Consider the following 576,716-nt stretch of genomic DNA (forward strand, 5'->3'; position numbering starts at 1 on the left):
TGCCATTTCATTCCCACACTTCATCTGACTGGACCAGAACCTTCTCACATCATGTACTCTGTTTGGGTTATTGGACATAGCTACATCCACTGGGCTCAAAGGTATGCAGCTAGCAGAAATTTTCATAACCTTGATTTATCAAATGTGGAAATCAAGTGGATTGGCCACAGAGGATTAAAATGTCACCAATTGATACCATTGGTGAAAACCTTTTTGCATCTGCCAGAACCTGACCTTATAATTGTGCACTGTGGTGGAAACGATCTAGGCACATTAACTGGGGTAGGTCTGGAAATGCTATTAAAGGACACCTTTCATCAATTGATGATACTTTTTCCCCACACTGCCTTGGTATATTCCAATATATGCCAAAGACAGAAATGGAACTGGTCCAACCAATTTGGTCCACAATTTGAGAAAGCACGGAAACATGTAAATAAATCTGTTTCTGCTTACATGAGAGACTATGGAATGGGTTCATTATACAATAATAACTTGCGTTACAACATGCAAGACATCTACAGAGGAGATGGAGTGCACTTCTCAGATGAGGGGAATAGAATATTCCTCCTGAATTTAAGAATGTGTATTGGAACCTACTTGTAGGTACCTAAATCAACCACAGAACCCAAAAGCTCTTTTCAGAGCTACCCTAACTCTGATCATTCAAAGCGTTTATTTTTTTCTAACTTTTTTCACTATTTTTCACCAAAGTACGCGTACGAGTACGCTTAAAAGTGCGCGCACCAGGCGCTACCCCCGCGAAAAATTAAATTTTTTTTTTTTTTTTTTTACGTTTATGAGCCTCCTAAGCCCCCCTCAGAAAACCTAGAGGGTCAAGAACTCTCTACAGTTCCCCCTTCTATCCATTCCGAACATTGTTTACCCTCCATCTTGTGTCTCGATTGTTCCGAAACACAAAATGGATGACTCCCGTTACGCTGCCCGTGCGCGTACTAGAGCGCGCACCAGTAAGCGCAAAATAAAAAAAGGTGGGAAAGTAATTTACGGAAAACCCAATGGAGACACTTTCATCAAATATAGAATACGCCCTACTACATAGCAGTCCCTACCATTTGCCCAAATTTGGTGAAATTCCATTGAGACATTTAGGCTACAGGCCTGTCTAAATATCCTGAGGTAAATAACATGACAAAAACACACTTGTAATGTTAGAATTTACAACCAATTAAAAAGTATCTCTCATTTTCTACGATTTTTTCCTGTCGTTTGATTGGTTAAGTACAACAATATATATAAAAGAAGAGAGGGAAACACAGCCATTTTGACTACTGCTTCCTGAAGTACACTTGAAAACAAATTTCACTGTCAACTTCAACTAATTTCTCTAAGGTAACTTCTAATTATGGAAGTATATTGTACACGTTAAGTTTATTTCTTAAAAAATATTCTGTTAGTGATATGCTATCCCTCTTTAATAGTTAGAGATAGACATAGACTTCTCTGTAATAGTTATGGATTGAGTTAGGCTTCTCTGGTATACTAGCTCTACTAATATAGTTAATTTATATGCAATTTTCAGAAAGAAAATGGAAGGAGAAAATCAGGCAAATGATACTTCTATCAAAGTAAAGGTGGAAAAACCAGAAGATGAAAAAAAAGAAGTTGATTTCATGGATGACTCTTTGGATGAACAGTTTATAGAATGTTTGGAAGAAATTGAATCATGTACATATAATTATGAGGAAATTCCGGACAATATTATGTTAGAAATTTTATTAAATTATGAAAAAGAATCAGAGGAATAAATTAATCTTTAATAATTTCAATTGTTTCAGACAATATTCTTTTTTATATGTAATTCATGAAGTATTACCAAAAATGTTTAAAATATAAAGTGAGACTTATAGTATACTGTTCAACTATTTTTCTGTTACATAGTAAGTTTACTCATAGTTACTACCTTTCTCCCACTATATTATCTCATATGAATATTTTACACCTCATTTTCATAAGTGAACAGGACAGACTACTCATGATCCCCTAGAAATTCTCAGGGAGTGCTTAAAAGATCTGTTTCTCCTTTCCAGACAGACTATATTATGAATTCCTTATACCACAAAAAATACAATAACAACATGCAAGATGTCTACAAAGAAGATGGTGAACATTAAATTTAAGTCTCTTCATTAGTACCTACATGTAGGTACTTACATAAAATAAACAAATAAAAAAAAAAAAACAATTCATAAACATACAATTTTTAAAGTGATTATTTTTCCATAGTACCCTCCCCGATACGCTCCCCCGTGCGCGCACCAGGCGCTTCCCCCGCGAAAATCGAAAAAAAAAAAAATTTTTTTGAGGCCCCGCGGGGCCCTTTAATGGCCCCCATATCAAACCTAGGGGGTCAGGGGGGGTCTACCCTGCCCCCTTATGGTCAATTCCACCCTTTGTTTTTGCCACCTCTTATGACTAGATTTTACCGATAGACAAGATGGCGGCCGCTCCGGACTGTTTAGAATGTTTACAGACAACTGAGAGCCAATCAGCTTTCTGCGCGCAAGTCGCGTGTCGCGCCGGGAGCGCTCACGGGTGCGCGCACGGGAGAGCGCCTATAGATATATATATTTTTTTGAACCTAAATTACTCAAAATCCACTGGAGCACATATCTTGAGACATAGCAAAGGCACATCGGGCTACCAGTCCCTACAATTTTGCCAAGTTTGGTGGAAATCCATTCAGCCGTTCGGGCTAAAAGTGAAATCGACCGCCCTATGGAAATTAACATGGGGAAAACGCGTTTTGGGACCCCCCTTTTATCTCGGCCCCCGCTTGACGAATCCCCCCCAAACTTTCTGGGAAGGACCAGACCGCCATGAGACCATTTTCCTGAAAATTTCAGGCAGATTCGACAACCGGCGCCAAAGTTATTCAAAATAGAATGTTGAGATTTAACATTGAAAATTATCCTAACTATAACTACCTACTGGCGACCGCCAGTAGGTAATATATATATATATATATATATATATATATATATTCACTGAAAAAACCATAGGTTTCACACCAGTTATAGTTAGGAATTAGCATTTAAAAAACCTATGAAATTCACTGAAAAAACCATAGGTTTCACACCGGTTATAGTTAGGAATTAGCATTTAAAAAACCTATTAAATTCACTGAAAAAACCATAGGTTTCACACCAGTTATAGTTAGCTGGAAATTTTACTGATATAAAACCATTGAAATTCCCACGTTATAGTTAGTCGGACTCACTATAACTTGCGCGTGCAATGCACTGCTGATGACATCACATATTACATCACTCATGACATGGTCAGTGACATCACTCATGACATCACTGATGACATCACTCATGACATCACTGATGACACCATCCAATGAATATGTGCCTTTCTGAAAAATAAATATGTTTTATATATGTATATGTTAAGGTCGATGGAAGAATAAATGTTTAAACAAGTGTCTGAATGGATGTTTTTTTTAAAGAAATTGATTGGTTAACTGGCTTATTTAGTGTATCTTAGTGAATACATATATTAGCGAGTAATGTTTAAATATTTAAATATATGTATCAGTGTTTTACTTTGTGTATAAGTGGCTGCATGGGTTGGTGAGTAGCTACATGTGTGTGTATATGGGTTATTAGATTTTTTTTAGTATCAGTATGAGTGTCTGTATGGTTTGGTGGGGCTGTTACTTAGCACATAGATGCATCAATGACTGACTCACTGTTTGTATGTGTTTTGAAGACAGCATTTGTGTAGGATTGTATGGGTGGATGAGTGTGTATATGTGTGTGTTAGAGAGTGAATGCCTCTCTCACTAGTGTCTTTATGAGTAACTACATATGTTTTAATCTTGTATATATGAGAATTGATGTATATAAGTAAGTATATGTGAGAGTGAGAGATTGAAAGAGTTGCTGTTTAAATAAGTATGTGTTTCTATAAGTGATTGTTTAAGAGAGTAAGTATGTGTAATTTTCCTTAGAAGTAATGTGCTAATGTGTGTATAGTTGTATATGCAAATAAATGGATGTTTATTAGTTTATTTGTATGTGTGAGTATATGTATGAGTAAGTTTTTGATGACTGTCAGTGTGTAACAGAATAAATAGGGGTATCACTACATATGATGAGTGAGTATATGTATGAGTGAATACATAAAACTGTTGGTGAATGTGTGAATTTGTATATAGATGGTGAAATTACTGAATTGGTTGTTGTAACTGGTATGGGTATATCCACTTTTTTGTTAATGTTAGTTTCTATTTTTGAATATGTGTTTCAAAGGTTACTTTACAGTGAAAGGAGGTCTGTCACTCTGTCACAAGGATGGTGTCATCAGTGATGTCATGAGTGATGTCACTGACCATGTCATGAGTGATGTAATATGTGATGTCATCATGGTGTCAACTGCTATGCTAATGTAGTGGTTAATGTTGTTTTTTTTCTCAAAAGTTTACAAGAACAGATTGTTGAAAATCGGGATCAAAGATTGTGTGGTTTATTGAATTCTGTGTTTCAGAAATGTAGCAGTGGTACACCACAAATAGAAAGTGTAACGGAAATTCGAAATATTTTAGATTTGTGTTCTGGTCAAGATAAATTTTCACAAAACATTCAGCAGGATTGTCAGGAATTTTTAATGTATATGTTTGGTGTTTTGGAAGATGAAGGAGTAGATGTAGATAATCTTTTCAGTCTTTCTTATCAATGGCAGCATGACTGCCACAATTGTAGTTTATCAAGTACTACTAGAATAGACACTGAAAGATTTATATATTTGACTTTACCAGACTGTAAATCAGTGTCTTTTAAAAATCTAGTTAAAGCAGCAGATCATAATATGGTGTGTACCCAATGTAACTGTACAATGCTGTCCACATTATTTATACAAAGGTATGGGCAGTATATCATTTTAGTTTTGCAACGATGTAGACCTGATGGAACTAAATTGACAACTTCTATGAAAAATTTTGTGGCTTCTCAGTTATCAATTTCTGGAAGGACCTTTACAACTGAAGCTATTATTTATCATGATGGACCTTCGACCACCTCAGGACATTATACATGCTACTTAAAATCTGAAAATGGATGGAGTTACTGCAATGATTCTCATTTAACTTATAAACAACGTTTGCCTTATGACTCTACAAATTCTTATCTAGTGTTTTTAAAACCAAAGTTTTAGTAAAGGGAATTGGCCACTGAAGACGGGAATAGTTAATAAAAGTTAGTTAGTTAGTTAGTTAATCTAATATTTTAAATTATTTATCTCATGTAGATACTTTAAGTGGATCTCAAAGTAAAAAATACCGATATATCAGACACAAATTGGCCGTGAGGATTGTGTATGGTATGATGTTTTTAGATCTTTTTTCATAGGAAGTCGATGAAATGGAACTTATAAGGAACAGCAGACTTTTTTTCTACCAAAAGGACCTTCACTATCTTCTACTTGGCCTCATGGAAAAGTAAGTGAATCAAAGATTAGTGTACATATATGAGATGTATGTTTGAAAGGGTTTTTTTAAACACAATCTTTTAGATTGTGTTTTTTTTTCCCCGCTGTTATATGATGAAGACTTTGAACTCACTAATTTAAGTGGAATTCAATATATTCTGAAAACAGCAAAAATAAATAATGTAACATATTGTAGAAGTTATTGTGTAGTTTGCATTATGTAATTTATATTGTGTTCACATTGTTATGCACTCATTTTCTTTTTCACCCTTATTTACCTCTCTTTACTAATTTACACTCTTTTTTCATCGCTGTTTCTTTACTGCACTTCATTCACAACTTCTTAATCTAATAGGGACTATCTGCATTTCCTCAGTTCCTTCCACCACTTTTTATCTTTTCTATATTCTCACAGTACCACTGCTTTAGTGTCCTAACCCTCTTTCTCTTTCTCCTTTTTTTTTCTTTTACACTCATTATACTGTAGTTCAGTTAGTTCTTCCTTTTGTCTTTCTTTTACTCTCTCTCTTCTTTCTCTCTATTACTCCCCATGTGTTGCCCTTATTCACTTATATGTACCCTCTTTCACCCCTCTTTACTTATATTCACTGATATTTACTTTCCCTCAATCACTGCTATTCTTTTCCTCTGATTCCGTCACTACCTGTCATTCTCATACTTAACTGTCCTTCTTTTTACTTTCAATATCCATTTATATTCTCCCTTAACCTCTGCTTTAGTGTTCTTCCTATTTCTTCTTTCTTTTGCTCTCTTATTCATTTTTCTTTTCTTAGTTACTTCCTTTTACACTTTTTATCTGTCTTACTATCTATTACACAGTCCCTCCTTCATTATTTTTTTTTTCTTTTTTTTTTATAAGTGCGCTGACGGTACGCGCACCGGTGCGCGCACCGAAAGCGCACCAAAGTGAAATATAAAAAAAAATATTTTAAATTAAAAATATTATCTCAATATACATTATAGTGTTCATTTTTACAAAAACATACTTTAGCAATTCACTAAAAAACACATAGGTATGAGTCTGTATAAAAAGTTAGGAATTAGCATTAAAAAAACCTATGAAATTCACTGAAAAAACCATAGGTTTCACACCAGTTATAGTTAGGAATTAGCATTAAAAAAACCTATGAAATTCACTGAAAAAACCATAGGTTTCACACCAGTTATAGTTAGGAATTAGCATTAAAAAAACCTATGAAATTCACTGAAAAAACCATAGGTTTCACACCAGTTATAGTTAGGAATTAGCATTTAAAAAACCTATTAAATTCACTGAAAAAACCATAGGTTTCACACCAGTTATAGTTAGCTGGAAATTTTACTGATATAAAACCATTGAAATTCCCACGTTATAGTTAGTCGGACTCACTATAACTTACGCGTGCAATGCACTGCTGATGACATCACATATTACATCACTCATGACATGGTCAGTGACATCACTCATGACATCACTGATGACAACATCCTTGTGACACAGTGACAGACCTCCTTTCACTGTAAAGTAACCTTTGAAACACATATTCAAAAATAGAAACTAACATTAAAAAAAAAGTGGATATACCCATACCAGTTACAACAACCAATTCAGTAATTTCACCATCTATATACAAATTTACACATTCACCAACAGTTTTATGTATTCACTCATACATATACTCACTCATCATATGTAGTGATACCCCTATTCATTCTGTTACACACCGACAGTCATCAAAAACTTACTCATACATATACTCACACATGCAAATAAACTAATAAACATCCATTTATTTGCATATACAACTATACACACATTAGCACATTACTTCTAAGGAAACTTGCACATACTTACTCTCTTAAACAATCACTTATAGAAACACATACTTATTTAAACAGGAACTCTTTCAATCTCTCACTCTCACATATACTCACTTATATACATCAATTCTCATATATACAAGATTAAAACATATGTAGTTACTCATAAAGACACTAGTGAGAGAGGCATTCACTCTCTAACACACACATATACACACTCATCCACCCATACAATCCTACACAAATGCTGTCTTCAAAACACATACAAACAGTGAGTCAGTCATTGATGCATCTATGTGCTAAATAACAGCCCCACCAAACCATACAGACACTCATACTGATACTAAAAAAGCATCTAATAACCCATATACACACACATGTAGCTACTCACCAACCCATGCAGCCACTTATACACAAAGTAAAACACTGATACATATATTTAAATATTTAAACATTACTCGCTAATATATGTATTCACTAAGATACACTTAATAAGCCAGTTAAGCAATCAATTTTTTTTAACAAAACATCCATTTAGACACTTATTTAAACATTTATTCTTCCATCGACCTTAACATATACATATATAAAATATATTTATTTTTCAGAAAGACACACATTCACTGGACGATGTCATGAGTGATGTCATTTGAGATGTCATCAGTGATGTCATGAGTGATGTCACTGACCATGTCATGAGTGATGTAATATGTGATGTCATCAGCAGTGCATTGCACGCGCAAGTTATAGTGAGTCCGACTAACTATAACGTGGGAATTTCAATGGTTTTATATCAGTAAAATTTCCAGCTAACTATAACTGGTGTGAAACCTATGGTTTTTTCAGTGAATTTAATAGGTTTTTTAAATGCTAATTCCTAACTATAACTGGTGTGAAACCTATGGTTTTTTCAGTGAATTTCATAGGTTTTTTTAATGCTAATTCCTAACTATAACTGGTGTGAAACCTATGGTTTTTTCAGTGAATATATATATATATATATATATATATATATATATTACCTACTGGCTATCGCCAGTAGGTATATATAGTTAGAATTTTTTCTCTATGGGACTTTTGAAAATTCTATGTCTAATAACTTTGGCGTTTGTGGACGGAATCGGCTGAAATTTTCAGGAAAATGGCACATTTTGTTTCTGAGCAGCCCCTGAAAATTTGGTGGGGTTTCGTCGCGGGGGGGCTGAGAAAAAAGGGGGGTCCCAAAACGCGTTTTTTGCATTGAGTTTTCCATAGGGCGGTTGGACTCACTTTTAGCTCGAACGGCTGAATGGATTTGCACGAAACTTGGCAAAATTGTAGGGACTGTTAGCCCGATGTGCCTTTGCTAGGTCTCAATATATGTGCTCCAGTAGTTTTTGAGAAATTAACGTTCAAACCAAGATATATATCTGTAACAGCGCTCTGGGCAGCGATCCGGTCCGCTTACTTTTCGCTTATCGGAACTTTGCGCGCAGAAAGCTGATTGGCTCTCCGGTGTCTGTCAACATTCTAAACAGTCCGGAGCGGACGCCATCTTGTCTCTCGGTAGGATCGAGAGAGAAGAAGAGGTGGAAAACGAAAGGGGAATTTAATGAAAGGGGGCAAGGTATCCCCCTCTTGACCCCCTAGGAATGTTGTTGGGGTTATTAAAGGGTCCCGTGGGGAAAATAAAAAAAAAATGATTTTTCACGGTAGAAGCGCGGCCGCGAACTGGTAGCGAAACGGGAATTCGCCATTTTGTGCTTCGTTAATTAAATTACTAGTTATAAGTGGGTGCGGGAGACGTATCCTAATCCCCTATGTTTCCTGAGGGTGGCTGAGGAGGCTGATATATGTTGATACATCTCTTCCAGCGGCTGTGCGTGAGCTTTTTTTTTTTTTTTTGCTGCGTGACAGTCCGGAGCGGCCGCCATCTTGTCTCTCGGTAGGATCGAGAGAGTAGAAAAGGTGAAAAACTAAGGGGGAATTTAATGAAAGGGGGCAAGGTATCCCCCTCTTGACCCCCTAGGAATGTTGTTGGGGTTATTAAAGGGTCCCGTGGGGAAAATAAAAAAAAATGATTTTTCACGGTAGAAGCGCTTCACGGGCCGCGAACTGGGCCGCAAACTGGTAGCGAAACGGGAATTCGCCATTTTGTGCTTCGTTAATTAAAGTACTAGGTATAAGGGGGTGCGGGAGACGTATCCTAATCCCCTATGTTTCCTGAGGGTGGCTGAGGAGGCTGATATATGTTGATACATCTCTTCCAGCGGCTGCGCCATCTTGCCTTTTTTCGAATGCCACAATTTTGTCGTGCACGGCAGCCATTTTAGATGCCAGGCTTGTCCCAGGCTATCACCTAACCCTGCGGATGTAGTTTATGGCCCCAGCTGTAGAGAATTCAGACATGCCAATCCTCCTGATTCAGGCGTGTGAGTACTGATTTCAGTGCTAGTCTCCCGCCTCCCGATTTCTGCAAGCAAAAACCCGGGGGCATATTACGAACAACTAGCGATAATTTTTGTCTCTAACTTGTTTAGAGACAAAAATTATCGCCGCACATCGGCGATTTTTATCGCAGATAAACCTTGCTATTATCGCAGAAAAGTCAGCGATATTCATGTATTATCGACCTAATGCTCTTAGCCATGTTATCCACCTCCCATTGGATAACATGGCTAAGAACTGCTCAGGGCAGGTGTTAGATTTTGGAGATATTCGCGCTTAGCGCGAATATCTCCAAAAGTTGGTAATAGAAGGTAGCGATGTTAGGGACTGTTTCCAGTCGCTAACATCTTGGCACGCCACTTTGCATGTCATTAGTGATAAGTATCACTGACATGCAAAGCGGGGTCCAAGATGGTCGCTATCTCCTTTTAGCTGTCACTAACTGGTGTTAGCGACAGCTTGGTAATAGGGAAATAATTTTATCTCCGCTTTCATGGCTTTTAAAGCCAAAAAAGCGGAGATAAACCCCCTTGATAATATGCCCCACGATTCCTTGGGGGTTTCAGCTGACAGGGCTTGGTATTGTGTTACATGGTAATTTTTCCATGAAACGTCAGAGGGTCGATGCAGGGGTTCTAGAAGAGGTGATAAACCATTTAAGCCTCATGAACAAGCGCATGGTCTTTTAAAGATTTGTGAAGTACTCGGGGCGGCGGTGTGTGTGTGCTCTCTTTCAGGAGCGGGCGGGGGGGCACTGCCAGCAACTTGCCAGGTCAGGTAGTGTTCAACACGTGCATCACCCTTTCTCTGCCTGCTATTGCGCTCCATGCTTCGGAAAGGTAAGAAAAAGAACGTGCATTTGAGTTTGAAATGTCCGATCCTGCAGCAGCACACTTCCAAAGCCCACACATGACAATAACCCGATTCAAGGCCCCATTCACCCGTTTTAAAAAAAAATAGATAACACTCCAAGAAAGTAAGGTTATAAAACTTTATTAACTACTAACTTTAACGAACGGAACAAAAACTAAAAACATTTAAACATTTCTCAACACAAAAAGCAACAATGGTTAGAAGCTGTCTTTTGTGCGAATAGTCCCAAGGCAGCACAACGTGCAGAGTTCTGGACGGCACCCAGGTGATGTCGCCTGGGTGCCGCACTGGTTTAGGGATCCTACAATGCTGCTCCGAAAATTGGCGTGGGGCGTCCCGGGTGGGGCGGGGGGAGGCCTCGTCAGTAGCGGTCTGTTGTGCGAATAGTCCCAAGGCAGCACAACGTGCAGAGTTCTGGACGGCACCCAGGTGATGTCGCCTGGGTGCCGCACTGGTTTAGGGATCCTACAATGCAGCACAGAAAAACAGCGTGGGGCGTCCCGGGTGGTGCGGGGGGAGGCCTCGTCAGTAGCGGTCTGTGTCCAGTGTCACATGGCTGACACAACATGTACGACAGGCACCCAGGTGATGTCCAGTAAACTGCCGCACTGGTTTTGGTATCCTACAATGCTGCTCCGAAAATTGGTGTGCGGCGGCCCGGGGGGGGGGGGCGTGGGGTAGCCGGCGTGAACGGGCCTCCCCAGGTGGCGGCCATCTAGCTGAGTTGCGCTCGCTCTTGCGGCCACAGCGTCTCGCTCACCATGTTGTTGAGTTGCTCCCACTCTTGCAGTGCAGCGATAGGCGGCTGTCACATGGCTCTTAAAATGGCGGACAGCTCCTCGGTTTTAGGCCTGGTCCACTGAAATGGCCCTGGGACACTTTGGAACTCGGACGCTTGCCTGCTAGGGCTTGGGCTCCATTCACGAAAAGCGTCCCCTCAGCCGTGAAGATTGTATAAAAGTCTTGGGGGGCCCCCGACTCCCGCAGGCTTCCGGTGGGGAGCGGCTGCCATGATTGCTCGCGGAATGACCACGACGGAGCCACGAGATGGTGGTGCTCTCATGCTGACGCCAGCTTCAGTCTGAATGATCCAGAAACAAGGTGGGGCTTTCATCGTTTGGGAAAAAAAAATGTTCCAAACCAATGAAAAGTGTTATTTTTAGGTCATATGACCAAGCCTTCCATCTTTAGGAAACCAAAAGTAAAATGAACCAATGAAAAGTTTTATAAACAAGTCACATGACCTGTTATGGGGCATAGGGCTACAAAAAGCGTAGAAAATCCGTTGGCACGTGAGGCGGCGTCAGTAGCGGACCGATGTGCGAATAGGCCGAAGGCAGCACAACGGGCCGAGATCCGGATGGTACCGAGGTGGTGTCCAGCAAATTGCCGCACTGGTGTGGCCATCCTACAATGCTGCGCCGAAAGACGGCGTGTCCAGCTGAGTTGCGGTCACTGTTGCGGTACAGTGACTCGAACGCGCCGAGATCCGGATGGCACCGAGGTGGTGTCCAGCAAATTGCCGCACTGGTGTGGCCATCCTACAATGCTGCGCCGAAAGACGGCGTGTCCAGCTGAGTTGCGGTCACTGTTGCGGTACAGTGAGTCGAACGCGCCGAGATCCGGATGGCACCGAGTTGGTGTCCAGCAAATTGCCGCACTGGTGTGGCCATCCTACAATGCTGCGCCGAAAGACGGCGTGTCCAGCTGAGTTGCGGTCACTGTTGCGGTACAGTGAGTCCAACGCGCCGAGATCTGGATGGCACCGAGGTGGTGTCCAGCAAATTGCCGCACTGGTGTGGCCATCCTACAATGCTGCGCCGAAAGTCGGCGTGGGGTGCCCCGTTGGTTTATGAGGTGATGTCAGTAGTGGATCGATGTGTGAATAGGTCGGAACCAGCACAAGGCGCCCTGCACTGTTGAGCCTTTTTCAAGCCTGTTTTTTGTTGTTTCCCCTCCATCAAAAACAAAACAAAAATACAAGGCGCCAAGATCCGAATGGCAAGTCCTGGATGTTGAGTGCCTCAGTTGAGAGTTCTGAGCAGTGCTTGTAAGACTGTCTGAAGCTTATTTGCACCTGCTGCAGCTTCACTAGGTCCGGCGGAACTTTTTGCCTTTTCCTTTCTGCTTCTTTTCCTACAATGCGTTTCATCTGAAGACACGACCAGGTCCCTGAATGTGTGCAGGGGGACGCTATTGATTGAATGAAAATGGCGGCTTGACACAAAGCTGACTCAAGCGTTACTGTTGGTGCTATACAGACAAAAATTGGTTTTCAGTTTGTACATTCTTCAGGTTTTTTTTTTCCATCCAAGTCTGATTGAGAGTTTGTAGAAAAATGGCTTCAGATTTTCCACATACTACTCTTCAACATTCTTCCTAAATGTAACAATGTGAGACTCACTAGGAGAACGGCTGTTTATCTTTCCTTTCAAAATGCTGCCAACAATATTTTCTGAATGGAAGACACCATCTTGTAGCATAAAGGGCCGAAAGGGGTTCTGGTCTGGCCGATGGTTGGTGGAGACATTTTGACTATATCTTGGACCTGCCCGGCCTCGCCCAAAATGGCGCCGGTATAAATGGGACTCGTAACTCCTTGCCCGCAAATGTATATCTAGAAAATGTTATTGTAAGTGGCCCTGTCGTATTTTAATTACAAAATGTACGTCCACCGATTCCGCAACTGTTAGACACCTTTGTTCTTGCAACCTAATGGCCCGCTCGTTACGTTCTTCTACAGTGTAAATGTCTCCTCATCATATACGATTTCAGTTTGCTCCGTGGCCGGCCCACGTGGTTATAGGCCCGTATTTGTATACTGACATTTTCACAATAAAGGTTTTTAAAACAAAACACGGTAGTAGTATTTACATTTGTAAAGTTTTTACTTTTAGTGACTGTTTTCGAATCAGTAAAAGGCAAGTGAAATAAAGCAGTCCAATTACATGACGGATAAAAGGTATAATATGTAGGAACGCAGTAAAGATAAATGGTCAAGGGCAGTTGTGTTTTTCATGTCTGCAACATAAAGTGATCGATAAGAATCTGATAATCAGGCGTATCGGCGACTAAGACAGCAGGCCGAATCTCTTTTACTCAACGGCTCCGTCATGGAAGGAAGAAACGCCCTTTTTCTCGAAAAAGGAATATATTTTACTTGCAAGACAGTTGTAAATTTTCCGGGAAAGTACATTAGCCTGGAATATTATAACATATGTTTGAAAAAAAAATATTGTTCGAAAATAATAAAAAGCGTAATTTTTAGGTCATATGACCAAGCTTTTCATCATTAAATTAACAAAAGTAAAATGAACCAATGAAAAGTTTTATTAACAAGTCACATGACCTGTTATGCTTACGTTACGCGCTGCGCGCCGCGCCTCGGATCACTTCCGGGTGCGCTAACGCGGCGTGTCATAAAACGCATTACGCGACAACGTAGGTCAAGAATATAGTCTAAATGTCTCCACCAACCAGCGTTCAGAACACAACCCCTTTCAGCAGTCCAAAAAGTTCTGTTAAATGACAACAGAGGGGACAGGCAACAAGAACCATCAGTCAAAGAGGGGAGGGCAAGTTCTTCTCTTCCGGGTCATGTTGGGGCGCTACCGGAACTGATCGAATTGGTAGTCTACAGTGTTTCTGGATGTTTCAGACTAAAGCTGGCGTCAGCATGAGACCACTACCATCTCGTAGCTCCGTCGTGGCCATTCCACGAGCAATCATGGCAGCCGCTCCCCACCAGAAGCCTGCGGGAGTCGGAGGCCCCCAAGACTTTTGTAGAATCTTCACGGCTGAGGGGACGCTTTTCGAGAATGGGACCCAAGCCCTAGCAGACAAGCGTCCGAGTTCCAAGGTGTCCCAGGGCCATTTTAGTGGACCAGGCCCAAAACCGAAGAGCCGGCCGCCATTTTGAGAGTCCTGTGGCAGCCGCCTATCGCTGCACCGCAAGAGCGGGCGCATCTCAACTACATGGTGAGCGAGACGCTGTAGTCGCAAGAGCGGGCGGTAAACAGCTGAATGGCGGAAGAGGCACAGTGTAGCAAAAGCGGGCGGAATGGCAACTAAAACGATAAAGGGGCGCCCCACTACAGCTTGTCTTCAGGTCAAACGGATTGTGGGACAAGGTCCAGAATTGAAGAGTCATCAAAAGGCAAAAAGTTCCGCCGGACCCCGGGAGCCGGCCGCCTATGTCGGGGGCGATCTCAGGCTACACCAGTGCTATAAGACTTGGGGAGGGTGTCGGAGCCAAGCGTCTTCTCCGAGTCCATGGCCATCACACCGCCCCTCAGGGGCCTCCGTCAAGCTGTTTAGGAAGGTAACATATCACATTGTTTTCTAATGCAGTCAGGTCCACAAACGACACTCACTTACTTTGAGAATAGTGAAGCTGCAGTAGGTGGAAATAAGCTTCAGACAGTGTTACAAGCACTGCTCAGAACTCTTAACTATGGCACCCAACATCCAGAACTTATGCTATTTGAGAATGGTAGTGACATCGAAGCATCTCAGGGACCAAAACCATTAACGTACTTTCACGTATGAAAATCTTACTTGGGGAGGGGGCAGGAGCGAAGCGCCCCCTCCCAGTCAGCGCCACCACACCGTATGTTGAAAATCTGAAGCCATCGTTCTACAAAGTCAACCAAACTTGGATTGAAAAATCTAGAAAAATGTACAAACTGAAAACCAGTTTTGGTCTGCATAGCATCAGTAACAACGCTTGAGTCAGCTTTGTGTCAAGCCGCCATTTTGATTCAACAAAGCACAGGCATTGAAAAAGGCTGAAATTCAGAACTCTAAACTATGGCACCCAACATCCAGGAGCTTGCCATCCGGATCTTGGAGCCTTGTGCTGTTTTCGATCTATTCACACATCGGTCCACTACTGACATCATCTTATAAACCAACGTTATGTAAATAGTTTTTTAATAAAATGTTTTACCCTGTTTCTTTGCTGGTGTGTTGTCTATATTTTTAATATTTGCATAGGGTTTGTCGTTATTTTGTGCGGGATGGGTGATGGAGCCGAGCTGTCTTGCAGCGCTCATGGTGTGGAGCTCAGTTCATCTCACTATTTTCGTTTTTCTCATGAAGGGTTGTTCCTAATATTTCTATTTTAGCGAGGTCAAAAAGAGATCCAATTAGTGGCCTACTGATTTTGCTCGATTACTTTTATTTTTTTACACGATTTTTCACTATCTGCAAAGACTAAACAGAGTATTGCGACTTTGTGTTTGTTTGTAAATAGAGAATGATCCAAAGAGAACCAATTCTAAAACAGTAAATGCTTGGACAACAATCAATCAAATGGAGAGACAAGGAGGCACGACGGATTACAACGGGGGTAAAGGCCTGCGTTAACTACCCTTCAGTATCTGCAAAGAGAGAGTACTACTAAGGCAAAAGAGGGGAGGGGGGGGGGGGTGCAGCGTTCAAAGCACATCAGCGGGCATAAATACGAAAATGTTTTTATCTATCACGTACTTGACATTTTAAAGCTTTTCATATTTGCTATTAAAAAACCAATGAAATTCACAGAAAAAACCATAGGTTATAGTGGATATATAGTTAGGAATTTGCATTTACAAAACCTTGAAAATTCAATGAAAAAACCATAGGTTATAGGCCATATATAGTTAGGAATTCGCATTTACAAAACCTTATTTTACTCGCATAAAACCATTGAAATTCCATATATAGTTAGAAGCGCTAACTATATATCGCGCACCCGCAATCCACTGCTGATGATGTCACATATTACATCATTCATGACATGGTCAGTGACATCACTGATGACATCACTGATGACATCTCAAATGACATCACTGATGACAACTCAAATGACATCACTGATGACATCTCAAATGACATCACTGATGACATCACTGATGACAACTCAAATGACATCACTGATGACATCTCATTTGTCATCACTGATCACATCACTCATGTGATAATACAATGAACCTCTTCAGACTCTAATATAACCTTACATACACTCAGTATAAACAGACACTCACAGACTGTCACTCATCCATGGAGTTACTCACACACCTAGTCAGTCATGCAAAGAATCAATCACACCTCCATTTCCTCAACTATAAAGTTATACACATCTTACTTATTCAAACATATAATAACACATATTTATTCTCTTATATAATCCATGATACAAGCTCACAGTGATCGATACAGCCACTCACACATTCACTGGCTCTTATGTTCAGTTATTTATATATCTCAACTCTCACATGTATTGTGTTTTACATACGTACTTACTTGCACATGTAGCAATGAGAAATCCATTCACTCACCAACACACCCATGCACAGTCAACCGCCCATATAGCTGTTTCCACATGCACTCTTGAACTCATACTCCTAGTGAATCAACTGCTTACACATCTATGCACAGAGTCACGCACCTCCCAGCCACCCACACACACACTCAGCCTCCCATTCAAATACTTGGGCAACCAATCAATAACCCATATGGCCACTCTTATAGCTACTGATCAACACATGCAGCAGCTTACACAACAACAAACATACTGATGCACAAATTAAGACAGTTTAGTCACTAACCCATGCACTCAGTGAGACACATTTAATCACTCACTCATACAGTCAGTCATGCACCTACTAAATTCTTCATCCAGACACTTATACATCCACTCATTCTTCAATATGTGAAACATATTTAAACTTTACAGACACATACAATCACTGGATGTTGTGATCAGTGATGTCATCAGTGATGTCATTTGAGATGTCATCAGTGATGTCATCAGTGATGTCACTGACCATGTCATGAATGATGTAATATGTGACATCATCAGCAGTGGATTGCGGGTGCGCGATATATAGTTAGCGCTTCTAACTATATATGGAATTTCAATGGTTTTATGCGAGTAAAATAAGGTTTTGTAAATGCGAATTCCTAACTATATATGGCCTATAACCTATGGTTTTTTCATTGAATTTTCAAGGTTTTGTAAATGCAAATTCCTAACTATATATCCACTATAACCTATGGTTTTTTCTGTGAATATATATATATATATATATATATAAATTCACTGAAAAAACCATAGGTTTCACACCAGTTATAGTTAGCTGGAAATTTTACTGATATAAAACCATTGAAATTCCCACGTTATAGTTAGTCGGACTCACTATAACTTGCGCGTGCAATGCACTGCTGATGACATCACATATTACATCACTCATGACATGGTCAGTGACATCACTCATGACATCACTGATGACATCATCCTTGCGACAGAGTGACAGACCTCCTTTTAGTGTAATGTAACCCTTGAAACACATATTCAAAAATAGAAACTAATATTTTCAAAAAAGTGGATATACCCATACCAGTTACAACAACCAATTCAGTAATACCACCATCTAATACACATCCACTCATGTGTATGTTTATGGGTTATTAGATATTTTTATTAGTATCAGTATGAGTTTCTATATGGTTTGGTGGGGGTATTACTTAGCACATAGATGCATATGGCTGAGATACCCGCCACCCCCTCTCAACACAATCCCAAAAAGGAAGGGAAACCGGAAACAGTTCTTAAAGTTTTTTGGATGTGGGATGGAGTGACCATCCCGGCCGTATTTATTAAAACAAAAAATTAAAACATTAAACGTTTTCATGTTATGTACAATTTCATTATCACATTACGATGTTTGGCTAACCTTAACATAATCTCTAATACAGAGGTTCTCCTAGCCGAACTAGCATCCTACAAAAAACATTCTCTAAGAACACTGAAATTGTACATCCTAACGTTTAAGGGCCAACGGCAAGGTCATAACCGGTGTCAAGATCCCTAACCAGACTTACCCCTCCCACTTAGGAGGGGCGATGGCACAGGGGCTTACCCAAGTGCAACTACTAACAATTTCCCTTGACTTGACGGGGGCCCTTAAGACTCAACGCCATTTAAAGGTCGTTCGAACACTTGTGTGTGGTATCTAGAAGGTATCGTTGACCTCTCCCCACCCCACACAACTTACCGCATCTGCCGTCGCAGATGACACTGGCCCCGGGAAATTCCCCAGGAGGGGGCTGTAACCCCTCCTACAAAGGAAGGGGCCTTGACCGCCTTTCCTTTACTTCCGGCGACCCGCCCTTAGACGGGACCGCCTCCCCACTGAGGGGCCAATGGCCACCTCTCCCGAGCGCTCCCATCCGTGTTGGGTGACGCCCACTCATAGGGATCTACCAATTAGTGCTCACCGATCATGACCTTACCGCCTACCAAAAAATAAATACGACAATTCTTAAACCTATGAAAACATTGGTCGCTACGACCGAAAGAACATGCTAGAAATGCAACACTACATCAAATCATTTTAATCGTAACAACCTAAACGATATACCATCCTTTATTATGATTAACCACAAACTGATACTGTTATAGCCTGTAAACGAAATGGAAAAAACAAACTCATCAATTCACTTTATTGCACAACAACTTTGCTGTCCTCAGGGGCTGGTGGGTGGGTCAAAATTGGCTCTTCGTTCCGTCCCGAGCTCACGTGTAGCGAGGAGGTGCAGCTTCGGAGCACAAGAACAAGAGGACGTCTTCTGGTCTTGCGCCTTCTTTTATCCGTCTTCAGGGCGGGCGAAAACCCGCCCCTGCCCGCCCCGAGGGCGTGGCTGGCTGCGTCGGTGTCTAGGCCAGCCCACTCTAGGGCGGGAAAAAGCGCGCCCCGGCTACGCCGCTTCGGGCATACCAGCCGTGACGCGCCTCCCGCCCAAAAATGGCTTCCCGGGGGGATCGAGGCACTCATCCATACGTTCGGGGGGACCGAGTGGTCGCCCCTTTCCATATGGCTGAGATACCCGCCACCCCCTCTCAACACAATCCCAAAAAGGAAGGGAAACCGGAAACAGTTCTTAAAGTTTTTTGGATGTGGGATGGAGTGACCATCCCGGCCGTATTTATTAAAACAAAAAATTAAAACATTAAACGTTTTCATGTTATGTACAATTTCATTATCACATTACGATGTTTGGCTAACCTTAACATAATCTCTAATACAGAGGTTCTCCTAGCCGAACTAGCATCCTACAAAAAACATTCTCTAAGAACACTGAAATTGTACATCCTAACGTTTAAGGGCCAACGGCAAGGTCATAACCGGTGTCAAGATCCCTAACCAGACTTACCCCTCCCACTTAGGAGGGGCGATGGCACAGGGGCTTACCCAAGTGCAACTACTAACAATTTCCCTTGACTTGACGGGGGCCCTTAAGACTCGACGCCATTTAAAGGTCGTTCGAACACTTGTGTGTGGTATCTAGAAGGTATCGTTGACCTCTCCCCACCCCACACAACTTACCGCATCTGCCGTCGCAGATGACACTGGCCCCGGGAAATTCCCCAGGAGGGGGCTGTAACCCCTCCTACAAAGGAAGGGGCCTTGACCGCCTTTCCTTTACTTCCGGCGACCCGCCCTTAGACGGGACCGCCTCCCCACTGAGGGGCCAATGGCCACCTCTCCTGAGCGCTCCCATCCGTGTTGGGTGACGCCCACTCATAGGGATCTACCAATTAGTGCTCACCGATCATGACCTTACCGCCACAGGTCCGGATAGTTGACCGGCTATCCGGACCCCCCACAAAACTCCTACCTAAAGGTCATGCTTTAAAGATTTTAAGCAGGCTAGGAAGTCTCCTATGAGTAACTCATTCCCTGCCCTCGACAAATGCACACCATCCCCCAGATACATGCTGTCATCATTAATACAATTATGCGAGATTGAATGCAATGTCTTGGAACGGAACAACCTACTCACTTTGTTATTCAATTTTCTAACGGAGTGATTCAAAGCAGGGATCGAGATAGCCCCCCGCCACACTTTTCGTGGGATCACATGAGACCACGCAATTAGGCACCCCGGAACTCTCCTTGCTAACCAACTTACCGTGGAAAGCATAGTCTCCAGGAGCAGTCGTCTACCGGTGGTGACCAAATCATTGCCCCCCAAATGCACTATGACTATGGACGGCGGTGACCTCATCCGCTCTAACAGGCCCTCAAAATATTCCTGAAACTGGTCAATACAGAGACCGCCCCTTCCGTAGAAGGACACTCTGTACCCGTATTCCCCAGCTACGTGAATCATGTCACCTGCTTTGAATACGTCTGCGGCCCGTCTCACGTATGAGTGGCCCACGACCCACACCTCCTTCTTCACAGCCGGTGACGTGCGACCGCTGGCCTGGTGTTGGGTCGACTGCTCAGTCTGCCCTGCCGCGTAGGCTTGCGCAACTGAAAACAAACAAAAGACAAGAGGCGTGAGTACATGAATACAGCTTCACAACATGTGCAATCGCACGTACCTCTTATAACAATTGGAGGACCAGCGCCCCACACGTTTCACTTGTTCTACATTAAGACCCCTGGCTGTTGCTTCAGTGGCAGCCCCTATACGAAAGGAGTGGGTCCCAAATTCGCCCGGGTCCAAGCCCGCTGCGGCAATGGCCATTGCAAGCACCCGTTGAAACTGAAACCTCGTCAGCGGGGTGGCGTCTGCATGCCTCAACAATGTCCCCCCCCATGATGCCACTCTCTGTGCTAGGTAATCTTCTAAGCACTGTACCGGACACATGGATGACTCGGGGTTCCTGCGAATGATCGTACAGTCCCCCCTCCCATCTTGGTCGGTCTTAGACCGGAGAAAGGAGACAATCATCGCGTCCCCCCTGACCTGAACATGTTCTCTGCACAGGCCCCCCGACACATCCTGTTTGTTCCTTGCAACCAGCTCACTAACTCTCATAGCCCCGTGAAACGCCAGCGTAAATGCAGAACGGAACAAACAGGTCTCAAAAGGGGACGAGCATGTGTTCGGGAGTGTGGCCAGTAACAGGGACAACCTGTCTAGACCTATCGGTCGTCTCACGTCTACTCTGCGACCCTCTAGGCGTTGCCACCCACGCAGCGCTTTCTGTACTGTGAAAGACGCTGTTGGGTCCAGGATGCCATGGGCCCTGGCAACAAAGGAAATGGCGGCACGATGCCTTTGGGCCGTAGCCACCGATTTCCCAGCCCTGTGTAAAGACATAAGAAAGAGTACTACCCACTCTTCCTGACCCCAAAGACCCCCTCTCTCTGCCCCCAAAAAGGCTAAATAGGCCCGGAACGCCCCTTCGTATGCCTTCCTTGTCCTGGGTGCTAGACTCTCTCCCACGAGGTGACGAAGTTCGGGGCACCGAGAGACCAGAGAGCTTCGGGGAAGGGTGCCGGCTCCGGGTCCGCTGAAGGGAGGAAACCCGAGAAAGCCTGCATGTGAAAACGAGACAGTGCGTCAGCGGCCTGATTCATCACTCCCGGGACATGTTTTGCTCTGAAAACCACGTTCAGTTGCATACACAGTAGGACAATTTCTTTGAGCAGCCTCAAAATCAATTTACAATGGGCTGACTGACTGTTGATGCATTCTACTACGGTCATATTGTCGGACCAAAAAACGACAGAATGATCTCTGAAACCTTCTGGCCAGGTTCTCAGGGCCACGAGAATGGGAAATAATTCAAGGAAAGCGATATTACTCGTTAGCCCCTTCTCGTGCCACCATAGGGGCCATCTTTGAGCAGACCAGTTCGTGCCGAAGATGGCGCCGAAACCTATGCTTCCTGCTGAATCCGTCCATAGCCCAAGCTCTTCCGAGGACACGGCTGGCTTGTTCCAGACGACTCGGCCATTGAAGTCCGCCAGGAATGCTAACCATATCCGCATGTCCTGGCGGACCTCAGCCGATAACCTTGTGCGATGATGACCCTCCTTCAGGCCAATCATCGCTTGGGCAATGGAGCGGGAAAAAGGGCGAGCCATTGGGATTACTCTTAAGGCAAAATTCAACTTCCCCACTAATTGTTGCAACTGATGCAGTGTAACCTTGGGCGTATTTAAACATACTCGGAGGGCTGACCTGAATTTCAACACTTTGCTGGCTGGTAAACGGAAACACCCCTCCCTTGAGTCCAACTCGATCCCCAAAAACTCGAGGCAAGTCGTGGGACCCATAGTTTTACCCGGTGCCAACGGCACGCCAAAATGACCCATCAACACACAGAATTCATCTAAGGCCTGGGCACACTCGGGGTTTCCGGCGGGGCCAAGGAACAAAAAGTCGTCAAGGTAGTGCATTACATTTCGAAAACCCGTCTTCTTAGTGAACACCCATTGCAGGAAAGTACTGAATTGCTCAAAATAAGCACATGATATAGAGCATCCCATTGGCATACACCTATCCATGTAAAATGATCCCTGAAACCCGAATCCCAAAAGACGCTGATCGTCTGGGTGTACCGGGAGCAACCGGAACGCTGACTCGATATCTGATTTCGCCATCAACGTCCCGGGCCCCAGGCGATTCAAGATGGCTACTGCCTCATCAAACGATGCGTATCGCACCGAACAAACTTCAGGATCAATTGCGTCGTTTACCGAAAGGCCGTGTGGAGCAGACAGATTATGGATCAGACGAAACTCTCCTGGGTCCTTCTTGGGGACCACCCCTAACGGAGAACAAACAAAATCCGGTACCGGGGGTACACTAAACGGGCCGGCAACCCGTCCCCGGTTAACCTCTTTCTGAATTTTTTCCTGCACCACAGATGAATGTTGTAAGACGGAAAGCTGATTCTTGCAAATCCCTACACCCTGAAAGTCCCCCACCGGGATGCGGAAACCATGTGTAAAACCGTTCCGCAGCACCCCGGCAGAAGCACGATCCGGGTAATCGCTGAGCCAGGGGATCATTGCCAAGGTATCAATCGGGGTTGGTAAAGGCGCCCCTCGGACTACATTAGACCTGTTTGGCGCCTCCCTTACCCCCATTCTCACCCGTTCTGGCTCTGCACGATGACTCAGGATGGGATGACCCACACGTACCACATTCGTGTCTAAATTTACAGGACCCCGGAGGCCTGGTACATTTCCCTCTGTTGAAGTTATAACAGATACCCTTTCTCCCGGTATTACCTGCGGGCCTCGACTGGTCGTCGGTGCTCGTACTCGGTCGAAAGGGCGACCCCACATTTTGGCGGGAGTGATCAACAACATTGCTCCCGACCAATGGCATTCTTAACATTCCCGATTCCTTCATTTTATCCCACGTTAAAGAATCGTAACAATCCCAGGTCAAACTCTTGTTATGTTCCTTTTCTTTCCTGAACAGATTATCATAACAAAACCAATGGTTACCTTGATACGCCGTCGAGTAACCCATAATTCGTGATTGATAAACGGGAAACTCAGGAAGCAACTCGGGCCTACGTTCCCCCAAAATCGATGTAAAAATACCCCAGGCATTGCCCCAGTTGCCAATGTTCTCATTTACCTTAAAGGCGGCCATTTTTGCGCGCCAAACACTCGGATGCATTAGGTCCTTCTGACTTTTTACATGCTCCACATCATAATGATCAACAAGCAAGGAAAAAATATTCACGTATTCCCCTGCCCAGATCTTTTCCTTCATGGCTAAAGGCACATGTTGTCCCAATCTCTCTCTACGAGAGGGTGCTGACTCGTCCCGTGCAATCGGCAATGGCCGCTTACCTGAACCGGACGCAGCTTCTGCCGCTTGCGGCTTGTCTGTCCCTGCCAACGGTGCAGCCACTCTAGCTGCCTCCTTCTTCTCACGAAGCCCCTTTATTAGCGCCTGTGCCTCGGCAGCCGTGGCGCCATCACTGCTATCCCCCAACCAAGCTGCTAGCTGTGCTGCCAGCTCGGGGGGCATATCTTCCTTAGGTGTCGGGGTGATGACAACGGGGATTGGATTCCCTTCGATCGGTACTGGGGTCGGCGCCTCGAGCGGGGCAGAGGGAGCCGGGACATCTCCCCCGGCTGGAACCCTTCTCGGCCTCTTAGGTCTCCCTCCAGCCGGTGGTTGGCCCGATCCTTCCTCCCCGTCTCGCTCCGCCAGCCGCTTCTTTATGTCGGACATATCCTTAAAGAGGGCCCGAACCATCTGCTCAGTCGTCATTCTCTTTGCGCCTTTCTTGGGCATCTCTATGACGAAGTATCTAGAAGACAAAGAAAAAGATTAAAACGCTCAAAATTGGCTCTTCGTTCCGTCCCGAGCTCACGTGTAGCGAGGAGGTGCAGCTTCGGAGCACAAGAACAAGAGGACGTCTTCTGGTCTTGCGCCTTCTTTTATCCGTCTTCAGGGCGGGCGAAAACCCGCCCCTGCCCGCCCCGAGGGCGTGGCTGGCTGCGTCGGTGTCTAGGCCAGCCCACTCTAGGGCGGGAAAAAGCGCGCCCCGGCTACGCCGCTTCGGGCATACCAGCCGTGACGCGCCTCCCGCCCAAAAATGGCTTCCCGGGGGGATCGAGGCACTCATCCATACGTTCGGGGGGACCGAGTGGTCGCCCCTTTCCATGAGTGACTGACTCTTTGTTTGTATGTGTTTTGAAGACAGCATATGTACAGGACTGTATGGGTGGATGAGTGTCTATATGTGTTTGTTAGTGAGTGAATGACTGTCTCACTAGTGTCTTTATTAGTAACTACATATGTTTTAATCTGTGAGAGTAAGAGATTGTAAGAGTTCCTGTTTAAATAAGTATGTGTTTATATAAGTGATTGTTTAAGAGAATAAATATGTGTAATTTTAAATAGAAGTAAGGTGGAAGTGTGTGTATAACTCTATATTCAAATAAATGGATGTCCAATAGTTTATTTGCACGTGTGAATATGTGTGTGAGTAACTTTTGGATGAATGTCGGTGTGTAACAGGATGTATAGGTGTATCACTTCATATGATGAGGGAGTATATGTATGAGTGACTATATAGAACTGTTGGTGAATGAGTGGATGTGTATATAGATAGTGGAATTACTGAATTGCTTGTTGTAACTGATATAGGTATCTCCATTTTTTAAAAAATTTCAGTTTCTATTTTTGAATATGTGTCTCAAGGGTTACATTATAGTGAAAGGAGGTCTGTCACTATGTCACAAGGATGGTGTCATGAGTGATGTCACTGACCATGTCATGAGTGATGTAATATGTGATGTCATCAGCAGTGCATTGCACGCGCAAGTTATAGTGAGTCCGACTAACTATAACGTGGGAATTTCAATGGTTTTATATCAGTAAAATTTCCAGCTAACTATAACTGGTGTGAAACCTATGGTTTTTTCAGTGAATTTAATAGGTTTTTTAAATGCTAATTCCTAACTATAACTGGTGTGAAACCTATGGTTTTTTCAGTGAATTTCATAGGTTTTTTAAATGCTAATTCCTAACTATAACTGGTGTGAAACCTTTGGTTTTTTCAGTGAATTTCATAGGTTTTTTAAATGCTAATTCCTAACTATAACTGGTGTGAAACCTTTGGTTTTTTCAGTGAATTTCATAGGTTTTTTAAATGCTAATTCCTAACTATAACTGGTGTGAAACCTTTGGTTTTTTCAGTGAATTTCATAGGTTTTTTTAATGCTAATTCCTAACTTTTTATACAGACTCATACCTATGTGTTTTTTAGTGAATTGCTAAAGTATGTTTTTGTAAAAATGAACACTATAATGTATATTGAGATAATATTTTTAATTTAAAATATTTTTTTTTATATTTCGCTTTCGGTGCGCGCACCGGTGCGCGTACCGTCAGCGCACTAACAAAAAAAAAGAAAAAAAAATGAAGGAGGGACTGTGTAATAGATAGTAAGACAGATAAAAAGTGTAAAAGGAAGTAACTGAGAAAAGAAAAATGAATAAGGGAGCAAAAGAAAGAAGAAATAGGAAGAAGACTAAAGCAGAGGTTAAGGGAGATTGTAAATGGATGTTGAAAGTAAAAAGAAGGACAGTTAAGTATGGGAATGTCAGGTAGTGACGGAATCAGAGGAAAAGAATAGCAGTGATTGAGGGAAAGTAAATATCAGTGAATATAAGTAAAAAGGGGTGAAAGAGGGTACATGTAAGTGAATAAGGGTAACACATGGGGAGTAATAGAGACAAACAAGAGAGAGAGTAAAAGAAGGACTGTCACAAAGGGACTAAGTGAACCAGTAAAAAAGGTAAGTGAAGGAGTGTGCATAGGCAGAAGTACTGAAAGAAATTGAATGTGGTCGGAAGTAAACATGGAACAAAAGAATAAGTGAGGGAAGCAAAGTAAGGAAATAGGGGTGCGGTAGGGTGACAGAAAAATAGTGAAAATAAAACAAAAGGTGATAACAAAAAAGATTTTGTAAACACACTTACCATATAATCAATGCAAACTTGTATCTATGAAAGATAAAAGAAAAAACACGTTATAATTTCTTAAAAATATATAATAAAATAGAAACAACAGTTCATGAGGTTTAAAAATCTACAAAAGTTTACTAAGAAATGATGCAATAGTGAAGGATACAAAAACAGAAAGAAAGTAATGTAGAAAGAGAAAAAAAAAGGAAAAAGAAATAGAAAGAGAACAAATTCCTAAAGGTAAATAAGATACTAAAAGAATGTAAGATATCAAATCAAAATCAGTAAAGATAAGAAAATAAAAGAAAAATGAGTGAAAAGGAGAGAAGTCTGATTGAGAAACTATAAATAAAAAAGAGGAATAGAAGATGATTGAGAGTGAGTGAAGTAAAGTAACAGAGTGAAGGGATGAAAGGAATGAAGTTAGTATAGAACGATGGATAAAACAGGAGTGAGAGAGTAAGTACACAGAAAGACAAAAGGAAGAACTAAGTGAACTACAGTACAATGGATGCGAAAGAAAAAAAAAGGAGAAAAAGAAAGAGAGGGTTAGGAAACTAAAGCAGTGGTACTGTGAGAATATGAAAAAGATAAAAAGTGGTGGAAGGAACAGAGGAAATGCAGACAGTTCCTATTAGATTAAGAAGTTGTGAATGAAGTGCACTAAAGAAACAGCGATGAAAAAAGAGTGTAAATTAGTAAAGAGAGGTAAATAAGGGTGAAAAAGAAAATGAGTATAAGACAATGTGAACACAATATAAATTACACAATGCAAACTACACAATAACTTCTACAATATGTTACATTATTTATTTTTGCTGTTCTCAGAATATATTGAATTTCACTTAAATTAGTGAGATCAAAGTCTTCATCATATAACAGCGGGAAAAAAAAAACACAATCTAAAAGATTGTGTTTAAAAAAACCCATTCAAACATACATCTCATATAAGTACACTAATCTTTGATTCACTTACTTTTCCGTGAGACCAAATTGCAGATAGTGAAGGTCCTTTTGGTGGAAAAAAGTCTGCTGTGCTCTATAACTTCCATTTCATCGACTTCCTATGAAAAAAGATCTAACAACATCATATGTTACACTTTCCTCACGGCCAATTTGTGTCAGATATATCAGTATTTTTTACTTTGAGATCCACTTAAAGTATCTACATGAGATTGCAGATAGTGAAGGTCCTTTTGGTGAAAAAAAGTCTGCTGTGCTCTATAACTTCGATTTCATCAACTTCTAACAACATCATATCTTACATTTTCCTCACGGCCAATTTGTGTCAGATATATCAGTATTTTTTACTTTGAGATCCACTTAAAGTATCTACATGAGATAAATAATTTCAAATATTAGATTAACTAACTAACTAACTAACTTTTATTAACTATTCCCGTCTTCAAAGGCCAATTCCCTTTACTAAAACTTTGGTTTTAAAAACACTAGATAAGAATTTGTAGAGTCATAAGGCAAACGTTGTTTATAAGTTAAATGAGAATCATTGCAGTAACTCCATCCATTTTCAGATTTTAAGTAGCATGTATAATGTCCTGAGGTGGTCGAAGATCCATCATGATAAATAATAGCTTCAGTTGTAAAGGTCCTTCCAGAAATTGATAACTGAGAAGCCACAAAATTTTTGATAGAAGTTGTCAATTTAGTTCCATCAGGTCTACATCGTTGGAAAACTAAAATAATATACTGCCCATACCTTTGTATAAATAATGTGGACAGCATTGTACAGTTACATTGGGTACACACCATATTATGATCTGCTGCTTTAACTAGATTTTTAAAAGACACTGATTTACAGTCTGGTAAAGTCAAATATATAAATCTTTCAGTGTCTATTGTAGTAGTACTTGATAAACTACAATTGTGGCAGTCATGCTGCCATTGATAAGAAAGACTGAAAAGATTATCTACATCTACACCTTCATCTTCCAAAACACCAAACATATACATTAAAAATTCCTGACAATCCTGCTGAATGTTCTGTGAAAATTTATCTTGACCAGAACACAAATCTAAAATATTTCGAATTTCTGTTACACTTTCTATTTGTGCTGTAACACTGCTACATTTCTGAAACACAGAATTCAATAAACCACACAATCTTTGATCCCGATTTTCAACAATCTGTTCTTGTAAACTTTTAAGAAAAAAAACAACATTAACCACTACATTAGCATAGCAGTTGACACCAGAACTGTTTTCAAACTGAAATCCAACAACATTTTCTCCACAATTCTTTTTCTTCCTGTTTTCAATTACAGTTTTCTCTACTTTTTGTCTTTTTGCAACTACCTCACTACAATTATCCTCATTTCTTCTTTTTCGGCCTACCACACGTTTTTCAAACAGAGGATATTGAGGCAAATGTGGAGCATACTCTCTTCTTAACCTATTGTATTCTTTAACACAATCTAGATCGGCAGAAATCTTTGTCTCATCACACGCAATCAAGTACAATCCTGATAAAGTTCTGACTCGAGATAATGCCACATATGCCATACCCTCTTTAAACACAGATCTTCCAATGTTCACCAATGCACTATCTACACTTAAACCTTGAGATTTATGAATTGTCACTGCATACGCCAAACAAACAGGAAACTGTTTTCGGCGAACATATAAGTCTTTTACAAGTAAAAATCTAGCAGAACAACGACTTATTTGTTGTACTTGTTCAATGCCATCAAATTTTATTTTTAAAAATTCAATTCCATCTCTATTTCTGTAATTCACAAAATCAACAACATAACCCATTGCTCCATTTACCAGACCGCTTTCAACATTTAAATTCCTTCTCAAAATGATACGACAATTTAAACACACATTCAGAGTCTTTTCAAAACCAGCTGTTTTTGAAATACTTTTCTCCAATGAATGCAATTTAGTTTTCAAATTTTCTGACAAAACAATTGTTGCACCCATATGCTCTATTTTATCTATTGCTTCCAGTTTCACAATCTCTTCATTTTCTAAGTCTAACATTTTTTGGTTGAAGATGGAACATTCTTGCAGAGTTGGCATCAAACATATCCCAGATTTCTTCTCAGTCATTTTTTTAAAAATATTCTCTGGAAGAATGTTTTCATTTGGATACAAATTTGAAATTAATCGACTATGCAAAGCTTTTTTCCCTTTCTCAGTCATTTTTCCAATTCTTACATCTTGTAGAATATTTTTATAATCTTCATCCTTGGCCTGTCGCATATTTTGAAGCAGTTCAGCATATTTAAAATTTAGCCATATATTAACATTTCCAATGCTTCCAAGGGACTTCCTGGTATCTTCATGCGTGAGCATTTTAAACACTGGTTGTCCTTTTACTGGAGTCAACTGCAATAGATCTCCAAAAACAATAATGTGTTTTCCTCCAAATAACACATCATAGTCTGTTTTAAGAATTTCTTGCATTCTCAAATGCACAAAAGCAAGCATTAGATTTGAGACCATGCTTACTTCATCTATGATAAGAAGTTTCATTTTCTTCAAGACTCTTGAAACTTCAGAACACGCATCTCCAGATAGCTTGTTGTAATGCAATTTATTATCATGTTCAACTGGCAGCATCAATAAACGATGTAGAGTAATCCCTTTAATGTTATGTGCTGCCAGACCAGTTGGAGCAGTTACAACACAAGACAGTGGTGAATCAGTCCTTTTCTGCAGATAACTTGCAACGGCTTTAATTAGAAAACTTTTTCCTGTCCCCGCTTCTCCACTTACATACAGTCGGACAGGGTCAAATAATATACATGAGCACTCTTTTTTCTCATGTCTGAATCCATGTTCAATCTGCTCTGTGACTTCATCATATATCTTTTTCTGCTCAATGTTTAGTTGCGTTACCAAATCTTCTAAGTTAACTCCATCCTGTTGAGCTTGTTCCATAGCTCTTTCCACCTCATCCATGGCAGTGGCAGCTTCATTTTGGATAATTGGTCCTCCTAGTGGATCCTGGCTCAATGAAGTAGAACTCTGACTATCTTGAGAACTGTTTCTAGCTATCTCTTCAGCAATTGTGGTTTCTTGCTCCATTTCTTCATTCAACATTTGCAGATAATTTAGAAAAATAGGACATTCTATGGTATCCTTAGTTGCATTAAAAGAGTCTTCATAACAGAGAAAATCTCCAAGTAGTTCCTCTTCTGTACGCCATGGCTTAAAGAGTTGCAAAAGAGCTAAATAGTAAAATTCTCTTTTGTCTGGAACTTCACAACTCAATTTTCGATGATTAATCAAATGGCCTTTTTTCTGCTTCACTAGACATCCTTCATAGCCAATGAGTGCATATTTTCCATTATTGATATCTTCTGTGATGTTCCTCTTATAACTGTAGTTTTGAAGAACTTCATACAAACATGTGTTCTCAAGGTGAGTACTTCTATTTGGATAGTATGTATCCAACATATTTGTCTTCAAAATATCTGTACTGTTTGGTTCTTTTTCCGCCAAATATTCAATTTCTTGTACAGATTTCAAAACTCGGTTTCGTGTTGCAGCAAGACCAAGACTCACCCAAATGATTGTTCTTGATTTGGCATAGAGACTTGCTGATGATAACCGATCAGAACATTCATATGCTCCAATTTCTCGATGCGACAACATCTTCAGACTGAAACTGTATAATTTCTTGCTTAGACTCTTTTCATGTGAAATGTCCTCCCACATTTCCTTCAGTTCTGTCTTTTCTTTTTTGGTGATGTAAGATGTCACATATCGAGCCACAGCAATAGAGTTGTCAGCAACGAACTGAATATCCATGTTAGCATTCCACATGGACAAAATCACTGGGTTGTAATCGTTGATGTACTTAGATTCTTCATTTCTTTTCAAATTATATGTGTTTTTGGGAGATTTTCTCGTCACAGTATGTCGTAGAGATGACATCAAATTATTTACTCTTCCCTTAGAAATCACTGGTCGAGGAAATGCAAAACGACATTTCGTGTAGTACTTTTCCTTGTTTTTAAATTTTCGACGACAGTACTTTCCACAACGATGAGATTGAAAACGTAAAACTTGTTGCCTTAAATTGTTTTCTTCAGTAGATTTTGGAACAGCACATGTTGAATACTCTTCAATGAAACTCATCACTGTTTCATCGGAATCTGATCCAAATTTGGGTGCATCTTTAATCCACAACAACATATGTATATGAGGAGCACCTCTCGCTTGATATTCCTTCCTCCAAAAGAAATCCAAAACCTCTCCAAGGGGAGGATTTTTTTTGTTGGTAATAAAAGACATCATAGCTTCAAATCTATGATTAAAATATCTGCAAACATTCACTGGATCTAAAGAACACAGTTCTCCTGGTGTTTTCAATTCTATATTTGGTATGTTTTCATTTGCCTCTCGTAGAAATTGAAGTAAATCGTCCCATGCATACTCAGCACAGCTAAGAGTGAGGAACCATGTAGGAGTTCCTAAGTTTCTTAGCATACATTTCAATTCTCCATGACGACGAAACCAATACTCGTTGGTTCCACGTTGACATGCCATGAGATTGATTAGCTGAGATTCCAAAATACTGTCTTGCAGATTAACTTTCTCCATAAAGTCCCTTGCACATACATTTTGCAAATGAGGTCCACTTTTTAATATATGATTAACTGCATAAGAAAGCCCAGACAAATCACTTTCAAACAGTAGATGAAATAAATATGGAATGCATTGACGAAACCTTGGATCTTCTGCATATAATCTTAGAGTCCGGTATTCAGCTGCAGGAATTTGAACTGGTCGATCATCATATCGTCCACCACAACCTGTTGGAAATAATTGTGGAAAACAACGAGCTTCCAAACTTTCTTCCCATACACTAATGGGACTTCCTTTTGCTGCCTTCATTTGAAACAAGTCAATTGCATTTCCCATTACTTCTTTGGAATGCAAAGGATGAACAGTATAATGTTCATATATTTCTTCAGTTCTAGACACATCAACTTTTTCAATTTGACCAACTGAAGAATCACTATCTTCTTCTGTAGCTGTTTCCTCTACTCCAACACTTACATGTTTGTAGTACTCATTGTTTTTAACTAAATACAACGTTGCCTTCTTGACTTTTTTAACATCCACTAAATCTTGCCAAATGTTCTTACTCTTTGTTGGAACCCCATTAACTAGAATAACTAAAGGATCTTCTTCTACTCTTTCTACACCAATTGTATTAATATTTTTCTTTACATCTAGAGGCAAATAAACAACTCTTCCCTTTAATCCTCTCAGTAAATCTGATGGAGGCAATTTCCCTGTCTTAGGCTCCATGCGTACAATAGCCTGAAAAGGATGGACACATTGAATCAAAATAGATTCATAAGTATTTAGATCCATCAATTCAGAAGTAATATCTATCAACTGAAGATTATTATAAACTGCTCTTGCAGGCATTCTATTTTCATTTAATTTTTTCAAACAATAAGTGCAAATACGCTGATCCAGACTCAAATCAAAAGAATTCTCCACCAACAAATAACTTACAAAATCCTCCCATTCACTATTATTTTCCAATTCACTTTTTGCATATAAATCAACTAACCTAGTCTGAATTTTATAATGAGTCCGTCGACAACACACACAAGTTACATTAGGCCTCTCACTTGATTTCACCTTAAACTTGATAATTTCCTCATCAAACTTTTCAATACTTGAAATTTGTCCATTATCTTCTGCATTACCATCCATTACTATATCTATTTCTACACTGTCCTCTTTATTCCCAAAATAACAAAACTCAATTTCTTCACAAATAGTCTTCACATCCACTTCAGATCCATGCAAAAGAGCACTATTTAACTGTTTAAGCTTAAGTGCAGGACTTTTTGCATAATACAACTTCCTCACTAATTTCCTTACGTTATTATGATGCACTGCTAACATCCTAAAATGATGAAAAACACTCCGACAAACTTTTCTAGAAAGACATGCTAGTGAATGCCCTTGCAAACCTGTGCTTTCTCTCACTCTGCAAGGATCTAACTCTTGCAGGATCTTCATTTTTTGTTTGAGACTTTTTTTACTATATGTACGTAAGAAATTTCGAAGCAAATCAATTGATTCCTGTCGCACACTACAAATACTACTGCATTTCCATGTGTACACTGGACCCTTAGTACGTCTCCCTAAAACTTCATCAGCTAACACCTCTTCTGCATCTCTAGATACAAGTTTCTCTTTTTCCATCACACAACTATCTTTCACCTCATATGCACGACCACTGGTGTCAACCGCATGCACCAAATCATTTTCCTGAAAGTAACTCTCCTCATTAAAAAAAGGCTCAGAACTTGAACTATGCATCCATTCACCAGAAAATACTTCACAAAAATTACTCCGATTAATAAATCTTTTCCATCTACTGTTCGATTTGAAAACATCCATTGCCTTATTAAGTATCCTAATTCTATTGATTATTAAAATAAAATTTTTTTTCTTAACTTCAAAAGCCTGATCAACAATCTTTTCTACACTTTTCTTTTTCTTGTAAAAAGCAGCTTTTAGTTTACTTTTCTTTTCATTTTTTAGCAAATTTAAAACTACCCTATTGCGAAACATTCGCCTACGAATGTCCCTAAAAACATTTACCCTTCTATTGCTAACCATTCTCTTCTCTCCTGGTCCAATGGAAACATTTTTTGTGGGCTTCTCTTTCCTTTTTAGATTTGTTGACTTTTTCTGTATATTCACATTAGCAATTTCATTTTTTTTCCTACGACATATGTTACGAAGAAAAGACTTAATTGGCTTACCAGAAGCTTTTCTGGTGTTTTTTGAAGTAGTTGTTGAAGAGGATTCCATAAACTCTGTTGTTGATGTTCTCCTTTTCCGTATGGTATTTTTGATATTTCTTTGCCTTGAAGGCATTTTTGCTTCCTTTTCAGAAGTTGATTTGAATCTGTTGTTCTGTTAAAAAAACACATGAAAGACCACTATTAGCAAACAACAAAGTAATGTTAAAAAGCAAACAATATAAACAATAAATTGCAACATATTTAAGTTTATACAATAGCAACTCATGGCTTTATTTTTAAAGGCCTTGCGCCACCAGTGCGTCACTTATTACCCATGTTTAAACTCAAGCATCAGCTGCACATGGCATTCATAAATAAGGGCCAAATGCAAATACCAATCAATTGCACCCAAAAATCGATTTTTGAATAACATGTAAGAAACACTGTGCAGAACCTATGTACAACCAATCAATATCATCAAACAAAGTCAGAGCCTTATTTATGAAAGCCTTGCGCCACCAGTGCGTCACTTATTACCCATGTTTAAAGTCATGCATCAGCTGCACATGGCAATCATAAATAAGTGCCAAATACATATACCAATCAATTGCACCCAAAAATCGATTTTTGAATAACATGTAAGGAACACTGCACAGAACCTAAGTACAACCACTCAATATCATCAAACAAAGTCAGGCCTTATTTATGAAAGCCTTGCGCCACCAGTGCGTCACTTATTACCCATGTTTAAAGTCATGCATCAGTTGCACATGGCAATCATAAATTAGGGCAAAATACATATACTAATCAATTGCACCCCAAAATCAATTTTACAATAACATGTAAGAAACACGGCGCAGAACCTAAGTACAACCAATCAATATCATCAAACAAAGTCAGGGCCTTATTTATGAAAGCCTTGCGCCACCAGTGCGTCACTTATTACCCATGTTTAAAGTCATGCATCAGCTGCACATGGCATTCATAAATAAGGGCCAAATACATATACCAATCAATTGCACCCAAAAATCGATTTTTGAATAACATGTAAGGAACACTGCACAGAACCTAAGTACAACCACTCAATATCATCAAACAAAGTCAGGCCTTATTTATGAAAGCCTTGCGCCACCAGTGCGTCACTTATTACCCATGTTTAAAGTCATGCATCAGCTGCACATGGCATTCATAAATAAGGGCCAAATACATATACCAATCAATTGCACCCAAAAATCGATTTTTCAATAACATGTAAGAAGCACTGTGCAGAACCTATGTACAACCAATCAATATCATCAAACAAAGTCAGAGCCTTATTTATGAAAGCCTTGCGCCACCAGTGCGTCACTTATTACCCATGTTTAAAGTCATGCATCAGTTGCACATGGCAATCATAAATTAGGGCAAAATACATATACTAATCAATTGCACCCCAAAATCAATTTTACAATAACATGTAAGAAACACGGCGCAGAACCTAAGTACAACCAATCAATATCATCAAACAAAGTCAGGGCCTTATTTATGAAAGCCTTGCGCCACCAGTGCGTCACTTATTACCCATGTTTAAAGTCATGCATCAGCTGCACATGGCATTCATAAATAAGGGCCAAATACATATACCAATCAATTGCACCCAAAAATCGATTTTTGAATAACATGTAAGGAACACTGCACAGAACCTAAGTACAACCACTCAACATCATCAAACAAAGTCAGGCCTTATTTTTGAAAGCCTTGCGCCACCAGTGCGTCACTTATTACCCATGTTTAAAGTCATGCATCAGCTGCACATGGCATTCATAAATAAGGGCCAAATACATATACCAATCAATTGCACCCAAAAATCGATTTTTCAATAACATGTAAGAAGCACTGTGCAGAACCTATGTACAACCAATCAATATCATCAAACAAAGTCAGAGCCTTATTTATGAAAGCCTTGCGCCACCAGTGCGTCACTTATTACCCATGTTTAAAGTCATGCATCAGCTGCACATGGCAATCATAAATAAGGGCCAAATACATATACCAATCAATTGCACCCAAAAATCGATTTTTGAATAACATGTAAGGAACACTGCACAGAACCTAAGTACAACCACTCAATATCATCAAACAAAGTCAGGCCTTATTTATGAAAGCCTTGCGCCACCAGTGCGTCACTTATTACCCATGTTTAAAGTCATGCATCAGTTGCACATGGCAATCATAAATTAGGGCAAAGTACATATACTAATCAATTGCACCCAAAAATCGATTTTTCAATAACATGTAAGAAACACGGCGCAGAACCTAAGTACAACCAATCAATATCATCAAACAAAGTCAGGGCCTTATTTATGAAAGCCTTGCGCCACCAGTGCGTCACTTATTACCCATGTTTAAAGTCATGCATCAGCTGCACATGGCATTCATAAATAAGGGCCAAATACATATACCAATCAATTGCACCCAAAAATCGATTTTTGTTTAACATGTAAGAAGCACTGTGCAGAACCTATGTACAACCAATCAATATCATCAAACAAAGTCAGAGCCTTATTTATGAAAGCCTTGCACCACCAGTGCGTCACTTATTACCCATGTTTAAAGTCATGCATCAGCTGCACATGGCAATCATAAATAAGGGCCAAATACATATACCAATCAATTGCACCCAAAAATCGATTTTTGAATAACATGTAAGGAACACTGCACAGAACCTAAGTACAACCACTCAATATCATCAAACAAAGTCAGGCCTTATTTATGAAAGCCTTGCGCCACCAGTGCGTCACTTATTACCCATGTTTAAAGTCATGCATCAGTTGCACATGGCAATCATAAATTAGGGCAAAATACATATACTAATCAATTACACCCAAAAATCGATTTTTCAATAACATGTAAGAAACACGGCGCAGAACCTAAGTACAACCAATCAATATCATCAAACAAAGTCAGGGCCTTATTTATGAAAGCCTTGCGCCACCAGTGCGTCACTTATTACCCATGTTTAAAGTCATGCATCAGCTGCACATGGCATTCATAAATAAGGGCCAAATACATATACCAATCAATTGCACCCAAAAATCGATTTTTGAATAACATGTAAGGAACACTGCACAGAACCTAAGTACAACCACTCAATATCATCAAACAAAGTCAGGGCCTTATTTATGAAAGCCTTGCGCCACCAGTGCGTCACTTATTACCCATGTTTAAAGTCATGCATCAGCTGCACATGGCATTCATAAATAAGGGCCAAATACATATACCAATCAATTGCACCCAAAAATCGATTTTTCAATAACATGTAAGAAACACGGCGCAGAACCTAAGTACAACCAATCAATATCATCAAACAAAGTCAGGGCCTTATTTATGAAAGCCTTGCGCCACCAGTGCGTCACTTATTACCCATGTTTAAAGTCATGCATCAGCTGCACATGGCATTCATAAATAAGGGCCAAATACATATACCAATCAATTGCACCCAAAAATCGATTTTTGAATAACATGTAAGGAACACTGCACAGAACCTAAGTACAACCACTCAATATCATCAAACAAAGTCAGGCCTTATTTATGAAAGCCTTGCGCCACCAGTGCGTCACTTATTACCCATGTTTAAAGTCATGCATCAGCTGCACATGGCATTCATAAATAAGGGCCAAATACATATACCAATCAATTGCACCCAAAAATCGATTTTTCAATAACATGTAAGAAGCACTGTGCAGAACCTATGTACAACCAATCAATATCATCAAACAAAGTCAGAGCCTTATTTATGAAAGCCTTGCGCCACCAGTGCGTCACTTATTACCCATGTTTAAAGTCATGCATCAGTTGCACATGGCAATCATAAATTAGGGCAAAATACATATACTAATCAATTGCACCCCAAAATCAATTTTACAATAACATGTAAGAAACACGGCGCAGAACCTAAGTACAACCAATCAATATCATCAAACAAAGTCAGGGCCTTATTTATGAAAGCCTTGCGCCACCAGTGCGTCACTTATTACCCATGTTTAAAGTCATGCATCAGCTGCACATGGCATTCATAAATAAGGGCCAAATACATATACCAATCAATTGCACCCAAAAATCGATTTTTGAATAACATGTAAGGAACACTGCACAGAACCTAAGTACAACCACTCAATATCATCAAACAAAGTCAGGCCTTATTTTTGAAAGCCTTGCGCCACCAGTGCGTCACTTATTACCCATGTTTAAAGTCATGCATCAGCTGCACATGGCATTCATAAATAAGGGCCAAATACATATACCAATCAATTGCACCCAAAAATCGATTTTTCAATAACATGTAAGAAGCACTGTGCAGAACCTATGTACAACCAATCAATATCATCAAACAAAGTCAGAGCCTTATTTATGAAAGCCTTGCGCCACCAGTGCGTCACTTATTACCCATGTTTAAAGTCATGCATCAGCTGCACATGGCAATCATAAATAAGGGCCAAATACATATACCAATCAATTGCACCCAAAAATCGATTTTTGAATAACATGTAAGGAACACTGCACAGAACCTAAGTACAACCACTCAATATCATCAAACAAAGTCAGGCCTTATTTATGAAAGCCTTGCGCCACCAGTGCGTCACTTATTACCCATGTTTAAAGTCATGCATCAGTTGCACATGGCAATCATAAATTAGGGCAAAGTACATATACTAATCAATTGCACCCAAAAATCGATTTTTCAATAACATGTAAGAAACACGGCGCAGAACCTAAGTACAACCAATCAATATCATCAAACAAAGTCAGGGCCTTATTTATGAAAGCCTTGCGCCACCAGTGCGTCACTTATTACCCATGTTTAAAGTCATGCATCAGCTGCACATGGCATTCATAAATAAGGGCCAAATACATATACCAATCAATTGCACCCAAAAATCGATTTTTGTTTAACATGTAAGAAGCACTGTGCAGAACCTATGTACAACCAATCAATATCATCAAACAAAGTCAGAGCCTTATTTATGAAAGCCTTGCACCACCAGTGCGTCACTTATTACCCATGTTTAAAGTCATGCATCAGCTGCACATGGCAATCATAAATAAGGGCCAAATACATATACCAATCAATTGCACCCAAAAATCGATTTTTGAATAACATGTAAGGAACACTGCACAGAACCTAAGTACAACCACTCAATATCATCAAACAAAGTCAGGCCTTATTTATGAAAGCCTTGCGCCACCAGTGCGTCACTTATTACCCATGTTTAAAGTCATGCATCAGTTGCACATGGCAATCATAAATTAGGGCAAAATACATATACTAATCAATTGCACCCAAAAATCGATTTTTCAATAACATGTAAGAAACACGGCGCAGAACCTAAGTACAACCAATCAATATCATCAAACAAAGTCAGGGCCTTATTTATGAAAGCCTTGCGCCACCAGTGCGTCACTTATTACCCATGTTTAAAGTCATGCATCAGCTGCACATGGCATTCATAAATAAGGGCCAAATACATATACCAATCAATTGCACCCAAAAATCGATTTTTGAATAACATGTAAGGAACACTGCACAGAACCTAAGTACAACCACTCAATATCATCAAACAAAGTCAGGGCCTTATTTATGAAAGCCTTGCGCCACCAGTGCGTCACTTATTACCCATGTTTAAAGTCATGCATCAGCTGCACATGGCATTCATAAATAAGGGCCAAATACATATACCAATCAATTGCACCCAAAAATCGATTTTTCAATAACATGTAAGAAACACTGCACAGAACCTAACTACAACCACTCAATATCATCAAACAAAGTCAGGGCCTCATTTATAAAAGCCTGGCGCCACCAGTGCATCACTTATTACCCATGTTTAAAGTCATGCATCAACTGCACATGGCAATCATAAAAAAGGCCAAATAAAAATACCATTCATTTGCACCCAAAATCGATTTTTAAATAACATGTAAAAAACACTGCGCAGGACTTATATACTAACATACAATTTCACTTCTAAAACATAACTATCTGCTTCCAAATATTCTCCATAGAGAAAATAAATCTCTATCTAAATTAAATGAATCATTACTTACCTTTAGAAATGCTTTTGGAGATTGAAAACAGTGTCAGACACACACACCAATTTTTCTTTAGCAGAGGAAAAGGTGTGCTCTCAATACACTGAAACCAAGACTGGCATAGAAAATCTCTATCTTTGTACACATATGCCTTAATTCAACCAATGAAAACTCTTCCCTCACTATTTTCAAACCAACACCCATCCCCCTCTCAAACCTTTCTATCTGTTACCATAGCAACTCCCTCCTAACTGAACTCTAAGGTTCAAAAGTTTATCTTACAATGTTGCAAATTAACTCAGCAAGGATGTTTGACCTGTCAATACAGCAGCCTATACAGGGTATTTTTGCTTTTGGTGACTTTGTTTAAACCATTCAAATTGCTTCTTTCACACAACATAACCATACACCCTAACTTTCAGTTTTCAACTATCTGAATCCACCAATCATTGCTAGTGATTCAAGAGCACAGAAACTCCACAATTATTTTTTTGTGAACTCCTACTGTTCCAACTGCCATTTCATTCCCACACTTCATCTGACTGGACCAGAACCTTCTCACATCATGTACTCTGTTTGGGTTATTGGACATAGCTACATCCACTGGGCTCAAAGGTATGCAGCTAGCAGAAATTTACTTAACCTTGATTTATCAAATGTGGAAATCAAGTGGATTGGCCACAGAGGATTAAAATGTCACCAATTGATACCATTGGTGAAAACCTTTTTGCATCTGCCAGAACCTGACCTTATAATTGTGCACTGTGGTGGAAACGATCTAGGCACATTAACTGGGGTAGGTCTGGAAATGCTATTAAAGGACACCTTTCATCAATTGATGATACTTTTTCCCCACACTGCCTTGGTATATTCCAATATATGCCAAAGACAGAAATGGAACTGGTCCAACCAATTTGGTCCACAATTTGAGAAAGCACGGAAACATGTAAATAAATCTGTTTCTGCTTACATGAGAGACTATGGAATGGGTTCATTATACAATAATAACTTGCGTTACAACATGCAAGACATCTACAGAGGAGATGGAGTGCACTTCTCAGATGAGGGGAATAGAATATTCCTCCTGAATTTAAGAATGTGTATTGGAACCTACTTGTAGGTACCTAAATCAACCACAGAACCCAAAAGCTCTTTTCAGAGCTACCCTAACTCTGATCATTCAAAGCGTTTATTTTTTTCTAACTTTTTTCACTATTTTTCACCAAAGTACGCGTACGAGTACGCTTAAAGGTGCGCGCACCAGGCGCTACCCCCGCGAAAAATTAAAGAATTTTTTTTTTTTTTTTACGTTTATGAGCCTCCTAAGCCCCCCTCAGAAAACCTAGAGGGTCAAGAAGTCTCTACAGTTCCCCCTTCTATCCATTCCGAACATTGTTTACCCTCCATCTTGTGTCTCGATTGTTCCGAAACACAAAATGGATGACTCCCGTTACGCTGCCCGTGCGCGTACTGGAGCGCGCACTAGTAAGCGCAAAATAAAAAAAGGTGGGAAAGTAATTTACGGAAAACCCAATGGAGACACTTTCATCAAATATAGAATACGCCCTACTACATAGCAGTCCCTACCATTTGCCCAAATTTGGTGAAATTCCATTGAGACATTTAGGCTACAGGCCTGTCTAAATATCCTGAGGTAAATTACATGACAAAAACACACTTGTAATGTTAGAATTTACAACCAATTAAAAAGTATCTCTCATTTTCTACGATTTTTTCCTGTCGTTTGATTGGTTAAGTACAACAATATATATAAAAGAAGAGAGGGAAACACAGCCATTTTGACTACTGCTTCCTGAAGTACACTTGAAAACAAATTTCACTGTCAACTTCAACTAATTTCTCTAAGGTAACTTCTAATTATGGAAGTATATTGTACACGTTAAGTTTATTTCTTAAAAAATATTCTGTTAGTGATATGCTATCCCTCTTTAATAGTTAGAGATAGAGATAGACTTCTCTGTAATAGTTATGGATTGAGTTAGGCTTCTCTGGTATACTAGCTCTACTAATATAGTTAATTTATATGCAATTTTCAGAAAGAAAATGGAAGGAGAAAATAAGGCAAATGATACTTCTATCAAAGTAAAGGTGGAAAAACCAGAAGATGAAAAAAAAGAAGTTGATTTCATGGATGACTCTTTGGATGAACAGTTTATAGAATGTTTGGAAGAAATTGAATCATGTACATATAATTATGAGGAAATTCCGGACAATATTATGTTAGAAATTTTATTAAATTATGAAAAAGAATCAGAGGAATAAATTTATCTTTAATAATTTCAATTGTTTCAGACAATATTCTTTTTTATCTGTAATTCATGAAGTATTACCAAAAATGTTTAAAATATAAAGTGAGACTTATAGTATACTGTTCAACTATTTTTCTGTTACATAGTAAATTAACTCATAGTTACTACCTTTCTCCCACTATATTATCTCATATGAATATTTTACACCTCATTTTCATAAGGGAGCAGGACAGACTACTCATGATCCCCTAGAAATTCTCAGGGAGTGCTTAAAAGATCTGTTTCTCCTTTCCAGACAGACTATATTATGAATTCCTTATACCACAAAAAATACAATAACAACATGCAAGATGTCTACAAAGAAGATGGTGAACATTAAATTTAAGTCTCTTCATTAGTACCTACATGTAGGTACTTACATAAAATAAACAAATAAAAAAAAAAAACAATTCATAAACATACAATTTTTGAAGTGATTATTTTTCCATAGTACCCTCCCCGATACGCTCCCCCGTGCGCGCACCAGGCGCTTCCCCCGCGAAAATCGAAAAAAAAAAAAAAATTTTGAGGCCCCGCGGGGCCCTTTAATGGCCCCCATATCAAACCTAGGGGGTCAGGGGGGGTCTACCCTGCCCCCTTATGGTCAATTCCACCCTTTGTTTTTGCCACCTCTTATGACTAGATTTTACCGATAGACAAGATGGCGGCCGCTCCGGACTGTTTAGAATGTTTACAGACAACTGAGAGCCAATCAGCTTTCTGCGCGCAAGTCGCGTGTCGCGCCGGGAGCGCTCACCGGTGCGCGCACCGGAGAGCGCCTATAGATATATATATTTTTTTGAACGTTAATTTCTCAAAATCCACTGAAGCACATATCTTGAGACATAGCAAAGGCACATCGGGCTACCAGTCCCTACAATTTTGCCAAGTTTGGTGGAAATCCATTCAGCCGTTCGGGCTAAAAGTGAAATCGACCGCCCTATGGAAATTAACATGGGGAAAACGCGTTTTGGGACCCCCCTTTTATCTCGGCCCCCGCTTGACGAATCCCCCCCAAACTTTCAGGGAAGGACCGGACCGCCATGAGACCATTTTCCTGAAAATTTCAGGCAGATTCGTCAACCGGCGCCAAAGTTATTCAAAATAGAATGTTGAGATTTAACATTGAAAATTATCCTAACTATAACTACCTACTGGCGACCGCCAGTAGGTAATATATATATATATATATATATATATATATATATATATATATATATATATATATATATATATATATATATATATATTCACTGAAAAAACCATAGGTTTCACACCAGTTATAGTTAGGAATTAGCATTTAAAAAACCTATGAAATTCACTGAAAAAACCATAGGTTTCACACCGGTTATAGTTAGGAATTAGCATTTAAAAAACCTATTAAATTCACTGAAAAAACCATAGGTTTCACACCAGTTATAGTTAGCTGGAAATTTTACTGATATAAAACCATTGAAATTCCCACGTTATAGTTAGTCGGACTCACTATAACTTGCGCGTGCAATGCACTGCTGATGACATCACATATTACATCACTCATGACATGGTCAGTGACATCACTCATGACATCACTGATGACATCACTCATGACATCACTGATGACACCATCCAATGAATATGTGCCTTTCTGAAAAATAAATATGTTTTATATATGTATATGTTAAGGTCGATGGAAGAATAAATGTTTAAACAAGTGTCTGAATGGATGTTTTTTTTAAAGAAATTGATTGGTTAACTGGCTTATTTAGTGTATCTTAGTGAATACATATATTAGCGAGTAATGTTTAAATATTTAAATATATGTATCAGTGTTTTACTTTGTGTATAAGTGGCTGCATGGGTTGGTGAGTAGCTACATGTGTGTGTATATGGGTTATTAGATTTTTTTTAGTATCAGTATGAGTGTCTGTATGGTTTGGTGGGGCTGTTACTTAGCACATAGATGCATCAATGACTGACTCACTGTTTGTATGTGTTTTGAAGACAGCATTTGTGTAGGATTGTATGGGTGGATGAGTGTGTATATGTGTGTGTTAGAGAGTGAATGCCTCTCTCACTAGTGTCTTTATGAGTAACTACATATGTTTTAATCTTGTATATATGAGAATTGATGTATATAAGTAAGTATATGTGAGAGTGAGAGATTGAAAGAGTTGCTGTTTAAATAAGTATGTGTTTCTATAAGTGATTGTTTAAGAGAGTAAGTATGTGTAAGTTTCCTTAGAAGTAATGTGCTAATGTGTGTATAGTTGTATATGCAAATAAATGGATGTTTATTAGTTTATTTGTATGTGTGAGTATATGTATGAGTAAGTTTTTGATGACTGTCAGTGTGTAACAGAATAAATAGGGGTATCACTACATATGATGAGTGAGTATATGTATGAGTGAATACATAAAACTGTTGGTGAATGTGTGAATTTGTATATAGATGGTGAAATTACTGAATTGGTTGTTGTAACTGGTATGGGTATATCCACTTTTTTGTTAATGTTAGTTTCTATTTTTGAATATGTGTTTCAAAGGTTACTTTACAGTGAAAGGAGGTCTGTCACTCTGTCACAAGGATGGTGTCATCAGTGATTTCATGAGTGATGTCACTGACCATGTCATGAGTGATGTAATATGTGATGTCATCAGCAGTGCATTGCACGCGCAAGTTATAGTGAGTCCGACTAACTATAACGTGGGAATTTCAATGGTTTTATATCAGTAAAATTTCCAGCTAACTATAACTGGTGTGAAACCTATGGTTTTTTCAGTGAATTTAATAGGTTTTTTAAATGCTAATTCCTAACTATAACCGGTGTGAAACCCATGGTTTTTTCAGTGAATTTCATAGGTTTTTTAAATGCTAATTCCTAACTATAACTGGTGTGAAACCTATGGTTTTTTCAGTGAATTTCATAGGTTTTTTAAATGCTAATTCCTAACTATAAAAGGTGTGAAACCTTTGGTTTTTTCAGTGAATTTCATAGGTTTTTTTTAATGCTAATTCCTAACTTTTTATACAGACTCATACCTATGTGTTTTTTAGTGAATTGCTAAAGTATGTTTTTCTAAAAATGAACACTATAATGTATATTGAGATAATATTTTTAATTTAAAATAGTTTTTTTTTTATATTTCACCCTTGTGCGCTTTCGGGACGCGCACCGGTGCGCGTACCGTCAGCGCACTAACAAAAAAAAAGAAAAGAAAATAATGAAGGAGTAACCATAAGGAATGGTAACAGAAAGAGTGGTGTTAAGAGAAAGAGAGCTAAAGGGAGGAACACAGAGAGACTGAATAATAGATAGTAAGACAGAGAAAAAATGTAAGAAGAAGTAACTGAGAAAAAGAAAAATGAATAAGGGAGCAAAAGAAAGAAGAAATAGGAAGAAGACTAAAGCAGAGGTTAAGGGAGAATGTAAATGGATGTTGAAAGTAAAAAGAAGGACAGTTAAGTATGGGAATGACAGGTAGTGACGGAATCAGAGGAAAAGAATAGCAGTGATGGAGGGAAAGTAAATAGCAGTGAATATAAGTAAAGAGGGGTGAAAGAGGGTACATGTAAGTGAATAAGGGTAACACATGGGGAGTAATAGAGAGAAAGAAGAGAGAGAGTAAAAGAAGGACTGTCACAAAGGTACTAAGTGAACCAGTAAAAAAGGTAAGTGAAGGAGTGTGCATAGGCAGAAGTACTGAAAGAAATTGAATGTGGTAGGAAGTAAACATGGAAGAAAAGAATAAGTGAGGGAAGCAAAGTAAGGAAATAGGTGTGCGGTAGGGTGACAGAAAAATAGTGAAAATAAAACAAAAGGTGATAACAAAAAACATTTTACAAACACACTTACCATATAATCTATGCAAATTTGTATCTGTGAAAGATAAAGGAAAAAACATGTTATAATTACATAAAAATGTATAATAAAATAGAAGAAACAGTTCATGAGGTTTAAAAATCTACAAAAGTTTACTAAGAAATGAAGCAATAGTGAAGGATTCAAAAACAGAAAGAAAGTAATGTAGAAAGAAAAAAAAAGGAAAAAGAAATAGTTAGAGAACAAATTCCTAAAGGTAAATAAGATACTAAAAGAATGTAAAATATCAAAACAAAATGAGTAAAGATAAGAAAGTAAAAGAAAAATGAGTGAAAAGGAGAGAAGTCAGATTGATAAACTATAAATAAAATAGAGGAATAGAAGATGATTGAGAGTGAGTGAAGTGAAGTCACAGAGTGAAGGGATGAAAGAAATGAAGTTATTATAGAACGATGGATAAAACAGGAGTGAGAGAGTAAGTACAAAGAAAGACAAAATGAAGAACTAACTGAACTACAGTACAATGAGTGTGAAAGAAAAAAAAATGGAGAAAGAGAAAGAGGGTTAGGAAACTAAAGCAGTGGTACTAAGAGAATATGAAAAAGATAAAAAGTGGTGGAAGGAACAGAGAAAATGCAGATAGTTCCTATTAGATTAAGAAGTTGTGAATGAAGTGCAGTAAAGAAACAGCAATGAAAAAAGAGTGTAAATTAGTAAAGAGAGGTAAATAAGGGTGAAAAAGAAAATGAGTGTATAACAATGTGAACACAATATAAATTACACAATGCAAACTATAGAATAACTTATACAACATGTTACATTATTTATTTTTGCTGTTCTCAGAATATATTGAATTCCACTTAAATTAGTGAGTTCAAAGTCTTCATCATATAACAGCGGGAAAAAAAAAACACAATCTAAAAGATTGTGTTTAAAAAAACCCATTCAAACATACATCTCATATATGTACACTAATCTTTGATTCACTTACTTTTTCATGAGGCCAAATAGAAGATAGTGAAGGTCCTTTTCGTGGAAAAAAGTCTGCTGTGCCTTATAAGTTCCATTTCATCAACGTCCTATGAAAAAAGATCTAAAAACATCATACCATACACAATCCTCACGGCCAATTTGTGTCTGATATATCAGTATTTTTTACTTTGAGATCCACTTAAAGTATCAACATGAGATAAATAATTTAAAATATTAGATTAACTAACTAACTAACTAACTTTTATTAACTATTCCCGTCTTCAAAGGCCAATTCCCTTTACTAAAACTTTGGTTTTAAAAACACTAGATAAGAATTTGTAGAGTCATAAGGCAAACGTTGTTTATAAGTTAAATGAGAATCATTGCAGTAACTCCATCCATTTTCAGATTTTAAGTAGCATGTATAATGTCCTGAGGTGGTCGAAGATCCATCATGATAAATAATAGCTTCAGTTGTAAAGGTCCTTCCAGAAATTGATAACTGAGAAGCCACAAAATTTTTGATAGAAGTTGTCAATTTAGTTCCATCAGGTCTACATCGTTGGAAAACTAAAATGATATACTGCCCATACCTTTGTATAAATAATGTGGACAGCATTGTACAGTTACATTGGGTACACACCATATTATGATCTGCTGCTTTAACTAGATTTTTAAAAGACACTGATTTACAGTCTGGTAAAGTCAAATATATAAATCTTTCAGTGTCTATTCTAGTAGTACTTGATAAACTACAATTGTGGCAGTCATGCTGCCATTGATAAGAAAGACTGAAAAGATTATCTACATCTACACCTTCATCTTCGAAAACACCAAACATATACATTAAAAATTCCTGACAATCCTGCTGAATGTTCTGTGAAAATTTATCTTGACCAGAACACAAATCTAAAATATTTCGAATTTCTGTTACACTTTCTATTTGTGCTGTACCACTGCTACATTTCTGAAACACAGAATTCAATAAACCACACAATCTTTGATCCCGATTTTCAACAATCTGTTCTTGTAAACTTTTAAGAAAAAAAACAACATTAACCACTACATTAGCATAGCAGTTGACACCAGAACTATTTTCAAACTGAAATCCAACAATATTTTCTCCACAATTCTTTTTCTTCCTGTTTTCAATTACAGTTTTCTCTACTTTTTGTCTTTTTGCAACTACCTCACTACAATTATCCTCATTTCTTCTTTTTTGGCCTACCACACGTTTTTCAAACAGAGGATATTGTGGCAAATGTGGAGCATACTCTCTTCTTAACCTATTGTATTCTTTAACACAATCTAGATCTGCAGAAATCTTTGTCTCATCACACGCAATCAAGTACAATCCTGATAAAGTTCTGACTCGAGATAATGCCACATATGCCATACCCTCTTTAAACACAGATCTTCCAATGTTCACCAAAGCACTATCTACACTTAAACCTTGAGATTTATGAATTGTCACCGCATACGCCAAACAAACAGGAAACTGTTTTCGGCGAACATATAAGTCTTTTACAAGTAAAAATCTAGCAGAACAACGACTTATTTGTTGTACTTGTTCAATGCCATCAAATTTTATTTTTAAAAATTCAATTCCATCTCTATTTCTGTAATTCACAAAATCAACAACATAACCCATTGCTCCATTTACCAGACCGCTTTCAACATTTAAATTCCTTCTCAAAATGATACGACAATTTAAACACACATTCAGAGTCTTTTCAAAACCAGCTGTTTTTGAAATACTTTTCTCCAATGAATCCAATTTAGTTTTCAAATTTTCTGACAAAACAATTGTTGCACCCATATGCTCTATTTTATCTATTGCTTCCAGTTTCACAATCTCTTCATTTTCTAAGTCTAACATTTTTTGGTTGAAGATGGAACATTCTTGCAGAGTTGGCATCAAACATATCCCAGATTTCTTCTCAGTCATTTTTTTAAAAATATTCTCTGGAAGAATGTTTTCATTTGGATACAAATTTGAAATTAATCGACTATGCAAAGCTTTTTTCCCTTTCTCAGTCACTTTTCCAATTCTTACATCTTGTAGAATATTTTTATAATCTTCATCCTTGGCCTGTCGCATATTTTGAAGCAGTTCAGCATATTTAAAATTTAGCCATATATTAACATTTCCAATGCTTCCAAGGGACTTCCTGGTATCTTCATGCGTGAGCATTTTAAACACTGGTTGTCCTTTTACTGGAGTCAACTGCAATAGATCTCCAAAAACAATAATGTGTTTTCCTCCAAATAACACATCATAGTCTGTTTTAAGAATTTCTTGCATTCTCAAATGCACAAAAGCAAGCATTAGATTTGAGACCATGCTTATTTCATCTATGATAAGAAGTTTCATTTTCTTCAAGACTCTTGAAACTTCAGAACACGCATCTCCAGATAGCTTGTTGTAATGCAATTTATTATCATGTTCAACTGGCAGCATCAATAAACGATGTAGAGTAATCCCTTTAATGTTATGTGCTGCCAGACCAGTTGGAGCAGTTACAACACAAGACAGTGGTGAATCAGTCCTTTTCTGCAGATAACTTGCAACGGCTTTAATTAGAAAACTTTTTCCTGTCCCCGCTTCTCCACTTACGTACAATCGGACAGGGTCAAATAATATACATGAGCACTCCTTTTTCTCATGTCTGAATCCATGTTCAATCTGCTCTGTGACTTCATCATATATCTTTTTCTGCTCAATGTTTAGTTGCTTTACCAAATCTTCTAAGTTAACTCCATCCTCTTGAGCTTGTTCCATAGCTCTTTCCACCTCATCCATGGCAGTGGCAGCTTCATTTTGGATAATTGGTCCTCCTAGTGGATCCTGGCTCAATGAAGTAGAACTCTGACTATCTTGAGAACTGTTTCTAGCTATCTCTTCAGCAATTGTAGTTTCTTGCTCCATTTCTTCATTCAACATTTGCAGATAATTTAGAAAAATAGGACATTCTATGGTATCCTTAGTTGCATTAAAAGAGTCTTCATAACAGAGAAAATCTCCAAGTAGTTCCTCTTCTGTACGCCATGGCTTAAAGAGTTGCAAAAGAGCTAAATAGTAAAATTCTCTTTTGTCTGGAACTTCACAACTCAATTTTCGATGATTAATCAAATGGCCTTTTTTCTGCTTCACTAGACATCCTTCATAGCCAATGAGTGCATATTTTCCATTATTGATATCTTCTGTGATGTTCCTCTTATAACTGAAGTTTTGAAGAACTTCATACAAACATGTGTTCTCAAGGTGAGTACTTCTATTTGGATAGTATGTATCCAACATATTTGTCTTCAAAATATCTGTACTGTTTGGTTCTTTTTCCGCCAAATATTCAATTTCTTGTACAGATTTCAAAACTCGGTTTCGTGTTGCAGCAAGACCAAGACTCACCCAAATGATTGTTCTTGATTTGGCATAGAGACTTGCTGATGATAACCGATCAGAACATTCATATGCTCCAATTTCTCGATGCGACAACATCTTCAGACTGAAACTGTATAATTTCTTGCTTAGACTCTTTTCATGTGAAATATCCTCCCACATTTCCTTCAATTCTGTCTTTTCTTTTTTGGTGATGTAAGATGTCACATATCGAGCCACAGCAATAGAGTTGTCAGCAACGAACTGAATATCCATGTTAGCATTCCACATGGACAAAATCACTGGGTTGTAATCGTTGATGTACTTAGATTCTTCATTTCTTTTCAAATTATATGTATTTTTGGGAGATTTCCTCGTCACAGTATGTCGTAGAGATGACATCAAATTATTTACTCTTCCCTTAGAAATCACTGGTTGAGGAAATGCAAAACGACATTTCGTGTAGTACTTTTCCTTGTTTTTAAATTTTCAACGACAGTACTTTCCACAACGATGAGATTGAAAACGTAAAACTTGTTGCCTTAAATTGTTTTCTTCAGTAGATTTTGGAACAGCACATGTTGAATACTCTTCAATGAAACTCATCACTGTTTCATCTGAATCTGATCCAAATTTGGGTGCATCTTTAATCCACAACAACATATGTATATGAGGAGCACCTCTCGCTTGATATTCCTTCCTCCAAAAGAAATCCAAAACCTCTCCAAGGGGAGGATTTTTTTTGTTGGTAATAAAAGACATCATAGCTTCAAATCTATGATTAAAATATCTGCAAACATTCACTGGATCTAAAGAACACAGTTCTCCTGGTGTTTTCAATTCTATATTTGGTATGTTTTCATTTGCCTCTCGTAGAAATTGAAGTAAATCGTCCCATGCATACTCAGCACAGCTAAGAGTGAGGAACCATGTAGGAGTTCCTAAGTTTCTTAGCATACATTTCAATTCTCCATGACGACGAAACCAATACTCGTTGGTTCCACGTTGACATGCCATGAGATTGATTAGCTGAGATTCCAAAATACTGTCTTGCAGATTAACTTTCTCCATAAAGTCCCTTGCACAAACATTCTGCAAATGAGGTCCACTTTTTAATATATGATTAACTGCATAAGAAAGCCCAGACAAATCACTTTCAAATAGTAGATGAAATAAATATGGAACGCATTGACGAAACCTTGGATCTTCTGCATATAATCTTAGAGTCCGGTATTCAGCTGCAGGAATTTGAACTGGTCGATCATCATATCGTCCACCACAACCTGTTGGAAATAATTGTGGAAAACAACGAGCTTCCAAACTTTCTTCCCATACACTAATGGGACTTCCTTTTGCTGCTTTCATTTGAAACAAGTCAATTGCATTTCCCATTACTTCTTTGGAATGCAAAGGATGAACAGTATAATGTTCATATATTTCTTCAGTTCTAGACACATCAACTTTTTCAATTTGACCAACTGAAGAATCACTATCTTCTTCTATAGCTGTTTCCTCTGCTCCAACACTTACATCTTTGTAGTACTCATTGTTTTTGACCAAATACAACGTTGCCTTCTTGACTTTTTTAACATCCACTAAATCTTGCCAAATTTTCTTACTCTTTGTTGGAACCCCATTAACTAGAATAACTAAAGGATCTTCTTCTACTCTTTCTACACCAATTGTATTAATATTTTTCTTTACATCTAGAGGCAAATAAACAACTCTTCCCTTTAATCCTCTCAGTAAATCTGATGGAGGCAATTTCCCTGTCTTAGGCTCCATGCGTACAATAGCCTGAAAAGGATGGACACATTGAATCAAAATAGATTCATAAGTATTTAAATCCATCAATTCAGAAGGAATATCTATCAACTGAAGATTATTATAAACTGCTCTAGCAGGCATTCTATTTTCATTTAATTTTTTCAAACAATAATTACAAATACGCTGATCCAAACTCAAATCAAAAGAATTCTCCACCAACAAATAACTTACAAAATCCTCCCATTGACTATTATTTTCCAATTCACTTTTTGCATATAAATCAACTAACCTGGTCTGAATTTTATAATGAGTCCGTCGACAACACACACAAGTTAAATTAGGCCTCTCACTTGATTTCACCTTAAACTTGATAATTTCCTCATCAAACTTTTCAATACTTGAAATTTGTCCATTATCTTCTGCATTACCATCCATTACTATATCTATTTCTACACTGTCCTCTTTGTTCCCAAAATAACAAAACTCAATTTCTTCACAAATAGTCTTCACATCCACTTCAGATCCATGCAAAAGAGCACTATTTAACTGTTTAAGCTTAAGTGCAGGACTTTTTGCATAATACAACTTCCTCACTAATTTCCTTACGTTATTATGATGCACTGCTAACATCCTAAAATGATGAAAAACACTCCGACAAACTTTTCTAGAAAGACAAGCTAGTGAATGCCCTTGCAAACCTGTGCTTTCTCTCACTCTGCAAGGATCTAACTCTTGCAGGATCTTCATTTTTTGTTTGAGACTTTTTTTACTATATGTACGTAAGAAATTTCGAAGCAAATCGATTGATTCCTGTCGCACACTACAAATACTACTGCATTTCCATGTGTACACTGGACCCTTAGTACGTCTCCCTAAAACTTCATCAGCTAACACCTCTTCTGCATCTCTAGATACAAGTTTCTCTTTTTCCATCACACAACTATCTTTCACCTCATATGCACGACCACTGGTGTCAATTGCATGCACCAAATCATTTTCCTGAAAGTAACTCTCCTCATTGAAAAAAGGCTCAGAACTTGAACTATGCATCCATTCACCAGAAAATACTTCACAAAAATTACTCCGATTAATAATTCTTTTCCATCTACTGTTCGATTTGAAAACATCAATTGCCTTATTAAGTATCCTAATTCTATTGATTATTAAAATAAATAATTTTTTCTTAACTTCAAAAGCCTGATCAACAATCTTTTCTACACTTTTCTTTTTCTTGTAAAAAGCAGCTTTTAGTTTACTTTTCTTATCATTTTTTAGCAAATTTAAAACTACCCTATTGCGAAACATTCGCCTACGAATGTCCCTAAAAACATTTACCCTTCTATTGCTATCCATTCTCTTCTCTCCTGCTCCAATGGAAACATTTTTTGTGGGCTTCTCTTTCCTTTTTAGATTTGTTGACTTTTTCTGTATATTCACATTAGCAATATCATTTTTTTTTCTACGACATATGTTGCGAAGAAAAGACTTAATTGGCTTACCAGAAGCTTTTCTGGTGTTTTTTGAAGTACTTGTTGAAGAGGATTCCATAAACTCTGTTGTTGATGTTCTCCTTTTCCGTATGTTATTTTTGATATTTCTTTGCTTTGAAGGCATTTTTGCTTCCTTTTCAGAAGTTGATTTGAATCTGTTGTTCTGTTAAAAAAACACATGAAAGACCTCTATTAGCAAACAACAAAGTAATGTTAAAAAGCAAACAATATATACAATAAATTGCAACATATTTAAGTTTATACAATAGCAACTCATGGCTTTATTTATAAAGGCCTTGCGCCACCAGTGCGTCACTTTTTACCCATGTTTAAAGTAATGCACCAGCTGCACATGGCAATCATAAATAAGGGCCAAATGCAAATACCAATCATTTGCACCCACAAATCGATTTTTGAATAACATGTAAGAAACACTGCGTAGAACCTAAGTACAACCACTCAATATCATCAAACAAAGTCAGGGTCTGATTTATAAAGGCCTTGCGCCACCAGTGCTTCACTTATTACCCATGTTTAAAGTCATGCATCAGCTGCACATGGCAATCATAAATAAGGGCCAAATGCAAATACCAATCAATTGCACCCAAAAATCAATTTTTGAATAACATGTAAGAAACACTGCGCAGAACCTAAATACAACCACTCAATATCATCAAACAAAGTCAGGGCCTCATTTATAAAGGCCTTGCGCCACCAGTGCATCACTTATTACCCATGTTTAAAGTGATGCATCAGCTGCACATGGCATTCATAAATAAGGGCCAAATGCAAATACCAATCAATTGCACCCAAAAATCGATTTTTGAATAACATGTAAGAAACACTGTGCAGAACCTATGTGCAACCACTCAATATCATCAAACAAAGTCAAGGCCTGATTTATAAAGGCCTTGCGCCACCAGTGCATCACTTATTACCCATGTTTAAAGTGATGCATCAGCTGCACATGGCATTCATAAATAAGGGCCAAATGCAAATACCAATCAATTGCACCCAAAAATCGATTTTTGAATAACATGTAAGAAACACTGCACAGAACCTATGTACCACCACTCAATATCATCAAACAAAGTCAGGGCCTTATTTATGAAAGCCTTGCGCCACCAGTGCGTCACTTATTACCCATGTTTAAAGTCATGCATCAGCTGCACATGGCAATCATAAATAAGGGCCAAATACATATACCAATCAATTGCACCCAAAAATCGATTTTTCAATAACATGTAAGAAACACTGCGCAGATCCTATGTACAACCACTCAATATCATCAAACAAAGTCAGGGTCTCATTTATAAAGGCCTTGCGCCACCAGTGCATCACTTATTACCCATGTTTAAAGTGATGCATCAGCTGCACATGGCATTCATAACTAAGGGCCAAATGCAAATACCAATCAATTACACCCAAAAATCGATTTTTGAATAACATGTAAGAAACACTGCGCAGAACCTATGTACAACCACTCAATATCATCAAACAAAGTCAGGGCCTTATTTATGAAAGCCTTGCGCCACCAGTGCGTTACTTATTACCCATGTTTAAAGTGATGCATCAGCTGCACATGGCATTCATAAATAAGGGCCAAATGCAAATACCAATCAATTGCACCCAAAAATCGATTTTTGAATAACATGTAAGAAACACTGCGCAGAACCTATGTACAACCACTCAATATCATCAAACAAAGTCAGGGCCTGATTTATAAAGGCCTTGCACCACCAGTGCGTCACTTATTACCCATGTTTAAAGTGATGCACTAGCTGCACAATGCAATCATAAAAAAGGGCCAAATGCAAATACCAATCAATTGCACCCAAAAATCGATTTTTGAATAACATGTAAGAAACACTGCGCAGAACCTAAGTACAACCACTCAATATCATCAAACAAAGTCAGGGCCTGATTTATAAAGACCTTGCGCCACCAGTGCGTCACTTATTACCCATGTTTAAAATGATGCACTAGCTGCAAAAGGTAATCATAAAAAAGAGCCAAATGCAAATACCAATCAATTGCACCCAAAAATCGATTTTTGAATAACATGTAAGAAACACTGCGCAGAACCTAAGTACAACCACTCAATATCATCAAACAAAGTCAGGGCCTGATTTATAAAGGCCTTGCGCCACCAGTGCATCACTTATTACCCATGTTTAAAGTGATGCACTAGCTGCACATGGCAATCATAAATAAGGGCCAAATGCAAATACCAATCAATTGCACCCAAAAATCGATTTTTGAATAACATGTAAGAAACACTGCGCAGAACCTAAGTACAACCACTCAATATCATCAAACAAAGTCAGGGCCTCATTTATAAAGGCCTTGCGCCACCAGTGCATCACTTATTACCCATGTTTAAAGTGATGCATCAGCTGCATATGGCAATCATAAATAAGGGCCAAATGCAAATACCAATCAATTGCACCCAAAAATCGATTTTTGAATAACATGTAAGAAACACTGCGCAGAACCTATGTACAACCACTCAATATCATCAAACAAAGTCAGGGCCTTATTTATGAAAGCCTTGCGCCACCAGTGCGTCACTTATTACCCATGTTTAAAGTCATGCATCAGCTGCACATGGCAATCATAAATAAGGGCCAAATACATATACCAATCAATTGCACCCAAAAATCGATTTTTGAATAACATGTAAGAAACACTGCGCAGAACCTATGTACAACCACTCAATATCATCAAACAAAGTCAGGGCCTGATTTATAAAGGCCTTGCGCCACCAGTGCGTCACTTATTACCCATGTTTAAAGTGATGCATCAGCTGCACATGGCAATCATAAATAAGGGCCAAATGCAAATACCAATCAATTGCACCCAAAAATCGATTTTTGAATAACATGTAAGAAACACTGCGCAGAACCTAAGTACAACCACTCAATATCATCAAACAAAGTCAGGGCCTGATTTATAAAGGCCTTGCACCACCAGTGCATCACTTATTACCCATGTTTAAAGTGATGCATCAGCTGCACATGGCAATCATAAATAAGGGCCAAATGCAAATACCAATCAATTGCACCCAAAAATCGAATTTAAAATAACATGTAAGAAACACTGTGCAGAACCTAAGTACAACCACTCAATATCATCAAACAAAGTCAGGGCCTGATTTATAAAGGCCTTGCACCACCAGTGCATCACTTATTACCCATGTTTAAAGTGATGCATCAGCTGCACATGGCAATCATAAATAAGGGCCAAATGCAAATACCAATCAATTGCACCCAAAAATCGATTTTTGAATAACATGTAAGAAACACTGCGCAGAACCTAAGTACAACCACTCAATATCATCAAACAAAGTCAGGGCCTCATTTATAAAGGCCTTGCGCCACCAGTGCATCACTTATTACCCATGTTTAAAGTGATGCATCAGCTGCACATGGCAATCATAAATAAGGGCCAAATGCAAATACCAATCAATTGCACCCAAAAATCGATTTTTGAATAACATGTAAGAAACACTGCGCAGAACCTATGTACAACCACTCAATATCATCAAACAAAGTCAGGGCCTGATTTATAAAGGCCTTGCGCCACCAGTGCGTCACTTATTACCCATGTTTAAAGTGATGCATCAGCTGCACATGGCAATCATAAATAAGGGCCAAATGCAAATACCAATCAATTGCACCCAAAAATCGATTTTTGAATAACATGTAAGAAACACTGCGCAGAACCTAAGTACAACCACTCAATATCATCAAACAAAGTCAGGGCCTGATTTATAAAGGCCTTGCACCACCAGTGCATCACTTATTACCCATGTTTAAAGTGATGCACTAGCTGCACATGGCAATCATAAATAAGGGCCAAATGCAAATACCAATCAATTGCACCCAAAAATCGATTTTTGAATAACATGTAAGAAACACTGCGCAGAACCTAAGTACAACCACTCAATATCATCAAACAAAGTCAGGGCCTCATTTATAAAGGCCTTGCGCCACCAGTGCATCACTTATTACCCATGTTTAAAGTGATGCATCAGCTGCACATGGCAATCATAAATAAGGGCCAAATGCAAATACCAATCAATTGCACCCAAAAATCGATTTTTGAATAACATGTAAGAAACACTGCGCAGAACCTATGTACAACCACTCAATATCATCAAACAAAGTCAGGGCCTGATTTATAAAGGCCTTGCGCCTTTAGTGCATCACTTATTACCCATGTTTAAAGTGATGCATCAGCTGCACATGGCAATCATAAATAAGGGCCAAATGCAAATACCAATCAATTGCACCCAAAAATCGATTTTTGAATAACATGTAAGAAACACTGCGCAGAACCTAAGTACAACCACTCAATATCATCAAACAAAGTCAGGGCCTGATTTATAAAGGCCTTGCACCACCAGTGCATCACTTATTACCCATGTTTAAAGTGATGCACTAGCTGCACATGGCAATCATAAATAAGGGCCAAATGCAAATACCAATCAATTGCACCCAAAAATCGATTTTTGAATAACATGTAAGAAACACTGCGCAGAACCTAAGTACAACCACTCAATATCATCAAACAAAGTCAGGGCCTGATTTATAAAGGCCTTGCGCCACCAGTGCGTCACTTATTACCCATGTTTAAAGTGATGCACTAGCTGCACATGGCAATCATAAATAAGGGCCAAATGCAAATACCAATCAATTGCACCCAAAAATCGATTTTTGAATAACATGTAAGAAACACTGCGCAGAACCTATGTACAACCACTCAATATCATAAAACAAAGTCAGAGCCTTATTTATGAAAGCCTTGCGCCACCACTGCATCACTTATTACCCATGTTTAAAGTGATGCATCAGCTGCACATGGCAATCATAAAAAAAGGCAAATAAAAATACCATTCATTTTCACCCAAAATCGATTTTTGTATAACATGTAAGAAACACTGCGCAGGACTTATATACTAACATACAATTTCACTTCTAAAACATAACTATCTGCTTCCAAATATTCTCCATAGAGCAAATAAGTCTCTATCTAAATTAAATAAATCATTACTTACCTTTACAAATGCTTTTGGAGATTGAGAACAGTGTCAGACACACACACCAATTTTTCTTTAGCAGAGCAAAAGGTGTGCTCTCAATACACTGAAACCAAGACTGGCATAGAAAATCTCTATCTTTGTACACATATGCCTTAATTCAACCAATCAAAAGTCTTCCCTCACTATTTTCAAACCAACACCCATCCCCCTCTCAGACCTTTCTATCTGTTACCATAGCAACTCCCTCCTAACTGAACTCTAAGGTTCAAAAGTTTATCTTACAATGTTGCAAATTAACTCAGCAAGGATGTTTGACCTCTCAATACAGCAGCCTATACAGGGTATTTTTGCTTTTGGTGACTTTTTTTAAACCATTCAAATTGCTTCTTTCACACAACATAACCATGCACCCTAACTTTCAGTATTCAACTATCTGAATCCACCAATCACAGCTTGTGATTCAAGAGCAGAGAAACTCCACAATTATTTTTTTGTAAACTCCTACTGTTCCAACTGCCATTTCATTCCCACACTTCATCTGACTGGACCAGAACCTTCTCACATCATGTACTCTGTTTGGATTATTGGACATAGCTACATCCACTGGGCTCAAAGGTATGCAGCTAGCAGAAATTTTCATAACCTTGATTTATCAAATGTGGAAATCAAATGGATTGGTCACAGAGGATTAAAATGTCACCAATTGATACCATTGGTGAAAACCTTTTTGCATCTGCCAGAACCTGACCTTATAATTGTGCACTGTGGTGGAAACGATCTAGGCACATTGACTGGGGTAGGTCTGGAAATGCTTTTAAAGGACACCTTTCATCAATTGATGATACTTTTTCCCCACACTGCCTTGGTATATTCCAATATATGCCAAAGACAGAAATGGAACTGGTCCAACCAATTTTGTCCACAATTTGAGAAAGCACGGAAACATGTGAATAAATCTGTTTCTGCTTACATGAGAGACTATGGAATGGGTTCAATATACAATAATAACTTGCGTTACAACATGCAAGACATCTACAGAGGAGATGGAGTGCACTTCTCAGATGAGGGGAATAGAATATTCCTCCTGAATTTAAGAATGTGTATTGGAACCTACGTGTAGGTACCTAAATCAACCACAGAACCCAAAAGCTCTTTTCAGAGCTACCCTACCTCTGATCATTCAAAGCGTTTATTTTTTTCTAACTTTTTTCACTATTTTTCACCAAAGTACGCTTTCGGGTACGCTTAAAGGTGCGCGCAACAGGCGCTTCCCCCGTGGAAAATTAAAGATTTTTTTTTTTTTTTTTACGTTTATGAGCCTCCTAAGCCCCCCTCAGAAAACCTAGAGGGTCAAGAAGTCTCTACCGTGCCCCCTTCTACCCATACCGAACATTGTTTACCCTCCATCTTGTGTCTCGATTGTACCGAAACACAAAATGGAGGACTCCCGTAACGCTGCCGGTGCGCGTAAAGGAGCGCGCACCAGTAAGCGCTCGATAAAAAAAGGTGGGAAAGCAATTTACAAAAAAACCACTAGAGACACTTTCATCAAATATAGAATAGGCCCTACTACATAGCAGTCCCTACCATTTACCCATATTTGATGGAATTCCATTGAGAAAATTATGCTGTAGGCCTGACTAAATATCCTGAGGTAAATTACATGACAAAAACACACTTGTAATGTTAGAATTTACAACCAATTAAAAAGTATCTTTCCTTTTCTACGATTATTTCCTGACGTTTGATTGGTTAAGTACAAGAATATATATAAAAGAAGAGAGGGAAACACAGCCATTTTGACTACTGCTTCCAGAAGTACATTTGAAAACAAATATCACTGACAACTTCAACTGATTTCTCTAAGGTAAGTTCTAATTATGGAAGTATATTGTACACTTTAAGTTAATTTCTTAAAAAATATTCTGTTAGTTATATGCTATCCCTCTTTAATAGTTAGAGATAGAGATAGACTTCTCTGTAATAGTTATGGATTGAGTTAGGCTTCTCTGGTATACAGTACCCTAGCTCTACTAATATAGTTAATTTGTATGCAATTTTCAGAAAGAAAATGGAAGGAGAAAATCAGGCAAATGATACTTCTATCAAAGTAAAGGTGGAAAAACCAGAAGATCAAAAAAAAGAAGTTGATTTCATGGATGACTCTTTGGATGAACAGTTTATAGAATGTTTGGAACAAATGGAATCATGTACTAATAATTATGAGGAAATTCCGGACAATATTATGTTAGAAATTTTATTAAATTATGAAAAAGAATCAGAGGAATAAATTTATATTTAATAATTTCAAATTGTTTGAGACAATATTCATTTTTATATGTAATTCATAAAGTATTACCAAAAATGTTTAAAATATAAAGTGAGACTTATAGTATACTGTTCAACTATTTTTCTGTTACATAGTAAGTTTACTCATAGTTACTACCTTTCTCACACTATATTATCTCCTATGTATATTTTACACCTCTTTTTCATAAGGGAGCAGGATAGACTACTCATGATCCCCTAGAAATTCGCAGGGAGTGCTTATAAGATCTGTTTCTCCTTTCCAGACAGACTATGTTATGAATTCCATATACCACAAAAAATACAATAACAACATGCGAGATATCTACAGAGGAGATGGTGTACATTAAATTAAAGTCTCTGCATTGGTACCTACATGTAGGTACTTACAAAAAATAAAAAAACAATTAATAAACATACAATTTTTTAAAGTGATTATTTTTCCAAAGTACCCTCCTTGGAGCGCTCCCCGGTGCGCCCCCCGGTGCGCATACCGGGCGCTTCCCCCGCGAAAAACGCAAAAAAAAAATTTTTGAAGGCCCCGCGGGTCCCTTTAATGGCCCCCATATCAAACCTAGGGGGTCAGGGGGGGTCTACCCTACCCCCTTATGGTCAATTCCCCCCTTTGTTTTTGCCACCTCTTATGACTAGATTTTACCGATAGACAAGATGGCGGCCGCTCCGGACTGTTTAGAATGTTTACAGACAACTGAGAGCCAATCAGCTTTCTGCGCGCAAGTCGCGTGTCGCGCCTGGAGCGCTCACTGGTGCGCGTACCGGAGCGCGGCTACAGATATATATATTTTTTTGAACGTTAATTTCTCAAAATCCACTGAAGCACATATCTTGAGACATAGCAAAGGCACATCGGGCTACCAGTCCCTACAATTTTGCCAAGTTTGGTGGAAATCCATTCAGCCGTTCGGGCTAAAAGTGAAATCGACCGCCCTATGGAAATTAACATGGGGAAAACGCGTTTTGGGACTCCCCTTTTATCTCGGCCCCCGCTTGACGAATCCCCCCCAAACTTTCAGGGAAGGACCGGAACCCCGCGAGGCCATTTTCAGGAAATTTTCAGGCAGATTCGTCAACCGGCGCCAAAGTTATTCCAAATAGAATTTTGAGATTTAACATTGAAAAAAATCCTAACTATAACTACCTACTGGCGACCGCCAGTAGGTAATATATATATATATATATATATATATATATATATATATATATATATATATATGAAAGCTCTCCCTCCCGGTCCCGGGTGGAAATAAAGACAGCACACACGGGAATTCTCGTTGGTAGCAACTTTACTCGCACAGACGCGTTTCGGAAGCAACGCTTCCTTCCTCAATGTTAGTTACATATTATAGTAGTTATATATATATATATATATTACCTACTGGCGGTCGCCAGTAGGTATATATAGTTAGGATTTTTTCTCTATGGAACTTTTGAAAATTCTATGTCTAATAACTTTGGCGTTTGTGGACGGAATCGGCTGAAATTTTCAGGAAAATTATACATTTTGTTTCTTTTGGGGGGGTTTCGTCAAGGGGGAGCCGAGAAAAAAGGGGGGTCCCAAAACGCGTTTTTCCCATGTTAATTTCCATAGGGCGTTTGGCCTCACTTTTAGCTCGAACGGCTGAATGGATTTACACGAAACTTGGCAAAATTTAGGGACTGTTAGCCCGATGTGCCTTTGCTGGGTCTCAATATATGTGCTCCAGTGGATTTTGAGAAATTAACGTTTTAAAAAACAGATATATCTGTGACAGCGTCCTGGATAGTGCTCCAGATCGTGTACTTATCGCGTAACGGAGCTTTGCGAAGCGAAGCTGATTGGCTCTCCGGTGTCTGTCAACATTCTAAACAGTCCGGAGCGGCCGCCATCTTGTCTCTCGGTAGGATCGAGAGACAAGAGGAGGAGAAAAACGAAGGGGGAATTTAATGAAAGGGGGCAAGGTAGACCCCTCTTGACCCCCTAGGAATGATGTTGGGGTCATTAAAGGGTCCCGTCGGGAAAATAAAAAAAAATTGATTTTTCACGGTAGAAGCGCTTCCCGGTTTGCGAACCGGGCCGCAAACTGGTAGCGAAACGGGAATTCGCCATTTTGTGGTTCGGTTTAATTAAATTACAGGGTATAAGGGGGTACAGGAGACGTATCCTGACCCCTTATGTTTTCTGAGGGTGGCTGAGGAGGCTCATATATGTTGATACATGTCTTCCAGCGGCTGTGCATGAGCGTTTTTTTTTTTTTTTGCTGCGTGACGTCTGTTAACGTTCGATTCGATGGAAATCAGGAACTGTTGACCGCCATTTTGTCACTGCGAGTAAATATTTTGTTAAAAATAATTGTTATAAATTAATCCTTATTGATAAACATTGTCTGAGCCATCTTGCCTTTTTTGCAATGCCACACTTTTGTTGAGCACGGCAGCCATTTTAGATGCCTTGACCAGACCCACTCTCTGCACGCCGCTCCCCACCCTCGCAAGCATCTCCCCCACGCACTGGTCACCCCCACTCTCTCTCTCTCATGCATGGGCCAGAAACCTCCTCCCATCTGCGCTGTTCTTCTCTGAGAATCATACCCTGTGCCCGCCCGACCCCTCCCTTTCACCCTATTCACTACCGCACCCTCTGACACTCCTCTTCCTCTGTGTTCGATTGTCCAGGCCGGTCCCAGGCTATCACCTAGCCCTACAGATGTAGTTTATGGCCCCAGCTGTAAAGAATCACCCCTCTTCAAAGGAGGAGTTACAGTAGATCAAGGCCCCCACCCGATGAGATCCGTCACACCACACGCGTTCCTACTATCTGATAACCATCCTGTATTGTGCTTGGGGAGGGGATTCTCACTGTGAGGGTGTGTGGGTCAGAGCCTGAAGCGGAAGATTCCAGGGATGCCTCTTTGTACATCAAAGTTTTTACAATTATGTGTCACATTAAAAATATATAGCACTCCAACAAAGTAGTAGGATTATAAAACTTTAATAACTTATAAATATATACAACGCAACAAAAACAGTAAATACATTTAAAAAAAATTTTGAAAAAAGAAGCAACAATGGTCAGTAGCTGTGTTTTGTGCGAATAGTCCCAAGGCAGCACAACGTGCTGAGTTCTGGACGGCACCCAGGTGATGTTACCTGGGTGCCGCACTGGTTTTTCGTATCCTACAATGCAGCTCCGAAAAACGGCGTGGCGCGTTCCGGGGGGTGCGGGGGGAGGCCTCGTCAGTAGCGGTCTGTTGTGCGAATAGTCCCAAGGCAGCAGAACGCGCTGAGATGTGGATGGCACCCAGGTGATGTCCAGTAAGTTGCCGCACTGGTTTTGGTATCCTACAATGCTGCTCCGAAAAACGGCGTGGGGCGCCCCGGGGAGGGGGGGGGAGGCGGCGTGAAAGGGCCTCCCCAGGTGGAGGCTTGTCTGCTGTAGTGGGGCGCCCATTTACCATTCCGCCCCCTTTTGGTACACTGTGCCAAAATCCGCCATTCAGCTGAGTTGCGCCCACTCTTGCGGTTCAGCGATAGGCGGCTGCTACAGGACTCTCAAAATGGCGGCAGGCTCTTTCCTTTTTGGGCCTGGTCCACTAAAATGGCCCTGGGACACCTTGGAACTCGGACGCTTGTCTGCTAGGTCTTGGACCCCATTCTCGAAAGCGTCCCCTGAGCCTTGAAGATTCTACAAAAGTCTTGGGGGCCCCCGATTCCTGCAGGCTTCCGGTGGGGAGCGGCTGCCATGATTGCTCGCGGAATGACCACGACGGAGCCACGAGATGGTGGTGCTTTCATGCTGACGCCAGCTTCAGTCTGAAACATCCAGAAACAAGGTGGGGCTTTCATCGTTTGGGAAAAAAAAATGTTTTAATCCAATGAAAAGTGATATTTTTAGGTCATATGATCAAGCCTTCCATCATTAGGAAACCAAAAGTAAAATGAACCAATGAAAAGTTTTATAAACAAGTCACATGACCTGTTATGCGGCATAGGGCTATAAAAAGCGTAGAAAATCCGTTGGCACGTGAGGCGGCGTCAGTAGCGGACCTATGTGCGAATAGGCCGAAGGCAGCACAACGCGTCAAGATCCGGATGGCACCGAGGTGGTTTCCAGCAAGTTGCCGCACTGGTGTGGCCATCCTACAATGCTGCGCCGAAAGTCGGCGTGGGGCGCCCCGTTGGCCTGTGAGGTTGCGTCAGTCAGTGGGGACTGTTTGAGGATCTGACTGCATTGGAAAGCAATGTGATGCTGTGCGTCGCCCCCAAGATGTAGGCTCCTCGGCTGCAGTGGGGCGCCCCTTGGTGTTTCACTCGCTATCCAGCTGAGTTGCGTCCACAGTAGGCCGAAGGCAGCACAACGCGCCGAGATCTGGATGGCACCGAGGTGGTGTCCAGCAAGTTGCCGCACTGGTGTGGCCATCCTACAATGCTGCGCCGAAAGTCGGCGTGGGGTGCCCCGTTGGCCTGTGAGGTGGTGTCAGTAGCGGACCGATGTGTGAATAGGCCGGAACCAGCACAAGGCGGCAAGATCCGGATGGCACCGAGGTGGTGTCATAGTTGAGAGTTCTGAGCAGCGCTTGTAACACTGTCTGAAGCTTATTTGCACCTGCTGCAGTTTCACTATTGCCCTGGTGTGGCCAAAGATCGCCCATGACATAGGCGGCCGGCTCCCGGGGTCCGGCGGAACTTTTTTCCTTTTTCTTTCTGCATCTTGTCCCACAATCCGTTTGACCTGAAGACACGACCAGGTCCCTGAATGTGTGCAGGGGGACGCTATTGATTGAATCAAAATGGCGGCTTCACACAAAGCTGACTCAAGCGTTGCTGCTGATGCTATACAGACAAAAACTGGTTTTCAGTTTGTACATTCTTCAGGATTTTTCCATCCAAGGCTGGTTGAGAGTTTGTAGAACAATGGCTTCAGATTTTCAACATACTACTCTTCAACATTCTTCCTAAATGTAACAATGTGAGACTCACTAGGAGAACGGCTGTTTATCTTTCCTTTCAAAATGCTGCCTTCAATATTTTCTGAATGGAAGACACCACAAGGCGCTGAGATCCGGTTGGCCCCGAGGTGGTGTCCAGCAAGTTGCCGCTCTGGTGTGGCCATCCTACAATGCTGCGCCGAAAGTCGGCGTGGGGTGCCCGAAGGGAGGGGGGGGGGGAGGCGGCGCAAACGAGCCGAAATATAGTTATGGTAATTATACCATATATCGTCATATGGAGAGGTGGCACCGATTAATTATAGTGCTGCACAAATGAGAGATTTGGTGGACAACCCCCAACCTGCCAGTACATCCACCAATGAAGTGGCACTGACAGCATCAGAGGCAAGGGAAACGGTCCCAAATATTCAGAAGAACTTTGGAAAGATTAAAATGACATGTTTAGATTGTGGCAAATTAATTTCATGTGGACAGATGAGTGTTACTCTAATAAATAGAGCTTATGAACATCATCATAGTCGATGGTTGGTGGAGACATTTTAACTATATCCTGGACCTGCCCGGCCTCGCCCAAAATGGCGCCGGTATAAATGGGACTCGTAACTCCTTGCTGTGTACTGGTTGCACAACCTTGATATCACGAGATACGTATGCAGTTTTGAAGCACATGGCGGGCGGGGACGAGAATTGATTGAATATTTCGACATCCCTATTGATATTAAGTTCTGATGTGTTATTGATTACTGTACTATTGAAAGTTCGAATTAACGTCACCCATGGTACTTGCCCGCAAATGTATATCTAGATAATTTTATTGTAAGTGGCCCTGTCGTATTTTAATTACAAAATGTACGTCCATCGATTCCGCAACTGTTAGACACCTTAGTTCTTGCAACCTAATGGCCCGCTCGTTACGTTCCTCTACAGTGTAAATGTCTCCTCATCATATATGATTCCAGTTTGCTCTGTGGCCGGCCCACGTGGTTATAGGCCCGTATTTGTATACTGACATTTTAACAATAAAGGTTTTTAAAACAAAACATGGTAGTAGTATTTACATTGGTAAAGTTTTTAATTTTAGTCACTTTTTTCGAATCAGTAAAAGGCAAGTGAAATAAAGCAGTCCAATTACATGACGGATAAAAGGTATAATACGCAGGAACGCAGTAAAGATAAATGGTCAAGTGCTGTTGTGTTTTCTACTCCTGCAACATAAAGTGATCGATAAGAATCTGATATTCAGGCGTATCGGCGACTAAGACAGCAGGCCGAGCCTCTTTTGCTCAACGGCTCCATCATGGGACGAAGAAACGCCCTTTTTCTCGAAAAAGGAATATATTTTACTTGCAGGACAGTTGTAAATTTTCCGGGAAAGTACATTAGCCTGGAACATTATAACATATATGTTTAAGAAAAAATATTGTTCGAAAGCAATAAAAAGCGTAATTTTTAGGTCATATCACCAAGCCTTTCATCATTAGAATAACAAAAGTAAAATGAACCAATGAAAAGTTTTATTAACAAGTCACATGACCTGTTATGCTTACGTTACGCGCTGCGCGCCGCACCCCGGATCGCTTCCGGGAAGCTGCGCTTCGCGCACCGGAGCACTTCCGGGTGCGCTAACGCGGCGTGTCATATAACGCATTACGCGACAACGTAGGTCCAGAATATAGTCAAAATGTCTCCACCAACCAGCGGTCGGAACACAACCCCTTTCAGCAGTCTAAAAAGTTCTGTTAAATGACAACAGAAGGGACAGGCAACAAGAACCATCAGTCAAAGAGGGGAGGGCAAGTTCTTCTCTACCGGGTCACGTTGGGGCGCTACCGGAACTGATCGAATTGGTAGTCTACAGTGTTTCTGGATGTTTCAGACTGAAGCTGGCGTCAGTATGAGAGCAGACTAAGATAATTGGGCGTGGCGCACAGCGTAGGTATTTGAAAAAGTTAGTTGAAATGGTAGGCAAAGTGGTCAATTTAAGGTGTTCCTACAGGTGACGTAACTGTTCGCTGGTACGTCCTAAAGGATTATGGGGTTGAGTGCGCTACTGAGGTGTAGGCGCATCCCTGTGGTGGGCACACTTGTGTGGGGCTGTGTGCGGCAAGACAACACAGTGATTCCCAAAAGTAGTTCAAATAAAGTTCCAATAGTTGAAGTTTTCAAAGTTTTAATTAAAGTTTTTCATTGGTATGTTTCATATTACTTTCATATGAGTTAGCAGACCATCAATTTAATCCATCAGAAACTGGAAGTAGCTCCAATGCATTTCGGACAAAAGTGTCCTTTCTCAAGGAGCACTGCAACAAAGAGAATACAAAAAATCCAAATCAATACACGCAGTAAAAAGATGATTAAGACACAATACTGGTTACATATGTGTCTCAGCGAGTGAACCTCATGCGCCCTTTAGCGGGATAAAAGAAATGTAAAAGAAGAAAAGTCTCACCGAAAGAATGTGCACGGGAAAGTGTGGTTAGTAAGGATAAGGAAGACTACCAAGACGGTTTAGAATGCATTCACTGTTAAACTGTCCCTTTCCCTTAAATCACTTGCTCCGTTTCATCCCGTCACGTCTCAGATTTCCTCACTTTTACCACTTTCGTCACCGACCCTTGTCTAAACCGTCTTGGTAGTCTTCCTTATCCTTACTAACCACACTTTCCCGTGCACATTCTTTCGGTGAGACTTTTCTTCTTTTACATTTCTTTTATCCCGCTAAAGGGCGCATGAGGTTCACTCGCTGAGACACATATGTAACCAGTATTGTGTCTTAATCATCTTTTTACTGCGTGTATTGATTTGGATTTTTTGTATTCTCTTTGTTGCAGTGCTCCTTGAGAAAGGACACTTTTGTCCGAAATGCATTGGAGCTACTTCCAGTTTCTGATGGATTAAATTTATGGTCTGCTAACTCATATGAAAGTAATATGAAATATACCAATGAAAAACTTTAATTAAAACTTTGAAAACTTCAACTATTGGAACTTTATTTGAACTACTTTTGGGAATCACTGTGTTGTCTTGCCGCACACAGCCCCACACAAGTGTGCCCACCACAGGGATGCGCCTACACCTCAGTAGCGCACTCAACCCCATAATCCGTCAGCATGAGAGCACCACCATCTCGTAGCTCAGTCGTGGCCATTCCACGAGCAATCATGGCAGCCGCTCCCCACCAGAAGCCTGTGGGAGTTGGGGGCCCCCAAGACTTTTGTAGAATCTTCAAGGCTGAGGGGACGCTTTCGAGACTGGGGCCCAAGCCCTAGCAGACAAGCGTCCGAGTTCCAAGGTGTCCCAGGGCCATTTTAGTGGACCACGCTCAAATATGAAGAGCCGGCCGCCATTTTGAGAGTCCTTTGGCAGCCGCCTATCGCTGCATCGCAAGAGCGGGAGCAATTGAACTACATGGTGAGCGAGACGCTGTAGTCGCAAGAGCGGGCGGTAAACAGCTGAATGGCGGAAGAGGCACAGTGTAGCAAAAGCGGGCGGAATGGCAACTGAAACGGTAAAGGGGCGCCCCACTACAGCGTGTCTTCAGGTCAAACGGATTGTGGGACAAGGCCCAGAATGGAAGAGTCATCAAAAGGCAAAAAGTTCCGCCGGACCCCGGGAGCCAGCCGCCTATGTCGGGGGCGATCTCAGGCCACACCAGGGCAACAAGACTTGGGGAGGGGGTCGGAGCCAAGCGTCTTCTCCCAGTCCGCGCCATCACACCGCCCCTCGGGGGCCTCCGTCAAGTGGCTTAGGGAGGTACCGTATCACATTGTTTTCAAATGCAGTCAGGTCCACAAACGGCCCCCACTTACTTTGAGAATAGTGAAGCTGCAGCAGGTGCAAATAAGCTTTAGACAGTGTTACAAGCGCTGCTCAGAACTCTGAACTATGGCACCCAACATCCAGGACTTATGCTATTTGTGCAAGGCAGTGACATCGAAGCAACTCAGGGACCAAAACCATGAACGTACACTCATGTATAAAATCTTACTATTGATGCTTGACTGAGGCCAAGGAGATCAGAGTGCATGAGTCTCATGCTCGATCGATTGAGCTAGCTGGATCGGGCAACAAAAAGTATAAAATAGTTATGTAAATAGTTATTTAATCAAATGTTTTACCCTGTTACTTTGCTGGTGTGTTGTATATATTTATAATATTTGCATAGTGTTTGTCGTTATTTTGGGGGGGTGGGTGGCGGAGCTGAGCTGTCTTGCAGCCATCATCGTGTGGAGCTCAGTTCATCTCACTAGTTTCGTATTTCTCATGAGGGGTTGTTCTTAATGTTTCTATTTTAGCGAGGTCAAAAAGAGATCCCATTAGTGGCCTACTGATTTTGCACGATTTCTTTTGTTTTTTTAAACGATTTTTCACTATCTGCAAAGACTAAACAGAGTATTGCGACTCTGTGCTTGTTTGTAAATAGAGAATGAACCAAAGAAAACCAATTCTAAAACAGTAAATACTTGGGTAACAATCAATCAAATGGAGAGAGAAGCAGGCACGACGGATTACAACGGGGGCAAAGGCCTGCGTTAACTACCCTTCACTATCTGCAAAGAGAGAGTACTCCTAAGAGAAAAGCGGGGGGGGGGGGCAGCGTTCAAAGCACATCAGCGTGCATAAACACGAAAATGTTTTTACCTATCACGTACTTGACATTTGACAGCTTTTGATATTTGCTATTAAAAAACCATTGAAATTCACTGAAAAAAACCATAGGTTATAGACCATATATAGTTAGGAATTAGCATTTACAAAACCTAAAAAATTAACTGAAAAAACCATAGGTTATAGACCATATATAGTTAGGAATTAGCATTTACAAACCTTAATTTACTCGCACAAAACCATAGAAATTCAAATATATAGTTAGTTGCAATAACTATATATCGCGCACCTGTAATCCACTGCTGATGATGTCACATATTACATCATTCATGACATGGTCAGTGACATCACTGATGACATCACTGATGTCATCTCACATGACATCACTGATGACATCACTGATGACATCTCAAATGACATCACTGATGACATCTCAAATGACATCCCTGATGACATCACTGATGACATCTTAAATGACATCACTGATGACATCACTGATGACATCATTCATGTGATAATACGATGAAGCTCTTCAGACTCTAATATAACCTTAGATCCACTCAGTGTAAACAGACACTCACAGACTGTCACTCATCCATGGAGTTACTCACACACCTAGTCAGTCATGCAAAGTATCAATCACACCTCCATTTCCTCAACTATACAGTTATACACACCTTACTAATTCAAACATATTCTAACACATATTTACTCTCTTATACAAGCTGTTCGCGCTTTACAAAATCCAGTATAAATAAATACAATCTCTCATACAAGTTCACAATGATTCATAAAGCCGGGGAAAAAAGGAATAAGGCACAGAAGCAGAGACACTGCAGAAAGGAGGGAGAGAGAGAATAATCGCCACCGCCGAGAGTCACTTACGGGCAGAGAAGGCTTCAGTTGTTCTAGCCGCCACCGCCAAGAGTCACGAAGGCATCTGACTCCGCGCCGCCGCTCCGGGGGACTACGACTCCCGGCAGGTCTCGCGGCGGCGCTTGCAGGGTGACGTCGGACGAGCCAGGGAGCGCCAACGGGGCCAATAAAGACCGAAGAATCCCGGCAGAGCGGGTGAGAGAGAGAATAATTGCCGCCACCGCCGAGAGTCACTTACGGGCAGAGAAGGCTTCAGTTGTTCTAGCCGCCACCGCCAAGAGTCACGAAGGCATCTGACTCCGCGCCGCCGCTCCGGGGGACTACAACTCCCGGCAGGTCTCGCAACGGCGCGTGCAGGGTGACGTCGGACGCGCCAGAGAGCGCCAACGGGGCCAATAAAGACCGGAGAATCCCGGCAGAGCGGGGGAGAGAGAGAATAATCGCCGCTACTGCCGAGAGTCACTTACGGGCAGAGAAGGCTTCAGTTGTTCTAGCCGCCACCGCCAAGAGTCACGAAGGCATCTGACTCCGCGCCGCCGCTCCGGGGGACTACAACTCCCGGAAGGTCTCGCGGCGGCGCTTGCAGGGTGACGTCGGACGCGCCAGAGAGCGCCAACGGGGCCAATAAAGACCGGAGAATCCCCGCGTCGCGGGACGCGAGCGAGACGCCCGGGGTGAAGCCCGGGCAAAGGGCGGGCCCTCTACGGCCCTCATCGGCAGGAAGAGGCTGGGGCAGGGCCAGAAACGCTGTAGAAAAATTGTCAACGACGCCTTTCCAAGTAAGACTTGCTCTCTAGCTGCCTTTTTGTTTGCTTAAACACTGGCCTTGTGTGGAATTCGCTAATTATGCCTAAGAAACCAGAGGAAGTTCAGTCAAATACCATTAACAATTACTTGGTACAGACTGTTAAAAAGATAAATATGCAAAGAAGAGAGTCTCTGGGGCTGAGCCAATCCCCTGATATGCGATGTCTGTCTCCCTCTGCATCTATCTTGATTGATGACACTACCTTGCAAGAAGCTCACTGTGTGGATATTAGTAGCGGTCTTATTTCCCAAGGTTCTATTGACATATCTGTTAATGCTACCCCAGCACCTGAGGGATTAAACGAAGAGGCTGAGGGTAATACAGACATGAATACAGACATGGACACTGAACTTGAACAAGATAAACAGATTTGTGTCTTAGCGGATGAGCAGTCTCCTACAAGACATGATGCTAGGCCAAGACGACTCTGCACTAAAAACCCACCAAAGCGGGTGGGGCTACGCTCAGGGGCAAAACGGAAGAGGGCTACTACCCCGAAAGTTAAGCAAGTGATTAGTGATGAGGATACACCAAAACTAACTCTTGAGGATGCCTTTTATGAAAAAATTACTGAATTCCTTGAGATAAAAATTAATACTATCATCAAACCTCTAATATCAAAAATTGATAAGAAGTTGGGTGGACTTCATACTTTGGTTGCTGGTGGGGTAGAAAATATAACCACAATAGTCACACATCTAAGTAACAACACAGGGGGAAATGTTGCTGGAGATGTTGTAACTGAAAAAGTAGGAAATCAATTGCCAGAGGAGACTTTATCATCTCACCCACCAACATTGATTGTTAACAGTGAGGGCCCCTTGTCAGTTAACATTCCCACAGACATAACCCCTCTTGTAAATACCCCCTCAACACAAACGTATTCATCAGACCCTCTACAATTCTTAGTAGAAGCTACACCTGTGGTCTTAGTCTTAGCAAATGTCCCTCCACTGGAAGAGGGAACAGTGGAAAGCCCTACTTCTCTTAGTAGCAAGGCTCTACACTGGCTGACTAGTAATACGCGGTTTGCACCAGGGGGAAAGCACCATCTGGCTAGTGTTATCAAGTCAGTAACCAGGGTCCCCTGGTTGGGAAACAGACCGAAAAAATTTAAAGGGGATTGTGTGGCAGTGAGTTTCTCAACAAATGATGTCCTTCCTAATATTCTTGCTAACATATTCCCTCCCCAACGCAGACGGGGCACTGTTGTTCCCTTGACCTTAAAGTTCTTTTATGGCGAACAGCAGAATGTCACTTATCCAAGGACCCCAGCCCCTGGGTGGGACAGTAATTGGGATTCGAACTTTAGATGGGATCAGGATTCAAGGCATAACATAGCAGCTTACCACCGTCACCCAGTGCAGTTTAATCCGGTTGCACAACCCCTCCAACTGTTCAACAGCTATGCTCCATTATCCTTTATGGATCAAAACGATTGACTCTCCCCAAGACAAGATAAAAGAGACGAGGACCTTCAGCCTGCTCTTAGTCCATTAGTACAGAGTTCTGCAGGTATTAGGGCCTGTAAAATTATGAGCTGGAACATCGCTGGTCTTAGAGCCAAATTTAATGACAAGATTTGGCTGGACATAATTAGATCTTACGATGTTCTTGCCTTTCAAGAAACGTGGGAAACGTCAGACAGCCTGGTCCTGGGCGGCTTTTCCCATTTTACTGTACCCGCAGACCCTAGTAAGGCAGGAAGGGCAAAGGGGGGCTTGGCTATATATATTTCATTAGACCTTCAAGGAAAGCCAAGACATATTAAATCTAACACAACAAATTGCTTAGCGGTTGAACTATGCACACCAAATTCCTTTCCCATATTATTAGTTAACTTTTATAATTCCCCTGTCAGTCAAACCCTTAACGAGCATTTGGCAACATTAGAGGAATTCCTGTCTACCCACAGTGAGAACAGTACCTATGGGTACGAGGTGATCCTCATGGGAGATTTTAACATCCATCCTTGCCATGCGGATTGCCACGTGGAACATGAAGAATTTTCCTCCTATTCCTCTCCACCACATTTTGAACATACGTCACGTGGACAAATGTTGGAATTGCTCTTAGCCATTTTTAACCTTTATGAATCATCTAGTTGTCCTATAGGCCCGAGGTTACCGACATACGTGGGCAATAATACAGGCACAATTATAGATTATATTTTTTTATCTTCTAGTTTTCTACCTGAAGTTATTAACTATAAGGTAGAAACTACAGTTTTTAGTGATCACAATCCTGTGATTTTAGAGACTATATCTCAGGGAGTCTTGGGAAAAAGAAAGGTCGATGGGAGTGTCTCCTTCCTTCCTAGTCTCCCTGCCCTTGGGAGTGTCTCCTTCCTAGTCTCCCTGTCCCTGGCAGTGTCCCTGCTCTCATGAGGTGCCTTCGTCTTCTGACTGTCCTTGTCCAAGGTAGTGTCCATGGAACTGGGAGTAAGGCTTGCCTTGGGAGTACCTTGTGTGTGGGATGCCTGTGCAGCATGTGTAGCCATTACACCCAACCCCTCTTTTGGATCCCGTGTGTGTACTCCAGTGTATCTGACGTTGTCTTTGTGAACAGATTTTGCTGACCTAGGGGATGGTGTCTGAGCCCTCCGTGCCTTGACGTGCTGGCTGACGCTGCTTCTAGTGCAATAACCTGTATTAGAGTCCTGGTCAGAATATTCACTCTCCCCTGAGACATCCAGTGTTGTAGATGGTGGAACAGAAGTAGCACCCAGTCCATGTGACTGTACAATGGCAGACAACATACTGTTAGCCAATTACTGCACTGTCCTGTGTAGACCAGCCAGATCGCCATGCATACCTTCCATGAAAGCCACCACATGCCCCAACTTCCTATCGTGGTCTTGGAAAGCATTTATCATATTGGTCTGCCCCACACACAGCTGTCGCAGCAGATCAACAGCCTCTGCACGAAGAGCATTTTGGCTCACCGAGGCTGGGGCAGCGGTGCCGACACCGAACACCACTCTGCTCCCCCTACTCCTGCGTGCACGAACAGTACATGGTGCAGTTGGCGCCAGGGTGGGCCCTGTGTGCTGTGTCCCGACCGAAGGTGTTGATTGCCCACTCCCAGTCTGTGACAACAGTGCTGACTCACCAATACTGTCGGAAGATGATGACGATGTTGTCTCCACATGCGAGTCCTCCGGGACGGTCCTGTCCCCCTCTCCGGCGCTGCCCTCTTCTGTGTCAGTCTGCGTGTGCGCGACGTCTGACTCGGATTCATTGCCTTCAATCATCTCCTCCGTCTGTGGCTGAGTGCCCTCTGCCAAAGCTGAAATGCACAGGAAATGGGTGTAAGTCATGGGCACACTCACGTACAGTACTGCAACGGAATCCCTAATGCCATTGATGACAATGTACATCGATCCCCCAACCTGCACACGGGCCACCCCTACCAGTCATCCTCACAGGAAATAAGTGGCATTGGCCGTGCTACATGTACAGCATGCAGGCAGGGCATGAGCAACTACATCTGCACACCAGTCTTGCCATGGGGTGACGGAGCACTACAGCATGTGCATCAACATTCAACTGCTTAGCGAGTGGCGTCTCAACATGCCGCACCGGGAAGTGACCTTTAACTGCGCCAATGTCACCAACATGGCATTGCAACGAGACACACGATACACGGAAGTCACTAATGTGTCTGGCCAACAATACATGCATTGCACTCACAAGCAACATACACTGACAGTATGCTTACCGCCACGTTGCTGTTCATCCACACGCAACCGCTCGGACAGGTCAGGATGCGTCACAGCAATGATACAGTGCATGAGAGGGGTCATTGAGCGTCGGGCCAGACGTGCCGTTCTTGGAATCATCCCTAGTGTCACTTCCGCTACATTCTTGCTCAGCCTGGAAATGTCGTCCCAGCGTTTGTGGCGGTGTGTATGTCGTCTATTGGACACCCCCACTGCTCGTACATCACGTGCAATGCTCCTCCACACGTACTTGCGAAGGTGCAGCTTGACCTACCATGATGGGAGACAAAAGGGTGCAAGTCAGTGGACAGTTGGCCAGTCACACAGATAGGGGCAACACGTTTCTCTCAGCAGCCATGCACATTTCGACTCATGTGTTGGTCCCACATCACACCGCCAAGATTCCAGAGCCCAGGTGTCATGGAGCACCTCATGCACACCAACTTGTCCCCCACTGCACTTACCACCTGTCCTGGTGCGCCGTACAGGCGTCCGTAGTTGCGGAGCACACCGTCCACGAGGACATCCAGCTCTGCGGCGGTGAAGGGACGAGACCGGATCTCTTTGACTCTCGACATGGCAAGGTCACGGAGTATGGCACTAGAGCGGCAGTCGGTGGTCAGCTCCGCAGCAGCAGGTGGAGGTGTTGGTCACAGGCAGCAGTCAGTGGTCAGCTCCGCAGCAGCAGGTGGAGGTGATGGTCACAGGCAGCAGTCGGTGGTCAGCTCCGCAGCAGCAGGTGGAGGTGATGGTCACAGGCAGCAGTCGGTGGTCAGCTCTGCAGCAGCAGGTGGAGGTGATGGTCACAGGCAGCAGTCGGTGGTCAGCTCCGCAGCAGCAGGTGGAGGTGATGGTCACAGGCAGCAGTCGGTGGTCAGCTCCGCAGCAGCAGATGGAGGGGATGGTCACAGGCAGCAGTCGGTGGTCAGCTCCGCAGCAGCAGGTGGAGGTGATGGTCACAGGCAGCAGTCCGTGGTCAGCTCCTCAGCAGCAGGTGGAGGTGATGGTCACAGGCAGCAGTCAGTGGTCAGCTCCGCAGCAGCAGGTGGAGGTGATGGTCACAGGCAGCAGTCGGTGGTCAGCTCCGCAGCAGCAGGTGGAGGTGATGGTCACAGGCAGCAGTCGGTGGTCATCGTAGAATGTGTGCTTTTGCACATCACACATATATAGGGCCGTGTGGCCATGTCAGTGGCATACAGCGCCAGCCATTGGTCAGCCCTGGAAGCGTGTTTGGAAATGGGCCAATGACTGGCCCTGGTGTTGTGGTGCACAGCATACGCTACATTCTATTGGGCACACGCGGCCCTTGTTCACACCTCCCATTGGCTGCACGTGCACAGACCGTCACGGTCACACACCGGCACCCGCATGTGGAAGGTTCCGGGACGGATGCTTCATTTGCAACAATGTTCTATCACTGGCGCCAACATGGTGGGGCACGTATTCGGCGGGGGAGGTGCAGGCCAACACATCCATAAGGGGCCTGAAACGGCGGTAGTTGACATGGCCGGCACGGCGGTCCTGGGCAGGGCTGGGCCGGCCGGTGTAGGCTGGATGATGCAATGTCACTGTAAGGGGGTCATGACCTGCCATGTCCATTGACATCAGCTAACGGATGTGTTGGCCTGCACCTCCCCCGCCGAATACGTGCCCCGCCATGTTGGCGCCAGTGATTGAACATTTTGCAAGTGAAGCATCCGTCCCGGAGTCTAGCACATGCACTTGCCGGTGTGTGAGCGTGACGGACCGTGCACATGCAGACAATGGGAATGTTGAACGCGGGCCGCGTATGCCCAGTCGTAAACAGCGGAAGCAGTGCACCGCCATGGCGGGGTCAATGATTGCATCTTTGCTGACGATGCACCTTGTTCCATTGTCTGCAGCTGCCTGATGACGGTTGTGTGCGTGATTGCGTGACTCCACATGTCATGCTCTATCCCATGTGTGTCCATACCATGGCCATCGGTGTGCCACAAATGTGCATCACATGTGCATGTCGACATCGGGTATTTCCCTACACAAGTTTGTCGTACCTCACATCTACACAGTAGATCCCGGATGTATCAGCACATTCTGATTCAGTTGTCAGTGAGTGGTATATGTGAGATAATGACTACGGTGGGGGTTCACTTGTGTTCAGTGCATGTGTGTTGCCTATTGTGTCACCATGCATGTGATGTCCGTATGCCCACCATTATTGGTGTTGCCATTGGTGCATGATGAAATGGTGTGTGTGTGTATCTTTTCGTTTGTGTGCATGCACTTGCATGTGTGTATGTGATGTTGTGCCTACACATGTGGGTCATGTCACATGTCTTGTTGGCAGTAATGTTGAGGTGAGACAAAGTGCATTGCACATGTTGCAACACATCATGTTGCTAGTGGCTGCACTTTGTTGCTACGTCAATCCATGTTGTAGTGACAATCAGAGATGTCACACATATGACAATTATACACTGCATATTACGTGTTGGTAGAGTTCGTTGACATGTGAGTGAGTTGCACAGACATGCGTTGTATGTGAATTGACTTCCATTCTATCTACTCCCACAAAGGAGGGCTCCAAATGTCCATCGCCCATACACTGTGCTGGAGGATATGGTGGACGAGGAGGTGATCAGGAAATTCAGGCTGGATCGCGTCGATTGATGGAGCTTGTGAACCAATTGTCTCCTCACCTGCAGCCGCGAAGAACCTATCCAGGTTCCATTACACCAACGGCAAAGGTGATGGCGGCACTCCACTTTTTTGCTACAGGCACATTTCAGTACACAGTTGGACATGCCGGGGGGATGTCACAGGCCATGTTCAGCACGGTACTTCGGGATGTACTGACAGCCATGATGCTGTACAAGCATGACTACATTCATTTCCCACAGGCGGCAGCGGTCAAAGCAGACTTCTATGCACTGGGTCGGATACCACAAGTTGTGGGTTCCATTGATGACACGCATATCGCGATCATTCCACCACGGGCACGTGAGCAGGTGTTTAGGAATCGGAAGAACTTCCATTCCATCAACGTGCAGGTGGTGTGCCAGGCCGACAACATAATATCACATGTGTGTGCAAGATTTCCAGGCTCTGCACATGACGCCCACATCATGCGGAGCAGCATTGTCCCCCAACTGATGGCAAATCTGCGTACGGCACAAGCGTGGCTTGTTGGTGAGTATGCTGTGGTGACAGGAGTGATATCTGTGTGGCATGGTGTGCCCACCAATTCAGGTTGTGATGTTTCTGTCTCTCTCTCTCTCTCTTCCACCAACATAGGTGACTCGGCTTACCCAAACAGGCCTTGGCTGCTGAGTCCCATACGCAATCCAACTACAGCGGGAGAAATGCGATACAATGATGCCCATGGAAGGACACGTTGAGTGGTAGAACGTACATTTGGCCTGCTTAAGTCTAGGTTTCGGTGCCTGGATAAGACTGGAGGGGCCCTGCCTTACTCACCAGGCAAAGTATGCAAGATCGTGATTGCCTGCTGCATGCTCCACAACCTGGCTGTGCGCAATAACATTGAACTGCTCTTGGACCCTGATGAACAGCAAGTTCCTCGCCCTCCCGACCCACCCATGTCGACTGATGAGGATAGTGGTGAGGAGGAAGGTGTGGACCAGAGGCGCCAGCTCATTGATCGCTACTTCCCTTAAATGTGAGTGTGCTCCTCTTGTGCTGCTTGTGTATGCCCTGTGTATGTTTGCTGGTGTTGTGTCATTGTGGTGTGCATCATCGATGTGTTCTGCAATGTGATGTATGCATGTGTGTGTGTGTGTTTTCATTTATTTGTACATGCAAGTCTCCATGATGTGTGTACTCTCATCCATTCCTGTTGTGATGCGTGTGGTTTGTGGAATGTTGCACTGCAGTGTGTTGTGATGAGTGTGAATATGTTTCCTGACGTGTCTTTGCGGTTTCTATATTTCCCTAGGTCACTCCCGCTGCGGCATGATTCTGTACCAGTTGGATCCCTGAACCTGGTAACGTCTGTTTCTGATGCAATCATGTGAATAAACATGGAGGCAACACATCATTGAGTGAGTAAGTGGTATTTATTTACAGATTGTGCATAGGTGTAGGTGCATATTTACAAATGAGTGAAGGGGTGGGGGAGTGAGAGTTAAAGGTTATGGCAGATGAAATGTCCGTGCTGACACCACATAGGGTGGTGTCTGCCTAGTGCAGCAGGCCTGTGCCAGGTGGGACCGGATAGTTGGCAGGGTGAATGGCAGGCTCAGGTACTGTAACAGTCATTGTCGGCTCCTCTTGGAGCGTGTGGAAGGAGCTTCCACACTGCTCTCGCCCACTTCCAGCCTCGGATGGCCCCTCCGTCTTTGAGTCGGGACGGAGTCAGCTGGGGGCGCAGGCTGATCAGGTACCACATCCGTCGTCAGGGGCGCAGGTGGCTGTGGCGGTGGCGTTGTTTGAGGGGGTGTGGGGAGGGTGGTGTTGGCGGCTATCCATGGCATCCACATGGTATTGTTCAGGGTAAATATTTCCACTAGTTGGCCAAGCCGCCTCTCAATGGCCCCCAACATTGCAGTGTTCTCAACAGAGTCCTGGTGGGCCCGGTCTGCCTGTGCCTGGCCACGTTGATAGGTTTCCTGGACCCTGGCTAGTGCTTCCAGTGACTGTTGCACGGCATTGGGTGTGTTTGTTTCCTCAGGACATCTTTGTGCTGTGCTCCTGCCTGCCGGATGTGGCCTTGCATCTCTGCTTTGCCTCACACTCTCCCTGCGTGGCGTCGGGCGGTGGGTTGGGCAGGGTGGCAGGGGCAGGAGTGGTGGTAGTAGTGGTGGTGGTGGAGGTGGTGCTGATGGTGGCTGTGCAGGTCACAGTGGCCGGTGTTGTGGGAATGGCAGAGGCCGTAGTAGTTGGTGCAGGTGTGACCTGGGAGCCAGATGGCCCTGGCTGCCTGCTTGTGCCCGCACCATCCTCAGCCCCGGAGGTGGCTGGGCAATCGTCCCCTGAGACTTCTGAGTGTGGCGAGTCTGGAGGCCGGGTGTTGATTCCAGCTGTCAGATTACGATCACCTGCAAAACAAAAATGTGAGGATGAGTCATGTGGCCATTACGTGTTATTTTCATTTTGTTGACAATTCAGTCGGCACTGGCACTCACCCCACCCACCACCACCGCCGTCCCTATGGACATGGGGGCCTGTTGGGAGTTGGACTAGTGACCTCTCACACACCCCACCCACCACCACCGCCATCCCTATGGACATGGGGGCCTGTTGGGAGTTGTAGTGCCGTCCCCTCAAACACCCCACCCACCACCACCGCCATCCCTATGGACATGGGGGCCTGTTGGGAGTTGGACTAGTGACCTCTCACACACCCCACCCACCGCCATCCCTATGGACATGGGGTCCTGTTGGGAGTTGAAGTGCCATCCCCTCAAACACCCCACCCACCACCACCGCCATCCCTATGGACATGGGGGCCTGTTGGGAGTTGTAGTGCCGTCCCCTCACACACCCCACCCACCACCACCGCCATCCCTATGGACATGGGGGCCTGTTGGGAGTTGTAGTGCCGTCCCCTCAAACACCCCACCCACCACCACCGCCATCCCTATGGACATGGGGGCCTGTTGGTAGTTGGACTAGTGGCCTCTCACACACCCCACCCACCACCACCGCCATCCCTATGGACATGGGGGCCTGTTGGGAGTTGTAGTGCTGTCCCCTCAAACACCCCACCCACCACCACCGCCATCCCTATGGACATGGGGGCCTGTTGGGAGTTGTAGTGCCGTCCCCTCAAACACCCCACCCTCCACCACCGCCATCCCTATGGACATGGGGGTCTGTTGGGAGTTGGACTAGTGACCTCTCACACACCCCACCCACCACCACCGCCATCCCTATGGACATGGGGGCCTGTTGAGAGTTGTAGTGCCGTCCCCTCAAACACCCCACCCACCACCACCGCCATCCCTATGGACATGGGTGCCTGTTGGGAGTTGGACTAGTGACCTCTCACACACCCCACCCACCACCACCACCATCCCTATGCACATGGGGCCTGTTGGAGTGGTTTAGACGTTGGTGAGTATGTGGACTGCATGCATGGGTTTGGGTCTGGGAGATGTGTCTTCAGAGTTGTGTGAGGCACACTGTGTTGTTGTGCTCGTGGTGCTTGGTTTGTACTTACCAGCCTCTTCTCCATCCTCAAGTCCATCAAGGGTCTCAGGGTGCAGGATGCTCAGAACCTTGTCCTCCCACTCGGTGTACGGTAAGGGCTCCGGGGGGGTTCCACCGCCTGTGTGATTTGCCCGGAGATAGTTCTTTGCTCGGATGGATTTCACTCGGGTCTTGAGGTCATGCCACCGCCTCTGAATCTCCTGCTTCGTCCTCGGGACGGTCCCAGATGCATTCACCCTGGTGACTATCCGGTCCCACATGCTGTTTTTCCTGGCTATGCTGGTCTGCTGCACTAGGGCCCCGAATAAGTGGGGTTCTACACGTATTATCTCATCTACCATAACCTTTAACTCGGTGTCAGTGAATTTGGGGTTCTTTTTTGGTGCCATGGTGTGTGGTGCTCGGGGTGTGGGTTTGAGTGAATAGGGAGGTGCAGGTGTGTGGTGTGTAGGAATGGTGTGGTGGGTCTCTGTGTAGTGGGTGTGTTTGGGTGTGGGTTATGTGTAAGATATTTGTGTTTGCTGTAAGTTAAGTGGTGTCTCCTGCTAGCAGCTATGCTGTGATGCAGAGGATTTCTGGAGTGGGTGGGAGTTATTTTATAGTCTGTGTCTTGGCCCTGTCTGAATGGTTATTGGCAGTCAGGTGCTAGCTGGGTGTGTTGCCAGGTGTGCATTATGTGGTACTTGGGGGTGGGTCATGCGTCTTGTGATTGGTTTAGATGTTTCAGGTGGGTGGTCGTTCATTTTCCTGTGTTTGGTGATAACTTCCGTCGCAATGTATGGCATTGGTTTGACTGTAGGAATGTTGTTTGTGTTGGCCTTCCGCTGGCGAGCACGGTTTCTCGTAGCATTGGTACCGCAGCGGACGTGGATCGCGGTGGCTACCGGGGTACTTGCGGAGTTATCCTAATTGCGGACACGGACACTACGCAGGTATCGCGGGGGAAGTGGATGTTCTAGCGGTCATGTGCGTACGCGGCGGTCGGTGTTCTTTCAGTTCCGTACGCCTGCCGCGGGCTCAGGTGTACTTCGACCGCCGCGGACGGGGATTGGTGGCTCCGTCCGCCGCGATCGGTGTTTCAATCATATTTTATCCTAATCGCTAATGCGGTTTTTCCGCGGACAGGTCCGAAGTATCTTGCCACCTTCCTCGGCGGATGGAACACGTTTCCGTCCGCGATCCTAATCGACCCCTTAATTTGCAACATTGTAGAATAAACTTTTGAACCTGAGAGTTCAGTTAGGAGGGAGTTGCTATGGTAAGGGATAGAAAGTTCTGAGAGGGGGAAGGGTGTTGGTTTGAAAATAGTGAGGGAAGACTTTTGATTGGTTGAAATAAGGCATATGTGTGTAAAGTTAGAAATGTTCTATGCCAGTCTTGGTTTCAGTGTATTGAGTGCACACCTTTTGCTCTGCTAAAGAAAAATTGGTGTGTGTGTCTGACACTGTTTTCAATCTCCCAAAGCATTTGTAAAGGTAAGTAATGATTTATTTAATTTAGATAGAGACTTGTTTGCTCTATGGAGAATATTTGGAAGCAGATAGTTAAGTTTCAGTAGTGTAATTGAATGCTTGTACATAGGTCCTGTGTTGTGATTCTAAAATGTTATTCAAAAAACGATTTTGGGTAAAAATGAATGGTATTTTCATTTGGCCCTTATTTATGATTGCCTTGTGCAGCCGGTGCATCACTTTAAACATGGGAAATAAGTGACGCTCTTGTGGCGCAAGGCCTTCATAAATAAGGCCCTGAGTTTGTTGGCTGTTGATTTGTTTTTTGCTTTTTGATAATACTTATTATGAACATTTGCAAGATAGTGGATTTGTATTTTGGGAAACAGTGAGGTTTCAAAAGTGATATTGAGTGGTTGTACATAGGTCCTGTGTTGTGTTTCTAAAATGTTATTCAAAAAACGATTTTGTGTGCAAATGAATGGTATTTTCATTTGGCCCTTATTTATGATTGCCTTGTGCAGCCGGTGCATCACTTTAAACATGGGAAATAAGTGACGCTCTTGTGGCGCAAGGCATTCATAAATAAGGTCCTGAGTTTGTTGGCTGTTGATTTGTTTTTTGCTTTTTGATAATACTTATTATGAACATTTGAAAGATAGTGGATTTGTATTTTGGGAAACAGTGAGGTTTCAAAAGTGATATTGAGTGGTTGTACATAGGTTCTGCGCAGTGTTTCTTAAATGTAATTCAAAAAACGATTTTGGGTGCAATTCAATGGTATTTTCATTTGGCCCTTATTTATGATTGCCTTGTGCAGCTGGTGCATCACTTTAAACAGGGGAAATAAGTGACTCTCTTGTGGCGCAAGGCCTTCATAAATAAGGCCCTGAGTTTGTTGGCTGTTGATTTGTTTTTTGCTTTTTGCTTTTTGATAATACTTATTATGAACATTTGCAAGATAGTGGATTTGTATTTTGGGAAACAGTGAGGTTTCAAAAGTGATATTGAGTGGTTGTACATAGGTTCTGCGCAGTGTTTCTTAAATGTTATTCAAAAAACGATTTTGGGTGCAATTCAATGGTATTTTCATTTGGCCCTTATTTATGATTGCCTTGTGCAGCCGGTGCATCACTTTAAACATGGGAAATAAGTGACGCTCTTGTGGCGCAAGGCCTTCATAAATAAGGCCCTGATTTTTTGTTGTTGTTGGTTTCTGTCTTGCTTTTTGATAATACTTATTATGAACATTTGCAAGATAGAGGATTTGTATTTTGGGAAACAGTGAGGTCTCAAAAGTGATATTGAGTGGTTGTACATAGGTTCTGCGCAGTGTTTCTTAAATGTTATTCAAAAAACGATTTTGGGGGAAAATCAATGGTATTTACATTTTGCCCATATTTATGATTGCCTTGTGGCACCAGTGCGTCACTTTTAACATTGGACGCACTCGTGGCGCAAGGCCTTCATAAATAAGGTCCTGAGTTTTTTTGTTGTTGGTTTGTGTCTTGCTTTTTGATAATGCTTGATATCAACATTTGCAAAATAGAGGATTTGTATTTTGTGAAATAGTGAGGGTTCAGTAGTGAAATTGAGTGCTTGTACATAGGATCTTTGCTTATTCAAAAAACGATTTTGGGTGCAAATCAATGGTATTTTGATTTGGCCCTTATTTATGATTTCCTTGTGCAGCCGGTGCATCACTTTAAACATGGGAAATAAGTGACGCTCTTGTGGCGCAAGGCCTTCATAAATAAGGCCCTGAGTTTGTTTGCTGTTGGTTTGTTTTTTGCTTTTTGATAATACTTATTATGAACATTTGCAAGATAGTGGATTTGTATTTTGGGAACAGTGAGGTTTCAAAAGTGATATTGAGTGGTTGTACATAGGTCCTGTGTTGTGTTTCTAAAATGTTATTCAAAAAACGATTTTGGGTGCAAATCAATGGTATTTTGATTTGGCCCTTATTTATGATTTCCTTGTGCAGCCGGTGCATCACTTTAAACATGGGAAATAAGTGACGCTCTTGTGGCGCAAGGCCTTCATAAATAAGGCCCTGAGTTTGTTTGCTGTTGGTTTGTTTTTTGCTTTTTGATAATACTTGCTATCAACATTTGCAAGATAGAGGATTTGTATTTTGGGAAACAGTGAGGTTTGAAAAGTGATATTGAGTGGTTGTACATAGGTTCTGCGCAGTGTTTCTTAAATGTTATTCAAAAAACGTTTTTGGGGGAAAATCAATGGTATTTACATCTGGTCCTTATTTATGACTGCCTTGTGGCACCGGTGCGTCTCTTTTAACATGGGACGCACTGGTGGCGCAAGGCCTTCAAAAATAAGGCCCTGAGTTGCTGTGGTATAAACTTTAATATGTTGCAAATTAGTGTTTATATTGCTTTCTTTTTGCCATTACTTTGTTGTTTGCTAATAGTGGTCTTTAATGTGTTATTTTTTTCAGAACCACAGATTGAAATCAACATTTTAAAAGCAAGCAAAAATGCCATCAAGGCAAAGGAATAGAAAAAATACCATACGTAAAAAAACAAAATCATCAAAGTAAACAAAAGAATCCTCTACAACAAGTACTTCAAAAAGCACCAGAAAAGCTCCTGGTAAGACAATTAAGTCTTTTCTTCACAATTTATGTAGATCAAAAAGTAATGTTAATGGTCATAAGAAGATCCAGAAGCAGAGAACAAATTTAAAAAGGAAGGAGAGGCCCTCTAAAAATGTCTCTATTGGAGCACAAGATAAGACTATGGATAGCAATAGAAGGTTAAATCAATTTAGGGACATTCATAGACGAATGTTTCGCAATAGGGTAGTTTTAAATTTGCTTAAAAATGAAAAGAAAGGTAAACAGAGAGCTGCTTTTTACAAGAAAAAGAAAAGTGTAGAGAAGATTGTTGATCAGGCTTTTGAAGTTAAGAATTTTTTTTTTATTTTAGTAATCAATAGAATTAGAATACTTAATAAGGCAATTGATGTTTTCAAATCGAACAGTAGACGGAAAAGAATTATTAATCAGACTAATTTTTGTGAAGGATTTTCTGGAGAATGGATGCATAGTTCAAGTTCTGAGCCATTTTTTAATGAGTAGAGTTACTTTCAGGAAAATGATTTGGTGCATGCAGTTGACACCAGTGGTCGAGCATATGAGGTGAAAGGTGGTTGTGTGATGGAAAAAGAGAAACTTGTGTCTAGAGATGCAGAAGAGGTGTTAAGTGATGAAGTTTTAGGGAGATGTACTAAGGGTCCAGTGTACACATGGAAGTGCAGTAGTATTTGTAGTGTGTGACAGGATTCAATCGATTTGCTTCAAAATTTCTTACGTACATATAGTAAGAAAAGTCTAAAACAAAAAATGAAGATCTTGCAAGAGTTAGATCCTTGCAGAGTGAGAGAAAGCACAGGTTTGCATGGGCATTCACTGGCTTGTCTTTCTAGAAAAGTATATCAGAGTGTTTTTCATCATTTTAGGATTTTAGCAGTGCATCATAATAAGGTGAGGAAATTAGTGAGAAGGTTGTATTATGCAAAAAGTCCAGCATTTAAGCTTAAACAGTTAAACAGTGCTCTTTTGCATGGATCTGAAGTGGGTGTGAAGTTTATTTGTGAAGAAATTGAGTTTTGTTATTTTGGGAACAAAGAGGACAGTGTAGAAATGGATATAGTAATGGATGGTAATGGGGAAGACAATGTACAGATTTCAAGTACAGAAAAGTTTGACGAGGAAATTACCAAGTTTAAGGTGAAATCAAGTGAAAGGCCTAATTTACCTTGTGTGTGTTGTCGACTGACTCATTATAAGATTCAGACTAGGTTAGTTGATTCATATGCAAAATGTGAATTGGAAAATAATAGTGAATGGCAGGATTTTGTAAGTTATTTGTTGGTGGAGAATTCTTTTGATTTGAGTTTTGATCAGTGTATTTGTAATTATTGTTTGAAAAAATTAAATGAAAATAGAATGCCTGCTAGAGCTGCTCATATTAATCTTCAGTTGATAGATATTCCTTCTGAATTGATGGATTTAAATACTTATGAATCAATTTTGATTCAATGTGTCCATCCTTTTCAAGCTATTGTTCGCATGGAGCCTAAGATAGGGATATTACCTCCTACAGATTTACAAAGAGGATTAAAGGGAAGAGTTGTTTATTTGCCTCTAGATATCAAGAAAAATATTGATACAATTGGTGTAGAAAGAGTAGAAGAGGATCATCTGGTTATTCCCGTTAATGGGGTTCCGACAAAGAGTAAGAAAATCTGGCAAGATTTAGTGGATGTTAGGAAAGTCAAAAAGGCAACGTTGTATTTGGTCAAAAACAATAAGTACTATAAAGATGTAAGTGTTGGAGCAGAGGAAACAGCTACAGAAGAAGACAGTGATTGTTCAGTTGGCCAAATTGAAAAAGTTGATGTGTCTAGAAGTGAAGAAATATATGAACATTATACTGTTCATCCTTTGCATTCCAAAGAAGTAATGGGGAATGCAATTGACTTGTTTCAAATGAAAGCAGCAAAAGGAAGTCCCATTAGTGTATGGGAAGAAAGTTTGGAAGCTCGTTGTTTTCCACAGTTATTTCCAACAGGTCGTGGTGGACGATATGACGATCGACCAGTTCAAATTCCTGCAGCTGAATACCGGACTTTAAGATTATATGCTGAAGATCCAAGGTTTCGGCGATGCATTCCGTATTTGTTTCATCTACTGTATGAAAGTGATTTGTCTGGGCTTTCTTATGCAGTTAATCATATATTGAAAAGTGGAGCTCATCTGCAAAATGTTTTAGCAAGGGACTTTATGGAGAAAGTCAATCTGCAAGATAGTATTTTGGAATCTCAGCTAATCAATCTCATGGCATGTCAGCGTGGAACAAATGAGTATTGGTTCCGCCGTCATGGGGAATTGAAATGTATGCTAAGAAACTTAGGAGCTCCTACATGGTTCCTCACTCTTAGCTGTGCTGAGTATGCATGGGACGACTTACTTCAATTTCTACGAGAGGCAAATGGAAACATACAAAATATAGAATTGAAAACACCTGGAGAACTGTGTTCTTTGGATCCAGTGAATGTTTGCAGATATTTTAATCATAGATTTGAAGCTATGATGTCTTTTATTACCAACAAAAAAAATCCTCCCCTTGGAGAGGTTTTGGATTTCTTTTGGAGGAAGGAATATCAAGCGAGAGGTGCTCCTCATATACATATGCTGTTATGGATTAAAGATACACCCAAATTTGGATTAGATTCAGATGAAACAGTGATGAGTTTCATTGAACAGTATTCAACATGTGCTGTTCCAAAAACTACTGAAGAAAACAGTTTAAGGCAACAACTTTTACGTTTTCAATCTCATCGTTGTGGAAAGTACTGTCGTCGAAAATTTAAAAACAAAGGAAAAGTACTACACAAAATGTCGTTTTGCGTTTCCACGACCAGTGATTTCTAAGGGAAGAGTAAATAATTTGATGTCATCTCTACCACATACTGTGACGAGGAAATCTCCCAAAAATACATATAATTTAAAAAGAAACGAAGAGTCCAAGTACATCAACGACTACAACCCAGTGATTTTGTCCATGTGGAATGCTAACATGGATATTCAGTTCGTTGCTGACAACTCTATTGCTGTGGCTCGATATGTGACATCTTACATCACAAAAAAAGAAAAGACAGAACTGAAGGAAATGTGGGAGGACATTTCACATGAAAAGAGTCTAAGCAAGAAATTATACAGTTTCAGTCTGAAGATGTTGTCGCATCGAGAAATTGGAGCATATGAATGTTCTGTTCGGTTATCATCAGCAAGTCTCTATGCCAAATCAAGAACAATCATTTGGGTGAGTCTAGGTCTTGCTGCAACACGAAACCGAGTTTTGAAATCTGTACAAGAAATTGAATATTTGGCGGAGAAAGAACCAAACAGTACATATATTTTGAAGACAAATATGTTGGATACATACTATCCAAATATAAGTACTCACCTTGAGAACACTTGTTTGTATGAAGTTCTGCAAAACTACAGTTATAAGAGGAACATCACAGAAGATATCAATAATGGAAAATATGCTGTCATTGGGTATGAAGGATGTCTAGTGAAGCAGAGAAAAGGCCATTTGATTAATCATCGAAAATTGAGTTGCGAAGCTCCAGACAAAAGAGAATTTTACTATTTAGCTCTTTCGCAACTCTTTAAGCCATGGCGTACAGAAGAGGAACTACTTGGAGATTTTCTGTGTTATGAAGACTCTTTTAATGCAACTAAGGATACCATAGAATGTCCTGTTTTTCCAAATTATCTGCAAATGTTGAACGAAGAAATAGAGCAAGAAACCACAATTGCTGAATGGATTGCTAGAGACAGTTCTCAAGACAGTCAGAGTTCTACTTCATTGAGCCAGGATCCACTAGGAGGACCAATTATCCAAAATGAAGCTGCAACTGCTATGGATGAGGTGGAAAGAGCTATGGAACAAGCTCAAGAGGATGGAGTTAACTTAGAAGATTTGATAAAGTAACTAAACGTTGAGCAGAAAAAGATATATGAAGAAGTCACAGAACAGATTGAACATGGATTCAGACATGAGAAAAAAGAGTGCTCATGTACATCATTTGAGCCTGTCCGACTGTACGTAAGTGGAGAAGCGGGAACAGGAAAAAGTTTTCTGATTAAAGCCATTTCAACTTATCTGCAGAAAAGGACTGATTCACCGCTGTCTTGTGTTGTAACTGCTCCAACTGGTCTGGCAGCACATAACATTAAAGGGATTACTCTACATCATTTACTGATGCTGCCAGTTGAGCATGATAATAAATTGCATTACAACAAGTTATCTGGAGATGCGTGTTCTGAAGTTTCAAGAGTCTTGAAGAAAATGAAACTTCTTATCATTGATGAAGTAAGCATGGTCTCAAATCTAATGCTTGCTTTTGTGCATTTGAGAATGCAAGAAATTCTTAGAACAGAGTATGATGTGTTATTTGGAGGAAAACACATTATTGTTTTTGGAGATCTATTGCAGTTGACTCCAGTAAAGGGACAACCAGTGTTTAAAATGCTCACGCATGAAGATACCAGTAAGTCCCTTGGAAGCATTGGAAACGTTAATATATGGTTAAATTTTAAATATGCTGAACTGCTTCAAAATATGCGACAGGCAAAGGATGAAGATTATAAAAACATTCTACAAGATGTAAGAATTGTAAAAGTAAGTGTGCTTGGGAAAGAAGCTTGAACGAAGAAATAGAGCAAGAAACCACAATTGCTGAATGGATTGCTAGAGACAGTTCTAATTAATTAATTAATTAATTGCTCGATTAATTTCAACTTTGTATCCAAATGAAAACATTCTGCCAGAGAATATTTTTTAAAAAATGACTGAGAAGAAATCTGGGATATGTTTGATGCCAACTCTGCAAGAATGTTCCGTCTTCAACAACAAAATGTTAAAGTTAGAAAATGAAGAGATTTTGAAACTGGAAACAATAGATAAAATAGAGCATATGGGTGCAACAATTGTTTTGTCAGAAAATTTGAAAACAAAATTGGATTCATTAGAGAAAAGTATTTCTAAAACAGCTGGTTTTGAAAAGACTCTGAATGTGTGTTTAAATTGTCGTATAATTTTGAGAACACAACAGGTGATGGACCGAATGTGGATCAATGTCACACACTCACCACAGTCCGAAGATCTGGGCCCAAATCCATCGTTTTTTTGCACTCCACACCACCCTGGGTTAGACAATGGCGATATGCAAATCAGCTCTGACCCTGTGCCCCATGGGAACAGTCCAGTCCGAACTACAAAAGCCATGTCCTTCCCAGAACGGAATCAAGCATCCGAGGACCGGACCGGTTTCGAGGTAACACCTCTCATCAGCCCGGCTAGCTTGACTCCAGTGGTGTGGAGTGCCTGGGACCCACGTCTGGGCATCCCCAGCGCACTTAGGGCGGAATTTGCAAACACAACAGGTGATGGACCGAATGTGGATCAATGTCACACACTCACCACAGTCCGAAGATCTGGGCCCAAATCCATCGTTTTTTTGCACTCCACACCACCCTGGGTTAGACAATGGCGATATGCAAATCAGCTCTGACCCTGTGCCCCATGGGAACAGTCCAGTCCGAACTACAAAAGCCATGTCCTTCCCAGAACGGAATCAAGCATCCGAGGACCGGACCGGTTTCGAGGTAACACCTCTCATCAGCCCGGCTAGCTTGGAGTTCTTGACCATGTCATGAGTGATGTAATATGTGATGTCATCAGCAGTGCATTGCACGCGCAAGTTATAGTGAGTCCGACTAACTATAACGTGGGAATTTCAATGGTTTTATATCAGTAAAATTTCCAGCTAACTATAACTGGTGTGAAACCTATGGTTTTTTCAGTGAATTTAATAGGTTTTTTAAATGCTAATTCCTAACTATAACTGGTGTGAAACCTATGGTTTTTTCAGTGAATTTAATAGGTTTTTTAAATGCTAATTCCTAACTATAACTGGTGTGAAACCTATGGTTTTTTCAGTGAATTTCATAGGTTTTGTTAATGCTAATTCCTAACTATAAGTTTCACTTTATAAATAAGACTGTTAGCACTCTAGTTGTTCTTTTTAACACTCTGGTACATTCTGTCATTGGGCTACAGTTGGGCTACATCTAGTTGAATTTTGGGCTACATTTTCAATTTTTGATCTCTGGTGGCCATCTTTGGGCTACATTGGGCTACTTTGGGCTACATTTGGGCTACATTTTGGCTCTAACATATATTAAGCCCAATGTAGCACAATACATATTTTTCTAAAGTTAATGTTTTTTACAAACCACTTCAGAATAGGGCTACCTGTCCCTACAACTATCCCAATTTTTTTTTTTTAATTATTTTGGGGAGCGCTCCCGGAGCGCGCCCCGGGGAGCGCCCAGAAAAGCGTATTTTTACAAAGCGCCCCGGGGCGCGCTCCGGGGAGCGCCCCGTGAGCGCCAATATCGCAAACGAAAACATGATCGTGACGTATCGCGTAGCCGCGACCGCGTGATACGCACGGCGTAAGCGCACCCGGAAGTACTCGAGCGAATACGATCGCACAACGTAAACTTCCGACGCGCTTACGCTGCGCGACCCGGGGCGCGCCCCCGGGCACGCCCCGGGCGCGTAGCGTAAGCGCGTCGGGTCATGTGAGCAGAAAATAACACTTTTCATTGGTTCATAACAGTTTTGGTTTCATAATGATGAAGCCCCTGGTCTTGTGACCTGAAAATAACACTTCTCATTGGTTCAGGACAGTTTTTTTTTTCTAAATGATGAAAGACCCCACCTTTTTTCCTTATTCTGACTTTGTCCTTTGACTGAGGAAGACCTGTTTGTTGCTCTGTCTACTTTTTTGCTCTAAATAATGGCTTCATTAGTAGCATCAGCTGGTGCATCTGCCCCACCACCACCACCACAACAACCAAGAGGACCAGCTCCAAATTATATTGGTGGTCAAGAACAGGAGGAGGAAGAGGAAGAGGAAGAGGAGGAGGGGAGAAGAAGATGGCTGCCAGAAGAAAATACACCTTACAAACCCAAACCACACTTTATTTGGCAGTTTTTTTCAATTCCAGAGGGGAAAAAAAAGGTGAATGCGCCCAAAGTGACTTGCCTCATCTGCAATGATGAACTTTCACGGGGCAACCCAAATAAGAAATATTCTTTTGGTAACTATACCATGATTCGGCACATGACAAGAAAGCATCCAAACAACTACTCTCGTGCAGAGTTCCGGGAACTGGCCAGTAACCTCCCCCATTCATCAAGGACCCCCTCCCAAAGAAACCAACCCACTTCCTCGGAACCAGAAACATCCGAGGTGATGCCTTGCATTCAGCCGAGATTTGCTGATTTTAAAATTACTTGCACTGCTTGTGGCAAGCTTATCTCCTATGGGGAACAAAGTGTGAAACTCATCGTCCTTGCAGGTGATAATCACAAGTGCCCCAAAAAGAAGTAATTTTTTGGGTTTTTTGTTTTTTTGCTCCAGTTGAGCCAGTTTCAATTCCCTTTTTTTGTTTCTCCCCCTAAAAAAATACAAAAAAAATATAAAACTGTTTTGAAAAGCCAAAAAAAGTTCAAAAAGTTCAAAAAACACAAAAAAAATATAAAACAACAAAAAGAAGAAAAAAAAAAGTTCTTTTTAGAACTACCTCCAATTTCTAAATCCAAACTTCATTTTTTAAAAACTCTGTCACCTTTTTTCCTCATAGTACGCTCCCCGGGCCGCTCCCCGGTGCGCGCACCGGGCGCTTCCCCCGCGCAAAACGAAAAAAAAATATATATTTTAAATGCCCCGCGGGGCCCTTTTATAGCCCCCACATCAAACCTAGGGGGTCAAAGGGGTCTATCCCTGACGCCTTATGGTCAGTTCCCACTTTGTTTTAGCCACCTCTTATGTCTCGATTTTACCGAGACACAAGATGGCGACCGCTCTGGACTGTTTCGAATGTTTACAGACACCCGAGAGCCAATCACCTTTCCATGCGCACCTTGCGTCACGCGCCCGGAGCGCTCCCTGGTGCGCGCACCGGTGCGCTGCTATAGATATATATATTTTTTGGAACCTAAATTACTCAAAATCCACTGGAGCACATATCTTGAGACATAGCAAAGGCACATCGGGCTACCAGTCCCTACAATTTTGCCAAGTTTGGTGTAAATCCATTCAGCCGTTCGGGCTAAAAGTGAAATCGACCGCCCTATGGAAATTAACATGGGGAAAATGCGTTTTGGGACCCCCCTTTTATCTCGGCCCCCGCTTATTGTATCCCCCCCAAACTTTCAGGGAAGGACCGGAGCTCGACGAGGCCATTTTCATGAAATTTTCAGGCAGATTCGTCAACCGGTGCCAAAGTTATTCCAAATAGAATTTTGAGATTTAACATTGAAAAAAATCCTAACTATAACTACCTACTGGCGACCGCCAGTAGGTAATATATATATATATATATATATATATATATATATATTCACTGAAAAAACCATAGGTTATAGACCATATATAGTTAGGGATTAGCATTTACAAAACCTTATTTTACTCGCATAAAACCATTGAAATTCCATATATAGTTAGTTGCGCTAACTATATATCGCGCACCCGCAATCCACTGCTGATGATGTCACATATTACATCATTCATGACATGGTCAGTGACATCACTGATGACATCACTGATGACATCTCAAATGACATCACTGATGGCATCACTGATAACATCATCCAGTGACTGTATGTTTCTGTAAAGTTAAAATGTGTCTTACATATTAAAGAATGAGTGGATGTATAAGTGTCTGGATGAAGAATTTAGTAGGTGCATGACTGACTGTATGAGTGAATGATTAAATGTGTCTCACTGAGTGCATGGGTTAGTGACTAAACTGTCTTAATTTGTGCATCATTATGTCTGTTGTTCTGTAAACTGCTGCATGTGTTGATCAGTAGCTATATGAGTAACTATATGGGTTATTGATTGGTTGCCCAAGTATTTGTATGGGAGACTGAGTGTGTGTGTGGGTGGCTGGGAGGTGTATGACTCTGTGCATAGATGTGTGATCATTTGATTCACTAGATGTATGGGTTCAAAAGTGCATGTGGAAACAGCTGTATGGGCGGTTGACTGTCTGCATGAGTGTATTGGTGAGTGATTGGATTTCTCAGTGCTACATGTCAAAGTAAGTACATATGTAAAACACAGTACATGTGAGAGTTGACATATATGAATAACTGTGCATAAGAGCCAGTGAATGTGTGAGTGGCTGTATGGATCATTGTGAACTTGTATCAGGGATTGTATAAGATAGTAAATATGTGTTAGTATATGTTTGAATAAGTAAGGTGTGTATAACTGTATAGTTGAGGAAATGGAGGTGTGATTGATTCTTTGCATGACTGACTAGGTGTGTGAGTAACTCCATGGATGAGTGATAGTCTGTGAGTGTCTGTTTACACTGATTGTATCTAAGGTTATATTAGAGTCGGAAGAGGTTCATCGTATTATCACATGAATGATATCATCAGTGATGTCACCAGTGATGTCATTTGAGATGTCATCAGTTATGTCATCAGTGATGTCATTTGATATGTCATCAGTGATGTCATTTGAGATGTCATCAGTGATGTCATCAGTGATGTCACTGACCATGTCATGAATGATGTAATATGTGACATCATCAGCAGTGGATTGCGGGTGCGCGATATATAGTTAGCGCAACTAACTATATATGGAATTTCAATGGTTTTATGCGAGTAAAATAAGGTTTTGTAAATGCTAATCCCTAACTATATATGGTCTATAACCTATGGTTTTTTCAGTGAATTTTCAAGGTTTTGTAAATGCAAATTCCTAACTATATATGGTCTATAACCTATGGTTTTTTCTGTGAATTTCATTGGTTTTTTAAAAGCTAACATCTGTAGCTGTAAAATGTATTCTTCTTTAAAACCCAAAATATATTTTAGATGCTTATTGATAATTTTTTTTTAAATATTTTTTTTCTTAGCTTCCGGTAAGCGAACCGGGAAGCTTTCCGTTAGCTCATCTTGATGCCGCGATCTAGTACGCGAACCGGTAAACGTTTCGTTAGCGGAACTGTGACGCGTCGCGGAAGCGCGATGTATCACGTTGTCGCGTAATGCGTCTTATGACGCGCCGCGTTAACGCTCCCGGAAGTGCTCCGAACCGGAAACGATCCGGGACGCGGCGCGCACCGCGTAACGTAAGCGGAACAGGTCATGTGACTTGTTTATCAAACTTTTCATTGGTTCATTTCACTTTTGGTTTTCAAATGATGTATGACTAGGTCATGTGACCTAAAAATAACAATTTTCATTGGTTCAGAACTTTTGCTTTTCCCAAATCATGTAAACCCCTCCTTATTTCCTCACTCTGACTTTCATCTTGGTGAGAGAAAGACCATTTTCCAATATTATTGCAATGGCTTCTATCCTTGCTTCAGCTGGTGGACCCCCACCACCACCACAACCTCCTCATGACAAGAGAGGACCACCATCACAATTCATTTCCAACAGAGAGGAGGAAGAGGAAGACCTAGAAGAAGAGGACACAGATGAACCTCAATTTATTCAGGAGTTGCCCCGTGTTTCCCGAAGGAAAACAAGTTTTATGGGGGGGCGGAGCTAGCCGGCGTCGATGGCGGACGCGTGAGCCCTCGGCTCCTCGCAAAGCTCCAGAATTATCCTGCTTAAATATCCTTAATATGCTCGAATTGGCTATAGCTTGCCAGGGACTATCTGCTGGCACCCCGGGCGACCTTTGAAGACCCTCTCGGCTGGTTGCGGAGCGCGAATTCCTGTACATCCTGGGGCACTGTGCCTGGAGGCTCGCTCGGAGCGGACTAGGCCGAGAGCAGCGGACTATCCTAGTGAGGAGGCCGGGCGACGTCACTGTACGTGCGGCCATAACTACGGAGACCACCGCATCTGACATGAGCACTGGTTGGTGAAGCCCGCTACCTTCCTGCACGGCACTGCCCTGGTGGGTGAGGGGACCGGAGAAACAGCGGAGCAGCGGAGCGCCTAAACTGCGGCACCACGCCACGTGGTATGGCGACATCGGGCCAGGCGTAGCCACCTTGCTCGCCTGCACAGTACACGGGAGATTTCGCCTTCTGCGGAGAGACTGAGCACCTGGGACAGCTGAACAGGACCGGCTCCCATCTGGCACTGAGCCGCTCTGGAAACTACGGGTGCTGCCCGCCATTGTAGCCGCCATTTTCTACGCTTCGGACACCTGACCGCTAGCGCCGAGGTATCGGGGACGGTGGTGGATTCTTGACCGGCCTGTGCGGCGCGCTTCCTTGCACGGCGCTGCTGCGCACTGTGAATAAGATGGGGAAGAACGACGCGAACCAGGGGAAGATCTCCTTTGAACGGCGCCGTCCGAAAGGTTCGGAGGTTCCGGCACCAGACTCATCGCCGAAGGGCGCGGCAGCGGCGCCGGCCCAGGCTCCAACAGAGCTCCGGGACATGTTGGCAGCCATGGAGAAAGGCATCCAGGAAAGTATTGCAGCGGTGGGCACCAAAATAGACGCTCTGTCGTACAGAATGGACCGTATGGCAGAGCGTGTGGACAAACATGCGGAGCGCCTTGACATGGCGGAGCGCCGGCTCACAGAGGCCGAGGAAGCCCAGATGGAATGGGACAAGGAGCGCAAGCAATTCGACAGACTCCTGACCGTCATCAGGGACAAGACAGAGGACCTGGAAGCACGTTCCCGCAGATCCAACCTACGAATCACGGGAGTGGCGGAATCCACGCAAACGGGGAAAATGGAACTGTATGTGGAGAAACTCCTGAAAGCACTCCTGGGAGAGGAAGTTTTTTCCCCCATGTTCATTGTGGAACGCGCCCACCGCACGCTAGGCCCGCAGCCCCAGCCTGGCTTGCCACCTCGCCCCATTATCGCGAAATTGCTCAACTACCGTGACCGGGACACTGCCCTGAGAGTGGCGCGAGAGAAGGGCAACCTTCAGCTTGAGGGCATGAATATCTCCCTCTACCCGGACTTCACAGCCAAAGTGCAAGAGGAACGGCGACAGTTCGCGCCATACAAGAAGCAACTCAGAACGCTAGGCCTGGACTACGCCATGTTGTATCCAGCCAAACTTCGGATCAACACTGGAGGGAAGTCGTACTTCTTCACGGACCCGAAGGAACTGCACAAGTCCCTTAAGACCTGGATGCGGGAAAGGAAGGAGAACCGGAGTGGCCGGGAGGACGAGGAGGAGGTATCCCTGGAGGAACAGGACTGAATGGCGACCGTGGATGGGATCGACCCTAACCACATGAATCAGATCACGGTCCCGGACATTGGGGACGCCCCGGCCTAGAGACAGCGCCTGATCCGCGATTTTGGGACGGACAACCTGGTTACCCTATGGTGCTGGTAAGGGGGTGTGTACCACGTGGCAATATACACTGAGCCGGGGGAGCTGGACAAAGGGGTGCTGAGTGACACTTTTCATCCAGCCTTGAGCACTGACATTTGAATGGAGCTGTGGGGGAGCAGAACTCGCAAACTTTTGATATAGTTCGGGGTGAACTGCATTGGTGCGCTCTGCCCTCGAGCTTTTGGTTGGTTTTTTCGTTCACTGTGGGGTGAGTGTCGGACTATTTGACACTACACCGATTGGGGGTACATGGGGGGGGAGTGTGGGGTCTGCCTGGCCAGGTTGGGGGAGGTCGGCTGTGGGTGGGTCGCTGTTCTTGGGGTGGGAGACGATCTCGGGGAGGGAAGGGGGAATGTTTGGCTGGGGTTGTTGACGGGGTTTGCCGGTGATGTGTGTGCATTGAAGTGCCCTGCTGTCCTTGTCTGCGAGCGCCGCAGGGCGTTCATGGGTGGGGGTGTTCTACTGTGTCCTGCTTTATCCCATTTACTGGTCCACGCTCTGATCCCACTTGACAATGGCTGATACAACACCGACTTTGCATACACAAGCCCGCAATGGGCTGAATTTCATGACGTGGAATGTGCGGGGACTGAACGACTTCCGCAAAGTTCGGAAAGTTCTCCACTATCTTAACAGACATCACATTGACATAGCTCTACTGCAGGAGACACACCTACCACTCTCCAGCAAAATGCTTAGGTCCAGGGGGTTGTCGGGGAACACTGTGGCGGCGGGCTTCACTACACATGCCCGAGGGGTGTTAATTTGGGCCAACCCGAAGTCACAGCTGCAGCTTACACCGGTGCACTTGGATCCAGACGGTAGATATGTACTGGCGAGATGTGTGGGTAAGGGGTTGGACATGCTGATAGTGAACGTCTACGGCCCGAACTATGACCACCCTGAATTCTACAAGTCCCTGGCAGCTATTGCAAGAACACACGCACAGCCTTGGGTACTGTGGGGCGGGGACTTTAACTTTGTGTTTGATCCATCACTAGACCGCTCTGCGGGCCCTGCCCGCAGACCTGTTGCCTCGGCCACGTACATGGTAGCTGAGATGATCAAATCTGACTTGCTGGATGTCTGGAGGGAAAAACATCCGAGGGCGGGTGGGTTTACGCACTACTCTGCATTCCACGACATACACACCAGGATAGACTACTGGCTGGCAACTCCCCAGGTACTTAATAATATTCACACATGCACAGTCCTCCCACGCACACTCTCAGATCACGCTCCTATTCTCCTCCACCTCGCAACGCCCAGGAAGGGGATCCCGGCCTTCACGTGGCGGTTCCCGCCTTTTGCACTGCTAGACGAGGCCTTCAGGGGGGAACTGGCGGAGGCCATAGAACAGTTCTTTACTGAAAATGTAGGCACAGTAGATGACTTCTTCACGGTATGGGAGGCATTCAAGGTATACATCAGGGGGGTGGCGATATCGAAACACTCTGGTGTGCTGCGATCCATACGTAGGGACCTCACCACTCTGGAGACGAAGATGGCTGATTTGGAGACAGAACAGCTGCGGCTGGGCGGCAAGACAGGAAACGGAGCCCTGTCCCAACTCCTGTCTGAGTTTCAAGCGTTGGCAGATAGAGAGGTCCTTTACATGGGCAAATACGCCACGGCGAGACAATATGGGGAGGGTGAGAGGCCTGGAGCGCTCCTTGCACGTATGGCCCGTAACACCAGACGACCGTTAGTCGTGGAGGGCCTGAAGACTCCGGAGGGGGACACGGTGACTGACGAGGAGCAGATCCTCCAAACATTCAGGAGCTACTATGCGGAGCTATACCTTACGAAAACACGGGGAGTGGAGGGTGAGATGGAAGACTACCTAGACCATTTAGCCATGCCGTTCCTTAAGAACTCGGACAGGGAATTCTTAATGGCCCCCTTCCACCAAGAAGAGATATTAGAGGCGCTGGCGAGCATGCGCTCGTGTAGCGCGCCGGGTTCGGACGGTCTTACGGTCGAGTTTTATAAGGCATTTAAGGACCTGCTGTTGCCACACTTGATCACACTGTTTGATGCCATTTGCGAGAACGGGGAAATGCCGACCACCATGCGCGAGGCGCTGCTCATCACCATCCCCAAGCCCGGTAAACCCCCCGATCTCTGCGGCTCGTACAGACCCCTTAGTCTACTAAATGTAGACGCCAAAATATATGCAAAGGTCCTAGCTACTCGTCTGGCCCTATTAATACCCGGGCTGGTCGCCCCGGAACAGTCCGGGTTTGTCCCATGCAGGAATTTGACCTACAATATCAGAACAGTGTTAGGCGCGATGCAGCATATTAAGCAGAATAATAGCGCATTGGCGATATTTTTAGACATGGAGAAGGCGTTCGACTCGGTTGAATGGCCCTTCATGGTTCGGGTGTTGCGCAAGTTGGGACTGGGCGAACAGTTCCTTCAGCAGGTTGGTGCACTGTACCACCGTCCCTTCGCTAGGCTCCGCCTGGGAGACAGGGTAACGGACCCGATAGACATAAGCAGAGGCACCCGGCAGGGCTGCCCTTTGTCGCCGCTGCTTTACGCTCTGGTGGCGGAACCCCTGGCGTGCGCCATGCGGGAGTACCACAGCCTAGAGGGGGTTAGCTTCCCCACATATAAGATAGGGATATCAACCTACGCAGACGACACGCTGCTGTACGTCAGAGAACCGGAAGTCAATTTGACTGCGGTCCTCCGAGAAGTGGTCCGTTTTGGCTCGCTATCGGGCCTGAAAGTGAACTGGGACAAGTCGATCGCGTTCCCGCTCACTCCGGTGACGCGGCAATTCGACATGGACTACCCACTGCAATGGTCCGCCGACTCAGTTCGCTACTTGGGCATCCAACTACATTCGGACCCGGAAGTCCTCATTCGAGATAACTACGGAGTGGCCTATAACAAACTAGTGGACGATGTAGATAAGTGGATTCGTCTCCCACTCTCCCTCTCGGGTAGGATTGCACTGATGAAAATGGTGGTGCTCCCCCGGTTCCTGTTCCTCTTTCTGAATTTGCCGGTGGTTTTATCTAAGACCTTCTTTCGACAACTCACCTCGGTGTTGGTGAAGCTGGCTTGGGGGGGGAAACAGCCACGGGTTAGTTGGAAGACTTTGACTCTACCCTGCGAAATGGGGGGACTGGGAGCACCGGACCTAGAACGGTATTACAGAGTCGCCCAGGCGTCGCACTTATACTCCTGGGTGCACGGTGACTCACGGACCCCGCACCTTATACTGGAACGGCTGTTTGCAGCTCCGCTCCCTCTACCTGCCACTGTCTGCTTGCCCACGGACCGCGCAACTGGCCGAATGGTCTCGTTGAAAGCGACCAACCACGCATGGAATTGCCTGATGCGCGCACGGGGCTGCACACTACTTTACTCCCCATTGTTACCGGTGGAGTGGGCCCTTTGGCTCGACCCGCTCGGCGAGAAGGGAGTAATCGAGGCGCTGAGTTCTCTTGGCGTCAACAAGATGGAAGACCTGTTTGAGGGCGGCGTACTCAAAACCTGGGACCAGCTACCAGTCGCCGGGGCGGGACACACTCTCTTACAAAAATTCCAATACCATAGGCTCCGCTCGGCCTTTCGTAAGCTACTGGGGCCAGAGTTGGAGGAACCTGAGGAGATCCCGGAACTGACTTATATACTGAAATCCACCTCCGCGGCGAAGCTCATCACACAGCTTAACAAGCTTGGTGCGACACAGCAGCGTCTGCAACCGTCGAAGGCCAGAGAGGCCTGGCAGGCAGACCTACAATCCCCCATAGACGATGGAATGTGGCGCTACTGCTGCACAAGCACGCGCAAGATTTCCCTAAATGGTCGGCACCGCCTGGTGCATTTCAAATATTTACAACGAGTGTATTACACCCCTGCTCGCCTACATCGCTATGGCCTTCGCACGTCAGCCGAGTGCGAGCGCTGCCGGACTCAGACAGCCGATTTTTTCCATCTGGCATGGCTGTGCCCTGGAGTGCAGGCATTCTGGGCTGAGGTCTTTGCGGAACTTGATCAAATACTAGGGGAGCCGTTGTCTCGAGCCCCTGCTTTGGCGCTACTCGGTTACTCGAAACCGCTGGCCCCGGGACTGCGTCGGCTGGTGGACCTGGCGCTGCTCCTTGCCAGGCGAGTGGTGGCGGCGTGCTGGATGAGGGGGCCCCTCCCCACCAAAGCTGCATGGCTAAGAGACCTGCAGTACTGTTGTACCCAGACAGAACTGTATAGCGACCTTCTTCCGCCCAGAAGCAGGCCCAAGAATTTTTGGGACCTCTACAAAGAGTACAAGCAGAGGAGCGAGGAGGAAGACTCTGACTCCGCTGAGGAGGTGGAACTGCAAGATAGGGTGGTAGAGATCGGAGCCAATACTGAAATCGGGGACACGGGGGAGGCGGGAAGGGGGAGGCCCCTGGTTGACTGAGGGTAGCTGTGAGTGCAAGTTGACGAGCTGCTGATGGATAGTAGTACAAGAGTAGGTTTATGGGGGGGACGAGGTGGGGACATGGGGTAGGAACACTTCGGAGGTAGTATAATCGGGTTGGGTCGGGCAGGCGCACTGTCACACACACGCGGGCGGGGGGGGGGGTTTTGTTGGGGCTGTTTAATTTCTTAGGGTAACCTGGACGTTGGATCGCAAATCTAGCATGTGGACAAATGGATTGCCAGTTGACACACCACTACAGTACACTACTTGCATTGGGAGTCCTTGATTGGCATTGTTGCACTATTTCCTTCCTACTTTGCCGCCAGGCCTCCGGGATGCTGGCACAAGGGCTGTGTACTACTGACGCCTACATGATTCTGTGTATCTGGTATTGATTGTGGTGTTTACTTATGCTAAAGCGATAATGCTGGTGTTGTCGATGGCTTTGCTGTCAATAAAGATCTGTATTAAAAAAAAAAAAAAAAAAACAAGTTTTATATGGCAGTTTTTCTCAATCCCTCGAGGGGAGAAGAAGGTTAATGCCAAGTATGCCACCTGCCTAATCTGCAAATGCAGATTATCTCGAGGCACTGACAAAAAGTATAGTATGGGCAACTATACTATGCATCGCCATATGGCCAGGTGGCATCCATTAAATTACAGCCGGGCAGAGTTAAGGGACCTTCAAGATAATCCCCCGACAACTCCTGTGGCCAGATCAACATCAAGTATATCTTTGACTGGAAGAGAGGCACAGGAAACTGTGCCAAACATACAGCCAAACTTCAAGCACATGAAGTTAACGTGCATATATTGTGGTGCTCTGTTCTCATGTGGGAACATGAGCGTGAACTTAATCAACTTGGTGTTTGAAAACCATAACTGCCCTAACCCACCCAAGCAGTAATTTTTTTTTTGCTCCTGTTGAGCTCTTTTCAATGCCTGTTTTTTTGTTGTTTCCCCTCCATGAAAAACACAAAAAAACATAAAACTGTTCTAAAAATACAAAAAAAACAAAAAATGTTCAGAAAAAAAAAAAAATAATAAAACAACAAAAACATAAAAAAAAGTTCTTTTCAGAACTACCTCCCCTTTCAAATAAAATTGCTAGAATGTTTAGCACTCTGGCAAGCTCTATTTCTTTTGGTTCACTTTCCAGTTCGCTGCCCGGTTCGCGAACTTGAAGCGAACCAAAAAAATATTAAAAAAAAAAAAGAAGAGTTAGTATAAGGGAAGTAAACAGAGAGTAATGTTAAAAGAAAGACAGCTATAGGGAATAAACCAGAGATACTGTTTAATAGATCTATTTATTAATTCAGGATGACGATAAGGTGTGATCTCTCCTGAGGTTTGTTTAAAGTGAGACCTACTCAGAGTTACAGATCAATTTTACACTTGTTGAAGAATACAGAGCAGATAAAGCATGTGAAGGCCTACCAATGAAGTAAGTCATGTCCTCTTATTACATCATTCATGACATGGTCAGTGACATCATCAGCAGTGCATTGCAGGTAAAAAGAGTAGAAAACATTTACCTTATAATTCTTGTTACCTTTTTAAAATATTTTTTCATACTTTCAATCTGTAAAAAGAGAACAAACATTTCCAAAAATATTACAACATGTATTTAAAAATTAGAAAAGAAAAGGGAAAAGGTTCAAGAAGAAACAGTTTTTCAACAACTTTGACATTTACAGAAGCCTCTGCTTCTCTACGTCCCCTACACAATCCTAAAGATATATATTTTAAACAAACAGTATCTTCATGCTGATGAACTGAGGCCTATTTTGGAACATGGTGCTTCTTTTGCACTGCTGATGTCTCACAATAGTGATGCAATAGCAGCGCAAAAAAGATGTAAAGCCATCATAAAATTGTGTCTAATATTTTAAATGATTGTTTCAGGATGCAAATAAGATGTGTGCTTTCAAGAGCTTTCTTTGAGGTGAGGCCTATTCCTTTTTTAAAAAAAAACAGTACCCAGAAGTACAGCACTGTAAGCATTAAAATTGACACTTACAGAAGACTCAGTTTCTCCATATCTACCTCACATTTCTAAATGTATATCATAAGTACAAAAAGCAGAACGTTAATTATACATGTTAAATGGTTTATTTTTGCTGTTCTCAGAATGTATCAAATTTCACTTAAATCAGTGACTTGAAGGTATTCATCATGTAACAGCGGGGAAAAAAACACAATCAAAATGATTGTGTTTAAAAAACCCATTCAACCTAAGAAATCTGAATTCAAAACTCCTTAAAATTAACTTACTTTCAATGACGTCGAAGGATGTCCTATGAACAGCGTCCACTCTGTTGTGCTATAAATATTGTCAGCCCGCCACTTTCTGAAAGAAAACCTCCATCGTTTTGAAAAATATGTTACATACAAGAAAAGACTTCTCACATTCTACCACATGTTTCCACTAGGCCAAATCATGTTGCAGCGATTCACAAGTCTTGTAATTCTTCCAATCAAATCCCGTCATTTTCTATTTTCGCAACTTTCAAAAAGAAAACATTTAAGATTATTTTCACAATCCTGGACTACTAATATCTTACCCTTCTTTGTCACTCATGTTCTCCTTTTCCTATGACACTGATACTGCTTACTATGAAGCAGACTTACTTGCATCAGGTTTATATAGTTGGATTTTAAAAATTGACATTATACTTAAAAGTTTTGGACCAATAATCTAGACAGCATTGCAGACTTACATTCCCTCAACTTGATGAACCTTTTGCAATTCTTCACAGGAAATCCCGAGATTCTTTCTTTAAAATTTTGGTTTTAAAAACACCAGGTAAGAATTTTTAAGGTCAAACGGCAATTTTTTTTTGAAAGTTACAACGGAATCATTGCAGAATGACCAGCCGTTTCGAGACTTTAAATAAGCTGTATAATGTCCTGATGTTGTTGAAGGACCATCGTGATAGATAATTGCTACAGTTACAAAAGTCCTTCCTGATATTGAAAGCTGAGAAGCCACAATTCTTTTTATTAAAGTTGACAATTTTGATCCATCAGGCCTACATCGTTGGATCATTAAAATGATATACTGTCCATATCTACGTATAAATAATGTTGACATCATTTCAGATTTACATTGGCTACACTCCATGTTGTGATCCGCTGCATTTACTAGCTTATTAAAGGAGACTGATTTACTGTCTGGCAAAGTTAAATATATAAATCTTTCTGAGTCTACACTAGTAGTACTTGATACCCTACAATTCTCGCAGTCATGCTGCCATTGATAAGAAAGCCCAAACAGGTGATCTACATCTACACCCTCATCTTGCAATACATCAAGCATATACATTAAAAACTCCTGACAATCTTGCTGATTATTTTCAGAGAAGTCTGTTTGACCTGAACATTCATCTAACAGATAACGAACTTCAGACACACTTTCTACTTTTGTTCGATCAGTGCTACATTTCTCGAAAACAGAATTCAACAAACAGCATAAAATTTGTTCTGAATTCAACAGAATCTGTTCTTTTAAACTCTCTAGTGAAAAGAGAACATTAACCACTACATTTGCATAGCAGTTGACACCAGAACTGTTTTCAAATTGAAAACCGACAACATCTTCAACAGAATCCACTTTCTTTCTGCTAACAATTTTCGGTTCATTGACTTTTAGTCTTTTTGCAACAACCTCCCTACTATTACTGATATTTCTACGTTTCCGGCCTACCACACGTTTCTCAAACAAAGGATATTGAGGCAAATGTGGCGCATACTCTCTTCTTAACCTATTGTATTCCTTAACACAATCTAGATCCGCACAAATGTTTGTGACATCACAGTCAATCAAGTACAATCCTGATAAAGTTCTAACTCGTGACAATGCCACATATGCCATACCCTCCTTGAACACAGAACTGCCAATATTCACCAATGCACTGTCTACACTTAAACCTTGCGATTTATGGATTGTCACTGCATATGCCAAGCAAACAGGAAACTGTTTACGGCGAACATATAAGTCTTTAACAAGCAAAAACCTAGCAGAACAACGACCAATTAGCTGTACTTCCTCAATGCCATCAAATTTAATTTTTAAAAATTCTATTCCATCTCTATTTCTGTATTTCTCAAAATCAACAACATTACCCATTGATCCATTTACCAGACCTCTTTCAACATGTAAATTCCTTCTCAAAATGATTCGGCAATTTAAACACACATTCAAAGTCTTTTCAAAACCCGCTGTTTTAGATATAGTCTTCTCTAATGAATCCAATTTTGATTTCAAATTCTCTGACAAAATAATTGTTGATCCCATATGCTCTATTTTGTCAATAGCTTCAAGTTTCACAATCTCGTGCTTTTCTAAATTCAACATTTTGTTGTTGAAGAAGGCACATTCTGCAAGAGTTGGCATCAAACATATTCCGGATTTCTTCTCAGTAATTTTCTGAAAAATATTCTCAGGCACAATCTCTTGTTCGGGATATAAATTTGAAAGTAATCGTGCATTTAAAGTTTCTTTTCCATGCTCGGTCACTTTTCCAATTCTAATATCTTGTAGAATTTTCTTATAATCTTCATCCTTCGCCTGACGCATATTTTCATGCAGTTCAGCATAATTGAAGTTTAACCATATATTGACGTTGCCAATGCTCCCTAGGCACTTCCTGGTATCTTCATGCGTGAGTATTTTGAACACAGGTTGACCTTTTACTGGTGTCAGCTGCAGAAGATCTCCGAAAACAATGATGTGTTTGCCACCAAATAACACATCATATTCAGTTTTAAGTACTTCTTGCATTTTCAAATGCACAAAGGCAAGCATGACATTGGAAACCATGCTTACTTCGTCAATGATAAGTAGTTTCATTTTCCTCAAGACTCTTGAAACTTCACAGCAAGCATCCCCAGATAACTTGTGGTATTGTAATTGGTTGTCATGCTCCACTGGCAGCATTAGTAGACGATGCAAAGTAATACCTTTAATGTTATGTGCTGCCAGTCCAGTAGGAGCGGTGACAACACAAGACAGCGATGACTCAGTCCTTTCCTGCAAATAACAAGAAATTGCTTTAATGAGGAAACTTTTTCCAGTTCCCGCTTCTCCACTCACGTACAGTCGGACAGGCTTCAACGATGTACATGAGCACTCTTTCTTCTCATGACTTAATCCATGCTCAATTTGCTTGGTAACTTCATCATATATTTTCCTCTGCTCAATGTTGAGTTGTTTTTCCAAGTCTTCTAAGTTAACTGAATCCTCCTGAGCATGTGCCATGGCTCTTTCCACTTCATTCATAGCAGTGGCAGCTTCATTTTCGATAATAGGTCCTCCAAGTGGATCTTGACTCAATGAAACAGAACTCTGACTGTCCTGAGGACTGTCTCTGGCAATCTCGGCTGCAATCGTTGCTTCCTGCTCAATTTCCAAAGTTAGCATTTCTTGATATTTGGGAAAAGCAGGACATTCTATGGTCTCCTTAGCAGCAGTGAAAGAGTCTTCGTAACAAAGGAAATCTCCAAGCAGTTCCTCTTCTGCACGCCAAGGCTTGAAAAGTTGCAAAAGTGCTAAATAGAAGAACTCCTTTTTTTCTGGAGATTCGCCACTCAATTTTCGATGGTTTACTAATTGGCATTTTCTTTGCTTGACCAGGCATCCCTCACTTCCAATTACAGCATACACTCCTTTCTCAATATCTTCTTTGATGTTCCTCTTTAATATATAATTTTGAAGAACCTCATATAGACAAACATTCTCAAGGTGACTGCTTCGATTTGGATAATATGTATCCAACATGTTGGTCTTCAAAATATTGGTACTGTTTGGTTCCTTTTCTGCCAAATACTCAATTTCCCGGACAGGTTTTAGAACTCGATTTCGCGTTGCAGCAAGACCAAGACTCGCCCAAACGATACTCCTGGATTTGGCATAGAGACTTGCTGAAGACAATCGATCAGAACATTCGTAAGCTCCGATTTCTCGATGCGACAACATCTTCAGACTGAAACTGTACAACTTCTTGCTGAGGCTCTTTTCATGGGAAATGTCCTCCCACATATCCTTCAGTTCTGTCTTTTCTTTTTTGGTGATGTAAGATGTCACATACCGAGCCACAGCCATACAGTTGTCAGCCACAAACTGTATATCCATGTTAGCATTCCACATGGACAAAATCACTGGGTTGTAGTCGTTGATGTACTTGGACTCTTCGTTCCTTTTCAAATTGTAAGTATTTTTGGGTGATTTCCTCGTCACATTATGTCGCAGAGAAGACAACAAACTGTTCACTCTTCCTTTAGAAATCACCGGTCGTGGAAAGTTGAAACGACATTTGGTGTAGAACTTGTCCTTGTTTCTGAATTTACGACGACAGTACTTTCCACAACGATGGCTTTGGAAACGTAGAACTTGTTCTCTTAGGCTTTTCTTCTCCGTTGCGTTTGGAACAGCACACGTAGAATACTGTTCTATGAAATTCATCACTAAGTCATCCGGATCTGTTCCAAATTTAGGTGCATCCTTGATCCACAACAACATATGTATATGAGGAGCACCTCTTGCTTGGTACTCCTTTCTCCAGAAGAAATCCAACACCTCTCCAAGAGGTGGATTCTTCTTATTTGTGATGAAAGACATCATAGCTTCAAATCTATGATTGAAGTACCTGCATACATTCACTGGATCCAAAGAACACAGTTCTCCAGGTGTCTTGAATTCAATGTTTTCAATATTTCCATTTGCCTCTCGTAGAAATTCAAGTAAGTCTTCCCAGCCATACTCGGCACAGCTCAGAGTGAGGAACCATGTGGGAGTTCCTAAGTTCCTCAGCATACATTTTAAATCACCATGACGACGGTACCAGTACTCATTAGTACCACACTGACACGCCATGAGATTAATTAAGTGAGAATCCAAAATACTGTCTTGGACATTGACTTTATGCATAAAATCACTTGCCGAGATGTTTCGCATCTGTATACCACTTTTTAAGATGTGGTTCACTGCATATGACAGTCCAGACAGATCGCTTTCAAACAGGAGATGAAACAAATATGGAATGCATTGACGAAACCTAGGATCTTCTGCATACAATCGTAAAGTCCGGTATTCAGAAGCAGGAATTTGATGAGGTCGCTCATCATATCTTCCTCCTCGACCTGTGGGAAATAGCTGTGGGAAACACCGAGCTTCCAAACTTTCCTCCAAAACACTAATGGGACTCCCTTTGGCTTGTTTCATTTGAAACAACTCAATAGCATTCCCCATGACTTCCTTGGAATGCAAAGGATGAACACTATAATGTTCATATATTTCTTCACTTTTAGAGGCCTCTACTTTCTCAATTTGGCCAGCACACAAATCGCTATCCTCTTCATCACTTACTTCCTCTTCTGCAACATATACATTCTTATAGTACTTATTATTTTTCTTCAAATACAATGTTGCCTTTTTGACTTTCCTAACATCCACTAAATCTTGCCATATTTTCTTATTCTTTGTCGGAACCCCATTAACCAAGATAACCAGAGGTTCCTCTTCCACTTTTTCTACTCCAATTGTGTTAATGTTTTTGTTCAAATCTAGAGGCAAATAAACAACTCTTCCCTTTAATCCTCTCTGTAAATCTGCTGGAGGCAACTTCCCTGTCTTTGGCTCCATTCTTACAATAGCCTGAAAGGGACAGATACTTTGAATCAAAATAGATTCATAAGTATTTAAATCCTTCAATTCAGAAGGAATCTCAACCAATTCCAGAATATTATGAACTGCCCTAGCAGGCATCTGGTTTTGGTTTAATTTATTACAACAATAAGTACACACACGTTGATCCGATCCCAAATCTAAATAATTTTCTACCATCAAGTATGTGGCAAAATCCTTCCATTCACTATTATTTTCCCTTTCACTTTTTGCATATAAATCCACTAACTTAGTCTGATTCTTATAATAAGTGCGTCGACAACATACACAAGTGAAATTAGGCCTCTCACTTGATTTCATCTGAAACGTGGCAATTTCCTTCTGAAATTTATCTGTACTGGAAACCTGTACATTATCTTCAACATTACCCTCTACTTCTGGGTCAATTTGAACATTCTCATCTTTACTACCAAAGTAACAAAACTCAATTTCTTCACAAATATTCTTCACATCTATTTCAGAACCATATAAAAGAGCAGCACATAATTGTTTAAGCATAATTGCTGGACTCTTAGCATAATACAACATTCTCACTAATTTTCTCACTTTATTATGATGCATTGCTAGCATCCTGAAATGATGAAAAACACTCTGGCATACTCTCCTGGAAAGACAAGCCAGTGAATGACCACGTAAACCTGTTATTTGTCTCACTCTGCAAGGATCTAAATCTTGCAACAACTTCATTTTCTGCTTCAAACTTTTCTTATTAAATGTCCGTATAAAATCACAAAGCAAATTGATGGAAACCTGTCGCACACTGCAAATAGAACTACACTTCCAAATGTACACAGGACCCTTAGGACGTCTTCCTAAAACCTCATCACTTAGCGCCTCTTCTGTCTCTGTTGTCACAAGTTTTTCTTTTTCAACTGGACAACCATCCTTCACTTCATAAGCTCGACCACTGGTGTCAACTGCAAACACCAAATCATTATCCTGAAAATAACTCTCCTCATTAAAAAATGCCTCACAACTTGAACTATGCATCCATTCTCCGGAAAAAACTTCACAAAAGTTACTACGATTTACTACTCTCTTCCATCTACTTTTTGTTTTCAAATCAGAAATTACCTTGCTTAGTTTCCTAATTCTATTAATTACCAAAATAAACAACTTTCGCTTAATTTCAAAAGCATGATCAATAATTTTCTCTACATTTTTCTTCTTCTTATAAAATGCCGCTTTCTGTTGGCCTTTCTTAATATTTTTTAATAAATTAACTATTATCCTATTACGGAACATTCGTTTTCGAATGTCCCTAAACTGTTGTTTCCTTCTACTATCATGCACAGAATGATCTCTTCCTCTACCAGTAACATTTTTGATGGGTCTTTCCTTTCCATTTGAATTGCTTTTCTTTTTCTGAACTGAAACATTTTTAGAATAAATACTTTTTTTACTAAAAATATTTCTTAAGAATGATTTTGTGCTCTTACCCGGACCCTTCTTGGTGTTTTGAAAAGTATTTGGGGAAGAGGACTGCTGCAATAAAAGATCATCCTGCTGTCTTTGACGTTTTCTAGCCTTTCTAATTCGATTTTTCGTTGGCATTTTTCAAATTTGGAAAAGATCTGCAGTTCAATCTGTGGAAAAATATAATAAAAAATGTTATAAACCACTATTACCAAACAGTAAATGAATAACAGTCATCAAAAACTTAATGCCCTACTTATTAGTTTAACATACCAAATCTTTTGCACCAGCACTGCATCACAAAAATGACACACAGTGGTACAAAACAGGCATAAAACAATCATAAATCTCTCCCTAAAATTTTAAATGATTAATTCAGGATGACGATAAGGTGTGGCCTATCTAAAGGTTTGTTTAAGCCCAGATCTTTGGACTGGGGTGAATGTGTGTCATTGATCCACATTCGGTCCATCACCTGTTTTGTTTGTTTGAGGTGAGGCCAACACATGGTTGCAGATAAGATTTTCACTGAAGAAAACGCTTTCATGTGTCTCAAGGACATTTTCGTTTTCTGGAATGCCCTAGCACCATTTTTTGGACATTATTAACATGGCTATGTAACTCCCATAATCAAAATCTAAATTTGCTTAGCACAGATGGGACCGTATTTAAAAGACACTTGCACCATGAAGAACGCTTTCCATTTAAAAAGGAAAAATAACATCATAGACACTCATATGCCTTATAAATATGACCCAAAACAACCTATGAAGCTCTAGCAGTACATATCCAGAAATGTAATTGATTTCAAAAAATCGTTTTTAAACACAACATATAAATCAATTGTATACCTGTATTCAAGAGGAAATGACTGAAAATCTCCTTGAGAGACATGAAAGCGTTTTCTGGAATGCCCTAGCACCATTTTTTGAAGATTATTAACATGGCTATGTAACTCCCATAATCAAAATCTAAATTTGCCAAGCGCAGGTGGGAGCGTATTTACAAGACACTTGCCCCATGAGGAACGCTTTCCATTTAAAAAGGAAAAAATAACATCAAAGACACTCAAATGCCTTATAAATATGACCCAAAACAACCTATGAAGCTCTACCAGTACATATCAAGAAATGTAATTGATTTCTAAAAAACGTTTTTAAACACAGCATATAATTCAATTGTATACGTGCATTCAAGAGGAAATGACTGAAAATGTCCTTGAGAGACATGAAAGCGTTTTCTGGAATGCCCTAGCACCATTTTTTGGACATTATTAACATGGCTATGTAACTCCCATAATCAAAATCTAAATTTGCCAAGCGCAGGTGGGAGCGTATTTACAAGACACTTGCCCCATGAGGAATGCTTTCCATTTGAAAAGGAAAAAATAACATCAAAAACACTCAAATGCCTTATAAATATGACCCAAAACAAGCTATGAAGCTCTAGCAGTACATATCCAGAAATGTAATTGATTTAAAAAAAATCGTTTTTAAACACAGCATATAAATCAATTGTATACCTGCATTCAAGAGAAAATGACTGAAAATGTCCTTCATACACATGAAAGCGTTTTTTTAGAATGCCCTAACACCATTTTTTTGACATTATTAACATGGCTATGTAACTCCCATAATCAAAATCTAAATTTGCCAACCGCAAGAGGGAGCGTATTTACAAAAAACTTGCACCATGAAGAACGCTTTCCATTTAAAAAGGAAAAATAACATCATAGACACTCATATGCCTTATAAATATGACCCAAAACAACCTATGAAGTTCTAGCAGTACATATCCAGAAATGTAATTGATTTCAAAAAATCGTTTTTAAACACAGCATATAAATCAATTGTATATCTACATTCAAGAGGAAATGACTGAAAATGTCCTTGAGACACATGAAAGCGTTTTCTGGAATGCCCTAGCACCATTTTTAGGACATTATTAACATGGCTATGTAACTCCCATAATCAAAATCTAAATTTGCCAAGCGCAGGTGGGAGCGTATTTACAAGACACTTGCCCCATGTGGAATGCTTTCCATTTGAAAAGGAAAAAATAACATCAAAGACACTCAAATGCCTTATAAATATGACCCAAAACAACCTATGAAGCTCTAGCAGTACATATCCAGAAATGTAAGTGATTTCAAAAATCGTTTTAAAAAACAACATATCTGTTTCAGCTTACATAAGAGACCATGGAATGGGCTCCATGTACAACAAAAACTTGTGTTACTGCATGCCAGAATGCTACACCGAATATGCAATTACAATTTCTCAAAGAAACAAAATCTATTTGTATATCACTAGAGACAAAGCCACATTTTAAAAACACAGCTTTCTTCATCATTTTCTCCTTAAATCATACTATTCTCTATCTAAATTAAATAAATCTTTTCTCACCTTAGCAAATACTTTTTGAGTTTTGAAAACAGTCTCAGAAATACACCAAATTGTCTTCAGCAGAAGAAAAAGGATGCACTCCAGAGGCTGCAGCTATTGAAAGCACAGAAATACAGATATTCATTTCACATATCTCTCATATTAGCCAATCATAACTCTTCCCTCACTTTTTTCAAATCAAAACCCTTCCCCCCTCTGCCCTCTCTGCCTTTTTTCCATAGCAACCACCTCCTGGAAGACCTCTCATGTTTGCAAATTCACACAACAATGTTTCAATTGAACTCTGAACTCTCAGTGCACCTGCATATCCAGTGCAATCTTTCATTAAATGTTTCTTCCTTGACCATTCAAATTACATCTTTCAAAGAACACATCCATGCACCCTAACTTTCTGTGTTCAGAAATGGAAATGCACCAATCACTGCTAATGAATCATTAGCATTGGAAATCCTCAGTTTTTTTTCTTTACAAACTCCTACTGTTTCAACTGCCCTTTCATTACCACACTTCATCTGACTGCAGCACAACCTTCTCCAACCATGTTTAATGTCTGGATTGTTGGACATAGTTACATCCACTGGGCTCAAAGGTATGCTGAGAACAGAAATTTACCTAACCTCAATTTACAAGATGTGGAAATTAAATGGTTGGGCCAAAGAGGATTAAAATGTCACCAATTGATACCATTGGTGAAAACCTTTATGCATTTGCCAAAACCTGACCTGTTAATTGTGCACTGTGGAGGTAATGATTTGGGCACTTTGACAGGGGTAGGTCTGGAAATGCTTTTAAAGGACACCTTTGAGCAATTAATGGCACTTTTACCTCAAACTGCCTTGGTATATTCCAATATATGCCAAAGACAGAAATGGAGGTGGTCCAACCAATTTTCTCCACAAATTGAGAAAGCGAGGAAGCATGTAAACAAATCTGTTTCAGCTTTCATGAGAGACCATGGAATGGGCTCCCTGTACAACAATAACTTGCGTTACTACATGCAAGATATCTACAGAGGAGATGGAGTTCACTTCTCAGATGAGGGCAACAGAATTTTCATTCTGAATTTAAGACTGTGCATTGGTACCTACTTATAAGTACCTAAATGTACCATAAACCCAAAAGCTCTTCTCAGAGCTACCCTTCATCTGATCACTCACAATTATTATTTTTTTCTAACTTTTTTCACTAATTTTCCACAAAATACGCTCCCCGGGGCGCTACCCGGTTCGCTAACCGAAAGCTAACCTTGCGGAATTTTTTTAAAAAATGTTTTTTTTCCGCACATATAAGCCTCCTCAGCCACCCTCAGAAAACCTAGGGGGTCAAGATAAGTCTACCATGACCCCTTCTACCCATTCTAAACATTATTTGCCCTCCATCTTGTATCTTAATGCGACCGAAACACAAAATGGTGGACTCCCGTGACGCTTAAGGTTCGCGGACCGGACCGTTTCCCGGGAAGCGGTCCTAAAAAAAGGTGGGAAAGTAATTTACAGAAAAACGACTAGAGACACTCTCACCAAATATACATTAGCTCATACTACATACCATTCCCTGCCATTTTCACAAATTTGATTGAAATTTCATTTAGCCATTTAGCCTGTAGACCTATCTAAATACCCTGAGGTAAATTACTTCACAAAACACATCTAAAGTATTGGAATTGACAACCAATGAAAATTTTACTTTCATTTTCAATTTTTTTTCCTGACATTTGATTGGTTATGTACCTGAATATATATAAAAGAAGAGAAGGAAACATAGCCATTTTCACTACTACTTACTGAACTACATTTCAAGAGCCTTTTCACCTCCCTGTAAAGTAAATTGATAATTTGTAAGTGGCACTTTAAATTAATTTGTAAAAACGTTTTTTGATAATTATTTACTGTCCCCCTGCTATAGTTATAGATACAGATAGGCTCCTCTGTTATATTTATTGATTGACTTACACTTCTCTGCTATAATTATGAATTTACTTACTTTAACTTCACTGTTAAAAAAACAGAACTACCTGTCTGAACTTAAACCCAACAGTGCACTAACTCTTCTAATATAATTATTTTTTTATGCAATTTACAGCAAAAAAATGGAAGGGGAGCACGAAAAAATCAATGTTTCCTTCGACATTACAACAGAAGAGATTTTAACTGAAGAAATTTTGGATGAAGATTTTATGGATGAGTCTTTTGATGAACAATTTATTGAAAGCTTACAAGACATAGAAACATGCATGTTTGAGGAGATTCCAGATGATGTAATGCTGGAAGTTTTATTGAACTATGAAAATTCTGACCCATAAATTTTTTTTTAATCAAAATAAATAAATAAATAAAAAAAAACGAACAATCAATTAACATACAATATTTGAGAAGTCTATAATTCTTTTTCCCTCATAGTACACTCCCCGGGCCGCTTACCGGTTCGCGAACCGGGAGCTTCCCACGCAAAAAAATAAAAAATAAAAAAAAATGTTTTGCCCCGTGGGGCCCTTTTAAAACCTCCCCATCAAACCTAGGGGGTCAGGGAGGATCTACTATGCCCCCTTATGGTAATTTCCCCCTTTGTTTTGGCCTCCTCTTGTCTCTCGATCCTACCGAGAGACAAGATGGCGGCCGCTCCGGACTGTTTAGAATGTTGACAGACACCGGAGAGCCAATCAGCTTCGCTTCGCAAAGTTCCGATACGCGAAAAGTTCGCTAACCGGAGCTCTGCCCGGAGCGCTGTTACAGATATATATCTTGTTTTAAACGTTAATTTCTCAAAATCCACTGAAGCACATATATTAAGACCTAGCAAAGGCACATCGTGCTAACAGTCCCTACAATTTTGCCAAGTTTGGTGGAAATCCATTCAGCCGTTCGGGCTAAAAGTGAGGCCAACCGCCCTATGGAAATTAACATGGGAAAAACGCGTTTTGGGATCCCCCTTTTATCTCAGCCCCCCCTTGCCGAAACCCCCCCAAATTTCCAGGAGCTGCTCAGAAACAAAATGTGCCATTTTCCAGAAAATTTCAGCCAATTCCATCCACAAACGCCAAAGTTATTAGACATAGAATTTTCAGAAATCCCATAGGGAAAAAATCCTAACTATATATACCTACTGGCGACCGCCAGTAGGTAATATATTCACTGAAAAAACCATAGGTTATAGACCATATATAGTTAGGGATTAGCATTTACAAAACCTTAATTTACTCGCACAAAACCATAGAAATTCGTATATATAGTTAGTTGCAATAACTATATATCGCGCACCCGCAATCCACTGCTGATGATGTCACATATTACATCATTCATGACATGGTCAGTGACATCACTGATGACATCACTGATGACATCTCAAATGACATCACTGATGAAATCACTGATAACATCTCATTTGACATTACTGATCACATCACTGATAATATTATTCATGTGATAATATTTATTTATTTTATTTATTTAAGCTTTTACTGCGCACAGCTACCCACAGTGGGTTTCCCGGCACCAGGGACAGACTGTAGAAGAAAGGACAATGCAGCACCTGACTTGAGGCCACAACCAACTATTGACTGCGCTTGGTGAACAGAAGAGTCTTCAGAGCCCTACGGAAGTGGAGTAGGTTCGTCTCTGACTTTAGTGCTAGTGGGAGGGAGTTCCAATATTTCGATATATACGATGAACCTCTTCAGACTCTAATATAACCTTAGATACAATCAGTGTAAACAGACACTCACAGACTGTCACTCATCCATGGAGTTACTCACACACCTAGTCAGTCATGCAAAGAATCAATCACACCTCCATTTCCTCAACTATGCAGTTATACAAATCTTACTTAATCAAACATATACTAACACATATTTACTCTCTTATACAATCACTGATACAAGTTCACAATGATCCATAGAGCCACTCACACATTCACTGGCTCTTATGCACAGTTATTTATATATGTCAACTCTTACATGTAATGTGTTTTACATATGTATTTACTTTGACATGTAGCACTGAGAAATCCAATCACTCACCAATACACTCATGCAGACAGTCAACCGCCCATACAGCTGTTTCCACATGCACTTTTGAACCCATACATCTAGTGAATCAACTGCTCACACATCTATGCACAGAGTCACACACCTGCCAGCCACCCCCACACACACACTCACTCTCCCATACAAATATTTGGGCAACCAATCAATAACCCATATAGTTACTCATATAGCTACTGATCAACACATGCAGCAGTTTACAGAACTACAGAAATAATGATGCTCAAATTAAGACAGTTTAGTCACTAACCCATGCACTCAGTGAGACACATTTAATCATTCCCTCATACAATCAGTCATGCACCTACTAAATCCTTCATCCAAACACTTATACATCCACTCATTCTTCAATATGTAAGACATATTTTAACTTTACAGAAACATACAGTCACTGGATGTTGTCATCAGTGATGTCATTTGAGATGTCATCAGTGATGTCATCAGTGATGTCACTGACCATGTCATGAATGATGTAATATGTGACATCATCAGCAGTGGATTGCGGGTGCGCGATATATAGTTATTGCAACTAACTATATATGTGAATTTCTATGGTTTTGTGCGAGTAAATTAAGGTTTTGTAAATGCTAATCCCTAACTATATATGGTCTATAACCTATGGTTTTTTCAGTGAATTTTCTTGGTTTTGTAAATGCTAATCCCTAACTATATATGGTCTATAACCTATGGTTTTTTCAGTGAATTTCATTGGTTTTTTAAAAGCTAATATCTATAGCTGTAACATATATTCTTATTCTAATTCACAAATATATTTTATATATATTTGTATTATATTTTTTAATTCAATTTATATTATAGTTTAAATTATTTTTTCTTGTTTCGCTGCGGGCCGCGAACCGGTAAACGTTCCGTTAGTGCAAATACCGCGTTAGAAAGGCACGTCGTGACGCGTCCAGTAAACGCAACATATCGCGTTACTACGTAATGCCCCTTATGACGTGCTGCGTTAGCGCACCCAGAAGCGTTCTGGAACGCGAACCAAGGCGCGAAAAGTAAAGCCCCGGAATCGATCCGAGGCGCAGCGCGGAACGCGGAACGTAAGCATAACAGGTCATGTGAATAGTTCTTAAAACTTTTCATTGGTTCATTTTACTTTTAGTTTCCTAATGATGGAACGCTTAATCATATGACGTAAAATAAACACTTTTCATTGGTTTAGAACATTTTCTTTTCTCAAATAATGAAAGTCCCACCTTTTTTCCTCACTCCGACTTTCATTTTTATGAGAGAAAGACCTGTTTTTGTTTGCTAATACATGTCATTTGTATTAGCTGCAGCTGGTGGATCTCCACCACCTCCACCACCACCAAAGAAGAGAGGACCGACTAGCCAGGTCATCTTCGACCAGGAAGAAGAAGAAGAGGAAGACGAGGAACAGGAGCAAGGGACAAGTGGCTTTCTGAAAGAAATGCCAAGAACGTCCCATGTGAAAGTGAATTTTATCTGGCAATTTTTTTCTTTTCCTTCTCATGAAAAGAAAGTTAATGCCAGGTACGTTACCTGCCTCATCTGCAAAAAAACTATCTCGAGAGGGACCGAAAAAAAATATAGCTTTGGTAATCATACCATGCATCGGCACATGGAGAGTTGGCACCCTCTTAATTATTCTAAAGCACAACTTCGAGATTTGGTGGATAACCCCCGACCGGCAAAAACATCCACCAATGACTTAGCAATAAGTGAGTCAGAGGCAAGGGAAATGGTCCCAAATCTGCAAAAGAACTTTAGGCAGATGAGATTGACTTGTGTAGCATGTGGAAAATTAATTTCACACGGAGAGATGAGTGTTACTTTAATAAATAAATCATATGAAAATCATCAATGTCCAAAACGTCCAAGAAAGTAATTCTTTTTTTTTGTTGCTCCTGCTGAGCCCTTTCAAGTAAATCATTTTTGTTTCCCCTTCCTCAAAAAAACACAAAAAAAATATAAAACATCAAAAATAATAAAAAAAAGTTCTTTTCAGAACTACCTTCCCTTTTTAAAAAAAATGCTAGAATGTTTAGCACTCTAGCATCCTCTATTTCTTTTGATACGCTTCCCGGTTAGCGTTCGGGTACGCGAACCGGGAGCGAACTAAAAAAAATATTTTTTAAAAAAAGACGAGTTAATAAATAGAGAGTAATGTGAAAAGAAAGACAAATAGAGGGAGTAACACACAGTTACTGTTGAAAGAGGGACTGATAAAAGAAGTGAAAAGTGTAGTATAAATAAGTAATAGAAAAAGAAATGAAGGAAGTAGCAAAGACAGGAAACTAAGGGTTAAAAAAAGAAGCAGAGGAACTAATAAAAGTTAAATCTGATAGACATGTAACGTAAAGAGTACTAAACGCTTACCTTATAATTTTCATTACCGTACTGTATTAGCATTTTTATACTTTTAATCTGTGTAAGAAAGAACATTTTTTTTTTAATTAATACAAGGTGGTAAAAAAAGAGTGAGCATGAGACAAAATGAATGTTAAATGATAAATGTGGTATACTAGTAGAGCGCACAGCTGCCCCAGCAAAGAGGCGTCCCGGCACTGTATACCGCTGGGGAACCCATCCTGGCTTTCCCTGTGAGATGGTCCCTCCTGGGCATCCCCAAGGTGAAGCCAGGCATCCTCGGCGCTGATGGGGCCGTTAGTAGAGATTAAGCAAGCTATTGCCCAAAGTTGCTGAGTGGGCCCCATGGTTGGAGTAGGCACCGAGGCGAGAATTATCGAGTCCGCTGACCATGGCCCAAGATCCTGCCGCGTCAGGAATCGAACCCTGGAACCGGGACGACCTCTGCTTCTGTGTCTGCCGCCTCTAACCAGTGAGCCACACCAATCCATATACATATTAGAAATCACAATTCAAAGTAGAAAATTAATTAAACATATTTAATGGTTTATTTTTGCTGTTATCAGAAAATATCAAATTTCACTGAAAACAGTGAGTTGAAGGTATTCATCATATAACAGCGGGGAAAAAAAAACACAATCAAAATGATTGTGTTTAAAAAACCCAAATAATATAAATAAGCAGAAATAGGAACTTCTCCAAAGTAACTTACTTTCTATGACGTCAAAGGATATCCTATGAACAGCTTATACTCTGTTGTGCTGTTACTATTTTCTGCCCGCCACTTTCTGAAAGTTTAACTCAATTGTTTTAAGAAAACTGAGACATACAAAGCAATTTGAAACAGCACACTAAGTTACAGCAACACCTAGAATCATTATAGTCCAATTACCTACCCTAAATTCTGACTTCAAAAATCAAATCAAAAGGCAACATTGCTTCATACTCAATTGGTAATGTTTGCTGAAAGACTAGCCATTTTTTAAATTTCAAATAAGCTGTGTAATATCCAGATGTTGTCAAAGGACCAGCATATTATATAATAGCTGCAGTTGCAAATGTTCTTCCTGAAATCGATGACTGTGTAGCCAAAACATTTTTAATTAGACTAGACAACTTATTTTCTTCCAGTTTATGTAGTTGAAATTGTAAAATGACATTTCATCCATAAGTTTCCATAAATAATGTGGACAGCATTGCAGACTTACATTTCCTCTACTCCTTATTTTGATCTGCTGCTTGACTTTGCTTATAAAAACAGTTTTCGCTCTGTACTACAATTATCCACAAGGCCATATATAGTAGGAGCCATTAGAACCTCTGTAAATTCCTCTAAACAAATCCCAAGCTTCCTTTCCTAAAATTTTGGTTGTAAGAACACCAGGTAAGAATTTTGAAGGTGGAAAGGCAATCTTTTTTTGAAAGTTAAAACAGAATCATTGCAGAATGACCAACCGTTTCCAGATTTCAAATAAGCTGTATAATGTCCTGAATTAGTTGAAGGACCGTTATGATATATAATTGCAGTAGTTATAAAAGTCCTTCCTGATATTGACAACTGCGAAGCCACAAAATTATTAATTAAAGTTGTCAATTTACTTCCATCAGGCCTACATCGTTGGAACATTAAAATGACATACTGGCCATAACTTCGTAAAATTAACGTGGACAGCATTGCAGACTTACATTGGCTGCACTCCATGTTTTGATCGGCTGCCTTTACTAGCTTATTGAAGGATACTGATTTACTGTCAGGCAAAGTTAAATATATAAATCTTTCTGAGTCTACACTAGTAGTACTTGATAGCCTACAGTTCTCGCAGTCATGCTGCCATTGATAAGAAACGCCAAATAGATAATCTACATCTACACCCTCATCTTGCGATACATCAAGCATATACATTAAAAACTCCTGACAATCCTGCTGAATATTTTCAGAGAATTCTGTTTGACCTGAACATTCGTCTAATAGAAAACGAATTTCAGACACACTTTCTACTCTGGTTCTATCAGCACTACATTTCTCTAACACAGAATTCAACAAACAGCATAAACTTTGTTCCGAATTGATCACAATCTGTTCTTTGAAAGTCTCTAGTGAAAAGAGAACATTAACCACTACATTAGCATAGCAGTTGACACCAGAACTATTTTCAAATTGAAAACCGACAACATCTTCAACAGAATTCATTTTATTCCTGCTTACAATTTTTGGTTCATCGACTTTTGGTCTTTTTGCTACAACCTCACTACTATTACTGATATTTCTTCAATTCCGGCCTACCACACGTTTCTCAAACAAAGGATATTGAGGCAAATGTGGCGCATACTCTCTTCTTAACCTATTGTATTTCTTTACACAATCTAGATCCGCACAAATGTTTGTGACATCACAGTCAATCAAGTACAATCCCGATAAAGTTCTGACTCGTGACAATGCTACATAAGCCATACCCTCTTTGAACACAGAACTGCCAATATTCACTAAAGCAGTGTCTATACTTAAACCTTGCGATTTATGAATTGTCACCGCATATGCCAAGCAAACAGGAAACTGCTTACGGCGAACATATAAGTCTTTTACAAGCAAAAACCTAGCAGAGCAACGACCAATTAGCTGTACTTCCTCAATGACATCAAATTTAATTTTTAAAAATTCAATTCCATCTCTATTTCTGTATTTCTCAAAATCAACAACATTACCCATTGATCCATTTACCAGACCTCTTTCAACATGTAAATTCCTTCTCAAAATGATTCGGCAATTTAAGCACACATTCAAAGTCTTTTCAAAACCCCCAGTTTTAGATATAGTCTTCTCTAATGAATCCAATTTAGATTTCAAATTCTCTGACAAAATAATTGTTGCTCCCATATCCTCTATTCTGTCAATAGCTTCCAGTTTCACAATCTCTTCTTTTTCTAAATTCAACATTTTGTTGTTGAAGATGGAACATTCTGCAAGAGTTGGCATCAAACATATTCCAGATTTCTTGACAGTAATTTTCGGAAAGATATCCTCTGGCAAAACGTCTTCTTCTGGATATACATTTGACAGTAAGCGTGCATGTAAAGCTTCTTTACCATGCTCAGTCACTTTCCCGATTCTAACATCTTGTAGAATATTCTTGTAATCTTCGTCCTTCGCCTGACGCATATTTTCACGCAGCTCAGCATACCTGAAGTTTAACCATATGTTAACGTTGCCAATGCTCCCTAGGCACTTCTTGGTATCTTCATGTGTAAGCAGTTTAAACACTGGTTGTCCTTTCACTGGTGTCAGCTGCAGAAGATCACCAAAAACAATGATGTGTTTGCCACCGAATAACACATCATACTCTGTTTTAAGAACTTCCTGCATTCTCAAATGCACAAAGGCAAGCATGTCATTGGAAACCATGCTTACTTCGTCAATGATAAGAAGTTTCATCTTCTTCAACACTCTAAATACTTCACAAAAAGCATCCCCAGATAACTTGTGATATTGTAATTTGTTATCATGCTCCACTGGCAGCATCAGTAACCGATGCAAAGTAATCCCTTTAATGTTATGAGCTGCCAGTCCAGTTGGAGCGGTGACAACACAAGACAGCGATGACTCAGTCCTTTTCTGCAGATAACATGAAATTGCTTTAATAAGGAAACTTTTTCCAGTTACTGCTTCTCCACTCACGTATAGTCGGACAGGCTTCAACGACGTACATGAGCACTCTTTCTTCTCATGACTTAATCCATGCTCAATTTGGTTGGTAACTTCGTCATATATTTTCCTCTGCTCAACGTTAAGTTGTCTTTCCAAATCTTCTAAGTTAACCGCATCCTCCTGAGCATGTGCCATGGCTCTTTCCACTTCAATCATGGCAGTGGCAGCTTCATTTTCGATAACTGGTTCTCCTAGTGGATCCTGACTCAATGAAACAGAACTCTGACTGTCCTGAGAACTGTCTCTAGCAATCTCGGCTGCAATTGTTGCTTCCTGCTCGATGTCTGCATTTAACATTTCTAGATATTTTGGAAAAACAGGACATTCTATGGACTCCTTGGCTGCATTGAAAGAGTCTTCGTAACAAAGGAAATCCCCAAGCAGTTCCTCTTCTGCACGCCAAGGTTTGAAAAGTTGCAAAAGAGCTAAATAGAAAAACTCTTTTCTTTCTGGAGATTCGCAATCCAATTTTCGATGGTTTATCAATTGACATTTTTTTTGCTTGACCAGACATCCCTCACTTCCAATTACAGCATACACTCCTTTATCAATATCTTCTTTGATGTTCCTCTTGAAAATGTAATTTTGAAGAACATCATACAGACAAACATTCTCCAGGTGACTGCTTCTATTTGGATAATATGTATCCAACATGTTGATCTTCAAAATATCTGTACTGTTTGGCTCCTTCTCCGCCAAATACTCAATTTCCCGTACAGGTTTCAGAACTCGATTACGCGTTGCAGCAAGACCAAGACTCGCCCAAATGATACTACTAGATTTGGCATAGAGACTTGCTGAAGATAACCGGTCAGAACATTCATAAGCTCTGATTTGTCGATGCGACAACATCTTCAGACTGAAACTGTACAACTTCTTACTGAGGCTCTTTTCATGGGAAATATCCTCCCACATATCCTTCAGTTCTGTCTTTTCTTTTTTGGTGATGTAAGATGTCACATACCGAGCCACAGCCATACAGTTGTCAGCCACAAACTGTATATCCATGTTAGCATTCCACATGGACAAAATCACTGGGTTGTAGTCGTTGATGTACTTGGACTCTTCATTTCTTTTCAAATTGTATGTGTTTTTGGGTGATTTCCTTGTCACATTATGTCGCAGCGATGACATCAAATTGTTAACTCTTCCTTTTGATATCACCGACCGTGGAAATGCAAAACGACATTTGGTGTAGTACTTGTCCTTGTTTCTGAATTTACGACGACAGTACTTTCCACAACGATGGCTTTGAAACCGTAAAACTTGTTCTCTTAGACTTTTGTCTTCGTTTGTTTTTGAAACAGCACATGTAGCATACTGTTCTATGAAACTCATCACTAAGTCATCCAGATCTGTTCCAAATTTGGGTGCATCTTTGATCCATAGCAGCATATGTATATGAGGAGCACCTCTTGCTTGATACTCCTTTCTCCAGAAGAAATCCAACACCTCTCCAAGAGGTGGATTTTTCTTGTTCGTGATGAAAGACATCATAGCTTCAAATCTATGATTGAAGTACCTGCATACATTCACTGGATCCAAAGAGCACAGTTCTCCGGGTGTCTTGAATTCAATATTTTCAATGTTTCCATTTGCCTCTCGTAGAAATTCAAGTAAGTCTTCCCAGCCATACTCAGCACAGCTGAGAGTGAGGAACCATGTGGGAGTTCCTAAGTCCCTCAGCATACATTTTAAGTCACCATGACGTTGTACCAATACTCATTAGCACCACGCTGACAAGCCATGAGATTAATCAGGTGAGAATCCAAAATACTGTCTTGCACATTGAATTTATCCATAAAGTCCCTTGCCGAGATATTTCGCAGTTGTACACCACTTTTCAAGATGTGGTTCACTGCATAAGACAATCCAGAGAGATCACTTTCAAACAGTAGATGAAATAAATAGGGAATGCATTGTCGAAACCTAGGATCTTCTGTATACAATCGTAAAGTCCGGTATTCTGAAGCAGGAATTTGAACAGGTCGCTCATCATATCGTCCTCCTCGACCTGTGGGAAATAGCTGTGGGAAACATCGAGCTTCCAAACTTTCCTCCCAAACACTAATGGGACTCCCTTTGGCTTGTTTCATTTGAAACAACTCAATAGCATTCCCCATGATTTCCTTGGAATGCAACGGATGAACACTATAATGTTCATATATTTCTTCCTTTTTAGAGGCTTCTACTTTCTCAATTTGTCCAGGACACAAATCGCTGTCCTCTTCTTCACTTACTTCCTCTTCTGCAACACATACATTCTTGTAGTACATATTAATTTTTATCAAATACAATGTTGCCTTTTTGACTTTCCTAATATCCACTAAATCTTGCCAGATTTTCTTACTCTTTGTCGGAACCCCATTAACTATGAAAACCAGAGGTTCCTCTTCCACTTTCTCTACTCCAATTGTATTAATGTTTTTCTTCAAATCCAAAGGCAAATAAACAACCCTTCCCTTTAATCCTCTCTGTAAATCTGATGGAGGCAACTTCCCTGTCTTTGGCTCCATTCGTACAATAGCCTGGAAGGGATGGACACTTTGAATCAAAATAGATTCATAAGTATTTAAATCCTTCAATTCAGAAGGAATGTCATCTAATTCAAGATTATTATAAACCGCTCTAGCAGGCATCTGGTTTTGGTTTAATTTGTTATAGCAATAAGTACACATACGTTGGTCCGCTCCCAAATCAAAACAATTTTCTACCATCAAGTATGTGGCAAAATCCTTCCATTCACTATTGTTTTCCATATCACTTTTTGCATATATATCCACTAACTTAGTCTGATTCTTATAATAAGTCCGTCGACAACACACACAAGTGAAATTAGGCCTCTCACTTGATTTCACCATAAACGTGGAAATTTCCTTGTGAAACTTATCTGTACTGAAAATCTGTACACTGTCTTCCACATTACCTTCTTCTAGTGGTTCAATATCAACATTGTTCTCTTTACCAGCAAAGTAACAGAACTCAATTTCTTGACAAATATTCTTCACATCTACTTCAGAACCATGCAAAAGAGCTCTGCTTAATTTTTTAAGCATAATTGCTGGACTCTTAGCATAATACAACATTCTAACTAATTTCCTCACTTTATTATGATGCACTGCTAGCATCCTGAAATGATGAAATACACTCTGGCGTACTCTCCTAGAAAGACAAGCCAGTGAATGACCACGCAAACCTGTCACTTGTCTCACTCTGCAAGGATCTAATTCTTGCAACAACTTTATTTTTTGCTTTACACTTTTCTTATGAAATGTCCGTATAAAATCACAAAGCAAATTGATGGAATCCTGTCGCACACTGCAAATAGAACTACACTTCCAGGTGTACACTGGTCCCTTAGGACGTCTCCCTAAAACCTCATCACTTAGCGCCTCTTCTGCATCTGCAGACACAAGTATTTCTTTTTCAACTGGATGACCATCTTTTACCTCATATGCTCGACCACTGCTGTCAACTGCATGCACCAAAACATTGTCCTGAAAATAACTCTCCTCATTAAAAAATGCCTCACTATTTGAACTATGCATCCATTCTCCTAAGAACACTTCACAAAAATTACTTCGATTTACTTCTCTCTTCTATTTACTATTAGATTTGAAAACATAGATTACCTTGTTTAGTTTCCTAATTCTATTACTTACCAAAATAAATAACTTTCGCTTAATTTCGAAAGCATGATCAATAATTTTCTCTACATTTTTCTTTTTCTTATAAAATGACACTTTCTGTTGACCTTTTTTAAATTGTTTTAGCAAATTGACAATTAACCTGTTGCGGAACATTCGCTTACGAATGTCCCTGAATATATTTGCCCTTGTACTGCCATGCACAGAGTTATCTCCTGCTCTAGCACAAACTTTTTTGACGGGCCTTTCCTTTCCATTTAAATTAGCTCTCTTTTTCTGGACTAAAACTTGTTCTGTAGTTATACTTTTGTTTCTACAAAAGTTTCTAAGGAATGATTTTGTACTCTTACCCGGTGTTCTCTTCGTCTGTTGAGGTAATTCTAATGTAGAGGACTGCTGCAAAATGTTAGTCAACTGCTGTCTTTGACGTTTCGTAGCCTTTCGAATTCTATCCTTAGACGGCATTGTCTAATTTCCAAATAATCTGCAGTTGAATCTGTGGTGAAATATAACAAAAAAAATTTATTAACCACTATTACCAAACAGTAAATCAATAACAGTAAAAATTAGATTCAACAATGCTATAAAAATGAATATAATAATAGAATTCACAAGGGTGCAGGGGGTATCACTTTGACATCCTCTGGCACCCTCAAAACAGGCACAGGTGCCATGTGGCAGGCATACCAGCCCTAAGGGCCGGTCTGTCTTTCACATGACATAGGTGTGCATGCACACATGTGCATGCACACCGGAATCGGTATTTTACCATGAAGTTTTATTTCATACTAAAATACCAATTCGTTAAGGCCTTTGGGACTCAGAAGAGTCCCCCCTACATAGCAAATTTACAGAATCGGTAAAATTACCGATTCGGTATTTTACCGAACCAATAATTTTTCCGATTCTGTAAATGTAGATTTACCTACATGTGGCCTTGGATAAGGCCCCTACATACCGATTGGCCATTTACCGGTCGGAAACGGCCAAAAACGGCCGAAACCGGTCGGTAAATGGCCTGAAACGACCACCTACATCGAGCCCATAAAACAATAATACACCTACATTCATGGGGAACAGACATAAAATGCCCTAATACACATGAAAACGTTTTTTAAAGGAACTTGCACCTTTTTTACAATAACTTTTAACATGGCTAAGTAACTCAAACAATCAAAATGAAAATTTTCCAGGCACACATGGGGGCGTATTTACAAGGGCCTTGCACTATGAGGAAAGTAACTTCAAATGACCAGACACACATAGGGACGTATTTACAAGACCCTTGAACCCGGGGGAAGTGACTTGAAATTGCTAAGCACACATAGGAGGGTATTTATAATGCCCGTGCAACACTTATGCATCATTTACTTTTAACATGGCTATGTAACTCAAACAATTAATCATTGCCCATAGGAATGATTAGGCATTACCGATTCGGTATTTACCGAATCGGTAATTAAAGAATTCACAAGGGTGCAGGGGGTATCACTTTGACACCCTCTGGCACCCTCAAAACAGGCACAGGTGCCATATGGCAGGCATACCTGCCCTAAGGGCAGGTCTGCCTTTCACATGACAAAGGTGTGCATGCTCACATGTGCATGCACACCGGAAACTGTATTTTACCATGAAGTTTGATTTAATGCTAAAATACCGATTCGTTAAAGCCTTTGAGACTAAGAAGAGTCCCCCCTCATAGCAAATTTACAGAATCGGTAAAATTACCGATTCGGTATTTTACCGAACCAATAATTTTTCCGATTCTGTAAATGTAGTTTTACCTACATGTGGCCTTGGATTTAGGCCCCTACATACCGATTGGCCATTAACCGGTCGGAAACGGCCGAAATCGGCCGAAACCGGTCGATAAATGGCCTGAAACGACCACCTACATCGGGCCCTATGTAAAACAATAATACACCTACATTCATGGGGAACAGACATAAAATGCCCTAATACACAGGAAAACGTTTTTTAAAGGAACTTGCACCTTTTTTACAATAACTTTTAACATGCACAACTCCTATATACATACACACCTTGTCAGTACTAATACTTTACATTATCTACAATTACAATTGGTAAAAGAATCCAAAATCGCCTTTGAAAGCAGAATGCAAACACTTGACGCAAAACATAATTTTAAATACACAGCTGACTTTCTTATTTACGCAAAAAAGCATACTACTCTTTATCTAAAACATATAAACGATAACTCACCTTTATAAATTCTTTTTGAAATTCAAAACAGACTCAGAAACACACCAATTATTGTTTAGCAGAATTAAAGGTATGCACTCCAGAGGCTGGAACCAACAAAGGCACTGAAACGCTGATATTCATCACACGTATCTCTCATGTCAGCCAATAAAAACCCTTCCCTCACTTTTTTCAAATCAACACCCTTCCCCCCTCTGCCCTTTCTACCTCTTTTCCATAGCAACTACCCACAGCGGACCCCACCGAACTCAAAAATTACCGCCCCATCTCGCTCCTTTCATTCCCGGCCAAAGTCATCGAGAAAGCTGTCAACAACCAGCTCGCCACTTTCCTCGAAGCCAACAAATCCCTCGACTCCTCACAATCTGGCTTCCGAGCAAAACACAGCACTGAGACCGCCCTCATCGCAGCAACAGACGACATTCGAACTCTACTGGACAATGGAGACACAGTCGCCCTCATCCTCCTCGACCTCTCTGCAGCATTCGACACAGTTTGCCACAGCACCCTTTTACAACGCCTCAACAACATCGGAATACATGGAAAAGCACTTGAATGGATCACCTCGTTCCTCACCGGAAGAACCCAGAGAGTCCGCCTTCCACCATTCAAGTCCGAGGCTACCAAAGTCCTCTGTGGCGTACCACAAGGATCCTCTCTCAGCCCCACCCTCTTCAACGTATACATGAGCCCCCTCGCGGCCATCGCCCGCCAACACAACCTCAACATCATCTCTTACGCGGATGACACTCAACTGATCCTTTCTCTCACCAAGGACCCCAGCACCGCCAAAACTAACCTACACGAAGGAATGAAAGAAGTTGCTGAATGGATGAAACACAGCCGTCTGAAACTGAACTCAGATAAAACAGAAGTCCTCATCCTAGGTACATCCCCCTCTGCATGGGACGACTCTTGGTGGCCGGAAGCCCTTGGAAAAGCACCCATCCCGACAGACCACGCACGGAACCTAGGCGTTATCCTGGATTCTTCACTTTCAATGAACAGACAAGTCAGCGCCGTATCCTCATCCTGCTTCAACATTCTTCGCATGCTCAAAAAAACATTTCGCTGGATCCCCACCGAAACCAGGAAAACAGTCACCCATGCTCTGGTCACGAGCCGACTGGACTACGGCAACACCCTCTACGCAGGCACTACCGCTAAACTCCAAAAGAAACTACAACGAATCCAAAACGCCTCAGCCAGAATCATATTAGACATCCCACGCAACGAACACATCTCTGGTCACCTGAAAGACCTCCACTGGCTACCCGTCAATAAAAGAATCACTTTCCGACTGCTAACCCACGCACACAAATCACTCTACGACATCGGACCAGAATGCCTCAACTCAAGACTGTCCTTCTACACCCCCTCCCGCCAACTACGCTCCTCCAGCCAAGCCCTCGCCACTGTACCTCGCATCAACAAGACCACCATGGAAGGCAGATCCTTCTCTTACCTAGCTGCTAAAACATGGAACTCACTCTCCACTCACCTTCGCCTTACCCAAAACCACCTAGCTTTCAGAAAGCAACTTAAAACGTGGATATTTGACAAGTAATCCTCCTCCCCCCCCTTAGCGCCTTGAGACCCTCTGGGTATGTAGTGCGCTATATAAATTCTCTGACTTGACTTGACTTGACTTGCCAGACCTGTCATGTTCACAAGTTCACACAACAATGTTTCAAATGAACTCTGAACTCTCAGTACACCTGCGAATCCACTACAATCTTTCATAACAACATTTTTAAATAACCATTCAAAATACATCTTTCAAAGAACACATCCATGCACCCTAACTTTCTGTTTTCAGCAATGGAAATACACCAATCACTGCTAATGAATCATTTGCACTTAATCTGCACAGTTTTTTACATTACAAACATCACTATTTCAACTGCCAATTCATTCCCACACTTCATCTGACTGCAGCAAAAACTCCTCTAGCCATGTTTTCAGTCTGGATTCTGGGACATAGCTACATCCACTGGGCTCACAGGTATGCTGATAACAGAAATTACACAACCTCAATTTACAAAATGTGGAAATCAAATGGATTGGTCGAAGAGGATTGAAATGTCACCAATTGATACCATTGGTGAAAACCTTTTTGCATTTGCCAAACCCTGACCTTATAATAGTGCACTGTGGAGGAAACGATTTGGGCACTTTGACTGGGGTAGGTCTGGAAATGCTCCTAAAAGACACCTTTGAGCAATTGATGACACTTTTTCCTTAAACTGCCTTGGTATATTCCAATATATGCCAAAGACAAAAATGGAGGTGGTCCAATCAATTTTGTCCACAAATTGAGAAATCGAGGAAGCATGTAAATAAGTCTGTTTCAGCTTACATGAGAGACCATGGAATGGGCTGCATCTACAACAATAACTTGCATTACTACATGCAAGATATCTACAGAGGAGATGGCGTGCATTACTCAGATGAGGGGAACAGAGTTTTCATACTAAATTTAAGAATGTGTATTGGTTCCTACTTATAAGTTTCTAGAACTTACACAGAACACAAAAGCTCTTTTCAGAGCTACCTTAACTTAGTTTACTCTTTTGAAATTTCGAATATACCCTTTTTCTCTTATTTTCACTTATATTCGCTTCCCGGTACGCTACCTAGTTCGCGTACCGGCAGCTAACGACGCGAAAAAAACATTTTTTTTTCTCGACATATATGAGCCTCCTCAGCCACCCTCAGAAAACTTAGGGAGACAGGATACGTCTAAAGTACCCCAATCTACCCATTCTGAACATTATTTACCCTCCATCTTATATCTCAATTCTACCGAAACACAAAATGGAGGACTCCCGTAACGCTGCAGGTTCGCGTACCGGGAAACGCACTGACAAGCACTCGTTCAAAAAAGGTGGGAAAGTAATTTACAGAAAAAACACTGGAGACACTTTCACCAATTAAACATTAGCTCATACTACATACCAATCCCTAACATTTTCACAAATTTCGTTGGAATACCATTTAGCCATTTAGCATGTAAAACTCTCTAAAATCCCTGAGTTAAATTACTTCACAAAACATATCGGAAGTGTTGGAAATAACAACCAATTAAAATATTACTTTCAATTTCTACTATTATATCATCTCATTTAATTGGTTATGTACCTGAATATAAATAAACAAAGAGAGAGAAACACAGCCATTTTGACTACTACTTCGTGAAGTGCAGAACAACTAAAAATCAACTGATAACTTCAAGTTATATTTAAAAGGTAAGATATTATTTTTAAAACTGAACTATGTTCTGTACTGAAAGCTAATTAAAAAACATTTTCAGACAGTTATATTCTATCACTCTGTAATACAACCCAACAGTGCCCTATCTGTACTGATATATTTTTTAAAAATTCATTTTTCAGAATTCAAAATGGAAGGACAAGAAAACAACTTGAAAACTGAAACAGAAAAACAAAAGGAGACGGAAGTTGACCAGGATTTCTACGACGATACAATAAACAATGAACTTGTGCAATGTGTAGATACAGTGGATTTTCTACTGAAAAAATGAACAAAAAAATGATCATGATTTTTTAGATTTTCTTTTAAATTTTGAAAAACAATCTGAAAAATACATTTTTATTTCTTAATTCAAAAATTATTTGACACATTATTTATTTTTATATGTATATTGTAAACTAGTAGCAAATTGATTATAACGTGAAGTCAGACTTTAAATAAACTGTGCAACTTTTTGGTGTTACATACTAACCTTGTTCTTAGTTACTTCCTTTCTCCCACTATATAATCCCCAATGTGTATTTAACATCTCTTTATCATCTCCTACCTCCATGTTGTTTCGGCTTTCCAGACAGACTATGGTATGAATTACATATACCACAATAACTTCTTTAACAACAGGCAAAATATCTACAAAGGAGACGGCGTTTATTAATTTATAGACTCTGCATTGGTACCTACATGTAGCTACGTAAATAAAAATTATAAAAAAACAACAAAACGAACAATTGATAAACACACAATAAGTTAAAAGTCAATCATTCTTGTTTCCTTATAGTACGCTCCCCAGACCGATTTCCGGTACGCGTACCGGGCGCACCCCACGAAAAAAACATATATATTTTTTTTGCCCCGCGGGGCCCTTTTAAAGCATCCACATCAAACCTAGGGGGTCAAGGAGGATCTACTATGCCCCCTTATGGTCATTTGCCCCTTCGTTTTGGCCTCCTCTTGTCTCTCGATCCTACCGAGAGACAAGATGGCGGCCGCTACGGACTGTTTAGAATGTTTACAGACACCGGAGAGCCAATCAGCTTCGCTTCGCAAAGCTCCGTTACGCGAAAAGTACGCGAACTAGTGCGCTATCCGGTACGCTGTCACAGATATATCTGTTTATTAAAACGTTAATTTCTCAAAATCCACTGGAGCACATATATTGAGACCCAGCAAAGGCACATCGGGCTAACAGTCCCTACAATTTTGCCAAGTTTCGTACAAATCCATTCAGCCGTTCGAGCTAAAAGTGAGGCCAAACGCCCTATGGAAATTAACATGGGAAAAACGCGTTTTGGGACCCCCCTTTTTTCTCGCCCCCCCCCTTGACGAAACCCCCCAAATTTTAAGGGGCTGCTCAGAAACAAAATGTGCAAACACAACAGGTGATGGACCGAATGTAGATCAATGTCACACACTCTCACCCCAGTCCGAAGATCTGGGCCCAAATCCATCGTTATCGGTAGGATCGAGAGACAAGAGGAGGCCAAAACGAAGGGGCAAATGACCATAAGGGGGCATAGTAGATCCTCCTTGACCCCCTAGGTTTGATGTGGATGATTTAAAAGGGCCCCGCGGGGCAAAAAAAAAAAATGTTTTTTTCGTGGGGTGCGCCCGGTACGCGTACCGGAAAGCGGTCTGGGGAGCGTACTATAAGGAAACAAGAATGATTGACTTTTAACTTATTGTGTGTTTATCAATTGTTTGTTTTGTTGTTTTTTTTATAATTTTTATTTACGTAGCTACATGTAGGTACCAATGCAGAGTCTATAAATTAATAAACGCCGTCTCCTTTGTAGATATTTTGCCTGTTGTTAAAGAAGTTATTGTGGTATATGGAATTCATACCATAGTCTGTCTGGAAAGCCGAAACAACATGGAGGTAGGAGATGATAAAGAGATGTTAAATACACATTGGGGATTATATAGTGGGAGAAAGGAAGTAACTATGAACAAAGTTAGTATGTAACACCAAAAAGTTGCACAGTATATTTAAAGTCTGACTTCACGTTATAATCAATTTGCTACTAGTTTACAATATACATATAAAAATAAATAATGTGTCAAATAATTTAAAAGAAAATCTAAAAAATCATGATCATTTTTTTGTTCATTTTTCAGTAGAAAATCCACTGTATCTACACATTGCACAAGTTCATTGTTTATTGTATCGTCGTAGAAATCCTGGTCAACTTCCGTCTCCTTTTGTTTTTCTGTTTCAGTTTTCAAGTTGTTTTCTTGTCCTTCCATTTTGAATTCTGAAAAATGAATTTTTAAAAAATATATCAGTACAGATAGGGCACTGTTGGGTTGTATTACAGAGTGATAGAATATAACTGTCTGAAAATGTTTTTTAATTAGCTTTCAGTACAGAACATAGTTCAGTTTTAAAAATAATATCTTACCTTTTAAATATAACTTGAAGTTATCAGTTGATTTTTAGTTGTTCTGCACTTCACGAAGTAGTAGTCAAAATGGCTGTGTTTCTCTCTCTTTGTTTATTTATATTCAGGTACATAACCAATTAAATGAGATGATATAATAGTAGAAATTGAAAGTAATATTTTAATTGGTTGTTATTTCCAACACTTCCGATATGTTTTGTGAAGTAATTTACCTCAGGGATTTTAGAGAGTTTTACATGCTAAATGGCTAAATGGTATTCCAACGAAATTTGTGAAAATGTTAGGGATTGGTATGTAGTATGAGCTAATGTTTAATTGGTGAAAGTGTCTCCAGTGTTTTTTCTGTAAATTACTTTCCCACCTTTTTTGAATGAGTGCTTGTCAGTGCGTTTCCCGGTACGCGAACCTGCAGCGTTACGGGAGTCCTCCATTTTGTGTTTCGGTAGAATTGAGATATAAGATGGAGGGTAAATAATGTTCAGAATGGGTAGATTGGGGTACTTTAGATGTATCCTGTCTCCCTAAGTTTTCTGAGGGTGGCTGAGGAGGCTCATATATGTCGAGAAAAAAAAATGTTTTTTTCGCGTCGTTAGCTGCCGGTACGCGAACTAGGTAGCGTACCGGGAAGCGAATATAAGTGAAAATAAGAGAAAAAGGGTATATTCGAAATTTCAAAAGAGTAAACTACGTTAAGGTAGCTCTGAAAAGAGCTTTTGTGTTCTGTGTAAGTTCTAGAAACTTATAAGTAGGAACCAATACACATTCTTAAATTTAGTATGAAAACTCTGTTCCCCTCATCTGAGTAATGCACGCCATCTCCTCTGTAGATATCTTGCATGTAGTAACGCAAGTTATTGTTGTAGATGCAGCCCATTCCATGGTCTCTCATGTAAGCTGAAACAGACTTATTTACATGCTTCCTCGATTTCTCAATTTGTGGACAAAATTGATTGGACCACCACCATTTTTGTCTTTGGCATATATTGGAATATACCAAGGCAGTTTGAGGAAAAAGTGTCATCAATTGCTCAAAGGTGTCTTTTAGGAGCATTTCCAGACCTACCCCAGTCAAAGTGCCCAAATCGTTTCCTCCACAGTGCACTATTATAAGGTCAGGGTTTGGCAAATGCAAAAAGGTTTTCACCAATGGTATCAATTGGTGACATTTCAATCCTCTTCGACCAATCCATTTGATTTCCACATTTTGTAAATTGAGGTTGTGTAAATTTCTGTTATCAGCATACCTGTGAGCCCAGTGGATGTAGCTATGTCCCAGAATCCAGACTGAAAACATGGCTAGAGGAGTTTTTGCTGCAGTCAGATGAAGTGTGGGAATGAATTGGCAGTTGAAATAGTGAAGTTTGTAATGTAAAAAACTGTGGAGTTTAAGTGCAAATGATTCATTAGCAGTGATTGGTGTATTTCCATTGCTGAAAACAGAAAGTTAGGGTGCATGGATGTGTTCTTTGAAAGATGTATTTTGAATGGTTATTTAAAAATGTTGTTATGAAAGATTGTAGTGGATTCGCAGGTGTACTGAGAGTTCAGAGTTCATTTGAAACATTGTTGTGTGAACTTGTGAACATGACAGGTCTGGCAGGCGGTAGTTGCTATGGAAAAGAGGTAGAAAGGGCAGAGGGGGAAGGGTGTTGATTTGAAAAAAGTGAGGGAAGGGTTTTTATTGGCTGACATGAGAGATATGTGTGATGAATATCAGCGTTTCAGTGCCTTTGTTGGTTCCAGCCTCTGGAGTGCATACCTTTAATACTGCTAAAGAATAATTGGTGTGTTTCTGAGTCTGTTTTGAATTTCAAAAAGAATTTATAAAGGTGAGTTATCGTTTATATGTTTTAGATAAAGAGTAGTATGCTTTTTTGCGTAAATAAGAAAGTCAGCTGTGTATTTAAAATGATGTTTTGCGTTGCATTCTGCTTTCAAAGGCGATTTTGGATTCTTTTACCAATTGTAATTGTAGATAATGTAAAGTATTAGTACTGACAAGGTGTGTATGTATATAGGAGTTGTGCATGTTAAATGTTATTGTAAAAAAGGTGCAAGTTCCTTTAAAAAACGTTTTCATGTGTATTAGGGAATTTTATGTCTGTTCCCCATGAATGTAGGTGTAATATTGTTTTACATAGGGCCCGATGTAGGTGGTCGTTTCAGGTCGTTTATCGACCGGTTTCGGCCGATTTCGGCCGTTTCCGACCGGTTAATGGCCAATTGGTATGTAGGGGCCTAAATCCAAGGCCACATGTAGGTAAAACTACATTTACAGAATTGGAAAAATTATTGGTTCGGTAAAATACCGAATCGGTAATTTTACCGATTCTGTAAATTTGCTATGAGGGGGGGACTCTTCTCAGTCTCAAAGGCTTTAACGAATCAGTATTTTAGCATGAAATCAAACTTCATGGTAAAATACCGTTTCTGGTGTGCATGCACATGTGAGCATGCACACCTATGTCATGTGAAAGGCAGACCTGCCCTTAGGGCAGGTATGCCTGCCACATGGCACCTGTGCCTGTTTTGAGGGTGCCAGAGGGTGTCAAAGTGATACCCCCTGCACCCTTGTGAATTCTTTAATTACCGATTCGGTAAATACCGAATCGGTAATGCGTAATCATTCCTATGGGCTTCAAAGCCCATAGGAATGATTAATTGTTTGAGTTACATAGCCATGTTAAAAGTAAATGATGCATAAGTGTTGCACAGGCATTGTAAATACCCTCCTATGTGTGCTTAGCAATTTCAAGTCACTTCCCCAGGGTTCAAGGGTCTTGTAAATACCTCCCTATGTGTGTCTGGTCATTTGAAGTTACTTTCCTCGTAGTGCAAGGCCCTTGTAAATACGCCCCCATGTGTGCCTGGAAAATTTTAATTTTGATTGTTTGAGTTACATAGCCATGTTAAAAGTTATTGTAAAAAAGGTGCAAGTTCCTTTAAAAAACATTTTCATGTGTATTAGGGCATTTTATGTCTGTTTCCCATGAATGTAGGTGTATTATAGTTTTATGGGCTCGATGTAAGTGGCCGTTTCAGGCCATTTACCGACCGGTTTCGGCCGATTTCGGCCGTTTCCGACCGGTAAATGGCCAATCGGTATGTAGGGGCCTTATCCAAGGCCACATGTAGGTAAATCTACATTTACAGAATCGGAAAAATTATTGGTTCGGTAAAATACCGAATCAGTAATTTTACAGATTCTGTAAATTTGCTATGTAGGGGGGACTCTTCTGAGTCCCAAAGGCCTTAACGAATTGGTATTTTAGTATGAAATAAAACTTCATGGTAAAATACCGATTCCGGTGTGCATGCACATGTGTGCAGGCACACCTATGTCATGTGAAAGGCAGACCTGCCCTTAGGGCTGGTATGCCTGCTACATGGCACCTGTGCCTGTTTTGAGGGTGCCAGAGGATGTCAAAGTGATACCCCCTGCACCCTTGTGAATTCTATTATTATATTCATTTTTATAGCATTGTTGAATCTAATTTTTACTGTTATTGATTTACTGTTTGGTAATAGTGGTTAATAACATTTTTTGTTATATTTCACCACAGATTCAACTGCAGATTATTTGGAAATTAGACAATGCCGTCTAAGGATAGAATTCGAAAGGCTAAGAAACGTCAAAGACAGCAGTTGACTAACATTTTGCAGCAGTCCTCTGCATTAGAATTACCTCAACAGACGAAGAGAACACCGGGTAAGAGTACGAAATCATTCCTTAGAAACTTTTGTAGAAACAAAAGTATAACTACAGAACAAGTTTTAGTCCAGAAAAAGAGAGCTACTTTAAATGGAAAGGAAAGGCCCGTCAAAAAAGTTTGTGCTAGAGCAGGGGATAACTCTGTGCATGGCAGTACAAGGGCAAATATATTCAGGGACATTCGTAAGCGAATGTTCCGCAACAGGGTAATTGTCAATTTGCTAAAACAATTTAAAAAAGGTCAACAGAAAGTGTCATTTTATAAGAAAAAGAAAAATGTAGAGAAAATTATTGATCATGCTTTCGAAATTAAGCGAAAGTTATTTATTTTGGTAATTAATAGAATTAGGAAACTAAACAAGGCAATCTATGTTTTCAAATCTAATAGTAGATGGAAGAGAGAAGTAAATCGAAGTCATTTTTGTGAAATTTTCTTAGGCGATCGGATGCATAGTTCAAATAGTGAGGCATTTTTTAATGAGGAGAGTTATTTTCAGGACAATGTTTTGGTGCATGCAGTTGACAGCAGTGGTCGAGCATATGAGGTAAAAGATGGTCATCCAGTTGAAAAAGAAATACTTGTGTCTGCAGATGCAGAAGAGGCACTAAGTGATGAGGTTTTAGGGAGACGTCCTAAGGGACCAGTGTACACCTGGAAGTGTAGTTCTATTTGCAGTGTGCAACAGGATTCCATCAATTTGCTTTGTGATTTTATACGGACATTTCATAAGAAAAGTGTAAAGCAAAAAATAAAGTTGTTGCAAGAATTAGATCCTTGCAGAGTGAAACAAGTGACAGGTTTGCGTGGTCATTCACTGGCTTGTCTTTCTAGGAGAGTATGCCAGAGTGTATTTCATCATTTCAGGATGCTAGCAGTGCATCATAATAAAGTGAGGAAATTAGTTAGAATGTTGTATTATGCTAAGAGTCCAGCAATTATGCTTAAAAAATTAAACAGAGCTCTTTTGCATGGTTCTGAAGTAGATGTGAAGAATATTTATCAAGAAATTGAGTTCTGTTACTTTGCTGGTAAAGAGAACAATGTTGATATTGAACCTCTAGAAGAAGGTAATGTGGAAGACAGTGTACAGATTTTCAGTACAGATAAGTTTCACAAGGAAATTTCCACGTTTATGGTGAAATCAAGTGAGAGGCCTAATTTCACTTGTGTGTGTTGTCGACGGACTTATTATAAGAATCAGACTAAGTTAGTGGATATATATGCAAAAAGTGATATGGAAAACAATAGTAAATGGAAGGATTTTGCCACATACTTGATGGTAGAAAATTGTTTTGATTTGGGAGCGGACCAACGTATGTGTACTTATTGCTATAACAAATTAAACCAAAACCAGATGCCTGCTAGAGCGGTTTATAATAATCTTGAATTAGATGACATTCCTTCTGAATTGAAGGATTTAAATACTTATGAATCTATTTTGATTCAAAGTGTCCATCCCTTCCAGGCTATTGTACGAATGGAGCCAAAGACAGGGAAGTTGCCTCCATCAGATTTACAGAGAGGATTAAAGGGAAGGGTTGTTTATTTGCCTTTGGATTTTAAGAAAAACATTAATACAATTGGAGTAGAGAAAGTGGAAGAGGAACCTCTGGTTATCATAGTTAATGGGGTTCCGACAAAGAGTAAGAAAATCTGGCAAGATTTAGTGGATGTTAGGAAAGTCAAAAAGGCAACATTGTATTTGATAAAAATTAATAAGTACTACAAGAATGTATGTGTTGCAGAAGAGGAAGTAAGTGAAGAAGAGGACAGCGATTTGTGTCCTGGACAAATTGAGAAAGTAGAAGCCTCTAAAAAGGAAGAAATATATGAACATTATAGTGTTCATCTTTTGCATTCCAAGGAAATCATGGAGAATGCTATTGAGTTGTTTCAAATGAAACAAGCCAAAGGGAGTCCCATTAGTGTTTGGAAGGAAAGTTTGGAAGCTCAATGTTTCCCACAGTTATTTCCCACAGGTCGAGGAGGACGATATGATGAGCGACCTGTTCAAATTCCTGCTTCAGAATACCGGACTTTACGATTGTATACAGAAGATCCTAGGTTTCGACAATGCATTCCCTATTTATTTCATCTACTGTTTGAAAGTGATCTCTCTGGATTGTCTTATGCAGTGAACCACATCTTGAAAAGTGGTGTACAACTGCGAAATATCTCGGCAAGGGACTTTATGGATAAAGTCAATGTGCAAGACAGTATTTTGGATTCTCACCTGATTAATCTCATGGCTTGTCAGCGTGGTACTAATGAGTATTGGTACCGCCGTCATGGTGACTTAAAATGTATGCTGAGGAACTTAGGAACTCCCACATGGTTCCTCACTCTCAGCTGTGCTGAGTATGGCTGGGAAGACTTACTTGAATTTCTATGAGAGGCAAATGGAAACATTGAAAATATTGAATTCAAGACACCCGGAGAACTGTGGGGCATATTACCAACAACTAGCGATAATTTTTGTCTCTAACTTGTTTAGAGACAAAAATTATCGCCGCACATCGGCGATTTTTATCGCAGATAAACCTTGCTATTAACAAGGTTTATCGCAAATGCGATAAAAAACGGCCGAAATGCATGAATATCGCTGAAAAGTCAGCGATATTCATGCAATATCGAGCAAATGCTCTTAACCATGTTATCCACCTCCCATTGGATAACATGGCTAAGAACAGCTCAGGGCAGGTGTTAGCTTTTGGAGATATTCCCGCTTAGCGCGAATATCTCCAAAAGTTGGTAATAGGAGATAGCGATGTTAGCGACTGTTTTCAGTCTCTAACATCTTGGCACGCCCACTTTGCATCTCATTAGTGATAAATATCACTGACATGCAAAAGTGGGGCCCAAGATGGTCGCTATCTCCTACTAGCTGTCGCTAACTGGTGTTAGCGACAGCTTGGTAATAGGGAGATAATTTTATCTCCGCTTTCTTGGCTTTTAAAGCCTGAGTCATCGCTGTCTTGTGTTGTCACCGCTCCAACTGGACTGGCAGCTCATAACATTAAAGGGATTACTTTGCATCGGTTACTGATGCTGCCAGTGGAGCATGATAACAAATTACAATATCACAAGTTATCTGAGGATGCTTGTTGTGAAGTATCTAGAGTGTTGAAGAAGATGAAACTTCTTATCATTGACGAAGTAAGCATGGTTTCCAATGTCATGCCTGCCTTTGTGCATTTGAGAATGCAGGAAGTTCTTAAAACAGAGTATGATGTGTTATTCGGTGGCAAACACATCATTGTTTTTGGTGATCTTCTGCAGCTGACACCAGTGAAAGGACAACCAGTGTTTAAACTGCTTACACATGAAGATACCAAGAAGTGCCTAAGGGAGCATTGGCAACGTTAACATATGGTTAAACTTCAGTTATGCTGAGCTGCGTGAAAATATGCGTCAGGCGAAGGACGAAGATTACAAGAATATTCTACAAGATGTTAGAATCGGGAAAGTGACTGAGCGTGGTAAAGAAGCTTTACATGCACGCTTACTGTCAAATTTATATCCAGAAGAAGACGTTTTGCCAGAGGATATTTTTCAGAAAATTACTGTGAAGAAATCTGGAATATGTTTGATGCCAACTCTTGCAGAATGTTCCATCTTCAACAACAAAATGTTGAATTTAGAAAAACAAGAGATTGTGAAACTGGAAGCTATTGACAAAATAGAGCATATGGGAGCAACAATTATTTTGTCAGAGAATTTGAAATCTAAATTGGATTCATTAGAGAAGACTATATCTAAAACTGCGGGTTTTGAAAAGACTTTGAATGTGTGCTTAAATTGCCGAATCATTTTGAGAAGGAATTTACATGTTGAAAGAGGTCTGGTAAATGGATCAATGGGTAATGTTGTTGATTTTGAGAAATACAGAAATAGAGATGGAATCGAATTTTTAAAAATTAAATTTGATGGCATTGAGGAAGTACAGCTAATTGGTCGTTGCTCTGCTAGGTTTTTGCTTGTAAAAGACTTATATGTTCGCCGTAAGCAGTTTCCTGTTTGCTTGGCATATGCGGTGACAATTCATAAATCGCAAGGTTTAAGTGTAGACACTGCTTTAATGAATATTGGCAGTTCTGTATTCAAAGAGGGTATGGCTTATGTAGCATTGTCACGAGTCAGAACTTTATCGGGATTGTACTTGATTGACTGTGATGTCACAAACATTTGTGCGGATCTAGATTGTGTTAAGGAATACAATAGGTTAAGAAGAGAGTATGCGCCACATTTGCCTCAATATCCTTTGTTTGAGAAACGTGTTGTAGGCCGGAAACGAAGAAATATCAGTAATAGTAGTGAGGTTGTAGCATAAAGACCAAAAGTCGATGAACCAAAAATTGTAAGCAGGAATAAAATGAATTCTGTTGAAGATGTTGTTGGTTTTAAATTTGAAAATAGTTCTGGTGTCAACTGCTATGCTAATGTAGTGGTTAATGTTCTCTTTTCACTAGAGACTTTCAAAGAACAGATTGTGATCAATTCGGAACAAAGTTTATGCTGTTTGTTGAATTCTGTGTTAGAGAAATGTAGTGCTGATAGAACCAGAGTAGAAAGTGTGTCTGAAAATCGTTTTCTATTAGACGAATGTTCAGGTCAAACAGAATTCTCTGAAAATATTCAGCAGGATTGTCAGGAGTTTTTAATGTATATGCTTGATGTATTGCAAGATGAGGGTGTAGATGTAGATTATCTATTTGGCCTTTCTTATAAATGGCAGCATGACTGCGAGAACTGTAGGCTATCAAGTACTACTAGTGTAGACTCAGAAAGATTTATATATTTAACTTTGCCTGACAATAAATCAGTATCCTTCAATAAGCTAGTAAAGGCAGCCGATCAAAACATGGAGTGCAGCCAATGTAAGTCTGGAATGCTGTCCACGTTAATTTTACGAAGTTATGGCCAGTATGTCATTTTAATGTTCCAACGATGTAGGCCTGACGGAACTAAATTGACAACTTTAATTAATAATTTTGTGGCTTCGCAGTTGTCAATATCAGGAAGGACTTTTATAACTACTGCAATTATATATCATAACGGTCCTTCAACTAATTTAGGACATTATACAGCTTATTTGAAATCTGGAAAAGGTTGGTTATTCTGCAATGATTCCGTTTTAACTTTCAAATAAAGATTGCCTTTCCACCTTCAAAATTCTTACCTGGTGTTCTTACAACCAAAATTTTAGGAAAGGAAGCTTGGGATTTGTTTAGAGGAATTTACAGAGGTTCTAATGGCTCCTACTATATATGGCCTTGTGGATAATTGTAGAACAGAGCGAAAACTGTTTGTTTTTATAAGCAAAGTCAAGCAGCAGATCAAAATAAGGAGTAGAGGAAATGTAAGTCTGCAATGCTGTCCACATTATTTATGGAAACTTATGGATGAAATGTCATTTTACAATTTCAACTACATAAACTGGAAGAAAATAAGTTGTCCAGTCTAATTAAAAATGTTTTGGCTACACAGTCATCGATTTCAGGAAGAACATTTGCAACTGCAGCTATTATATAATATGCTGGTCCTTTGACAACATCTGGATATTACACAGCTTATTTGAAATTTAAAAAATAGCTAGTCTTTCAGCAAACATTACCAATTGAGTATGAAGCAATGTTGCCTTTTGATTTGATTTTTGAAGTCAGAATTTAGGGTAGGTAATTGGACTATAATGATTCTAGGTGTTGCTGTAACTTAGTGTGCTGTTTCAAATTGCTTTGTATGTCTCAGTTTTCTTAAAACAATTGAGTTTATCTTTCAGAAAGTGTCGGGCAGAAAATAGCAACAGCACAACAGAGTATAAGCTGTTCATAGGATATCCTTTGACGTCATAGAAAGTAAGTTACTTTGGAGAAGTTCCTATTTCTGCTTATTTATATTATTTGGGTTTTTTAAACACAATCATTTTGATTGTGTTTTTTTTCCCGCTGTTATATGATGAATACCTTCAACTCACCGTTTTCAGTGAAATTTGATATTTTCTGATAACAGCAAAAATAAACCATTAAATATGTTTAATTAATTTTCTACTTTGAATTGTGATTTCTAATATGTATATGGATTGGTGTGGCTCACTGGTTAGAGGCGGCAGACCCAGAAGCAGAGGTCGTCCCGGGACCAGGGTTCGATTCCTGACGCGGCAGGATCTTGGGCCATGGTCAGCGGACTTGATAATTCTCGCCTCGGTGCCTACTCCAACCATGGGTCCCACTCAGCAACTTTGGGCAATAGCTTGCTTAATTTCTACTAACGGCCCCATCAGCGCCGGGGATGCCTGGCTTCACCTTGGGGATGCCCAGGAGGGACCATCTCACAGGGAAAGCCAGGATGGGTTCCCCAGCGGTATACAGTGCCGGGACACCTCTTTGCTGGGGCAGCTGTGCGCTTTACTAGTATACCACATTTAACATTTAACATTCATTTTGTCTCATGCTCACTCTTTTTTTACCACCTTGTATTAATTAAAAAAAATTTGTTCTTTCTTACACAGATTAAAAGTATAAAAATGCTAATACAGTACGGTAATGACAATTATAAGGTAAGCGTTTAGTACTCTTTACGTTACATGTCTATCAGATTTAACTTTTATTAGTTCCTCTGCTTCTTTTTTTTAACCCTTAGTTTCCTGTCTTTGCTACTTCCTTCATTTCTTTTTCTATTACTTATTTATACTACTCCTTTCACTTCTTTTATCAGTCCCTCTTTCAACAGTAACTGTGTGTTACTCCCTCTATTTGTCTTTCTTTTCACATTACTCTCTGTTTATTAACTCGGCTTTTTAAAAAAAATATTTTTTTTAGTTCGCTCCCGGTTCGCGTACCCGAACGCTAACCGGGAAGCGTATCAAAAGAAATAGAGGATGCTAGAGTGCTAAACATTCTAGCAATTTTTTTTAAAAGGGAAGGTAGTTCTGAAAAGAACTTTTTTTTATTATTTTTGATGTTTTATATTTTTTTTGTGTTTTTTTGAGGAAGGGGAAACAAAAATGATTCACTTCAAAGGGCTCAACAGGAGCGTTTTTGGACATTGATGATTTTCATATGATCTATTTATTAAAGTAACACTCATCTCTCTGTGTGAAATTGATTTTCCACATGCTACACAAGTCAATCTCATCTGCCCAAAGTTCTTTTGCAGATTTGGGATGGTTTCCCTTGCCTCTGACTCACTTATTGCTAAGTCATTGGTGGATGATTTTGCCGGTCGGGGGTTATCCACCAAATCTCGAAGTTGTGCTTTAGAATAATTAAGAGGGTGCCAACTCTCCATGTGCCAATGCATGGTATGATTACCAAAGCTATATTTTTTTTCGGTCCCTCTCGAGAGTGTTTTTTTGCAGATGAGGCAGGTAACGTACCTGGCATTAACTTTCTTTTCATGAGAAGGAAAAGAAAAAATTTGTCAGATAAAATTCACTTTCACATGGGACGTTCTTGGCATTTCTTTCAGAAAGCCACTTGTCCCTTGCTCCTGTTCCTCGTCTTCCTCTTCTTCTTCTTCCTGGTCGAAGATGACCTGGCTAGTCGGTCCTCTCTTCTTTGGTGGTGGTGGAGGTGGTGGAGATCCACCAGCTGCAGCTAATACAAATGCCATGTCTTAGCAAACAAAAACAGGTCTTTCTCTCATAAAAATGAAAGTCGGAGTGAGGAAAAAAGGTGGGACTTTCATCATTTGAGAAAAGAAAATGTTCTAAACCAATGAAAAATGTTTATTTTAGGTCATATGATTAAGCGTTCCATCATTAGGAAACTAAAAGTAAAATGAACCAATGAAAAGTTTTAAGAACTAGTCACATGACCTGTTATGCTTACGTTCCGCGTTCCGCGCTGCGCCTCGGATCGATTCCGGGGCTTTACGTTTCGCGCCTTGGTTCGCGTTCCAGAACGCTTCCGGGTGCGCTAACGCAGCACGTCATAAGGGGCATTACGTAGTAACGCGATATGTTGCGTTTACGGGACGCGTCACGACGTGCCTTTCTAACGCGGTATTTGCACTAACGGAACGTTTACCGGTTCGCGGCCCGCAGCGAAACAAGAAAAAATAATTTAAACTATAATATAAATTGAATTAAAAAATATAATACAAATATATATAAAATATATTTGTGAATTAGAATAAGAATATATTTTACAGCTATAGATATTAGCTTTTAAAAAACCAATGAAATTCACTGAAAAAACCATAGGTTATAGACCATATATAGTTAGGGATTAGCATTTACAAAACCAAGAAAATTCACTGAAAAAACCATTGGTTATAGACCATATATAGTTAGGGATTAGCATTTACAAAACCATAATTTACTCGCACAAAACCATAGAAATTCGCATATATAGTTAGTTGCAATAACTATATATCGCGCACCCGCAATACACTGCTGATGATGTCACATATTACATCATTCATGACATGGTCAGTGACATCACTGATGACTTCACTGATGACATCTCAAATGACATCACTGATGACATCACTGATGACAACTCAAATGACATCACTGATGACATCACTGATGACATCTCAAATGACTTCACTGATGACATCACTGTTGACATCACTGATGACATCACTGATGTCATCTCAAATGACATCACTGATGACAACTCAAATGGCATCACTGATAACATCACTGATGACATCTCAAATGACATCATTGATGACATCACTGATAACATCTCATTTGACATTACTGATCACATCATTGATGATATCATTCATGTGATAAAACGATGAACCTCTTCAGACTCTAATATAACCTTAGATACAATCAGTGTAAACAGACACTCACAGACTGTCACTCATCCATGGAGTTACTTACACACCTAGTCAGTCATGCAAAGAATCAATTACACCTCCATTCCCTCAACTATACCGTTATACACACCTTACTTATTAAAACATATACTAACACATATTTACTCTCTTATACAATCCCTGATACAAGTTCACAATGATCCATACAGCCACTCACACATTCACTGGCTCTTATGCACAGTTATTTATATATGTCAACTCTCACATGTACTGTGTTTTACATATGTACTTACTTTGACATGTAGCACTGAGATATCCATTCATTCACCAATACACTCATGCACACAGTCAACTGCCCATACAGCTGTTTCCACTTGCACTTTTGAACCCATACATCTAGTGAATCAACTGCTCACACATCTATGCACAGAGTCATACAGCGCTGGGATACCCATGGGGTAGACATTGTTTTCGTTTTGCCATGGCTGAATAAACAAACTGGAACACGCGAATTGGTGTCCGCACTTTACACTGTCGTTCGACTGAAGACGTGAGTGTGAATGTTCTGAATATATATGTATATATATATATATATATATATATTCACTGAAAAAACCATAGGTTTAACACCAGTTATAGTTAGCTGGAAATTTTACTGATATAAAACCATTGAAATTCCCACGTTATAGTTAGATGGACTCACTATAACTTGCGCGTGCAATGCACTGCTGATGACGTCACATATTACATCACTCATGACATGGTCAGTGACATCACTCATGACATCACTGATGACACCATCCAGTGAATGTGTGTCTTTCTGAAAAATAAATATATTTTATATATGTATATGTAAAAGTTGATGGAAGAATAAATGTTTAAATAAGTGTCTAAATGGATGATTTAAAAAAAAATTGATTGGTTAACTGGCTTATTAAGTGTATCTTAGTGAATACATATATTAGTGAGTAATGTTTAAATATTTAAATATATGTATTAGTGTTTCACTTTGTTTATAAGTGGCTGCATGGGTTGGTGAGTAGCTACATGTGTAGGTATATGGGTTATTAGATGTTTTTTTAGTATCAGTATGAGTGTTTGTATGGTTTGGTGGGGGTATTACTTATCACATAGATGCATGAATGACTGACTCTCTCTTTGTATGTGTTTTGAAGACAGCATATGTGCAGGACTGTATGGGTGGATGAGTGTGTATATGTGTGTGTTACTGCGTGAATGACTGTCTCACTAGTGTCTTTATCAGTAACTACATATGTTTTAATCTAGTATATGTGAATATTGATGTATATAAGTGAGTATATGTGAGAGTAAGAGATTGTAAGAGTTCCTGTTTAAATAAGTATGTGTTTCTATAAGTGATTGTTTAAGAGAGTAAGTATGTGTAAGTTTCCTTAGAAGTAAGGTGGTAGTGTGTGTTTAGATGTATATGCAAATAAATGGATGTTCAATAGTTTACTTGCATGTGTGAGTATGTGTGAGAGTAACTTTTGGATGACTGTTGGTGTGTAACAGGATGTATAGGTGTATCACTACATATGATGAGTGAGTATATGTATGAGGGACTATATAGAACTGTTGGTGAATGAGTGGATGTGTATATAGATGGTGGAATTATTGAATTGGTTGTTGTAACTTTTATGTGTATCTCCATTTTTTTGAAAATGTTAATTTCTATTTTTGAATATGTGTTTCATGGGTTACATTACACTGAAAGGAGGTCTGTCACTCTGTCACAAGGATGATGTCATCAGTGATGTCATGAGTGATGTCACTGACCATGTCATGAGTGATGTAATATGTGACGTCATCAGCAGTGCATTGCACGCGCAAGTTATAGTGAGTCCATCTAACTATAACGTGGGAATTTCAATGGTTTTATATCAGTAAAATTTCCAGCTAACTATAACTGGTGTTAAACCTATGGTTTTTTCATTGAATTTCATAGGTTTTTTAAATGCTAATTCCTTTGTATATCGAGTTTCTAACCTTTTTTTTTTTTTTACAATTTGCTGTTTTTTTTTAAGTATTGATTTTTTTTATATAATTTTTTTCTTTTGCGCTCTGGGTGCGCGCTCCGGGAAGCTTTCAGCTAAGCTCTCCGGTAAGCTTTTCCGTGAGCTCACCTGAAAGCGCACCCAGAGCGCTACTGTCGTTCGTGAAAAAAAATATGAATGAAAAGTTAATAATAATGCAAAACATTTCGTACCATACAAATAAAATTAGTTTTTTTTAATAAGGAAAATGATTATGCATTTCTGTAAAAGTTTGATGACGTCACTTCGGCGCGCAACGTAAGTGCCCTCGGAAGCGCCTACGTTCGCGGCGCGTAAACGCACGCAAAAGCGCCTACGATCGCGCCACGTTTGCGCCCCGGAAGCGCCTACGATCGCGCTGCGTAAACGCACCCGGAAGTGCTCCGGAGCGCGCAGCGTAAACGCGTCGGGTCATGTGACCCTAAAATAACACTTTTCATTGGTTGCTAACAGTTTTTTTTACAATGAATGAAATCCCCACCCATTTCCTTCACTTCTTCTTTCACTTTTGTGACTGAAAGACCTGCCTTTTTGCTCTTGCATATTTCTTGGTTAATCATGGCTGCCAGACCATCCAGCAGTGAAGATGAGCCTGAATTCATCGATGAAGAGCCTCCTCAACCAAAGGTGAAAGAGCATTTCATATGGAAATTTTTTAAGTTTCCAGCAGACCAGAAAAAGGTGAATGCACCAAAAGTGGAGTGCAGGATCTGCAAACAGGTCCTGTCACGGGGTAACCCCCAAAAAAAGTACTCTTTTGGGAACTTTACCATGATCCGACATGTGGAGAGGAGGCACCCCCAGAATTTTGCCCGGGAAAGTGTCAGGGCTCTGGCACAAGAGGTTCCCAGAGATGGGGCCTCTACATCAACCGGAGGAGCAACTTCTTCTGGGAGAGAGCAATCGCAGGAGCAGGTGCCAAACATACAACCTGCATTTAACCATGGGGTCGTCAGATGCAGATACTGCAATCAACTCCTCACCTATGGGGAGCAAAGTGTCCTGCTCATGGTTCGAGCATTGGAGAACCATCGCTGCCCTTCCCACCCCTAATTTTTTTGTTTTCTTTTTGCTCCTGTTGAGCAGTTTCCATTCCCTGTTTTTGTTCCTGTTCAGTTAAAAGAAGAAAACCAAAAGTTCTTTTCAGAACTACCTCCAATTCTCATCAAAGAGCTATATTCTTAAAAAAATGAAGAGTAAGTGAAATATAGTGCATTGATAATTGAAAGGAGAATGAGTGAGAAAGAACAGAAAGGTATGAGAGGTGAAAGGAAGTGAAGTAGGAGGAATGAAAGAAGGTGAGTGTTAGAAAAGAAAGTTATGACACAGTGAATAAACTGGAGGCCTCATTTCTGAAAAGTGACGCATCGCTACGTGAAAACAGCGATGCGTCACTTTTCTGGACGCACTCCTTATGACATTCCAGATATGTCATATTTAATATATGACTAATCAATTCGCAAGGAGTTACAGATATGTCAGTATTTCTGACGTATCTGTAAACACAAAAGTAACGCATTGCTGGAGTGCGTCACAAAAGTGACGCAACTCCAGTAATGTGTCCTTTCACATGGAAAAAGCACCATGTGAAAGGTTTGCTGTGAAGCAGGCGCAAGATTTTGACGCAACAGCATCCTAAAAGTGACGCACTGCGTCATTATTACCAAGCTTTTTGCGGGGGAACACCCCCTCTACATGCATTATACCTGACGCTATTTTTAAAAAGTGACGCATCTAGGTACATGGGTCACTTTTTAAAACTCTGCGCCACATTATATCTGCATCAGGTATAATGTATGCAGAGGGGGCAATCCCTCGCAAAAAGCTTGGTAATAACGACGTACTGAAATCTATGAGATTTCTCTGCGTCACTTTTAGGATGCTGTTGCGTCAAAATCTTGCGCCTGCCTCGCGTCACTTTCATGTTTACAGATATGTCAGAAATACTGACGTATCTGTAACTCCTTGCAACATGATTCGTCATACATTAAATATGACACATCTGGAATGTCATAAGGAGTGCGCACAGAAAAGTGACGCATCGCACCAGCAGTGTAAAAAAATGTGCCTCGTTGCACTATATTTAAAGGACGCAACAGCATCCTAAAAGTGACGCAGTGAAATGTCAAAGATTTCACTGCGTCGCTATTACAAAGCTTTTTGCGGGGGAACACCCCCTCTGCATGCATTATACCTCACGCAGATATAATGTGGCGCTTGATTTTAAAAAGTGACCCATCTACCTAGATACGTCACTTTTTAAATATAACGCAACGAGGCGCATTTTTTTACACCACTGGTGCGATGCGTCACTTTTCTGTGCGCACTCCTTATGACATTCCAAGTAACGCATTGCTGGAGTGCGTCACAAAAGTGACGCAACTCCAGTAATGTGTCCTTTCACATGGAAAAAGCACCATGTGAAAGGTCTTGCGTCAGTCTAACACCTGCTGTAAAGCAGGCGCAAGATTTTGACGCAACAGCATCCTAAAAGTGACGCAGTGAAATCTCAAAGATTTCACTGCGTCGCTATTACAAAGCTTTTTGCGGGAGAACACCCCCTCTGCATGCATTATACCTGACGCTATTTTTAAAAAGTGACGCATCTAGGTACATGGGTCACTTTTTAAAACTCTGCGCCACATTATATCTGCGTCAGGTATAATGTATGCAGAGGGGGCATTCCCCCGCAAAAAGCTTGGTAATAACGACGTACTGAAATCTATGAGATTTCTCTGCATCACTTTTAGGATGCTGTTGCGTCAAAATCTTGCGCCTGCCTCGCGTCACTTTTATGTTTACAGATATGTCAGAAATACTGATGTATCTGTAACTCCTTGCAACATGATTCGTCATACATTAAATATGACACATCTGGAATGTCATAAGGAGTGCGCACAGAAAAGTGACGCATCGCACCAGCAGTGTAAAAAAATGTGCCTCGTTGCACTATATTTAAAAAGTGACGCATCTAGATAGATGCGTCACTTTTTAAATATTGCGTAACAATGCACATTTTTTTACACCGCTGGTGCGTCACAAAAATTGACGCACAGGCGGCGCAAAACTGGCAGCGCAAGGCCTTCATAAATATGGTCCTGGATTTTCCCCGTGCTTCGCCGGTGCGCGTACCATGCGCTTCCCCCGCGCAAAACGAAAAAAAAAATAAAAAATGTAATGCCCCGCAGGACCCTATTTTAGCCCCCACATCAAACCTAGGGGGTCAGAGGGGGTCTACTCTTCCCCCTTATGGTCATTTGCCCCTTTTTTTTTCAAACCCCTTGCGTCTCGATTTTACCGAGACACAAGATGGCGGCCGCTCCAGACTGTTTAGAATGTTTACAGACACCCAAGAGCCAATCAGCTTCCTGCGCGCAAGTCGCGTGTCGCGCCTGGAGCGCACTCCGGTGCGCGCACCGGAGAGCGCCTATAGATATATATATTTTTTTGAACCTAAATTACTCAAAATCCACTGCAGCACATATCTTGAGACATAGCAAAGGCACATCGGGCTACCAGTCCCTTCAATTTTGCCAAGTTTGCTGGAAATCCATTCAGCCGTTCGGGCTAAAAGTGAAATCGACCGCCCTATGGAAATTAACATGGGGAAAACGCGTTTTGGGACCCCCCTTTTATCTCGGCCCCCGCTTGACGTATCCCCCCCAAACTTTCAAGGAAGGACCGGAGCTCGACGAGGCCATTTTCAGGAAATTTTCAGGCAGATTCGTCAACCGGTGCCAAAGTTATTCCAAATAGAATTTTGAGATTTAACATTGAAAAAAATCCTAACTAGAACTACCTACTGGCGACCGCCAGTAGGTAATGTATATATATATATAATTCACAAAGTTGCCTAACAACGGAGAGGTCCAAACACCAAGTAGATTCAGCACATTATTTATTGGACGCTGCAATGCAAGTTCCAAATAACCGGCCCAACACTGTCCAATACTTGCCCAGACGCGTTTCGTGCTCCTGCACTTTTTCAATGGCCAGAACACCTCAGCATCGGCTTTACAGTTTAAATGCACTTTGTGATCCTCGGCACCTGCCTCAGTGGGCATGGCTGCTTCGCGCAGCCTGCTTGTGCTCTTAGTGCATTCCCCTCTTGCTACAGTGAGCAGCCTTAGTGCGTGATGCATTTAAGCAATTTTTTCCACAATGGATGGTCAGACACAGCATTTGTTCTTCATCGCATCTTAATGCCCCCAACATCGCTCATGGTCCCGCCTTCTGGTTTCACCCCTTGGTTACAACCGCAGGTCTGACTTGCAGCGGGACCTCTCCGCGGCTTCAGGCCAGCCGTACAATATAATTCACAAAGTTGCCTAAAAACGGAGAGGTCCAAACACTAAGTAGATTCAGCACATTATTTATTGGAGGCTGCAATGCAAGTTCCAAATAACCGGCCCAACACTGTCCAATACGTGCTGGTGCACTACGAGCACCAGCAGGCTGCGCGAAGCAGCCACGCCCACTGAGGCAGTGCCGAGGATCCCGAAGTGCATTTAAACTGTAAAGCCGATGCCAAGGTGTTCTGCCCATTGAAAAAGTGCAGGAGCACGAAACGCCTCTGGGCGAGTATTGGACAGTGTTGGGCTGGTTATTTGGAACTTGCATTGCAGCCTCTAATAAATAATGTGGTATTTTACGGGAAGTTTTGTACCAAGGCAAATTTGGAGTAAGTGTAATGCACGCTGCTCTTAGGACTAAGTATGTTGAGCAGGAGACGTGCATGTAAGCAACACAGTAAGGGACACAGACAGCCACCTCATTAGGCTGGAAGGCAGTAGCTACTTTCAGGCCTCGATATACCCTGGCTTTCAAAATTCATCACGAGTTGTGAGGAAGCACTACCCAATTTTTTTACATGCTTATACTTGACTTACTGCTGCGAAGAAGTGCTGTTCCTGAGTTCTGGACTTGCCAAATCCAGGAGTATTGGATTATTCTGCCTGGTCGTATTTCCACTGGCCCTCCCTGTTCCCACTACCTCTTTATTTCACTTTTGATGGCCCTTTTTCTTCCCTGGTTTCCCCGTTTGTTATTATTTTCTTCTTTTCATCTCTCCCCCGCCCCTTTTTTGTTGTTGCCCTGGGTCAGAGTCCGATGATAAACAATTGGTCCATACAAATGAACACAGGTGCCCAATGGAACCAACCACCAGCACAAATAAAGCCTCCCCTCTATCCCTGGTGAAGAGGAACGCCAGAAATGAAAACAACGAACCGGAAGCAGACAGACACCCCGGCTATCTACAATTCACAGAGGCCTCTAGTATTGCAGAGGATGTGGCAACCTGGCGAGCAAAACACAATGCGCAATACTATGAAAAGGCCAGAAGTAAGGGCATTCACAATTCAGATAAAGTTGCTGCTGCTTTAGGTAGAGCTCATTCTGTGGTGTGTACGTGAGGCTTTGGGGCATAGGGGGTGCGGGCGAGCAGATCTGTTTTCCTCTTTCGAAGAGCTTTCTGACAAGTGACCCAGAGGAGAAGGTTGCAGGAAATGAATAACCGCAGGAAATGAATAACACCACTGAGGCAGATTTGGCAATAAGTTACCAAAGAGTGAGAGCACATGCCTTCTTGCCTCGGAGGCTCTGCTCTGGACAGGGAGATGCTGCTCTGAACTCTCCTGGTCTTGCACGGCAGGGGAGGTACTGCGCTTGTACCCGGACGCAGGGGGGACATTATATCAACCTCTTCACAAGGTAGGTTCACCAGACTTCTGTTTGTACCTTGAGGGCGTAAAGGTGAGAATCTCTTAACCGGGAGAACTGATGGCGTAAAGATAACTGAAAATAGTACATATGGTTATAACACTAAATACACTTTTCTTTATTTTAGCGTGCATTTTAATAAGTTATGGTTTTTAAAATGCGTCATTTATTTAAAAATGCAGCAATCGATTTACTTTGGCCAAGACAATGATCTTATGTGCTGCACTGGTGAGCAGCTGCCTCGAACTCCACAAATACGAACCCACGTGCTCGAAAGCCCAACATGATTAGTACAGTAATAGACCAGAGGCTGGCTGTAGGCTCTAATAGCCAAAAAACAATAACAAACAATTGCCAAGAGCACCACAATTCACACAGAAGGCGGCTACTGATGTTTACTTAGTATAGCCAATTTCAATACGCTCATTTATTTTTACATTGGGAGGAGGAATGGATTCCATTTGTGCATGTTTACTTAATTGTTCTTCCATTACTTGAGGCATTATTATTTGCAAACGTCAGGGGCCCAGCTATCAATAGAGCAGCAGATGTAATGTCACCAGGGCCCAAGTATGTGAGGTGTCCACTGAACCCCAGTCATGGTGGTCTTTTAGACCTCATACAAATGACCATGATGGGCCTGCAATGGAAGGGGGTGCCACGAAGGGACTCAGACGGTACACAAAGACACGTCCAAATTTTGGTAGGCACCGAGAGATTAAGTGATTTGCCCAGAATGACACCATATTGAGCCAAGCAGAGACTCGAACCTGGTTTCTCAAATCCAAAATCGGCAGCTCTGGCCATAACGCCAATTCAAGGATATCACATTTTACTCCCCACTACTTCTGTATACTGGCAGATCCCATCTGCTGCTAGCCATTAATTACTTAAGGAAATGTATCCTGCTGATAAATGTTGGCATACTCCTGCAAAGTAATGTCAATACATGCCTAAGCTTTTCATGAATAAGTGATTCAGTCTCATTTGACAATACTGAACGCAAGCCAGATTATTTTTCCCTAAATACTAAGGGGCAGATTTATGAGGCCCGTGCGCCTCCTTGCGCTGCAATTGCGTCACTTAATGTGACGCAACGGCGGCGCAAACAATGCGCCCTATTTACAACGTGACGCATCTAGGAGATGCGTCACGTTGTAAAGCCCTGCACAGGAACGCCTCCTAAAAGTGGCTGAGTGAAATCTATGAGATTTCACTCAGTCACTTTCTACGTCAATTCCTTACGCCTGCTTGAAGCAGGGGTAAGGGTGACGCACCATGCATTGAAGAGGTGGCTCCTGTGCATTGCAGGAGTCATGTCGCACTTGCGACATGACTCCTGCAATGCGCCGCCCGTACGCCGAGAGATGCGTCACGCATATTCACTAACTTGCACCATGGTGCGCCGCATCATAAATGCGGCGCACCATGGGTGGCGGAGCAGTGGCGCACTGTGGCGCATGTTAACTGGCGCATCCCTGGGGATGCGCCAGTTAACATAAATCTGCCCCCATATTTGAGAAGTTGTGCTTTTGCCCGAATGCCTATTCAATAATCACTGTTCTACACTTCCCACCTCTGAGAATTGCTGTGATGCATCTTATGGTTGCAATCTCACAATTCAATAGTAAATTGAACGCGACAGACTATATTTTCTTAATGACATGCATTACACATCTTTATCAACAGTTGCAATACTTGAGACTTACACAAAGAAAGTTTCAGGCAGGCAGGGAGTAAGACAAAGTTAGTGACTGTCAAATATGTAGTGATACACAGGTACAGATCCCACCACACACAGTCACACACAGCGTATTCTTAAACAAGAAAAGAGTCCCACACAAGCAGACAGTCAAACTCCAATGAGTCTCACCAGACACATATTCAGATAGACACCATGGGCCTGATTACGAGTTGATGCGTTATTTATCCCCCCATATAAATATTGATACCATGGGGTGTGTTATTTATCGGGTGTGATAAATAACAACTAATATGAGTATATGGGGAATAACATGCGGTTTTTGGTGTATAAAAGCCCATACGTTTTCTCCTCTTAAATTTTGGCAGGTTTGACCTGCCCAATCGTAATTATTGTTAGGTTATATTCTGCATCCAATAATTATCAGATGTGTTAAATAAAACTAAACTCATAATTCCATCCCGTGCATAAGCAGGGTTTTACACAGGGGATGGAATTTAAAGAGACACTTGTAAATAATCCCCAAGTATTTTAACAGGCAGAAAGTGTCACATAGTTGAAATCTTACCCAGAGAGCCTCTAACAAGTAAAGTCCCACAAAGGGAGTAAGCATCACAGAGACAAGAGATCTTCTAACAGACAGGCTCCCCCGCTATGGAGGCCTTGGCACTTACCAAGAAAGTGTGGATCCCTCAGCAAAGTTGGTACTGTAGCAAAGTTGGGAGAGAAGGTTTTTCGAGGGGTTGGGGAAAGGCGGGTGAGCCACTCCATTAATCGCCTAATTAAAGATAGCTTGGACTTGCAGCCATGTTTGTAATGTGAGTTTCTGGGATGTCTTCATTTACCCAGACAGACCATCATTCAAAGCGTGCGGTGGGGATGAGCATGCTGGACGGGTGCACCAGGCTTACAGTGGTGCCACTTCAGAGCAAAGATGCCCAATGCTCGACTCCTGGGGCATTTGGATTGATTGCAATTAAAAAGAGGAGACTGTCTGTGGGGGTTCATTGCTTTCTATTCTTTTTTTTTTACAAGCAGACAAAGGTTACTGCCTATCGGAGAACTCACAGGGGAGAGGATCAGAGATGTGTGAATCTCTTATGTACTGCAATTGACTGCTCACAATACTTTTTAAAATAAAAGTTTGTAAAAAAAAAGTGAAATTTGAAAGCACCTCGCAAGGAAAAGCAAATCTCAGATCTGCGGCTACTGTTCATCTGTGGATGCTGTCTACATTGTAGTGGGACTGGTATAGCCCCTGTGTGTATATTTCAATTACACAGTGCCGGTTGCTCGGCTACTGTTCATCTGTGGATGCTGTCTACATTGTAGTGGGACTGGTATAGCCCCTGTGTGTATATTTCAATTACACAGTGCCGGTTGCCTCTGTGTAGTTATATTTCAGTCAGAGTTTCAAAGGAAGAGCATTTTTTCTTTCGCTAATAACTTTGGTGCCATTGAGACTAATTGGCACCAAACTTTCCAAAAAACAATAAAAATCACCCACCTCAGTTCCTTCCTTGAATGCATGGGATGATCCACCAAGCGTTACCAAGAAAAAAAGGTGTGTTCCAAAACATTGATTTTCCATGTTAATTCTCATTGGAATTTTATGTCGCAGCTACAGGAAAAACAACTTAACAGAATTACATCAGATATCAGATTTGCAGAACGTTAGACGTTTACTCAGAAAGTGTGCTTTTTGTGATTTGATGTAAACCTGTTCAGCCATTATTCAGGAGTTAGCATTTAAAGAGGTGGTCATGAAGGTGCTAAAAAATAGTTATTTCTTTACTGTTGGTCCCGCAGGACTTCTGCAGTTCATAAATATTAAACGTAGGGCTCTCTGGTTGCCTGATGGATTTTTTTTCCTGCCAGTTATTTCAGTACCACAGTCTGATTGGCTAGCCGTAACCCAGACAAAAATGTTGCGGCTGCCATTAAAGAACTCGCAGACTAGGTCGCTGTTTCCTAAACATAGCTTTGCACTTGCATGTGTGGGAGGTTCAGAGGTACTTCAACTGGGCCTAAAAATAAAATTTCAGTGAACATACAAATATATTTTTGAGGGGGCGGTGGCAGCTGCAAAGTAATACCAGGCCACTAGCTTCTTTTTTGCTCAACTGCACACTTTGATTTTCTTGTGATTTCGTATGGAGATATGTGTTTGCCCACCAAGTACATGCGAAAAATATGACACAGTAACAAGGATGGTTACTATAAGATGAATGAACATGCAAAGCATACATATGTACTCATGTTTACAGTTACAAGTGTTTGGCTACAGGGAAGTGCCCTCCTCTCCTTTATTCAGTGAAGTTTAGTTAAGCTCTGATATTGGGTAAGATGATGAACAAAAGGGTGAGTGATATGCATGTGATACACAAAGTCTGCCTGCAGTGCTGTGTTCACGCATTACGTCTTGCATTCAATACACGTTTGGATTTGCTGTGTTCACTTGAAGGTGTCCAGTTACACACATCTCTAATGTGAAACTTATGAATTTGTTTTTCACGGAAATTAGAGTTGATTTACATTTTTGGCACAGGTGGAAATTAACTGGTACAAGTATCAGACAGGAGAGCTTTTTGCCTCCAAATATGTGTTGCATGTCAGTGAGTGCTCATGTTTTCAGGATCCTTTCTTCATCTCAGAAGAACGCTGCCGCGATGCCGTAAATGACATACAATTTATTTTCCTCATAAAATACCTTCGTACCAGGTTTGAATGGAGGAAAGGAGACCACCATCTTGAAGCTCCTGCAACTGAGAAAAAGGCGATTTGAGATGAGATCCTAGACTTCGGGAGATACTATAGAACCTAAGGACCCTTGCCCAGCAGGAAGCAATCTGTGCAACACTGTGGAGTTGGAGGGTGGTGATGTTGCCATGAAAGCAGTAGCTAGTGCTCAGCACCCAGAGAGGCATGATATTGTGGTGGGTGGAGGTCAAGTGTGGAGGGATTGCCCAGAGAGAAACTGGGTTGTTCCCCTCCCTGAGACATGGCAAGATGAGCCCTAGACAATGGGGCCACCAGCAACTTGACAGAGTTTTGGCCCAGCCTAAAAATATGAAAAAGATGGTTGAGGAGTTCAAGAAACTGACCTGTCTTAACCGAAGTGACTTGTATGCCCTCACATGGGGAAGAAACATAATTTAAGTATCAAAAGAACTCCAAGACAAGACAACAAGAGGCAGACCTCAGGTGGTCCTTGACTCCAATATTATGTCTTGATGATCGATACCTCTGCACAAGAGACCAAAGGGTATGGACGAGAAAGACCCCCTCCTTTAAAGTAATGTGGGCCCCAGCAAGGTTATGCAAGAACAAGACAATTGGAGACATGAAAATCCAGAATAACCCACCCCCGAATGAAGCAAGACAAAGGCATATGCTGCCTAGCATTATGCAAGACTATCTTGCCAGCTTCTTAAAGGAACTAAAGTCAGAGGTTGTGGCAATCAAGGCAGATCTAAGTTCTTCGTCCAGGAAAATCAAAGGGCGGTGGCAGAACTTGACAGAAGAATTGGGGGACTGGAGGGAGTATTGATGAAAGATCAGAGAAATAAGCACAATCTTTAGGTGCTAGAAGAACAAGTCACAAAACTGCAGGCCTAGCAGGACAACCTCATACATTGTGCCAGGCAGTTTAATACAAGAATTTGAGTTGTGACAGTGAGTGCAGAAGGAGACAACATTCTAGATGCACCATCAGAGAGATACCACGGAGCACCCACATGTAAGTGCTTCTAGAGATTCTTTTGGAAGTGCACTCCTTAGAGGACAAAGACCTAGTTGTGCAGGATCAAGTTGAGAGATGTCATGATCCATAAGGGGCCCAAACGCCAATTATTCCATGACCTCTCAGCAAGCACATTGAGCAAGCATAAATACTTCCTGCCTGTCACTGACCATCTCAGAGAACAGCAAGTTCACTACCAGTGAGATCATTCATTCTGCATACTGTTGCCATGGAAGGGAAAATTGAAGAGCGTGTAAGCCCAATAAAAGCAAAAGACATCCTGCAGCTAAAAGAAAAGGAAGACAAGCAGGAGACTAGTGCTGCTCCTCTTTTCAGAAAGACATTCTGTCTGCCTGGCAGATTGTCGGCACAATGGGAGTGCTGGATGGATCCCTGGGGATACAGCTGAAGCATACGGGGTCCCCCAGAGAAGAGATGCAAGGGAAAACAACCAGTGATGGGCCTGAGGAAATAGTGAAACACTGACCCTCCAGGGGTAACACAACAGCAACCTTAAGTCAAGCCTCACTTTAAGGGCTGGGCTTCAATTACAAGTGGGTGGGGACAGTCCAAAGGGACCAGTAGCAAATATTATTAGACTTTACTCCAGAGGTCTTCAAACCTTTTGATGCCAAGACCCCCATCAAAAGTTTTTAGGCGTAAGGACCCTCTCCTGATAAAAATCTCTAGAACCTGGTACTTCTCATCAGCAACACCTATCGACAACCATAAACGGCCCCAATTCAGACAGCAAACATTTTTTGCGGTGGGTAAATAATATTAAACAGTGTTTAGTAAACTAAAGGTCAGTGAGGGTGTGGGCATGGCCCAAGGTTTGCTAAAAACAATGGGCCTCATTTATGAAGAATTGGCATATGACAGTGCCACAAGTCTTCTTGCTGTGCTGCCCTACGCCAATATGAAAAGGGCAGGGATGCACCGTATTTATGAAGTACAGTGCGTTCCTGGCCTTTCCCTCTGTGTTGGCGCACAAATCACTGCCTAGCACCAACGTAGGCAGGATTGTTTTTGTGTGGGGGGGTACCTTCCTGTACAAAAACAATTCTGAGAGGCGTTTTCCTCTTTCTATGTATACTACAGAATGCAGCACACATGGAAAGAGGAAAAAATGAGGAGAAATGAAAACATGTCTCATTGTTACGCCTGCTTTGGGGCGGCATAAGGTTCTGTAAGTGCCCCAGCTTTGCATGATTTTATACATCTGGGCAACGTCAAAATCCATGGGTGTTGCACAAATTGCTGCCTAGCACTAACGTAGGCAGGATTTGTTTTGTGCGGGGTGAGGTACCTTCCTGTACAAAAACAATTCTGAGAGGTGTTTTCCTCTTTCTATGTATACTACAGAATGCAGCACACATGGAAAGAGGAAAAAATTAGGAGAAATGAAAACATGCCTCCTTGTTACGCCTGCTTTGGGGCGGAATAAGGTTCCGTAAGTGCCCCAGATTTGCATGATTTTCTACATCTGGGCAACATCAAAATCCATGGGTGTTGCATGTGAACACCCACCGCAATGCCCAGGAATTGTCTCCTTGACATAGAGTAAGGCAACTGAGCAACTTGTGCTTCTTTGTCTTTTTCCATATCTATGAGGCCATGCAAAGCCACAAAGCCACAAAGGGTGACTTTGTGTCGCCGCATAGATATGATTGAGATGCTTGTGCTACCGGAGTTTCGGACAGACTAACTGAGTCTTGATCCATTCAAACACTCCTTGACAACGGTCATCCCACATGAATGAAACATTCTTCTTGAGCATGTTGATGAGTGGCTGAACCTAGCAGCATAATCCGGAACAAACCGTGAAAGAAACTCAAAGAGTCCAGTGAACTACTTTAGACCAACTTTGTCTTTAGAAGCTTGACTGTCAACAATGGCCTTGACCAAACCAGTAAGTACAAAAGGAGGGGTGGTCCGAGTTTGTTAAATATACTTTTCAATCATTTCATGTTAATACATATCTACAATCACCACAATTGTGTTTCGCTGTGGGTAAGCTTAGCATAATAAAGATAGAGTATGCAGTATTCAAAGTTAAATTGTATTTATTTCTGTAGAGGTGTATTCATTATACTTGTTACTGCATATGTTTACCTACAGCCTGATTCATCAACGGGCCGTTTTGCGAGGCCCTAATAGCGAATCATAGCGATTCGCTATTAAGGACTCGCAAAACGGTAATCATGTAGGAATCGCATAATAAAATGCGATTCCTACTGATTCCTTATTTGCGATTAGCAAATTGCTAATCGCAAATAAGGAATAACTCGCCATTCATTCCTATGGGCCAAAAGGCCCATAGGAATGAATGGGGAGTATTCCTTATTTGCGATTAGCAATTAGCTAATCGCAAATAAGATTGCGATTTGAAGGGTGCCAGGGGTGTCCACAGGACACCCTGTAGCACCCCTAAAAATGAAATTTCACACAAGTGTTGCACACACACATGTCCAAAGGACATGTGTGTGTGTAACATGCAACACAGAAAAATGCATTTAAATGCATTTTTCTGAGTTTTCGCAATTTACCGTGAGGTTTGACCTCAAGTCAAGTCAAGTCATAACATTTATATAGCGCACTACATACCCAGAGGGTTTCAAGGCGCTTAGGAAGGGGAGGAGGATTATTTGTCAAATATCCACGTTTTAAGCTGCTTTCTGAACGCTAGGTGATTCTGGGTGAGGCGAAGGTAAGCGGGGAGTGAGTTCCATGTTTTGGCAGCCAGGTATGAGAAGGATCTGCCTCGCGGTAAATTGCGGCAAGAAATTGCGAATTCGCAAATTTAAATTGGATGTTGAATTGCATTTAAGGAATCTCTAATAGAGATTCCTTAAATGTAATTCCTCGCACATTTGCGACATCACAATTAGCGATTTTTGCATTTGGGATGCTGAATCCCAAATGCAAAAATCGCTCTCGCAAAGGGCCGGATTCTCAGAATCCGGCCCCTTGCGAGCGCAATTTAGGTTCATGAATCGGGCGGCTAGAAACCATCAACATATTATCAATGTAATTGTGAAATCATTACATAAATAGTGCTCTCAGTGAGAAAGGGAAAGGGAGTGAGGAGTATGTGAGGGACTGGGTAAAGGTGGTGTGACATTAGAACATCACATTCAAATCAAAAACGCCTTTACAATCAAGGTAATGTAAATGTTCCCAAAGCACATCACACATAGGTAAGATTGATTCATTTTTTTGATCCTATGGCGTGTAGGGTTGGCGTAGTCTACGTTTCGACCCCGAGTACGTTTAAGGGTTAGTCTTGCCTCATGTTGGGGTCTTCATCAGGACATAGTGGAGAGCCTGGAAAACATGGCATTGCCAAATTTTAGTTAACTATGTGGTGAACTGACACTTTTAATATAAACTGGATGTAGGGATTACCTACATGACAAAGGGACGGACGGCGAATCATGCGTCGTGTCTTGGGCTTGGGCGTGCTCCTTACGTTTCTGAAATAAAGTACAATGTGGGGAGGTTTTTACCGGGAATGCTTAGGGCTGATTAGCCAAATGGCAAGGGAGTACTGTGGCACGGAGACTTACTGAGGTATGACTCCTCTTGAATGGAAAATAGGGTGTCATTAAATCTTCATTTGGTAGGCTTCTCTGTACACCGCACACCGTTCTGGAGGGGTCAAGAGAAAAAATCGGAATCAAGATCTCTGACTTAAAATTGTATTCAGCACGTTAAATGCTCCTGTGTTGGAGACCTTAAAAAATCAAAAAAATCAAAAAAAGCAGCAGTGGGGCAAGGCAAATGGTAAAGCAAGATTACAAGGCGGCATGTAATGTGGTGACCGTCTTGTCATGTACGCCTTTATTTTACTCGTAGTTACGGGAGATTGTATTGGAAAAGTTCCATGGGGAGTTTTGTTAAAAAGGGTCGACTAAATGCGGGGCTTTCTCATACCTTGTACAGCGCGGGGCTGCAGTAGTCAGCGCACGTCGCTCCCTCCGTGGTTGTGGGGATGCTCGCGGTGCCGCCGTTAGATGCTAAGAGCAGAAGGGGCTCGGCTTGAACAGCCAATCAGCGGCTTCCAGGCGAGTGTGCCGTGACGACACTCAGCGAGTGCTCAAGGGACCGTATAGAAGGAGTATCTACGCTTTCTAAGGGATTGTATAAGGAGGTGGTTTATTTTAGACGGCAAAGTTACTAAGTAGCGTCGTGTCTGTGCAATATTCCCTGCGTAAACATGTGGTAAAGGCACCGAGACATAACATTTTATCTTAATATCGTATGTACTAAATTAACTGAACAAATGCCAAATAGTACATCCATCCATAATCAATACGTTGAGCTTTGATATTGCTCAACCAAACATGGTCATATTAGCATATTCGGACATTTACTTGAATAAATATATAGTTGCATATTTGTAAGACCAAAAATACATATGCCGAAAGGACGACAACATTTGAAATTCATCAATAAAATCTAGACAATATTGCATTTTGATGTACCTTCTGAACAACATTTCCATGTGATTCAACACATCATATAGATGGAGAGATGTCTGCTTAGAAGATTTACATGTGTCTACTACCAGTACTAGGAGCTAATACTATTAAGCTAGGTTTGTATGCTTAAGTGGGATTTCTTGCTTGGTAGCGGACATCTTAGCAGTGTGATCATGGGCCCAAAATGCATTGGAGTTATTCTGGGTCAAGTCCTGCCATTTGAGCAAAGTTGGCATCAAGCTCATTCAGACCTTTGTGTATGGTTTTAAATGTACGCATCCATTTGCACTCCCTAATATTGAGAATGGAATTCAGATTCCCTCCTCGCTGTCCCAAAGTGATTTTTTCAAGTATGACCCATTTAATGGATTCGGGAGTGTGATTCTTTTCCATGTAATGTTCTACCAGTGGTGCCCCTGCTGTTTGGCAGCGGATCCTGCTACAGTGTTGGAAGATTCGATTTTTGATCTTTTGTTTAGTTTGCCCAATGTACATGAGATCACATGGACAGACAGTAGCATAAATCACTCCACTCGAGTTGCAGTTTGTAAAAGACCTGAGGTCTACCGTTAGGTTGTTGTTGGTAACTTGTTTGGTCTCCCAGCATGTCGGGCAGGCTTTACATGACGTACAACGAAAATGGCCTACCACTTCTGGTAGATTCCAGAGTCATTGGATGGTTGGTGCCTGCGGTGTGTCCTACAGGGAGCGGACAACGTGGTCTTTTATGCTTCTTGCCTTTCTGAAGGCATGCATTGGTAGTTCAGGGGTTTCTATGATGTCTGCAACCAGATCCCAGTGTTTATTAATTATTCTCTTTATTTCATTACTTTTGGTGCAGTATGTCGTGACACATATCATTCGTTCCCGGGATGACTGGCGTTCCTTTGGCATCAGGAACGTGGATCTATCCTGGAACCAGGCTCTTTTTCTGGATCTTTGCACCAATCGTTTGGGGTAGCCCCTGTCTATCAGGCGAAGGATTAGATCATCTGATTCTCTGAAATAGTCCTCCTTCAAGAAACAATTCCTCCGGATACGGAGAAATTGCCCGAAGGGCAGGTTGTCCCGTAGTCCTCTAGTATGATGGCTCGTATATTTCAACAAGGTGTTTCTTTCTGCTGGTTTTCTGTGGAGGGTGGTGTATAGTTTGCCTTCCATTTCTTTTATACTAATGTCGAGGAAGTCAATGGACTCTTTGTTCATGTGCATTGTGAATTTTATGTCATCCGACTGATTATTAAGCCATTCACAGAAATTATGCAGGTCCAGCTCGTCACCAGTCCAGATCATGAAAACATCGTCTATATATCTGTACCATGCAGAGATCTTCATCTGGTATGGATTATGTTGTGATAGAATGCAATGTTGTTCATATTCAGACATGAACAAGATGGCCAGATCTGGGGCAAAGGCTGCGCCCATGGCCACCCCTTTGCTTTGGATATAGAACCTGTTTTGAAAGAAGAAGAAATTCCTTGTCATAGCGATTTCCAGTAGATCAATGTTGAACTCAGTGGGAACCCCAGCTGGTTGTTCCCTATTTTTTAGAGCTCTTCTCATGGATTCCAAGGCAGGTCTTTGCGGGATGCTGGTGTAAAGGGAGACAATGTCCATTGTCACCAAAATTTGGCTTTCTTTGTTGAAGATTGTCTGGTCAACCAAGTTAATTACTTGCATCGTGTCCCTGAGGTATGTAGGCATAGTTTCAGCTAGTGGTTTTAAGAACGCATCTACATATTTGCAGAGGGGTTCAAGGAGGGAGCCACAGCCCGATATGATGGGTCGCCCCGGTGGTTTGACTGGGTTCTTATGTACTTTAGGTAGTATGTATATAGTGGGCACTCTGGGTTGATCCACGTTCAAGTATTCAAATTCCTTCTTGGAAAGGAAACCGATTTCTAGTGCTTTCTTGGTGATGGCTAGGATCTCCGTCCTAATCTCCTTGGTCGGGTCCAGTGCTACAGGTCTGTAGCTGACTCCATCCATAAGTTGGGAATGAATTTCGGCCTTATAGTCTTCCACATCCAGCATCACAATGGATCCCCCTTTGTCAGCTGGTTTGATCACAACTGATTTATTGTTCTTTAATGTATTCAACGCTTTTCTTTCTCCTGCTGTGATGTTATGTTTCACATAAGATCTTCTGTTACATGTCTTTAAATCATCCCTCATTACTACACTGTCATAGGTCAGAATCCTATGAGATACAGAAGCCATGCTTGGCATAAATGTTGATTGAGGTCGTAAATTCGTGAAGGGTGTCATAGCAGTAGATGGTCGATTTCTGAAAAAGTTTTTTAATCGTATCTTACGGAAAAAACGGGTGAGTTCAGCTTGGATATTAAATCTGTTAACATGTGATGTGGGTACAAAGGATAATCCTTTGGAGAGTACACTGGTTTCATCAGTTGTGGGTGTGCAACTTGATAGATTAATTATGGGACTGGTTCTTGTTATGGTTCCGGTGGTGCTTCTGGGGGTCCCCCCAACTACCATCTGTAGGTCTTCCTCCTGGTGCTCCTCTCTCCGTGGTCTTCTGGTTGGAAACACACCTGTTTCGTGTTCACACCCTGTTGTCTCCCTCCGTCCCAATTCTGTTGGTTCTGTTCCCTGGTGGGGCGATTGTTCCAAGAACCTCCTCGGCCTCTGCCTCTCGGTGGTCTCCATTGTGTTTCTCCTAAAAAAGGCGATTGTGGACCACTCATGTGTCCCTGGGGGGGCTGATACCATTGGTCCTGTTGTTGGTAGTTTGCTCCTGGTCCGGTCTGTTCGTTTTCACTTTCACCGCTGTATGAGGAGTCCAAAAAATTGGTGAACCTGCGTGTGCCCCTATAGCCTCCTCTCCCTCTGTAGAAGAAATGGCCCTGTGTGTCCTGCCTGTAGTAATCCGCTTGTAGGTAAGGATAGGTCTTCTTCTTATCGTAGTACTGGATGTCTTTCGCTAGTTTATCCAATTTCTTTGTTTGTGTCTCTACATCAAAGTCTTTCAAGGTTTTTTTCAGTCTTTCCAAAGTCTCATTTGCATCCGCAAAGGCCGAATGGCTGGCTATTTCTGCTTTTAAGACTTCAATCTTCTTGGTTAGCTGTTCCACCTGTTCTTTGGCTGTCTCAACTCCCAACACCATCCAGTGGCGGGAGCAGTTGTTTGCCACAAAGCTAAAACCTTCTTTGAACTTTGGACTGTCCATGAATATAGCAGGCTCGTTGCAGACTTGTAGTCCAGTAGGAATGATATTAGCTCTGAAATAACCAGTAAGAAGATGTCCATGGAGTTTGGTTCTCACCAGCTTTTTTTCGAGACGTTCAAGTTTGTTAATTTTCTCATTCAAGGAATAGTCTACGCTTGTGCTGTTGGATGAGAGAAAAGCATTCCCTGTTTCTCCCCCAATTAGATCCTTGATATAATCCTCCGTGTAAGAAAGTGGCTCTAGTTCCATAACGGTATGACCCTTAATATAGTCAAAACACTTGAATAGTGAGTGGTATTATTTGATGTGGAAAAACCCTTGCAAGAAGCCTCTTGCTCTGAGAGTGTGAGTTATAAAGGGGTGGGCCCTCAAAACTCATGGGCCTTGCCCCACTGCTGCTTTTTTTGCTTTTTTTGATTTTTTAAGGTCTCCAACACAGGAGCATTTAACGTGCTGAATACAATTTTAAGTCAGAGATCTTGATTCCGATTTTTTCTCTTGACCCCTCCAGAACAGTGTGCGGTGTACAGAGAAGCCTACCAAATGAAGATTTAATGATACCCTATTCTCCATTCAAGAGGAGTCATACCTCAGTAAGTCTCCGTGCCACAGTACTCCCTTGCCATTTGGCTAATCAGCCCTAAGCATTCCCGGTAAAAACCTCCCCACATTGTACTTTATTTCGGAAACGTAAGGAGCACGCCCAAGCCCAAGACACGACGCATGATTCGCCGTCCGTCCCTTTGTCATGTAGGTAATCCCTACATCCAGTTTATATTAAAAGTGTCAGTTCACCACACAGTTAACTAATAATAGGCAATGCCATGTTTTCCAGGCTCTCCACTATGTCCTGATGAAGACTCCAACATGAGGCAAGACTAACCCTTAAACGTACTCAGGGTCGAAACGTAGATTACGCCAACCCTACACGCCATAGGATAAAAAAAATGAATCAATCTTACCTATGTGTGATGTGCTTTGGGAACATTTACATTACCTTGATTGTAAAGGCATTTTTGATTTGAATGTGATGTTCTAATGTCACACCACCTTTACCCAGTCCCTCACATACTCCTCACTCCCTTTCCCTTTCTCACTGAGAGCACTATTTATGTAATGATTTCACAATTACATTGATAATATGTTGATGGTTTCTAAGTAATCATATGCAGTAACAAGTATAATGAATACACCTCTACAGGAATAAATACAATTTAACTTTGAATACGGCATACTCTATCTTTATTATGCTAAGCTTACCCACAGCGAAACACAATTGTGGTGACTGTAGATATGTATTAACATGAAATGATTGAAAAGTATATTTAACACCTTGGCTGCTAGGTGTTTTCCCCTGCTGTGCTGCAGGCACCCACTTTCCCATTGTTTCATGACGAGCTCAGCTCGTCATCAGCACAGCTCAACCGTGCATCATGACGAGCTGAGCTCGTCATCAGCATCGAAAGGGTTAACAAACTCGGACCACCCCTCCTTTTGTACTTAATTACTGACCCAGGTCCATGAGTTTTGAGGGCCCACCCCTTTATAACTCACACTTGACCAAACCAGGCCTGGGTTCAACACAATGTTCAGATAGAACATGTCCCAAGTACTCCATCTTTTTCGACTTTAAACACACACTTCTCTTTCTTAAGAATCACTCCACTCTCCTGTAACACATCAAGGACATGATAAAGGGTCTCATCATGAGAATCAGAAGAATCACCATATATCAGAACATCATCCTCGAAAACGACAACTCCTTTAATGCCTTTCAGTATGCAAGACATAATCCTCTGAAAAACTGCGGCCGCAGAGGCCAGCCCAAAGGGCATATGACAGTACTGAAAGGAACCAATAGGCGACACAAAAGCAGTAAGATGTCTTAAAGCAGGATCTAAAGCAATCTGATGATATGCTGATGCCAGGTCCAGTTTACTAAACCATTTGGAACCAGAAATCATCGACATCATATCAGAAATCTTTGGGAGGGGATGTGAGTCTACCCAAATGTTCTGATTAAGACTGCGCAAGTCGACACATACGCAAAGTTCTCAATTTTTCTTCTTTGCGACCACCAATGGAGATAACCAAAGTGATGATCCAATAGGTTCTATAACACCTTTTTCTCACAAAGCATTAAGCTCCTGCTCCAATTGGTCTCTGACACTGAATGGTACATTTCTCAACCTTCACAGGTATGGCATCATCCTTGACTCTAATTACATGAGCAAAACCTTTAACCTGGCCTAGTTTCTTGCTAAAAACTGAGGGATAACACTCAGAAACATAGTCAACAAAATCATCAGAACAAACAATAGAAACTTGATCTTTGGTGCCAGGACGAAGAACCATTTTGAACAAACCTTGGTGAAACCATCCAAGAATAGACAGTCCTTTGATGGGTACATATACCTTCCCGTGTATTCTTCTACCCCTGAACTCCAGAATATCTTGAAAATACCCAGCCAATTCAATTCTCCTGCCTTTATATGAAACGGGGGACCCGTCTGGTGACATTAAAGTACGGTTGCCCCAGACTTCACCAAAAAGTTGCTGGGTTATCATTGTTATTCCTGCCCCTGAATGAACTAACAAGCACACACTCTTCCCTCCAATATCAACGTCTACTTATGGATCTACACACTCAGAAATGTCACCCTCAGTGACATGCATATCACCAACAACAATAACCATGTCTTTCAGATCATCTTGGATGCTGCTGCAACTCTCGTCACCATGCTCTGTAATGGATTCATTTGCAACAGAAAAAGAACCTTGTTTTACCTCAGAATTTGAAAAACCACCACGCTTCTCACTAAGACAGATTTTTGCAAAGTGTCCTAACTTTCCACAAACTTTGCAAACCACATTTTTCGCAGGACAAGGTCGACCAGATTCGCAATGTGAAAGATTTCCACAACGGTAACAAATATTGGGCCTGATGTAGATACACTAATACCAGTAGGTAATGGCCAAAATTACCGAATTTCAGCCATTACCGACCGATATTAGGCTTTCCAGATGTAGGTGGCCAAAATGAAGTATTCGGTAATTTACCGAATCGGTAATTTAAGGAATCGGTAAGTTACCGAATTCTTAAAATACCGATTTGGTAAATTACCAAATCCTTGATGTAGGGAGCACTCAAATGAGTGCTTTTCCCATTTTAGGATTCGTTATTTAGAACCAACTACAAGTTGGTGGTAAATATTGAAAACCCTAAAAGAAGCAATTTTTTGCAATTTATAACAGTGCTCCTCTCATCTTACACACAAATTTATAACAGTGCCATGTGGCACACATACATGCCCTTAGGGCATGTATGTCTGCCACATGTGCACCCATGCACTATTCAGGGGTGCAACAGGATGTCAAAGTGACACCCTCCCACCCTTGAATGTGATCCCCTTTTACCGAATCGGTATTTACCGATTCGGTAATTCCCACTCATTCCTATGGGCCTCCAGGCCCAAAGGAATGAATGGGAATTACAGAATCGGTAAATACCGATCCGGTAAATACCGAATCGTACCGATTCGGTAATATTTACCGAGTTTTTACCTACATAGGATTTACCGATTCTAAAATACCAAATCGGTAAAATTCGGTATTTTAGAATCGGTAAATGTAGTTTACCTACATATGTTCTGTTTCCCAAATCTGTTCTCAGGACGAGGAATTACACTGTTCTTATTATCTTTTATGCAAACTACGATTACAGATACATTAGATGTAACTTTTTCATCCAATTCCTTTACCGAAACTTTTGAAAGTTCAATGCTCTTTGCAGTACGTATAGTCTCGTCAAGAGTTGGATTCCCCATCGATAACAACTTCTGTTGAATATTCTTATCTGAGCATTTGCAAATGTATTGGTCTCTAATCAATTGTTTTGTAAAACCTTCAAACTGGCAATCTGCACTCAATTTCTGCAATGCAGAGATGAAAGTGTCAGCATCTTCACCAGGTCTTTGTTCACGCTTGAAAAACTTATGCCTTATCACTAGAAGACTGGGTTGAACACCGAAACTTAGTTCCAATTTCTTGACTGCCTCTGCGTATTCATCAAGTTCTTCCTCATTTTGTGCACGCTTCAAAGGAGGTAAATGTTTAAACACTGACCTTCCCTCAAAACCTAACGAATGTAAGAGTAGATATTTTTTCCTTTCTGCTCTATAGCGTGATGCCCCAATAGCACCTATGTCAGTTACAAACGCCTCATACCATTTTTTCCATGAAATTGGTGGATTGCATGCTGACTCTAGAAAAGGTGGAGGCGCAGACACAGATTGCATTTTCTAAACGTAATCCTATAATAAATGCTTGCAAGGAAAAAAAAAACCTTAAAAAAACTAATATGCATAAATGAGAAAAACTTACAGAAAATGTCATATTATTTGAAGCATCAAGTAATACTAAACTCTTGCTTTAGAGTATAAATGAGCGTGTATATATTTAACGGACCAATAGGGTACATGGACTAAAAACAAAATAAGCATATACTGCTTGGAACAAACATGTGCTTGTGACTGTACTTTAGTATACGATTTATCCAATTGCCAACATCTTAAAAATAGAGTGTGCAAGCCACTGTACTTCTTGAAATAAGTGTGCGTATTACTGTGCTTCGACAGGCATATAGAACTTTTCACTGTAATTTTTAAAATAAGTGTGCATCACTGTACTTTTACCCCCACTAGTATTGTCTGAGTATATTGTGAGACTTTTTTCCAAAATATGCCTCAACACCCTAAAACGAAAGTGTGCGTATCACTGTAATTTGTGATGGTAATTAAATCAACAAACAAAGAGTGTGCGCATCACTGTATTGCGCACTTGACTTTTACTGTGCATCGACACGCTGAATCAAAAGTGTGCGTGTCACTGACATTTTTCCGGCTTTTGAACATAACAACGAAAAGTGTGCGCATCACTGTATTGCGCTTTGCCTTAACTGTGCTTAACATGTACTTCAACACACTGAATCAAAAGTGTGCCCTTCACAGTATTGTTAAGAACTTCAAAGTAAATTGCACCTTTGTAACTACGCATACGTGCAATGCGTCTTGAAAGTCAATAAACAATAAAGTTCGAAAATGAAAATCACAAAATGGCTGCTATTTCCTACGTTCACTGGACGCGATATTTTGAACGTGCCACAACTAAAATGGTGCTTACGTATGCACGATAGCAATAACTTGCAAGCAGACTGTTTTGTGCTAACGTGTAAACAATGTGTTCCACCCTTGACTCATTGCGTGTCAGTGACATTCTGATCTTTTTCTGCGGGAACCGCTAGAAGAAATATATTTAAAAAAACAGTACCTCTTTGGGTTGATAGGGAAATGGAAATACCGCTAGACGTATTTTCTCCACATCGTCTTATAAGAGGTTATTTCTCCGCTCCTCCGAGATACCTTCGAGAAACCAGCAAACCTGAAGTCACTCAACGAAGATGCAAGTTGGTTCTGCAGACACCTGTACCTCGTCGCCAACAAATCTGTAGCAATCATGACGCTGGACAATCAAATAAGTACTTGTCAAGGTTTATTCTTCACAGGTGTCACGCAGCAACCGGCAGAAGCGATCATCTGTAACAGCTGACAGTAAGTTCAAAACCCACAATTCTAATCATCTAAAATCTAATGCTCTGAGCCAGAACACACTGGCATGAGTACACTAGGCAAATAGTCATTAGAGACTATTACACAGAGGCAAAGCGACCCAGTGATATACCAATTACGATGTTCATAAAGCCAAAAATGTTTTTTATTGCAAGATATTTTTCAGACAAATTATGGGAAAAGCAGAATGCCATGAACTCCAGGATGTTGTCTGTTCCTTCCATAGTAAAAAAGGTATGCCATCCAATTAAGTAGGTCAAACAAGCACACATGCTCCTCATATCCAGAGGCCGTCAGTAGCATCTCAGGGCAACCTGTGTTACTTTTGATGAAACTCCTTTCAATGAGGCGCTGCGCACGATCAAAGGTACCCAGTCTGCTGTTGGTCCAAGTAGAGGATAGCACAGCAAACGCCTACCCGTGGAACATTCCTGGTCTTGGGCCCTCAACGGACTCACTAACAGATTGTAATCCAGGGCAGCGTGTGTGGTATTGGAGAGGCAGACATCCATGGTCAATTTAAAAGGGCACCGGAAGCAGTGGGACACAGGTTGCACACAGGTGAAGTAGGCATAACGGAAGGTCAGCCATTAGTCGATGGCAAAAGACTTCACTGGCATAGAATCAAAAAGCTGCTGCATTCCATCACGGTACAGTTACAACTGGACCAGGTTTGGCAGCTCCATGGATAGAGAATCCATTACAAAGCAATAATAGGAGAACAAGCACGCCGCAAATCAACAGGAGGACCAGGGGAAACTCTCCGAAAGTTCTGGAAAAAATAGAATGGATAAAGGCCGGTATTATTCCAAAACCAGTCTGAAAAGAAGAAACGAGTCCAGATCCCATGAGTTTAAAAGAGTGGGCAAGGCCCTCTCTATCAGATGCATTAAATATTTGGTGTATTAATTCACCAAAATGAAGTGGGAGATTTGTGTTTAGCAGTGAGTGTAACTCACTTGAGGTTTCGCCATCTGCAAAGCGAAGGTCTCTTGAGCTGATGTGAGAGCAACTACTTGTTGAAACAATAGTGCTTTGAGTCTGCTTAGCTTGTTTTAAAAGTTGGAATGGAATGGAAGGCCAAAGCAAACTATCTACAATCCTATGCGGGGGTGGAAACAGGACATTGCTGCAACATGTAACTCGTTGAGAAACTGTCACTATATACGGGATGCCCGCCCGTAACCCGCAACAATCGTGGTGATTCAAAATAAGAGAACTACCGTTAGAAAGCAAAGTTATTACTGGAATAATAGCCGGGACAGGGGTACCTTTTAAAAAACAAGTCAGATTAGGGGCAGAAACATTACAGGCTCCCTGAAGCTTAACTTGTTTACAGACTAGGGAATGTCCTACTGTGGAATCACAGTCCTCCCCTGTAAGGAAATCTTCCTTATCCAAGCTCAACCACAATTAGTAAATATAATTATCGCAGAGAGGCTCATATCTACCAACGGGAAGCTGTTTCATGCATGCTGTGAACTGAAAAAAGTGAGATAGGCAGTGAAATAACTCCATCTATTAACCACGCAGCTAAATCAGTCTCTGCCACAGAAAACGGTAACCGTTCTATTTGTTTAATATGTAACAATGTGTATGTTGCGTCTTTCATGGACATTCAATCAATCAATCAATCAATAAATAAATCAATAAATCAGGTGTTTTTGCTAAGCGCGACTACTCACCTGTAAGGGTCTCAATGCGCTGTGGGTGTGGGGGGTTGCAGGTTCCAGTTCATCAAGGAAGGGGTCTGTTGAAGAGCCATGTTTTGAGGTTTCTTGCGAAGATGGTGAGCAATGTTATCTGTCTGAGGTGGAGCAGAAGGTCGTTCCAGGCTCTGGCTGAGTGGAAGAAGAAGGAGCGGCCTCCAGATCTGATCTATCTGGTTCGGGGGACCACTGCGTAGGAGAGCTGGGCTGATCGTAGGGTCCTATGGGGTGCGTGGAATTTGAGTCGGCTGTTCAGGGATGCTGGTCTGGTGCCATGGAGGGCTTTGTGAGCGTGGGTTAGCATCTTGAAGGTGACTCTAGCTTCAAAGGGGAGCCAGTGGAGTGCGCGCAGGTGCTGGGAGATGTGGCAGTGTCTTGGCAGATTAATGACCAGTCTTGCGGCAGCGTTTTGGATGTTCTGTAGCTTACGGGTGAGGTATTTGTTTATTCCAGCATAGAGTGCATTGCCGGAGTCGAGCCTGCTGGTGACCAGGGCGTGAGTGACAGTCTTTCTGTGTTCGAGGAGGATCCATTTGAAGATCTTACATAGGAGGCGGAGGGTGTGGAAGCAGGAGGACGAGACAGAGTTGATCTGATGGTCCATTTTGAGCTCTGAGTCCAGGATGATTCCCAGGTTGCGTGCGTGGTCCATGGGGGTGGGTGGGCTTCCGAGGGCGGGGGTCCCCAGGTATCGTTCTAGATGTTGGGCTTTGGGTCCATGATTTATTAATTTATTTATTTAAACAGTTTTATATAGTGCTGGCTAGACCCAAGGGTATCAGAGTGCTTTACAGGGATGGAAGTAGAGACATGGTGAGATAACTTCTGCTTTGTTGGTAAACATTAATTTCTGTGATCTGTTAAATGAAACTACAAAAACAGTGCAAACGCATTCAAATAATCTCATGGCACTTTTCCATTTTTTAGTGTTTTCAGGGTCCATGCAAATTGCATTACAGAACGTAACTGATTTTGACCATGATATAAAGCAAAAAACACAGTTGATGGACAGAATGCAGAACAATGTCTTACATTCACCCCAGTACAAAGATCTGGGCCTAAAGCCATCGTTTTTTTGCACTCCACACCACCCTAGGTCAGACAATGGCTATATGCAAATCAGCCTTGACCCTGTGCCTCATGGTGATAGATTAAACCCAGATCTCTTGACTGGGTGTGAGTGTTTGATTGATTCAGATGCTCTGTCCATCACCACCCCCTTTTGTACCATGATATAAAGCAGACACTTCCTATTGAACAATGTCAATGACACAATATTATCCAAAGTATATATACAGGAGACAGTATTTTAATTCTGTTATCGAGTTGTTAGATATGGGATTTCTTGTTGGCTAAGGCATGCAGCTAAGCCAGGCAGAAACCACCACTCTAGTCAGGGCAAGGGAGTTACAAGCTGAAGATAACCCTTGCTCATCCCCTTGGTAGCTTGGCAGAGCAGTCAGGCTTATCTCAGAGGCAATGTGTAAAGCGTTTGTGCAACACACTCACACAGCAGCGCCATACTAGGCAAACCACAAAAGAAACTCCCCACAAGGGTATTTCAAAACTAGCCTTTGTATTACTCATCAAATACTTTTGAATATGATCACATATATACACTGTGCCACCTGGCACTTGGTATGACTTTGCAGGGATTACATAATCATCAGGCCAATCAGGCCACTGTCATAAACACTTTACAGTTAGGATCGCCCGTACCTACTGGGATGGGCGCATTTGGCACAACACAGTTTGTAAAACATAATCGGCCACAGTGCACCCTAAGGATATCCAGCACCAACATTAGCCGTGCACCACAACCCACTAGTAGCAGAGCACACCTTTAGATAAAGCATTAGGGAAAGAAACCTTTGCCACAGTGCACACCCCTAACTACTCATAAGGTGCTCACACTACTACATGAGCACTGCAATCAGAGCGACACTGGTGCTCTTCTTTATGGTACTTGCGCAGCATGCCACATACTATAGCCACCTCAGCAAGACAAGAGAAAACACTGGCCACAGTACATATATCCTGAGCACGTCTTGCCCACCTTCAGTCATTTGCAGATCACCAAAGTAAACACTTGTGGCGTGCTTTCCCGTAGGAGGTCAATACTCACCCACCTCTGGTCATAGCCGTATCCCAGGCTGAAAATGGTCCACGCTCTGCACTCTGGATGGGCCACCTCCTGGGCTGTGTGGCAACGAGCAAACAGTACCCCTTGGGCCAGGGCCTTCCACCCTTGCACATTTTCCCGCGGTTGCCCGCAACCACGCGGTGCAGCTGCTCTGCCTCTGTGCAAAGGACCAGCTGCTGTAGAACACAGAGCGAGGTCTCCATTGGACCTGCTCTCGTTGTGGCCAGTAGTTACCCGCCTCTCCCTCTCCCTGGTGGGGGGAGGCGGGAAGTTGTGGTGTGGAGCCAGCAAAGCTCAGGCACTTCTTCCCTGCTACAGGAGCCTGCGAGGCTCCTTCTCGTTGTCAGGGTCCACCCACAGTCAAGCACAGGCGGCACGTGGGGCTCTCCTCTTCCGCACCAGAGCCCTGCCCATGACCAGGCATCCTCAGCCTGGCTTCTGCCTAACGTCTTCGTCTGGCTTCTCGTGGCTCCCTCTTTGCTACAGCAACTTGATGTGGGGGGCGCGCTCAGCCTCGGAGGCACTTCTGTTGACGATTTAAAACTGCTCCACAGGTACTCCCTGACAAGAAACAGAATGCAAGGCCCAGTGCTCCAGAGAGCAAACCAACAAATTGTGAGTCCACACCTGGGGCCCAGGCCACAGAGGAGAGTATGGTGGTGCCCACGCTGCAGGGCAAAAAGCGCTCCTCTCGAAATCAGCCCTTCTCAAGCCTAATCTTTGGGCAGCAGAATCCAGGAGCAGTCACCAGTGGTACAACTTTCCCCCAGCACAGTGGGAGCAAGAAAAGGGGGCCACAGGCAGGCCAGCACGAAGGGCCCCTTGGCAGAAGGCAGTCCTTACAGCTACCCAGCAGACAGCAGGTAGTTCTAGGCGGAGGTTCCTCCAGGCACACAGCAGTCTTTGCTGCGATCTTCTCTTTTAGTCCCAAGCAAGCACAATAGCACCTTCATGGGGTCACAGCCCCAATATTTATACCAGCAACGTCTTTGGTCTCCCCCTGGAACAGGGCTCTCTGCCCGGTCCAAACCAGTTCTGGGGGGCACTTACACATTTCTTTATAGTGCACAAACACCCTCCTTTGTCAGTTTAGGCTCCTGCCCCAGACACACCACAGGGGGGTTGAGTCAGCATTGTTTAATGAAAGCAGAGACCTATTCAGGGTCAGGGGGTATTCCTCCCACTACTCCAATTGCAGATCGGTCTATTCAGCCTAGCGCTGACTGACCCAGCCCCTATGGAGCCACTGCACCTTCCCAGTCTCTGTCACTCAAGAGCCAGACATGCAATACACAACAGGGAGGCACAAAGACACATAGCACACAGAAATGCCTACTAATAAAAGTGGCATTTTAAAAACTGTGATAATAAATCTGCGAACATTACGCAGCATTTATTACTGCTATTCCAAACATGCCAAACTTGATCATGCTACTCCTCTCATGTCAAGAATTGCCACTGAAACACATATTTGGTAATACCCAATGCATTCCTATGAGAGGGCAGCCTCACAGCAGTGAGAAACCAATCTGGCTGTTTGTCACTACCAGGACACGCCACACAGTTAAGGCACATGTCCTACCTTTTACCCACAGCGTGCCCTGCCCATAGGGCTAGCTAGGGCCTACCTTAGGGGTGACTGATATGCAGTAAAAGGGGAGTCACAGACGTGGCACCCACTTTATGTGCCACGTCACAGCAGCAGTGAACTGCATGCGCAGGCCCTACAATGGCAGAGGCCTTAGATAGGTTTGAAAGGCTACTTTGGAGGGTGGCTCAAGCAGCGCTGCAAGTCCACCAGTAGCATTTAATTTACTGGCCCGGGTATATGAGATACCACTTTACAATGGACTGATTGGTAAATTAAATACGCCAAACAGTTGTAGACAAATCTTACCACGTTTACCATAGAGAGCACATGCACTTTAACACTGGACAACAGTGATAAAGTGCTCAGAGTCCTGAAACCACCAACACCAGGTCAGAAAAAATTGCAGGAGGAAGGTAAAAAGTTCAGGGATGACCCTGCAAAAAGGGCCAAGTTTAACACAACTACTGCAAGAACTTTTTCTAAATTAGCATGATCAATTTGGCGCAGACGCACGGCAGCTTCCATCTGCAACAGCATAAGTAAAACGTTTTGTGCAAGGGGACTTTGGACCTAAAAGAAAATCAGCAAGATTGATGTCACCTGACAAAAGAGGAAGGTGTTGTTTACCAGATGACAGTGTTGAATGTTCCAACCATTGCTGATACAATTTACCCACTGAATATTTGGTAACTGTATGGGAATGTGGGAAACATGGACCAGGTCTACTTTGTGTAAACCCTTTTGTGGTATTTAGAAAATGCAATTGCCATGCATTGGAGCTCATCAGCCACAGTAAACAGCCCAAGGGGTCAGTATTAGAAGAGTTAAGTGTGCCATTCTGAAACATGACTGCTAAGTCATCAATTGTGTAGGTGGTGTGTGTTGCCATGCATCATACAGAGCTAATAATGGAATATTTAGATTTTTTGCTGTGGCTAAACCAAAACAAGTAGTCGGTTGTACCGTATCATTCAAAAATATGATTTGAGACGGTATCAGACATGAACGCTGCAAAGCTTCAGTGCCCTGCTCTTGCCAATCTTTGGTACCCCAAATGGATGTTAAATCAATTGTGTACTTCCAATGCTCATAACCCCTCACGGACAAATCATTTCTAAAGGACATGGAGTAAACTAATTTAGTGGGAATCAACATAAATTTAGTTTGGGGCGGCATATTCAATTTATAAAAATAGGACTGTGGGTCTGACAGATTGTAACTAAAAAAGTACATAAATATACTTTGTTGGGTCTTTGAACTTCCCTGTAAGGGTGTTGGGCAATGCTCCCATTGGGGATAGCTAAACAATGGTCTCTGGGCTTTGGTTTTGTGTAGAAGAGTATGGGCATAATGTTGATAACAGAATACATCTGCATAGTTTGCTGAATTCAAATACAAATCCTGAGTCTCAAAAGCAGCATAATATTTTAAATCAGAGAACAATGAATGAATGGCATGAACATCTCAGTCATCAGAATGTATGTAGAGCAATACCACATCTACAAAGGAAATGCAGAAAACCTATGGAATGTTCAAAATTTTAGTTGGGCCATGGATATCGATTGATACTTTATCCCAAACAATGCCATCAACAATAGGGAACGCTGATATATTGACAAGGACTTGGTTTCTTTTCATGATGGGGGATGATGTATGAGGGGCTAGAACTCTGTCAACAAAGTTCACAGAAGAGCGTTCAGGTAAATAATGGCCATTAATCAGCAAGTAAAACACACCCACAAATCCAATCCACAAGAAGAGGAATATCATCGTAAGCACCATACAGATATATGTCCAGGGCGGGACTAGGTAAGTCTTTTTGAACCAGGAGATGAAAAGAATGGTACGTGTAGGGTGCTCTGCCACAGAAGGTGATGAGGAAGATGTGCTGCATTGAATGTTTCAGGCATGGTACCCTCAGGAATGTCAATTATTACCTCAACTGGAGGAGAAGCATACTCAATATCTGAAGATGTCGAAGTAGAAGGCAAAACAGGTAATAAATCAATTGAACTTTCTATCTCGCCCGCCATGTGTTGGGGAGTTGTCGAAGAAACAGAAGCCATCAGATTCAATTAAATATCCCGGTGTGGAATGCTTCGAGGCATACTATTCAGTATCGGCCATATGGTGTAGATTGGCATGTTCAATTGAAATGTAACGATTCTTCTTACGACCAGGTTAAGGAGGCAGGATCAAAGCACAGGTGTCTTTCAAACCAGGGACTCTGACTGGTGCACGGTATGATAGACCAAATTCTTTTTCTTCTCCACTTTTTTTCAGACCAGGTCTCCAACTTTAGGAAGCCAGCCAGAAACAGGAATCAGCAACGCTGGATCCCCAGAAGAAGGCAACTGGGCTTTTGCTTGTGAATCAAAAGTTTTTTGTAGATCTTGTAACATAGCACAATGATTAAAGATTACGGCAGCTGCCATAATGTCTAGACCATCAATATCTGGCACAAACATTTTAATGCCAAAGAGCATTTCGTATAGGGGCCACCCCTGCCAGTACCTAAGACTCTTGCTGTCAAAGATTGCTCTAAGTCACAATTCATCCGTTCCACAACAGAACTGCCCTTATGCCGATATGGAGATGAAAATTGCACCAGCACCCCAGAGACTTCATTGGATCCCGGTAAGCCTTAGAGGCTAATGCAGGACCTTGATCAGATTGAAAGGTGCCGCAGACAAACGTCCCGACAAAGACACGCAAATCTTTAATGACAGTTTGAGTGTCAGCACTACGTTGTGGCCAAACCCAAAGGAATATAGTGCATGAATCCACTGCAACCAAAATGTGTTTAATAGCAGTGTCAGATGTCAAAGGACTGCAGTGATCAAGATAAATGCAGCCAAATGGCTGATTAGAGATGTAAAGTTGAGTGTGGGGTGGACGTGCAACAGTAGAAGGCTTAATTTGTTGACAAATGTCACAAGAAAGAACATATTTATGTACCTGTTGATATAAACCACGCCACCAGAAACATTGCTGTAAAAGGGAAATTGTCGCAGTTACTCCAGCATGGGAAGAAGCCACGCCTTCATGAGCAACAATGATCAAAGAAAGTCTGCGGTCCTCGTTGGGAATCAACTGATTCCCACCGGATGGAATAGTTGCAAAGGGGACTTGATAGGGAGACAAGCGATATGAATAACACAATGGGAACCTTTGGGAAAACTCTGCTCCCTCTTTCGTCACCGCAATAGCTACTAGAATATCATCATACATTTTTGTCAAAGACCTTGTGACTGCTGCTACTGAACAAGTGGCTACTGCAGATGTGGCTGCCTCATCAGCCAGTGAATTACCAACAGCGCGTGCTCCCACACGCTGATGGCCCAAACCTGTTTAACCTGTGCGAGTGGCAAACGCTCATTAAGAGCGGCCATTTTAACTCAAAGCGCTTTATGCTTAATTGCGCTACCATAGAATCCCAAAAATCTTTTTGTACCCAGAAAACAAGTTGTCATTGAAGGATTGTACTCAGTAAAAAGAATCTCACACTACAAGTGTAGGAGCCTCAGGGTCAGCAAATTCAAGAGTTAAAACCAATGTGTGTAGCTCGGCCAATTGAGCTTTGCATTGAGCTGTGCGATCACCAAGAGACTGTGTGTGCATCAAAGATCATTCAAAATCCACATCAACAATCTTACCTGCCACTATTGCGCAGGCTGCTGAATAAGCGTGTTTAGAACCAATGACTGGCTGCACAGATTCATCAGTATAAATAATACATTTGTACTGATCAGGTGGGACTATGAACATATTCATATTGTAAAAACTCCTGCGTCTGTAAAGAAGGATCAAAGATAAAGCTGACATTAGACAACATCAAAGAACTAGCCCATTGTATCTACCGTGGATGCAAGGCTTTGGAATTCGGAACACTAGCCTTAGTAACTGCTTCCAAAGCAGGTACCGGCTGTGAGAAGTTGGCCCGATATGCAACGTTCGCTATTCTAGCGACCGCTATGTATCGTTCCAACGACCCTTATGGTGTTTGGTTGTAAGTCAACCTATAGACCAGCTATCCTAGTAGCGTGGATACGAGCAGTCTAAGGCTAAAGACTCGAGAGGGCGCGTTAAGCCAGCTGTTTACCACACATGTACCCCTTGAACACCCAGTGAAAGGACACCACACAAGTGTTATGAAAATAAACAGGATATTTATTAAGATTCACAACAGCCCTGGACTCTTTATGAGGACAGGGTACTAAGCACAAACCAAATCTCTTAGGAAAATACTTCAAGTGCACCATTAAAACAAGTGTCCGAGGACACGGAAAGTTTAAGGTCTCGGGCAGCCCCCGATAAGGCAAGTCGGAAGCGAGGGACTCGGGACCCTAGAGTAAAGAGGCTATGCAGGCACCGAAATGCCGAGTTACCTAGCCACGAGGGCTGCGGCTGCACAAGTCTTACAGGCGTCGGGGTCTTCGCTGACGAGCCAGGAGCCGGAAGAAAAGGAGTTGCTGGCCGGCGACCAGTGATGAATAGTTCGTAGAGATCCAAGCCTGGATCAGAGATTGTTGATACCTGAAAGCAGAGGGGACCAAGTTCGTACTACTAGCCAGTAGTCAGAGGGTACCAGGATGGCACCGGTTGGCCGTCACCTCGACCAGGTGAGTGGGCGACGCTAGGCTCTGCAGTCTCACGGACCAGGAGGCGTTGTCGGCGACCACGGCGGAGGTGCGAGCTGTCCCACGAAGGATGATGCTGTCGGCGTCGCTGGGCCCAGGATGGGGCAACAAGCCTTGGCAGATCTCAGGGCCACGTGGTGGGCCTAAGATGGCGTCTTGAGTGGACCAGGAGGGTCCGGGGTGCTTCTCGCAAAGATGGAAGCAAGGGCCAGTCTGGAGCAACCAGACCAGCAGTGTTGATTGTTGGATGTCGTCACAGAAGGGCACAAGCCAGCGGCTAGTGACCAGACAACGTGCTGAGCAGCGAGCAGAAGGGCCCCACGCAGATCGTGGAGATGCTGGGAGACTGCACTTCGGTGCTGGAGCGGCTCAGGGTCGGGGCTTCTCGGACCCCAGAGCACTCACCAGGGAATCGCTTCGATGGTCGTGCTGGTTAAGAGCGTGCAGGTTCTGATGATGGCCGGTCCCTCGAGGTCTCGTCGCACCCACAGATCACAGCTGAGCTGATGACGTGGGTAGAGGTCAGAGGTGCCAGGGAAGCCGGTTCTCGTCGAGCTGGGCCGTCGGATCCTTGAGGAAGGACTTGCAGCAAACCGCAGAGTTCTTAGATGGTGCCCGCTGATGCAGGGTGACTACTCCTTAGTCACAAGGGAGAAATCTTGAGAAGAGTCTTGAGTGTCCTTTCGTAGAAAGTAGTTCTTGATTCAAAGATGATCTAATTTGGAAGGGTCCCCGCTCCGGCCTTTATTCTAAAGAAAGGGGTGGGTACATGACTAGGTCCTGCCCTAAGGGTGGGACCAGGAAGGGAGGTAGTTACACCCCTCTCCCCTGCCGGACTTTCCCCAGGCCAGGGCTGGTGCCCCTGGAACTGGTTCTGACCGGCAGATGCGTAGTGAGCACCGGGGTGCCACTCCGCAGTCACCTTCTCGCAAAAGCCCTACCTACCCAGAATACACAAACCCTGTCTGGGACGGTGCGAACACCGCCCTCGACAGGAAACCCTTTGTCCAAGCTCTCCTCGCTGGAAGGACTCCCAGCAGCAGGAGGTCAGACTCGTGTCTGTGGTGGCAGCATCCATTTTGTGGAGCTGAGGCTTCAGTTAACTTTAACCGGGGTTCACAGTTATGTACATGTCGTGTCCCTCTAGAAGGGCGGAATGCTAACCTCGCCGCCAGAGTTGGTGAGAGGGCAGCATCCCGATTCGTATGACACCTTACTCGACATGTCTTGATAACGCGACACCGAAGTTACCGATGTGGTACGCGTTATCATGGAACAGCCATTGGGTCTGGATTCCGCAAGCTGCAACCGGGCTCGGCTCGGGCCAGAGCCTAGTTCACACGAGCTCATGCACTCTGCCTTCAGGATTGTCAAGGCCTGCCATAGGAGTGACTGATAGGAACTCGAGTGTCCATTGTATGGTTAGATATAGGGCTACTATATCTAAAGCAAAGTGTGATTACACGACTTCGCCCCCAGCTGTCATGCAGCCAGTTGTGTCAAATTTAGGAGGCCAGCCAGGGGTGGCATAATACATGCTGCAGCCCCTGGCGGCCCTGGGTACACCTATGCCCTGAGTTACAGGGTCTGATAAGGTGGCCCAGTACCAATTGGTGAATGCACCTAGGGTACATATCGTAATTTAGAAAGAGAACAGCCAGGCTGTGGGTCTGATTAGCAGGCCCACAGCCAGAGAAAGTCGTAAACCAGTGAAACAAAAGCGAAAAATCTGGGTGATCATAGGATTGCAGACCCTACTCTCCTACATGACCCCCCCCCAAACGTCGAAACAATAAGCTAACCTTGACCAGGTGAGTCTTCTTGTTCTAAGTGGAAATATCTGGAGAGCCCATCGGCATTGCCATGATCAGTACCAGGTCTATGTTCCACTGTAAAGTCCATCCCCTGTAGGGAAATGGACCACCTTAGCAGTTTGGGGTTTTCACCCTTCAACTGATTTAGCCACAAGAGGGGCTTATGGTCGGTCTGAATCTTGAAGTGAGTGCCAAACAAGTATGGCCTCAGCTTCTTCAGGGCCCAAACCACAGCAAAGGCCTCCCTCTCAATAGCTGACCAATTCTTCTCTCTAGGGGTCAGCCTTCTGCTTATAAAAGCAATGGGCTGGTCTTGACCATCAAAATTCAGTTGAGAAAGAACAGCTCCCACACCCAACTCAGAAGCATCTGTTTGGACAATGAATGGTTTGGAGTAGTCCGGACTCTTGAGGATAGGCGCCGTGCACATGGCCTGCTTTAGGTCATGGAATGCTTTTTGACAGCTCGCTGTCCACTGAACCTTCTTTGGCATTTTCTTGCTTGTCAGTTCGTTTAATGGTGTCACAATGGAACCATAGTTCCTGACAAACTTCCGGTAGTATCCAGTCAGGCCCAAGAAAGCTCGAACCTGAGTCTGGGTGGTTGGAGGAGCCCAGTCCCTGATTGACTGTATCTTGCTCTCCAGTGGCTGAACCTGGCCTCCACCTACAAGGTGGCCCAGGTATACAACCTGTGTCTGCCCTATCTGGCACTTGGTGGCCTTGATAGTGAGGCCTGCTGCTTGCAGAGCCTCTAACGCTTTCCACAGGTGGACCAGGTGATCCTCCCAGGTGGAGCTAAAGACAGCAATATCGTCATGATACGCCGCACAGAAGTCATCCAGCCCAGTAAGGACTTGATTCACCAACCTTTGGAAGGTGGCAGGTGCATTTCTCAGACCAAAGGGCATCACCACGAACTGATAATGCCCACCAGGGGTTGAAAATGCGGTTTTAGGCTTGGCGTCCTCAGCTAACCTGATTTGCCAATACCCAGCTGTCAGGTCAAACGTACTTAAGTAGTTGGCCGAGGCCAATCTATCGATAAGCTCGTCTGCCCTCGGTATTGGGTGGGCGTCAGTCTTAGTGACTGCATTGAGACCCCTGTAGTCTACGCAAAACCTCATCTCTCTCTTACCACCCTGGGTGTGAGGTTTCGGCACTAGAACTACGGGACTAGCCCAAGGGCTATCCGAGGGTTCAATGACTCCCAGCTCCAACATTTTCTGCACTTCACTCTTGATGCAGTCTCTAACGTGATCAGGCTGCCGGTAGATTTTACTCTTAACGGGCAAGCTGTCACCAGTGTCAACCTCATGGGTGCACCAATCGGTCTGGCTGGGTGTTAGAGAAAACATATGTCTGAACGACTGAAGAACCTGTTTACAGTCGCTCTGTTGACGTTCGGAGAGGCTGCCACAAAAGACAACACCATCTACCGATCCATCGTCAGGATTCTGAGTGAGCAGGTCGGGGAGAGGGTCACTCTCTTCTTCCTGTCCCTCATCTAGGGCCATGAGCAAACTCATGTCCTTCCTGTCGACATATGCCTTGAGCCTGTTGACATGAAGCACCCTGTGGGGGCTCCGGGGAGTTCCCAGGTCGACCAGGTAGGTGACCTCTCCCTTTTTCTCCAGGATGGTGTAGGGCCCGGACCATTTGTCCTTGAGTGCTGCTGGGGCCACTGGCTCCAACACCCACACCTTCTGTCCGGGCTGGTAAACAGTCAAGACAGCCTTTTGGTCATGCCAAGCTTTCTGGAGTTCTTGGCTGGCCTTAAGGTTTTCAGATGCCTTCTCCATGTATTCAGCCATCCGCGAGCGGAGGCCAAGCACATAGTCCACTATGTTGGCTGCAGGTTTTTTTGAGAGGTCTCTCCCATCCTTCCTTCACCAAACACAGGGGTCCTCTTACAGGATGCCCGTACAAAAGTTCAAAAGGGCTGTAGCCAACCCCCTTCTGTGGGACTTCTCTGTAGGCGAACAAGAGGCAGGGGATCAGGACGTCCCATCTACGCCGAAGCTTTTCAGGTAGTCCATGAATCATCCCTTTAAGGGTCCTGTTGAATCTCTCAACAAGCCCATTGCATTGTGGATGATAGGGTGTAGTGAACTTGTAGTTGACACCACATTCCTTCCACATAGCAGTTAAGTAGCTCGACATAAAGTTTGCACCTCTGTCGGAGACGACCTCCTTAGGGAAGCCCACTCTGGAGAATACTCCAACTAGGGCTCTTGCCACAACAGGTGCTGTAGTGGTCCTAAGGGGAATAGCTTCAGGATACCTGGTGGCATGATCCACTACCACCAGTATAAACTTGTGCCCTGATGCTGTTGGTGGTTCCATGGGACCGACGATGTTGATCCCCACCCGTTCAAAGGGCACCCCCACCACAGGCCTTTGTCGTGCCACCTGACTTACCACTGGCTTGGCAAGTGACACAGGAGCGGCAAAACTCCTTGGTATCTTCGTTCATATGAGGCCAGTGAAAGTGTGAGACAAGCCTGTCCCACGTTTTCGTCTGGCCTAAGTGACCTGCTAAGGGAATCTCGTGGGCCAAGGTAAGTAGGAAACCACGCTGAGACAAGGGTACAACCAGCCTCCTGGTCATGCCAGGCTTGGGGTCTCTTGACTCAGTGTACAGGAGTCCATCTTCCCAGTATACCTTGTGGGTACCTGTGGCGTTCCCAGCAGCCTCAGCAGCAGCCTGCTGTCTGAGGGGTTCAAGAGAAGGGCAGTCTAACTGGTCCTTCCCCAGGTCTTCCCTTGAGGGTCCCCCTGAACCCAAGAATTCAACTTGATCAAGTTCGAACTCCCTAGGCTCAGTTTCCCTCAATTCCTGTAGGTCAGCCTCCTCTGAGACTTGATCCACGACCTGGGGCAAGGGGGAAGGCGCAGCCTTAACCCTACTGCTCTTTTTCTTGGGAGGTGTCTGGTCCGTTGTTCCAGGATCCAGCACCTGTTCAGTGGGGCATTTCCTGACCTGTGACCTGGTCACAGCGAACACATGTGCTGGCAAGCCTAACATTTCCATGTGAGTCCGGTGCTCCACTTCTGACCATTGTGATGACTCCAAATCATTGCCCAACAAACAATCCACTGGGAGGTCTGGACTAACTACAACCTTCTTTTGGCCAGTTACCCCTCCCCAGGAGAAAGCTACAATTGCCATACTGTGATTGGTAGTGACATTGCTTGCATTGGTCACCAGGAATTCTGTACCTGGCATGATCTGTCCAGGGTCCACAAAGTTAGGCGTCACCATGGTGACGCTGGCACAAGTGTCCCTATAGGCCTGAGCCATCTTTCCATTTATGAAAGGCGTCTGTCTGTATTTGCCCAAGGTATTGGGACTTATGTCAGGGGACACGTCCGCGTCCCCTGTACTGACAAGGACAGCCTGAGTGAGTGTGCCAACTAAGTTGTCACGCCCCTCAGAACCCAGGGTTAACCCTACTAAACCCTTGGGAGGCGCACTACCACTGCTGACTGTACTAGGGGGCACAGGTGCCTTAGGGGCTGCAGTGGCAGGAGTCTGCCCTCCTCCTTTCTTGGTGCACTCACTAAACCAGTGAGATTTACTTTTACAGTACTGGCACCATCTTTTGGATTGGCCTTCTTTCTTCTTTTGGGGAGCCTGACCCCCTCCCTCTTTGGGTTGTTGGGGACCTGTCGAAGACTTCTGGTCATTTTGTTCCCCCTTAGAATCTTTACCCTTCTGGTCTGCTTTCTTCTGACCACCTTGATTCTGGCCCTGGTTCTGTTTAACTCTCGTACGAACCATCTGTCTGCCTTCTTTCCCAATTCTTGGGGAGAGGTCAGATCCGAGTCGACAAGATGCTGATGCAACAACTGGTTCTGACAATTGTTTAAAATTTGTTCTCTCATCATCAAATTATACAATCCTTTGTAATCAGTAACCTTACTGCCCAGCAACCAGCCCTCAAAAGCCTTAGTGGCACAATCGACAAAGTCAGACCAATCTTGAGACTGCGTTTTCTGGGTATCCCTGAACAGCACCCTGTACAGCTCAGTGGTTAGGCCGAACCCTTCAACGAGTGTATTTTTCAAGACTTGGTAATCGTTCGCATCCTCCACCCTTGTGGTGAGGAGCTTGTCTCTTCCTTTACCTTCAAAGGAGAGCCACAAGATAGCTGCCCACTGACTCTGGGGAACACCTTGCACCGTGCAGGCCCTCTCCAAAGCAGTAATCCATTTGTGGATGTCGTCCCCTTGTTTAAAGGGGGGCACTATCTTACCAAGGTGTTTCGTATCGAAACTCTTTTCCCTATTGCTAGGTACATTGCTGCCACCAGTGGGGACTTCCCCACTTAACTGTTGCTCTCTCGCAAAGGCAAGCCTTTCTTTGGCCAGGGCAAGTTCTTCCCTTTCGATCCTCAGATTAGCTGCCCTTTCCTTAGCTTCGTATACTCTCCGCTGAGGGGACGTCATCCCTCTTTGCGAAGAGTTGCGAGAGCCATTGGTTTGAAGGGATCTGCCAGAGTCTCTCGACAGAGATCGGGCTCGTCCATTCCCAATGTTAAGCGGACCTGACAGTAGCGCTGGGGGTCCCCCAGTACCACTATCATGTTTGCTTAAGTTGGACCTGCTCAGTCTAACGACTTCTACCTGTCCCTTATCTGCCTCATCCCCAGAGGGATCCTCATCCTCATCATCCTCCACATCTTCGTTCTCAGTTGCGAGGTGGATGAGGTCAGGATCGTCTCTGGTTCCCTCGAGGGGAGGCATGTCTCCTTCTGGATTAGAAGAGCTAAGACGGGTCTCAGCTTTTCTGGCATCATAAGTCTCCAAGAGACCAATCAGAAAGGACGTGGTGGGGTTAGACCCCTGCTTGATCTTCCGGGAGTGACACACCTGTCTTAACTCCTTGAAGCTCAGCACAGTATATCTTGAAGGGATGACCTGTGGAGGGTCAACTGACACAAGGGGAGACTCAGAGTTTCCTCCTTTGTCCGACATACTGTTTCTAGTGTGGTGTAAGTGATGCACCTACCTACACGACGTGTTTACCTACTGTTCCCTTGCTAAGAGTTGCAGCCAAGGTGTGCTAAGCCTTGAGGAGCTGCAACAGCTGGTTCAGTAGAACTCAGAGTATTCTAAGCTTTAGTTATATGTACTAACAGTACTTATGCGATCTTTCAACAAGATATTCTTAGGATACGTGTGGTAAAACAACAGCAAGCTCAAATCCCAACCGCTGCTCACCAATGTGAGAAGTTGGCCCGATATGCAACGTTCGCTATTCTAGCGACCGCTATGTATCGTTCCAACGACCCTTATGGTGTTTGGTTGTAAGTCAACCTATAGACCAGCTATCCTAGTAGCGTGGATACGAGCAGTCTAAGGCTAAAGACTCGAGAGGGCGCGTTAAGCCAGCTGTTTACCACACATGTACCCCTTGAACACCCAGTGAAAGGACACCACACAAGTGTTATGAAAATAAACAGGATATTTATTAAGATTCACAACAGCCCTGGACTCTTTATGAGGACAGGGTACTAAGCACAAACCAAATCTCTTAGGAAAATACTTCAAGTGCACAATTAAAACAAGTGTCCGAGGACACGGAAAGTTTAAGGTCTCGGGCGGACCCGATAAGGCAAGTCGGAAGCGAGGGACTCGGACCCTAGAGTAAAGAGGCTATGCAGGCACCGAAATGCCGAGTTACCTAGCCACGAGGGCTGCGGCTGCACAAGTCTTACAGGCGTCGGGGTCTTCGCTGACGAGCCAGGAGCCGGAAGAAAAGGAGTTGCTGGCCGGCGACCCGTGATGAATAGTTCGTAGAGATCCAAGCCTGGATCAGAGATTGTTGATACCTGAAAGCAGAGGGGACCAAGTTCGTACTACTAGCCAGTAGTCAGAGGGTACCAGGATGGCACCGGTTGGCCGTCACCTCGACCAGGTGAGTGGGCGACGCTAGGCTCTGCAGTCTCACGGACCAGGAGGCGTTGTCGGCGACCACGGCGGAGGTGCGAGCTGTCCCACGAAGGATGATGCTGTCGGCGTCGCTGGGCCCAGGATGAGGCAACAAGCCTTGGCAGATCTCAGGGCCACGTGGTGGGCCTAAGATGGCGTCTTGAGTGGACCAGGAGGGTCCGGGGTGCTTCTCGCAAAGTTGGAAGCAAGGGCCAGTCTGGAGCAACCAGACCAGCAGTGTTGATTGTCGGATGTCGTCACAGAAGGGCACAAGCCAGCGGCTAGTGACCAGACAACGTGCTGAGCAGCGAGCAGAAGGGCCCCACGCAGATCGTGGAGATGCTGGGAGACTGCACTTCGGTGCTGGAGCGGCTCAGGGTCGGGGCTTCTCGGACCCCAGAGCACTCACCAGGGAATCGCTTCGATGGTCGTGCTGGTTAAGAGCGTGCAGGTTCTGATGATGGCCGGTCCCTCGAGGTCTCGTCGCACCCACAGATCACAGCTGAGCTGATGACGTGGGTAGAGGTCAGAGGTGCCAGGGAAGCCGGTTCTCGTCGAGCTGGGCTGTCGGATCCTTGAGGAAGGACTTGCAGCAAACCGCAGAGTTCTTAGATGGTGCCCGCTGATGCAGGGTGACTACTCCTTAGTCACAAGGGAGAAATCTTGAGAAGAGTCTTGAGTGTCCTTTCGTAGAAAGTAGTTCTTGATTCAAAGATGATCTAATTTGGAAGGGTCCCCGCTCCGGCCTTTATTCTAAAGAAAGGGGTGGGTACATGACTAGGTCCTGCCCTAAGGGTGGGACCAGGAAGGGAGGTAGTTACACCCCTCTCCCCTGCCGGACTTTCCCCAGGCCAGGGCTGGTGCCCCTGGAACTGGTTCTGACCGGCAGATGCGTAGTGAGCACCGGGGTGCCACTCCGCAGTCACCTTCTCGCAAAAGCCCTACCTACCCAGAATACACAAACCCTGTCTGGGACGGTGCGAACACCGCCCTCGACAGGAAACCCTTTGTCCAAGCTCTCCTCGCTGGAAGGACTCCCAGCAGCAGGAGGTCAGACTCGTGTCTGTGGTGGCAGCATCCATTTTGTGGAGCTGAGGCTTCAGTTAACTTTAACCGGGGTTCACAGTTATGTACATGTCGTGTCCCTCTAGAAGGGCGGAATGCTAACCTCGTCGCCAGAGTTGGTGAGAGGGCAGCATCCCGATTCGTATGACACCTTACTCGACATGTCTTGATAACGCGACACCGAAGTTACCGATGTGGTACGCGTTATCATGGAACAGCCATTGGGTCTGGATTCCGCAAGCTGCAACCGGGCTCGGCTCGGGCCAGAGCCTAGTTCACACGAGCCCATGCACTCTGCCTTCAGGATTGTCAAGGCCTGCCATAGGAGTGACTGATAGGAACTCGAGTGTCCATTGTATGGTTAGATATAGGGCTACTATATCTAAAGCAAAGTGTGATTACACGACTTCGCCCCCAGCTGTCATGCAGCCAGTTGTGTCAAATTTAGGAGGCCAGCCAGGGGTGGCATAATACATGCTGCAGCCCCTGGCGGCCCTGGGTACACCTATGCCCTGAGTTACAGGGTCTGATAAGGTGGCCCAGTACCAATTGGTGAATGCACCTAGGGTACATATCGTAATTTAGAAAGAGAACAGCCAGGCTGTGGGTCTGATTAGCAGGCCCACAGCCAGAGAAAGTCGTAAACCAGTGAAACAAAAGCGAAAAATCTGGGTGATCATAGGATTGCAGACCCTACTCTCCTACACCGGCTAAATCAAGAAAATGAGTGTACCCTGAGCCAGAGAGCGTTCCTTTAGAATCGCCATCTGGACAGCTGTCAAAACTTTTTTCTGTAGAAGAGAAGTGAATCTCAGCTGAAGTGTACAAATGCGATTTCACCGGATCTTCATCGCATCACGGCACTGCTGGTCATCTCGCCACGGAGGTGCAGTAAGAAACTGACACATCACCTCCAGAAGAAGAACCAATGCATCCCCTACGCAGCAGTAGGGACCCGACGCATCGCCGTTCTTGCGTGTAAGGAACCAACGCATCACCTACCCTGCAACACTTTTGGTGTATAGCGTTATGCATCCAAAGGTACATTGAACATTAAGGGCCTCATTAGGATGGCGGGCACCTAGCGGTAAACTGGACCGTCCGCCTTAAGGGCGGGGGTCCCGGGGGTGGCATTAGGATGTGCCCAACGATATGTGGGGCGACAATACGCCCCTCTCCCAGTTGCACTGCTAATTATGCTTCTTTAGCACCAATTTATTCTTTCACTCATTTTACTCATGTTCATCAACGTTTTCTAAATTTTTAAATCATCACTTTTAGTTGCTCAGTACAATCCACACCCAGGAATAGTTGCCATTTCCAAAGTTTCCCTTGTTTAAGTGTGCCTTCCAGGCCGCTAACAAAAACACGAATTGATGCAAATTCATCCAGGCAGTGTTTATTAAAAACCCAATGCATTTCGGGCTGAGAAAGCCCTTCTTCGGGGGTAACTGAAAATAACAATAAAACATTTCAATTTATTTTATAATGCACTTTCGTACTTTTTACTTACAATTAATTATTGTTGCATTTCATGTTGTGGTATTAATCTTAGCTCTGCAATATTCGTTCTCATCTGTCTATAAATGCTATTCCTGTTTCTCCATTAATAATCCCCTGCACAAACAGCTCTGATGTTAACCCCCAATAATCCTGTGACTGTTAGCGTTGCATCATTAACCATGTACTTGTCCGACTTTTGCCCGCCCTTTCTCACCTCATTATCAATCACACTTTCATTCACCAACAATTATACCTCCCGCTTATTCTCTACTCACTATCAGTCACACTTTAACTCACCAACACTCGTGACTTCCCATTAACTCAATTTATCGCCAACCCGCAACATCCTGTGTAATCTGTAATCGCAAAGTGGCGGGCACATCCTGTACTTTTAGCATTGTGGCGGGCGGTGCTCTCTGCACAGCCCACCACAATGCTAAAAATGCATTGCAGCATTTGCATAATGAAAGCGCAGGCACCGCCTGCCGCTTTCATTATGCGAACGTGTGCACCTCCTACTGTGCTTCACTCTGGGGGCCCGCAGGGGGCCCCCAGAGTGAAGTCCACCTGCCTTTCCGTGGCGGCATTGCCGCCACGGAAAGGCATTGTAAAATGCCCATAATAATATAGCTGGCGGTGTCTGGTAGACACCGCCACCATATTATTCCTTTTCCGCCCCGGCCGCAAGGTGACCGGGGCGGAAAAGTGGCGGGCGGTGTTTTGCTCCGCCGTGGTCTCCCCCGCAATTCTAATATGGCGGGGGAATATAGGGAAGGATGGCGGGCGGATTGCCCCCGCCAGGCAGGCGGTCGCTACCGCCAGCCTGGCGGGGGCAATCCGCCCTCCATCCTAATGGACCCCTAAGTGTTGCATTTACCATCTAAAGAGAAATAAGCTATTTCTACCATTTTTAAAGTACAGTATTGTGGATTTTTGCCGTTTGTGGCCTTGTGTAAAGTCTATATAAAAAAACGTATTTTTAAACTACAACTTGTGTGGTGTCCATCTGTAGTGTTGTCACTGGGTTACTGAATGTGTTCACAAATGCTTTACACACTGCCTCTGAGATAAGCCTGTCTGCTCGTGCCAAGCTACCAAGGGAGTGAGCAGGGGTTATTTTGGGAGTGTACCCCCTTACCCTGACTAGACGCAAGGGTCCCTACTTGGTCAAAGGCACCTACCGCTGACAACTAGAGACCCCCAAATCTAACAGTCGCTTTCACCTAGTATAAGAAAAGGATCCACACAGCTTCCCAAGGAGTATGAAAAAATGAAGAAAAAATGCCAGCAGCTAAGTCTGGCTTACCTCACCCTACCATCGAACTGATGGCTTTGTGATAATGTTAAAGAAGGACCGTCTGCAAAATTCAAAATAACGAACATTAGAACAAAGCGTGTAATATCTACTTGTGTCCAATAACTACACAAGAGAAGGTCGCTAACTTGCCTACTCTCAGGGCCGGATTTAGGGTGGTGCGACAGAAGCAGCAGCATCAGCAGCTGACCTGGAGGGTGGGGGCTGTGTTTAGAAATAACATGGGTTTACAAGCACCTATTGCAGTTTTTCCTGTGTGTCCAGCAGAGTTCAGGCAACAAAAAAGTCAAGATAACTCTGGTGATTAATGGTCCTGCCCAAGAGATATTTTTGTCTGGTTGCAGTTTGACTCATCATACAAGAGGGGAGAAAGAGTGTGTACTATGAAGATCATAGAACTGTATTTTATGTGGATAGTGCAGTGGGCTACTATTTTCGACACAGATGCTTTTGTTACTTGCAATTCATAAGCTACAATTCTAATATAGCACAGCAACTTAGGAACCGTCATCAAAGAGCTGCGTGCCACCTGCGTAATATAATTGAGGACGTTAAGATTTTCTCCCATTTTTCATTATCTGCTCATAATGTTGATGAAAACGTTTTGTTTGGGTAGAAATACATTCTTCTTAGTAAAGTCAATCTCAACCAGCACTTTAAAAAAAATTAAATGTATGTGATATAAGGGCTATGGAGAGATATTGGGCACTGGTGTAGGGTGGTCATGAGGGAATCCGTGGAGTAGGAGGTCATGGGGGAGGGGATGAGAAAAACTGTCGCCATGGGTGCCACCAGCGCTAAAGCCAGCCCTGCTATTCACCAAAACTTTCAACTCACAGTTTTAGGCTCATTTGTTTCACACAATCAGTGCTTTAAATGGGCCAGTACTCACGAGCACTGAGTACCAGCACTTCTCAGTGTTCTCCCATTGAGTACCAGGATGTCTCCTTGTGTCAATAGACTACTGGTACGCCTAGAGGCATGCAGGGGAAGTCTCTGGGATAGGGCGTGTGACAGTTAATGGCAGCTGTATTCCAGAGGTAGGTTGCTCCTGCAGCCTTACACTTTAACTGCAAGTGCTACAGGAAGAAGATGTGGAATACACTCACCATTGTCTATCAGAGCGCAAAGTTCGCAGGTATGTGCAAGGCACAATTGGTACTTTTTTGCAGTTATATATAGCGCGAGCTTGGAAGAAGGGCATTAAAGCACTTTACATAAGAAGAACAAGTTTACATGAAAGCATATTTTTTTGTTTTTAAGAGCAAATGATTTGAATATTCCTGTGCCATAAAAAGAAACCAAGCATGCTTTCATATAAAACTTCTGCTTCTCATGTAAAAAGCTTTAATGCCCTCAGTCCAACTTCATACTACATAAAGCTACAAAGAATACCAATTACACCCTGCACCTATGGGCTGAACTTGGCCAAAGGGCACTAGGGCACTTTACAGTGAAGAAAAAACTGCTGATATTGTACATGCCTGCTCCAAAGCCACGCCCCAGACTCCTTCTGGGTCCACCCTAATCAATTTGATGAGTACCTGCACTTCTCTTTTTCCATTTAAAGCACTGCTCACATTATATTAAAAGGTAATTATTATTCGAAAGAAAAGTTGGGTTTATGGTCCTGTGGTGCGTGAGGACTGGGGCTCACACGTGGACGCTCGGCACGCTGAAGGACGACACAGCACACTCAGTAAAGGTTAGCCGGAAAGACCCCGAGCGGTCTTCCGCTTGTTTATTATATACCCCGGAGCGAGCCCGCCCCGGGGGTGTGTGGATGCGTGTCCAAATGGATACAAAGTATGTGTGAGGCCGGGTGGCTCTCTACATCCCTCCTTCAATTTAGTTAGTCCTTAGGGTTACTCTCTCACTATGGTGAGGTCCAGGCAAAGTCTCTTAGTCTCTGGCTCGGACCTGGATTGGGCCTCAGATTGTATTGGTGGCTTCTGCAAGCAGGGGAGCCGGCAACCCCAGCCGGGGTCACCTCGCCACTCTGCGCTGGAGACGGGGGTCCTGTCAGGGTGTTCTGGGACGTGTCAGCTTGGCTGGCACCTTCGTCAGGCCCTCTTCGGCTCAGTCGCGGGGCTGAGGCCTCAGCCCAGGGCCCTTCTTTGTCTTGATTGTCAGCCTCCTCAGAAGATCCTTCGAAAATGTTTGCGGGATCGCCAGCCGGCTCCCCGCCTTCTTAAAGCAGGATATGTTCCGGGTGACTACCTGACTGCCCTTGCACGCCGTCACCATGGTCCCTTGAATTCTCTCCACTGTCCATCTCTCTGGTTCATAAGGAGTCCTGAATTTCCACCCCGGATGACGGCCTTGGACCACTACAGTGTCTCCTTCTCTTATGCCCGGTTGTTGGGCACACCGAGCCACACTTGCCTTCCGGTTAGTTGTTAGCCTCCTTGACTGAATGGCTTCACTGTCTCTTGTCTCGGGTGTCCAGGTAGGGGCAGTTGGTATGTTGCCCGAGGTGCCTTTTTGAATAGCACGTGCACTGGCGCACATTTCGTTGTGCTACGTGGGGTCTGTCTGTAAGCACTTAGAAATTGATCCAGCGCCGCTTCCGGATCATTTCCGTGGTCTACGGCAATCCTGAGGGCTCTGTTGAGAGTTCTCATGAGTCTCTCAACTTCCCCATTGGCTTGGGGCCATAGCGGTGTGATCTTTCTGTGTCGTATTCGGAGGTTCTCCAGGTAAGTTTGAAATTCTCTTCCTTGAAATGGTGGCCCGTTGTCAGATTTTATTTCTTCAGGGAGTCCCATCGTTGCGAAAACATGATCGAGGGCTTTTCTGAGTTGAGGGAATGCCACCGATGGGATGACCTCCACCACAGGAAATTTCGAAAACGAGTCTACCAACACGAGCGTGTGTATGCCATCAGGGAAGCTTCCGAAGTCGATGCTCAGGTAAATCCAGGGGGTTTGAGGTGCGTCTTCCGTGATGATTGGAGCTGGCGCCGGTCTCCTCCTGTTATTGTGCAGGCGTGGCAGGATCGCACCATTTCATCCACCATGCTGTCCATGGCTGGGAACCAGACCTTGTTTCTTAGCCTGGCTTTGGTCTTGGCCATTCCTTGGTGGCCCACATGGGCGATGGTTAGCATGTGTCGCTGGAGGCTCTCGGGCACTACGATGAGATGACCTCTGAGCACAACCCCCTCATCACCTACGCTCAATTCATGTCTGATTTGCCAGATTTGCTGTCGGGCATGGCTCACTTCCGGCCTTAGGCTCTGGATCCCGTCGAGGAACCTCGTCCAGCGATTTTCTTCGAGGGCCTGCTTTACTCGAATTAGAGTCTCATCGGTGGCAGTGGCCTCACCTATCTCCTGCAATGTCAGGGTGTCCGGGCAGGCGGCTTGGGACACCATGTGGACGAACTCTTCCACCCCTTGTCCATCAGCGAGCGGGAGCACCTTCTTCGTCACATCCGGATGCTGGGACAGAAAGTCAGCCGGGTTGTGTGCCCCCGGTTGGAATACCAAGTTGAAATTGTAACCTTGCAGTTGGACAGCCCAGTGCTCAATTCGGGGAGGTGCAAGCCTAGATGATCCTGTGAAGAGGGGCAGCAATGGTTTATGATCCGTCACTATGGTAAACTCCTGCCCGCACAGATACAAATGAAAGTGTTGGCACGCCCACTTTATGGCGAGGGCTTCCCGCTCAATCTGAGCATATCTAATTTCAGTGTCTGTTAGAGCCTTGCTCGCATATGCGACTGGTTTCCACTCGTCACCGCCATATTCTTGCAGCAGCACGGCTCCCAGGCCTACGGAACTAGCGTCCACAATTAAATCTGTCTTCCGGCGTGGTTGAAAATAGGCCAATACTGCCTTGTCAAGGAGGCTCGCTTTGATGTCCTGGAAGGCTTGATTTGCTGAGCATGTCCATTCCCATTCCTGATCTTGACGTGTGAGCGCTCTCAGGGGTTCCGCAAGGGCTGCAAGATTGGGGATGAATCGACCACAGTAGGTGGCAATTCCGAGGAACCTTCGCACCTCTGAGGGATTCCGTGGGGTGCTCGCAGTCCGAATCGCTTCCGCCTTCTTCGGGTCCACTTTGAGCCCTTCTCTTGTAAATGTGTATCCAAAGAAATCGACAGCTTCTTGGTAGAATGAGCATTTCGACCCATGCAAGGTGAGTCCGTGCTCTACCAGCCTTTGCAGCGTGGCTCTCAAATGGGTGTGGTGTTCCTCCAGCGTGTTAGAGTAGATGAGTATATCGTCGCTCAGGTTTATTACTCCATGCAACCCCGACAATACCTCCCTTATCGCGTTTCGGAACACTTCTGCGGCGGACGATACGCAGAAGCTCAGCCTCTTGTATCGGCGGAGCCCAACATGAGCTGAAAAAGTTGTTATATATCGACTTTTGGGTTCTAACTCCAGTTGGTGATACCCCGCGTTGAGGTCGAGCTTGGAGAACCATTTTGCTCCATTTAAGTCAGCGACGATATCGTCCATCGTCGGGGTGATATGGCGCTCTCTCTTCACCGCGGCGTTGGGGATCCTCAAGTCAACGCACAGCCTGATGGCGCCAGGCTGTTTGGGTTTGGGCGCCACAACCAGCGGCGACACTCAAGGCGTCGGTCCTGACACCTTTTCAATGACTCCTAGATCTTCCAGTCTCTTGAGCTCGGCTTCCACTTGTGGGCGGAGGTTGAACGGTACTCTTGGGTGCCTGAGGGCGACCGGGATCACGGAGGTGTCGATGTGTAGCCTCACTTTCTTTCCTTTGAGTTTCCCCAGGCCGCTGAATAATGCTGGGAACTACTGTAGCATGCTGTCCGCATGTGATTGATGGACTTGGTTTGCGAAGAACACTAGCCCCAGATCTTCGGCTGTATGACAGCTTAGGAGTGTGCCCTTTTTTCCTTCTGTAATGTGGAATCGAGCTTCTGTCGAGTATTCACCGTTTATGATGGTGGTGCATATGACTCCCCGCAGTGGCAGCGGGTCAGTGCCTCCATACGTGTAGATACGTGCGCTCGATGGTGCCAGTGTAGGCTTGGGTGACATTTTCTCGCATTGTTCGGAGTCCATAACGTTCACTGATGCTCCTGTGTCTATGAGTGCTCGCATTTCAGTGCCTTCGACGGAGACAGTGCACATGGGTGGTGGTCTTCTCTTAGTGGACACCCTGCTGACGTATGATATCACGTACACTTCGTCATCATCGTCGTCTTCGTAGCGCGGTCTTCTTTCTTGGGCTTGACTATCCGGGGGCGGGAGTTCAGGCTCCAGCGAGAGTCATCTGACTCATTGTGTTAGCGATTTGGGTCCATACCCTCCACGTGGTCTCGGGGCGTTGGGCCTGTATCTCCCTCCTTGACATACTGCTGCAAAGTGGTTCAGCCTGCCACACTTTAAGCAGGTTTTTCCTTTTGCACTGCATGTTGCTGTCGTCGGGTGATCTTCACCGCAGTAGGCGCACTGGGCGCCTCGGGGTTGCCATTGTCGCGGGCGGTTGGTCTGAGGTCTTCTCTGCAACGCGTCCACCCATTCTTCCTTGATCAGTGCCATTTTGGATACTGCCGGCAGTGCCATTGGTGAGCGCAACACCATTTCCATTTCATCGGCCCGTGCGTCCGACAGTTCGTGGGACCGGGCGAGGACGAGTATCTCATCTAGGGTGATCCCAGGCTGTCTGAGGATGAGTTTTCTTAATAACTTTGAACGACACCCCACAATTATTTGGTCTCTGATCTCTTCTTGTGGATTGGCGAATGGGCAGCTACTGGCTAATCGGCGTAGTCTGGCGTAATACATGTCCATTGATTCCGCTTCTGTTTGCCATGCCCTTTTAAACTTAAACTTTTCGAAATCATTGTTCAGTTGGGGGTCGAAATGAGCGTTGAGGGCGTCGACTGCCGCGTCATAGTCGTCTTCTCCAGTGTTGGGAAGAGTCTCGAACAGGTCATATATTTCAGGGCCTCCATATAGGATGAGCAGGGACCTTTTGACTGTCCCGTCTGTTTCGCGAGTTCCTTTAAAGTATAGATTAAGGCGACCTAGCCACGCTTTCCATCGCGGCGCTGCCGTCGCGGGGTCCGTTGCTTCGCTGCAAGGGGGAAGAGGTGCGACACCTGTGTGCGCGTGACTGGCCATCTGGGGTCTTGTGGCAAGGTTCTGCACCGGCCCTGCGGGGCCGGGTGGAGCTGGTCCTGTCGCTGCCGCCGTTTGCGCAGCGTCCGTCATCGTGTTCCCCTAGGTGAGAGGTGCTGCGGCTCCCCGGGAAGTTATAGGCCAGGTACTGTTTCCTCCCACCGTGGAGTCCACCCCACGCTCCTCTGAGCGGCGGTCTGCGGGCGTGTGTGGCACCAGGGGAAGGGCAGGCACTGGGAAAAAAAGCTATTCCCTTCCACATTGTGGTGATCGAGCTGTCCAGTGGACACTAGTGAGTGCTGTCCAACAACTTGTTGCAGTGGCCAGTGCTTGTTGGGCTGTGTTCTATGCACCGATATATATATGATTAGCCAATGCTTGATGGCACTTTTGAGAGGGATGAGCCAATGCTTGATGGCAACTGTCGAGTGAGGCAGGCAGGGCTGCGGAAGGCCGTCCCACGCTGAGCGAGGACGGAGGGCAGAGCTGATGTGCAGCGTCGCTCCTCCCCTCACAGGGCCTCGCGCGAGATATGCGTGCGGGGGGGCCGATGATCCGATGGAGGATTCTCCGTGTGGCAAGCCGTGCAGGCCGTGTGTGCGCAGCGCGGGCGGAGCCGCAAGCAGAACACTCACCCCCGGTAGCTCGCGCGCGGCGAGTACCGCCAGCTGAAGGCGCTCCTGCGAAGGAGGCGCGTGGGGGGGTCTCGAGCCGCCGGCGAGCAGGTCGGCGGTCAAAGCGGGTGGGCTCCGCGGAATTCTTCAGCAGGCCAGGCTGCGCACTAACAAGCAGGCGGACACACGAAGCCGGTGGCAGGGGACACGCAGGATCGGAGCCGGCCTCGTCGCCAATGTGGTGCGTGAGGACTGGGCCTCACACGTGGACGCTCGGCACACTGAAGGACGACACAGCACACTCAGTAAAGGTTAGCCGGAAAGACCCCGAGCGGTCTTCCGCTTGTTTATTATATACCCCAGAGCGAGCCCGCCCCGGGGGTGTGTGGATGTGTGTCCAAATGGATACAAAGTATGTGTGAGGCCGGGTGGCTCTCTACAGGTCCAAACTCGTCTTACCAATGCTTCCTCTGCGCTCAGGCTCACTTCGTAATTTCACTGAGCTGCAGCGCTGACCCATTGAATGCAAATCTATGTAAATACGAGAGCCACGTGACAACGTGCACGGGAGGCAACACAGTGGTACTAACTAGTATCATCTTACATCGTGCCACAACATGCGAAATGGACGAGCTCATGAGCTTCAGTTTATTACGAAATGAGACGTGCTCAGAAATTAATTGTGAAACAGTTTATTTTGACGTCTATTTAGCAAAAGATATTTTTTGTATTATGCCAAATAGAAAGGTTGTAAATGAAAAAAAAAAGCACGAAAATTAGGGGAAATCAACAGCTGAAAGTATGCTACTCTTTTCCAGTAATTTGAGCATGACATTTCCCCATAGTTCAACGAAGAATATTACAAATGGATGAAAAATTAAGGAGGAAAGGCATTGATTTACCCACTTGCAAAATAACTTCCTTGACTTCCCACTTCTTCATATTCATTTAGTCCCATTTTCGCTTAATCCAGAAAAGTGAATCCATTTGCACTCTCTTAGATTCAGAACGACTCCAATGTCTCACCTCGCGGTTTCGGCTGTCTTGGTTTCAGTACCAGCCACTGCATGTCCTTCAGTTGGTGAAAATACACTCAAACATAGATCACATATGTTCTGTTGCAGTTGCTGTGGATTATTAGTAGTCCATATTTTCTGTCTCAATACTCAGAATTCTTCGTTTCCCATGTATAACTTACATGCTCGGCAGCTTTCAAATATGTAGTGACCCAACAGTGGTTAATGATTCTCTTGCGAATGAATGAGAACCTCATTGGGAGCAGCTAGAAAGGACCTAAGAATGTGGGTGCTTATTTATGAGCCCTTGCGTCACTTTTGCGCTTCCGGTGCGTCACTTTTTGCGATGCAAAAGCGGCGTAAAAATGTGCAGTGTTGCGTCATATTTGCAAAGTGATGCATCTAAGCAGATGCGTCACTTTGTAAACCCCTGCATTCATTTTACCTGCGTCAGGTATAATGTATGCAGGGTGGTCGTTCCCACGTAAGTATGCCTTGTAGAAGTGATGCAGTGAAATCTACGAGATTTCACTGCGCCACTTCTAGAGTGCAAATGCGTCAATATCTTACGCCTGCCTCATAGCAGGCGTAAGACTGACGCAGGCTCTTTCAAATGAGGCTTGCCCCATGTGAAAGGACACATTGCTGGAGTTGCGTCACTTTTGTGAAACACTCCAGCAATGCGTCACTTTTGCGCCTACAGATACGTCAGAAATACTGATGTATCTTTAACTCCTTGCGACATGATGTGTCATACAGTAAATATAACGCATCCATCATGTCGCAAGGTGGGCGTACTGAGAAGTGACACATCGCTGTTTTCACGCAGCGATGTGTCACTTCTCATAAATGTAATCTCTAACATTCCTGGCACACTTAAACACAAAAAAAGTAGTGAGTCATCCATGTCAAGTTCAACCTTTACCAGATTTCAATATTTAATGATGATCTCTTTAATGATTTTCTTATCCTTACTTCTTTTGGGGTAGTGCCTCGCAGTGCCACTATCTGCCTTGGGGACAAATGGTTACCATTGATGTCTGCAGGCTGCTGCTGCCCTGCACAAGAGTCACCGTCTGTCTACTGTCTTCCTTTGACTCCTCGTAAAAGGTTTAGTGATCTTGAGTGCATCAGAGAGACCTGAGACTCACAGTCACTGCTCAGGTCTCTCTCTATCTCTCTGAAGATTGAAACCTGCAAGTCAGTAAACCCAGTAAAGTGCTGACTCCCTGTCCACAGCCTGTGGCAGCACTCATCGCTCAGGGCCAACAGGACTGTAAGTATTAAGTACTGCTCAATGTCTGGATTATTGGGTCGGCTCAGCTGTGGAGATTAGGGATGGTGCATCTACTTACTGCCGCATGTGCTGCTTGGTGGTAAGCTCCAGCTTTCGGGGCACATCTGGAGGGTAAACAGACAAAATATCGACTACAAAATATCGAATGGACATAATATCGAGTTCAAAATATAGGCTGGACAGAATATCGAATGGACAGAATATAGACATCAAGAATATCGTTTTGAAGGTAAGTAATGTAATATCGAAATTTAAAATATAGATAGTCAAAATATCGAAGTACATAATATAGGTTATTAAAAATATCGAAAATGTTATAATATCGAATTTTTTATAGTGTATTTTATGTGTTAAAAGTGTTTCTTTATGTTATAATGTATTTTACTTAATGAATTTAATGTGATTTAAATTTTACGTAATTTAATTCTGTAGCAGGTTGTGGATTTATAGGGGAATAGGGTGGGAAGTAATTTAATTAAATTAATTAAATATGTAAATTTATTTATTGGTATTTGTTTATAATTAATTGTTAATTAATTTTTATTTAGTAAATAATTACATTTTAATTGCCAATTAATTTTATTTAATTGATTAATTGATAATGATGTTAATTTCATTAATGTAATTTTTGTAGCGGGTTGTGGGTTTAAAAGGGAATAGGGTGGGAAGTACTTTAATAATAAATATTTAAATATGTAAATGTATTTATTGGTATTTATTTATAATTAATTGTTATTTAATTTTTATTTTGTAATAATTACATTTTAATTGCCAATTAATTTTATTTAATTGGTTAATTGATAATTATGTTAATTTAATTAATTTTATTTTTGTGGCAGGTTGTGGGTTTATAGGGGAGTAGGGTGGGAAGTAATTTATTTATAATTAATTAAATATGTAAATTTATTTATTGGTATTTGTTGCACTCTTTGGAGTGGGAATAGTAATTGTTACCCCTACGCTATCCAACGCTTTCCCTAATGTTGCACTCTTTGGAGTGGGAATAGTAATTTTAACCCTACGCTATCCAACGCTTTCCCTACTGTTGCACTCTCTGGAGTAGGAATAGTAATTTTTACCCCTACGCTATCCAACGCTTTCCCTACTGTTGCACTCTCTGGAGTGGGAATAGTAATTTTTACCCCTACGCTACCCAACCCTTTCCCTACTGTTGCACTCTTTGGAGTGGGAATAGTAATTTTTACCCCTACGCTATCCAACTCTTTCCCTACTGTTGCACTTTCTGGAGTGGGAATAGTAATTTTTACCCCTACGCTATCCAACGCTGTCCCTACTGTTGCACTCTCTGGAGTAGGAATATAAATGTTTACCCCTACGCTATCCAACCCTTTCCCTACTGTTGCACTCATTGGAGTGGGAATAGTAATTTTTACCCCTACGCTATCCAATGCTTTTCCTACTGTTGCACTCTCTGGAGTGGGAATAGTAATTTTTACCCTTACGCTATCCAACGCTTTCCCTACTGTTGCACTCTCTGGAGTGGGAATAGGAATTTTCACCCCTACGCTATCCAACCCTTTCCCTACTGTTGCACTCTTTGGAGTGGGAATAGTAATTTCTACCCCTACGCTATCCAATGCTTTGACTACTGTTGCATTCTCTGGAGTGGGAATAGTAATTTTTACCCCTACGCTATCCAACGCTTTCCCTACTGTTGCACTCTCTGGAGTGGGAATAGTAATTTTTACCCCTACGCTATCCAACGCTTTCCCTACTGTTGCACTCTCTGGAGTAGGAATAGTAATTTTTACCCCTACGCTATCCAACCCTTTCCCTACTGTTGCACTCTTTGGAGTGGAAATAGTAATTTTTACCCCTACGCTATCCAACGCTCTCCCTACTGTTGCACTTTCTGGAGTGGGAATAGTAATTTTTACCCCTACGCTATCCAACGCTTTCCCTACAGTTGCACTCTCTGGAGTAGGAATAGTAATTTTTACCCCTACGCTATCCAACCCTTTCCCTACTGTTGCACTCATTGGAGTGGGAATAGTAATTTTTACCCCTACGCTATCCAACGCTTTCCCTACAGTTGCACTCTCTGGAGTGGGACTAGTAATTTTTACCCCTACGCTATCCAACTCTTTCCCTACTGTTGCACTCTCTGGAGTGGGAATAGTAATTTTTTCCCCTACGCTATCCAACCATTTCCCTACTGTTGCTCTCTCTGGAGTGGGTATAATAATTTTTACCCCTACGCTATCCAACGCCTTATCTACTGTTGCACTCTTTGGAGTGGGAATAGTAATTTTACACTTCCGCTATCCTACGGTAATAATATTGGATATTTTTTTAATTATATTATGTTACTATATATATATGTATGAAAAAATATGATTGTAATTTTTTTTTATAACTTTAAATAATTATTTAATTATTATAAGTTAATTTAAGTATTTTTAAGTATATTTTAGTAAATAATTTAATTTAACATTGTTTTTACTAAAGTCGATATTTTTACAAACTATATTTTAGTAAACGACATTTTTTCTCGATATTTTTGTACTTACCTGTTTGTAGATACAAAGTCGATATTCTGTCTGTCGATATTTTGTCGCCGATATTTTAGGTAGTCGATATTATGTCCCTCGATATTATGTCAGTGATCCCATCTGGAGGCATAGCGGAAGCTGCTGTTGCTGTCAGCCTGCAGTAGCTTCACCCTCAGTGTGACCTACAGAACATATGCATGTCTAGTCCCCCAGAGTGGCCAAAAGCACTGTCAATAAAGGGCATGCTGCTGTCACTCTACTGTGTGTCAAGCCGGATTATCTAACCTATGCATGACACCTGCCCATCCATTGCCCTCCCGCTAATTTGCTATGTGGCTTTGGCACTGTGGGTCAACTGTCTGGATCAGGGTAGGACCTAGTAGCTTACTACTACACCGTACCTCTTTGGCATGGTACTGGGAAAGCGCCATGTCACTTGGCTTCATATAGCGGCCACCAGAAACTGCCATTTGGGAAGTCTGGCCCAGCATTCTAGAGTCAAGGAAATTATGGCACAGAAACCTAGCTGTTTGTGTCCAACCAAGCTCATATGCACTGCAATTTATAGAAACTAAATGGCTCTTCCCGCCCAGCAGCCAGTGCTTAATTTGTGCCGGTGCTTTCCGGGGCTTAGCACCGGCACTTAATTCTTAGGGCCGGGTCTACACTCCGTATTGACTTCTTTAAGTTCACCCGTGTTTCCCAGTGAACGCTGTAAAATATTTAAAGTTGTATGCGGCATAGGCGCATGCCTTATTACGAGGCTCATTCCGCCACTCAGTGAGGGACTGCCCGAGAGCACACAGCTGAGCGAGCAATGCATGCAAATGCTCCTCCCTAAGGCTACCAGAATATACATAGTTCTTCCCGGCTGTAATCACGTCCCTGGTCCCTCCTGCTTAAAAAGCTGTGCAGCCCCCGTAGCAGGTCAGCCTTCTCAAAAAGGCACCTCCCCCCGCACTCTAACTTCCGACCGCCTCTCTGCTACTGCTTCCTGCCCGGCCTGCAGTGATCTCTGGATGTCACTCTCTCTTGATAGAGGAAATAGGCGGGCATTTTCATTTCTAGAGGGAACATATGATACAGTGGCTCCATGCCTGCTAATTAAGTCTTGACCCCTGTCTGCCACGGGTGCCACCGAACTGCCCTTACAAGCCCCGGGAACCGAAGCAACCGTTAACACTGTAAGAAAAGTGGGCAAGTGTGAGGTGCAGCACCTTCTATATCACGTTTCCTTTCAGGGCACGAAACGGGGTACCATGCGTATGGATGGCATCCCCCCACTTATTTTCCAGGGTGGCGTGATAAGAGCGCGCCAAATACGCATTTCCGGGGCAAACTAAAAAGCTTGGCGGCAGGAGAGAGATTTAAAAATCCCAAGGGGATTGCAGGATTGCTCTGGCAGATGAAGGAGGAAGATAAGTGTGTTTAACAGTAAAGACAGAAGTTGTGTGTGCTTAAAAAAAGACAATTTGCCAGGAGCAGAAGAAGTTGTAACTTCCGACAGGAGGAGAGACCCGAGTAAAAGTAATTTGTTTTTCATGCACTTTTTTGCTTCAAAGAAGTGGATGCAGACGAGCTCTGGAAACGCTCACATTCTCGAAGCTGGAATGGTGCAAACGTTGAGCATTTAAAAGTTCATACCTATGCGGTGACCTTTGGATTTGTATAGTTGCTGTCTTCGCTGGCCCAGCAAGCCCCTGCTTGGGAGTTTGCTCTTCGGTTTTGTTTTTTTGCAGTTGAGAAAGTGCGAGAGAATCACCTTAGAAAGGTACGTCCCGACTGTTCATGTGTTCACCTGTGTTATGCTGTTGCAATTTCTCTCCCGTCTATGAAAAATGCTGCCCGTTTGGGAAGTTTATATTTTGTACAAAAAAAAGGCTAAATGGGTATCTTTACTTAAATATGATATTAATTTGCATTTCACGCACTGGTCTGTGTATGCGGTTGGCTTGTGTTAAACCATTAGCACTGTCCTGGACGGGTGCAGGACAGCAAAATATACTGTAGGGCTTCCACCTCCCCTTCCCCCCAACACTCTTTTCACCTCTTTTTATAGCGCTATGTATTGATGTAATGAGGTCAGTTGCTTTGCATATTGTCCCATTTGGTCAGTCCCCCCACTTCTTTTTATAAGACTTGCCCCCTGATTGTGCCCCATGCAAAACCATACAACTAAACCCTCAAAAGCCCAATACAAAGACTCACGAAAACAAACTTTCCACCATGTGCTCTATAACTCTCACAGCGTGCACAAATTCCACGTGCAGCATTCTGCCTAGTCGCCTTAACTGTGACTTCCTGGTACCTTGCCCTGGATATTCCCGCCTTGAGTCCTAATAATAGCTCTTCAGATGCACCTCATTCCCGGCCATCTGCATTCCATTACTACAGCAGCCCCTCCCCGCTACTTAATGCATGTATATGCCTCGGCATCACTACTTCCTCTAGTGCACACAAGTTTATTTTTTTATCCTCTCGTGAGTGCAATAGTCATGTTACTGTTTCCACCCTTTTCCTGAATTGTTACTAACAGGTATTTGTACCTCGTATTACATCTGACTTTTGAGGATGTGAGGGAGCTAATAAAGTGGGTGGAGCCAGTGGAGGTAATGGGTGGAGCCGGAGAAAAGTAGGTGTGGCCACCAGCAAACATTTGAGCACCTGCACTTCATATTTTACAAATTAAGCACTGCCAGCAGCACCATGGAGCTAATCAGTGCCACTGCACAGAAGAGTTTCCTTATAACAGGCAAGGCAGCCAGTCATGACAGCTGGAGGCAAAATATGATCAGGCAGAGGGAGTTATTGTCAATGACAGGTTTTCTAGTCAATAATTTCAAAACGTTCTTGGTTTGAGAAAATGGCCTACTACCTCCATTGGCACCCTCATGCTCTAGGACACCAGAAATTGCTCAGGAATTAATAGTGTAGAAGTGAGGAAAAAACTGGAGAGCTGAAGGAACCTTCAAACTACTTCAGGCCAACAAACAGGATGAGCGGCAAGGAAGGTCTTCAGACAAACACCAGGACATGTGAAAAGGTAAGTTTGAACACTAGAAGAACCAAACAAGCCAATGTGCAGACAACAAGCTATACTCTTTGTAGCAAAGCAGCAAGAACATGATTCAGCCTTCTACATATATGGATTATCCAAAAAGATAACCTGAAGAAGCACAAAAGAGCTTTCCTTATTGTTGAATTGGTAACAGTAGAGCTAAGTAATGATAGAAAATGGGCAAGATCCCAAAAGAGGAGCCCAAGCTGGCCCCATAACGTCTCATCTCAGAAAAACAGTTGCTGCAGCTGAAGCCTAAGGACCCAGAGACTATCAAGCAATGAGGAACCGACGAGGCAGGCAGAACAGGGAAGGCATTGGGAATCTACGTACATTTTATTTGGGAGTTTTATGGGTTTCTCTCAGGACTATGCTGAGGTTAGATCCAAGGGAGTGCCTGTGGGTTGAAAAGAGTGACCACTGGCGCGCTAAGGCCCACCCTGACCTGAGGACGTGAAAGTGAAAAATAGTGAGAGGGTGCAATCAAAAGGTAAGTGGTCGCTCTTGTTGCAGAGAAACCGATTGCACATGTTAGGTGTAAGGAGTATTCACACAATGGGTCTCGGGAAGGGGGTGGCGAAAATTGCCCGATGATGAAGCATGTCACCAACTAGGCTGGTGAGTGAGGGCTTTCTAAAAAAATCTAGTGAGATTCTTCATGCTCGCTTCTTTTTCTTGAAACTACACTCTTTCGTTGTTTATACAGTTTAGACTGGGGGACCAAGAGTGTTCCGTTTGTACTATCCCTCACTCTCCTGTTGATATCAGATATCCTAAAAATGCCTCAGATGTTCCAAAGGATTTCTATTTTTCCAAAGGGTGGTCAAGTATTTTCCACATTAGTTTGCATCATGCTAATGATCAATTGGACTCCAAAGAAGTGATTCTGTTATGACACATATTGGCTTTGTTCTTGTGTTCAAGAACTTGATGTTACATGAGAAACATGTGAACGTTTATTATTGGGAAGATACCATTTTGAAAACTATATTAATGTTTGGTATTTTGGAACATCTAATTACGATTAAAGGAATAAACAAGTAACTGATTCCAGTCTTCATGGAACTATTGAACTACTAACTGCATCGGGAAGTTTGTGCATGGCCTTGCCACTGGTGAGTGTGATCATACTGGGATCTGACCGTTGAGACAAGGACATATGGTAAGTAAAGGACTGCACAGCAAACTTTGAGTCCTCTATCCAGCCAAAAGGCAATCTAGTTGCAGGCTGAGAGTTTTACATTGCAGCAGCAGGGTCATGGGGCTCTCCAGAAGTGTGGCCTGGTGTACAGTCATTGTAACACGCAGGCCACTAAAACTAGTGATGGTCCCAATTATCTTATGATGACAGATGAAGGTCGATGTGAACGGGATTGGGATATTTTATTCTGATTCCCCAAAGGTGAAACAAAGAACATGTATTTGGATAAAGTGTGGGCTTGTCAGGCATTCACCAGCCAGTACATATGTACCTATAATGTTTGTACTTGGGCAACCATCACCCACTTTCTGGTGAAAGGTAAATGCAGATTTTTGGCAGTCTGAGATAGCATTTGTGGTCTCCATTGGCCAACAGGCAACTTCCACGCAAGCAAGAGCAATAGTAGTAGCTGAACAGACTGGCAGAGGTTGAGCAGGTCATTAGGGCAAACCGATCCTAGGGGAAAAGGAGAGAACTCGTTTGTAAGTACCCAGGGCATGGGTGTTAAAGGTGTCACCAGGGCCTGAAGCATTGTTTATGCCACACTGAGTGACCCAAGTAAAACATTGAAAGCAGGCCGGCCATTGCAGACTGCAAGAGCAGTGCAAACTACTCAAACTCGCTTTTGCTCACACCATGTGTGGCAAAGTCAATGCACTATTGTTCATATATGCCAATCACCCTTAAGGAAGGCCTTCTAAGCCCAGGAGGCAGGGTGCAATATTGTAAAGGTGTGGACATGTTTGTTCAAGCTCATATGTCCCTATAGTGGCCTTTACCATTAAAGGACACTATAAGTGATATGGGGTCCATAGAATAACATTGCCTGGTATCCGGGCAGACCCGAGATTGGCAGCTCCATTATGGTATCAAACTATGTGCCTAAATCACCCAGACATGAATCTTGTGTCGAGGACAATGTGGCGTGCACCCAGGAGGCTACCTTAGAGGTTACCCCAGCCTTTCCTGTGCTCTGGCTGCCATCCTGCGCTTGCTGCCACCAGGGCAGGTATCTGACCCCCCTGCTAGAAGGTGTGAATACTACCAGGAATCATATACAATAGCTTGGACTGGAAGGAGGCCACACCTCTCTCCCTGACAGACTGGCTAGTGAAATGTCACATCAAGGCTGTGATCTTCAAAGGTTACATGGCATGTGATATGCAACCAGGCTACCTTCCAAAGGAGGAAACAGCTCTTCACCAGTCACATTTGCACCCAGGCAGGCAGTAAAATTAGGTAGTCAGGAGGTGTACGGCCCCAGAAGGCTTGCCACACCTCTAGGGTTGGCTACCAGGTCTGTACAGCTAAAGAAGACTACTGCCATTTTTAAAAGTGGTAGAATAGTGGTAGAATAGAGGATACTGAGTAGAAAAGATGACCTCCAGCCCCCGGTTGTTGTCAGATTAGCTGCTGGGCTTGTAGCCCATCGGCCACCTGCATCCACACCACTGGCACCACTAAATCTCAGATTTAAGGGCCACCCCTGACACCAGAACCTCAGTTCTGATCTGACTTGCAACAAGGACAAAATAGGAGACCTGTGCCTGCGACAACAGGAGCTGCACAAATCAAAGGCGTGATACTCTGCACCCGAGACAACCTTCCTGGTACTGCACGAATGCAGCTTGTCCTGGACCAAAAATCAGTTCCCCAAGACAGAGGGATCCCTTCGAGAGCCAAAGGCATCATGAGACTCCCCCGGACTAGTGGCACTCCTCCTCTGCAACCGCAGGTAAAAACAACATACCAGAACAGAACATACCAGAGTTGCTGGCCATCCCTGGCCATTAGGCCATAGGGATCGCCCAGAAGTAGATGTTCCAGTGCATTGTTGGAAGTCCTCAACTCCTTAAAGTTTTCAGGAGGCTACTGTGTTATGTCCAGGACATCTTGACGTTGAATTAACTTTCTACTGGGCTTAATTCAGTCAATGCGTGTTGGCTGTTACTCCAGCAACCAGCCTCTTTACTCGTCGATCACCTCAAGGGAACCCTGCAAAACCTTCTTCCGAAATTAGAAGTGGCTTAGTTGCCAACTTTTTGCACCCTGTTCTCCACCAGCACCATGTAAGAGGTAAAACCAGCTCTCCCACAGCTCCTGCTTCAGCACCAAGGACAGCCAGGACAACTCTGTACACAGGCTTCTCGAGCCAGGTAAAATTGAACTGATGGTCGTGGCTTGGTCCTGGAACCCATAACATCCTTATCATGCTTGGTCTCCATGCAACTCGAGCTGCAAGTGATTGATTGTCACTACCACTATTTCTCATTGACCGCAATGCAAAAGTTCTGCAGTAGTGATTTGCTGTAACTTATGTTTTCTTCAAAAATTCATAAATCTGTTTATATGTATTTGATCTTGTTCTTTTTGGTGTCTAAATTACGATAAAAATGTGATTTATTTTTATACGTTGGTGTTGGATTTCTTTTGTGTCGTGTCAATTACTTATCATCCATGTTGTACTCTGAAATGCTTAACACATGTTCCTCTAGTAAAGCGTGACTGCTCCTTGCCACTCTACCAGGACTGAGCTAAGGATTTATTATTATGAATCCTAGGTCTACCTTTGGGGTATTGTGAGAGTATTGCATGGGGATGCTTTACCAGCATGACTGCATAATACTCCACCTTCCTACATTGCTACATTAAATTAAAACAAAGGACTTTAACTTAGTTGCCTTACATATCTACCATTCTAACTCTAACGGATCTACAATGTGGCATCCAGAATGCTGCTTTGTACGGAACAACCAATATTACCTCAGCACACCATATCACATTAATTCAAAACAGAGCACTCAAGAAACAAAACACCTAAAAACAAAGGACCTCATTTAGAGGTTGGCAAAATGGGATACCCGCCGTAAATCTGCAGATGTCACTACCTGTCCACCTCACAGTTCGCTTGCCTCATTTAGCTGGGAAGATTATTGGGTTCTGACAACAGAGCCGCGTCCAGTTCCAACCTTGAAAATTCTAGCGAGTAGCCTTTTTGCCATAGGGCTACCAGCATTGGTAGCCCCTTTGTATTTATGCTTTCTGATGCTTCACAACTGTCATACAATGCCAACAAGAAAAAGGTTCGGATACACAGGGAAATAAACTCCCTACATGTCATGGACATTTGCTTTTATGTTTCAGAAACAAACCTTTGTTTCAGTGTTTTTTCCGGAAAGACAAAAAACACCAAACCAGGCATTACATTTTTGCTGAAAGAGTTCCCTCTGTGCTCCCTAACCATCCTTCCTGATCCATCACTCATTCTCAGGCTCTCCTCTTTCACTATCATATTTTATTTTTGAAACTCTACTTTCAGGTGCCTCTCACTGAGAGACCTATAATACCTACCCCCACTCATGCTTTTTGCCTCAGGTCTGTCTCTTATTCCCTGTCGGTCTCTTCCTGGTCTGATATGTCTTTTACTTGTCAGTCACAGTCTTTGGAAATGCTTCGACTCCTCCCATCAACATCAATCATTTGCCAAAGAGCTGGTATCCTGTCAACCAAGTGACGTGCAGAAACGTAATATAATGTAACATAAAATACCAAAATACAATTTGTTTGTAGTTGTTAACCTCAGCATTGGCTATATCGTCCTTAAAATACAGGATCATTACATTTAGCAAGCAACAGTGAGGCTTACACAAAAGTGATAGTTATATCGAGACTTCAGCTACTTCTTCAACTACAAGGCATATGAAATAAAACATCTTCCCACTGTTACTAGCAAGTACCCAATGAGATCCCAGATGGACAGGCCTAATCGACAATGGGGAGCAGTTTCTCGGAAAGGCCAGTAGTGCTTTCAAATTTTTGATTGTGTACCAGGCTTTTTTGAAATGCGACATTCTCTGTTCGGGCGCTAGTGGCGTTTGAGAGCCACGTTTGTGGTGGAAATGTTCAGAGATCCCTTTAAACCAGTCACTCCAGTTTACCAGTTATATTTCGTAGGTAGGATAATATTTATATTCAGAGTGAAAGGTACAAATCTCAGGATGGGGCTTGAGGGCTATTTAGCAGGAAGAATGAATACCCTTGGCTAATGCTCCCCTCATTTCCTTTCTCTCCAATTGTTAATGTCTTTCTTTGCTTGAGACCAGCTGTAATCTGAGAAATTCTAAAATATGGTATTCTCTTTTTTTTGTGCAGGAAAGAAGTATACCATGGCATACGTTACTGACGTCTATGACGACTATGAAAATTCGCTCCGCCATCAGAATGAAACTTTATTCAATGTTACTGACATTGATCTTCCAAAAATAAGGTATCAAATCCACCTTCCACTGGTTTCCATTGTGCTTTATTGCCTCATCTTCTTCCTCGGGGTCCCCGGCAACGTAGCTGTTATCTGGATCATTGGATTCAAGGTGAAGCGCACAGCAGGCAACATCTGGTTCCTCAATCTCTCTATTGCTGACCTTCTGTGCTGCCTGGCCTTACCATTCGTCATCACAAAGCATGCCATGGACCTCCACTGGCCCTTTGGAACCATGGCTTGCAAAGTTATCCCTTCACTTACCCTTCTAAATGCATATGCCAGCATCCTCATCTTGGCCATGATCAGCATTGACCGTTTGATTCTCGTTATGTGGCCTGTTTGGTGCCAGAACAAGCGGACCTTAAACAAAGCCTCAGTGGCCTGTGTGGCAGTCTGGTCTCTGGCCCTCCTCCTGACCAGCCCTTCTTTCATCTTCCGTCGCCTTTCCTCTCACTTGTACGATGCCAAAGTGACGTGCGACCTTACGTATGGGAGCTTGTACAGTCTTGAAAGCTTTATTACTATCTTTCGATTTGTGTTTGCATTTCTTATTCCTTTCCTGGTCATTACCATCTGCAACTGTCTGATCTTTGTGAGAGTACAAAGGAGTTGGCATTCACGCTCAAATAAGACGCTTAAGGTGATTCTTACTCTGGTATTTAGCTTTTTTGTGTGCTGGTTCCCTCATCAAGTCGTACTCCTCATCTTGGGACTATACCCTCCACGTTCTCACCTCTACGAGCAAACATACAAGTTACATTCCTTCGTGGTGGGACTGGCCTACATCAACAGCTGCATCAATCCCATCATTTATGTCATAATGGGCCATGACTTCAAAGATCAGTTCAAAAAGTCCTTACGAAAAGGACTCATCCGAGTCTTGGCAGAGGACTACAGTCAAGTAAGGGCAAGTGATGCCAAAGTTAAATCAAAAGCACCGTCTGGAGAGGAGAAGTCAGTAGATTCTTCTGCCTTGTGATTGAACAGTCTGATTTTTATTAATAAAGATTGAACATTTGGAGAAGTGTTTGCTGGTCGACAATGCCCTGTGCAAATGGAAAACATTGACAAATTCTCAAGGAGTGGTGGGTGAAGAGGAAATGGGGTAAAAACCTCAAGCTGCAAATGGGGCCAAATTATTTAATAATGTTAGTACTGCATCAGGATCTGTGCAATCTCCGCAGCCGGGGGAATGAATTACCGAAAGCGGTCACTATGGTAGTCATTGCAAACAATAACAGCTAGGAGCTCAGAGCGTCGTTTATTCTCCAAGGTGCCACTACAGAGTTACCTTCTTTAAAGGCTGCAAATCTAGCAGTTGGAGTACCAATCTCCCTACCCTCACTAACTGAAAAACAAGGAAACCACTATTCAATTGCACCGTGCCATAGACGCGCAAAGTGAACACACCATTTGGGCACCAAAGGCAAGCCCATCTGTGTCCGTCTGAGTCTATATCACACACAGCGCTTCAGGGGGATGTACGGCTTTACAACGCGTGCTATTACACCGCGTGCCGTTACAACGCGGTTTTTTCAACGCAAGTCGTTACCACGACTTGCGTTGGAGGGGGTGCGGACTTAGGAATTTTTTTATTTACTATTCTAACATCAGCCTACGTACAGTAGGGGAGGTGTTGGATAGTAAATTAAAAAATTCCTTGTCCTGCAGCGCCCTCCAGCGCAAGTCGTGGTAACGACTTGCGTTTTAAAAACCGTGTTGTAACGGCATGCGGTGTAACAGCCGCGTCGTAAAGGCTGTTCCCCGCTTCAGGGACCCTGGCTGTTCACCCATAGGAAGATATACTCCAGAGAGGAATTATTTACTATTTCTCTGCAAGGCACAAAGGGAAAATGTTTATCCATTGATCCCAGTAGCATTACCAACGTCTAAATCTCATGCTGTCAAGATTGTAGTGCTTCGCTAACCTTCAATTAGAAATCTACTTCACTAACACACGCCACCAACTGGGAGCATGGCTCCAAAGACATCAGAATCTGCCAGTTCTTGGCTAATGCAAGGTCCTTAATTAAAAACAAAGTAGAATTTGCTGGCTTTCTAAACAATGACAAGATAGACCTGGCATTTGTTACCAAAATCTAGGGAGATGCCTTATCCAGCCCCGATCTAGTAATAGCTATTCCCCCAGGATACTCCCTACTCAAACTGGGTCATCAAAGCAGGAGGTGAGGGTGTTTAGCAACCATGCACCAAAAAAACAGACCAGCCTCCTTTTTACCAATTCCTGCCCCAGAATGTGAAGCACTCTCATTCAAGACAGAAATCACAAAAGTCAATCTTCTTTATCGTCCTCCAGGCCAGAAGGCCTCCTTTGAGAAAACTATTCGCACAATGTTGAAACTATACCTTCATTTGACGGACGTTACTGTTTTTGTAATTTCAACTTCCACTTAGAAGTTTCTGATGACAAAGACGCACGGCATTCAATAGATTCCATGGCTAGTAGTATGAGTCTAACCCAGCTCACTCGAGAACCCACTCACAAAGCAGCCACACCCTGGATGGTATCTTCTCGAATAATTGAGCTCTCTCGGTAACCACTGCACTCCCCTTAATGTGGTCAGACCACAAGGTTGTCATGCTCAACCTATCATTCACTAACTTTCCGTCCAGTAAACAAAATGTAAGGCACACACACAAAAACCTGAGCCTGGCATAGACTGGACCCATCACAGCTCAACCAGGTTCTAGCCAACACCTCCCTAATGTCCAGAAGGACTTAGACAACACTACCTCTAACTACACCAACTGGGTGTGGTCAGCACTGGACAAATTGGTTCCCCAAAATCATTCAACAGTCACAGAGATAAACCAACAGCCCCATAGTTTTCCAAAAAAGCTCCAATAAAGACAAATCTGTTGCAAACCGGAACGTAGATGGTCAGAAAAATATGACCCCAACAGAAAACAAAAATACAAACAACTCATTTTAGTACAAGAAAACATGATACAGGAAGAAACAACTTTGTATTTCTATGTAAAAATAAAATCTGTACAAACATTCAGGGGTAACTGTTTTTCGAACAATTATCTCCCTAACTAATCCCAACAATACTGACATGACAATAGGCAAACAATCATTGTGTAATGATAAAGCAGATTTTTTTAGCAGAAGAAGGTAAGAAAAGTCTACAATGAGTTTGCATCGAACGCGGATAGCAACCAAAACTCTAACAAATCTCCCCTTGCACCTCCAACTAGCAATTCTCTAACTAATTTCTCCCCTCACACACCTGAACAAGTCAGCAAATTACTTGACTCAGTCAAATCCAGATCGCCCAATGATCCCTGCCTCCCAGCAACAGTACAGATGGCTTTAGAAACTGTAGTACCCCACCTCACAGAGATATTTAGCATGATGTTTAAGGTGGGATATTTTCCGAAAATCTGGAAAACTGCATCCATTTTACCCCTCCCTTGAAACTAGCAGCTACCATCCAATATCCAGCCTCCCATTTCCAGCTAAAGTGGTGGAGAAGTCAGTAAATAGGGAACTTATAGCCTGATTCATGTACGGGCCGTTTTGCGTGGCCCTAATAGCGAATCATAGCGACTCGCTATTGAGGACACGCATAACGGCATTCATGTAGGAATTGCTAAATCAATAGCGATTCCTACATGTTCTCTATTTGCGAGTAGCAATTTGCTACTCGCAAAAAAAGGAATTTCTCCCCATTCATTCCTATGGGCCAAAAGGCCCATAGGAATGAATGGGGAGTATCCCTTATTTGCGAGTAGCAATTTGCTACTCGCAAATCAGATAGCGATTTTAAGGGTGCCAGGGGTGTCCAAAGGACACCCTGTAGCACCCCTAAAATGCACATTTGAACAGGTGTTGCGCACACACATGTCCAAAGGACATGTGTGTGTGCAACATGCAACTTAGAAAAATGCTTTTAAAAGCATTTTTCTATGTTTTTGCTATTTACCGAGAGGTCTGACCTCTCGGTAAATAGCGGCCCAATTCTGCTAAATCGCAATTTTTGCAAGTGTCATGAATAGCATTTAAGGAATCTCTAATAGAGATTCCTTAAATGCTAATCCTCGCATATTTGCTAATTCCTCATTAGCGATTTTAGCATTTGGGATTGTGAATCCCAAATGCCAAAATTGCACTCGCAAAAGGCAAGATTCTGAGAATCTTGCCCTTTGCGAGTGCAATTTTGCTTCATGAATCAGGCGGTTACCTCCTTCCTGGAAATGAACCATATACTAGGACTATACCCAGTTTGGTTTCAGAAGGGGGCATATTATGGAGACAGCTCTTATTGTCAGCACAGAGAAAATTAGAACCTGCATCAATCAGGGAGGGAAAGCTGCCCTGATGCTTCTTGACTTATCAGCAGAATTCAAAACTGTCAAGGTCTTACTCAACCACCTAAACAATATAGGAATAAAATACATGGCTCAGGCCACACTCCTATCATTCCTCTCTGACAGAAAACAGCATGTCTTCCTAAGTGGGAATGTCGCTACCTCTTTCTCCATACCTTGTGGTGTACCCTAGGGGTCATATTTGAGAGCAACGCTGTTTAAAATGTATGTTACACGTCTTGCAAGTTTGATTAAATCACTTGGTTTCACCCTGGTTTCATATGCTGATGACACACAAATCATTATCTCAGTCTCCAGTGAAATGCATGAAACAGCAGCAACATTTCACAGTTGCTTGGAAGAGGTAGAGAGATGGATGAAACAAAATGACCTAAAGTTAAATTCAGGAAAAACTGAGGTCGTCCTTTTTGGCAAGAAACCCACCTTTCGGTCCTCTATTTGTTGGCTATAGAATCTGGAGACCTTCCTGGCTCCTGTTAAGAAGGTCAGGAACCTGGGCGCCCTATTTGATGACAAACTGACTTTCGGAGTACAGGTGAACATGCTGACTTCCTCAGCATTCAACTTCCTAAGAACAATTTTAAAAAGCCTTCCTTTCCCCCCCATGAGCTCCAAATAATTGTGCTCATTACCTTAGTCCAGTCAGAAATTGTTACCTTTTATTTCAAAATGCAACAAAGACTGCTAATAAAGCTGCAAACACTACAGAACACAGCTGCACGAATGCTGCTTGAGATTCAAAAGTTTCAGTCAGCCTCTCCGGCCCTCCACAAATTTCAATGGCTGCCCGCAAAAAAGTACATCACCGTAAAAGGCCCTGTGTATTGCAAAAAAGCCTTACACTCCTTCTTGACCAAAAGCATTGCAAGCTGGCAAATTGGGGTGGCAGGAGTTTCATTTGGCCAGCCTCCCTCTATACCTTAAATCACAGACCACCCTGCTAAGGTTCAGGAAGGACCTAAAGACTTGGCTCTTTATTAGCCAATCTTAACCCAGTCGAACTTCTTCTTCTCTACAGAAGTCCGTAAGCTCCATGATTCTTAGTGCCAAGATGCATTTGATCATTTGTGCATTTGTGCGCGGTACAAAAATAAATCAACATTTAACAAGGTTTGAAGCAATTAACAAGTGAAGCAAATGTGGGAAATCTGACAGTAATGCCAGTGCATTTAAATGAGTAAGTTATTTGACTCCAATATCCTTATGGAATAAGGGACGTGGCTTCCAGTGGTGCATTAGGTGCAGTGGCAGCAGGACCCAGACACCCAAGGAACTCACAGAACCCAGATTATTGCTGTACTTTATAATTCAAACAGCAGCCAGGAGGTAATTTCCTTCCTTGAAAATGTAAATGTCCAGTATTTGTAAAACGCAAACAATTACCCGAGGGTGTCAAGGCGCTGGGGGATGTTGGGAAGATTATGCAAGCTATTGCCCAGAGTCACATGGTGCTGGGCTGATTTGCTACCAGCACGGGGATCCAACCATGAGCCCCCGGGTTCTGGAGTCAGTTGCCCTCGCTGCGGCGCCACACCTCTTTCTTGTACTAGTGCCCATGACATCAAGGTACTCTACTGCTAAGGAGCATTTTGCACCCACAGTGAATACACTTATGCTAGCTAGTGGTAAGTACATTGTATACATGAGCAACATTTTGAAGCCAAATCACAATGTGAAAAGGATCTTGGCAAGCTTGCGCTAATTAAAACAAATTGTGCTTGTGCAAAGTCATATACATTTTTCTGCCACACTATGGTTTAATAAATGATATCAAAATCTTGTGCTGGTGCAGATAACAGATCAAAGGTTTATTAGGTATGACGTGTAATTGCAGAGGCGCGTTAATAAAGGGTGAGGGGCCATATCATGATACAGTTTGCTGTTACAACACAGAGCCAAGCTCCTGCTTTTTTGCTTTATTTTCAGATAGGAACGGATTCTGAGCTGTACTATCTGAAAATGCAGAACTAACTTAAATAAATATTGTATTAAGTGAATTCACGTTCAGTCTGCAGGCACATAAAACAGGCACTTGACTCTATGCTGCACCAAGAAACTAGATCATAATTCGACCCCCATATGTTTCAGCCCTGCCCTTTGCTGCTGTTCTCCCCTGTAATTTCTCTTAAATGATCATAAACTGTGTAGCCCCTTTACAAACAATAATGGTTAATACCCTCTTATCTCAAGTACCAGGCCATGCAACTCCCTTACAATGTATTGAACTGATACAGGCCATTGTTATGTCTGGCGTTAGCCAAGGTCATTTGAATGTACTAAAATAATATGTATAACATACTTATTTAGCTGGCTTTCAGCCGCCTCTCTTCACCAATTGGTCTGTTGTTGTGTCATTCCCATTGGGCTCCCACCCACTACAGCATACAGCATGGGAAAATACGTGAGCCTACTTAAGCTTCTGGTTGATGCCAATTTTAGTGACGGTATTTTGCTCCTTCACAAGGTGCATATCCACACACTAGGAGTTCCCTTAAGTGTCAGAGTTGCCTGATGCAATTGTAGGGCCCATTTGAAGTGAGCACAGGGCTCATTCCAGCTTTATCAGTTCTTATCTCCTTCCGATGCTGTTATAAAGTTCTTTTGAAGTTGACTGCTGCTATTTCACAGTTTACCACATCGTGTTCCTAGCCTTGGTTTGACTAGAGGTTCTTCGATAAGCTTTGCCCAGGAAGAAAACAAAACATTATGGTGTTTAATTTGCAGCACACTTGTAAAAGATTGATCTAAACATAAGTGGAGTGTAATTTGGGTTTTAGTATTCAAAATTTTAGACAGTGAAATTTTATTCTTTCTTTCTTTCTTTCTTTCTTTCTTTCTTTCTTTTTCATCCCTTATTTGACTTATTTCATTCTTTCTTTCTTTTTTGCCTACTTTCTATTTTTCTTTCTTTCTTTTTTCTTTCTTTCCTTCTCCCTTTATATTTGCACTTCTTTCCATCTTACTTTTATTTTTTGCTGCTTCCTTCCGTCTGTTTTACCTATATTTTTTCACTCTGTCCTTCTTTTTGCCATCTTTTTTCTTGCCTCCTTCCTTCCTTCCTTCCTTCCTTCCTTCCTTCCTTCCTTCCTTCCTTCCTTCCTTCCTTCCTTCCTTCCTTCCTTCCTTCCTTCCTTCCTTCCTTCCTTCCTTCCTTCCTTCCTTCCTTCCTTCCTTCCTTCCTTCCTTCCTCCCTCCCTCACACAAGGCAGTTCCCTTCAGTGCCGGAAGTACTATGGTAATTTATACTTTTTGGAAAAAAGTAAAATACTCTTGCTTTTGCGCTTCTTTTTTTTTTATTTTTAGATTTAATGAGGCCTGGGCAGCTTTCTAAACAATAAAGTTTTGCAAAAAACATGACAAACCAAAACAAGAATTGCCAAAAGTCTGACAGTCTATGCCAAACCTATTGGCTTTGACAATACTTGTTAATAATGTTACCTTTTTGCTTGCATAACCTTCGTGTTTCCTGATTTTTGTCTTGAGAGAACAGCATGCCAAGATAACACTATGAAGTTGCTTGTTCCACTCTATGCACACCCAGAATACATACAGTCTTCATTTTATGTCTACCTGACAAAAAACTCACAGGGGCATATGTACAAGCAAATTTTGCAGTGCCGCGCTGTTGGAACTGGGGTCACCAGTCCCCTAGGGTAGCATGGCACGAGCGGGTAGGCATCCGAAAGCACATGTGTTAAGCGATCATGCAGCACACACTCACACTGAGACAGAAACCTGGGCACGCAATAAATGACTCCACTCCAGAGCTTGTATAAAAACAAGTGATTTGTATTAAGATAAATAATCAGGTAGATAGAGCAGGATCAGGGAAATCATAAATTCATTTAAAATACATGTGTCTCAAGACTTGCAATCAATATTGGATGAATAAATATCCGTTCTGCAATAAATATTAAATATTGGATCAATAAATAGTTAAATACATTTTTAGTGGGACAATGGCCCGACCTACGCCTTGCTTCTTGGTCAGTACCTGAAAGGAATACATCTCAAAGTCATAAGAACAACACTGCATTAAGCATCAATATCCATTTCCTCAGGTAAACAAAGGGACAGCTCCATAACAGAAACATCTCCCCGCTGTAGGAATAAACAATTCGTTAAGTGTAGTTCAAACATTTCCTTAAATATGAAACATTTAATTTGCCACAAAAGTATGTGGACGTAACTCTCCTCCTGTAATAGGAATTAAACATTTCATTAAGAATAATTATTCCATATAACAAGGTTGGGCATCCCTTTGGGAGAACTTCTCATTGGGCCCAGCTAACCATTGCATTAGCCAGCACTAACTAGGAGAAAACATTGCAATCTAGGTAACCATCCCCTTGTGCAGGTTTAACTGTATCAGGGCTACACCAACATTCCATCAGGAAAGTAGAAATCCCTACATTGAGCAGGTGTAAGTAGATCTCTGTTATAGCAGGGGTATGAGACCCTTCCCTGGGCAAGAGTAAACATTGCCTCAAATGAGGACAACACCTTTCATTAGGCATAAAGTATTTCTTTAGGCATCACACACCATCCCCATTACCTGATGCCTGAACAGGCAGGGCCTTCCCCCTATTAATCAGGAGCTTACAGGTAAAACATTTCCTGCAATAGAGATAATCAGTTTAGCAGAAGTAAAACACTTCACTGAGGGTAAAACATTTCATTAACCATTTCCTTAGGCAGGAATGAAACTCCTATGGCAGGAATAAAAACACGCCACTGCGGATAAAACATTTCATTAGGTAGTGTAGCTATATCCTTATAGCATTAACGTTTCCCTACTCAGCAATCAACAGTTAACAACTCTTCAAGGCAGAGATAACCATTTTTAACAGGCAAGCCTGAACTTAGAAGACTTGGTTTATGCATGTAAAGCCTTTTAGTAAATGTAAACATTTCTTTAAAGCAAGGAGCACCTCACTCCATAACGGTGGGCATGTGCTCCACCTTTCAACCAACAAGAATAAATGTTTCATTAGTCAGCAGACACAGTTCATTATGCAGCTGTTGGCGTTTCCACCCCAGGCCAGAATCAACATTCTAATTCCTACATTAAGCAGGCATAAACCTTTCAGCACCTAAGAGTAATCCTGTAAATAAGTAGAGGTTATAACACTGGGGCAGGGGTGTAATAAAACTTCTATAGTTCAGAATAATCCTGGTTCCAAGCAGGAATAACCACTTCAAAACTCTTCCCCAATCATAGGTAACATCCCCCTAATCAGGAGTAAACATTACAGGGAAGGAATCAGGCATAGGCATTTCATTAAGTAACTAATAAATAGATCATTACTCATTGCTAGAGAGCAACATCTCATTAAGCAGGCACAGGCCTTGCTTTAGACTAGTAAAACATTTCTGTTAATTAAAGTGAACATTTCAATAAGCAATTCAGTAAAGCATTCTCAATGAGCATTTTACTATGCCTTGGACTCCCCTATGCTGGGCTAAGCCATCGCAGGTGAACTCTGTATGTCTTTAGGCCTACGCCGGAACCAGGGCCCAAACAGTTAATGAATGGCAAGCCTGTCCTCAGGCATAAACAGTAACTTAATGGCCTCCACGTCACTAGAGGCACATAGGGGCCAACAGGTGGGCACTTAAGGTCAAAAATACAGCGTTTCTCTGGGGCCTACAAGAGAGCGCTTGGAGGCACAATTACAGCGCTTCTATGGGACATTCAAGAAAGCGATTGGAGTGAAATTACAGCGCTTCCCTGGGCACTACCTCAGTTCCTCACATGACAGCGCTTGGCCACAGGCAATGCTGGGGACAGCGCTTCAGCAGGCAATCAGGTTTAGATAATAGCACCCTGCAGGTACAGCACTTCACAAGGCAGCAACCCCCTTCAGTACCTCAGCACTCTTCACAGGGACAGCAAAGGAGCGTTGGGGGAGCAGGGAGTCAGCGCTTCAGAAGGCAGCAACTTCTAGAGCCACAGAAGTTCTTGGTGACACAGCGCTTCAGGGGATAGCGCTTTTCAGGATTCACAGCGCTACGATATAGCAGGCAATTCACAGCAGAGGTAGCGCTCGGCAGACAGTTCATTCCAGGTAGCGCTGCTGAAGGGCACCACAGAATATAGCGCTTCAGGCAGGAATCACGCCCAGGATTCTAGCGCTTCACAGACAGCAGGGTGCAGGGCTATAGCGCTTTGGCCCACACGAGGTGGGGGCAATACCAGCAGGTCTAATAACATTCAGTTCAGGGTGCTGCAGTTCAGGCAAATATAGCGCTTCAGAAGGCAGCAACCCCCTCCATTACTTCAGCGCTCTTCACAGGGTCAGCAAGGGCAGCGCTAGATATACAGGACAGGTGACACCCCAGTAGCAGGTTAGCAAGGGAGACCCCAGGTGACATCAGGAAACGCAGGGTCAGTACCGCGCCAATACCTGTTTTCTTCTTCAAAAGTCCTGTGATGATTTAATTTCTTCTTAGCGCTTTAGGTTTCTTGCGCCCTTGTAAATAGAGGCTTAGTTTCTTCTTGGCGTGATGTTTCTTGCGCCCTTGTAAATAGAAGCTTAGTTTCTTGTTGGCGTGATGTTTCTTGCGCCCTTTGGTTTCTTGTTTCCTTGAAGGGGGTTAAGTTGGTGGCTGGTGTTAGATCTCCTCAGCCAATCCCCTCAAGTAGTCCCTGGGGGTTCCCTGCCGCGGGGCTAGGTCAGAGGGGGGGGTACAGGATACCTCAACACTTGAAAGGCAGCTCCTAGGCCCTGTCTCTTCCAGTATCATAAGTCCCTGTCCTGACCCTCACTGCCTATCCTCCTGCATAGGTTCTTCCCCAGGTCTTCCCCTCAGTCACTCTGACAGGAAAGTTTACCTTCCTTTCCTTATACAGTGCCAGTTGACAGTTGGCAGTGGCAGTTGGTGTCACCTCACCTGTTCCAGAAGGTTCCAGGGGGTTCTAGGAGGTTCCACCATTCTACCTGTGGGCAGGCTGGCAGGCTAAGTTGATACATTGTTTGGAGGGTTCCAGCCAGGCCCTAGCCACTAGAATGCGCCCACTAAACCCCGCTGCAGCAGCAGTGGTCAGTGGCAGCCATGTTAGGGGTATAAGACACCTGCATCTTAACATCAGTTTCACAGTACACAGGGCTTTCCTCACTACACAAGGCCTATACATTGTTGTTACCATGAGGGCATTCTGATTTAAAAGGGAAATAAAAGGCGAAAAATTTTGGGGAAAGGGCCACGTCTCACACATCTCCCCCCCAGCCAAAAGCCAGGGTAGACCGATCATTCCCTTGATGGGCTTCCCTGCTTGGGGGCGGAAAAAGGTGGACCCAGGCCCATTACCACCATCAGCTCTTTGCTAATCCAACCACCCCACTGGTGTTCCCTAGTGGGATGCGGCCAGGACGGACCTCTGAACAATTCAGATGTCTCTGGCCCTTGCTCTCTCTCAGAGTGGGGGGCAGTAGCCCCAGGCCCGTGGTACCCTTTCCACTCTCCTCTCAACCTAGGGTCTAAACCCTTAAGTTGACCTGGTGACAGGGGCGAGTCCTCCCTCTCCCTGCACCCCCTTCCAGGGTTCTGCACCCTCCCATCTGGAGTAGTACCCCTGAGAGTCACAACGGGGGAACTCTGAATACAGAGATTCCTCCTGCCAGGTCAGGCAACCCCTGAACCTGGCCACCCAACCCAGGATCTGTGCCCTGTGGCTGGCCCGGTGTCAGGGGAGAGTCCTTCCTCCCTCTGCACCCCCTCCCAGAGTTCCGCACCCTCCTACCCGGATAGGTACCCCTGGAAGTCACAACCGGGGGGACTCTGATTACAGAGATCCCTCCCGCCAGGTCAGGCAACCCCTGAACCTGGCCACCCAACCCGGGATCTGCACCCTGTGGCTGGACCGGTGCCAGAGGAGAGTCCTTCCTCCCTCTGCACCTCCTCCCAGAGTTCCGCACACCCTCCTACCCGGAGAGGTACCCCTGGGAGTCACACCGGTAGGGTCCTTAGTTACCGGTACCCCACCCTCCAGGTCAGGCAACTCCTGAACATGAAACCCCAGTCCAGGTTCTACACCCTGTGACTGGTCCAAGCCCCGAACCTCGGGTACGCTGCCACCATGGAAGTACCTGGCACACATGATTTCAAGGTCTTCAGCTCTGTCTCTGTTACTGAAGCCTGTGCACCAGCTTTCCTTCCTTCATTGCAAGGCTCACACTCTCCCTTTTCTGCTCTAACCTCTTTGACGACACACACCCCCTTCCAAGGTTCTCTGGTGTGCCCGCCTCCCTGGGTGTGACCTGCCCCTCCTGTCCCCATCCCCTCTCCCCTCTGGGTGGGCTCCTACCCGTGCCCCTAAAGTGGTACGGAGTTCCTTCTTCCCTCCGCCCAACAGGCACCCCCATCCCCTGACAACACTCCAGTACGCCAGGTGGGGACTCAGATAATTCAGGAAAAAGGTTCTAGGATGTGGCGACAGAATGAGGTCCAACATGCCCTGATACACTCACAGGCTAGACAGTGGAGGGGTCAATTCCTAAGGCTTGCACACACAATAATTGTGCAGCCTAATTGCTGTGCACCCTGTCCCAATGGAGGGTGCTGCATGGTCACAGGTCCTGGATCCCACCGCTCGACACCAATAGGTTGGAACTGGGGTCACCAGTCCCCTAGGGTAGCATGGCACGAGCGGGTAGGCATCCGAAAGCACATGTGTTAAGCGATCATGCAGCACACACTCACACTGAGACAGAAACCTGGGCACGCAATAAATGACTCCACTCCAGAGCTTGTATAAAAACAAGTGATTTGTATTAAGATAAATAATCAGGTAGATAGAGCAGGATCAGGGAAATCATAAATTCATTTAAAATACATGTGTCTCAAGACTTGCAATCAATATTGGATGAATAAATATCCGTTCTGCAATAAATATTAAATATTGGATCAATAAATAGTTAAATACATTTTTAGTGGGACACAGGCCCGACCTACGCCTTGCTTCTTGGTCAGTACCTGAAAGGAATACATCTCAAAGTCATAAGAACAACACTGCATTAAGCATCAATATCCATTTCCTCAGGTAAACAAAGGGACAGTTCCATAACAGAAACATCTCCCCGCTGTAGGAATAAACAATTCGTTAAGTGTAGTTCAAACATTTCCTTAAATATGAAACATTTAATTTGCCACAAAAGTATGTGGACGTAACTCTCCTCCTGTAATAGGAATTAAACATTTCATTAAGAATAATTATTCCATATAACAAGGTTGGGCATCCCTTTGGGAGAACTTCTCATTGGGCCCAGCTAACCATTGCATTAGCCAGCACTAACTAGGAGAAAACATTGCAATCTAGGTAACCATCCCCTTGTGCAGGTTTAACTGTATCAGGGCTACACCAACATTCCATCAGGAAAGTAGAAATCCCTACATTGAGCAGGTGTAAGTAGATCTCTGTTATAGCAGGGGTATGAGACCCTTCCCTGGGCAAGAGTAAACATTGCCTCAAATGAGGACAACACCTTTCATTAGGCATAAAGTATTTCTTTAGGCATCACACACCATCCCCATTACCTGATGCCTGAACAGGCAGGGCCTTCCCCCTATTAATCAGGAGCTTACAGGTAAAACATTTCCTGCAATAGAGATAATCAGTTTAGCAGAAGTAAAACACTTCACTGAGGGTAAAACATTTCATTAACCATTTCCTTAGGCAGGAATGAAACTCCTATGGCAGGAATAAAAACACGCCACTGCGTATAAAACATTTCATTAGGCAGTGTAGCTATATCCTTATAGCATTAACGTTTCCCTACTCAGCAATCAACAGTTAACAACTCTTCAAGGCAGAGATAACCATTTTTAACAGGCAAGCCTGAGCTTAGAAGACTTGGTTTATGCATGTAAAGCCTTTTAGTAAATGTAAAAATTTCTTTAAAGCAAGGAGCACCTCACTCCATAACGGTGGGCATGTGCTCCACCTTTCAACCAACATGAATAAATGTTTCATTAGTCAGCAGACACAGTTCATTATGCAGCTGTTGGCGTTTCCACCCCCAGGCCAGAATCAACATTCTAATTCCTACATTAAGCAGGCATAAACCTTTCAGCACCTAAGAGTAATCCTGTAAATAAGTAGAGGTTATAACACTGGGGCAGGGGTGTAATAAAACTTCTATAGTTCAGAATAATCCTGGTTCCAAGCAGGAATAACCACTTCAAAACTCTTCCCCAATCATAGGTAACATCCCCCTAATCAGGAGTAAACATTACAGGGAAGGAATCAGGCATAGGCATTTCATTAAGTAACTTATAAATAGATCATTACTCATTGCTAGAGAGCAACATCTCATTAAGCAGGCACAGGCCTTGCTTTAGACTAGTAAAACATTTCTGTTAATTAAAGTGAACATTTCAATAAGCAATTCAGTAAAGCATTCTCAATGAGCATTTTACTATGCCTTGGACTCCCCTATGCTGGGCTAAGCCATCGCAGGTGAACTCTGTATGTCTTTAGGCCTACGCCGGAACCAGGGCCCAAACAGTTAATGAATGGCAAGCCTGTCCTCAGGCATAAACAGTAACTTAATGGCCTCCACGTCACTAGAGGCACATAGGGGCCAACAGGTGGGCACTTAAGGTCAAAAATACAGCGTTTCGCTGGGGCCTACAAGAGAGCGCTTGGAGGCACAATTACAGCGCTTCTATGGGACATTCAAGAAAGCGCTTGGAGTGAAATTACAGCGCTTCCCTGGGCACTACCTCAGTTCCTCACATGACAGCGCTTGGCCACAGGCAATGCTGGGGACAGCGCTTCAGCAGGCAATCAGGTTTAGATAATAGCACCCTGCAGGAACAGCACTTCACAAGGCAGCAACCCCCTTCAGTACCTCAGCACTCTTCACAGGGACAGCAAAGGAGCGTTGGGGGAGCAGGGAGTCAGCGCTTCAGAAGGCAGCAACTTCTAGAGCCACAGAAGTTCTTGGTGACACAGCGCTTCAGGGGATAGCGCTTTTCAGGATTCACAGCGCTACGATATAGCAGGCAATTCACAGCAGAGGTAGCGCTCGGCAGACAGTTCATTCCAGGTAGCGCTGCTGAAGGGCACCACAGAATATAGCGCTTCAGGCAGGAATCACGCCCAGGATTCTAGCGCTTCACAGACAGCAGGGTGCAGGGCTATAGCGCTTTGGCCCACACGAGGTGGGGGCAAGACCAGCAGGTCTAATAACATTCAGTTCAGGGTGCTGCAGTTCAGGCAAATATAGCGCTTCAGAAGGCAGCAACCCCCTCCATTACTTCAGCGCTCTTCACAGGGTCAGCAAGGGCAGCGCTAGATATACAGGACAGGTGACACCCCAGTAGCAGGTTAGCAAGGGAGACCCCAGGTGACATCAGGAAACGCAGGGTCAGTACCGCGCCAATACCTGTTTTCTTCTTCAAAAGTCCTGTGATGATTTAATTTCTTCTTAGCGCTTTAGGTTTCTTGCGCCCTTGTAAATAGAGGCTTAGTTTCTTCTTGGCGTGATGTTTCTTGCGCCCTTGTAAATAGAAGCTTAGTTTCTTGTTGGCGTGATGTTTCTTGCGCCCTTGTAAATAGAAGCTTAGTTTCTTGTTGGCGTGATGTTTCTTGCGCCCTTTGGTTTCTTGTTTCCTTGAAGGGGGTTAAGTTGGTGGCTGGTGTTAGATCTCCTCAGCCAATCCCCTCAAGTGGTCCCTGGGGGTTCCCTGCCGCGGGGCTAGGTCAGAGGGGGGGGTACAGGATACCTCAACACTTGAAAGGCAGCTCCTAGGCCCTGTCTCTTCCAGTATCATAAGTCCCTGTCCTGACCCTCACTGCCTATCCTCCTGCGTAGGTTCTTCCCCAGGTCTTCCCCTCAGTCACTCTGACAGGAAAGTTTACCTTCCTTTCCTTATACAGTGCCAGTTGACAGTTGGCAGTGGCAGTTGGTGTCACCTCACCTGTTCCAGAAGGTTCCAGGGGGTTCTAGGAGGTTCCACCATTCTACCCGTGGGCAGGCTGGCAGGCTAAGTTGATACATTGTTTGGAGGGTTGCAGCCAGGCCCTAGCCACTAGAATGCGCCCACTAAACCCCGCTGCAGCAGCAGTGGTCAGTGGCAGCCATGTTAGGGGTATAAGACACCTGCATCTTAACATCAGTTTCACAGTACACAGGGCTTTCCTCACTACACAAGGCCTATACATTGTTGTTACCATGAGGGCATTCTGATTTAAAAGGGAAATAAAAGGCGAAAAATGTTGGGGAAAGGGCCACGTCTCACACGCGCCATTTCTGAAAATTCAGGGATGCACCGTATTTACAAGAACATTGTTCACCCCTGTGTTTTTCCTATGCTGCCACCAAAAGTAGCTGCTTAGCACCAACACAGACACCCTTGCGCCATAGTTCAAGCATGCCTGCATTGCAGGGATGTTAGTTTATGTGCAGGAAGGCGTCCCTTTGTTTTTGTGCATGAAGGTACACCCTCATGCACAAAAATATTCCTAAATAGCATTTTGCTCTTTCTGTGTGTGCTGCAGAATGTGTGCTGCAAAAAGCAAAAACGAGGAGAAATAAAAGTATTTCTCCTTGTTGCGCCAATCTTATGCTCGCTTTTCCATGGTGTTAGTTTTTAGCACTGCTTCAGATCCTAGTGAATCTGACGCAACGTAAAAAAGCAGTAGGTGTTGTGCTGGAACGTCCACACCAACACCCATTTCATGCCCCTTTCACACAGATACTGCATGAAAGGGTACCATACTCCCAAAGCAGCGTTAAGCCACAAAAAGTGGCTTAAATCCACTTTGTAAATATGGAGCAGGGCATTGCAACACCGGAACGTCTGTAAAAGTGATGGTCCGGTGTCAAAATCCCCTTGTACATATGCCCCAAAGATTTTATACTACCATAATTAATAAAGATTCTGCTTACTTTTCCTAAAACAATAAGTTTGACATACAACCCCTGACATCTATTCATGTTGTATTGGTCAAAACAGTGTATTCACAGTACTGAAGGACGTGATTGCTGGTACTGTACTTGACCAAGTTACGGGGAAAAACAATTTGGATGATCAGCTTTGTGGGTATATCCACACATATAAATACTGAAGAGCAGTGGAGCAAGGATGCATCCACACAGGATCCCAAAAGTAATCAGAGCTAATCAAAAGGGGACAGCCTGAATGTACTATACTGTACCACAGGGTCCAGATTATCAAAGAGCTGATGCAACTCAGGGAAGTGGGCAAAGTTGCGGTGCTGCATGAACTTGAGAGTACAGAAGTGCTTCATATCTAAAAAAAAGTGGAGCTGGTTCACTTTCAGCAGACATATGCCAATGCAGGCAGCTGTGCACCATAGTGCAAGGGCATTTGTGTTATGGTCAACATAGTTTTTGTGCAGGAAGGGGTTCCTTCTTGCACAACAACTATGCTGTAAGGCAATTTCCTCTTTCTCTGTGTGCTGCAGAATGCGGAACACAAGCAAAGAGGCAAAAACAAGAAGAAGTAAAAATATGTTTCATTGTTTCGCAGCCTCAGGGAGGTGCATAATGTTGGCACACACGAATGTCTACAATTATGTGCAGATCATGATTTGCATCAGAATCCATAAGTGGATGCATGGTGACTCCCATGCATGACCCATGCAACACTCCCTTGATGCAAAGTAATGAAAGGCAGTGCATTGTGCAGTGTTGCATTAACTTTGGTTACAAACCAACGTAAATTGCCATTTGCATTGGTTTCTAAATACAAATCAGGATTTTGCACCAGGCTTGTGTTAAAAAAGTAACACAAACCCAAAGCAAAATCTGAGTCCCTGTGTTTCTATACCAGTGCTTCACAAACTTTTTAGAACCATGAACTTTAAGGGCAATGAGTTGGGCGATTTACAGAAAAGGTTTTATTGAAATGCCCTCTAAATTTGCACAGACATACAGTTTTAGTGATAAAACTATATTGCACACAAAAGATACTGTGCAGAAATCAGCTTTCAGTGAATATTCATAATTTGTGCATCACCAAGTCAAGTATCTTGATTTGTTTTGAATCTATTAAATTCTTTGCATCCATCATACTTCGGAATTACACAACATGCAATTCATTTTTGCTTTCCTATCTGCTGAATGTGTAGAGGTCATAAACAGGTGGATGCATGGTGACTCCCATGCATGACCCATGCAACACTCCCTTGATGCAAAGTAATGAAAGGCAGTGCATTGTGCAGTGTTGCATTAACTTTGGTTACAAACCAACGTAAATTGCCATTTGCATTGGTTTCTAAATACAAATCAGGATTTTGCACCAGGCTTGTGTTAAAAAAGTAACACAAACCCAAAGCAAAATCTGAGTCCCTGTGTTTCTATACCAGTGCTTCACAAACTTTTTAGAACCATGAACTTTAAGGGCAATGAGTTGGGCGATTTACAGAAAAGGTTTTATTGAAATGCCCTCTAAATTTGCACAGACATACAGTTTTAGTGATAAAACTATATTGCACACAAAAGATACTGTGCAGAAATCAGCTTTCAGTGAATATTCATAATTTGTGCATCACCAAGTCAAGTATCTTGATTTGTTTTGAATCTATTAAATTCTTTGCATCCATCATACTTCGGAATTACACAATATGCAATTCATTTTTGCTTTCCTATCTGCTGAATGTGTAGAGGTCATAAACAGGTATTTACATGTTCCTGTGTTGCCTTTCTGTCTCACTCTCTGTACCCCAGCAAGAATGATACACAATTCACTTTAATGTTCTTTCTCTGACTGTAAAGTGAAGAGTTTGTAAACACCAGTCCCCCTGTTAAAAAAAAATAAGCAGCATTTGATCAAAGGCTTAGTTTGACATTTGACCTCTGTCTTTGAATTCAGCAAATGTGCCAAATTAAGTACAGAGTTTAAAGATATCTTTGAGTGTTGCTTGGCCTTTCACAACTCACCAAAAATTGGCTCCAGCCCCACTAGTAGGTCGTGACCTACTGTTTAGAAGACACTGCTCTGTACTACCCGTTTCACACCGTCAAAAATTGCCTTAAAGTCCATGAATCAGCAGTACAGTCTCTTTATCCTCCCTCCTTCTAGACCTATAATCCAAATGTCCTAGCACCAAACACTTATCAATAGTATGGTGTTGTTAGAAGCTGGCTTAGTATATGATGCACACTTGTTTAAGTGGGCACCCTGCCCTTATCCAGACAACCCTTATGGTGATTTTAGTAGTCTTAGACAACCTTAGAAAGCTCTCTAAGTGGGAGCTGTAGAGAGCAGCCTTCAGGCTTAGTCCAGAAGGGGTGTAGAGCAGCTTGTTTTACCAGAACATAATCTTATTGGTATAGATTAAGTGAAAACAAACCACACTGTGTATGTATAAAAAATATGTATTTATTATAAGACACTCACTAACATATACAGATATCTCCCACGCAGAGATGTACACAATGCACACAATACTTTCCAATAAAAACAGGTAAGTAGCACAAATACATAGTGGTCGCCGGGGGGAGCCCAAACCATATTAAAATAGTGGTATGTGTACCACGACTCAAGTCAAGTCTATACCCAGAAGACGAAGAAGTGCTGGGGACCCAAGGAACCACCCGAGGTAAGTGACCAGGAACCCACGGAGGCCATCTGTCGAAAGGGAACGTGACTACGGGCTCAATACAAGTCAATCGGTAAATCGCGGTCACAATTTTAAAGAAGAAAGACCCTACTCAGTGGATCCAAAAGAAACCCAGTGGAAGACAGAAGGTTAAAGAGCCACACTAACCCTGGATACCCTAGGAACCAGGATACCTACACCAGGGAAGCCAGGTGCATATGTGTGAAGTGGTGTCGGAAACTGCAGTCGAACTCAGTGGAGGACTTCAGGAAGATGCCGAGGCTGGAGAAGGCGAAAGTGTCCAGTGGAGCCCAGAGGTGGAGTCAAGATGAGAAGGATCTGCAAGCAGAGGGGACAGAGTCTATGCCACTCAGCAGTGACCCGGAGGCACGAAGAACAAGCTGATGGTAACCTTGAAGCTGCAGCTTTGTTGACCAGGCAGCACTGTGGAAGATCAGGAGCAGTTCACAAGCTGTCCCATGTTGATTTTTGAGAGTTGAGGGGTCGTTGTCTGTCGTGAGCACCAACAATCCTTGGCAACTGCAAACATTGTGGAAGTGAAGAAGGTGCAGTGTTGGGACCAGCAAGGTCCAAGTGACTCACCACATGCAGGGGAGTAAGGGCAGGCCTCAAGCAATCAGGGGAGGCTGCAGAAATCAAGAAAGACCCTCAAGAGGACCAACAGGCCAGAGGAACTGGAGTCACAAGAGAACCTCAAGCAGTTCACCAAAGATGCTGGCCCATGGTACACGTGATGCAGTGAGGATAAAGATTCTGGATCCTGGAGATGTTGGAGGAAGGAAGCCAAAAATCCTTTGCAACGGCAAGTTGACGCGGTGCACAGCGGTTCGGATTCTACAGTTCTGACAAAGGATACTGGCCTCAAACTTGGTGAGAGGCCAGGGTAGGCCTCGAGAATGGGAAGAACTACCACCTGAGTTGCTGAGCCTTTCAGAGTCCGTGGGAGCTCAGCATCAGCAGACCAGTCAGCTTCATTGTGGTGCTTGCAGATACAGGAAGGAATATTTCCTTAGGTGTCTTGAATGTCCACAAGTGTTGGACGGTTCCTGTATGGAGCATGGGCACAGATATTGCAGCAGACCTGCAGGACGACAAGACCAGGAGCAGCAGGAGTCTTCCCAGTTGTAGTCTCAGAGTCCAGAGCAAGATCCAGCAAAATCCAGAGTGCCCAGATGGGGGAAACAGCCATAACAACACATGCCTTACAACGCTGTCGTTTAACGACCGTGTTGTTACAACGCAACCCACTACATCGCAAGACGTTTCAACGACTTGCTGTAGGGGATGCACTGGTGTTGGATATACAGTCCAATACCTTCCCTGCTGTTGTACAAACAGGGGTAGGAATAGTACATTATTCTATTCCTAAGTCCAGCACGCCCCCTACAGCAAGTCGTTGAAATGACTTGCGATGTAACAGTTTGTGTTGTAACAACGCAGTCATTGTAATACCACGTTGTAAAGGCATTCAATGTAACACATAGGAAGTAAAAGTATATATTCCCTAGTTCAGTGGTTCCCAAACTTTTTTGACCTGTGGCTCCCCTGACCTAATCGGCAGTTGGCCGTGGCTCTCCACCATTTTTTTACCGGTGGGTGGGTGGGTGGTGTGTACCTCCTGTTATCTTCCTTAAAGTATTTGGGACGCAATGAAGGTATTATATTGGTTGGAATGCTTGAATTATTAATCTCATCCACTGGCTGCATCCCAATCCATCGTTTTTTTCCCCAACAGAGTACCTGGTCCCAAACCCTTATTTATGCCAGCTGCTGCTTTCAGTACCTTTTGGTACTGAGACCCGCTCTGAGAAAATGGAACATTGAGTTTGGTCTGTCGTAATCAGTATCCCCAGCCTTATTTTTACACTAAAAAGGTCTGTCCTTCCATCTGTGTGCCCATCTATATCCAAACATATTCAACCATTTGCACACCTATCCACCATATATCCTTCCGTCCATCATTTCACTCATCCATCCCTCCATCCACCCTTTCACTCATCCATCCATTATTCATCTACCCACCCTTTCACCCCATCCATCTGTACAATCATCCATGCATCCACTCTTCCACCCAGCCATCCATTCACTTACTCATCCATCCACCCATTCACTTACTCATCCATTCACCCAGTCATTTATCCTTCCACCCATTCACCCTTTCAGTCATTCATCCTCCCTTTCTCTCTCCATCCCCCTTTCACTTATCCATCCATCTACCCACCCATTTACTCATCCATTCATGAATCCATCCATTGATCCTATTACTCATCCATTCTTTCACTCATCCAACCATCCGTTCACTCATCCAGCCATCCGTTCTCTCATCCATCCACCCTTTCACTTCACTCATCTATCCATCCTTTTGTTCATCTACCCCCTTTCACTAACTCATCAATCCTTACATCCACCCTTTCACTCATCCATCCATTCACCATTTCACTTATCAATTCATCCATCCACCCATTCACTTGCCCATCATCTACCCTTTCATTCATCCACCCATCCATCCTTTCACACACCCATCCACCAATTTACTCGCCCATCAGCTGCCCTTTCACTCATCCATCCATCCCTTCACACACCCATCCACACTTTTACCCATCCATCTACCCTTCCACCCATAGATCTACCCTTCCACCCATACATCCATCTATTTACATTTTCTCTCATCCATACTACCATTCATTCACTCATCCGCCCATCCTTTCTTTCATTATCTATCCATTCCCCCTTTCATTCATGCATTCATCCTTTCAGTAATCCATCCAGCCATTCAGACATTCCTTCACTTATTTACTCACCCACCTTTTCACATTATGAGCTGAGCCTTTGTTTGCAGAGTGGCAGGCAGAAGAGTCCCATCAAGAATGAACTAAAGCAAGGGGTGGGCTGGTGGAGAGTTCACTATGCCCCTGCACATAGGCAGACTGAAAACGTAGAAGTCATGCATGATGCACAGTGCCAGGATGTGAGGTTACTGTAACATGGTGTTGTTTCCAGGGCTTAAAGCGGTGTAAAAAAACTGGGGGGGTCTCTTCAAAGGGGGTGTTTGACGTTATTAAGAGCGCAGCTTAAAACACCTAGGCTAAAAATATGCGCTTAGCATAGTGTTCCGCCTCACTGGTATTATGTTGTCTCTGTCATTGCATCCAGATATATAATACAGCAAGTATCATTACACCTCAACAAGCCAGGACTATTGGCTTTGTCAATGGTTGCTAGTTCCTTAAAAAAAAAAAAAAGGAGCAACCATGGCTTTGTTGAATACATATTGAAAATACTTTAGTTCTAAAAGGACAGTGTTCTTTTAAACTTATTTTACAGGCTTCTTTGAATGAAGTGTTTCCTAACGTTGCAGCGTGGGCATTTTACTTTTTATCGTACAGAATGCCCTTCTGTACTCTGATATTTACAACAAGGGGTGGTGAGGGACAGAGTCTCTGAATTAAACAGAATACTCTCACCCAGTCAAGAGATCAGGGCTAGATCCCACACCGTTTTTTAGCTCACTGCACCATCCCAGTTTCAGAACCTGGCTGTATGCAAATTAGTCTGTTCCTGTCCCAGTGCATGATGGGAACAGGGCAAACCAAACTACAAAAGCCAATTCTTTCACTGGGAAGGAAACAAGCTACCGGGGACCGGTTTCTGGCATTTCAGCCTCTTCGGCCCGGCTTGCTTGAATCCTGATGGTGCAATGAGCAAGGGACTCACATCTGAGTATACCCTTCCACGCTTAGGGTGGACAAAAATATTTACAACAAGGGGTGGTGAGGGACAGAGTCTCTGAATTAAACAGAATACTCTCACCCAGTCAAGAGATCAGGGCTAGATCCCACACCGTTTTTTAGCTCACTGCACCATCCCTTTGTAAATCGATTTTGGCCACCATAGGTGTGGCAGGGTATACTCAGACATGAGTCCCTTTCTCACTGCTCCATCAGGATTCAAGCAAGCCGGGCCGAAGAGGCTGAAATGCCAGAAACCGGTCCCCGGCAGCTTGGCTCCTTTCTGGTAAAGAATTGGCTTGGTAGTTTAGTCTGCCCTGTTCCCATGATGCACTGGGCCAGGGACAGACTGATTTGCATATAGCCAGGTTCTGAGCTGGGATGGGGCAGTGAGATAAATAACGGTGATGGATCAAGCCCTGATCTTTGGACTGGGTAAGAGTGGTCTGCTCAATTCAGACACTCTGTTCATCACCACCCCCTTTTGTAAATCGATTTTGGCCACCATAGGTGTGGCAGGGTATACTCAGACATGAGTCCCTTTCTCACTGCTCCATCAGGATTCAAGCAAGCCGGGCCGAAGAGGCTGAAATGCCAGAAACCGGTCCCCGGCAGCTTGGCTCCTTTCTGGTAAAGAATTGGCTTGGTAGTTTAGTCTGCCCTGTTCCCATGATGCACTGGGCCAGGGACAGACTGATTTGCATATAGCCAGGTTCTGAGCTGGGATGGGGCAGTGAGATAAATAACGGTGATGGATCAAGCCCTGATCTTTGGACTGGGTAAGAGTGGTCTGCTCAATTCAGACACTCTGTTCATCACCACCCCCTTTTGTAAATCGCTTCTGTACTCTGAGGCAGGAGGAGGCTGCCACATGGTGTCACACCCCCAGACTGCCCCATTGTCATTCAGTAAGTGGCAATCAGCGGCATACTGAATGACAATGGGCGGGAGGGGCTGCTTGTGCTCCTGAAGGAGTGCGAGGCGCCTCCAGCAGTAGGGGTGAGGCCTCTCACAGGGGAGCAGCGCTGCTCCATGTGATGGCCAAAATTACAGATAGTGTGCGCGGCGCCCCTGGCACCTCATTACGGCGCACCGGGGCGCCGCGGCGCACAGTTTGGGAACCACAGCCCTAGTTGGACGAAGAAGTGGTGTCTTGAAATGAATCTTGTCCCACAATGAATCTAGGGACCCACCCACAGGTAAGCCCTTAAGTCCCCTAAAGAAAGGGTTGGGACAATTCAAGGTTCCCTCCCAGGGGAGGGGTCGGACAGTGAGGAGGATAATCCCATGTCCTTTGTCCAGTTTTGCACCAAACCAGGAGCCAACGGCTCCCTGAGCTGGTTTGAACTGGACTATGGAAGGAGTGCGCCAAATGTGCCCCTCAAGCAGAATGAGAGGCACTAACAAGAGCTGCCACCCAGTCCAAAAGCACTAAACCCTGTCTGGGAGGGGGTCAAACCTCCCTGCAACAGTATACCTATTGTTCTGCCTTCCCCTGCTGGAGCTTGGCTCAGCAGCATAAGGGCAGAATCGTGTCTCTGGTCAGCAGCAGCCATGTTGTGCTGTCTGGGTCTATAAGACTGGTACCATGAGCACGGAGGGCCTCCTGGAGGAGCTTTACAGAGCATGGGACCATACCTCCCACACCGTTTATGGTGTGGAGGTATGATTCGAACATGCTTGATACCAAACATGACAGGGTTAATTACAGCCAGTTTAGAGATGATCATTGCGTAATGACGCATGGTAAGTACTTACCATAACAAATTTAGGGGAGAAAGCACAGAGACTGGGGTCCTGAATAGCAGGTTCCCAGTCAGACTAGTCAGAAACAGCATAGCACCAGGCAAAAGGGGGGTAACCATAAAAGCAGATTCTACTTTCCTACAGCTGTGTAGCTCATTCCGGTCCAGATCAGTTTGTTTGACTCATAATAATGGTTTTAGCAAAATAATCCTACAAAAAATCTTTCCAGGACCCTAATGCAATGAGATCAGTTGTTGAGAATTATTCATGGTTCAATTTAACTTTCTTCAAAATCAGAAATGCAGAGCTGCACTTCTGGGAATCTGATACTGCTCTTCACTCATGATATTATTATACAGTAACCTTGCCCATTGTTCAGCAGAGTCTTCAAAGGTGCATTCAGTGTTCCACCTAGACCTAATTTTCCTTTAATAGTGGAAATTGACATTGACCCTCTTTCTCTAATTGCCCCGGATTTGGCTGAAGCAATCTACAATATAGGCAGAGAATATACAGCATGAAGTGCCTTACATTATTTTCTGAAAATGGACATGGACATTTGTGCTCATCTGATAACTTTTCTATAATTTTGCCCATCTTTGCCAAAATAAGTATGTCATTTTCTTCCAAATAAGTTATGAATTGCAGACATAGCAAAACCAAAAATGACCATGGGTGTTCTTGGCTATTGAGTGGACATACAACTATGACCATTGATACACACTGCACCTGTCGCCAAACCTCACTCACACAATGATCATTCATGGATTCTCCAAAATATTGGTGGTCTTCAATGGAAAACTACAGATTCTTAAGTATGCACTGTATATAGTTATGGAAAGCCAAGTTCAGGAACAAACATACAGGCTAAATGAAATGTTGAATTAAAAAACATTACTCGTGCAGCTAGCTGCAAAAACTGCAGCTCATGCTGTAACAACTAAAGAGTACACTATATAGCAATATGATTTCAGCAGGAACTCCTACCAACCATCATGTGCCCCCATTGTAGAAAGTTTAACTACTCTCTCTTTACAGCTAGTTCAATTACGCACACAATTATATTTAACCACACTAAACCAATTCTACATTTTGCCAATGGCTCCCACTGTAGGTCAAATTAAAAACAAATTTTGGCTTCCAAACAAAGAAAGCCATATGCAAGAGTAGACTGAGCTACCTAGTCACCTGTTGACACTCTTGGAGGGCTCGAGTCTCCAGAACTAACAACACCAATCTGATCCTTCAAAAATAGTGGAAAAAAGCCTATGAAACTCTCTTCAAACAAACCTGAGACAGCAGCCAGGTCCACTCACCCTCTGAAGGAAATGAAAAACATTCTTGTTCAAGAGACAAGACACTAAGATATTCTTGCCAGTGGCTGAAGGGAAACATGGAGGCCGGCTGGAGTACGCCGTTCGGGAGCACATCAATGGAGTGCTGCTAAATGCAGAGATATCGAACAGCACCTCCATCCGCTCACCGCTCGATGCTGTTCCTGTTTTGCCCAGAGTAAATTTGATCCTTTCCTCCCATGGTGAATTTTGGCACCGGGAACACAGACCTGGATCATGGGGGCACTGCGCGAGTTCCGCGCGGCCCAGTGCATACTGCTGCTATGCGTAAACAATGCGGCTGGTGGGGGCAGAGTCAGCACAAGTTGTGTTCATCAGGGGAAGGAGCTGGCAGGCCTTGAAGGTCTGGAGGGTCCAGGGATAAAGGCCATAGGTGAGTAGAAGGCTGTAACCTGTAAGGATATAAACCATGAAGAGCACAGCATCCATAGTTTCCAGAAGGAAATTAACAGCTAGCAGTTAGGCTTACAGCGTGATAGCCAAGAAGGGTGCAAGCAACTCAAAGTAAAATTATAGGAAGAGCACAAGCACGATTGGGCAATCAATACACACTAAGATCCCATAATTCCCCCCCCCCCCCGGTAGAAGAAGAGGACGGTGGTATTGGTGGTAAAAATCCCCTCAGTCACCAGTGAAACTGTAGGCTACACAGAAAAAGCCCTGAGGCAACACTGGTACAGTTAAAGACTCACTCCCCACCAAAAAAGTCCACAATAAATCTGGCAAACATAGTACAGCTAAAGTTGAAACAAAGTAGGCTGGCCTTAAAGGTTCAGAAAATTACCCCCTCACTTAGATCATACTTTAAGGTTAGGACAGACGCAAGAATCTTCAAGGAAGGAATGGAAGATAGCAGGCCCACCCCTGAACAAAGATGTCCGGAGAGAAGAGTGAATGCACTGAGTGAAATAAAGACAAAGATCCAGGAGACCCTGGTACTTCCTTAGTACACCATAAATAGATTTCTGGCCATGAACGTGGAAGAACTAAACCCGGGGGTAGCAGGAGCCACTGAGGATGAGCATTGTAGTGTTGGTGGAACCCCAAGTACAGAGGGTGCGGGCATGGGTGCCAGTAACCCAAAAGGGTAGGATGTGGTGCAGGAGATGATTGGCTGCCTAACCCAAGAAATTAAAGAATCTTGTACTAACTCTGAGGCAAATCAAAAAGAGATGCAAGTAACATGTTCTAGCCTGGAGGGGAAGATAAAAGGTCTTACCCTGCAAACACAGGAGTTGGAAGGCGGAATGCAAGATCTATAGATAAAAGTTCAAAGAAATACTCAAGAGGTGGTACGTTTGAAGCTGAGAGAAAGGGTACTAACTGAAAAACTTGAAAGGCTGGAAAATATTGCCAGGAGGAACAATATCAGAATGTTGCGAGTGGCAGAGGGGTTGGAAGGTTCCGAACTTAAGCCTATTAAAAAACTCCTTCCCACAGGAGGTTTACAGCCTGATTCATCATTCTCCCGTTTTGCGAGCCCCTAATAGCGATTCATAACGAATCGCTATTAAGGACTTGCAAAACGGGATTCATGTAGGAATTGCAATAATTATTGCGATTCCTACATGTTCCTTATTTGCGATTAGCTAATTGCTAATCGCTAATAAGGAATAACTCCCCATGCATTCCTATGGGCCTACAGGCCCATAGGAATGCATGGGGAGTTATTCCTTATTTGCGATTAGCAATTAGCTAATCGCAAATAAGGATGCGATTTCAAGGGTGCAGGGGTGTCCAAAGGACACCCTGTAGCGCCCCTGAAATGTAATCTACATTGGTGTTGCGCACACACATGTCCAAAGGACATGTGTCTGTGTAACATGCAACTTAGAAAAATACATTTAAATGCTTTTAAATGCTATTTACCGAGAGGTCTGACCTCTCGGTAAATAGCGGCCCAAAATTGCCATTTTGCAATTTTAAAATACTTCATGAATTGCATTTAAGGAATCTCAAATAGAGATTCCTTAAATTCAATTCTTCGCAAATGTGCGAATTTTTAAATAGCGAAATTTGCATTTGGGATGATGAATCCCAAATGCAAAAATTGCACTCGCAAAAGGCAAGATTCTGAGAATCTTGCCCTTTGCGAGTGCAATTTAGCTTGATGAATCAGGTGGTTGATCTTTAAATCTGGATATAGAGATTCGATGAGTACACAGAGATCCCTTCAACCTACACCCAAGGCAGAAAAAACACCAAAGATCCTAGTGATTTTTTTATCGTAACCTGTGAATAAAAAAGATGTTGGGGTTAGCCTTAAAAGAAAAATCACTGCAAGTGTTGAGCGTCACCTATAGGATCAGGTCAGATATCTTCAAAGAAACGGCAGACTGACAATGGGAGTTGGGAAACAGAATGGATGAGTTGATAAAGCTGGGAGCATCTGTACGAATGAGGTTCCCTGCTATTTCAACCCGTTAAGTGCTGCCGTCAGCTGTTGAACGTTCGGAGCACTACCTGGCTTGTGCTGCGCACGTTCAACGGCCGACGCAGCCCCGCCCGTTCTTTGAAACGGCCGCACTGCCGTGAAAAAACGGCTGCGGTCAACGGGTTAAAGGTGATGTGTCGGAACAAGATGCACAATTTTCTAGTTGATAATGAGGTGGATAAATTCATTGTGGAGGCAAAATAGGGAATTCCTGACAAGTGATAATTGATAAGTGGAGAAGGGAACGACATTGTGTGCACTCCCAAAGATGAGCTCAGTAGGCAGTAGTGATGCCTAACAAATTAAATCTGAGGGTTTCCATGGGAGGGTGCACTTGTGGTTGAAGGCATGGGGAATAAATAAAAAAAATGTCTTGTCCTCAAGTCAAATAAGAACAATTAGAGAGAAAACATCTACTAAGAATGTAAGGTTAATGACGTGCGGAAGGAGAAGGGTTAGGGAATATGAATAGGAAGGACATTCTGGCAATTTTATGTTTAGAATGTGAATAGGTTACTAGTAAAAGAAAAGGTGGAGAGTAATCATACAATATTTAAAAGATCATAATGCCCAAATGATTATGCTTCAGGAAATGCATTTGGTGAGACAAGAATGTAAGGATCTTTTCTCAAAACAAATTTGGATAGAGTTGGGTCTCCACGGATCAATTACACTGTACCAAAGGTATAGCTATATTACTAAGAGCAAGAGCAGGGTAGAGTTACTTAGGTATAGAGCAGACGAGGGTGGACACTGGATAATCACTGAAATAAAAGTACACCTCATTTTAAATACACTAGTAAGCTCAAGTCAAGTCAATAAAAACTTTATTCGGCCAAGTTCTGGCCCTAAAAGTACATTTTACATAAAAACACATACATTTTGGATTAAAATACACAAGATCTAAATAATTTCATGATCAAAGACATGTTCTATCAACCCGTTTCATAATTATTAGCCCCCCATATTGTGTCTTTTACAAATTGCCCCTGATAAGAAACATGCAACCCCATAACAAACAAGTGGGGAGGAAAGCATTTGTAAGTAAATCAGTGCTGACCTAACTTGTGCAAATTGGCAATCTCTTAAAAGTGCTAGGATATATTTAACTTGCAGCTCGGTATAAAAACCACAAAAAAACATAAAATGCAATAGGTCTTGTATAGAAAAGTTGTCACATGCCCATGGTTGCAAGGAACCTAACTTAGAAAAACTTTTAGGTACAGTTAGGAGCCAATGAATACAATTAAACCTAAATCTAGATAAAATAAAACAATGATACAGATTATTAACAAAAGACCAGAACGGTTGAGATAAAATACCAGGACTTAAAGTCATAAAATGTCTACAGGTAGGTTTCATAAGTTCATTACCTTGTCTATCCAACTGTTTCATTTGTAAAAATTGAGTTTTTAAATTTTTCACAGTTTCTACATGCAGCTTTCTGGATTGATTGAAAAGCTCTGGTGCTGCAGAAATATTATCTGATATGTAACCCTGCCTTAGTTCCTCATGTATAATAAAAGCTGGAATGTTGGAGGGGGCAGCTAGGAATTTCTGTAAATGTTTATTTTCTACCCCTTGAAAATCGCTACAATACTTGTAGCTCCAAACCACACTACCATACACTGTCATAGCGACACATTTCTCATTGTAGATTTTCAACAGTGGCTGTATGGGTGTACTCCCAAATCTTCTAGCGAAATCCAATGATGCCCCAGCTGCCCTTGCCAAAGTATTTTTCTTTAGAGCACACTGTGCTACCCAAGTGCCCCTCTCATCAAATAATACAACCAAATATTGGTTGATGAGCACACTGGTTAGCACTCCTCCTTTACAAGGAAGAGATTTATTCCTCCCTTTTAGGTAACCAATCGACATTATGTGGGATTTATTCAAATTGACCGCAAGGTCAAGAGCTACCATAAAAACAAATAAAAAGCATTAACTGGAGATTTCAACACATTTGGGGTCCTGGCAATTAAAACTGCGTCATCCACATATAAAAGTGAAGGGATTGATTTAGAACCAACTCTAAGAATATGTAGACAAGAGTTAGACAGCACTGCCCCCAAATTATTTATATAGAATTTAAATACCATTGGGGCAAGAATGCACCCCTGCATTACCCCTCTTTTTACCTTCCACGCATTGGATAAGGAGCCATCCAAATTATACCTTGCGTAGGCAGTTAGATTAAGATGGGACAAGTGCAAAAAACTTACTAAGTACTTGTCCATTCCTATTTCTATTAGCAAATACCATAACTTAGACCTATTTACCCTATCTAAAGCGGACGTTAAGTCCATAAAAACCAATGACATGCGTCCTTTTTTAGCTAGGGTATATTTACTGGTAATCATAAGTAAGTTCATACATTGTTCTATTGTACCCCTGCCTTTGCGAAAACCAAATTGCAATTCTGACAACACTTCCTTTTCTTCCAACCAATTTGCTAGGCGATCTAGAATTACTTTACTCATTATCTGTGCTGCTGAGTCCAACAAAGAAATTGGGCTATAGCTTCCTGGGTCTTCTCTAGCGCCCTTTTTAAAAATTAGCAATATTACTGCGGTTGACCATGAATGTGGTTGACCTACCTTAAGGCTGCATTAAAAGCTTCAGTTACAATTGTTGCCCATGCACTCGTATCTGATTTATAGAGTTCCACTGATATCTCATCGGGACTGGGGGCTTTCCTGGCGGACATATCCTCAATGGCCTTCTGAACCTCTTTCACTTCCAGAGATAGATTGAGTGGTAAAGCTCTCGGTACCCAAGGGGTGCCTATATCTTCAGTGAAAGCCTCAGAATATATTTGTTCAAAGTGGCTAACTAACCGGTCAGCTGGGATTACACACTCTACTTTTGTTGTGATGTTAGCTTTAAAAAAGGAGCTGTTTACCACTTTCCAAAATTTTGCGCTATCGTCTTGTGCACTTGCCTGTATTAAATCTTCACATGAATGCTCCCTTATTGAGGCCTTCCTTAATTTTAAAGCTAAATCATATCATTTTCTACGGGTATTAATCAGGTCAGGATCTCTCAGTGTGGTTTTTATAGCAAACATATGGGCTTTATGGGCTTTGGAGCAATCAGCATTAAACCACTTTACTTCATTAGTTCTTCCCTTGGTCATTTTGTTAGTCAACTTTTTACCAATTAGCTTACTTAATTTATCATAAGCTTCTAGTACTTCTATTGGCTTGCTGTGGACATTTATGCAACACTCAATTTCCACTTTGCCCTCAGTATGTAACTCAGATAAAAAGATCTCCAGCACAATTTTCTCCCATCTTATTTTCCAATCCTGGGCCATAGGCCGAAAATCCCAGTTTGGCAAGTACGCTATTATCGTCCAAATATAGATGATGGTACTTCACGGACGCAACTCTTTTCTAACCTTGTACACTTTCAAGCTCCTATTATTTTAGGTGGGCATGTCAATATTTTATAGGATAATGACCCTGACAGATCCTCAGTAAGGAACCTGATTACATGATGGTGAATTTTAATGTCTGTGATGTTTTTCGCAGAGTCAAAGGGAACTGCAGGGATTATACCTTTCGTAGTAAGAAGAATGGGCACTATTCCAGATTATATTACCCTTTCATGGATAGGAAAGAAGTGGAGAACGTAGTGGGGATAGACCATCTTCCAATAAATCTGTCAGACCACGCATCACTACTTTTAAAAAATGAGATTAAGGACATTTGCAGTACTGCAGTACGGAGAGGTGGACGGTTAAAAGAAGGATAATGTTGCAGACAGAGATAATGGCAAAAATACAGTATAATATTTGTCCAGGGAACCTGTCGTCAGCTCCCCTGCATTTGGTATGGGATGCATATAAGGCCTGGTTAATGGGAATCATTAAAAACCTGTCAGTCAATTGGGCAAGAGAAGAGAAAAAATATTTTACTAACCTAGAGAAGGAAATAGTTAAAACAGAGGATTTATTAAAGAAGACCACCCTACTACAGGAAGAAGAAAGGAAGGAGTGGTGAGAAAATCTTTGAGGATTTGCAACTGAAGGTTAGAAGTAAAATGTAAGGGAAAGTGATACACTAAAGGGAGGTTAGTAGAGCACGGGACATCTTACAAGGGGAATGTTGCAGGAAACTATTGGCTTGGAAGTCAAGGTTGGAAAGGAATCAAAACTACCTAGGAAGATCATAGATGGAAAGACTAACCTGATGATTGAAGAGAGCAACAAAATTAGAGCTGTGTTTACCAATTTCTTTCAGGGGTTATATATAGAAGAGTTAGAGGAAGAAATAGAAGGTTGACTCAAAGAAAAACACCTCCCCAAACTTACTGATGTGCAATCTCAATATTTGGGTCGAGAAATTAGCGCAGTGAAATCTAGGATATGGTGGAAAATGAAAAAATAGGTTATCCCTCTAGTCCCTATGGGAAACCGAGCAAGTTGTATTCTGTACTGATCGTCCCCATTTGTGTTAAGTTATTTAACTCTATACTGATAGAAGGTATGCAAATCCCTTCGTCATGGAGTAAGGCTGTATTTTCCCTAATCCTAAAAAAAGGCAGGAACCAAGTACACTGTCAATTTTACCGTCTAATCTCCTTACTCAACTGTGACTACAAGATCTTCACCAGTATACTTGCAGTTCATTTGAACAAAGTGGTGGGGATCAAAAGAGTTTTATACCAGGTAGAAATATGAGAGAACTCAAACATACCCTGATAGGTTCTATAGACCTAGCTACAACGGAAGAGACTCCTCTGGATGCGGCAAAAGCTTTTCACTGTGTTAACTGGAGATATCTTAGAACCACCTTAGATCATTTCAGTCTAAGTAAAAATATGATAGCTACAATGTTTAAAATGTATAGTACGCCAATGGCCAGGATCTTGGTGAATGACAGCACCAGTAAGAACAGAGCGAGGATAAGATAAGGTTGCCCACTTTCTCCCATATTGTTTGATTTTTGTATTGGGACTTTTGCTCAAAGTTTAGGATTAAATGAGGGGATCAAGCCTTTTGAAGTTGGTGCATATTGAAGGAAGATCTCCCTTTAAACAGATGATTTAACGTTTTATACCTCAGATTTAGCAACTGCTATACCACACCTTAAAGTTGAGGTTACGAAATGTGGTACATTGGCAGGGTATGCAGCTAATGAAGAGAAAATGGAAATAATGATTTGAAACCAAAATGGTGGAGGGATAGCAAGCGTCCAGGAAATGAGATATTTGGGGATCAAAATACCTAAAGACATTGGAAACATAACAGCTGTTATTCTTGAGACAAAAGAAAATGAGATAGGAGGGTTATTACAAAGATGGCAGAACCTTCTACTTTCGATAAATGGCCGGATTAATCTAGTGAAAATGTCTATCCTTCCCAAACTTACCTTTCTCTTTGATAACATTCCATTACACATCCAGAAAAGAAAACTCATGAAACTGCAAGGGAAAATAACATATTTTATCTGGGCTAGTTGAGGAATATGCCTATTATTGAAATAGTTAACACGGAAAGCCGAACTAGGAGTATTGGGTCTTCCAGATTTGCAACTCTACTACTGGGCAGTCCAACTTAAAAATAATAGAATTTTTCTTCAACATCCTGATGAGCCCTTATTAGGAGCTTTGTTTAAGACTGTGTTGGCAGGCCTACCCGAGGAAGGGTTTTCTTAAAAATATGGGGCTTCAAAACTCTTTAAAAAGGTCAGACCGAAATGCTTACAGAAGGCTGCAATAAGTTTGTATGAGATAATATCAATTCTGAGTATAGCCTACGAGAGCAGGTTGTCTCCTATATGGGACTCTCCAGTCACTCCAGAATGTCTACTTGATAGTCTGGTGAAACTCGTGTCACTCGGAGGGGGCAAATGGATTCTGGACAATAAGACGTATGGTACTATATCTAGGTTTAAAATCTATTAAGTAAATGTGTGGCTTAAAAGTCAAAATTGGTTGGGAGCTGATTCTGGACAATTAGAACTGGATCTTCAGGATACAGTGGCTAGGAAAAGAGAAGTGGCACATTGGTACAAATATCTACTGATGACAGGAGAGGACAAGATGAAAACTCCACATGCCGCATGGGATAGATACTTGCTGGGAGCGAAGCTGGCTGAGTTATGGAAAGTATCTTGCACTAACTTTATTTGGTGGTTAAACCAGCTGCACTAAGAAAAAAATCATTCTTTTACCCTGCATATAATCTAATGGACCCCTAAAAACTTGGAGAAGATAAGGGGAAGTGGCAACTTAAAGTGTAAGAGGTGCTACAATGATGAGGCAGATGATATGCATATGTTTGCCACTTGTCCAAGGTTAGAAGAATTTTGGTCAGCAGTGGGTAAGACTATCTCTCACTCCGTGGGAGTTAACATAGAGGTAAGCACCGATTTAATTATGTTTGGGGTTACTCAGCAGAATATAGATATATGCAATTTGCAGGAAAACTGTCACTATCTGATCTTTTATTTAATATTAATAGCAAGGAGACAAATGTGTAAGCTCTGGACTCATACAAGTGGTCCCCTCGGGGCATGCCCAGAAGAGATCTGTGTGGTTTTCTTTGAGGAACTGGATAGAAGCAGTAGCAATGAGAATGGAAAAGGAAGGTTTTGGGAATTGTTAACGATCTGATGATTCTTATGTCCAATGATTACTCCCTCTCAATTCAGTAAAGCTGGGGGCTCTCTATACTTAATATAACCCAGTAAATCTGATTGAACCAGAGCTGATAGTGGGCACATAGGAAGGGTGAGCCGGATTGGTGCCAATCGGTGGTGACATGATGACAGCAAAAAAAATGAGACAATACACTTTAACAAAATACTATCCAGAATGTTTGCACACTATACTGCCATTGAATCAACATTCACCTATTGTTTCGAGCCACGTAATTAATCGACCCACATACCCTTCTCAACACTCAAAGGCTCTGCCATTCACTTGACTCAACCCCGATACCTTGATGCAGGTATTATTTAGCACACATATTTCCTTCTGCCGTTGTTGAAACTGTAAAGGAGCACTAATGCCTCTAGGTGCAGGTGCGCTATTAAAATAAAATGCCATATGGATGGATGGATGGATGGATGGATGGATGGATGGATGGATGGATGGATGGGTGGATGGATGGATGGATGAATGGATGATAGATAGATAGATATATAGATAGATAGATAGATAGATAGATAGATAGATAGATAGATAGATAGATAGATAGATAGATAGATAGATAGATAGATAGATAGATAGATAGATAGCCTTTCTGGAAGGCATATTAAGTACGGCTGATGATGACTTTTATTGCTTTCATTTCAGTATCTTCAATTTGATAGCATTCATGAACGCCACTTTCCTCTTGTCAATCTTTTTGTGTACTTTATCTTTTAAATATATATTTGCACTTTTTTCAGTTTTCACACAGATTGTCTTTACAAAAAAATGTGTTATCGATATTTTTGTTAAAAAGGAGGTGACTGTTTATGCATGGGAACAATGGTATAAATTGGATTATAAAACATGCATTGTATGTGACTTGTCGATGTGACAGTTCCTTTAGGCCTTCTGTGGGCTGTTGGAAATTATATACGTCTGTCCAGAATTAAAACCAGCTTTGAAAAAGCAGTCTCCATGATGAAGTGAAATTTTTGAGTAGGCCTCCCTTCCTCAACAGATCGCACTATTAAAATTTAGGCTTTGCCTCTAAAATAGGAGTGTTACGAAAAGGAGTCAGAAAATGAGATTTGTGTTGTTAAAGATTACCTTAATAGGCATACGCTGCACCGTATTCCACAGTCGATACTTTAGACAAACCACTTACCTCACTTTACCATGGTCGATCCCTAAACCTTAAAATTTCCCTTTCTTCCCATTACCACTGCCCACCCAAACCCTAAAATGATCCCTACCTCCCTTTATCACTATCCTCCAAAACCCTAACATTTTCCTTAACTACTTTTACCACTAGCCATGCCTAAACTCTTTAAAAAATAACTTAATATTTATTTTATTTAAACAAATGTACTTATCTGCATGATAAAGGCACGTGTTTTAATTTACTCACTACCACTACACACCCCTAAACACTAAAGTTAGCAATACTTCTGTTTACCACTACCCTCGACTAAAATCAGTGTTTCGTTCTATTACCTCTGCCCACTCCTAACCTCTAAAATTACCCTTACCATAATTTACCACCACACGCCTCTAAACCCTAACATTATCCTTACCTCACTTTACCTCTACCCACCAATAAACCCTAAATTTACCCTTACCTCCCTTTATCACTGCTCACCCCTAATCCCTAAAATTACTCTTAACTCCCTTTACCACTACCCATCCCTAAACCATAAAATTACCACTACTTCCCTTTAGCACTACACACCTTAAAACTCTAGAATTACCTTTACCTCACTGTACCACCCACCCACAACTAAAACAATTGCGTTATTTAAAACCTATGGGGTAAAGAGATGCATGAAAAATACGCAAATGCTTATCTGCTTGGTTCTTACTTGCATGGGAAAGGTTGCATTGTAAAGGCATTGCATGGTAAAGACTGCATTGTAAAGGCTGTCTCTTTTGTAAATGCATTGTCATGATATCATGACAGCAAAGTAATACAAGGACCATTACTGAAGAGCACTACGTTTTATGAATAAAAAACTGAACCATCCAAACAACAAATGTTTCATAAACAAAAAAAGCCTCAAAAGAGCTATCTAAATGTCATTGTGTCACCAAAATAAATACATAGAGTGCACACTGGATATAGTCCAACCTAAGGACTACTTTGAGCAGTCAACCTAATTGGAAGGTAAATGCAGCAATGTAACCATTATGCAATGTCTTGGTCGTGATGAAAAGCCTATACAAGCAATGGCAAATCATAAAAACCTGAACACCAATGGCTGAAGGGGGCTTATCCAAAGCGTACTCTGTCTCTCTGCACTTGTTATTGTACATCTTTGATGAGTTGCTGATGCCATGACGTCATCAGTTAAGAGCATGTTTTCTTCTTGCTATACTGGTTTACAATTACAAAAATCGAGTGCCCACGTTTAGATGAGTGGCTGAATCTCTGTCAGCAACAGCGTATTAAATACACTCTAAAAGGCCTCCATTATCTTACCAGTTCAAACATCGATCAAATCCAAAGTCCTTTGCACCATTCACAGAGAATACTGTAGCAAAGGTCCACGTTATCTACATAAGTTGGCTTCTCTTTATAAGTTGGCCTGAAATCTCTACTCAGCAGCATCTGCAAATCCTATTAACCACTAATCTTACAATAATCTTACAATTGGATAGAACATCGAGGCAGATGCATAGGAGGCCAAGAGCCAATATTTTGATATGCTTTTGGTTGATCACTGAAAAAATATAGAATACAAAAATATAGATGAAAAAAATATCGAAAAAAATATATACTTAGTCAAAATATCGAAGTTATTTAAATATCTTAAAAGTAATTTAAAATTAATGAAATAATAACTATAATTAATTAAAACATACAAAAAATACTTAAATAACTTAAACATTATTAAATAATTAATTTAAGTTAAAAAAAATACAATTTGATTTTTTAACACATATATATATATATATATTAACATAATATTAATTAAAAATATACAATATTTTTACTGTAGTGTAGCAAGAGGTTAAAATTTACTATTACCACTCCAGCAACTGCAATAGTAGGGTAAATGTTGGATAGCGTAGCGGTAAAAATTATTATTCCCACTCCAGAGAGTGCAACAGTAGGGAAAGCGTTGGATAGCGTAGGGGTAAACATTACTATTCCCACTCCAGAGAATGCAACAGTAGGGAAAGCGTTGGATAGAGTAGGGGTAAAAAATACTATTCCTACTCCAGAGAGTGCAACAGTAGGGAAAGCGTTGGATAGCGTAGGGGTAACAATTACTATTCCCACTCCAGGGGGTGCAACAGTAGGGAAAGCATTGGATAGCGTAGGGGTAACAATTACTATTCCCACTACAGAGGGTGCAACAGTAGGGAAAGCGTTGGATAGAGTAGGGGTAAAATTTACCATTCCCACTCCAGAGAGTGCAACAGTAGGGAAAGCGTTGGATAGCGTAGGAGTAAAAATTACTATGCCCACTCTAGTAAGTTTAACAGTAGGGAAAGTAAACATTTAATATATTAATACAAATAAATTAAATATCAATACCAATAAAAATTAATTAAACTAAATTACAAATTTAAAATTATGTAATAATTAATCAAATAAAAATACAAATAAATATTAGTTATCAAAATTAATTTCCTATTAATACAAATTAATTACCAAATAAAAAATAATTAACACTTAAAAATTAATTAATTAAAAATAATAAATAATTAACAATTAATTCAAAATAAATACCAATAAATAAATTAACATAATTAATTACAATTAAATTACTTCCCACCCTATTCCCTTATAACCCCACAACCCGCAACTGAAAATAAATAAATTAAATTAACATAATTATCATTTAACCAATTAATAAAAATTACTTAAAAATTAAAAATTAATTAATTACCAATTAAAAATAAATTAACAATTAATTGCAAAAGAATACCAATAAATAAATTAACAGACTTAATTAATTACAATTAAATTACTTCCCACCCTATTCCCCTATAAACCCACAACCCGCTTCGGAAAATAAATAAATTAAATTAACATAATTATCAATTAACTAATTAATAACAATTAATTAAAAATTAAAAAGTAATTATTACCAATTAAAAATAAATTAACAATCAATTGTAAAAGAATACCAATAAATAAATTAACAGATTTAATTAATTACAATTAAATTACTTCCCACTCTATTCCCCTATAAACCCACAACCCGCTACGGGAAATACAATAATAAAATTCACATAATTATCAATTAATCAATTAAGAAAAATAATGACCAATTAAAAATTAATTGCCAATTAAAAATTTATTAATTACAAATTAATAATTAATTAACAATTAATTCAAAATAAATACCAATAAATAAATTGACTGATTTAATTATTACAATTAAATTACTTCCCACCCTATTCCCCTATAAACTCACAACCTGCTACAGAATTAAATGACACAAAAATTAAATAACATAAAAAATACACTTAAAAATATTCGATATTATTAAAAATTCGATATCTTAATTACTATATTATATACTTCGATATTTTTACTTTGTATATTTTAAAAATCGATATTAAATTACTTACCTTCAAATCGATATTTTTCACCTCTATATTCTGTCCATTCGATATTTTGTCCATTCTATATTTTTACTTCAATATTTGTCCCATTCTATATTTTTGAATCAATATTATGTCTGGATACCGCTTTTGGTCACAATCTGAGATCTGAACTTAACAGGATGGAGCTATTCAGATATGTCCTTAGCTCCAAGTAGAGAATCATACTTGTAATACAAGCAATAGGGGCCCTGAAGTTATTCATCACCTTAAACTTCTCCAGACATATTCACAGCCGCTGTGATCTTGTCTTCATAAAACACTTCATTTTGCTATCTTAACTGAGGCATGATATTTTCTTAAAGTGGCCCCATAGACCGTTTTATCAGCTTCTTGGTATCCCTTGCACCTCTACTTTTCCAATATTTTGCAAAGTTTCCTATCAGTGGCAAGTGTGTCAGTGTACCAAGGTGCAGATGGTCTAAATCTCCCAAATTTCCGTATCTTAATAGAGGCCACTTAATTAATTGCTGTGCGGATCCATTTATCCACCACAATGGCGTCAGCTTCAATGTTTCCCACTAGCTTGTGAGAGTAGATTCTAGTAGGGAATCCACTAAATCTCCTTGCCTAATCTTTCTATGAGGACTGAATGAGAAGGGGGCCTCGCCTACCTGTTTAGTCAGCTGTGCAGAACAAATCAAGCATCCACACCCTTTCTCAGATCTGGGTCAAATCCATTGTTTTTTTGCTCACCACGCCACCCCAGTTTGGGCCCAGCCATATGCAAATCAGTCTTGACCCTGCTCCCAATAGAAAGAAGGGAAGGGGTCCCGAGACCAGAGAGAAATTACAAATTTGAAGCATTTATATTTATAAATTCAAAAACAACGTTATTTTTTTGATGCAAAAAAGATTTTACTTCAAGATTGCATTCCTAATCAATAGGTACAGTGTTCATAATACATTTGCTTTATATACAGTGTACGCGCCCACATTCACAACGGGGAGGGGGTGACGTGAGGGAAAGTGTAAGGGGTAGGATATGTGTGAACTGATTCATTCAGTGACAAGTCTTATTCAATCCACTAAGACAGTATACATGTGGTCCCTTAGCATCAGGGCCACATTCGTAGGCTCCGTGAGAGTCCAAAATTGTAAATGTCAAAAAAGACATTTCGTGCCTTCCTGAAGGCATGCATCGGCACATTCATTATATCAAGGTCCTTTGCAATTAGGTTCCAGTGTTTGTTTATAACCTTTTTGATGGAATGGCTCTTGGTAGAAAAAGTAGTGACACAAATCATACGTTCTTCCAATGCATCTACCATTTGAGTCTACTCCTATCGCCCCTTGCGAAAGGTGAGCGTTAGTCATTTTATTTATTCCTGAGAATGAGATTCAGACGTAGCAAGATAACACGGTTTCTCTTTGTTTCACTGATAATCATGTACCACCATCCTATGAATTTTAATACAGGAATGGTGTGTCTCTAATTCCCTTTTTTTAATTGTTTCCCAGGAGTTTGCCCACCCACAACAATGCTTGTCCTGATGAAGACCCTTCCGTAAGGAAAAGACTCCTACAGATTTCGGGTCGAAACGTAGACCACTACGTACCCATAGACCAGCTCCGGTCCCCATTCAGACACTCACGGCTATAACGGAGTTAGGCCTTTTTTGACATTTACAATTTTGGACTCTCACGGAGCCTACAAATGTGGCCCTGATGCTAAGGGACCACATGTATACTGTCTTAGTGGATTGAATAAGACTTGTCACTGAATGAATCAGTTCACACATATCCTACACCTTACACTTTCCCTCACGTCACCCCCTCCCCGTTGTGAATGTGGGCGCGTACACTGTATATAAAGCAAATGTATTATGAACACTGTACCTATTGATTAGGAATGCAATCTTGAAGTAAAATCTTTTTTTGCATCAAAAAAATAACGTTGTTTTTTAATTTATGAATATAAATGCTTCAAATTTGTAATTTCTCTCTGGTCTCGGGACCCCTTCCCTTCTTTCCATTTGCTACCCAGGTCCCTTTAGACTTCATTGGGTATAACCCTGTTTGTTTATAACTGCTCCCAATGGAAGCAGTCCAGCCCGAACTGCCAGGTCAGGTCCTCCCTGGACTGGAAAAGAAGCATCCTGGGGTCGGTTTTGGGGTATTACCCATCTTCAGCCAGGCTAGCTTGAATCCAGTGGTATAGTTAGCACGTGGCCCAAGTCTGGGCACACCCATCCTACTTAGGGCAACAAAGCAAAAGAACGCACACATGATGGACAGATTGCAGAACAAATAAAACATACACCCCCTCAAGACTGATATGCATATGACTGGGTCGAAACTGGGGTGACATGGTGAGCAAAAATACTAAGGATTTAATCCAGATCTATTTCTGGGGTTGAATGTTCGTTATTTTCAGCATTCTGTCCATCATCCTTTTGTGTTGTTATGTTTGCATTAGACATTGGTAATAAACATTAGTTATGCTGTTACTTGTGTCTGCACTTCTCAGGGTCACCATTTCTGAGATTCCTCATTTTATCACCTGCAGTGCCATACTGGTAATAGAATCCCTTGTTCAAATGTTTTTGTTTTCATAAAAATGAGAGTAGGGCAAGTTACACCTGTATGTTTCTTCTACTTATTGCTAGACTGACTGACTGACTGAAATATTTATTAAGCCCACTTATGCCGTGGCGTCTTTGCGCTGCGAGAGGGGTAAGGCTTCTGCTGGTTAATTAAAGCATGGTAAACAGCCAGGTCTTCAGTGCCTTTCTGAAGTTGCTCTTGTTTGGTTGTAGCCGGAGCTTAACGGGCAGGGCGTTCCATAGCTTTGCTGCCTGATGAGAGAAGGACTTGCCTCCCCAGCGTGCTTTTCTTATTCTTGCGTTGGTAATTAGGCTCTGGCCCATAGATCTAAGAGTTCGGCTGGGGGTGTAGCGGGGAAAGAGAGCTTTCAGGTCCTTGGCTCCTCCACCTACTACTGTTTTGTGGACTAGGCAGAGGGCTTTGAACTGTACTCTTTGCCGAACTGGTAGCCAATGGAGTTGGCGTATGGCTTTGGAAGTAGGATGGCGCTTTGGGAGGTCTAACAGAACTCGTGCCGCAGCATTCTGGAGTGATTGTAATTTGATGAGTTGCCTTTCACCCATTCCCAGGTATAGAGCGATGCAGTAGTCAATGCAGGAGAGAACTAAGGCCCCGACCACTGTCTTCCTTAATGTGGAGGGGATCATAGGCAATATTTTCCTGAGGGTTTTGATGGTAAAGAAGCAAGCAGATGTCACTTGATTCACTTGTGCGGTGAGAGCAAGGTCTTTGTCTAGCCAAAAACCTAGGTTTTTAACTTTTTGTGCCGGCTCAGGACATGTTCCTGCCTCAGGAGACCACCAGAGTTGGCTCCAGATGGAGATGTTATGTCCAAACTCGATCACCTCAGTTTTTTCGGTGTTTAATTTTAGGAAGTTCTTGTTCATCCAGCATTTTATGTTTAAGAGACAGCTTCTAAACTGTTCCGCAGTGACTTCAATTGTTTGTGTGAGTGACACCAACAGCTGTGTATCGTCACCATACGAAACTAGTTTCAGACCATATGCTTTTATTAGTGATGCTAACGGGGTCACGTAAAGATTAAAGAGGGTAGGGGAGAGTGCCGAGCCCTGTGGGACTCCACAAGGGAGGGAGTATTCTTCTCATTTCAATCCTTCCCAGTAGATTTGTTGGATTCTATTTTCTAGAAATGACTTTAGTAGGGTCAAGGCAGTGTCTCTAACTCCCACTGATTTTAGCCTGTCAATGAGGACCCCATGGTTGACAGTGTCCAATGCTGCTGTTAAATCCAGCAGTATCAACACTGCTCTACCTCCCTGGTCCATGGTTCTGCGGGTTTCCTCCGTGGCAATTATTAGGGCAGTCTCGGTAGAGTGACAAGACCTGAAACCATGTTGGGTATTGTCAAGTACGTTGTTGCATTTGACAAACTCCATTAATTCCTGCTTAAGGGCTTTTTCCAGTATTTTGGTAGGTAGAGGGAGACATGATATCGGGCGATAGTTCTTTGTCTCCCCTGGATCTAAGGAGTCTTTTTTCAGAATGGGTCTGATTCTGACCTTTTTCCATTGTTGTGGGAAAACACCGGAATCCACTATCACATTAAGAAGGGGAGTTAAGGTTTTACTAATTGTTTTTGGGGCCAACTGAAATATGTAGGGTGGACAGGGGTCGAGCGGAGATCCCGACTTGGCTTGAGCTATCATTTTGGAAATCTGAACTTCCTCAAAGTGAGGAAAGTGGGATAAGCATTTCTGGGGGACTTCTAATGATTCCCCGAAGGTGTTGCTCCCTGGGACGGATATCTCGTGAAGCTCATTATATACATCATGGACCTTTTGTTGAAAGAATAGGGCCGTCTTATTTACAAAATGTTGGTCAAGAACAAATACTATGTCTCTGGGACATTTGAGCAGGCATGCCACCGTTTTGAATAGCTCCTTAGAGGAGTTTGCGGCCTCATTGAATTTGGACGTGAAGTAGATCGATTTGGCTTGGATAATCATTTCTTTATACTCATTTAGGGCTTTCGCATATTCCTTTTTATGAGGTGTGCTATAAACAGATCTCCAGATCCGTTCTTTTTGCCTGCAATTGATTTTTTGTTGCTTCACTTCTGGTGTGTACCAAGGTGCGGTGGCTGATTGTCTCCTAGGTTTCTTTCTCTCTTCAGGGGCTAGTACTCTGGCAGTCTCATCTATCCAGTGGTTGAATTTATTTGCTCCATCGTTGCTGTTGGCAAAAGAGGGAGGGTTAGTTGAGAGGAATTTAGCTAGGTCTTCCTTCTGGATACTTTTCCAAGGCCTAGTTACGGCCAGTGTCGGGCGAATTCTGCGACTGCAGGGTTGTTGTATGTGTTTTATTGCAAAGTGGATGGCCGAGTGATCAGTCCATGGGATCGGTAAGACCGACGTCACTCTTATACTCTCATTGTTCGTAAAAATGTCGTCCAAAGTGTGGCCAGCTTGATGGGTGGGTTTAGCAATTAGTTGTTTCAGCCCAAAGCTGTAGAAGTTGTCAACCAGAGCCACAGCGTCAGAGTCTGTGTTATCCTCCAGATGGAAATTAAAATCACGTAAGACTGTATAGGTGGGAGTATCTAGGCATGATTCTAGGAAGGTTTGGATTGCTTTACTAAAAGGACCTTTCATTCCTGGTGGTCTATATATCAGTAGGCCTGTGAGGAGAACTTGATTGTTGTTTTTAATGTTAAAGGACATAGCCTCTGCCTCAAGTGAGGCTTCAGATGCAGATTTAAGTTTGAAGTGAGAGTGGTAGATTAGCGCAATGCCCCCGCCCACTGTTCCCGTCCTGTCTACTTGTGCCACTGAATATCCTGAGGGGACTGCTGTGTTCCAGTCAGGTCCCGACGTAGTGGATGCCCAGGTTTCAGTCAGAAATACTAGGTCTAGGTTGTTATCCGATATCAGGGATTTTAATTCGTGTTTATGCTTAGGCATAGATCTGGTGTTTAACAGGACACACTTGAGTGAGTTCCCTTTGTTGTGCTTAGGCTTATCTTTTTTTCCCCCCCTGCCTGAGTGGTTTCTGAACTCAGGGTGGATGGCAGTTCTCCTAACGTCAGGGTGGGGGTCAGATTGGTGGCAGTTGGCCAGGTGTAGTGGGAGGAAGGAAGTTCTCAGATCACAGGATGTACAGGTTTTCGAGTTGGTGATATTGTGATCCAGGAGTATGGAGGGGCTCAGGCATTTCTGTGTATTGAGGGCCAGGAGCTCATCCCGGGTTAAGTTGATTCTGTGAAAATGGGCAGGGGTTCTGGCGCTAGGCGCGTCATGGGCACGGACGGGCGCAGACGGGCTTGGCTCTGCGCGCGTCCGCTGCGCGTTCAGAAGTGCATTGGATTTTATAGTCTCTCCCCGGAAGTGTGAACAGCTAGAGCACATCCCCCACCACTCCCAAGATGGCGACCTGCTCTTTCGAGCCTGGTGTCTACCTGCACTCCCTCTGCACAATCGGGACTTCCCGCGGCAGACCGAGGAGTTGGGCAAGATACATGACGTAGTGCAAATATTTAAAAACAGTGCTCAGATTTCAAGATTTAAAAACAATTTTTCTTGCATTAGTAAGCGTTTGAGCAGCGCAATTACAGGATCACAATTTTTAGTGCTGGCAGCAGTTTACTCAGACAGAAATTGGCATCTGATCATGCTGTGAGCAAATAATCTTGACGCTAGCAGTGAGCGCGTTACCTCTAGAGTGGGTGTCATATGTTTTTCAACTAGCCTCCTACTCTGGGGGGTGGGATGCGCTAACTTTAATATAGTAGGTGACCTAAATATACATCTTGATCAGACGTCATCTCTACCCATCAGCTCCCTGCTAGCGGACCTTGAAGCGATGCAACTTAACCAACTAGTCACCTCCCCTACCCATATAGGAGGACATATACTTGACCCCTTCTTTACCACCTTAGCTCGGGCTAGAACATCTGACCCGATGGTGGTGGGTTGGACTGACCATCTGTTGGTTAAAGTGTCATGTCCCTTAGATAACCCACAATTTAAACCTGTGGACAAACAGATCCTAAAGCGAAATTGGCGTAAACTCAAGCTGGAGGAGTTTGTCGGGATATTGGAGGCACAGCCCCTAGGCAAACTGCAGAATGTGGAACAGGGATATGAACAGTTTTGCAACTGGGTCCTTACTGCCCTCGATTCTCTTATACCCCTGCGCTGGTCAAAATGTCACGCTAAAAACCACAGCCCTTGGTATAATGAGACCCTTGCCGAGCTCAAGAGAACCTGCCGGCAAGCTGAGAGGGCCTGGAGGAAATCCTTTGATCCCATGTTAAAATCGCTGTACTTTGCCCAGCTTAAGATCTACCACAGAGCTATCTGTCAAACCTGGGCTGCTTATTATGCAGCTGAGTTTTCCAACAGCCCTAAACCTTCCAAATTAATCTTCAAGGCACTCAAAGACCTGATGGGGAAACGGGCCACCTCGCTAGAAATCTGCACGGACTCTCATTGTGAAAGTTTGGCATCCTTTTTCGTGGAGAAGGTGCAGGCAATCTACCGAGGATTTATACCATCTGTTCCCGGGGATGCTCCTAGTGATGTGAAGGCTTCGGTTTCCGAAACTCTGTCCTCCTTGCCGGCCATGTCTAACGAGATATTTGACTCTCTGAGCATCAAAATTAAATCTGGCTCTCCGCTAGACCCGCTGAAGCCAGAGTTCTTTACTCTTCTCCCGCCTCTCTGTCGTGAGCCCATCTTGCACTTGATTAATCTCTCCCTCAGTGAGGGCGTGGTTCCTTCCTCCTGGAAGCAAGCTGTGGTCAGCCCTATTTTGAAGAAACCCAACCTAGACCCCTTGCTCCCTGAGAATTACCGGCCCATCTCCCTCCTGCCTTGGACCGCCAAGGTCACTGAGGCACACGTGAACTCCATCCTGTCTGCCCACCTCTCTCGTAATAATATTCTTGACGAGAGTCAAAATGGGTTTCGCGCACAACACAGCCCTGACACTGCTTTGCTCTTTATGACCGAGCATCTGCGGTCAGTGCTGGATGCGGGGCAGACCGCGGCGCTCCTATTGTTAGACCTGAGCGCCGCGTTTGACACGGTGTCTCATGACATTTTGCTGCGGCGCTTGGAGGAAGTGGGTATTGTGGGGAAGGCTCTTCAGTGGTTCCGCTCTTTCCTTTCGGACCGGTTTTTCAAAGTAGCCATTCCACCTGGCCAGTCCCCTTTCCACTCTTTGGGACTGGGAGTCCCTCAGGGCTCTGCCTTAAGCCCCACATTGTTCAACCTGTATGTGAAACCGCTGGCCGCTGTCGTCAGGCAATGTGGCCTTACCATGACATCGTACGCCGACGACACGCAGCTGGCGGTGACACTCAGTGGGGACCCTGAGGTGACTGCGCCCAGATTCCGTGCAGGACTTATAGCTGTGGCAAATTGGATGCGTAGCAATTGCTTACAGCTTAATGCTAAGAAAACCGAGGTCCTGATTTTAGGGAAGCAGGCGGAACTCTGGGGAGACCAGTGGTGGCCTCCCGAATTGGGGGTGTCCCCCATCCCAGCGGCCGAAGTTAAAAATCTGTGGGTTTGGCTGGATTCTAACCTTTCTTTTACCAGCCATACAAAGAAGACAGCAGCTACCTGTTTTGGTATTCTGCGAGGACTGAGACCTGTCCTCAAATTCTTCGACCCTCCCACTCGGCAACTGGTGGTTCAGGCCTCTATCCTTTCCCGGCTGGACTACGGGAGTGCCCTGCTGCTTGGAGTTAATCAGGCTGAGGCTACTAGGCTTCAGAGGGTGCAGAACGCTGCTGCACGGGCCATTGTTGGCCTTCCGAGACGATGTTCTGTCTCTACTGTTCTGACCTCCCTTCACTGGCTTCCGGTCAGACAGAGAATCAAATTTAAGGCTCTCTGTCTGACATTTAAGATCTTGAAGCTTTCCTCTCCTCCTGCCATCGCGGGCCTTATTTCTCCGTATGTCCCCATGCGGTCCCTCAGGTCTGAATCTCACCATCTGGCGATTAAGCCTAGGTTCAGACTGAGTAGGATGGGAGGACGCTCTTTTCGTGTTCTGGCGGTTGATCTATGGAATTCCCTTCCTGTACACATTCGTGCCCTAAATAGCCTGACTCTTTTTAGACGCGCCATTAAAACCCACCTGTTCGCCTCTGCTAATTGATTCCTTTTCTTTTCAGCTCTGACCTGTTGTGTTGTGGTACTTGATCAGGCGCCAGGACGCCCCTTCGCTGGGGCAGCTGTGCGCCGAATACAAGTTATTAACATAACATAACATAACATAAGGCTACTATGGTGTAGGATCATCACAATTCTATAACAAGAAAAGCCATTCATTTGATCAATATGACTACATTCTTGGTTCACTTGACAAAACCTGCACTGAGTTCCTAACTGTTATCTTCCATACTTCAGAACATCAAAGCCTACTAGCCACTAATCTATCTTTGCTGAAGCTGATAACATCTTGAAACGTTAATAGGAAATTCCTTTAGTTTATCTTACAGTGGACGTGTTTTCCAAGCAAATATACACTGTGATTCTGGTACTTTATAAGTCAACATCTGCTAGGTTGTGCATCAATCAAGGTCTTGGCCAAAGCTTTTTAAACTGTCAGTGATCTCGCAGGGCTATGCCCTTTGACCCACTCTATTTTTTATTTATATTGAGCGGCTTGCTATATGTACCTCAATGAAAATCCTTCCTATATAAGCTTGCAGGCTGACAATCTCCTATTATGATAGAAGGGGGGGAAATGTACTATTCCCACTCCAGTCTGTGCAATAGTAGGGAAAGCTTTGGACCCTGTATTGCAGCTGACAGTACAGAAAGTGTTGGACTACAGAGAGGAAAATGTACTATTCCTACTCCAGTTTGTGCAACAATAGTAAAAGTGTTGAACTCTGGAGTGGTAAAATTTACTATTCCCATTCCAGTCTGTGCAGCAGTAGGGAAAGCTTTGACCCCAGAGGTGTAAAATTTACTAGTCCAACTCCAGTCTGTCCAACACTAGGGAAAGTGTTGGACTAAGAAGGGTTGGGATTTACTATTCCCATTCCAGTCTGTACAACAGTAAAGAAAGCTTTGGATACCGGAGGGATATAATTTACCATTCCCACTCCAGTCTGTGCAACAGTAGGGAAAGCGATGGCCTCCAGAGGGTTAAAATGTACTATTCCCACTCCAGTCTGTGCAGTCAGCAGGATGGAAAGTGTTGGACTACAGAGGGGAAGAAATGTACTATTCCCACCCCAGTCTGCCCAACAGTAGGGAAATCTATTAATTGACCAAAACATAAAATTATTAATGTAAAACTTTTATATGTATGTTTAAAAAGAACAATAATAATTTATTTAAAAAATTCATAATTATTTACCATTTTAAATAATGTAATTATTTGATCATTTATTTAAAATCCCACATTATACTCCCACAAACTTAGCAACTCCCAATTAAAATATAACTACAATAAAAACATAACATATTTAGCAAATTAGGAAATATAAAATGATGATTATTAAATGATTACATTTTTGTTAATTGATTAACTTCCCACCATATTACCTTTAAAAATACAACAGCCCAAAATATAACTATTAAATAATTTACATAATTATTAATAAAGTAAATGTAATTAAAACATAATATTTCATTGATAATAATTACTTAATTAACCTCCCAACCTATACCCCTACAAACTTAACCTGCACATAAAAAATAACATTAAAAAATAATTATTACACAATTATCAGTTGCATATTTAATATTACATGAATAATTCATAATGATATAATTTTACTTAATTAACTTCACACTCTATAATCCCTACAAACTCCAAACCATACGCACGAAATATGACTAAAATATATATAATAAAAAAATAAAAATACATAATTTACATCATTATTTATCAATTAACTAATTAATAATTAATCAATTATTAGTTAATTAACTTCACACACAAAAACCCTAAACCTAAAATATCACTTACAAATATAATTACAGAACTTACATAATTAATTATCAATGAAATAATTATTATGAATTCAAATGTAATTAATAATTAATTATACTTCATTACCTTCCTACATGTACCAGTGCAAACCTCACAATCCGCTACAACACTATACACGAATATTAAAAAATTATACATAATTGAAAATTCCAAACTATAATAAAAAATTATTACCAATGATTATACAAACAATATATAAAGTATACAATTAACCCCTTCCCTGCTAGGCACATTCCCCTGCTGTGCTGGGGGGAGAGGGGGCGTGCGCAGCGCCCCGGTGCTCATGACGAGCCCAGCTTGTCATGCAGCACAGTGCTCGTGTGCTCATGACGAGCTGAGCTCGTCATGACCACACGCGTTTCTTTAGAACGCTCCCACAGCAGAGGAATTAGCCCAGCATGCGATCGTTCTAAAGGCCATGCCGAGCTCAGCTCGTCATGAGCACCGGAGCACCGTGGCTCATGACCGTGATCATTAATGTGATTGGTTACACAGTGGTTTGTTAGAGGGTGTTTCACATGCAAGCTCTTCATAACACTATGTTGTTTCAGAATACATGCTTTTACTTGCTGTATGATCCTTCCTACTTATGCTTCTGAACAAGTGCAGAAAAGGATGTGTGCACTATAGGTGCCTAACAGTTCATACCAGTCTTGATGGTGTAGATTTGTAGATCCGTTGTTTGGGGCATCAATATTTTATTCATTCAGCATTTACATGCTGTGCAGTGTAGACTTGTAAACAATCCCATTGAATAATTCATGTAGGGAAAAAAAGGTTGCAAATCTTATACTCCTTTCTGTGGTCTGGCTTGACAGTACAGCTGTCACCAGACAATTATGTGAGCATCAATAAAGAAGGCTTTGGCTCCACACATATGTCGGTAGCCAGGACTACATGTTTTGATTGGGCCGAAGTTGTGTGATCCTACAATAAATTGCTTGCCTTCCACACAGCGGGGTTAATTTTATTTATTTTGTCCAGCTGATTAAGCTTGAACTTTCAGGGGCACTGACAGGATAATGTGATGCTATTAAAGTGCCTTAGATAACTAGATAATTGTTGTTGTTTTTGTCTGCCAGCAGCAAATATGTGAGGAGGGCTGTCATTAGCCTATTTTTAGCTATGGCTTGACAGTGCAACTGTTACCTGATCTTTTAACATATGCCAATACTATTCTACAATTCTTTGCTTCCACACTGCAGATCTGTTCTCATGATATTTACTTGTAATGCTTCACGTTACCACCATACAACATTTCTTTAAAGCCAGACCTATTGTTTTGTCAAATCTTGTTGCATTTGCATCCACAAAGACAGGTGTGTTTTCAAAATCAGCAATTTCTTGAATGCTAGTGATGCCTTCTGAGATAGATATTTTTTTAATACAAGGTGTCTGCTTTGATAATATCCTAGTTCTTAATTAGTGTTTGGCAAATATGATGGAATATGTTAAAAATATACATTTTTCTCTTTTGGTTTCCCTTGCAAACTTATGTTTCTGTAATAAAATTATTTTTTTATATAGTAATGTATTAAGATTCTCTTGAAAAGGTCATACTCAAGACAAGAATAGAAATATAAAATATAGTAATACGAGCAGGGTTGGACAGGCCTTTTATTCTGAGGAGCATTTTCCCTGGGTACTGGAGCCCTACAAGACTAGTTTTAAAAGCTCCTGGTCCCTCCTAATGCCTCGATCACTTTCCCCATCTCCCCAAAGTTAACTGCTGCAAGTAAGACTTCAAGAGAGAGAATGAGAGAGAGGGAAGTGGAAGGACGGTGAGAAAGGTAGAAAAAAAACTATCAGAGAGTGAGAAGAGAATGATAAGACAGTTCTGATTTGATTTTCCTATTTTCATCAAGATGCACTATCTCTTAACCTATCTGTTATCAAAGCTTAATGACCAAGGAAATCTGTACTATTGAATCTGAGCTACAGTGCCAAGGAAGTCATCTTTCATTGGTATGCCTATAATCAGCTTCAAGTGTTTTATTGGAAAAAGCACTATCAACTTCAGAATTATTTTTTTTAACTGCTGGTTTTCCTAATGTTTCTAATAGTAAGTGCCTCATTAGGATGGCGGGCGGGCTTTGCCCGCCCGCCACCCTATCGGAAAACGGGACCGCCCGCCTTAAGGGCGGGGGTCCCGGAGATGCCATTCGGATGTGCCCGCCACAGTGGCCGGCACATCCTGTATTCTCAGCATTGTGGCGGGCGGTGCTCTCTGCACCGCCCGCCACACTGCTGACAATACATCACAGCATTTTCATTTGCAAAGCGGCAGGCACCGCGCGGTGCCTGCCGCTTTGTAAATGAAAATGAAGGGGAGTACCACAGGTACCCCCCCGTGTGCACCCCCCCACTCACCTTCACTCTGGGGGCCCGCAGCGGGTCCCCAGAGTGAAGACCGCCTGCCTTTCTGTGGCGGAAAGGCATTGCACTCTTGCCATCGTAATATGGCTGGCGGTGTCTAATAGACACCGCCACCATATTAAACATTTTCCGCACCGGCCCCAAGGCGACCGGGGCGGAAAAGTGGGGGGCGGTGTTTTCTTCCGCCGTGGTCCCCCCCGCCATATTAATATGACGGGGGGGAATATAGGGAAGGATGGCGGGCGGATTGCCCCCGCCATCCTAATGGACCCCTATGCGTCAATCAGGCGCAGATTCCTTTTTAGCAAAGCAAGGAGCAAGGAGTGGAGCACGTCTGAAACAATTGTTTCTGTGAAGGACAAAGACCAAACAAGCTGTTCTTTTCCTACACAACAAATGAGAGGCTCCTCCTGCTCCCACTGTACCCCCCACACTTTGGGTTTGGGATATAATTGCTCTTACCCACACAGCAGAAACAGCTATTAATTATCACCCCGTTGACATGTGCCTTAGACCCATAATTACGGGAACGGGTACTTCACAGCTCTTATTACCTTCAAGTGTGGGAAATAGCAATTGTATTGGAAGTAACTGGCTTACATCAACTTTTTGTGGACAGTTTCTATTTGTATAATGTCATTGTTCGTAGTGACCCGTTACCATTTTCTTTTTTAATTTTATTTTAGGTATTTGATAAAGCATAAGCCCTACTCAAAAAGGAGCACAGACGTTTTTGACACAGCATTGTTTATTTTTACACTTTAAAAGATAATTATTTATTAGCTTCAAACAAAAGATACTGTCAGAACCCCGTTCACAGGGCTAGAGGGCAAGCAGAAGCTAATAGTGCCAACCATGGGGGTAATGGCTCTTTACTCCTGATGTCTCTGAGCCTGACTCACTACGAATCCTGAGCAACTGGTCCAAGTATCCCTTCAGCACTTGACTCTCAGTAGTAGCTCAGGTCGAACAGTCCAAGGCTTCTCGTGGGTGGAGATAGCCACAGGAGGGATAACGCAGGCGGTCAACTCAAAATATGTTCAATAGCAGCAACTAATGACTGTCCAGTCAAATAATTTCTTGTATGACAAAAAGAGTACTTATCTACAACCACAAAGTGGAATACAGCATACCCAACCAATACACACAATCCCCTGAGGCCAGCAATCTTATGAATACTGTAACCCGTTTGATTAATAAGATCCCAGTTATTGATAATCTGTCCCTTATTCATTCAGTATATGACTATATATTTGATATAAACATATCTTTAATCAGCTCTATTAATCCTTTGTATATAATCAACCTTTATCCCGAATAGATAAATTACACCCTACATTAAGATTTTCTCTCACATATAACCATACTGGAGTTTTAACAACACCAGTACATATGAACTCATCAACCTTAGTAAGGTCAGACAAGAAATAACATAAAGTGCATATAATTCCTTTTTCTCCCCTATATTGTAATATAATTAGTATTCACTGCTTTTAATCTATATTAACATTAGAAGATATGAAACTAATGGTTCTAGGAGGGTTAGACATAAACACACGAAGTGTCAATAACAGTATCGCCCTTTAAGATACACAGGTGATATTTAAACCAATAGAAAATGTCCTTATAAAAGAACGTCTGAAACTCCCAATCAGAGTCGCTCTTTTTCGTAACCTGACCCGTTGGCAGAGTATCCGGATGCAGCTGTTCCCTCGTAGCGCTCACGGTAAGAGAACGCGTATACCGCTTAGATTAGTCTAAACTTAACTGCAACTAAATATATAGCGACTTAAATACTAACAATGTGCCCCTTACTTAATAGGAATTACATGCGCTTGGCTTTTATATTCTACCCGACATCAAGTCGACATCTAGACTCCGGTGCTTAAAGCTTGAACGCCCGGCGTGCGAGGCGTACACGTTATCACTGCTATAATTGCTTCGCAATATTAAGGTAAAATATCATGTCATTGCTAATATTGCTTTGCCATTTTAAGGTAAAAGATTACTTTACACATCTAATGGCCATCATTGTACTAGGACACAGTGATCTAAAAGGAGCTAATATGTTTGCATTAGGAGCCATCCTGTGAACGGCGGCTCCATATAAACGCCCACGTCATACATTTTAACTCATCATGAGAAAGGATTAAAATTACCAACAAGCAACGTTCCCTTTTCTTTTTAGGTAAGCGGATAACATCTGTACTGAAAATGTCTAAAACAGATACACTCTCCGGGATCATTTATTCATTTTCATATTTTGTTTCTTTTGGTAGGATTCTTATATTACACACTATTGTTTTACGGTGCTGCTCAACCGATTGACTGGACCCCAGACTTAAAGCATATTAAAATCGTTTTGAGGGTAAGATAACTAATAATATGTGCTCTCTCGCCTATAACAAAGAAATAGCAACAGGGTGGCTACTAATGAAATTACATAATTTGCTTGTAGGGACGTGATTACGCCCTGGACCCAGGTTACCCCACTGTGTTAATACATCAGAGCCTCAGTGGATGAGAACTATAGCATTGTCCACGGACAATAATACGACTTTTTAGGTAAGAGAACAATAACTATGTGAACGGGCCTTAGGATAGTAACTTGAAATAGGAGTCAACCATACACGTGGCATTTACTAAATAGCACTGTCCGAATTAATTTTAAGGAATCTAGTAATATTTAGGAAAATACAAATAGACAAACCTAATACCAATAAATGTAGAAATGTGTAAATACCTATCCCTCTTTTCTCCCTTCTCCTTTTTTTCATCCTTCCCTTTTAATTTACTACCTCAGTAAGCACGAGTGAGTAGGCCTTATTCATAGTCTAGCGACAGGCATATGCAAACATGATTGTGAATATGGTTTTTGCAAAATGTACCAAGTAATCATGAAATTGGATCATATAAAAAAGTATTTTTATCTTTTGTACCCACTTCTAAACATATATGGTGGCAAAATGTAATAATGACTATCAATCACATCATTTTATTTAACTCTTCAGATTGGATCACAAAATAGGATTGTTTACAACTGTACCAACTTTTCCATATGTCCCTAGTAGAATTAGGTTTGCTATACTCTATGATTAGGATAATACTCTTTTGTCAGGCTATCCTTGCCAGATTTATGAACATAAATTACATCATGCCTTGTTTTTGAGATTAACGTATACGCATAGGTTTTTGAGATGTTTAATTAAAGAGGTATATCAACAATGTGAAACGAATATTATATTCTTACCAATAGAATGGTGTAACAAACCTTTAACTAGTTCAGTTGCAAATCTGTCACGATAGGAAATCAATAACACTAAAATCTTGTTATGATTATTTTTTTACAGAATTTTGATGGTAAAAGTCCTGATGAAGGCATATTGTATATGTCGAAACGCGTCGACCGGATGCCATCTAACCTCTTTTTAATCTGTTTTGTGAATACATATGTATCATTATATTGCTATTTTTATCAATTGTGACTAATGCACTAAATTTTAATATTTCTTTTTTATCAAATTAAAAAATTATACTTTTCTTAACTGAACTAGTTTGTTTGTTGAATCTATTGTGTACTTTCCTTAGTGTATGCCTGGGAGTGTTATTTTTCATACATTGTTTACCCTGTCCCAGGATATTCATCCTTATCAGGGGGTCCTTGTTACCTACAGTCAACAACCACATTGTTGCCTGGGCTAGTGTGCGACAGACAGATCTCTACTATCGTTGGATGTTTTTTAATTACTCTGGCCAGAATATCTTTGTTGTCCACCCCTTTCCATATTAATCTTAATCTATCAGTGGATAGTGCCAGATTTTGTGCCCCAATCTCTACTCTCTATGCATCCTTCTTGAACTGCAGATTTTTTAAGTATATTCTAAGTGGATAGTGATCACTATATGCGGAACAGATGACTTCTGCTTTTGAGATTATATCACTTATTGTCGGGGAGATAAATATTTAATCTATCGTGGAAGCACAGCCCTGGCCAATATATGTTGGTGTTAGTATATTGTTTGCACTTGTTCCTGCAATTTCCATTGCATTCAATAGGTCACGGGAGGCTAGATGGTCTTTCAGCTCCTCACCATTTCTACACAGTGGGCTATTGCGGTACATATGGGCATTAAAATCCCCTCCAATGCAAATGCCATCAAAAGACCCATGCTTCTGCCCCTCCATAATCTCATCGATGAAGTTAAATAATATCAAAAAATGATTATTAGGACAGGTAACAAAATCATTATTATAAAAATTAATTATACAAAGTTTCATCCTGTTTGTATACTTCATAGCCATAAAACATTTACCCTGTGTAGGGATCAATTTGATTTGTACCCCGGTTTTTATTTTAGTCCAAATAGATAGGCCCCCACTAGGGCGACCCATGAGTGAAGGGGGGGCCGATAGGTTGTAGCAACTGAATCCCTCCATTGTAGGCATAGTTGTGCACCAAGTCTCTTGTAGCATCAGTATATCACAGTTATCATTAACCCAATCTGACCATTCTTTAATTTTCAGTTTAGAATTAAGACCCGCTATGTTCCAACTTACAAGAGATAGTTCGGGGTCCTGGACAGACATTCTGTGATTTGGAGATTTTTGACTAGCTCCAGTCCATGGCAAGGGTTGTAGGACTTCCTGAAGTTCAGAGATTGGTGCCAATGGTAGATCAACTGGGTTGGTCAATGACGGTCAATCTAGCATGTCCAAATCCGACAAAGGTGCAAATCTGTTAAACATCTGAAATGGAAATGAAGCTGGCTGAAAATGCATTGGGGGTGGCTGGGGTTGCATTAAAGGTGACCGGGATTGCATTGGAGGTTGTCTGTAAAAATAACTCAGAGGTAACATGGTTACAACAGTGGAAATAGCAGAGCAATTGCTATTTCTATTGAGTAGATATCTTACAGTACCAGGATTTTTAAAGTTAAGAACAATGCAGTCACCTTCCTTATCTTTGAATAAAGGCCCAACCCAAGACACCCTACGAGCCGATAGGATCTCTCTCGAGATATCATATCCAACACCTTTGTGCTTGGTTAGCCAGTCTATACATTTGTTTCGCAGTTGCACCCATGATTCCCCCTGTTCCTCCCTCAGCGATGGCACTCCTGCAAGGACCAGGACAAACGGGCAAGCATCCGGTGGCAGATGTAGGGCAGGCCCTTGATGTTTAAAAGGCCTGCCTTTCCCAGATTGCCCGGTACCTTTGTTGTTATCAGCGGTTGACCTTGCTGCTGTTGTTAGTTGGGTAGAGCAGTTATTATGGTTGGTGGTATTTGAATTAATAGTAACGGGGGGACAATTTTTCGAGGTGCAGGCGTTGGTATAGATTTGGGAGGTAAGTTGGGTTTCGCCAAGTTCTTCCCGCCATTTACCAGTCGGGGTTGAATTGTAGGTGCTACAATAGGCGGTGGTAGTGATCCAGGGTTACTGACGCCCCCACCCGATGAAGTGGAGGCTTCCTGTTTCTTTAGTAACAGAGTGTTGCTTACAGATTCAAGTTCTTTTAACAGACGATCAGCTCTGATTTGATCCAGGATAGCAGTCCCCTTTCTTTTTACTTCTTCATTTTTAACCAGGTTATCTAATCTATCAAGTCTTTTAAAAACGTTATTAAACTGTTTGATCATTTGCTTCTCTAGTCGATTAAAAATAGTGTCAACTATAGTTTCTATAAGGTTTCCATTTTGTTTTGAGAGATTATAATTATCTCCCATTAGTGTTGTTTGTGTCCATATCGTAGTAGAGTTCCCACTTGAGTTAATAGTGGTTGCTGTAGGAATATCATCCGGGTCCACTAAGTTTTTATCAGCAACGAAAATAGTTTGTGCCCCAGTAGGTTTTTGTTTATTCCACAGGCTCTGTGGCGTGGGCTGATTCTTGTTAGTTAGAGGTTGTTTCCTTTTATTGGCACTTGGCTTGGCGGTGCCTCATTTGCGTTTTTCCCCTCCCTTTTTGTTATTAGCTTCCATAGTTCCCGTGGTATTAGCATCATCCTGGGAGGCAATTGTAATAGTGGAGGCAGCTTCTGTCATCAGGGATGCTGGGAGTGTGGATACCAATGCCGGTTTTGTAATTACAACGGCTGGTGATAGTGGAATTCTAGGGCTATCTGACGGTGATATCGGCTGTGTAATATTGTTGGTACAACTCATAGACATTCTTCTTTCAGTATCAGCTATTTCGTTGGAGACCAAGGTAAGTGCATTTTCAAGTAGGGACTCAAATGTGGGTGGGGGAAAGGGAAATCATCCTGTGTGTCAACTATATCAGCAGGCTCCATAGTAAATGAAGTAAAACTCACCACGGGCAGGTTGGCAATGTTAGAGGGGTGGCCCGCCCGACCACTGCTGACCACTGACGGCCACAGGCGGCCCGCCCTCTGCCCGGGTTCCGCCCGGCGCCGTCCGCGCGCGTCCGCGACGCGGAGGGAGCTCCGTGATTTTATGCACCTCCTGGTGCGCGGGACAGGAAGTGGTGGTCTGCAGCCGCAAGGGATGCTGGGAACCGTAGTTCCTCCCCTCGGCAGCCGGGATGGTGATTGGCGCCGTCAGCGGGAGGTAACAGCGGCGTCAGCAGCCCAGCGCCCAGCAGCAGTCTTCCAGAAGGTGGGTAGGTTCCTGCCTTGCACTCTACAGGTTTCCGCAAAAGTCCCCATGAATACCATGTGATTAGCGAATCTTCGCTCGCCAGCAGAAACATCACAGGTATTAAATGCATGTACGCTGATGGTGTGTGTAAGTAGTCAGAGATTACCTTAGGGAAACATAGGGCTCCCAGTTTTGACGAAAGCCCTGGAACCCTTTTGGGCAAAAGATATGGGCTAAAAAATGTTAACCACTTGAATGTAAGAGCAATTTATTCTCCTGCACATCTCTATGCTTTTTGCTTTCTCATTACCATCCAACTATTAAAGAAGAAAAATCCTTAAGGTTGATGAGCGACATTTTTAATTCTTACTGCCTGTATCCTCCTTCTCCTGAAAGTACCCTTGACACAGCTGTGTGCCCACCCGCCATTAGATGACTCATTGGCGAGCTCGAGATGACCGATGATGAAGCAAGACACCCACTAAGGGTCATAGTTAAGTCTTCTGCAGTAGGGCATTTACCCACATGGAGAACTCGGAGGATTTTTATTTATCTTCCTATTTGATACGTTTGTCTCATGGAATACTGATATTCATTTTGGAAGAATGCAAACGTAGATACCCCACTCTCTTCTCCTATTCCCCTGACCCATTTAAGTGTAGGTGCCCATTTTTGCTAAGAGGTAATTAAAAGATCATCTAAAATATTCACAGTCAGTTCAACACTGGTTAAATCGTGACAGCATGCCATCTTATCTAACATTTTATCAATTTTCAGAGAACGGGAAGCAGTCAGCAGTGATGTGCTTGAGGTTCTCTTGCACATTTCCACTCAGCCTACATTTAAATTTGTCATTGTTTATGTGACTCAGAAAACAGAACCTTTTTCTTGTAACAACGCCAATTTGGACATGAAGTGCTATACATTGAACAAAAGGGTGCGTCATGGTGAAATTAGGGAACAGAAAGCAGAATGTGATGGGGAAGTGGTAGCTGCAACATGTGCTTGGGACTCTACTAGACAGCATAGTGTGTGGTTAATTGTAGACGCTTCCATTACACATGTGTTACACAATCCTAAATATTTATAATTGAAATATAGAAAAATAATGTGATTTTCCCAGAATCGCACGATTTGTTTGGTCGATGTAAAACTGGGATTCAAATCCAGGACTTTGGTTCTATACTGAGTCCTCAGTGTAATGGGTAGAGCAATTGCCGATCTCATTTATTGCTAGTTCTATGAAATTGCCAAAGTCAGTAATAGGGTCCTGTTGTCAAATATTTCCATATACAAGGATCAGGGTGCGATATCCTCCGGCTCCGTTGATGGTGTTAGACCATCCTTCTGAGACTGACCAACTTTTTTTAAGATTACACCCTCAAGGTAATTCCTCCAACGTTCCGGTGCTCTGTGCTGTCCCTAAGGAGCCAATAGTGGCTCCCACAATATTTAAGGCCCACATCTTGACTGACCTTTCAGGATTCAGGGAAAAAAAACATTAAAAGCTAGGGGTATGGCTCTAATTGTTGAGCTTGATGAGCTGAAAGTGAGCGAAATTAAAGTAATTTGGAAAAATTATGCGAAATGCAAATCTGACATCTATATTTTACAACGAAATGCATCCTTATGTTAGTTTGATGTGAGGTTGCAGGTTGTGCTAAAAAAACACTGCAAAGAAACAAAAGCACCGCAGACAACATCTACTCCCGTTCTGTGGTTCCTGTGCATTTGCAGGACATTCTTTCTGCGACTTACCTATTTGCAGTACATTTTTACTGCGACTTACCAACTTGCAGTACAATATTTTATTGCAAATGATATGCATTTGTGCGCCTTGGGTTAATGCTGTATTTTTGAGAAATTCACATAACAAGAGTGATGCTAAATTCCCAAAATGATATGATTGATGCCGTCGTCCTTTAATTTCACCCTAACATAGCAGTGAGGTCTGTTCATTCCCTGTGGCCCGCTGATTTAGTAGGTAACCCTACAGCATTATGTGCTGTTACTGAATTACAAGAGATTCATTCCTAACAGTTTGGCAGATCTGTATTAATTTCTGCAGTTTCAGTTTTTCTAATATCATCTTTGCTCACTCTTACATTGTGATTGGTTACATAATAACGTTGATGATATATACAGAATATTCTACATCATGTTAATAAAAATTAAAGGTGCAGTTTGGTAGCCCTTGCTGGTTAGTTCTTTTTTTAGCAACAATCACTATTTTACTTATATGATGGGGGTCTCGAAGTACATTTTCATTCCTCTTTCAGATCCAACTGTGTAAGTGCTTTCTGTAGGAAGGTGGAATCCGACTGCATGGTTACCCCCACTTTTTGCTTGGTGTTTTGATTTTTTTTTACTTAGTTTGGCTGGGACCCTGCTATCCAGGGTCCCAGCCTATCTGTTTCCCTCTCTAAACGGATTACATGTACATTAGGTACACTCTAAATCGGTTACTGGGTTACCCTTGTGAGTCCCTAGCATATGGTACCTTAGGTACCAAGGGAATAGGTACCCCAGACCCTACCAGGGGCTGAAGCATGTATTATGCCACCCCTGGGAAGCCTTCCAAAATGGCACCACAGGTCTGCTACTGCAGCCTGGGTAAGGTGGTGCTTGCATCTCTTACTTAGATATAGTTTACCTATATCTATCTTTTAAAACAGACACCCATAAACCTATAAGTCACTCCTTTGGCAGGCCTTGACAATCCTGGAGCCAGAGTGCTTGGTTTTGTGTGAGAGGGTGCCCTAGCATGAGCTGAGCCCCTCTGCAGCTTTCGGAATCCCTTCCTTATAGCTGATCTGTGATACAGCCATACCATATACTCTTAAGTGCATTATAACCTCGCGGTTAGTGCCAACTGTCGATAGGCTGCATCAAAACATGTCGTGTTTGGTGTCAAACACTTTGGAATACTACCACCCCGCAAGTTCTGGTGGCGGGGGTAGCATTCCACCCTTCTAGAGGGAGAAGACATGTACACACTGGTCTAACCGGTAAACGTTAAACAGAGCCCCAGCATCACAAAATGGATGCTTCTGCCACAGACACGAGTCTGACCTCCTGCTGATGGACGCAACTCGGCAGGGGAGGCCTAGACAATAGGTTTCCTGTCCAGGGAGGTGTAACCACCTCCCCAGACAGGCTTTAGTGTATTGGGGCAGGGTGGGTACATTCACTGAATGCTTTTCAGACAGTGCCTGGGGCACACAAGGTGTTTCCGTGCATTTCCCAGTTCAAACCAGTAGCTGGGGCACTCAGGCCCAGCTCTGGCATGAAACTGGACAAAGGGGAAGGGGTGTAACCACCTCCTCCCCAGGTCCTCCCATAGGTAGGACCTTAGAGTTAGTCCATCCCCTAAACTTAGTATACATATAGGAACCCAGATCCTAGGACGTTAGATTACCCTGGACCAAACTGCAACATATATCTTGGACCTTCAACAATCTTTTTTGCCTAGAAGACTGAAGAAATCTCCCTTGGGGTCAAGGAATGACTCCCCTGTTCAAACAGGCACCAAAGAAGCATCCTGCCGGTCTGCATATTTGAGGCTCCCGCCGGATTTGGAAGAATCTGCGACACAGGACATGGACTACCAGACATCTCCGATGCCGACACGAGTCCCCAGAAAAACTGAGACCTGTAGCAATCACAAGAGACGTGGGACCAGAACTCCTGGACATCCAGCACATTTGTTAGTGCATCAACTTCCCGAGCTTTACTGAAGTTGTGCATTAGGCATGTAGTCCAAGCCCTGAGCACTTTTGTACCAAAGCTTGTGGGCCTACACTCCACAAGTGTTCCGTGGACCCGCTTCCTGCGTTCCTTCTCGAGGCCCCTTCGCGATCCCTGGTCCGTTGACTGGTGGGTCCCCACGAAGGAATCTCTTTTGTTTCTTGGGTTTTCTGGTTGCTCCAGATGTGCTTTGACTCCCCTCCAAAGGGTGAGTCCCTCAGACCTTGCTGGTCTGCACCGAAGCCAATCTTTCTATTCTGTGTGGGTTGCTGTTGCCAAGGCTTGTTGAGTCCAATCCGGATACCAATGCTGCAGTACTTGACATCTGACGTGGAACACTCAAATCCAGCTCCTGGTTGTCATCGATGTCTCCTGGTTCTTGTGGCTGAAGAGTCAAGCTTCACCTACATCACCTGAAATCACCCGACATCGGCTGACATCTTCTTGTCGCCTTCTTGGTCCCTGGCTAGTGACCCAGACTCTGTCCCTTCTGCCTTCACACTCTTCATCTGGTCGCCTCCAGCACCTCTTTGCAGCTCTCCATAGGAAAGAACGACAAAACACGACACTAAAACACACCTTTGCACCCGGCTTCCCTGGGTGAGGTAACACGAGTACATCAGTGCTCCTGTGGGTCTTGACTCTCGAAGTGTCCAGTACTGAAGGGTTTGTTCCTAGTCCACTCCTAGGTGTCCTTACTCTTTAAAAATCTAATCTCGACTTTCTACATAGAAGTCAATGGTGATTCGCGGCTGTGTTTAGACACTGCACGCGTCCCCCGTGGGTCTCCTGTGTCCCTACCTTGGGTGGTTCCTGGTTGCCCCAGTGGTTCTACAGGCCCTAGGCCTTGCTTCTATCTCTCTCGTGGTTCTTATACTACTTTCTTAGTATATGATTTGTGAGGCACCTAGGGTAAAACTTATACTGTGCTAATTTACTGTGTGCTATTTAAGTAATTGTATTGTACTTTTGCCTCTAGCCTCATAAGGAGACTAGAGGGGTGTGTTTAGAATAAATACATATATTTTATATATATACCTGGTGTGGTTCTCCTTTCATTTGATCACTCATGAGATTATGGACTGGTAAAAAAAGCTGCTTTACATTCCTTCAAGACTTAGCCTGAAGGCTGCTCTCCAAAGCTATCACTAGGATAGCTTTCTATAAAGGTTGTCTTAAACCTACCATCAATAAGGGTCATATGGACTGGTGCAAGGTACCCACTAAAATAGTGGACAGCATATGCCAGGCCAACTTCTCACACTTTCCAACTGGAACAGGGGGAGGTGAGATTATCACACAGTTTTGTCACCCTTGCGCCATGCAAGGGGGCACAAGGCGACACAACTACTAAGTCAGATTTCTCAAACCACCCACGGCCACCTTGCCTGGCCCTGCATGGCTTGTTAAATCTAGAGTAACATTATGCAGTGCTAATCACTGTGTTGCGTTACTCTGCCTCAGGAAGGTGTTCCACAGGTGGAGCGTTGGTGTTGCCATGCATCCACCCATAGATTTTTGCGCATTCCCAGATTTATCATTAATGGTAGACCTGGGAATGGGTCAAAATGCTACTCCTCCCCAGGTAAGGTGTAACGAGATTTTTTTATTTCTCCTCGTTTTTCTTCTTTCTATGTGTGCTGCAATCCTTTCTGCAACGCAGGTGCCCTTGCACCATGACACAAGTGTGCCTGCATCGATGCTAAGAAGCACATTGTGCACCAGCTCAAGGAAAGGACAGGAGTGCGCTGTATGATGTTGTAATGTAATGTAATGTAAAAATTACTTATAAAGCGCGGCATACACCGGACGGTTTCTTGGCGCTGTTCACTATATTCGGTGGGAGGCAGAGGGGGGGGTGAGAAAAGCATATGAATAGACACTACGGAAGAGGTGGGTTTTAAGGAGAGACCTAAATTGAGGGTGGGAGTGGGAGAGTCTAAGTTCCAATGGGAGAGAGTTCCAAAATGAGGGGGCCAGAAAAGAAAATCTGAGACCTCCATGTTTTTTGCGCCTGTATCTGGGTACCTGGAGGAGTGCTTGGTCAGAGGATCGGAGGTGCCTGGAGGGGACATAGCGATGTAGGAGGGAAGAGATGAAGGAAGGGCCGATGCCGGCCAAAGATTTATGAGTAAGACAGCCAAGTTTGAACTTGCAGCGCTCTGATACAGGGAGCCAATGAAGGGCTTTGAGCAGAGGGTGGACGTGATTATGTTTGGGTTGATGATAGATTAGGCGAGCTGCCTGGTTCTGTATCAACTGCAGTCGTTTGATCTGATATTGAGGGATGCCTACATACAAAGTGTTAGCGTAGTCGATCCGAGAGATGACTAGGGCCAACAATGCCAGAGTGAGGGCTTCGGTGGCCAGGAAGTGGGCTATTTTTCGGATCTTCCTAAGCTGAAAAAAGCAAGAGGACACAGTGGCATTGACCTGATGTTTCATAGAGAGATCGTGGGAGATGTAAACCCCCAGGCTTTTCACTTTGTCAGCAGGGTGGGGAGGGGGGCCAAGTGAGAGGGGCCAGAAGGTGGAGTTCCAAGGGTTGGATGCGCCTCCGACAAGAACAAGCTCCGTCTTGTCGGGATTAAGTTTGAGATGGTGGGCGCCCATCCAATTGCTGATATGGCAGAGGGTGGATTGGAAATTTTGGGCCGCTTCGTCAGAGGAGTCAAGGTTGAAAACGAGCTGAATGTCGTCTGCATAGTTAAATGCGGAGACATTTCGTCCCCGGAGGGAGCTGATCAGGGGGGTGAGGTACAGGTTAAAAAGAAGTGGTGACAAGGACGAACCCTGTGGAACACCGCAGGTAAGCATCCTCCTGTCAGCCGAAAACTGGGAGAGTCGGACGGATTGGTGGCGGTTCGTCAGAAAGGAACGAACCCAGTTAAGGGCCGTCCCACCGATGCACGCTTCTTTGACACGGTCGACCAAGATGGTGTGGTCGACCGTGTCAAAGGCAGCCGACAGATCCAGAAGGACCAAGGCTTGGCTGATGTTATATATGGCGCATTCCTGTTCTTTTAGGCAGTGTAGGTAAGCAAGATGGCTTGCTGCTCTTCATGAAATACTGATAAATCTGCCTCAGGTGAAAATAGAATACAGTATCTTATTGAATTGAGCAAGACTGGTTAAATTATGCTGGTAAAGACACTGACAGGCGGACATTTATAGAGTCTACATTCTTAAGCTGCAGTAACTCATTACAACATTTTAAGCTGACATTAGTTTCAAATGAGTTGTCACACTTCGCATTTGGTTTCAATGTGCAGCTCAAATGAATGGTTTTTATTTTTGACAATGCCGAGCAATGTTGCTTTGAGACCTAATGCAAGCAATGAAAATGTGTCTCCTAACTTCTGGTTGGGTAATAAAATACAGCAATAATCATTGTTCGGTGGGCCCCTTGGGTCTCTGGGCTCTGGTGCCCCAACAACTGCTTTATGAGGTGCATACAAGACTGCACAGCTTTGGTATTCAGCATGCTGACATTTAATAGTGCCGGCAGCTGGCTTCTGAGCAGCGCTTTGGGCGCCAGCACTCATTATTTTACAAATTAAGCACTGAGTGAGAATTTGTGTCGGTGATTGCAGGTGGTCCCAACTGTGTCCCATTTTTGGAAAACGAGACAAATTATTCATCAGATTTTGATCCAGTGGAAGAGAGAGAAAGGCATAGAAGGGAGAAAAGACGGAGTAACAGAAAGATAGATAACAGTGGCACTGGAAGAAAACATGGGTGAAAAAGAACCAAGAAGACTGAGATAAAGAGATCATAAGTGTAGGGTGGTGGAAGCAAGAACCATGAGGTAGAATCAAGACTAAGTAAGGGTTTTCAGTAAACCCTGCATTCTACAGTGCCACAGGTGGGCTCCTAGGGAAACCCTTCGAACCCATGTAGCCCCTGGTCCCAGAACATATACATTTTCCTCCCATTGTTCCCCATGTCCATAACATGTGCTCTCTGTCTCTCCCTGCTACTGTCAGACTTCTGTTGCCTGAGACTGAAACTGCACTCAATAATTACAGATTAGTGAGGCCTAGAATATAAGGTGCTCTGTCGGCAGAAGTTTTACATGACAAGTACCAAAGCAGGCCTTGTCATAAGCCTAGGAAAGGGAGGGGAGCAATAACTGAGGAAGGAGTTACCCCTGCCTTTTAACACGGAGGGGATGGGTTGCATCATTGCATCACTCTATATATGTCTCAGGTTCTAGGAGCTATCTTTGAGCTAATGTCCTAGTGCGGTCTATTGGCCCTCCACCCCCTAGTACCATGAGCAGTTTTACAAATTCTGATGCCCCCCTTGGTAGCTAAATCAGCAATCCGTGAGAAACCTGGTGCTCTACACTGGTGAGAATGATTGGGAAATATAAACACGGTACTTGAAACAGTCAAGGCTTAAAAACCAGGTAGCTCTGAAGGGCAGAATGGCTAGATCATTAGCAGATAAATTAGGGAGGGGGCATAATGGCCATTTACTTATACTTTACTCACCAAGGGTTAGCTTCTTTAAATTACTGTGAAATATTTTTGGAGGAGGCAAAGGCTCAAATGTCCAGTGGAGTGAAATTGATATTACCCAGGTAAAAGTATAAGGGATTCTTTACAGCAGATGGCAGAGCATCCAACAAAAAATGGTGAATGCACTGATCACCAGCCTTGAGGTCTCTCCGTCCGATTTAGAGGAAATGATGGGTTCTTGCTGGCTCTGCCAGCAGAAACCATTGGCCCTGCCAGCAGAAACCATTGGCCCAATGATCCTTTTTTCATTGGACTGACAGATCAGAGCTACCATCGGGAGGGCCGCCCTTGGGATTGCCTGCCAAGAACTTCCAATCGAGGCATAGAGGACCCCGGCAGGAAAACAAACAATGGGCCTGATACGCAGGGAGACAAGTTTTGAAACAAAATCCCTCATCTGGTCTTCAATGTGCCCGTCATATTGGACTGAAAGGCATAGCGATCCCAAACGCGGAGGCAGAGTTTTCTAAATATGGTGGGCGGGCATCGATGTCAAAGCCTCTGCTCACCTATTATGCAGTCTGCCATGTGTGCTCCACAGGCATGTGCTGCCACTTTGTCAGCTCCCGGGGCACTCTGTATTACGGGGGGGGGGGGGGCTAAAGACGCCGGTGCAGCCATTCTAATGATGCTAGCCAGTGGACATATAGCACCAGCCGAATCTTGCGGGGCATTCCCTCATTTATATGGGGGCATGGCCCCTTGCAAATGAATGAATTATTTTGTCTCTGTACCCGCACTCTATTATGGACGTGGGTGCAGAGGCAAACAGGTCCATGGGAGGCGTGTGCCACAAAATGGTGGCTCACTGTATGCCCCTTGAGGACAGCTCTCTGGAGGAGTGAAAAGGGGTCCCATGGACTTCACATACATAACCCTGGAGGCAGGTGCAGTCCCTCAATGCACCCACCTACAGGAGGATCTCTGTTCCCTCTTTGAAGTGCAGACAGCTGCTGCGTGCTCTCTGAAACACAGGCCGGCTTGTAAGCAGTCGCTATGTATTTTAGTGAATGCGCTGCCCCAAGGCGACTACGACTTTGGGGCTTCCCTGGTGACAGCCCATTGATTGTAACAGGGTGCACTGTCTTTGTCGTGCTCGGCATACCTCCTTAAATGTACGCTGTGGAGCAAACAGTAACAGTGCTCCCATGACATGATTTGTGCCTGGGTTGGCCACCCACAAAACATTAAGGACCTCACTTACAACAGTTTGACGCAGGGTAGGACGGCATGTCCCTTTGCTGAGCTGCCCTGCATCAAAAGAAATGGGCAGGAATGCACTGTATCTATGAAATAAAGCACATTCCTGTCCTTTTACACTTTGCTGGCCTATAAATGGCTGCCTAAAGCCAAGGCAGTTACCCTATCACCATGTCGCAAGGGGGCCTGTGCTGAAATCAAGTTGTGTATGTGCTGGGAAGGGCCCTTTCCGTCACAAAAACAACTATCACCCCACCCCTGGAGAGGCGCTGGGTTTCGATGAATTCCCAGATTTCTGCTATGTTGTAAATCTGGGAATGTGTCAAAAACCATGGGCGTTGAGTGGGAACACACACAGCAATGCCCATGACATGCCTCCCTGAGGCAGTGTGAGGCAACAAACTCAGGGTGGCTTCCCCTGGCCCTGTAGATATGGGTCTGCACAGACATCCAAAAAGTCACATTCTGGCGGCGCACTGGGCTTATACATAAGCCCCTAGATGAGGCCCATGGTTCACATCCTCACCAACAACATAAAATGGTAACATTGCTAAAAGGTCGCTGGTGTTGGGCCACTTTGCATCGCTATCAGTGATTTGCATTTACCGGCTGGTGTAAAAACACATAGGTGCATATTTACAAGCCCAGTGCGCGACTGGAGCATCACTTTTACTGATGTTCCAGTGGCGCACTGGGTGACCCATATCAACGAGGTCACGGAAAACCTCCCTGTGTGGCTTTTCATGACCTCCTAGATATGGTGTGAGGCAACTCAGTGGAAGTCGCTGCACTGCCTCACACTGAGATGGGGAGGCATGCCATGGACGTTATGGTGGGTGTTCCCACGTAACACCCATGGCATTTGACACATTCCCAGATTTAGAACAAGCTGTAACCCTGGGAATGTGTCAAAAGCATACGCCTTCCTAGAGGTGGCATAAGGGTTGTTTTGTGAGGGAAGGTGTCCCTTTCCCCACAAAAACAACCTGATTTCAACACAGACACCCTTGTACCATGTTGCAAGGGTACCTGATTTGGCAGCCATTTGTGCGCTAGCGCTGTGAAAGAAGACAGGAATGCGTCATATTTCATAGATACCGTGCATTTCTGCAGGAAGGCTTGCGGTGCTTCCCTATGCCAACATATCGTAAATTAGCCCCCTAGTATCCTAATGATTAGTACAAAAATTACATTTTGCACCCGGTGGTCACTGCAAACGTCCACCATACAGTCAATGAAAAAGATAATGCAAAATCACCTGAAAGTGGCTCTACCTGTTTAATTCAGCCTCTAATAATAACTTCCCTTGAGCCAGGATTATCACTTCTTCATTTGAGTGAAGAACACTTGCCCTTAAGGTATATACCTGCATTAAAAAACATATTGATTGCAGGAATGCGATCTAGCTCTCTAAATATATTGACAGATTTGGGTGGGATAGGTCCCTTGCTTTCCCGAATCCATCAAAGGATGCTCAGCATAATTATTCTTGCTGATGTGGTCCAAATTTGAAAGCACCTACGGATAATGGTCACAGAATAAGTTTGGTTTCTGTGATTTGCTGAATGAGGAAATTTAGCTGTTGTTGATTGAAATCTTCAACAATTGGAAAAAAAGGAAGCGAAAAAAACTTCTGAAAATAAATTAGCATTTGATGATACTTTGCAAAAACAGTCTCCTTGGAAGTTGTTGCAAGTGACAAAACTCACGCTAATGCCTATTTCCTAACTCTTACTTCCCCACCCGCTTCCCTTCCATCTGTTTTTAACACACGATTCAGCAACAGCTGTGGTCGATATGCAACACTTGTGGTAATTTGGGAGTTGCTTATGGTTGCTTTCGGCATATTTATAGATGGTTACACACACATTTAATTTACAACAATGTCGGCTATGATTACATTTGTGGTATAAATAATCTTTCTCGTCCTCATTTTAGGCAGCCTCGTATTTACCAAAACAAATACATAAAACATACACATAGAGGACTAATTATTGAACCCTCTTAATCTATTAAAATATCAGTCACACTATGCTTCCTCCCACTACAGTGCACAGCGTAGAACAATGAGTGAGCCAACTTGGCTCTTTCTGCTGTCAGTGACTGTAGTTTGCTCCTGCCTGTGTATATATTCACCTAATAAGTGATGCCCAGAGGTTACTAATTTGAAGTCAGTTGTACTTACCAGTGACTGATAGTGTCTATGTATAGTAAAGTATAATCGAGTATCTCCCAACAATGAAGACATATTGAAAGCTGCAAAATTAATTTTTCGTATTTATATCTATACTAATATAATAAACAGAGAGCCAAAACCTTTGAGGCGGGTAATCTCAGGAACCACAGCACCAATCACAACACCCAATACAGCGTTGGAAAGGGCAGTTGCAGCAGAAGGACATAGGCTATGAAGACGCCCACCATATACATTTAAAAGGTAATAGAGCCGTGCCAGCAAAGTAGTTCCTTGTTGGAGTGTCTGTGTTGTGCTGTGGGCGTGTGCTGGGGGCGTGACAAACACTGGGGGCGTGTGGTAGGTTCTGCCCTTCATGCCATGTCTCATATTGTGTGCTAATCCCACCCTGCTCCCTTTAAATACCCCTGCACCCCATAATCATAACCCACCCTTACTCCTTAAAATACCCCAACACCCTTAAACACTAACCCATCTTAACCCAATAAATATACCCTGTACCCCAAAACCCAAACCTATCCCTAAACCCTAAAAATACCCCTCTACCCCCAAACCTAGCCCTGAACCCTATGAATACCCCTGTACCTCAAATCCCAAACCTACCCCTGAACCCTATAAATACCCCTGTACCCCAAAACCCACATCTAGCCCTGAACCCTAAAAATACCACTGTACCCCAAACCCCAAACCTACCCCTGAACCCTAATATACCCATGCACCCCAAAACCCAAACCTAGTCCTGAACTCTTAAAATACCCCTGCACCCCAAAACCCAACCCTACCCCTGAACCCTAAAAATACCCCTGTAACCCAAAACCCAAACTTAGCCCTGAACCCTAAAAATAACCCTGTACCCCAAAACCCAAACCTACCCCTGAACCCTAAAATACCCCTGTACCCCAAAACCCAAACCTAGCCCTAAACCCTAAAAATACCCCTGTACCCCAAAACCCAAACCTAGCCCTGAACCCTTAAAATACCCCTGTACCCCAAAACCCAAACCTACCCCTGAACCCTAAAAATACCCCTATACCCCAAAACCCAAACCTAGCTCTGAACCCTAAAAATACCCCTGTACCCCAAAATCCATACCTATCCCTAAACCCTAAAATTACCCCTGTACCCCATAACCCAAAACAATATCTGATCCCTTAAAATACCCAAACACCCCAAAACATATACCTCAGTACCCCAAAACATATACCTCTATACCCATACTTACCTTATCCAAACATTAGAAAAAAACATGCTTTTACCATTCATGCATTTGCAACGAATTTCATTGTAAATGTATGCGTGGTAAAAGCATATAAAATGTAATGCCATGCGTTATAATGGCATTGCGGAGTCATGGTACTTTCGTAATGAAAGTATGCCGAGTGATGCTATGCGGAAAGAAAGTTGCGGAATAATGGGTGTTTACCCTCTCCCGGTAAGTACATTGGTGGCACGGCGGCCCACATCTCCAGCAACATACTCATATTTTTTCACCACCCATTTGAAAAATGCACAGGTCTCTCTCATTGATGGCCAGCACCAACATACTCTTTTAGACACACCTCTCGCCACAAGTTCTAGAATTGCGAACTTTAGAGCTGGGGAGCTAATTTCGAATCTCGGCATCAGCTCAACATCCTGTGATTCCAGGCAAATCGCTTTGTCTCTCCGTGCCTACCACAAATGAATGTGTTCTTCTGTAATGTAAATTGTGCTCATGCCATGTTGTCGAGTTTGCGCTATATAATATTGCAAGGAAAAATAAAGTAGGGAAACTCGAGTTCACACACTATTGAACGGGCACTGTTAAATGCATCAGCAGTGCACTGTGAATCGGAGAGTTTCACAGGCCTGTCACAGATAAGAAATGCTATCAAAACGAAATCCTACTAAACAATATACTACTGGCCGGCAGCAATTCATACCCGGACAACGTCGGGACGGGCTGCTAGTAATTATTAAAAAACACTCACAGATTATTAAAGTATCAGATTATATATTCGCATTTCCACTTTTGCTACTCGAATATGCAAATCTATAAATCCAGGAATGGACTGGCCTATAGGTCATTCAAGCAGTGCTTGAAGGGCTGCTCTCATTGGCCAGGGCGTGTGCAGGGCAGGACTAGGAACTGAAGAAGGCCCTGGCAAACAGCTCCTGCGGCCCCAGGGGAGGGGGGTGCTAGTGGAAAGCACCACTCCTGTCTCACCGCTGCCGCTTTTGTTACAGGGGGCTGATATTGCAGGCCCCTGTTAACAAAAAAACAACCCCCAGCAGTTCAAAACCGGCCTTCACCCTGGCGGCCCACCAGGGAATCCCCGGTGCCCGCTACAGCCAGTCCGGCCCTGGGCATGTGCCAGTTTTTTAGCTGTTTGTGGGACTGCTTTATGGTCTTGTGGGCCAGATTTTACTACTGATTTCCCAGTTATCTCCACACACATAGCCTGCAGCAAGCTCAAATTCACGCAGGCTTCCATACCTTGCAAGATAATTATACAGCGTGTTTTTGCAAGTCTTTTATAAGTTCAAAACTGCCCAAATTTGCAAAAATAGGTTATTTTCTTTTAGCTATCTAAATTTAATTCACTAATGGGGCTACATTTATTTTGGTTCCCTCGGCCTATTTTCTGTCCCAGTCCAATGCTGTTAAAGCCACCCTCCTCTGCTCTGTGAAAAGCAATTCACACAATCGTATGGGAATTGAGATGGTCATCTAAGGACTACTTAAGGTAGGGCAACTTTGTGACTTCTTAAAGCAGTTAGAACTGACTCCGAAAAGGACATCTAATCATGCCTTTTGAGAAGGCAGTCTTGTTAATGATTTGAAACTCTTTCTTTTGAATACAGAGAGTCATCTAGCTATGACTTTAAGGCACTGCAGCTATGCAAAAGCTTGCCTAACTTTGCTCAATTCACAGGCAAGACCCGCTTTGTCTTAGAAGACCCCATGGCTCAGTACCTAAATCTTCTGATGATCTTGTCACTGTAGCCTACATGCAGCCTGCTTTATTGTCAACTTTTTCCAATTGGTTAAAAATGAAGACAGGCCTCCTATGGGAATTTACTTGCTCGAATTCTCTGAAACAATCAAGAATTTCTGAAAGTCAAAAATTGCTAAAATTTTTCTCCTATTACTTTTTCAGACCTCATTAATGTACGTCCATTTTGTATTAAAAGGAAGTGTTTATGAATTCACTTCCAATATTAAATCTATTGTGCAAGCAGACAAGCCGTTTTCACATAATTTACATTCGAATTGTACCTCCAACAGTATGATTTATTGTGTATGGTTTCCCTGCTGCTTGATCTCTATTGGGCAAAATAGCCAAAAACTTAAAAACCCACTGCACAAAGTGCGAACCCCGCTTATAGGGCCACGTGGCAAGCAGTAGCTGCTGGGTCCAACCGTGGGGGTTGAATCATCTTACTCCTGATGTCTCATGACCCAACCTACTATGGATCCTGAACAACTGGGACAACCAACTACCCCTTCGGTACTCGACTCTCAGTGGTAGCATGGATGGAGCAGTCCAAGGCTTCTCTGGGGGGGCGGTAGACACAAGGGCGTACACAGGGTCACAACTCACAATGTGTTAAGCACAGCAATAAAGGATTATCCAGTCAAATACTTGCTTAAATGGAAAAAAGAGTATTTTTATACAGAAAGTAAAATCAAACATTTACAAACAATACACACAGTCCCCTGAAGTCCCAGCTTCAATGTTTTGCAGGTGGATTCCTGAGTCCTAACCCCCTTTCGCTAGAGGAGGTGCTTATTCCCCATTCACTATAGGTGACATCCAGGTTAAGCCCCACTAAAAGCCTTACTCTCAGGAGCCCCACTCTCAGACTCTTCATTAAATTCAAAAGTGTTCCAACACCAAAGCTCTATATTGTAGGCAAGTTCCCCCCGGGGCTGTCTGTCCTGTAAATCATTCTTACCTGCACCAACAGAATCTGAGCAACCAGAGGCACGTAGCATGCTCCCTTCATGGGTGCTGCAGCTGCAGTTTCTGGCTCCAGTCGTTTCTCAACACACATCCCGGAAGGGGAAGCAGTTGGGTGTCCTCAAGTGTTCACAGCAGGAGCAACACCAAAATGTGATTGCCCTACAACACAGACCATGGGTGTGACTAGATGTTCACACCTGGATGTCAGCCTCGGTGATATGTGTATCAAGAGGTTGCCCCCGGCCCTCAGCCCTGCTTTGTATGATTCTCTTATCAGCACCAATCCTTCCTGAGATGCGCCCATACACCTTTCCAGTGACGGCTCCCTGAATGAAAGAGCGTCCTTTGAAGTATACTGAAGAACAGGGCTTTACCCTTCCCCCAGTTTGTCTCACCCAGCACAAAGGAATGCAGCAATCCACAAAACTGCCTGTGGGGATTTCTCTACCCCTACATGTTCCTCCAGTTAGCCCTGGGTCTCCCAAAATGGAACTCTGAATCTAATACGTATTGTACAATTCAAAGGCAAAAATACACCCAGCAAATATGTAACACATTCACTGTGCAGCACTACACACCAACCTGATGTACACCAAGGGTGAGTTAAGCACACTTTGCTTGCGTGAGATGGGAGGCCTCACTCCATTGACAAACATAAAAAGGACTGTTGACTCATTCTGACCACTACACGTAAAGCTGCCACCAACATACATGTGCTGTTTAATTCTTGGTAAAGGCAGTAGCCTTTCACCACCATGAGGGTAGTGTTTTGGGGCCCACATGGCCTTAAAGCCCACAATCCTTGAGCCAGGCCTATGTCACTCATGACAACTAAAATCAGCAGCAGCGATCCAGAAATCATATTTGGGGCACACAGGGGAGCATGTCATTCACCATGTGAAACCCCAGTTGGTTTACAGAGGCACACATGACAACCCAAATGTTCTCTTTCGTGGTAGTGTGGGAAAACAGCTAGGCTTATCAGAGGGCAGTGCTAAGCAATTGCTGATACAAACAGAGGCAATAAATGATTCACACACTCAAGAATAAATCCAAGACCAATACAAAAAAATAAGGCATATTTTTATATAGATTTTGATACCAAGAACTTAATTTTCAAGTAAGTAAAATGTTCACTTAAATGCGTCTTTATGCAAAATGCTTTCCTATGTGAGAAAACGCATGTATAGCATATAGTATTTGCGTGTGGTTTTTGGGGGTCTCCATCCGGACTTAAGGTCTTAGGGGCTGAGGTTTAAGGTACCACCAGCAGTCACTCATTACCTGCCCTGGGGCGGCCAATTGCAGAGGTGGTCATCAGTTTGGTAATGCACACTATGCCAGTAGTCAGAAGAGGGTCCACCTAGAAACAGGCTACAGAGGCAGGCTTGTGGACAAGTTCCGAAGCTCCCAATGGGGAGGGGGGCTTGGGTCACAAGGGTCCTGAGGACAAGAGAGCACAGTCAGTTCACTGGTACCCGGGGTGAGGCGCTTGGGTGCAGAGTAAAACGTTTGGCTGGGCTCTGTGCGCCTTGAAACTGCTTGGTCGTTGGTCTCACTGGTTGAGGGTGAAAAATCAGGACAGCTGGGCCACTCTGGTTTGGTAGTAACATTTATTTGTTGATTAATTAAAAACATTACAAACAAGTATAAATAAAGGACCAACAAAAAAACAAGCAAACAAATATATACAAAACTATTAACATCTTAAAATGATCCACCAGTAATGAGATGATAAATGACTATTATAGCAGCATTTAACCAAAGTGACATGTGTTAGCAGTGGGAATTATAAATACAAATATCTAGCTGTTTTCCATTTACAAGCGATAATAAAGTGCAATGTGCAACACTAGATTAGATTGTACTAATAGTCCCTTAAGCTGGAATAATACCTTGCTTCAAACAATTCTTCAGTTATATTTCTTAGGTATTTTATCTCGCAATACTTTTAATTACTCCATCAACTCTTTTGAGTTTCTTTTCTGCAATAATGATGAACTTAACAAAAAGATAAATAAGTTTAATGTTGACCCCACTCAAACATGTAATAATTGCTTGCCTACATGTTCTAACTCCTAGTTCATTAAAAATCGATTTTAGGATAGACTTCCGAGCGTCTGACAAAGCTGGTCATAAAGGTACTATATGCATTATTGTTTCCTCCCTTAGCCCACAAAGCCTGCAAATACTCGATGACCATTGATTCTCCCATTTTGGAATTCCATCCTTTGTCGGATATCTTCCCAACCTCAAGTACATAACTGTATTCTTAAGTAAAGGTCTTAGATGATATGACAAATAGGGTTGGGGCAACAACCTACCAAAAGAATTAGCAATTGACCAGAAATTATTTTTTTTCCTTAAGTTCTCCTTATCCGCTATAGTCGTTAGTAATGCGGCCATTTGATTCATTTCTTCCTTAAAAACTGTTCTACTCCTCATTTCCTCTTCTAATTTAGGGCAATCAAAATTACATATGCATTCCTTTAAGTACAGCTGCCAATGTTTTGAATATTCACCTTCTGAATTTTCCCAAATTCAAGTAAGTCTTCCCAGCCATACTCGGCACAGCTCAGAGTGAGGAACCATGTTGGAGTTCCTAAGTTCCTCAGCATACATTTTAAATCACCATGACGACGGTACCAGTACTCATTAGTACCACACTGACACGCCATGAGATTAATTAGGTGAGAATCCAAAATACTGTCTTGGACCGAGTGCGCGCACCCTCCCATATATTTCGGGAAAACTTTGCAATTTAAACTCATTGAATTTCTTCATAGGCCCCTCAAAGAACTTATATTCAGAGACATCGAGCAGCATCAGTGATGTCTGGAACTCTATGTCCTGTGTCGCAGAGTCTTCGGGATCTGGCGAGAGCCTCAGCAATGCAGACTAGCAAAGATGCTTTGGTGCCTGTTTGAACAGGGTGTTCACTCCTTGACCACAAGGGAGATGTCTTCCATCTTCCAGTCGAAATGGAATGTCGAAGGTACAGGATATATGTTTCAGAGTTTTGTCCAGAGTTTTCTGGAGCTACACAGGAGGTGCCATGGCTTGTAGCCAAGTACCGGTAGTACACTTCACCACCGGTAGGACCGCCAGTGGGTGGGTGCTTGTGAGATGTGTTTTCAGACCTATCACTGTAGGGATAGCTGACGTAGTGGTCAAAGCCAATAGTCAGGCGTGAAAAGTGTGATACTTATAATACGTATCTCTAATAGTTGGGGGGGGGGAAGCTTTTATCTCACAAGTTCATCCCATTCTAGAATTACTATCAATGCCATCAACCGAACTGATAGTTACAACAATCGTGGGGACTTCTCGACGCTAATCTCTTTCTTGGGATCCTGATATTCCTACACACCCTGGCCCCTGTTGTCATACCTTCAAGGTGTCCTGGCTCCCAGTGGCGGCATCACATAGGCAGTAGGGGGCCGGTGTCTAAAGCCCTAGGCTCCATGGGCTGGTAATGTGTTTTGATACTGACAGTAAGTAATCATGGAGGGCCTAGGGCATTCACTGTAGCCTACCGGCTTATTCTTGGGCAAGGTTATACTAATAGGCACCCCACGGTAGCATAATGTTAAATGCGCTACATGTGATACAAACTGATGCTATGCTGACCACTCGCAGCAGTGCGTAATGAAGGAAATGCAACTGGGGTTAATCTCAGCTACGGCTTAGTATCTGAGGACGAGGAATGCACACACGTGTGGGGCAGCTTTCGTTAGGAAGTCAGAAACCCTACCTAACCATACAGCACTATTTTGCACAGCATTTCACATTGTGTATTGCCCTGAAATAATCATGGGTGGGCTGTTGCGTTCACTGTGGACTACAGGTCTAGGCTTTCATGAAGGTCATACTACCAGGCACTCTCACGGTAGCACTAATGTAAATGTTCCGCAGGTGGCGCGAGACGGATGCTATGCGACACACTGGCGGTTGCAGGTTGGATGTAAATGCATCCGGGGGCAGACGTTAGCTAAGGCTTAGCGTGTAACAACAACATAGTACGGGAATGTGTACTGTATCTGTCGTCCGGAAGCCGGAAGCACTAATTGTCTGTGTTTCTTTTTTCATTTTATGGCTTACCGGACCCATGGTTGATGACTGGGAAGGGCTCCACACCACAACTGAAAGAGGTGGACAGCCTAGGGGATCGTTACGCCAGGATCGGCGGTCTCAAAGAAAAGCATCAAGTGTGATGAGCGGCCATTTCAACGGTGAAGCGGTGCCGGCGGGTAAAGGTGCTACCCATGTAACATAATTGTAGCGTGTGATGGTCACTCATTTGGGTTGCCAGGGGCAGGGCAATGTATGTCAGGTGTATGCCTTTGCAGTTTGACCAGGCTTAGCCTAACAATGACAGTGTTGCAATAACAGCAATTAACAGTGACCTGCGAAGTGTAAAGTCCGGTGCACCATGATACGGAAGGCAGAGGCCAGGTAGCGTCACCAAGAGAGGGTGTTAAGTGCCTATGAGCAGGCCAGCCCCAGCTTTAGACCCAAGCAACTTGGACAGGGTACTGAGGTAGGTCAGGTGTACACGTATAGGGCCAGGATATCCCCGGTCACAACAACTACAGGGACCCAAAAGATGGGGTCTGTCCGTCCAGAGTGGGGAGTGAGAGGTACTCGATAGGCACACCCCACCACCCTCAGTCGTTATCTGACATGCGGGTAGTAACGATTCGGTTTAACGGGGCAGGGGGGTCCTGGTGGAAGGGATAATCTCAGTAGTAAGCAGGTTAGCAAAAGTAAACACAGACTGCACCATAGGGGGTCAAAGTTGCTTCCTAGGCTGCAGGAGAGGGGGGGTGGGCTCTGTGGGTGCACTGAATCACTCAGTAAATAATCACTCGGTAAAGAGGATCAACATTTGGGTCGAGAAAATATTTTAAACACCTCAATTGCAGTATAGTTCCACATGGGTGCCTGCATCTCAGAGGGATAATTTCGATTAGCAAGGTGAGGTCACCTATAAAGGGGACAGTCAGAGAATGCCCCGTAGATAGGGAACATACTAGCATGGGTAGAAGGTTTTGTGAGGAAGGTATGACCTTTCAGTGTAGGTTTTGGGGGGGCCAGATAGTCGGTCAACTATGCTGGCCTGTGGCAGTAAGGTCATAATCGGTGAGCAGCAATTTAAGGTCCTTAGGGGGGTGGTCCCATTCACGAAAGGGGCCGCCCAGGGGGAGGGGCCACTGGTCTCTCCCAGAACTTCAGGGGCAGGATATCCATCGCTTAGAAGGGTGCGGGGGAGGGAAGTCCATGCTTTCCTTAGGCTGGTAGCCACCCCTCACATACACTATGACGTCATCAAGGTGCGTGAGTGTAAGGGCCCTCCTGTTATGGTTAAATGGAGTTCAGGGAGCGCACGCGGGTAAAACGGGCCCTGGTTGCGCATGCGCATCTCGGACGTGAGAGCGTAGCTGGTAAAAGGATCTGACACCGGTTAGCGACCTTGCCGTAGGACCAGAAATTATTAGAATGCAAATTTAATATCAGGATGTTAGATGCGGTTAGGAACCACGCTGTATTAGATACTTGTTAAGGTTAGCCCATCATATCATGTCAAAATGGATGTAAATCTAATGTTCTGAAGTTTGCATTTAATAATTATGTAAATGTTATTTTTTATTAAAATTTTCATTTTGTTTTATATTTTAATAAATATGGCCTGGGGGTCTCGGGCTCGAGACCCCCTGCCTTCCAAAGAATACTGTTGTTGGCTGTAAAATGTGTAACTGTAGTCTGCGTGTTGAGGCGGGGGGTGGCCGGCAGTCACAGACCATGAGAAAAGGGGGGGGCAATCGGCCCCCACGCACACATGGCTGGGCCAGGCCCCCCCCCCTTTGGCCGACCCCGGTTGGTCGTGCGCGTCCCGCCCTTGCCCCGGAAGCAGTTTTGCGCTTCCGGGTCAAGGGGCGCGACCGCGGCTTAGGAGGGGTTAAGAGCCTGGGGAGCGCGGGAAGCGGCCTCTTTGTGCCTGCGCTTCCCAGGCTCGCTCCTCGCCCCGCCGTGGGGCCGTTTAATTTTCCCCACCCTCCCTCCCCTGGTAGCAGAATTCTGGTAAGGACACTGTTAGGTACACGGTGTACTGCTATGCAATATCGTAGGACTAAGTTTTTTCCTCCTTAGGCCTTTTTTCCACGTTACAGGCAAAGTTAATCTGTATATGTTTTCTGTGTGTGTCTTACTGTTGCATTAACTCTTTTTCCTTAGGCCTTTTTTCCCTCTTAATTTAGTAATGTCGTATTTATTATATGGGTCTGGCAGTAAGGTCATAATCGGTGAGCAGCAATTTAAGGTCCTTGGGGGGGGCGGTCCCATTCACGAAAGGGACCGCCCAGGGGGAGGGGCCACTGGTCTCTCCCAGAACTTCAGGGGCAGGATATCCATTGCTTAGAAGGGTGCGGGGGAGGGAAGTCCACGCTTTCCTCAGGCTGGTAGCCACCCCTCACATAAACTATGACGCCATCAAGGTGCGCGAGTGTAAGGATCTCCTGTTATGGTTAAATGGAGTTCAGGGCGCGCACGCGAGTAAAACGGGCCCTGGTTGCGCATGCGCATCTCGGACGTGAGAGCGTAGCTGGTAAAAGGATCTGACACCGGTTAGCGACCTTGCCGTAGGACCAGAAATTATTAGAATGCAAATTTAATATCAGGATGTTAGATTCGATTAGGAACCACGCTGTATTAGATACTTGTTAAGGTTAGCCCATCATATCATGTCAAAATGGATGTAAATCTAATGTTCTGAAGTTTGCATTTAATGATTATGTAAATGGTATTTTTTATTAAAATTTTCATTTTGTTTCATATTTTAATAAATACGGTTGGGGGTCTCGGGCTCGAGACCCCCTGCCTTCCAAAGAATTCTGTTGTTGGCTGTAAAATATGTAACTGTAGTCTGCGTGTTGAGGCGGGGGTGGCCGGCAGTCACAGACCATGTCATCATCATCATCCAGGCTCTTCTGACAACTTAATAAATGTGAGACACAAGAAGGGGTGGGATAAATGGAGGGCCGCACAAAGGGCAAAACCTCTGGGCTGTAAAAGGGAGATTGGGGAGTACGATAATATACACCATCAGTCCATGTCTGCGGTAAATGGAGCTATAGGAGAATCTGTACAAAACTCAATCCTAAACTTGGACATGTCAGTGGTGCCTTCGGCATCAATGCTAGATATAATGATGATTTTACAAAAAAACATTACAAGGATTACTGGAGGTGATGGTGAGAAATAATAGCATATTAACATTTCAGACACCCCAACTGCAAATTATTGCTGGAGTACTAAAAAAAAAAGGATCATATGATGACATTAGTAACACGTGTTGATGAGGGGGAGCCACCTATGGGTAAAATGGATCATATGGAGGCCGAAGGCCCCCATCCCCAGGTGATTGGCCATCAAGGTATTTATGTGTCTAAACAGTCAATGTTAGTAAAAAAAAAAGCAGGGAGAACCAACTAGGTATAGGCAATATAGCCCTCGCACAAAAAGAGTAAAGAAAGCTGTGGAGAGGGGCATGAGGGAAAGGCGAAAGGGGAAAGTGGCCTTTAATCCATCTATAGGGCTGAATGAAGTTGACAAAGAACAAAATAAGAAAACCCTCAAGGCCAAATTAAACAGAGTTAAAAATACGCACATGAAATAAAGGGGTGGAAGTTACCCCTAAGTAAGAGGGAACTCAGTTTTGGTAAACAGGAGGCAATAAAGGGTGGAAAGGGATTCTCAAGGAAACAAAGGTGGGGAAGCAACACAATTCAACAGAAAAGAGATTTCAGCAGGGCGGGGGAAGGGGCACGTGTGGTCTAAGTGTAAAATGCACTAATCTGCCCATCCTAATGGATTCCCTAAAGGTCTTGTCCCTTTGGAAAGCCTTTGTAAGACTGCTCCTTGTAAAATATGGTTTCATTAACCATGTGCAAGCAGTGACATTGCTAATGGACGTTCACTATTTGGATGTTGCTTGTGCCGTAGGGTGATTTATGATCACTGTAATGGAAATTTTAACAGGACTATGACAGGGATTTTTACTTTATGTTGCCTTTTACTTTTGTATTGTTATACCATTGTATGCTCATAAGCTTTTTTACGATCTTGGTCTACATACATTTAAGGACATCATGTTTTATGAATTTTATGAATGGTTTTTATTGGCTAGAAATGTTTTATGATATTTAGCTGTATGTATATGTTTTAGGATGCTTAATGTTTGTGTGTTTTATGTTGTTTTAAAGACTAATTGTCTAAATAAACATTTATTGACTGACTGACTGACAGATAATAATATTAATAATAATAAACTTTATTGCATGATTAATAAAAATCTTTGCAATGACTCTTTAAAAAACATTGGAGTAGATACATGATCAAGAGTTTTACAAAACAGTAAAAACAATAAAAGAGAGTTAAAAATATGGACAAAAGATCTGTGCAAACTGATGCAATACGTTATGTTTGTAGAAAAAAAAGAGCAGTTCAAGATTTACTGAGTCTTTGTTAGTCAAAAGAGAGTTTCCTTAAGATGCAAAAGCAGGTCTTTTTGAGTCAAGTGCAATCGCTGGCCTCTGGATTTTGGATCGTGTTAACTGTTTTCATGAAGCGCACTAGACTGCAGGCTAATTGGATATCTTCTTCCTTGAAGCTAATCAACAGGGCTTGTCTGCGGGTTCGCACACCATTTTGATTCTATAGCTGTGTTAGTTGGCCCCTTCGGGCACGGTCTAAAGCTTTGCAGCTGCATAACAAGTGCAGAACATCCTCCTTTGGGTTGTCGTAAAGCCTGCAATTGGAATTCGATTCCAGGCGTTTCCATGGGGTAAGATGTACTTTGGACGGAATTACGCCCATCCTCAGCCGCAGGAAATCTTCCTTCACCTTCCTTGAGAAGCTGCTACTGAGGTATGGCTGAGGTAGGGCGCTAGTGTAGCCTTGGATCACGAACCACCCGTGTGATCTCCTGGTTAATGCTGCTTTGTCTTCTTCCATGGAAAGAATTTTCACTGACTAGTTGACAAGACGCTTGAAGCACTTGTGTGAACAGCTTGAGTGCCAAAGGTCTTTTAATGCAAGGGATTTTATAGCTGCTTGAAGGTAGATCGTTGCGGGGATCCCTTGTTTGTCTCCTGCTCTTTCCAAAGGTAGGCGTACAAGGAGTCTGGTTCAGCATTCTTTATTTTGTGCCAGCATTTTGCATATGCGCCTTTACATGTAATTTGCTGCTTCTGTAAACCAAACTCAAGCCTTAACTGTGCTGGGGAGGTGTAGGGGGGGAGTGAGAAGAGTATTCGGAGTGTTTTACTGACCACATTATCTAGAGTGTCCTCGTCTCTCCCTCTCATGCATTCACTGCCATATGTTATTGATGGTAGCAGTTTTGCGCGAAATATGTCCAGCAAGGGGATTAAGTTTGGGCCTGCTGTTTTGTTCTTGATATTTTTTAAAGCGATGGCCAGTAAAATCCCTCTGTTTTTTATTGTTGTTACATGTCGCTAGAATGAGCCGTTGGAATCAAAAATTATCCCCAGATATTTGTATTCTTTAACTGTTTCCATTTTGAGGTCATGCAGAGACCATTGAAATGTTTGCTTTTTTGATTTTTGGTTAAAAACCATCACCTTCGATTTTTCCATGTTTATGGTCAGGCCGTTTTTATCGGAGAATGTACTTGTTGTGTTAATGAGATGTTGCAGGCCTACTCGGGTGTGGCTGATTCGTATCAGATCGTCTGCATATAATAAGTTTGACAGTGCAAGACCCCCTAGCTTTGGGGCATGATGGATGTTTGTCTGCCATGCTCTTTTCAGTTCAATTGGAACAAGCTTAGGTATGATTTTCTTCCAACTTTTTGAGTATATATTTGACTTCCAAACCGGGCCATAAGCAAATTAATCTTTTGCATTTCTATCAATCAATCAGAGTTTTGTAGAGTGCCCTACTCGCCCAGTAGGGTCTCAAGGCGCTGAGGGGTGGGCGTGAGCAGCTCTGTTGGAGTCATTCGAAGAGCCAGGTTGTGAGAAGTTGGCCTGATATATGATGTTCACTAGTTCTAGTGACCACCTTGTATCAGTCCAAACAACCCTTATGGTGATTGGTTGTAAGTCAACCTTATAGACCAGCTATCCTAGTGGTAGCGTGGACAAAGCAGTTTTAGGCTAAACTCTTTTGGCATGTGAAGCCAGCTGTATTACCATATGTAACCCCTTAAACACCAAGTGAAAGGACACCACACAGGATATATATTCAAAATATATATGTATTTATTACTACAAATAGTCCCCTGAACTCTTTATGAGCACAGAAGCAAACACGTTAAAACAATTCAATAGATAAGTATACAAAAGTTGCACAAATATGGATAGGCCTGGGTGGCTCCTAAAACCATATACTAAAGAAGTGTTATAAGTACCACAAGTCGAAAGGAAGTAAGGCCTAGGGCCTTGGGAATCGCTGGGGCTATGCTGTACTAACGTAAGTTAGGAACTAGGAGGCCCACGGGATCTGGTTTGCAGTGCGCAAAGTTAGGAGCAGTTCACATTGGAATCAATGGATGCGTAAAAGTTTAAAAGGTAAAGGTAGGAAGTCTTCCGGTCAGTCTAGAACTTAACCCTTTGGAATCTGGACACTAGGAGAGTTAAACTACTCGGGGGCTCCGGAGTGCCAGCGTTACCTCACCCACAGGAAGCGAGTGCAGTGGAGTCAAAGTGTGTCGGGATTCTGCAGGAGTTCAGATGGACCCTTGGAGTGTTGATGCTGCAGGCGACCTGATGTGAAGATTTCTGGTGGATCCAAGGGTGGATCTGAAGTGTTGAAGACCTGAAAGCAGAGGGGACAATGTTCACAGTCACTAGCCAGTGACCGGCGTGGAACCAGGAAGGAACCAGGCGTTGTCGGGTGCCAACAGGTGATGTCGTGAAGCTTGTCTCTTCAGCCACGTGGACCCGGCGATGATGACGACAACCAGGAGTCACTCACAATCTGTCCCACGTAGGCTCTGGTTGATGGCGGTGTCGGCTTCTTGATCGGAGCAAACAGGCCTTGGCTAATGCAAGCCACACAGGAAAAAAAGAAGGCTGCTCACTCTAACCAGCAAGGTTAGAGGGGTTGCTGCTTTTAGGAGCAGCAATGGGCCAGTCTGGAGCAACCAGACCAGTGGTGGAAAGTTGTTGTTTGGTTGCCAAAATGGCCACTAACCAACGGACCAGTAACCGGGTAGGCGCGTCGAGTGGAACAAAGCAAAAGGGCCCCACGCAGATCTTGTGAGAGCTGGAGGGCTGGTCCTTGGTGCAAATGTAGCTCGGTGATGGGGCTTCTCAAGACCCCAAGAACAGCAGTGAGGGTGCCTCAGGTGCTGCGCAGTCAGCTTCTCGTGGACTTTCCAAAAGGTCCGGTCCCACATCTCAGGTCACCTCCACTTGTCTCAGCTTTGCAGGGACTGTGGATCGGGCTGTTAGATGTCTGGGAGTCTGGTTCTTGTCAGGCTCTGGGCTCGGGCTCCGGCGGGAGGCGGCGGCAAAGCAGTTGTTGATCACTGGATGGTGCCTGTATTCACAGGGTGGCCACTCCTTGGCCACAAGGGAGATTCTTCAGTCTTCTGAGCAGCAGAACGGCGAAGGTACAGAGTTTCTTCTTCTTTTGTCGAATTTCAGGGTAATCTGCCGTCTTGGGACTCAGCTCCTACTTTTAAACTAATTCTAGGGGCTGGACTACCTAATAGGTCTCTCCTATGGGTGGGACCAGGAAGGGGGGTGGTTACACCCCCTTTCCTTTGTCCAGTTTCGCGCCAGAGGTGGGGCTGGAGTGCCCCAGCACCGGTTTGAACTGGCCTATGCACGGGGACACCTTGTGTGCCCCGGGCATGTCTGATTCTATTCAGCCCTACCTAACCAGATACACAAAATCCTGTCTGGGGTAGTGCTAGCACCTCCCAAGGCAGGAAACCCTTTGTCCAAGCCTCCCTCCTTGGAAGGACTCCCAGCAGCAGGAGGTCAGACTTGTGTCTGTGGTGGCACCATCCATTTTGTGATGCTGAGGCTCTGTTTAACTTTAACCGGGGTTCAGGTTCTGTACATGTCGTGTCCCTCTAGAAGGGTGGAATGCTACCCCGTCGCCAGAATTGGTGAGGGGGTAGTATTCCAATTCGTATGACACCTTACTCGCCATGTTTTGATAATGTCAAACCAGAGTTAGCATTTAACCGCGAGGTTCATAATGCACTTAAGAGTATATGTATGACGCTATCAGGAAACAGCTAAAGGACATGGTTCCGAAAGCTGCAGACAGGCTCAGCTCATGCTAGAGCACCATCTCACACAGAACCAAGAACTATGCCTCCAGGATTGATAAGGCCTGCCATAGGAGTGACTTATAGGTTACTGTGTGTCCTTGTATGTGTTAGATATAGAGATACTATACCTAAAGCAAAGGGTGATTACACCACCTTGCCCCAGCTGAGTGATCAGCCATTTGTGTCAAATAGTAAGGCCAGGCCAGTGGTTGCACAATACGTGCTGCAGCCCCTGGTAGGCCTTGGATGCACCTATGCCCAGGGTACCTAGGGTACACTGTACAGGGGCTCACAAGGTGATCCATGTTCCAATTGGTAATGCACCTAAAGTGCCTGGAGTCCATTTTAACAGAGAGAGCAGAGGGCCTGGGGTCCTGAATAGCAGGGTCCCAGGTCAACTAAGTCGAAAACCAGCTAAACACTAGGCAAAAAAGTTGGGGGTAACCATAGTCAGATGTCCACCTTCCTACACAGGTCTTGAGGTCTTTCCTATTTTTGTGCAGTGTCAGGCTTCTCCGAAGGTGAAGGGGGATATTATTCCAGGTCTTGACTGTGAGGTAGGAGAAGGTCCTTCCACAAGCTCTGGTCCTGTAGAAGCGTTGGACGGTGGCAAGGGAGAGGTCTGCTGAGCGGAGGTTTCTCTAGGGGTCATGGAAGGAGAGGCGTTTGTTGAGGTATTGAGGTCCAGTGTTGTGGAGGACCTTGTAGGCATGCGTGAGCAGTTTGAAAGTAATTCTTCTTTTGACGGGGAGCCAGTGGCGGCCACAAAGGTGTTGGGTGATTTGGTTGTTCTGTGGGATTTTGAGGATTAGTCCGGCTGAGGCGTTCTGGGCGGTCTGGAGTTTGAGGAGGAGTTTTATGTTGATTTCAGCATAGAGGATATTGCTGTAGTCTAGTCTGCTGGTGATGAGTGCATGAGTGACTGTTTTCCTGGCATCGGAGGGGATTTACTTGAATGTTTTTCGAAGTATGCAGAGGGTGTTGAAGAATGCGTAGAAGATGGCGTTCATCTGGAGATTCGTAGTGAGTGATGAATCCAGTATGATGCTGGGTTACGTGCATGGTCTATCAGGGTGGGTGGGTTGCCAAGGTTGAGGGGCCACCACCTGTCATCCCATGCAAAGGGGGTGGGGCCGAGGTTGAGGGCTTCTGTTTTCTCTGAGTTGAGTTTCAGGCAGCTGTTCTTCATCCAGGTTGCAACGGCTTTCATCCATTCTTGGAAGTTGTGCCTGGTGATGTTCAGTTCCTTGGTGAGGGAGAGGATGAGTTGGGTGTCATCAACATAGGAGACAATGTACAGCCCGTGATTTCTGATGATGGGTTTGAGGGGGGCCTTGGAGATGCTGACGAAGGTGGGGCTGAGGGAGGAATCTAGGGGTAGCCTGCATCTGATCTCTGTAAGTTCTGAGAGGAAGGGCGAGAGTCTTATTCTCTGATTTCTGCCAGTGAGAAATGAGTGTAACCAGTCTAGGGCATTTCCTTGGATGCCGGCATCGTGGAGTCTGGTGGCTAGCGTGTGGTGGGAGATGGTGTCGAAGGCTGCTGATAGATCCAGGTTGTTGAAGGTTGGAGTCCATTTTAACAGAGAGAGCAGAGGGCCTGGGGTCCTGAATAGCAGGGTCCCAGGTCAACTAAGTCGAAAACCAGCTAAACACTAGGCAAAAAAGTTGGGGGTAACCATAGTCAGATGTCCACCTTCCTACACAGGTCTTGAGGTCTTTCCTATTTTTGTGCAGTGTCAGGCTTCTCCGAAGGTGAAGGGGGATATTATTCCAGGTCTTGACTGTGAGGTAGGAGAAGGTCCTTCCACAAGCTCTGGTCCTGTAGAAGTGTTGGACGGTGGCAAGGGAGAGGTCTGCTGAGCGGAGGTTTCTCTAGGGGTCATGGAAGGAGAGGCGTTTGTTGAGGTATTGAGGTCCAGTGTTGTGGAGGACCTTGTAGGCATGCGTGAGCAGTTTGAAAGTAATTCTTCTTTTGACGGGGAGCCAGTGGCGGCCACAAAGGTGTTGGGTGATTTGGTTGTTCTGTGGGATTTTGAGGATTAGTCCGGCTGAGGCGTTCTGGGCGGTCTGGAGTTTGAGGAGGAGTTTTATGTTGATTTCAGCATAGAGGATATTGCTGTAGTCTAGTCTGCTGGTGATGAGTGCATGAGTGACTGTTTTCCTGGCATCGGAGGGGATTTACTTGAATGTTTTTCGAAGTATGCAGAGGGTGTTGAAGAATGCGTAGAAGATGGCGTTCATCTCTAGATTCGTAGTGAGTGATGAATCCAGTATGATGCTGGGTTACGTGCATGGTCTATCAGGGTGGGTGGGTTGCCAAGGTTGAGGGGCCACCACCTGTCATCCCATGCAAAGGGGGTGGGGCCGAGGTTGAGGGCTTCTGTTTTCTCTGAGTTGAGTTTCAGGAAGCTGTTCTTCATCCAGGTTGCAACGGCTTTCATCCATTCTTGGAAGTTGTGCCTGGTGATGTTCAGTTCCTTGGTGAGGGAGAGGATGAGTTGGGTGTCATCAACATAGGAGACAATGTACAGCCCGTGATTTCTGATGATGGGTTTGAGGGGGGCCTTGGAGATGCTGACGATGGTGGGGCTGAGGGAGGAATCTAGGGGTAGCCTGCATCTGATCTCTGTAAGTTCTGAGAGGAAGGGCGAGAGTCTTATTCTCTGCTTTCTGCCAGTGAGAAATGAGTGTAACCAGTCTAGGGCATTTCCTTGGATGCCGGCATCGTGGAGTCTGGTGGCTAGCGTGTGGTGGGAGATGGTGTCGAAGGCTGCTGATAGATCCAGGTTGTTGAAGGCTGCCAATTGGCCTTGGTCGAGGAGGGAGCGGACGTCATCTGTGGTGGCGAGGAGAGCGCTTTCAGTGCTGTGGTTGCTGTGGAATTTGGATTGAGAGGTGTCTAGGATGTTGCTAGCTTTGATGAAGTTTGCTAGCTGGGTGTTGATGTCCTTTTCAATGACTTTGCCTGCGAAATGAAGCAGTGAGATGGGCCTGAAGTTCTTGAGTTCCATCGGGTCTGCGGAGGGTTTCTTTAGGAGGGGGTTGACTTCGGCATACTTCCAGTTGCCAGGGAGTGTGGCGGTTTTGAGAGAGCAGTTGATGGTTCGATGTAGCTTGGGTGCGATGGCTGTTGCTGTCCTGTGGAAGATGGTCAGCGGGCAGAGGTATGAGGGTGCTCCAGATTGGATGTTGTTTTTGGTCTTTAGAGTGCCTTCTGTTGTGAGTGGGGTCTATGTAAGTTGTGTCCGTTTGGTGGTGTCTTTGGGGGTGAGGGGTTGGGGTGGTGCAGAGGTCTTGGCCATCAAAGTTGTTGTCTTGGCAGGGAGGGATATCAGTTGTTTCACTGTTGGGTTTGGCAAAATCCTGTATGATGGTGAAAAGTTCCTTGGAGCTGTGGTCATTGGAGAGGATTCTGTCTTGGAGGAAATTTGTGTTTGTGGATTTGATGAGTTTGTGGTGTGCCGTGGTGGCTGATTTGTAGGCGGAGAGTGCTTCCAGAGATTTGCTGTTTCTCCACGTCTTTTCCAGTCATCAGCAGGATTCTTGGAGTTTGCTTTCTTGTTGTGTCATCTTGTGGTATTCTGGAGGTGGGCAAGTGTATTTGCGCAGTTGGCTATCCATTGATGGAGGTTGCTTGCTGCAGTGTTGGAGTCTGTCGTAGTTGGGGGTGGAGTGTAGGTGAGGGCAAAGGTGAGGTGTTCTTTGGAGACTTTGTTCCAGATTCTGTGTGGGAGGCGACATGCATGCTTGTGTGCTGTGGGTTTAGTTAAGGAGAAATGGATGTAGAGGTGGTCAGTCCAGAGCAGTTCTGTGGTGTGGCTAAAGGAGATGCTATTTCCTACTGCGAAGATGGGGTGAAATGTGTGTCCCACTGTGTGTGAGTGGGGCAGAGAGAAGTTACTTCAGTCCTATGTTGGTGAGGTTCTCTAGGAAGACAGTGGTGGTGGGGTTGCTGTGGTTGTCCAGGTGGAAGTTCAGGTCTCCAAGTAGTATATAGTCTTTAGGTGAGGGCGTGGGGTGCAATGAGGTTAGTGATGACGTTAGTGAACATGTAAGGGGGCCAGGTGGTCTGTAGGAAAGTGTTCCGTAGAGTGTCATTCTGGAGTTTGTCTGGATCCAGAGTAGATGTGTTTCATGGGGGGCGAGGTGTTGTCCGAGTTGGTGGTTGTCAATCAATGGGAGCTTTTGTGGGTGATGGAAAGGCCTCGTCCTGGGCTGTTGTGATGGTCTTTCCTCAGGATCTTGTATCTGTTGGGATGGCAGTTGCGATGTCAGCTGCAGAGCTGGCATTGGTCCAGGTCTTTGTGAGGAAGGTGACGTCAGGCGTGTGAGTATTGAGGAGATCCCAGATTTCTACAGCGTGTCTGTGCAGGGAGCATACATTGGGGAGGATGCAGTTCAGTGGTTTGTGTGCATTGGCATTCAGTGGGCTGGGGGGTACCTCCGCAGTCCGGAGGAGCGAGAAGGCAGGAGAATGGGCCTTGGGTGTTGCTCGGTATCGAGAGCTGGCAGTTGTTGCTGCGTCCAGGGTTGAGATCGTGGAGGGTGCTGCGGTTGTAGCAGCAGGGGGTCAGGGGACCAGGGTGCCTGGTGCTGGTCGTGTTCAGGTCACGGTCAGGAAGTAGACGGGCACAGACAGGCTTGACTTTAGCATGCCAGCGGAGCGCCCACTGCACGCAGCTGCACTGCAGCTGCCATTAATTAGGGGTTGGGGAGGGCAATCAGCTGGGAGGCAGGAGCAAGAGCAACACACTGGGGGAGGGGCCACAGTTGCAGCAGTGGGAGGGAGCGCTGGAAGAGGGGGCGGGTAGAGGAAAAAAGCAGAAAAAGGAAGGGAAAAGAGGCAAGACCAAAGGACAAAGAAAAGGGTAAATAAAAGAGGAAAATAAAGAGAGAAGAGGCAAATAAAGAGAAAAGCAACAAGAGAAAGGGCAAAAGAAAAGAGGCAAATAAAGAGAAAACAAGGCAAGAGAAAGGGCAAAACAAAAGAGGCAAATATAGAGAAAACGAGGCAAGAGAAAGAGCAAAATAAAAGAGGCAGAGAAAAGGGGCAAAAGTGAATAGAGGACACAGAGCGGAATAGCAGAAGAGCAGGCTGCTCTTCCACTAGACCACCAGGGATGAGGCGCAGGCAAGAGCATGTGGGTAGAGGTTAAAAACACATGAAAGGGTCCCTGATTGTTTAATTAATAGGGAGAAGAAAGCAGGGAAAACACAATGAAAAAAAACAATTGCTTCTCCCTAATATTATTTTTTAAACATGGCAATGTATCCAAAAATATGCAACTCCCATAGACCAATTAATTATCAAAATGTATTATAAAAAAAATACACTTCATATAAATCACTTCATTTTCAGATATCACAAATGTTTATAAAAATATGATAAATAATTCAACATGAAGAGAGCCCCACAATAATGTAGATGAGGAACAATAAAATACACGTCAACAAGGGAAAAGGGAATTTGAAATACAGACAAAAGACAAAACAGATATCTAGACTAAACATGACATCATATAAATACAATATAAACTACATACAAATATATAATGTAAAATGATCAATACAACCTACAATAAAGACAGAAATGCTCTGGCTCGCGTTTCGGAAAGTGTAATGCACACACAAAAATCCGTCAACAGGGCGCTGTATGATGAAAAATATGATAGCAACATGTAAGAAGGGACCCCCTCAGAAAGGTAAGTTGTGGCCCAGGAACAGAGGGGAACAAGCAACAATTCTAATGTAAAGATGTTCCTGCAGTGGCCTTCTAATTCAATTACACAATTATGTTTATAAATATCCAAACCAGGTGACAAAAGATAGATAAAGTACTGAAATTATTCAAAACATATAAACATTTATTTTTTCTCTTTTTATCTTTTAGTTCATATAAGTTCTGTTATCAATCAGAAATCACAAGACAAACATTTTTCAATTCATATCAAAAATTTCAGGACAGGTACAGTTGAGTCATAAATATCTGCAACAAAAAAATATAAAACATACAACATACAGAATTATTTAGTAATACCCCTTGGTAACACCCATATCTCTCAACACACTCACGTGCTAACAATCATACCACACTCAAACTACAAACTAGGATGGTGAAAGGAACTGAATTAATATTTAGCAAGATGACAATGCTAAAAAATGGGCCAAGATGTGACTTAAGGCTCCCGCAGCAGGTCTACGCGCGTTTCGGCAGCTTTAAGCCGCCTTCATCAGGACATTTTTCATCATGACTGTGCAGATACCAAGGGATCTGAAAAAAAAAAATATATATATTTACAAAAAATAACCATATTGTCACCAACAAAACGTTTAGACAAGTTAATTTTGTTTCAAAACAACAGGAGCTCAACAACATGACCACAGCGGGAAGGGATCTAAATTCAACAAGACCTGAGTCTACTAGAGAATGAGACCAAGCCTAATACATTTACCTAAAGTCCTAGAAGTGTTGGTATATCTAGGACTGAGCATTTGGTACAATACTAATTGTCATGTTAATCAAGGAGGTAAGTCAATGGTCCTAAATTATCATACAGTAAATGTAAGAAGAGAGAGTCTCGAACCTCAAACTTTGCCCTCAATTAATCACCTTAGTTCAACCATAGGACATAGCCCTTGAGCTTACCAGTCGCATCACACAGCAATAGAATCACCAAGAACGTCTTCAGTGCATATCAGGGGACAAGACGTCCTATGCCGCCAGTAAGTAACTGCAGGGAAGAGATATCTCATATTTTATCTTAGATAAACATTAGGGGTAAAGCTCTTTACAACCACTAGAGTGGAATCCATATCTACTGAAGCTCAGAAGCTACCAAAGGTAAATACCTTTTTTTACGTTTGAGAAACTTGTTAAATATTTGTGAAGAGCACAGATTCGCAGCTTATTCACAGAAGGTTGTGGTCAGGGGGAGGCTTAGGGCTTCGACGGTCAGCTGGCATGCTTTACACCATAGTCTATAATAATAAAAGAAATTTATAGTAAAGGATCTATTTAGACTCTCTACCATACAGTGGCCCTGTCTAAACTGGCACAGATTCGACAAGTACATCCTAGTGTAAAGTATAGTCTTACTTCAATGTGCGAGGGGAGTCCTTTATATATGTTGAAATTGCTCCACAGTCAGTCCCCTGCAAAGTGGAATAAGTACACGTTATTGTATCCTGTCGATGCGGCGTGGCTCAAGGTGTACAGACATTTGCTGTAAGATACGATCCTACCCCTGATCTAAGTTTAGGCAATAGACATGTAGCTAGATGGCTTAAATGCTTTCTAGCTCAAAGTACATTTAGGCGCTTGTGCACCGCTTTAAACGTACGGCACTGCAACCGGCCGGCCCAGGGACACACAGTCTAAGGACCAACTGTGTTAAGAATATTTCCCTTGATATTAGGCAACTACTCGAAGGCATGCCAGCCCGAAACGGCCAAAGGCATTGATATAACTAATGGGCAGCCGGGAATGCCGATAGCTAAATTTGGCAAGAATTACTCAAGCGGGTCTCATTACCCTCGAAGCGAAGGCTCACTTACCTCGTAAAGACCGCAATTAGGGCCGTATATCCGCACCGCACGAAGCCTCCTCCGCCAGAAACTTTCAGGCATTGACTGATCCTTCGTTTTTAAACAGATCCTATAGGGCTAATTATCTCACGTGAGGTCGCTTTCCGTGCACGTAATGCCGACGCGTCACCTAATAGAAATAACAAAGGGACTAAGTTACGAACACAGTCTCTATCCCTTAACATAATCCTACCACCCATGAAAATAAAGGTAGGACTGTTTTAGCTGATAACGCCGACTGTGGGGGCTAAGAGGCATCCGACGAGGCTATGGGGGACATAATGGAAAGGATCAAAAGTGCTTTTGTCCTAAAAAAGGGGTAGTTAATTTAGACAAGACAAAAGGGGCAAATCACGGATAAGGGACCCTACCACCGAAAAAATCACATTGTCTCGGGACTCCAAATAATTCAATATGGCAATTATCATTTGAAACCGAATTAATGAACTCGGGGTTATAATTGCCTAATTATGAGAAAGAGGTCAGGCTAAAAATCTCTAAGGGTGTAATTAGCTGGAACAACAGTATTGAGAAGAAGCAACCTTGAGATAAAGTCAGGGTCAGAAAATCATATCAGAACCAGTGCAGATGTGTCTCAAGCATATCGGAGGTATTTACTTGGTCACATACCAAGCAAGTTCTTCATTCAGTCCACGTTTCACACTGTCCAAAAGATAGATCCAAAAGGTTTCGCGTTTCTTGCGTGTAATATCATTCGCTTGACCTAACTTAGGTGTCACTTTTTCTAGGATACACCATTTCATCTCATTTTCTGTATGAGATTTCTCCAGACAGTGTTGGACTAAGGGGGCTGACAATTTTTTCGTCCTGATGGCAGACTTATGTTCGCTGAATCGGACGCGGAACTCGCGACCCGTCTCACCCACATAAGCCAAGCCACAGCCACAGAAGATGATGTACACGATATTGCTACTACGACAGTTGGTCAAAAATCGCAGTTTAATGTGCTTTTCATTGTATGTTATCGTGTCAGATACAATGGCTGAGTCACACGCGTGGCAGGAACCACACCTGTGATTGCCCACAACTATTGGTAAACCTGTGATAGAGGACTGGTTGTTAGTTTGAAAATTTTTGGCGAGAGGTCTCGAATGAACCAACATGTCCCGTAAATTTCTATTTCTCCTATATGCGAGCATAGGGAGAGGAAGTGCCGTGGCATTCTCATCAATATTCAAGATTCTCCAATTGTTATTGATGATATTACGGATCTTAAAATTCAGAGTAGAGTGATCGATCACACACGTAATCCGATCTTGTTTGACTCGTGTGTTGCCCAATAGGAGTGCGGACCTATCGTAGTATTTGGCTCTTTTGTACGCATGCCGCACCAGGCGATGTGGATAGCCCCTCTTCAGCAGTCTTTCTTTAAGTGCATCTCCATGTAGATGAAAAGACGCAATATCTGTGCAATTTCGGCGAATTCGTAAGAATTCACCGAAAGGTACGGAGTCCTTTTGACAGTTGGGATGAAAGCTATTATACTCCAAGATGGTGTTCTTCGCCGTATCTTTCCTAAATAGGCTGACTGTCAAAAATCCATTGGTTCCTTCGATGCTGATGTCTAGAAAGTCTACTTTACAGGTGCTAGAATTCATAGTGAATCTTAGATTGGTGTCACTCGCATTTAGCCAAAGAAAGAAAGTTCGTAAAAGTTCGTCCGATCCACTCCAAATGAAAAAAATGTCATCAATAAAGCGCTTCCAAACAAAAATATTCTCAAAAAATTGAACCACTATATACAGTGGGCACGATGTAATAAGAAAGAAGGTGAACCTTCAAAGCACAGCGTGCAATATCACGAGGTATATTGCTAAAAATACAAACGGACCAATTCCTGCGTTTGAATGACGCTGCTCGTTGCGATGGAAAGCACGAGAATGGATGCCCCAGTCGTGGTTTACTATAAAGTCCTATGGGTCAATGCCTGCGTTTTCGTTGCGCTACTCAACACGATGGAAAGCACGATAATGTACACCCCTGTCGGGGTTAACAATGAAGCCCTACAGTTTGGCGCCAAAAGGTTTCAGTAAATTCTTGTCTTTTAAAATTCAGTAGATGCTACACTGAACGTAGTATAAACCCGTGAACCTTATTTCTTCATAAGGATGTAAATTCTGGGGCCCGTCTGCAATGCGCAAAATCCGCTAGTCATTGGGCTGGGGGTACCACTGCGGTCTGGAGGAGAGTGAAGGAGGACCTCGAACACTTACCCGGAAGGGGCTCAGGCTTAAGGGCAGAGCCTTAACGTAGAGCTGCGTGGGGGTAGAGCAGTGACACTGATCAAGAAGGTCAGAGGTCTTGCTTTTCTTGCCATGCAGCGGCTGCCATTAAGTAGGGGTTGGGGAAGGCGAGATCAGCTATGAGGCAGGAGTGGAAGAGACACACTGGGGGCGAGGGGCCGCCGGGGCAGCAGTGGTGGGGAGCACAAGAAGAGGGGGTGAGCAGAAGAAAAGAGCAGCAAACGGAAGGGAAAAGAGGCAAGACAAAAGGGTAAATAAAAGAGAAAGAGGCAAATAAAGAGAAAAAAAGCAAATCAAGAGAAAAGAGGCAAGAGAAAGGGCAAAGGAATAGAGGCAAATAAAGGAAAAATAAGGCAAGAGAAAGGGCAAAAGAAAAGAGGCTGAATAAAGAGGCTAAAGAGAACAGAGGACACAGAGCGGAATAGCAGAAGATCAGGGTGCTCTTCCACTAGACTACCAGGGATGAGGTGCAGGCAGGAGCCTGCAGGTGGAGGAGGGCCTCGAACACTTACCTGGAAGGGGCTCGGGCTCAAGTGAAGAGCCTTAACAGTGGGGCTGCTTTAGGGGAGAACAGTGACACTGTACAAGAGGGTCAGAGGTCTTGCTCATTTTTCAACTTAAAGTTGAGAACCTCTTGGTAATAAAGGGTAGAGATGAAAGTTAGTTATGAGTCACAACTAGGTTCTTAGAGGAAAGCCGAGAAAAACTAGGCAATTACCAGCAGGGCCAAGTACTGCCTCTGGACCCTGTAAACTGTATTAAGTGGTACGAAAGCCCCATTGTCAGGTGGCACATTGCTTAGGGTAGAAGTAAATGCCAACAGGAATAGCCTCCAGGCCAATGCATGGAAAGCTAATGACTGGTATGATGACAACTGTAGAAAGCTTAAAGGCCCAGATCAGGAAAGGGGTAAAAAATCTTAAGAAGAAGTTTGATTCTGGGAGTTATGACAGCCTCCAGAACAATAAGAAAGTATATAACAAACTGATCAGAGATCGGAAGAGAACACAGAAGAAGAGTTGCTGGGAAAAGAAGCAATAGAAACAAAACATAAGAAAGTTCTGGAAGCTTGTACAGCTGGGTACAGGTAAGAAGATAGGGGCAATGAACTTCATGGTGGAAGAAGATGCTTTGGGTGAATATCTGAAAAAAATCTATGGAGGAATGCCAGAGAATACAACTGTAATCCAATGGAAAGGGGGGGGATGAGGACCTTAGCATGCTGTTCTCGCCTGGCCAATATTAAAAACATCATATCCGCACTGGTTTTGACTAGAGCAACGGGCCCGGATAATCTCCAAGCTGTTTTTGTTAAGACCAGACTCGATTTGGTGGGCTGAATTCTTCCACCAGGTATTTCAAGGAATGCTAGACACAGGCCAGTTTCCAGACAACTGGAAAGGAGCTATAATTAGATCTAGACATGGGGGCAAGGAGGTCCCCAAGAATAACATGTTAATTAACCTGCAGAATGTGGGTGAAAAACATTTTGCAGAAATTATTCTAGGTAGTCTCAAGGAATGGGTGGAGCGAAATAATATTTTACCCTCGGAACAACGAGGTTTTAGAGAAGGCCACTCCATGATCGACCACTGTTTCTGTTTATGGACCCTAGTGTGGACATCAGTGGAGCAAAGGCCAGTTTATTTAGCTGCTTCCTTGACGTCTGTGCTGCCTTTGATCTGGTAGACCAGAATTGTCTGTGGGCAACATTGAAGAAATGTGGTATTCTTAAGAGTTTCCTGGTTTTGTTGCAAGAACTACACTCGCATAATTGGGCACAGGCAATTACAGACATTGAGGGTACAGTGACCCAGAAAATCCCAATCAATAACAGGCTGAGGCAGGAATGTGTGTTGCGTGCTTATCTAGGTTCCTGATCGATACTGTGACCTTATGCCCCTATTCGGCTATAAATCCATTTATTCCCTATATTGGCATAACCGTTCAAGTGCGATTTTCTGAAAAGTCATCTCTGGCCTCACACGAACAGAGCCACATTCCAGCATGACTCTCTGCTACTTCCTTTGCGACCAATTAGTGCAATGACAGAGCAGCAGTCACTATCTGATATTCCTAGATAACACTCCGAGTTCTTCAACAAGATAAAAACTTAGCAAACCTGGAAATCCCCGCTTGCTATGTTTTGATTAGTAATGGAACTCTAATGAGCAACTGATAACTGTCACTTCCTAGTGACATCTTTAATTGACGTCTTATGTCCAGCAAACTTGCGTCAAACCCGGCACCTGTCAGGTATAAATATTACCAACGTTGCCTTAAGCAATGCGAAGCTGTGAGCTGTTAGCTGTGAGCGAACCTGTTGCTGATGCCAGCTGCCTGCATGACCCCGTGTTGGTAACAACTAGCACTCTGTCGCTGCAGCCTGCTATCCTGTGGTGGTGAAGCTACTGATTACCATTATCGCCGCTACAGCGCGACCTATGGTGCAGTACGCTTGAGGAGCCGTGCAGCCGTCCTCTGCGAAGACATCCAGCCCAGCTGCCCGCGGACGCTGTCACCCCTCCTTCCTCGACGCGCTGAGAGAAGCCGCTGCATTTCTCGTGCAGAGAAATCCAGTCCCGGCGCTTCCGGTTTACCCTCGCGGGTGACTGGGATATCGAGAGAGACCCCTGAAGGAGATACCAATCCTCCATCATTCTATTCAGAGGTATGGTGTTGACTAAACCCTTAGACGAGAATTCTTGAAACAAACCTTGGCAAAACCAACTTAACTTAAGCTACTTACTTACTCCCCTTCTCACGTGTTAGGCTTAGGTCAGGCACACTGGGGTAGGCTTAGTTAGAAGCACCAGTTGAGTATGTTAGCCTAATGTATATATGACTGTATATATGTTTTATTACTTTTAAACCATTGTATGGCTAAGAAACCATATCAATGCTTTTACAGTTCTATTTCGCAATACTTATCTTACTGTACGTACTTTTTATAATAACAGTTATTGCAATTGTGGCAATACATTTCTCTTGTATGAGAAGAAAGACTGTTCAATAAATGTTAACCCTTTATTGATAAACGCCCGTCTCTCTATTCTCTACATACTGTGAAAGTAAACTGCACTAGACTGACTGAGTGAAATCTATGTCTATTGTTTCACACGACCCTAGAGATCGACTCTTGATCTGAGGAGCAAAGTTGTCATGTTGCACGGTTGTTGGAAAACTGAATCCCTTCTTGTCTGTGCCAAGGAAGCTGATCACTTCCTATGCAGAGAATAAAGTTTCCAGTGACCTCTGAGCTAGTTGGTAACACAACCCAATTAAGTTTAGCATAGTCAGTGGAGGCCTGGAATATAAGCAGTTCCACGTCGATACTACTGTTTATGTTATTCCAATGCGCAGGGCCTAGTGGGAAACTAGGAACTACACTACATGGCGCCCAAACGTTTGGTAAGGCGATAAACTAACGCAAGACTTGTAGAGTAACTCAGTCGTGCATATTTCACACCCCTTTCTCCCGTAAATACTCCAATAGACGTCTGGAGTGGGTGAAAGGTTAAAATCCGCCCGACCTTAGTAGGAAGAGATTCCTATGTAAAGCTCTGGTTTATTCAACGTTGAAGGATACAGTGTTCCAAAATATTGTGCATCTAATCTTTGTCTCCTTGGAGACCTACTCTGCAAACCTCGCATTTTACAATGCCAGAAAACGGAGCCCCTGGGGCCGCAGTAGATGCGACTCAGCAAGGTCCCGAATACACAGACCCGGGTGCTATTATCATCCCGGTCCAGTTAAGAAGATCTGTAACTTTAAAACTTATAGAAAACGGACTGCCACCTCAAGGTGGTACAGTAATTTTCGTGATAGAGGCTCACCAGTATCGGCAGACAGAGGTATTCTATTCATGGATAAACTTTCCAGCGGTAAACGCTATAACACAAGAGTTCACTATTACAAAATAGAGGAACCTCCGGATGAGTACGCCCCTTTCGAGGAGGTTGAAATTCCACTTAAATTTCAAGAGCACCTGCTCTGGTTTAATGGCGCCCTAAAACACAATGATCACATTACCAGGCTCGGTCCACTAGGTAGACCAGGAGCCACGTGGCCGGTTCTAGCCAGCTACACACCACATCCTGACATTGCAAAAATGTCTAGAGAAGAGCTTGCATTTATGGACCTCTCGTCCGCCTTTGATCTTGTTAATAGATCAAAGCTTTGGTCCATTCTCTCAACTAATGGTCTTGATGACACTCTGGTAAATTTCCTAGCCTATCTCCATACGGACCTGAAAGCACGGGTACGTATCGGGATGGGCGGAGAGGTATCAGGAGCCATTGAGATAGGAAGGGGGGTGAGACAGGGGTGCGTTCTAGCACCCCTGTTGTTCATCATTTATATTAATGGCTTATCCTCCTGTCTGAAAAAAGTTACCACAGATGTCCCATTTGTTTCAGGGAAACCACTTCCAGTACTTTTATATGCAGACGATGCGGTGCTAATGGCCCGCACTCCTAATGCCCTTCGTCTGCTTGTACATAGTTTTGTTAAGTTCATGGAGGATCTGGATTTAAAGGTCAATTTTAAAAAATCTTTTATTATGTCCTGTGGCCCTGGCAAAAAGAAACTTAATACCATCCAGTTAGGCACAGATAAATTGATATCTGTCACTAAATTCCCATATTTAGGGTTGGTTTTCGCTGCGAACGGCTCGTGGAGTGGGCATATGGCCCACGCCACGAGCAAGTTCTCGAAAGCCAACAACTCTGTTCTAAGTCTCCCGCGCCCAAAGAAAATAGGTGCCACTAGGGCTATTTTAAAGATTTTTAAATTACAGTGCGCACCTGTTGCCACGTATGGAGCGGAGGTATGGGGATCAAGAAACAGTCCATGCATCCAAAGTGAGGAGAACCGCTTCTGCAGGAAAGTGTTGGGTGTACCAATCTCCTCATCAACCTTTATCTGTCATAGTGAACTAAATACTCCATATATTAGTGATTTTATTAGAGCAAGACCGGCACTCTTTTGGATCAGAATCTGGCAGAATGAAGCTGCTGCTCTTACTCAGAATATTATAAAGGACTGTCTAAGTAGCGACCATGGAATGAGAATTCCATGGTTGTCTGAAGTTTTAAAATCTTTGAATGAAGTTGGCAGAGGAACTTTGTTTAATGATCCCACAACTATAGAACTGCAGGACAAAGTTCAGGTCAAGAACGCACTATATGCACTTTACAACAATGAAAGACTCAGAAGCGAATTACAAAAATCAACTGTAACGAAATATATAGGCAATGGTTTGTGTGGACCGACTCTGCCGCCCTATCTCTCGCTGCCTATGACTAGCTGGGAGAGATCATTGTTGTTTCGTTTAAGGGCAGGAACAGTAAAATTTATGTTGTCATTTCCACTAGGACATTGTCATAGCGTTGATTCTACCTCATGTCCCTGTGATGGTGTGAGCACTCAGGATGATTTGCACTTTTTATTTTTCTGTAAATTTTATTCTGTGTACATCAAATGGTTTTTAACTCCGTATTTTAAAAAATCCAGACCACTGACCCTTCAAGACTCATATAACATGTTAATTGCCTTGGATAGTGATGAACTGACTTTTCGCGTCAGTTCTTTTTTAAGACTGGCTATACGAGCACGCAAAACGATGGAAAACCCATGAGTATGATAAATCAGCTTTGTTAACATTACTATGGAAATTAGCATATTGTTTTTAAAACACATTGTATTGTCACCTCATAAAAGGGTATGTTATATGTATATTGATTTTTAATTACTATCTGTATGTTTAATTACTTTATGTTTGTTGATGAATTATGTTTGGTACTTTTATGAATTTTAAGGAATTCGAATAAAGGTCTTTTGAACTTGAACTAGAGAAGAGCTGTTAGCACAGCTAAACACATTAATAAAAATACATAGGCAATTAGTCCAATATGTAATGCGGACTGCAACAGTCCAGCCAGCTGTTAATACACCACAGCTGACCCCTCATCAGGGGAACACAAATAAAATTACACCACAGAACATACAGTCATGTCTTGGTAAAACACCCGTAAAACGGGAACAAATTCCTTTCTGGTTAGCCCAGAAAATCACTCAAATAGAGGCAGTATTTCCTGATACTACCCCTATAAAGAAACACAGAATCTTGACCATCTGCCTTCCTATGGGAATCGCACCACACGTGGAGGACTGTGACACTTGGGGTACAGTCTTTGCTTCCATTTACACAAAAACACACGGTGTTCCGTCTATGGCGGTAATACCAGAAGTGCTAAAACAGATTCAAAATGAATTCGGTCCAGAACCCGCTTTAAATCTAGGTATAAAATTACTGAAAGACTTCAAGCAGGTCACGGCTATATTATTAGCCAACGTAAAGGGAGAAGCAGCATCTGTGGCGATTCGCCAGAAGTTGAGGGAAACAGATATAAAAGATCCTGTTGAGCTTGCAAAAATCATAGAAAAATGCTATGAAGAATTAGGTAGAGACAGCTTGGGTGGAAAACCAGTTAAACCCCAACTGCTCGAAAATCCTGAAAAATTATTTATTAAAAATAATTTAAACACTCCTAAAAAGAGCTGGGATGGAAATAAACAATCCACTCCCAAGGAAAAAGTTTTCCAGTCCAGAGGAAGGTCTCCTCGACGGAGGGAGAGAACTCCGACTCGAGAACGCCAGTCTCCCCAACGGGAGCCCTCTGAGAAAAGATATAACCTTAGAAATAGGGATAATATAAAAAAACCTGATAGATATCAAAGTATTGATACACGTCCCTCTCGATCTCTTCCACAGAATTCGGAAAGAAGAGGACGGTCAGACCCAGGAGAGCACACCAAGTCCAAAGACAAGGAACCTGCTCAAAATAAGAAATCTCAATTTCAGAAAAAGAAGGTAGCCAGTATTAGAGTAATCAACCATGCCGAGAATACTGAGGACACAGTTGAAAAACGGGGAGTGGGCATTGACAATGTTGGACAGTGCAGCAGAAATCAGTATAGCACGCAAGATCTTGATGAGTCATCTGGAGACAGTGGACACGAATGAATACATTCAGGTTGAAACTGCCGACGCCAGGCTTAGCGAGCCCCATAAAATATACGAAATAACATTGCGTATGGAGGGTGATAAGACTAGGAGAATTAAGGGTCTATTTTGGGATAAGCTCTCAAAAGGCTATGATATTCTGTTAGCTGAAAAAGATTGGCCCCCGGAGTTTGTCAGGGAGTGCCCTCGGGGCGAAGAAGTGATTATGCCTGCCTTCTCGAATCACATACCGATTCATAAAAGATATACATATGCAAGGAAATGGGCAGTAGCCCAGGCACCTGCATTGTATAAAAATCATGTAGGATGGGATGAGGATTCTCCGCCTCACAAAATCCAACTAAAAAGTGAACCAACTGCCCAACGGCAGTATCCCATAAAGCAAGAAGCTAAAAAACAAGTCAGGGAGATCTTAGATCAACTTGAGTACCAGGGGGTGATTGAAACATGCACCTCTCAAATGAACAATCCTTTGTTTCCTGTCTCCAAGCCAGACAATTCATATCGTCTAGTTTTGGACTACAGACATCTTAATACATGTTGCAAAACTTTTGCAGTACAAAACTCGCATAGTGCAGCCCTAATGAATAACATAGTTAGGAAAAAATACAAAACAACATTAGACATTTCTAATGGTTTCTTTTGTCAAAACATTGCACCAGAAAGCAGATATCTGACCGCTTTCTCTGCATTTGGGTCGCAGAAAAAATTCTGTCGACTCCCACAGGGGTTCAAGAACAGCCCAGGACTATTCTCAGCTAGGGTAACAGAGTTACTACAAATCTATGATGATGAAGCATTATCTTACGTAGATGATATTTATCTCACAGACGACGACTTGGATACTCACTTGAAAAGAGTGAACACCATTATACTTGGGTTCACAGCAGAGGGTTACAAATTCAACTTTAAAAAGTCCCAAATTGCCCATCTGACAGTACTGTTCTTAGGGTACGAATTATCAAGTGAAGGGAAAAGCCTAGCGGACAACTTCTTAGAGAAGTGCGCTGTACTCCAAGCTCCAAAAACGCTGAAGAATTTACAATCAATACTAGGTTTTCTGAATTTCGGAAGAACTTACATCCTAAATTACGCAGAGAGGGTTAAACCTCTCTACGAACTAATAAAACCTGATTTAAAACAAATCAATTGGACTCAAAAACACACAGAAATTTTGAGATCACTGCAAACAGACATGTTAGCAAAAACAAAATTAGATACACGTGACAACACACGTGATCTTGTAATCCGTGTCATCCCAGGAAGATGCGGATTCACATACCTAACCTCTAATGAGGGAGAAAAGGTACCAATAGCTTACAAATCACATTTGTACACAAAGGCTGAAATAAAATTCAGTTCAACTGAGAAAATTCTAACTGCGGTTCAGACTGCTGTAGCGGAAGAAAGGCCCCTAGCACAAGGTAAATGAATAATAATCGTAACACCTATACCGGCTTTAGAAGCGGTAACTAAAGCAAGCATTCCTAATGCAAAAGCTTTGCATCCGAGATGGATTCAGTGGGTTACTTCTCTGGCTGCAACAGACGTAGTTTACGAATTTGATCCTAACTTAAAAACACAGGAATTTTTACAATATGAATACGAATGTCCTCTGCCAATTGAAATCCTGCCTCTCGAAGAATACGGAAGTATTATATATACTGACGGATCAGCACAACCCGCAGTTGGGGGTAAGCAAGCTTACAGTGCTGCGTGCGCGATTGTTAAAGGTCGCTGGCACAAAGGAAAATTTAGACCATTGGTCACTAAAACACAATCTCTAGGAGATTGCTCGGCTCAACGAGCTGAATTAGTAGCATTTAAGATGGCGCTAGAAAATACTGATCGCGAATTCCCCACACTAATAGTGTGCGATTCTTTTTATTGCGTACAATCTTATAATGAATACTTGCAGAGTTGGATCGAAAACGATCACAAAGATGACACAGGTGCCACAATAAAGCATAAATTGCTCTGGAACGAAGTAGCTCTTTTAAGTAAAGAACTACAAAAGACTCACGTGATTCACGCACAGAGTCTTCAGCGTGATGGCGTTCACGTTGCAGGGAATTCATTGGCTAATACAGCCAAAGCGGAAGCAACTAACCCGGCTTCCGTAGCCACAAAAAAGCGTACAGATAAGTACATAGACGGGGAAACCATGCTAGCAGTAAAAACGACCGTAAAAGGCGACTGTGCAGCACTACCCGTAAACTATCCACTCAATTATGCATACATAATCGATGCAAACTCCGTTCCTTTTGCTCGAATCCCTGGAGTGGGGGACAGAGTAATTCCAAACATGAACAGGAGAATATTTTTAATAGCAGACGCACACATGGGTTTGGGTCTAAGGCACAGAGAGATCAAGGAATCACTGACTGAATTACAATCAGTATTCTGGTGGCCGGGAATGAGTGTAGAACACCAAATATATGCAAACAACTGTGAAAACTGTAATAGGGATCGCAGTAGCGAACCTTGCTACCGGCTACCAGTCAGAAAGAGCGTAACGCTGCCTACACCCCACCCTGCGTCCTATTAATAGTTAAGGCGAAAAGCACTTAAAAAATGAGGTCTCCAGCGCTCGGCTGACGCTAGAACGGTTATAAAAGATTTGCGAGTCTTTATCGGCACATACGCAATTACCACGTTCCATTCTGACACAGGGTCCTGCTTTCAGCTCTCGAGCCTATAAGGAGGCCATGGCCAGCATGGGAATTGGGTTGCGGTATTCTTGTCCGTCGCACAAGTGTGGTAGAAAGAAAAAACCGGGACATAAAGCAATCTATAACAGCGAAGGTATTAGGTTCAGGCGCTGGGTGGGTCAAACATTTAATAAGTGTCCAGACTAGTCTTAACAACATGCCAAGAAATTCTCTAAAAGGTTTCAGCCCATACGAACTATTGTTCGGAATTAGAATGAACGTTCAGGACCTCGATAGTCAGATGTCAGTGGTACAAGAAGAAACAAAGCAGTTTGAAGTAAAAGACCGTTTGGCTGTTTTACAGGAACTGAATGAAACAAGAAAATCATTAAGCAACATAAAGTTAAAGCAACAGCCAAATACCACTGACGAGGCACCACCCGCAACAGCCCCAGCAAGGCCTGTCTGGATTCCAAAGGTTGGGGATCTAGTCAGAGAAAAGATCGCGGTTAAGAAGGAATTTGGGCCTTCTTACAGAAAAGCAGTACCTGTCTTAGCAGTCACCGGAACAAGATCAGTTGTGCTACCGCCCCTTGCTGGTAAAAAGGAGAACAGAGTCGTGTCCATCGACCTGGTAAAACCACAAGCATGTGGCCTATAATCAACAGTAGGCCCAGTGGACTCCCAAGAAACAACAGAATACCCAAACTTGCAACAATCCAAGAGGTTCAAACTGAAAGACTAATCACATTCGATCAGCCTGCAGTGCAAAATGAAGGACTATGCAATAATGCCATGGAACTCGTGCCTCTTGAAACACAGATTGAAACAGTTCGTCAAGAAACACCACCAGTCTACACTAATGTGGCATCAGAAAGTGCTACCGAGAGACAGATTGAAAGAACAATCCCATCAATTGACAGAACTGCCTCTGGTTATTTCATCAACTTCGACAACTTCTCTGAAGATTTAAACGACCCCGAAGTGATGCCAGAAACAAAAAAGTCTTTTAAAGAAAAAGCAACAGAACTCTTTCATCAACTGAAGGAAATCTACCTAATTTCCCCTTGGCTAGAGTTCTGGGTCGGTCTAGGTGTATTTTTCCTCCTGCTTTGGCTCATCATGGTACTATGTTTGGGAAAATTCATTGAAGGAAAATATATTACAATGGACACAGCAAGTCAGAACATCAACCTAGTCCTGAAACCACACAGATCATCCCACGTGAAGAAAAGAGAACTGTCAACAGTAAATGTCACAGCAATTCCAATACCTGGTGGGGTAGTATGGGAGAAAACAGACTATGAGATCTATGGTCCGGTCGAAATCCTGAAGTATCCTCATCAACTAAAGGTTTCCTTAAGTGACTTTGTGACACCAAGTACATTCTCTGATGATTGGGACTTTAACAGTATTAATGACATGATGTCTGATTTAGTAATGTCAGCTAGATTCACAGATCATGATTATTTACAAGGTTCATCTAGTTATGAGCAGTTATTCTGTTACACCCACTATGGGGATCATTACTTGCATAAATCTGCACAGCCTAGAAATGTTTTTATGTATAATCAATGGGAACATTGTTCTACACCACCTAAAAGCAGTTCTAAAGCATTTTTTGAGAAATTCAAATATTTTTCAGGGTTTAACACCAGTGATGCAGAAACGTTTTATTACAAACTGTTAGATAAAACAGGAATGGAAACAATGCTGACAAATTCTAAATTGATATATTCAGAAGCATTTTATGACAAAATGATGACATTTGGTTTTGATTATTGGAAAAATAATATTGAAACGAAAACAATTTGGGGTACAAAAGATTGGCAGGTGCAAGGCATAGAAGCACTATTTAGAACCTGCATGATACCAGAACAAATTTTATTTTTAAATGACACTGTACACCAAACATCTTGTCTTGGCCTAGCCAAGAACAAAGACCTTAAAACACCGTCTATACCAAAGCCAATAGCTGAGAATGCAACTGCAGATAATGAGTTAGACGTGTCACACATTTTACATTTCAACAGAACAAATCCTGATTGGAAAAAGTGGTTAATCTGGCCTACAGACACAAACAGCTGTCAAGATAGATTCCTGAATAAAACACAGGGTTTAAAAATGACCAGATTAGACCCTAGATACTCCCAGAGACAACATCCAGGGATTATAACCACATACAGTGTAGGGAAACTCTGCCTAGAATGGCTAACCTCGTCCACACTGGCTGAAATTAAGCAACACTTGTCTTTATTAAAAGATGGTGCTGATTTGCGCGATTTCATTCTTGGACCACGCAAACAGCGTCAGAAGCGTTTCATAGCGACCAGTATCTATGCTGCTTACAACGAGGCTTGGAAAGTAAAGCAAATTGAAACTGCTGAAAAGATACGAGAAATTGATCGTATTAATTTGGAGAAATCACTTTCTGTAGTAGACAATGGGTTAATGACTCTGTCTTCCAGAATATATTCTTTGGACAATATTGTATCCTCTGCCTTTGATGTGATAGACAGAGATTTGCTAATGTTACAACATGGCCAGTCTCAATTACGCTCTATTATAGAACTAGGCTGGACGCTGCAAAATCTTCGTTCAGGCTATGTGCCTTGGCGTTTAATCAACACAACGTCATTATTTTCCATTTTTAACCTTACTGATAAACAGATCAGTTTGGCACAGAAAGGAGCAGACTATACAATCTTGAGCATCGAGAAACTCGAGAGATTACCATTGACAATGTCAGAGAGTCCTGTCATTGAATGGATAATACACGGAATTATCACAATTCCGATAACAACTTTCCGATTTCATAAATGCCTTGAGTACATACCTGCTGGCCAGTATGAACAATTGGGTAAGGGATATGTAAAATCCGAATGGAAATTACCATACACTCATTCTTGCTATAGTGACAGTGACAAAAATGTATTTCTTAGTGGTGACAACTGTAAACACTCACTAAGCGGTATACTTTTGTGTCAGGGTATTAATTTACACGGAGCATGCGATGGTAATTCAAACAACCTTTCATGCCACCAGCTAGTCACACCTGCAACTCAGATAGAGCCCTTCTTTATGCAACTCGCAAACGGGAGTTACATTCTTAGAACGGATCACAGGTGCTGTGGCCTCGCGCCAGGGAAAAGTTATCTAGTACAAGTAACGTCCATGGTCAAATGTTGTATGCAAGCATTGTTCCCGAGCGGGCCTCCAGACATAGTGACTCCCCTCTGGCCTCGTCTGAATCTCTATTCTATACGAATTGATACATTAAGCAAAATGAAATCTGTGCTTTTACAGCCAACAGTGCCTATAACGTCATCTAAAGAGACGTATGATCTTCTAGTCGCAAGGACGGCTACTGAGGTCCATGACCTTTTATCAACAAATTGCCCCGTGCATTTCGTAGAAATGTTTAGCCAACTCCTTAACATGTCTAGTGCAACAAGCATCCCAGGCATATTTAAGACAGTCTTTACAGGACTGCTAACACCCTTCCAGGCAATTTTGGGAATCTTTCCTAATTTTGTGCACTCCATCTTTGGTGGTATTCCACTATTTTTGGGACTCATCGCAGGGATTCTATTTTTGACCATCCTGCTACGTTATGGCAAGCCTCGGCTCAGACATAGCTCCCATGGGAATGTAAGAGACAATCCTAGCAATGCGCTACAGGGACAGGATAACTAACGTCCTCGGATTGGCCAGGCTGAGAGATCTAAACATGACCTGGTTCCTTTCATTCAGACCGATATGGCAAAATTGCATTTTACCTGTGCTACGGTGTATGCTTTGCGGCAATGAATGCGTGTTGGACATCTGTCTTTCACTTCCATCAGCAGTACTAATGGACGTCGATACTTTGCTAAGTCCAATAACGGCTCACGCATTGTGTTGTCCCCAGCGGCTACCAATCCTGATGACGGCATTCGTGGAGACTCCTGTACTACAGCCAAGTGGTAACAGTGGAGCGAGTGACAAAAGCAACATCATCCAGGTACAACGTTCTGTGAGCATTGCTGGTCCTGCCTTCGATGACAGCAATCATTCTCACACCTGCCAAGTTACAGCGCTATCTAATTTGGTTGAACTATCACCTGATTTTGTAGACCAATTCTTTGCGAGCCTGTCTGATACGATGTTCTCACCCATAGAGAAACAATAACTTTTGAAAAGCTTTCCGACACACAGCGTTCCCATGAACTCTGAATTCGGCCTTCAGTTTTGATCAACAAAAAACTGCCAAGTGCTTTGGAAATATATTTTTCTTTGAATTGGACAATTTTTTTTTAAATATTGACCCTCTCTTTTTGGCACGAACAATTCTTTGCTTAGCGTAAAACTATTCTTAGAGAACAGAAGCTTCACACTTCTACTTCTATTTCTAAGCACATCTAGAGACATAACAACATAACACCAGCCTCTAGCACACATGTTATTACAATGCATTTCTATGTGATGATTTATCTCGCATTTCTTCTGTCAGAGATACTTCATGTGTAATTCTTTTTGCATAATCGTTCATTGACTTCATATGTAATAATTTTTTGAATGATTACTATGCTTTAAAAAAAACGTACAGTACCTAAATTCCATGTATTATAAGTACGCCTATTTCGAATGCATTTATGTATTTTGGGGTGGGCAATGTTACACATGCATCTAATTGCTTTAGTTTTAGTAATTTTGATGGACATGTATACGTGGAGTGGGTGTTGCGTGCTTATCTAGGTTCCTGATCGATACTGTGACCTTATGCCCCTATTCGGCTATAAATCCATTTATTCCCTATATTGGCATAACCGTTCAAGTGCGATTTTCTGAAAAGTCATCTCTGGCCTCACACGAACAGAGCCACATTCCAGCATGACTCTCTGCTACTTCCTTTGCGACCAATTAGTGCAATGACAGAGCAGCAGTCACTATCTGATATTCCTAGATAACACTCCGAGTTCTTCAACAAGATAAAAACTTAGCAAACCTGGAAATCCCCGCTTGCTATGTTTTGATTAGTAATGGAACTCTAATGAGCAACTGATAACTGTCACTTCCTAGTGACATCTTTAATTGACGTCTTATGTCCAGCAAACTTGCGTCAAACCCGGCACCTGTCAGGTATAAATATTACCAACGTTGCCTTAAGCAATGCGAAGCTGTGAGCTGTTAGCTGTGAGCGAACCTGTTGCTGATGCCAGCTGCCTGCATGACCCCGTGTTGGTAACAACTAGCACTCTGTCGCTGCAGCCTGCTATCCTGTGGTGGTGAAGCTACTGATTACCATTATCGCCGCTACAGCGCGACCTATGGTGCAGTACGCTTGAGGAGCCGTGCAGCCGTCCTCTGCGAAGACATCCAGCCCAGCTGCCCACGGACGCTGTCACCCCTCCTTCCTCGACGCGCTGAGAGAAGCCGCTGCATTTCTCGTGCAGAGAAATCCAGTCCCGGCGCTTCCGGTTTACCCTCGCGGGTGACTGGGATATCGAGAGAGACCCCTGAAGGAGATACCAATCCTCCATCATTCTATTCAGAGGTATGGTGTTGACTAAACCCTTAGACGAGAATTCTTGAAACAAACCTTGGCAAAACCAACTTAACTTAAGCTACTTACTTACTCCCCTTCTCACGTGTTAGGCTTAGGTCAGGCACACTGGGGTAGGCTTAGTTAGAAGCACCAGTTGAGTATGTTAGCCTAATGTATATATGACTGTATATATGTTTTATTACTTTTAAACCATTGTATGGCTAAGAAACCATATCAATGCTTTTACAGTTCTATTTCGCAATACTTATCTTACTGTACGTACTTTTTATAATAACAGTTATTGCAATTGTGGCAATACATTTCTCTTGTATGAGAAGAAAGACTGTTCAATAAATGTTAACCCTTTATTGATAAACGCCCGTCTCTCTATTCTCTACATACTGTGAAAGTAAACTGCACTAGACTGACTGAGTGAAATCTATGTCTATTGTTTCACACGACCCTAGAGATCGACTCTTGATCTGAGGAGCAAAGTTGTCATGTTGCACGGTTGTTGGAAAACTGAATCCCTTCTTGTCTGTGCCAAGGAAGCTGATCACTTCCTATGCAGAGAAGAAAGTTTCCAGTGACCTCTGAGCTAGTTGGTAACACAACCCAATTAAGTTTAGCATAGTCAGTGGAGGCTTGGAATATAAGCAGTTCCACGTCGATACTACTGTTTATGTTATTCCAATGCGCAGGGCCTAGTGGGAAACTAGGAATTACACTACATGTGTGTCGCCCCTATACTTTTCTCCCTGTTTATAGCAGATTTGTTGGTAGCCCCAAAATGAATGGGAGCCATATAGCAGTCTCCTATATGTTGACAATCTTGTTATTATGGTCTTAACAGAGATCATCCTACCAAGGATATGTAACTGGTTTCTGTAAATGAATATAAGTATCTTGCTTGTAGTTAAGCTGCATGAGTCTAATTTCGCGCAGGTCCGCTGGGAAAATCAGGGCAATGTCACCCCCAAGTTTCCAATACTGAGAGGGGTACGACAAGGGTGTGTTTTGGCCCCCACTCTATTTTCATTGTTTATAAATGGGGTGGTCAACTATTTCTATTCACACCCCACTGATGCTCCCTCACTCCCAGGTACAAAAGTTCTGAAACCCAAATGGGGCTGCAGCGACTGCTTTCTCATTTTGAGGACTTTTGCAGGGACCATGTTTTGGTTTAAATGTGGATAAAACCAAATTCATGGTTCTGTATAAGCATACAGTAGTTAAGGGAAGGGTTGTCATGAACCATGTGTTACCTGAGCATGCAGATGTATTTACCTACCTTGGAATCACCTTAGGCAGGAAGTTAGATTGGAAACCCTAACTAGACCTACTGGCACTTAAACATTCTCAATTGGCAAGAGCTCTATTAAATGAACATAGGATCTCTCAGACTAAGCAGGTAGCCCCAGTTTTAAATATTTACAACACAAAGGACATGGTTTCTACTCTGTATGGAGCAGGACTCTGTGGTTTTGAAAACTAGTCCTCTCTAGCTCTAGCCCAGAATACATTTGTGAGGGGTCTCACTGGTGTCTCCCAAAATACGCCACTTAAACCCCTCTATTTTGATTTGGGTTGCAGTTCACTGGTAGAGGTCGCAAGATTCAGACCATTAGCATTTTGGAGAAGATTATGGTGTACCCCGTACCTGTTACACTATGCCAACCTGCTTAAAGATGTTATAGACATTGACACATCTCATAAGATTAGTTGGCTGTGGAAGGTAAAATGCTCTTTGGTGAACATGGGTATGAGACGCCTGTGGGAAGACCCGACTGATAATTTGTTCCCACCAAAAAATGTTTATAAGAAAGCCTACACAGATATGATAAAAGTAAATAATGTGCGGTCTATTAAGAATTTATTGTTGACTAGTGCTTTTTTGGAACATAAGCCAGATTCAATGTATTAATATTTTTGGGACTTTATGACTAAGCCTAGTAACAGGAAATAATTTTTTCAGTTTTGGGTAGGCACACTTCCGATCAAATGCTTTACTAAAAATTGGCATAACACTCTTGATAACAAATGCCCATTTTGACATAATCTAGAAGAGACTATACTGCATATCCTATTTGTATACCCTGCATACAAATTACTACAGATAAAATGGTTAAAACCAATCTATCTCAACATGGGCACCAGGTCATGTGCTAATGCTTTACGCATATTGAAAACTAGTAAACAAGAGTCAACTTAGATTGCGTAGCAACATTTTTAAGTTGGATATGGAAGCTTCGAAAAGATTTTTTTTAAATATCAGAAAACAGTGAACATCTCTAATATATTGTATGCTGTATTGCTACTTTTCTGTATTTTTGCTAATCATTTTGATTCTTGTATATTTTGTATATAGTGTAATTAATTTTTCATGTTTTATTCAATTTGGTACTGGATGAACTGCAAAGTAAGCAATTTAATCGCCTTAACAGTGTATCAAATTGTTTTAAAAATCCATTTTTAGTGTCTGATTAGGATTTTCCTAAACTGTATTTTTAGCATGTCTTTTTTGCGACTTAGAATAAAGCAATATTGTCATAATGGTGTTCACTGTTACGTGTTGATGTAGTATAATGTCTTTGTTAAGACAATGTATATATTTTATGTGTCTTTCATGATCAGCAAGATCGAAATAAAGACTTAATTGAATTGAATAAGTATCTTGGTGTATGGTTTGAGAAGAATTGAAAGTGTAATATGCGTATTGAAACACCTAAAGTAAGAGCCCTTGCCTCGGTAACAGGTCTGAAAAAGTTCAGTAGAGACCGCAAAGAGATGTCCTACACCCCAGGAGGGTGATCCCCAAGCAGGGATCCACCCACAAGCACCAGGGAGGGGGAAATAGCCCCTTGGGCAAGGGTATTTGCTCCCCACATTTTTTGGGGCACAGCAGTCTTTCTGCCCCAACCCTCGGGGACAGAAAGCCCACTAGAAAGCAGTGATTTTTTTATTGATCTTGGGCTGGGAGCTGCCCAAAAAAAGGGCATGGCAATGCCCCCACCCCCAGAGAAATATCAGTCTTTCTGCCCCCCAGGGGGCAGATGGGGCAGTAGCCCTCAATCTGTCCCTGGGGGGCAGAAAGCCCACTAGAAACCAGGGATTTTTTTTATTGATATTGGGATGGGGGCTGCCCAAAATGGGCATGACAATGCCCCCACCCCCAGTGAAATTCCAGTCCTTCTGCCCCTCCTGGAGGGCAGAAAGCCCAATAGAAACCAGGATTTTTTCTTATTGGTTTCGGGGTGGGGGCTGTCCAAGATGGGCAGGCCAATGTCCCCACCCCCTCCCAAAAAATGCAACAGTATTTCTGCTCCCCCTAGGGGCAGATGGGGCAATAGCCCCTGATCTGCCCCGGGGGTCAGAAAGCCCACTAGGCACAGGGATTTTCTTTTTTTATAATGTTGGGGTGGGAGTTGCCCAGAAGCGGCATGATAATGCTCCCACCCCAAAAACAATTACCAGTCTTTCTGGCCCCCCCGGAGGCATATTGGGTCAATAGCCCCTCATCGGCCTCCTGGGGGGCAAGAAAGCACACTAGGCCTGAGTAATTCTTTTTATTTTTTTCAGGGGTGAGGTCAGCCCAGAATGGGCATGCCAATGCCCACACCTCCCCCAGAAAATGCCACAGTCTTTCTGCCCCCCCGGGGGCAGATAGGGCAGTGGCCCCTGATCGGCTCCCAGGGGGGGCAGAAAGCCCACTAGGCGCCACCGGTTATGCTGGCTTTTCTTATGCATGAGAGTGGGGGCTGCCCAGAAAGATAGCCAGTCTTTCTGCCCCCATTGGGGGCATACCAGGGGAAACACCCTCCCCCTATTCCCACCCCGGGCGGCAATAATTCTACTAGGCACAGACTTGTTTTTAGCAATGTGCCTACCTGTGGATTTTGGGCCCTAGCGCAGCCGGCACATCGGGAAACCTAGCAAACCTGTACATTTTTTAAAAACTAGACACCAAGGGGAATCCAGGATGGGGTGACTAGTGTGCCTCTCACCAGGTTCTGTTACCCAGAATTCCTTGCAAACCTCAAACTTAGTTAAAAAACACATTTTCCTCACATTTCTGTGATAGAAAGTTCTGGGGTCTGTGGGTATCCACAAAATTCCACCCACCCCAAATTCCCCAAAGTCTTCTGAGAGAAATGGTGCCTAACTTGTGTGGGTAGGCCTTGTGCCCGTGACAGGAAACAGCCCAAAACGGAACATGGACACACCACATTTTCTCTGTGAAAACTGACCCCTTTTTTGCAAAGTGTCTAGCTGTAGATTTTGAACCCTAGCTCTGCCGGCACCTGGGGAAACCCAGCACACCTATATATTTTTGACAACTAGACACTCAGGTGAATACAGGATGGGTGACTTGTCTCGCTCTCACCAGGTTCTATTACCCAGAATCCCTTGCAAACCTCAAACTTTCTCCAAAAAACACATTTTCCCCGCACGTTTTTGTGGTGGGAATTTCTGGAATCTGCGTGGATATACAAAATTCCATGCACCCCACATTCCCAAAAGTTTACTGAGAAAAATGGTACCTCACTTGTGTGCGTAGAGTTAGTGCCCACGACAGGAAACAGCCCAAAACGCAACGTGGACACACCATATTTTCATAGTGAAACTGACCCTTTTTTTGCAAAGTGCCTAGCTGTAGATTTTGAACCCTAGCGCTGCCGGCATCTAGGAAAAACTAGCAAACGTATAATTTTTTTTAAACAAGACACTGAGGGGAATACAGGATGGGGTGACTTATCTGGTTATCACCAGGTTCTGTTACCGAGAATCCCTTGCAAACCTCAAAATGTGTCCAAAAAACACATTTTCCTCACATTTCTGTGGTGGAATGTTCTGGAATCTGTGTGGATCCACAAAATCCCACCGACCCCGCATTTGCCTAAGACTTCTGACAAAAATGGTACCTCATTTCTGTGGGTGGGTCAAGTACCCACGACAAATGGCTCAAAACCTATAGAGGCAACATCAAAATGACCTATCACAAAACAATCTGGTTTTGCAAGGGGGCTCACCTGGGCATTTGGCCAGGGCTCGGTGGCCATCTTGGGAAACTACCAAACCCACACATTACTGAAAACTAGACACCCAGGGGAGTCTAGTGAGATATGGCTTATCTGAATCCCCAACGTGTTCCTACCCAGAATGCCCTGCAAACCTCAAATTTAGCTGAAAAAAGGAATTCTCACATTTCTGTGTGGGAAAGTTCTGGAATCTGCGTGGATCCACAAATTTCCTACCACCCTGCGTTCCCCCAGGTCTCCCAATAAAAATGATACCTCACTCGTGTGGGTGGGTCAAGTAACCACTACAGGCAAGGGCCCAAAACTTATTGAGGAGACATCAAAATGACCTATCACAAAACAACCTGGTTTTACTAGGGGGCTCACCTGGGTTTTGGCCCCGGGCTTGGCGGCCATCTTGAGAAACTACCAAACCCACACATTTCTGAAAACTAGACACCCTGGGGAGTCTAGTGAGATATGGCTTGTCTGGATCCCCCAAAGTCTTCCTACCCAGAATGCCGTGAAAACCTCAAATTTAGCTGAAAAAATTAAATTTGTTTTCAAATTTCTGTGTGGGAAAGTTCTGGAATCTATGTGGATCCACAGATTTCCTACCACCCAGCGTTCCACCAGGTCTCCCAATAAAAATGATACCACACTCACGTGGGTGGGTCAAGTACCCACTACAGGCAAGGACAGGGCCGGACTGGTGATTCCGGGCACCGGGCAATCCCCCGGTAGGCTGGATGGGGTGGGGGCCGGTTTTGTTGAGTGGGGCGGTTTTGTTGAGGGGGCTGATTTGGACCCTGAGGCGTGACCGAGCAAAGAATCAGTACAACTATCTGCCTAAAATGCAGCTGCTGGTCCGTGATGTCACCCGATTTGATTTTTATTTAATTTAGGCTAGCCTATTATTTATCAAAATCCACCTGTGACCCTGACCTGGGTGGCTGGCTGCACGCACCGTGATGCGCTGCACGCAGTAACGTCTATTTGCAGTCTCCACTGCAGTGTCTGTGAGCCACAGTACAGTCATTCACCCATAGGGTGGGGTCTGTAGTCAGTGGATCCGGTGATCAAGCACAAGCGCATTGGGGGTCATGCAATAAAAACGTGCGCATGACTGCGAGGAGGTCAGAGAGTAAGACAACGATAGGCTGGAGCGGAGCCTGGAGGCCCTGACTCCATAATTTAATTATTTTTCTAGCCGTGCCACCCGGTGCCCGCAGGCAAAGGACTCTTTTCCTTCTTACCCAGAGAAGACAAGGGCAGTGTGCACTTCCGTTCTGCCTTTGGCAGCTGCCCCCTCTCTCCTTCTTTCTCTTATTCTCTCTCTTTCTGTCTTGCACGTCCGCCCTTAGTGAAAAACGTGACTTCAAGAAACGTTTTTCACCCTCTCTTTCCTCCTTTCGTTTATTTGTTCACCTGTGAAATGGATCCAAAAACAGAAAAAACACCTTTGTCGTCTTTTTCTGACATTTTTGTTTTCCACAGTGTAGCCTCAGGAATAAAAGGTTCAAACTATGAAAAAGAATGAAAAAAAGCAAGACAGTGTTCGCAAAGCGGCCAGATTGATTTTATTCACACCCAAACACATTAGCGCCACTTTACAGAGTTTGCCGGTGAAGCGCTACTTTGGTTTTCTTGTCTTTCTTTGAACAACATTATTTTCCCCCGGTGGGGAAGTTCCCCAATCCTGGAGGTACTGCAATGCCTGATTGATGGGTGGATTGGTAACCATTTTGTTCCTGCTTATATTTTCTATACTTAATTTGTCTTTTTCCAGGATGTTGGTACTTTTTTCTTAGGCAGCATATTGCTCTTGTCCAGTGCGTAATTTGAACTGAGTTACATTCAGGTGTTTATAGTGGGGCACAATTGGGTTGTAGTTGAAGGCAGTGAAAGTTTCTCTCAGTGGGGCAGTATGGTGTTCACTGGAGGAGAGGATGTGGCACTACGCCAGAGCGGCCAAATTTGGAACTGGGGAACCAGGTTCAGCCATCATGGCCAGACCACGCTCCCGAGGGAGCACATTCCTGTGCTAGACCATAGATGGCCCTGCTAGACCTTAGAAGCCCTGGTGTCTTAGCGCTAGCAGGTGGACCCTAGCGGTGGCAAGTGTAGGTTAACCTTTATGCCTGTCCACCACAATCCATACTGAAGTTCACCTCCAGTCCTGCAGGCAGACCTATGAAGCAGCACACCCTAGAGCAACAGTGACTCTATCACTGAGGTCACAGGTTCTTTGAGAAGGGCCGGCTCTAGGGCGGTGCGACCAGTGCGACTGCACTGACTTTGGGTGGTGGCATCCTGTTTGCAAGTATATAATTGTTTTAAAAATGACTTGCTGCCTTCTGGCCTCCAGCAATTTTCAGAGACAATAAAAATTTCATGATAATGCTGGTGATTAATGTTCTTCCTGGAGAGTGGAAGTTTTGACTCATGGAAAGATAGCGTACAGGGTTAATGTGCCTGCTGCAAAGAACATGTACCTTGCAGATCACAAAGTGCACATAATGTAAATAGGTCGGTGGGTCACTGCTTTTGTCAGAGAGATCCTTTTGTTACTTGCAATTTATAAGTTAAAATCCTAACATAGAACAGTGAGCTATTAACTGTCACCTAAGAGCAACATGCAAACTGCAAGGTATAAATTAGAGTGTTATGTTTTTTTCCCCCAGTGTTTGATTATCCTAATGTTGAAAAAGGTGCTCACTCAGATGGAAATCTATTCTGGTTATTAAAGAGAACCCCCAACCATGGTATTACATTTTATATTCTCAATTTGTGTTTCTCTAGACCAATCAATATTAAACTGTATTGCCCACTAGTATGGTTGTCATGTGACTCCTACACATTGTAGCCCTTTGTCTTATGTAACATTTCCTATACAGTGATGTATACACCTATAATTGATTGTCTCTGTTTAATGTGTGGGATGTAAAGTACTCTGACGCCCTACACTATTATGAGCTGCGCTGTAAATCAAATTAAATGCATATGAGAGAGAGTGCAGTTATGGAGACTCGAGGGGCACTGTAAAGTGTGGTAGTGAGGGAATCCACGGCGGAGGTGGTCATTAGGGGCACCAACAAACATTGTTGCACAGGGCGCCACCAGGGCTAAAGCCAGTCCTGCACTTGAGGCCACCCATTGGTACCTCCATTGGCCTTTTTCAGCAGTAGTAGCTGCAACTCACCAAGGATCGGCAATGCAGGATTTGCACGCACAACATACTAAGTTTGCAAACTTCGCAGTCTCTCTCCTTCATGCACAAGCACGTTTAACATGTCCTGCCTGCTTTGGGTTCACTGGAATTATGCAGCAAAATGAGGACAACATTATGCCGTAGTGTTGACTACATAATGCAGCAATAAAAGGGTGCAACGTAATGCAGTATATTTTCTGATACTTTGTTATTAGACATTTTACACATGCCAAGTCTCTGGAAAGATTTTGCCTTATTAGTACCAGTGTAACATACAAATACAGCATTGAGAAAGGTGATCAGTCAACCTTTGTGAAGGGCTGTCCACTTTGCAGCAACATAAGTCACATTTTTTGTAACTTTTGATCCGTTTGAGCTACAAACAATTTATTAGTTAAAATTGTCAGATTATGTATCAGATGTTGTGTTATGTGTCAACTATGGCAGCGCCCTAAATATATAGAAAACATTTGCAAACTAGGATTTTTTGATATTCATGTTGGGACTGCTCTGGTGCAAAAAGGGAGAAGTGAGTATGACAGAAACTGCATGGCTCCAAGATAAATGGCTTGTGCTTCCACTTTTAAGCATATTGGGACATGTGATTGGAAACATGTCCCACTGATTGTCTGCCCACAGTTCCCCTACTTTTTTTCCTTCACTTCGACCACTGCCATGGATTGATGTGTGAAGTCCCATGCAGCCTGGTGTCCGAAATCCTTGCGGACATATCCCCGATCCAGACCATTGGGGGGTAAATCATTCGTGGGCTGCCGCCTGACGTGACGCCTCCCATTTATCTGGGAGGAGCCAGCAGTTAACCAGGACTTTACTGGCTGCCAGGCCTGGTTGCTGCTAGTGATGGAGGAGTCAGTGCAGTGCAGGGTCACTTAGACTTTGCAGCAGAAGCAGACTGATGTACATGCAGTTTGACGTGGTGGATCTATGAATCACAAATCCACCACGTCACACTGCATGTAAATCAGACTGCTTCTTTGAACTCTGGTGTTGCCAGGCCCTTGGTCTCGATGTCTTTCCTAGTTTCATTCTGCTTTGCCCTAAACACCAACTCCCAGCCTTTAATCAGCACGGAGAGCCGCGTGACATTCTTTGACGAGCCACCCATCCTCATCTCCCTCCCTGCGCCATTTGTGTGAACCAACCTGGACCCTTTCACAGTAGGAGCACTGGGCAGACAGCAGCATGAAGCTTAGGGATTAGGGAAGACGTTAACATTTCTTTTTATTTTAAATTCATTTCGAAGTAGAACTGCATCAAGTTGACTTAAAGCAGGGACAGGCCAGTTCAAAGCACCTGTTTTTAACAACGTGCAGACTGCAGAGATAAGGAGGTAGTCATAAATTCACCAGTCGAGGTATGAAAAATTACTCCCGAAGTTGCGCTGAATTAAGAGATAAGGTGGAGTTTTATTAGCTTCTGTTAAGATGGATAGCTCAAGAATTCACCCAGAGAGATCTCACTCTTGTGTCATTTCCAGTTTGTTTTGCTTGCAAAGTGCCTCTTTCTATTTGTAGAATTATCTTTTGGAATTTAAATATGTCACTGAGAGCAAGAGAGAGAGAGAACTGATTGGGAAAGTCCCTTGACCCTTACTGTAAAGGCTTTCTGGGCACGTTGTTAATGCTTAATTGAAAAGAAAGGATTGTGTTGTTACAATTTTGTAGATCATTTGTTTCGGTGAGGGGCATCCAAGGAAGACAGGATTTTGCTAAATGCGCATAATATTTTACTAAGCATAGAAGACCCTGAACGATCTTTGCCCAGAAATGCATATATGGGATATATGTGGGGACACGTCTGAATTCTTAGTTAAGTGGGAGAAAACAATGTATATGAGGAAGTATGTCTACCCTTCTAAGAGCAAATTATCATTTTAAATACCTTGGCAATGTGAGAATCATCATAATAAAAAATGTTGATTTTGTGCGCGCAGGACATGTGTCTACTCTAACAAGAAGTGGAGATGGCTACTACGCTTTTATTCGGCTTTGTAAGGGTGGGAGACGGAACAGATTGTAAACCCACATTTTTTTATTGAATGCATTAACACAATGAGTGCATAGGCCGTGCGATTCTAATATATGATGGTGCACTGTTTCTATTTTGAACCTGCGAGGGCTTATCTTAGACATATTGTGATAAAGCTGTCAGGCCTAACTCTTACAATGTCCTTCACAGACTTCTTTGTCCTCTTGTCAAAGCTCATCCATCCATTCATCTATCCAGTCATTCATCCATCCATCCAGCCATCCATCGATCCATATATCCATCTATTTAAATGGGATAACTTTCCCACAGTCCCCTCCAGGTTCTTTTGAGATTCATAAGGCTGCGCACATGCAATGCACATGCCTGTCCTAAAGTGTCCTAAAAGTTGTCACACAAGTGAATTGCCACTTAAGTGCCCTTGAGGACAACCTATGCTTCATGTTCATGGTGGGCTTAATGGTTGATGGTAGTGTCTGTAACTATTTGCAGATGATACAATGACAGTGGCATATGCCAATTATTAACTCATCAAAGTAAATGGACATACGTATCTACTAATCGGCTTCACATAACACTCAGAATACTTTAAAAGAACTTTAAAGAATATGCATTTGTAAATTCTCTCCTGTGTTAAACATTCAAAATGATACTGGGACTTCATTGGGAGATGCTCTTCAAGTATGGTGAGCTGTAGCAGTAGCCTTCCACAGGCCTCCTGTGTGAAGTGTTTTTTAGATACATATTATTCATACTGCTGAGACATGGTTAGATAAGTCCTTGTCGGCCTCCGTTTCCTTCAAATTAAATTCAGGTTTGATCTGCTTTATTACATCAAAAAAGGCCATTTTTGCTGGCTCTTAGGGCTCAGTACACTCTACCACCGCTAACCATAGCTAAAGTGCTTGCGCTTGTTCCTTTAAACATGGTAAAATTGGCTTACACCGAATTGGCAAATTTAATTTACTTGTAGTCCCTAGAAATGTGGTTCTACGTGTACTCATGGATTGCAAATTAAATGCAAATTAAATGCTGCGAGTGGGCCTGCAACACTTATTGTGCCACCCACGTAAGTAGCCCATTTAAACATATGTCAAGCTAGGACCTGTCATTGCAGTCTGCCTGTGCAGTTGTAAAACTGCCATTTTGACCTGGCAAAAGGAACCTTTTGCCAGGCCTAAAAATATTCCCTTTTTCTACATATGTCACCAGGATGTCACCACTAGTGCAAGCCCTTATCATAAGGCAGGGTGCAGTATGCAGAGTGCAGCGTATTTAAATGGTTTGGCACATACTTTTAAGTTTTATAGGTAAGGCTGAATTGCTACCCTTGTTCCTTGTGTGATTCTTGAATTTTTCACAATCCCATGACTTCAGTGATGTAACATTGATGGCAGCACCAACACTCTGAAAAGTGTTCCAGTGTCACTGGCCTGGGTGCCTTTGTGTGAATTTGTCTTGCTTTCTGGCCAGGGTGCCATGTGAGACATTTCCATGCCTTCTGGCAGCCTGGGTACTTATGTGTGACGTTTCCATGCTTTCTGGCATGGATGCTTAAGTGTGCTATTTCCATAGTTTCTGGCCTCAGTGCCCTGGAGGCTCTGTAGGAATGTCTGTGATTTTCGACTTGATATCCTGGTGCTCCATAAGGTAATCATTTACTATGCTTTAAAAGTTAATACAATCTAATATGTAATGAAAAATGTGTCGAAAAATGCTTTGTTTTGGCCTTTCTGTCTCCAAAATGTTCAAGGAGGTACAACTCCCCAAACTCCCCCTAGTAGTGGTTGCTCACTGCACTTGCTCGTTACACACCATGTGGGGGCTGGTCTCACTTTTACTTTGTTCTGTCTGATTCACTACTTGTGTCTCTTTTTGGTGCTCTCTGAAAGAATATCTATGGGTACATATGACTGGGTGGGTAACCTGGTGCTCTTTAAGGTCATCATCTACTATTTACTGTGCTTTGAAAGTTGATACAATTAAATATGTAATGTAAAATGTGCTGTAAATTCACCATTTTGGTCTGTATTTTCCCAAACCCCCCTAGTAGTGAGTGGGTTCGCTCGCTATGCCCACTCGCTACCTGCCGGACAGGGCTGGTCTGGCAAAATTTGCCAGGACTGCTTTCAGTTCCCAGTCCGGCCCTGGGAAAGGACCCAAAACGTATTGAGGAGACATCAAAATGACCTATCACAAAACAACCTGGTTTTGCAAGGGGGCTCACCTGGGTTTTGGTCATCTTGGGAAACTACCAAACCCACACATTTCTGAAAACTAGACACCCAGAGGAGTCCAGGAAAGTATGGCTTGCGGGCATCCCTCAATGTTTTCCTACCCAGAATGCCCTTTACATCTAGGCACTTTGCAAAAATAGGTTCTCTTTTCACGGTGAAAATGTGGCGTATCCACGTTGCGTTTTGGGATGCTTACTGTCACGGGCACAAGGACTACCCATACAAGTGAGGTACTATTTTTCTCAGAAGACTATGGGGAACGTGGGGTGGGTGGATTCGTGTGGATCCATGCAGATTCCAGAACTTTTCACCACGGAAATGTAAGGAAAATGACTTTTTTCTGACAAATTTTTAGGTTTGCAAGGGAGTCTGGGTAACAGAACCTGGTGATAGCCAGTCAAGTCACCCCATCCTAGATTCCCCTGGGTGTCTAGTTTTGAAAAATGTATAGGTCTGCTAGGTTTCCCCAGGTGCCGGCAAAGTTAGGGTTCAAAATCTACACCTAGGCACTTTGCAAAAAAAGGGTCCGTTTTCATTGTGAAAATGTGGTGTTTCCACGTTGCGTTTTGGGACATTTTCTGTCACGGGCACTAGGCCTACCCACACAAGTGAAGGTACCATTTTTCTTGGAAGACTTTCGGAAACGCTGGGTGGGTGGGATTTTGTGGCTCCACGCAGTTTCCAGAACATTCCACCACAGAAATGTGAGAAAATGTTTTGTTTTACAAGTTTGTAGGTTTGCAAGGGATTCTGGGTTACAGAACCTGTGAGATCCAGTCAAGCCACTTCATCCTAGATTCCCCTGGGTGTCTAGTTTTCAAAAATGTATAGGTTTGCTAGGTTTTCCTGCGCATTGGGGGTCATGCAATAAAAACGTGCGCATGACTGCGAGGAGGTCAGAGAGTAAGACAACGATAGGCTGGAGCGGAGCCTGGAGGCCCTGACTCCATAATTTAATTATTTTTCTAGCCGTGCCACCCGGTGCCCGCAGGAAAAGGACTCTTTTCCTTCTTACCCAGAGAAGACAAGGGCAGTGTGCACTTCCGTTCTGCCTTTGGCAGCTGCCCCCTCTCTCCTTCTTTCTCTTATTCCCTCTCTTTCTGTCTTGCACCTCCGCCCTTAGTGAAAAACGTGACTTCAAGAAACGTTTTTCACCCTCTCTTTACTCTTTTCGTTTATTTGTTCACCTGTGAAATGGATCCAAAAACAGAAAAAACACCTTTGTCGTCTTTTTCTGGCATTTTTGTTTTCCACAGTGTAGCCTCAGGAATAAAAGGTTCAAACTATGAAAAAGAATGAAAAAAAGCAAGACAGTGTTCGCAAAGCGGCCAGATTGATTTTATTCACACCCAAACACATTAGCGCCACTTTACAGAGTTTGCCGGTGAAGCGCTACTTTGGTTTTCTTGTCTTTCTTTGAACAACATTATTTTCCCCCGGTGGGGAAGTTCCCCAATCCTGGAGGTACTGCAATGCCTGATTGATGGGTGGATTGGTAACCATTTTGTTCCTGCTTATATTTCCTATACTTAATTTGTCTTTTTCCAGGATGTTGGTACTTTTTTCTTAGGCAGCATATTGCTCTTGTCCAGTGCGTAATTTGAACTGAGTTACATTCAGGTGTTTATAGCGGGGCACAATTGGGTTGTAGTTGAAGGCAGTGAAAGTTTCTCTCAGTGGGGCAGTATGGTGTTCACTGGAGGAGAGGATGTGGCACTACGCCAGAGCGGCCAAATTTGGAACTGGGGAACCAGGTTCAGCCATCATGGCCAGACCACGCTCCCGAGGGAGCACATTCCTGTGCTAGACCATAGATGGCCCTGCTAGACCTTAGAAGCCCTGGTGTCTTAGCGCTAGCAGGTGGACCCTAGCGGTGGCAAGTGTAGGCTAACCTTTATGCCTGTCCACCACAATCCATACTGAAGTTCACCTCCAGTCCTGCAGGCAGACCTATGAAGCAGCACACCCTAGAGCAACAGTGACTCTATCACTGAGGTCACAGGTTCTTTGAGAAGGGCCGGCTCTAGGGCGGTGCGACCAGTGCGACTGCACTGACTTTGGGTGGTGGCATCCTGTTTGCAAGTATATAATTGTTTTAAAAATGACTTGCTGCCTTCTGGCCTCCAGCAATTTTCAGAGACAATAAAAATGTCATGATAATGCTGGTGATTAATGTTCTTCCTGGAGAGTGGAAGTTTTGACTCATGGAAAGATAGCGTACAGGGTTAATGTGCCTGCTGCAAAGAACATGTACCTTGCAGATCACAAAGTGCACATAATGTAAATAGGTCGGTGGGTCACTGCTTTTGTCAGAGAGATCCTTTTGTTACTTGCAATTTATAAGTTAAAATCCTGGCATAGAACAGTGAGCTATTAACTGTCACCTAAGAGCAGCATGCAAACTGCAAGGTATAAATTAGAGTGTTATGTTTTTTTCCCCCAGTGTTTGATTATCCTAATGTTGAAAAAGGTGCTCACTCAGATGGAAATCTATTCTGGTTATTAAAGAGAACCCCCAACCATGGTATTACATTTTATATTCTCAATTTGTGCTTCTCTAGACCAATCAATATTAAACTGTATTGCCCACTAGTATGGTTGTCATGTGACTCCTACACATTGTAGCCCTTTGTCTTATGTAACATTTCCTATACAGTGATGTATACACCTATAACTGATTGTCTCTGTTTAATGTGTGGGATGTAAAGTACTCTGACGACCTACACTGTTATGAGCTGCTCTGTAAATCAAATTAAATGCATATGAGAGAGAGTGCAGTTATGGAGACTCGAGGGGCACTGTAAAGTGTGGTAGTGAGGGAATCCACGGCGGAGGTTGTCATTAGGGGCACCAACAAACATTGTTGCACAGGGCGCCACCAGGGCTAAAGCCAGCCCTGCACTTGAGGCCACCCATTGGTACCTCCATTGGCCTTTTTCAGCAGTAGTAGCTGCAACTCACCAAGGATCGGCAATGCAGGATTTGCACGCACAACATACTAAGTTTGCAAACTTCACAGTCTCTCTCCTTCATGCACAAGCACGTTTAACATGTCCTGCCTGCTTTGGGGTCACTGGAATTATGCAGCAAAATGAGGACAACATTATGCCGTAGTGTTGACTACATAATGCAGCAAAAAAAGGGTGCAACGTAATGCAGTATATTTTCTGATACTTTGTTATTTGACATTTTACACATGCCAAGTCTCTGGAAAGATTTTGCCTTATTAGTACCAGTGTAACATACAAATACAGCATTGAGAAAGGTGATCAGTCAACCTTTGTGAAGGGCTGTCCACTTCGCAGCAACATAAGTCACATTTTTTTTAACTTTTGATCCGTTTGAGCTACAAACAATGTATTAGTTAAAATTGTCAGATTATGTATCAGATGTTGTGTTATGTGTCAACTATGGCAGCGCCCTAAATATATAGAAAACATTTGCAAACTAGGATTTTTTGATATTCATGTTGGGACTGCTCTGGTGCAAAAAGGGAGAAGTGAGTATGACAGAAACTGCATGGCTCCAAGATAAATGGCTTGTGCTTCCACTTTTAAGCATATTGGGACATGTGATTGGAAACATGTCCCACTGATTGTCTGCCCACAGTTCCCCTGCTTTTTTTTCCCCACTTCGACCACTGCCATGGATTGATGTGTAAAGTCCCATGCAGCCTGGTGTCTGAAATCCTTGCGGACATATCCCCGATCCAGACCATTGGGGGGTAAATCATTCGTGGGCTGCCGCCTGACGTGACGCTTCCCATTTATCTGGGCGGAGCCAGCAGTTAACCAGGACTTTACTGGCTGCCAGGCCTGGTTGCTGCTAGTGATGGTGGAGTCAGTGCAGTGCAGGGTCACTTACAGCCTGATTCATCAACGAGCCGTTTTGCGAGCCCCTAATAGCGAATCATAGCGATTCGCTATTAAGGACTCGCAAAACGGTAATCATGTAGGAATCGCATAATAAAATGCAATTCCTACTGATTCCTTATTTGCGATTAGCAAATTGCTAATCGCAAATAAGGAATAACTCGCCATTCATTCCTATGGGCCAAAAGGCCCATAGGAATGAATGGGGAGTATTCCTTATTTGCGATTAGCAATTAGCTAATCGCAAATAAGATTGCGATTTGAAGGGTGCCAGGGGTGTCCACAGGACACCCTGTAGCACCCCTCAAATGAAATTTCACACAGGTGTTGCACACACACATGTCCAGAGGACATGTGTGTGTGTAACATGCAACTCAGAAAAATGCATTTAAATGCATTTTTCTGAGTTTTCGCAATTTACCACGAGGTCTGACCTCGCGGTAAATTGCGCCTAGAAATTGCGAATTCGCAAATTTAAATTGGATGTTGAATTGCATTTAAGGAATCTCTGATAGAGATTCCTTAAATGTAATTCCTCGCACATTTGCGACATCGCAATTAGCGATTTTTGCATTTGGATTGCTGAATCCCAAATGCAAAAATCGCTCTCGCAAAGGGCTGGATTCTCAGAATCCGGCCCCTTGCGAGCGCAATTTAGGTACATGAATCGGGCGGCTTGACTTTGCAGCAGAAGCAGACTGATGTACATGCAGTTTGACGTGGTGGATCTATGAATCACAAATCCACCACGTCACACTGCATGTAAATCAGGCTGCTTCTTTGAACTCTGGTGTTGCCAGGCCCTTGGTCTCGATGTCTTTCCTAGTTTCATTCTGCTTTGCCCTAAACACCAACTCCCAGCCTTTAATCAGCACGGAGAGCCGCGTGACATTCTTTGACGAGCCACCCATCCTCATCTCCCTCCCTGCGCCATTTGTGTGAACCAACCTGGACCCTTTCACGTATGGAGCACTGGGCAGACAGCAGCATGAAGCTTAGGGATTAGGGAAGACGTTAACATTTCTTTTTATTTTAAATTCATTTCGAAGTAGAACTGCATCAAGTTGACTTAAAGCAGGGACAGGCCAGTTCAAAGCACCTGTTTTTAACAACGTACAGACTGCAGAGATAAGGAGGTAGTCATAAATTCACCAATCGAGGTATGAAAAATTACTCCCGAAGTTGCGCTGAATTAAGAGATAAGGTGAAGTTTTAATAGCTTCTGTTAAGATGGATATCGCAAGAATTCACCCAGAGAGATCTCACTCTTGTGTCATTTCCAGTTTGTTTTGCTTGCAAAGTGCCTCTTTCTATTTGTAGAATTATCTTTTGGAATTTAAATATGTCACTGAGAGCGAGAGAGAGAGAGAACTGCTTGGGAAAGTCCCTTGACCCTTACTGTAAAGGCTTTCTGGGCACGTTGTTAATGCTTAATTGAAAAGAAAGGATTGTGTTGTTACAATTTTGTAGATCATTTGTTTTGGTGAGGGGCATCCAAGGAAGACAGGATTTTGCTAAATGCGCATAATATTTTACTAAGCATAGAAGACCCTGAACGATCTTTGCCCAGAAATGCATATATGGGATATATGTGGGGACACGTCTGAATTCTTAGTTAAGTGGGAGAAAACAATGTATATGAGGAAGTGTGTCTACCCTTCTAAGAGCAAATTATCATTTTAAATACCTTGGCAATGTGAGAATCATCATAATAAAAAATGTTGATTTGGTGCGCGCAGGACATGTGTCTACTCTAACAAGAAGTGGAGATGGCTACTAGGCTTTTATTCGACTTTGTAAGGGTGGGAGACGGAACAGATTGTAAACCCACATTTATTTATTGAATGCATTAACACAATGAGTGCATAGGCCGTGCGATTCAAATATATGATGGTGCACTGTTTCTATTTTGAACCTGCGAGGGCTTATCTTAGACATATTGTGATAAAGCTGTCAGGCCTAACTCTTACAATGTCCTTCACAGACTTCTTTGTCCTCTTGTCAAAGCTCATCCATCCATTCATCTATCCAGTCATTCATCCATCCATCCAGCCATCCATCGATCCATATATCCATCTATTTAAATGGGATAACTTTCCCACAGTCCCCTCCAAGTTCTTTTGAGATTCATAAGGCTGCGCACATGCAATGCACATGCCTGTCCTAAAGTGTCCTAAAAGTTGTCACACAAGTGAATTGCCACTTAAGTGCCCTTGAGGACAACCTATGCTTCATGTTCATGGTGGGCTTAATGGTTGATGGTAGTGTCTGTAACTATTTGCAGATGATACAATGACAGTGGCATATGCCAATTATTAACTCATCAAAGTAAATGGACAAACGTATCTACTAATCGGCTTCACATAACACTCAGAATACTTTAAAAGAACTTTAAAGAATATGCATTTGTAAATTCTCTCCTGTGTTAAATATTCAAAATGATACTGGGACTTCATTGGGGGATGCTCTTCAAGTATGGTGAGCTGTAGCAGTAGCCTTCCACAGGCCTCCTGTGTGAAGTGTTTTTTAGATACATATTAGTCATACTGCTGAGACATGGTTAGATAAGTCCTTGTCGGCCTCCGTTTCCTTCAAATTAAATTCAGGTTTGATCTGCTTTATTACATCAAAAAAGGCAATTTTTGCTGGCTCTTAGGGCTCAGTACACTCTACCACCGCTAACCATAGCTAAAGTGCTTGCGCTTGTTCCTTTAAACATGGTAAAATTGGCTTACACCAAATTGGCAAATTTTATTTACTTGTAGTCCCTAGAATTGTGGTTCTACGTGTACTCATGGATTGCAAATTAAATGCAAATTAAATGCTGCGAGTGGGCCTGCAACAATTATTGTGCCACCCACGTAAGTAGCCTATTTAAACATATGTCAAGCTAGGACCTGTCATTGCAGTCTGCCTGTGCAGTTGTAAAACTGCCATTTTGACCTGGCAAAAGGAACCTTTTGCCAGGCCTAAAAATATTCCCTTTTTCTACATATGTCACCAGGATGTCACCACTAGTGCAAGCCCTTATCATAAGGCAGGGTGCAGTATGCAGAGTGCAGCGTATTTAAATGGTTTGGCACATACTTTTAAGTTTTATAGGTAAGGAATTGCTACCCTTGTTCTTTGTGTGATTCTTGAATTTTTCACAATCCCATGACTTCAGTGATGTAACATTGATGGCAGCACCAACACTCTGAAAAGTGTTCCAGTGTCACTGGCCTGGGTGCCTTTGTGTGAATTTGTCTTGCTTTCTGGCCAGGGTGCCATGTGAGACATTTCAATGCCTTCTGGCAGCCTGGGTACTTATGTGTGACGTTTCCATGCTTTCTGGCATGGATGCTTAAGTGTGCTATTTCCATAGTTTCTGGCCTCAGTGACCTGGAGGCTCTGTAGGAATGTCTGTGATTTTCGACTTGATATCCTGGTGCTCCATAAGGTAATCATTTACTATGCTTTAAAAGTTAATACAATCTAATATGTAATGAAAACTGTGTCGAAAAATGCTTTGTTTTGGCCTTTCTGTCTCCAAAATGTTCTAGGAGGTACAACTCCCCAAACTCCCCCTAGTAGTGGTTGCTCACTGCACTTGCTCGTTACACAACATGTGGGGGCTGGTCTCACTTTTACTTTGTTCTGTCTGATTCACTACTTGTGTCTCTTTTTGGTGCTCTCTGAAAGAATATCTATGGGTACATATGACTGGGTGGGTAACCTGGTGCTCTTTAAGGTCATCATCTACTATTTACTGTGCTTTGAAAGTTGATACAATTAAATATGTAATGTAAAATGTGCTGTAAAATTCACCATTTTGGTCTGTATTTTCCCAAACCCCCCTAGTAGTGAGTGGGTTCGCTCGCTATGCCCACTCGCTACCTGCCGGACAGGGCTGGTCTGGCAAAATTTGCCAGGACTGCTTTCAGTTCCCAGTCCGGCCCTGGGAAAGGACCCAAAACGTATTGAGGAGACATCAAAATGACCTATCACAAAACAACCTGGTTTTGCAAGGGGGCTCACCTGGGTTTTGGTCATCTTGGGAAACTACCAAACCCACACATTTCTGAAATCTAGTCACCCAGAGGAGTCCAGCAAAGTATGGCTTGCGGGCATCCCTCAACGTTTTCCTACCCAGAATGCACTTTACATCTAGGCACTTTGCAAAAATAGGTTCTCTTTTTACGGTGAAAATGTGGCGTATCCACGTTGCGTTTTGGGATGCTTACTGTCACGGGCACAAGGACTACCCATACAAGTGAGGTACTATTTTTCTCAGAAGACTATGGGGAACGTGGGGTGGGTGGATTCGTGTGGATCCATGCAGATTCCAGAACTTTTCACCACGGAAATGTAAGGAAAATGACTTTTTTCTGACAAATTTTTAGGTTTGCAAGGGAGTCTGGGTAACAGAACCTGGTGATAGCCGGTCAAGTCACCCCATCCTAGATTCCCCTGGGTGTCTAGTTTTGAAAAATGTATAGGTCTGCTAGATTTCCCCAGGTGCCGGCAAAGTTAGGGTTCAAAATCTACAGCTAGGCACTTTGCAAAAAAAGGGTCCGTTTTCATTGTGAAAATGTGGTGTGTCCACGTTGCGTTTTGGGACATTTTCTGTCACGGGCACTAGGCCTACCCACACAAGTGAAGGTACCATTTTTCTTGGAAGACTTTCGGAAACGCTTGTCGTAATTGGCCCGTTCGGATTAGCGATTAGCTGAACCTACACGTTGTCCTCCTTAACTTGGCTATATACGATAAATGCCATTTTGAATGTTGCAGCGGCCATCTTAGACCATGAGCGGCCTCGTGGCCGACGTGCCCTTTAGTCCTTTGTCCGTTCCACTGACCACTCTCATCTGCCCAGCAACAGGCTATTTTTAGTACTGGTCAAGCCACACATGCGCAGTTCTCACTGACCCGTAAACCTTCAGGAATGTGCCGCTAACTGACCAGTGGGTTTGAAACTCTCCAATGAGCTGGCAGTATTCCAAAACATGACCATATATGTCTCTAAAACTGTGTCTTAACTTGTGCCGCCTATCTTTTATTGCCCCAAACTTGTATATAAACGGGGTCACACCGGTGTTCGGTGTGATACCTCTTGCATTACCGAAGGGTGCTGTTTGAGTGTACCACCACCCCATGGGGTTTTAATAAACTTGTTCTTTGCATTTTACAGTTTCCGTGCCAACAGTTCTTGTGTAAGTGGGTAATCTCTGGAGCGTGTAGGCCTTGGGAACCCCGAAATACTTCAATTGGCGACCACGAAGGGACTCATCGGCGACTCGGATGCCCGAAGGAGAGGTCGTGACGAAGGCTTGGAAATCCGCCATGGGCGCGCGCTGCCACGAGTGACCCGAGTCTTGGCTGCCACGGTGTTTTTTCCTTTCCTTCCGATCTGACCTTCCAGGTGGCGCCGGTCTCCGACTGAGTTTTCGAAGTGTCCGCATCACTGAGAGAGTGCCGTTTGGCTGATTTGGCTTACAAGACCTTGGCAGTTGGAACCTGGACAGTTGAGTATTTGGTAAGCTTTGTGTTCGGTAAGGTAGTCTTCGGACGCTTACTGAAGTCCTACGAATTGTGTTCGGTAAGGTAGTCTTCGGACGCTTACTGAAAATCTGTGCTTTGTGATCGGTGAGGACGCTTGCCGAATTCTATGAACCTTGATTTGAGTTAGCTAACATTGTGAATTTGTGATCTTTGAACTTATATGTGTAGTGCACTTCACATAGGCAGGCATGTAGAGATGTTTCTCTAACTTTGTTTTTTCCCTTGAGCGGCACAATCGTGTGGAGAACTGTAAGTGCCATTTTGTCTGGTGTCACGCTTTCGTGATACTTTTCGAACATGCCTGTTTTTAGCACACTTCGAGGAATGTGTTGTTTTGGAGAAGGTGCCTCAATTAGGTTAGCGGAATCACAGCCGGCTCCCCCAGAGGGGACTCCAAATAGGGAAATGTATATCAAGTTTGGCCTCCCCCCTATTATGTACAGTAAATTGTGGCATAAGTACACTAAGGCCGATCCCGAATTGCAATGGCCCCTACACGGGTCATACGATTTGAGTAAAATCCAATTTGTGGAGCAATGTATGTTTCAGCGCAGGTCTAGACAAAACATGTTTGATTGTGTGCGAATGTGGGAGAAAGCGGCGCGTGAACGAATGAAGCGTGAGGTTGCCTTGGCGGACAAAGAGCAGCGCAAGGCTGCTCGGGATAAGGCTTTACAGCTTGAGGAAAAGGAGGCTCAGGAGAAGAAAGAAAGGGAGGAACGGGAGCGTAATTTGCAAACGACTGGTCAGTTTCCTATTCGCCGACCACTCTATCCTGTCCTTAATAATGAAATTGATGATTTTTCTTTGTTAGATCGGTCACCGCCTCCGTACGTTCTGCCGACGGCTCCGGCTGCGGATTCCGAGGATGATGGACAGGATAAGTCGAACCAAAAGGGTGTATCTGCTCTCAGGTTTACTGCGGATAGGTCCGCTCATTTACGTAGTTGGGCTCGTAAAGTGAATAAGCATTGTGTTACTCAGGAGCAGTTGTTAACAGAGAAGAAAGGGTGGTCGGATCTTGAATTAATGTATTTTCTGTCTAGTTTGGCGGATGAAGTTGTAAACGCATATCGTGAACTTTCTGATATGCTTGAGCCTAAAGTGTTGTCGGTGTATCGTGAGAATTTAGCTAAAGGTGATTTTGATCTTACAGATGTTGACGACCTGTTCAAGCAATTGATCAAGCTGCGGGATGAGACAACCCAGTTGCGACAGGAACGAAAACGGAGGCAAAAGGAGTCCGAGCCGGGAAATAGCGGGGAGGCTAAGGAGTGTTCTCTTCGTGGTTCAGATAAGAATTCTGCGTTGCATGTTATGCCTATGCGTGAAGCCGCGCCTTTGTATGTTCCACCAAAAGGGGAAGGTACGGATGATGATAAGTTGTCGAAGGATGCGAAAGGGTATTTTGTGTATAATTGGGTATATACGCCATGGAATAGAGCAGATGTGATGGCCTTGAAAAATTCTTTACCTGACCTTCGGAAGAATCCAGCAGCATTTTATGAAGGGGTGGAGGGGGCTATATCGTCTTGTGTGATGACTCTTGTAGATATAGATTTGTTTTTTGGGCTAATTTTACCACCTGATATGTGGAGGCAAATTCGTAAAACTAATGACGAAACGATTTTGGGGGGGACATGGAAAGAGATAAATGCTGCAGATTTAGATAGAGAACCAGCATGTAAGCCTTGTCAGCTAATTCTAGATCTTCCGGCAGCTATTTTGCATAAATTGAAAACGCTTGTTCCTGCCAAAAAGATAGATTGGACCATGTTAACGTCGTGCAAGCAGAAACTCGATGAAACGGTCTCAGATTTCTTTACACGCTTCGAGGAGGCATTTCATGATTACAGTGGTCAATCTTTAACTGACGATACGGGTCGGCATTTGTTTGTAGATAAGTATGTGGCTAATCTCCTACCAGAGATTGCAAAGCGATTGAAGTCGAGTGAGAGTTCCTGGGCCACGGCGACCCCTGCGTCCTTGTTAACTATGGCTCAGTATTATGAGCGGCAGGAAGTGGAGGCTAAAGAAAGTGTAGAGAAAAAGACGAAGGAATTGAAAACGAAGGTGATGTTGGCGCAGGTTCGGGGAACACAGGGTAGAGGGAATGAGAGAGGTAGACGAGGTGGAGGTAACGCATCGTATGGTCGTACGGACATTGCGGAGGATCAGTGTGCTTATTGTAAGGAGTTTGGGCATTGGGCCGACGATTGTCCGGTACTTCGTGAACAGCGTAGTCAGCGTGGTCGAGGTAGTGGAAGGTCAAGAGGAGGTTATACTGGAATGAGAGGTGGCGGAGGTGATCGTAGACAGGTTGAGGAGAGGGGCCGTGGCCAGGACGAACAAAATACGTTTGATAGACGGAATCAATATCAGATTTTGGAAGGAGAGAATGTGGAACATCAGGATTATGTGCATGCATAGGATTGCGTAGGATGGGGTAAGGAATCAGTTGAAGTGCCAGTAGATCAGCAAGGTCCATATGTAACAGCGGGTATTTTGGGTTCTACTGATCAGTTTCTAGTCGACACAGGAGCTACTCGTAGCGCTCTGTCGAAAAACTTGGTTCCGAGGGCTCCCCTGTCTGGCGAAATGATTACGTGTGTAGGGTTTGATGGCACACCCTCCCCCAGCCCATTGTCCAAGCCCCTTGCACTATGCATTGACAAATACTTTAGTTTTGGCCAATTTTTGTTATCGCCCCATACCCCAGATAATATCTTGGGCATTGACTTGCTTAAATATTTTCGAGCAACAATACGCTGCGCTCCAGAGGGAGTGCGGGTTATTCTGAATGACAACTACCCTGACCCTGATGATTGCCCTGACCCTGACAGATTTTGTGTCATTTTAGATATTCCCGCTTTGGCCTCTCTGCCGCACACGTTGTGGGCGACATCAGATACGGATGTGGGAGAGATGCGCATTCCACCAATACACATTACTGTTAAGGAGGGGGCCCCTCTACCACGAGTGCCACAGTATAAGATCTCGAAGGAAGGTGAAATTGCACTGACGCATATTGTTCAGGATTTGATTTCTGCAGGGGTGGTGGAGGAGGTCCCTTATAATGTTTGTAACAGCCCTATTCTACCGATTCTTAAGAGAGACTCAGATGGCAAGATCTATCGATTTATTATTGATTTGCGTGAAATAAATAAAATTGTCATTCCCCAATACCCAGTGGTGTCTGATATCACGACTTTGCTTACTTTGGTTCCACCGACAGCCACCACTTTTAGCGTTATTGACCTAAAGAATGCGTTCTTTTCTATCCCTGTTCACCCAGATAGCAGATATCTGTTTGGTTTTACGCTCAATAATAAATCGTATAGATTTTGTCGTGTTCCCCAAGGATATACTGAGAGCCCTAGCATCTACAGCCAGGCTTTGAAACGTCAACTAGATTCCTTTAAATTGCAGTCTGGTGTGGCGCTCATCCAGTACGTGGATGACCTTCTGCTCGCCGCCGACTCCTATGCACAATGTGAACAGAGTACGCTTGCGTTGCTTTCCTTTTTGGCACAAAACAATCACAAGGTTTCCAAGAAAAAGCTTCAATACTGTAGACCCCAGGTGACCTACCTCGGTCATCTGTTGTCTAAGGAGGGGCGGGCATTAACATCTGATCGAATTCAGGCAATTTTAGACACACCAGTCCCCCGCACGCAGAGAGATGTGCGTGCCTTCATAGGGTTGACATCTTTTTGTAGACAATGGATCATGGGTTTTTCACATATCATAAAACCTTTGCTAGCATTATTGTCCAAAACTACACCGATGCCTCTTGAGTGGACAGACGAATGTCAGAAAGCCTTTGAGCAGTTGAGACAGGCCCTTTGTTCTGCACCCGTGCTAGGAACACCAGATTACACGAAACTTTTCACATTGTACGTGCACGAGAATGATGGGTGCGCGTTGTCAGTGTTAGTGCAGTTACACGGGGATAAGCAGAGACCATGTGCATACTTCTCTGCCATTTTGGATCCTGTAGCACGAGGGTTGCCTGGGTGTTTTCGAGCGGTAGCGGCAACAGCAGTAGCCATACGACAGAGTGAGGGCATAGTGTTATCACACAAACTGTTGGTGTTAGTTCCTCACGCAGTAGATGCCCTGTTAAACCAAACAAAGACCCAATACCTCACGAGCGCACGACTTACAGGATATGAGCTGACACTTTTAGCGCCACACATAACATTGAAAAGATGCGCTACTTTGAACCCCGCGACTTTATTGCCCTATCCGGCCGAGGAGGGTCAGGAAGAAAAACATCATGACTGTGTTTTCCTGACTGAGGAACAGACAAAGGGTCGTGTTGACTTACAGGATGTGCCACTTCCTGATGTGGATGGGGAACTGTGGGTTGATGGATCGTGTTTGAGGCTACCAGATGGTACGACTTCCGCAGCATATGCGATCACGACTCTTAAGATGGTGGTTGAAACAGCTAGAATACCACAAAAATCGGCTCAGGCAGCAGAGCTGATAGCTTTAACAAGAGCCTGCGAATTGAGTGCTGGCCTATGTGTGAACATATACACAGACAGCCGGTATGCCTTTGGAGTGGCCCATGACTTCGGACTTCTCTGGAGGGAACGTGGGTTTCTGACATCACACGGAGAGCACATTATGCACGGAGAGTTAGTGCGTGATCTCCTAAACGCGTTGCTTTGCCCCAAGAAAGTAGCGATAGTGAAGTGCAGTGCCCATAAAAAGATCACGGATAAAGTGGGTCAAGGAAATGCCTTTGCAGACAGCATAGCAAGGCAGACGGCTATGTCCCGAACTAGCTCCCCTATGTACGTGGTACAATCACAGGCCGAGAGATGGAGTGATGCTAGAGCAGAGATACGGGATATTCAAAAATCAGCTACAGAATCTGAGCTTGCGGCTTGGGCAGCAGATGGGGTGCTAGATGACGAAGGTTGTTGGAGAAGCAAAGACATGGAGAAGTGGAAATTGCCTGCGGCTTACTTACAGGCGATGGTCCAGATGACTCATGGACTGGCCCATGTCGGAGCTCTTGCAATAACTCGGCTTTTAACACGAGTTTGGGAACATCCTGAGATTGCAAATACTGCAAAGAGAGTAGTGCAGACCTGCCTGGTGTGTTTGCAACACAATCCTGGGAAGGGGGCCCATACTCCGAAAGGAGGGTTCGTTCCACCTTCTGCACCGTTTGAAGTGCTTCAAATGGATTACATCCAACTCGAGCGCTGCAATAACCTGAAGTACGTCCTAGTGGTGGTGTGTGCTTTTAGCAAATGGGTTGAGGCCTACCCCACGAAAGACAATACGGCTTTGACTACAGCTAAGGTGTTGCTTAAGGAATTCTTTCCTCGCTTTGGAGTCTGTAAATTTCTGTGGAGCGATAATGGGCCTCATTTTGTTGGAAAGATTGTGGAATATGTACTGAAGGGGTTAGGGATTCAGCAAAAGTTCCACGCTGTATTCCACCCTCAGTCAGCAGGTTTGGTCGAGCGGTACAATGCCATCTTGAAGCTTAAGCTGGCCAAAATCGTGGCGTCTACATCGTTGAAGTGGCCAGATGCATTGCCGCTAGCACTGCTCTCTCTTAGATCAGTACCCCACTCACGAACTGGCCTTACGCCCTATGAGGTGGTGTTTGGCCGCCCCATGAATATCTGGGGGGTGCCCAAGCCGCGATTAATACATGATGTGCCTTGTGTTATGATGAATGATTATTTGGCACGATTAACAAATGATTTGCTCTCTATTCATCAACAGGTTCGAGAAGCGCTCCCTGATAACTCCACTGGAGAAGGCCACGATCTTCGTCCTGGGGACCACGTGATGATCCGCTCGTTTGAGAGAGCAAGCAGTTTGGAGCCCAGGTGGAAAGGCCCCAAGCAGGTCCTCTTGGCGACCCGCACCGCAGTACGAGTGACGAATAGGAAGCGGTGGGTGCATTCGACCCATTGTCGCCGTGTCTCTCCGGACCTGGTGACTCCTGCTGTGCTGACTGACTATAAGGAGATCTTGGAGAAAGAAAAGAGCCCAGCTGTGACGTCGGCCGAAGTGGAGGGAGCCTTCCCGGACCAATCTGCTACCGGAAGAGAGCGCTACAATCTACGCCCGCGATAAGAAGATTTTTGTTCCTTTTTTATGACTGGTTGGTTACCGCTCCAGGTTTGTGAAACGGAAACCGGGAATTCCAAGGGGGGGGGATCAGTTCTGCCAGAGTAGCGACACCCGTCTTGGCCCGGAGAAAAAAACAACGGCTACCTCGGAGTTCAGCACCGCATTTTTCTTTTTTTAGGTATACACGCACGTGTATCTGGGACAATTTGTGAACAATTTGTGAACAATTCGTGCTACTTGAGACTCTGTACAAACTTTCTTGAACTATGGCATCAACGGCATCTCGTGACAAGAAAATATTGGGTGCCTTTCTCTTTGTTCTAACCATTGTGGTGATAGCTGTTATAGCCTGGGTAGTCGAACTTGTGGTGCCTGTACGAGAACATTTGCTGCCGACTACCCCGGCACCGTCTGAACATTTCCATTTTACATTGCCATTCCATGAAGAACGCCATCGCCGAACGTACTTAAATAACAGCTTCATTCAGATTCTTCACCACACGCATAATATGACCAATACCTCTAACTGCTGGGTGTGTGGAATGTTGCCTGGGCACCAGAAGAGAGGGGGCACCCCACTTATTCCACTCCCGTTTTCGCACAATGGGTCATGCAATGCCTGGTACACCCTCCTCTTTACTTTGAGATGGCCAACCAAAGGGGGGGTGCTTTTCCGTTTGAATAAAGTATGTTCCCATGACAAGGATGGGTTTCCCCGGGCTGAGGGTACACGTTTCGAGTGGGAAGAATACAGGCCTGATAATGTATCTGCTCCACGAATATATAGCTATCAGCGAAATGTGAATGTATCCAGTGCTCATGTCATAAATGTCATTGCCACAAAAGCTGATTTATGTATCCGAAACAAGGGCACGATTGCAGTGGGGAAAAGCGAATGTAATATTACTCTCACGTTTGATAGCCCGAATGGCATTTCATTTGTTGCATCTCGAAACACCTACTTCATCTGTGGAACGAAGGGGTACCATCAGCTTCCAGTGGGGTGGTTGGGCACATGTTATGTATCGTTTGTGCTACCTCCTGTATTCATTGCCCCTCCGATGTACCACAACGACTATACTCTGTACCACGATTTTGTTTTGAACAGAGTTAAGTGAACTGTTGCTCTAGAGGACATTGATCAAACGGACACTGCATTACAACAGTATGTGGATTTCAATCTGGGACTATTCTCCTTTGTGGGGGCTGCATTGAACAGCCGGAAAATCAGACGGCTGACTCGCGTTGTCGAGGCTGTTGCGAATGACACTGCTATTGCCCTGGGGAATATTACCGAAGAACTGCAGATTTCCAGAATTGTCACCCTCCAAAACCGGATGGTGCTGGACGTTGTTTTGGCTGATCGTGGGGGGGCATGTAGAATCATCGGAAGCAGCTGTTGTGTTTACGTCCCTGATAATTCTCCATCTGTGTATGATGCGATTTCCAAGCTGCATAAAATAGCTGCCGAAATACACCCGGACAATGGAACTTGGACACTTTCTGGATGGTTCTGGTCCATGATTGCAACTTGGGGCTGGAACTGTTGACAATTCTCTGCATACTTGTGGGAGCAATGTTCTTTATATGCTTGTGTATCCAATGTGGCCCTGCCTTATGTTCAATGTGTCTATCAGCTTGCTTACCATCGAGGCGAGCTCTTGCCCATGACAAAATGATGCTACACAAAGAGGTGACACAAATTATGTTAATAGACATCGAGGACGAACATCCAGACTATGATCATTATGAGGTAGATTCAGCTAAACGCTAAAAGGGTCGTCTGTTGTAATTGGCCCGTTCGGATTAGCGATTAGCTGAACCTACACGTTGTCCTCCTTAACTTGGCTATATACGATAAATGCCATTTTGAATGTTGCAGCGGCCATCTTAGACCATGAGCGGCCTCGTGGCCGACGTGCCCTTTAGTCCTTTGTCCGTTCCACTGACCACTCTCATCTGCCCAGCAACAGGCTATTTTTAGTACTGGTCAAGCCACACATGCGCAGTTCTCACTGACCCGTAAACCTTCAGGAATGTGCCGCTAACTGACCAGTGGGTTTGAAACTCTCCAATGAGCTGGCAGTATTCCAAAACATGACCATATATGTCTCTAAAACTGTGTCTTAACTTGTGCCGCCTATCTTTTATTGCCCCAAACTTGTATATAAACGGGGTCACACCGGTGTTCGGTGTGATACCTCTTGCATTACCGAAGGGTGCTGTTTGAGTGTACCACCACCCCATGGGGTTTTAATAAACTTGTTCTTTGCATTTTACAGTTTCCGTGCCAACAGTTCTTGTGTAAGTGGGTAATCTCTGGAGCGTGTAGGCCTTGGGAACCCCGAAATACTTCACGCTGGGTGGGTGGGATTTTGTGGCTCCACGCAGTTTCCAGAACATTCCACCACAGAAATGTGAGAAAATGTTTTGTTTTACAAGTTTGTAGGTTTGCAAGGGATTCTGGGTTACAGAACCTGTGAGATCCAGTCAAGCCACTTCATCCTAGATTCCCCTGGGTGTCTAGTTTTCAAAAATGTATAGGTTTGCTAGGTTTTCCTGCGCATTGGGGGTCATGCAATAAAAACGTGCGCATGACTGCGAGGAGGTCAGAGAGTAAGACAACGATAGGCTGGAGCGGAGCCTGGAGGCCCTGACTCCATAATTTAATTATTTTTCTAGCCGTGCCACCCGGTGCCCGCAGGAAAAGGACTCTTTTCCTTCTTACCCAGAGAAGACAAGGGCAGTGTGCACTTCCGTTCTGCCTTTGGCAACTGCCCCCTCTCTCCTTCTTTCTCTTATTCCCTCTCTTTCTGTCTTGCACCTCCGCCCTTAGTGAAAAACGTGACTTCAAGAAACGTTTTTCACCCTCTCTTTCCTCCTTTCGTTTATTTGTTCACCTGTGAAATGGATCCAAAAACAGAAAAAACACCTTTGTCGTCTTTTTCTGACATTTTTGTTTTCCACAGTGTAGCCTCAGGAATAAAAGGTTCAAACTATGAAAAAGAATGAAAAAAAGCAAGACAGTGTTCGCAAAGCGGCCAGATTGATTTTATTCACACCCAAACACATTAGCGCCACTTTACAGAGTTTGCCGGTGAAGCGCTACTTTGGTTTTCTTGTCTTTCTTTGAACAACATTATTTTCCCCCGGTGGGGAAGTTCCCCAATCCTGGAGGTACTGCAATGCCTGATTGATGGGTGGATTGGTAACCATTTTGTTCCTGCTTATATTTTCTATACTTAATTTGTCTTTTTCCAGGATGTTGGTACTTTTTTCTTAGGCAGCATATTGCTCTTGTCCAGTGCGTAATTTGAACTGAGTTACATTCAGGTGTTTATAGCGGGGCACAATTGGGTTGTAGTTGAAGGCAGTGAAAGTTTCTCTCAGTGGGGCAGTATGGTGTTCACTGGAGGAGAGGATGTGGCACTACGCCAGAGCGGCCAAATTTGGAACTGGGGAACCAGGTTCAGCCATCATGGCCAGACCACGCACCCGAGGGAGCACATTCCTGTGCTAGACCATAGATGGCCCTGCTAGACCTTAGAAGCCCTGGTGTCTTAGCGCTAGCAGGTGGACCCTAGCGGTGGCAAGTGTAGGTTAACCTTTATGCCTGTCCACCACAATCCATACTGAAGTTCACCTCCAGTCCTGCAGGCAGACCTATGAAGCAGCACACCCTAGAGCAACAGTGACTCTATCACTGAGGTCACAGGTTCTTTGAGAAGGGCCGGCTCTAGGGCGGTGCGACCAGTGCGACTGCACTGACTTTGGGTGGTGGCATCCTGTTTGCAAGTATATAATTGTTTTAAAAATAACTTGCTGCCTTCTGGCCTCCAGCAATTTTCAGAGACAATAAAAATGTCATGATAATGCTGGTGATTAATGTTCTTCCTGGAGAGTGGAAGTTTTGACTCATGGAAAGATAGCGTACAGGGTTAATGTGCCTGCTGTAAAGAACATGTACCTTGCAGATCACAAAGTGCACATAATGTAAATAGGTCGGTGGGTCACTGCTTTTGTCAGAGAGATCCTTTTGTTACTTGCAATTTATAAGTTAAAATCCTAACATAGAACAGTGAGCTATTAACTGTCACCTAAGAGCAGCATGCAAACTGCAAGGTATAAATTAGAGTGTTATGTTTTTTTTCCCCAGTGTTTGATTATCCTAATGTTGAAAAAGGTGCTCACTCAGAGGGAAATCTATTCTGGTTATTAAAGAGAACCCCCAACCATGGTATTACATTTTATATTCTCAATTTGTGTTTCTCTAGACCAATCACTATTAAACTGTATTGCCCACTAGTATGGTTGTCATGTGACTCCTACACATTGTAGCCCTTTGTCTTATGTAACATTTCCTATACAGTGATGTATACACGTATAATTGATTGTCTCTGTTTAATGTGTGGGATGTAAAGTACTCTGACGCCCTACACTGTTATGAGCTGCGCTGTAAATCAAATTAAATGCATATGAGAGAGAGTGCAGTTATGGAGACTTGAGGGGCACTGTTAAAGTGTGGTAGTGAGGGAATCCATGGCGGAGGTGGTCATTAGGGGCACCAACAAACATTGTTGCACAGGGCGCCACCAGGGCTAAAGCCAGCCCTGCACTTGAGGCCACCCATTGGTACCTCCATTGGCCTTTTTCAGCAGTAGTAGCTGCAACTCACCAAGGATCGGCAATGCAGGATTTGCACGCACAACATACTAAGTTTGCAAACTTCACAGTCTCTCTCCTTCATGCACAAGCACTTTTAACATGTCCTGCCTGCTTTGGGGTCACTGGAATTATGCAGCAAAATGAGGACAAAATTATGCCGTAGTGTTGACTACATAATGCAGCAAAAAAAGGGTGCAACGTAATGCAGTATATTTTCTGATACTTTGTTATTTGACATTTTACACATGCCAAGTCTATGGAAAGATTTTGCCTTATTAGTACCAGTGTAACATACAAATACAGCATTGAGAAAGGTGATCAGTCAACCTTTGTGAAGGGCTGTCCACTTCGCAGCAACATAAGTCACATTTTTTGTAACTTTTGATCCGTTTGAGCTACAAACAATTTATTAGTTAAAATTGTCAGATTATGTATCAGATGTTGTGTTATGTGTCAACTATGGCAGTGCCCTAATTATATAGAAAACATTTGCAAACTAGGATTTTTTGATATTCATGTTGGGACTGCTCTGGTGCAAAAAGGGAGAAGTGAGTATGACAGAAACTGCATGGCTCCAAGATAAATGGCTTGTGCTTCCACTTTTAAGCATATTGGGACATGTGATTGGAAACATGTCCCACTGATTGTCTGCCCACAGTTCCCCTACTTTTTTTTCCCCACTTCGACCACTGCCATGGATTGATGTGTAAAGTCCCATGCAGCCTGGTGTCCGAAATCCTTGCGGACATATCCACGATCCAGACCATTGGGGGGTAAATCATTCGTGGGCTGCCACCTGACATGACGCCTCCCATTTATCTGGGAGGAGCCAGCAGTTAACCAGGACTTTACTGGCTGCCAGGCCTGGTTGCTGCTAGTGATGGTGGAGTCAGTGCAGTGCAGGGTCACTTAGACTTTGCAGCAGAAGCAGACTGATGTACATGCAGTTTGACGTGGTGGATCTATGAATCACAAATCCACCACGTCACACTGCATGTACATCAGGCTGCTTCTTTGAACTCTGGTGTTGCCAGGCCCTTGGTCTCGATGTCTTTCCTAGTTTCATTCTGCTTTGCCCTAAACACCTTCTCCCAGCCTTTAATCAGCACGGAGAGCCGGGTGACATTCTTTGACGAGCCACCCATCCTCATCTCCCTCCCTGCGCCATTTGTGTGAACCAACCTGGACCCTTTCACAGTAGGAGCACTGGGCAGACAGCAGCATGAAGCTTAGGGATTAGGGAAGACGTTAACATTTCTTTTTATTTTAAATTCATTTCGAAGTAGAACTTCATCAAGTTGACTTAAAGCAGGGACAGGCCAGTTCAAAGCACCTGTTTTTAACAACGTGCAGACTGCAGAGATAAGGAGGAAGTCATAAATTCACCAATCGAGGTATGAAAAATGACTCCCGAAGTTGTGCTGAATTAAGAGATAAGGTGAAGTTTTAATAGCTTCTATTAAGATGGATAGCGCAAGAATTCACCCAGAGAGATCTCACTCCTGCGTCATTTCCAGTTTGTTTTGCTTGCAAAGTGCCTCTTTCTATTTGTAGAATTATCTTTTGGAATTTAAATATGTCACTGAGAGCGAGGGAGAGAGAACTGCTTGGGAAAGTCCCTTGACCCTTACTGTAAAGGCTTTCTGGGCACGTTGTTAATGCTTAATTGAAAAGAAAGGATTGTGTTGTTACAATTTTGTAGATCATTTGTTTCGGTGAGGGGCATCCAAGGAAGACAGGATTTTGCTAAATGCGCATAATATTTTACTAAGCATAGAAGACCCTGAACGATCTTTGCCCAGAAATGCATATATCGGATATATGTGGGGACACGTCTGAATTCTTAGTTAAGTGGGAGAAAACGATGTATATGAGGAAGTGTGTCTACCCTTCTAAGGGCAAATTATCATTTTAAATACCTTGGCAATGTGAGAATTATCATAATAAAAAATGTTGATTTGGTGCGCGCAGGAAATGTGTCTACTCTAACAAGAAGTGGAGATGGCTACTACGCTTTTATTCTGCTTTGTAAGGGAGGGAGACGGAAAAGATATGCCGGATTGTACACCCATATTTTTTTATTGAATGCATTAACACAATGAGTGCATAGGCCGTGCGATTCTAATATATGATGGTGCACTGTTTCTATTTTGAACCTGCGAGGGCTTATCTTAGATATACTGTGATAAAGCTGTCAGGCCTAACTCTTACAATGTCCTTCGCAGACTTCTTTGTCCTCTTGTCAAAGCTCATCCATCCATTCATCTATCCATTCATTCATCCATCCATCCAGCCATCCATCGATCCATATATCCATCTATTTAAATGGGATAACTTTCCCACAGTCCCCTCCAGGTTCTTTTGAGATTCATAAGGCTGCGCACATGCAATGCACATGCCTGTCATAAAGTGTCCTAAAAGTTGTCACACAAGTGAATTGCCACATAAGTGCCCTTGAGGACAACCTATGCTTCATGTTCACTGTGGGCTTAATGGTTGGTGGTAGGGTCTGTAACTATTTGCAGATGATACAATGACAGTGGGATATGCCAATTATTAACTCATCAAAGTAAATGGACATACGTATCTGCTAATCGGCTTCAGATAACACTCAGAATACTTTAAAAGAACTTTAGAGAATATGCATTTGTAAATTCTTTCCTGTGTTAAACATTCAAAATGATACTGGGGCTTCATTGGGGGATGCTCTTCAAGTATGGTGAGCTGTAGCACTAGCCTTCCACCGGCCTCCTGTGTGAAGTGTTTTTTAGATACGTATTATTCATACTGCTGAGACATGGTTAGATAAGTCCTTGTCGGCCTCCGTTTCCTTCAAATTAAATTCAGGTTTGATCTGCTTTATTACATTAAAAAAGGCAATTTTTGCTGGCTCTTAGGGCTCAGTACACTCTACCACCGCTAGCCAGAGCTAAAGTGCTTGCGCTCATTCCTTTAAACATGGTAAAATTGGCTTACACGGAATTGGCAAATTTAATTGACTTGTAGTCCCTCAAAATGTGGTTCTACGTGTACTCATGGATTGTAAATTAAATGCTGCGAGTGGGCCTGTAACACCTATTGTGCCACCCACGTAAGTAGCCTATTTAAACATATGTCAAGCTAGGACCTGTCATTGCAGTCTGCCTGTGCAGTTGTAAAACTGCCATTTTGACCTGGCAAAAGGAACCTTTTGCCAGTCCTAAAAATATTCCCTTTTACTACATATGTCACCAGGATGTCACCACTAGTGCATGCCCTTATCATAAGGCAGGGTGCAGTATGCAGAGTGCAGCGTATTTAAATGGTTTGGCACATACTTTTAAGTTTTATAGGTAAGGCTGAATTGCTACCCTTGTTCTTTGTGTGATTCTTGAATTATTCACAATCCCATGACTTCAGTGATGTAACATTGATGGCAGCACCAACACTCTGAAAAGTATTCCAGTGTCACTGGCCTGGGTGCCTTTGTGTGAATTTTTCTTGCTTTCTGGCCAGGGTGCCATGTGAGACATTTCCATGCCTTCTGGCAGCCTGGGTACTTATGTGTGACATTTCCATGCTTTCTGGCCTGGATCCTTAAGTGTGCTATTTCCATAGTTTCTGGCCTCAGTGACCTGGAGGCTCTGTAGGAATGTCTGTGATTTATGACTTGATATCCTGGTGCTCCATAAGGTAATCATTTACTATGCTTTAAAAGTTAATACAATCTAATATGTAATGAAATATGTGTCGAAAAATGCTTTGTTTTGGCCTTTCTGTCTCTAAAATTTTCTAGGGGGTACAACCCCCCAAACTCCCCCTAGTAGTGGTTGCTCACTGCGCTTGCTCGTTACACACCATGTGGAGGCTGGTCTCACTTTTACTTTGTTCTGTCTGATTCACTACTTGTGTCTCTTTTGGTGCTCTCTGAAAGAATATCTATGGGTACATTTGACTGGGTGGGTAACCTGGTGCTCTTTAAGGTCATCATCTACTATTTACTGTGCTTTGAAAGTTGATACAATTAAATATGTAATGTAAAATGTGCTGTAAAATCACCATTTTGGTCTGTATTTTCCCAACCCCCCCCTAGTAGTGTGTGGGCTCGCTTGCTATGCCCGCTCGCTATCTGCCGGACGGGGGCTGGTCTGGCAACATTTGCCAGGGCTGCTTTCAGTTCCCAGTCCGGCCCTGGGCAAGGACCCAAAATGTATTGAGGAGACATCAAAATGACCTATTACAAAACAACCTGGTTTTGCAAGGGGGCTCACCTGGGTTTTGGCCCCGGGCTCAGTGGCCATCTTGGGAAACTACCAAACCCACACATTTCTGAAAACTAGACACCCAGGGGAGTCCAGCAAAGTATGGCTAGCAGGCATCCCTCAACGTTTTCCTACCCAGAATGCCCTTTACATCTAGGAACTTTGCAAAAATAGGTTCTTTTTTCACTGTGAAAATGTGGCGTATCCACGTTGCGTTTTGGGACATTTACTGTCACGGGCACCAGGCCTACCCATACAAGTGAGGTACTATTTTTCTCAGAAGACTATGGGGAACGTGGGGTGGGTGGATTCGTGTGGATCCATGCAGATTCCAGACCTTTTCACCACGGAAATGTAAGGAAAATGACTTTTTTCTGACAAATTTTTAGGTTTGCAAGGGAGTCTGGGTAACAGAACCTGGTGGTAGCCCGTCAAGTCACCCCATCCTAGATTTCCCTGGGTGTCTAGTTTTGAAAAATGTATAGGTCTGCTAGGTTTCCCCAGGTGCAGGCAAAGTTAGGGTTCAAAATCTGCAGCTAGGCACTTTGAAAAAAAAGGGTCAGTTTTCATTGTGAAAATGTGGTGTGTCCACGTTGCTTTTTGGGACATTTTCTGTCACGGGCACTAGGCCTAGCCACACAAGTGAAAGTACCATTTTTCTTGGAAGACTTTCGGAAACCCTGGGTGGGTGGGATTTTGTGGATCCACGCAGTTTCCAGAACATTCCACCACAGAAATGTGAGAAAATGTGTTTTTGTTTTACAAATGTGTAGGTTTGCAAGGGATTCTGGGTTACAGAACCTGTGAGATCCAGTCAAGCCACTTCATCCTAGATTCCCCTGGGTGTCTAGTTTTCAAAAATGTATAGGTTTGCTAGGTTTTCCTGGATGCCGGCAGAGCTAGGGTTAAAAATCTACAGCTAGGCACTTTGCAAAAAAAGGGTCAGTTTTCACTGTAAAAATAAAGTGTGTCCACGTTGCATTTTGAGCCATTTCCTGTTGCGGGAACTAGGCGTACCCACACAAGTAAGGTACCATTTTTATCAAAAGACTTAGGGTAACACAGAATTGTAGAGCAAGTGTTATTACCTATTGACTTTTGATGCATTTCTGCCTTCCAAATGAAAGACAATATGTAAAAAAGAGGTCTTTTTGAAAAATTACCTATAATTCTCTTGCTAGTATAAGTACTCACAATTTCTTAAATGTGCAATATCAACTGTTTCTAAACTGCATATTTTGTTCCAATTTAAGAAATACATAGGTGTCTTTCATACCGATTTTCCCAAATTAATTTCTACATACCCGGTATATAATAAAGTACCATTGCTAGATGCTGCTCAGTTAATGGCTCTGGGTTCGTCGTGTTCTTGGTGAACCTACAAGTCCTATATATCTCCACAACCAGAAGGGTCTAGCAGATGTAACGGTATATTGTTTTCAAACAGCTGTCATATTTAGAAGAAGTTACAGGTGAAAACGTTGACAGAAACGGCTGGGTTTTTTTCAACTAATTTTCAATTTTCTTAAATTCAATTGTTCATTTCTTTAAAGAAACCTTAAAGGATCTACACAAATGACCCCTTGCTAAATTCAGAATTGTGTCACCTTTATCTAAAATGTATAGCTTTCCAAGATCCATTATTGCTTTCATACCCATTTCTACCATTAACTGGAAGTAGGTTGACACCACAAAAAATAGCAAAAATAAGCTATGTCCCAGAAAAATGCCAAAACTGTGTAAAATCTTTTCTTTTTCTGACAAAAGTCTGCTTGTCTCTGAAACCCGTGAAAATGGTTATTTCAGCACCACAACTATTTTGTTGTTACCATTCGCAGGGAAAAAAACAGACACTTTCATCTGTAGCCCTTTTTTCCCATTTTTCCCAAAAAACCCAAATTGTAGCTGTAGTTTGGCTAATTTCCCCTCCAGGGGAATCCAAAAACCCTGGGTACCTTACCCATGATGCTGCAAAAAAAGGAGGCTAATTTGGTGTGGATACCTTATGTGGTCAAAAAGTTACATTGGCCTAAGCGCAAACTACCCCAAAAAGCCAAATAAAGGCTTAGCACAGGGGGGGCACAGGCAGCCAAGGGGTTAAGATTGCTGTTTGTAAAAGATGGTACCTTTACCTGTGTGCAAGCAGTGGCATTGCTAATAGGCCGTTCGCTATTTGGATGTTGCTTGTGCCGTAGGGAGATTTATGATCACTGTAATGGAATTTTTAATAGGACTATCAGAGGGATTTCTACTTTATGTTGCCTTTTACTTTTGTATTGTAATACAATTGTTTGCTCATAATATTTGATACAATCTTATTCCATATACACTTTAGGACATCAAGTTTTATGAATTGTATGATTGGTTTTTATTGACTAGAAATCTTTTATGATGTTTAGCTGTATGATATGTTTTAGGATGCTTAATGTTTGTGCGCTTTATGTTGTTTTAAGACTAATTGTTTAAGTAAACATTTATTGGCTGACTGATTGACAGACATTTGTCTTCGATGCTCTTTTCAGCTCAATTGGAACAAGCTTAGGTAAGATTTTCTCCATACTTTTCGAGTATATATTGGACTTCGAACCCAGTCCATAACCTAATTAATCTTTCTCATTTTCCAACTAAAAGATGTCTAGATCCTTTGGATATTGACCAGATCAATAGCTTTCTGCACTAAAGCTAATATGAGTAATTCCCTTTCTTAGCACAACTGTACCTATCTCACATCACATTACTTTTGCCTTGCTCTTACTGTTGCCTTAATTTTTTCAGTTGCTCAGTTCATTAGCCCTACTGTATAAATTCTTTCAAATTCCCTTTCATTGGAGCACAGAGCACTTTTTTTGCAGGTATTTTTTTTATTTATTAAAAGAAACTTTAATCTTTCCTTATTTTTCAATGCAGCTCCTAATTTAGATGTCACATTTTTATCCTGATGATGGCGCATTCATGTATCCCCCTGGAGTGTTAACAGGCAAGTCCAACAAACCTTTTAGGGGAGAAATATGCCACTTCTGAATTAGTTTTTAAATCCTTTTTTGTTATTGCACATTTCTCAGTAGGCAATGTGCCGTTTACTTTGCACCCATTATCCTTCTTCACTTTTTAAAACAAAATATTGCATTGATTTTAAAGATCACCACAATAAACAATAAAAAAAGAAAGTGACAAACTGACAATCCAACTAAATACAGCAGCCATCAATAGAGTAACCTCCTCTCTGTCACCTCCGCCATCCCCCCACATCCACTCCGAGGAGTGATCACAAATATGCATCGTCTCCCCCCACAATCCAAAAGCATCTCTGTATTTCAGCCCCTCCCTCACTCACCTCCGTCTAAAGTCTAGGGGCCTCATTTATGAGGCTGTGCGTCACTTTTACGCCGCTGGTGCGTCACTTTTTGTGACTCACCAGCAGCGTAAAAAGTGTGCCTTGTTGCACCATATTTACAAAGTGATGCATCTAGGTAGATGCGTCACTTTGTAAACCCTGCGCCACATTATACCTACGCCAGGTATAATGTATGCAAGGGGGGCGCATTGACGCAAGGAAGGGTCGTAGAAGTGACGCAGTGAAATCTATGAGATTTCACTGCATCACTTTTAGGACGCTGTTGCGTCAAAATTTTGCGCCTGCCTCACAGCAGGCGTAAGACTGATGCAGTATCCTTTCACATGGGGCTTGCCCCATGTGAAAGGACGCATTGCTGGAGTTGCGTCACTTTTGTGACACACTCCAGCAATGCGTCACTTTGCGCTTATAGATACGACAGAAATACTGACGTATCTGTAACTCCTTGCGACATGATGCCTCATACATTAAATATGACGCATCAGGAATGTCGCAAGGAGTGCGCACTGAGAAGTGACGCATCGCTGCTTTCACGCAGCGATGCGTCATTTCTCATAAATGAGGCCCCGGACTATCCCCAACCAGGTCCCCCATATTTTCTCACATTTGCGCAAACAGCCTGTCCCTCATACACCATTCTTGCCTTCACTCTGCACAATTCCATCTCTTCCGACCAATCCACTAATCTTGGGCAGTGGGGGCTATGCTACCCCAGTGCCTAGCAAAGTCTCTCTTAACTACGACATAGTCTAAGTTAATCAATAACCTATTGTACGAAGAAGCCTCCGAGTCTGTCCAGATCTGCAACAACACCCACCAGCAATGTAGTCAGCAGCAAAGACACTCCCATGACCTTCCCCTTCCCAAAATGATTGAAGGTTGAGGCAATCCCACAGTGTATGAAAGAAGGAACCTCTCTGGCCACTCTTCCGCAGACAGTGATTAGTTGGAGTCCAGCCTATTTTGTGTAACAGAACCCGTGTATAATAGAAGCCTTTTTAGCAGGATGAGATGGAAGTTGGCCCAGATGGCCATACCCCATGGAAACTGTAACACCACCCCCTCAATCCTCATCTTCTGGATCCTCGACCTCTGCCTGCCATCATTACTTTAAGTATGTTAGCTCCCCGCGTAATCCTCAACAGCATCGCATACGTCAGTAAGATGGCCTTGCTGTCCAAACAGCCGTCCAACAACCATCTCTCTAGTGGGAATTCCTGATTAAGTTCCTCGTCCCTAGGATTCCTTGCCTGCAAAGAATGCCTTAATTGTAAGTATTTAAATAGTTACGAAGCGGCCAGGTCATGTTCTGCCTGTAAATAGGTAAACGGGACAATGCTGTTTACATCACACACATCATCCTAAGAGGAGAGGAAGATCAGGTCCCATTTCATGAAACCTGGGAGGTCTGGTACATGGCAGAGCCGTGTTCACACCCACAGCGGGAAAAGTGGTGTTAGCAGCTGTCCTACCCTATCTCCCTTTTCCATTTATGACAGACAGTGGTGATCGTGGCAGTAGCCGAGGGTACATTTGTGGTATCCAATTCCCATACAACATATGCATGTCCATTTGTTGACGAGCTGTACATGTGCTGCCTCGTAGTATTTCTGGGCATCCATGAATGCGATGCCCCGCTCAAAAGCTGACCTCCGCAACGTGGACATCGCGATTTGTGCAGGGCTACCCAGCCAAAGTAGTGACTGTGGCCTGAAAAAATACATCTAGGAGCGCAAAGGGGCTATTTCTGCAAGATATGCGTAAACTGAGGTAACACAATCATTTTGAACAGCACCACCCTCCACAGACGCCATAGGGGTAGTGCTTACATAAGCAGCAAAATAGTGTGTTATTCAAGAAAGCAGGGTTATTATCTACTTGTACACTTAGAACCTGTGCAGGCACAGTATCTCCAATGAACAAATGGTGTGGAAGCTGTCTACCTCCACAGCATGAGCCAACTCTGGCCATGCAAGCCTTTACGGATGCTTAGATCTGAAGTGTCTCAAAATGCTTGAGGTACTCATGCTCTATTGTTTATTTCTGCTCCCCCAGCTAAACTCCTTCTTGCAAAGTTTACAGATGACATACTTTGCAGAAACATTCTTGCTTCCAGGCCTCATATTAAAGAATTGCCACACCAAGTATTCCTTAGGAGGCTGAGATGTCTGAGCTAGTGCAGGTGCCCCTGGCTGTTCTTCAGAATCTGATGTAGACATCTTTGTGATGAATGGCAAACAGGAAAGGAGAGCAAGCCACATACAATAGTGAAATAATATAGAAAGGATGGAATCTTCTTCACATAAATAAAGATATCCATCTGATCCAATCATAATCCTTTCTTAGGGTGTGCTTCCTCTACCGCACCTATCCTGGGATGCTCGCAGGCATCTTCTGAGACCGTAAAATATAATTGCATTATATCTTGTATGGACCAATACATGCTTAATTTTTCAAACTTAATCAGCATTTCTAATGTTCTGCTTTTTTCCTAATTGCATGAAAACACTGTAATTACCTTAATTCTAAATGTTCGAATGTGCAAGTTTTTAACAGGCGCTCAACAGGAAGTACAGGCCCCTCAGAGTCCAAGCAAGTGATTGTGCATTCAGCTCCTGTGAGCATGACTTGAGAGCCATCACTTTAAACAAAAAAAATATTTTATTCACTATTCTATTAAAGATTAGCATGAAATAATAACTAAAAACATGATAGACAACCATATACAGTAGATTACAATGAAATTAACAACTCTACGATCTCATGAGTGTCCTGCTAGCATCTTGCAAGGGTCTTGCCAGAGTCATGGCACCTCAAAAATACATTGCTGGTAACATGTCTTGATATGAGAGTTACAATAACGGTGCAATACACAATTTCTAATGAGATATTGAATATTTATCTGCTTAATACTCACACATATTTAGAAGCATTTTTCAAACTATTAACAGTATCCTGATATGTTACAATGAAAAAATAATAATTTTTCAACATAATGTTTGCACACACATACACTCAGAAAATAAATTAATTTACTTTTTTTTTAAACCTTAGAAATTGGCTGAAAAAAACAGAGTTGAATGTAACATTATAGTTGGGTACATTTCTCAGTGATAACATTAACATTTGGGGAAAAAAAATAGAAATTCAGTACTTATAGTTAGCAGCACTAACTTTAACTCCCCCCCGACCCCCACCATGCACTGCTTATGACCATGAACATAGATTCACCAACATGCCAGGGGTAGCGGAAGTGACATCGTACCCTCTTTTGGCCTTAATGACATACCAGGAAGTGATTTCATATGACTTTCACTCCTGAACATTCCTAGAAGGTGATATTAAATGCCCTAAACCGTTGTGACAACACAATATCCGACATCAATGAAGTTTCTTAATAACTGCATGATAAATATAAACATACCACACAGACATACGCCTATTTCCGATGCCACAGCTATTAAGATAATGAGAAGATCTTTGAAAGTGGTAGAAAATAAAACTTGTCCAAAATTGTGGAGAGTGAAGCAAATGAGCCAAACCTCCTCCAGGGCATATGCAGGGGTTATGACCCGAGAAAATATTTTTACAAGTTGGGTCGATAGTGCATTTTAAAGCATATTTTTCACGTACATTTGTTAGCAAAGCAAAGGCTCTGAAAGGGCACTCATTAAATATTCAGGAGTTTTCATAGTCTGCCAAGTCAATTGAAGCAATTTTTTCAAAATGTGCTATGGGCCTCCACATGTAAAAAAAAATAACAAATGACTTCCATTGAGACAAGTCCAACATATTGCCATGGCCACATTCTCTTATATGCCAAAAATGACAGTGCCAACATTCTGCCATTAATGCTATCCATAAAAAAGGATTTATCAGTATATCAAAAATTATCTCTAGCATTTCAGGACCAACATTTCGTCACAGTTACACTACTCCATATATGCCACAGCTGGCCTACTTTATACCTGATATTATCTCCAATGTGCTAGTACCCTCATTTGGCCACAGGTGCCCTTTAAGGCAATAACTCATTTGGCCACAGGTGCCCTTTATGGCAATAATTTTTTCAAGTATGCCAGCACCATCATTTTTCCACAGGTGCCCCTTATGCAAAAATAAATTCTAGTATGTCAGAACCAGTATTTTGTCATGGACCCCAAATGCCAAGAATTACCTCCAGTACGCCAATAGCAGTATTTTGTCACAGATGACTGTCGTGATAAGAATTGCTTTCAGTAATCCACCAGCAGTATTTTTTCATGGGTGCCTTTCTAAACCATCTTTTTTTCAGTATGCCTGGGCCAATCACAGACGTGCAAGGATAACACATTCTCAGTCTCGCTCACTTGCCTTCGCTCACTCACAGTCCTTCTCACACATTCACATTCACTCTCATTCTTTCCTTCTTATTCACTTGCACTAATTCATTCTCACCCTCTTTCACTCTCTTATTCTCACTCATTTGCACTCTCATTCTCGCTCTGATTCACTCATACTCACACTCTTACTCTTTCCTTCATTCTTACTCTAACTAATTCTGACTAATTTATTCAATGCTGACTCATATTCACTCTTACTTTTACCTACTATTACAATGACTTGCATTCACTCTTTAAGTCACCCAATCCCACTTATTCTCACTCACTGACTTACAGTTAAACTTACTGCCACTCACTTATTCTCACTCACAATTTCTAACAAACCTTCAAATCAATTATAGTTAATGCACTGACTCACTCACCCTAACCCACCTACAGCCACTCTTACTCTCACTCACTCTGACTCACCTATCGATTATGAATCTCATTCATTCTCACTCTCTATCTGTCAGTGACTCTCTCCCTTACTTTAACTCACTCAGTCATGCTCACTCATTGACATAAATGCTCACACATACCCATGCTCTCTTATACATACAAGCTCCCACAAGCACATGCACAACCTATCTTTAAAAGTATTTGTTTATTTACCCCAGCTGCCAGGGAAGGTCACTTTTTAACGGAAAATTGGCAGAAAAGTAGAATGTCATCCCAATGCACAAAAGCACAAGCAACACCTGGGTTTTGGCACTGATTTTCCTCCTCTGAAGTCAAGTAGAGCTAGACTGGTAACAAATGCAGATCTGGCAGATTATGTCATACCAGCCAGCACCCATGCTGTGCAGACTGGATGAGTGCAATGAGCTACCAAAACAAATACAAGGTTAGTTTATGGAGAGTTCTCCACCAAAGAAATGTTTGAAAAAATGTGGGAAATGGTGCATTTTACCACACATCTTTCATCATATACTGTTATCCCCATCGCTTTTCCCCACCATTACTCTTTTTCTCTCTCACTTTTTTTTTAAAATCATCTCTCCCTTTCCCTAACCACAACACTTCTGTGGCTTCTGCTCTGAACCTTCCATACTTCTCTCTTCTTCGTATATCACAATCTTGCTTATACCTCCTTCTTCCGTTCCTCCTCCCTCTTCTCTCTCTGTGTATCCGTTTCATTGCTCCCATTGTTTTCTTTTTCCATTCACTATGATTTGTAATCCTGTTGCCATCAACCATTTTCTGTGTTGGCACAGTTAAACGTCCTCCTTCTGTTTTCGCCCTTACCTCTCTTCCTCACTTCACCGCCTTTCAAGTCCTTATTTTTCACCTTACCTCCTCTTTGCCTCACTTTTACTTTCTATGATTGTCTCAAATTACTTCTTTCTCTCTTCTAAACATTTAAAAGCACACGCAATTAGCAATAGAGGCAATGCTTGTTGAAAAATACGAGTAGCAAGAAGAAAAAAACAAGGCTAATTCTGCTTTTTAAATGAAAACAGCAACTGAAAAATCGATACACTCCAGCTGGCACCAAAAAAAGCAACTGGCATTAGGAATACATTTCTAGATGTGATTGGAATCAAATGGATATCAGACAGTAGTTCAATAGCTATCAACATCCATATACCAGTAATTCTACATTGAACATCATGTGTAAGTTAAAATGCAAAAAAATGGAGGCAAGGGATATAAATAAAACCGATCATGGCAACTGATGGTTTTAGGACTCTGTGCACTTTATCATGCTAACCAGTGCCAAAGTAATTGTTCTAATAAAGTTGGTCTAAACCTAATTGGCACATATAATTTATTAACAAGCCTTCAATAAATGATAGTACTTGTTCCCAGGGCCATCAAATTAAATGCTACTAGTGGGCCTGTAACAATCCTTATACCACTCACTAAAGTAACCTTTGAAAACATGCCTCAGGCCTGCCTCCATAGTCTGCACAGCAGTTTTAAACTGCTGATTGGGCTTGGCAAAATAATTAATTTGCCAGGACTAAACCTTACTTTTTATTACGTAAACATCACCCCTAATGTATGCACTAAATAACCCATAAGGCAGGGTGCATTGTATTTAAAATGTGTGTGTGTGTTTTTAAATGTTATATGTTCCTAGTACTGAAAAAATCCCACATTTGTTTTTCACTACTCAAATCCCTATCTGTCCCATAGTATAACATTGTGTTAACTTATTGCATTCAATAAGTTCTAACTTTTGACTGGGATCAGATTGGAAAGTGGTTAAGTTGGATTTTAAGTCACAATTCTAAAAATGCCACTTTACGAAAGTTGCCATTTTCCTGTCCCTACCATTTGGACCCTGCTGCCAGGGTCCTGGGTCACATGATCCTGCTGTTAGGCTGTGTATATTCCTCTCAGACAGTAAGGCAATAGGGGTTCGACATAGGCAGGATGGGCCCTCCTGACCGGAAGGGTGGCAGCAGAGCTGTGCTTTGCACCACTTACATTTCAAAGGGTCTTGCCTCGAGCACACGCAAAGAGCCTAACACCCACATGTTGTAATCCTAGGCTTCTTTGGAGCCTTGGCAGGTGAGGGTGGAACCATCCAGAACCGGATATTGGACTGATTAGAACACTCCTGGACTAATGAACACTACAGAAAAAGGACTGACCTTCTGCCAGAGCACTGCCCTGCTGCTTGAGAACTGACTTGCTGACTGTTATAGAAAACTAGACCTGCTCCCTTCATTTTGGCATACTGACTGGCTCCAGGGGTCAGTTTGCTATCCTCCTCTTCTAAGCTATAGGGACACAACAAGCTCCAGATGCCTTCCTGCAACTGCCTAGCTGAACTTTGCAACTGAACCTGCCTGGACTTGCCTGAGCCCTCATAGCCTCTCCTGAAGTGATTTCCTAATCCCCAAGAGTTGCCTTCAAGGGTCCTGGACCCTAGGTTGGCATCAGTTGAGCTCCCCCTGTAAAGAAATGGAGAAATCCTGAATATTTGGGTTCTTTGCGACCACAAACAGGCCTGCACATGCAGAGACTCTGGTGCCTACAACGTCCACCAATGCGCAATTCCAGTGACCGCCAGTGATGACCGGAAATGCGGGACTCACACTTCACACTACAGTAATGACAGCCCGCTGCGACTGCCAATAAGCTCCAGCATTGACAGGCCATGTTGCCCCCAACACTCACTTTGCATTACAGCGATTACCATCGACAATTCCCAGCCTGCTCTTTTCTCTACAGCGATGACCATCCACAACACTCTCCCTGGTCCTCTCGTTTTCTCTCCAACGCAAAGGGAACTCTTTGGGCCGGACATTGAGAAGGAAACTTTTTCATAGTGACTAACCAGGCCCCTCTATCCATTCTGCCCCCCATCGCAGTCATCCTGAACTTTGACTTTCTTTCAGCCTAGCATGAACACATGACCACGAATGGTGCTTTGTGCTTTTAGACACTATACTTACCTAAAACTTTAAAATTGTATATCTCCGGTTCCACTGAATGTATTTTTTGTTGTATTAGTGTCATTTAATTCATTAACATGTAATCTATTTGTATAAATTGGTTGAGGATTTATCCTGTACTGTGTTTTCACTTTATTACTTTTTGAGTGCTTCATAAATACTTCACAGTTTGCCTCTAAGTTAAACTTCACTGCTTTGCACTAAGCTACCAGAGGGTTAAGCACAAGCTAACTTGGTGACTTTACTGCTTCACCCTAACAAGGATTGTCTTTGTTGCTTGAGAAGGTCTACAACCCCCCTCAACCAATACCTAATGCATTACATTCTAACACATAGCAGACACCATGATATTAATCTGTATGTGCTTTACTACCCTGAGGACTTACAATTGTGTATGCTTTAACCTGAGCTTTCAGTGAGCGGGTGGTGTCTGAGCATCTTGGTAATGGCCTTTTTCCTGCATGTCAACAATGCTGATATCTAATGGAGCAGCATTTGCATTTGCTTAATGTGAATCTATAGGTTCCGTGAGCATTGCTTTTACGTGTTTTCCAATACTTCAGCCTCTTTAATTGATCACTACCTATAAATATCAGCTTTATTAGTATCTTATAGGACAGCAATGGTACTTGTTAGCAGGTTTGATACATTCAGTGGGACAGTGTCTGTGCTTGTTAGTAATAGTGCAATATTGTAATTTGACTCTGCCTTCCCTTTTGTATAACATTTCTGCTACAACTGTGTACGAACATCTTTGCAGAATTGCGATAATTTTAATTGGCATTAGTACACGCATATTCCGCAATGATGTGACATCTGCTTGTATACTATAATATGTTACTACACTGGTAAGCATGGGTTTTAGGTGACATGCAAAATTACACATTCTAGAATTCATCACACAAGACAGTGAGTGAGCCAGGCGGCAGCTGTCCTTGTGCTGCCCCCACACAGCAACATGCAGCATACTTGCCAACATTCTGCAACAGCAAAAAAAGTTAGTCTATTCCCAGTTTTACATCCTTTACCACTGTGACGTGAAGGCCAGTGGTAATAACTAGATACCCGATTCACAAAAGTAATCTGAGACAAAATCCTAACTTTACGACTTTCGGTATTCACAAAGGGCATTTAGAAGATGTAAAGTTGATTCCTAACTTTACTACTCCTAAGAGCCCTTTGTGAATACCGAAAGTCGTAAAGTTAAGATTTTGTATCAGATTACTTTTGTGAATCGGGCCCACTGTGTCTATGTCTGCTAAATGCGAGTAAATTAAAATAAATAAATCACTACTGTTTATTGTTGTTATAAACCCCAAATATACCCCAATATAGGCCTAGGTAGTTGCACAACCTTTTACCTACATTTGTCCTACCTTGTTCTACATAACGGTTCTGGTGCTGACCTTTTGCCTAGTTAGGTGCTAATTCAATGTTGTGTGGTTTTCCCCGAACACTAGCCTCATTCATTATGCATGAAGATTCTTAGTATCACAGCAGGATTACCATCTTCTGCATAATAACTCTGTATAAGGTTTACTGCTATCGTCATACTTGGCCAACATGCCCATGACACATCTAGGTAGAACCCCTGAGGGTACCTTTGGGTATATAAGTACCACATCTTGGCTGGGCAAACCAGACGAGAAAAAACGTCCATGCTGACACGCTGACACAAGACGCTGAAGTTCCTGAATGCAGACACTTCATCACTCCATGTTAATTTCCATACGAAACTTTAGACAAGGCTACAGGGAGAACGGGTGAACGGAATTACCCCAAATTGGCGGGGAGAAGGGTCTTGGTCTAGAAAGCACGCTTTTGTTTATTTGGTGTAAATTCGTTCAGTAGTTTTTGAGAAATATTGACATTTACAGATATTGATATTTGGGAATTCTGACATCTGATTGGCTGAGGCGTTACAAGCACGAGCTTACCGCTGATTGGCTGCGAGCAGTTGAAACTAGGAAGTGTTGGCCGCCATTTTGTGAAACTGTTGAAGCGAGTTAAGGGAAAAAAGGGGGGGAAAGTGTGAAATAGGAAGGTAGGAGCACTGTAACCTCTGTGGTTTGTTTGGTGTGTGCTATAGAGGGGGTGCAAAGCAAAGTATTCACCCCTTCCAGTGTGTAAGTGGTGGGCGATGGAAATTAAGTGAGATTTTACGTAGAATCTGATGCGGGTAAGGTGAGCTGGTGCGGGACTCGGGGATTAAAGCGTGAGCCCAAACTGTGTGTCTTATGCAGTGAAGTCATGGGCCGTGGCCGCTGCACTACAGTTGTGGAAGTAGTGTCAGCATGCGTTTATAACTGCTAGGACGAACTGCTAATCTGTACTGGTCTGAAAGTCCTGGGGTACGGAATAAATGTCAATTATTGTCTAGAGTCTCATGCTGCTAAGCTGAGCTGCTGCCAGAGTCGGGGATTAAAGCGTGAGCCCAAACTGTGTGTCATATGCTGTAAAGTCATGTGCTCTGGCCGCTTTGCCACATCTGTACAAGTAGTGTCAGCATGTAGTTATAGCTACTTGGATGAACTTTTGTTTAGAACATTGTAGCTTGTGTATGGTGCTTCGGTGGTGTTGTATAGGGAGTAAAAAGGTAAATCAATACGGTATTTGTAAAGCGCAAACTACTCACTCCTATGGGTGAGCGGAGCTGGGGATCAAAGTGAGAGGTCTGTGCTGCAAAGTGAGATGGTCTGGGCGCTGCACCACAGCTGTGTGGAGAATAAATTTTGGCGAGGGTGCAGAAATTCGCATTATAGGCCCTAAAATAGTGGGCCTAAGTTGTAAGTTACAGGGTGGCTCTAAAAAGAGTCCTTCAGTTCATTAGTTGGAGCTACATATAAGTGCGGATGAACAACTTCAAGTTATTCAGGAAAACCCGGTTTCACTGATCTGTGAAGTGTACTCCATCACTTCTGTATATATCTGCCATATCAAAACGCATGTTGTTGTTGTAGATGGAGCCCATTTTGTGGTCTCTGAGGTATGCAGATACAGTTTTGTTGACTTTTTTCCGAGATTTTTCAATCTGAGTACAAAAGTGTTTGGACCATTTCCACTTCGGTCTTTGGCATATATTGGAATATACAAAGACAGTGTGAGGCAAAAGTGACATCAATTGTCCAAAGGTGTCCTTCATAGGCATTTCCAAACCTACCCAAGTCAATGTGCCTAGGCCGTTTCTACCACTGTGCACAATCATGAGGTCATGGTGTTGGAGATGGAAACAGGTTTTAACCAAAGGCAACAATTGATGCCACTTCAATCCTCTCTGTCCAAACCATTTAATGTTCACATTTTGTAAACCTAGGTCTAAGTCAATACGTCTCAGTTCTGCATACCTCTTGCACCAGAAAACATAGCTATGTCCTACGATCCACACTAGCATTTTGAAGGTATGGCTGGAAGGTATGGAAAGATGTCTGTAGCTCATGCAGTTCTTTCATAGAATAAGAGATATGCTTAAAGATGGAGAACTAGTTTCTTTTCGCATACAAAATGGTACCTTATTGGGAGATGAAAAGCATTGTTTTTTAAAAGTAGAATGCGCATTCGTTTTGTGGAAGAGTATCTTTGTGATTGGTTAAGAAAAAGCAGTTTGCACGAGGAGTACATATTATAGGATACAATTTGCTCAACTCAACCACACCTGCTACTTGCATTCAGAAGGCACTGTTCGAACTTAAAACAATCGTGAACTTTTAAACTGCACATGCCGTCAAATGTTCAAGAAAATGTTGCAAAAAAATATCGTTAGGTTTAAAAAAATTGATGAACTTTTAACCTTTTAACCTCCACGTGTTGTAGAATGTTCTAGAAAGTGTGTTGATAGAATACGTTGCATTTCTGACTTCGATGTGTACTTGAATATTAAAAAAATGTTTATATGGAAAAGTAGAAAGACAGTAATAGAGAGAAGTTTTGAAAGCTAAAAGAATCATGGAACTATTGTAATTTGTTCTTAATTTTGAAGGTATGGCTGGAAGGTATGGAAAGATGTCTGTAGCTCATGCAGTTCCTTCGTAGAATAAGAGATATGTTTAAAGATGGAGAACTAGGTTTTTTTCGCATACAAAATGGTACCTTATTGGGAGATGAAAAGCATTGTTTTTTAAAAGTAGAATGCACATTCGTTTTGTGGAAGAGTATCTTTGTGATATGTTAAGAAGAAGCAGTTTGCACGAGGAGTACATATTATAGGATACAATTTGCTCAACTCAACCACACCTGCTACTTGCATTCGGAAGGCACTGTTCGAACTTTAAACAATCGTGAACTTTTAACCTGCACGTGCCGTTAAATGTTCAAGAAAATGTTGCAAAAAAATATCGTTAGGTTTAAAAAAATTGATGAACTTTTAACCTTTTAACCTCCATGTGTTGTAGAATGTTCTAGAAAGTGTGTTGATAGAATACGTTGCATTTCTGACTTCGATGTGTACTTGAATATTAAAAAAAATGTTTATATGGAAAAGTAGAAAGACAGTAATAGAGAGAAGTTTTGAAAGCTAAAAGAATCATGGAACTATTGTAATTTGTTCTTAATTACCTACTGGCGGTCGCCAGTAGGTAGTTATCACTGTTACCGGTCTGAAAGTGCGGTGTTGCTCAGAGTGGCATGGTGCTGATATGATATGGTGCTACACTCGGGTATAACTAAATAAATACAAGAGGGACCCTGAGAAAGCCAGTTCTAAGGAAACATCCCACCAGGGAAGAAGACAGACTACATATCAAAAAGATGTCCCCGACTATCAATAACAATAGGACAGTAGTTCCAAAATATCAAAACATTCCACCCACAGGACAGCTCAACTGATTTTATTTTTATTTTTCATTATTCAATGTTAAACCATTTTCCTTTTTAAAAAAAAAATCTTAGACCAACACCATAAATAATTTCATTCAATGACAGTACAACAAATACATCACAGTGAGCCAACATCATATAAATAACACATAAATATTCATAATACATATAAAGAAAGAACAGCCCATAATGTGCGATATTCAAGAAGTAGAAGTAAATGTTCACACTATAAATCCAACAACCAAGAAATAAAAACAATGAATCCAAAATACATTCAATTACAAAAAAGTAGAAAAACATCAGACATTACAGAGCACAAAAAAATAAACAGTTCAAAACTATACCATACACAAAACACAAAAGAGAAAAGCGCTGACGCGCGTTTTGGAAAGTACCAAAAAACATTATATAGATTCATTCGTCAGGGTGCACATGTTATACTTTGATCATTATTCGTGACCCAGGAGTGGTCATCAAGTAATTGTAACATAAAACATGGGTTGGACTCCAGTGGAAGCAGCGTAGGAAACCTGCAAGACAAAAATGAAACATAAGTACTTGTGCTATGTTGGAGAGGTAAAGAAAGGTAGTCCAAATGAAAGGACCATAGTGAGAATGGAAGTGAGGGGATTGGGTGGAAGGTAGAAGGGGAGAAAGAGTCAAAAGAAGAGAGGGAGGAGGAGACAGAGCGTTGGCCTATAGCAACCAACCCTTAGTGTTTACCACCCCGTCACCCGTTTATCTAGGACGCTGGAGTCCGCAAGAACGAGTGTGGTTCAGCAAGTCCTTGAAATACATGAGGCCAGAGATTATGGCACATGTTATCAAGGAAGGGCGATAACATTATTGCCGCTTTAGCAGCAGGAAACTGCTGCTAAAGTGGTGATAAGGGGTTGATAATATGCCCTTGTGAATTTACATAGAAGCCCAGGTTCTGGTGTGAACCTGGGCTTCTATGGGAATTGACTAGGTGTGTGAGTAACTCTATGGATGACTGGCAGAGTGTGACTGCATGTATAGATGTATGAGTGCATATTGTAGTCCTGTATTGATGAGTAACTACATGTATAAGTGACTGGATGTGTGTGTGTGTAGACCTAGTAAATAGTGAGTGCTATGTCGTATATGGCATTCTTCTCTGTATGGTTTCAAAAATAGTAGGAATCAGTATGTGCATCAGATTGTCAAGTGGATGATGTTACGAGTGATGTCAAATGAGATGTCATCAGTGATGTCATTAGTGATGTCACTAACCATGTCATGAGTGATGTAATATGTGACATCATCAGCAGTGCATTGCGGGCGGGCGAGTTATAGTTAGCTCAATTAACTATAACAGGCAAATTTCTCTGGTTTTATATGAGTCAAATGTTCAACTAACTATTACGTCCCTGAAACCTATGTTTTTTTAGTGAATTTCAAATGCTTTTTTTAAATGCTAATTTCTAACTATAAGGTCTGTAAAACCTATGTTTTTTTCAGTATCTATCTATCTATCTATCTATCTATCTATCTATCTATCTATCTATCTATCTATCTATCTATCTATCTATCTATCTATCTATCTATCTATCTATCTATCTATCTATCTATCTATCTATATACATATATATATATATGTATATATATATTCACTGAAAAAACCATAGGTTATAGACCATATATAGTTAGGAATTCGCATTTAAAAAACCTTATTTTACTCGCACAAAACCATTGAAATTCCATATATAGTTAGTTGCACTAACTATATATCGCGCACCCGCAATCCACTGCTGATGATGTCACATATTACATCATTCATGACATGGTCAGTGACATCACTGATGACATCACTGATGACATCTCAAATGACATCACTGATGACATCACTGATGACAACATCCAGTGACTGTATGTTTCTGTAAAGTTAAAATATGTCTTACATATTGAAGAATGAGTGGATGTATAAGTGTCTGGATGAAGGATTTAGTAGGTGCATGACTGACTGTATGAGTGAGTGATTAAATGTGTCTCACTGAGTGCATGGGTTAGTGACTAAACTGTCTTAATTTGTGCATCATTATGTCTGTTGTTCTGTAAACTGCTGCATGTGTTGATCAGTAGCTATATGAGTAACTATATGGGTTATTGATTGGGTGCACAAGTATTTGTATGGGAGACTGAGTGTGTTTGTGGGTGGCTGGGAGGGGTATGACTCTGTGCATAGATGTGTGAGCAGTTGATTCACTAGATGTATGGGTTCAAAAGTGCATGTGGAAACAGCTGTATGGGCGGTTGACTGTGTGCATGAGTGTATTGGTGAGTGAATGGATATCTCAGTGCTACATGTCAAAGTAAGTACATATGTAAAACACAGTACATGTGAGAGTTGACATATATAAATAACTGTGCAGAAGAGCCAGTGAATGTGTGAGTGGCTGTATGGATCATTGTGAACTTGTATCAGGGATTGTATAGGAGAGTAAATATGTGTTAGTATATGTTTGAATAAGTAAGGTGTGTATAACTGTATAGTTGAGGAAATGGAGGTGTGATTGATTCTTTGCATGACTGACTAGGTGTGTGAGTAACTCCATGGATGAGTGACAGTCTGTGAGTGTCTACACTGATTGTATCTAGGGTTATATTAGAGTCGGAAGAGGTTCATCGTATTATCACATGAATGATATCATCAGTGATGTGATCAGTAATGTGAAATGAGATGTCATCAGTGATGTCATTTGAGATGTCATCAGTGATGTCATCAGTGATGTCACTGACCATGTCATGAATGATGTAATATGTGACATCATCAGCAGTGGATTGCGGGTGCGCGATATATAGTTAGTGCAACTAACTATATATGGAATTTCAATGGTTTTGTGCGAGTAAAATAAGGTTTTTTAAATGCGAATTCCTAACTATATATGGTCTATAACCTATCGTTTTTTCAGTGAATTTTCAAGGTTTTGTAAATGCAAATTCCTAACTATATATGGTCTATAACCTATGGTTTTTTCAGTGAATTTCAATGGTTTTTTAAAAGCAAATATCTATAGCTGTAATATATATTCTTCTTTTAATCTTCAAATATATTTTACATGTTTTTTATACAATTTTTTAAAAAAAAAATTATGTTTCGCTCCCAGTCCGCGAACCGGTCAGCTTCCCGGTAGCTCAATTTTAAGCCGCGGCTCGGTCCGCGAACCGGTAAACGTTCCTTTAGCGTAACTGTTACGTTAGCATGACGTTTTGCGTTGTCGCGTAATACGTCATTGGACGCGCCAAGTTAGCGGACCCGGAAGCGGACCGGAAAGCGGAGCAAAGCGCGAAACGTAAACACAGCAGGTCATGTGACTCGGTAATAACACTTTTCATTGGTTCATTTCACTTTTGGTTTCCTAATGATGTAATACTAGGTCATGTGATCTAAAATTAACACTTTTCATTGGTTTAGAACTTTTGCTTTTCCCAAATGATGAAAACCCCTCCTTCTTTCCTCACTCTGACTTTCATCTTGGTGAGAGAAAGACCCTTTTTGATATTTGAGCAATGGCTTCACTAGTTGCTTCAGCTGGTGCACCCCCACCACCACCTTCACCTCCTCATGGGAAGAGAGGACCACCACCCCAGTTCATCACCAACACAGAGGAGGAAGAGGATGAACTAGAGGAAGAGGAGACAGAAGAACCACAATTCATACAAGAGTTGCCCCGTGTTTCCCATCGGAAAACCAGTTTCATTTGGCAGTTTTTTTCACTCCCTCGAGGGCAGAAGAAAGTAAATGCTAAATATGTCACCTGCCTCATTTGTAAAGACAAGTTATCAAGAGGCACTGAAAAAAAATATAGCATGGGGAACTATACTATGCATCGGCATATGAGCAGGTGGCATCCATTGAACTACAGCCGTGCAGAGTTGCGTGACCTGCAGGATAATCCAAGAACAACTCCTGTGGCCAGGTCAACTTCGCAAATATCATTGACAGGAGCAGAGGAACGGGAAACCGTGCCAAACATTCAGCAGAACTTTAAACATATGAAATTAACCTGTTTGTATTGTGGTGCATTGCTTTCATGTGGTAACATGAGCATAACGTTAATGAACGTTGCTTTTGAAAATCATAATTGCCCTAACCGCCCCAGACAGTAATTTTTTTTTTTTGCTCCTGTTGAGCCCTTTTCAATGCCTGTTTTTTGTTGTTTCCCCTCCATCAAAAACAAAAAAAAATCATAAAACTGTTCAAAAAATACAACAAAAATAAAATGTTCAGAAAAAAAAAAAAAACATAAAAAAAAGTTCTTTTCAGAACTACCTCCCCTTTCAAATAAAATTGCTAGAATGTTTAGCATTCTGGCAAGCTCTATTTCTTTTGGTTCGCTTCCCCGTTCGCTGACCGGTTCGCGAACTAGGAGCGAACCAAAACATTTCTTTTTTAAAAAAGAAGAGTAAGTATAAGGGAAGTAAACAGAGAGTAATGTTAAAAGAAAGACAGCTATAGGGAGTAAACCAGAGATACTGTTTAATAGATCTATTTACCGAAGAAAAGATGGAAAAGGGTATAATTGCGAAAAACAAAATGGATAAGGAAGTGAAAGAAAAAAAAGAGAGTAGAACAATAACAAAGAAGAGTTTCTTGGAGAATGTGAGTGAATGTTCAAAATAAGATTAAAACATGTGGAATAACAGAGAGAAAAAACAGAAAACAGAAAAGAAAAAATAACAGAAAAAGATTAATTGAAACAGCAAAGAAATGTAAATAACATAGATCCATATCATCAACATAGGCAATAAAAGTTTTGCAGCTTTTATCAGCAGAAATATGTCGCCAAAGCATTCTAAATAGCTTGATACATATGGCCCCAATATACTATCCCTCTGTAGTAGTTATAGATTTAGATAGACTTCTCTGTTATAGTTATGGATGGAGCTAGGCTTCTCTTGGTTAAATCACATACACTTTTTTATAGTCCTACTTCCACTCTGATACTATACACTGCCAAAAGATAAATTCACTGATAAAAACTGCCTATCTAAAATTAATCCCAACAGTGCCCTATCTCTACTAATATATATTTTTTTAATTCAAATTTCAGGCAAAATGGAAGGCGAGCAGCAAGTTCAATTTAAAATTGTACTGCAAGAGAGCAGCCAAGGAAACATTGATGAAAATCAAAATGAATTTATGGATGAAAGTAGGGACCAGGAACTACTACAATGTGTGGAAGCAGTGGATAACCTGCTTAAAAATGAGGACATTTTACACCCTCATAGACTACAAAATATATTCAATGACAATTATGAAATTTCTGACAATGAAATCTTGTCTCTCGGTAGGATCGAGAGACAAGAGGAGGCCAAAACGAAGGGGGAAATGACCATAAGGGGGCATAGTAGATCCTCCCTGACCCCCTAGGTTTGATGTGGAGGCTTTAAAAGGGCCCCGCGGGGAAAAAGAAAAAAAATATAATTTTTTTGCGTGGGGTGCACCCGGTACGCGCACCGGAAAGCGGTCCGGGGAGCGTACTATAAGGAAACAAGAATGATAGACTTTTTAAATATTGTATGTTTATTGATTGTTCGTTTTGTTGTTTTTTTTTAAGTTTATTTTTATTTACGTAGCAACATGTAGGTACCAATGCAGAGTCTAAAAATAAATAAACGCCGTCTCCTTTGTAGATATCTTGCAAGTTGTTTCAGAAGTTATTGTGGTATATGGAATTCATACCATAGTCTGTCTGGAAAGCCGAAATAATATGGAGGCAGGAGATGATAAAGAGATGTTAAATACACATTGGAGATAATATAGTTGGAGAAAGGAAGTAACTATGAGCAAACTTACTATGTAACACAAAAAAGTTGTACAGTATATATTAAGTCTCACTTTATATTATATCTATTTTGGTACTATTTCATAATTTACATATAAAAAAGAATAATGTCTCAAACAATTTTTAATTTTAAAATTTAAATTTATTGTTCAGATTTTTCAAAATCTAAGAGAATTTGTAACATCAATTCATCCGGTATGTCCTCCTTTTCATTCCATGATTCATATTCTTCTACACATTCAATTAATTCTTCGTCTAATGTGTCATCCAAAAAGTCATTTTCATCCTTTTCTTCATTTGGATTGTTTTCAATATTTATTTGAAAGGACATATTATTTTCTTTCTGTTGTGCTTCCATTTTCTTGCTGTAAATTGCATAAAAAATAAAAATATCAGTAGAGATAGGTTACTGTTGGGTTAAAGTTCAGGCAGGTACTTGTGAGTTTTTAACAGTGAAGTTATCTCTGGGCACTGTATGGATTCAGGCAGGAAGTAGAACTATTAAAAAGTGCCTGTGATGAAGAGTAAGTAAATTCATAATTATACCATAGAAGCCTAACTCAATCCATAATTATAACAGAGAAGCCTATCTCAATCTATAACTCTTACAGCGGGACAGTATATAACTATCTGAAAACGTTTTCACAAATTATCATAACATAGTTCTCATTTCAAATTTTTAAAATAACTTCTTACCTTTCAAAAACAAGTTTAAGTTGTCAATGAAAATGTTCTTGCAATGTACTTCAGGACGTAGTAGTCAAAATGGCTGTGTTTTTCTCTCTTTCTTTATATATATTCAGGTAATAATCAATCAAATGTTAGGTTAAAAAAGTAGAAAATGAAAGTAACATTTTAATTGGTTGTCAATTCCAACACTTCCGATGTGTTTTGTGAAGTAATTTACCTGAGGGAATTTAGAGAGGTCTACATGCTTAAATGGCTAAATGGAATTCCAACCAAATTTGTGAAAATGGTAGGGATTGGTATGTAGTATGAGCTAATGTATATTTGGTGAAAGTGTTTCCAGTGGTTTTTCTGTAAATTACTTTCCCACCTTTTTTGAGCGAGTGCTTGTCAGTGCGTGTCCCGGTACGCGAACCTGCAGCGTTACGGGAGTCCTCCATTTTGTGTTTAGGTAGAATTGAGATACAAGATGGGGGGTAAATAATGTTCAGAATGGGTAGAAGGGGGCACGGTAGACGTATCCTGACCCCCTAGGTTTTCTGAGGGTGGCTGAGGAGGCTCATATATGTCGAAAAAAAAAATTGAATTTTTCGCGCGGTTAGCTGCCGGTACGCGAACCGGGAAGCGAACATAAGTGAAAATTAGTGAAAAAAGGTACATTCGAAATTTTAAAAGAGTAATTAAAGTTAAGGTAGCTCTGAAAAGAGCTTTTGGGTTCTGTGTAAGTTCTAGGTACTTATAAGTAGGTACCAATACACAGTCTTAAATTTTGTATGAAAACTCTGTTCCCCTCATCTGAGAAGTGCACGCCATCTCCTCTGTAGATATCTTGCATGTAGTAACGCAAGTTATTGTTGTAGATGCAGCCCATTCCATGGTCTCTCATGTAAGCTGAAACAGACCTATTTACATGCTTCCTCGATTTCTCAATTTGTGGACAAAATTGATTGGACCACCTCCATTTTTGTCTTTGGCATATATTGGAATATACCAAGGCAGTTTGAGGAAAAAGTGCCATCAATTGCTCAAAGGTGTCCTTTAAGAGCATTTCCAGACCTACCCCAGTCAAAGTGCCCAAATCATTTCCTCCACAGTGCACTATTATGAGGTCAGGGTTTGGCAAATGTAAAAAGGTTTTCACCAATGGTATCAATTGGTGACATTTCAATCCTCTTTGGCCAATCCATTTGATTTCCACATTTTGTAAATTGAGGTTGTGTAAATTTCTGTTATCAGCATACCTGTGAGCCCAGTGGATGTAGCTATGTCCTAGAATCCAGACAGAAAACATGGCGAGAGGAGGTTCTGCTGCAGTCAGATGAAGTGTGGGAAAGAAATGGCAGTTGAAACAGTGGAGTTTGTAAAGAAAAAAAACTGTGGAGTTTGAGTGCTAATGATTCATTAGCAGTGATTGGTGGATTTCCATTGCTGAAAACAGAAAGTTAGGGTGCATGGATGTGTTCTTTGAAAGATGTAATTTGAATGGTTAATAAAAAATGATGTTATGAAAGATTGCAGTGGATTAGCAGGTGTAGAGAGCTCAGAGTTCATTTGAAACATTGTTGTGTGAACTTGTAAACATGAGAGGTCTGGCAGGAGGTAGTTGCTATGGAAAAAGGGCAGAAAGGGCAGAGGGGGGAAGGGTGTTGATTTGAAAAAAGTGAGGGAAGAGTTTTGATTGGCTGACATGAGAGATATGTGTGATGAATATCAGCATTTCAGTGCCTTTGTTGGTTCCAGCCTCTGGAGTGCATACCTTTTGTTCTGCTAAAGAAAAATTGGTGTGTTTCTGAGACTGTTTTGAAATTCGAAAAGCATTTGTTAAGGTGAGATATCGTTTCTTTATTTTAGATAGAGACTAGTATGCTTTTTTGAGAAAATAAGAAAGCCAGCTGTGCATTTAAAATGATGTTTTGAGTCAAGTGTTTGCATTATGTTTTCAAAGAAGATTTTGCATTCTTTTACCAATTGTAATTGCAGATAATGTAAAGTATTAGTACTGACAAGGTGTGGTTGTACATAGTAGCTGTGCTGTGTTTTCAAATTATGATCAGAAAATCGTTTTTAAGGAAAAGGAATGCTTTTAAAATTTATGAGAATTTATTTACTTGCGATGTGACTCCTGCAATGCGTCGCTTTTGCGGAACAGATGCATGATGCATCTGTGTTGTTTTTGCCCCATGGTGCTCCACAGTGTACATGTTAAAAGTGATGCATAAGTGGTGCAAGGGCCTTGTAAATACACCCCTATGTGTGCTTGGCCATTTCAAGTCACTTCCCCCTGGTTCAAGGGCCTTGTAAATACGTCCCCATGTGTGTTTGGTCATTTGTAGTCACTTTCCACGTGGTGCAAGGTCCTTGTAAATATGTCCCCATGTGTGCTTGGCAAATTTTGATTTTGATTGTTTGAGTTACATAGCCATGTTAAAAGTGATGGAAAAAAAGGTGCAAGGACCTTAAAAAAACGTTTTAATGTGTAGTAGGGCATTTTAAGTCAGTTCCCCATGAATGTAGGTATATTATTTTTTTCATAAAAGGTTTAAAAACGTTTTTTGAAATCAATTAGGTTTCTTGATATGTACTGCTAGTGTTTCATAGGTTGTTTGGGGCATATTTACAAGGCCTTTGAGTCCCTTTGATGTAATTTTTCCAATTTTAATATAAGACATTTCCCCTGGAGCAAGGTCCTTGTAAATACGCTCCCATGTGTGCTTGGGTAATTTAAGTATTGATAGGGTGTGCTTCTACATAGGACGTAGACTACATCTGTACAATGAGATAACTAAGCTGAAGAAATACAGGTGATGTGATTGTTAAATGTGCAAAAATATTTGCACGTTTTTCAATTATATCACTTGTGTTTCCTAACATTACGAATCACATTGTGCAGATGAGGTTTATGCGTGTTCAGGGAGATAGAGGAGGTCTGGCCTTTGTTCAAGAGTGCAGTGGACATGATTCACTTCATTGGTAGGCCTGTACATGTATTATCACTTCTGTACTCTTCAACAAGCCTAAATTTCATCTGCAACCCTGAGTAGGCCTCACCTCAAACAAACTTCTAGATAGTCCACACCTTATCGTCATCCTGAATCAATCATTTAAAGTGTTAGGGGCAGATTTATGATGGCTGTGCGCCTATTTTGTGCTGCTGTTGCGTCACTTTTATAATGCAGGAGAGATTTACAAGATGCACCATGTTGCAAGATAGCAGCCGCGGGTCGTGGAGGGAGTTACGGTGGGGCAGGGAGGCAGGGAGGGGGAGGGGCAGGGTGGAGGGACCTAAACACTGGCATATGGATTATTGCAGGTAAGTACACAATTTAATGTGCGTCAAGTTTCATGTGGGCTTTTTGTTGCAGGGTGGGCAGTCATTTGCATGAAAGCCCTGTAAAACTATCACAGTAAAATTAAGAAGATTTCACTGAATCATCTTTATGGCATTGCTGAATCAAATCCTTGCTGTTATTGATTTACTGTTTGGTAATAGTGGTTAATAACATTTTTTATTATATTTTACCACAGATTCAACTGCAGATTATTTAGAAATTAGACAATGCCGTCTAAGGATAGAATCCGAAAGGCTACGAAACGTCAAAGACAGCAGATTACTAAATGCTTGCAGCAGTCCTCTACATTAAAATCTCGTCAACGCACGAAGAAAGCTCCGGGTAAGAGAACGAAATCATTCCTTAGAAACATTTGTAGAAACAAAAGTATAACTATAGAACAAGTTTTAGTCCTGAAAAAGAGAGCCAATTTAAATGGAAAGGAAAGGCCCGTCAAAAAAGTTTCTGCTAGAGCAGGAGATAACTCTGTGCATGGCAGTAGAAGGGAAAATACATTCAGGGACATTCGTAGGCGAATGTTCCGCAACAGGGTAATTGTCAATTTGCTAAAACAATTTAAGAAAGGCCAACAGAAAGTGGCATTTTATAAGAAAAAGAAAAATGTAGAGAAAATTATTGATCAGGCTTTCGAAATTAAGCGAAAGTTATTTATTTTGGTAATTAATAGAATTAGGAAACTAAACAAGGTAATTTATGTTTTCAAATCAAATAGTAGATGGAAGAGAGTAGTTAATCGAAGTAATTTTTGTGTAGTTTTCTCAGGAGAATGGATGCATAGTTCAAATAGTGAGGCATTTTTTAATGAGGAGAGTTATTTTCAGGACAATGATTTGGTGCATGCAGTTGACAGCAGTGGTCGAGCATATGAGGTAAAAGATGGTCGTCCGGTTGAAAAAGAAAAACTTGTGTCTGCAGATGCAGAAGAGGTGTTAAGTGATGAGGTTTTAGGGAGACGTCCTAAGGGACCAGTGTACACCTGGAAGTGTAGTTCTATTTGCAGTGTGCGACAGGATTCCATCAATTTGCTTTGTGATTTTGTACGGACATTTAATAATAAAAGTTTAAAACAAAAAATAAAGTTGTTGCAAGAATTAGATCCTTGCAGAGTGAGACAAGTGACAGGTTTGCATGGTCATTCACTGGCTTGTCTTTCCAGGAGAGTATGCCAGAGTGTTTTTCATCATTTTAGGATGCTAGCAGTGCATCATAATAAAGTGAGGAAATTAGTTAGAATGTTGTATTATGCTAAGAGTCCAGCAATTATGCTTAAACAATTGAGCAGTGCTCTTTTGCATGGTTCTGAAGTAGATGTGAAGAATATTTGTCAAGAAATTGAGTTCTGTTACTTTGCTTGGTAAAGAGAAAAATGTTGAAATTGACCCACTAGAAGAAGGTAATGTGGAAGAGAGTGTACAGATTTTCAGTACACATAAGTTTCACAAGGAAATTTCCACGTTTATGGTGAAATCAAGTGAGAGGCCTAATTTCACTTGTGTGTGTTGTCGACGGACTTATTATAAGAATCAGACTAAGTTAGTGGATTTATATGCAAAAAGTGATATGGAAAACAATAGTGAATGGAAGGATTTTGCCACATACTTGATGGTAGAAAATTGTTTTGATTTGGGAGCGGACCAACGTATGTGTACTTATTGTTTTAACAAATTAAACCAAAACCAGATGCCTGCTAGAGCGGTTTATAATAATCTGGAATTGGTTGACATTCCTTCTGAATTGAAGGATTTAAATACTTATGAATCTATTTTGATTCAAAGTGTCCATCCCTTCCAGGCTATTGTACGAATGGAGCCAAAGACAAGGAAATTGCCTCCATCAGATTTACAGAGAGGATTAAAGGGAAGAGTTATTTATTTGCCTTTAGATTTGAAGAAAAACATGAATACAATTGGAGTAGAGAAAGTGGAAGAGGAACCTCTGGTTATCATAGTTAATGGGGTTCCGACAAAGAGTAAGAAAATCTGGCAAGATTTAGTGGATGTTAGGAAAGTCAAAAAGGCAACATTGTATTTGATAAAAAACAATGAGTACTACAAGAATGTATGTGTTGCAGAAGAGGAAGTAAGTGAAGAAGAGGACAGCGATTTGTGTGCTGGACAAATTGAGAAAGTAGAAGCGTCTAAAAATGAAGAAATATATGAACATTATAGTGTTCATCCTTTGCATTCCAAGGAAGTCATGGGGAATGCTATTGAGTTGTTTCAAAGGAAACAAGCCAAAGGGAGTCCCATTAGTGTTTGGGAGGAAAGTTTGGAAGCTCGATGTTTCCCACAGTTATTTCCCACAGGTCAAGGAGGAAGATATGATGAGCGACCTGTTCAAATTCCTGCTTCAGAATACCGGACTTTACGATTGTATGCAGAAGATCCTAGGTTTCGTCAATGCATTCCCTATTTGTTTCATCTACTGTTTGAAAGTGATCTCTCTGGATTGTCTTATGCAGTGAACCACATCTTGAAAAGTGGTGTACAACTGCGAAATATCTCGGCAAGGGACTTTATGGATAAAGTCAATGTGCAAGACAGTATTTTGGATTCTCACCTGATTAATCTCATGGCTTGTCAGCGTGGTACTAATGAGTACTGGTACCGCCGTCATGGTGACTTAAAATGTATGCTGAGGAACTTAGGAGCTCCCACATGGTTCCTCACTCTCAGCTGTGCTGAGTATGGCTGGGAAGACTTACTTGATTTTCTACGAGAGGCAAATGGAAACATTGAAAATATCGAATTCAAGACACCCGGAGAACTTTGCTCTTTGGATCCAGTGAATGTATGCAGGTACTTCAATCATAGATATGAAGCTTTGATGTCTTTCATCAAGAACAAGAAAAATCCACCTCTTGGAGAGGTGTTGGATTTCTTCTGGAGAAAGGAGTATCAAGCAAGAGGTGCTCCTCATATACATATGCTACTATGGATCAAAGATGCACCCAAATTTGGAACAGATCCGGATGACTTAGTGATGAGTTTCATAGAACAGTATGCTACATGTGCTGTTCCAAAGACAAACGAAGATAAAAGTCTAAGAGAACAAGTTTTACCGTTTCAAACCCATCGTTGTGGAAAGTACTGTCGTCGTAAATTCAGAAACAAGGACAAGTACTACACCAAATGTCGTTTTGCATTTCCACGATCGGTGATATCTAAAGGAAGAGTGAACAATTTGATGTCTTCGCTGCGACATAATGTCACGAGGAAATCACCCAAAAACACATACAATTTGAAAAGAAACGAAGAGTCTAAGTACATTAACGACTACAACCCAGTGATTTTGTCCATGTGGAATGCTAACATGGATATACAGTTTGTGGCTGACAACTGTATGGCTGTGGCTCGGTATGCGACATCTTACATCACCAAAAAAGAAAAGACAGAACTAAAGGATATGTGGGAGGATATTTCCCATGAAAAGAGCCTCAGTAAGAAGTTGTACAGTTTCAGTCTGAAGATGTTGTCGCATCGAGAAATCGGAGCTTACGAATGTTCTGATCGGTTATCTTCAGCAAGTCTCTATGCCAAATCTAGGAGTATCATTTGGGCGAGTCTTGGTCTTGCTGCAACGCGTAATCGAGTTCTGAAACCTGTACGGGAAATTGAGTATTTGGCGGAGAAGGAGCCAAGCAGTACAGATATTTTGAAGACCAACATGTTGGATACATATTATCCAAATAGAAGCAGTCACCTGGAGAATGTTTGTGTGTATGAGGTTCTACAAAATTACATTTTCAAGAGGAACATCAAAGAAGATATTGATAAAGGAGTGTATGCTGTAATTGGAAGTGAGGGATGTCTGGTCAAGCAAAGAAAATGTCAATTGGTAAATCATCGAAAATTGAATTGCGAATCTCCAGAAAGAAAAGAGTTTTTCTATTTAGCTCTTTTGCAACTTTTCAAGCCTTGGCGTGCAGAAGAGGAACTGTTTGGAGATTTCCTCTGTTACGAAGACTCTTTTATTGCAGCCAAGGAGTCCATAGAATGTCCTGTTTTTCCAAAATATCTAGAAATGTTGAATGCTGAAATCGAGCAGGAAGCAACAATTGCAGCTGAGATTGCTAGAGACAGTTCTCAGGACAGTCAGAGTTCTGTTTCATTGAGTCAGGATCCACTAGGAGAACCAGTTATCAAAAATTAAGCTGCCACTGCTATGATTGAAGTGGAAAGAGCCATGGCACATGCTCAGAAGGATGCGGTTAACTTAGAAGATTTGGAAAGACAACTCAACGTTGAGCAGAGGAAAATATATGACGAAGTTACCAACCAAATTGATCATGCATTAAGTCATGAGAAGAAAGAGTGCTCATGTACGTCGTTGAAGCCTGTCCGACTGTACGTGAGTGGAGAAGCAGGAACTGGAAAAAGTTTCCTCATTAAAGCAATTTCATGTTATCTGCAGAAAAGGACTGAGTCATCGCTGTCTTGTGTTGTCACCGCTCCAACTGGACTGGCAGCACATAACATTAAAGGGATTACTTTGCATCGGCTACTGATGCTGCCAGTGGAGCATGATAACAAATTACAATACCACAAGTTATCTGGGGATGCTTGTTGTGAAGTATCTAGAGTCCTGAAGAAGATGAAACTTCTTATCATTGATGAAGTAAGCATGGTTTCCAATGTCATGCTTGCCTTTGTGCATTTGAGAATGCAGGAAGTTCTTAAAACAGAGTATGATGTGTTATTCGGTGGCAAACACATCATTGTTTTCGGTGATCTTCTGCAGCTGACACCAGTGAAAGGACAACCAGTGTTTAAACTGCTTACACATGAAGATACCAGGAAGTGCCTAGGGAGCATTGGCAACGTTAACATATGGTTAAACTTCAATTATGCTGAGCTGCGTGAAAATATGCGTCAGGCGAAGGACGAAGATTACAAGAATATTCTACAAGATGTTAGAATCGGGAAAGTGACTGAGCGTGGGAAAGAAGCTTTACATGCACGATTACTGTCAAATTTGTATCCAGAAGAAGACGTTCTGCCAGAGGATATTTTTCAGAAAATTACTGAGAAGAAATCTGGAATATGTTTGATGCCAACTCTTGCAGAATGTTCCATCTTCAACAACAAAATGTTGAATTTAGAAAACCAAGAGATTGTGAAACTGGAAGCTATTGACAGAATAGAGCATATGGGAGCAACAATTATTTTGTCTGAGAATTTGAAATCTAAATTGGATTCATTAGAGAAGACTATATCTAAAACTGTGGGTTTTGAAAAGACTCTGAATGTGTGCTTAAATTGCCGTATCATTTTGAGAAGGAATTTACATGTTGAAAAAGGTATGGTAAATGGATCAATGGGTAATGTTGTTGATTTTGAGAAATGCAGAAGTAGAGATGGAATTGAATTTTTAAAAATTAAATTTGATGGTATTGAGGAAGTACAGCTAATTGGTCGTTGCACAGCTAGGTTTTTGCTTGTAAAAGACTTATATGTTCGTCGTAAGCAGTTTCCTGTTTGCTTGGCATATGCGGTGACAATTCATAAATCGCAAGGTTTAAGTGTAGACACTGCTTTAGTGAATATTGGAAGTTCTGTGTTCAATGAGGGTATGGCTTATGTTGCATTGTCACGAGTCAGAACTTTATCGGGATTGTACTTGATTGACTGTGATGTCACAAACATTTGTGCGGATCTAGATTGTGTTAAGGAGGAATACAATAGGTTAAGAAGAGAGTATGCGCCACATTTGCCTCAATATCCTTTGTTTGAGAAACATGTGGTAGGCCGGAAACGAAGAAATATCAGTAATAGTAGGGAGGTTGTAGCAAAAAGACCAAAAGTCGATGTACCGAAAATTGTAAGCAGAAATAAAATGAATTCTGTTGAAGATGTTGTTGGTTTTCAATTTGAAAATAGTTCTGGTGTCAACTGCTATGCTAATGTAGTGGTTAATGTTATCTTTTCACTAGAGACTTAAAAAGAACAGATTGTGATCAATTCGGAACAAAGTTTATGCTGTTTGTTGAATTCTGTGTTAGAGAAATGTAGCGCTGATAGAACAAGAGTAGAAAGTGTGTCTAAAATTCGTTATCGGTTAGACGAATGTTCAGGTCAAACACAATTCTCTCAAAATATTCAGCAGGATTGTCAGGAGTTTTTAATGTATATGCTTGATGTATTGCAAGATGAAGGTGTAGATGTAGATTATCTGTTTGGCCTTTCTTATCAATGGCAGCATGATTGCGAGAACTGTAGGCTATCAAGTACTACTAGTGTAGACTCAGAAAGGTTTATATATTTAACTTTGCCTGACAGTAAATCAGTATCCTTCAATAAGCTAGTAAAAGCAGCCGATCAAAACATGGAGTGTAGCCAATGTAAGTCTGCAATGCTGTCCACGTTAATTATACGAAGTTATGGCCAGTATGTCATTTTAATGTTCCAACGATGTAGGCCTGATGGAACTAAATTGACAACTTTAATTAATAATTTTGTGGCTTCGCAGTTGTCAATATCAGGAAGGACTTTTGTAACTACAGCAATTATATATCATGAGGGTCCTTCAACAACTTCAGGACATTACACAGCTTATTTAAAATCTGGAAACGGCTGGTCATTCTGCAATGATTCTGTTTTAACTTTCAAAAAAAGATTGCCTTTCCACCTTCAAAATTCTTACCTGGTGTTCTTACAACCAAAATTTTAGGGAAGGAATCTCGGGATTTGTTCTGAGGAATTTCAAGAGGTTCCAATGGCTCCTACTCTATATGGCCTTGTGGATAACTGTAGTACAGAGCGAAAACTGTTTGTGTTTATAAGCTAATTCAAGCAGCAGATCAAAACAAGGAGTAGAGGAAATGTAAGTCTGCAATGCTGTCCATATTATTTATGGAAACTTATGGGTGAAATGTCATTTTACAATTTCAACTACATAAACTGGATGAAAAAAAGTTGTTAAGTCTAATTAAAAATGTTTTGGCTACACAGTCATCGATTTCAGGAAGAACATTTGCAACTGCAGCTATTATATATTAAGATGGTCCTTTGACAACATCAGGATATTACACAGCTTATTTGAAATATAAAAAAGGCTAGTCTTTCAGCAAACATTACCAATTGAGTATGAGGCAATGTTGCCTTTTGACTTGTTTTCTGAAGTGAGAATTTAGGGTAGGTAACTGGACTATAATAATTCTAGGTGTTGCTGTAATTTAGTGTGCTGTTTTAAATTGCTTTGTATATCTCATTTTTCTTAAAACGATGGAGTTTATCTTTCAGAAAGTAGCGGGCAGAAAATAGTAACAGCACAACAGAGTATAAGCTGTTCATAGGACATCCTTTGACGTCATAGAAAGTAAGTTACTTTTGAGGAGTTCTTATTTCTGATTGATTATATTTTAAGGGTTTTTTAAACACAATCATTTTGATTGTGTTTTCTTTTCCCCGCTGTTATATGATGAATACCTTCAACTCACTGTTTTCAGTGAAATTTGAGATATTCTGAGAACAGCAAAAATAAACCATTAAATATGTATAATTAATTTTGTCCTTTGAATTGTGATTTATAATATGTATTCATCTTGTCTCATGCTCACTCTTTTTTTACTACCTTCTATTAATTTAAATTTTTTTGTTCTTTCTTACACAGATTAAAAGTATAAAAATTACAATTGTATTGTCAATACCCATATAGTTACTCATATAGCTACTGATCAACACATGCATCAGTTTACAGAACAACAGACATAATGATGCACAAATTAAGACAGTTTAGTCACTAACCCATGCACTCAGTGAGACACATTTAATCACTCACTCATACAGTCAGTCATGCACCTACTAAATCCTTCATCCAGACACTTATACATCCACTCATTCTTCAATATGTAAGACATATTTTAACTTTACAGAAACATACAGTCACTGGATGTTGTCATCAGTGATGTCATCAGTGATGTCATTTGAGATGTCATCAGTGATGTCATCAGTGATGTCACTGACCATGTCATGAATGATGTAATATGTGACATCATCAGCAGTGGATTGCGGGTGCGCGATATATAGTTAGTGCAACTAACTATATATGCGAATTTCAATGGTTTTGTGTGAGTTAAATAAGGTTTTGTAAATGCTAATTCCTAACTATATATGGTCTATAACCTATGGTTTTTTCAGTGAATTTCAATGGTTTTTTAATAGCATATATCAAAAGCTGTAAAATGTGCTTCAATTTGTTTCGCGACCCGGTCCGCGAACCGGTAAACGTTCCGTTAGCGCAAGTACCGCGTTAGAAAGCAACATCGTGACGCGTCGCATAAGCGCGACGTATCACATTACTGCGTAATGCGTCTTATGACGCGCCGCGTTAGCGCACCCGGAAGCGCTCCGGAACGCGAACCAAGGCGCGAAACGCAGCACCCCGGAAACGATCCGAGGCGCGGAGCGCGTAACGTAAGCATAACAGGTCATGCGACTAGTTTATAAAACTTTTCATTGGTTCATTTTACTTTTAGTTTCCTAATGATGGAAGGCTTGGTCATATGACTTAAAATTAACACTTTTCATTGGTTTAGAACATTTTTTTTCCCAAATGATGATAGTCCCACCTTTTTTCCTCACTCTGACTTTCATTTTTATGAGAGAAAGACCTGTTTCTGCTTGTTCAGTCATGGCATCTGTAGTAGCTGCAGCTGGTGGACCCCCAGCACCACCACCACCTCCAAGGAAGAGAGGACCACCTCCTCAGGTCATCCTCCAACAAGAGGAGGAAGAAGAGGAAGAAGAGGAAGAGGAGCAAGGGACAAGGAGGTTTTTAAAAGAACAGCCAAGGAGGTCCCATATAAAAGAAAATGTTATTTGGCAATTTCTTTCATTTCCCCAACATCAAAAAAAGGTAAATGCCCGGTACGTTACCTGCCTGATCTGCCACGATGAACTGTCCAGAGGAACCGAAAAAAAATACAGTTATTGTAATTATACCATGCATCGCCATATGGAGAGGTGGCACCCGATAAATTACAGTGCTGCCCAAATACGTGATTTGGTGGATAACCCCCAACCTGCCAGTACATCCACCAATGAAGTGGCAGTGACGGAATCAGAGGCAAGGGAAACGGTCCCAAATCTACAAAAGAACTTTGGCCAAATGAAATTAACCTGTTTAACTTGCGGCAAATTAATTTCCTGTGGAGAGAGCAATGATGATAGCCAAGACCAGCCTGTTGCTTTTATAAGCAAGATGTGACTCCCCAGGGAGCAGAGTTGGAGTGCTATTGTGATAGGAGGAACGCTCCTATCCCTACCTCAGAGATACCAGCCTGCACAATGAATTGTTTGGTGTAGTCTGGAGCTTTGAGAATTGGTGCTGAGCACATTGCCTCTTTCAGGATATCAAAAGCCTTTTGGCAGCTAACTGTCCAGTTTATCTTCTTTGGCATTTTGTTGGAGGTGAGTTCTTTGAGGGGTGTCACAATGGATCCATACCTCTTCACAAACCTCCAGTAATACACAGTCAAGCTAAGGAATGCCCTGGCTTGGTCCTGGGCTGTTGGAGCTTTCCAGTCCAGGATAGCCTGGAGCTTGGGTTGTAAGGGTTACACTTGGCCTCCACAAAGGTGGCCCAAGTATACAACTATGCCCTGCCCTACTTGGGATTTGGATGCCTAGATAGTTTGGCCTGTAGTCTTCTGTGCCTTTAAAACCTTTCCCAGGTGGACCAGGTGATCCTGCCAGGTGCAGCTAAAGACAGCAATATCATCAAGATATGCTGCAATAAAGGCCTCCAATGCAGCAAGGACTAAATTCATCAACCTTTACAAGGTGGCAGGGGAGGGGCATTCTATAAGCCAAAGGGCATAACAGTGAACTGATAATGCCCATCAGGTGTGGAGAATGCTGTTTTATTTGGCTTCTGGGACCATGCCAATTTGACAGAACCCTGCAGTTAAGTTAAAGGTACTAAGGAATTGGGCTGCACCCAATGTATCTATCAGCTCATCAGCCTTGAATGTGGGGTGATCATCTGTCTTGGTGACAGAGTTCAGATCTCTGTAGTCCACACAAAACCAAATGTCTCTCTTCTATCCTGTGGATGAGGTTTGGGGACTCGGACCACAGGGCTGGCCCAAAAGCTCTCAGAGGGTTCAATAACCCCTAAGTCCAGCATCTTGCTGACTTCAGTTTTGATGCTCTCCTTACCTTTATCAGACTTTTAATATATTTCGTTTTTGACAGATACACTGTCCCCAGTGTCCATATCTTGGGTACACTAATGTGTCTGATCAGGGGTTAAGGAAAAGAGCTGAGCATACTCCTACAGTCAGCCTGCTGTTGGGCAGTGAGGGTGTCTGAATAGACTACTCCATCCACTGACCTGTCTTTGGGGTTATAAAAGAGGAGGTCAGGGAGATATTCACTCTCCGTCTCCTGATCCTTATCAGTAACCATCAACATTTTTATGTCAGACCTGTCATGGAAAAGCTTTAGGCTGTTCAAATGGATCACCTTTTTGAGTGTCCTGCTTCTGCCCAGGTCCACCAAGTAGGTGACCTCACTTTTCTTTTCTAATATGGGGGTAAGGTCCACTCCATTTGTCCTGGAGGGTCCTTGGTGCCAAAGACTCCAAAACACACACCTTTTGCCCTGGTTAGAATTCCACCAGTGCAGATTTTTTGTCAAACCAGTGCTCCTGGAGCTCCTGCCTGGCCTCAAGATTCTTGGAAGCTTTTATCCTTGAACTCTGCTATTCTAGACCTTAGGCTTAGTACATAGTTCACAATACCATGTTTGGGTTCTTGGAGAGGCTTATCTTGACCCGCTTTAACAAGAAAGAGTGGCCCCCTGACAGGATGGCCAAACAGAAGTTCAAAGGGGGAAAATCCTACTCCCTTCTGAGGCACCTCCATGTAGGCAAAAAGCAAACATGGCAAAAGGACATCCCATCTCCTTTTGAGTTTTTCAGGGAGTCACATGATCATGCCTTTCAATGTCTTGTTAAAGCTTTCAACAAGACCATTGGTTTGTGGATGATAGAGTGTAGTAAACTTGCAGTGCACTCCACACTCATTCCACATGTGCTTGAGGTATGCAGACATGAAGTTTGACCCTCTGTTTGACACCACCTCCTTAGGAAACCCTACCCTGGTGAAGACAGCAATGAGGGACTTGGTTTCTGCAGGAGCTGTAGTAGTTATAAGGGGAATTGCTTCAGGATACCTGGTGGCAGGGGAGGCAAGATGGCCGCCGGACTGATGTGCTGAGAGGTCGCACTTTTCCTCTCTCCCAGAATGATTTGACACATTGAAAGGAATAACGTGTCACCCACGAAGGAGAGCTATTGATGGAGGCTGGCCTTTACTGGATTACAAGAGCATCCCCTAAGAAGCAAATACTGCGGATTGGGCAGGCCTGGATCCGGTTGAAGGAAGAGATCCTGAATCTGATAACTAAACATCTGTACATGGCTCCCAAACCGATCGCCCGTATGGCTAATCAAGAGAAAGCCAAAGAGGGAGCCAAGAAAACCCCTGATACCCCTGTGGTAGCAAAACCGGGGGTAGCCGGCAGCTTGAAGGGAGACCCCTTGATAGGGAAGAACACCGGCGCGATTAGGAAGACAATCCCCCCCCCCCCCCCCGTGGAAAAAAACAGAAAGGTTGAAACACGGAGGCAAAATGCTAACTCCAAGTTGAATATCACAGCAAGTAAAACCATACTTCCGAAGGGAGACGAGCAAAAGGCTCGAGAAACAATCATGCGCCAGCCTACCATGACGGAAATCCTAGCGGGGAAACCTACCGAAACAGAAGCTGCAGAGACGGCAGATTCCTCCCGCGAGCCAGACGCTGGTACTGTCACGGCTGGTAACGTCCTCGAGGACGCAGTCGGCAAGGAAGCCGCTGTGGTTACTAGGCAACGGGCCGAGTCGGCGTGGAGAGAGAATCAGAACGCTGCAGCGCCGCAGGCAGACGGAGCACACGCTGGAGGTTGCGCTGAAGGGAAAGACCCAGCTGGGGACAGAGGTAAAGGGGAGCCTGGTCTTGGAGGCATGGAAATGGGGAGTACAGGCACCATGGGAGGCGGCACCACAGCGGACATGCTTGGAGCATTAATGCAAGTTGAAAAGGAGATCAATGACTCCAAGAAAAACGCTGGTTCATGGGGCAGTCGTGAAAGCTTAGTAAGCCTAGGAAAAACCCCTGCAGAGGACACTAACATAAACATAAATGTACAACCTCAGGGGGGGGGAGACTGTACCTCTCTAGAGGGGGAGGGCGAGTTTTACTCTGTGAATGAAGACTCTGAGTCATTGTCTTCAGTGGAGTCCAACACAGAGGAGGATGAGGGTACAGAATCAGGCATAAGTACATCTGGCAAAGAATCAACAATGAAAAAGAGGAAGCATACCAAAGTGGAGAAGAGCCTCCTATGGGATTATTCAGCTACTTCTCAAGTATACCAGGAGGAGGATACGCACGCAAACATGGCGGAGGGAGCAAAGAGTGGTAATATCTCTTCACAACAAGACCCTTTCCAGACTCTGTTCTCGACCCTGAAACAGATGCAGAATGAAGCAAGAGCAGAGAGCCGTAGGGCAAGGCAGGCGTCAAAGGAAATACGGAACAGCCTAAGGAAAGTTAATAAACTATATGACGAGCTGGTGGACAGAGTTACAGAGGTTGAGGAACGGACAGGCAAGCTCGAAGACGACGTGGGGAGATGGCAGTCATTTAAGACAGAACATGAGAAAATGGCAGAGGGCATGCGCTGGAAGATGGAGGACTTTGAAAATAGGCAGAGGAGGAATAATGTCCGCCTCCTGGGTGTGGCGGAAGGGGCAGAAGGGCAAGATGTCAGACAATTCGTGATAAAACTTTTGAGGGGTGCATTTCCAGAATCCCAGTGGCAGTGGGAAACAGAAATACAGAGGGCTCATAGGTTCCCATTCACTGTAAGGAAGAGGGGCGATGCAGGAGGAGCAGGGAATGATGGGCAGAAAAACAATCCAAGGGCAATACTAGTATATATTGGAAACTTTTTGCTCAGGGAGGAGATTTTGGGTAAGGCAAGGCCAGAGAGTAGGAGGACCTTTGAGGATAATACTTTTTTCGCCAGGCCTGACTTCTGCCATTTTACTGTAGAGAGGAGGTGGAAGCTGAGGCAATTGATTGCGCCATTTCAGGCTCTTGGGATGGAGGCATATCTACTTTACCCAGCCAGACTGAAGGTAATTGTTAAAGGGAGAACCTGGATGTTTAACTCTGAAATTAAAGCTGAGCTCTTTCTAGAAGAGATGAAGAAACAGAATAGAGGCTGAGAAGCCAGATAGGGTATAGAGGGCTCATGGGGGGCACGACAAAGTATATGATTGGGAGAGGGAAGCGACTTGCACAACACAAGGCGGGCACACATAGGTCGGCTGACCTATTTGCCTGTAAGGGGGGGGAGAGCGGGAGGGGAGTGTAGTGCAGGGGTGGAGGGGGGGGGGGAGGGTGTGGGGGGGTGGAATGACAAATGTTTGGTTATGATTTTGCACATTGATATGTTTTTGACTTACAGTGAAAGTACACAGACTGGTTTGTTGGTAATAGACTATGCTTGTCATGGTTGGTATCTACATATGATGTAGGATAGCGTCAATTAATGTGTGTGGCCTAAATGACCCAAACAAGAGGATGAGGGTGGCTGCATATTTAAAAACCTTACGATTGGATTTGATATGTTTGCAAGAAACCCACATAGAGCTAAGTAATATAAATATTATCGAGCAACTGGGTTACAAGCTATTGGCCAGCTCTAAACAAGAAACTAGGACCAGAGGTGTAGCAATTCTGGGTAGACACAGGGATGTGGTAGTAGAGAAGAAGAAGGAAGATAAATGGGGAAGATGGGCCATAGTAGGAATATGCTTCAGGGGACAGAAAAGAACATTAGCCACAATCTATGGATCTACTGAAGATGACCCAGAGGTATTTCAGTTTCTTGATGCGGAGCTGGCTCAATGGCCTGAACCCATAGTTTGCTGTGGTGATTTCAATATTCATGATGTAGAGAGCTCTTTTACACAAACTAATGCAGTTTATAGAGGGAGGAAAAGAAAAGTGTTCAGGGCTTTGGCAGACATGGTTTTGCATAACTCACTGGTTGATCCTTGGGTGAAATTACATCCTCATCTTGATGGTAGCACCTTTTTTTCTGCCCCGCACAAGGTATTGGTAAGGCTTGACTACTTTCTAATAACTAGTTGTATTTTATCTGAGACACAAGTGGAAAAACTTCCTAGGGTGATTTCAGACCATAGTCCAGTAATACTTACTATTAAAAATAACCATATACCAAGAGTTCCCACACAGTGGACTTTTGAGAGAGGTCTCTTGAAGGATCCTACATATAAGGAACACATGACGGAGTGGATCAAATGGTTCTGGGATACCAACAGGGGGACAGCGGATATAGCAATAGTTTGGGATACATTTAAGGCGGGTATAAGGGGAGAAACAATTAGCTTCGTCCTGGGAAGACAAAAAAGAGAAAGGGACAGGAGAGCGATTGTAGAACATAAACTATTAAGGGAGGAGGAGAATTTAAGCAGGGCAATAAGAGCTAATCTACCTCTGGAGGACTGTTTGCTTAGAATAATAGCCCTAAAAGCGGAGGCAGTGGAAGGTTTGGCCAGACAGGCGGCAGATAAATTCTTGACTAAAAAGGAAAAAACATATGAGCTTAGCGAGAAGGTGGGACGGGTGTTGGCAATTAGAACCAGGCAGAGAGCAGCTGAAGCAGGAGTAAAAGAAGTACGGGACGAACAGGGAAATTTGGTCACGGAGACTAGTTCAATAAGAGATGTCTTTAGGAGATTTTACGCAGATCTATATACTCCTGAAGCTTTACCGAACATAGGGGAGATTGATGAGTACCTGGGCGTTATATCCCCACCGACGATAACAGAAGAGGATAAAGAAATGCTAGATAGACCTATACTGTTAGAAGAATTGGAGGAAGCCCTTGGCAGTCTGCCGGCAGGTAAAGCGACAGGGCCAGATCAAATCCCGCTTGAATTTTATCAAATATTTAAAAATATACTCCTGGCAGACATGTTTGTTACTATGCAACAAGCAGGGGGGCCTAGTCCGGAGTCATGGGGGGGGGCTGACATAATTGTTATACTAAAAAAAGGAAAGTCACCAGAATTGCCAGGGTCGTATAGACCAATTACATTAATGAATTCGGATATCAAAGCATATTCTAAAATTTTAGCGAAAAGGCTGGCCGGAATCATTGAGCAGTTAGTAACCCCTATCCAACATGGTTTCATACCTGGGAAAGGGACTACACAGCATGTAAGGACTGCGATTACGGTGTTTGACTCTGCAGATATACTAGGCGACCCTGTCGCAGCACTTCTCCTTGATGCTGAGAAGGCATTTGATAGGGTCGCCTGGGAATATCTATGGCATGTAATGAGGTGGGCACGGTTAGGGGAACCCTTTACAAAAGCTATACAGGTTTTGTACAGGAATCCGGCAGCAAGAATAAGAGTGAATGGAGGGCTTTCAGATAAAGTAAAAATTGCAAGGGGAACCAGGCAGGGATGCCCCTCCTCTCCGCTGCTGTTCGCATTATATTTGGAACCATTACTACGCAGGTTCGAAGAGAACGAAAGAATACCACCAATGAGGATAAACGAATGTACCGTGAAGTCCCTAGCCTACGCAGACGATGTAGCAATTTTAACTCCTAATCCCACTGCAGCTATAAATGAGGTGGAGATAGAGGCCCAGAAATTTGGGGAGATATCAGGGTATATTTTAAATAGATCAAAGACGCAGATTATCAAGAATAGACATACTGCTTGTGCGGATGATAAGGTGGTTAACTCAGCGGTATATTTAGGGGTAGTACTAACGGCGAACGTAGACAGGATAGTAGAGTTGAATCTGGATCCTCTAATTGGTAAAGTCAAAAAGGACCTAGAAAGGATGAACAATCTACACCTCTCCCTTATGGGATGTACAAATGTTATCAAGATGTTAATCCTACCAAAGTTTTTATATTTTTCTCGTACTATTCCTCTAGTTTTTGAGGCTAGATGGTTTAATTTGCTAGAAAAGGTGCTCAATAGATTCATCTGGGCACATGGAAAAACCCGAAGAGCTTACAGATATATGACTCTACCAAGAGAGAGAGGGGGCTGGGGAGCCCCCGACTTTAGGCTGTATCAGATGGCTGCTGCATTACAGTATATGCAGGGTCTAATTGGGGGTGGAGGAAGTGATATAGGGGTTACGACTATGTCTACAGAAATCTATGCTATTATACTTGGGGCAGAGGCGGAAAATAATTTTTTAAATAGAGTAGAGTTTGGTTATTATAAAAGAACTAGGTTCAAGACCCTGATGGCAGCTTATAGGATATGGAATGCATTTCTTAAAAAAATGGGAATGGGGAGATACAATAGATATGTCAGGCTATATAAAAATAAATCTTTCCTGGTAGAAATATTTGCAGACTCAACGATGTTGGGTTGGATGCAGAAAGGGATAGAACAGATTGGGGATGTAATGAATGGGGACGGGGTAATCCAGTTTTCAGACATTTGCGCAAAATTTGGGATTGAGAGGAAGGACTTCTTCAAATATCTGCAGGTAAGGAGCTTCCTAACGCACAAGCAAGGTGGTAGGGAGGGATTCAATAGGAATGTAATAATGGAAAAGATAAAAAAGGAGGGGACTGCACAATTAGATCTTTTTATGCAATTTTAATGGAAGGGAAGCTGGATGATATGGAGAAAGTTAGCAGCAAATGGGTTGCAAAATTGGGAGCGGACCCCGGAAGCCTGCAAGAATCTTTGAAGTTGGGATGTAGTATCCTATGCTCTGGACCTCTGCAATCACAGCATTATAAGACATTATTTTCACTATACTACACCCCAGCTAGAATAGCCAAGTGGGGAGGGATCACTGGTACTACTTGTCCTCGTTGTAATGCAGTAGATGCAGATATTATTCACATGTTTGCCACTTGTCCTCAGCTATATACCTTGATTAGAAACATAGAAGATTTTATCAATAATACTCTTGATATAAGAATCAAATTAACACCTAGGATGATATTGCTTGGAATAGATAATCAAGATGGATTGGACCAGAAAGGATTTATGTTCATTGCAACTGCAGTACTGAGACTGTCAATAGCAAGGGTATGGCAGGACAAGGTACCCCCGGATATGCAAGTTTGGCTGGCAAATTTATTATCTAGTTATAACCTTGAGAAAGCTATATATGCACGGAAAGGGAAAAAGGGAAGGAGACTCGGACTAAAAATTTGGGAACCAATAATTAAATGGAAGGAGAGGATGGCATTGTAAGTTACTGTAAATGTAAATGAATAGCAAAGATTTGAATTATGATTTATATAATTATACCAATTATACTGGTTCTTTTGTTTTGGAAACCTCAAACCAGAGATACATAATGGATGTATTTTGTAAAATGTATAAAAGTATGATATGTAAGTCAATGTGCAATGTAACAAGAAAAAAGGGGAAAAAATAAAATATTTATTAAAAAAAAAAAAAGAATATGAGCTGTACAGACTGTCCAACTGCTTTTTATGAACTGTTTTTTAAGATTTTCTTGTAAATTGCCTTTATGCTTTACCACTTATTAAACCTTTATTCTATGCATATGTCATGCTTTTACTTGTGCTTTGTGCTACAGAAATATAGCAAATAAAGATTTTTGACCGACAAAAAAAAAAAAAAAAAAAGGATACCTGGTGGCATGATCCACTACCACCAGTATACATTTGTTTCCTGAGGCTGTGGGAGGCTCAAGTGGACCCACTATGTCCACACCTACCCTTTCAAATGGAACCCCAACCACTGGTAGTGGAATTAAGGGGGCCTTTGTGTGTCCACCTGTTTTGCCACTGGCTTGGCAGGTGACACAGGAGCTAACAAACTTCTTTACTTTCTGGGACATCTGGGGCCAGTAGAAATGGCAGACAAGCCGGTCCCAAGTTTTAGTCTGGCCAAGATGCCCTGCTAAAGGGATGTCATGAGCCCATGTGAGTAAAAACTTTCTATACATCTGAGGTACCACCACTCTTCTAGTAGCACCAGTGATGGGGTCTCTGGCCTCAGTATATAGTAGTCCCTCCTCCCAATAGACTCCGTGGGTTCCACTATCATCTCTCTTTTCCTGTTCAGCAGCTTTCTGCCTCAGGCCTTCAAGAGTTGGACAGGTCTACTATCCGAAGCACAGCTCTTCCCTAGTGGGTTCCACTGGGCCTAAGAGATTAACATAGTAAGGATCAAGTTCCATGGGCTCAGTTCCCTCTGGGGCTGACAAGTTCTCTCCCTGAGGAGAGGGGTCCTGAATAGTTTGCTGTCCAGAAGCTGGCTCCCCAGTCTTCTTGCATTTTCTCTTGGAAGGTTGGGCCATTCTTCCAGACTCGAACACTTCATTTTTACCCTGTGGTCAGCTCTGTGCTCTAGTCTTAATACATACAATCTCAGGGATGTCCAGTATTGCTGCATGGGTTCTCAATTCTACCCCTGCCCATGCTGAGGTCGCCAGGTCATTTCCAAGCAGACAGGCAGCTAAATGTTTTGGAGAGACCACTACCTGTTTCAGGCGAGTAACCCTCTTCCCGTTCTAATATTACCATAGCCATAGCATGGTTGGTAGTAACATTGTCAACGTTGGTGACTGGAAATAACTTTCCAATCAAGTATTGCTCTGGGGAAACCAGTATGTTTCTCACCATCATGACACTGGCACCTCTATCCCTCAGTGCTTATATTCTAATTGCATTGATCCAGGGGAATTGCAAATACTTTTTCAAGTTGGGGTGGCAATACAGCTAAAGTGGCAAACTTAACTTCCCCTTCTGTGACTAAAACCGCTTCAATGTGAACCCTGATTTGCTTAGGGCACACTGTTGATTCCATCTGGAGATTGGCTCCACCAGTACTAACTGGAGGAGGACTAGGGGGCTTCTTGTTAGGACAAGTAGCATCTCCAGTTAATTGTCCCAAATTCTTATAGTTGAAAAACCAGGCCTTTTTGGGATCAAAGTTTTTCACTTTGTACCTAGCAGAGTTTGGGGCCCTTTTGAAGACTAATGTTTTTTGTCCTTGGGATTCTCACTCCCTTTCCCCTGGGAAGGTTTGGTTACCCCTTTTGTTTGGTCATCCCAAGTGGGTGTTTTTGTTACCCTAGTCTTGCCTTCTTTTCAAATTCTTGGGAAGAAATTAGACCTAGGTACACCGGATGTTGATGCAACTTTCATTAGTTCAATTACTTAAAATATATTCTTTCTTAAAAATATTGTAAAGTCCATTGAAATAATGCAAATTTTTCCAGTTAACCATCCATCTAGTGTTTTAACTGAGTAGTCTAGGAAGTCAACCAAGGACTGTCTCTCGGTTTTGTGAGCCCCCCTGAATCTAATCCTATAGTCCTCAGTTGTGTAACCAAACCCCTCAATTAGAGTATTCTTCATGAGGTCATAAGACCCAGCATCTGCCCCAGTAAGGGTCAGGAGTCTGTCCCTGCAAGTACCAGTGCACATTTCCCAAAGGATAGCAGCCTGGTGTGACTTCCTCGCTTTTCTCATGTCACAAGCCCTCTCAAAAGCTGTAAACCATCCTCAAATTTGGGGACACTCTCTTTGGGGATTGTTGCATCATAAGATTGTTCTCTGTCCATATTTATTAAGTTGCTGCCACCATTGATGGGAGCTAAGTTCATCTGTGCTCTTTCTGTTTCTAAAACCAGGAGTCTGGTCTCTAGGTCTAATCTTTTGGTCGACCTTACTTAGAAGTTGGCCTCCTCATTGAGGCTATCCTCAATGGACTTAGAAGTAACTGACCCACTTGTGTGGGATCTAGGTGCTGTGAGTAGTATTCATGGAGTTAGGGCACAGGGACCCGGTTCTCCATAGGAAGTGTGTGGGGGTTTGGAAGATATCCTCATCACCTGCAACTTCCACTCCATCTGAGAGGTCCTCACTTTGCTCAGAGGGGTGGTCCTTAGCATACCCTGCCAAAAGCTCCACAAGCTTTTGTTTGGAGGGATGGGACCCCATGACAATGTTTTTAAGTTTGCATAGAGACCTTAACTCCCTAAATTCTAGATGGAGGGAAGGGGTGAGGTTGAGCTCCCTAACCATGTTCTCTATGCCATTTGACATGCTTTCACTAACATTTGAGTTCTTGTTAACAGACATTTCAAAAAAATAATTGAAACCCTCTTACCCCAAACTATGGTGATTTGTTTTCTAAATACTTCTAGAGGGACTTAAACAAGGCCATAACAAAACTTTTAGGAATTTGAAAAATTCAATTAAAAAAATCATAATTTTAAAGACAATTTAGGAGCTCCTTCATGTGATCAGGTGTTGACCAGGTCATTCCAACAAATGCAAAATTGTAGACCCACTGCTGATCCACCAATGTGGGAATCTAGCTCTGTATATACTATAGCAAAGTAAGGTATAGTGTGCACAGAGTCCTGTGGACCTCAAAGGCTTACAGAGGTAAAAGTAGATAATACCTTACTCTCTATTTGTGGTAGTTTGGGCGAACAGGGAGGCTTTATCAGAGGGTAGTGTTAAGCATTTATGGAACACACTCAGGCAAGAAATGATTTCACACACTCAATGACTGAACTCTGACCAATTGTTTTGTATAAAAAGATTTCTTTGTTGTATTTTATGTATAGAACCAAGCAGGACTTGGTACAGGTAAATGTGATTGTACTTTTCAAGACAGATTGTTAAGAAGCAAGCTAGATGAATAGTGACTTTTCTTACAGGTTTGTAAAAAGGTGCAAATACAGTTGTAAGTACTTTTGGATTACTTTAGATTACTTTTCAGGATTACCTTTTCTACTCACTGTGATATGCCTAGATATCACACTGGAACAGTTCCTGGATAAAAGGTAAGTAAACAGTTTTCTTCAAAACAACATTTCTTAGATTTTCATACACTTTTCAAGTCCACACAGAACTTGTTTTACAGTGTTAGAAATGGGGTAGCGTGGTGCAGAGCGGGCGGACCAAACTCCGGAGGAAATGTGTAAAGCATCCACGCAGCACACACAGGCGACACACAAGGCACACTACAAAAAGAGACTCCACACCAGGTTGGGTTAAAAACAACATGTGTATTGTAAAATAAACACATCAGAAGGGAATCACAGGTGCAGATAAACTGTGCCCGACGGCACTAGTTAATGATTTACATGGGGACTATTTACAGGGCAGCGCCAATCGGGCCGCTGCCATAACCATCGCTCGTACAGTTAGGGTAAATGGAAGGGTGAAGAATAAAGGTAAAGTCCATCACTAAATGTATAACAGTTAGGACATTCTGGCTAGGTCATGACCTGGGTGACCTTGTTAAAAGTATCAGGCCGAAACATAAGACATCATCATTAGCATGAAGCATAAACAATGGGCCTAGAATAACACGCCAGGTCAACATATAAACATATCCTGCGCAAGCCTGGAAGGAAAACATTAGGCACATGACACATGATCATGGAGGCATACACATATTGCATAAACCATGGTAACCTCACATTAAACCTGCACATTGGTATTGGCATCATCATAAGCATAAAAGCAGTAACATATGAGAGCAGGCATAATCTAAAGCATCCTATTAGGCATCTCATTCGCATAACCAACCTTCACAGTGGGCATAACCTTTAAACATCATGGTAATACCGTTGGGTGAAAGTTGCATGAGGCATCTCAATATGCATAAACAACATGAATAACCCATGAGGCAGGAAAGCTTTAAGGGGAAAACATTAGGCATCCACCTGTGGGCATAAACATAGTATGCATGAAGCATTAGGCATAAAAATAGAGCATCCTCACAGTAGCCTAATAGGCAGGGCTACTAGAATTATGAGGCAGGTGAGGACCAAATTACGCGACAGGCTTGACTACATTGTGTTGGAAGAAAATGTAATTGATGTTATGTGATGCAGCGTATTTTGAGATAGCATTGCTTCATTATTTTGAAATTGTTTACACACAGTAACACTGAGGAAAGATTTCACCCCATCAGTACCCATTTATAACCAAAATACAGAAATTAACGTCAGAAAGATTTCTAGTCAATCTTTGAGAAGGGCCTTCTATTCCGCAGGAATACGTGCTGCCAGATTAGAAAATCACCTGGCCCTGGCCAGGAGAAGCAGGGGTCCCTTAAAAACCTGGCGGTTTTGTGCAGAGTAAAGCAGTTTACCCATGCACCTTTCCTCTCACCCCCTCCCTCCCTTCCATCCCTCTCTCCTCTCCTAACCCCAGATCCCTCTCTCACTTTGCAGGCCATTTTCTTTCACTCCTTTTTACAACATCTGAACTCCCCCATTTAACCTCTCACTTCACTTTTAATCACCTCTTGCCCTTTTGTCTTTTCACTGCCCTCATCTCAAACAGTCTCTCACATTTATCTAATGGCCTCTCTGGTCCCGTCACCTCCTGTGCATCTCAGCACTTCTCATTCACCTCATCTCTCCATTGAAATTTTTGTCAATTTTTATCTTACACCTCTCCAGTCCCCCCATTCAACTTTCACATCTCCCCTTTGTTCTAACAGAAGCCCTCACCTTTGGCTCACACTCACTTCTTGCGTGTCCACACTTCTCTTTGGCAATTCACAGTTCTCCTCAATCCCTGTTCTCTTCAATCAAATTCTCTCACTCTCTTGCAGTCCTCTCTCATCCTCTCATTTCTCCTTACCAAGCATACAGGTCGGACCAGTATGCTCCTCTCGGCCTGTGCCACTCTGCTTATTGTTCCCTAATTCAAGAAGGCATGAGTTGTCTGTCTCGCTGTTTTGGTGCAGGCCGTGCAGTTATGGAACTTGCACCCTCCTTTGCTTAGCTCCACCAAGAATCTATTATCCTTTAGGAAGATATAAAAACCTTTCTCTATGCTCTGTAGGTTACCCCATTTGGCTGGTCCTCCTTCTGTGTGTTTCTCATTTGCCTACAGGCAGCAGATAATTATTAGCCCCAGGTATTCTTTTGGTAACAGCAGGGCACTACAAATGTAAAAATTAAAAAATAGCCAGAAGCAGGGGAATCACTAGACCAGAAATTCGGAGGGGACTAACACTCCCAGTCAGGGCTGATCCTAACACTGGTCGCACATGGTGCAACAGTCTTTTTTGGTGCCACACCCCCGTTTCCTCCTTCTGCATGAATTCCTTCGCTGCCACTCACCAATTCACCTCATCTCTCTATAGCACCTTTCCGACAAACATTTCATTTTTTATAGCGCTTCTCATAGTTTACTCACACTCAGTTCTGTGACACGTTCTTTGTAGCAGGCACAATAATCCTCTGCACACTGTGTGGGTGACAAGAGTGCCCATGTGAGTGCACGGTGAGCGATGCAACAGTACAAGAGTAGGGTAAGAGGAGTGACTACAGGGTGAGTGAGGTGGCGTATGAATTTGGGTGCGGATGCAAGTTCAGAATGGGACGAATTAATGTATGATTACTGATGGGTTTGTTTGAGTGAGTTGCATATTGAGCAGTGAGCGGGTCAGGTGAGTGAAGTGTCACATGAGTGCAGGACGAGTAGTGGACTCATGTGACTGCAGGATCAGGTATAGGCGCAAGTGCATTGTGAGTGCATAGTGATCACTGTGAGTGCAGGGTGAGAGGGTGAATGGTGTGAGTGCATGGTGATCAGTGTGAGTGCATTGTGATCACTGTGAGTGCAGGATGAATGGTGTGAGTGCATGGTGATCAGTGTGATGGCAGGGTGAGCGTGAAAGTGAAGTGCGAGAATGAGGAGTGAGTTGTCTGAATGCAGGGTGCATTCCCAGACACTTGAAGTAACTTAGCATGTTATTGACGGCGGCTTAGGGTTTAAGATCTAAGTTAAACTACTGCGGCATTAATCAGGGATCGAGAGTGAAGGAAATGAATAATGTGCTGATCCTGCCACAAACTTACAATCCTATGGTTAGGGTTGCCAGCAGATTATTTTGATGGCCCAGTCGGTACAAAAATAAGCAGTCACCTAAACTTGTATTTTCAGCACTTATGTGCATACTTCGAATAGCAAATATAAATAGAAAGCACTTTTAATTGTGTTCTAGGGCTGCCTCAATGAACCATGACTGACAAAGAGAAAAAAAAAGAAAATTGACATAACTAATGCATACATACTTTTGTATTTAAAAGTCTATTTAGTGCCTAGAGGAGGTCTTTGCAGGCTCTTTAAACAAAACAGGCAAGCATTTTTCTTTTAGTAACCCTACTTTATATTCCTTTTCATTAAATGCATTCTCACACTACAGAAGTGATTGTAAAATACAAATGTAAGGAACTGGCATAGTGGGGGCCCAGGTGGTACTGAAACCAGGAATAAAACCAAGCCTCTTTAACCAGTTTATAGCATGTAAATATGCAAATGGTCTTTAAAGACCTGTGAAAAACTTGGGCGTGCTGGAGATGACTACAGACACTACTCAGCCGAGCCCACAGCAGATCGAGTTGCACTGCAGCAGCAGCCGGGCTGGGAGACACAACGAGGGAGGAGGGGGGCTGAAGCCCTTGGGCCTGGGCAGAAGTATGACTGTGAAGGCGCGACCCCCTTTGCAACGCTCCACGGCCCCCCTGGGGGTCGCCCCCCACAGTTTGAAGACCCCAGCACGAGTATGAGGCATCATCAGTAGCATACAGGCCACAGTAGGCCTGCCAATTATACTCTGCCCCAATCCTAGGGTATAAACATATTACCATGTGGCACCTCTTTCGCAGGAACACAATAGGCCGAAAATCAGCACTGAAAACCTGAGGCCAAACCCCTCAGGATATAGCGGCATGGATTCGCAAATTTAGCGGCACAAAAATGGTAATTTAGCGGCACAAATATGGAAATTTTGCGGCATTTTATTTGGCGTTTTTTCCTACAACAAAAACAGATATCTTAGTTTTTTTTGTTATTTAACAACATGAAGCTATGCTAGCGGATATCCAATGACCGTCTGGGCTCTGGGGGTGACATCTCTGTCTACGTCATCCCGCTATAACACAGGAACTCGCTGTCCTGAAGCCAGTGCAGCATGGAAGGAATTGTTCCCTCAAAAAATGTCAGGCACACAAAGTTCTCCCGTCTGTCATGCAGAGGGCTCCCCTTTGACCTTAGTGCCCGGTGCGAAGGCACCAGTTTCACCTCCCTACAGCCATCACTGGTTCCAGCATGGGAATCTTGTGACACCAACCCTGAAATTGAATAGGATTTGATAGCTCAGTGAGATTCTCCTGGATATGGGCGAAGGAGCCATTGCCCTGCATGTTCTGCCGGAATTGAGGGGCTGGAGCCCTGCATTACTGACCCATGTGGGTGCTTGAATTAAGAGCTCCCTGTAGCCTCAGTGATCATGTGAACGAGGACGGGTATCCTGAATTGTCCCCAGTGCGGCACAAAGCCACTTACTAGTTTCCAGACATTCAAACTGTAAGTCAAATAGAAAAATCATGAGAAGTTCTGCTGGTGAGACAAAATACTTTCTGAATTTCTAATACATTACAGGAGAGTGATAGCAATTCCAAATTGCAATTTGAAAGAAATGCAAATTTCGCCATTGCAGTCCAGAAGATCTGGAAAAAAATCGTGAATTAATTGGAAACCACATGTGACTTGTTTACTAGAATTTTAAAGCATTGAAGTTCCTCTTTCGAACATGTGGGCTAGAAGGCAGCATAATGACCACGTGCCTGCCGTACACGTCTCCTGTTAAATGCCTTGAAACGCATGGGCCCAAGACAAGTGCATTATAACTGACCTAAACTTGACAGGGAGATCGCTCAGTCTCTTGTCAGTGCCGCTTGTTGACAATTGCTCCCATCGATCCCACTTTGGGCCATAATTCATGATTCACGGACCGGCAGCGATACTGGCACCAGCCCTTCTCCAAAGTGCAAAATGCCAATCAAGCCCTAATCTACATTGCAGTGCAGCGAGCGCGGATCGCATGCTGAGATGAGTGCAAGCACCTTAAATGTGTCACTCGTCCTAATGGAATACGGAGGCTAAAAGCTCGCCTTCAAACTGCCACGAAGAGGGAACTGTGTAAACTTCATCAGGCACGCGACCCGGGAGAGTGAACATTAAATGAGTGCCGATTCTAAAAAATAAATACCTATACAAGATGAGAAAAGTATTGAAAGAGTGGGAGTTTACAAGGTACGATCTCTATTTTTAAAGGGGGCATCCAAAGAAAACACAATCTTCTTCACCTAGGCCAGCATCTATACAACTCACCAACAATTGGCATTCCTTTGTTTGAGGATGTCTGTTTTGGTTTTGACACCTGTTGTGACATCATTCATCACATGTCCCTTTTGCTGTCTATCAGAACTGGCACGTGCCCCATGGAGATGTGTACAGGAGCTTTGCACAAGCACCTTTGACGGGTGGGGGGGTCTGGATGCCTGGATTTCGCAGGCACTCTTGTAAAAATCGTGCCATTTTTACAAAAGTGCCGATTTCGCTGGCACTTTTGTAAAAATCGCTGCATTTTTACAAAAGTGCCGATTTCGCTGCAAACCACAAAATCGCAAAATCTCGAAATCCTGGAGGGTCTGATTAGGTATCATCCTAGGTACAAATGCATTATGCAACAATATTATGCAATAAATCATATGGGGCGATAGGCCTCGCCAGCATAAACACAGTTTGCCCTAATCAGGAGCACAACACTCTGAAACTGGCCCCAGGTCAACTGACCTCTCTCCAGGGCTCAAATGCTCTATGTCCCGCAAAGTCAAGGCTGGCTGCAAAAACAGCAAAAGCAAAGTGCACAAAGCACTGGGGCAGGGCAGGAGTGTGTCTCACTCCTCTCTCTCTTCTTCTGAGGAGTACAATGCCCCCAATACGTTGTAGCTGCCCACTGTCAACCAAGCAGGCAGGGGGGATCCCACACGCCGGGATCCCCTCGTAGCACTTTAGAATCCCGGCGCTGCAGACGTCCACTCCTCTTCTCCTGGGCACAGTTGAAGCGCCTTGGCAGCAAGCAGAGCAAAGTCGATGCGAAAAAGGCACTCTGGCAGCACCACAATGCAGCACACATGCAGGGGAGTTGAAATATAGCACTTTGACAGCACAGTGCTGCAGGCGTCAGCTCCTCTTCCCCTGGCACCTTGAATATAGTGCTTGCGAGGCACTAGGTGCCACTAGAAGCTTCAGGGACAGGAGATCGCGTACCTCTTCTGGTAATCAGGAAAATAGTGCCCACCAGACACTAGAGTGCAGGCAAAGCAGCACAGTAACTTCACCTAACGCCCACCAGGCGTTAGGTGACTCACAGATCCAGGGTCCCACCCGTGGGAGTAGCGCCCACCTCCTTGGAGTGCAGGCAGTCAATGTATAGTGCTCATGAGGCGCAAGGGCAACAGAGCAGGCAGGCCAGGCTGGGCAAGATCAGCAGACAGTGGGCACTCATCAGTACAGGACAGCAGCTCCTAGAAGCAGTCATCTCCCATAAAGTGGCACTCCCCCTGACATAGCAGTCTTCACTCCAGCAAAGACTCTCACTGGCCCTGTGGACAGCAGAGGGGTACAGATGGGCCCAGGGGCCAGCACAAAGGCCCTTGCGGCGGTACCTCCTGGGAGAGTGTCTCTTCTCAGTCAAGTCAACCCTCAGTCTGAACACATGGCATCTCTACTGCCCTACATATACACCCCTCCTCCCACCTACCAGAAAGGGCTATAACCTTCCAGAAGGATCCTGGCAGTTCCCAACCTCACTGTCACTGTGGGGGAAGTGTAGAGCACCTTTTCACTTCAAACACTAGACCGCCAACTCGCCTCAGGCAGGCGGCACAAGCAGACAGAAATGGCGTCCATTTTAAAAGTGAAATTTCTGCAATGGTAAAAGAACACTAGACCGCCAACCCACTGCAGGCAGGCGGCACAAACTAAACAGCAATAGAGTCCATTTTAAAAGCTACATTTTACCAAGGTACATTCTTACAATGGGGGGATTACAGGTGCGTACACCATTGCTTCATACTTAACATTTGTATTTCACATTCATTACCATGATGTGAATTCCCACAAAAGTGAAAAAAATCAGGGGAAAAAGAGTCAAGTTCAACACACAGAAAAACAGTAAATGCAGTCCTACAGGAGAAAATCAGGTTATCGTTTTTTACGTAAGTGCTTGGACTTGGAAGGTGAATTTCTGGGGTTAGAACCAGGGTTTCCCCAGGTTCAAGGCTGCACTCAGAGAGCACCCTCAGATGCACAAGGGCTGAGGCCCAATATTATCCAATGGGGGTACAGGGCCTCTGGTTGGTGCTTTTCAAAGGCATGCCACCTGGATGTGGGAGCAAAGCTCCTAGAGGTAAGCTCAGGGCAAAGGGGGATCCAAGATAGCTCACAAGGCGCACCCACAGTGGCACTGGGACGGCCCGGTGCAGGTTGCTGATTTGATGTTGGGAGCCCTCTTCTTTTCAACGGGGACGCTCCGTTCAGAACAAACATTACATGCTTGGGCACGAAGATCTTCTGAAGGTGACCAAACGGTTGGAGAGGTAAGTTGGGATGTCAAAGAATGCCCGGACACTATCGGTTGGGCCAGAAATGGCTGGTGGGCATTGGGTGCAGGGGCATCTTTTGGTGTCAGGTTTTTCTTACCAGATCCGATTGCGGTCAGGGGATCCTCCAGATGGGGGCTGTGGGTGTTGTTGGGAGACTTGAGGTAGGTTAGCGACCATCAGATCCCAGGTCAGGATCACCGGGGAGCCCTCCTCGAGGGGCTGGGCCACTCAAGTTTAGCCCGTGGGAGTCGGGTGCTGAAGGCTGAGAGTCACAGATTTGGCCGGAGCCAGAGTCTGTTAGTAAGTAAATCCGGTGCTCACAGGAAACAAAGTCTTTGTTGGCAAGGCAGGGCAGGTCCTCTGGGTTCTGGGGGGATGCTGGCTACAGGACACACCGGGATTCAGCTGGAGCAGGTCGAGGTTGAGACAGGCTGGTATGGCTGGGGCCAAGTCAGTTGGTGACCTCCTCTTCTTCCTTCAGCACAGCTCTTCAGTCCTTCTTCTTCTTCTTCTTTTTTGTCTGAGGAGGCAAAGTTTCGGGTAGCCCCTAAATACTAAATTTAGTGATGTTTCAGGTACAGGTCAAGACCGATGGGTCCCTTCCTTGGGGTGGGCATACCCCTCAATAATGCCACCTACAAGTGTGAGGGGGTATAAGCCTCACTCTTGTTGTCTGGGTCCCCCATCTTCAGGATGGTGGGTACTGAGAGTTGTGCTTCACCTCGCCTCCCCCACCTGAGGGGTGGAGCTGGAAAAGGTGGACACACCTCGCCTCCTATTTTTGCCCGCTGATTCTCCAACCGAAAGTGGGGGTCTGAACTGGTGGGGGCCAGTAGCTGGGAACAGCAAATGGCTTGGTCAGCTCACAAATGTGGCAAGCCTTTGAAGCTTCCGCTTTGTGGACTCTGCCCATCCTGAGGGAGAAGGCTTGGAAGCTCATCCCAGGATGTGCTTTGTTTGAGGACCCCGAGAGCGGAAGGCTCTCGACCCAGAGGTCCAAAAACATGCCTGGTGGTGGTAGCTGGAGAACAGGCATTCAGCTAGGACACTAGCTTTAGGTAGTTTTTCAGGGGGCATTTCTAAGATGCCCTCTGAGTGCATTTGGCATTAAATTCCATACTGGCATCAGTGTGGGTTTAATGTTCTGAGACATTTGATAGCAAACTTCCCAGGTTTCAGCAAAGCCTTTATGGTGCTGCGGAGTTCATAATGATAAACTCCCAGGCCATACACTCTTTATGGCTTTACTGCACTTACAATGTCTAAGGATAAACTTAGAAACTTTAGGGGGACAGGGCTCATGCACCTATCGACTGACCAGTGTATAGTGCTCCCAGCTAGAGGGGTGGCTTACCTATGCCATGGCAGTGGATTGTAGGCATGGTACACAGGGATGTGTACATCAGTAGTGGCGGGATGCACACCTTGTATTCCATATTTTATTATGCTCCAAATTCACTCTATTAAATCCTTTTGAACATTTATTAGCATGCTTGCTTGTTCGTCGCTCTGCCCAATTGCGCTGCAATGTAGAATGATCATGAAGGAAACCACGTCTGATCCCTGTCAAACTACACAGCCATAACTGCCAAAAATGAATCCAATTAATCGGATTTCTATTTAACTCTTCTTTTTTATTCACAATTTCTCCATAACTTTTCTCTTTTAACTTTTTCTATGTTCATCAATTCATTTTACTCATTCCTATGAGTATTTATCATTGTTCATCAAAAACACAGGAGAATTAAAGGTTTCCACATGTCACATTTTTAGTAAAATCACCCAATGCATTTCGGGATAAACCCTTCCTCAGGGGTGTCTAAAATACAAACAAATTCATAGACAACCATCAGATCGGTTATACTACTTCAATAACAATGATTAAACTTGAAACATCGTTTAACCACTCAATTGCTAAGATCAAAAAACAGTACAAGATTTCAACAGTTATTAAAAAATGATCATTCACATAAACGACAATCTGTTTTAAACTCCCCTGCCCTCCAAGCCAAGCTGTATCTGAAAATCCAACAAGCTCATTGCCCTAAAGTACTCGTCACCTCATGTTCACCCATGAGACCATTATTCAATTATTCACATAGCGGTAATATCAGGGCGCATAACGTGACATATGTTCATCTGTTTTCAAATGAAATGGCATCACTCAATTCCAACTGATTTTTAATGTATTTTTCCACATCTGTTAAATTTACCATAGTGTGCCCCCGCACCTCTAATCTTCGCGATAATAGCTGTTCTAACAATTTCAAACCTTCACTAGTTTTTATCACCTGTTCCTCCCCCAAGTAAGTAAGTAAGTAAAACATTTATTGTATTTGAATAATTAAAACCATTACAAAAATACATTCAAGTGTAATGTTTGATTAAATGACTTTTCAATCAATGCACTGTTAAAGGGGTTTTAAATATCGTTGCACATGTGCGCAAGTTAAAAATACATAGTGTTCAGAGTCTTTTTGCTGGGAGCCTGTGAAGAGTTATAGACTAGTTGTAGTAACAAGCATCTTTTGCTTGGATGCTACTAAAAATAGGAACTTGACAAGCTTCACATTCAGTTGGGGATCCAGTCTGTTGAAGCATGCAAGTACTGCTTGTCTCCGTGTGTGTATGCCTAGTTCGTTAAAATGAGTTTTTAGCGGGCTAACCCTTTCCTTATTAAGCTTTACGCAGGAGCATATTATGTGTTCAATGTTCTCCTTTACAACTCCACATAGACGGAATGAATTCCCGTAGTTCTATCTCAGCCATGGTGGAAGATGAGGTGTGGCTGGCAGGATTCCAAGCCTGTGCTTTAAGAAAGGCTTCTTTAGACTTCCTTGAGTACCCTAGTTCAAAGAATGCTTGTGATCTGAATTATTTAAAATTGGATAGATTCATCCATGCGTGGTTCCTGTATGCAAATGCAGCTTTGTCTTCCACAAAGGAAAGTTTCTTGACAACCTTATTAGTAATGCGTTTAAAGTTCAGGTGTGTTGTTGGGATTTCCCATAGGTCGACTAAACTCATTATGGCGAGCGATTCCTCCCGGTAGGCTTTTGCCGGCAAGGTAGGTATGCTGCACAGTTCCTGCCAGAGCTGGTGATTCAATGTGTTTGTGGCAGAGTTCTTAATTCTATGCCAGCACTTGATGTACGAATCTCGCGAGGAGTTGCTTCGTTAGACCAAGTTCGAGACGAACCTGTACTGGTGACGTATAAAGCGGTAAGTTTAACATTACTCTGTAAGCTTTTGTCATAGTGGTGTCCAGTAGTCGAGCGTCCCTGCCTCTCAAAACCTCGCTGCCATATATAAATGATGATTCAATTTTTGCTTCGGCAATGCGGAGAAGTGGAGCAAATGTTGGTCCTGTCAGTTTTGTTTTAAGATGTCTTAGCATGGTCGCAATCGCCATTCCTTTCCTCTTAAGGGCTTTGCGCTGATTCGTACAATGACCCCCCTTGTTGATCATAACACCTAGGTATTTATACACATCACATTTGTTAATTGCAGTTTTATCTAGTGACCAAGAGTGGGACCATTTCCCATTGATTGTCAGTGTTTTGGTTTTGTCGATGTTGACTTCCAGATAATTCATGCCGGCGTACCTATGCAGTGTGTTGAGTAGCTGTTGTAGGCCAACATGAGTTTGGCTGGTTAGAACAACATCGTCTGCGTAAGACAAGCTCGTAGTGGTTTTTCCTCCTATTCGGGGGCATGCGCATTGCAAGCAGTAAGTGCTGTTGTCAAATCTGCTGAGGAAAAGATTAAAGAGAAAGGGTGCGCGAAATCACCCCTGTTTAAGGCCTTTAGTTGTTTGAATGTGCCTCAATAGATGAGAGCCGTTGCCAAGCTTGACCTGTAACCACGTGTTGGAATGTAATTCTATAGGAAGGTTCAAGAGGGATGAAGGAATACCTCAGTGAGACAACTTCATCCAAAGGTTAGCTTGGTTAACATTGTCGAACGCCGCCTTAAAGTCCACAAAGCAGAAGTGGAGAGTTTGTTTGCTTGAAATCGCTTTGGCGATGAGTAGTGACATGGCTAGGAGGTTTGTTGCTGTTCCAGTGTCTCTACGGAACCCTGTTTGGCTGGAGGGGGTTATATTTTGCTCTGTTGCCCATTCCTGTAATTCAATTAGTAGGTTCCCTGCAAAATACTTCGCCTCTACATCCAATAGCGCAATTAGGCGATAGTTTTCTGGTAGTGTTTTATCTCCCGCTTTATAGATTGGTGATATGATGGAGCCTTCCATGATGCGGACATACACCCTGTTTGCCTAACTGAGCTGAAGATAGGAGCTAGGGATTCTGACCAATATTCTGGGTCTTGCTTGAAAAGAGCTGCCGGGATCCAGCTCGGCCCGGGTGCATACTTGCTCTCTGATCTGGTCGGCATCGATCTCAATTTCTTTTGCCTCGTTGATCGTTGTGGTATGAGTTTGAAATATGGGTTGTTTATCCATACTGGTGTTTAATCCAAGAGTTTGTTGATTAAAGTGATGTTCTAAAAAGAACGTCCAGTTGTTTTCTGTTATGTGTGATGTTAGACCACCATGTACGGGTTGTAAAATTGTATTTATCGTTGCCCAGAATCATGCGCCGTTATTCCTTTTGGAGTCATGGTGCAGTTTAGCCCGAAGTTCGTTTTCTTGTAATCGTCTTATATCCCATTTCAGTTTCCTGAGTTCAGCCATTTTTTGCGGAGCTGTTGGTGTAGAGCTGTATCCCACGCTGTCCCCTCAGTGACCTTATGTTTTATTTATGACTTTTTTGAAGCTGTTCAGGGTCGCACTTTTACGAGCTTGTGGCCTTCCCTGCGTTTGTTTGGTAGTTGGGCAGGGTGTGCCTAACTACTGATGAGTAGTAATTCAAAAACGTGGCCGTAAAGGTTTCCCAGAGATGAATATAGTTTCCCATAGTTTGATTAAGCTCTTTTAATTGCTGTATTGCTGCCATGAGAACGTTTCTGGAATTTGCTATAGATGACTTAATTCTCTTGAGGTTTATTGTGTGAGATGCATGCGTTCCAACTGGGTTTGGGATTGATTTGTCCGGTGTGACGTAAAGTGAGATTTCCTGAGGTCGGTGGTTACTGTCCCCTTTGTGTCCTAGACAGTAGCCTTTTATATTTTGGAAAAATGAGTGAGCCACTAGGGTGTAGTCAATTGTGGAGGTTGCATGGCCAGAGTGAAAGGAGGCGGATGGTGGGGAATAGTCCACAAATCTGCCATTTAACACACGTAGGCCAATGTTCTCCAAATCATTTAGCAACTCCGACACACCCTTAGCTTTTCTCCCTTAAGGACTGTGCTGTTGAGTTGGAATGTTCCAATAGAAGGATTGTGCTTGGATATCTTCATTTGGGGAGATTCCTAATAAATGTTGATTGGGATCACCTGACAGAATAAGGTTTGGAATAGTGTGTGTACTCATCAGTTGGTAAAGGTGTCCAATTAGTGTATTTGAATCCTATTCTTTCTTTTTTGGGTTGATGTATGTGTTAATCAGCAGTACCTCTTCCTTTTTCCCACAGACGTCTAATTAAATCCTTGTGGTATTTACAGATGGGGGTAGAGGAGTTAATTCCTTCGCACTATGAATTTTTGTTATTTTGATGTAAGTTGCCAGGCCGCCTGATAGAGGGCCATAGCTGATTTTCCTTAGGGCAGGAGTGTGGAAACACATGTATCGCTCTATTTGCAGAGGCTCCTCTTGCCATGTTTCCTGCAGTAGGATAATGTCGAATGTTTTTATGTAAGCAAGGAATTCCCCGTCATTTGCCTTGTTGTTTTGCCTGTTGATGTTCCATGAGCATATCCTCAGAGGCGATATGCTTGAGTTTCTATGCCTCGTTAAATTTCTATGTCAGTGTAAGTGACCGGATATGTTAATAGTTCTAGTGATCCTGAGGAGAGATGGGGCAGCTACGCTATTGTCTGCTATGCTCATTTGTATGTTCGAAGCATGTTTATTTTGTGGTGACCTTCCTCTGGCTCCCCTAAGTATGGACAAGGTTTTATGGTTTTTGCGGGTTGTCCCTTCTCTTATTATGTTGAGTTGAGAGAATGGGTATCCAATGTTACGGAACATTGTGGCTTGGATCCCCCAGGTTTTAAAGATTTCCTGTTCTTCCAAGATTTTCTTTGCTAATTGGGTAGTCCTTTAGGTGGCTTTGGTGGATTCTGTTCTTTGCGTTTTATCCAACCTTGTAAATTCTATAGAAAGCAGGGGGCATATTACCAACGTTTAGCGATATTTACCGCTAACGATGCTTAGCAACAAATTTTTTAACGCTAAGCATCGCCGGAAATTATCGCAGAGATAACTTGCTATTAGCAAGGTTTATCTCAGTAGTGATAAAAATCCTTGCGCTAACTGCCAATTGAGAGATTATCGCTGGAAAACCAACGATAATCTCTCGAAGTTTGGTGTTAGCTTGATAATAGGGGCTCACAAACTTAGCCATGATATCCACCTTCCATAGGATATCATGGCTAAGTCAGGAAAATACCAGGTGTAAAAAAAGCAGTGCTAACCGTGGTTAGCGCTGCTTTTTTTATCACTATTAGGGTTAGCGAAATCCTTGATAATAGGAGAAATGTCGCTTAACAACATTTCTCCTATTATTTTTCTCTGGAACGCCCCCTTTGCATCTCATTAGAGATGCAAGGGGAAGCTTAGAGAAAAAAGGTGCTAACATGCGAATTTGCGTGTTAGCACCCTGTTGCTGATAGGGAGATAATTTTATCTCCGCTTTCTTGGCTTTTAAAGCCAAAAAAGCGGAGATAAATCCATTGATAATATGCCCCCAGATCTGCAGAGCATAAGCCTATCAGTGCTGGTATTGAGTTTAGTAGTTGGAGAATATTCCCTCTGTTTAGGATATCAAATGGTCCTTTTGATTCATATTCTGGGATGACGATTATGATGGTGGAGTTCCCTGCTTGGTCTGCTGACTTCGGCCCCAATTGTTTTTCCATAGAGCTGATTGTGGAGTGCTGAGATGATACAATGGGAATATCAGGAATTATTAGCTCTTAATGCCTAGGGCCTGTAGAGCCTCCTGGGCCTTGATCTGAGTTTAACGAGAGACCCAAATGCCCAGTTGAAACAGACCTTGTCACGTTAGGGGCTCCCTGTCTTTCATTGCGCGATCTGAATGTGTTTTCGTTTGGTTGGTTTTCCTCTCCTGGTGCCTTAACTGGACCATGACTAAGCGTGTGAACTGGCTGTTAAATTTGCATGGTAGGGGTACTAGGATCGATGCCCAATTTAAGTGGTAAGTGAAATGTAGCAGTTGAATTCGACTCCTGGGTTGAACAATGGTCCGGAGTGGTCTCCCTTGCCCCGATTGGTTGTGGTGATCTGCTATCGATGCTGTTGTCCTGTTTCAATGTGGCTTTAGTTGTTCTATTCCCTTTGGAGACAGTTTGAGTGCTGATTGAAGACCATGCTGCCCCGAGAGCGGTGTTTCCACTTTAGTTCTATCTGTGTTTTCCTTGTGTCCCATAGGATGGGTTTCCCATTGCTGATTTGGCATTCCCTCAGCTTCGGGGACATAAACTGTTGTTGTTTGTTCTTGCGTTTGCTGCAGTGGTTGTTTTGCTGTGAATAACGTGTACATTTTCGTATGGCTAGGCGATGGTATATTATTCTGACCTTTCCTCCTGAGTTGACGGCGACGCTTGGCGTTCTGCTTAGTTGTTTGCACCCTAGGTAGAGGAATGCTCCTAGGATGCGGACTGCCTTCCTGACAAGTCGAGAGGTTGGTGTCAGGTATTTTTTCAACCATGGGAACCCTTTTCGATGGTTCATTGGACACTGCTTCTTTTAATATTGCCTTTGGTTTCTCTGTATTTGGGCCCTTTGGCAGGCCATCTATGAGAGTAGAGATGATTGAGGGGAGTGTTGATAGTTTGTCGATAATGGGTCTGCAGCTGCAGATCAGTTTAGCTTCCTGCTGGGATCTGCTGATTAAGAGGTGTAGTTGGCCTACTTTTTCGTCTATTCTTCCCACGAAAAGGGCCAAAGTATCTAGTAGTGACAAATGTAGGTCCTTTTATCCGACTGGTAATGTAGCACGTTGACAGTCCGTTGCATTGTGTTTAATAGAATGTCCCATGTGGTTGATTCCTGTTTCCCGGGTTGATTTGGAGAACCTGAGGTCAGAGTGAACTTTGGAGAGTTTTTGCATGGAGTTGAGTTGCTGGACACAATTTCTTTGATGTTTCCTTATGTCGCATCATGATTTGTACTGATACTGGCTGTGGGCGGTGGATGTTTTTCGGGAGTCTCCTGTGGGTAGGCTGCTAAAAGGTCCACCCACTCCTGTGATCCCAGATAGGAGAGGGGGTCCAGCCCACCTCCCCAAGAAGACGGGGAATCCTATGTGGTTGCAGAGGACTCTTTGAGAATGCCATGGGCGCTCCCTGTTTCAACACCAGATGGCGGGTGGGCCGATTTGGTGGCCTCCAGATGTAATATTGAATTGTGGCGGGATTTGTGGGGGTCTATTTGAGACAAGACTTTAGAATGGTGATCAAATTCTGATGATATGTTCAGTTTGTGACCACTTGAGACCTCCTGCTCAGAGTTTATGACTTTGCCAGTCTTTGTTGTAGACTTTTGTGAATTTTGTACTTTCTTCCACATTTTAGGATCGATTAAGTCAGTTATGGCATTGCTTGTTGGGGATGATCCTTGGCTCGCCATTGGAATTTTGAAGATATTTTTGGTTGGTGTAGGTGGGGGCAGCCGCTTCCTAGATTTGGTGTTGAATTGTTTGTGGGCTCTGCTTTGTGACCCTCCTCCTTGGCTTTTACCAGAATTGGTTATGCTTTTTCCTTTTGCTTAGCCTTACGGATGTTAGCCTCTGGCTGCCCCCTTTTTCTGCCCGACCTCATATTTAGAGTACATTTAAAGTACTCAAAGTCCACAAGGGGCTCTACTTTTCCGACTTTCCTTTCCCCTTGAGAAACCCTTGCCAATCCCCTTGCCACTCCTTGGGGACCAGACAAGGAGAATATCTGTTATGTACGTTGAAGGCAGTGCTGCCGGTTCCTACCGTGCACCTCTGTAAAAGGGAGAGAAGGAGGGGGAAAGGAAAAAGAGGGGTTGACTCCGATGAATTTCACTGTTTCACTGTTTCACCTGCTGTGTTAAATAGGATGTTTTTAGCCGATTCCGGCTCCTGCTGCAGTGGAAGTAACTCTGCCATGTTAAGGAATGATTCATATCCTTAAGTTGTGGCTCACAGACAAGTATAAAGGCGGCTCTGGCTAATTGGGATATTTTGTTGTCGCTTTTGCTTTGCTTCCCCAAAAATTGTATTAAGCTCCTGCCCCACCCCTAGGCTTCACATGGCCCCCGGCTGTGCTGGGATTGCTCTCGACTCGCAGCTCCTTGCAATAAAAGCAATAGAGGCAATAGCGATAGCTCATGGGGAGGACACTCTAAGAAGTGTCTCTTGCCGCGCTGGAGAGATGCTGGAAGAACGCTGGCTGTATGAAGGATACCAAAGGGGATGATGGATGGAGCGTTTGAGCAAATCAAACACTCACCCCCAGTCAACTGATCTGGGTTTAATCCATCACCATTCTTTAGCTCACTCCACCACCTCAGATCAGACATGGCCATATGCAAATCAGTCTGACCCTGTGCCTCATGGGAATAGTCCAGCTCGAACTGCCAAGCCATGTCTTCCCTGGACCGGAAACAAGCATCCTGGGACTGGTTACGGATTCATAATCCTCATCAGCCAGGCTATCTTGAATCCAGTGGTAGAGTGAGCAAGGGACCCACGTCTGGGCATCCCCATATAACATAGGGCGAACAAAGCGACACCAAAGGGGATGATGGATGGAGCGTTTGAGCAAATCAAACACTCACCCCCAGTCAACTGATCTAGGTTTAATCCATCACCATTCTTTAGCTCACTCTACCAAACCAGTTCAGACATGGCCATATGCAAATCAGTCTGACCCTGTGCCTCATGGGAACAGTCCAGCCCGAACTGCCAAGCCATGTCTTCCCTGGACCGGAAACAAGCATCCTGGGACCAGTTTCGGATTCATAATCCTCATCAGCCAGGCTATCTTGAATCCAGTGGTAGAGTAAGCAAGGGACCGACGTTTGGGCATACCCTGCCAACATAGGGCGAACAAAGCGATACCAAAGGGGATGATGGACGGAGCGTTTGAGCAAATCAAACACTCACCCCCAGTCAGCTGATCTGGGTTTAATCCATCACCATTCTGTAGCTCACTCCACCACTCCAGTTCAGATATTGCCATGTGCAAATCAGTCTGACCCTGTGCCTCATGGGAAAAGTCCAGCCCGAACTGCCAAGCATGTCTTCCCTGGACCGGAAACAAGCATCCTGGGACCGGTTTCGGATTCATAATCCTCATCAGCCAGGCTATGAAGTAAGCAGCATGCACCCCAGAATCACCCCGGGATCAAGCACAGGTAAAAAACGCGTAGGTCCTTGTGGTCCTTGCGGTCCTTGCGGTGCTTGCGGTGGGGGTAGGCAGGGACGGGGGCAGACCGGAAATTGAATAAACTGGGACCAGAACCAAAAGCTGGGACCAGAAGTCAGTAGAGGGGGAGGAGGGGCGCTTGCTAGGGTGACTAGCTGAATGCAAGTGGCAGATGGCGGGTTGCGGGTTTGCGGTTGGTGGTTTGCGGTAGACTTTGCCTCTCCAGGTTTCTCCGCGCACCACTACCACTATCGCTCACGCTCACCTGCAGGCACTCGCACTCGCGTCTTCCGCCTCAGCTGCAGCCTCACAGCAGCCCCACACCACTCCATGCCGCTTCTCTCCGCCCAGCGCCCAGCGGGGCCCGGTGTCCGCTCTTCTCGGATCCGTTGTTCCGTTGGGTTGTCTGGTACTGGTTCTGGGTCGCGCGGTTTCTTGTGGTTTCTTGTGGTTCTTCAACACCCACAATGCCCGCAGCTCTACACTTGCCGCTCTCCGCTCTCTGCTGTCTGAGAGCAGCTGTAGACTGTAGGCACTCCCTCTCTCTCCCCCCAGGTGAACTGTCACATGTTTCTAATGCACAAACAAAACTCAGCAACGGACTTAAGAAGTTACACGCTAGCTATTAATCACACTATTATGGTTACGAGCACTGCATTTCCCAGAATGCATTAAAGATAAAATGACTAAAATTTACACTTTAATAACATGGCTACACTTTACTAATGCTAAAAAATATAAACATACGACATTTTAGACGGATCAAACGAAGAAGGTTATATCTGTTAGCAATGCTTCTTCAACATGGAGCACAGTAAAAGATGGAATACAAGGTGTGCATCCCGCCACCACTGATGTACATTAATTAGTTTTCCACCCAAAATCGGCGAGATTGCACCCAGGATTACAGTGGAGTGGTGAATAATGATATATACTGGGGCAAAATTTGATGAAGTAAATGGAGAACACAGGAGTCATGTTTCCTAAAACATGCATGACTATCATCAGCATTAAATAAGACTCACAATGGAATTGTGTATTTTTATGTCAATATGATTCGGTTGTTTCATACATTTTAAATGTTTTAAATTTCATAAACATTTTAAATCTCAAACATGGGTGAAAATAATTGCTCAGTCATCACAATTGGGACAGGAGATCATCCAAAAAACATGGAATTAACATTTAAAAAACCTTAGATATTCACTGAAAAAAACACAGGTTTCAGGGACGTTATAGTTAGTCTGACATTTGACTTGTACAAAACCATAGAAATTCAGCTGTTATAGTTAACTATACCTCACGCCCCTGCAATGCACTGCTCATGATGTCACATATTACATCTCTCATGACATGGTCAGTGACATCACTGATGACACCTCAAATTAAATGAAATAGGCAAGAGAGGTACAGAAAGAAGCAACAGAAATGCAGAAAGAGGCAGGGGAAGCGCAGAAAATAGCAACAGAGGTGCGGAAAAAGGCAAGAGAAGTGCAGAACAAATCAACAGCAGTGGAGAAAGAGGCAAGAGAAGTGCAGAAAGAGGCAAGAGAGGTGCAGAAACAGGGAGGAGAGGTGCAGAAAGGGAGAACAGAGGTGCATGAAAAGGCAAGAGAGGTGCAGAAGCTGGCAAGAGAAGTGCTGAAAGTGATAAGAGGTGCTGCAAGAAACAACAGAGGTGCAGAAGGAGGCAAGAGACTGCAGAAAGAGGTAGGAGAGGTGCAGATAGAGGCAAAAGAAGTACAGATGGAGGGAAGAGGGGTACAGATAGAGACAGGAGGTATGAAGAAAGAAGTAGGAGAGTTACAGAAAGAAAGAAGAGAAGTGCAGAAAGAGGCAAGATAACTGCAGAAAGAAGCAACAGAGGTGTAGAAAGAAACAAGAGAAGTGCAGAACGAGACAAAAGTGGGATAGAAACAGGCAAGAGAGATAGGAAAGAAGGAACAAAGGTGCTGAAAAAGGCAAGAAAGGTGCACAAAGAGGTAAGAGCGGTACAGAAAGATGCAGGAAGGGTACAGACAGAACCAACATAGTTGCAGAAAGAGGCAGGAGGAGAGCAGAAAGAGGCAAGAGAAGTTCAGAGAGAAGCAACAGAGGTACAGAAAGAGGCAAGAGACCGGTAGAAAGAGGTAAGACAGGTACAGAAAGAGATGACAGAGGTGCAGAAAGAGGGAAGAAGGGTACAGAAAGAGGCAAGAGAAATGAAGAAAGAGGCAAGAGAAATGCAGGAACACTCAACAGTGCAGAAAGATGCAAGAGAGGTAAAGAAAGAGACAAGAGAGGTGCAGAAACAGGGAAGAGAGGTACAGAATGAGGGAACAGGGGTGCAGAAAAAGGCAAGAGAGGTGCAGAAACATGCAAGAGAAGTCCAGAAAGAGTCAAGAGTAGTGCAGAAAGAAGCAACAGAAATGCAGAAGGAGGCAAGATAACTGCAGAAAGAAGAAACAGAGGTTTAGAAAGAGGCAAGATAAGTGCAGAAAGAGGCAATAGAGGGACAGAAACAGACAAGAGAGGTACAAAAAGAGGGAACACAGGTGGTGAAAAAGGCAAGAAAGGTGCAGAAAGAGAAAAAGAGGGGTGCAGAGATAGGCAGGGGTGCAGAAAGAAGAAAGAGGGGAGCAAAAAGAGGCAAGAGAAATATAGAAAGAAGCACCAGAGGTGCATAAAGAGGCAAGAGAAATGCAGAAAGTAGCAGGAGAGGTACAGAAAGAGGCAAGAGAGGTACAGAAAAGAGGGAATAGGGGTGCAGAAAGAGGTAAGAAAAATACAGAAAGAGGCAAGAGAGGTGAAGAAACAGGCAAGAGAGGTACAGAAAGAGGGAACAAGTGTACAAACAGAGGCAATAAAGGTGTAGAAAGAGGCAAAAGAAGTGCAGAAAAAAGTAACAGAAATGCTTAAAGAGGCAAGAGACGTACAGAAAAAGCAACACAAATGCAAAAAGAGGCAAGAGAAGTGCAGAAAGAGGCAAGAGAGGTATAGAAAGAGGGAACAGGGGGCAGAAAAAGGCAAGAGAGGTGCAGACACAGGCAAGAGAAGCACAGAAAGATGCAAGAGAAGTGCTGAAAGAAGAAACAGAGGTACAGAAGGAGGCCAGAGAACTGCAGAGAGAGGCAAGAGAGGTGCAGAAAGAGGAAAGAGAAGTACAGGAGGAGGGAAGAAGAGTGCAGAAAGAAGCAGAAGACTTACAGAAAGAAGCAAAAGAAGGGCAGAGAGAAGCAACAGAGGTGCAGGAAGAGGCAAGAGGGGTACAGAAAGAGGCAGGAGAAGTGCAGAAAGAAGCAAGAGAAATGTAGCTAGAGGCAAGAGAAGTACAGAAAGAAGCAACAGAAATGAAGACAGAGGCAAGAGAGGTACAGAACGAACAAGAGAAGTGCAGAAAGAGGCATGAGAGGTACAGAAAGACGAAACAGGGGTGCAGAAATAGAGAAGAGGGGTGCAGAAAGAGTCAAGAGAAATGAAGAAGGAGGAAAGAAGAGAAGGAAAACACAACAGAGGAGCAGAAAGATGCAAGAGAGGTGCAGAAACAGGGAGGAGAGATACAGAACGAGGGAACAGGGATGCAGAAAAAGGCAAGAGAGGTGCAGAAACATGCATGAAAAGTGAGAAAGAGGAAAGAGTAGTGCAGAAAGAGGCAAGAGAGGGATAGAAACAGGCAAGAGAGGTACAAAAATTGGGAACACAGGTGCTGAAAAAGGCACATGAGGTCCAGAAAGAGGTAAGAGGGGTGCAGAAAGAGGTAAGAGGGATGCAGAAAGATGCAGAAAGAACCAACAGAGTTGCAGAAAGAGGCAAGAGAGGTACAGAAAGAGGCAAGAAAGGTGCAGAAAGAGTGAAGAGGGGTGTAGAAAGATTCAAGAGAAATGCAGAAAGAGACAAGAGAGGTGCAGCAACAGGGAAGAGAGGTATAGAAAGATGGAACAGGGGTGCAGAAAAAGGTAATAGATGTGCTGAAACATGCAAGAGAACTGGAAAAAAAGAGGCAAGAGAGGTGCAGAAAGAGGGACGAGGGGAGAAGAGGGAGGCAAGAAAAGTGCAGAAAGAAGCAACAGAAATGCAGAAAGAGGCAAGGGAAGTGCAGAAAAAACTAGAGATGTGCAGAAAAGGCAAGAGAAGTGCAGAAAGACGCAAGAGAGATACTGAAACAGGGAAGACCGGTACAGAAAGAGGGAAAAGGGGCACAGAAAAAGGCAAGAGATGTGTAGAAACAGGTAAGAGAAGTGAAGAAAGAGGCAAGAGAAGTGTTGAAAGAAGCAACAGAGGTGTGGAAAGAAGCAGGCGGGGTACAGAAAGAGGCAGGAGAAGTGCAGAAAGAAGCAAGAGAAATGTAGCTAGAGGCAAGAGAAGTACAGAAAGAAGCAACAGAAATGAAGAAAGAGGCAAGAGAGGTACAGAACGAACAAGAGAAGTGCAGAAAGAGGTATGAGAGGTACAGAAAGACAAAACAGAGGTGCAAAAATAGAGAAGAGGGGTGCAGAAAGAGGCAAGAGAAATGAAGAAGGAGGCAAGAGAAGGAAAACTCAACAGAGGAGCAGAAAGATGCAAGAGAGGTGCAGAAACAGGGAGGAGAGGTACAGAACGAGGGAACAGGGGTGCAGAAAAAGGCAAGAGAGGTGCAGAAACATGCAAGAAAAGTGAGAAAGAGGAAAGAGTATGCAGAAAGAGGCGAGAGAGGGATAGAAACAGGCAAGAGAGGTACACAAATTGGGAACACAGGTGCTGAAAAGGGCACATGAGGTGCAGAAAGAGGTAAGAGGGATGCAGAAAGAGGTAAGTGGGATGCAGAAAGATGCAGAAAGAACCAACAGAGTTGCAGAAAAAGGCAAGGGAGGTACAGAAAGAGGCAAGAAAGGTGCAGAAAGAGTTAAGAGGGGTGCAGAAAGATTCAAGAGAAATGCAGAAAGAGACAAGAGAGATGCAGAAACAGGGAAGAGAGGTACAGAAAGATGGAACAGGGGTGCAAAAAAAGGTAATAGATGTGCAGAAACATGCAAGAAAACTGCAGAAAGAGGTAAGAGAGGTGCAGAAAGAGGGACGAGGGGAGCAGAGGGAGGCAAGAAAAGTGCAGAAAGAAGCAACAGAAATGCAGAAAGAGGCAAGGGAAGTACAGAAAAAACAATAGATGTGCAGAAAAGGCAAGAGAAGTGCAGAAAGACGCAAGAGAGGTACAGAAACAGGGAAGACCGGTACAGAAAGAGGGAAAAGGGGTACAGAAAAAGCAAGAGATGTGTAGAAACAGGTAAGAGAAGTGAAGAACGAAGCAAGAGAAGTGTTAAAAGAAGCAACAGAGGTGTATAAAGAAGCAGGAGAGTTACAGAAAAAACAAGAGAAGTGCTGAGAGAAGTAACAGAGGTGCAGAAAGAGGCAAGAGGGATACAGAAAGAGGAAAGAGAACTGGAGAAAGAAGCAAGAGAAATGTAGATAGAGGCAAGAGTACAGAAAGAAGCAAAAGAAATGCAGAAAGAGGCAAGATGACTGCGGAAAGAAGTAACAGAGGTACAGAAACAGACAAGAATTGTGCAGAAAGAAGCAAGAGAGGGACAGAAACAGGCAAGAGATGTATCAAACATGGGAACACATGTGCAGAAAGAGGCACGAGAGGTGCAGAAAGATGGAACAAGGGGCAGAAAAAGGCAAGAGAGGTATAGACACAGGCAAGAGAGGTGCAGACACAGGCAAGAGAAGCACAGAAAGATGCAAGAGAAATGCTGAAAGAAGAAATAGAGGTACAGAAGGAGGCCAGAGAACTGCAGAAAGAGGCAGGAGAGGTGCAGAAAGAGGGAAGAGAAGTACAGGAGGAGGGAAGAGGAGTGCAGAAAGAAGCAGAAGACTTACAGAAAGAAGCAAGAAACAGGCAGAGAGAAGCAACAGAGGTGCAGGAAGAGGCAAGAGGGGTACAGAAAGAGACAGGAGAAGTGCAGAAAGAAGCAAGAGAAATGTAGCTAGAGGCAAGAGCAGTACAGAAAGAAGCAACAGACATGAAGAAAGAGGCAAGAGAGGTACATAACAAGCAAGAGAAGTGCAGAAAGAGGCAAGAGAGGTACAGAAAGAGGAAACAGAGGTGCAGAAATAGAGAAGAGAGGTGCAGAAAGAGGCAAGAGGGATACAGAAAGAGGCAAGAGAACTGGAGAAAGCAGCAAGAAAAATGTAGATAGAGGCAAGAGAAGTACAGAAAGAAGCAAAAGAAATGGAGAAAGAGGCAAGATAACTGCGGAAAGAAGCAACAGAGGTACAGAAACAGGCAAGAGATGTACCAAACGTGGGAACACAGGTGCGGAAAAGGCAATAGAGGTACAGAAAGAAGTAAAAGGGGTACAGAAAGAGGCAGGAGGGGTGCAGAAAGAACCAACAGAGGTGCAAATAGAGGCAAGAGGGGAGCTGAAAGAGGTAATAGAAGTGCGGAAAGAAGCAACGGATGTGCAGGAAGAAGCAAGAGAACTGTAGAAAGAGGCAAGCGAGGTAAATAACGAGGCAAGAGAGATACAGAAACAGGGAAGAGGGTATAGAAAGAGGTAAGAAAAGTATAGGAAGAAGCAACAGAAATGTACAAAGAGGCAAGAGAAGTGCAGAAAGAAGGAACAGAAATGCAGGAAGAGGCCAGAGAAGTGCAGAGAAAGGCAGGAGGGGTGCAGAAAGAGTCAAGGTAAGTGTACAAAGAAAAAACAGAAATGCTGAAAGAGGCTAGGAAAGTGTTGAATGAAGCAACAGAAATCTAGAAAAGGCAAGAAAAGTACAGAGAGGGGCAAGGGGGTGCAGAAAGAGGCAAGAGACATGCAGAAAGAAGCCAGAGAAATGTAGATAGAGGCAAGAGAAGTACAGGAAGAAGCAACAGAAATGCAGAAAGAGGCACTATAACTGCAGAAAGAAGCTATAGAGGTGCAGAAACATGCAAGAGAAGTGCCAAAAGAGGCAAAAAAGGGACAGAAACAGGCAAGAGATGTACAAATAGTAGGAACACAGGTGCAGCAAAAGACAAGAGAAGTACAGAAAGAGGTAAGAGGGGTACAGAAAGTACAGGAGGGGTGCAGAAAGAACCAACAGATATGTAGAAATAGGCAAGAGGATAGCAGTAAGAGGCAAGAGAAGTGCCGAAAGAGGTAACAGAGGTGCAGAAAGAGGCAAGAGAACTACAGAAAGAGGCAAGAGAAGTATAGAACAAGGCAAGAGTGGTGCAGAGAGAGGGAAGAGGGTGCGGAAAGAGGCAAGAGAAGTGTAGAAAAAAGTAACAGAAATGTACAAAGAGGCAAGAGCAGTGCAGAAATAAGAAACAGAGGTGCAGAAAGAAGCAGGAGAGTTACAGAAATAAACAGTAGAAATGCAGAGAGAAGCAACAGAGATACAGAAAGAGGCAAGAGGGATACACAAAGAGGCAAGAGAAGTAGAGAAAGAAGCAATATAAATGTATATAGAGGCAAGAGAAGTACAGAAAGATGCAAATAAATGCAGAAAGATGCAATATAACTGTGGAAAGAAGCAACAGAGGTGTGTAAACAAACAAGAGTAGTGCAGAAAAAGGCAAGAGAGGGACAGAAAATGGCAAGAGATGTACCAAACATGGGAACACTGGTGTGGAAAAAGGTAAGAGAGGTACAGAAAGAGGTTAAAGGGGTACAGCAAGAGGCAGGAGGGATGCAGAAAGAACCAACAGAGGTGCATATAGAGGCAAGAGGGGAGCAGAAAGAGGCAAGAGAAGTGCAAAAAAATGAACAGATGTGCAGGATGAGGCACGAGAACTGCAGAAAGAGGCAAGAGAGGAACAGAACGAGGCAAGAGAGTTGCAGAAACTGGGAAGAGGTTGCAGAAAGAGGCAAGAGAAGTATAGAAAGAAGCAATAGAAATATACAAAGAGGCAAGAGAAGTGCAGAAAGAAGGAACAGAAATGCAGGAAGAGGCTGGAGAAGTGCAGAAAGAATCAACAGAAGTGCATCAAGAGGCAAGAGAGGAGCAGAAAGAGGCAAGAAAAGTGCAGAGAGGGGCAAGAGGGATGCAGAAAAAGGCAAGAGAAGTACAAAAAGAAGCAACAGAATGCAGAAAGGGGCTAGAGAAGTGTAGAATGAAGCAACAACATGCAGAAAGAGGCTAGAGAAGTGCAGAAAGAAACAATAAATGTGCATAAACAGGAAAGAAAAATGCAAAAAGAAGCAAGAGAGGTGAAGAAACAGGCAAGAGGGGTACATAAAGATGGAACAGCTGTACATACAGAGGCAAGAAGGTGTAGAAAGAGGGAAGAGGGATGCAGAAAGAGGCAAGAGGGGTGCAGAAAGAAGCAAGAGAAAAGCAGAAAGAAGCAACAGAGTTGCAGAAAGAGGCAAGAGAAGTGTAGAAAGAAGCAACAGAAATGTCGAAAGAGGCGTGAGAAGTGCAGAAGAAAGTAATAAAAATGAAAAAGAGGCAAGAGAAGTGCAGAAAAAAATAACAGTGGTGCAAATAGAGGCAAGAGAAGTGCAGAAAGAGGCAAGAGGTACAGGGGGCAGTGACAAATGTATTTATTTGATTTGGTTCTCGATTGAGAGCCACAAATATTAAATACACAATATACAATTTTTGAAGCATAAAAATGTTCGTTCTAATACAAAGTTAAAAAAGATTTTAAAAATGTGTACAAATTATAGCATACAAATTCATTTGGTGGTGTTTTACATAATATAATCAATTCCTGCATTGTGTAAATCCTACATTTGGTATAAACTGGTTGTAGAAACCTTTTCCTTGCCGTTACCACTACTGCATTTGGGCAGGAAAACAGTAGGTGGTCCAAGTCCTGCTCTCCACCATTACGGAGATTACAAATACGACTTTCTTGCAAGTGCCACTTAGATGTGTTGGTTTTTACAGGTAGTATTCCGAAGCGAAGCAGGACCATTGTTCTCCTGACCCCTTGGTTCAGGCTAAAATTAATGTACTGTTGAGGTTTCTTAAACTCTATGGATTCTACAATATTTTTATATAGAGGGAGTTTAATACAATGCTGAGAGTCAAGATCATAACTAAGTCTAGGAGTAAAGTGCTTTAAAAAGAGTTTCAACTGGGCAGGTGTCCAAGATTGTGGCAAATCAGTGTTTACCTGTGATAACTTAAAAGCAATTAAAATGTTGCTTGAAAATACGTGTTTCGACGATTCACATTCAAATGTTTCTATTTTGAGCAGGGAGCGAAGCGTTCCTTTTTCAGCATGCAGGAGATTATACGCCCACCTGATGATATTGGCGATTCCTCGGGTGTAGGAACTAGTTAATGAGAACTCGAGGCGGAGAGCTTGTACTGGGACCGCCTGTGATAGCCTCGTAAGTTTCCTTAGTATTTTTCCTTCTTTTAAGTCTAAGAAGGACCATTGCTTAATTGGTATATATTCAAGAGCAAAAGACAATACCGGTGGGATCTTAGCACTGTATACTTTAAGCATTGAAGAGAAATGTCTTTGACCGGACACAGAGTATAACCGTAAGAGTGCTCCCACATGCACATCAGATTTCCGGGTCAAATTCAAAGTGTGGGGCCGATTTTGCAGAGTCTGATTGAAGATTCTACCTAGGTAGGTGTATTCATTTACCACCTACACCGTTTTTCCCCCTAGAGACCAGGTGAATTTAGTACTCTTTTTCCTTCCTGAGAAAGGAACTATTTTTGTTTTTGCGATGTTCGGCATTAGATAATTTTCCTCTGTGTAGCTGTGTAACGCCTAAAGGCTTCTTTGCAGACCAAATGGGGTTAAGTCCAATATAATAACATCATCAGCATACAGTAAAATATGTATCTTGTGAAAAGCAATTTTTGGTGGAAAGTTGGAGATCTGCGGGAAGCATTGGGGGAGGTCGCTAAGGTAAAGGGAAAATAGTAGAGGAGCTAGGAGGCATGCCTGCCTGAGGCCATTTGGTGTCGGGATTGGCCTGGTGAGACCCTTTTCCCTCCCCATTTGTACCTGACACCAGGTTTCTGTATGTAACGATATTAATATGTGTAATAGGTTGTCTGGGATACCCATTTTAGTGAGTTTTCTCCAGAGTGTTCCTCTGTCCACTCTATCGAAAGCAGTGGAAAAATCGATAAAGGCAGCATATACAACCTGGGCTTTTATCATTACGTATTTATCTAAGATTGTTTGCAAGACAGCGATGTTATCGGTAACTGAATGCTTTGGTCTAAATCCTTCCTGGTATAGGGGGATTAGCCCAGATGAAAAGGCCCAATCCTTGAGATGATCTAATACCATGGCTGTAAAGATTTTTCCTTTTGCATCCAGAAGGGCTATTTGCCTATAATTACCAGGATGTAGCCTTGTACCCTTTTTGTGTAACGGTATTATGATGCTCCCCTCCCAGGATTTGGGGATGTCCCCGGTAGTTAAAATATAGTTGAAAAGGGGTGATAACATCTTGCTCCATTCTTTGGGGTTACATTGGAGGACCTTAATCGGGATTTGGTCCGGCCCTGTGGTTCCTGTTTTTCTTGCCTTTCGTATATGTAGCTCAATGGAAAATGGGCTTGAGACCCCACTGTTTCGAGATTTTATTTCTGGGTTCCTGGCAAAATTAGGACTTGTTTCGTAGTTGGAATTTAATTTATATAAATCGACAAGATAACGTTCCCATTCTGTTGGTGGCACCGGTATAGCTTGTAGTGCCTTTTTAGTACCCGTTTCTTTGGCGACTATACTCCAGTAGGCATGTTGGTTGTTTTGTTTCGACGCTATCTGGAGGTCCACCCAGTTTTTATCTTGGGTTACTCTTTTGTTTTTATCATTTTCTCTCCTACGTTGATTTTTCAATTTATTGATTTCATGTTGTTTAGATGGTGATTTTTTTTTAAACTGTGCTCTTATCAGTTTATTTATATATTTTGTGTTGGTGACTAACTTTGATTTTAAGTTTTGGTTCTTTACTGTTCTGGGTTGGATCAATTTTTCCTGTATTTTTTGTGTTAACGTTTTGATAAGAATTTCGAAATGTGTTACTGGGTTTGTAGAATGCGTTATTTGTAAGAGTTGCGTTAGATCAATTATGTTTATTATTTTATTCAATGTAGTTGAATTCCAATGTAACAGTCTTTAGGTTGGATTTACCAGCACTGTGCTTTGGTAATACATGATTTGGTTTGAATGAGAAGGTTGTGTTTTCCACTCTGTTGGCATGATCACTTCCCTTAACGAAATTTATTGTGAGTTGCAAGAGTGATCCAAATAAATCATAACTGCAGATCATGTAGTCATATAGTGATGAGTTACAGTTTCCTTTTCTTGTATTAGAGGCGGGAATGTCTCCCTCAACGTTGCCATTTAGTATTATTCCGTTTAACATGGGTAGTGATGCTATTAGGATCTTCCCTCTTTTAGCTGCCTTATTTTCTTTAGGGAGTAGTGGAATAGAGATTCCCAGGGCCTCTTCTCGATGCCAATCTGCCCATTTTGATAATACCTCATTGGAAATTTTCCCATTGAGGTCGCCCATAATAAATAGTGATGGGTAACCAAGATTTTCTATTGTTTGTTCAATGTCCTTGAAGATTTCTACGGCGAGTACATCCATTTTTACTCCAGGAGGAATATATATATTATAAATCAATATATCTTTCATAGATCCTGGGGGGTTTGTCTCGCACTTGATCTTGATACATTGATGGTTCTTCAAATTAGTTGTAATTATTTCTTGGGCCCATATGTAGTCTTCGTTTAACAAGATCGCTATCCCCCCTTTCGCGTGTCCCCGGACAACCTGCTCCGCATGGATATCATAAACAAAGTATTTTTCCTGGTTGAAATTTTGTGTAGACCAGGTTTCCTGCAGGGCCACTATAGCTGGAGTTTTTTGTTATTTCACCCATTTTTTCTTTAGTATTCCCCGCTATATTTCAAGAGGCGATCGTCAAGCCTTTGCTAAACAGAGGGATTCTTATCTTTAGTTTGTTTGTTGCTGTTCAAGGACTCAGCGATCCAGGCCCATGAGTAGTCTCTCTTTGTTATTTCCTGGCTAGGGGTATTTTTCCTCCAGATTTCTCTTTCGCCATTCTTTATGGAAACAAATAGGTAAATAGGTTTTCTGTAACAATATCTGAGGGATTGATCGTGGTGAAAAAGGATTGCTTCACTTGTTGCTTTTTGAATAATTCTTCTGTAGTGTATTTCAATTGAGCTTCCAGTTTTGGTACAGGGGTCAGGTCATAACCATATTTGTGCAGAGTCTCACTCTCATTCAAAATTATTTCTGGTATTACAGGAGACCAAAATTCTACAATCACTGTCGTTGTTTTTGTTTTGTCTGGGAACATGACCACTTTTATTTCGTTTTGCGCAAGGGATTGTAATGGCGAAATTTTTTGTAAAAGATTAATAATTCGGTCACGATTAAGTGGTGCTTCATCTGAAGGAAATAATTCTGTGATTTCCAGAAAATTAGATTTGGTCTCTTCTGCTTGTTGTTTCCTTTGCTGAGTAGAGAAAGTTCTTTTTAGGATCTCTCTAACTACAGAACTTGTCTGGCCCTGACCTTTTGGTAGAAAACGTATTGCCATTGGGTTTAATTTATTCAGCTGATTAGAGTTGTCTCTTTGGTTTTTCGTCGGCGATTTCAGCTCCTTTATCTTCGGGGATTGGAGCATTTCTGCGCTTTCCTTTTTAACTAATACTTCGATAGGTAAAGGGGAGTTGTTCTGAAATCTTATTTTACGGGCACTCTTTTTCTTGATTCTTCTGAGCATCTTTCTCCTTTTTAATTTGGTCATCCTTTGTTTTCTTTTGTCATTAGTACTTTCTATGCCTTGAACTTCTCCACGAGGAGTTTCAAGCTCGGGAGATGCTTTGTGGCGAGATGTTACAGGACTGTTCAGAGTGAAACTGATCAGAGTGGGAGATTTGGATTTTCTTTTGGTGAAAATTGGGTAGTAAACTACTGAGTGTTGATATGATTCTGGTTTGTTTTCGGCCTTGAAAAGATTTCTAAGAGAGTATATCTGATTAGAGTCCTGTTTGCCCTTAGATTGCAAAGATTGTTTCCTTCCGGTTTGAGTTGCAGTTTCTTTTTTGTGAGGTAGAGGAATTTTTGTTCTTTCAACTTTTGAGGTATAAGTGTTTTCCCTTTTACATTTATCACAAACTCGTGTTATTGTTGTTGATTTTATTAGCTCTTTCTTCCTTTTTTCCTTGACTAGAAATTTTAGTATTCCAAGTTGAGTATCAAGTGTTTGGTCAGAATTTTCTAGTATGTTCCCTAGGTGAGTGAGAACAGCTTCCAGAATATTTTGCAAGGTGAACAGAGATTTCGATAATGGGGTGTAATTATTGAAAATATCTGAATTTTTGAATAGGTCCCTCTAGGTCTGATGATTTTTGTGGACTACTGTTCTGAATATTCTGGTTTTCCTTTTTGGATCCTGTGTGAAGTATTAGATCTTTGATGTTAATATCTGGACAGGTTATGTTGTATTCTTGAGATTGTTGTATTTTGAGTGATTCTGGTAGTATTAATCCTGATATAATAGAGCTTGGGGTTGACTCTTCTAGGGCAATAGAAATACTTTTTTGAGGAGTTTCAGATGTTCCTTGGTTTTGCTTTTCAATTTTTTGTTTTCCATCTTCCTGGCTCTCTTTTATTTCCTGGATTGTCTGATCTTTAGATACTTGCCCCTGATCATCTGGGTTTAGTTTTGCAAAGTACTTTTTGATCTCAGGAATTATTACAGATTTTCCAGCTCTTACCGGCTTGCCAGTGCTCTTTCTGATTGCCTCTTCAGTACCCATCCTCTTCATAAAGATGGTTCTTGTTCTGAATTTTTTATAAGCCATGGCAAGATAGTGAGTGACTTAGTCTTATTTTTTGTTCAAAATGTTTTGCCGTCCTGTTTGTACCGGAGTGATGTTATCCGGAGGAACTACCCCGTTCTTTTGTTCCTGCGTTAGAGTCAATACTCTTGCCGAATTCTCATCAAACGGCCAGAGAGTTAGAGGGCCGAAGTGCCAGTAAACCGGTGCGCCGCTCATGCAACACTGTAACTAGTGCCCTGGTACCTCTCTCCAACTCCGTTTCTTATGAGATTATATAGTTTTCAAGCAAGCTTGACATTAGTTGACAAACATTCGTTAGTAGGATCTTGTAATAGTGATACTATTAGTTGCCCCTGCTGAGAGGAGATCTATTTGTTTGAAGCCTGGTTCCCAGTGAAAGTTTTCTCATTCGAAGCCCAAGCCTTATTGAACCGTAAGATAAATACGAATGGCTACTTCAATTAATTTGAATGGTAAATTTTGGAAAACACTTAAGAGGGTTTATAGTGGGAGTCTTTTACGGTAATTTCATAAATTCTTTCTCTTCCCTTTAACAGAAGGAAGGAATTGCTACTCCCCGAGGTGAATCCTTGCGAGTATGACCACGTACCTTACAACTCTCGAGGATCCTGCCACTTTCTGAGTGTCTTTGCTGCTTCTGACACACCAAACCGAGCTTAGAATAGTGCTCCTTGTGGCTCCTGCTGCTCCCGCTGGCTCCTCGCAGGTCTGGTCGCGGCTCCGGTCGCACCTAGGAGACAGCTCACAGTTCCTCTTGCAGGGTCGTTTGTAACTCAACGTCCGGGAGCCCTTACTAACCAGGGCACCGCTTGCAGATTCTTCCAAACTGCTCCTCTTTGTTCCGGCTATGCCCGGGGGCTATCCTGCCTCTGGCCGCACCCAGGACACCGTTCGGAGATCTTCACTGGTCCACCACTCGCGGCTACCGCCGCGTCCGGAGGGCTCTCACGGCTCCAGCCGCACTCGTGTAGCAACTGAAGGTCCTCTCTACCTTCGGCTCCTCTCGGGACTCTCTCAGAGCTTCAAGAGTGTTCTCTATGCTCCTGCCGCACTCGTATCCCAGCTCGCGGGTCCTCTCAACCCCTGGTGTACCCAAGCTCACGGGAGGATCCCAGCCGAGTGCTTCACTCGCAGTTAGTGCCGCTTGCAAGGGGGCGCTTTCAGCTCCAGGGGGGCGATTTCAGCTCCGGCCACCCCCGGAACTCAGCTCGCGGCTCACACCACGTTCACCTTGATCCGCGACCGGGCGCCGCACCCTGCTGACCGGACACACACCACTTCAGCGTGTTCGGCAAGCTCCTGGAAGACCCGGGAAATTCATGTGAAACTCACGGGATGACCGCGGCCAGGTGCCGCACTCGCGGTTATTGCCGCTTCCCTGGAGGCGCTTTCTGCTCCGCCCGCCCCCGGGTCTCAGCTCACAGTTCACGGGAAACTCGCGGGGTGCCCGCGGCCGGGTGCCGCACTCGCGGTTATTGCCGCTCCCCGGGGGGCGCTTTCTGCTCCGTCCGCCCCCGGTCTCAACTCGCAGTTCGCGGATTAAACCCTGACCGGGTGACCAAGTGCTGCCTTCGGTGTCTTCCTTCGGCGTCTTCCTCGCACTCACTCACAGGTTTCCCACTGCACTGGTCACCATGTCAAAATGTACCAGAATGCTGTGCTGTGCATCAACTCTCACCGTACAGGGGGCAGAAAAACGCAAGGGAGGTGCAGAAACAGGAAGAGAAGTGCAGAAAGAGGCAAGAGAAGTGCTGACAGAAGAAACAGAGGTGCAGAACGAGGTAAGAGAACTGCAGAAAGAGGCAGGAGAGGTGCAGAAAGAGGGAAGGCAAGTGCAGAAAGACAAAAGAGGGGTACAGAAAGGGCAAGAGGGGTGCAAAAAGAATCAGGAGAGTTGCAGAAAGAAGCAAAAGAAGTGCAGAGAGATGAAAAAGCTGCAGAAAGAGGGGTACAGAAAACGGCAAGAGAAGTGCAGAAAGAAGCAAGAGAAATATAGATAGTGACAAGAGAAGTACAGAAAGAAGCAACAGAGTTGCAGAAAGAGCTAATATAACTGCAGAAAGAAGCTACAGAGGTGCAAAGACATGCAATAAAAGTACAGAATGAGGAAAGAGAGTGACAGAAACAGGCAAGAGATATACAAAAAGTGAGAACACAGGTGCGGCAAAAGGCAAGAAAGGTACAGGAAGAGGTAAGAGGGGTACAGAAAGTGCAGGAGGGGTGCAGAAAGAAGCAACACAGGTGCATAAAGAGGCAGGAGATCTGCAGAAAGAGGCAAGAGAAGTACAGAACGAGGCAAGAGAGGTACAGAAAGAGGGAAGGTGGTGCAGAAAGAGGCAAGTGAAGTATAGAAAACATTACAGAGATGTACAAAGAGGCAAGAGAAGTGCAGAAATAAGGAACATAATTGCAGAAAGAGGCTAGAGAAGTGCAAAAATAAGTCACAGAAGTGCAGAAAGAGGCAAGAGAAGTACAGAAATAGGCAAGAGAGGTGCAGAAGCAGGGAAGAGAGGTACAGAAGAGAGGGAACAGGGGTCCAGAAAAAGGCAAGAGAGGTGCGGAAACAGGCAAGAAAAGTGCAGAAAGAAGGAACAGAAATGCAGAAAGAGGCAAGAGAAGTGCAGAAAGAGGCAAGAGAGGTGCAGAAGCAGGGAAGAGAGGTACAGAAAGAGGGAACAGGGGTCCAGAAAAAGGCAAGAGAGGTACAGAAACAGGCAAGAAAAGTGCAGAAAGATGGAACAGAAATGCCGAAAGAGGCAAGAGAAGTGCAGAAAGAAGCAACAGAGGTGCAGAAAGAGGCAAGAGAGGTGCAGACAGAGGCAAGAAAAGTACAGAGAGAAGCAATAGAAATGTAGGTAAAGGCAAGAGAGGTTAAGAAAGAAGCAACAGAAATGTAGAAAGAGACAAGATAACTGCAGAAAGAAGCAACATAGGTGCAGAAAGAGGCAAGAGCGGGGGCAGAAATAAGCATGAGAAGTGCAAAAAGAAGCAATAGAGGTGCAGGAAGAGGCAGAGATGTACAGGGAAGAGAGGTACAGAAAGAGGGAAAAGGGTTACAGAAAAACTGTAAGAGAGGTGCAGAATCAGGAAAGAGAAGTGCAGAAAGAAGGAACAGAAATGCAGAAAGAGGCTACAGAAGTGCAGAAAGAAGCAACAGAGGTGCAGAACGAAGCAAGAGAGGTGCATACAGAGGCAAGAGAAGTGCAGAACGAAGCAAGAGAAATATAGATAGAGGCAAGAGAAGTACAGAAAGAAGCAACAGAAAGGCAGACAGAGGCAAGATAACTGCAGAAAGAAGCACCAGAGGTACAGAAAGAGGTAGGAGAAGTTCAGAAAGAGCAAAGAGAGGGAGAGAAACTGGCAAGAGATGTACCAAATAGAGCACACAGGTGCTGAAAAAAGCAAGCGATGTACATAAAGACATAAGAGGGTTACAGAAAGATGGAGGAGAGGTGCAGAAAGAAGCAACAGACATGCAGAAAGAGGCAAGAGAGGTGCAGGCAGAGGGAAGAGAGGTACAGAAACTGGCAAGAGATGTACCGGAAAGAGGGAAGAGAACTGCAGAAAGAGGCAAGAGAAGAACAGAACGAGGCAAGAGAGGTGCAGAAAGAGGGAACAGGGGTGCAAAAAAAGGCAAGAGAGGTGCAGAAAGAGGCAAGAGAACTGCAGAAAGAGGCTAGAGAAGAACAGAACGAGGCAAGAGAGGTGCAGAAAGAGGGAACAGGGTAGAGAAAAAGACGAGAGAGGTGCAGAAACAAGGAAAGTGCAGAAAGAGGCAAGACAAGTGCTAAAAGAAGTAACAGAGGTGTAGAAAGAAGCAAGAGAAGTACAGAAAAAAGCAACAGAGATTCAGAAAGAGGCAAGAGAGGTGCAGAAAGAGGCAACAGAGGGACAGAAACAGGTACTGAAAGAGAGAACACAGGTGCTGAAAAGGCAAGACAGGCACAGAAATACATAAGCGGGGTACATAAAGAGGCAGGAGATGTGCAGAAAGAACCAACAGAGGTGCAGAAAGAAGCAAGAGGAGAGCAGAAAGAGGCAACAGAAATGTACACAGAGGAAATAATAGTGAAGAATGAAGGAACAGAAATGCAGAAAGAGGCAAGAGTAGTGCAGAAGAAGGCAAGAGGGGTGCAGAAAGAGGCAAGAGGGGAGCAGAAAGAAGCAAGAGAAGTGCAGTAAGAAGCAACAGAGGTGCAGAAAGAGGTAAGAGAGGCACAGAAAGAGGGAACAGGGGAACAGAAAAGGCAAGTGAGGTGCAGAAACTGGCAAGAGAAGTGCAGAAAGAAGAAACAGAGGTGCAGAAAGAGGCGAAAGAAATGTACAAAGATGAAAGAATAGTGAAGAAAGAAGGAACAGAAATGCAGAAAGAGGTAAGATAAATGCAGAAAGAGGCAAGAGGGGTGCAGAAAGAGGCAAGAGGGGAGCAGAAAGAGGCAAGAGAAAAGCATAACGAGGCAAGAGAGGTACATAAAGAGGGAAGAGGGGTGCAGAGAGAAGCAAGAGTGGTGCAGAAAGCAGCTACAGAAATTTAAAAAGAGGCAAGAGAAGTGCAGAAACAAGCAGCAGAAATACGGAAAGAAGCTAGAGAAGTGTAGATGGAAGAACAAAAATGCAGAAAGAGGCAAGAAAAGTGCAGAAAGAAGCAATAGATGTGCATAAAGAGGCAATAAAAATGCAGAAAGAGACAAGAGAGGTGAAGAAACCGGAAAGAGGGTTACAGAAAGAGGGAAAAGGGGTACAGACAGAGGCAAGAGAGGAGCAAAAAGAGGACAGAGGGGTGCAATAAGAGGGTGAAAGGGATGCAGAAAGAAGAAAGAGAGGTGCACAAAAAAGCAGCAAAAATGCCGAAAGAGGCAAGACAAGTGCAGAAAAAAACAACAGAGGTGCGGAAAGAGGCCGGACAAGTGCAGAAAGAAGACAGAGAGGTGTAGAGACAGGGAAGAGTTGTGCAGAAAGAGGCAGGAGAAGTGCGGAAAGAGTCAAGAGAATGGCTGAAAAAGCAACAGATGTGCAGAAAAATGCAGGAGAAGTACAGAAATAGGCAAGAGAGGTACAGAAACAGGGAAGAGAGGTACAGAAAGAGGGAACAGGGATATAGAAACGGCAAGAGAGGTTCAGAAACAAGCAAGATAAGTGCAGAAAGAAGGAACAGAAATACAGCAAAAGGCAAGATAACTGCAGAAAGAAGCAATAGAGGTGCAGAAATAGGCAAGAGAGGTGCAGACAGAGGGAAGAGAGGTAAAGAAACTGGCAAGAGATGTACCAGAAAGTGGGAAGAGAACTGCAGAAAGAGGCAGGAGAAGAACAGAATGAGGCAAGAGAAGTGCGGAAAGAGGGAACGAGGGTGCAAAAAAGGGCAAGAGAGGTGCAGAAACAGGCAAGGGAAGTCCAGAAAGAGGCAAGAGAAGTACTGAAAGAAGCAACAGAGGTACAGGAAGAGGCAGGAGAAGTGCAGAAAAAAGAAACAAGTGCAGATAAGGGTAAGAGAAGTGCAGAAAGAGGCAAGAGATGTGCAGAAACAGGGAAGAGAGGTACAGAAAGAAGGAACAGAGATAAAGAAAAATGCAAGAGATGTGTGGAAACAGGCAAGAGAAGTGCAGAAAGAAGGAACAGAAATGCATAAAGAGGCTAGAGAAGAGCAGAAAGAAGCAACAGAGGTGCAGAAAGAGGCAAGAGAAGAGCAGAAAGAAGCTAGAGAAATGTATATAGAGGCAAGAGAAGTACAGAAAAAAGCAACAGAAATGCAGAAAGAGGCATGAAAACTGTATGAAGAAGCAACAGAGGTGCAGAAGAGGCAGGAGAAGTGCAGAAAAAGGGAGGAGAGGGACAGAAACAGGCAAGAGATGTACCAAATGAGAGAACACGGGTGCTGAAAAAGGCAAGAGAGGTACAGAAAGATATAAGAGGAATACAGAAAGAGGCAGGAGGGATGCAGAAAGAACCAACAGAGGTGCAGAAAGAGGTAATAGGGGAGCAGAAAGAAGCAAGAAAACTACAGAAAGAAGCAACAGAGGTGCAGAAAGAGGCAAACGAACTGCAGAAAGAGCCACGAGAAGAACAGAACGAGGCAAGAGAAGTGCAGAAAGAGGTAACAGGGGTGCAGAAAAAGGCAAGAGAGGTGCAGAAACCGGCAAGGGAAGTGCAGAAAGAGGCTAGAGAAGTGCTGAAAGAAGCAACAGAGGTGCAAAATGAGGCTGGAGAAGTGCAGAAAAAGCAACAGCGGTGTAGAAAAAGGCAAGAGAAGTGCAGAAAGAAGCAAGAGAGGTGCAGAAACAGGGAAGAAAGGTACAGAAAGAAGGAACGGGGATGAAGAAAAGGGAAAGACATGTGCAGAAACAGGCAAGAGAAGTGCAGAAAAAAGGAACAGAAATTCAGAAAGAGGATAGAGAAGTACAGAAAGAAGCAACAGAGGTGCAGAAAGAGGCAAGAGAGGTGCAGAAAGAGGTAAGAGAAGAGCAGAAAGAAGCTAGAGAAATGTATATAGAGGCAAGAAAATTACAGAAAGGAGCAAAAGAAATACAGAAAGAGGCAATAAAACTGTAGGAAGAAGCAACAGAGGTGCAGAAGAGGCAGGAGAAGTGCAGAAAGAGGGAAGAGAGGGACAGAAACAGGCAAGAGATGTACCAAAAGAGAGAACACTGGTGCTGAAAAAGGCAAGAGAGATACAGAAAGATATAAGAGGGATCCAGAAAGAGGCATGAGGGATGCAGAAAGAACCAAAAGAGGTGCAGAAAGAGGCAAGAGGGGAGCAGAAAGAAGCAATAAAAGTGCAGAAAGGAGCAAAAGAAATGCAGAAAGAGGCAACAAAACTGTAGGAAGAAGCAACAGAGGTGCAGAAGAGGCAGGAGAAGTGCAGAAAGAGGGAAGAGAGGGACAGAAACAGGCAAGAGATGTACCAAAAGAGAGAACACTGGTGCTGAAAAAGGCAAGAGAGATACAGAAAGATATAAGAGGGATCCAGAAAGAGGCATGAGGGATGCAGAAAGAACCAACAGAGGTGCAGATAGAGGCAAGAGGGGAGCAGAAAGAAGCAAGAAAAATGCCGAAAGGAGCAATAGAGGTGCAGAAAGAGGCAAAAGCACTGCAAAAAGAGCCACGAGAAGAACAGAACGAGGCAAGAGAAGTGCAGAAAGAGGTAACAGGGGTGCAGAAAAAGGCAAGAGAGGTGCAGAAACCGGCAAGGGAAGTGCAGAAAAAGGCTAGAGAAGTGCTGAAAGAAGCAACAGAGGTGCAAAATGAGGCTGGAGAAGTGCAGAAAAAGCAACAGCGGTGTAGAAAAAGGCAAGAGAAGTGCAGAAAGAAGCAAGAGAGGTGCAGAAACAGGGAAGAAAGGTACAGAAAGAGGGAACGGGGATAAAGAAAAGGGAAAGACATGTGCAGAAACAGGCAAGAGAAGTGCAGAAAAAAGGAACAGAAATGCAGAAAGAGGATAGAGAAGTACAGAAAGAAGCAACAGAGGTGCAGAAAGAGGCAAGAGAGGTGCAGAAAGAGGTAAGAGAAGAGCAGAAAGAAGTTAGAGAAATGTATATAGAGGCAAGAAAATTACAGAAAGGAGCAAAAGAAATACAGAAAGAGGCAATAAAACTGTAGGAAGAAGCAACAGAGGTGCAGAAGAGGCAGGAGAAGTGCAAAAAGAGGGAAGAGAGGGACAGAAACAGGCAAGAGATGTACCAAAAGAGAGAACACTGGTGCTGAAAAAGGCAAGAGAGATACAGAAAGATATAAGAGGGATCCAGACAGAGGCATGAGGGATGCAGAAAGAACCAAAAGAGGTGCAGAAAGAGGCAAGAGGGGAGCAGAAAGAAGCAAGAAAAGTGCAGAAAGGAGCAAAAGAAATGCAGAAAGAGGCAACAAAACTGTAGGAAGAAGCAACAGAGGTGCAGAAGAGGCAGGAGAAGTGCAGAAAGAGGGAAGAGAGGGACAGAAACAGGCAAGAGATGTACCAAAAGAGAGAACACTGGTGCTGAAAAAGGCAAGAGAGATACAGAAAGATATAAGAGGGATCCAGAAAGAGGCATAAGGGATGCAGAAAGAACCAACAGAGGTGCAGATAGAGGCAAGAGGGGAGCAGAAAGAAGCAAGAAAAATGCCGAAAGGAGCAACAGAGGTGCAGAAAGAGGCAAAAGCACTGCAAAAAGAGGCAAGAGAAGAACAGAATGAGGCATGAGAGGTGCAGAAAGAGGGAAGAGTGGTGCAGAGAGAGGCAAGAGAAGTGAAGAAAGAAGCAACAGAAATGTACAAAGAGGCAGGAGAAGTGCAGAAAGAAGGAACAGAAATGCAGAAAGAGGCTAGAGAAGTGCAGAAAGACGCAACAGAGGTACAGAAATAGGCAAGAGAGGTATAGAAAGAGGCAAGAGAATTGCAGAAAGAGGCAAGAGGGGTACTAAGAGGCATGAGAATTGCAGAAAGAAGCAACGGAAATGCAGAAAGAGGTTAGAGAAGTGTAGAATTAACCAACAGAAGTGCAGAAAGAGGTGAAGAAACAGGTGAGAGAGGTGCAGAAAGAGGGAACAGGGGTACAGACAGATGTAAGAGAGGAGCAGAAAGAGGACAGAGGGATGCAGAAAGAGGCAAGAGGGATACAGAGAGAGGCTAGAGGGATGCCTGAAGAATCAAGAGAGGTGTAGAAAAAAGCAACAGAAATGCAGAAAGAGGCAAGACAAGTGCAGAACAAAATAGCAGAGGTGCAGAAAGAGGCCAAAGAAGTGCAGAAATAGGCAAGAGAGGTGCAGAAACAGGGAAGAGAGGAAAAGAGGTATAGAAAGAGGGACCAGGGGTACAGAAAGAGGCAAGAGAGGAGCAGAAAGAGGGCAGAGATGTATGGACAGAAGGAACAGATATGCAGAAAGAGGCTAGAGAAGTGTCCAAATGAAGCAGCTGAACTGCAGAAAGAGTCAAGAGATGTGTAGAAAGAGGGAAGAGAAGTGCAGAAGGAGGGAAGAGGGGTGCAGAAAGAGGTAAGGGGGTGCGGAAAGAAGCAGGAGAGTTACAGAAAAAGCAAAAGAAGTGCAGAGAGAAACAACAGAGATGCAGAAAGGGGAAAAAAGGGGTACAGAAAGAGGCAAGCGATGTGCAGAAAGAAGCAAGAGAAATGTAGATAGAGGCAAGAGAAATACAGAAAGAAGCAACAGAAAATCATAAAGAGGCTCGATAACTGCAGAAAGAAGCAACAAAAATGCAAACAGAGGTTAAAGAAGTGTAGAATGGAGCAATAGAAATGCAGAAAGAGGCAAGAAAAGTGCAGAAAGAAGCAATAGATGTGCAGAAAGAGGCAATAAAAATGCAGAAAGAGGTCAGAGAGGTGAAGAAACAGGCAAGAAAGGTGCAGAAAGAGGGAACAGGGGTACAGACAGAGGCAAGAGAGGTGCAGAAAGAGGGCAGAGGGATGCCAAAAGAGGGAAAAGGGAGGCAGAAAGAAGCAAGAGGGGTGCAGAAAGACGCAAGTGATGAGCAGAGTAAACAACAGAAATGCAGAAAGAGGCGAGAGAAGTACACAAAAAACAACAGGGTGCAGAAAGAGGGAAGAGAAGTGCAAAAAGAGGCAAGAGAAGTGCTGAATGAAGCAAGAGATGTGCAGAAGTATGCAAGAGAACTGCAGAAAGAGGCAAGAGGGAAGCAGAAAGTAGCAGGAGAGTTACAGAAAGAAGCAAGAGAAGTGCAGAGAGAAGCAACAGTGGCACAGAAAGAGGAGAGAGGGGTGCAGAAAGAAGCAAGAGAAGTACAGAAAGAAGCAACAGAAATGTAGAAAGAGGCAAGAGAAGTGCAGAAAGGGGCAAGAGAGAGACAGAACCAGGCAGGAGATATACCAAAAGTGTGAACACAGGTGCTGAAAAATGCATGAGAGGTACAGAATGTGGTAAAATGGGTACATAAAGAGGCAGAGGGTGGTACAGAAAGAACCAACAGGGGTGCAGAAAGAGGCAAGAGGGGAGCAGAAAGATGCAAGAGAAGTGCAGAAGGAGGGAAGAGGGGTGCAGAAAGAGGCAAGAAGGTTGCAGAAAGAAGGAGGAAATTTACAGAAAGAAGAAAGAGTAGTGCCGAGAAAAGCAACAGAGGGGCAGGGGTGCAGAAAGAGGCAACAGAGGTACAGAACAAAGCAAGAGAGGTACAGAAAGAGGGAAGAGGGGTGCAGAAAGAGGCAGGAGAAGCATTGAAAGAAGCAATAGAAATGTACAAAGTGGTAAGATAGGTGCAGAAAGAAGGAACAGAAATACAAAAAGAGGCTAGATAAGTGCAGAAAGGAGCGGAAGACATGGAGAAAGAAGCAAGAGAGTTGCAGGAAGAGGCTATTGAGATGCAGAAACAAGCAAGAGAGATGGAGAAGCAGGCAAGAGAAGTGAAAGAGACAAGAGAGTTGCAGAAAGAAGCAACAGAGGCGCAGAAAGAAGCAGGAGTGGCTTGCGTACCATTAGTACCAATTTACCACCTACATTTAGCAATAAGTAACAGGTGACTATTACAGCTTTGGAAATGGCCTTCCACCACGCTGTCACACTTGTAGCTGCATTTTTGGTAACATTTGAGCTGTTTGAGCTAGAAGCAAGGTTTTCTTTTATTCAAATCTGCAGATTATGCAACAGGTGATTGATTATGTGGCAAATGAGGAAAATGTATAATTATGCAAAAATTGGTGCAGCTGAACAATCACATAATTCCAGCAGCTCTGCTCCTATCTCTGACAAGGTCCAGAAGTTCTCCTCTGTGGTTGCCTCTTTTTTTGTGCCTCATTGAGTTTATGGTTTAGCTTGTATGGAAACGAGAAAGGCTAAATCTGAAGTTTCCACTCCACAGCACAGACTACCACACCACATAATTACTCTGCATAACACATAATTCCACTTCACATAATTCCTATACCCTAAATACCAAATACTTTCTATCCACATAATTGCACTGCTCAACATACCACATAATTGCACTACACACAATGTATATCCACTCCACTCCCAAAAACATCAGTAAAATGTTTTTTTATATTAACAACGCCAATAGCTCCAACTCTTGCAAATGAGAGACTTATTACATTGCAAATTATTTTTTAACTAGACTCATGCATGCAGAGTGGTGGAGAAAGAGGGCTGGGCCTCCAACCAGCGCTCAGGAATTTTGCTGCGTACGACTTACAGGAGGTACCAGGAGAGCTTCTTGGCCCCCAAAGTCCCTCAGTAGTAAAGTGGATGTCATCCCCCAACGAGTAGTGTGCCAGGAGGCGTGTTTGCAGAGTGCAGGAGAATGGGGCATGGTCTTAAAAGACCTCTTAGCAATCCAACTGTGTGGGACTTACTGGAGGTAACAGGAGGGATAGTTGGTCCCTAAGAACATCCTTGAGGGTCAACTACCCCTCCTAGTACCTCCAGTAAGTCCCACACAGCAGGATTGCTAAGTTCTCATAGCAGGCCACGACCCCTTTGCCCACCAGTCTTCAAACGTGCTCCTTGATATGCTCTTGGGTGGGGATTGAGGTCCCCTTTGCTGCTGGGGGTTATTAGGGGCTAACTAGCCTACATGTTACCTCCAGTAAGCCACAAACAGTGGGATTGCTAAGAGGTGGACACAGGCCATGCCCCCTTTGTCCACCACCCTGCAAACGTACCTCCCGGCATGCTCTTGGTTGGGGGATGAAGTCCCCTTGCCTCCTGAGGATCCCTGGTGGAAAACTAGCCCTCCTGTTATTTCTAGTAAGCCCCATACAGCTGGTTTGCGGAGAGTGGTCAGATTCCATGCCCTCTTTTTACACCACTCTGCAAACGTGCCTCCTGGTGCACTGCTGCTTGGGTGATGAAGTCCAGTTTAGTCCTGAAATCCTCAGGACACAAAAGGACCTTATCACCCCACCAGCAGTGTGCCAAGAGGTGTGTTTGCAGAGTGGTGTAAAAAGGAATGTGGCCTCGGACCACCTCTCAGTAATCTCACTGCATGGGGCTGACTGGAGGTACCTGGTGGACTAATTGGCCCCTAAGGGCCCTTAGGATTCAAGGGAACTTAATCCCCCAACCCAGATCGCACCAGGAGGAGCATTTGTCTTCTTTGTGGAGGGGGGCTGTGTGGCCCCCCTTCCCTTAATACTTTTTGGGTCCTTGGGACACCATCCCCCAGGGCCTGAGCCATTTTCATTTAAAAAAAAGGGGGAAGGCGCCATGGCCACTTTTTAAAATAAGATGCCTTTATTTAATGGAGGGGGGCCGTGCGGCCCTCCTCCTGAGGCCATTTTCGGCCCGGGGACCCCATCTCCCAGAGAATTGCCTCTTTTTTTATTTTGTTTACTTTATGGGAGGTCCCTGGGCCACTTTTTGCCCCGAGGACCACATCCCCTGGTGCATGCCCTTTTTAAAAAAATTAAAAAAAAACCTTTCCCAAAGGAGAGGGACTGCACGACTCCGCTCCCCAGGCCAATTTCAGCCCGAGGGCACCACCCCCCAGGGTCCATCCATTGGCCCCCCTCCCAGTCTGTTTTGGCTTCGGGGATCCCATCCCTCAGGTCTTGGCCTTTCATAAACAGTGTGGGAGGTATGATTCCAAGCACTGGTACTGACCTCCATTAGGCTCCCAGTGCTCCTGGTGCCAGTCTTCTAGACCCAGACAGCAAGACATGATTGCTGCCTACCAGAGACACGATTCTCCCCTCCTGCTGCTGATCCAAGCTCGAGGAGGGGAAAGCAGAACAATAGATATCCTGTCACTGGGAGGAGTGACCACCTCTCAGACAAGATTTAGTTTGTTGGGGTCGGGGGGGTGCACTTGTCAGTGCCACTCAGTCTGCATGAGGAGCACATTCGGTGCCTCCTCGCATAGTTCAATTCAACCCAGCTCTGGGAGCCATTGGCTCCTGCTCTGGTGCGAAACTGGACAAAGGACATGGGAGTATCCTCCCCACTGTCCACTCCCTCCCTGGGAGGGAACCCTGAATCATCCCAACCCTTATCCTAAGGTACTTAAGGGCTTACCTGTGAGTGGGCCCCTAGATTCATCGAGGGACACGATTGAATTCAGATACCACTTCAACTTCTACCGTCTGGGCACTCTGGACATCGCTGGATTTCGTTTGGGCTCAACTTTTCCCTCCTTTCAGTCTGCTGCATTGTCTGTGCCTGTGAACCATACAGGAACCTTTCAAGGCCTGTGGGCATTAAAGACACCTGAAGGAATCTCCCTTGAAGTGATGGAGTCACTTCACTGCATCCGCAAGTACCGCAACTAAACTGACCGGTCTGCTGATCCTGAGCTCCACAGACTCTGAAAAGTTCAACAACACAGGTGGTAGTTCTCCACAGCTATCAAGGCCTTCCCTGCTCTCCCGCCAAGTTTGAGGGCAGTATCCCTTGTGGGAGCCGCAGGAACTGAACCACTCGCAATAAGAAATATGAACGGCTGCATTGAGAAATCTCGCCAGGAGGTGGATTTTCCTTGCGCACGCGCGCCAACTTGACGTTGATGAACGCGAGTGAGGAAAAAACTCTTCTCCGCTTCAGAACTCTGCGAGCTCCGCGTAACGTGCAGTGCAGCAAACTCCGCAAACTCCACAAGCGTAAAGGAGTTTACCGCCCAGACTTAGTTCCTAGTCACTCACCTTGGCTGGTTACTTTGGGGGCCGGCTCTTCTACATCCATTGGACATTGTCGTGATATGAGTCGTGGTTCTTATACCAATTTCTTAATATATGGGTTGGTACCCCCCGGGGTTCACTGTGTATTCTCTGCTAATTACGTGATTTCTATGCAAAGTATTTTATGCATTGTGCATATCTACGGGAAGGAGATATTTAAACCTTTTGACTAGTCTGAATGGAATCCTACAAATCAGGACCACAGTCTCTGGGCTTTCTTCCTTAAATTGTTATATTCAGTTACTTAGGTACATCCCAGATTGGATACTAAGGCACCCTTATTGTATTGTATTCTAATTGCATTTGTATTGTGCTTACTATCCCTAACGAGGCGTCAAAGGGCTTTTTCTGGAACCATAGAGGATTAGTGTTGAAATAGTATAGTGAAACATGCATGCAAATTTTAAGTGGTGGATAGGTTAGTTAGTTATTTTGATTCGGAAGGATAGCAGAAGGATAGAAGAGGAAAAAAAGTTTGTATTTATATAAAACTTGTTACCCCTGATGGGTTGTTGAAGCACGCTACTCTGGAAACCCAAAGAGGAATAAAGGATTAGTGGTGAATTAGTATGGTGAAATATGAAAGTAATTTCAGTGGTGGATATTAGTCAGTTATTTGGAGTGAGAAGGATAGCAGAGGGACAGAAGGGGAAGAAAGGTTTGCATTCATATAGCGCCAGTTACCTCTGATGGGTGTGGGAGCGCTTTTCTGGCAAGTAGCATGCTACTCTGGAACCTATAAAGGATTAGTGTTGAAAATTAGTGTAGTGAAATATGAAGTAATTTAAAGGGCGCATATGTTATTCAGTTATATGGATAGAGAGGGTAGGTGGTGGGATAGAAGAGGGAAAGAGGTTTGTATTCATAAAGCGCTTGCTACCTCTGATGGGGTTTTGAAGCGCTTTTGTGGCGAGTAGCAAGCTACTCTGGAACCCATGATTAGTGTTGAATTAGTATGGTGAAACATGAAATTAATTTGAGTGTTGGATATGTTAGTCAGTTATTTGGATTGAGAAGGGTTGGGGAGGGGTATAAAAGGGAAAAAAGGTTTGCATTTATATAACCCTTATAACCCTGATGGTGTGTTGAAACTGTTTATTGACGAGTAGCATGCGACTCTGGGACCTATAAAGGATTAGTGGTGAATTAGTATAGTGAAATATGGAATTTGAGAAATGAATATGTGATTCTGTTATTTTGATTGAAAAGGATAGTGGAGGGATTGAAGAGTGAAGGATTTTTTGATTTTAGGTCATAGCATTAGGAGTTGGCTTTTGGATGAGTAAAAAGGGTTTTTGGAGATGAAGAGTCAGAGGGAAGAGTTTAAAATGGTTTGTTTTGGGGGATTGTTATAGTAAAAGAGGTGTCAGATGATGCAAGAAGGGATAGAGTAGGAGAGAGTCTAGAAAGGGTTATTTTGGGGATCATAGTAGTGGTGTGAGGTTTGGTTTAAATGAGAGAGTGGATGTAGAGGATATATTGATAGATGTATAGGCTGAGAGATAGGGTAGTGCAATGGAAATAGTAGTAGAAAGAAGTTTGAGATGAGTAAGAAAATTGGGCTAGAAGATATGTTGAGAGAAGTATAGGCTGAGAAATAGGATAGTGCGTTGGAAATGCTAAATTAGAAGAAAGTGATAGATATATAGATCCATAAGTACATTGAAAGTATATAGATGCATAAAGGAGGTAAGTATACGTATATTAAAGATATTGATAGTGGTACAGGATGAGAAATAGGGTAGTGCATTGGATATGCTTTTTCAGGAGAAAAGTGACAGACACACAGGTCCAATTACATAGAGGTACATAGATGCACAATCGAATCAAGTACATGTAGACCAAAGATGATTTTTAAATTTTTTTATTTATTTATATTTTTTTACGACATCATTATTCTACGTGTTTATACAAAGCAATACACAACGATAGGTACAATACAGAGGGATATGCTGTACATTTCTGTTTGCTTATGGTGCTTATGTGGGAAATAGCCAATTCTTGAGTAGTTTTCTGAAGATAAGGTGGTTGTCGGTTCATCTTATCTTGGGGGTAAAGAGTTCCATAGTTTGGCTGCTTGAACAGAGAAGGATGTGCCACCCATGTTTTTGTTCTTGTATCTTGGGATTTTGAGGCGAGATGCCCCTTTAGAGTTGAGGTTCCTTTGTTGAATGTGTTTGGTGATTTTATTCCTGATGAACAGCAGTCCCATTCCAGGTATTGCTTTGTGGGTGATACAAAGTAGCTTGAACATGTATCTCCTGGCAACTGGTAACCAACGCAAGGCTTTCAAGGCAGGGGAGATGTGGTCTCGCGGTTTGATATGCAAGAGTAGTCTGGAAAACGAGTTCTGAATCCGTTGTAGTCTTTTCATGGCCGTTACAGGTGATCCGTGGTAGAGTCTATTGCTGTAATTGAGTTTGGACAGAATAAGGGCGATGGTAGCTTGGACTTTGTGTGGAAATCTCAAATGAGGGAAAATTAGTTGCAGCATTTTTATAGGGACAAACTTGATCTTGCTAGTTTGTCCACTTGGGCATTCATCGACAGCTTGGAGTCCATGGTCATTCCGAGGTTTCTTACTACCTTCGATACTTTAGGTGGTGATTCCAGTTCATCAGGCCAGGAGGCAAGCGGGTCATAATGTTTCCAATCACCACACATGAGTATTTCTGTTTTTGAAGCATTCAATTTGAGATAGCTTAAAATCATCCACTGATCCACGGCTCTGAGACAACTGAAAATTGGGGATTTTCCAATGTCTTTGGGGCATTCCAGTTGAAGGAGTATTTGCGTGTCATCCGATAGTTATAGCACGTGAGGTGAAATTGATTGATCAGTTCCGTTAATGACTTCATGTAGATGTTGAAAAGCATGGGCAAGACGATAGAGTCTTGAGGGACCCCTGCTTTTGTGGAGTATGATTTGGACAAGAAAGGTGGGGTATGGATGACATTAGTTCTGTTTCGAAGGTAGGACGCGATCCAGTCTAGAGCAGTTCAATCTATGCCAGCTTCGTAGAGTTTGTTTCAGAGTGTCATGGTCAACAATGTCAAAGGCAGCCAAGAAGTCCAAGAGGAGTAGCGCAGCAACCCCGTTGCGGTCTACTGTATTCTTCAGGTCATCCCAGATGGCAAGGAGGGCAGATTCAGTGCCTCTTTCCAGACTGAATCCTGTTTGGAAGTCTGAAAGTATGTCATTCTCTTCAATGAGTTGTGACATCTGGGCGAACTCTGCTCTTTCTATCAGTTTTTCTGTGAAACGTCCATTTGTAATGGGTCTGTAGTTGTCAGGGATCAGCGGTTCCAAGTTTGTTTTCATCTGTAAAGGGCGTATGTGTGAGTTTTTGAGTTCTTATGGAAATATTCTGGTAGTTAAGGAATTGTTGATGATTCTTCTTACTGGATTGGCAACAGAGGCTGTTAAAAGAAATGTCTTGATAGTTTGTGGTGGACAGGGTCCATGAGGGCTGCCGGCAGGCCTGTTTGCTTTGACCAGGTCCATAAATTCATTGTGTGAGATGTGTTCGATGGAACGGAGAGGCTGGGTTAGAGTATTCTTGGATTGTTGTTCTGTACAAGGGTTAATGCTGGTGCTTTGTTTCTGTTTTAAGTGCAAGTCCAATATGTCTGCTATGTCCATGTAATGATTTGCCAGTTTGTCTGTGAAATCTTGAGTAACTGTATGAGTTCCTTCTAGGTAGTTTATTTTGAGAAATTCATTGAGTTATTTGATAGAATCCTTTATTCTATTATTTGCACATTTAGCATTTTGAATTCTGTCTGAACAGTACCTTTTCTTAGCTTTTTTGATAGCTGACTTGCATAATCCGTTAATTTATGTAGGTGAAGTTTGTCTTGTTTGGGGTTTATTTTGAGCCAATTACATTGCAGCTTTCTAATTTGTTGTTTTATGTCTTTTATTTCTATGTTTCTCCGATGTGTTTTTTCTTGTTCTGTTGTATGGTTTTGAATGGTATCAGGATGTCAAAAGCTTCCTGTAGCCACTCATATAGATTTTGAACAGATATGGTACTAAGGTACCCTGGGCATTTATTATGCCACCCATGGGAGACCGTTCAAACTGTAACTACAGGCCTGACATTGCAGCCTGTGTAAGATGCTGCTAGCACCACTTACCAAAGATATAGGTTTCCTATATCTAAGGTTACTGCACTTAAAACCTATAAGTCACCCCTATAGCAGGTCTTTGCAGTCCTGAAGGAAGGATGCTTGGTTCTAAGTGTGAGGGTACCACGGCATGAGAAGGACACCACTACAGCCTACGGAGTCCATTCTCCTGGGTTGCAAGTGAAGAGCGATGACCATCTCGAAACTGGCTGCAACGAATTCTATCATGTTTTGTATCAAACATGTTGGAATCATACCCCCACACTGTAAGCGGAACAGGCCTCTGTTAGGGTCTCAGCACTCCCAGTGCCAGTCTTATAGACCCAGACAGCACAACATGGTTGCTGTGACCAGAGACACTATTCTCCCCTCGTGCTGCTGAGCCAAGCTTGAGCACAGAAAGGCAGAACAATTGGTATCCTGTCACCGGGAGGTGTGACCACCTTCCAAACAGGATTTAGGTTATTGTGGCCAGGTGGGTGTGCTTGCCAGCGCCACTCAGTCTGCATGAGAGGCACATTTGGTGCCTCCTTGCATAGTCCAGTTCAAACCAGCTCTGGGAGCCGTTGGCTCTGACTCTGGTGCAAAACTGGACAAAGGACATGGGAGTATCCTTCCACTGTCCACTCCCTCACCTGGGAGGGAACCCTGAATCGTCCCAACCCTTTTCCAAAAGTGGTTAAGGCCTTACCTGTGGGTGGGTCCCTAGATTCATTCAGAGTGTGTATTAAATTCAGACAGCACTTCAACTTCTACCATCTGGGCACTCTGGACTTTGCTGGATTTTGTTTGGTCTCTACTTCGTCCCACTTTCAGTCTGCTGCTCCGTCTGTGCCTGTCCACCATATAGGAACCTTACAAGGCCTGCGGGCATTAAAGACACATGAAGGAATCTCCCTTGAAATAGAGGAGTCACTTCCCTGCATCTGCAGGCACCGAAACTAAGCTGACTGGTCTGCTGATCCTGAGCTCCTACGGACTCCGAAAGGTTCAACAACACAGGTGGTAATTCTCCACAGCTCTCAAGGCCTGCCCTGCCCTCTCACCAAGTTTGAGGCCAGTATCCCTCATGGGAGCCACAGTAACCAAACCCCTGTGCACCATGTTGGCTTGCTGCTGCAAAGTCTTGTAGGCTTCCTTCCACAAAGATCTTCGAGATCCAAGTAGACCCAATCTAATGCATCTCCGATAACGAGAATCTTTATTCATACCACCTTGTTTGCACCGTGGCCTGCATCTTCGGTGAGCTGCTCGAGGTTCTCTTCCAACTCCAGTGCCTCTGCCCTGTGAGTCACCTTTGATTCTTTTGGGCTCCCATGATTGCTTGGGGCCTGCCCTGACTCCCCTGCTTGTGGTGATTCCCCTGGACCTTGCTGGCCCCGACATTGCACCTTCGTCGACATCCACGTTGTTTAGAGTTGCTAGGACTTTGTGCTATCGACAGACACAGACCCCTCAGTTCTCGACATCCGACGTGGGACAGCTCGTGCATGGCTCCTGGGCTTCCACTGGATATTTTCTCCTTCTCCAGAAGCTACACTTTCTTGAAGTTCTCCATTGAGTTTGACTGCGGTTTCCGACACCAATTCACACCTATGCACCCGGCTTCCATGGTGTAAGCAAAGCGGGTACTAGGGTATCCACAGGTGGGGTGGCTCTCCAACCTTCTGTCTTCCATGGGGATTTTTCAGGGTCCACTTGGAAGTTTCCTTTTTCTTTAAAACGAAACCTTGGGTGGTTCCTTGGGGGCCCAGCACTTCTACTTCCTCTGGACATTGTCTTGACACGAGTTGTGCTTCTAATACCACTTTCTTAATATATGGTTTGGTCCCCCCCTGGGGTTCACTGTATTGTGGTTAATATATCTGTCTAAACACAAAGTAGAACTCCATGATCTCATTTTGAACCATAATCAAGATCTGCTAATGATCACTGAAATGTGGTTGACAAATTCCTCAAACTCAAAGAAAAATGTGGGTGTCACCACGATATGCAAATCAAAACTTAACCCTAAGTAGCTTAAAACCGGAATCCAATAAAATGGCAGAAACATTAGACACAAAGCTGAGATTTCCCCCCACCAAGTCAATAATATTTTTTCTGGTATAACAAAAGTCAGTTGATTGCACAGCTGTTAACCTGGTTGGATCCAGGGACTTTAATAACAAGCTAGGCTGTGATATATCAAATACTAGGAATCATTTTCTAGAAACCTTAAGTACTATAGGCCTATCCAACTGACAGACATCCTACCAATGTTGTGGGCCAGTGATTAGGTCATGTTTTTACAAACTCAGGTTTCTTAGCCATTTGCAAGGTGATGCCAATGGTCTTACCATTCATTCTGACTGAATTACATTTCAAAAACATACAGGTAATGACTGAATCAATACCTAAAGTGATAACTAAACATGAGCTATCAAACATAACTAAAGAAGCCATGAATACTAAACTCACAAGATTTATATTACCTGACCTAACCACTAAGTTAAGTACAGTCACTAAATTGACATATCAATGGTTAACAGACGCAATTAACTGTAAGAAGTCCTCCAAAGTATCGTATAACGAAGAGTTGAAGCAAACAATGTGAAAACAAAGCCCTGGAAAAAATTCACCAAAAGGACCCAAGGATTATAATATACAAAGGGAAGCAAACTACACGGTGGCAAATAACTAGTAAAATAATTTAAATCCACCTTCTAAGGCAATATTTGGCCCCCACACTACCTGCAACAGGCCCACACCTTTCAATAAGCCCTAAGAAAAACTGAAATCCCGTTCCACATCTTTTCCAACTGTTCCCAGCCATTCCACTCTCAAGAGGAACACCCATCTCCCTAAATCCTCACAAAACACTAATTCTATTCTACAACTAACCCAACTCTTCCCACCCACTCCAGCTGCAACAGCCATACTCCCCTTCCTAGGCCAATACAACTGTGGAAACAACTGCTCCCATCCAGACCACCTGCAACACTCTCTAGTTAAAGTACCCCTCTAAAACTGAAAGTCGATTTACAATGTCCCTTTGGACTTTCTTATTGTCCTGTATTCTGTAAGGATCTCCGAGATGAAGACCTCTGTGGTTGAGAGGAGAGTGGTGGCAGCTACTGTGTCGGACAGTCAGCTCAGCTGCCTGCAGTGACTTGGGCGATGGTGGTGCATCCTTGCCCTTAGTTCTGCCGGCTGATTACTGGTTGTCAGTACTCAGCACCTTAAAAAATAAAGGACAATCATTTTACTTTGTTCAGACAAGCTTGCAAGAGCGTTATGTACCCACCCTTTACCATTAGTAAAAATCACTTCAGTTACTGAGAAAGGTGTTGTCAGAAACTCAATAATTGTGAGTGCAGGAAGGGGGAAGTGATGTGCATCAGGTGAATGACTTTCAAGTAACATCTTTGGTGGAAGAGACTGGAAAAAGGGCATAGTATATTGGAGGTTTATCAAAGAAAACTGTCTAATGGTCTAGGAGTTTTGTTGGTATTTTCCACACTTACCTGAACTGCCATACACAACGAAAGGATATAACTTCCTCTTCTGATGAACACCTGCAGTGTGTCATTGAGAGTCCACTAGCACTTCTCGTAACAAGAAAGGTAGGGTTTTAATCCTGTCTCGTTGTACACCCTTGAACTTCATTCCCTGAATCACTTGAAAAATACCAACAATTACCATTAAAATGAAAATTGGTTGGTGAGGGTAATTAGTTAGCTTCATATCCAGAACAATATTTGACTCAGGAAATGTGACAAAACATAGCATCCACTTCTGTGGTACTACTGCCATATTAATATCTCACAACAGAAGAAGTGGGGATAACATTATTTATAGCAATTAGTAACTCTAAAAGTTGGCACTCCAAAAACTTCAGGAGCTACAGTTTCACAACTGGTGAAAAAAGAGTTTGCTTACAAGAATAACTAATAGACAAGGAAGAACCAGGTATTGGTTAAATCTAACTCCACACATTGCCCCAAATACTATCTGGTAAAAGGGTAAGCTGAGGATCTTAACTCACTTACAACAGCTCAACTGAAATCAAATCAACTCATAAAAAATGAGAAATAAGAAGCTGGGCATGCACATCTGCTCGCCCAGAGACAAAAGGTAAGTGACTAGGGGCCATATTATCAAGAAAGGGCAATACATTATCGCCGCTTTTATCGGCAGCAAAATGCTGCTAAAGCAGCGATAATGGGCTTGATGATATGCCCTTGTGAATTCCCAAAGAAGCCCAGGTTCTGGTGTTAACCGGGCTTCTATGGGAATTCACAAGGGCATATTATCAAGCCCATTATCGCCGCATTAGCGGCAGTTTCCTGCTGATAAAAGCGCCGATAATGTATCGCCCTTTCTTGATAATATGGCCCTGGAAGTGAAAACACTGATTGGAAACATGTCTGGGTACCTCCAAAGCAGATAAACCCTGACAACGCTTAACAACAAGCAAAGGCTACAATGTTAAGATATGTGATTCTAAAGTTTAAGCTCTGCACAGACAAGCAGCGCCATATCTCTTAGTTCAGTTTATACATTTTCAAGCCATGTTTTGCTCCTGACGTTGGCATATACATTGAAGGGACCAGGGGCGCCTTAGGCATGTGCAAGCTGTGCACCTGCACAGGGCCACCAAACCCCAGGGGCCACCACGCCAATATATATCCTTAATATAATAATCCTCTGAGGATGGATACATATTTGCGAGGCGGCCCCTGGTAGGGATTTGGCGGCCTCCGGCTCTGTTCCACTTCCAAACACCCTGACACCCCCTCCCTCCCCACCACCCTCTTCACTGACCTCTGCGCTCCACCCAGCCCCCCTCTTCCGGGGCCCCCTACCTACGCTCCCTGCCCAGGGCTGCCATGAGCCTAGAGCCGCCCCTGAAGGGACAGAACTTCCTTTTCTGATGAACAACTAGACAGTGTCATTGATAGTACACTGGCTCTTCTGGGAACAATATTCAGTGAATTCTGGCCCTAGAAGAAGCCTCCACCACTGCCTCCTCCTTTCCACTAAGATCACCAAATTTCATAAAGGCCACCCCAACGGCCTCCGGCGTCTATAACCACAGCCGGACAGATATCTCCTGCTGCCACATGTAATCGTCTTCAGTCCAGGACTAAAGGGATGAGCCACTATTTGGAAAAGTTGGATCTTCTGAGGAAAGAGTAAAAGAACATGAAATGTAGCACCCTCTGCTTTCACAGCTTTGTGTAGTCAGACTGTCAGGCACACGACCTTGTAACTGGTTCTCGGGAATCAATAGATTTTTTAATTTGATTTTGTGTATCTGGGGCTTAGTTGTATGCATTATTCAGATAATTAATATTTGCTGTACTTAACATTAATGAATCCACAAGCACCTACATAATTGAAAATAATGCACTCAAACCAATAAAAAGTTGAAAAAAGAAAAATGTAAATAAATACATTCATAAGGCGACACCTTCACCAGGAACTTAAAATGTGTCAGAGTCTGCCGGTGCAGCTAAGTACCTATTTCCTAATGAAACCCATCACCCTCTTTATTTCAGGACTCCAGAGCAGGGCATCCAACTGGAACAGTAAGATTTTCTGAGGAAAGAATAAAGAACATGAATTGTAACACCCACTAGAAGCACATGTGTGCATAGTCAGACAGTTAGGCACACAGTGTTGTTGATGGTACTCTAGAGCCACTGATTTTTTATTTACGTGATTCTGTGTCTGTGGGAATTACCTACATTATTACCATATTTGCTATTTCAAGTGCTTGGTAAAAATCCATCCATGAGCAGCTGCATGATTAAAAACACAATGCTAATGTAGAAGAAAAAGAAAGATAAGTTTAAATAAACGAATGCATGGTGTGACAATTTCAACAGACACTTAACATATACTAAAAAAATGACGAGACTGCGAAGTTGTATACTTCTATACACAATCGGAAATTGACACCTTAAAGTTATGCTGCACAGTTAATTTTACTATATCATATAACGTTAATTGAAGTAGCCTGGCGGGACTACATGATTTTCAGACAAATATTGACACATAACAAAAAATCCAGTGACCCTACCGTAGGAAAGTGTACTTTGGGAATGGTCATCCCCCACTTTTTGCTCTAAATGCAGTGTTTTTCGAACTGAAAGTGCCCTGGAACCTGCTAACCAGTGCCTGTGCTTGTTCCCTCAAAGTAATGTAACTTGGTAAACCCAATTGGCAAGATACCTTAACATGTCCTATAAGTCCCTAGTATATGGTACCAGTGGTACCCAGGGCAGGTATGTTAAAGTGGTCACCAAGGCTGCAGCACTATTTGTGCGACCCTGAGTGACCCAAATAAAAGTAAATTCTCCAGTTCTGCAATTGCAGCGCGAACGAGCAGTCTCGCTGCTCGAGAGCGATTCTGTATACACCATGTGTGCCTAGGTCCCCTCACTGCCCATAATATAAGTAAATCACCCCTAAGGCAGGCCTCCTCTAGCCCAGGAGGCAGGGTGCATTATATTAATGATGCAGACATATATGTGCAAGCATATATGTCTTTACAGTCACCTTGCCATTCAAGATCACTGTAAGTGAACTGCGGTCCATAGGATAACATGGGCTGGCTACCAGGCAACCCCCAGATAGCCAGCTCTATTATAGAGCCACTGAATTCTACCATGTTTGGTATCAAACACCGTGTTTTTTCACCCCTGATAGGATTCTCGTGTCAAAGGCAAACTGGCATGTACCCAGGTGGCATCCTTATAGGTTGCCACCAAGATGCCTCAGTCTTCCTGTGATTTGGTAGGCATTCTCAGCCATTTGTCTCCAAGACAGAAGTCGTACCTCCTACTGGGGAGTGCTATCACTCCCAGAGGATGACAACAAAAGGCCTGGGCAGGAAAGAGGTCACACCTACGTCCTCCCAGGGTGGCTAGTGAATGGTGTATCAAGGCAGTGAGATTCAAGGCTACACCACCTCTGATATGCAACTGACTTATCCCCCAGGTGAGGACAAAGACTCCTCCTGCCCCCAGGTACCTCTGTTTGAGAGCAGGCAGGACACTTGGTCAGTCAGCAGGCATACACCCCCCAAAAGCTAGCCACACCTCCAGGGCGGAGTAGCTGTACTGTACAGCCTAAGATAGGTAATGCCATCTTGAAAAGCCCGAAGAATAGTGAGTTCTGGGTAGTTAGGTGACATACACCCCCTATGTGTGGTCATCTCAGGGGTGGATTAGCCGCAGGATCAGTAGCCCACTGCCACTGATCCTCACACCCCTAAACACTCCCTAAATCCAGGGTTTAAAGAGTCACCCCTGAAATCAGAACTCCAGATCTGTTCTGATGAAGAAACAACAAAAAGAGACCCATCCAGCACAAGACAAGGACTTCAGAATGACAAGGCACAAAGTTCTGCACCTGTGGCAGACCCTCTGCACCTGCGGGATTGTGAATCGTACCAAACCAAAGGCCGGTCCCAAAAGGAAGGTGAACCCCTTTGCAACTGAAAGGTGTCACCAGAACTCCCTAGGACTAGATGTACTTGTCTCCTGCAGTCAAAAGGCACAACCCGCACTTCAGAAACCATGAAGGACTGTCCGCTGGGTTCCATTACCAAGACTTGTGGAAGAAACTTTGCTTCACCGCTGCACTTGTCTCCGTCAAGCTTTGTTGGTGGTCTGGCTGACTACTGACTACTGCTGACTATATTACTCGATGCTCCAAGAAGAGGGAACCAACCGGCATTGTCAACCCTCAGCTTCTGTGGTATAGCTGTTGCGTATTTGTATCCCAAACCTGCCTGCATTGGCACACCTTGTGAATTCAGCTTCTGCAGCTCCCGTTCAGCTCCATGGATAGCCAGGTAAACCTCTTCACCTGAGACACCCAAGCTAGGTAGAGATGTTCTACCTGATGATCCCTGGTCCACGGGCTCCTCCAAGCTTTTCCTCCAAGGGGCTTCTCTGAGCTCAACCTACAAGCAACGTTTTGTCACAAGTGCAGCTTTTTTACAGAAACCTCTGCTCCCGCTTTTCAGCATCAAGGACAGCCAAGTCACCTCTGCACCGGACCCCCTGGGCAAGGTAAAATTGTTCTGACTGTCAGGAATTCATCTAGGGACCAGCAAGACCTTAACTCCAGGCGGGTTTCGTTGAACTCACCCTGCAAGTGACAGAGTACAATAGTAAAGTTTGGCAGCTGCAAATAATTAATTTAATTCACATTGAAAAATCTATAACTTCGGGTATACAAAATGTATGTACTTCGTTTTAGTGTCTAAATTTATGTAAAAAGTAGCTTTATTTTCATAAATTGGTGTTGGATTTTTTTCTAGCTGTGTCAATTGCTTATCATTCATGTTGGTACTTTGAAATGTTTAACACATGTTCCGATAAGTAAGCATGACTGCTCTTTGCCACACTACCATGATTGAGCTAAGGATTACTTGTGTGAATCAGAGGTCCACTTTTGTGTAGTGTGTTGATATAACATGGTAAGGCCTCCCAGCACCTCCCAACATACCACATAATAATTCCACCTTGCTACACCTACTCTTTTCCTGCTCCTGAATCCCACGCGAGTGTCAGTTACTCATACCACACCATCACTGCTCACTTATTACCAGTCAAACAAATATTATCCATGAGTTAGGGAGCAAGTTAAGATTGATGTTGTGGGTCCATACTTGGGCTATATCTAGGTTTGGCTATGGAAAGGTTGCATAACTAACAGAAGACGAAAGGCAGACAAGTTTAAGAGATGGCAAAAGAAAAAAGAAACTTAGAATTAAGTTGAGGGAGAAATGTGTGTCACATGTTAGAATGGGGTGGAATGGGAAGTTGGAGGCATGGATGGGCAGTAGGCTCTGGATGACACACCTCCTCCTCTTCCCTTAATTTAAATGACTGAGAGGCAGTGAAAGAAACATAGGAAGATGGATAAAGTAGAAAGTATTGAGTACCAGGCCTAGCAGCAATGAAGCAAGTGTAGCAGATATCATTGAGAATGGAACTTGACTTACTACTTCCCATAATCCCTCCATTTTCTCTCCTCTTGATGCAGTTTTTCCACCTCATGGTCTTCCTCAATGTTGGTCATAGAAAGTTTTGGAAAAAAAACACAAAAGGCACTTATTTAGTAATATCACTACCAACCATACTATTTGCAGAAATAGAAAAAATACCTAATACCACAGTAGACAGGAAGCCACTTTTCTGCCTGGTCGACCAGTCAACCGGGCGGAAAGGGGTTGAATAAGGTAGCGGTTTCTGCTAGTCACCGCCATCCATATTATAATGGGAGCGGGAAGCAGCCTTTTCGTGGCATGCAGTTTTCACAGTTGGGGGCCCGTTGCTGTCCCCCATGATGTTGGGGGGCACATGGGGGGTACCCTCCTACATTTGCATTCGGGACGTGGCAGCCACCACGCGGTGCCTGCCACGTTATACATGCAAATGCACAGTGTGCAGCCCCAGCATTGTGGCGCACGGTGCTGTGTGCACCACCCACCACAATGATCTGGATGGGGGATGCCACAGCCACCGTGGTGGTGGCCTGCTAATTGCCAGTGTGGGACCGCCACACCACTGGCGAACGGTCCCAGCATCGCTAGGGTGGCTGGCGGGCGCAAGTCCGTCTGCCATCTTAATAGGCCCCTAAGTGTACGTTTATAAGTAAACAGCTTCCAAATATTTACACCTAATTCTCAAGTACATGCAATATATTTTTAACTTATTTACAGCATTTGAAAAACAAAATTGCTGGGCTGAATCTCTCCCCACTAATAAAGCTGATCCAAGCCAACTGATCCCATCCATTACCTATGGAAGTGAAGCAATGAGAGGCGCTGAAACAGTAAACGGAGCAATAACAAGAGCGATGCGCATGATTCTTGGACTCCCGCGGTACACCTCACCGGCGCAAATTCGACTTGAATTGGGCTGGTAAAAGAAGAGCTGGCACGCAAGGGAGTTTACCTCAAAAGCTGGTACAAAATCCGTAGGGGAGAGGCAAATACCCTTAACGCACTTCTATGGAAAGAACTTCAAAGTAAAGACAATAGCCCAGCGAAGCTTTTTCTGGAGGACTCAATAAAGCAACCGGGGGCGTGACAACTGTGGGATCTACAAGGGAACTTGGCAGGCTTTAAAAAAGCAGTAAACAACGTTGTCAGAAAAGAATCTCTCTTACAGGACAAAGCCTCACTGACGGAGCGAGCACACGGTTGGCTAACTGTACACACCTACAATAAACTTGCACCACAAACGTATCTTCTGACCAGCTTCACCAAAAAAACAAAAGAATTATTCTTAAAACACCGGCTAGGAGTATTTCCCTCCGCAGACCACATGGCCCCGTGGCTGCATCCTCCAAAACCAGCAAAATGCCGCCTGTGCGGGAATGACGAGGAAAACATCATACACCTCATTACTATCTGCAAGGAGCTGCAGACAGAGCGCAGGAACCTGCTGAGACCACTGTTCAACAAAAAAGGGATCAGGTCCTGCAGGCAAGCAGTTATGGCTTGCTTCTCAGGCGACGAAGTCCAAATGGCTTTTCGACTGGTAAAATATATCAAAGCCGTAGAAGCCAGAATCAACATAAAGAAAGAAACAAAAGAAACCCTATCTTCCACACCATTGGAGCAAAAAAACATACAGTCCACATAGAGGCACAGTTGACTAACTGGTATAAACATAGACAGAGCTCCAAAAGGCATGTGTATATGGGGAAAAAAGAACGGTATGCCTCCTGAAATGGAATGTGGTCTGCAACGCATTTAGAAAGGAAAAGGGGGCCAGGTGAGCCACAAGAAACCTCCCCCGAGGAATAGCAGCAATGACTTAGTGACGGACAATCATTCATTCCAAAAACCTTTCCCTCCTTTTTTTGTAAACTCTAATTTTCAGCACTGTTTAAGCGAAGATATTTTCCTTTTATCTGTTATTTTAACTCATCACAAGAACTATCACTTAGGCGGCTACAGATATCTTCCTTTTTTAACAGTTTTTATCGCTGCTGGTTTTTTGTAATGGTTTTTATTAACTGTACAATAAAATATTACTTACTCACATTTTAAAAGCAGCCCCTAGTCCACTGCAGATATTCCTGAAATTATCTTTCCATTGAAAAGTAAGTGAACAAATGAACAAAATATATGTAAAAGTAAAAATCCCATAAGCCCAAAAAAATATGAACATTTCCTTTTGAAATTAACAGAGATTGGACATACAGCAACATCAAATACCAACCTAGACCAAACTAAACTGTAAAAAAATTATATGAACCAAAAAAAGTTATTAATATCAGAAACAATACATTAGCTGGCACTGATCCGTGATATGTTAAAAAATTACTATTTTATCACTGTCATGTGTTTGCCCCAGGGAAGCTGCTCAGGGAAAGTGCTGGGTGGCGGCAGGGGCAAATTTGCTATTCCTACTCCAACAGGTGCTAGCCTGAGGGAAAGTGCTGGATGGTGGTGGGGGCAAATGTACTATTCCTACTCCTACAGGTGTTTGCCTCAGAGACAAGTGCTTAATGGTGGTTAAGCACAGGGCAAATTTACTAGTCCTACTCCGACTGGTGATTGCCTCAGGGAAAGTGCTGGATGGTGATGGGAGCCAATTTACTATTCCTACTCTGACAGGTGCTTTCTTCAGGGAAAGCACTGAATGGTGGTGGGGTAAATTTACTACTCCTACTCGGACAGGTGCTTGCCTCAGGGAAACTGCTGGATGGTGGTTGGGGCAAATTTACTATTGCTTCTCCGACCGCTGCTTGCCTCAGGGATAGTGCTGGATGGTGGTGGGTCAAATTTCCTATTCCATTCCGACGATTCTTGCCTCAGTGAAAGTGTTGGATGGTTGTGTGGGCAAATGTACTAATCCTACTCCTACAGGTGTTTGCCTCAGGGAAAGTGCTTAATGGTGGTTGGGGCAAATGTACTATTCCTACCATTACCACTGCTTGTCTAAGGGAAAGTGCTGGATGGAGGTGGGGAAAATTGATTCTACTTAAATTAAAAATTAAAAATGTAAACAGTAAATTTCACATTTTCATTTCTGTTCTTTGTCAAGCATGGAATTAAACAATGTTTACAATTCTCAATAGATAAAATAATATTAACCCACCAGTGTAGAGGAACACATCCTTCACTACAAAAATCAAATCAAGCCCATCAACACCGAAGAAGCCAAACTATACAAGCTAAAAATGATTACAAATCACATTTTTTTTGCAGGTTTCCAGTTAAGAATCATTGTATTTGAAAAAGTATAATTGCATTAAAAATTAGAGCCTCAGAAACAAAAGCAAAAATATTTTTTTCTAGTACATAAGAACTAAACGTTTTATGTGCAGGCTATTTGCAAAACTAACATTTTCAAAGCAAAAAACTAAGAACATTTCTTCACTTTTTACAGAACCAAAGAATCTAAAGCTCCAAACACCACAGAAAGAACAACTGAAAGAAAAATTCAAAGAAAACCAGCATCTACACAAGGACTTTCCGACCACACAACAGAAATCCCTAAAAAGGTAACCTGTTTCATTCTGTCAAGTCTCTCCAAAAATAACCTTTTTTTCATCAAAGGTATCAAGGCAGCTAAAAAATCCAAACCAACAATAACACACCAATGCAATTAAATCCTGGTACAATATTATTAAACAAAGCTGTAAAATAATTAATGTACACTAACTTTACCCTTTGCAGGCAAAATATTTTTAAAAGAAACCACACACAAAATCACTAAAACAACCCATAATCTTGTTAAGATACAGAGTAGTAATATTTGGATGATGGATTGGACGTTTAAATCCACACCCCACCCATTTACCAAAATATACACTATTCACGTCTACATTAATCATATAGTAGTGCCCTTAGTGTACAGTTTACTCCATGATAAACAAACCTCAATATACAATGAATTTTTGTCAGTGATAAAAGCTTAAACCATGAACTATAAAAGTGTTAATTGAGTTTGAATTTCCTATGATTAACACAATTAGCAAAAGTACACAGATACCCAAATTCAAGGATGTTTTTTTTCACTTTTCACAGGCTTATTGGAGAAAAATTAAAAAAACATCCTTCATTGAGGATTACATATCAGACAATACACTGCAATTTGAATTGAAGAAACTAACAGCACTTTGCTTTATTTAGATGAATACTACACATCTATTACTGAATCTGACTATTTTACTGCAAACAAGGACAAATTGGCACCCCTTCTAAATTACTTTGAGGACACATGGATTGGCCATCTAAGCTGGTCAGGTTACAGGAGGAAGTCATGTGTCCATGTGAAGTGGTGGAACTGCTACTCGACCTGCTTAGAGGGAGCAGCACATACAAATAATGCCATAGAGGGATGGCGCAACTCCTTCAACAAATCTATAGGCAAACCACATCCTAACTTCCATAATTTTTGGGTAATTTTGAAGAAGGAGCAAAGTTTCCAAGAAAGAAAAAAATTTAGGAAATGAGAATTGTGCAATCATTGACTGATAGTCTGTACTTGCGTATTTCAAAACGAACAAAAGAAATGTCCGAACGAATATTGGGTGCAATTTACTCTAGTGCTAAAAATGGCATAGATCGTACAGACATAATACCCCTGGAAATCCTTTTCCATTATATCCAAAGTAAAATTCATACAAAACAATACTTTTAATTAAAAAAGAAATGTAAACATCACAAATATTATGTAATTGAAAAAGATCATTTCAAATAACCTAAAGTGCTAGTGCAAAAGTGTGATAGAACCAACGGATATGTTACCCCATGACCTCCTTCTCTATTTGATCAAAATTCAATTCATACTAAACATTTAATACTAAACAATTCTTTTCTATAAAGAGAAAATATAATCACAAATGATATGTATTAGAAAAAGATTTAATTCATACTATATGGTCCTTTTCGTTCAAGAGGAAATATAATCATCACAACTGATATGTATTAGAAAAAGATAATTTCATATAAACTAAAGTGCAAGTGCTAAAAATGACATAGATTATACAGACATAATACCCCTGGAAATCCTTTTCCATTATGTCCAAATACAATTCAATACAAACAATCCTTTTCATTAAAAAAGAAATGTAAACATCACAAATATTATATAATTGAAAAAGATAATTTCCAATAACCTAAAGTGCAAGTGCAAAAGTGTGATAGAACCAATGGATATGTTACCCCTATACCTCCTTTTCTATTTGATCAAAATTCAATTCATACTAAACAATTTGTACTAAACAATCTTTTTCTATAAAGAGAAAATATAATCACAAATGATATGTATTAGAAAAAGATCATTTCATATAGACTAAAGTGCCAGTGCTAAAGTGCCATAAATCCAACAACTATGTTACCCCTGGAGGTCCCTTTCCATTTGATCAAAATACTTCCAGACTGAAATAAAGTTTCTTATAGCTCCCACATTTTTCGCATAAACTTCTTCATAGATTCTTACTCGTTTCATTTTATTATACCATTCGAGAAAGGTCGGCTGTAGTTGTTTTACAATTCTGGAGAGTGAATGAACGTGCCACCAAGAAAGAGATTGATAAAAACATTTCCCCCCTCTTGTTAAAACCTGGTTTAGGCTCTTTTTTAATAAACCAAACAATGCCACCTCCGGCTCAGGTTTTATATTGCTCCCAAGGGCATGACTGAGCTCCGCACACATTTTCACCCAGAATTGGCTCAACCTTGAGCATGTGCAGGAAACATGTAACCACCCACCCTCGTCAACCTGCTGGCAACAAAAACACTTATTTTCAACCTCAGGATATATTTTATGCAAAGCATATGGTGTATAATAAGCCGTCCAACGGGACAGAAATGCCATTCTTTTGAATTTAGCAACTCTCAGTGCCTCACTGCAGTGCTGGGAAATAATTTGCCATTCTCTAATTGAAAAATTGCAAGACAATTCGTGCTTTATTTTTTCAAGAAAACTAGTAACGACTAGGGCTCCCCTTAATTTCGAAAAACTCGGTGCCAATTCCCTACACCTCGCACTTTAGTTCTAAACACAGCAGCAAGGACGAGGGGGTACCTATATTTCCTGGGGTATATATTTATTTATAAGTGATCTAACCTGGAGGAAGCTAAAAAAGAGTAACCTGCTCTACATACTGCATCTGGCCTGAACCTCCTCCCAGTTAATACATCTACCTCCTATTATGAAATGGCTTAGCTCTTTAAAACCTTTTAATTCCCAAAGTTTAACATGACTATTGTGAATGTACAGGCCCAAACTTCTGGCCGCTGTCAAGCACAGATAGTCAAATCCCGAAGACTGGAACTTTTGAGATTAACATTTCTGAAGTATTTGTGAAGTAATATATTTTTTTAACTTGTATAATACCCAAAAATAAAAAATATAAAAAATAAAAACTTACCTCACTCACCTCCATAACTCACCTTAAAGTGCGTTGTAATGGAATGTGTTGTAAAGGCACGTGCGTTGTAATGATATGCGTTGTAATGTCACCTGCATTGTAAAGGATGCGTTGCAAAGGCATTACGATGTAATGTCTAAGTTTTAATGGACATTTCCTTTTTTTTCTCCATAGCAAGACATAAAAGTGAGGAAAAGAAGTAAAAGCCAGGAGACAGGATAGAGTAGGCTGGAGAAACAAATTGGAGTAAAAAAGGAAACACAAGTAGGTGTTTGAGGTATACGGACTAGGGGTGTGTGAAATTAAAGTAATATTCTTTTGTGTAAATACAAACAATTATGCCATATTACCCACAACTATGTGAAATGCAAATCTGCCATTTTACAGTATATTTTAGAATGAAATAAGTCCTCCTGTCAATAGTTGATGTGAGGATGCATTTCATAAAAGCACAGCAAACAACAGACATTCATGCTCTGTTATTTCTGTACATTCAATTTACATCAAATGACACTATTTGCAGTAAATGTTTATAGTGTGTGATGCATACTTATGCAAGGTGGCATAATGGTGTAATTTCAGGAATTTTGCATAAGAAGCGTAACTCGGAATTCCGAAAATTATGTGAATTACACCACCATAATTTTTATTTCACCTATGTCTAGTACTACATGTAAAGTAGATTAACGGGAAGTTAGGAAAAAGTTTAGAAACATGCAGAAGTATACTAAGGGAGAGGCTATCGGCTAGCTACAATAAACATCACTCCCTTCAGTAAGAATATGGTGAGCAGATAGGGGAAGTGTTGGCACAACAACTGGCTGATAAAAGAGCAAGGAGTCAGATTAAGTCGATTAAAGGTGAGGATGGAGTTTTACACACACAGATGCAGTCAATATTCGAACAATATGCTGGGTTCTATCAGAAATTATACAGTCAAGTTAGCGGATTGATGAATTGCTGTTTAGCCAATGCTTATCGGGGTGCACCTTTACAAGGCTTAGTGCTGAACAAGCAGAGACCCTTCAAGAGGAAATCACCAAGAAAGAAATATTGGCGACCTTGGCTGCATTGCCCAGTAGCAAAGCAGCAGGTGACAATTCAATACCTGTAGAATTCTATAAAGTTTTTAAGGATTACATTGTGCTACTTCTAAGAGACGTCATACAATCTATCGGGGACAACGGGGATCTCCCTAGCTCACGGAATATGACAAATGTAATCTTTTTCTTAAAAAAGCGAATGGCTTCAGAGGAGTGTGGGTCATATTGACCTATCTTCCTTATAAATGTGCATGCCAAAATCTTTTCTAAGATCCTAGCCGTCTGATTGGCTCCTCTTATGCCAGGACTGGTATCTATGAAACAAACCAGGGAGTTAGGCCCTTTTAGGTACGTGGTCTAGGTTAGGCCATATAAAAATCATTAAACATCACAATTCCTTATCCCACAATTTTTCAAGCTATCATTATTCATACTTTTGGTTAAACACACTTCATTTTGTTTGCACCGGTATTTTGTTTATACCCTTCAGTTTGAATTTTTCTTTAAAAAAAACTTTATGTATGTTTGTAAATGTTGCATAGATCCAACCCTTGTTTTGAAAGCACCATGGGAAATGAGAACACGGAATCGCTCGTACAAATCGTAGGGACATCTTCCATTGTCAATTTATCCCATAAAATACTTTCTAGAGATGAAGAAGCAATATTAAACTTAGGTCTTAAATGTGTCCCATGTAAACAAACTGATTATACTAAACTCAAATTAGAAGCAATTGAGTTTTGCAGAAAAATCAGGTTAAAGGCCTTCTTTGCTAATGAAGAATTGGCCTCTAAAGAAAAAGGGACTCGCCTAAGGAATGAATCGACATTTGTCCCCTCTCAGAACATCCCTAAACAGATATATGCTTTTGAACAGACAATATTTGGGGCAAAAAGTATGTACAACAGAATATTAGCCAAAAACAACGAGAAGCTTTACAGAGCTTGAAAGAAGATGCTGCAGTTATCATTAAACAAGCCGACAAAGGTGGGCTGTCGTGATCTGGCCCCGTGAAATGTACTTGAATGAGGGAAGGAAACAGGTTAACAACAATACCTGGTATAGACAAGTACAAGATGACCCAGTCCATCAAATCCAAGAGACAATTAGTCAAATTTTACAAGTAGACATGGATGAAGGTTTTTGGGACAGAAAGAGCATGATTTTTTAATGAAGAAGTTTCCCAGAACCCCAATACTTTATTTCTTGCCCAAGATTCATAAAAACCTTGAGGAGCCCCCTGGTAGGCTGATAGTTTCGGGTTGCAATTCATGTCTAGAACTAATTTCAAAATACGTAGACTTTTTTTAAAACAATTCGTAAATGAGGTAAAGTCGTATTTGAGGGATACTACTGATTTTCTCTCAAAGGGAGAAGGAACTGCCTTTGATTAACAAACCCAAATAATGGTAACTATGGATGTCACATCACTTTATACGCAGATCCCTCAGGACGAAGTGTTGGAAGTGATGGAGTTGTATCTTGAGAGCAGAGTAAGGCCCCATAGGGTCCCAACATCATTTATTCTGAAATTGGCCGAAATTGCACTAAAAAAGAACTACTTTAAATTTGATGAACAATTCTTCATGCAGGTCAAAGGTACTGCTATTGGGTGTTCTTATGTCCCAAAGATGGCAGTACTCTATATGGCCCAGTATGAGAAAAGATTAATTGATACTAACAACCCGTTTGAAAAACACATTAAACAATGGCTACACTACATTGACGACCTCTGGCTCCTGTGGCAGGGGAGCCAGACTGAGGTAGTGGCGTTCCATGAATGGCTTGATGCACGACATGAGGACATCAAGTTTTCTATACAACATAGTAAAACTAGAATGACATTCTTAGATGTCGAGATAAGAAGTGAAGAGAGCCAGCTCAAAGCATCCCTTTACAAAACTATGTGGCAAGTGCATTAGGATTAGCACTGCAGAATAGGGTAGCTATGTTTTCTACACTGCCCGAGCACTCTTTAAACATTTCTCGAAAATAGCTAAACAGTGTAGAGAGGAAGGGGTTAAAAAGTTAGGTATATATGGATGGTTAGTCTCGTAGTACAGAAAATTGGGCCCTCTGATTGGTCGAGGGAGTGTAGTGTAGTTCCTATTTTCCCAATAGGCTCTGCGCATTGGAATAACATAAACAGCAGTGTAGACGTAGGACTGTGGTCATCTAGGTCTCTACTGACTATGTTAAACTTAAATTAGGTTTGCGCCAGCTAGCTCAGAGGTCACTGGAAACTTTCTTGAATGAATAGGGAGGGACAATCTCCCCTGGCTCAGACAAGAAGGGATTCAGTTTCCGACAAACGCATAAACATGACAACTTTGCTCCCTCAGAATAGGAGTATATCTCTAGAGTCGTGTGAAAACAATAGACAGCTATTTCATTCAGTCAGCAGTGCATACTTAGTTTCACCAGAGTGCAGAGAAATAGAGAGACGGGCGTTTTCAATAAAAAGGTGTTATTTATTGAGCAGTCTTCTTTCTCATGCAAGAGAAGTGAATTGCCACAATTGCAATACTTAAAGTAAAGTAAAGTGCGTACAGTAAAAGTAGTATTATGAAATAATACTGTAAAAGCATTGATATGGTTTCTTAGCCATGTGATACTTTAAAATGGATGAAATATATACATACAGAAATTCATTGACTAACGTACTCAACTGGTGCTTCTAACTAAGCCTACCCCGGTGTACCTGACCTAAGCCTAATACATGGGAAGGGATGATTAAGTAGCAGTTTAAGTTAAGTTAGTTAAGATTATTTTGCCAAGAATCTGCATCAAGAATTCTCTTAAGGGTTTAGTCAGCTCCGTACCTTGGTAATAGAATGTGGGAGGACTGGTATCTCTTTCCTCAGAACTCGATATTCCAGCAACCCGCAAGGGTAGGCTTTAAACACCGGAGCTGGATTTTCTCGGCTGGAGAAAAAGACAGCGTCTCTCTCAGTGACCTCTGTCCCATTGGGCCGGTCACCCCCTCGCACCGTGCACACTCCTCGGGAGTGAGCTCAGGCTGCCCCTCGTTCCCGCCAGTGCCTCCGCTGCCAGCAGCTGTGATCCTGTGCACCGCTGATTGAGCCCAGGCTGCCCCTCGTTGCCACCAGCGCCGCCGCTGCCAGCAGCTGTGATCCTGTGCACCGCTGATTGGTGCTCTTGCCCCGCCTGCGCCGCGTTTGTATTGCGATTCCGATTGTCTGTGTGATTTTGCTCCTTGTTTTTTCCTGTGCCCCGTGTAGTTTATTTTTTGTTCCTCAGTGTTTTTTGTTCCCCTCCTGTCTCTCCCGGCCCCTGCCGCGCTTCTCGCCACCTCCCCGTTCCCCGCCGCTGCCCCTTGCGGCCCCGCCCCCTTCCCTCTACAGCCCTTCCCATTCTCCGCCCCCCCACTCTCCACTTATGGTAGAATGGCAAACGCGCAGCGTTGACGCGCAGCGGGCGCGCCCTAAGCGCGCCGAAGGTGCGCCAAAGGTAAGCCCGTCTGCACCCGTCCGCGCCTGGACCGCGCCCAGCACCCAAACCCCTGGCCCCCGCAGACCCCAGCCCACCCGCCGGACCTACGACACGGCCACCCTCAACGCACTCAACACCGGCCGAAGCCCGGGATGCTACCGAGCCACCCCGAGACGCACCCACGGACCCTTCAGCTGCCACTCCTGCAAGTTCACCTGCATCCGGACCTGCACTGCACCAGCACCCACCAAGCCGAACACCAGCAGCAACCACCTGAAATGCATCCTGCTCAACACCTGCTCCATCCACAGACACGCCATCGAAATCTGGAACCTCCTCGACACCACATCTCCAGACGTTGCCTTCCTCACGGAAACCTGGATGAACGCCTCCTCAGCGCCCGACATCGCCATCGCCGTCCCGGAGGGATACACGATCACCCGGAGAGACCGCGCCAACCAGACGGGAGGAGGCATCGCCATCATCCACAGGAACACCATCCACATCACGACCAACTCCGACGACACCCTGACTACCGCCGAACACCTGCACTTCCAGATCCACACCGACCCCAAGACCACCCTCAGAGGCACCCTGATCTACCGACCCCCGGGTCCACGCACACAATTCAGCGAAGACATTGCCGACTTCATCAGCCCGCACGCCCTCCCCTCCGCTGACTACATCCTCCTCGGGGACCTCAACTTCCACCTGGAGAACAACAACGACCGCAACACCACCACCCTGCTCGACAACCTCGCCAACCTCGGACTCAAGCAGCTGGTGACCACCCCCACCCACTACGCTGGACACACACTCGACCCCGTCTTCTCATCCAGCAAGGACATCGTCTTCAGCCACGCCACCGGACTCCACTGGACGGACCACAGCTGGGTCCACTTCAGCTTCAGGAGGACCACGATCCACCACCACCAGCAACAGGTTGCACGAAGAAACTGGAACAAGATCACGGCCGACCAACTCGCCACATTCCTGAGCCAGCACCCTCCAGCCAGCTCAGCGAACCCCAGCCAGGGCGCCGACAACCTCACGAAGTGGATCAGCAACTGCGCAGACAACCTCACCCCACTGAAGACCCCGCCCAGCAGACCCGGCAGCAAGAAGGCCCCCTGGTTCACCGACGAACTCAAGAGCTCCAAGAAGAACTGCCGAGCCCTAGAGAGAGCCTGGAGAAGAGCCCCAACACCGGACAACATGACCACCCTCAAGCTCGCCACCCGAAAGCACCATCAACTGATCCACGCCACCAAGAAAACAGCATTCAAGGAGCGACTGGACAACAACGCACACAACAGCAAGGAACTCTTCAACATCGTGAAAGAGCTCTCCAACCCCAACGCCGGAAACAACGACATCACCCCATCGCAAGACCTCTGCAACTCCCTCGCCTCCTACTTCCACAACAAGATCGCTGACATACACGACAACTTCAGCACACAAACAATGCTCCCCACGACCGCACCAACGCCCCCCACCACCACCCTCAGCGCCTGGACCCCGATCAGCACCGAAGACACCATCCACACGATGAACTCCATCCACTCCGGATCCCCTACCGACCCCTGCCCTCACCACGCCTTCAACAAGGCCGACGCTGTCATTGCACCCCACCTGCGGGACATCATCAACACCTCCTTTGACACCGCCACCTTCCCTGAGAGCTGGAAGCACGCCGAACTCAGCGCTCTACTAAAGAAACCAACAGCGGACCCCACCAAACTCAAAAACTACCGCCCCATCTCGCTCCTCCCGTTTCCAGCCAAAGTCATCGAGAAGACCGTCAACAAGCAACTGGCCGCCTTCCTCGAGACAAATGGATCCCTCGACCCCTCACAGTCGGGCTTCAGGGCCAACCACAGCACCGAGACCGCCCTCATCCCTGCCACCGACGACATCCGAGCCCTGCTCGACAACGGAGAAACAGCGGCCCTCATCCTCCTCCGCAGCATTCGACACTGTCTGCCACCGCACCCTAGTGCAGCACCTCAGCAACGTCGGAATCCAGGAGAAGGCTCTGGAGTGGATCATCTCCTTCCTCGCTGGAAGGACACAGAGAGTCCGCCTACCCCCGTTCAGGTCAGAGGCCGCCGAAGTCATCTGCGGCGTTCCTCAGGGCTCCTCGCTCAGCCCCACCCTCTTCAATGTCTACATGAGCCCCCTTGCGGCCATCGCACGCCAGAACAACCTCAACATCATCTCCTACGCCGACGACACACAGCTGATCCTCTCCCTCACCAACGACCCCGCCTCCGCCAGGACCAACCTACACGAAGGTATGAAAAACGTAGCCGAGTGGATGATGACCAGCCGCCTGAAACTGAACTCAGACAAGACGGAAGTCCTCATCCTGGGCTCCTCACCCTCCGCCTGGGACGACTCCTGGTGGCCCCCCGCCCTGGGCACCACACCCAAACCAACAGACCACGCGCGCAACCTGAGCTTCATCCTGGACTCCTCCCTCTCCTTGACCAGACAAGTCAACGCCGTCTCCTCGTCCTGTTTCAACATCCTGCGCATGCTACGCAAGATCTTCCGGTGGATCCCCACCGAGACCAGGATGACGGTCACCCAGGCCCTCGTCACCAGCCGTCTGGACTACGGCAACGCCCTCTACGCCGGAACAACTGCCAAGCTCCAGAAGAGACTCCAGCAAATCCAGAACGCCTCAGCGAGACTCATCCTCGACATCCCCAGACACAGCCACATCTCCGGACACCGGAGAGACCTGCACTGGCTCCCGGTCAACAAGAGAATCACCTTTCGGCTCCTCACCCACGCACACAAAGCCCTACACAACCAAGGACCGAGTTACCTCAACAGCCGCCTCAACTTCTACGCTCCCACACGCCATCTCCGATCGACCAGCCGCGCCCTCGCCGCCGTCCCCCGCATCCGAAGAGCCACAACAGGAGGAAGGTCCTTCTCCCACCTTGCCCCCAAGACCTGGAACTCCCTCCCGACCCACCTCCGCCTGACCCAAGACCACCTCGCCTTCAGGAAGCAGCTCAAGACCTGGCTGTTCGAGCAGTAGCGGACCCCCCCCCCTCCAAGCGCCTTGAGACCCTCCGGGTGAGTAGTGCGCGATATAAATGTTGTTGATTGATTGATTGATTGAGTGCGTCAAACAGGAGGCGCGGTTTCTGTGGGCACTCGCATCTGCTGGGCTCTCGGGCAAGTAGATGGCCGCTCTGCTCCAAACCACTGTGTGTTTGCTTAAGGCAACTGTTGGTATTTTATACCTGGAAGGTGCCGGGTTTGACGTAAGGTTGGACATAAGAGGTCACTAAGAACTAACAGTTCTTTCTGGACTTCAGGAGTTCTTGTTCAAATCAAAACAAAAGCAGGGCGGTTTTCCCGGGCTGCTGGAGGCTTGGTTTGTTTAAAGAACGCGTTGTGCTTTCTAGGAGTCGATGGGAGTAGCCGTGCTGTGCTTTGGATTGCATGGGCTATTACTGAATATGAATCTGATTCTTATGCCTTTATCAGGATTTTATTGATTATAACCTCACAAGGGCATAAATCGGGAATATAGAATTAGGGTCCTGGATATGAACACAACACCCACTCCACGGATTGATGTCCATCATTACTAAAAAACTAAGCAATAGTAAACATTCAATGATGCATGTGTGTTTTCCGACCCACCCCAAAATACATATTTTGCATTTGAAATGGCAAAAGGTAAATACACGAAAAATTTGTGTTTGTACTGTACGCTATTCAAGCGGTCTCATCATTCAGATACATGCATATATATATCAGCTGAATGAATTGCGAAAATTACACATGAAATGGCTCTAAATACAGAAAAGAAGGTTGAGACCATTTCATCACATGTTTATACAAATTGCTGTATATGTGCTAGAGGCTGAGGTAAAATATTGTCTCTAGTATCCTAAAATAGAAGTTCTGTTCTCTAAGAATAGTTCTACTTTAAGCAGAGTACCATGTGCCAAAATAAAAGGTAAATATTTTGAAAAATGGGCAAAAATAATTTCGCTTTCAGGGGAAAAAAGTTCTAAATATTTTCTGCAGCTTTGTTTATCAAAAATTGAAGGCCGAATTCAGAGTTCAGAGACCGCTGTGTGCTCATTGTTTTTATTAAGAGTTATTGTCGTTGACTAGAGAGAACAATATTTCAGACAGACCTGCAAAAAATTGATCTACCACAACAGGTGAAAGTTCGACTAAGTTTGAAAATACTGCAACTGTGCAGTTCTCTGTGTGATTGCTATCATCGATGTTTGGATCAGATATGCTTACAGAAGGCTGTACCTGTTTGGTGCTGCTTTCCTCTCGTACCTCACCGCCACCTACTCGTAGTGGTGAAGTCTCAACGAATGCCGTCATCAGAATCGGTAGCCGCTGGGGACAATACGATGCATGAGTCGTTACCGGACCTAGCAAAGTATCGATTTCCATTGGTACTGCTGATTGTAGTGTAAGACAGACGTCCAACACGCATTCTTCTCTGCATAGCAAACATCGAAGCACAGGTATGAAGCAATCTTGCCAGATCGGTCTGAATGAAAGAAACCAGGTTGTACTTAGATCTCTTAGCCGGGCCAATCCGAGGACCTTATTGATACGGTCTTGGTATCGCATTGCTAGGATCGTTTCTTCCATCGTTGCTAGAGTCTTGTCTGTGGATTGGCTTGCCATATCGGAGCAGAAGGAGCAAAAATAAAACTCCTACCATGAGTCCTAAGATTAAGGGTAGCCCGCCGAAGACAGAATGGACAAAATTCGCGAAGATGCCCAGAACTGTTTCAAAGGGTGCTAACAGTCCCGAAAAAATTGTCTTAAATACATGTGCGATGCCACTGGTATCAGACATGTTTAAGATTTGGCTTAACACTTCTATGAAATGTACAGGGCAATTTGTTGATAAAAGGGTATGTATCTCTGCTGCTGTCCTTGCAACTTGCAGATCATATGTTTCTTTTGATGACGTTAAAGGCACAGTTGTTTGTAAAAGAATAGACTTCATTCTGCTTAAAGTATCAATTTGAATAGAAGAGATATTCAACCGAGGCCATAACGCAGCCCCCATATCTGGATTGCTGTGTGGATACAATACTTGCATACAGCAAATGGCCCTGGAAGTTACAGTTGTCAGATAGGCTTTTCCTGGCAGCATGCCACAACAGCTGTGGTCACTTATTAAAATGTAACTACCGTTAGAAAGTGGTCTAAAAAATGGCTCTTTCTGTTTTGCAGGTGTGCAATGCAGGTGACATGACAGGTTGTTTGAAGACCCTTCGCAGGCTCCATGCAAATTAATACCTCAACACAGAAGTGTACCGCTTAGTGATTTTTTACAATTTTTACCACTAAGAAATACCTCCCTGTTTCCTTCACTATAACATCTGTGTGTATAAGGTAAATCCCAGGTTGATTTGATGTATTCTTTACCCAACCTTTCATACTGGCCTGCTGGTATATACTCTTGGCAGTATTTAAACTGGAAAATTGTAATCAGAATTGTAATCGTTCCATGTATTATCCATTCAATGACAGGTCTCTCTGACATTGTCAATGGTAATCTCTCGAGTTTTTCAATGCTCAGATTCATATAGTCTGCTCCTTTTTGTGCCAAACTGATTTATTTATCAGTAAGGTTAAAGATACCGAATAATGACGTTGTGTTGATTAAACGCCATGGTACGTAGCCAGAACGCAGATTTTGCAATGTCCAGCCAAGCTGTACAATAGAACGTAATTGAGACTGACCATGTTGTAACATTAGTAAGTCCTGCTCTATTATATCAAAAGCAGATGACACAATGCTGTCCAGTGAATATATTCTGGAAGACAGAGTCGTTAACCCATTGTCCACAACAGAAAGTGATTTTTTCAAATTTATACGATCAATTTCTCGTATTTTTTCTGCTGTTTCAATTTGCATTACTTTCCATGCTTCGTTGTACGCAGCGTATATACCGGCCGCTATGAAACATTTTTTACGCTGTTTGCGTGGTCCCATTATGAAATCACGCAGACAGCACCGTCTATAAGTAAAGTCAAGTATTGCTTAATTTCAGCCAGTGTGGATTTCTGTAGCCACTCAAGGCATAGTTTTCCTACACTGTATGTTGTAACTATCCCTGGATGTTGTCTCTGGGAATATCTAGGGTCTGGTCTGGTCATTTTGAACCCCTGTGTTTTGTTCAGGAATCTATCTTGACAGTTATTCATGTCTGTTGGCCAGATCAACCACTTTTTCTAATCAGTATGTGTCCTGTTTTGGTGTAAAATATTAGATACGTCTATCTCCACATCATTAGTGCTGTCACTATCAGGTATGGGTTTCGGAATAGACGGTGTATTCAAGTCTTTTATCTTAGCTAGGCCAAGACAAGTAGTTTGTTGAATTGTGCCATTCAAAAATATCATTTGTTCTGGGATCATGCAGGCCCTAAATAGTGCTTCTAGGCCTTGTACTTGCCAATCTTTGGAACCCCAGATTGTTTTTGTTTCAATGGTGTTTTTCCAAAATTCGAAACCTAATGTAGACATTTTGTCATAAAATTTTTCTGAATAAATCAATTTAGTATTTGTCAACATTGTTTTCATTCCTGTTCTATTTAACATTTTAAAATAAAACGTTCCTGGATCACTGTTATTAAACCCTGAGAAGTATTGGAATTTTTCTAAAAAAGTTTTCGAACTGCCTTTTGGTGGAGTTGGACAGTGTTCCCACTGGTTAAAGGATAAAACATTTCTAGGCTGAGCAGTTTTATGCAAATAGTGATCACCATAATGGTTGCAGCAGTATAGCTCTTCATAATTGGATGAACCCTGTAAGTAATCATGTTCTGTAAATTTGGCTGACATTACTAAATCTGACATCATATTATTAATGTTTTCAAAGTCCCAGTCATCAGAGAAGTTACTAGGTGTCACAAAGTCACTTAATGAAATCTTGAGCTGGTGAGGGTACTTCTAGAGCTCGACCGGGTCAAAAATGTCATAATCAGTTCTGTCCCATGCTACCCCACCGGGTATTGGAATGGCTGTGATGTTCACTGATCACAGTTCTCTTTTCTCGATGTGAGAGGATGTGTGTGGCTTTAGGACCAAGTTGATGTTCTGACTTGCTGTGTCCATTGTACTATATTTCCCCTCAATGAATTTTCCCAAACATAGAACCATGATGAGCCAAAGCAGGAGGAAAAGTACACCTAACACAATCCAAAATTCAATCCATGGTGAAATTAGATATGTCTCTTTTAGTTGGTGAAAAAGTTCAATTACTTTATTTTTAAAACTTTTTGTTGGAGGCGTTTCTTCATGCTCGCTTGGATCTTCAGAGAAATTGTCGAAATTGATGAAGTAGCCTGATGCAGTTCTGTCAATGGTTAGAATTGCTTCCGGATTTTCATTTGCTTTTGCATTTTTATTTGTTTAATTTGCATAGTCCGAGGCTACATCGTTGTAGACAGGTGTTTCTTGACGAACTGGTGATATTTGTGTTTCAAGAGGCACAAGTTCCATGGCATTGTTGCATAGTCCTTTTTTATGCACTGTAGGTTTATCAAATGCGATTAGTCTCTCAGTTTGAACCTCTTGGATAGTTGCAAATTTTGGTATTCTGCTATTTCTTGGGAGTCCACTGGGCCTACTACTTATTATCGGCCACATGATTGTGGTTTTACCAGGTCGATGGATACAACTCGGTTCTCCTTTTTACCAGCAAGTGGCGGTAGTACAACTGATCTTGTTCCGTTGATAGCTAAGACAGGTACTGCTTTTCTGTAAGAAGGCCCAAATTCCTTCTTTACCGCGATCTTCTCTCTGACCAGATCCCCAATCTTTGGAATCCAGACAGGTCTTGCTGGGACAGGTGGTTTTTCTTCAGTGGCTGTCGACTGTTGTTTCAACTTTATGTTACTAAGGTTTTTTCTTGTTTCATTTAAATCCTGTAAAACAGCCAAACGATCTTTGATATCAAAGGTTTTTTCTTCTACCACTGAAGTGTGACTATCAAGGTCCTGAATATGCATTCTAGTTCCGAACAATAGTTCGTATGGAGTGAGACCTTTTAGAGAGTTTCTTGGCAGATTGTTAGGACTACGTTGGACACTTGTTAAATGTTTGACCCACCCATCACCTAAACCTAATACCCTCGCCATTATAGATTGCTTTATGTCCCGGTTTTTTTTCCACAACCGCATTTCCCTCAGGATGGAAGGGAGAAGAATACCGCAATGCGATGCCCATACTGTTCATGGCCTCTTTGTAAGGTCGAGAGCTAAACGCAGGACCCTGATCAGAATGTAGCATGCCAATTGCGTATGTGCCGATAAAGACTCGCAAATCTTTTATAACAGTTCTGGCGTCAGCCGAGCGTTGGGGCCTACATTTTTAAGTGAATTCAGTCTTAATTATTATGGGGACGCATTTCTCCGTCTGGATTTCTGTGCTATAGATAGCCTGAAGCTATCTAATAGTGGTATCTGGGCTACAGGCTGGTCCGGTTCACAACTGCGATCTCTGTTGCAGTCCTTGCAATTTTTTGCAAAATAGTAGATATCTACGCTCATTCCCGGCCACCAGTATTCCGATTGTAGTTCCATCAGAGATTTCAGGATCTCTTGGTGCCTCAGACCCAACCCCATATGTGCTTCTTGTAGTAAGAAGATTCTCCGGTTCTTGTTTGGAATTACCCTATCCCCCACTCCAGGGATTCGAGCAAACGGAACGGAGTTTGCATCAATTATGTATGTATTACTGAGTGGATAGTTGAGAGGTAATGCTGCATAATCGCCTTTTAATGAGGCTTTTACTGCCAGCATGGTTTCCCCATATATGTGTTTTTCTGAATGCTTTTCAGTGGCTACAGAAGACGGTTGAACCGCTTCCGCTGTGGCTGTGTTAGCCAATGAATTCCCTGCAACGCGAACGCCATCACGTTGATGACTCAATGCGTGTATCACGTGAGTCCTTCGTAGTTCTTTCTTTACAAGAACTACTTGTTCCCAAAGCGTTTTATGCTTTATTGTGGCACCTGTGTCATCTTTGTAACCTTTTTTGATCCATGTCTGCATGTCACTGTTGTATGATTTGACGCAGAAATACGAATCGCACACTATTAGTGTGGGGAATTCACAATCGGCATTTTCAAGCGCCATCTTTAAATTTCTAATTTCAGCTGGCTGAGCTGAACATTTCCTGAGTGATTCAGTTTTGGTAATCATTGGTTTGAATTTACCAGAGCGCCAGCGACCTTTCACAATCGCGCACTCTGCATCGTAGGATTTCTTTTCTACATCGTAGTGTTGTGCGAATCTGTCCATATAGATTACGCAGGTATATTGTTCTAGAGGCAGAATTTCAGCTGGCAGAGGATATTCGCGTTTATATACTAGATCATCTAGTTTTTTCAATTTCGGGTCAAAATAGTGTTTCACGTCTTCTGTAGCGAAATCATTTTCCCATTCTATCCAGTTTGGATCTAAGGCCACTTTAATCAGATTACGTGGACTTGTTAACGCCTCAAGGGCTGATTCTGCTGAAAAAACAGATATTCTCCTGCCTTGGGCTAGGGCTCTAAGCTACAGCAGTTTTAACCGCTGTCAGACTTTTCTCTGTAGAGCTGAATTTCATTTCAGCTTCAGTGTACAAATGTGATTTGTAAGCTATAGGTACCGTTTCTCCCTCATTAGTGGTCAGGTATGTGAATCTGCATCTTCCTGGTATGACTCGGATTACAAGATTGCGTGTATCTTCGTGAGTTTGTAATTCTGTTTTAGTTAACATGTCTGTTTGCAATGAGCTCAAAATCTCTGTGTGTTTCTGAGTCCAATTGGTTTGTTTGAAATCTGGTCTTATCAATTCATAGAGAGGTTTAACCCTCTCAGCATAATTTAGAATGTATGTTCTTCCGAAATTCAGGAAACCTAGTAATGATTGTAAATTCTTCAGCGTTTTTGGTGCTTGGAGTAAGCACATTTCTCTAAGAAATTGTCTGCCAGGCTTTTGCCTTCACTTGATAATTCATATCCTAAAAATAGGACAGTTAGATGGGCAATTCGTGACTTTTTAAAGTTGAATTTGTAACCCTCTGAAGCAAATCCAAGTATTATGGTGTTCACCCATTTTAAGTGAGTCTCCAGGTCATCATCTGTGAGATAGATGTCATCGACATATGATAATGCTTCATCATCATATATTTGTAGTAACTCTGTTACCCTTGCTGAGAATAATCCTGGGCTATTCTTGAATCCCTGTGGGAGTCGGCAAAATTGTTTTTGCGATCCAAATATTGAGAAAGCGGTCAAATACCTGCTTTCAGGTGCAATGTGATGACAGAAGAATCCATTAGAGATGTCTAATGTCGTTTAATATTTTTTGCGCACAATGTTATTCATTAGTGCTGCACTATGTGAGTTTTGAACTGCAAATGTTTTACAACAGGAGTTAAGGTGTCTGTAGTCCAAAACTAGACGATATGAATCGTCTGGCTTGGAGACAGGAAACAAAGGATTGTTCATTTGGGAGGTGCATGTTTCGATCACCCCTTGGAATTCAAGTTGATTTAAGATCTCCCTGACTTATTTTTTAGCTTCTTGCTTAACTGGATACTGCCTTTGTGCAGTGGGCTGATTTTTTAACTGGATCTTGTGGTGAGGTGAGTCCTCATCCCATCCTACATGATTTTTGTATAAAGCAGGAGCTTGTGCTACTGCCCATTTTCTTGCCAATGTGTATTTTTTATGAATCAGGATGTGATTCGAGAAGGCAGGCATATTCATTTCTTGGCCATGAGGGCACTCCCTGACAAACTCTGGTGGCCAGTTTTCTCAGCTAACAGAATGTAATAGCCTTTTGAGAGTTTTTCCCAAAAGAGACCTTTTATTTTTCTAGTTTTATCTCCCTCTATACGTAATGTTATTTCATATAGTTTATGGGGCACACTAACTCGTGTGTCTGCAGTTTCCACCTGAATGTACTCATTCGTGTCCACTGTCTCTGTTTTTCAGCTGCGTTCTCAGAATTCTCGGCATGTTTAATTTTAATACTTGCTACCTTCTTTCTGGGAAATAGTAATTTTTTACTTTGATGAGCAGGTTCCCTGTCTTTGGACTTGACGTGCTCTTCTCTGTGTTCTGACCGCCCTCTTCTTTCCGATTTCTGTGAGGAAGATCGAGAAAGATTGAGTGAGAAGGATCGAGAGGGACGTGTATCAACATCTTGATATCTATCAGGTTTTCTTATTTTATCCCTATCTCTAAGGTTGTATCTTTTTTCAGAGGGTTCCCTTTGGGGAGACTTGTCTTCTCGGCCTGGAGATCTCTCTCTACTCTGAGGAGACCTTCCTCTGGACTGGAAACGTTTTTCCCTGGGAATGGTTTGTTTATTACCTTCCCAACTCTTTTTTGGAGTTTTTAAATTATTTTTAATAAATGTTTTTTCAGGACTTTCAGTTAGCTGGGGTTTTACCGGTTTCCCACCCAAACTACCTCTTCCTAGCTCTTCATAGGATTTTTCTATGATTCTGGCGAGTTCAAATGGTTGTTCTGCTATATCTGTTTCCTTCAATTTCTGGAGGTTCTTTATATCATCCCTTGCCACTTGAACTAATTCTAATGCCTTTGTTAATTCTTTGTAAAACTAATGCCTTTGTTAATTCTTTTAGTTTAACTAGGAGTTCTTCGCTTGACATTATTTCATAGTCTGGGTGTGTTGCATAATTGCACAGGACCGGCCCCGTTGCTTCTGGTCTACCTAGTGGACCGAGCCTGGTGATGTGATTTTTATGTTTTAGGGCGCCTATAAACCAGAGCAGGTGCTCTTGGTATTTTAGTGGGATTTCAATCTCCTCGAAAGGAGTGTATTCATCCGGAGGTTCCTCTATTTTGTAATAGTGGAAGTCTTTTGTCGTAGCGTATGCTGCTGGAAAATGTATCCATGAATAGAATACCTCTGTCTGCCGATATTCATGTACCTCTATCACGAATATGACTGTACCACCTCGTGCTGTCAGTCCATTTTCTATAAGTTTTAGAGTTAAAGTTCTTCTTACATTGACCGGAATAATTATTGCATCCGGTTCAGTTTCATGGTGACTTGCGCCTTCCTCTAAGAGTCGGGCTGCTATTCTTGCTCGCTCCCTTTCTTCGTCACTTTCTGCCATTTAACTGACTGAAACTTTTCTGTTGCAGATCGAGTTTCAAGGAAACAAAGATTAGGTGCACAATATTTTGGAACACTGTATCCTTCAACGTTGATCAAACCAAAAACTAATACATAGGATTCTCATCCTACTAAGTTCCGGCGGATATTAACCTTTCACCCACTCCAGATGTCTATTGGAGTTTTCCCGGGGAAAGGGTTCTGTGTGAAAAAGCATGACTGAATTACTCTAGTGTCTTGCGTTAGATTATCGCCTTACCAAACGTTGGGCGCCATGTAGTGTAGTTCCTATTTTCCCAATAGGCTCTGTGCATCAGAATAACATAAACAGCAGTGTAGACGTAGGACTGTGGTCATGTAGGTCTCTACTGACTATGTTAAACTTAATTTAGGTTTGCACCAGCTAGCTCAGAGGTCACTGGAAACTTTCTTGAATGAATAGGGAGGGACAATCTCCCCTGGCTCAGACAAGAAGGGGTTCAGTTTCCGACAACCGCATAAAAATGACAACTTTGCTCCCTCAGAATAAGAGTATATCTCTAGAGTCGTGTGAAAACAATAGACAGCTATTTCACTCAGCCAGCAGTGCATACTTAGTTTCACCAGAGTGCAGAGAAATAGAGAGACTGGCGTTTCCAATAAAAAGGCGCTATTTATTGAGCGGTCTTCTTTCTCATGCAAGAGAAGTGAATTGCCACAATTGCAATACTTAAAGTAAAGTAAAGTGCGTACAGTAAAAGTAGTATTATGAAATAATACTGTAAAAGCATTGATATGGTTTCTTAGCCATATGATACTTTAAAATGGATAAAATATATACATACATAAATACATTGACTAACGTACTCACCTGGTGCTTCTAACTAAGCCTACCCCGGTGTACCTGACCTAAGCCTAATACATGGAAAGGGATGAGTAAGTAGCAGTTTAAGTTAAGTTAGTTAAGATTATTTTGCCAAGAATCTGCATCAAGAATTCTCTTAAGGGTTTAGTCAGCTCCGTACCTTGGTAATAGAATGTGGGAGGACTGGTATATCTTTCCTCAGGACTCGATATTCCAGCAACCCGCAAGGGTAGGCTGGAAACACCGGAGCTGGATTTTCTCGGCTGGAGAAAAAGACAGCGTCTCTCTCAGTGCGTCAAACAGGAGGGGCAGCTTCCGTGAGCACTCGCATCAGCTGGGCTCTCAGGCAAGTAGATGGCCGCTCTGCTCCAAACCACCGTGTATTTGCTTAAGGCAACTGTTGGTATTTTATACCTGGAAGGTGCCGGGTTTGACGTACGGTTGGACATAAGACGTCACTAAGAACTAACAGTTCTTTCTGGACTTCAGGAGTTCTTGTTCAAATCAAAACAAAAGCAGGGGGGTTTTCCCGGGCTGCTGAAGGCTTGGTTTGTTTAAAGAATGCGTTGTGCTTTCTAGGAGTCGATGGGAGTAGCCGTGCTGTGCTTTGGATTGCATGGGCTATTTCTGAATATGAATCTGATTCTTATGTCTTTATCAGGATATTATTGATTATAACCTCACAAGGGCATAAATCGGGAATATAGAATTAGGGTCCTAGATATGAACACTATCGGCCATTTCAGTACCATGGTACTGTATCAAGCAATTTTATTGACTTTTCTCAACAAATAAATTATATGATTGGAATACCATCACTGCGTCAATTAATAAAATGTTACAGGCACCATTACTGAACTCAGTCCACGTTGCATAAAAAGTCTTTTTCAGAAAAGGGTATAAAAGGGCAGACTAGGGACACCCTGAACCCCCAGGCACCTGTGGCGGAGGCTCAAAAGGTCCGCCCCAATGTTAAAATAAAAAGCCAAAAGTTGGACTGTGAATATTGTGGAATTCCCACAGGATGCTTTGCACAAGCTTCAACTCCATGGATCCGCGGTACCATGCCGGTACCTCATGTACGTTGGCATGGTACCTCAGTACCATTGGTTGGAAGCTTGCAGGGCGGGTACGAAGGAGAACAGGTGAACATTTGAAAAAGCAAAAGAAAATGCGGGTTGGCCACCCATGGGGAGTTGAAGGCAGAGCCTGCAGCCTTGCATAGAGGAAGTTTGGCATCCACTGCTGGACAGGGTGCAGCAGAGTCTGGCTAGTAGCCAGGCCCTGCAGCTAACCCTTTGCTGCATATACCAGAAAAAGTGTGATCCCATTTAAAATGTGCTGGCAGGCAAGGTCCACTTTAGGAGCACTTCAGCCTTATTCTAGAAGTACACCAACATTTGTTATAAACCGGAATAAACACTTTCCAACACATAAGTGTCATTATGGAGTCCCATCATGTATGGATGTTGGTGTTATGTAACATTTGAGAAAGTATTCTCTGGTGCGTATGCTGTGGTAAATTCATTTCAGTTTTTAAGGTCTCGCCTGAGCCTGCGCATGCGTTGCACTGGCGAGACATTTAGTAACTGGGTTTTAAAAGTGCTACCCACAGTTTTTTGCCTGCCACCAGCTTGCTATTACGCGCACAAGCGGGAGAGACGTGCACAGCTGCCATCTGGCTTTCTCTAATGGCTCATTAGGCCTTACAGCATGCGTGCGAATCCCCTCCCTTCTCCCACTCCCTCCTCGTTATGATCACTTTCACTTTCCAACGCCTATGTTATTTTTTTAGTTGGAGTGAAGCGCGAGCGTGAATCCCTACCCCCTCCCTTCTCCCACTCCCTCCTCGTCGTGATAACTTTCCTGTGCATATGTTTTTTTTTTTGTTGGAGTGAAGCGCAGCCCGCGCGTGAATCCCCTACCCCCTCCCTTCTCCCACTCCCTCCTCGTCGTGATCACTTTCATTTTCCCGCGCGTATGTTAATTTTTTAGTTGGAGTGAAGCGCGTAATATTGTTCAAGTGCTTTATTTTTATTTGGAGTGAAGTGCGTAATATTGTAAGTTAGAGCTGAAATGTTACGGCATCGGCTATCCCTCGGTTCCACCGGAAAAGAACCCTCAGTTGCTCAGGAAGTCTTTTGTGTTGCCACCCCCCCTCCTGTTGTCCGCGTTCCTTTTGTTCCCAGCCCCCTCCCCAATCACCCCGACCCTGCCCACTTCACTTCCCCATCCATGGCTGCTCAGGTGTCGACAGACTCTGAACTCCACCCCTCTATGATACCTCCCACTTCACTGCCCCCTCCATGGCTGCTATGGTGTTGACAGACTCTTAACCCCCTCCCCTAACCCCCACAACCCTACCCACTTCCCTTCCCCTTCCCCCTGGCTGCTCAGGTGTTGATAGACGCAAACCTCCCTCCCACAATGAAATCTCTTTACAGGTGGCAGGTCTGCAGTTGTGCCACAGCCCTGGACATCAAGAGAGGGAACAGATCAGTGAGCGCCAGACTATGCTCTTAGTATCACTCATTGGCCCTGTGGGCACTTTGACTTAAGTGCTTTTGAAAGGTGAGGGCCTGAGGATGAGCGGATGAGCATGCAAGTGCAACTCCTCACTCACTCTGTCCATTCGCATCAAGTGCTTCACGCTGTTTGCCAATAAGCCCTATGCTCCTTATGCTGTTTGGCCAGGAGCTCCAAGCGCCTCACACTCGCTGTGTGTGGACCCAAGAGCCTGCTCTAGTGCAGGTATCGAGAGATCTGAAACTTGCACCATGCATGAAGGCAAGTGCACTAGAGCTATAGAATGATGCGGGCACTCCGGAGAATATATGGCTATTTTCAGTTGTGAGATCACCAGAAGAACCTCACATTAAAAATGCATGAAGCTTCAGAATGACACCCCAAGAACGGTTTTGGGAAACCTTAACTATTGGCAAAAAGAAGTACTGAGGGGCAGGCAGTGTCCAGAGGATCTTTGTCATCAATAACAAGGAACGGGACTTAGGAACCATGCTAATGACATGTATGAACTTATTCAAATACACATAGCGCACCAGGACTCAGTGAAGACTACTTCAATGTTAGATCATGTGTAATTTTTAACAATCATGCCACCTCAGGATATAAAGTAAGTCGAAAAAGAAAAATTGGAGAGGTTCATCTTGATTTAATCAGATGATATGTCTTACACCTGACCCTACCCTCTCAATCACTTGAAGGTCTATTATCAAAATACACAATCAACTTAAATAGCTCCCCCATTATCAGAACTATACACCAACTGTTAGTAAATAACTCAAAGTTGGTGGACAAGAACGTCATCAGACCCTACAATTGCAAACCCTAGCATCTAACGTCTTATTGATCAGTGACTTCAACATATGGGCAGACAAACACGACAACACACTTGCATTAGATGCAATCAATAATATGAATGAACTTGGATTCCGGCAAGTTGTTAAAGGGCCCACACATACAGCGGGACACACGCATGACCAAATTTTCACACATATGACATCAAATATGCCACACTTTAGATCCAACTTCAAATATGGTCAGCCCATGCATAAGTCTCCACCTGAACATCTGAACCTATGATAATGTCTGCGCCCATACATTACAAATAAACTAATATTGTTATCCCTCTGCATTTAAGTGAGCCAAAGAAGGCTTCTTCCAAAAGTCCAGCTTGCGCCAAGCATGTGACTTTCGTTTGGCACTAGTTTTCAAGAAATTACACAATATATTTGGGCTCTGAATAACGGGACAGAGGTGAGTCCTCATAAAGGGAGCAGCCATTGACCCCTGTATCCAGGATGGACTCTAAAATAAAGATTTACATAGTTTTTGCAAATGCCTTTCATCCTCCACCTCCGCTCTATCCTTCAAAGACCATATCAAGACAAGCATTGGCATAGCCAATAGGTCTTGCTTTTGGGACCTTATAAGTATTTAGTTATGCAGCACAATATCCTTTGTGCAAAAACATCAACTGTTGCATGGCTAAACACTTATAAGGTCCCAAAAGCAAGACCTATTTGCTATGCCAATGCTTGTGCTCCTTCATTGCCACTGGGTGCCTTCCTCTGGAGTTCAACTTGTTTATAGAATGCTTGTGAAGATTCTGTCCCATCACATTTCTGAAGGGTTATCGTCTAATCTTACATCTTTGAGCGCCGCTCGGTATAAAGTCAGGAGGTCATCAGATAAAGCCTTTCTGCCATTTGTTAATCACTGACAGCTGCAAACAGCTGTTCCTTGTTTCCCCACTCCCTGTAGTTCCGCACACTTTTCGTCTTTCTGAAAACACGACATGTCGTGCCCCTCGTGAGGCAGGCACATTGAGCCCGATTCACAAAAGCACAATGAGACGAAAGTCTAACTTTCTGAATGTCGGTATTCACAAAGGTCATTATTTACTACCCGTAAATGCCCTTTGTCAATACCAAAAGTCGTAAAGTTCAACTTTTGGTATTCACAAAGGGCATTTACGAGTAGTAAATTTCCTTTGTGAATACTAAAAGTCGTAAAAGTTAGAACTTTGTGAATGGGGCCTATTATCTTAATTTTTATACTAGCATTCTTTTTCTTTGCAGATCTATATAGCGCGAACTCAACCCAAAGGTATTGGAGCGCTTTACATGAGCACCGGTTACGTTACACAAGCACAGATTAATTTTTAGGTCTCGTCGTTAGAGTCATTGCATGCACGTCTCTTGCGAGAAATGTAGTAGCTGCTTTGAAAAGTGCTACCCAGGCCGGCCACCAGCTTGCTATTGTACAGCACTTTTTCCAGTTGCGCACACGCGCACCACTCGCGTTTTTAGGTCTTGCTATTATATCCTGCAGGGATTAATAGTGAGTATATAGTAGGCAAAACAAACTCTTGACCAAGCGCGGATTACTTGCAGTACATGTGATACACTCGTGTGAGACGCGCGTGCACGTCAAACCCATCAGCCTCACACCCATTTGCTCCCCGAGCCAGGCATCAGAAGCATCAGACTTCAAAGCAATCCCTTCCGCTCCCCCGCCCCCGCCACACCAGCCACGTCACACCACCATGTGTCGCTTTCCTGCCTCGGCTACGGAATTTGCTTAAATTAAAGTGCATGTACTTCAAACTCACACAAAGGAATGCGCTCCCCCGCCCCCACAATGCTGAGAGCTTGTTTTCCAATGCCCCCCTCCTACCCTCTACCACTGCCAGGTCAGAGGAAGATACCTCCCCCAAATCGACGGACGCAGCTTCAAAGGCTTCAGCCCTCCACTCAAACCTGCCTGCCCTGCAGGATACCAACGGACGTGGCTTCAAAGCACTTCAGTGCTCCACTTAGCCAAGTGTGTGGCATTGGCACAGTTTCCGTCATTCCTTGTTCTTAGTTGTCACCATGGCACAGGCGCCGCAATTTATATTTTAGCACAGAGCCCACTTTTGAAATGTATTTTAATAGTTTCCTGACTTGTATTGTTTTTTTTTTCTTTGTAGACACTGCGCTTTATATTTTAAGCACAGCACCCCTTTCAATGGTTTCCTGCCTCGGCTACGGCATTTGCTTAACTTAAAGTGCACGTATTTCGAACTCACACAAAAGAAGGCGCTCCCCCGCCCCCGCTATGCCGAGAGCTTGTTTTCTTTGAATCTTCCATTTACAGATCGCTTGAGCCGTTAATAATAAGATTCTCATCTCACCGGTTTTTGTAAATATAGTCTTCCTCCCTCCTGCATTTGTATGCCTGTTGCAGTAGAAATATGTCAAATGTCAAATACGACTATTGTATGTCGGCGCATAGCCTGTAAAAAGTCTGACACTGCTTGTTTTCGTGCACTTCCTTGCTCGGGGACGGACGGTCGTTTAACACAAGTATCTCATGGTAACAACAGCTTAGAGGTATGCGTCTTTGGTAATCACGGGACTGAAACAGCCTTGATCAAGGCCGCTGATGATGTAAGGGCAATTAGGGATCAAGGTGGGACAGCGATCCTGGTAATGTTGGATCTATCCGCAGCCTTCGACACGGTCGACCATACCATCTTGGTCGACCGTGTCGAAAGGCTCGGTATCTGTCATTCCGCCAGAGACTTGCTTGCTTCCTTTCTGGCCAGAAGAACGCAGGCGGTCACTCTAGGACCTTTCCAATCTGCGCAACTTTCGTCACCATGTGGAGTTCCCCAAGGCTCATCCCTTAGTCCGACAATATTTAACATCTATGTGTCGGACCTTGCTAATGTCATTAAAGCACACGGGATGAGCCTAACCTCCTATGCTGACGACACGCAGTTGGTATTAGCCATCAAAGGTGATGGAGACCAAGTAGCAGAGAAATTCAAAAATGGAATGCTTGACATAGGAGAATGGATGGCTACTAACTGTTTAAGACTAAACTCAGAAAAAACTGAGGTAGTTATTTTTGGACCCCTCCTCCCAGCCTGGCCATCATGCTGGTGGCCAGAAGCCTTTGGCACTCCCCCAAGCCCGACAGCCAAAGTCAGGAATGTAGGAGTCATTTTTGACGAAGGACTTAATTTCATGGACCATGCAAATAAAACAGTAACTACAGCCCATTACAAATTGAAAATGATTAGAAAAATCCGTCCTTTTCTCCCGGAGACAGCCATTAAAACATTGGTCAGCTCCTTAGTTTTGTCAACTCTAGACTATTGTAATGATTTATTTCTCAATGCCCAGTCTAGAGTTATAAGGAAACTACAATCAATACAGAATGCTGCAGCACGTCTGCTCTCTGGGAAGACCAAATATGAGCCCATATCAAAAATCATAAAGGAATACCATTGGCTGACGATCCGGAATAGAATACATTTCAAGTCCTTATGCATAGTTTATAAGGCGCTCAATAATCAAGGACCACATTTTCTGAAAGATCAACTTCAACTCTAAAAACCTAGTAGATTGCTTCGTTCTGCTACCCTCAACCAACTAGTCATTCCACGCTCCAAAACAGTGCCTTGGGGCGATCGCCGCTTTCTAGTGGCAGCACCTAAATTGTGGAATACCCTCCCCCAAAATATTAGGCTGAGTCCTTCCCTTATCCAGTTCCGTAAACTCCTAAAGACCTGGCTGTTTGACCAATAACTCCCTACTACTTTTGTCCAGCTCTCAGCTTCACAAGTAAGTGTATTTTCCAGCACCGAGACGCCTGCGGGTATTTGTCGCGCTTTAGAAATGTAAAAAATAAAATAAAATAAAATAAATAAATCACGTCTGTTCTGGGAGCTAGATAAGCAGCATTTGTTGGTTTTACTTCACGTCACTTATTTACACGACTTTTTACCCATCAGCCCCCCAAAACAGGGAAAAGTGATGGGGTCAGAATTGTTGCCGCCATTTGTGACAGTTATTTTACTTAAGATGTAGGGTTAACGTTGCTATTCATAGCATTCAAATTAACCCATCACCAACGTAGTTCATTACAACATCAAAGAGGTACAGAGCACGCACTGAATAGCCTCTAGGCGCTGCTAACATATATCACGGATATACATACAGCAGCACTTACTTCACCCATTGATTTTTTTAAGTGTGAGCTGCAAGTTACACGCTACAGGTATCTATAGAAGCCGCTCAACCAACTGACCTATCTCGTCATCTTAGTTATTACATTTTTTTTCCGGCCAGTCCTCCCTCGGAGCCGAAAACCATTGGCGCAGCCGAATCCGGCACCTTAACAAGCCGGACAGAAAGTTGGAGAATCAATGTAAACTATGGCAACATTGGCAGAGAGGAGAGGCTGCTAAAGTATCGCTCCTCCTAAGGTGACAGAAATTCTAGCGCAGGCTCCACCTTTTATCTGTTGATACGTGGAGCCGGCAGAACAATTCCCCCCTGCTACAGCTGAACTTCCAGCACGCTTACATGTTGGCCGCAACCTCATGAGCATTATATATGAGAGGAAGGAGACGCGTCAGGCCATTACATCATTAGGCCTGGAACTAAGAAATACAGAGGTATTCCATGCTTCCTCGTTTGACAAAACTAAATGCGCGACCGTTGCCAAGTCACTGTTTCTGGTGAACCCATTCCAGGTACCTGCTGCCACTGGAGCAGCTTAGAGACACACGCACTTACCGCGATTAAGGTTTGCAGAAAAACACACACAATTACGTGCTTCATAAAACCCGCACATTTACGTTTTGTTGGCAATAGGCTCAGAACTGTACGGCTGTGCTAAGAAGCTCGTCTGATAAGAATGCCCCTGCATACTCTAGGATTATGGCACAGACAGGGTGAATACAGTCTGCTGTTCGACTATCCCTTATTTACAGCACTGACTTGCTGTTTCTAGACTCTTGCAGTATCCCAACCCATGTGCCCACTATACCACCCATTTCTCAGCAGGTGTGAAAACCCTTCTATTTTCACGTTTCGCGCCCCCTTCCTATTGAGAAGGCCGACGTGACGGAATTTGTTAAGACATTTAAGATAAGCTCATGACAGATACAGACTGACATACACACATACAAACACACACAAAGGCAACACAGAAAAATAGACATAAGAATTCAGAGACACACAAATACAAACATATCAAGACAGACAAAGAAGTGGGCCCACAGAGAGACACTCTTTTTTGTGTTTTTTATCTAAAATTAGTTCATTTATTCTCATTCCTTCTGCTGGTCTACAAAGTAGTCTGTAAGACATAGACACACACTACCGAGCATTCTGTTATGCCACATCTCTCAGCTTACACCAAGATTGTGGTTAAATATTTTTTTAACAATATGCTAAATACATATAAATAGTACGTGCATGTTTTATGCTTTATTATTAAAAAAACGAGAAATGTTAAGGTGTACACTCACTATTACTACTATTACAGTACCACACTGTGCCCCTCCTCTGTATCCTTGCCATCACTGCTATCACACTACTACACCATGCCCCTCAGCTCTACTCAGGTCATTACTATTATTATACTACAACACCATGTCCCTCCGCTGTATTCCCACTGTCACTGCTATCACACTAGGACCACATGCCCCTCTGCTGTGTCCCCGTTATCACTGCTATTACACTACAACACCGTGCCTCTTCGCTCTACCTCCGTCATCACTGCTATTACACTACAACACCGTGCTCTCCGCTGTACCTCCGCCATCACTACTATTACACCATGACATTGTGCCCCTTTGCTCTACTCTTAGCTCTGTATTATAACAACACTGGCATGTACAAATATGGGGATTAATGTGCTCAGTGGTTGCAAAGACTGCTGCTTTGTGGTGCCTGCCGTAGTAGTGAACTTGTGAACGCGCTCATAAAGTGGTGCTAGCATCTATTGTTAAACAACAGCACGTGTTTAGCTGGTGCCTGGCGCCAAGCCGCGTTAATTAGCTTCCTGCTTTGTTGTTTAATAATTGTAGTCTTTACAACTCCCAATAGTGTACATGTGATATGTTAAAGCTTCATGTTGTCTACTTTATTAATACATTTAGCAAATTTACAGTGTTGCTAGTGCTTGTGGTGTCCTTCAAGGCGCGCCCTCCCTGTGCACCAAGACCAGCAACAAACTCTGCAGCTGCAGGCACAATATCCATCCCCCTCCTGCACCTCGTCCGCCCAGAACCGACCCCCTACTAGAGCCATGCCTAACCCCCACCGTGTTGCTCAAGCAAACAAAGGACACCAGCGGCTCCTCCCATCTTCCAAAGCCCCCGTCTGCCACAGATACTCTGTATTAGGTTTGGAGATATTGCGGTTCTTTTTTGCTAAAAGTACTCCTTTTGCGGTGCCTGCTGTAAATATATGTTAAAGCTTTGATTGGCTCTACCCCTAACATCACTACTATCACAGTACCCCACTGTGCCCCTTTGCTGTATACTCGCTGTCACTACTATCACACTACTACACCGTGCCCCTCTCCTCTATCCTCGCCATCAATGCTATCACATCACAACACCATGCCCTTCTGCTGTATCTCCGCCATTACTGCTAACACAGTAGGATCCCGTGCCAATTTGCTCTACTATTTATAGTGCCAATATCAGCAACACTCATCCGTTCTAATAACGCAACATACATAAATGAACCACAAGACACTTTGTTAGTGGAGAATATTGCTGCAGGTTTATTTTGCATAACAAAATATGCCAACATGGTGAGTTATCTTCCGGGCGATCCAAGGGCAGGCAAGCCCCTCTGCTGCCTGCCCGCCTGATGAGCCAACTTACACCGTGGCCGTCGCCAATCAGTGATTACCAATTTTGGGAGGGGCCATTCTTCCCATCAGTGGACCACCAGTCCACGACTTTTCTCGCACCTCCTGAAGGGGGTGGAGCGTTCCAGGCAGCCCCCGGTTGCTCAGGCACACAACCACCCATAGGACTAACGGGGCACCGTAGTTCTACCAGAGGACATGCTAAAACATCCCTGGGTATCCTTGGCTTAGCACCCTTGTGCCGCTGCATATCATACTCATCTGTACTTTGCAGACCCTGGACCGCCCTGTAACTCCTCCTGCAACAAAAAATAATACGTTGTTGTGTTTTATCTAGGACCCCGATCAATATAGCATGACCTTATGCCCCTATACGGCTATAATCGATACATATCCCTATAATGGCATGATATTCAGAACCATATTTTAGCAAGTCGCCTCTGCAGTCCATGACAGTCCATGACACAGCAGAAGTAACTTCCTTAGATTCCTAGATAGCACACCGAGTTCTTGCCACATACCAAACCTCCAGCAACCTGAGAAAGCCCCGCTTGCTTTGTTTTGATTTGTAATAGAACTCCTAACGAGCACTGTAAGAACGACCAGTTCTTAGTGACATCTTTATTGACGTCTTATGTCCAAAAACTTACGTCAAACTCGGCACCTTTCAGGTATAAATAATACCGACGTTGCCTTAAGCAAACACGGTGGTGGTGAATACTGGAGCAGAGCAGCTGTCCCCTTGCAGAGAGCCCAGCAGATGCGAGAAGCCCACAGACGCTGCCTCTCCTCCTTGACGCGCTGAGGAAGACGCTGTCTTTTCTCCTGCCGAGAAAATCCAGCTCCGGCGTTTCCAGCCTACCCTTGCGGGTGACTGGAATATCGAGTCCTGAGAGGAGAAACCAGACCTCCTACATTCTATTCCAGAGGTACGGTGCTGACTAAAACCTAAGAGAGAATTCTTGAAGCAAGCTCTTGGCAAAAACCAACTTAAACTTAACTTGCTACTCACTTACTCCCTCCCACGTATTAGGCTTAGGTCAGGTGCACGGGGGTAGGCGTAGTTAGAAGCACCAGTTGAGGTTGTTAGCTAATGTATATATGAATGTATATATTTTATTCATTTTAACCATCTTATGGCTAAGTCTTGCAATTGTGGCAATTCATTTCTCTTGCAAGAGAAGAAAGACTGTTCAATTAATAATACCTTTTTATTGAAAACGCCCGTCTCTCCATTCTCTGCATAATGGTGAAAGTAATTCTGCACAACTGACTGAGTGAAATAGCTGTCTATTGTTTCACATGACTCTAGAGATTGACTCTTATTCTGAGGAGCAAAGTTGTCATGTTAATGCAGTTGTTGGAAAACTGAATCCCTTCTTGTCTGAGACAAAGAAGCTGATAACTTCTTATTCAGTCAAGGAAGTTTCCAGTGACCTCTGAGCTAGCTGGTACAAACCCAATTGAGTCTAGCATAGTCAGTAGAGACCTAGAAGACCGCACTCCTACGTCTACACTGCTGTTTATGTTATTCCAATGCGCAGGGCCTATAGGGAAAATAGGAACTACACTACATGGCGCCCAACGTTTGGTAAGGCGATAAAACTAACGCAAGACGTTAGAGTAACTCAGTCGTGCTCTTTCACACAGACCCTTTCTTCCGTAAATACTCCAATAGACGTCTGGAGTGGGTGAAAGGTTAAAATCCGCCAGAACTAAGTAGGAAGAGATTCCTATGTAGAGTTTCTGGTTTAGTCAACGTTGAAGGATACAGTGTTCCAAAATATTGTGCACCTAATCTTTGTCTCCTTGGAGACCTGCTCTGCAATTTTGCATTAAAATAATGTCAAATAATGGCGATAACAACGGAACCAATGGAGTTGCAGTAGACGCGAATCAACAGGGTCACGATGATACAGGAATTAATGAACCGAATGCAATTATCATTCCGGTACATTTAAGAAAATCTGTAACTTTAAAACGTATAGAAAACGGACTGACAGCTCAAGGCGGTACAGTCATTTTCATGATAGAGGCACACGAATATCGGCAGACAGAGGTATTCTACTCATGGATAAACTTTCCAGCGGCAAACGCTATAACACACGAATTCCACTATTACAAAATAGAGGATTCTCCGGAAGAGTACGCTCCTTTCGAGGAGATTGAAATTCCATTAAAATACCAAGAGCACCTGCTCTGGTTTACAGGCGCCCTAAAACATAATGATCACATTACCAGGCTCGGTCCACTAGGTAGACCAGGAGCAACGTGGCCGGTTCTAGCCAGCTACACACCACATCCAGACATTGATAAAATGTCAAAAGAAGAACTTTTAGCACAGCTAAAATTACTAATTAATATACAGTTAGTCCAATATGTAATGGGGACAGCAACAGTCCAAACAGCTGTTAGTATTCCACAGCTGACCCCTCATCAGGGGAACACAAATAAAATCACACCACAAAACATACAATCATGTCTTGGTAAAACACCCATTAAACGGGAACAAATCCCTTTCTGGTTAGCACAGAAAATTACTCAAATAGAGGCAGTATTCCCAAATACTACCCCTATTGAGAAACACAGAATTCTGACTATCTGCCTTCCAATAGGGGTCGCACCACATGTGGAGGACTGTGACACTTGGGGTACAGTCTTTGCTTCCATTTACACAAAAACAGATGGTGTTCCGTCCATAGCGGTAATACCAGATGTGCTAAAACAGATTCAGAATGAATACGGTCCAGAACCTGCTTTAACTCTTGGTATGAAATTACTGAAAGACTTCAAGCAGGTCTCGGCTATATTACTAGCCAACATAAAAGGAGAAGCAGCATCTGTGGCGATCCGCCAGAAATTGAAAGAAACAGATATAACAGATCAACCAATTGAGCTCTCCAGAATCATAGAAAAATGCTATGAGTAATTAGGTAGAGATCGTTTGGGTGGGAAACCGGTAAAATCCCAACTACTTGAAAATCCTGAAAAAATATTTATTAAAAATAATCAAAATACTCCAAGGAAGAGCTGGGATGGAAATAAACGATCCACTCCCAAGGAAAAAGTTTTTCAGTCAAGAGGAAGGTCTCCTCGGCGGAGGGAAAGAACTCCGACTCGAGAACACCAGTCTCCCCAGAGGGAGCACTCTGAAAAAAGATATAACCTTAGAAATAGGGATAATTTGAAAAAGCCTGATAGATATCAAAGTATTGATACACGTCCCTCTCGATCTTTTTCGCAGAAATCGGAAAGAAGAGGACGGTCAGACCCAGAAGAGCACACCAAGTCCAAAGACAAGGAACCTGCTCAAAGTAAAAAGTTACAATTTCCAAGAAAGAAGGTAGCCAGTATTAGAATAATTGAACATGCCGAGAATACTGAGGACACAGCTGAAAAACGGAGAGTGGGCACAGACAATGCTAGACAGTGCAGCAGAAATCAGCATAGCTCGCAGGATCCTGATGAATCATCTGGAGACAGTGGACATGAATGAATACATTCAAGTAGAAACTGCAGACACCAGAGTTAGCAAACCTCATAAAATATACAAAATAACACTGCGTATAGAGGGAGATAAGACTAGGAAAATAAGGGGTCTGTTTTGGGATAACCTCTCAAAAGGCTATGACATCCTGTTAGCTGAAAAAGATTGGCCCCCAGAGTTTGTCAGGGAGTGCCCTCATGGCGAAGAAATGATTATGCCTGCCTTCTCGAATCACATTGCAATTCACACAAAATATGTATATGCAAGGAAATGGGCAGTAGCCCAAGCACCTGCATTATATAAGAATCATGTTGGATGGGATGAGGACTCTCCTCCTCAAAAAATCCAGTTAAAAAGTCAACCTACTGCACAAAGGCAGTATCCAATTAAGCAAGAAGCTAAAAAAAAAGGTAAGGGAGATTTTAGATCAACTAGAATACCAGGGGGTGATTGAAACATGCACCTCTCAAATGAGCAATCCTTTGTTTCCTGTCTCCAAACCAGACGATTCATATCGTCTAGTCTTGGACTACAGACATCTTAACTCGTGTTGCAAAACATTTGCGGTACAGAACTCGCACAGTGCAACACTAATGAATAATATAGTTCAGAAAAAATACAAAACAACATTAGACATATCTAATGGGTTCTTTTGTCAAAATATTGCACCAGAAAGCAGGTACTTGACCGCTTTCTCAATAATGGGGTCACAGAAAAATTTCTGTAGGCTCCCACAGGGATTCAAGAACAGCCCAGGATTATTTTCAGCCAGAGTAACAGAGTTCCTACAAATATATGATGATGAGGCATTATCTTATGTCGATGACATCTATCTCACAGACGACGACTTGGATACTCACTTGAAAAGGGTGAACACCATAATACTTGGGTTCGCGGCAGAGGTTAAAATTCAACTTTAAAAAGTCTCGAATTGCCCATCTAACAGTACTATTTTTAGGATACGAATTATCAAGTGAAGGAAAAAGCCTGGCGGACAACTTCTTAGAGAAGTGCGCTGTACTCCAAGCACCAAAAACGCTGAAGAACTTACAATCGATTCTAGGCTTCCTGAATTTTGGAAGAACATACATATTAAATTATGCGGAGAGGATTAAACCTCTCTACGAATTAATAAAACCTGATTTTAAACAAATCAACTGGACTCAAAAACACACCGAAATTTTGAGATCATTGCAAACAGACATGTTAGCTAAAACAAAATTAGAAACACGTGACAATACACAAAATTTTGTAATCCGGGTCATCCCAGGAACATGCGGATTCACGTACCTAACCTCTAATGAGGGAGAAACGGTACCAATAGCTTACAAATCAAATTTGTACACACAAGCAGAAAAAACATTCAGTCTTACAGAAAATTCTGTAAAAGCAGTTCAAACGGCAGTGGCAAGAGAAAGAGCTCTTGCCCAAGGTAAAAGTATAACTGTTTTTACAGCAGAATCAGCCTTCGAGGCACTATTCAGCCCAGTAAACCTGCCTATAGTGTCACTAGATCAGAAATGGATACAGTGGGAAAACACTCTTGAAACTGAAAAAGTGAAATACTACTATGGCCCGAACATGAAAAAACTGAATGATTTAAATTATGAAAAAGAATATCCTCTGCCAATCGAAATCCTGCCTCTGGAACAGTTCTCTTGTATAATCTATACAGACAGATTTGTTCAACACTACAATGTAGATGATAAATCCTACAATGCAGCCTGTGCGATTTTAAAAGGTCGCTGGCTCTGCGGTAAATTCAGACCAAAAATAACAAAAACTGAATCACTGAGAAAATGTTCGGCTCAGCGAGCTGAAATCAGAGCTTTAAAGATGGCGCTTGAAAATGCCGAACGCGAATTCCCAATACTAATCGTGTGCGATTCGCATTTTTGCGTCAATTCTTACAATAATGATTTGCAGAACTGGGTTCAAAATGATTACAAAGACGACACAGGTGCTACAATCAAGCATAAAATGCTTTGGAAACAAGTAGTTCTTTTACAGAAGGAACTACAAAAGACTCACGTGATACACGCACAGAGTCATCAACGTGATGTCGTTCACGTTGCAGGGAATTCATTGGCTAATACAGCCACTGCGGAAGCAACTAAACCGGCTTCCGTAGCCACAAAAAAGAGTTCCGAAAAATACATAGACAGGGAAACCATGCTGGCGGTAAAAACGTTGTCAAAAGGCAGCTGTGCAGCACTACCCGTGAACTATCCACTCGATTATGCATACGTAATTGATGCAAACTCCGTTCCTTTTGCTCGAATCCCTGGAGTGGGGGATAGGGTAATTCCAAACATGAACCGGAGAAAGTTACTAATAGAAGACGCACACATGGGTGATGGTCCAAGGCACAAACAGATAAAGGAATCTCTGACTGAATTACAATCAGAGTACTGGTGGCCAGGGTTGAGCCTGCACCACTACAAATATGTAAAAAACTGCCCGGACTGCGACAGAGATCGCAGCAATGAGTCTAGCGGAGTAATGCCATGGCCATCTATGATGGCAGAATAAAGCCATCTACACTTGAAATGCTGCGCCCTATTAGTCAATTAAGAATACGTACACTTAAAAAATGTGGCCCCAGCGCTCGGCTGACGCCAAAACGGTTATAAAAGATTTGCGAGTCTTTATCGGCACATACGCAATTGCCATGCTTAATTCTGACCAGGGTCCTGCTTTTAGCTCTCAAGCTTATAAGGAGGCCATGACCAGCATGGGCATTGGGTTGCGATTCTCTTGTCCATTGCATCCTGAGGGAAATAGCGTTGTGGAAAGAAAAAACCGAGACATAAAGCAATCTATAACTGCAAAGGTATTAGGTTCGAGTGATGGGTGGGTCAAACATTTAATAAGTGTCCAACGTAGTCTTAATAACTTGCCAAGAAATTCTCTAAAAGGTTTCAGCCCGTACGAACCATTGTTCGGAACTAAAATGTATATTCAGGATCTTGATAGTCAGGCTTCAGTGGTAAAAGATGAAAATAAAAACTTTGACATCAAAGATCGTTTGGCTGTTTTACAGGACTTAAATGAAACAAGAAAAGCCCTGAGCAACATAAAGTTAAAACAACAGCCAACAACCACTGAAGACACACCACCTGTCCCAGCAAGACCTGTCTGGATTCCAAAGATTGGGGATCTGGTCAGAGAAAAGATCGCGGTAAAGAAGGAATTTCGGCCTTCTTACAGAAAAGCAGTACCTGTCTTAAGTATCAACGGAACAAGATCAGTAGTACTACCGCCCCTTGCTGGTAAAAAGGAGAACCGAGTTGTATCCATCGACCTGGTGAAACTACAAGCATGTGGCCTATAATAAATAGTAGGCCAAGTGGACTCCCAAGAAGTAACAGAATACCCAAATTTGCAACAATCCAAGAGGTTCAAACTGAAAGACTAATCACATTTGATAAACCTGGAGTGCACAAAGAAGGACTATGCAATAAAGCCATGGAACTCGTGCCCCTTGGAACTGAAATTGAATCAGTTCATCGTGAAACACCTGTCTACAATGATGTGGCATCAGAATGTGCCAATGAAAATCAAATAGGAAATGCTATTCCTACAATCGACAGAACTGCCTCTGGTTACTTCATCAATTTCGATAACTTTTCTGAAGATCAAAGCGACCAAGAAGTGACGCCAGAAACAAAGACTTTTAAAGAAAAGGCAACAGAACTAGTTCATCAACTCAAAGAAGCATATCTGGATGCCACACGAATTGAATTTTGGATTGTACTGAGCATATTTATACTCCTCCTTTGTCTAATCCTAATTCTGATTTTAGGTAGATTCATTACAGTTCAATGGACACAGCAAGTCAGAACATCAACTTAGTTCTAAAACCACACAAGTCATCACACATCGAGAAAAGAGAACTATCATCAGTGAATGTCACAGCCATTCCAATACCCGGCGGGGTAGTTTGGGACAAGACTGACTATGAAATATATGGCCCGGTCGAAATCTTGAAATATCCTCACCAATTTAAGGTTTCATTAAGTGACTTTGTAAAACCAAGTACATTTTCTGATGATTGGGATTTTGAAAGTATAAATAATATGATGTCGGATTTAGTGATGTCAGCAAAGTTTACAGAACATGATTATTTACAAGGTCCATCTAACTATGAACAGATGTACTGTTTCACTCATTATGCAGACCACTATTTGCATAAATCTGCTCAACCTAGAAATGTTTATAAATATAACCAATGGGAACATTGTGCAACACTGCCAAAAAGCAGTTAAAAAACGTTTTATGAGAAATTCCAATACTTCTCAGGGTTTAACACAAGTAATGCTGAAACATTTTATAATAAACTGTTGGATAAGACAGGGACGAAAACCATGCTGACATATACTAAATTGATATATTAAGAAGCATTTTATGAAAAAATGGTTACATTTGGTTTTGATTTCTGGAAAAATAACATTGAAACAAAAACGATCTGGGGTACAAAAGATTGGCAGGTACAAGGCCTAGAAGCATTATTTCGAGCCTGCATGATCCCAGAACAAATGATGTTCTTAAATGACACAATTCACCAAACAACCTGTCTTGGCCTAGCTAAGATTAAAGATTTAAACAAACCATCTATTCCACAGCCAATACCTGATAATGCAACAACAGATGTTGAAATAGGCGTATCCAAAGTTTTACATCAAAACAGAACACATCCTGATTGGAAAAAGTGGTTAATCTGGCCAACAGACACTAATAACTGTCAAGATAGATTCCTGAACAAAACACAGGGGTTAAAGATGACCAGACCTGACCCTTGATACTCCCAGAAACAAAATCCAGGGATAGTAACAACATACAGTGTAGGGAAACTCTGCCTTGAATGGCTAGAAACATCCACACTGGCAGAAATTAAGCAACACTTGTCTTTACTTAAAGACGGTGCTGACTTGCGTGATTTCATTATGGGACCACGCAAACAGCGTCAAAAACGTTTCATAGCGGCAAGTGTATATGCGGCATACAACGAGGCATGGAAAGTAATGCAAATTGAAACAGCAGAAACAATACGAGAAATTGATCGTATTAATTTGGAAAAATCACTTTCTGTTATGGACAATGGGTTAATGACTCTGTCCTCCAGAATATATTCACTGGACAGTATTGTATCATCTGCCATCGATATAATAGATCAGGACCTGCTAATGTTACAACATGGCCAGTCCCAATTACGTTCTATTGTACAGCTAGGCTGGTCGTTGCAAAATCTGCGTTCGGGCTATGTGCCATGGCGTCTAATCAGCATAACGTCATTGTTTTCTGTCTTTAACCACTTGGATGCTAATGACAAGGGTAACTCGTCATGCACTGCCCATTCATTTCAATGGAAATCTCATTAAAGGCGCCTAATTCCCTTAGCAGCCAAGTGGTTAACCTTACTGATAAACAAATCAGTTTGGCCCAAAAAGGAGCAAACTATACAATTCTGAGCATTGAAAACTTGAGAGATTACCATTGACAATGTCAGAAAGACCTGTCATTGAATGGATAATACACAGGATTATCACTATTCTGATAACAACTTTCCGATTTAAAAATTGCCTCGAGTATATACCGGCAGGCCAGTATGAAAAGTTGGGTAAGGGGTACATTAAATCATCATGGAAATTACCATATACACACACATGCTACAGTGACAACAGCAACAATGTATTTCTTAGTGGTGAAAATTGCAAACATTCACTAAGCGGTATACTCTTGTGCCAGGGTATTAATCTACATGGGGCCTGTGAAGGGACTTCAAACAACCTTTCATGCCACCAGCACGTCACACCTGCAACACAGATAGAGCCATTCTTTAGGAAGCTTTCTAACGGGAGTTACATTCTAATAACGGACCACAGCTGTTGTGGCTTGGTGCCAGGGAAAGCATATCTCGTAAGCGTGACTTCCATGGTCACTTGCTGTATACAAGCATTGTTTCCAAACGGCCCTGGAGACTCCGAGACTCCGATGTGGCCTCCTTTGAAAATCTCTTCTATACGAATTGATACTTTAAGCAGAATGAAGTCTGTGCTTTTGCAGACAACAGTGCCCATCACGTCATCAAAAGAGACGTATGATCTCCAAGTTGCAAGGACAACATCGGAGATACATGAACTTTTATCAACAAATTGCCCCGTGCATTTCACAGAAATGCTCAGCCAAATCCTAAATATGTCGGATGCAGTAGGTATCTCGAATGTATTTAAGACGATTTTTTCGGGATTGCTAACACCATTCAAAGCGGTTCTGGGCATTATTCCCAATTTTGTCCATTCACTGTTTGGCGGCCTACCACTACTTTTGGGACTCGTAGCAGGCATTTTATTTTTGACCCTTCTGCTGCGATATGGCAAGCCAAAACACAAACATGACTCCAGCAAGGATGGAAGAAACGATCCTAGCAATGCGCTACCGGGACCGCATAACTAAGGTCCTTGGATTGGCCCGGCTGAGAGATCTGAACATGACCTGGTTTCTTTCATTAAGACCTATATGGCAGACCTGCATCTTACCTGTGCTTCGATGGATGCTATGCGGAGAAGAATGCGTGTTAGACACCTGTCTTGCACTACCATCAGCAGTACCAATGGATATCGATACTTTGCTAAGTCCAGTAATGGCTCATGCATCGTGTTGTCCCCAGCGGCTACCAATCCTGATGACGGCATTCGTTGAGACTCCTGCGCTACGGGTAGGTGGCGGCAGTGAAGCGAGAAATGAAAGCAACATCACCCAGGTACGACCTTCTGTGAGCATTGCTGATCCAGACACCGATGATAGCAATCATTCTCACAACTGCTAGGTAACTGCACTATCGAACCTGGTCGAACTGTCACCTGAATAAGTAGATCTATTCTTTGAGAGCCTGTCTGATATGATGTTCTCCCCTGAACAGAAAGAATGAATTTTGGAAAACAATCCGGCGCACAGCGTTCCCATGAACTCTGAAGTTCGGCCTTCAGTTTTGATAAACAAAAACTACTGAAAAGCGTCTGGTATTCTATTTTTTCCGCTCCCCATGGAAATTTTTTTTTTTTTGAATCAGACAATTTTTCAAAATATTTACCTTTTTTCTGGTACGAATGCTTTTGCTTAAAGTAGAACTATTCATAAAGAACAGAGGGCCCGATTCACAGAACTAACTTAAGACACAATCCTAAACTTACTACTTTTGGTATTCACAGAAGTTAGGATTTTGTCTTAAGTTTGTCTTAAGACAGACGTAAGACAGACTTAAGACAAAATCCTAACTTAAGTCTGGCTTAAGACAAACTTAAGACAAAATCTTAACTTCTGTGAATACAAAAAGTAGTAAGTTTAGGATTTTGTCTTAAGTTAGGTCTGTGAATCGGGCCCATTGCTTCTATTTTTAGTACATCTAGAGACAATATATTACCTCGGCCTCTAGCACATTTTACAGCAATTGTATTTATATGTGATGGAATGGTCTCGCCCTTCTTCTGTATTAAGAGACATTTCATGTGTAATTTTTCACAAAATCGTTCAACTGATTACATATGCAATTATTTTGAATGATTACTATGCTTGAAAACGTACAATTCCTATCTTCATTTTCATGTATTTCATGTACACCATTTCAAATACAAAATGTATTTTGGGGTGGGTAGGAATACATGCGCATCTTATTGCTTTAATTTTTAGTAATTTGATGGACATAAATTAGTGGAGTGGGTGTTGTGTTTTATCTAGGACCCCGATCAATATAGCATGACCTTATGCCCCTATACGGCTATAATCGATACATATCCCTATAATGGCATAATATTCAGAACCATATTTTAGCAAGTCGCCTCTGCAGTCCATGACAGTCCATGACACAGCAGAAGTCACTTCCTTAGATTCCTAGATAGCACTCCGAGTTCTTGCCACATACCAAACCTCCAGCAACCTGGGAAAGCCCCGCTTGCTTTGTTTTGATTTGTAATAGAACTCCTAACGAGCACTGTAAGAACGACCAATTCTTAGTGACATCTTTATTGACGTCTTATGTTCAAAAACGTACCTCAAACTCGGCACCTTTCAGGTATAAATAATACCGACGCTGCCTTAAGCAAACACGGTGGTGGTGAATACTGGAGCAGAGCAGCTGTCCCCTTGCAGAGAGCCCAGCAGATGCGAGAAGCCCACAGACGCTGCCCCTCCTCCTTGACGCGCTGAGGAAGATGCTGTCTTTTCTCCTGCCGAGAAAATCCAGCTCTGGCGTTTCCAGCCTACCCTTGCGGGTGACTGGAATATCGAGTCCTGAGAGGAGAAACCAGACCTCCTACATTCTATTCCAGAGGTACGGTGCTGACTAAAACCTTAGAGAGAATTCTTGAAGCAAGCTCTTGGCAAAAACCAACTTAAACTTAACTTGCTACTCACTTACTCCCTCCCAGGTATTAGGCTTAGGTCAGGTACACGGGGGTTGGCGTAGTTAGAAGCACCAGTTGAGGTTGGTAGCTAATGTATATATGAATGTATATATTGCATTCATTTTAACCATCTTATGGCTAAGAAACCATATCAATGCTTTTACAGTATTATTTCGTAATGCTACTTTTACTGTACGCACTTTTTATAATAACAAGTCTTGCAATTGTGGCAATTCATTTCTCTTGCATGAGAAGAAAGACTGTTCAATAAATAATACCTTTTTATTGAAAACGCCCGTCTCTTCATTCTCTGCATAGTGGTGAAAGTAATTCTGCACAACTGACTGAGTGAAATAGCTGTCTATTGTTTAACACAACTCTAGAGATTGACTCTTATTCTGAGGAGCAAAGTTGTCATGTTAATGCGGTTGTTGGAAAACTGAATCCCTTCTTGTCTGAGCCAAAGAAGCTGATCACTTCTTATTCAGTCAAGGAAGTTTCCAGTGACCTCTGAGCTAGCTGGTACAAACCCAATTAAGTCTAACATAGTCAGTAGAGACCTAGAAGACCGCACTCCTACGTCTACACTGCTGTTTATGTTATTCCAATGCGCAGGGCCTATAGGGAAAATAGGAACTACACTACAAAGTTAGATTATTCCCCCCCTCCTACCACCCTTTGGCCGCCCGCAGGGTAAGCGCTAGGGCGGGAAACAGCGAGATGGGCAGAGGTCAACCCTGCCGCGAGACAGGCAGCGGTCAAGAGGCTGCACAGTGGGCGGGGGAAGGCATATGTACTCCTGTCCTCCCCCTCCCGGGACCGGAAGTGACGCAGCCAGCTGACTCCCCGTCTGCTGCCTCCTGTGCCTTCCTGTGGCACTAAGGCGGCCGCCCTGTTGGAGGGTACCCTTCGTGCCCCCCGGGCAGCCTTGGCATAGTGCCAGTATCGGCAACACTCATCAGTTCTAATAACGCAACATACATAAATGAACCACAAGACACTTTGTTAGTGGAGAATATTGCTGCAGGTTTATTTTGCATAACAAAATATGCCAACATGGTGAGTTATCTTATGGGCAATCCAAGGGCAGGCCAGCCCCTCTGCTGCCTGCCTACCTGATGAGCCAACTTACACCGTGGCCGTCGCCAATCGGTGATTACCAATTTTGGGAGGGGCCACCCCTCCCATCAGTGGACCACCAGTCCACACCCTTTCTCGCACCTCCAGAAGGGGGCGGAGCGTTCCAGGCAGCCCCGGTTGCTCAGGCACACAACCGCCCGTTGGACTAACGGGGCGCCGTAGTTCTTCCAGGGGACACGCTAAAACATCCCTGGGTATCCTTGGCTTAGCACCCTTGTGCCACTGCATATCGTACCCATCTGTACTTTGCAGACCCTGAACCGCCCTGTAACTCCTCCACAGCCCTGGGAGTGGCCACCGCCACAACCAGGGCCCCCCACACCAAGGTAGGCATCTTTACATACATCAAGCTGATTACCGGACTGCTCCCAGGCCCAGAAAAAACAAGTCCTAGCCAATACTGGACTAGAGGCCAGCATGCCCCATGTGGACAGGTGCCCCCCATCCTTACTAAACTCCTTGTGGATTTTAGACTGATAAACTTAAAAACCCATCTGTTCAGGGATGGATGCATAACTTATACCAGGAGAAATTCAATTCTGGCATCAGGACCCTCCTACCCTGGAAAGTCAAAAATCGCCTCCCAACTGTCAGACCCCCCCCTGCCTGGGCCGCTGCTTCTACAGAAGCTGTTCCAGTGCCTGCACAATTACACCACCCCTCCCAGGGTGGCTTACGGCCGGCTGTGCACTCAAATGCCTTCGGATTCCCATCGCCCCACCTGCTAGCATAGCCTGCTAAGTCTGCAACTCAGTGAGGGGACACAGTATCCGTGGTACCCGCCTCGCCCAGCCCTTCCTGTATATGCACCCAGGATGGCCTCAAACAATTAGTTTGGTGTTGGTTCCATGTTAACATTGCCTAGCTGAACAGCAATACCTTCAACCAGCTAGTCCTGACAGGGAGTACCAATGCGGGTGGAAGTAGGAGTTATCAAGCCCGCCTTACTTCCTTTCACCCAGTAACTGAGTATAGCACTTGTCAGAGTATGCCCATTGCATTCAGCCAGTCCCCATCCTAGGTGATGCCTTGTCCTCCCAAACTTCTGCTAGTGAACCAGGGAGTAGACAGGACCGTGTGAACCAGAGGGGAACCATATGTCTAAATACCTGCCCTTTTTTAAATACTGGTAATACCAAGTGTTCTTAATACTTTGTAGTCCATTTGTCATTATCACACGGGTATCTCCAATCTATGTCCCATAGCACACTCGTTGGATGACCAATTCCACAACCTACATGGTTGCGAGCCAAGGCTAAAGGGCGGGAGAATGTACACTTTATTGTCATTCACAGTATGTCTGAGACAAGAGGCTGTAAATTTAAAGCCCAAAGAGATGACTGTTAGATAGACCCAACAGGGAATGATCCTGTGAAATGAGGTAGGGACCACCACACCCGCCTGTGTTTCAGTCCTGGTTTACTTTGTCATGTGCCGTAGTGTAGCCCCGATTCGCCGGCATCTAACCTGTGCAGTGTCCTGTTCTGTGCAATCCCCCTCGTGCTTCCACTGGGTACCTCTGCGTGCATGACCTAGGTACATCAGCCCCTTGCATGGAGGACTGCCAGTGAGACAGTACATCACATGCCACATAAGTACTGCTACCTGCTTTCGCTGGAATCTAACCTGGCATCCCTTCATGCCTAGATATACCTAAGTAATAAATGGCTCAACTCAGTCAAATCAGACAGATGTGCCTGCTAATCTGTGGATAGAAGCATCACGGTCATCAAAGATCTCACACTGTTGGAACTTAGCCGCAGCTCCATGGTGTTACTGCAAAGAAATATCTGACACCACCCAATTCTTCAAAGTTGCTGGCTTTACTGTTAAGTGTACACAGTCCCTACACTGTTATTTCTATACAATTCTTTTCTTTCTATAACTGCAAAATGCAAAGAGATTGAGGCCCTAGTTCCAATGTTGAAACCACTACATTGCAATACAGAGTTGTCAGGCGACATTCCCTGAACTTAGATGCCCCGGACTGCCAGTCTGATTATCTGAAAAAGTGGGGTGCCTCCTCCCGCTGATAACATGTGTGTGCCCATCAACCCCTGCATCATCTAACATGTGAGGCCCAAGCTGCTTTAGCAGTCCCCCCCAAGTTTGCCAACTATACTTTTACTCAAGGTGTCAGGCTCTTCTCATTAGAGCGGCTGCATATCTGTCTATAACTGCAAAATGCCATGAGATTGTCGGCCCCAGTTCTTGAAAACAACCATAATGCAGCTGAACTTCTCAGGAGACATTCACCTCTGTCTTAGTAGTGCAGCAACATGGCAAGTCCAATACAGAGTTAGAACGCCTGCATCATCTAATAGGAGAGGCCCAAGCTGTTTAGCAGTTCACTCCAGGTTTGCCAAATATATATATATTACCTACTGGCGGTCGCCAGTAGGTAGTTATAGTTAGGATTTTTTTCAATGTTAAATCTCAAAATTCCATTTGGAATAACTTTTGCGCCGGTTGACGAATCTGCCTGAAAATTTCCTCAAAATGGCCTCGCGGCGCCCCGGTCCTTCCCTGGAAGTTTGGGGGGGAGTCGTCAAGCGGGGGCGGAGATAAAAGGGGGGTCCCAAAACGCGTTTTCTCCACGTTAATTTCCATAGGGCGGTCGATTTCTCTTTTAGCCCGAACGGCTGAATGGATTTACACCAAACTTGGCAAAATTGTAGGGACTGGTAGCCCGATGTGCCTTTGCTATGTCTCAAGATATGTGCTCCAGTGGATTTTGAGTAATTTAGGTTCAAATAAATATATATATCTATAGGCGCGCCCCGGTACGCGCACCGGGGAGCGCACCGGGCACGTTACGCGACTTGCGCACGGAAAGCTGATTGGCTCTCGGGTGTCTGTAAACATTCTAAACAGTCCGGAGCGGCCGCCATCTTGTGTCTCGGTAGGATCGAGACATGAGAGGTGGCCATAACAAAGGGGGAAATGACCATAAGGGGGGAGAGTAGACACCCCCTGTCCCCCTAGGTTTGATGTGGGGGCCATTAAAGGGCCCCGCGGGGTCTCAAATTTTTTTTTTTTTCGATTTTCGCGGGGGAAGCGCCCGGTACGGGGAGCGCACCGGGGAGCGTACTATGGGGAAAAAAAATCACTTTAAAAAATTGTATGTTTATTAATTGTTTTTTTATTTTATTTTTTTATTTTATTTAAGTACCTACATGTAGGTACCAATGCAGAGACTTAAATGTAATGTACACCATCTCCTCTGTAGATATCTTGCATGTTGTTATCGAAGTTATTGTGGTATATGGAATCCATAACATAGTCTGTCAGGAAAGCAGAAACAGATCTTTTAAGCACTCCCTGAGAAGTCCTAGGGGATCATGGGTAGTCTATCCTGATCCCTTATGATGAAAAAGAGGTGTAAAATACACATAGGAGATAATATAGTGGGAGAAAGGTAGTAACTATGAGTAAACTTACTATGTAACAGAAAAAAAGTTGCACAGTATACTATAAGTCTCATTTTATAATATAATTATTTTGGTAATACTTCATGAATTACATATAAAAATGAATATTGTCTCAAACAATCTAAAATTATTAAATATAAATTTATTCCTCTGATACTTTTTCATAATTTAATAAAACTTGTAACATAATATTGTCCGGTATTTCCTCATAATTATAAGTACGTGATTCCATTTGTTCCATACATTCTATTAACTGTTGGCCCAAAGAGTCATCCATGAAATCAACTTTATCTTTTTGCTCTTCTGGATTTTCCACCTTTACTTCGATAGAAGTAACATTTGCTTGTTTTTCTCCTTCCATTTTCTTTCTGAAAATTGCATAAAAATTAACTATATTAGTAGAGTTAGGGTACTGTTGGGTTTAAGTTTAGACAGGTACTTTTGAGTTTTTAACAGTGAAGTAATTTTTGGGCAGTGTATGGTTTCAGGCAGGTAGTAGAACTATTAAAAAGTGCATCTGATGAAGCCTAAGTAAATTCATAATTATACCAGAGAAGCCTAACTCAATCCATAACTATTACAGAGAAGTCTATCTCAATCTATAACTATTACAGAGGGATAGTATATAACTAACAGAATATTTTTGCTCAAATTAACTTAAAGTGCACAACATACTTCACTTTCCAAAATAACAACTTACCTTTGAGAAAGCAGTTGAAGTTGTCATTGTTATTTCTTTTCAAATGTACTTCAGGAAGCAGTAGTCAAAATGGCTGTGTTTCCCTCTCTTCTTTTATATATATTCTTGTAGATAACCAATCAAATGTCAGGAAATAATCGTAGAAAATGAAAGAAACTTTTTAATTGGTTGTAAATTCTAACACTTCATATGTGTTTTTGTCATGTAATTTACCTCAGGATATTTAGACAGGCCTGTAGCCTAAATGTCTCAATGGAATTCCACCAAATTTGGGCGAATGGTAGGGACTGCTATGTAGTAGGGCCTATTCTATATTTGATGAAAGTGTCTCCAATGGTTTTTCTGAAAATTACTTTCCCACCTTTTTTTATGGAGCGCTTAGCGGTGCGCGCTCCGGTACGCGCACCGGCAGCGTAACGGGAGTCCTCCATTTTGTGTTTCGGTACAATCGAGACACAAGATGGAGGGCAAACAATGTTCGGTATGGCTAGAAGGGGGCACGGTAGAGATTTCTTGACCCTCTAGGTTTTCTGAGGGGGGCTTAGGAGGCTCATAAAGGTAAAAAAAAAAAATCTTTAATTTTCCGCGGGGGAAGCGCCCGGTACGTGCACCGGTAAGCTTACCGGGAAGCGTACTTTGGTGAAAAATAGTGAAAAAAGTTAGAAAAAGATAAACGTTTTGAATGATCAGAGGTAGGGTAGCTCTGAAAAGAGCTTTTGGGTTCTGTGGTTGAGTTAGGTACCTAAAGTAGGTTCCAATGCACAGTCTTAAATTCAGGAGGAATATTCTATTTCCCTCATCTGAGAAGTGCACACCATCTCCTCTGTAGATGTCTTGCATGTTGTAATGCAAGTTGTTATTGTATATTGAACCCATTCCACAGTCTCTCATGTAAGCAGAAACAGATTTATTCACATGTTTCCGTGCTTTCTCAAATTGTGGACAAAATTGGTTGGACCAGTTCCATTTCTGTCTTTGACATATATTTGAATATACCAAGGCAGTTTGTGGAAAAAGTGTCATCAATTGATCAAAGGTGTCCTTTAAGAGCATTTCCAGACCAACCCCAGTCATAGTGCCCAAATCATTTCCACCACAGTGTACTACTAAGAGGTTAGGGCTTGGCAGATGCAAAAAGGTTTTCACCAATGGTATCAATTGATGACATCTCAATCCTCTCTTGCCAATCCACTTGATTTCCAGATTTGATAAATCAAGGTTGTGATAATTTCTGCTTGCTGCATACCTTTGAGCCCAGTGGATGTAGCTATGTCCAAGAATCCATACAGAATACATGATGTGAGAAGGTTCTGGTGCAGTCAGATGAAGTGTGGGAATGAAATGGCAGTTGGAACTGTAGGAGTTTACAAAAAAATAATTGTGGAGTTTCACTGCTCTTGAATCACAAGCAATGATTGGTGGATTCAGTTAGTTGAACCGCTCCGTCATCAGCATCGAAGGGGTTAATTTCAAATTTGTATCCAAATGAAAACATTCTGCCAGAGAATATTTTTCAGAAAATTACTGAGAACAAATCTGGGATATGTTTGATGCCAACTCTGCAAGAATGTTCCATCTTCAACAACAAAATGTTAGAGTTAGAAAATGAAGAGATTGTGAAACTGGAAGCAATAGATAAAATAGAGCATATGGGTGCAACAATTGTTTTGTCTGAAAATTTGAAAACTAAATTGGATTCATTAGAGAAAAGTATTTCTAAAACAGCTGGTTTTGAAAAGACTCTGAATGTGTGTTTAAATTGTCGTATCATTTTGAGAAGGAATTTAAATGTTGAAAGAGGTCTGGTAAATGGAGCAATGGGTCTGAGAAGAAATCTGGGATATGTTTGATGCCAACTCTGCAAGAATGTTCCATCTTCAACCAAAAAATGTTAGACTTAGAAAATGAAGAGATTGTGAAACTGGAAGCAATAGATAAAATAGAGCATATGGGTGCAACAATTGTTTTGTCAGAAAATTTGAAAACTAAATTGGATTCATTGGAGAAAAGTATTTCAAAAACAGCTGGTTTTGAAAAGACTCTGAATGTGTGTTTAAATTGTCATATCATTTTGAGAAGGAATTTAAATGTTGAAAGCGGTCTGGTAAATGGAGCAATGGGTTATGTTGTTGATTTTGTGAATTATAGAAATAGAGATGGAATTGAATTTTAAAAAATAAAATTTTATGGCATTGAGCAAGTACAACAAATCAGTCGTTGTTCTGCTAGATTTTTGCTTGTAAAAGACGTATATGTTCGCCGAAAACAGTTTCCTGTTTGTTTGGCATATGCAGTAACAATTCATAAATCTCAAGGTTTAAGTGTAGATAATGTTTTAGTGAACATTGGAAGATCTGTGTTTAAAGAGGGTATGGCATATGTGGCATTATCCCGAGTCAGAACTTTATCAGGATTGTACTTGATTGAGTGTGATGAGACAAAAATTTGTGCAGATCTAGATTGTGTTAAAGAATACAATAGATTAAGAAGAGAATATGCTCCACATTTGCCTCAATATCCTCTGTTTGAAAAATGTATGGTAGGCCGAAAAAGAAGAAATGAGAGTAATTGCAGTGAGGTAGTAGAAAAAAGACAAAAAGTAGAGAAAACTGTAATTGAAAACAGGAAGAAAAAGAATTGTGAAGAAAATGTTGTTGGATTTCAGTTTGAAAATAGTTCTGGTGTCAACTGCTATGCTAATGTAGTGGTTAATGTTTTTTTTCTTAAAACTTTACAAGAACAGATTGTTGAAAATCGGAATCAAAAATTGTGTGGTTTATTGAATTCTGTGTTTGAGAAATGTAGCAGTGATACAGCAAAAATAGAAAGTGTAACAGAAATTCGAAATATTTTAGATATGTGTTCTGGTCAAGATAAATTTTCACAGAACATTCAGCAGGATTGTCAGGAATTTTTAATGTATATGTTTGGTGTTTTGGAAGATGAAGGTGTAGATGTAGATAATCTTTTCAGCCTTTCTTGTCAATGGCAGCAGGACTGCCACAATTGTAGTTCATCAAGTACTACTAGAATAGACGCTGAAAGATTTATATATTTGACTTTACCTGACTGTAAATCAGTGTCATTTAAAAATCTAGTTAAAGCAGCAGATCATAATATGGTGTGTACCCAATGTAACTGTACAATGCTGTCCACATTATTTATACAAAGTTATGGGCAGTATATCATTTTAGTTTTCCAACGATGTAGACCTGATGGAACTAAATTGACAATTTCTATCAAAAATGTTGTGGCTTCTCAGTTATCAATTTCAGGAAAAACCTTTACAACTGAAGCTATTATTTATCATGACGGTTCTTCGACAACCTCAGGACATTATACATGCTACTTAAAATGTGAAAAAGGATGGAGTTACTGCAATGATTCTCATTTGACTTATAAACACTGTTTGCCTTATGAATCTACAAATTCTTATCTAGGGTTTTTAAAACCAAAGTTTTAGTAAAGGGAATTGGCCTTTGAAGACGGGAATAGATACTAAAAGTTAGTTAGTTAGTTAGTTAATCTAATGTTTTAAATTATTTATCTCATGTAGATACTTTAAGTGGATCTCAAAGTAAAAAATACTGATATATCTGACACAAATTGATGTTCTTAGATCTTTTTTCATAGGGAGTCGATGAAATGGAAGTTATAGAGCACAGCAGACTTTTTTCCACCAAAAGGACCTTCACTATCTTCTATTTGGCCTCACGGAAAAGTAAGTGAATCAAAGATTAGTGTACATATATGAGATGTATGTTTGAATGGGTTTTTTTAAACACAATCTTTTAGATTGTGGTTTTTTTTCCCCGCTGTTATATGATGAAGACTTTGAACTCACTAATTTAAGTGAAATTCAATATATTCTGAGAACAGCAAAAATAAATAATGTAACATATTGTAGAAGTTATTGTGTAGTTTGCATTGTGTAATTTATATTGTGTTCACATTGTCTCACACTCATTTTCCTTTTTCACCCTTATTTACCTCTCTTTACTCATTTACACTCTCTTTTTTTAACTTTATTTCATCGCTGTTCCTTTACTGCACTTCATTCACAACTTCTCAATCTAATTTGAACTGTCTGCATTTCCTCTCTTCCTTCCACCACTTTTTATCTTTTTCACATTCTCTCAGTACCACTGCTTTAGTTTTCTTACCCTCTCTTTCTTTTTCTCCTTATTTTTTCTTTCGCACTCATTGTACTGTAGTTCACTTAGTTCTTCCCTTTGTTTTTCTGTGTACTTACTCTCTCACTCCTGTTTTATCCATCGTTCTATATTAACCTCATTCCCTTCAACCCTTCACTCTGTGACTCCCCTTCACTCACTCTCAGTCATCTTCTATTCCTCTTTTTTATTAATAGTTCCTCATTCAGACTCCTCTCCTTTTCACTCATTTTCCTTTTACTTTCTTATGTTTCCTGATTTCGTTTTGGTATCTTACATTCTTTTAGTATCTTACTTACCTTTAGTAATTATCTTACTTACCTTTAGTAATTTGTTCTCTTTCTATTTCTTTTTCCTTCTTTTTTCTCTTTCTACATTACTTTATTTCTGTTTTTGTATCCTTCACTATTGCTTCATTTCTTAGTAAACTTTTTTAGATTTTTAAACCTCTTGAACTGTTTCTTCTATTTTAATATATATTTCTAAGTAATTATAACGTGTTTTTTCTTTTGTCTTTCACAGATACAAGTTTTCATTAATTATATGGTAAGTGTGTTTACAAAATGTAGTTTGTTATCACCTTTTGTTTTATTTTCACTACTTTTCTCTCACCCTACCTCACCCCTGTTTCCTTACTTTGCTTCCCTCACTTATTCTTATCCTCCATGTTTACTTCCTACCACATTCAACTTCTTTCAGTACCTCTGCTTATCCACACTCCTTCACTTACCTTTTTTACTGGTTCACTTAGTCCCTTTGTGACACTCCTTCCTTTACTCTCTCTCTTCTTTCTCTCTGTCACTCCCCATGTCTTACCCTTATTCACTTATATCCACCCTCTTTCACTCCTCTTTACTTACACTCACTGCTATTTTCTTTCCCTCCGTCACTACTGTTTTTTTTCTTTGGTTCCGTCACTATCTGTCATTCCCCATACTTAACTCTCCTTCCTTTTACTTTCATCATCCATTCACATTCTCCCAGAACCTCTGCTTTAGTCTTCTTCCTCTTTCTTCTCTTCTTTTGCTCCCTTATTCATTTTCTTTTTCTCTGTTACTTCCTCTTACACTTTTTCTCTGTCTTACTATCTATTACACAGTCCCTCTGTGTTCCTCCCTCTAGCTCTCTTTCTCTTAACACCACTCTCTCTGTCCCCATTCCTCATGGTCACTCCTTCATTATTTTTTTTTCTTTTTTTTTGTTGGTGCGCTGACGGGACGCGCACCGGTACGCGCACCGGGGCATTCACCGGTACGCGCACCGGGAGCGCTCCAGAGTCAAATATAAAAAAATTAAAAAATACTATTTTAAAACAAAAATATTATCTTAATATACATTATAGCGTTCATTTTTAGAAAAACATACCTTTCTCAGCTATAGACATTTGTGAAAAAATAAGCTTAGAAATTCACTAAAAAGTACATAGGTATGAAGCCCTATAAAAAGTTAAAAATTAGCAGTTAAAAAACCTATGAAATTCACTGAAAAAACCAGAGGTTTCACACCAGTTATAGTTAGGAATTAGCATTTAAAAAACCTAAGACATTCACTGAAAAAAACATAGGTTTCACACCAGTTATAGTTAGCTGGAAATTTTACTGACATAAAACCAATGAAATTCCACGTTATAGTTAGTTGGACTCACTATAACTTGCGCGTGTAATGCACTGCTGATGACATCACATATTACATCACTCATGACATGGTCAGTTACATCACTCATGACATCACTGATGACACCATCCTTGTGACACAGTGACTGATCTCCTTTCACTCTAAAGTAACCCTTGAAACACATTTTCAAAAATAGAAACTAACATTTTCAAAAAAGTGGATATACCCATACCAGTTACAACAACCAATTCAGTAATTTCACATTCTATGTACACATTCACACATTCACCAACAGTTTTATATAGTCACTCATACATATACTCACTCATCATATGTAGTGATACACCTATTCATCCTGTTACACACCGACAGTCATCAAAAAGTTACTCACACATATACTCACATATGCAAATAAACTAATAAACATCCATTTATTTGCATATACAGATATACACACACTACCACCTTACTTCTAAGGAAACTTACACATATGTACTCTTTTAAACATTCACTTATAAAAACACATACTTATTTAAACAGGAACTCTTACAATCTCTCACTTTCACATATACTGTCTTATATACATCAATACTCACATATACTAGATTAAAATATATCTTGTTACTGATAAACACACTAGTTAGATAGGCATTCAATCACTAACACACACATACACACACTCATCTACTCATACAGTCCTGCACATATGCTGTTTTCAAAAAACATACAAACAGTGAGTCAGTCTTTGATGCATCTATGTGCTAAGTAACACCCCCACCAAACCACACAGACACTCATACTGATACTAAAAAAAACATATAATAACCCATATACACACACATGTAGCTACTCACCAACCCATACAGCCACTTATACACAAAGTGAAACACTGATACATATATTTAAATTTTTAAACATTACTTGCTAATATATGTATTCACTAAGATACACTTAATAAGCCAGTTAACCAATCAAATTTTTTTTTAAAATCCATTTAGACACTTATTTAAACATTTATTCTTCAATCAACTTTTACATATACATATATAAAACATATTTATTTTTCAGAAAGACACACATTCACTGGATGGTGTCATCAGTGATGTCATGAGTGATGTAACTGACCATGTCATGAGTGATGTAATATGTGATGTCATCAGCAGTGCATTACACGCGCAAGTTATAGTGAGTCCAACTAACTATAACGTGGAATTTCAATGGTTTTATGTCAGTAAAATTTCCAGCTAACTATAACTGGTGTGAAACCTATGGATTTTTCAGTGAATATATATATATATTCACTGAAAAAACCATAGGTTATAGACCATATATAGTTAGGAATTCGCATTTACAAAACCTTATTTTACTCACACAAAACCATTGAAATTCCATATATAGTTAGTTGCACTAACTATATATCGCGCACCCGCAATCCACTGCTGATGATGTCACATATTACATCATTCATGACATGGTCAGTGACATCACTGATGACATCACTGATGACATCTCAAATGACATCACTGATGACATCTCAAATGACATCACTGATGACATCACTGATGACATCTCATTTGACATTACTGATCACATCACTGATGATATCATTCATGTGATAATACGATGAACCTCTTCAGACTGTAATATAACCTTAGATACAATCAGTGTAAACAGACACTCACAGACTGTCACTCATCCATGGAGTTACTCACACACCTAGTCAGTCATGCAAAGAATCAATCACACCTCCATTTCCTCAACTATACAGTTATACAAACTTTACTTATTCAAACATATACTAACACATATTTACTCTCTTATACAATCCCTGATACAAGTTCACAATGATCCATACAGCCACTCACACATTCACTGGCTCTTATGCAGTTATTTATATATGTCAACTCTCACATGTACTGTGTTTTACATATGTACTTACTTTGACATGTAGCACTGAGATATCCATTCACTCACCAATACACTCATGCACACAGTCAACCGCCCATACAGCTGTTTCCACATGCACTTTTGAAACCATACATCTAGTGAATCAACTGCTCACACATCTATGCACAGAGTCATACACCTCCCAGCCACCCACACACACACTCAGTCTCCCATACAAATACTTGGGCAACCAATCAATAACCCATATAGTTACTCATATAGCTACTTATCAACACATGCAACAGGTTACAGAACAACAGACATAATGATGCACAAATTAAGACAGTTTAGTCACTAACCCATGCACTCAGTGAGACACATTTAATCACTCACTCATACAGTCAGTCATGCACCTACTAAATACTTCATCCAGACACTTATACATCCACTCATTCTTCAATATGTAAGACATATTTTAACTTTACAGAAACATACAGTCACTGGATGTTGTCATCAGTGATGTCATCAGTGATGTCATTTGAGATGTCATCAGTGATGTCATCAGTGATGTCACTGACCATGTCATGAATGATGTAATATGTGACATCATCAGCAGTGGATTGCGGGTGCACGATATATAGTTAGTGCAACTAACTATATATGGAATTTCAATGGTTTTGTGTGAGTAAAATAAGGTTTTGTAAATGCGAATTCCTAACTATATATGGTCTATAACCTATGGTTTTTTCAGTGAATTTTCAATGTTTTGTAAATGCTAATTCCTAACTATATATGGTCTATAACCTATGGTTTTTTCAGTGAATTTTCAAGGTTTTGTAAATGCTAATTCCTAACTATATATGGTCTATAACCTATGGTTTTTTCAGTGAATATATATATATACATACATATATAAACATATATCATCTGTATATCTATATAAATACAAACATAAATGCATGCATACATATACTTATATGCATACAGATGCATGTTATTTACATGAAAGTTGAAAAAACACTAATAAAAGCAAAGCTAAAAAGCCACCTCATTACAAACAGAATGGCTTTAACTTCAACGAGGGCGAGATCTATTGCATTTTCAATGCTTGTTTACTTTGGTTCCATCAAGAAGGCATTCAGATGTGTCACACATTTGCCATAAATTCTGAATGTTAGCACTCTAGTTGCACATTAGATCACTGTAGTAAAGCTACTGCTCACCAGGGACGTCTGCTGCTGGTATTCAAAGTGCATGTTTCAGTCTGCATGTCAGAATTTTTTTAATGAAATAGAAGAGGATTTGAGAAGTCACTCAAAATGATCCCTAATTTTTCTTTCTGAAGCACTAATCATACTTTCTATGGCAAAATTAACCCCCTCATGTTGTTCCTTTTTAAATTGAGTGTTTTCAGACTTACCACTTCATTCCAATCAAGATGGCTTCTGGTGTGCCATACTTTTGTCATAAGTAAGACTGTTAGCGCTCTAGTTGTTCTTTAGAACACTCTGGGACATTCTGTCATTGGGCTATACTTGGGGTACATCTGGGTGATATTTGGGCTACATTTAGGCTCTTTTGTCTCTGGTGGCCATCTTGGGAGACTGTATGTCAGAATTTTTTAATGAAATTGAAGAGGGTTTGAGAAGTCACTCAAAATGTGCCCTAATTTTTCTTTCTGCAGCACTAATCAAAAGTCATATGGCAAAATATACCCCCTCATTTTGTTCCTTTTTAAATTAAATGTTTTAAGAGTTACCACTTTATTCCAATCAAGATGGCTTCAGGTGTGCCATACCTTTGTAATAAGTAGGACTGTTAGCGCTCTAGTTGTTCTTTAGAACAATCTGGGACATTCTGTCATTGGGCTATACTTGGGCTACATCTGGGTGATATTTGGGCTACATTTGGGCTCTTTTGTCTCTGGTGGCCATTTTGGGAGACTGCATGTCAGAATTTTTTAATGAAATAGAAGAGGATTTGAAAAGTCACTCAAAATGTGCCCTAATTTTTCTTTCTGCAGCACTAATAATACCTTCTATTGCATAATATACCCCCTCATTTTGTTCCTTTTTAAATTAAATGTTTTAAGAGTTACCACTTTATTCCCATCACGATGGCTCCAGGTGTGCTATACCTTTGTAATAAGTAGGACTGTTAGCGCTCTAGTTGTTCTTTAGAACACTCTGGGACATTCTGTCATTGGGCTATACTTGGGCTACATCTGGGTGATATTTGGGCTACATTTGGGCTCTTTTGTCTCTGGTGGCCATTTTGGGAGACTGCATGTCAGAATGTTTTAATGAAATAGAAAAGGATTTGAGAAGTCACTCAAAATGTTCCCTAATTTTTCATTCTGCAGCACTAATCATACTTTCTATGGCAAAATATACCCCCTCATGTTGTTTCTTTTTAAATTAAATGTTTTAAGAGTTACCACTTTATTCAAATCAAGATGGCTTCAGGTGTGCCATACCTTTGTAATAAGTAGGACTGTTAGCGCTTTAGTTGTTCTTTAGAACACTCTGGGACATTCTGTCATTGGGCTATACTTGGGCTACATCTGGGTGATATTTGGGCTACATTTGGGCTCTTTTGTCTCTGGTGGCCATTTTGGGAGACTGCATGTCAGAATGTTTTAATGAAATAGAAAAGGATTTGAGAAGTCACTCAAAATGTGCCCTAATTTTTCATTCTGCAGCACTAATCATACTTTCTATGGCAAAATATACCCCCTCATGTTGTTTCTTTTTAAATTAAATGTTTTAAGAGTTACCACTTTATTCCAATCAAGATGGCTTCAGGTGTGCCATACCTTTGTAATAAGTAGGACTTTTAGCGCTCTAGTTGTTCTTTAGAACACTCTAGGAGGCTGCAGTAGAACACAAAGGAATCAACTGACAGTATCTGTCCTTGTTGGATGTACATGTTTTACTGAGAATGTCAGACTTCATTTTCACATGACTGAGAAAGATAATGTGAATTTACAGAAAATATGCTTTCAGTTTAGCTTATAGATCCCCTTCCAAACCACTGTGGGAAAATCATGAGATATTAGTTTTCTTTCAAACAATATTCATGATATCACAGCAGAAGGTTTTTTCACATGGTAAAATCACCTTAGAACCCACCACAATTCCTAAAACGAGTATGGTACCATCAACAAATGATTTATAATGTAACTAAAGTCCTAAAACCCTCTATTAACTACAATGCTTTTTAATGAGGTGCTATCATGTATATTGGTCCCAAGATGGCTGCCAACACTTCTTGGATGAAGTGCTGACAGCCAATCAGATCAGATGTGTGGTTAGGCTCCGCCCAGATATATATCTTTTTTTGAACCTAAATTACTCAAAATCCACTGGAGCACATATATTGAGACCTAGCAAAGGCACATCGGGCTAACAGTCCCTACAATTTTGCCAAGTTTTGTGCAAATCCATTCAGCCGTTCGAGCTAAAAGTGAGGCCAACCGCCCTATGGAAATTAACATGGGAAAAAGGCGTTTTGGGACCCCCCTTTTTTCTCGGCCCCCCCTTAATGAAACCCCCCCAAATTGTCAGGGGCTGCTCAGAAACAAAATGTTCCATTTTCCTGAAAATTTCAGCCAATTCCGTCCACAAACGCCAAAGTTATTAGACATAGAATTTTCAAAAATCCCATAGAGAAAAAATCCTAACTATATATACCTACTGGCGACCGCCAGTAGGTAATATATATATATATATATATATATATATATATATATATATATATATATATATATATATATATATATATATATATATATATATATATATATATATATATATATATATATATATATATATATATACATATATATATATATACATATATATATATATATATATATATATATATATATATATATATATATATATATATATATATATATATATATATATATATATATATATATATATATATATATATATATATATATATATATATATATATATATATTACCTACTGGCGGTCGCCAGTAGGTATATATAGTTAGGATTTTTTCCCTATGGGATTTCTGAAAATTCTATGTCTAATAACTTTGGCGTTTGTGGACGGAATCGGCTGAAATTTTCTGGAAAATGGCACATTTTGTTTCTGAGCAGCTCCTGGAAATTTGGGGGGTGTTCGGCAAGGGGGGGCCGAGAAAAAAGGGGGGTCCCAAAACGCGTTTTTCCCATTCATTTTTCGATTGGGCCTTTGGCCTCACTTTTAGCTCGAACGGCTGAATGGATTTACACGAAACTTGGCAAAATTGTAGGGACTGTTTGCCCGATGTGCCTTTGCTGGGTCTCAATATATGTGCTCCAGTGGATTTTGAGAAATTAACGTTTAAAAAAACAGATATATCTGTGCCAGCGTCCCAGATAGCGCACCAGATCGCGTACTTTTCGCGTAACGGAGCTTTGCGTAGCGAAGCTGATTGGCTCTCCGGTGTCTGTCAACATTCTAAACAGTCCGGTGCGGCCGCCATCTTGTCTCTCGGTAGGATCGAGAGACAAGAGGAGGAGAAAAACGAAGGGGGAATTTAATGAAAGGGGGCAAGGTAGACCTCTCTTGACCCCCTAGGAATGATGTTGGGGTTATTAAAGGGTCCCTTGGGGCAAATAATAAAAATTTGATTTTTCGCGGTAGAAGCGCTTCTCGGTTCGTGAACCGGGTCGCAAACTGGTAGCGAAACGTGAATTCGCCATTTTGTGTTTCGATTTAATTAAATTACTAGGTATAAGGGGGTACGGGAGACGTATCCTGACCCCTTATGTTTTCTGTGGGTGGCTGAGGAGGCTCATATATGTTGATACATGTCTTCCAGCGGCTGTGCGTGAGCGTTTTTTTTTTTTTGCTGCGTGACGTCTGTTAACGTTCGATTCGATGGAAATCAGGAACTGTTGACCGCCATTTTGTCACTGCGAGTAAATATTTTGTTAAAAATAATTGTTATAAATTAATCCTTATTGATAAACATTGTCTGCGCCATCTTGCCTTTTTTGCAATGCCACACTTTTGTCGAGCACGGCAGCCATTTTAGATGCCTTGACCAGACCCACTCTCTGCACGCCGCCGATCCTCAGCATGGCTCCCCACCCTCGCAAGCATCTCCCCCACGCACTGGTCACCCCCGCTCTCTCTCTCATGCATAGGCCAGAAACCTCCTCTCATCTGCACAAACGGCCCCCATTTACTTTGAGAATAGTGAAGCTGCAGCAGGTGCAAATAAGGTTTAGACAGTGTTACAAGCGCTGCTCAGAACTCTGAAGTATGGCACCCAACATCCAGGACTTATGCCATTTGTGCAAGGCAGTGACATCGAAGCAACTCAGGGACCAAAACCATGAACAACCACTCATGTATTAAAATTTTAGTATTGATGCTTGATTGAGGCCAAGGAGATCAGAGTGCATGAGTCTCATGCTCGATCGATTGAGCTAGCCGGATCGGGCAACAAAAAGTATAAAATAGTTATGTAAATAGTTATTTAATAAAATGTTTTACCCTGTTACTTTGCTGGTGTGTTGTATATATTTATAATATTTGCATAGGGTTGGTCGTTGTTTTGGGTGGGGTGGGTGGCGGAGTCGAGCTGTCTTGCAGCCATCATCGTGTGGAGCTCAGTTCATCTCACTAGTTTCGTATTTCTCATGAAGGGTTGTTCTTAATGTTTCTATTTTAGCTAGGTCAAAAAGAGATCCCATTAGTGGCCTACTGATTTTGCTCGATTCCTTTTGTTTTTTTACACAATTTTTCACTATCTGCAAAGACTAAACAGAGTATTGCGACTCTGTGCTTGTTTGTAAATAGAGAATGAACCAAAGAGAACCAATTCTCAAACAGTAAATGCTTGGATAACAATCAATCAAATGGAGAGAGAAGCAGACACGATGGATTAGAACGGGGGCAAAGGCCTGCGTTAACTACCCTTCACTATCTGCAAAGAGAGAGTACTACTAAGAGAAAAGAGGGGGGGGGGCAGCGTTCAAAGCACATCAGCGTGCATAAACACGAAAAAGTTTTGACCTATCACGTACTTGACATTTGACCGTTTTTGATATTTGCTATTAAAAAAACCATTGAAATTCACAGAAAAAAACATAGGTTTTAGACCATATATAGTTAGGGATCAGCATTTACAAAACCTTAATTTACTCGCACAAAACCATAGAAATTCGCATATATAGTTAGATGCAATAACTATATATCGCGCACCCGCAATCCACTGCTGATGATGTCACATATTACATCATTCATGACATGGTCAGTGACATCACTGATGACATCACTGATGACATCTCAAATGACATCACTGATGACATCTCAAATGACATCACTGATGACATCACTGATGACATCAATCATGTGATAATACGATTAACCTCTTCAGACTCTAATATAACCTTAGATACACTCAGAGTAAACAGACACTCACAGATTGTTACTTATCCATGGAGTTACTCATACACCTAGTCAGTCATGCCAAGAATCAATCACACCTCCATTTCCTCAACTATACAGTTATACACACCTTACTTATTCAAACATATTCTAACATATATTTACTCTCTTATACAATCACTGATACAAGTTTTCAATGATCCATGCAGCCACTCACACATTCACTGGCTCTTATACACAGTAATTTATATATGTGAACTCTCATATGTTCTTTGTTTAACATATGTACTTACTTTGACATGTAGCATTGAGATATCCATTCACTCACCAATACACTCATGCACACAGTCAACCACCCATACAGCTGTTTCCACATGCAGTTTTGAACCCATACATCTAGAGAATCAACTGTTCATACATCTATGCACAGAGTCAAGTCAAGTCAAGTTAGATAATTTGTATAGCGCACTACATACCCAGAGGGTCTCAAGGCGCTTAGGGGGGGAGAGGAGGATTACTTGTCAAATATCCACGTTTTAAGTTGCTTTCTAAATGCTAGGTGGTTCTGGGTAAGGCGAAGGTAGGTGGGGAGTGAGTTCCATGTTTTAGCTGCCAGGTATGAGAAGGATCTGCCTCCCATGGTGGTCTTGTTGATGCGGGGTACAGTGGCGAGGGCTTGGCTGGAAGAACGTAGTTGGCGGGAGGGGGTGTAGAAGGATAATCGTGAGTTGAGGCATTCTGGTCCGATGTCGTAGAGTGATTTCTGTGCGTGGGTTAGCAGTCGGAAAGTGATCCTCTTATTGACGGGTAGCCAGTGGAGGTCTTTCAGGTGGCCAGAGATGTGTTTGTTACGCGGGATGTCTAAAATGATCCTGGCTGAGGCGTTTTGGATTCGTTGGAGTTTCTTCTGGAGTTTGGCGGTGGTACCTGCGTAGAGGGTGTTACCGTAGTCCAGTCGGCTCGTGACCAGAGCATGGGTGACTGTTTTTCTGGTTTCGGTGGGGATCCAGCGAAATGTTTTTTTGAGCATGCGGAGAATGTTGAAGCAGGATGAGGATACGGCGTTGACTTGTCTGTTCAGTGAGAGTGAAGAATCCAGGATAACGCCTAGGTTCCGTGCGTGGTTTGTCGGGATGGGTGCTTTTCCAAGGGCTTCCGGCCACCAAGAGTCGTCCCATGCAGAGGGGGATGTGCCTAAGATGAGGACTTCTGTTTTATCCGAGTTCAGTTTCAGACGGCTTTGTTTCATCCATTCGGCAACTTCTTTCATTCCTTCGTGTAGGTTGGTTTTGGCGGTGCTGGGGTCATTGGTGAGAGAAAGGATCAGTTGAGTGTCGTCCGCGTAGGAGATGATGTTGAGGTTGTGTTGGCGAGCGATGGCCGCAAGGGGGCTCATGTATACGTTGAAGAGGGTAGGACTGAGTGAGGATCCTTGTGGTACGCCACAGATGACTTCAGTGGCCTCTGACTTGAATGGTGGAAGGCGGACTCTCTGGGTTCTTCCGGTGAGGAACGAGGTGATCCATTCAAGTGCTTTTCCATGTATTCCTATGTTTCTGAGGCGTTGTAAAAGGGTGCTGTGGTTGACTGTGTCGAAGGCTGCAGAGAGGTCGAGGAGGATGAGGGCGACTATGTCTCCATTGTCCAGTAGAGTTCGAATGTCATCTGTTGCTGCGATGAGGGCGGTCTCAGTGCTGTGTTTTGCTCTGAAGCCAGATTGTGAGGAGTCGAGGGATTTGTTGGCTTCTAGGAAAGCGGAGAGTTGGTTGTTGACAGCTTTCTCGATGACTTTGGCTGGGAAAGGAAGGAGCGATATGGGGCGATAATTTTTGAGTTCGGTGGGGTCCGCTGTGGGTTTTTTCAGAAGGGCGGTGAGTTCAGCGTGTTTCCAGCTTTCCGGGAAGGTGGCGGAGTTGAATGAGCAGTTGATGACGTCTCGGAGGTGCGGTGCTATGGCGGAGTCTGCTTTGTTGAAGATGTGGTGAGGACATGGGTCTGTGGGGGATCCTGAGTGGATAGAGTTCATCAGGCGGATGGTGTCCTCAGTGGAGATTGGGTTCCAGTCGTTAAGAGTGTTCAAGGGGGGAGGATGTTCATCATATGGTTGGGTGGGTTGGTGTCCGGTATCGTTGTCGAAGCTGTTGTGGATGTCTGCAATTTTGTTGTGGAAGAATAGAGCCAGGGAGTCGCAGAGGGCTTGAGAAGGGGTGATGTCGTTGGAGTTGGCCGAGGGGTTGGTAAATTTCTTGACGATGTTGAAGAGTTCCTTGCTGTTGTGGGCGTTGTTGTCTAGTCGATCCTTGAATGCTGTTTTCTTGGCCTTTCGGATTAGTTGGTGGTGTGTGCGGGTGGCGTTTTTGAAGGCGTCTTTGGTGCTAGTGGTTGGGTCTTTTTTCCAGGCCTTTTCAAGGGAGCGGCAGAGTTTCTTGGACTTCTTAAGATCATCGTTGAACCATGAGGCCTTCTTGCTGCCAGGTTTGCTTTGACGTTTTTTCAGTGGTGCTAGGATGTCGGCGGTGTTGGATAACCATCGGGTGAAGTTGGCGGCGGCTTGGTCTGGGTTAGAAGAGTGGGCTGGGGTGTTTAGAAGGAGCGATGAGGAGATCTGGTTCGATGGTGATTTTGTTCCAGTTTCTTTGCAGAGTTGGTTGGAGGTGGTTGGTGGGTTTCGGCTTGTTGTAGGTGAAGTGAACGCAGCTGTGGTCAGCCCAGAGGAGTTCCGTAGTGTGGCTGAAGGAGACATGATTGCTGGAGGTGAAGATGGGGTCGAGTGTGTGACCTGCGATGTGGGTGGGGGAAGTGACCAGTTGTTTAAGTCCGAGGTTGGCGAGGTTGTCCAAGAGGGTGGTGGTGTTGCGGTCGTTGTTCTTTTCAAGGTGAAAGTTGAGGTCTCCCAGAAGGATGTAATCTTTGGATGGGAGCGCGTGAGGAGTGATGAAGTCCGTGATGTCTTCACTGAATTTTGAGCGGGGTCCTGGTGGTCTGTAAAGGAGGGTGCCTCTGAGTGTGGTCTTGGGGTCGATGTGGATCTGGAAGTGAAGGTGTTCAGAGTTGGCGAGATTGACGTCAGAGCTGGTAGAGATGTGGATGGATTTCTTGTGGACGATAGCGATTCCTCCTCCTGTGTGGCCGGTACGGTCCTTGCGTGTGATCTTATAGTCTTCAGGGATGGCAATGATGATGTCTGGGGCGGAGGAGGCATTCATCCATGTTTCTGTAAGGAAGGCGACGTCAGGAGAGATGGTGTCTAGTAAGTTCCAGAGGTCAATGGCGTGTCTGTGGACCGAACGGGTGTTGAGCAGGATGCATTGTAGGTGGTTGGCGTCAGGAATCTGTGGTGTGGTCGTAGCGGAAATGTTGTTGGTGCCGATGAATTTGCAGGAGTAGCAGGAGAACGGTCCATGGGTGTGTCCAGGAGCGGCTTGGATGCAGTTGGGGGCGCGACCGGGGTTGAGGGCTAGGAGGGTGGCGGCATCGTAGGTGATGCGGGAGGGCTGGGCAGCGCGAGGGGCAGGGGGTCTGGCGCTGGGCACGGTCCAGGCGCGGACGGGCGTAGACGGGCTTACCTTTGGCGAACCTTCGGCGCGGATTGGGCGCGGTCGCTGCGCGTGAACGCTGCGCGCGGGAACTCCTGTCATATATGGAGAGAGGAGGGGGAGGGGCGAGGGCGTCTCAGCTGGGAGGCGGGGCGGGCACACGAGGACCACAATAACAATCAAAATGGAGGCGGAGGGGGGAGCACAGCGTAGCGCTACAGGCAGACGCGCGACCAAGGGCACAACAGCACAAAATAAATTACACAATGTAATACAAGTAAAGCGGCAGTTAAACAGGCAGCAGGCAATAATATATGGCAGCTTCCAATGCAGAGCAGCGCTACGATACCAATGCTAGCAGGGGCAGCTGGGAGCGACCACTCGGCTCGAGGAGAGGAGTGAGTCACGGCGCTCTGAGGCAGGGAAGCGCTATTTTAGGTCAGTGGGAGGCCGTCTCAGCTGGGAGGCGGGGCGGGCACACGAGGACCACAATAACAATCAAAATGGAGGCGGAGGGGGGAGCACAGCGTAGCGCTACAGGCAGACGCGCGACCAAGGGCACAACAGCACAAAATAAATTACACAATGTAATACAAGTAAAGCGGCAGTTAAACAGGCAGCAGGCAATAATATATGGCAGCTTCCAATGCAGAGCAGCGCTACGATACCAATGCTAGCAGGGGCAGCTGGGAGCGACCACTCGGCTCGAGGAGAGGAGTGAGTCACGGCGCTCTGAGGCAGGGAAGCGCTATTTTAGGTCAGTGGGAGGGCGTCTCAGCTAGGAGGCGGGGCGGGCACACGAGGACCACAATAACAATCAAAATGGAGGCGGAGGGGGGAGCACAGCGTAGCGCTACAGGCAGACGCGCGACCAAGGGCACAACAACAGCACAAAATAAATTACACAATGTAATACAAGTAAAGCGGCAGTTAAACAGGCAGCAGGCAATAATATATGGCAGCTTCCAATGCAGAGCAGCGCTACGATACCAATGCTAGCAGGGGCAGCTGGGAGCGACCACTCGGCTCGAGGAGAGGAGACACCCACACACACACACTCACTCTCCCATACAAATACTTGGGCAACCAATCAATAACCCATATAGTTACTCATATAGGTACTGATCAACACATGCAGCATCTTACACAACAACAGACATACTGATGCACACATTCAGACAGTTTAGTCACTAACCCATGCACTCAGTGAGACGCATTTAATCATTTTCTCATACAGTCAGTCATGCACCTACTAAATCCTTCATCCAGACACTTATACATCCACTCATTCTTCAATATTAAGACATATTTTAACTTTACAGAAACTTACAGTCACTGGATGATGTCATCAGTGATGTCATCAGTGATGTCATCAGTGATGTCATTTGAGATGTCATCAGTGATGTCATTTGAGATGTCATCAGTGATGTCATCAGTGATGTCACTGACCATGTCACGAATGATGTAATATGTGACATCATCAGCAGTGGATTGCGGGTGCGCGATATATAGTTATTGCATCTAACTATATATGCGAATTTCTATGGTTTTGTACGAGTAAATTAAGGTTTTGTAAATGCTAATCCCTAACTATATATGGTCTAAAACCTATGGTTTTTTCTGTGAATATATATATATATATATATATATATATATATATATATATATATATATATATAGCCAGTCGGTATATATAGTTAGGATTTTTTCTCTATGGGATTTTTGAAAATTCTATGTCTAATAACTTTGGCGTTTGTGGACGGAATTGGCTGAAATTTTCAGGAAAATGGATCATTTTGTTTCTGAGCAGCCCCTGACAATTTGGGGGGGTTTCATCAAGGGGGGGCTGAGAAAAAAGGGGGGTCCCAAAACGCATTTTTCCCATGTTAATTTCCATAGGGCGGTTGGCCTCACTTTTAGCTCGAACGGCTGAATGGATTTGCACGAAACTTGGCAAAATTGTAGGGACTGTTAGCCCGATGTGCCTTTGCTAGGTCTCAATATATGTGCTCCAGTGGATTTTGAGTAATTTAGGTTAAAAAAAAGATATATATCTGGGCGGAGCCTAACCACACATCTGATCTGATTGGCTGTCAGCACTTCTTCCAAGAAGTGTTGGCAGCCATCTTGGGACCAATATACATGATAGCACCTCTTTAAAAAGCATTGTAGTTAATAGAGGGTTTTAGGACTTTAGTTACATTATAAATCATTTGTTGATGGTACCATACTCGTTTTAGGAATTGTGGTGGGTTCTAAGGTGATTTTACCATGTGAAAAAATCTTCTGCTGTGATATCATGAATATTGTTTGAAAGAAAATTAATATCTCATGATTTTCCCACAGTGGTTTGGAAGGGGATCTATAAGCTAAACTGAAAGCATATTTTCTGTAAATTCACATTATCTTTCTCAGTCATGTGAAAATGAAGTCTGACATTCTCAGTAAAACATGTACATCCAACAAGGACAGAGACTGTCAGTTGATTCCTTTGTGTTCTACTGCAGCCTCCTAGAGTGTTCTAAAGAACAACTAGAGCGCTAACAGTCCTACTTATTACAAAGGTATTGCACACCTGAAGCCATCTTGATTGGAATAAAGTGGTAACTCTTAAAACATTTAATTTAAAAAGAAACAACATGAGGGGGTATATTTTGCCATAGAAAGTATGATTAGTGCTGCAGAACGAAAAATTAGGGCACATTTTGAGTGACTTCTCAAATCCTTTTCTATTTCATTAAAACATTCTGACATGCAGTCTCCCAAAATGGCCACCAGAGACAAAAGAGCCCAAATGTAGCCCAAATATCACCCAGATGTAGCCCAAGTATAGCCCAATGACAGAATGTCCCAGAGTGTTCTAAAGAACAACTAGAGCGCTAACAGTCCTACTTATTACAAAGGTATGGCACACCTGAAGCCATCTTGATTGGAATAAAGTGGTAACTCTTAAAACATTTAATTTAAAAAGAAACAACATGAGGGGGTATTTTTTGCCATAGAAAGTATGATTAGTGCTGCAGAATGAAAAATTAGGGCACATTTTGAGTGACTTCTCAAATCCTTTTCTATTTCATTAAAACATTCTGACATGCAGTCTCCCAAAATGGCCACCAGAGACAAAAGAGCCCAAATATAGCCCAAATATCACCCAGATGTAGCCCAAGTATTGCCCAATGACAGAATGTCCCAGAGTGTTCTAAAGAACAACTAGAGCGCTAACAGTCCTACTTATTACAAAGGTATAGCACACCTGGAGCCATCGTGATGGGAATAAAGTGGTAACTCTTAAAACATTTAATTTAAAAAGGAACAAAATGAGGGGGTATATTATGCAATAGAAGGTATTATTAGTGCTGCAGAAAGAAAAATTAGGGCACATTTTGAGTGACTTTTCAAATCCTCTTCTATTTCATTAAAAAATTCTGACATGCAGTCTCCCAAAATGGCCACCAGAGACAAAAGAGCCCAAATGTAGCCCAAATATCACCCAGATGTAGCCCAAGTATAGCCCAATGACAGAATGTCCCAGAGTGTTCTAAAGAACAACTAGAGCGCTAACAGTCCTACTTATTACAAAGGTATGGCACACCTGAAGCCATCTTGATTGGAATAAAGTGGTAACTCTTAAAACATTTAATTTAAAAAGGAACAAAATGAGGGGGTATATTTTGCCATATGAATTATGATTAGTGCTGCAGAAAGAAAAATTAGGGCACATTTTGAGTGACTTCTCAAACCCTCTTCAATTTCATTAAAAAATTCTGACATACAGTCTCCCAAGATGGCCACCAGAGACAAAAGAGCCTAAATGTAGCCCAAATATCACCCAGATGTACCCCAAGTATAGCCCAATGACAGAATGTCCCAGAGTTTTCTAAAGAACAACTAGAGCGCTAACAGTCTTACTTATGACAAACGTATGGCACACCAGAAGCCATCTTGATTGGAATGAAGTGGTAAGTCTGAAAACACTCAATTTAAAAAGGAACAACATGAGGGGGTTAATTTTGCAATAGAAAGTATGATTAGTGCTTCAGAAAGAAAAATTAGGGATCATTTTGAGTGACTTCTCAAATCCTCTTCTATTTCATTAAAAAAATTCTGACATGCAGACTGAAACATGCACTTTGAATACCAGCAGCAGACGTCCCTGGTGAGCAGTAGCTTTACTACAGTGATCTAATGTGCAACTAGAGTGCTAACATTCAGAATTTATGGCAAATGTGTGACACATCTGAATGCCTTCTTGATGGAACCAAAGTAAACAAGCATTGAAAATGCAATCGATCTCGCCCTCATTTAAGTTAAAGCCATTCTGTTTGTAATGAGGTGGCTTTTTAGCTTTGCTTTTATTAGTGTTTTTTCAACTTTCATGTAAATAACATGCATCTGTATGCATATAAGTATATGTATGCATGCATTTATGTTTGTATTTATATAGATATACAGATGATATATGTTTATATATGTATGTATATATATATATTCACTGAAAAAAACATAGGCTATAGACCATATATAGTTAGGAATTAGCATTTACAAAACCTTGAAAATTCACTGAAAAAACCATAGGTTATAGACCATATATAGTTAGGAATTAGCATTTACAAAGCCTTGAAAATTCACTGAAAAAACCATAGGTTATAGACCATATATAGTTAGGAATTCGCATTTACAAAACCTTATTTTACTCAAACAAAACCATTGAAATTCCATATATAGTTAGTTGCACTAACTATATATCGCGCACCCGCAATACACTGCTGATGATGTCACATATTACATCATTCATGACATGGTCAGTGACATCACTGATGACATCTCAAATGACATCACTGATGACATCACTGATGACAACATCCAGTGACTGTATGTTTCTGTAAAGTTAAAATATGTCTTACATATTGAAGAATGAGTGGATGTATAAGTGTCTGGATGAAGGATTTAGTAGGTGCATGACTGACTGTATGAGTGAGTGATTAAATGTGTCTCACTGAGTGCATGGGTTAGTGACTAAACTGTCTTAATTTGTGCATCATTATGTCTGTTGTTCTGTAAACTGTTGCATGTGTTGATAAGTAGCTATATGAGTAACTATATGGGTTATTGATTGGTTGCCCAAGTATTTGTATGGGAGACTGAGTGTGTGTGTGGGTGGCTGGGAGGTGTATGACTCTGTGCATAGATGTGTGAGCAGTTGATTCACTAGATGTATGGTTTCAAAAGTGCATGTGGAAACAGCTGTATGGGCGGTTGACTGTGTGCATGAGTGTTTTGGTGAGTGAATGGATATCTCAGTGCTACATGTCAAAGTAAGTACATATGTAAAACACAGTACATGTGAGAGTTGACATATATAAATAACTGTGCATAAGAGCCAGTGAATGTGTGAGTGGCTGTATGGATCATTGTGAACTTGTATCAGGGATTGTATAAGAGAGTAAATATGTGTTAGTATATGTTTGAATAAGTAAAGTTTGTATAACTGTATAGTTGAGGAAATGGAGGTGTGATTGATTCTTTGCATGACTGTCTAGGTGTGTGAGTAACTCCATGGATGAGTGACAGTCTGTGAGTGTCTGTTTACACTGATTGTATCTAAGGTTATATTAGAGTCTGAAGAGGTTCATCGTATTATCATCAGTGATGTGATCAGTAATGTCAAATGAGATGTCATCAGTGATGTCATCAGTGATGTCATTTGAGATGTCATCAGTGATGTCATTTGAGATGTCATCAGTGATGTCATCAGTGATGTCAATGACCATGTCATGAATGATGTAATATGTGACATCATCAGCAGTGGATTGCGGGTGCGTGATATATAGTTAGTGCAACTAACTATATATGGAATTTCAATGGTTTTGTGTGAGTAAAATAAGGTTTTGTAAATGCGAATTCCTAACTATATATGGTCTATAACCTATGGTTTTTTCAGTGAATATATATATATATATATATATATATATATATATATATATATATATATATTCACAGAAAAAACCATAGGTTATAGTGGATATATAGTTAGGAATTTGCATTTACAAAACCTTGAAAATTCAATGAAAAAACCATTGGTTTTAGGCCATATATAGTTAGGGATTTGCATTTACAAAACCTTATTTTACTCGCATAAAACCATTGAAATTCCATATATAGTTATAAGCGCTAACTATATATCGCGCACCCGCAATCCACTGCTGATGATGTCACATATTACATCATTCATGACATGGTTAGTGACATCACTGATGACATCACTGATGACATCTCAAATGACATCACTGATGACATCACTGATGACATCATCCAGTGACTGTATGTTTCTGTAAAGTTAAAATATCTCTTACATATTGAAGAATGAGTGGATATATAAGTGTCTGGATGAAGGATTTAGTAGGTGCATGACTGACTGTATGAGTGAGTGATTAAATGTGTCTCACTGAGTGCATGGGTTAGTGACTAAACTGTCTTAATTTGTGCATCATTATGTCTGTTGTTCTGTAAACTGTTCCATGTGTTGATAAGTAGCTATATGAGTAACTATATGGGTTATTGATTGGTTGCCCAAGTATTTGTATGGGATACTGAGTGTGTGTGTGGGTAGCTGGGAGGTGTGTGACTCTGTGCATAGATGTGTGAGCAGTTGATTCACTAGATGTATGGTTTCAAAAGTGCATGTGGAAACAGCTGTATGGGCGGTTGACTGTGTGCATGAGTGTATTGGTGAGTGAATGGATATCTCAGTGCTACATGTCAAAGTAAGTACATATGTAAAACACAGTACATGTGAGAGTTGACATATATAAATAACTGTGCATAAGAGCCAGTGAATGTGTGAGTGGCTGTATGGATCATTGTGAACTTGTATCAGGGATTGTATAAGAGAGTAAATATGTGTTAGTATATGTTTGAATAAGTAAAGTTTGTATAACTGTATATTTGAGGAAATGGAGGTGTGATTGATTCTTTGCATGACTGACTAGGTGTGTGAGTAACTCCATGGATGAGTGACAGTCTGTGAGTGTCTGTTTACACTGATTGTATCTAAGGTTATATTAGAGTCTGAAGAGGTTCATCGTATTATCACATGAATGATATCATCAGTGATGTTATCAGTCATGTCAAATGAGATGTTTTCAGTGATGTCATCAGTGATGTCATTTGAGATGTCATCAGTGATGTCATCAGTGATGTCACTAACCATGTCATGAATGATGTAATATGTGACATCATCAGCAGTGGATTGCGGGTGCGCGATATATAGTTAGCGCTTATAACTATATATGGAATTTCAATGGTTTTATGCGAGTAAAATAAGGTTTTGTAAATGCAAATCCCTAACTATATATGGCCTAAAACCAATGGTTTTTTAATTGAATTTTCAAGGTTTTGTAAATGCAAATTCCTAACTATATATCCACTATAACCTATGGTTTTTTCTGTGAATTTCATTGGTTTTTTAATAGCAAATATGAAAAGCTTAAAAATGTCAAGTACGTGATAAATAAAAACATTTTCGTATTTATGCACGCTGATGTGCTTTGAACGCTGCACCCCCCCCTCCCCTCTTTTGTCTTAGTAGTACTCTCTCTTTGCAGATACTGAAGGGTAGTTAACGCAGGCCTTTACCCCCGTTGTAATCCGTCGTGGCTGCTTGTCTCTCCATTTGATTGATTGTTGTCCAAGCATTTACTGTTTTAGAATTGGTTCTCTTTGGATCATTCTCTATTTACAAACAAGCACAAAGTCGCAATACTCTGTTTAGTCTTTGCAGATAGTGAAAAATCGTGTAAAAAAAATAAAAGTAATCGAGCAAAATCAGAAGCCCACTAATTGGATCTCTTTTTGACCTCGCTAAAATAGAAATATTAGGAACAACCCTTCATGAGAAATACGAAAATAGTGAGATGAACTGAGCTCCACACCATGAGGGCTGCAAGACAGCTCGGCTCCATCACCCATCCCGCACAAAATAACGACAAACCCTATGCAAATATTAAAAATATAGACAACACACCAGCAAAGAAACAGGGTAAAACATTTTATTAAAAAACTATTTACATAACGTTGGTTTATAAGATGATGTCAGTAGTGGACCGATGTGTGAATAGATCGAAAGCAGCACAAGGCTCCAAGATCCGGATGGCAAGCTCCTGGATGTTGGGTGCCATAGTTTAGAGTTCTGAATTTGAGCCTTTTTCAATGTCTGTGCTTTGTTGAATCAAATTTGCGGCTTGACACAAAGCTGACTCAAGCGTTGCTACTGATGCTATGCAGACCAAAACTGGTTTTCAGTTTGTACATTTTTCTAGATTTTTAATCCAAGTTTGGTTGACTTTGTAGAACAATGGCTTCAAATTTTCAACATACGGTGTGGTGGCGCTGACTGGGAGGGGGCGCTTCGCTCCTGCCCCCTCCCCAAGTAAGATTTTCATACGTGAAAGTACGTTAATGGTTTTGGTCCCTGAGATGCTTCGATGTCACTGCCATTCTCAAATAGCATAAGTTCTGGATGTTGGGTGCCATAGTTAAGAGTTCTGAGCAGCGCTTGTAACACTGTCTGAAGCTTATTTCCACCTACTGCAGCTTCACTATTCTCAAAGTAAGTGAGTGTCGTTTGTGGACCTGACTGCATTAGAAAACAATGTGATATGTTACCTTCCTAAACAGCTTGACGGAGGCCCCTGAGGGGCGGTGTGATGGCCATGGACTCGGAGAAGACGCTTGGCTCCGACACCCTCCCCAAGTCTTATAGCACTGGTGTAGCCTGAGATCGCCCCCGACATAGGCGGCCGGCTCCCGGGATCCGGCGGAACTTTTTGCCTTTTGATGACTCTTCAATTCTGAACCTTGTCCCATCTAGCTGAGTTGCGCCCACTCTTGCGGCTACAGCGTCTTGCCCACCATCCAGCTGAATTGCGCCCACTCTTGCGGTGCAGCGATAGGCGGCTGCCAAAGGACTCTCAAAATGGCGGCCGGCTCTTCGGTTTTGGGCCTGGTCCACTAAAATGGCCCTAGGACACCTTTGAACTCGGACGCTTCCCTGATAGGGCTTGGGTCCCATTCTCGAAAAGCGTCCCCTCAGGTGTGAAGATTCTACAAAAGTCTTGGGGGCCTCCGACTCCCGCAGGCTTCCGGTGGGGAGCGGCTGCCATGATTGCTCGCGGAATGACCACGACGGAGCCACGAGATGGTGGTGCTCTCATGCTGACGCCATTTCAGTGGACCAGGCTCAAAACCGAGGAGCCGTCCGCCATTTTAAGAGCCATGTGGCAGCCGCCTATCGCTGCACTGCAAGAGTGGGAGCAACTCAACAACATGGTGAGCGAGACGCTGTAGCCGCAAGAGCGGGCGCAACTCAGCTAGATGGCCGCCACCTGGGGAGGCCCGTTCACGCCGCCTCCCCCACCCCCGGGCTGCCGCACGCCAATTTTCGGAGCAGCATTGTAGGATACCAAAACCAGTGCGGCAGTTTACTGGACATCACCTGGGTGCCTGTCGTACATGTTGTGTCAGCCATGTGACACAGTCCCATCAACATCTCAACGCGTTCTGCTGCCTTGGGACTATTCGCACAACAGACCGCTACTGACGAGGCCTCCCCCCGCACCACCCGGGACGCCCCACGCTGTTTTTCTGTGCTGCATTGTAGGATCCCAAAACCAGTGCGGCACCCAGGCGACATCACCTGGGTGCCGTCCAGAACTCTGCACGTTGTGCTGCCTTGGGACTATTCGCACAAAAGACAGCTTCTAACCATTGGAGCAATTAATGGCACTTTTTCCTCAAACTGCCTTGGTATATTCCAATATATGCCAAAGACAGAAATGGAGGTGGTCCAACCAATTTTGTCCACAAATTGAGAAAGCGAGGAAGCATGTAAACAAATCTGTTTCAGCTTTCATGAGAGACCATGGAATGGGCTCTCTGTACAACAATAACTTGCGTTACTACATGCAAGATATCTACAGAGGAGATGGAGTTCACTTCTCAGATGAGGGCAACAGAATTTTCATTCTGAATTTAAGACTGTGCATTGGTACCTACTTATAAGTACCTAAATGTACCATAAACCCAAAAGCTCTTCTCAGAGCTACCCTACATCTGATCACTCACAATTATTATTTTTCTCTAACTTTTTTCACTAATTTTCCACAAAATTAGCTCCCCGGAGCGCTACCCGGTTTGCTAACCGAAAGCTAACCTCGCGGAATTTTAAAAAAAAAAAAATTTTTTCCGCACATATAAGCCTCCTCAGCCACGCTCAGAAAACCTAGGGGGTCAAGATAAGTCTACCATGACCCCTTCTACCCATTCTAAACATTATTTGCCCTCCATCTTGTATCTTAATGCGAACGAAACACAAAATGGTGGACTCCCGTGACGCTTAAGGTTCGCTAACCGGGCAGCTTCCCGGAAAGCGGTCCTAAAAAAAGGCGGGAAAGTAATTTACAGAAAAACGACTAGAGACACTCTCACCATATATAGATTAGCTCATACTACATAACAATCCCTTCCATTCTCACAAATTCCATTGAAATTCCATTTAGCCATTTAGCCTGTAGACCTCTCCAAGTACCGTGAGGTAAATTACTTCACAAAACACATCTGAATTGTTGGAATTGACAACCAATGAAAATGTTACTTTCATTTTCTACTTTTATTACCTGACATTTAATTGGTTATATACCTGTATATATATAAAGGGAGAGAAGGAAACACAGCCATTTTGACTACTACTTCTTGTTGTACCTCCTATTTCAATAGCTTCAAAAAACTTCAACTTCTTTGTGAAGGTAAGTTATAATTTAATATATTGTGCACTATGACTTAATATAGTAGACTTTTTCTGCTACATATACACTATCCCTCTGTAGTAGTAATGTATTTAGATAGACTTCTCTGTTATAGTTATCAATGGAGTAAGGCTTGTCTTGGTTAAATCACATACACTTTTTTATAGTCCTATTTCCACTCTCATACTATACACTGCCAAAAGATAAATTCACTGATAAAAACTGCCTATCTAAAATTAATCCCAACAGTGCCCTATCTCTACTAATATATATTTTTTAAATCCAAATTTCAGGCAAAATGGAAGGCGAGCAGCAAGTTTCATTTTCGATTGAACTGAAGGAGAGCAGCCAAGACAAACTTGATGACTTTATGGATGACAGTAGAGACCACGAACTTCTACAATGTGTTGAAGCAGTAGACAACTTGCTTCAAAATGAAAAACAATTACACCCTATAATAAATTATGACATTTCTGACAATGAAATGTTAGAAAATTTAATAAAGTATGAAACACAATCATAATAAAAAAAATAAATAAATAAAGAAAACAAAAAAAAACAAGAAAAACAACAAACAATTAACATACAGTATTAGAAAAGTCTTTCATTCTTTGATCCATAAAGTTCGCTGCCCAGAAAGCTATCCGGTTCGCGAACTTGGCGCTTACCACGCAAAAAAAATTTTTTTTTTTTGGACCCTCCTAGGCCCTTTTAAAACCTCCACATAAAACCTAGGGGGTCAACGAGGATCTACTATGCCCCCTTATGGTAATTTCCCCCTTTGTTTTGGCCTCCTCTTGTCTCTCGATCCAACCGAGAGACAAGATGGCGGCCGCTCCGGACTGTTTAGAATGTTGACAGACACCGGAGGGCCAATCAGCTTCTCATCGCAAAGTTCCGTTACGCGAAAGGTTCGCTAACCGGATAGCTGCCCGGAGCGCTGTTACAGATATATATCTTGATTTAAACGTTAATTTCTCAAAATCCACTGAAGCACATATATTGAGACCTAGCAAAGGCACATCAGGCTAACAGTCCCTACAATTTTGCCAAGTTTCGTGAAAATCCATTCAGCCGTTCGGGCTAAAAGTGAGTCCAACCGCCCTATGGAAATTAACATGGGAAAAAGGCGTTTTGGGACCCCCCTTTTTTCTCGGCCCCCCCTCCACAAAACCCCCCCAAATTTTCAAGGTCTGCTCAGAAACAAAATGTGCCATTTTCCTGAAAATTTCAGCCAATTCCGTCCACAAACGCAAAAGTTATTAGGCATAGAATTTTCAGAAATCCCATAGGGAAAAAATCCTAACTATATATACCTACTGGCGACCGCCAGTAGGTAATATATATATATATATATATATATATATATATATATATATATATATAACCTACTGGCGGTCGCCAGTAGGTAGTTATAGTTAGGATTTTTTTCAATGTTAAATCTCAAAATTCTATTTGGAATAACTTTGGCGCCGGTTGACGAATCTGCCTGAAAATTTCCTGAAAATGGCCTCGCGGCGTTCCGGTCCTTCCCTGAAAGTTTGGGGGGGATACGTGAAGCGGGGGGCGAGATAAAAGGGGGGTCCTAAAACGCGTTTTCCCCATGTTAATTTCAATAGGGCGGTCGATTTCACTTTTAGCCCGAACGGCTGAATGGATTTCCACCAAACTTGGCAAAATTGTAGGGACTGGTAGCCCGATGTGCCTTTGCTATGTCTCAAGATATGTGCTTCTGTGGATTTTGAGAAATTAACGTTCAAAAAAATATATATATCTATAGGCGCTCTCCGGTGCACGCACCGGTGAGCGCTCCCGGCGCGACACGCGACTTGCGCGCAGAAAGCTGATTGGCTCTCAGTTGTCTGTAAACATTCTAAACAGTCCGGAGCGGCCGCCATCTTGTCTATCGGTAAAATCTAGTCATAAGAGGTGGCAAAAACAACGGGGGGAATTGACCATAAGGGGGTAGGGTAGACCCCCCCTGACCCACCAAGGTTTGATATGGGGTCCATTAAAGGGCCCCGCGGGGCCTTCAAAAATTTTTTTTTTTTTGCGTTTTTCGCGGGGGAAGCGCCTGGTACGCGCACCGGGGAGCGTATCGTGGAGGGTACTTTGGAAAAATAATCACTTTAAAAAATTGTATGTTTATTAATTGTTTTTTTTTATTTTTTGTAAGTACCTACATGTAGGTACCAATGCAGAGACTTTAATTTAATGTACACCATCTCCTCTGTAGATATCTTGCATGTTGTTATTGTATTTCTTGTGGTATATGGAAGTTATAACATAGTCTGTCTGGAAAGCAGAAACAGATCTTTTAAGCACTCCCTGAGTATTTCTAGGGGATCATGAGTAGTCTATCCTGCTCCCTTATGAAAAAGAGGTGTAAAATATACATAGGAGATAATATAGTGTGAGAAAGGTAGTAACTATGAGTAAACTTACTATGTAACAGAAAAATAGTTGAACAGTATACTATAAGTCTCACTTTATATTTTAAACATTTTTGGTAATACTTTATGAATTACATATAAAAATGAATATTGTCTCAAACAATTTGAAATTATTAAATATAAATTTATTCCTCTGATTCTTTTTCATAATTTAATAAAATTTCTAACATAATATTGTCCGGAATTTCCTCATAATTATTAGTACATGATTCCATTTGTTCCAAACATTCTATAAACTGTTCATCCAAAGAGTCATCCATGAAATCAACTTCTTTTTTTTGATCTTCTGGTTTTTCCACCTTTACTTTGATAGAAGTATCATTTGCCTGATTTTCTCCTTCCATTTTCTTTCTGAAAATTGCATACAAATTAACTATATTAGTAGAGTTAGGGTACTGTATACCAGAGAAGCCTAACTCAATCCATAACTATTACAGAGAAGTCTATCTCTATCTCTAACTATTAAAGAGGGATAGCATATAACTAACAGAATATTTTTTCAGAAATTAACTTAAAGTGTACAATATACTTCCATAATTAGAACTTACCTTAGAGAAATCAGTTGAAGTTGTCAGTGATATTTGTTTTCAAATGTACTTCTGGAAGCAGTAGTCAAAATGGCTGTGTTTCCCTCTCTTCTTTTATATATATTCTTGTACTTAACCAATGAAACGTCAGGAAATAATCGTAGAAAATGAAAGATACTTTTTAATTGGTTGTAAATTCTAACATTACAAGTGTGTTTTTGTCATGTAATTTACCTCAGGATATTTAGACAGGCCTGTAGCCTAAATGTCTCAATGGAATTTCACTAAATTTGGGCAAATGGTAGGGACTGCTATGTAGTAGGGCCTATTCTATATTTGATGAAAGTGTCTCCAGTGGTTTTTTTGTAAATTGCTTTCCCACCTTTTTTTATCGAGCGCTTACCGGTGCGCGCTCTTTTACGCGCACCGGCAGCGTTACGGGAGTCCTCCATTTTGCGTTTCGGTACAATCGAGACACAAGATGGAGGGTAAACAATGTTCGGTATGGGTAGAAGGGGGCACGGTAGAGACTTCTTGACCCTCTAGGTTTTCTGAGGGGGGCTTAGGAGGCTCATAAACGTAAAAAAAAAAAAAATCTTTAATTTTCCACGGGGGGAGCGCCTGGTGCGCGCACCGTTAAGCGTACCCGAAAGCGTACTTTGGTGAAAAATAGTGAAAAAAGTTAGAAAAAAATAAACGCTTTGAATGATCAGAGGTAGGGTAGCTCTGAAAAGAGCTTTTGGGTTCTGTGGTTGATTTAGGTACCTACAAGTAGGTTCCAATACACATTCTTAAATTCAGGAGGAATATTCTATTCCCCTCATCTGAGAAGTGCACTCCATCTCCTCTGTAGATGTCTTGCATGTTGTAACGCAAGTTATTATTGTATATTGAACCCATTCCATAGTCTCTCATGTAAGCAGAAACAGATTTATTCACATGTTTCCGTGCTTTCTTAAATTGTGGACAAAATTGGTTGGACCAGTTCCATTTCTGTCTTTGGCATATATTGGAATATACCAAGGCAGTGTGGGGAAAAAGTATCATCAATTGATGAAAGGTGTCCTTTAAAAGCATTTCCAGACCTACCCCAGTCAATGTGCCTAGATCGTTTCCACCACAGTGCACAATTATAAGGTCAGGTTCTGGCAGATGCAAAAAGGTTTTCACCAATGGTATCAATTGGTGACATTTTAATCCTCTGTGGCCAATCCACTTGATTTCCACATTTGATAAATCAAGGTTATGAAAATTTCTGCTAGCTGCATACCTTTGAGCCCAGTGGATGTAGCTATGTCCAATAATCCAAACAGAGTACATGATGTGAGAAGGTTCTGGTCCAGTCAGATGAAGTGTGGGAATGAAATGGCAGTTGGAACAGTAGGAGTTTACAAAAAAATAATTGTGGAGTTTCTCTGCTCTTGAATCACAAGCAATGATTGGTGGATTCAGATAGTTGAAAACTGAAAGTTAGGGTGCATGGTTATGTTGTGTGAAAGAAGCAATTTGAATGGTTTAAAAAAAGTCACCAAAAGCAAAAATACCCTGTATAGGCTGCTGTATTGAGAGGTCAAATATCCTTGCTGAGTTAATTTGCAACATTGTAAGATAAACTTTTGAACCTTAGAGTTCAGTTAGGAGGGAGTTGCTATGGTAACAGATAGAAAGGTCTGAGAGGGGGATGGGTGTTGGTTTGAAAATAGTGAGGGAAGACTTTTGATTGGTTGAATTAAGGCATATGTGTACAAAGATAGAGATTTTCTATGCCAGTCTTGGTTTCAGTGTATTGAGAGCACACCTTTTGCTCTGCTAAAGAAAAATTGGTGTGTGTGTCTGACACTGTTCTCAATCTCCAAAAGCATTTGTAAAGGCAAGTAATGATTTATTTAATTTAGATAGAGGCTTATTTGCTCTATGGAGAATATTTGGAAGCAGATAGTTATGTTTTAGAAGTGAAATTGTATGTTAGTATATAAGTCCTGCGCAGTGTTTCTTACATGTTATTCAAAAATCGATTTTGGGTGCAAATGAATGGTATTTTTATTTGGCCTTTTTTTATGATTGCCATGTGCAGCTGATGCATCACTTTAAACATGGGTAATAAGTGATGCAGTGGTGGCGCAAGGCTTTCATAAATAAGGCTCTGACTTTGTTTTATGATATTGAGTGGTTGTACATAGGTTCTGCGCAGTGTTTCTTACATGTTATTCAAAAATCGATTTTTGGGTGCAATTGATTGGTATTTGCATTTGGCCCTTATTTATGAATGCCATGTGCAGCTGATGCATCACTTTAAACATGGGTAATAAGTGATGCACTGGTGGCGCAAGGCCTTTATAAATCAGACCCTGACTTTGTTTGATGATATTGAGTGGTTGTACTTAGGTTCTGCGCAGTGTTTCTTACATGTTATTCAAAAATCGATTTTTAGGTGCAATTGATTGGTATTTGCATTTGGCCCTTTTTTATGATTGACTTGTGCAGCTAGTGCATCACTTTAAACATGGGTAATAAGTGACGCACTGGTGGCGCAAGGCCTTTATAAATCAGGCCCTGACTTTGTTTGATGATATTGAGTGGTTGTACATAGGTTCTGCGCAGTGTTTCTTACATGTTATTCAAAAATCGATTTTTGGGTGCAATTGATTGGTATATCTATTTGGCCTTTATTTATGAATGCCATGTGCAGCTGATGCATCACTTTAAACATGGGTAATAAGTGATGCACTGGTGGCGCAAGGCCTTTATAAATGAGACCCTGACTTTGTTTGATGATATTGAGTGGTTGTACTTAGGTTCTGTGCAGTGTTTCTTACATGTTATTCAAAAATCGATTTTTGGGTGCAATTGATTGGTATTTGCATTTGGCCCTTTTTTATGATTGACTTGTGCAGCTAGGGCATCACTTTAAACATGGGTAATAAGTGACGCACTGGTGGCGCAAGGCCTTTATAAATCAGGCCCTGACTTTGTTTGATGATATTGAGTGGTTGTACTTAGGTTCTGCGCAGTGTTTCTTACATGTTATTTTAAATTCGATTTTTGGGTGCAATTGATTGGTATTTGCATTTGGCCCTTTTTTTTTGATTGCCTTATGCAACTGGTGCATCATTTTAAACATGGGTAATAAGTGACGCACTGGTGGCGCAAGGCCTTTATAAATCAGGCCCTGATTTTGTTTGATGATATTGAGTGGTTGTACATAGGTTCTGCACAGTGTTTCTTACATGTTATTCAAAAATCGATTTTTGGGTGCAATTGAATGGTATATGTATTTGGCCCTTATTTATGATTGCCATGTGCAGCTGATGCATGACTTTAAACATGGGTAATAAGTGATGCACTGGTGGCGCAAGGCTTTCATAAATAAGGCCCTGACTTTGTTTGATGATATTGAGTGGTTGTACATAGGTTCTGCGCAGTGTTTCTTACATGTTATTCAAAAATCGATTTTTGGGTGCAATTGATTGGTATTTGCATTTGGCCCTTATTTATGAATGCCATGTGCAGCTGATGCATCACTTTAAACATGGGTAATAAGTGATGCACTGGTGGCGCAAGGCCTTTATAAATCAGACCCTGACTTTGTTTGATGATATTGAGTGGTTGCACTTAGGTTCTGCGCAGTGTTTCTTACATGTTATTCAAAAATCGATTTTTGGGTGCAATTGATTGGTATTTGCATTTGGCCCTTATTTATGAATGCCATGTGCAGCTGATGCATCACTTTAAACATGGGTAATAAGTGATGCACTGGTGGCGCAAGGCCTTTATAAATCAGGCCTTGACTTTGTTTGATGATATTGAGTGGTTGTACTTAGGTTCTGCACAGTGTTTCTTACATGTTATTCAAAAATCGATTTTTGGGTGCAATTGATTGGTATTTGCATTTGGCCCTTTTTTATGATTGCCTTTTGCAGCTAGTGCATCACTTTAAACATGGGTAATAAGTGACGCACTGGTGGCGCAAGGCCTTTATAAATCAGGCCCTGACTTTGTTTGATGATATTGAGTGGTTGTACTTAGGTTCTGCGCAGTGTTTCTTACATGTTATTCAAAAATCGATTTTTGGGTGCAATTGATTGGTATTTGCATTTGGCCCTTTTTTATGATTGCCTTGTGCAGCTAGTGCATCACTTTAAACATGGGTAATAAGTGATGCACTGGTGGCGCAAGGCTTTCATAAATAAGGCCCTGACTTTGTTTGATGATATTGAGTGGTTGTACATAGGTTCTGCGCAGTGTTTCTTACATGTTATTCAAAAATCGATTTTTGGGTGCAATTGATTGGTATTTGCATTTGGCCCTTATTTATGATTGCCATGTGCAGCTGATGCATCACTTTAAACATGGGTAATAAGTGATGCACTGGTGGTGCAAGGCCTTTATAAATCAGGCCCTGACTTTGTTTGATGATATTGAGTGGTTGTACTTAGGTTCTGCGCAGTGTTTCTTACATGTTATTCAAAAATCGATTTTTGGGTGCAATTGATTGGTATTTGCATTTGGCCCTTTTTTATGATTGCCTTTTGCAGCTAGTGCATCACTTTAAACATGGGTAATAAGTGACGCACTGGTGGCGCAAGGCCTTTATAAATCAGGCCCTGACTTTGTTTGATGATATTGAGTGGTTGTACTTAGGTTCTGCGCAGTGTTTCTTACATGTTATTCAAAAATCGATTTTTGGGTGCAATTGATTGGTATTTGCATTTGGCCCTTATTTATGATTGCCATGTGCAGCTGATGCATCACTTTAAACATGGGTAATAAGTGATGCACTGGTGGTGCAAGGCCTTTATAAATCAGGCCCTGACTTTGTTTGATGATATTGAGTGGTTGTACTTAGGTTCTGCGCAGTGTTTCTTACATGTTATTCAAAAATCGATTTTTGGGTGCAATTGATTGGTATTTGCATTTGGCCCTTTTTTATGATTGCCTTGTGCAGCTACTGCATCATTTTAAACATGGGTAATAAGTGACGCACTGGTGGCGCAAGGCCTTCATAAATAAGGCCCTGAGTTTGTTTGATGATATTGAGTGGTTGTACATATGTTCTGCGCAGTGTTTCTTACATGTTATTCAAAAATCGATTTTTGGGTGCAATTGATTGGTATTTGCATTTGGCCCTTATTTATGATTGCCATGTGCAGCTGGTGCATTACTTTAAAACATGGGTAATAAGTGACGCACTGGTGGCGCAAGGCCTTTATAAATAAAGCCATGAGTTGCTATTGTATAAACTTAAATATGTTGCAATTTATTGTATATATTGTTTGCTTTTTAACATTACTTTGTTGTTTGCTAATAGTGGTCTTTCATGTGTTTTTTTAACAGAACAACAGATTCAAATCAACTTCTGAAAAGGAAGCAAAAATGCCTTCAAAGCAAAGAAATATCAAAAATAACATACGGAAAAGGAGAACATCAACAACAGAGTTTATGGAATCCTCTTCAACAAGTACTTCAAAAAACACCAGAAAAGCTTCTGGTAAGCCAATTAGGTCTTTTCTTCGCAACATATGTCGTAGAAAAAAAAATGATATTGCTAATGTGAATATACAGAAAAAGTCAACAAATCTAAAAAGGAAAGAGAAGCCCACAAAAAATGTTTCCATTGGAGCAGGAGAGAAGAGAATGGATAGCAATAGAAGGGTAAATGTTTTTAGGGACATTCGTAGGCGAATGTTTCGCAATAGGGTAGTTTTAAATTTGCTAAAAAATGATAAGAAAAGTAAACTAAAAGCTGCTTTTTACAAGAAAAAGAAAAGTGTAGAAAAGATTGTTGATCAGGCTTTTGAAGTTAAGAAAAAATTATTTATTTTAATAATCAATAGAATTAGGATACTTAATAAGGCAATTGATGTTTTCAAATCGAACAGTAGATGGAAAAGAATTATTAATCGGAGTAATTTTTGTGAAGTATTTTCTGGTGAATGGATGCATAGTTCAAGTTCTGAGCCTTTTTTCAATGAGGAGAGTTACTTTCAGGAAAATGATTTGGTGCATGCAGTTGACACCAGTGGTCGTGCATATGAGGTGAAAGATAGTTGTGTGATGGAAAAAGAGAAACTTGTATCTAGAGATGCAGAAGAGGTGTTAGCTGATGAAGTTTTAGGGAGACGTACTAAGGGTCCAGTGTACACATGGAAATGCAGTAGTATTTGTAGTGTGCGACAGGAATCAATCGATTTGCTTTGAAATTTCTTACGTACATATAGTAAAAAAAGTCTCAAACAAAAAATGAAGATCCTGCAAGAGTTAGATCCTTGCAGAGTGAGAGAAAGCACAGGTTTGCAAGGGCATTCACTAGCTTGTCTTTCTAGAAAAGTTTGTCGGAGTGTTTTTCATCATTTTAGGATGTTAGCAGTGCATCATAATAACGTAAGGAAATTAGTGAGAAAGTTGTATTATGCAAAAAGTCCTGCACTTAAGCTTAAACAGTTAAATAGTGCTCTTTTGCATGGATCTGAAGTGGATGTGAAGACTATTTGTGAAGAAATTGAGTTTTGTTATTTTGGGAACAAAGAGGACAGTGTAGAAATAGATATAGTAATGGATGGTAATGCAGAAGATAATGGACAAATTTCAAGTATTGAAAAGTTTGATGAGGAAATTATCAAGTTTAAGGTGAAATCAAGTGAGAGGCCTAATTTAACTTGTGTGTGTTGTCGACGGACCCATTATAAAATTCAGACTAGGTTAGTTGATTTATATGCAAAAAGTGAATTGGAAAATAATAGTGAATGGGAGGATTTTGTAAGTTATTTGTTGGTGGAGAATTCTTTTGATTTGAGTTTGGATCAGCGTATTTGTAATTATTGTTTGAAAAAAATTAAATGAAAATAGAATGCCTGCTAGAGCAGTTTATAATAATCTTCAGTTGATAGATATTCCTTCTGAATTGATGGATCTAAATACTTATGAATCTATTCTGATTCAATGTGTCCATCCTTTTCAGGCTATTGTACGCATGGAGCCTAAGACAGGGAAATTGCCTCCATCAGATTTACTGAGAGGATTAAAGGGAATAGTTGTTTATTTGCCTCTAGATGTAAAGAAAAATATTAATACAATTGGTGTAGAAAGAGTAGAAGAAGATCCTTTAGTTATTCTAGTTAATGGGGTTCCAACAAAGAGTAAGACAATTTGGCAAGATTTAGTGGATGTTAAAAAAGTCAAGAAGGCAACGTTGTATTTGGTCAAAAACAATGAGTACTACAAAGATGTAACTGTTGGAGCAGAGGAAACAGCTATAGAAGAAGATAGTGATTCTTCAGTTGGTCAAATTGAAAAAGTTGATGTGTCTAGAACTGAAGAAATATATGAACATTATACTGTTCATCCTTTGCATTCCAAAGAAGTAATGGGAAATGCAATTGACTTGTTTCAAATGAAAGCAGCAAAAGGAAGTCCCATTAGTGTATGGGAAGAAAGTTTGGAAGCTCGTTGTTTTCCACAATTATTTCCAACAGGTTGTGGTGGACGATATGATGATCGACCAGTTCAAATTCCTGCAGCTGAATACCGGACTCTAAGATTATATGCAGAAGATCCAAGGTTTCGTCAATGCATTCCATATTTATTTCATCCACTGTTTGAAAGTGATTTGTCTGGGCTTTCTTATGCAGTTAATCATATATTAAAAAGTGGACCTCATTTGCAGAATGTTTGTGCAAGGGACTTTATGGAGAAAGTTAATCTGCAAGACAGTATTTTGGAATCTCAGCTAATCAATCTCATGGCATGTCAACGTGGAACCAACGAGTATTGGTTTCGTCGTCATGGGAATTGAAATGTATGCTAAGAAACTTAGGAACTCCTACATGGTTCCTCACTCTTAGCTGTGCTGAGTATGCATGGGACGATTTACTTCAATTTCTACGAGAGGCAAATGAAAACATACCAAATATAGAATTGAAAACACCAGGAGAACTGTGTTCTTTAGATCCAGTGAATGTTTGCAGATATTTTAATCATAGATTTGAAGCTATGATGTCTTTTATTACCAACAAAATAAATCCTCCCCTTGGAGAGGTTTTGGATTTCTTTTGGAGGAAGGAATATCAAGCGAGAGGTGCTCCTCATATACATATGTTGTTGTGGATTAAAGATGCACCCAAATTTGGATCAGATTCAGATGAAACAGTGATGAGTTTCATTGAAGAGTATTCAACATGTGCTGTTCCAAAATCTACTGAAGAAAACAATTTAAGGCAACAAGTTTTACGTTTTCAATCTCATCGTTGTGGAAAGTACTGTCGTCGAAAATTTAAAAACAAGGAAAAGTACTACACGAAATGTCGTTTTGCATTTCCTCGACCAGTGATTTCTAAGGGAAGAGTAAATAATTTGATGTCATCTCTACGACATACTGTGACGAGGAAATCTCCCAAAAATACATATAATTTGAAAAGAAATGAAGAATCTAAGTACATCAACGATTACAACCCAGTGATTTTGTCATGTGGAATGCTAACATGGATATTCAGTTCGTTGCTGACAACTCTATTGCTGTGGCTCGATATGTGACATCTTACATCACGAAAAAAGAAAAGACAGAATTGAAGGAAATGTGGGAGGACATTTCACATGAAAAGAGTCTAAGCAAAAAATTATACAGTTTCAGTCTGAAGATGTTGTCGCATCGAGAAATTGGAGCATATGAATGTTCTGATCGGTTATCATCAGCAAGTCTCTATGCCAAATCAAGAACAATCATTTGGGTGAGTCTTGGTCTTGCTGCAACACGAAACCGAGTTTTGAAATCTGTACAAGAAATTGAATATTTGGCGGAAAAAGAACCGAACAGTACAGATATTTTGAAGACAAATATGTTGGATACATACTATCCAAATAGAAGTACTCACCTTGAGAACACATGTTTGTATGAAGTTCTTCAAAACTACAGTTATAAGAGGAACATCACAGAAGATATCAATAATGGAAAATATGCACTCATTGGCTATGAAGGATGTCTAGTGAAGCAGAAAAAAGGCCATTTGATTAATCATCGAAAATTGAGTTGTGAAGTTCCAGACAAAAGAGAATTTTACTATTTAGCTCTTTTGCAACTCTTTAAGCCATGGCGTACAGAAGAGGAACTACTTGGAGATTTTCTCTGTTATGAAGACTCTTTTAATGCAACTAAAGATACCATAGAATGTCCTATTTTTCTAAATTATCTGCAAATGTTGAATGAAGAAATGGAGCAAGAAACTACAATTGCTGAAGAGATAGCTAGAAACAGTTCTCAAGATAGTCAGAGTTCTACTTCATTGAGCCAGGATCCACTAGGAGGACCAATTATCCAAAATGAAGCTGCCACTGCCATGGATGAGGTGGAAAGAGCTATGGAACAAGCTCAAGAGGATGGAGTTAACTTAGAAGATTTGGTAAAGCAACTAAACATTGAGCAGAAAAAGATATATGATGAAGTCACAGAGCAGATTGAACATGGATTCAGACATGAGAAAAAAGAGTGCTCATGTATATTATTTGACCCTGTCCGATTGTACGTAAGTGGAGAAGCGGGGACAGGAAAAAGTTTTCTAATTAAAGCCGTTGCAAGTTATCTGCAGAAAAGGACTGATTCACCACTGTCTTGTGTTGTAACTGCTCCAACTGGTCTGGCAGCACATAACATTAAAGGGATTACTCTACATCGTTTATTGATGCTGCCAGTTGAACATGATAATAAATTGCATTACAACAAGCTATCTGGAGATGCGTGTTCTGAAGTTTCAAGAGTCTTGAAGAAAATGAAACTTCTTATCATAGATGAAGTAAGCATGGTCTCAATTCTAATGCTTGCTTTTGTGCATTTGAGAATGCAAGAAATTCTTAAAACAGACTATGATGTGTTATTTGGAGGAAAACACATTATTGTTTTTGGAGATCTATTGCAGTTGACTCCAGTAAAAGGACAACCAGTGTTTAAAATGCTCACGCATGAAGATACCAGGAAGTCCCTTGGAAGCATTGGAAATGTTAATATATGGCTACATTTTAAATATGCTGAACTGCTTCAAAATATGCGACAGGCCAAGGATGAAGATTATAAAAATATTCTACAAGATGTAAGAATTGGAAAAGTGACTGAGAAAGGGAAAAAAGCTTTGCATAGTCGATTAATTTCAAATTTGTATCCAAATGAAAACATTCTTCCAGAGAATATTTTTAAAAAAATGACTGAGAAGAAATCTGGGATATGTTTGATGCCAACTCTGCAAGAATGTTCCATCTTCAACCAAAAAATGTTAGACTTAGAAAATGAAGAGATTGTGAAACTGGAAGCAATAGATAAAATAGAGGATATGGGTGCAACAATTGTTTTGTCAGAAAATTTGAAAACTAAATTGGATTCATTGGAGAAAAGTATTTCAAAAACAGCTGGTTTTGAAAAGACTCTGAATGTGTGTTTAAATTGTCATATCATTTTGAGAAGGAATTTAAATGTTGAAAGCGGTCTGGTAAATGGAGCAATGGGTTATGTTGTTGATTTTGTGAATTACAGAAATAGAGATGGAATTGAATTTTTAAAAATAAAATTTGATGGCATTGAACAAGTACAACAAATAAGTCGTTGTTCTGCTAGATTTTTACTTGTAAAAGACTTATATGTTCGCCGAAAACAGTTTCCTGTTTGTTTGGCGTATGCGGTGACAATTCATAAATCTCAAGGTTTAAGTGTAGATAGTGCTTTGGTGAACATTGGAAGATCTGTGTTTAAAGAGGGTATGGCATATGTGGCATTATCTCGAGTCAGAACTTTATCAGGATTGTACTTGATTGCGTGTGATGAGACAAAGATTTCTGCAGATCTAGATTGTGTTAAAGAATACAATAGGTTAAGAAGAGAGTATGCTCCACATTTGCCTCAATATCCTCTGTTTGAAAAACGTGTGGTAGGCCGAAAAAGAAGAAATGAGGATAATTGTAGTGAGGTAGTTGCAAAAAGACAAAAAGTAGAGAAAACTGTAATTGAAAACAGGAAGAAAAAGAATTGTGGAGAAAATGTTGTTGGATTTCAGTTTGAAAATAGTTCTGGTGTCAACTGCTATGCTAATGTAGTGATTAATGTTGTTTTTTTTCTTAAAAGTTTACAAGAACAGATTGTTGAAAATCGGGATCAAAGATTGTGTGGTTTATTGAATTCTGTGTTTGAGAAATGTAGCAGTGGTACAGCAGAAATAGAAAGTGTAACAGAAATTCGAAATATTTTAGATATGTGTTCTGGTCAAGATAAATTTTCACAGAACATTCAGCAGGATTGTCAGGAATTTTTAATGTATATGTTTGGTGTTTTGGAAGATGAAGGTGTAGATGTAGATAATCTTTTCAGTCTTTCTTATCAATGGCAGCATGACTGCCACAATTGTAGTTCATCAAGTACTACTAGAATAGACACTGAAAGATTTATATATTTGACTTTACCAGACTGTAAATCAGTGTCATTTAAAAATCTAGTTAAAGCAGCAGATCATAATATGGTGTGTACCCAATGTAACTATCCAATGGTATCCACATTATTTATACAAAGTTATGGTCAGTATATCATTTTAGTTTTCCAACGATGTAGACCTGATGGAACTAAATTGACAACTTCTATTAAAAATTTTGTAGCTTCTCAGTTATCAATTTCAGGAAGAACCTTTACAACTGAAGCTATTATTTATCATGATGGATCTTCGACAACCTCAGGACATTATACATGCTACTTAAAATCTGAAAATGGATGGAGTTACTGCAATGATTCTCATTTAACTTATAAACAACGTTTGCCTTATGACTCTACAAATTCTTATCTAGTGTTTTTAAAACCAAAGTTTTAGTAAAGGGAATTGGCCTTTGAAGACGGGAATAGATAATAAAAGTTAGTTAGTTAGTTAGTTAATCTAATATTTTAAATTATTAATCTCATGTAGATACTTTAAGTGGATCTCAAAGTAAAAAATACTGATATATCTGACACAAATTGGCCGTGAGGAAAGTGTAAGATATGATGTTGTTAGATCTTTTTTCATAGGAAGTCGATGAAATCGAAGTTATAGAGCACAGCAGACTTTTTTTCCACCAAAAGGACCTTCACTATCTGCAATCTCATGTAGATACTTTAAGTGGATCTCAAAGTAAAAAATACTGATATATCTGACACAAATTGGCCGTGAGGAAAGTGTAAGATATGTTGTTAGATCTTTTTTCATAGGAAGTCGATGAAATGGAAGTTATAGAGCACAGCAGACTTTTTTTCCACCAAAAGGACCTTCACTATCTGCAATTTGGTCTCACGGAAAAGTAAGTGAATCAAAGATTAGTGTACATATATGAGATGTATGTTTGAATGGTTTTTTTTAAACACAATCTTTTAGATTGTGTTTTTTTTTCCCGCTGTTATATGATGAAGACTTTGATCTCACTAATTTAAGTGAAATTCAATATATTCTGAGAACAGCAAAAATAAATAATGTAACATATTGTAGAAGTTATTGTGTAGTTTGCATTGTGTAATTTATATTGTGTTCACATTGTCTTACACTCATTTTCTTTTTCACCCTTATTTACCTCTCTTTACTAATTTACACTCTTTTTTCATCGCTATTTCTTTAGTGCACTTCATTCACAACTTCTCAATCTAATAGGAACTGTCTGCATTTCCTCTGTTCCTTCCACCACTTTTTATCTTTTTCATATTCTCACAGTACCACTGCTTTAGTTTCCTAACCCTCTCTTTCTTATTCTCCATTTTTTTCTTTCGCACCCATTGTACTGTAGTTCACTTAGTTCTTCCTTTTGTCTTTCTGTGTACTTACTCTCTCACTCCTGTTTTATCCATCGTTCTATACTAACTTCATTCCTTTCATCCCTTCACTCTGTGACTTTACTTCACTCACTCTCAATCATCTTCTATTCCTCTTTTTTATTTATAGTTTCTCAATCAGACTTCTCTCCTTTTCACTCATTTTTCTTTTATTTTCTTATCTTTACTGATTTTGATTTGATATCTTACGTTCTTTTAGTATCTTATTTATCTTTAGGAATTTGTTTTCTTTCTATTTCTTTTTCCTTTTTTTTTCTCTTTCTACATTACTTTCTTTCTGTTTTTGTATCCTTCACTATTGCATCATTTCTTAGTAAACTTTTGTAGATTTTTAAACCTCATGAACTGTTGCTTCTATTTTATTATATATTTTTAAGTAATTATAACGTGTTTTTTCTTTTATCTTTCACAGATACAAGTTTGCATTGATTATATGGTAAGTGTGTTTACAAAATCTTTTTTGTCATCACCTTTGGTTTTATTTTCACTATTTTTCTCTCACCCTACCTCACCCCTGTTTCCTTACTTTGCTTTTCTCACTTATTCTTTTCTTCCATGTTTACTTCCTACCACATTCAACTTCTTTCAGTACCTCTGTCTATGCACACTCCTTCACTTACCTTTTTTACTGGTTCACTTAGTTCCTTTGTGACACTCCTTCTTTTACTCTCTTTCTTCTTTCACTCTATTATTCCCCATGTCTTACCCTTATTCACTTACATGTACCCTGTTTCACCCCTCTTTGCTTATATTCACTGCTATTTACTTTCCCTCCATCACTACTATTCCTTTTCTCTCATTCCGTCACTACCTGTCATTCACATGCTTAACTGTCCTTCCTTTTACTTTCATCATCCATTTACATTCTCCCAGAACCTCTGCTTTAGTCTTCTTCCTATTTCTTCTTTTCTTTTGCTCCCTTATTCATTTTTTTTTCTCAGTTATTTCCTCTTACACTTTTTATCTGTCTTACTATCTATTACACAGTCCCTCTGTGTTCCTTCCTTTAGCTCTCTTTCTCTTAACACCACTCTCTCTGTCTCCATTCCTTATGGTCACTCCTTCATTATTTTTTTTTCTTTTTTTTGTTGGTGCGCTGACGGTGCGCGCACCCGGGCGTTTATCGGTATGCGCACCGGGAGCGCTCCAGAGTCAAATATAAAAAAAAAGGAAAAAACTATTTTAAAATAAAAATAGTATCTTAATATACATTAAAGGGTTCATTTTTAGAAAAACATACCTTTCTCAGCTAAAGACATTTGCGAAAAAATAAGCTTAGAAATTCAATAAAACGTACATAGGTATGAAGCCCTACAAAAAGTTAAAAATTAGTATTAAAAAAACCTATGAAATTCACTGAAAAAACCATAGGTTTCACACCAGTTATAGTTAGGAATTAGCATTTAAAAAACCTATGAAATTCACTGAAAAAACCATAGGTTTCACACCAGTTATAGTTAGGAATTAGCATTTAAAAAAACTATTAAATTCACTGAAAAAAACATAGGTTTCACACCAGTTATAGTTAGCTGGAAATTTTACTGATATAAAACCATTGAAATTCCCACGTTATAGTTAGTCGGACTCACTATAACTTGCGAGTGCAATGCACTGCTGATGACATCACATATTACATCACTCATGACATGGTCAGTGACATCACTCATGACATCACTGATGATACCGTCCTTGTGACAGAGTGACTGACCTCCTTTCACTGTAAAGTAACCCTTGAAACACATATTCAAAAATAGAAACTAATATTTTCGAAAAAGTGAAGATATCTATACCAGTTGCAACAACCAATTCAGTAATTCCACCATTTATATACACATCCACTCATTCATCAACAGTTCTATATAGTCACTCATACATATACTCACTCATCATATGTAGTGAGACACCTATACATCCGTTAACACACCGACAGTCTTCCAAAAGTTGCTCACACACATACTCACCCATGCAAATAAACTATTGAACATCCATTTTTTTGCATATACAGCTATACACACTCTACCACCTTACTTCTAAAGAAACTTACACATACTTACTCTGTTAAAAAATCACTTATAGAAACACATACATATTAAAACAAGAATTCTTTCAATCTCTCACTCTCATATATACTCACTTATATACATCAATTCTCATATATACAAGATTAAAACATATGTAGTTACTCATAAAGACACTAGTGAGAGAGGCATTCACTCTCTAACACACACATATACACACTCATCCACCCATACAATCCTACACAAATGCTGTCTTCAAAACACATACAAACAGTGAGTCAGTCATTGATGCATCTATGTGCTAAGTAACAGCCCCACCAAACCATACAGACACTCATACTGATACTAAAAAAACATCTAATAACCCATATACACACACATGTAGCTACTCACCAACCCATGCAGCCACTTATACACAAAGTGAAACACTGATACATATATTTAAATATTTAAACATTACTCGCTAATATATGTATTCACTAAGATACACTTAATAAGCCAGGGGACACCTACTCACTCATTTCTGAAGCGGAAGTTCCAGGCATCACTCACGCTGTAGCCTATCAGCCCAGCAGCGCACCGGCCTCCCAGCCCACCTCTCGCCGCACCCGCTCCGCGGGTGCCGCTTCGCTGGTGGGCGCTGGTAGAGGCAGCATCTTCAAGGACCAACGTAGGACACAGGCGGCAAGGCGGTAAGGGGCGCGAGGAACCAGCGGGGCTGCGAGCGTGCGGGGACTTCATTTCCCAGAAGTCCCTGCAAGACCAAGGAAGAGCTTCCGGTCCGCTCTCCCTGCTGGCCCGCCCCCCGCCCATCAAAGCCAGTTAAAAGTGCTCCTCCTCCTCTATCCTGTGGGACACCTACTCACTCATTTCTGAAGCGGAAGTTCCAGGCATCACTCACGCTGTAGCCTATCAGCCCAGCAGCGCACCGGCCTCCCAGCCCACCTCTCGCCGCACCCGCTCTGCGGGTGCCGCTTCGCTGGTGGGCGCTGGTAGAGGCAGCATCTTCAAGGACCAACGTAGGACACAGGCGGCAAGGCGGTAAGGGGCGCGAGGAACCAGCGGGGCTGCGAGCGTGCGGGGACTTCATTTCCCAGAAGTCCCTGCAAGACCAAGGAAGAGCTTCCGGTCCGCTCTCCCTGCTGGCCCGCCCCCTGCCCTTTACGCCCCCTACTTAATAACATCTTACTCCCGCAGCGCGGGACGCAGCACGGGCGAAGACTGGGCAAAGACAGGGCCGTTTGAGGCCGTTCGAGGACGGCAGAGGACGGCCCGGGCCCTGTCACCCTGTATTTTACTTCGTTCCCGCAGGCCCCCACGATTTCTGATGTACATCACTGACGATCACGATGCGTCCCAAAACCAGAAGCACGTCAAAGAAAGCTACACTGGTGACACAAGTGACCGGTCCTATAGACCTTTTCATATCCAGGGTAAACGACACCATTGATAAGAGTATCATCCTACTGGAGAAAAGAGTCTCCCTGGACCTCATGCAGGCCAAACGATCCTCGCTCGGTTCACTTGCCACCGCAAATTCCCCTGCTCACCATGTTGCTAATAACTGCTCTTTACCATTGCCACTAACTATCGTTCCTACGATGACTGTTCCAAATTCTGTAGATCTATCCGTAACCCAAACAGACTCTGATCAATCATACGTCGACCTTGAAGCAACCCCAGACTTAGAAGTCTGCCAATCACCAACTGAAAAATTAGACCAGAGTGTCATTAGTAATTCCTTACTACCTGATCCAGCAACGACCTTAGAACCAACAAAAAAAAGGAAAAACACCTCCACCCTCCTTAAGGCTATGCCAATTATCAAGGAAAAATCTAAAACAAAAACAAAGAATCACAATCTGATCACGCCCACCCCAAACTCCTCGGCAGGTATCCCCTGTTGGGTGGAAAACATGGTTATGGACCTTAAATCAGACCTTGAAGCCAAAATTACAGCACAGATCAAACCCCTAATATCAAAGTTGGACAGACTCACGTCACTAATCAATACGAAATGCAGTTGTAAGACAAGCGGTAACGGTCCCGCTCCAACGCACGGGGCAAAGGAAACACTCCCAAAAAAACCATCTAGTATCAAACAAATAACAGGTACAACAAACAAGCCTAATACTTTACCAACCAGAAAGGCGGCAGCAACACAACCCCTAGCCAAAAAAGGGAGTAATCTAGATGCCCCCCCAGACACCCCGGTCGCAGTAGATCTCCCCCCGCTACACAAATAGATCCAGCAGGTCAAACTAAAACAAACAACCGACAAGTAAAAGGCAATAATGGAAACACCACCATTCCAGCAGAGACCCTCTCCCCAGAAAAACCACTAGAACTGAAGATCAAGCAGTCTCGGCCCAAAATAATCAATTTACCCCCGGAAGCTTCTCCCTTCGTGGTGGTGTTAACAGCTGTTCCCCCACTGAAGGAGGGTGTAAGAGAAACTTTCGCAGAGCTGAGGAATAAATGTGCCCAGTGGCTCCAACTCCATAAACCCTTACCCGCTCACATCAGGGGTAATATCTTCTCCGCACGCAGAGGAGATTGGGTTGGCAGAAGCACGAAGGCAATAGCGGGGGACGTCATCAGCATCAAATTTAGGGAGATAGGGGCATCAAATTATATCTGCAACTCACCCAATAGAGGACCCGCCACCCAAATAAATCCCCTTCCCTTGTCCTATTTCCTACCCCCATCCTCAAGGCAAAATTTCCCCTGTCCCGCATTCCCATTAAACACTGGGCCCATAAATTCCTCTGAATACAATATGTATCAATATCAGCAGCCCCCACACATGCCACGATTCCCACAAGTTCCACAACAATCAGTTTTCCAGTGGCAACCACCCTCCCAATTTCCTCAACCTCTACACCTTGTTACCCAACCACCTGTTCATCCTCCTCAATACCCACATCATACCACCCAACAGTGGTGGCAACCTCAGCAATCCACGCAACACAACACTCACCAATGGCAGCAGCCGCGGCAAGGACGGTTTCCCCCATTCAACCCACTAGGCCTTAATCATCAAGGCAGAGATAGGGATGAATGGAGTGGACAGGATCACTGGAGAAAGTACAGTGATCCCACACGTTGGGATAGCTGGAATGACCTTCATTTAGCAAACAGGTACAGCGCCTTAGAGTGCGTTGACTGACTACCACAGCCACAAGAACACTCCCAAATTCACACAGACCTATCGGAACCCACGGTCTCCCCATTAGTCCCCCTAGACCCAGAGATCCCTCCAGCCCCAGAGACCCTTAACGAACCAAAAAGAGTAAAAAGCTCAAGGGATAGTCCAACAATTCTGAGCCTGATCTCGTGGAACATCGCTGGACTAAGGACAAAAATAGAGGATGGGACAATTATGCACCACACGCATAATCATCAAATAATATGCATACAGGAGACATGGTCATTACAAGAACATCACCTGCAGGGGTACAAAACGTACTCCTCTCTCGCGCAGCCGGGACACATAGGTAGACCAAAGGGAGGTCTGTGCATCTATGTAGCCAACACTATCCAAAACGCTAAAATAAAGGTTATAGAACTGGCCTCTAATTTGCAGATCCTTGGTCTTTTCCTCCAGAAAAAAGAGTCAATGGTTATCATTAATTTTTATAACAACCTGGACGAACTGGACTTTGAGGGAGTCCTGGCCCACCTCCACGAAAAATTAACTACTCTCAGAATGAAACAAGGAGAAAGAGGCCCGGCTGCAATAATATGGGCAGGCGATTTCAACCTTCACGCCTGTACCCAACCAAAAAGAAAATGTCCTGGCATGGTGACAGATGACGGCCTCTCACTCACCCATTTCTCGCATAACAAAATGGGCAGACAAATGAATGATCTCCTATCCGACCTGGATCTCCAGATAGTAAACACTTTGGACCATGGGGATAATTCACTTGCACCTACTTATATAGGAAGAGGCTATAAAACCACGGTAGACTTCATAATAATATCAACATCCTTACAACTAAGAATAAAAAACTTTGAAGTCAAACCGAATCCTCAAAGTGACCATGCAATATTAACCTTGGAAGTCTTACTAAACTACCAACAATGTTCTCCAGTAACAATAGCCAATGCATTGACCCAGGAAAATATCAATATGGATAAAGTAAACGGGTACTCAATAAAATGGGGAAGGATAAACCCGGAAGAACTCACCAAAGAGCTAATAAAATCAGTCTATTCCCAAATCAAAACTTGTTTGGACATAGCAACTAAGGACGTGGAGCTTCTAAATAACTTTGCCCAAATTATGGACAAACTAAAGGTTTTACTCACAGCAAAACAAAAATCCGGCCCATCCCGGCCCAAAGGCTGGTTCAACCAAGAGTGTACCAAGGCTCATACAAAATTGAAGCTAGCCTTAAACAAAAATGAAAGGGACCCCCGCACAATAGCCACCCTCAGAAGTGAATATCACAAAACAAGGAAAAAGAGGAAAGAGGAACTCAAGCAAGCGCTGTGGCATGAACTCCACACCAGTGCCCAAGAAAAGAACCCTCAAGCCTTCTGGAGAATTATAAGAACTCCTTTCTTGGCAGACGACACGTGCCCAAAAATCGAAGCTGCAATAGACGCTGCAACTTGGGTATCACACTTTACCAGCATCTTCCAAAAACCAACCTCTGATCAAGAGACGGAAGAGGAGGAAAAAACATTCCTACCATACCCTATAGACATAAATTTCGAAATCTCTGAGATTCTTGTGGCATTGAACTCAACCAAAAAGGGAAAAGCTCCAGGGCCGGACGGAGTCCCGGCAGACTTTTTTAAACACCAAACAGAACTTTGGGCACCGATTTTAACAAGGGTCTGCACTGCAACGGCAAAAATAGGAATTCTGGAGTCATGGACAAGGTCCATCATGGTGCCGATATTTAAAAAAGGTAACCGCATGGACCCTGCCTGCTATCGCCCAATTTCTTTGCTGGACTCACTGGGGAAAATAGCAGGGAGAGTGATCCTAGAAAGACTTCAGGACTGGGCGGAAGAGAGAGGCATCCTATCCGACCTTCAATTCTGATTTAGAAAAGGACTAGGTACTGTGGAACAAGCCCTAAACCTATCGGTAATCCTTGGAAAATATGTGCATGCAAAGAAAGCAAAACTTTACATGACCTACGTAGACTTGTCCGCGGCTTTCGACTGCGTCTCCCATACAAAATTGTGGTCCCTTTTAGCACAGATGGGGGTAGATCCATCACTCCTGAACTTCTTAAGGGAACTCTATTCCAACCCATCCGCAAGAGTCCGCTACGGCACAAAGGGGGAACTGACGGCGTCCTTTAGAGATGAGCGTGGGGTCAGACAAGGATGTGTCCTGGCACCCTTCCTTTTCTCCCTCTACACCAACAACCTGGAGGTCGAGCTCCTGAAGGGTGCCCGCGATCTTCCACTGGCCAAACATCGCCCGATCCCCGCTCTGCTCTACGCGGACGACGCCGTCCTCCTTGCACAAACCCCCCGTGAACTCCAAAGGTCCCTTAATAGATATTCGCAGTTCATGAGAACCCTTGACCTTCATATAAACGTAAAAAAGACTTTCGTAATGAAGGCTGGGGTTGGGAGGAAACAGCAAAATTCTATCTACCTTGACAGCCAAAAAATAGATTCTACAAATGAATACTGCTATCTGGGAGTCATGATAGATAATAAACTCTCCTGGAAACCAGCAGTAGAAGCCAGAAAACATTGTTTTAAAAGAGCATTAGCCGCATTGGTGTCGTTTACACAAAAATTTGGAAAACGTCCGCCCAGGGAATTGATGACCATATACAAAGCCAAATGTCAATCTACAGCTTTATATGGAGCAGGACTATGGGGCCACACAGATGTTACCTCTCTGCAAATTGCAGAAAACAAGTTTTTCAGATTCCTCTTATCTGCCCCCAAAAGTTCTTCGACTTACGCCTGCCACTTAGAATTGGGGGTGCCATATATCGAAGATCTTGCGAAAATTCAACCACTCCTCCTTTGGCGACGTATCTGGGCTTCAGATAAAAACGACATCACAAAATCAATACTGGCAGATGCAATGTCTCTGGACTACGTTTTAAAAATTAAATGGCTGGCCTATATCCGGACCTTCCTCTCTGACCTTGGAATAGAAAAATATTATTCAAACCCCGAAAAAATTGGAGAACTCTCAAAAAATAATTTAAAAACACGAGCTTTGGACCACCTGGGTAATCTGAGACTACAAATAGAAGCTGGGAAACAGTCGGTGCAGCACGCAATAATGGTCCAATCTACTCTTTTAATGCAGCCCTATTTAAACCTCGACATTGGCACCTTCGACCGATTTCTCCTGATAAGATTCAGACTGAACATATTTCACAAACTGGTAGCTTTTCCAACGCCAAACTTTGGGACCCAAATCCACTTCCATGTCCATGCGATGGGAAATCAACACAAACCACCCTTCATACTGTTCTGTTCTGCAAATTTTATCAGGAACACCGCAAACTTTGGTTA

The 576,716-nt window shown here is 42.6% G+C and overlaps 1 protein-coding gene across 3 annotated transcripts; it reads left to right on the forward strand.

Moving 5' to 3' along the window:
* Nucleotides 1-156,782: 156,782 nt before the first annotated feature.
* On the forward strand, nt 156,783-476,212 carry LOC147692355 (C5a anaphylatoxin chemotactic receptor 1-like). 3 transcript variants are annotated; one of them, XM_086938580.1, is made up of 2 exons: nt 156,783-157,018; nt 217,450-218,576. In XM_086938580.1, exon 2 carries the CDS (start codon nt 217,464-217,466, stop codon nt 218,535-218,537), a length of 1,074 nt encoding a protein of 357 aa, XP_086794706.1. In that variant the 5' UTR covers nt 156,783-157,018; nt 217,450-217,463; the 3' UTR covers nt 218,538-218,576. The 3 variants fall into 3 exon arrangements, 2 of the variants coding, with proteins under 2 accessions (XP_086794706.1, XP_086794707.1); XR_015300025.1 differs by lacking the exon at nt 217,450-218,576 and adding an exon at nt 476,128-476,212 and having other exon boundaries at nt 156,789-157,018; XM_086938581.1 differs by having other exon boundaries at nt 156,808-157,018; nt 217,455-218,576.
* Nucleotides 476,213-576,716: the final 100,504 nt, after the last annotated feature.

Source organism: Lissotriton vulgaris, chromosome 9 (genome assembly GCF_964263255.1).
Source record: "Lissotriton vulgaris chromosome 9, aLisVul1.2, whole genome shotgun sequence".
Lineage (NCBI taxonomy): Eukaryota > Metazoa > Chordata > Amphibia > Caudata > Salamandridae > Lissotriton > Lissotriton vulgaris.

Excerpts from the sequence above, each read along its gene's own strand:
- LOC147692355 (XM_086938580.1), top strand. The coding sequence starts at position 217,464 with ATGGCATACGTTACTGACGTCTATGACGACTATGAAAATTCGCTCCGC.